Source organism: Pongo pygmaeus, chromosome 8 (assembly GCF_028885625.2).
Source record: "Pongo pygmaeus isolate AG05252 chromosome 8, NHGRI_mPonPyg2-v2.0_pri, whole genome shotgun sequence".
Classification (NCBI taxonomy): domain Eukaryota; kingdom Metazoa; phylum Chordata; class Mammalia; order Primates; family Hominidae; genus Pongo; species Pongo pygmaeus.
The window spans coordinates 97,808,363-98,385,078 of NC_072381.2; the positions used below are offsets into that span (position 1 = coordinate 97,808,363).

Genomic DNA, 576,716 nt, shown 5'->3' on the forward strand with positions numbered 1-576,716 from the left:
CGAGACCAGCCTGGCCAACGTGGTGAAATCCCGTCTCTACTAAAAATACAAAAATTTAGCCAGGCATGGTGGCAGGCACTTGTAATCCCAGCTACTCGGGAGGCTGAGGCAGGAAAATCGCTTGAACCTGGGTAGCGGAGGTTGCAGTGAGCTGAGATTGCCCTATTACACTCCAGCCTGGGTGACAAGAGCGAAACTTCGTCTCAAAAAAAAGAAGAACCTAGTAACAGTACACTTTCAATTCTTCTCTTCAATCTTTTCTATGATTGTTTTTATTTTATTTATAAATGTACAATAAACCCACAATACATTCCACTATATTTTTGAAAGTCAATAATTTTTATAGAGATCAAAAATAAAACTAAAAAAGTTTTTATATTTAATTTTAGTCATTTCCAGAAATCTTCATTGTTTATGTGTAGATTTCTTTGCTTTGTGTATAATACCAGATTCTGTGATATCATATTCTCCTTGCTTAAAGAACTTCCTTTTTTTTTTGAGACAAGCTCTTGCTTTGTCACCCAGGCTAGAGTGTAATGGCATGATCACAGCTCACTGCAGCCTCTACCTCTTGGGCTCAAGCAGTCCTCCCACCCTAGCCTCCCAAGGAGCTGGGACTACAGGTGTGCACCACCATGCCTGGCTAATTCTTTTCTTTTTTTTGTAGAGACAAGGTCTCACTATATTGCCCAGGCTGGTCTCAAACTCCTGGGCTCAAATGATCCACCTTGGCCTCCCAAAGTGCTGGGATTACAGACATGAACGACCGTGCCTGGCCTAAGAACTCCCTTTAACATTTCTTTTCTTTTCTTTCTTTTTTTTTTTTTTTTTTTTTGATGGAGTTTTACTCTTGTTGCCCAGGCTGGAGTGCAATAGTGTGATTTCAGCTCACCATAACCTCTGCCTCCTGGGTTCAAGCGATTCTCCTGCCTCAGCCTCCCAAGTAGCTAGGATTATAGGCATGTACCACCACGCCTGGCTAATTTTTGTATTTTTAGTAGAGACGGGGCTTCTCCATGTTGGTCATTCTGGTCTTGAACTCCCGACCTCAGGTGATCTGCCCGCCTTGGCCTCCCAAAGTGCTGGGATTATAGGCGGGAGCCACCGTGCCTGGCCAATATTTCTTATAGTACAGGACTGTTGGTAATAAATTGTTAGGTTTGTTTTCTAAAGGAGTATTTATTTTGCCTTCATTTTTGAAAAGTATTTTCATTGAGTATAGAACTCTGGTTAAAAGTGGGTTTTTTCAATATTTTTTAAATGTCACTTTATTGTCTTCCGGTTTGCACAGTTTCTAATGAAAAACCTGGTATAATTCTTATCTCCGTTCCTCTGCATTTAATGTGCCTTCTGTTTTTGGTCGTCTTCAAAATTTTCTCTTTCTCTTTGGTTTTCAGTAGTGTGGTGGGCGGCTAGGTTGCTAGAGGGTGTTTCTTTTCTTTTGAGACAAGCATCTTGCTCTGTTGCCCAGGCTGGAGTACAGTGGTGTGATTACAGCTCACTGCAGCCTCGAACTCCTGGGCGGGAGTTGACTCCTGGGCAGGAGTCAGTACAGAGCAGCAAATGTTAAGGTTTCACATGGCCCTCTCTGGAAACCTCGCCCTCAAGGCCCTGGCTTGCCTTAAAGAGCTCTGAAATGCCTCTGGGATCATCCTTCCATTGCCTTAATAGATGGAACCTGGCTTTCCTCTATTCCTACTAATCTCTTTAGCAAATTGTTGCTTGGCCGTGGCCTTGGTTTGCTCTCCTAAAGATGCCTTTTCGCTCTTTACCAGGCCAGGCTGTGAATTTTCTAAATCTTTCTGCTCTGCTTTCCTTTTAGTGATAAATTCAATCTTTAAATTATTTCTCATCAGGCCTAGTGTGGTGGTTCATGCCTGTAATCCCAGCACTTTGGGAGGCTGAGGTAGGTGGATCACTTGAGGCCAGGAGTTCGAGATCATCCTGGCCAACATGGTGAAACCCTGTCTCTACTAAAAATACAAAAATCAGCCAGACGTGGTGCTGCACGCCAGTAATCCCAGCTACCAGGGAGGCTGAGGCAGGAGAATCACTTGAACCCGGGAGGTGGAGCATGCAGTGAGCTGAGATGGCGCCACAGCACTCTAGCCTGAGCGACAGAGCCAGACTCCATCTCAAAAAAGAAAAAGAAAGAAATACAATTAATTATTTCTCATCAGTTCTTTGGTGGGGGTAAAAAAATTCTTTCTATCCTCTCATATCTTACTACATGTAGTTAAAAGTAGCCACGAAGCTCCTTCAATATTTTTCATCTTAGAGATTTTTTTCCACTAGATATTCTATTTATTTTTTATTATTGTTTATTTTTTTGAGATGGAGTTTCCCTCTTGTCACCCAGGTTGGAGTGCAATGGTGCAGTCTTGGCTCACTGCAACCTCCACCTCCTGGGTTCAAGCGATTCTCCTGCCTCAGCCTCCCAATTAGCTGTGATTACAGGTGTGCGCCACCACACCTGGCTAATTTTTTTGTATTATTAGTAGAGACAGGGTTTCACGATGTTGGCCGGACTGGTCTTGAACTCCTGACCTCAGGTGATCCACCCTCCTCGGCCTCCCAAAGTGCTGGGATTACAGGCATGAGCCACCGTGCCCAGCCCAGATATTCTATTAATAGTTCATCACACTTAAGTTCTGCCTTCCACAAAGCCCTAAGACATGGACAAAATTCCATCAAGTTCTTTGCAACGGTATAAGAAGGATGGTCTTTACTCCAGTTTGCAATCTTATTCCTCATTTCTATCTGAGACCCCATCAAAATGGCCTTCACTGTCCATATTTCTTCTTTTCTTTCTTTGAGACAGAGTCTCGCTCTGTCACCCAGGCTGGAGTGCAGTGGCATGATCTCGGCTCAATGTGACCTCCGCCTCCTGGGTTCAAGTGACTCTCCTGCCTTACCTCTCGAGTATATGGGATTACAGGTGTGCACCACCACGCCTGGCTAATTTTTGTATTTTTAGTAGAGATGAGGTTTCACCATATTGGTAAGGCTGGTCTCGAACTTCTGACCTCAGGTGATTCACCCACCTTGGGCTCCCAAAGTGCGGGGATTACAGGCATGAGCCACCGCGCCTGGCCTACTGTCCATATTTCTATGAACATTCTAAACAACATCACTCTAGTAATCTCTAGGAAGGTCCAAACTTTGCCGACAGCTTTTCTCTTCTTCTGAGCCTTCTTGAGAATTGCCCTTAGTGCTCCATTCATGGCAGTCTAGGTGTTTTCTAGCCTGCTCCTCTAAATTCTTCCAGCCTCTATGCATTACCCAGTTCCCAAGTTGCTTCCACATTTTCAGGCATTTGTTATAGCATCAGCCGTGCTTCTTGGTACCAGTTTTCTGTCTTGGTCCATTTTGTGGTGCTATAACAGAATATCTGAAGACTAGGTAACTTATAAATAAGAAAATGTATTTAGCTCCCAAACTTTCGAGTTCTGGAGCCTGGAAAGTCCAATATGAAGGTGCCAGCATCTAATGAGGGCTTTCCTGCCACATCACCCCATGGTGGAAGATGAGAGGGTGGGAAAGGATGAGAGAGGGCTGAACTCGATTTTATAACAAACCCACTATCTTGACAATGAACCCACTCCCGTGATAACAACCTTAATCCATTCATGAAGGCAGATCGCTCATGACCTAATCACCTCTCACACATCCCATCTCTCAACCCTATTGCATTAGGGATTACATTTACAACACAAAACTTTGTGGGATGCATTCAACTCATAGCATTTGCATAATTTATGAAGTTAAAAAATCAATCAACCAAAAAAGTGTTTGCCCTTAAACATGGGAGAAGGAAAGATGGGCTGAACTAAGGTTTTTGGTTTTTTTGTTTGTTTTTGTTTTTGTAGAGATGGGGTTTCACCATGTTGCCCAGGCTAGTCTTGAACTTCTGAGCTCAAAAGATCCTCCTGCTTCAGCCTCCCAAATTGCTGGGATTACAGGCGTCAGCCACCATGCCCGGCCTGAACTAGTTTTTTCTACAGCTATTTTTCTGCCACCAGGCAAAATTTATTCTACTCTCCTCAAACAGAAGGAAGTAGAGAACTTACTGGGTCAGGCATAGTGCTAAACATTTTAAAACCATATGATATGAGTGTGATTATTAGCTGGCCTTTTTTTTAAAAGGCTAAATTCAAAACAAAACAATAAAAAAACACACGCTAAGAGTAAATGCCTTGCCCAACATCACAGAGTTAGGAAGTTTAGAGAAAAGTCCATACTTTTAACTACTGGGTAACACTACCTTCTATATTCAGGAATATATATACAAACACTGTACAAAAAAATTCAGATGCTAAGCAAAGGTAAGAAGATGAGAATATTGTCCATGTGATATTTGGCGCATTGCCACACTAGTGACTACAGAATCTAGAGTATTAGATTCATTGAATTTCCAGCTCTTGAATCTTCATGTTATATGTTCATTATAATTAAATCCACTACAATAACAACAACAAAAATCAGATAGTCTGGAGCTTTTCAGGACATTCATTTACCAATACCATTATAACAAAGCTCTTTGAGGGCAGAAGCCTTGTCCTATTAATATTTATATTCTCCACTAGATGTTTATATCTAGTATGATAGATCCTGGATAAATTTCTAACTGAAAATCTCCCTATAATAACAGATTTCCAAAATCCAGACAAGGCACATTAATTTCAAGCAATATTTGCTAGAGAAATGCTCTATTTTACCATAAAAGAATTAGAAGAGCCCCTTGAGCTACTTTTCTCCGTTATCATTATTGTAGTTGTCATTGGCATTATCATTATTATCATTACCATGGCAACTACCATTTATTAAGTGCTTACTCTATGCTAGTGATTGACATGCAACAACTCATTTTATCATCACAATACTATTATGAGAAAGATATTACCATTCCTATGCTACTTAAAGGACACTGGGGCTCGAAGAAGTTAAGAAACTAATCAGGCCGGGCTTGGTGGCTCACACTTGTAATCCTAGCACTTTGGGAGGGTGAGGCGGGCAGATCTCAAGGTCAGGAGTTCAAGACCAGCCTGACCAATATGGTGAAACCTCGTCTCTACTAAAAATACAAAAAATTAGCTGGGCGTGTTGGCACACGCCTGTAGTCTCAGCTACTCGGGAGGCTGAGGCAGGAGAATCGCTTGAACCTGAGAGGCGGAGGTTTCAGTGAGCCAAGATTACACCACTGCACTCCAGCCTGGGCAACAGAGTGAGACTCTATCTCAAAAAAAAAAAAAAAAAAAAAAAAGAGGAAACGAATCAAAGCACACAGTAAAATTGGTGGGACTTGAATTCAAAATCATGTTTGCATTTGACGTATTATTGGGTATATATTCAAATAAATAGAACTCATTCTACCATAAAGACACATGCACTTGCATGTTCGTTGCAGCACTATTCACAATAGCAAAGACAAGGAATCAATCCAAATGTCCATCCTAAGTAGACTGGATAAAGAAAATGTGGTACATATACACCAAGGAATAGTACACAGCCATAAAAAAGAATGAGATTATGTTCTTTGCAGTAACATGGATGGAAATGGAGGCCATTACCCTAAGCAAACTAATGCAGGATCAGAAAACCAAACACCACATGTTTTCACTTATAAGTAGGAGCTGAACATTGAGATAAAGAAGGGAGCAATAGATGCCAGGGCCTAAGTGAAGGTGGAGGGTAGGAGGAGGGTGAGGACTGAAAAACTACCAAAAGGGTACTATGCTTATTACTTGGGTGACAAAATAATATGTACACCAAACCTCTGCAACATGCAATTTATCTATAGAACCAACCTGTACATGTACCTCTGAAACTAAAAGTTTTAAACAATCATGTTTATTTGACTCCATTCAGCTTTTCAAAAATATCTATTGTGCACCTACTATATGCCAGACACTTTTTGGAAACCGGGTGCAAAATTCAAAAAGTACAAAAATGGCAGCATAAAGCCACTTCCCATCTCACTCTGCCCTGCCCCTCTCCACCACTATGTCTACACCACCAACCAGCTTCCCCCTTTTGAGCAACCAATGTTATCAGTTTCTGGTGAGGCCTGTAACTTCAGTCAGGGAGTTCTTTTTTGGGTCAAACCTTGGCGTGGGCAATCTCTCCTACCACTCTCACACCTCTCCGAATGACCTCAGACTTCTTCAATAAGCATTTTTTTTTTTTTTTTTCTGAGATGGAGTCTTGCTCTATCACCCAGGCTGGAGTGCAGTGGCATGATCTCGGCCCACCACAACCTTCGCCTCCTGGGTTCAAGCCATTCTCCTGCTCAGCCTCCCAAGTAGCTGGGATTACAGGTGCGTGCCACCATGCCCAGCTAATTTTTTTATTTTGAGTAGAGACGGGGTTCTACCATGTTGGTCAGGCTGGTCTTGAACTCCTGACCTCGTGAACCACCCACCTCGGCCTCCCAAAGTGCTGGGATTACAGGCATGAGCCACCATGCCTGGCCAGCGATAAGCCAATCTTAAATAATTCAGTGTTTCAGGCCCATTTCATGTCTGGGGGAAACGTGTCCTCAGGAAGCCAGCTTATGTTTGAACTGAGATGAAGTCCTTGTGGAATTGGAGGGTGAGTTCCTGTAGGTTAAATCACAATGTCTTTACCATGAAGCTTCTGTTTTTCTAGGAGGCGGCCATCCTCAGCTCTCATAGATCCCCACACTTACAAAGTCCACACTACTTCCCTTCCACCTCTGTCTGAACCGAGCTCTCTCTGACAGCCCTGCAGAACACAGGTCTTGCGACTTCAAAATGTCGCATCGCAACATTTTGTTGCCTTTTCCTTCTCTCAGAATAGAATCTTTACAGTGCTCCTTAAAGTGAAGGATGGTGGAATTTTGTGGCCATATGATCTGAGAGGACATTGTGAAAATTTTAAAATCAGGAACAGAATTTGTACTGGCTTTCAGGTTTTCCAATAGACTTTGAGTTCTCTGGCAGTAAGTCCCTCTTCCCCTACTTTCTCGGTGCTGATTAGAAGGGCACCTGGTTGGTGAAAATCATGCAAATTAAGAGGCACAGGATCAAGAGGAACAGGCTGCTCCTCTTGAATAGAGGTGTCCGTGGTCCAGACAGCATGGGTCCTGGTTTATCATTGAGATTAATAGTACTGGCCAGGTGTGGTGGCTCACACCTGTAATCCCAGCACTTTGGGAGGCTGAAGCTGGCGGATCACCTGAGGTCGGGAGTTCGAGACTAGCCTGACCAATATGGTGAAACCTCATCTCTACTAAAAATACAAAAACTAGCTGGGCTGTGGTGGCATGTGCCTGTAATCCCAGCTACTCAGGAGGCTGAGGCAGGAGAATCGCTTGAACCCAGGAGGCGGAGGTTGCAGTGAGTTGAGATCACACCACTGTACTCCAGCCTGGGCAACAGAGAGAGATACTGTCTCAAAAACCAAAAAATGGCTGGGCAAGGTGGCTTGCGCTTGTAATCCCAGCACTTTGGGAGGCTGAGGCTGGTGGACCATCTGAGGCCAGGAGTTGGAGACCAGCCTGGCCAATGTGGTGAAACCCCGTCTCTACTAAAAATACAAAAATTAGCCGGGCATGGTGGTGGGCGCCTGTAATCCCAGCTACTCTGAAGGCTGAGGCAGGAGAATCACTCGAACCCGGGAGGCGGAGGTTGCAGTGAGCTGAGATCACGCCACTGCACTCCAGCCTGGGTGACAGAGAGAGATTCTGTCTCAAAAAATAAAACAGGCTGGGCGCGGTGGCTCATGCCTGTAATCCCAGCACTTTGGGAGGCCGAGGCGGGCGGATTATGAGGTCAAGAGATCGAGACCATCCTGGCTAACACAATGAAACCCCGTGTCCACTAAAAATACAAAAAATTAGCCGGGCGTGGTGGTGGGCGCCTGTAGTCCCAGCTACTCGGGAGGCTGAGGCAGGAGAATGGCGTGAACCCGGGAGGTGGAGCTTGCAGTGAGCCGAGATTGCGCCACTGCACTCCAGCCTGGGGGACAGAGCAAGACTCCATCTCAAAAAAAAAAAAAACAAAAAACCTACACAGTTGTATTGAGATGTAATTCACATATCATAAAATTTACCATTTAAAGTTTTTTTTAGCCGGGTGTGGTGGCTCACATCTGTAATCCCAGCACTTTGGGAGGCCGAAGTGGGTGGATTACCTGAGGTTAGGAGTTCAAGACCAGCCTGGGCAAGATGGTGAAACCCCGTCTGTACTAAAAATACAAAAATTAGTTGGGCGTGGTAACACACGCCAGTAATCCCAGCTACTTGGGAGGCTGAGGCAGGAGAATCACTTGAATCTGGGAAGTAGAGGTTTCAGTGGGCCAAGATTGCACCACTGCACTCCAGCCTGGGTAACAGAGTGAACTCTGCCTTGTCTCAAAAAAAAAAAGTTTTTTTAAAGCTATTCACAAAGTTGCGTAACAACCACCACAATAACTGTTAGAACATTTTCATCACTCCAGAAAGAAACCCTGTACCCACCAGCAATCACCCTTCATTTATCCCCAAGTTCCCCAGCCTTGGCAACTACTATTCCACTTTTCATTTGTACAGATTTGCCTATTCTGGACATTTCATATACAGCAGGGGTGTCCAATCTTTTGGCTTCCCTGGGCCACACTGGAAGAACTGTCTTGGGCCATACTAAAATACACTAACGCTAACGATTGCTGGTGAGCTAAAAAAAAAAATCACAAAAAAATCTCATAATGTTTTAAGAAAGTTTACGAATCTGTGATGGACTACATTCAAAGCCATCCTGGGCCACATGCGACCCATGGCCGTGGGCTGGACAAGCTTGAAAGATACATACAATATGTGGGCTTTTGCGTCTGACTTCTTTTGAAGATAAATGTTTTCAAAGTTCATCCATGTATCAGATGTATCTTTTTATTACCAAATAATATTCCATTGTATGGATATACCACTTTTAACATACCCATTCATCATTTGAGGGACATTTGGGTTGTTTCCACTTTTTGGCTATTATAAATAATTCTGCTGTGAACATTTGTGAACAAGTTTTTGTGTGGACATATGTTTTCATTTTGTGGGAATATACCCAAGGGTAGAATCACTGGGTCATGTGGTAACTTTGTTTAAACTTTTCAGGCATTGCCAGACTGCTTTTCAAAGCTGCTGCTTCATTTTACATTGCGATTAGCAAAGCATGGGGGGTTCTAAATCTCCACATCCTCACCAACACTTGTGTTTTTAAAATTATTATAGCTATCCAAGTGGGTGTGAAGTGGTATCTCATTGTGGTTTTGATTTGCATTTCCCTGATGACTAATGATGTTGAACATCTTCTCATGTGCTTATTGGCTATTTGTATATCTTCTTTGGAAAAATATCTATTCAGACCTTTAGCTCATTTAACGAATTGGGTGCTCTTTTTATTATTGAATTCTTCATCACTTTTTAAATTGGGCAGTTACCTAAAGCTCTACCTAAAGCTCCATGATCAGTAAAATTCACCCACAAGACAGTGGTATGTGAGGCACCTTGTAGTATGTAAAATGTGGAAAAAGGCTGGGTGCGGTGGCTCATGTGGGTAATTCCAGCACTTTGGGAGACTGAGGCCACTGGATCACCCGAGGCCAGCTGTTCAAGACTAGTCTGGCCAACATGGCGAAACCTCGTCTCTACTAAAAATACAAAAATTAGCCAGGTGTGGTGTCAGGTACCTGTAATCCCAGCTACTTGGGAGGCTGAGGCAGGAGAATTGCTTGAACGAGGGAGGTGGAGGTTTCAGTGAGCCGAGATCGCGCCATTGCACTCCAGCCTGGGTGACAGAGCAAGACTCCATCTCAAAAAAAAAAAAAAAAAAAAATTTTGGAAAAAGAACATCACTGAAGCAATGTCATGATGCCTACTGCTTATGTATTTCAGGGCTCTGATTCCATTTATGATGTGGATGAGGCATTTCTATTTGATCAGGTTAGTATTTTGTAAGTTAGTAAGCCACTAAAGCACTAATTAGATTTTCTCAAATATTTAAAAAATACATGATTTGATATGAAATTTAATAAATGGTTTAGTCATCCCAACAGTTGAAGATAATAAAACTTAGTGTAAGTATAAATAGAACGAAGTTGTTATAATAAAATCCATTGATACTTTCAAGCTATAGCTAACTTGAATTTTTACCTCTACATACATTTATTAAAAGTAAGTTGCAAAAAGTTTACCTAAATTCCTTCTAGATAAATTACAAGTGAGAACTACCTTCTCTTCTTACAAATTTGGTCTTTTGCACAACAGCAATGGCTAAAATAAATGGGGCCAAATTTTTGGAGAAAGTCTTGTTTAATTCAGAATATAATTAAAATCTCATGGAGCTTTATTGGTTTTAGTATCCAGCAGAGAAAAAATATTGAAACTCCGAGAGATTTTGAATTAAATAGCTACAACAGTTTTGTTTTATTAGTTCTGACTGTGTGAAAAAAAATCATAAGGACAACTTTGGAAAAATCTAGTTCTTTTAGGGCCCCAAATGACTTTTAAAACAATAAAACAAACTATAAAATGTACACAAGTGATATTAAAAATTATGTAGTTCAATAAATGTGACATTCACAAATGTGGTTGTAATTTTTTTTTAACTTTAGCTAAGTGAACATGGATCTGACGATTGGATGTAGAAAAGGTAGTGTTATATAGCTTAACAGAATTAAGTGCTTCAGTTTGCCAGTGAGGATTATGTAGCTGAGTTGGAATGTTTTACCAATGCCTTTTAAGGTCTCCATCTACTTCCCAGGATCTGTGGCTAAATCAAAGAAAGAGAGGATGCTTCCTTTATTAGTGATTATTTAATAATTCTATGCTAGTGATTATTTCCCTAGCATGTTAATATATATTTTTAAAATATTTGTAGATTTAGATCTTTTGGCTGGTGGCTGAATCATGCACAGAATAAACCAGTACCATAAACTCATACTGTTTCTGAAGATGGGAATAAAGGCTGGCTAGTGATTTACTGTGAAAGCACTAAATGAACTGGAGTCATCATCTGTTACTCGAGGCGTAGAAGGGGCAGGAAAAAGGAGAACAATGAAAACAAAGGGGAAACATTTTGTGAGAAAAATAATTAGCACAGTTTTCTGCTTAGTTTACTGAGGTCCCAATCTTTCAAGACCCAAACATAACTTGTGAAGGTAGGTTTGAACTTCAGATAATAACTGTTCTTTCTTTGTCCCCAGAGCTTGTCTCTGTCCTTGGAACACAGAAGAGCACATTGAATTCATCAGGCTATGGGATGAGAATGATGACCGGTGGAGATGGCACAACACTGGAGCTGACCGACAGAGGGATCAGTGATTCCCAAATAACCCTTCACTGATAGTTTCCGGGGCAAGGCACTACCTGAAATTGTACGCAATCTTCACAAATCATTCAAAACATTTTGCCTTTAAAAAAATGGATGGTAGGCCGGGCACGGTGGCTCACGCCTGTAATCCCAGCACTTTGGGAGGCTGAGAGGGGCAGATCACAAGGTCAGGAGATCGAGACCATCCTGGCTAATATGGTGAAACCCCTCTCTACTAAAAATACAAAAAAATTAGCCGGGTGTGGTGGCAGGTGCCTGTAGTCCCAGCTACTCGGGAGGCTGAGGCAGGAGAATGGCGTGAACCCGGGAGGTGGAGCTTGCAATGAGCCGAGATCGTGCCACTGCACTCCAGCCTGGGCGACAGAGCAAGACTCCATCTCACAAAAAAAAAAAAAAAAAAAAAAAAGTAAAAAGGAATTTGAGATTAAGAAAAGAAACAGTGTTTTCATTTTTTCTCATTTTTATATTGAAAACTTTCAAATCTACAGGAATTATGGTAATTTAATTGCTATGTGTAATTATAAAAAAGCTAAAATTAGAGTACAACAAATACCTATATACTCTGAAATTATAGTACAACAAACACCTGTATACTCTTCGCCTAAATTCACCAATTAATAATTTTCGATAGAGGCATACCTCATTTTATTGTGTTTCACTTCATTGTGCTTTGCAGATATTGCAGTTTTTACAAATTGAAGGTTTGTGACGCCCCTGCATCAAGCAAGTCTATTGGCACCATTTTCCCAAGAACATGTGCCCACTTCATGTCTTTGTGTGACATTTGGGTAATTCTCATAATATTTATTGTTATATCTGTAATGATGATCTGTGATCAGTGGTCTTTGATGTTACTACTGTAATCGTTTTGGGGCACCACAAACTGCACCCATATAAGACAGCTAACTTAATAAATGTCGCGTGTTCTGACTGTCCTACTCACAGGCTGTTCCCCAGTCTCTTTCATTCTCTCCTTGGGCCTCCTTATTCCTTGAGAGACAACAATATTGAAATCGGGCAAATTAGTCACCCTACAATAGCCCCTAAGTGTTCAAGGAAAAGCAAGAATCGCATGTCTCTTTCAGTCAAAAGCCAGAAATGATTAAGCTCAGCAAGGAGGCCACGTAGAAAGTTAAGATCCACTAAAAGTTAGACAAGCTGTGAACACAAAGGAAGAGTTCTTGAAGGAAATTTAAGGTGGTACTCCAATGAACAAATGAATGCTAAGAAGTGAAACAGCCTTATTGCTGATCTGGAGAAAGTGCAAGTGGTCTGGATAGAAGATCAAACCAGCCACAACATTCCCTTACACGAAAGCCTAATTCAGAGCAAGGCCCCAACTCTCTTCAATTCTATGAAGGCTGAGAAAGGTGAGGAAGCTGCAGAAGAAACGGTGGATGTTAGATGAGGTTGGTTCATGAGGTTTAAGGAAGGAAGCCATCGCCATAACATAAAAGTGCAAGGTGAAGCAGAAAATGTTAATAGAAAAGGTGCAGCAAGTTACCCAGAAGATCTAGCTAAGATCACTGATGAACGTGGCTACACTAACCTGATTCTACATGTAGACCAAAAAGCCTTCTATTGGAAGAAGATGCCATCTAGGACTTTCATACCCAGTGAAAAGTCAATGCTGGCTTCAGAGTTTCAAAGGACAGTCTGACTCTCTTGTTAGGTGCTAATGCAGCTGACATTTAAGTTGAAAGCAATGCTTATTGGCCATTCTGAAAATCCTAGGGCCCTTAAGAATTATGCTACATCTACTCTGCCTGTGCTGTATAAATAAAATAACAAAGCCTGGATGGCAGCACATCATTTTACTGTGTGGTTTACTGAATACTTTAAGCCCACTGTTCAGATCTACTGCCCAGGAAAAAAATATGCCTTTCAAATTATTGCTGATCATTGACAATACACCTGGTCACCCAAGAGCTATGATGGAGATATACAAAGAGATGAATGTTGTTTTCATGCCTGCTAACACAACATCCATTCTGCAGCCCATGAATCAAAGACTGATTTTGATTTTCAAATCTTATTATTTAAGAAATATATTTTGTGAGGCTATAGCTGCCATAGACAGTGATTCCTCTGTCGGCAAAGTCAAGTAAAACCCTTCCAGAAAGGATTCACCATTCCAGAGGCCATGATTCATGGGAGGAGGTAAAAATATCAACATTAACAGAAGTTTGGAAGAAGTTGATTCCAACCCTCACAGATGACTTTGAGGGGTTCAAGATTTCGGTGGAGAAAGTATTGCATATGTGCTGGAAACAGCAAGAGAAATAGAAGTGGAGCCTGAAGATGTGACTGAATTGCTGCAATCTCATTATACAACTTGAATGGATGAGGAGTTACTTCTTATGGATAAGCAAAGAAAGCGGTTTTTTGAGATGGAATCTACTTCTGGTGAGTATGCTGTGAACATTATTGAAATGAAAACAAAGGATTTAGAATATTACATAGCTGGATGCAATGGCTCATGCCTGTAATCCCAACATTTAGGGAGGCAGAGGCAGGAGAATAGCTTGAGCCCAGTAGTCCGAGACCTGCCTGGGCAATGAATGGAGCGAGACTCCATTCTCTACAAAAAGGAAAAAAAAAAAAAAAAAGGACAAAAAAGAGAGACTATTACATAACCATACTTGATAGAGCAGCACAGGGTTTGAGAAAATGAACTCCAATTTTGAAAGTTCTACTGTGGATAAAAATGCTATCAAACATCACCACAGCCTACAGAGAAATCTTTTATGAATGGAGGGGTCAAGAGATGTGGCAAACTTCATTGTTGTCTTTAAGGAATTGCCACAGCCACCCTAACCTTCTGTGCTTCCCACCCTGATCAGTCAGCAGTCATCCACATCAAGGCAACACCCCTCAAAAGCAAAAAGATTATGGCTTGCTGAAGGCTCAGATGATTGTCAGCAATTTTTTTTTTTTTTTTTTTTTGAGATGGAGTCTCACTCTATTGCCCAGGCTGGAGTGTAGTGGCATGATCTGAGCTCACTGCAACCTCTGCCTCCCGGGTTCAAGCACTTTCCAGCTAATTTTTGTATTTTTAGTAGACACAGGGTTTTACTATATTGGCCAGGCTGGTCTTGAACTCATGACCTCAAGTGATCCGCCAGCCTTGGCCTCCCAAAGTGCTAGGATTACAGGCATGAGCTACTACCCCCTGCCAATCGTTAGCAATTTTTTTAGTAACAAAGTATTTTTAAATTAAGGTATGTACATTGTTTTTTAAGACATAATGCTATTGCGCACTGAATGTAGTATAGTGTAAAGATAGCTTCCTTTACATGCACTGGGAAACCAAAGAATTCATGTGACTTGCTTTATTGCTATGTTTATTTATTGAAGTGGTCTGGAACTGAACCTGTGATATCTCCCTCTTTATGTATACATATATGTACATATACATAGATATGTGTGTATAAATATGTAGATATGTGTGCACATATGTATATATTGAAGTATTTAAAAGTAAGCTGCAGATACGACCCATCACCCCTAAACACTTTAGCTTGCAACTCCCAAGATAGCAGACATTTTCCAAAGTAACTTGCAATACCAATATCACATCTAAAAGAAGATTAATAAAGATTATCACATTAAAAGAAGATTAATGTCAACTAACATATACTTCATAGTTTGTCCCCATTATCCCCCCCATAAAAAGCAATGTCTTTTATATATATATTTTTTTAATTTTAATTTTTTTTTTTTGAGACGGAGTCTGGCTCTGTCGCCCAGGCTAGAGCGCAGTGGCGCGATCTTGGCTCACTGCAAGCTCCGCCTCCCGGGTTCACGCCATTTTCCTGCCTCAGCCTCCTGAGTAGCTGAGACTATAGGCGCCCGCCACCACACCTGGCTAATTTTTTGTATTTTTAATACAGACGGGGTTTCACTGTGTTAGCCAGGATGGTCTCCATCTTCTGACCTCGTGATCCGCCCGCCTCGGCCTCCGAAAGTGCTGGGATTACAGGCGTACGCCACCGCGCCCGGCTCCTTTATAGTTTTTTAAAATCCAGAATCCAGTTAATTGGGATATTATGAGGCCTTGTGAAAATCCTCATCCTCAACATTTCACTTGTTAGTTGGTGATGATTCTTCTTGAATGAATTATTACATTTTTTTATTGTATCAATTTTTCTACATCTGTTAGCTGGCATTCTTCCAGCTTTCACATCCACTGCACCTTTCTCTCTCTTAGTACCACTATGGACTCACGAATTGTTATATTCAAAGTGGTATAATCCCCAATGTATTTTTAAAGCTTAAATCACCCCAAATTTTGCCGATGGAAACCACTCCAAGGTGGTCCCTATTTTCTTTTCACGGTTTCTGGCACAAGATGTCTTTGAGCTTACCTTGTACTTTTCTTGCCCTAGATCTAGAATCAGCCACTTCTTCAAGGACTTACTTATACGACGAACAGATCATACATCCATCCAGTGCAAGTCTCCAAATATTCACAGCTATACATGCCCCCTCCAATCCCACCCCTTTCTACATAGTCAGCCAATGTTCGTTATCCTTCCAGAGACAGTTTCTATCATGGAGTAATATATAATATAAATTTATAATTTATATGTACTGTATAAGTACAATAGAGCAATTACATTCTTACCTACCCCCAACATGCTTTAACTCGAATGATAATGTAGTACACTTCTGAGTTTGTCTGGGCTTGTAGCTCTTGTCTGTCATTAGATTCTGAAAGATACCTATTAACACTACCCTAAAAAGATTAGGAGCCTTTAGGCCAAGTCTCAAATGTTTCAGATGAGAAAAACTCAGGGACGGTGACTTGACGGAAGTTGCATTAACTAACAACGCTCACACGCTATTCTCTGGACTTGGAATGTCCAAGCACCCTGGGCTTGCTGACACCCACTCAGTTTTCAAACATCAATTCTTGGGAAGCTTTTCCCTTCCTTAATGTCCCCCAGATAGGTGATGTCCCCTTGTTACAGGTTTTAGATCATTATGTACATCTCCTTCCTAGCACATACATGTATTAAAATTTGTTTCCTGTCTCCATGAGGAGAGGGACTACATCTGTCCTTTTCACTGCTGGCACACAGTAGTTGCTCAACAAAAATGTGTGAAGTGAAACTCGAACAGGCGGTCAGGCTCACAGTCCACGCCTCTTCCTACTGTGGTCCCGCTGCGTTTGGACAAATAGTTCCAAATTATAAACTTTAAAACCTGAGAAGTCTCAATAGAAAAAGCGGGGAAGTCTTTCCATTTCCACGATTAATGGAGGACCTTAGCAGAAACGGCTCACCGCGAGGTGTGACGACCGCAGGAGGGCGTCAATCAAGAAAATGCCCCCTTGCCCCGGAGGCGAGTGGAGACGCACAGAGCCGAGGCCATACGGGCCAGCAGTACGGACTGCTTCAATAGAAAACACGTGCAAAACCAGAGAGCCAGACTGCGCGCAGCTGCGACCCTCAAGAGCCAGCAAAAAAGACACGGAGCAGCCCCCACTGGATTGAAGACTGCACAGCCTCTGCCCGGCGCTGTAGGACCCGGGCCTCCCCTTGATTGCTGCTCGCAGCGGCTTCTGCCAGCATCCTCGCGGAAGTGGCTTGAGTCCGAGGCCTCCAAATGAAACCGGCTGGAGCGGCCAAGAGTCCGCAGCACCTGAACTCCAGCCGCCATCCGAATCCCGCCGGGCCGCAGCTAAGGGCCGCCGAGCAGCCCTAGGAACCCAGAGCGCTGTCCCGCTCTCAGCTCGGGAAGCGGCCGGGGTGACAGCCAGCGCCACTGTTAATCCAGGGAGCGCACCCACCGGGGAGGCGTCTTAGGCCAGCGGCCTCTGCTCCCGCCGAGTCCCGCTGCTCCCCGCCTGGAAACAGCTGCTGCCACTCCGGGCCCGGGCCCGGACGGCGCCCCAGACTTTCCGCAGAGGTGACAGGGCCGCTGGAGCCCGCACTCCAGGAGGCCGCCTTCCTCGCGCCTCCCCCGACGGACGCGGCCCAGGGCTTCCCTCGAGGGCGTCCTCGGCCAGGGTGCCTGGAGCCTCCAGGGGCGACAGCGGCGGCGGGGCACCAGGGCGCTAGGTCCCCGGAGCCTGGGAGCAAGCGCGTCCCGGGGGCGGGGAGCTCGGCCGGCGGGGCGGGCCAGGGTGGGGGCGGGCGGCAGCTCTTGGGGCCCCGCGCCATTGGCCGCAGGGCCCGGCGGCAGGAAGGGGCCAGCGAGCGCGGCCCCACCCCGCGGCCGGCGGAGCCTATCGCCGGGAGCGCGGAGCGCGGATAAATGTAGCGCCGCGGCGCGGGCCAGCAGCTCTGCGAGGGGCCGGAGCGCGGCGGAGCCATGCAGTACCCGCACCCCGGGCCGGCGGCGGGCGCCGTGGGGGTGCCGCTGTACGCGCCCACGCCGCTGCTGCAGCCTGCACACCCGACGCCCTTCTACATCGAGGACATCCTGGGCCGCGGGCCCGCCGCGCCCACGCCCGCCCCCACGCTGCCGTCCCCCAACTCCTCCTTCACCAGCCTCGTGTCCCCCTACCGGACCCCGGTGTACGAGCCCACACCGATCCACCCCGCCTTCTCGCACCACTCCGCCGCCGCGCTGGCAGCTGCCTACGGACCCGGCGGCTTCGGGGGCCCTCTGTACCCCTTCCCGCGGACGGTAAACGACTACACGCACGCCCTGCTCCGCCACGACCCCCTGGGTAAGGCGGCCGGGCGAGGGTCGGGGCGAGGAGGCGCCACCCGGCAGGTGGCAGCGCCCGGGAGGCCGAGGGGCGAAGGGGGCTGGCGGTAGACGGCTGTGGCAAAAGCGATGGAAAAGCGGCTGTCGGACACGCGCGGGGACGGGAGGCGCGCGGCCGGGGCTGACCGCACCGTGACTCAGATTGGTTTTCCTGCACCTTGCAGGCGTCGGGGCGCGCGGGCCGGCGATAGACCCCGCGGCGAGGGCAGCCGTGGACCGCGCGTGTCACCCGGGGTGGGTCTCCCTTAGCGGGAGGGACGGGGAAAGGGGCGTCGAGGCGCCCCAGGCCGGCCCCCGTGGGACAGGGATCACAGCCGGGCCCGGGTGGCTACGGGGCTGGACCTGGTTGAACAGGCTTGTGCAGTGAAAGAGCCTGACCCTTTCCGTTCATACAGGAAATCTTGAGTTCTCGATAGGAGTAAATCTGGTTTCAGAAGCTGTTAAGTGTTTTCCTGGCTGCATGAAGCAGACCCTTCCCCCGGAGTAGTGCACGCTGCTGATTATTTTATCGACATCCTCAATACAGACAAATTCAGGAAACACTCGGCTTCTGATAGCCGGGATCCGTTTTTCTGATATTGTTCATTTCCTCTGTGTGGGATGTGACTTTATGGCAGCTAAAATAACCAGTTGCTTCCTATTTTTTTCGAGGCTGTTTTGCACCAGTCTGAAGCCTGACGCAAGCAAAATCTCGAAAAAACAATGCTAGCTTTCAAAGCGTTGAGGTGCAGGCCTGCAGACGGACGGACCGACCGACACTACTTTGGGAGTAGGAAGCAGCAGCTCCTGGTCGTCAGTTAGGAAGGGAAGCAGGGACACATAGGGCATATATTCCAGAACTTTGGGGCTTGTCCCCTCAGTGTGCGGCCTAAGAAATAAGCCGCCCGTGGTCGCGCTGTGGGTGACCCTTGGCGCCTTCGAGGTCTGGAGCCCTAGGGTAAATAAGGAAACGGGGCGCCTCTAGAGTTTTAAATGAACTCTGTTATTGGAAGCTTCAGTAGGGACCCTGAAAACAATTAACGTCTTAATTAGCATTTTAATGTCTCCATTATTACGGCGCGGCCTGTAGCTCAGCCCTTTACCTTACCTTCTCACCGTTACAGGGAGGGGGATTGTATTTTTAGTTCATCTTTTTATGTTTTTGAGTTGTTATCCTGTCTGTCTGATTCCAGCCTCGAGGGTTTGATGATGCGCCCCGAGCCTGGCTGTGGTCGCCTGTCGGGGCTGGAGCGGGACCCTCAGTCGGGCCGGGCCTGGGGGCTAACGTTTTCACAGTGCGCCCTGAGTTTCCTTGGGTTACTGCTGGGACCGCGCAGGAGGAAGCAAAGAGTTTTTCGAGCTAGACCAACAGGAAACACATTGACGGAAATGTTGCCATAGCCCATGGGGTGGCTTTAACTGGCCGCCCCCGCGGGCTGGGTGTGAAATCAGAGGAGGCCGCGGCTCCCCCAGCCAGGATTGGAGGCTCCTAGCGCAGCCTAATGCGGGCGTCCCGGCCCGAGCGCTTCCCGCGCAGCCAGGCCTTGTCGGTGCAGCAGCCCCGCTCCTCCCCAACACGCACACACCCGGTGTTCGAAAGTGCGGCTCACCAAGGGAGATCCAAGGGGGCAAAAAGTTATGTATAAATCCGAGAGCTACTGGGGAAAGAGGGTCGTGGTATTGTAAGCCCAGCCGGTAGTGCCCATTCTTTTCGGGGTTAAAGATACGTCTGGATTTAGTTCTAGGTGTGACGGCTGTGTGTCTGTGTGTGTAGAAGGCTGTGTGCATCTGCAGTGTCAGTGTGTGACTTTGGGTATGTTTGTGTGTTGGTGGGAACGTGTTAGGTCCACGTGCCGGTGGGTGTATGTGAATGTGTCTGGTTGGGTGGCCTCCTGGCCTACTTTTGTCATCGCCGGGGCCCGGCAGCTCTGGGGTCTGGCCAGGCCGCTCCAGGGCCGTGGGTGAGCGCCGCTCTTCCCGCCCGCAGGCAAACCTCTGCTCTGGAGCCCCTTCTTGCAGAGGCCTCTGCATAAAAGGAAAGGCGGCCAGGTGAGATTCTCCAACGACCAGACCATCGAGCTGGAGAAGAAATTCGAGACGCAGAAATATCTCTCTCCGCCCGAGAGGAAGCGTCTGGCCAAGATGCTGCAGCTCAGCGAGAGACAGGTGAGCTCGCGGGGGGCCTGGGGCCGCCTCCGGGGAAGGGAAGGCTTCTGGGGTGTAGGGGTCGCCGGGCCACCGAGAGAGAGGCGAGGAGCTACCCTGCCCTCTGGCACGTCCCGACGCGGGCTTGTGGCAAATTTTCTTTCTCTCTTTCCTGTAGGTCAAAACCTGGTTTCAGAATCGACGCGCTAAATGGAGGAGACTAAAACAGGTATGGACATGGTTCTGTTTCTATGGAAATAAATATTTTTATCACGTTATCTCAGTGCAAGGCTGTTATGGGTTGTATGCAAAAGTCATTTAAGAGACTATTTAACCTCTTCACCTTGATTAAAAAGACAAATAGTCCTGCTGAAATTCAGGATGAGTTGCTCAGGTGGCAGTAATGCTAAAAGCACCTAATGGGGTTCCTATATCAATTATGCTTGGGTTTTCACACACTGGCTAGTAAAACTCCCAGCTAATTGTTTTATAAATCCCATATGTTGTTTATCTAATTAACGCAGGAAAGATAAAGTAATTGACAGTAAATGACTTAAGCAGTTATCTTTGGGAGAAAATTGTTTCTTTTATTTACACAACCATAATAAAACCAGGCAGAACTCAAGGGTAAATATAAAGAAACAAACACCTTTAAGTCTTGTTTGCACTGTTTTTTAGAAGAATTAAACGTCAGGGAGTTTAAAAATTATTTTCTATCTAATGCCAGCTCTTAAAATGAAACATAAAACTTGTAAGAAAATATTCAAGCTTGTTTGGAAAGTAGCTTAAACTTTCTGACAGTCTTTCTTCCAGTGACCTTGTTTCGCAATATGTGATAAAAAGTAAAGGCTAATTTAGTTTTTAAAAGAAGGTCTATTGACTTAAAGCTAAACATTCATTTTTGATGTCCTAATCTGGATATACTCTCCAAAGTTATCTGATAATTGCTGAATTGTTCACTTGTCATTGTATATATGGTTTATAATAAATACTTTGAAACAATGAGTGGAGAAATTTAAAGCAAAGTGGATTTTAAAATTTATTGATCATTACTTTTTCATTAAAAAGAAGGGGTCCCAAAGAATATTTTGAAATAGAAAATAAAATTCCCATAACTTCATTACTGTAATGTGATTTAAATATTTGCAGATCCACTCTCAATTTCTGACCATGTGCATCTATTTGTTGAGACTATAGGCTTACAACTATATGACAAATATAGTTGTATAGGTGTTGTAATATTTCTATGTAGTATTTATATGCATTTTAGACAAGTATAGGATTAAAAATTCACTAGCTTATATACTTAATAGTTCTTGGTCAAAGGCTTGACTCTAGTTTACCAGAGACCTTAAAAATAGTGGTTTCTATGTAATATGGGGATATTTCCCAGAAATTTGCCCCACATTTTAAGTGAATTGTAGCTAATTGTCTACCTTCTCAGTTGGCAGCATTCTTCCAGATCCACATTTTTTTTCTTTGCCATGATTTTGTAACTTGTTATACATTTACACATGTAGATGTTTATAAATTTACTCCAGAAAATGAATGAAAAAAGATCCAGTCTAATAATTGAAACTTTATTCTTAATTCACCAGTTAGCATTCTTATTTTTAAAATGTCTGAAAGACTGTTAATTGGCAAGGTTTAAATATTTAAAGAATGAAGTTAAGGTGTATCTGTAGTGATCTGATTTTCTTTCCCCCTTAACCTTTTGAGAATATTGAAACCATGGGTCTGGGCTGGTGTTAAGTCCAGAATCTGTGTTCAATTGGTATAGTATATCTGCCCTTATGTTCATGACTGGATCTCATCTTTTAAGCGTATAATCTTTGATATGACAGAAACTTTTCTTCCAAAGTGAGAAAAAAGCACAAGTATGTATCTCCTGAATAAGATTATAAACTGAAAACACTCAGTAAACTAAAAATTAAAAGATGGAATAGGATGAAGAGACATTTTGATTTATTCCTTTCACCTATCCATATTTTATGATCCTTCCAATCTCCATTTTCATTTCCTTTATTCAGGAGAACCCTCAAAGCAATAAAAAAGAAGAACTGGAAAGTTTGGACAGTTCCTGTGATCAGAGGGAAGATTTGCCCAGTGAACAGAATAAAGGTGCTTCTTTGGATAGCTCTCAATGTTCGCCCTCCCCTGCCTCCCAAGAAGACCTTGAATCAGAGATTTCAGAGGATTCTGATCAGGAAGTGGACATTGAGGGCGATAAAGGCTATTTTAATGCTGGATGATGACCACTGGCATTGGCATGTTGAGAAAACTGGATTTAGGAATAATATTTTGCTACAGAAAATCTTCATAGAAGAACTGGAAGGCTATATAAGAAAGGGAATCAATTCTCTGGTATTCTGGAAACCTAAAAATATTTGGTGCACTGCTCAATTAACAAACCTACATGGAGACCTTAATTTTGACTTAACAGATAGTTTATGTACTGATCTTAGGTTGTTTTGATAAAGTGACATTATAGTGATTAAATTCTTCCCCCTTTAAAAAAACAGTAAGTTGTTTTCACTATTTATAAAAAAGTAATTTTGAACTTTTTGTTAAATTTTTAAGTTATAGCTTTAAAGGTTTTAATAGGACCTTCTTGAATGACTTTTCTGTAATCTCTTTATCTCCCACTTAATTGGAAAGGCAAAGGGGTACCCCAAATCCAGAGGTGCCTACATTTCAGGCAGCCTTGGAGTATTTTAAAAGGAAAACATTCTTTACTTTTATATGACATTCTTATACTGCTGTCTCAAATCCAAAACCATTTCAGAGCTCTTGTCTCAGAGATGTGTGTTCTTTTTGTCAGAGATATAGTTGATAAGAATCTTAAATGCTTGTTTTGCACTATCACTTAGTACCTGTTTGACCAAGGTGTTAAGGGGATAGTACCTCCCAATTCAAGCAGAGAAACTGACCTGACTAAAATTAATTGCAGATGAACTAGAAGTCACAGGTTAATTAAATGTAAGTAGATTGTAGATACTGTTTTATATCAATGTTTATAATGTGTATATAGAATTGTTCACTGTAAAAAAAATGGCCAAAATGTTTTTTTTTTTTTTAATAAGTAACTTGACTATAAAATAAAGCCGTCCGTGGGACGACTGACCTCGTTGCAAGTCTAATTCTTTGATTTTAAAAAATCTGCACACCTTTTCTTGACCTCCTGGGTACCTGGCACGGTGCTGGGCTCGGGACAGGAAGTGACTGGGGCTGGATCTTGCTGGGGCTCTCGCTCCGAGTCCCAGGACCGCGGGTGGGTGCCTGGAACGTGGGTTGGGGCCTCTCCTGGGCCGTTTGCTTTGGAGCTCTGCTCCCGCCGGCGGATTCCGAGCCTGTTGGGTTCCAGTCCCGGGCACGCCAGGCGACGGGAAGAGCCGAGGCCCAGGCCCGCTGCGCCGCGAAGCGCGGGGCCGTCCGGACCCCATCGATTCTCCTCGGCAGCCGGGCTGGCCCTCGCCGTCCTTGACCGGCTGAGTCAACACCGCGTCATCCCTCGGCGGCCGGGTCTCGGGAACCCGCTCCGCGCGGCGGGGCCCGGGGTGGGGAAGTCCGAGTGGGGGGATGGGGGGCCCTGCCGAGGGGAGCGGGGAGGTGGTTTGCGCTGAGAGCGGTTCTGAACCCGGGGAACTTCAGAACCTCCTGCAGGGCTTGTGGAAACCCAGCCCTGTTCCTGGAGTTCTGATCTGTTAGGACAGGGCTGGGACCGGGAATTTGTATTTCCAACAAGCGCTGAGGTGACGCCAAAGCTGCGGGCCCGGACACCACCCCTGGGGAACCACTGATGTGAGCGCAAGGGGTGTGGAAGAAGCAGGTGGGACCGGCACTCCTCCCTCCCGCCTGCTTCCCCGGGTAACTCTGGCCAGCAAGAGGCTGGGGCGGAGGGCTGAGAGGAAGGAAAGGCGAGGGGGAACAGAGGAGCGAGGGGCTTATCCAAGCTAGTGGGAGTGAGGTTTGATGGCTGAGCAGAGGGCGCGCGCAGGGTGGAGGAAGGGGCACCATGAGATGCAGGGAGAATGGGGTGCTGAGGTTAGGTGGGTTTGGGGGCCCAGGTTTCTGATTGTTCAGGGTATTGCTAGTCTGTGCCAGCTGATTGCCTAGCTGAGCCATCAGGTCTCTGACATTCCAGGAAAACCATGACAGAGATATGTTGGGGGAGAGGCCTGGAAATCTCTCTCTAGCCTTGGCCTCCATGGAGGAGGCCTCTAGTTGTAGAGTTGGGTACTTCCTGGCTAAGGACCTGTGAAGGAATGACCCGACCCCTGGCCTGGCTCCTAGGGCTGTGGCGCCCCCAGATATGGACACTCAGATGAAGACAGTGAAAAAGTCATTGCTGTTAGGGAGTTGTCACATCCGGCCTCCTTAGATTCTAAGAAGGCCCCTGGAATTGCAGGGGAATTAAGATTTCTGAGAAAAGCAGTACTAGTCCTTAAGCAGAGAGGTGTGGATAGACTTGGAAGTTTGAAGATTTGGGTTGGTGTTTTAGTTCTTGGCCTCAAATCATTTGTAGAACGAAGACGGTCTAGTTGAACCATATGAACCGCTTCCAGCTCCCAAATTCCCAACTCAGTTCATGCCGTCATTATTGTTCCCCTACTCCCCATGTCTCCTCAGCCTTGGCACCCAAAGTGGCCACCCAGTGGGAGAGTTTCCCTTCCCATCAGCTGTAGGCTCCAGACTCTGCCTAAAAGGTTACATCAAGGTTTCAAAGGTCATAATCCATCTCATCTGAAAATGGGACTGTCCATATCAGATTTTTTGGAGAATGGGAGGCTTATGGACGTAATATTGAATTACAGTAATCCTGAAACCTGTGTGTGTGTTTCGCTTCTGGAGATAAACCCTAGTTAATGTTTATTCTTGAGAGTAACTGTATCATGACTATTCAGCAGAGAAATACAGACTAATGTATTGATTGACACTGGAAAACTTGAGGGGTAAAATCTAGTTTTAAAGCTGACAATTCCCTGAAACCAGGCTGCTTTCCAATTTCAAGCTTATCCTAACTCTTTCCAAGTTGCTCCCATTCTGAATCTAAACATGTCCTTAAGAATCAAGAGCATGTTAACTGGAGGAGGTGCAGTATTCTCAGGACACAGGTAGGCATTCACTTTTCTGAAGTACCCCATTGCAAATTGCCAATGAAGATTTAGAAATTCCTCCTACGATCCGGGCATTTTTCATTTGTTTGTCTTTTGGCTATTTCATGTCGAAGCAGCACGTATGACCTTTACAGCACAACTCCTGTCTTGTTTTTAACTCTTTTTATCAGGAGATTCAACTTGAAAACGGTTATCATTTAGCAGAAAGACAAACAGAAAAGCACATTTTTGTAAGCAAAACGTTAATGATTGGAAGAATTGCCCTAATTTCACCATGACAGTGTGTGATTAATCCCCTGGGTCGTGTACTTATACTTTAAGTTATTCAGTTCATTGGTCTTTGATATTCAGAACCCTTTCTAACTTAATATGATATTGATTTTGTTGGATGATGTACTTTGACTCTTTAAACAACATCACTTTTAGAGATGACTAGCCTACTGTGTAGTATTTTATTTAGAGAACTATTGCATAACATTTCTTTTTCTTACTTTTTATGGTTTTCTCAGGGTGAAAGCTGATAAGACATCTTGTGGGAAAAGAGGAAACCATCTCTGATAGTGAAAGTACCTTTTGTCTTTCAACTTCTCTGACAAGCTTTTGTGTGTGTGTATGTGGTTTTCATTACTGTGAATATTCATCTTAGTTAATGGGGGCAGGACAGGGATTCAAGAAAACTTATTTGGATTTGGGGAAAATGCGTTTTGCTGGGGACAGAAGAGACTTACTAAAATTCCCACTCCAGCTATATTGGCATGTGGAAACTGATGAACCCAAAAGCTCCTGATTTTGATTTTTTTTCAAGATCTAATAATCAATGATCCTTTAAATCTGTGATTGGAGATACTTATGTGACTACTTACAATATGGGACAGAATGTGAACACCAAACAATCACCCAGGATGCTTCTAAATGATTGGGAGTTCAAGCCAGGCACTTTGGGAGACTAAGGTGGGCAGATCACCTGAGGTCAGGAGTTTGGGACAAGCCTGGCCAACATGGTGAAACCCTGTCTCTACTAAAACTACAAAATTAGCTGGGCGTGGTGGCACGTACCCGTAATCCCAGCTACTCAGTAGGCTGAGGCAGGAGAATCGCTTGAACCCAGTAGGCGGAGGTTGCAGTGAGCCAAGATCATGCCACTGCACTCCAGCCTGGGCGACAGCGTGAGACTCTGTCTCAAAAAAAGAAAAAAAGGCTGGGAGCTGGGCGTGGTGGCTCACGCCTGTAATCCCAGCACTTTGGGAGGCCGAGCCGGGCGGATCACGAGGTCAGAAGATCAAGACCACCCTGGCTAACACGGTGAAACCCCGTCTCTACTAAAAATACAAAAAATTAGCTGGGCGTGGTGGTGGGCTCCTGTAGTCCCAGCTACTGGGGAGGCTGAGGCAGGAGAATGGTGTGAACCTGGGAGGCAGAGCTTGCAGTGAGCCAAGATTGCATCACTGCACTCCAGCTGGGCGACAGAGCGAGGCTCCATCTCAAAAAATAAATAAATAAATAAATAAATAAAATAAAATAAATAAATAAATAAAGAAAAAGAAAAAGAAAAAATAAATGATTAGGAGTTCAGTATTTTGTGGTCAAAGTAATCAGGTTGTACTGACATTTATTTTTCAGTCCATAGAGGTTTTAGGAAGTCCCAGTTGGGCTCTGTATATGTCTAATCTAATTTTGTCCCTTGATATGTATTTTTTGGTATTGTTGATAACTCCAAATAAGAAGCACTTTGGAGACTCCTCCCACTCACCCAAAGATCTGAGACCCCAGGTCTACAGAAGAGCAGCTAACCCTTCACTTGTGGCTGTAGGAAAACCGGAATCACCCCGTCGTGGATACAAGCATGGCTTGCAGCAGGGTAGATGGAACTCTCTACCCTCTCTTGCTGGCTGGGGACCCGAGGGACACCCGCATCCTCAGCCTCCGTCCCTCAGTTCCTAGAGCGGAGCGTGGCTCCCCCGAGAGGAGGCGGCGTCCGTGGCACGCCGTGGGCCCCGAGTGTCAGTCAGAAAAGCTAGACACCCCGAGTGATTCCCTTCTTTTGAGACAGCTCTTGGGTTCGCAGTTGCAGGCGAGAAACCTCTTCAGTCGGATGTACACAAATCTCTCTGGACAACACAGAGGGCTGCGGCGAGGGGACCTTGGAGCTGGCAGAGGCATTTCCTGTCTGCGGAGGATCTTGACTTTGGAGCATCCGGCCGTCGCCGCGAGCGGCCGAATACTTTCCTGCGTCGCTACTTAAAAAAAAAAAAAAAAGTCACTGCCAATATCAGGCGAGTTTCCACATGAAAGCCAATGAGGCCGCTTCCCACTTAAAAAACATTTGTTTAAAACGTATTTTCTAAGCATTCCTTAGACTCCTTTTTATTTTGGAGGGGGAGTTTGGTATCCTTGAAAAACCTTAAGTATTCAAAAATCTCATTCTCTCTGAAGACGACTTCTTAGATGAACAAGCATGGGAAACAGTTAACAGCAGAGGGTCCCTCCCCTGCTGCTCGCAGACGCTCGCAGTAAGATATGCTCATAACCTTGTTTATGTTTTTCTTTCATGGTTTATGCCCTTCCATCCTTCTTCTGCTCCCCACTTTTCCTTCCTTATCTTATTCATTCCCTTTCTCTTTTTCCCCCTTTCCCTTTTAGGATTCCTCATCTTCATTCAGTTTACTTTCCCATTTAGAATAGAAAATGACTAATCTCCACTCTTTAGATGTCACTATTGGGGCCAAGATTTTCTTTAAATTTATAGAAATGTTCAACTTTTAGCTGAGGTGAGAATCCTGTTTGAGGGAAATGTTGCTGGAGTCCTAATGCGTTGCTCCCATCCCGCCAGGGATAGTTTTTTTTTTTTTTTTTTAAGCCAAGATAAGCAATAATAATAACAGGCCAGGCACGGTGGCTCATGCCTGTAATCCCAGCACTTTGGGAGGCCGAGGCAGGCAGATGATTTGAGGTCAGGAGTTCAAGACCAGCCTGGCCAACATGGTGAAACCCCCGCCTCTGCTAAAACAAATACAAAAACTGGCAGGGTGTGGTGGCAGGTGCCTGTAATCCCAGCTACTAGGGAGGCTGAGGCAGGAGAATCACTTGAGCCACTGCACTCCAGCCTGGGTGACAAAGTGGGACTCCGTCTCAAAAAAATAAAATAAAATAAAATAAATAGAAGAGTAATAATCCCTGTGTCTCTAGGGTCCAGGTGCTCAGTAGCACTGGAGTGTAATGAAGCTGACAGAGAGAGATGCTGCAATAAGGGATGGACAGCAGATGCTGTGGCAGAGTCTGCCAGGGACTCCCAACCAGAGAAAAGGAAAAGGAAGGCGTTCCATGGAGAAGGACGATCCTGTACACAGGTCTAGAGGTGAAAGAGGGTAGGGAGTATGCATGACTGGACTCCAGAGATTTTGGATTTCAGAATTTTGAATGAGGGATTGTGGACCTATGTTGTCTCTACCCACCACACAGCTCTCTTTGTTTTTGCATTGGCACTTTCCTCTCTCTGGAACTCTCTTTCCCCCAAATATAGCCTCATGGCTTGCTCCCTCCTCTCCTTCAGACATGGCCTTCTTTTGCCACCTTTTTACAATGCCAACCTCCTCTTCGTATCTCCAACAACAATTTAATTTTCTCTATTTCACTTAATGAAATTGGATATAATATTTTTACTGCCTTATTTATTATTTGTCTCTCCTCATTGACATATGAACATCATAAGGGTAGGGATTTTTGTCTGTTTTGTTCACTGTTATGTATCTTCAGCCTGACCTATTAGGTGCTTGTTAAACATATGTTAAATCAATGAATTACTGAGCGTGTACTATGTGCTGCTAAATATTATGTAAATCTTTAACCTGCTTTATATCATTTAATCATCAATGACCCTATGAGGTAGAGGCTGTTATCAACCCCATTTTCCAGATAAGGAAACTGTCACCGAGAAATTAAGCCCAAAACCTCAACTACCATACCGATCAATGTTGTAATGAGAACTTCCTCATTGAATCTGTCGCATTCTTGAAAAGGTATCAAATCAAGTCTAATTCTAGCTATAAGAAGAGAGTTGAGGTTTTTTTGCTCATCTTACTTAATCTTTTGCCTTGATTCAAATCTAGCATTACATCTGGAAGGGACTATGATACAGTATAAGGGATAAGCAATTTCTGTGTATGTAACATATTATTCTATTACATTAGGAAACTAATAAGCTGAGTGAAATACCATTTCCCCCTCAGTTTTCTGGGGAAGTGAGCATTATAAGATACACTTTATATCTTTCAAAGTGTTAAAAAAGAAAAAAAAAGTTGGCCAGGTGTGGTGGCTCATGCCTGTAATCCCAGCACTTTGGGAGGCCGAGGCAGGCAGATCATGAGATCAAGAGATCGAGACCATCCTGGCCAACATGGTGAAATCTCATCTCCACTAAAAATACAAAAATTAGCCGAGCATGGTGTTGCACTCCTGTAATCCCAGCTACTTGGGAGGCTGAGGTAGGAGAATCGCTTGAACCCGGGAGGCGGAGGTTGCAGTAAGCTGAGATGGCGCCACTGCACTCCAGCCTGGCGACAGAGTGAGACTCCATCTCAAAAAAAAAATATATATATATATATACACATTTCATATATATATATACATTTCATATATATACATTTCATATATATATACATTTCATATATATACATTTCATATATATACACATTTCATATATATATACATTTCATATATATATACATTTCATATATATATACATTTCATATATATATACATTTCATATATATATACATTTCATATATATACATTTCATATATATATACATTTCATATATATATACATTTCATATATATGTGTATATATATACATTTCATATATATATATACATTTCATATACATATATATATATATATGAAAGTTTGCCTCTCATCTGGCCCATTGAGTCATGTTCCACAAGGGACTCTGAACATAGCAGTGTGATAGCTTACTATTTGTGTCCCCAGCATCCAGCAGTATGTTTGGCCTACAGTAAACTTTTAATAAATATCTTACTACAGAATGAAAGTGAAAGCCATGTGCCCTCCCTGAAGGAGAGGTGAGCCATTTCCCTCCCTCCCCAAGTCCTGCACCCTCATTATACTTCCTATTCCTTGGCCACCAGAAACATAGCTTGCCTGGATGGCTTTGGGAGCACAGCAGAAAGCATAGTGGGCAGGGGCTGTAAGTGCTACAGAGACACTTGACAGGTGCCAACTTGGGCCACGGGTGAGGGGAGGACATATTTAGGTCTGTTTAAGCCTAAACAAGCTCTAAAAGAAAATGTTCTCTCCCATCTTTTTACCAGCATAAATTTGAAGAGGAAGTGCTTCTGTGGTTTTATTGGCCATTTTTCCCTTTCAGACTTGGCAATTTCATTCAATTTCCAGTTCACACTTCTCAATTTCAATCAAGAGTTTTATTTAAAATATACCCAGTTTACTGAAAAAAAAAATGACACTATTTGGGATGGGCTGTGATCACTACTATTTTTATCAGCATCATCTATTCAGAAAATGGAAGCAGGAAATCCAAATATTTTTAAATGATTTCTGAAAGTATTTTATGAGTTGCAAAGAAGTGTAGAAGGAACAGAAAGTGTTTGCTTCACATGCTCTTTCAAAGTTTTAACTTTCCTTAGCTGCTTATGGAAATTGCATTACTACAGACTTTCCATTAATTGTAGATTAGACCAGACTAATTCAATAAATGTTTAAAAAATGGACCCTGAGTGCAGGTTCAGACGTCTAGAGGAAATGACTTGATGGTACGGAGGTGGAAGGGAGTGAGAAGTTATGATGATGTATGGTGCTGTTGATCAGTTAATTGAAGGTAAAATTTTTAGCTTCACCAAGCAATTACCTGATCTCATTAAGGTCTTTAAAATCACCTAAGTACCATTTGCCTGAGGCAGCTGCCCCTTGTTTAGATGTTATTTCAGGCATTAAGAAAAACACAATGTTAATGGTGACCAGGGAATTTATGCATGCAGTTTCTGTTGTATATTGTTCTGAATCTTAGCCATTATTCAGTATTATCCACCCTGTATAAACATGGGGCACTAAAATATATTTACATTTTGTATATATTTACATTTTGTATTTGTTTTACTTTTCAAATATATTTTAAAGCATCATGTTTACAAGATAGTTTTTTTACAAATAAAATTTGTTAAGAGATATGGATTGTCAATTTTTTTTAAGAAACTACTTATTAAAGTATAACATATATATTTTAAAAGCTCACAAATCATAAGTGTACAGCTGAAGACATGACTACACTATGTAACTGGAATCCATATCTTGAAATAGAACATTACCAGATCCCAAGGAGCTCTCTTTATGCCCCCTCTAGTTCACTATCCCCAACCCCACTCCAAGGGACTCCACTAACCTGATTCCAAATGGCATAGATTCATTTGCCAATTTTTGAACTTTATGAAAGTAGAATCCCACAGTATTTTCTCTTTTATCTCCCATTCCTTCATTCCTTTAGTTTTTAGTTTTTTTTTTTTTTTTGGAGACGGAGTCTTGCTCTGTCACCCAGGCTGGAGTGCAGTGGCGTGATCTCGGCTCACTGCAACCTCCGCCTCCGAGGTTCAAGCAGTTCTCCTGTCTCAGCCTCCCAAGTAGCTGGGATTACAGGCGTCTGCCACCACACCTGGCAAATTTTTGTATTTTTGGTAGAGATGGGGTTTCACCATGTTAGGCAGGCTGGTCTCGAAGTCCTGACCTCAAGTGGTCTACCTGCCTCAGTCTCCCAAAGTGCTGGGATTACAGGAGTGAGCCACCGTGCCCGGCTGCCCATTCCTTTAGTTTTTTGCTGGTAAATTCATCCACGTTATGGTGTGATGTTGTTTGTTTATCCTCACTGCTGCATAGTGGTCCATTGTATGAATTTTCATGTTAGTTTAAATAATGCATCTAAATATAAAAACTGTGCCATAAAATTTACATTTGAAAATGACGCTGCTTACATTTTACTGGACTCCAAGACTCCTAGGTGGAGAGAAAGAAAGATAGCAGAAAGACCAGGAGCATCAGGCTGTCAAGAAACAAATTACTGCAACCTTTCACATATCAGAAGGGCTGAGAATATCAGTAACCAAAATCTCAATTATTTTTTCCCACTCAGGTGGGTTAAATGAAAAAAATCACCTAGGCCGGGTGCGGTTGCTCACGCCTGTGATCCCAGCACTTTGGGAGGCTGAAGCAGTTGGATCACTTGAGGTCAGGAGTTCGAGACCAGCCTGGCCAACATGGTGACACCCATCTCTACTAAAAGTACCAAACAATAACAACAACAACAAAACCCTTAAAAATTAGGTAGGCATGGTGGCGGGTACCTGTAATCCCAGCTACTCGGGAGGCTGAGGCAGGAGAATTGATTGAACCTGGGGGGCAGAGGTTGCAGTGAACTGAGATCATGCCACTGCACTCCAGCCTGGACAACAAAGCAAGAATCCGTCTCCAAAAAGAAAAAAAAAATTTCTAAAGGCAACTTTATTTTAATTCTGGACATAGGTCTCCCTGTAGTTACAGTATTTTATTTCAGTAGTTTTAGGAATTTAGTTTGCATTCTATTCCACTTTCATTTTCCTGTTACTTTGATGTTTATAATTATAAAGCTGCTATGGGATGGTGTGCTGGATTTTATGCCTAGGTTTGCTGTTAGGTAGCAATGTGACTTTGGACATATCAATTATCTCTCTGTTTCCTCATCATAAAAATGAAGCTTTTGGACCAGGTGATCTTTTTTTTTTTTTTTTTTTTTTAATTTGAGATGGAGTCTCACTCTGTTACCCAGGCTGGAGTGTAGTGGCACAATCTCGGCTCACTGCAACCTCCACCTCTTGGGTTCAAGCGATTCTCCTGCCTCAGCCTCCGGAGTAGCTGGGATTACAGGCATGCACCACCACACCTGGCTAATATTTGTATTTTTTAGTAGAGATGAGGTTTCACCATGTTGGCCAGGCTGGTCTCAAACTCCTGACCTCAGGTGATCCACCTGCCTTGGCCTCCCAAAGTGCTGGGATTACAGGTGTAAGCCACCGCGCCCAGCCTAGGTCATCTTTAATGTTGCACTTAACACTAAGATGCTATGTTTTTCTGTTCTATATCTTTCTAAGCAACATATTCACCCCTAAACTTCAGTGGCTATGTGTTTTAGGTGTTGAGGGGAGTGAAGATTCTTTTATTTCACCGGCCTTCTGGTGTCCACTCCCTGAGCAGGACTTGTCTTATACTTAAGCTCAGTTCTAAGGTTAAATCAAGGCTCAGTCTCTATCAAAGCCTATAAAAGCTCATCCTAGGGAAGTGTTCTTAGGGAAGCATTTCTAATATTTCCCAGCTGTCCATATATTTTCAAACAAATAATAGGGTATTGAAATAAACTCGAATGTTGATTATAAGTTTTCTATCAAATTATTCAAGTATTCATTCAGAAAATATTTATTGAGCACCTACTATGTGGCACGTGGAAGCACTGGGGATATAAATTTGCATAAGGCTCAGTAGGATGACTTTGAAGACCAGAGAAAACATCCTTTTAATTTCCAATATTCAAGGATGAACCTATTTTCATCCTAAGCATAATTATAATTTTGCTTGCTATATAATAATTCCATGCTGTTTAAGTTCTTGAGTTTGTCTTGCAAAAGCTTTTGCCAAACAACCCATAGCAAAATATTTAATAACACATGGGCATTCCAAAGTCATAAATAAGAAACTAAGTGGACCTTCTTTTAGAGCACGTCCCCACAAATGCCCTCTTCTCTCTTCATTTCCATCCTGGGGTGAATGCCCACTTCACCTCCCACACAGTGTGGTTTAAATAACTATAAAAGTGTCTCCAACAGATGGTATTACCTGGCATCCCACACCCAGGACTGTCATCTCTCCCTCAACATTTCCTTCCTCTGGCATTGAGGCTGTGAATCTGCCCATCTCCCCTGGTTTCCTCCAGGTAACTCCACCTTGGGCAAGGTCTTCATTATATATATGTCTATATTTACATGTATAAAAGTCTACGTATATATATTTTTAGAGGCAAGATCTTGCTCTGTCACCCAGGCTGGAGTACAGTGGCATAATCATAGCTCACTGCAGCCTCCAACTCTTGGGTGCAAGGGATCCTTCCACCTCAGGCCCGCAAGTAGCTGGCACTATAGGTGCATGCTACCATACTTGGCTAATTTAAAAAAAAAATTTTATAGAGGTAAGATCTCTATGATGTCCAGGCTGGTCTTGAACTCCCGTCCTCAAGCAATCCTCCTGCCTCGGCCTCCCAAAGTGCTTGGGATTACAAGCATGAGCTACCATTTGGGCACATAATGTATTATTAGGTAGAGATGGCATAATTTCTTAATTCTCTGGTTGGGTTAATGTTGTTTTGTTGTTATAAAATTTTCTAAAATGAGAATGTTTTCCCCCCTTTCAGTTTAATTTCTTCTACAGTATATTCATAGAAAATGAATCATTGAGCCAAAGGGATGAATACTTGATAAATATTGTGAAATACTTCCTGGGAAAGTTTTATCAATTTATATCAGTGGAGAACAAGGATCATTTCTCCATATCTTCACCAATGGAAGTGCTGTTTTTCTAATCTTTCTTAATTGTTTAGGAGAAGAATAGTATGCTGTATTTTAATTTTACATTTCATTTCTTTCATTATTCCCAAAGTTGAATTTTAAAAATATGCTGGCCAGGTGCTATGGCTCACTCCTGTAATCCCAGCACTTTGGGAGGCCGAGGCGGGAGGATCACGAGGTCAGGAGATCCAGACCATCCTGGCTAACACAGTGAAACCCTATCGCTACTAAAAATACAAAAAATTAGCCCGGTGTGGTGGCACGTGGCTGTAGTCCTGACTACTTCGGAGGCTGAGGGAGGAGAATCACTTGAACCTGGGAGGTGGAGGTTGCAGTGAGCCAAGATCACGCCACTGCACTCCAGCCTGGGCAACAGAGCGAGACTTTGTCTCAAAAAATAAATTAAAAAAATATATATATGCTAACCTTTTATTTCTTTTTCTATTTGAATTCTTTTATTTTTATTTATTTATTTACTTTTTTTTTGAGACAGTTCAGTCTGTTTCCCAGACTGGAGTGCAGTGGTGCCATCTCGGCTCACTGCAACCTCCACCTCCCGGGTCCAACCGATTCTCCTGCCTCAGTCTCCCGAGTAGCTGGAACTACAGGTGTGCACCCCCATGCCCGGCTAATTTTTTGTATTTTTAGTAGAGATGGGGTTTCACCATTTTGGTCAGGCTGGTCTCAAACTCCTGACCTCAGGTGATCCACCTGCCTCTGCCTCCCAAAGTGCTGAGATTACAGGCGGGAGCCACCATGCCCAGCTGATTTATTTGAATTCTTTATGTTGGAAGATATAAGCTTTTTGCCTTATTTATTGCAAAAATGTTTCTCAGTTATTTAAAAAGATGTTTAGGAAAATGGAACATTTTTGTGTAGTCAAATGTAACAATATCTCTTTTATGATTTCTTTCTTTTCTCGTAAGCTTAGAAAGATTCCCTCATTCAGAAAGCAAATGAACATCCACAGACATTAAACAAAAACCCTCCCCCTAAAACTCTTCCTTCTCTCTCTCACCCCTCATTATTTTACATTTAATGCTTAATCTACCTGAAATTTATTTTGCTCCACAATATCAGGTGAAGAGCTAAAATAAAAAATTACCCCCAAATACCTAACTAAGTATTCCATTCATGCAATAATCATTCCCTTTTGCTCTTTTCCTGGATTAAATGTCTAAAAACACCTTGGTTTCTGGACTAATTGCAATGTTCTTTCAATTTTGTTTTTGTATTTTGTATATGTGTGGCTGGGTTTAAGGACTAGAATTTTCTTTCTGTAGCAGGATGAGAGCTTCTGTTCATTCTTACATATAATCAGCTTTCTCTTTCTTCGAAGGTTGAGCTGGCTTTTGAAACAAACAACAGCTAGCTTTCTCATCAGAGTCTACCATATCTGGATTTTCCTGTTCATGACTTTGTGTGTGTGTGTGTGTGTGTGTGTGTGTGTGTGTGTGTGTGTGTGTGTGACTGAGCCTCTCTGTTGCCCAGGCTGGAGTGCAGTGGCATGATCTCGGCTTACTGCAACCTCTGTCTCCCGGGTTCAAGTGATTCTCCTGTCTCAGCCTCCCGAGTAGCTGGGATTACAGTCGCCTGCCACCACGCCCGGCTAATTTTTGTATTTTTAGTAGAGATGTGGTTTCACCATATTGGTCAGGCTGGTCTCAAACTCCTGACCTCAGGTGATCCACTCGCCTCAGCCTCCTAGAGTGCTGGGATTACAGGCGTGAGCCACCATGCCTGGCCTTCTGTTCATGACTCTTGCACTGCAGATGAAAGTGCTCTCAGAACCTACAGAGCACCGAACTCAAGAAACAGAACTTAGGAAGCTTTATGTGCATCATTGGCTGAATCCTCTGACATGGACAAGCAAGTGCCCTGCCTGCTAGTCCATTTCTATTTTAAATTATAGTGTACCACTCCAGTGGTGTATTAGAAAAAGTCTTTAGATGGCCAGGCACAGTGGCTCACACCTGTAACACCAGAACTTTGGGAGGCCAAGGCGGGCGGATCACCTGAGGTAGGGAGTTCGAGACCAGCCTGACCAACACGGAGAAACCACGTCTCTACTAAAAATACAAAATTAGCCGGGCATGGTGGTGCATGCCTGTAATCCCAGCTATTCAGGAGGCTGAGGCAAGAGAATCACTTGAACCTGCGAGGTGGAGGTTGCAGTGAGCCTAGATCGTGCCATTGCACTCCAACCTGGGTGACAGAGTGAGACTCCATACCAAAAAAAAAAAAAAAGAAAGAAAGAAAGAAAAAGTCTTTAGATTTAAAAAATAGTTAACGCTTACTGGAGACTTGTATTTTTTGCATTTTTTTCAAATCTTTATGAATGTCCTCAGTAAAGTTAAGTATTTTCTTTATTTAATACATACTCATTAAAAATTTTCAAGTTTATTGAGGTGAAATATAACATAAAATTAGCCATTTTAAAGTGAACAATTCAGTGGCATTTAGTACATTCAAAATGTTGTGCAAACACCACCTTTATTTGTTCCAAAATATTTTCTTTTCTTTTCCTTTTTTTTTTGATTTAGCTTTTGGTGCCCAGGCTGGAGTGCAGTGGCGTGATCTTGGCTCACTGCAACCTCCACCCGCTGAGTTCAAGCTATTCTCCTGCCTTAGCCTCCTGAGTAGCTGGGATTACAGGCACGTGCCACCACACCTGGCTAAGGTTTTGTATTTTTAGTAGAGATGGGGTTTTACCATGTTGGCCAGGATGGTCTCGAACTCCTGACCTCAGGTGATCCACCCGCCTCGGCCTCCCAAAGTTCAGGGATTACAGGAGGGAGCCACCGTGCCCGGCCTGTTCCAAAACATTATCATCTTTCCAAAATAAAACTCTGTATCCATTAAGCAGTCACTCCCCATTCTCTCTTCTCCCCCATTTTCTGGCAACCACCAATCTGCTTTCTGGATGGGTTTACTTATTCTAATTATTTCACACAAATGGAATAATACAATATGTGATCTTTCGTGTCTTATTTATAAAACATTAGCATAATGTGTTTGAGGCTCCTCAACGTTGTAGCATGTATCAGTACTTCATTACTTTTTATGGCTGGACAATATTTCATTGTATAAATAAAACACAGTTTATTTGTCCATTTGTTAGTTGATGGACGTTTGGGTTGTTTCCGCCTTTTGGCAATTGTGAGTAGTGCTGCTATGAACATGTGTGTCCAAGTACTTATTTGAGTATCTATTTTGAATTACTTGGGGTATATGCCTAGGAGTGAAATTGCTGGGCCATATGACAATTGTATATTTAACTTTTTGAGGAAATTCTAAACCATTTTCCGTCATCACTGCGCCATTTTACATTCCCACCAGGAATGTTTGAGGACTCCAGTTTCTCCGTCCTTACCATTACTTGTTTTCCTTTTATAGAAAAATTATAGCCAAGCTCATGGGTATGAAGTGGTATATCATTGTGGTTTTGATTTGCATTTCTCTAATGACTAATGATGTTGGGCACCTTTTATATGCCTATTTGCATTTGTATACCTTCTTTGCTTTTTTATTTTTTATTTTTGAGTAGTCAAGTGCAGTAGTGAGAAGGGGGAAAGAGTAGAATAAGGAGTTCGATCTATAACTGACTAAACAATCAACTGAGATAACTCACTATCTTCAGACCAGCCTGTATACCTTCTTTGGAGAAATGTCTTTTCAAACTCTTTACTCATTTAAAAATTGTGTTGTTTGTCTTTTTTGTTGTTGAGTTGTAGGAGTTTGTTACATATTCTGGATACTAAACCATTATCAGATATATGATTTGCAAATATTTTTTTCCCATTCTGTAGGTTGTCTTTTCACTTTTTAAAAATTCATATATAACAATTGTACTTATTTAGAGGGTACACATGATATTTTGATACATGCATACAATGTGTAATGATCAAATCAGGGTAACTGGAACATCCATCACCTCAAACATTTATCATTTCTTTTTGTTGAGAACATTCCACATCTTCTAGCTACTTTGAAATATACAATAAATTATTGATAACCATTCTTTCACTTTTTTGATAATGTCCTTTTTTGCATAGAAGTTTTTAATTTTGATGAAGTTCCATTTCTCAATTTTTCTTCTGTTGCTCAAGCTTTTGGTGTCATAGTTAAGAACCAATTGTCAAATCCAAGGTCATAAAGATTTACTCCTATGGTTTCTTCTAAGAGATTTATTATTTTAGCTCTTATATTTGAGTTGTTGATTCATTTTGAGTTACTTTTTGGATATGGTATGAGGCAGCTTCATTCTTTTTTTTTTTTTTTTTTTTTTTTTTTTTGAGACAGAGTCTCGCTCTGTTGCCCAGGCTAGAGTACAGTGGCGTGATCTTGGCTCACTGCAACCTTGGACTCCTGGGTTCAAGCGATTCTCCTGCCTCAGCCTCCCAAGTAGCTGGGATTACAGGCATCTGCCACCAGGCCTGGCAAATTTTTGTATTTTTAGTAGACACAGGTTTCACCATGTTGGCCAGGCTGGTCTTGAACTCCTGACCTCAAGTGATCCACCCACCTTGGCCTCCCAAAGTGCTGGGATTACAGGCGTGAGCCATCCTGCCAGGCCAAAGCTTCATTGTTTTGCAAGCCGATATCCAATTGTCCTAGTACCGCTAATAGAGATTATGCTTTTCCCATTGAAAGGTTTTAGCACCCTGTTGAAGATCAATTAACTATAGACATATGGGTTTATTTCTGTACTTTCTTTTTTTTTATTTTAATTTTTTTTGAAATGGAGTCTCACTCTGTTGCCTAGGCTGGAGTGCAGTGACGTGATCTCAGCTCACTGCAACCTCCACCTCCTGGCTTCAAGGGATTTTCATGCCTAGCTTCCCAAGTAGCTGAGACCACAGGTACACACCACCACGCCCAGATAATTTTTGTGTTTGTTTGTTTGTTTTTTTTTTTGAGACAGGGTCTTGCTCTGTCACCCAGGCTGGAGTGCAGTGGTGCGATCTTGGCTGACTGCAAGCTCCGCCTCCTGGGTTCATGCCATTCTCCTGCCTCAGCCTCCTGAGTAGCTGGGACTACAGGTGCCTGCCACCACGTCCCACTAATTTTTTTGTATTTTTTAGTAGAGACGGGGTTTCACTGTGTTAGCCACGATGGTCTCGATCTCCTGATCTCAGGTCATCTGCCTGCCTCAGCCTCCCAAAGTTCTGGGATTGCAGGCGTGAGCCACCGCGCCCGGCCCTGAGCTTATTTTCTTAAGAATTACATACTGTCTCTGTCAAAGAGGAGAGACAATCGGTGCTTAATACATTGTTTACTTTAGGTTTACAAAAGGTTAGATAAACAAAAAGACTAAAAATCTGTTTGTACTAGTGAACATTTCTTAATTGGTAACCCACAGGTTAATAGATATACTGAAAGCAATTTTTCTTGTTCACATGTAGTACTTAATTTTTGTCAAGTTTGTGACTGCTCAGTTTTGCATCCTCCTTTGTCTTCCTCTTTTCATGACCTTATTTCTTCAGATGGATGTTTTGAGGTTATTTTCTATTTTGAGAAAACTATACAAATCTGATTTATTATCACAATAGCTCAAAAGTAGTTCCTGTTGAAGCTCTCCACATTGTCAATACTGTGACCTCCTGTCAGTCTCCTACACTGGATGGGAAACTCAAGCTGAGATTTCTCCAAAGTGCTTCCCACAGTGGCTGAACTAATTTCAATTACCCCCAATGGTATACAGGCGCTCCCTTTTCTCCACAGCCTCGCCAGCATCTGACGTTTTTTGACTTTTTAATAATAGCTGTTCTGACTAGTGTGAGATGATATCTCGCTGTGGTTTTGATTTGCATTTCTCTGATGACTAGTGATGTTGAGCATTTTTTCATATATTTGTTGCCTGCTTGTGTGTCTTCTTTTGAGAAGTGTCTGCTTATGTCTTTTGTCCACTTTTTAATGTGGTTATTTGTTTTCTGCCTGTTGCATTATTTAAGTTTCTTATAATTTTGGATATTAGACCTTTGTCTGATGCAGTTTGTGAGTATTTTCTCTCCCATTCTGTAGGTTGTCTAGTAACTCTGTGGATAGTTTCTTTTGTTGTGCAGAGGCTCTTTAGTTTAATTAGGTTCCATTTGTCAATTTTTGTTTTTGTTGCAATTGCTTTTGAGGACTTAGTCATAAATTCTTTCCCAAGGCCAATGTTCAGAATGATGTTTCCGAGATTTTCTTCTAGGATTCTTATAATTTGAGGCCTAACATTTAAATCTTTTAATCCATCTTGAGTTAATTTTTGTGTATGGTAAGAGGGAAGGATCCAGTTTCGTTCTTCTGCATATGAATAGCCAGCTATCCCAGCACCACTTATTGAACAGGGGAGTCCTTTCCCCATTGCTTATTTTTGTTGACTTTGCTGAAGATTAGATGGCTGTAGGTTTGTGGTGTCATGCCTTTTGAATATGTTTTTTTTTCTTTTTCACTTAGCACAATGCATTTGAGATTTATCTGTGTTCATATGCTTATTAATAGTTCCTTTGTTTCTGAGTAGTATTCCATAGTATGGATGTACCTCAGTTTGTTTATTTATTTGCTACTTGAAGAACATTTGAATTGTTTCCAGTTGTTGGTGATTACAAATAAAGCAGCTATAAACAGTTCACATAAATGTATTTGTGTAAACATATGTTCTCATTTCTCTTGGGTAGGTATCTAGGAATGGGATTCCTGAATTATAGGATAAATGAAGGTTTAATTTAATAAGAAACTGCCAAACATTTTCAGTTTCATAGAGCCACCACAATGAATTACCACGGTCTTGGTGGCTTAAAACAATAGAATTTTATTGCCTCATAGTTCTGTGAGGCTCGAAGTCCAAATTCAAAATGTTGGTGGGCCCATACTCCCTCTGAAAGCTCTAGGGGAGAATTCTTCCTTCCTTTTTTTTTTTTTTCTGAGAGAGAGCCGCTCTATCGCCTAGGCTGGAGTGCAGTGGGGCAATCTCAGCTCACTGCAGCCTCTGCCTGCCGGGTTCCAGCAATACTCCTGCCCCAGGCTGCCAAGTAGCTGGGATTACAGGTGTGCACCACCTTGCCCAGCTAATTTTTTTCTTTTTAGTAGAGACAGTGTTTCACCATGTTGGCCAGGCTGGTCTCAAACTTCTGACCTTAACCTGACCTTAAGTGATCTGCCCGCCTTGGCCTCCCAAAGTACTGGGATCTTTGGGGTATCCATTTTCTTCCTGGAAACCTTTGCGGCCGGTGGCACCTTTGCCTGAGTTCTTGTGTCCAGGAAGAATGAGGTACACAGACAAGTGAAAGGTGAAGAAGTCAAAGGGGAGCTTTATTTAGTGTTAGCACAGCTCAGAGGAGGCCCACAGTGGGTAGCTCCTCTCTGTAGGCAGGTTGTCCCATGGAGTGTTCAGCTCTCAGCAGAGAGGAGGCCCTGGAAAGGGTAGCTCCTCTCCACAAGCAGGTTGTTAAGGGCATCTCTGCTCTCAGCAGAGAAGGTAGCTCCTCTCTGCAGCTAGTCCTCCCATTGTCTCTCCATCCTCTGCCCTCTTCTTGCTGATTCCAGGGCTCAGAGGGGAGGAAGTATGTACTGATTGGTCCACAGGCAGCCATAGGTGACCTGGAGGAGGCACAAGTCTCCACTCTGGTCTGTGGGACTGGCAGCCTAGCCCCCAGCCTTCAGGCCCTCTCTGGCCTGAAGGTGTGGCCTTACTGGAACCTGCTCCCTTCCCTCCAGGAATCTGTCTGCCTTCTGCTGCCATTCATGACCCCGGGGCTCAGCCCCAACCCTGCTTGGAGATTGGAGCAGGCACCGGGAGAGGAGAGGCCAGGCAGTGGGAGCAGACAACCCCAGGCCTGCAGGTATGTTTGGGGAGGGGCCTTCTTGGGCCCCAGAGGGCGCAGGCTGCAGAGATGCCTGGGTCCTGTGCCTGGGAGGGTAGCTGCAGCTGCACTCTGGGAGCTACCACCCCTCCAACTTGGAAGCCTCTTCCTCTGCTTGTCCCTGGCTCCTGCCTGCTCTGTGGAGCAGGAGGCCCAGGTCTGCAGCTGCGGGTCCAGGGGCTGCAGTTGCACCCAGGAGGGCAGATCCTGCCTGCTCCTGGCCACCCTCAAGAGTGAGGGGAGGCTTGCATTCACAGCTGCAGTTTGGGTGCCTGTATCCCCACCCGGGGGGAAGGGCCCCTGCCTGCTCAGTAGAGCAGGAGGCCTGGGTCTGTGGCCATGGTCAGCTGCCATCATTGGGAAGACAGGCATGAGCCACTAGCCTGACCCTTCCTTCCTCTTCTTACCTTCTGGTAGCTCCTGCAAACCTTGGAATTCCTTGGTTTGTAACTGTGTCACTCAATCTCTGCCTTTATCTGCACATGGCCTTCTCTCCTGTGTCTTTCTGTGTTTTTTCCTTTTTTTTTTTTTTTTTTTTTGAGGTGGAGTCTTGCTCTGTTGCCCAGGCTGGAGTGCAGTGGCGCAATCTCAGCTCACTGCAAGCTCCGCCTCCCGGGTTCACATTCTCCTGCCTCAGCCTCCAAGTAGCTGGGACTACAGGCGCCCGCCACTGTGCCTGGATAATTTTTTGTATTTTTAGTAGAGACGGGGTTTCACCGTGGTCTTGATCTCCTGACCTCGTGATCTGCCTGCCTCGGCCTCCCAAAGTGCTGGGATTACAGGCGTGAGCCACCGGTTTTTTCCTTTTTTTTAAGGACACTAGTCATTGGGTTTAGAGCCCACCCTTATCAAGTATGACCTTACTTTAACTAATTATATCTGCAAAGACCCTATTTTCAAGTAAGGTCACATTTTTAGGTTCAGGATGGACATGAATTTTGGGGGGAACACTTATTCAGCACACCCTGGTGGCTGTACCATGTTGCATTCCCACTAGCAGTGCCTGAGAGTTATAGTTGTTCCCAATCCTCAAAACTTCAGGCTTAGCAACTTTAGGAGATAGAAGAGTTTCATCAGAATTCTCAGGACTGTCTCTCATTGGGCTGCCTTGGCATACATGTGCGTTCATCCTTGAACTTATCGCTACAGCCCAGACATGGAACATGATGGTTGGCCAGGACGTGGTCATGTCCCTACTCCTAAAGGTAGGGATGGGGAGGGGTCAGTGCCACATGAATCATGTAAATTGATTGTGGATAAGGGGCTTCCTGGAAGAAAACTAGGGAGATGTTAACAGAAGAAGAGGAACTGAAAGATTGTCAGGTAAAAACAACTAATTACCTCTACAAATAGGAAAGTGCCTTTTGCAACCACTCCTTATCAGTTTCCAACAACTGCTGGAATCAAAGCAATTGATTGTTTTCTATGTGCCAGGCACTATGCCATGTGTTTTACATGGCTCCAATTTCCCCAGCATTCCTCTGGGGAAGATTCCAGTACTCTCACCTTTTTTTTTTCTTTTCTTTTCTTTTTTTTTTTGAGGTGGAGTCTCACTCTGTCACCCAGGCTGGAGTGCAGTGGCATGATTTCTGCTCACCGCAACCTCCACCTCCCAGGTTGAAGCGATTCTCCTGCCTCAGCCTCCCAAGCAACTGGGATTACAGGCGTCTGCCACCATGCCCCAGCTAACTTTTGTATTTTTAGTAGAGACAGGGTTTCACCATGTTGGCCAGGCTGGTCTTGAATGCCTGACTTCAAGTGACCGCCCGCCTTGGCCTCCCAAAGTGCTGGGATTACAGGCATGATCCACCGTGCCCAGCTCACCCTTTTTACATGTAGGAAACTAAGACTTGGAGACTTTGGATAACATTGCAAAAGTCATGTAGCTATTAGGGGGTGACCCTGGATCCTGGGCCAGGTCTGCTAACGTCAGTGCCCACTATACTGTCCTTGTATTTCTCCCCAGTCTCCCAACCAGCCAGTCTGTTCCTGTCTACCTTGATTTGACCCTTTCATTGACATGCATAATTTCTTGGAGTGGTAACTTTTTTTTTTTTAACATTTCAGGGCTTTTCCTAGTGATAACCTCTGCTTCCTGCTGAGTTCTGGATCTAGAGCACAGGCAGGTTTCCTCCCCTTTCTCCCGTAGCTACTGAACTCTGACTTTGTACTGGTGGAGTGTCTGGGGCCCAGGAGAGATTTCTGTCCTTTGCCTGGCAACAGTAGACCGCTAATTTATATCACAGTGTGTTTCTTGCCCCTCCCCCAGGGGCAGACAGGCACCACCTTGTCCTCAGACAAGGCTCAAAGCATGAATGGGCTTCCCTAGGTATGCCTGCTCCACCCTAAAACCTTGGCAGGTGCTGTAGGGCTGTACCACCAAGGGGGAAGGGTCTCCCAGGCCTACTGTGCTGTTTCCAGTCTTTCTCATGCACGCCGAGTAGAGGCCAGTGGAAAAGGATGGCAAGCAGATGGGGATTTCTCTGTGTCCAGCGTGCTCAGGGCTTCTAAACTGCCATGCTAGCTTATCCTTTGCCGGTAAGAATTTGTTTTCTTCTTATCCAGTTTTCTGATGATTGTCTGTTCTTCCCATTCTCTGCCAAAAGAGGAAACAGCTGGTGTGTCTTGTCCCTTTTTGGAAGGACTTGTGAGCCTTAGGAATTCAGTTCCCTTGATTGCTTTGTATAACAGCGCAATTCGCTGATGGACTAAAAATTATGGTTTTCTATGTTTTATAGGTTATCCATTTTTTAATATATTTATTTGACACATTGCGGGGTTTTTTGTTGGTTTTGTTTTTGAGACAGAGTCTCACTCACTCTATTACTCAGGCTGGTGCGCAGTGGCACAATCTTGGCTCACTGCAACCAACCTCTGCCTCCCGGGTTCAAGAGATTCTCCTTCCTCAGCCCCCCGAGTAGCTGGGATTACAGGTGCCTGCCACTACTCCCAGATAATTTTTGTATTTTTAGTAGAGATGGGGTTTTGCCATGTTGGTCATGCTGGTCTCGAGCTCCTGACCTTAGGTGATCTGCCCGCTTCGGCCTCTCAAAGTGCTGGGATTACAGGCGTGAGCCACCGCGCCCGGCTGGTTATCCATTTTCTCTGGTGTATGCCAGCCTCACAGAGTGTGGGATATGAGAAAGAAAGGATCCTAGGGTCGAATAAACTTAAGAAATTTGTCATGTCTTATCCTCTTCTGGATATTTACATGGCACATTCACATCTTAAAGACCCTGAGAATTCCTGCAAAATAGAGAAATATACATATATTGAGATGGAGTCTTGCTCTTGTTGCCCAAGACTTGCTCTTGTTGTCCAATCTCGGCTCACTGCAACCTCCGCCTCCCAAGTTCAAGCAATTCTCCTGCCTCAGCCTCTCAAGTAGCTAAGATTACAGGCGTGCACCACCACACCTGGCTAATTTTGTAGTTTTAGTAGAGACGGGGTTTCACCATGTTGGTCAGGCTTGTCTCAAACTCCTGACCTCAGGCAATCCACCAGCCTCGGCCTCCCAAAGTGTTGAGATTGCAGGCATGAACCACCACACTTGGCCTAGAGAAATAAATTTAACTTTGTTTAACAAAGTGTCCCTAAAGTTTGTTTGATCATAGAACCCTTTGCTTGTGTAGCACTCATTATTTCCCTTAGAATTAATATTCTGTGAACACCGTTTGGGAAATAGAGGCTGGATGTTGATGTTTTATTGTCTGGGAACCTGGAACCAAAATAGAAAGCCAGGATCCGTAAAGATAATAACAGAATTGTTGTGGGTATTTCTAGAACCAAAAGCCATCCTGAAGATTGGGTGGAGGTTCTGGGTGATACCAAGGCACTCAGCAATGGCCTTGGTCAGTAGTCCGTGTTTCATCTTGTACGCTATAACTTCAGAGATGGTCGGGTGTGGTCACTCACTCCTGTAATCCCAGTGCTTTGGGAGGCTGAGGTGGGTGGATCACTTGTGGTCAGGAATTTGAGACCAGCCTGACCAATATAGCAAAACCTCGTCTCTACTAAAAATACAAAAATTAGCTGGGCGTGGTGGCAGGCACCTGTAATCCCAGCTACTTGGGAGGCTGAGGCAGGAGGATCGCTTGAACCCGGGAGGCAGAAGTTGCAGTGAGCAGAGATTGTGCCACTGCACTCCAGCCTGGACAACAGAGCGAGATTCTATCTCAAAACACAGAAACAAAAACAAAAACAACAAAAGACTTCAGAAAGGATACCTGGGTGAATGAGACACAAAGTCAAAATAAAATGTCTGGAAGTCTTTAGATCATTCCATGGACTCTCCTTTCTGACGCATCCATCTCACTCTCTGAAACCAATAAGAAATCTCTTCCTGGCCCCTGTGTTTATACAGCTTGCTCCGATGGCGGTGCTCACCAACCCTGCTGTGGTTGGGGCAGACCCTGAATATGGAGCTGCTATTATATAGTAGGGCTGGATGCCAACCTGTTTTGTGGATCTTCATCCTAGTTGCAAATGATTTCTCAGCCTCAAATTTAAACTCCTTGGCTTCTGGGCCCTGGTCTGCCCCAGGGATTTGAGAGTGGGCATTTGGTCTCTCTGCTCTGTGCCCCTCAGTTCCATCACCATCCCTTGAAGTAGCCTAGACACCTGTTGTTTTCAGCTCCTTGCACCCCTTTTATTTTTGCTCATGGGACACCACCTCTCTCCTCCATCCCACACTTAGGTGGGTCTGCCTGTCCGTAATTGCTGGTAGGGACCAAAGCTGGGGTTCAAACTCAAAGGGTCTGACGCCAAAACCCACTTTCATAAAAATTACTCTGGCTTGCTTCTTGGTACCAAATTGCATCGCTTTTCATTGCATTTAATTTTTAATACTCTAGATCGTGAAATACACTACAGAGTTTCTCTCCAGTCATTTGGATAACCACATGTCAGACAATATCTGAGTCAAGGTTTAAGATTACACAAAATAAACCAAAGTTCTCATCTCATAACAGGGAAAAGTTTCATCTTACTAGTTTTAATGGTGGCAAAAAATTAAGGTTCTGTTTGAAAAATTATTTTTTCTCTAAGATCCTTAGTCCTTGTTATTCCTCAACTACATCAGCTAAAATGTGGCCATGTGTGATGATTATGGAAGTGAACAGCTTTTTCTGAAGGATACTAACCTAATTACTCTGGAAATATCAACCATGAATCAAGAAGTATATTATGACTTAATTGTTCATTACCCAAAATTTAGATAATCCCTCATTTCTTCCATGCCTTCCCTCTCTCCATCTAGAAGCATATTTAACTAAGTAATCAGGGGTACTAACTATTCACAGCCTAGGCAACTGTAGGGAAATAACCACCTTAATAACACATTGGCAGCCTCAGAAATGGCTGGCTATGAATAAGCACATAGCACTTAGTCTGCTCCTTCTTATGTGTTTGCCAATACATTTGCAATTTCATGCACAGTTTTAAATGTTAAGCATTAATCTGAAATGGGCACTGAAGCATCAGTAAAGTCTACAATTTGCCCCCTTTAATGAAAATGCTAGATATAGATTTAATGCAAAACTAAACATTTGGCTCAATATGTTCTACTCCAGTAAATTAGCTAGTGTTTGTCATCTTTTTAAAAAAACGGGGGCTGAATGCCTCATTTCACATGGTTTTGTTAGGGACAGATAGAAAGCTGATAAACAACCCATTTGTTCTATGACAGTAGCTCCTAGTCACACTACTGAAGTTAAGCTTCAGTGCTCATTTCCTTTACAAATCCTGTTGTGAGTTTAAGTGGCCTGCTGTTGAATATTTGACTGAAGTGTAGCCTTGACCAGAGTGTTTTCCCAGAGGAACACAGACGAAGCTTTTTTGGACAGTGGCCCTAGAGCAGTGGATTCTGAAATGACTCAGCGAACCTGAAAGGGAACAGAGCATCAGTGAGCCCTACTGTGTGCTATTTGAAACTGTCAGAGATGTTATCCCACAACAGCCTGAACAGGTTCATGTAATTGCCCTCTACTTGGCCAGGTGAGGAAACTGAGAGCTAGAGATGAAGCTGTGTAGCTAGGAAGTGATGAAACCTGGATTTGACCCCACTCACTATCTCACACTGTCTGGCAGCTGGGAGCTGCCCTTCCTATATCTCTACCAGTGGTGCATTGTTTGTCATTCAAGGAGCTTACACATGCCACCTCCTCCAGGAAGTCATTGCTGATTGCTCACTATTAACCATCCTTCTTATGTGTTTTTATTGTACTTTATCTGTTTCCAATGTAGTCCTTAGGACATTCTGCCTTTTGGTACATTAATTTAATACCTGTCTGACTCTTTATAAGAGAAAGGGCTATCTCTTACATTGACCTTGTATATACTGCAGGACTTTCACTATCAAAGGCACTCAATAAATGTTCATTGAGGCTGGGCATGGTGGCTCACACTTCTAATCCCAGTACTTTCGGTGGCCAAGGTGGAAGAATCACTTGAGGCCAGGAGTTTGAGACCAGCCTGTGAAACACAGCAAGATCTCATCTCTGCAAAAAAAAAAAAATTTTTTTTAAGACAGAGTCTCTCTGTGGCCAGGCTGGAGCGCAGTGGTGCAATCTCGGCTCACCGCAACCTCTGCCTCCCAGGTTCAAGTGATTCTCCTGACTCAGCCTCCCAAGTAGCTGAGACTACAAGCTCGTGCCACCACGCCCGGCTAATTTTTGTATTTTTAGTAGAGACAGGGTTTCACCATGTTGGCCAGGATGATCTCGATCTCCCAACCTCGTTATCCACCCACCTCGGCCTCCCAAAGTGCTAGGCTTACAGGCGTAAGCCACTGCGCCCAGCCAAAACTTTTTTTAAAAAAATTAGACAGGCGTCGTGGTGGGCACCAGTAGTCCGAGCTACTCAGGAGGCTGAGGTGGGAGGATCGCTTGAGTCCAGGAGGTCGAGGCTGTAGTGAGCTATGATTGCACCACTGCACTCCAGCCTGGGCGACAGAGTGAGACCTGTCTCCAAAAAGAGTTAAAAAACTGTTCATTGAAATGTTTATAAAATAGATGGTTCTCAATATCTCATATCCTATTTCCAGAATTATGAAGAACAGTACAGTCAAGAGGGCAGGTCTTGCAGTAAGCCTGACTGGGTTTGAATCCTAGCTGTATGATCTTAGGAGAGTTGCAGAGCTTCTCTGAGTTTCAGATTCCTTCCGTTATAAAGCAAGGATAGGAACAGTATCTACCGCAAAAGGTTGTTGCAGAAGTCCAATAAGAGAAGGCACACATAGTGCTTAGAATAGTGCCTGGTACATAGAAAATGCTCACTGAACCTTGGCTATTATTTTCCAGTAATGTTTGGAGATTTTTATAGCATAGGCAAGAAACTTTGTGGCACTGGTTGTTTACCATTTTAAAACATAAAAAAAAGGAAATATTTGATTTGATTAATAGCTGAACTGACAATGTGCAAGAACCATTTAATAATGACCAATCATTAAAGGTTATAGAAAAAGAAATGATTTGAGAGGCCAAGACCCAGGCCAAGGTATTGGTAAGCCCTGAACTCATCACATGCCTGGAGTCGACAGTTCAATCAATTCTAGTTTTGAATATGGGCAGGAGATTTTTGTAAAAAAAAAGTTTTTGGGCAATATGTAAATGGCTTTCTTTTCTTTCTTTCTCTTTTCTTGCCCCCTGGGCAATATGTATACTGCTTTCTGAGAATGACTTTCCAAATAATTGTGTACCTACTGACGCAGGTGTCATAATTTCCAAACCCATCCAATCAATATGTACCAGAGAGAGATCTGCTCACAGTTCAGAGAGCTAATTTGGTAATTCCAGTGGGCCATTCTGTTCCTTGTTCTGGATAACCAACTAGCTAACCTACTGCCTATTTAACACTATTTGACTTGGGTAAGCCCCTCAACATCCCTTTGAGCTTGAATCTTCTTACAGATAAATATGGATCAAAATATGGATACCTCTCCTTCCTTTCCCTCTTTGGACCTCAGTTTCTCATCTGTAAGATGACCAGGTGGCCTCTCAGTCCCTCCTCTGGCTAACCTTCCATGGTTCTGCCTCCCTGGGATGCTGTAAAGTCAGTTCAATGATATTGACTAAGCTGCTGTGAACTTCCTGACCCAGGGCCCAGCTGGACACCAACTGACTAGGAGAGTTGATGGCCACATAGGGAAGAACTGCCTCTCCTCAGCTGCCAGACAGGGAGACGAGGGGTGGGGCAGCTGCTGATGGCTATGTCTTTCCCTGTGTCCTGGTCACCTGGCCTCTGCTTGCATGCAACAACTCTATTTTTGGACAGGAGGTGGGTGGCAGGAGGGCCCAGAGGTCTGAATTTTCTTAAACAGCCAGGCGTCCTTGGGCTGACATGGTGTCCTTGCTCTCATCAAAGGACATGATGAGTATATATAAAGCGAAGCTACATGAGCAGCCCACTGTGAAGGGAGGAGAAGGGCAGGAGGTCTTGTAGCCTAGACTCTTTGGCTCCAGATGGCTGGAAAAGTTAATAGCTCTAGACAGTTTCCCAAGCTGGCTGTGCACCAGCAGCACTTGGAAAGGTGGTTTGAAGTACAGATTTGTGGGCTGTAGCTTAGAACACTCTGATTCAGTAGGTGAATGGCCTGAGCATCTTATTTTTAGCAAACTCCCCAGGTGGTTCTCGTGCACAGCGAGGCTTGGGAATCCCTTTGGTTTAGGTCATGGGCAGATAGAAGTGATAAGAGAAGAATGGCTGGTGAAGCACATCAGCTCCACCCATGCTCCAGTGGGGTTGGCAGTATGTGGCATCCCAGCTCATTCCAGCTGTGCCATGGTTGTGTCTTAAAATCTCAAAGCCTCGATGCTTATTTCTAAAATGGGAATCATACTGACAACCCCATAGTATCAATGTGAGGGTGAAATGGATGATGCCCATAAGGCACTTAGCAGGGGGCCTGGCACAGAGCCAGCATTGAATAAATGTCAGTTCTTGTCATTATTGTTGTTGTTAACATTATTATGGAGGGCCAGGTGTGGTGCTTCCCACTCGTAATCTTAGCACTTTGGGAGGTTGAGGTGCAAGAATTGCTTGAGGCCAGGAGTTCGAGACCAGCCTGGGCAACATAACAAGATCCTGTTTCTACACACACACACACACACACACACATACAAAACAAAACCCGAAAAAATTAGCCAGGTGTGGTGGTGCATGCCTTTAGTCCTAGCTACTCAAGAGGTTGAGGACAGAGAATCACTTGAACTCAGGAGTTGGAGGTTGCAGTGAGCTATGATTGTGCCACTGCACTCCAGCCTGGGCAACAGGGTGAGACCTCATCTCTTAAAAAAAAAAATTAAAAAGAAAGGATTTTTAAATTCTTAAAAAAAACCCAAACAAAAACCATTATTAACTAATGAAGCACTTGGCCATTCCTGGCTGTTGTTCTCTTCCTTATTGTAGGGTGGGTGTCTTAGTTTGGGCTGCTAGAACAAATATAACAGACCGGGTACTTAAACAACAAACATTTCTTTCACACAGTTCTGGAGACTGGAAGTCCAAAGTCAAGGTACCGACAGATCCAGTGTCTGGAGCGGGCCCACTTTCTGGTTCATAGATGGCTGTCTTCTCACTGAGTGCTCACGTGACAGACAGCAGAGAGACACAGGAAGCAACCTCTCATGTCTCTTCTTAGAAAAGCATGAATCCCATTTCTGAGGGCTCTACTCTCATGATCTAATCACCTCCCAAAGCCCCTGCCTCCTAATTCCGTCACACTGGGGGTAAAGATTTCAACATATGAATTCCGTTCAGTCCATAACAGTGTCCATAACAAGACCTGGACAACATCTAAGGTCTTGTTTGCTAGATGATTTGCTCCAGAGCCCCCAAGGAACTGCACTTGTAACACATTTTACAAAGATGACTCATGAAAGTAGGCTAAAAAATGTTAATATTATTCAATCTGGGTGATGAGTATTTAACTGGCTATTAAGATATTCCTTCAATTTCCTTGATGTTTGAAATATTTCATAACAACAACAGCAACAATAAACTAGCTAACATTCATAAACGCCAGCTGATTGGTTCATGTTAATCCCAGCTGGTGTGACCTTGATCAAAATGGGTAAGCCGGCAAAATGGCCTTCAGGACCCTCCAGCTGTGTGACTATACTCCCCTCTTTTAGACCCCCGTCACTCCCTCCCAAGTTCTTCAGCCACCCAAGACCTCCCTTCCTCAAGGACTTGTTCTTCCAGAGCTCCTGATCTCATCTTGGAACTAGTTTGATTAGAGGTATTAACAGTTGATGGTGGCTTAATTTCGATTTCTGCCTTTTCTCATAAACCAAGTGGCATACACGTCAGACCCCTGCCTGTGAGTGATGAGGACATTTTGATGGAGGGTGAAAATTGTACACTACCCTCACAAACTACCAGGTGTAAAGCTGCTCCCTTGTTGCATGGAAAGGTCAACCCCATTTCAATATTATAATGTTCAGTTTCTGTTCAGAGCAATTCAGAATGGTGCCAAAACAACTGCTCAATTCAGGCTTGTGTGCGTGTGTGCGTGTGTGTGTGTGTGTTTAACCAGTTTGTTGGTTGAAAAAAAAGTGATGAGTTGCCTTTATGTAAACAAAATAGCCAGTTAATTGACAAGGATTTTCACTTTTTAACCAGTCATCATTGCAAAGACAAAGAGAACTTTTGCTAAGTTGCTTTTCACAATGTCACACAGTCAAACAAGCACAAATTCAAGGTGAGATTTTCCTTTAGTTACTATCCTCCTCTGGTGTGAATATCTAACCTGATATGAAATCTTTCTCTTCTTCCTTCACAGTCCTCCAGATGTGCTTTGATTTCCTTAGCGTCTTAGTTTTCTCCTGAGGAGGCACCTCTCTCTCGGATACCTGCAGTGGTGCCCAAACTTCAATCATTCCCATATGGCTGTCCTGGTTTTTGCCATATCCATGTACCACCCTTCCTATCATTGAACCAGCTTTCTTTACATAAAATCACTTAGAAAATAAATTTATTTTTGCCAGGCACGGTGGCTCACGCCTGTAATCCCAGCACTTTGGGAAGCCGAGGCCGTTGGATCACCTGAGGTCAGGAGTTTGAGACCAGACTGACCAACATGGTGAAACCCTCATCTCTATTAAAAATACAAAATTAGCCGAGCATGATGGTACATGCCCATAATCCCAGCTACTTGGGGGACTGAGGCAGGAGAATTGCTTGAACCCAGGAGACGGAGGTTGCAGTGAGCCGAGATCGCGCCATTGCACTCCAGCCTGGGTGACAAGAGCGAAATTCCGTCTTGAAAAACAAACAAAAAAAAATAAATTCATTTTTAAAGAGAACTTTCCATTATTACCATAAATGGGAAACCAGTATTACCATACGTAGAGGGTAACCATAAAAATTAACATAGTGAAAACAAAAAACAATGTTCCTAAATTCTAGCTGGATTCTCTAATAAGAATCTTGATCTAAGACCTGCTTTCTCTTTGTTAATAAAAAAAAAAAGGGGGGCTGGGCATGGTAGCTCATGCCTGTAATCCCAGCACTTTGAGAGGCTGAGGTGGGCGAATCACTTGATGTCAGGAGTTCCAGACCAGCCTGGCCAACATGGCAAAACCCCATCTCTACCAAAAATACAAAAATTACCTCAGTGTGGTGGTGCATGTCTGTAGTCTCAGCTACTCGGGAGGCTGAGGCAGGGGAATCACTTGAACCTGGGAGGTAGAGGTTGCGGTGAGCCGAGATCACGCCACTGCACTCCAGCCTGGATGACAGAGTGAAACTCCGTCTCGAAAAAAAAAAAAAAAGGAGTCACAAGTGTTCAAGTTTAAAAACATATTAGCACCAAACTCAGATTTTTCCTCCTTCATTTAATCCAAACAACCAAAAAAGCTAATAACCTCTTCAAGTAATTGTTATTTAATGCCTACAATGATCCCTTATGCTAAAAGTAGCCACATCCCACTCTTTGGAGCTCTGGATCCTTGCAAACGGTCTTCGAATCAGACTACCTGGTTCTATTCTGGCCTTAATACTTTGAATGCCCAAGCCACCCACTCCCTTGTTAGCTTTGGAGTCTTGCATTCTTTCCCAGTGTCTTCTACAAGTCTCTTCAGGCCTTTGTACCTCACCTCACTTGCTACTCATTCAGGTCCACATAGATGCTAATTTTGTGAGCATTTTTCCTAAACCCCGCCTCAAAGACTTCCAAGGAAGGCTGACAGTGTCACTTAGCCTCTCAGAGCCTCCATTTCCTCATCTGCAAATCAAGGAAGTCTAATCATTCTGGCCTCACAGACTGTTGCAAGGATTAAATGATCCAATGGAGAGAAAGTGCTTTGCACAATGGCTGTAATACATGCTCAATAAGCAGCAGCACGTTGTTAGCCATGGAGTCATCCAGTCTGACTTCAGTGCCAACTTCTTTCAAACAGTCAGTTCTTGAACTACCTCTTAGCCATTGCTACACACATTCACTGGCTCTTAGAAATGCCAATAAGCTGTTGGTTTACTCAAACTCCTGGTCAGTGATTGATTGTCTGGAATGCCATGTGTGTTTGCTTGGTGCATCTCAGACCTGGAGTAGCTACGGAAGTCAAGGAGTCCTGCAAGGGAGTGTGATTGGACAGCATGTCCTACTGTTCCCACCAGAGAGATTCATGTCTTTGTGGACAGCCTTTGCTTTTCTCCCTTAGTGGACATAAGTAGAGGGACAGTTTTTACAAGGGACTGTGGCCATTTGCTCTCAAGGGGCTTTGGAGTCTCCTCCTGAGTATGAGGCACTAAGTTCTCATGGTAAGATCCGTTTCTTTGTGCAAGCCTCTCCAGCCCGTCTTTGCCTTACACACTAGACTCTTGGGACCCAGGCTCATCCTCTTATAAAAGGATGCCAAGCAGAGGGTCATACAGTAAAGGGAGGTAAACATTCTTTTAAACTAGTTTATCAATTCAACACAGCACAGTGGTGTTGGGTTACCAGGGTCAACAGCCAGCAGTCACATTCCTTCAGCTGTTTGATTGGGGCAATGCATTAACAAACAGCCAGGAAAACTCTTTTTGATTAATTATGTTGATAAGTTTTTTTTGTAGTGTACTACAAGCTCTTTTAATTTAATCTGCTTGGACAGCAGCCCATTCAGGTGAAATGTCTTGACTTATCTAAAGAAGCACTGATGAGAAGGCTACTGGGCCTGGGATTTTATTGTGCTATCATGTAATCATTAACACATGTGGCTACTGTTTTCCTGCATTTTGATTTTCTTCTTGAAAGGAAGGACATGTCTGTGGGGTGGGGGTATTAGGGAAGTAAGGATGAGACCCAGCAGCAGTGACAGGAAAAGAGGATGCTATTACTAGCTTAGCCTGAAAACACTATCTTTATTGCCAGTAGTAAAAGTATTTGAAAGCACTAATAATGACTTCAGTGAACATTCGTCTTTTAAAAAAAGAGCAAAGGATGGCGAGGACATACTTTTCTCAAAGAGTGGAACTCTTCTAGATTAGGTTTGTCCAATCTTTTCACTTCCCTGGGCCACAATGGAAGAAAAATTGTCTTGGGCCACACATAAAATATACTCACACTAATGATAGGTGATGAGCTAAAAAAAAAATTGCAAAAAAACCTCATAATGTTACAAGAAAGTTTATGAATTTGCGTTGGGCTGCATTCAAAGCCATCCTGGGGCCATGTGTGGCACATGGGCCGCGAGTTGGACAAGCTTGTTCTAGATCAAGGTTTCTCAACCTTGGCAATACCGACATTTTGGGCTGGATAAGTCTCTGTTGTGGGGTGCCTGTCCTGTGCACTGTAGGATGTGTAGCCTCTTCCCAGTAGGTGCCAGCAGCATCCCTCTCCCCAACAATTGTGATAACCAAAAAGATCTGTAGACATTGCCAAATGTGTCCTGACGCACAAAATTGCCTCCAGTTGAGAACCACTGTCCTGAATGTACTGATTCAAATCTTAAGTAGCCTATTGTGACTCTCTGCTGATCTCTTTCCATCACCTCATTTAAGACACAATTCAGCCAGACGCGCAGCTCACGCCTGTAATCCCAGCACTTTGGGAGGCCGAGGCGGGTGGATCACGAGGTCAGGAGATCGAGACCATCCTGGCTAACACGGTGAAACCCCATCTCTACTAAAAAAAAATACAAAAAAATTAGCTGGGCGTGGTGGCGGGTGCCTGTAGTCTCAGCTACTCGGGAGGCTGAGGCAGGAGAATGGCGTGAACCTGGGAGGCAGAGCTTGCAGTGAGCCGAGATCGCGCCACTGCACTCCAGCCTGGACGACAGTGCGAGACTCTGTCTCAAAAAAAAAAAAAAAGACACAATTCAACACATAACTCTTCCAGGGGGCCAATCCTCACTGACTTCTTTGTCATCTGTCCTCCCTACATTGAGACCTTGGGTCTATACTATCTTCTCTTTCCTTCTCTTCTTCCTCTTCTCCCTTCTTGTTTTTTCATCCACAGAACTGTGTTCTGAGCAACTGTTCAATATCAACTTGCGAATTAAACAGGGAATTATTTCTCCCTTATGTTTGTGACAGATATCTATCTCAGAGGCAACCCAGACAAAATTTCCCAAATTGTCCAAAAATAAAATGAATATTCTTTGATTAAAAACAGATGTCTAGGCCGGGCACAGTGGCTCATTCCTGTAATCCCAACACTTTGGGAGGCTGAGGGGGTGGATCTCCTAAGGTCAAGAGTTCGAGACCAGTCTGGCCAACATGGTGAAACCCCGTCTCCACTAATAATACAAAAATTAGCCGGGTGTGGTGGTGGGCACCTATAGTCCCAGCTACTCAGGAGGCTAAGACAGGAGAATTGCTTGAATCCGGGAGGTGGAGTTTGCAGTGAGCTGAGATAGAGCCACTGCACTGCAGCCTGGTCAACAGAGCTAGACTCAGTCTCAAAAACAAACAAACAAACAAACAAACAACAGAAAAAAAAAAAACACAGACATTTAGGCCAGGCACAGTGGCTTGTGCCTGTAATCCCAACACATTGGGAGGCCAAGGAGGGAGGATCTCTTGAAACACGGAGTTCAAGACCAGCCTGGGCAATGTACTGATACCCTGTCTCTATTAAAAATAAGAGAGAGAGAGGGAGAGAGAAAGAAAAAATACATGTCTAAATGGGGGCAATTGAAATTTGAGGTGAGAAGTAGCAGGAAGTAGTGGCAGAATTACAGAAATTAAAAATAGCTCACACTCTGCAAGCACTTAATCCACTATATGCCACGTTCATTATCTCATTTAATTCACACATTATCCCCATTTTGTAGAGGAGGAAATAGAGTTTTAGTGAAGTGAAGCAATTTGTGCAAGTCCCCAGAGTTGAACTGGCAGTGTGAGGATTTGAACCTGGGCAGCTTGATCCTGGGGTGGGTCCTCAGCCCCTGTTCACACAGTTAAAGTCCTAAAGGGGTGGAAGGTCACCAAATGAGGTTGAGGACCAAGGGCAGGATGACTTTTCAGGAGCTGTAAGAACAACTTGTCTGAATTCTAGAGGCCCCAGCTTTCAGTGTCTGGACCTATGCAAATCTGCAAGTGAATGTGGTCCCATTTCTTTGTTTCCATCTGTCTTAGTGAAACTGCCCCTGCTTAGCGGTGTGGAGTATTGCTTTCCCAGTTTAGAAAGTTAATTTATAAAGACAGCTGAAGTGAAGAATATGGTTCAAGAGGGTGCCTCGGCTAGCAGGTGCTGGGGGAGTGGGGTGGGGGTGGGGAATATAGAGCTGGAGAATCAAGAAATAAATTAAATCTTTGACCTTTGATGACCGTGGGAGAAAAACATGTGTGGACATAGATCCAAAGCCTTGGCAGTACCTATCCCTTACCTGTCCTAAGCCCCGTTTTTTGCTCATTTTGTATTTCTCATACGAAAACACAAAGTTGTAGTTTCCAATTTCTTGGTGGCAAAATTGTGGCAAACATTGAAAAAGATTTGAAAAAGATTTCCCCTTGCTCTTCTCCCTCTCCCTCCCCCTCCCCCCTCCCCCTCCCCCTCCCCCTCCCCCTCCCCCTCCCCCTCTCCCTCTCCCTCCCCCTCTCCCTCTCCCTCTCCCTCTCCATCCCCCTCCTCTCCTCCTCCTCCTCCTCCTTCTTCTTCTGTTTTGTTTTTTTGAGATGGAGTCTCACTCTGTTGCCAGGCTGGAGTGCAGTGGCTCGGCTCACTCCTGCAACCTCCGCCTCTGGGTTCAAGAGATTCTCCTGCCTCAGCCTCCCAAGTAGCACACACCATCATGTCTGGCTAATTTTTGTATTGTTAGTAGAGATGGGGTTTTGCCATGTTGGCCAGGCTGGTCTTGAACTCCTGTCCTCAAGTGATTCACATGCCTCAGCCTTCCAAAGTGCTGGGATTACAGGCGTGAGCCACCATGCCCGGCCTCTAGCCTCCTCTTGAGCCACCTTTTCTTCATACTGTGTTGCAGCCATACTGGCCTTTTCACCATTCCTGCCTCAGGACCTTTGCACATGATGGTTGCTTTACATGGGTGCTGACTCCTTTGCCCAGGTAAGCTCCTCAGGTTTTTATTTACGTATCACTTCCTCAGAGGGCCTTCCTGGCTTCCTTCTCTAAACTGATTTTTTTCTTCACTATTCTCTCAGCACTTCTTTTTTTTGGGGGAGGCAGGGAACACAGTCTCACTTTGTTGCCCAGGCTAGAGTGCAATGGCGTGACTTGGCTCACTGAAACCTCCGACTCCTGGGTTCAAGGGATTCTTTGCCTCAGCCTCCCAAGTAGCACACGCCATCATGCCTAGCTAATTTTTGTATTCTTGTAGAGACAGGGTTTCGCCATGTTGGCCAGGCTGGTCTCAAAGCTCCTGTCCTCAAGTGATCTACCTGCCTTAGCCTCCCAAAGTGCTGGGATTACAGGCGTGAGCCACCATGCCTGGCCTTCTCAGCACTTCTTTTGGAGAATTTTCCATAACTTAATGTTTGTCTCCCAACTACACTATAAGCTCCCTGAAAACAGAGACTTAGCATTCCATATGGCAATGGCACACAATGGCCTGGCACACAGTGTTTTATAAATATTTGTTGAGGGAATACATGAAGTCTAGACTGAGTATTTGGTTGATTTGGAAGCAGTTGTATGTTTTCTGCCTTTTAACTTTAAAAATGTGTGAAAATTTTCAAATGTACATAAAATTAGAATAATACAATGAACTTTTATATACACATCACCTAGATTCACCAATTGTCAAGATTTTGCCACATTTACATGATTTTTTCCCTTTTTTAACTTAAATTTTTCCCTAGCCTTCTAAAGGCACAGAAACATTAGCTACCATTCATTGTGTTTACTATGTGCCAGTAAATGTGCTAAATGTTTCTTTCTTTCTTTCTTTTTTTTGAGACAGAGTTTCGCTCTGTCACCCAGGCTGGTGTGCAGTGGCGAGATCTCGGCTCACTGCAACCTCTGCCTCCCAAGTTCAAGTGATTCTCCTGCCTCAGCCTCCTGGGTAGCTGGAATGACAGGTGCCTGCCACCACGGCTGGCTAATTTTTTTGTATTTTTAGTAGAGACGGGGTTTCACCATGTTGGCCAGGCTGGTCTTGAGCTCCTGACCTCTCAGCCTCCCAAAGTGTTGGGATTAGTAGGCATGAGCCACCACTCCTGGCCTAAATGTTTCTTACATATGTTGTTGTTTAATCTTCTCAACAACTCTGCTGTGGGTATTATAACCCTATTTTAGAAAGGTGGATGCTGATACAGTGTAAGTCACTTTATGCAGTGTTCCCACTTTAGTAGGTGGAAATCTGGGACCCCAAAGTTCATGTTCTCAACTACCAAACATTGCTCTTTATAGATTTAATCAAACACATTTCTCTCCCACCTGTCCTTTCTTCTTCATACCTACAGACTTCTAAATGTTTGAAACATTTTTATTGTGCCTAACCTGTAGGGCAAGTGCTCCAGTGCCTGTGAAAAAAGAACAGCAATTGGCTTTATTATTCGCCTAATAAAAAATCAATTTGGCAACAAACATTTATTGAACCCTTTTTTATTTATCAAGCACCATGTTAAGAGCTGGGGAGACAACAGTGAATGAAATAAATATTGTCTCTACTCTTATGGAGCACAGTAGAGTCAGGTTCTCCAACAGTAATTCAGATAGTTTGTGGTTGGATCCACCCTATATAAACATCCTCTTGGCTTTCCAACTGAGACCGTGGGTTTACAATGAGCAAAGTAAGATGGAGCAGGTGACGCTGAGGGTTCAAAATAGTCAACTCCACTATTTAGAGGTTTCTTCTCTGACACTCCCCTCTACTTTTTTCCTTGCCCTCTGTTTCCTGACTACCCTGGAGCAGTACTGCTTTCATCTCTGATTGGACAAGGGAAGGGACAAGATACATAATTCAAAATTACTCTGATAGCTACACAGGTCTTCTGTGTACAGTTGTGCAATTTGTGCACTGCACAAAGACATCTGGTTGAAGAGCTGGCTGGAGCTGAAATCCTGCTTGTGCCCCATTTGCCCAGGGCTGGCCCCACCCGGGGCTCTACCAGCCTTGAGGAAGAGCCTCTTTTTCTACCTACCAAGCTTCCCATGGCGGACACACAGGAGCCACGGGTCCATGAGCTACAGAGGCATCCCGTGAACTTGAGGAAGCCCTCTTGGCCAACCTAAAAAGAGAATGGAAAGGGAGATCATTAAAACAGCTGGGTCAAATTGCAATTTTGGATTATGTGTGAAACTCACCATTTGTACTCTCCATGTCGCCCATGGACTCAGTGGATGGAATTCAAAGTGCCTTCAGGTTTGATGGCAGTAAGAAAGTCAGTTCAACACAGGAAAAAGGCATGGTGGTTAAAAGCATACACTTTATAGGGTACGTAATGTGACTTGAGAGACTTCTTGCCAGCAAGTAATAGAAGAGAATGGAAGAATTGGTAACAATTTTCAGGTGGTTTATTTCCTAGACTCAATTCCTTGAGTTAAGCAGATCACCTTATCATAATGATGAAGAGAATACTAACACCTGCACAGCCCTCTTAGCATAAACCAAGAGGTTTTTCACAGGGAGTACATTCACTGTTTTTCTGATTGTGTATAGCAATATTAATAGCTTTCATTTAGTAAGCACAGATACGTGCAGGGCATTGTACTGAGAATTTCACCTACATTGCTTTATTGAATTCTCTTTATATCCCCATAAAGGAGGTATGATTATGTTTTATGCATGGGGACACTGACATTTGAGTTACTCAAGGTCATATAATAAAGAAGTGGTACAGCAGGGCTTGAACCCTTGCCTTTTGACTTCAAAACCCACACCTGGCCATATGTGGTGGCTCATATCTGTAATCCCAGCACTTTGGGAGGCCAAGGTGGGCGGATCACTTGAGGTCAGGAGTTCGAGACCAGCCTGGCCAACATGGTGAAACCCCCATCTCTACTAAAAATACAAAAATTAGCTGGGCATGGTGGCAGGCACCTGTAATCCCAGCTACTTGGGAGGCTGAGGCAGGAGAATCGCTTGAACCCAGGAGGCCAAGGTTCAGTGAGCCAAGATTGCACTGCTGCACTCCAGTCTGGGTGTCAGAGCAAGACTGTGTCTCAAAAAGAAAAAGAAAAAAAGAACAAAACCCACACCTGGAACCACCACGCATGCCTGTTTTGGGAGAAGAGTCTGTTCTGTTAGGTCTCTATCCTGGCCTGGGGGACCTACCACACACATCTCAGACTTCTGTTCAAACATATCCAACTTCCTCCAAGTTGGGACCTTTTTTAGCTTTCTTTTCTTGAATACCCACTGCCTTCATGCATAACTGATGAACAGGAATCCTTCTTGGGCAGTGCAGCTAACTGGCCACTTTTTCTCAGTTAGTATTATCACAATTCACACTCATGTCACAAGCCACACCCCAGCCAAGGCCTTTAACCTCTGCCAACCTCATGGCTCAGTAGAAGCACTGCTATAAGTATATTAAAACATTTTGTAAGGGTTTTTCTGCCAGCCTCAATAGCTCAGCAGAAAACTGACATAAGAAAATACTTTAAAAACCTTATAAGGATTTTTCTTTTTGACAATCTCCCCACAGCTGTCCATAAGAGTGGACAGTAATCGAAAAGACAACGTGTGTCTTTCTGATTAATGGGATTTGGGGGGATCAAAGAGACTTCAGTTTAACAGGATGAAAAATGTCTTTTGTGGGAAGTTGGGGCAGGAGGTGTTGGCACTGAGAGATGGTTTTTATGGTCCTAAGATCACAGGTATGATCAGGTGTTGACTATAATTATTTTTTGTTTTGGGTTCAAGTGAGAGAATTAGTATGCAATTCTTGGCTAGCATGGTATTTTCTTTCACCTTTTAAATTGAAGAGTTTATGGTTTTTGTAAGACAAAGTTACCAACCTCATGATAATAATAACTCACATTTGTTTTGTACTTACCTTTTACTTTTAATGCTTTAAGTAGTTTATAAACATTCTTTTATTTAATCCTCACAACCACTTTGTGAAGGAGGCATATTCATTATTGGCATTTTACAGATGACAAGATGGAGGCTCATAAAGGGTATGAAGTTGGTGACTGTGTAAGCTGAACAAGTGTAGAGAGCTAATGTACAATATGAAAACTACAGTTAATAATACTGTATTCTATACTGGTGTTTGCCAAAAGAGATTTTAGGTACTTTTTTTTTTTTTTTTTTTAGACAGGGTCTTCCTCTGTCACTCAGGCTGGAGTGCAGTGGTGAAATCTCGGCTCACTGCAGCCAAGACCTCCCGGGCTTAAATGATCCTCCCACCTCGACCTCCCAAAGTGCTGGGTTTACAGACATGAGCCACCATGCCTGGCAGATTTTGGGTACTCTTAACACACACACAAACACACACACACACAGAGAAAGAGAGAGAGGGAGAGAGAGATCTGGGTGCAGTGGTACATGCCTGTAGTCCCAGCTTCCCAGCTACTTGGGAGGCTGAGGTGGGAGGATTGCTTGAGCCCAGGAGTTCAAGGCTGCAGTGAACTACTATGGTAACACTGCACTCCAGCCTGGGTGACAGAGTGAGACCCTGTCTTAAAAATAATAATAATAAAATAAAATAAAGAAAAGTAAAAAATGTAGCTGTGAGGTGATGGGCATGTTAATTTGCTTGACTATGGTAATCACCTTGGCATGTATATGTACCTCAAGATAAGTGTAGCAAAACATGTTACACATCTTAAATATGTACAATTTAAAAGCAAGACGGAGGCTCAGGATGGAGAAATAACTCGCTTAAGTTCACATAGCTAGTAAGTGGCAGAGCCTGGATTCAAAACTGAGCAGCTGCCTCCAGGTTGAGCTTGTCACCACTATTTCATGTACCCTCTAAATTCTTGTGGGGAAATCAGGGTGCTTATTCAATCCATGCTGCATATAGAGGTTGTTAGGTGGTGAATACTTCTTGTCCATTTTTTGTTTCAAAGACGGGGTTTCCCCCAAATACCCCTGGCCTCTGTCTCACCTTTACTCACCCCCTGGGGAGATGAGTGAGTTGCTTGAGTGTGAGAAGAAAGGGCACGCATGGCCTAGTCTTTTAACTACACATCTTGTTCTGCTCCTCCAGGGGCAGGTCTTCCTAGTTGGGTGAGGTCGGGGGAGGCCTTCAGAGTTCTAGTGCTCCAGAGTATGTGAGTCTGCCTATCTTTGGAGTTTAATATGAGGAGACCCTTGACCCTATATAAGCCACAGTTTCCAAATCAGCTTATTAAAGGGGATATTTGTCCCCTATTTGATTATTTTCTTGTCTTCTTTCTCTGTTGATCTAGAACTCAGATGGAGAAGACAGCGTTATGTATCCTCACTGCACCCTCTCCCAAGAGCTATTGTGGAAAATAAAGAAAGAAATGTGGGTCGGGTGCAGTGGCTCACGACTGTAATCCCAGCACTTTGAGAGGCTGAGGCAGGCGGATCACCTGAGGTCAGAAGTTCGAGACCAGCCTGGCCAACATGGTGAAACCCTGTCTCCACTAAAAATACAAAAATTAGTCGAGCGTGGTGACAGGCGCCTGTAATCCCAGCTACTCGGGAGGCTGAGGCAGACAGTTGCTTGAACCTGGGAGGTGGAGATTGCAGTGAGCCAAGATTGCGTCACTGCACTCCAGCCTGGGTGACAGAGCGAGACTCTGTCTTAAAATAAACAAAAATAAAAAATAAACAAAGAAAGAAATGTAGTTAAGTATCAAGACATCATATGAATTAAAGACTCTTGATCTAACATCCAATGAATTGGCTGGGCACACTGGCTCATGCCTATAATCTCAATACTTTGGGAGATTGGGCGGGTAGATGCCTTGAGCCCGGGAGTTCAAGACCAGCCTGCACAACATAGAGTGACCCTGTTCTACCAAAAAAACACAATATATTAGCCGGGCATGTGGCATGCACCTGTAGTCTCAGCTACTCAAGAGGCTGAGGAGGCAGGATTGCTTGAGCCTGGGACGTTGAGGCTTCAGTGAGCCGAGATCACACCATTGCACTTCAGCTTGGGCTACAGAGCAAGACCCTATCTCAAAACAAAAACTAAACAAAACAAAAAAACAAAAAACAAAAAAACCAACAACAACAAAAAAACCATCCAATGAATCCACTCCCTTCCTTGGCAATTAGTTCATCAATTGAGTTAAAGAAGGAGAATATAGCAGGTACTTGGCTTATATGATCTCACTTAACTGCTGTAACAATCAGGTGAGATGAGATTTATTATCTCTGTCTCATCCATAAGGAAACTGTATCTTATTCAGTCAACAAATATTGGGTATAGCCCATAGCCAGACTTTGTTCCAGGAGGCTCAGGAAGGTCATGGGAATTGCTCAATATTGTATATAGCTGGTCAGTGGAAGAACTAGGATTTGAACTCGGGTCTGACCAATGACATGGGTTAGGCTTTCCTTGGAGAGATGGGAGAGTGGGAACAAATAAAATAATGGCAATAAACATATTAAGCCCTGACTTTATACCAGTATGAAACTTTATACCACTCAGTGCTTGTGATGCATTACCTCATCGAGTCTTTGCATCATCCTTACAAAGCAGGTAGTGTTATCCTCATTATACACATGAGGAACCTGAGGCTCAATGATGTTAAACAGTAAATGGGCCAGGGGTGGTGGCTCACGCCTATAATCCCAGCACTTTGAGAGGCCACAGTGGGCGGATCACTTGAACTCAGGAGTTCGAGACTACCCTGGCCAACATAGTGAAACCCTGTATCTACCAAAAATACAAAAATTAGCCAGGTGTGGTGGCGCATGACTATAGTCCCAGCTACTCGGGAGGCTGAGGTGCGAGGATTGCTTGAGCCTGGAAGCTGGAAGTTGCAGTGAGCTGAGATTGCACCACTGTACTTCAGCCTGGGTGACAGAGTGAGATCCCATCTTTTTTTTTTTTTTTTTTGAGACAGAGTCTTGCTCTGTCACCCAGACTGGAGTGCAGTGGCATGATCTCAGCTTACTACAACCTACAACCTACACCTCCCAAGTTCAAGCAATTCTTCTGCTTCAGCCTCCTGAGTAGCTGGGATTACAGGTGCCTACCACCATGCCTGGCTAATTTTTGTCTTTTTTTCAGTAGAGATGAGGTTTCACCATATTGGCAGATTGGTCTCGAACTCCTGACCTCAAGTGATCCGCCCACCTCGGCCTCCCAAAGTGCTGGGATTATAGGCGTGAGCCACCGCCCCTGGCCCATTTACTGTTTAACATCTGGGATCACAGGTGTGAGCCACCGTGCCTGGTCAACCCCATCTTAAAAAAATATCAAAACAAAACAGTAAATTGCAATCCCGGTCTTCTCATTCCAAACCGTTAGCCGATGTGTAGTATTGCCTTTGTTTTCCTGCCTTTACAAAGGTAGTTGGGAGACCTAGCCTCTGACATGACATCAGAACACCTTGAACAATTAATTAAAAAGTGCAGATCAATCTGGTGGGTGTGCATGGAGGAGCCCAAGAGTGGGGAAGGAAGGCAGAGGATGAGGTATGTGGGAAAAAGGGCTGGGGAGCAGAGTGAAGTAATGAATATTGGGTAAGTTGAACCAGGCTTCATGGGAGGCATTTTCAGCCAGGTTTCAGCTGATATATGCTTGATGACAGCAGAGAAAAATAACAGGGTAAGTTTGAGAATCAGGGATAATTTTTGAATGGCATGACTTGTACGTGGTAAGTCAGTTGTAAAAAAACAAACAAAGCAACAGCAGCAACAGCAAAACTCCATCTCCTCTGAAACGGAGGAATTGCCCTGTTGAAGAGATGGGCTGCATCCGGGTCTTCAGGGTTTTGTTTGGGTGAACATTCAAGACCCGGAAGACCCTGCATCTTGTCATGGCTTTCGGTTGTTAATTAACTGGGGTGACTATGGGGTCATTTAATTTTTCTGGACCTTAATATCCTTATCTCTAAAGTGAATGTGTGTCCTCCAAAGTTCCATCTAGCGATAATATTTATTCTCCTTTCTTGCAAGGCAGAGGACAGTACCAGCCACTGGCACACAGATGATGGTTGAGAAATGCTTGTTGGCTGGGTGTGGAGGTGCAAGCCTGTAATCCCAGCACTTTGGGAGGTCAAGGTGGGCAAGTTGCTTGAGTCCAGGAGTTCGAGACCAGCCTGGGCAACACGGCAAGCCCCATCTCTACAAAAAAAACAAAAAATTAGCCGGGCATGTTGGTGCACACCTGGGGTCCCAGCTGCTCAGGAGGCTCAGGCGGGAGGATCGCTTGAGCCCAGGAGGTCAAGGCTGTAGTGAGCTGTGACTGCTGCACTCCAACCTGGGAGACAGAGTGAGACTATGTCTCAAAAAACAAAAACAAAAACAAAACTTGTTGACTTGAACTAATTAAAGGCAGTGGTACTAATTTAAAAAAGAAATTCTCCCCGTGTGGGCATGTCCTGCTTCCTATCTTGTTGCCTGTGCTCCATAGGTCATGTGGCCTTGCCCCTGAGTTATCCAGCTTGTCATCTCCTTGTTGAGGAAAACTCTCCCTGCCATTCCCCACACAAATCACTTTGCTTCCCTCATTCTAAACTCTCTCTAATATAGGCTCAATCTCTCTATGAATCCCTTGCATTCTTAATTCTTCCTTCGCCTTCTGACTTTCCTGTTCTTAGGTATGGCTGAACTGGCGGTGTGCTTATTTTTCATTTTTCATTTGATGAATGGATAGAGTGTCTCACTTGCTCTCTTCCTAGAGACTGAACACATACCTGCATGAAGGGTATGGAGGAAGCCATGTGATTGAGGGGACAATGTCTAGTAATGTCATGCCTTAATTGTAGGCTCAAATTTTAGTGATGAATTAACTTCTTGAAAGTTGATCTTTAGGCCAGGTGCAGTGGCTCATGCCCGTAATCCCAGCACTTTGGGAGGTTGAGGCAGGAGGATCTCTTGAGCCCAGGAATCTGAGACCAGCCTTGTGACATGGCACAACTCCATCTCTACTAAAAATACAAAAAAAAAAAAAAATTAGCTTGGCATAGTGGCGCACACCTGTAATCCCAGCTACTTGGGAGGCTGAGGTGGGGAGATCACGTGAACCTGGAAGGTTGAGGCTGCAGTGAGCTGTGATCATGCCACACTACACTCCAGTCTGGGTGACAGAGCAAGACTCTGTCTCAAAAAAAAAAAAAGAAAAGAAAAGAAAGTTGATCTTTAACATGAAGTGTGTAGCAAGAAGAATATTTCAAGGAGGAAAGATACTTCCATATATTTGGTTTAAGCAGATTTATTTAGTATTATATAGATAAATCAACCATGTATTTGATGGACTTCTTCACGTTTCACTTGCATGGCTTAGCACTATACACGCAGAGCCCAATCTTTCTTCCTTTTTCTTACCACAGACGTGAATACCTTTTTTTATTATTATTTTTTAGATGGAGTCTCGCTTTGTCACCCAGGCTGGAGTGCAGTGGGATGATCTTGGCTCACTGCAATCTCCGCCTCGTGGGTTCAAGCAATTCTCCTACGTCAGCCTCCCAAGTAGCTGGGATTACCGGCACCCACCACCATGTCCTGCTATTTTTTTTTTTTTTTTCAGTAGAAACAGGGTTTCACCATGTTGGCCAGGCTGGTCTTGAACTTCTGACCTCAAGTGATCCACCTACCTCAGCCTCCCAAAATGCTGGGATTACAGATGTGAGCCACCGTGCCCAGTCTCTCTCTCCTCTCCTCTCTTCTCCTCTCCTCTCCTCTCCTCTCTCTTTAAAGAGCTTGAGTCTCTCTTCTCAAAATTTCAAACTCAAAAAGTTTACTCATCTGGATTACTTTCATATAGGCTTCTGAGACTGAGTCAGAGCCTTGGAACCCAGCTGATCTACTTGTTTGTGGCAGTAGAGCGGCAGATACCCTGGTTGGCCTCCCGGTCTCCAATCTCTCCTTGTTCCTCACTAACAGGCCTCCAGCTGGGCTTAGGGCAGCAGATTGCCCATGGAAGATCACATAACTCCCCAGAGCCTCTTGAAGCTGAAGTGTCTACAACCCAGGTCTGGCCAAAAAATATCTGTAGAAGCTTCCTCTGTGGGGCTTTCAGGAAAGTCCCATTGTTTTCCTGATAAAAAGGGACAAGTCCAATCAGTACATGTGTTTTGCCCTTGACCCCTCCCCTTCTTTCTGTGTGGAGTATGAACACCATGCTGGAGGGGCAGCAGCCCAGCTTTCCATTGTGAGGAAGAAAGTCAGGCACTAAGAGTAGCGGAGAAAAGTTAGAAGGAGGCTGGGACCTTGTTTTCTGTAAGCAGCTGCCTCAGCCCTATCTCAAGACTTCTATAATGTGAGTAAAAGAGAAAAAACCCTATTTGGTTAAGCACTATGTTCAGTTACTTGCAGCTAAGTAAAATTTTAACTGATGCAGGCCGGGCGCAGTGGCACACACCTGTAATCCCAGCATTTTGGGAAGCCGAAGCAGGCAGATGACTTGAGGTCAGGAGTTCAAGATCAGCCTGGCCAATATGGTGAAACCCTGTCTCTACTAAAAATACAAAAAATTATCTGGCATCGTGGCGGGCACCTGTAATCCCAGCTACTTGGGAGGCTGAGGCAGGAGAATCGCTTGAACCCAGGAGGCAGAGGTTGCATGAGCCGAGATTGCACCACTGCATTCCAGCCTGGGTGACAGAGTGAAACTCCATCTCAAAAGAAAGAAAGAGAGAGAGAGAGAGAAAGAAAGAAAGAAAGACAAGAAAGAAAGAAAGAAAGAATCCCCATCTCTACTAAAAATATGAAATTAGCCGGGTGTGGTGGCACGTGCCTGTAGTCCCAGCTACTCAGGGGGCTGAGACAGGAGAATTGCTTGAACTCGGGTGGTGGAGGCTGCCGTGAGTCAACATTGCACCACTGCACTCCAGCCTGGGTGAGACAGAGTGAGACTCTGTCTCAAAAATTTTTTTTTTTTTTACTGATGCAACTAGAAAATAGAGGAAAATGTGAAAATTATAAGCCTCAGGAAAAACTTGACATATCTTGACAATATTGGCAGCCAAATGTAGCTGGTCATTGATATAATTTGCCCGGCGTTGGTCTATCCAGATTTTGTCAGTGATTACTTGGATCCTCTCTTCCTTTCTTTCCTTCCTTCCTTCCCTTTTCAACAAATTTTGCTGAACAGTTTCTATATCTATGTGCTGAAACAAAATAGCCACATCTACCTTCAAATAATTACACAAATCTATAATTATGGAACAATTTAAATACAATAAAAGAAAATACAGAGAACAATGAGGATATGTAATTGAGTGACCAGATCTGGTCAGGGAGGCTTCTCTGAGGAGCTGAGATCTGTTCTGAGACTAGAAGGATGAACAGGAGTTTATTAGGCAAAGGCGGTGGCCAGAGTGAGAAGCAGCAGCATGCACGAAGGCCCCAGGGCTGTAGAGAGCACAGTGCTTTTGAGGAACTGAAAGTAGTGCCCTGTGACTGAAATATTGAGAGTAAAAAAGAAAGTAGCATAAAATTAGGCTGGAGACATAAACAGGGGCCAGATGATGCTGGGTCCTGTGGTCAGTTTATATTAAGGATTTGGGTCTTTATCCTAGATCAATGGGAAGTCACAGAAGATTCTAAACCTGTAGCGTGACTTGGCCAGATTTGAGTTTAACAAAACAAGTGACATTCAAATCATATGAACTAGGACTGGAGAAGTGAGGCTGCAGGTGACGTGGGGAGCCTATTTGGGATACCAGCAGAGGATGTGGGCAAGGTGAGAGATGAGGACAGCTTGGATTAAGGGGTGCAGTGGAGGTGGAGAAAAGTTATGGGATTTGAATACCATTTAAAATGTAAAACTTACAGGGCCTGGTGATGGAGTAGACATAGATGTTGCTGGGTGGAGGAGTTCCAAGAGGACTCCTTGATTCTGGCTTGCAAAACTGGATGTCCAGTAGGGGGTGGGGGTGGCATTTACCAAGAAAGGAAACCTGGAGGAGGCCTGAGTTGGGTGGGGGGCATCATGGTGAGTTCCCACTGAACACACCGAGTGCGAGGAGCCTGGAGACACCCACGGGGCTATGGGAGTAGGTGGTGTGAGTAGGATCTGGTGCTTAGCTGAGAGGTCTGGGCTGGAAGCATCAGCATTTACATGGAGTGGATGAAGTCATAAATCATGAGATCATTTAAGGAGAGAAGAGAGTGAACAGAGAAGCAGGCTTAGGACCAAGCTGATACCAAGATGAATAACCTTGTTTTCACCCTCAAGAAGCTTATGGCTGTGTAGAGGTGATGAGCTATGCACGTATGTAATTACAGTATAGTCAGAAAAGGACTTATACTCTACCAATACCATAAACGATGCATTCGGAGGAGGGAAACATTATACCAGCTGAAGGGATTAGCAACAGCTTCATGGAGACACATTTAAGACCATCTTTTTTTTTGGCGGGAGGTGGGGCAGTGTCTCACTCTATCGCCCAGGCTGTAGTACAGTGGCATGATCATGGCTCACTGCAATCTTGAGCTCCTAGGCTCAAGCAGTCTTCCTGCCTCAGCCTCCCAGGTAGTTAGGACTACAGGTGCATGCCACCACACCGGGAAAATTGTAGAGATAGGGTCTTGAACTCCTGACTCAGGTGATCCTCTTGTCTTGGCCTCCCAAAGTGCTGGGGTTACAGGCATGAGCCACTGCACCCAGCCTTAAGACCATCTTTGCTGTATAGCTAGAATAAAGTGAGGTGGATGCGGGTAGCGATGGGCTTCCAAGTGGAAAGAGGGACTTGATAAAGGGTATGAGGCTGAAAAACCAAGACCCATGGCAAACTTCAGGGAGTTCAGCTTATCTGGAGATAGGGTATAAGTGGGGAATCATTTAAAAGGTGAGTTGGAGCCAGATTGAGGAGGGCTGTAAATACCTGGCTGAGGTGCTTGACCTGTAGGAGTGGGGACCTAACTAAGGTTTGTAGGAGAAGTAGGGGGAGGGTGCCTTGACTAAAGCAGTGATTGAAGAAGATTCCTGGATTCCCATGTGGGGTGCACTGAAGAGGACAGATACTGGAGGTGGGAGACCCGTTAGGAGGCTGGAGTGGAGCACCTCAGAGATTGTTCTACTGTAATGACTGAACCCAGCTGGTAAGCTCAAGTAAAAAGGGGATTGATTGAAAAAAATATATATATGTTTAGGAAACCTCATAGAATACAACCCTGGAAGTCCTGTCAGCCCACAGGAAATGGACGGTGGTTCGTCTCTGTTTCCCTGGAGACACACACATGGTCTCTTGTCTTTGCCTCTCTCAGCTCTCCTGTACTCTTTGCAGACCAGCTTTCTCTGTAAGGGCCTGGGCTTCTGCTTTCCCTTCACCTGGTTTCAGGAGGTTTGGGTTGCCATGGCACCCATTCTGACCCAGATCCACTGGATCTTATATCAGACCCCACCACCATTTACGGCAGTCTCTCTGCTGTTCATAGCATAAAGACAGGCTGTACCTTTTGGTGACTCCAAATTGATATTCGAGTCACAATCAATACAATAATCTAACAAATCTCCTGATCACATTTCCTGTTGGTGGGAAAGTCTAGCATTTGCACAGATTTGCTGGGCACAACTTGACTCACGTTGTTTCCACATTTGTTTAATAACAGGTTATTATCTGCTGCAAGAATGAGGACAGGAACTGTGTTTGTCTTGTCTCCCACTGTGTCTATTGCTGTATAACAAATTACCCCAAAACTTGGTGGCTTAAAACAGTAGGCATTTATGATCTCACAGTTTCTGTGAGTTAGGGATTTGGAGGTAGCTTGTCTGGATGGCTGTGGTTTGGGGTCTCTTACGAAGTTGCAATCAAGATGTTGGTTGAGCTGTAGTCATCTGAAAGCTTGGATGAAGCTGGAGGATCCACTTCCAAGATGGCACACTCACATGGCTGTTGGCAGGAGGCTTCAGTTCCTTATGACATGGACCTTTCCATAGGGCTGCTTGAGTGTCCTCATGATGTGGTAGTTGGCTTCCCCCAGAACGACTGATCCAAGAGAGAGCAAGAAGGATGACACACACCGCCTTTTATAACCTAGTCTCAGAAGTCATACATCATCACTATTGCCACATTCTATTTATTAGAAGTAAGTCATTATGTCTGTCCCATACTCAAAGGAAAGAGGAATTAGGCTCCATCATTAAAGGGAAAATTGTAAAATAATTTGTAGATTTTTAAATATTTTTTATTTTTTTGAGACAAGGCCTCACTGTTTTGCCCAGGATGGAGTGCAGTGGGGCAAACACAGCTCAGTGAGCCTCAACCTCCTAGGCTCAAGGATTCCTCCCACCTCAGCTTCCCAAGTAGCTGGAACTACAGGTGTGTGCCACCATGCCTAGCTGCTTTTTTATTTTTTGTAGAGACAGGGTCTTACTGTGTTGCCCAGGCTGGTCTAGAATTCCTGGGCTCAAGTGATCCTCCTGCCTCTGCCTCCCAAAGTGCTGGGATTACAGATGTGAGCCACCATGCCTGGCTGCAGATGTATTTTAAAACCACCACAGCCACCGTAACTTTAGCACCTATTATGGTGCCTGACATATAGCAGGGGCTTAATAATGGTTCACAAAAGGAACAGTTGTTCTCTCTCCTAAACTTGATTCACTAGCACTGAAACAGTGGCAGTCACTATAAGGCAGGCAGTCACACCAAGGAATGGCCATTTCAGGCTTCATTCAGCTTTAGTGTCTTCCCATGTGTTGTCCTATCAGGAAATAGTGGGGCCATTTTGGGAAGTCGCTAGGCCAAGAACACAAATATAGGCTGCTGGGATCCCTTTAGATGTTGGCATACAACTAGCTGAAGAGAGAGGAGGTCTCAGAGGTTTGTAAGAGTTGAGTTCTGCTAGAGAATTAGAATTTTTATTAAATATTTATAATAGGGGCTTCTAACAAAATTATTAATACTATTATTTTGAGGAACAAATCTTTTATATTTAATATATCTCTGAAGACTTGGGATCATTTGTGTCTATAAGATCAAATAGGGCAAGGTGCGGTGGCTCATGCCTGTAATCCCAGCACTTTGGGAGGCTGAGGCAGGTGGATCACTTGAGATCAGGAGTTCGAGACCAGCCTGGCCAACATGGTGAAACGCCATCTCTACTAAAAATACAAAATTGGCCAGGAGTGGTGGCGTGTGCCTGTAATCCCAGCTACTCAGGAGGCTGAGACAAGAGAGTTGCTTGAACCCGGGAGATGGAGGTTGCAGTGAGCCGAGATTGTGCCATTGCACTCCAGCCTGGGCAACAGAGCAAGACTTAGTCTCAAAAAACAAAAAACAAAACAAAACAAAACAAAAATCAAATAGATTCAGGTCAGAGCAGGCGCTGTGGAATATAACCATGGTGGTGCAGGAGCAGAATGGGGTTCTTTAATACAGTTCTTTACATCCCAAGTATTCCAAGAGAAAAGAAGGTGGGTGTTGGGTGTTAGGTGCTGCGGCCATGGACTTGACATTCAGTGGGGAGGAGTGCAATGAGCTCCAGCACCATTTTGTTGTTGTTGTTAGAGATGAGGTCCTTCTGTGTTGCCCAGGCTAGAATGCAGTGGCTATTCACAGGCGTGATCACAGCACACCACAGCCTCAAACTCCTAGCCTCAAGTGATCCTCCTGCCTCAGCCTGTCAAGTAGCTGGGATTACAGGTGTGTGCCACTGTACCTGGCTACAGCACCTTTAGAATCCACCATAGTTTTCAAGCCGGAGCTGTGCTCTTTCTGGTCAGCCCCTAGCCAATGACAGAGCATGGTGAGCGCAGGCCTAGCTATTTCTGTCTAATGTGGGACTTCTCAAATGAGCAATCTTTGCTCCAAGGCTCCCTGTGGAGTTGACTGAGATTCTGTCACATCTGTCTTGTGATCCTAGGCTCTCCCTGCTTCTGCTGCCTGCTCCTTTATCTTCCACGGGTGTCTCCCTCTCCCCAGTGAGCCTCTTGCTCTCCTGCCTTTATCTCAGCGTTCCAGAGGACGTGAATGACACAGGAGGAACGATGCCCTGTGGTCATAGTATCCATCGGGAGACCTAGTGGGCAAGTCTTTAAGATCTTCTAGCCCAGGCTTTGAGAACTAGAACCTCGTCTGCTGGGTGGGGATCTTGGCTTTAGGAACTGATTTTGGAAGGAATTGCCAAATTGCTTAGATGATATTGTAGGCCAAGGTGGAAGTTTGGGTGTCATTGTAGATGAAGGTACTGGTGTCAAGGCTCGCCAGGAACAGAGAGGAACAGCGCGATGGGCTCACCCAACAAGCTCCTCAGAGCAGTCAGAACTGTGTTTCCCCAGTGCTGGGACACAGGGAGGTGGTCTCACTGTGCGCTAATACCATTTGCAGGAGGTGACAGAGCTTGCCCAAGGAAGGGGCAGGAGATTGCGGTGGTTAAGTGCTTTGGAGGCAAATAGGCCTGGGTGTGAGCCTGGCTGTGCTACCTACTAGCTTTGTGATGTTGGACATGTTACTTAAGCTCTTCATCTCTCAGCTTCCTCATTGGGAAGATGGAGATGATAATATAAGTCTACTTCTTAGATTTGCTGGGAGGATTTTTAAAACTCCTTCTAAAATGCTCAGCATTGTACGTGATTGAATCAGGTAAAGTTCTCAGCTGTAAGCAACAGAAACTGACTCAGGTTGATTGAAATAGAAAAAAGAATGGATCAAAAAGCCAGTGGGCAGCTCCCAGAATCCCCAAAGAGGCTAGAAAGGCAGCTCAGAGAATAGATAGAAATAAGGGAAGTAGCCAGGGCCATAGTCAAAATCTCGCCATAAATCCAGCCTGGTGAGGATGCTGCTGCTGCCACCATTGATTGCTGGATGCCTCTGCTGTTTGCCCTCATAGAACCCAGACCCTGCCCTTGGCCTTGTTGCCACTGTTGCTTGGAAACAGGTGTGGCTGTCACCACTACCACTGTCAGCCCAGCTGCCAGAATGGCTTCTCTGTGGTTCTCAGCCTCTTTTCTGCTCTCCCTCTCCTTCCCTTTCCACCTCTACTTTCTGCTTCCCCCTCTTCTCCCTCTGCCTCATCACCTTCCCCCCATCTATTTCTTTCTCTATCCTTCTTCACACTTTCTCCCTCCACTGGCTAGTTATCCTCATCCATTAGCTATACCAAATTTTTCCCATTAAAGGAAGAAATAGGCCAGGCATGGTGGCTCATGCCTGTAATTCCAGCACTTTGGGAGGCTGAGGTGGGTGGATCACCTGAGGTCAGGAGTTCAAGACCAGCCTGACCAACATGGAGAAACCCCATCTCTACTAAAAATACAAAATTAGACGGGTGTGGTGGCGCATGCCTGTAATCCCAGCTACTGGGGAGGCTGAGGCAGGAGAATTGCTTGAACCTGGGAGGCGGAGGTTGCAGTGAGCCGAGATAGTGCCATTGCACACCAGCCTGGGCAACAAGAGTGAAACTCCATCTCAAAAACAAAAAACAAAACAAACAAACAAAAAACAACAAAAAAGGAAAAACTACATGACCCATGATCTTTCTTCAACTTCCTTCCTATCTTCTTTCCTTCCTTAAATGTCTGGAAAGTTCATTTTTCTTCCTCACTTCAATCTGTCCTCCACTTCTTTAATTCACTGTAACTGCCCTTCCCAAGGTCACCAGTGAACTCTCCATTGCTTTGCCAAGGCAGACTTTTCTGTCCTCCTCAACCTCTTGGGAACACTTGATCTTGTTGACTATGACCTCCCTTTGAGACTCTTTCCTGTCCTCGGCTTGGTGATGCCATGCTTTTCTGGCTTTCCTCCTTTCTTGGACCTGATTATCTTGATATTCTTTGTGGGCTTTTCCTTATAACAAAGTACTACAAACTGTGTGTCTTCAGCAACAAAAATGTATTGTTTCATAGTCCTGGAGCTTACAATTTGGAGATTAATATGTTGGCAGGACTAGTTCCTTGGCTTGTAAAGCATCACCCTGATTCGTGCCTTCATCTTCTCATGGTGTTCTCCCTGTTACATGCCTCTGTGTTCAAATTTTTCCTTTTTATAAGGACACCAGTCATATCATATTAGCTCCCCTCCTCTACCATAACTTCATTTCTGTTGTTTATAACAGAATACTTGAAACTGGGTAATGTATTTACTTATTTATTTATTTTGAGAAGGAGTCTCACTCTGTTGCCCAGGCTGGAGCGCAGTGACACAATCTCGGCTCACTGCAACCTCTGCCTCCCAGGTTCAAGCAATTCTCCTGTCTCAGCCTCCCGAGTAGCTGAGATTACAGGCACACACCACCACACCCAGGTAATTTTTGTATTTTTAGTAGAGATGGGGTTTCGCCATGTTGGTTAGGCTGGTGTCAAACTCCTGACCTCAGGCGATCCACCCGCCTCAGTCTCCCAAAGTGCTGGGATTATAGGTGTGAGCCACTATGCCTGGCCGAAAGTGGGTAATTTATAAAGAAAAGGAATTTATTTCCTACAGTTCTAGAGGCTGAGAAATGCAAGGTCAAGGGGACACATCTGATGAGAACCTTCTTGCTGGTGGGGACTCTGCGGAGTCCTGAGGCAGCGCAGGGCATCACACGGTGAGGGCGTGGAGTGTGCTAGCTCAGGGCTCTTCCTCTTGTTATAAAGCCACCAGTCCCATTCCCATGATAACCCAGGAATCCATTACCCCATGAATCCATGAATGAATTCATCCCTTCAGGAGGGCGGATCCCTCATGACCCAATCCCAATCATCTTTTAAAGCCCCCGTCTTTCAATACTGCCACCGTGGGGATTAAGTTTCAATGTGAGTTTTGGAAGGGACCAACATTTAAAGCATAGCACTCATCTTAGCTAATTGCAACTACATTGACTCTATGTCCAAGTAAGCTCCCATTCTGAGGCGCTGGGGGTTAGCACTTCAACACATAACATTTAGGGGAACACAGTTCAATCTATAGCACTCTTTTTTTTTTGACGGAGTCTCGCTCTGTCGCCCAGGCTGGAGTGCAGTGGCGCGATCTCGGCTCACTGCAAGCTCCGCCTCCCGGGTTCACGCCATTCTCCTGCCTCAGCCTCCCGAGTAGCTGGGACTACAGGCGCCCACCACTACGCCCGGCTAATTTTTTTCTATTTCTTAGTAGAGACGGGGTTTCACCGTGTTAGCCAGGATGGTCTCAATCTTCTGACCTTGTGATCTGCCCGCCTCGGCCTCCCAAAGTTCTGGGATTACAGGCGTGAGCCACCACGCCCGGCCTATAGCACTCTTTAAACATCGCTTTCCCTTGGCCACTTTCTTAGCCTCCTCCCCTGAGAAACTTTATCCAAACTCATGGCTTTAATGACCATACCACCTTAAAATGATGATACCCCAGGGTGTTTCTCAAACCCAGTTCTCTCCCTCTGAGTTCTGGAGGGACAGATCCAATTACCCAGTAGTCATATTTGGATATTTACAGGTCCCTTTATTTATTTATTTTTGAGTCAGGATCTCACTCTGTTGCCCAGGCTGGAGTGCAGTGGTAAGATAATGGTTCACAGCAGCCTCAAATTCCTGAGCTCAAGCCATCCTCCTGCCTCAGCCTCCTAAGTAGCTAGGACTACAGGCATGTGCCACCATGCCCAGCTAATTTTCTTATTTTTGTAGAGACGGGGGTCTCTCTATGTGGTCCAGGCTAGTCTTGATCTCCTGGGCTCAAGCAATCATACTACCTCAGCCTTCCAAAGTGCTGGGATTATAGGAATGAGGCACTGTGCCTGGCCAAGTCCTTTGTGTAATGTTCCAGATTGAATTTATCTTTTCCTTAAAGCTGTTTCTTCTCCTCAGTTTCTGGTCTCAGAGACTGGCCCCATCACCCACCTTGCTCCCCCAGGGTGGGGGATCACCCTGGAGGCTTGCTTCAGTTTATGGCTTCCACCCCTTCCAGTCACCACGTCCTTCAATAGCATCACGTCTCTTTTTCTCTTTTTTTTTTTTTTTGAGACAGAGTCTCGCTCTGTTGTCCAGGCTGGAGTGCAATGACGCGATCTCAGCTCATTGCAACCTCTGTGATTCTCCCACATCAGCCTCCGAGTAGCTGGGATTACAGGCACCCACCATCATGCCTGGCTAATTTTTGTATTTTTGTAGAGATGGGGTTTCACCATGTTGGCCAGGCTGGTCTTGAACTTCTGACCTCAGGTGATCCGCCTGCCTCAGCCTCCCAAAGTGCTAGGATGACAGGTGTCAGCCACTATGCCCAGCCTGTTTTTATTTTTTGAATTGAACATTCTTTCATACTTGTTTTATATGGTCAGAATACTACATTGGTAGCAACGATTCATTTTGTTAGTCATGAAACAAACAACAACAACAAAAATTCATACATTTTACTTTGTTTCTCAGAAATGAGAGATGTTTTAAGAATGTGTTTTCATGAGATTTGCGAAATTTTTTTTCATTGCACAATAGCTTTTTTTTTTTTCTCTCTTCCTTTTGGAGAATTGTTGGGTGGATGAAGATTTTAAGATAGGTAAGAACAGATGTGTTGACACAGTTTGGGAAAGCAAAAACAATTTAACTGGAAGAAAAGCCCTTAGGGAAATGACACTCTCCCAAGGATGTTCGAAACCCAGTTATAGGAAGTACTAAGTCTTCAGCGGACAATGTGATTTGGGTTAAGAGCCAGCAGAGCTTGCGGAAACGCTGACAGTCCTCCAAATACCACAATGCAGTGTTAGAATCAGACTCGCTATGTTGAAATTTAAGAGGATTTACATTTTAATTAGTTGCTCAAAATTTGCCCTCACAATTGGTCCTTTAGGCAAATGTTAATCCCATTTACTTCTTTCTAATTTTAATGCTCCAAACCCCACCAATTTCGAGAAGGAAGAAGTGTTCTTCCAAGTTATGTAAGTGATTTATTATAAGATGTGAGAATATTTTTTTCCTTAAAATGATATAAATGTTCAATCCAAACATGGAGGCACCACATAGGAGAAATGGAATTGAGGAATGCCAGCTGAAAAAGCTCTTATTCACCTTCTAGTTCAGTTCAGCCTCATAAATTAGAAAACAAACCCAGAGAGGCAGAGAGACTTACTTAAGGTCACATGGTTATTCAGAGGTCTAGAATACACACTTTCTGGTGCCTGAACCAAAAGTCCGCTTTAGGAAAAATTATAGTCAATATTTACTGAGCACTTGCTAAGTACTAGGCACTGGGCTAAATGCTTTTCATAAGTTTCAACAGTTCACAAAATCAATGAAATAGAAAGTATTTCAAATGCAAAAGAAAAACATCGTCAGTCCTCTCTAACAATTTTTCTCTGGATGTTTCATTTGCTTTCTTAAACAGAAGTTGCTGACGTACATGTCTTTCCTCCCTTCCAGATTCAAAGGCTGCAAAGGGCTCCTAGGTATACTCCACTGAGCTGTATTTTGAAAGCTAAATAAGCATTAACTTATTCACAACAAAAGCCTCATATATTTCTATTAAGGCTGCAGAGAGGTTTGGAAAGCACAGATTTCTCACCCTTTTTCCTCCCTTAGTTTGTTCACCAATTACTTCTTCCCTCTCTTCCTTTTCCCTTCCCTCCCTCTCTCCCTAGCTTCCCCCACTTTCTTTCCTCTCTCTGTCTCCCTCTCTTTCTTTCTTCCATTCTAGAAAGTGAGGTATTTTCCAGCACCTGTAATCTGTACACTTTGGGAGGCCGAGGTAGGAGGATTGCTTGAGGCCAGGAGTTTGAGATCAATCTGGGCAACATAGCAAGACTCTACAGCAATTTTTTTGTATAAAAAATTTAAAAATTAGCCAGGCTTGGGAGCACATGCCAATAGTCCCAGCTACTTGGGGGGCTGACGCAAGAGGATCACCCAGAAGTTCGAGGCTGTGGTGAACTATGATTGCCCATGGCACTCCAGCCTGGATGACAGAGTGAGACCCCATCTCTATAAAAAATAAAAAATGAAAAATAAAGATAATCCCAGCACTTTGGGAGGCCGAGAGTGGGCAGATCACCTGAGGTCAGGAGTTCGAGACCAGCCTGGCCAACATGGTAAAACCCCGTCTCTACTAATAGTAAAAAAATTAGCCGGGTGTGGTGGCACACACCTGTAATCCCAGCTGCTCGGGAGGCTGAGGCAGGAGAATCACTTGAACCTGGGAGGTGGAGGTTGCAGTTAGCTCAGATCATGCCACTGCACTCCAGCCTGGATGACAGAGTGAGACTCCATCTCAAAAGAAAAAAAAAAAAATGGAAGTGAGGTATTAAGGACTCTCTCTGTTGTGATTCGAAACTCCTTTTGATTTGTCTTTTTTTTTTTTTGAAATGGAGTCTTGCTCTGTTGCCCAGGCTGGAGTGCAGTGGTGCGATCTCTGCTCACTGCAAGCTCTGCCTCCCGGGTTCACGCCATTCTCCTGCCTCAGCCTCCCTAGTAGCTGGGACTGCAGGCGCCCACCACCATGCCCGTTGGAAATGCCGGGGCCTTAAGCATCATCCAAAGGGGAGTGGAGGCTAGAGAGGTAAAGGATTTTGCCTGAGGTCAACTAAATGAAATCCTACCAAGATCAGACTGCGACTATAAAGCAGGAGTCCAGTCAACCCCAAGAGGAAAGCTACCAGGATAGCAAAGGCAAAGTCTGTTTGGTTCTGGAGGTGTCACCCTTTTTAAATGACTCAATTCAATCTCAAACCAGCAAGCTCTTCACCTTCACTTGAAGGAGTGTAGCATCTTTTATCAGGAGCTTAAGAATGAAAAGCAAACTTCTAATCATACCCAGCACTTCAAAATCCCCAGAGTTGAGGGCCAGGTAATGAGTGGGGCTTACACAGAGCAGGTTCTTAGAGATACAAGGGTTAGGACTTGGAAATACAAATGACAGGCGGAGACAGAAATTTTATTAACCCGTACCTTAAAGCCCTTTAGGACATTTGATTGTGGAATGAAACCAACACATTGAGAAGACTCAAAGTGGGGAGAACCTGAAATTAGTTTTGCACTTTCGAATCCCAGGTTTCCAGGCCCTCCATCCTCAGTGATTGGCTGGTGAGATTCTGAACACTGAGCTATTGATTTTCCCATCCCAATAACTTCAGCAAAAGAATCTGAAGTCCGGTGTGGAAGCTCAATACACGGACCAGGCAGGAGGATTGCTTGAGGCCAGAAGTTTGAGACCAGCCTGGGCAACATAATGAGACCCCCATCACTAGACAAATAAAATAATAATAATAATAATTATTATTATTATTATAAAGAATCAGAGAGAGAGTAAGCCTTGGAGGTAAGTAGCATGCCATAGATCACTTAGCAATCTAGAAACAGATTCTGAATTCTAGGTCCCACTCAGAGAAGGAGAAAGGGAGAGAAAGTGTGGCGGCCCTAACTTTTGTTCTTCAGAGGCAGCTTTATATGGTGGAGATTGCCTGGAGCCAGGAGATAAGGCCATGTGCTTTCTGGGCCTCAATTACTTCCCTTGTAAAATGAGAAAGAACTGGTCCACATGACTGCTAACTTCCTATCTCTATGTGAGAACCATGTGACTCTAGAATCCTATATAAATGGTAAAATGACATGTGATCCAAGTGATTAATTTTTTTTATTGTCTTGATTTTTTCCCCCATCCTGGTTTGTGGTTTGGCTGAACTGACTGAATTTAGGGAAATATCTTTGATGTCCCAAATTACCTGGAGGAATTTCATCTCACAATTTTTCTCAAAGGCCTTTAGGACTGCTGCATTCTTTTTGAGATCCTTGCCTAGAAAACAATCTAGGAGCAGAACACGATGAGAGGTCAACAGCATTTTTTTTTTTATTAAGATGGAGTCTCGCTCTGTTGCCCAAGCTGGAGTGCAGTGGCACCATCTCGGCTAACTGCAACCTCCGCCTCCCGGGTTCAAGGAATTCTCCTGCCTCAGCCTCCCGAGTAGCTGGGGCCTGCCACCACGCCCAGCCAATTTTTGTATTTTTAGTAGAGGCAGGGTTTCTCTACATTGGCCAGGCTGATCTCGAACTACTGACCTCAAATGATTCACCATCTCAGCCTCCCAAAGTACTGGGATTACAGGTGTGAGCCACCACGCCCAGCCATTTTTTTTTTTTTTTTTTTTTTTTTGAGATAGAGTCTTGCTTTTGTTGCCCAGGCTGGAGCGCAGTGGTGGGGTCTCAGCTCACTGCAACCTCTGCCTCCCAGGTTCAAGCGATTCTCCTGCCTCAGCCTCCTGAGTAGCTGGGATTACAGGTGTGTCCCACCATACCTGGCTGATTTTTGTATTTTTAGTAGAGACAGGGTTTCACCATGTTGGCCAGGCTGGTCTCGAACTCCTGATCTCAAATGATCCACCCACCTCGGCCTCCCACAGTGCTGGGATTACAGGCGTGAGCCACCACACCCATCCTGTCCAGCAGTATTAGTGCAATGTTTCCCCACCACACTCAGTCTAAAGCCACACTTCTTCACACCTACCAGGCCCTGCAATTTCTGGATCCGCCTTTCTTTCCAGCCTCCTATCCTATCCTCTCTCCTCATTTAATTTATTTTGGACACACAGGCTTTCCTTTAGTTCCTCAAAGGCACAAAACTCTTTCCTAACTCAGGACTTGCGAATAGACTGTTTTCTCTACTGGAGCTGTCTTCCCTCATTCTTGGTCGTTTGGATGATTCAGGCCTGAATACCACATCATCAGTTGGGCCTCCACTGGTATTAATATTTGGGCCTCCACTGACCACCTCATCTAAACGGAAATTGGACCACCCTATTCTTTCTCTTCAGAGCACTTAACATTATTTGTGTGTTTATATCTGCTTCGCTAACTAGACTGGAAAGTCCATGAGGTCAGGGGCTATTTCTTTTTTGTTCACCACTGTATTTCCTAGCACATAGTAAGCACTCAATAAATATTTACTGGCGCACGTAGTAAGCACTCAATAAATATTTACTGGCCAGGCGCGGTGGCTCACGCCTGTAATCCCAGCACTTTGGGAGGCCCAGGCAGGCAGATCACTTGAGGTCAAGAGTTCGAGATCAGCCTGGCCAACATGGTGAAACCCTGTCTCTACTAAAAATACAGAAATTAGCCAGGCGTGGTGGCAGACGCCTGTAATCTCAGCTACTTGGGAGGCAGATGCAGGAGCATAGCTTGAACCCAGGAGGTGGAGGCTGCAGTGAGCTGAGACTGCACCACTATACTCCAGTCTGGGTGATAAAGTGAGACTCAGTTCAAAAACAAACAAAAAAAATTTACTAAATGAATGAATGAATGCATTCGCAGAAAATTCCCAGCACAATCTGCTCTTATTGGTTGTTTCTATATGACACAACCTACATAAACACTTAGTGAAATTGCCATGTTGTCCCTGTTTTGGTATTGTGGAAACAGCTATTGGCCCTTGGATAAGTTGGCAAGGATTCCAATGTGTGTTTATTCAAACTGAATGGGCCTCTTTAGGGGCTCAGTGAGAACCCCAGGAGCCAGTTAGTGCAACCTCAGTTCTCTCAATCTGACTTCTTTTAAAATTTCAGAGACATTCTCTTGGCCAAGAAGATAACTGAGATTTCAAGTTGGAACTGTAGTATCCTTAAGAGAGAAAAACAAGTGAATCTCAAGTGACCGATTTTGCCTGAGTAAAATCGGAATTAAATCATATGTGGAAATACAACAGAGTCACTGGATGGCAATCAGTTTTGTTTCGTTTTTCTGGGACCACATGAAAAAGAGGTTATTTATTAAGAATGGAATAGTTCCTTTAAAATTCTGTAGCAATCATGTCTCTCTCTCTTTTTTTTTTTTTTCCTTCTAGTCCATGGAAAGTGTTATCTCAGGCAGCTTTGTGCAGGAAGTTGGGTTTATCACTTCCTCACAGTTGCAGTTTGTCTAGGACTTAGCTACATGCTATCAGATTACATCAAAATGTAGGCCTTTGTGTGTTTAACTCATCAAAGGAGTGGGCCCTCAGGACTTGATATCACTTCACTGCAAACGCAGCCATGTAGCAAAACAAAGCCTATCTAAACAGGACACAACTATTTCTGTTGTGTGGCAGCTCCGCTAGCTCGCGCTTTCAGAAATGGTTGGGTTTTGGGTTTCAGGTGTCTGCACTGTTTCACTTCTTGTTTTTATATTTACATCTTTTTAGAATTGCAGTCATTTGCCTGGTTATGTGCAAGGAAGGAAAACCCAAAATATTACCTATGAGGGAGGAGGCAAGATTGCCCCAATCCTCAGTGTCAGTTGGAGGTAGCACTAACCCTTACCTCATCTTCTTGATTTTCACTTGAGAACTCAGTTGCTGCAGTCTCAGTAGTCTGGGCTTCAGGGCTGGCCATGTGGGGGTTTCAAACCTTGACTTCTCTGTGTCCTGGGGCAATTATTTCACCTCTGAGCTTCAGTGTTCCCATCTGAAAAATGAAGTTAATATTAGCACCTGCCTCATAGCTTCATGATATGGAATAAATGATACAGATTAAAGAATATATGAAGAGCGCTTATAAAAAGTGCTCCCCATTGGAGGGATATCAGGATTTTAAAGTCTGAGGGGATACCACGCCCCAGGCCCTGCAGAGCAGCAAGACTAGCTGGCAGGGCAGCCAGTCCCAGGCTGGGCAAAGTTTCTCAGGCTGTACTTCCACCTTTGGGGCCTCGTTACTATTTTCTTCTCCGTGGAGTTCCCTCTTCTCTGTGGTGGGCTTTCTGCCAGATGCTGCCTCTATTGGCGGCCACAGGAAGCCAATGCAACTGTGAAGTAATACTTCTGCCTCAAGCCTGGCTCCGCCCTGTTGACCAAGGGTTTTTAGATCTGCTCAGCCAACTCTTTTTAATGCCTTGCCTAAAAAGGACTTCTCACCCAGCCCTGCTGCGCTAGGATATGGCTGGCTGCCCCGGAGGCTTCGGACAGACAGTTTTCTGGAGAGAGAAAGGGTGGAGCGGACTTCTCCCTCTCAGCTCAATTCTTCAGGAGTTTGGGGTATCATTTTGTGGCAAGTCTCTCATATGATGCTCATTTACCAAAAGCAGGTGTTAAAGGAAGAGGGAGAGAGCTTGATTCTATACAATCTCTTTGAGCCAGTGGAATAGAGTAAGGCACTCTTAAAAAAATGATTTGCATCAGGAAGTATGCGAACTTTCACAGGCCTATGACCGGAAAGAAATTAAGTTACACCTAAAAAATTGTATGCTTTAAGAAGGTAAATGGTTTTTCTTTTTCTTTTTTAAAATCTGAAACAATTTTGCATAGAAAATTGCAACCAGCCTAAGGGTTTGTTGCTTTTTTTTTCTTTTTTTGCCTCACTTGGCCAGAGAGACATTATCGCTTCTTTATACATCAGTTATTCACTGATAGCTTGCTATCTTCATAGCTTCCTCCCATCCAGCCTGTGAGGTGGCAGATGTCCTGTGAGCCGCACTCTGCCTCAGCTGTTGAGAGAATCACTTTGGAGACACCAGTCACCTCCATTCAGTGCCGCTGGCTTAGGGTTGGTGCCACAGGTTTCCATCCATTGGATTTTGCCTCTCTGTCTAGCCCCTGGCATGGGCTCTTAGGCTGTCTTTTCAGCTTTTGCCCTAGTATAATAGCACATGATAGTGTGGAATAGCCACAGCCACTCAGATCTGTTTCTTAGACTCCTCTTAATGGCCACAGGGTCAGTTTCACCTCACCTTCAAATCCTAAGCAGGACGCAGATTCCCTGTGTATCTCTGGTATCCCGGGCTTCCCCTTGACTAGGAATAGAGTTGCGACATTTGCCTGCAGCCCTCTTAGGATAACTGTGACTGCTAAGTGAAGATGAGCACTTTCTGTTAGATGGATGAGATTAAACTTCTTTTTTTCCAATTATAAAAGCAATAAATGTGTTTTGTTTACACATACACATACACACACCCCTATGCACAGAAATGTATAAAGTTTAAATTTTCAGACCTTCATATTAAGGCTCCTAATGATAATTTGTTTGTTGTATGCTGTTCTAAGATTTATTTCAGTACAATAAAAGCATCATAAAAAAGAAAAAGATAATGGGATGTATACATAATCTTCTGAAACTTACATGATTTCCTTCATAGTATATGTTGTATAGATTTAAATGTCAGTATATACAGATTTACCTTCTTATTTTGAGCCGCTGTGGCTATTCCACAGAATAATGTGCTATAATTTATTTACTCAATTCCTTATTGGTAGACTTTGGACTATTTCAGACTTTTTTTTTTTTTTTTTTTGGTTTAACAAACAGTACAGTACTATACTGAACATCCTTGTGCAAACATCTTTGTGCTTATGTGTATTTCTGTAGAATTGTTGGGTTAAAGGTACATACCCTTGAAATTTTAACATGCATTGCTAAATTGAGTACCAGTGTACCAGCTTGCAATCTACCCATAAGTCAGAAAGGTCCTGTTTCCCCAAACATGTATCAGCCCTAGTACTAGCAAATTTTATAGAGCTGATAGGCAAAAAAATTTGTTTTCATTTGTGTTTCCTTTGTTATTCACAAAACTGAACATCTTTTAAAGATGTGTTTTGGCTACCTGTATCTCCTCCTCTGTGAGTTTTCTGTTTGTATTGTTCGTCCATTGAAAAGTTGGACAAATGAACAAAAGTTGGACAAAGTTGAATTGTCTTTTTAATGACCTGAGCATCAGTTAGGATGTTTTGGGCTATAAATACAGAATCCTTACTAAAAGCTGGCTTATATTTATTGCTTATTATATTCCAAACACAGTGTCTGGATGGAGGTAGGGCATTCCAGGGCTGGGAAGTGGCTTATTGATTTTACACACAGACTCTTTCTGCTATGTTTTACTCAACTTGTCCTCTTGTGGTTCAAGACAGCTGCCATAGTTCCAGTCATCATGTAACGACCATCTCCAAAACCCAAAAAGCCACTCCCCAACCCCCAAATCCTCAAGCTTCTCTTTTGATCACGGAGTAAAATTCTTCCTAGCAGCTTCCTTGCAGACATCAGCACCCCGCCCCTCAGGTCTCATTGGCCAAGATTGGGTCACGTGTCCCTTTCCAAGCCAAGATGCCCATGCATCTGCTTTTTTTTTTTTTTTTTTAGACAAGGTCTTGCTCTGTTGCCCAAGCTGGAGTGCAGTGTCATGATCTTGGCTAACTGCAACTTCCACCTCCTGGGTTCTAGTGATCCTCCCACCTCAGCCTCCCAAGTAGCTGGGACCACAGGGGCACACCACCACACTCAGCTAATTTTTCATAGAGATGGAGTCTTGCTGTGTTGCCCAGGCTGGTCTTGAACTCCTGGACTCAAGTGATCCACCTGCCTTGGCCTCTCAAATTGCTGGGATTACAGGTGTGAGGCGCCGTGCCTGGGTCTGCATCTGCGATTTTAAATAAAAATTTCCCCCTTTAGTTATCACGTCTCCTGAATTAGTTGAAGCAGGCACATGCAATTTGATTTTAATGCAACAATTTGAATTTAGGGGCAAATGCTGTATACTGTGCCTAAAATATAAGGATTGGGCCAGGCACAGTGGCTCACGCCTATAATCCCAGCATTCTGGGAGGCCGGGGTAGGCAGATCACTTGAGGGCAGGAGTTTGAGACCAGCCTGATCAACATAGTGAAACCCCATCTCTAATAAAAATACAAAAATTAGCAAGCTGTGATGGCATGTGTCTGTAATCCAAGCTATTCAGGAGGTTGAGGGAGGAGAATCACTTAAACCCGGGAGATGGAGGTTGCAGGAAGCCAAGATTGCACCACTGTACTCCAGCCTGGGTGACAAAGCGAGACTCCATCTCAAAAAAATAAAATAAAATAAAATATAATGATTGTTGGCTTTGAATGATGTATCTTTAAAGGCTATATGTATGAGTTGAACATGGGCAGCCCAGCTCCGTAATATCTGGCCACTCTCAGTAAGTCATAATGTCACCATTCAGCTCCCAAAAGTAGGATAGCTCCATGGCCTTCTCTTCCAGGCAGCCAAAGGTAGAAGGATTGCCTCTGGTCTTTGTAGCCACTGTTAAGCCAGCCAGGGTCCACTGGTGGAATTTCTAGACTTCTCCAGATGACATGAGGGAGATTGTTTTCTTAAGGGCTGTAACAATATCTACCTTTTTTGATGGATGATGAGCTCTGACTGGAACCATGAGAAACTGTAACCCTCTTCATCTCTTCTGGGCCAAGGATCTGCCCTCTTTTCTCACTGGGCAGAGTAAGAATGGGAGGTGGCAGTTACAGTGTATTTTTCCTTTGTTTATGTCTTGTGAGTCAGCAAATCTCAGTCAGAGGAAATAGAAACGGATCTTAGTTACTCCTTTGTAACCAGCAAAATTTCTTTTAATCAGAGTAAGAGACCTCCTCAGGTTCACATTCTCTGCTTTCAGAGTCTTGCTGGCATCTTCTGGGTATCAAGGCACTCAGTTTTGGCTATGGACATGAAGGCTCCATTCCAGAATCATTTAGGTGATCTTTATCCTTTTCCCTTGAGCTTTTTTTTTTTTTTTTTTTTTTAGATGGAGTGTTTCTCTGTCATCCAGGCTGGAGTGCAGTGGTACGATCTCGGCTCACTGCAACCTCCGCCTCCCGGGTTCAAGCAATTCTTCTGCCTCAGCCTCCCAAGTAGCTGGGATTACAGGCGCCTGCCACCACGCCCAGCTAATTTTTGTATTTTTTGTAGAGACGGGGTTTCGCCATGTTGGCCAGGCTTGTCTCGAATTCCTGACCTCAGGTGATCCACCCGCCTTGGCCTCCTGAATTGCTGGGATTATAGGCGTGAGCCACTGCGCCCAGCCCCTTGAGCCATTCTTATTTTCTCTACAACAACTCCAAAATGAAAGTTCAAGCAAATGTTATTCCCTCTCTACTTCCCTCCTTCCCCTATTCCCTATCCCATGATGAACAGAGCAGTTACAGTGATACCTAAGCTGGGTGTTTATTAGGGTGAGGAATGTATTTCCTTTCATTTTTAATAATAGAGAATCCCAGACGGCTATTATTCAGATGTATTCCTAATTGTTTTGTTTCTGGGTGTTATTGTATATGGACTTAAAATTTTTCCTTTCCAATTTCTTGTTGCTAGCATCTAGAAATAGAATTGATTTTTGTGTGTTGACTTTGTATCCTGCTGCTTGTTTTAGTAGCTTTTTTTGTGTGTAGATTCCTTAGACTTTTCTGCATACATAGTCATACTCTGAACAGAGACATTTTTACTTTTTCCTTTCCAATTTGGATGGAAAGATGCCTGCTGCAGGCAGCTAACTTGATGAGTAGCCGCATGGTTTTGATTTGGAATATGCTCACCCCCTTGACTGGGCTGCTTCAAGCAGTGAAATCCTTGTGCAAGCAGTGGTCTTTCTTGCTCTTTAGCTCTGTGCATGCTTTTTGTGCTTTTTATTCCTCCTAGCTGAGTCTTTCCTTCCTAACTTGAGTTTGATTTGAAAACAGGTTCACTTAGAGAAAGTTTTTAGTGTCCACTTAACTTCTAAGGCATTTTCCTTCTGGCTAAATGACAAATCTGCCATTCCCAAGCCATTGACCACCTCACCTTTTCCGTTTCCTTCTTTGGTTCTGTATGAAGCTGTTGGAATCATTCCCTCCAGATTCACCAGCCAGTCTGTCCACTGGCTGTTCCCTGATTTGTGCCAAGAAACTGTTCACCAGCAAGTGATCTGGTGTCCTTGCCAAATGAAGGTCTGGGACTTGTTTTGCCCCCACTGCCCAAAACTTTAAATTTCCTTTATCAAGTAGCTTCTCATGCTGGGAAAAACCACGGTCGGTTCTACTGCTCCCTCCCTGTTTCAACTTCTTCAAATTGCTCGATGGTACCTTTGCTGCTTTATCTTAACCACTTGTACACTTGCATTGTTTAAATATTTTATGCTCTAAGTACCACTTATTCTTTGTAATTATTTTTCTTTTCTTTTTTCTTTCTTTTCTTTTCTTTTTTTGGGAGATGGAGTCTCACTCTGTGGCCCAGGCTGGAGGGCAGTGGTACCATCTTGGCTCACTACAACCTCTGCTTCCTGGGTTCAAGTGATTCTCCTGCCTCAGCCTCTTGAGTAGCTGGGATTAGAGGTGCCGGCCACCACGCCTGGCTGATTTTTGTATTTTTAGTAGAGACAGGGTTTCACCATGTTGGCCAGGCTGGTCTCAAACTCCTGACCTCAGGTGATCCGCCCACCTTGGCCTCCCAAAGTTCTGGGATTACAGGTGTGAGCCACGGCGCCCGTCCTGTAATTATTTTTCTTTATTTTCCATTTATCTACTTTGGGGATTACTTCTTTTTTGTTTAGCTCCTTTCGTTTTTAAAATGAAAGGATAAAATAATATCCAAGCTCTGTAATAATTCTTAGTTTCCTTTATGGAAATAGTGGTGTAAGATTATTTAAAGCCCGTGGAACTGTTTTTAGCAGATTATAGTGAAAGAACAGTTTACTGTAGCTATACAGAAGGTATACCCAAGGGTCAGGATGAAAATGTGCCCAGGGAGGGCCACTTATAAGCACAGGGTAATCCTGGATTTTTGTTGTTCCTTTTTCACTGTTTTTTTTACAGTTTGTTTTTGTATTTCCTTGCCTTCAGCACCAGGTTGTTTTCCTTGATTCCTTTTTCTTTTTGGAAAACAGCATGGATAAATGGAAAAATATGAACTCTAGAGTATAAATATACCTGAACTTCTTTTCTTTCTTTCTTCTTTTTTTTTTTTTAGATGGAGTCTCACTCTGTTGCCAAGGCTGGAGTGCAGTGGCATGATCTTGGCTCACTGCAACCTCCACCTCCCGGGTTCAAGAGATTCTCCTGCCTCAGCCTCCAGAGTAGCTGGGATTACCAGGTGTGCACCACCACGGTTGGCTAATTTTTTGTATTTTTTTTAGTAGAGACAGGGTTTCACCATGTCGGTCAGGCTGGTCTCTAACTGCTGACCTCAGGTGATCTACCTGCCTTGGCCTCCCAAAGTGCTGGGATTACAGGTGTAAGCCACCGTGCCCGGCCTGAATTTCAACACTACGCTTTTTAGTTATTGATTGTGGGTCCTTTGGCAAGTTGCTTACCCTTTTTGAGCTTTAATTTTCTCTTCTACGGATTGCCTTTAAAAATATAAGTATTTATTAGGCATCTAGCATAATGTCTGGAAGACACTCCAGACATGGAAGTCACTCAATACGTATTACTTTTGATTATTATTGCCTTTATGCCTTTGATTTTCTTTCTCCTATTCTCTTTCTCTAGTCACTTGCCATTCATTATTAGGCTTGGATGAGGCCATACATTTACGATCTTTGAAAAAGACGGTTTACCTCTTCTTCCCTCTTAATATTACGTCATCAGTGTGATATATCTGCCAAAAAAAAAAAAAAAAAGCTTCTGTGATCTTAGCCTAAATGATAAAGGAATGAATGTGTCTAGAATTATAGTTGAATGTGCCCAGAATCATAGTATCAGAGCCTGAAGGTATTTTAGATACCAGATGCAGATGAACTAACTGATGTAGCAAAGATAAGCAATTTGCCCATACCCCACAGAAGAGTATATGTGGTCCTGGGATTTTCTTGCTTCAGGAAAGAATTTTTTAAAATCGAGGTGAAATTCACGTAACATAAAATTAACCATTTAAAAATGTACAGTCCAGTGGCATTTAGTGGTTGGCAGTGTTGTGGAGCCATCAACTTTATCTAGTCCCCAAACATTTTCATTGCTCTATACTCATTAAGCAGTCATTCCCCATTCCCGCCCGCCCCCAGCTCCTGATAACTCCAAATCTGCTTTCCCTCTCTGGGTATTTGCCGATTTTGGATATTTTATATAAATGGAATCATACAGTATGTGACATTTTGTGTCTGGATTCTTTCTCTTAGCATAATGTTTTTAAGGTCCATGCTCATTATTTAAAAAATTCAAACATTACAGGAAAGTATAATGAAGAAAAGGAAAAATACTCTGTAATCCCACCTACCACTGATGACAACTATTGACAGTGTAGTGTGAGTTGCTATTCCTGCTGTCTCCCACATAAAGAGGTTTACACTGTTCACACCTTTTTCATCAGTTTGTTTTTTTCCCTTAATGCTATATATGAAACATCTTCCTCTGTCAATACATACGTATCTCTTCATTCTCTTTAGTGGATTGTATAATGTTTCATTACATGATTATAGTTTAGGTTGTTTAATAAACCTACTTGGCCGGACACTGTGGCTCACGCCTGTAATCCCGGAACTTTGGGAGGCCGAGGCGGGTGGATCATTTGAGGTCAGGAGTTCGACATCAGCCTGACCAACATGTTAAAACCATGTCTCTACTAAAAATACAAAAATTAGCCAGGTGGTAGTGGCACGTGCCTGTAATCCCAGCTACTCGGGAGGCTGAGTCAGGAGAATAGCTTCAGCCTGGGAGGCAGAGGTTGCAGTGAGTGGAGATCACTCCACTGCACTCCAGTTTGGGCAACAGAGTGAGACCCTGTCTCAAACAAACAAACAAACAAAAAACAAACCTACTGATGGACATCCTCTTCCTCCCCCCTAATTCTGTGCTAAGTAAAATAGTTTGCATCTTAACCTGCTGAGTGTGAGTTACTTTGAAATTCCAATATTGGAGAAAAATAAACAGGAAAGGCTCCCATTTCTCTGGGATCAGCTTGGATACACTGGGAAATTCATGCATCAGTAGGTGCTAGATAAGCCTTGAGGTTATTTCTAATTTCAGATTCTTTGATTCTTGGGATTAATACCCAAATCATGTAGTGCTGGGGACATAAAGGAAAGTGCTAGGACTGGAAATTAGGCCTGGATTTAGCCTTCATTTTATTAAAGACTAGTTCTGGGTCTTTGGAAGTAACTTACCTCTTTAGACTTCAGTTTTCTCATCTGTGAAATGAGGTAAATGGGCTAGCTGGTCACTAGTAGTGTGGACTTCAACTGGAGTCACTGCCCAGTTTACAGTGATTCCCCTTTCTGCAGGAACAGCTTGCTTCACAAGCGTGGGACCCCAGTAGCCATGTCTGATTGATCTAGTGGAAGTCATTTGTTACAAGATGAGTCCATCAAAACTCTTCTCTAGGATTTTTGAGTTTGAACCACAGAGAATATGAGCAGTTCTTCTCTTATGGTGGGAACATGTGAGAAGTGAAACTTGGTAGCCACTGGTAACCATATCACCAGTTTAGTGAGGCTCTAGTGTAGAGAGGAAAAGTATGGGACCCCCTGTGATATGGGTTAGTGGGGGAGTAATCACATAAAAGAAGAGCTACCTCTAATGTCGTATGGTATCCTGGATTCTTCCCTGGAACAGAAAGAGAACATTAGTAGAAAAACTGATAATCCAAATATGATGATTAATTTTATGTGTCAACTTGACTGGTCCGAGGGGTGCTTAGATATTTGATTAAACCTTATTCTGGGTGTATCTGTGAGGGAATTTCTGGAGGAGATTAACATTTGAATTGGTAGACTGAGTGAAGCAGGTTGTTCTCCCTAATATATGTAACCTTAATCTGATATGTTGAAGGCCTAAATAGAACAAAAGAGAGAGTAAGGGAGAGTTTCCTCTCTCTGACTGACTGTCTTGAAGCTGGAACATAGGTCTTCTCCTGCCTTCAGACTTGTTCTCAGACTGGAACCGATAGCATTGGATCTAGTGGGCCTTCAGCTTCCCAAATGCAAATCTTAAGACTTCTTGGGCCAGGTGCGTGGCTCACACCTGTAATCCCAACATTTTAGGAGGCTGAGGCAGGTGGATCACCTGAGGTCAGGAGTTCGAGACCAGCCTGGCCAACATGGTGAAACCCCACCTCTACTAAAAATACAATAATTAGCTGGGTGTGGTGTCACATGCCTGTAGTCACAGCTACTCATGAGGTTTGAGGTGGGAGAATCACTGGAACCTGGGAGGCAGAGGTTGCAGTGAGTCTAGATCATGACACTGCACTCCAGCCTGGGCAACAGAGAGAGACTCTGTCTCAAAAATAAATAAATACATTAATTAATAAAATAAAATAAAAGTTGAGATTATTTTTTAAAAAGATGTGAAAATTTAGGACACTACAGAAACATATACGGGAGTGATTTGTACTGTTTTTTCCAACCTTATAAAAGCCTGAAATTATTTTAAAAATCCAAATTCAAAAGCTTACAAAAAGGTGACATCATCAATATGGTGGTATAGGCAGTTCCAAACATCTCTCTCTCCAGGAAACATTTTTTAAACACCAGACACTGACAAAACCAATGTTGTCAGAACTCTGGAAAACAGCGAAAAAAAAATCCAAAGCAATCAAGTGAATGCTGAATGAAGAGAACGGCAACTTAAAAATGGTAAGAAGACTGGGTGTGGTGGCTCATGCCTGTAATCTCAGAGCTTGATGCGGGAGGATTGACTGGGGCCAGGAGTTTGAGACCAGCCTGGGCAACATAGTGTGACCCCATCTCTACAAAAAGTAAAAAAAAGTAGCTGGGTGTGGTGGTACTCCTGTAGTTCTAGCTCAATTTAGCCCAGGAGTTTGAGGTTATAGTGAGCTATGAGGTTGTCACTGCACTCTAGCTTGGATGACAGAGAGAGGCCCTGTTAAAAAAAAAAAAAAAAAGGAAATACCTGTGGCATTTTTACTTGCACTTACCCCACCCACTCCCTGGAGAGATGGCTGTTTGGAAGACAGCAGCCCAAGCTCCCAGTGTGGGACCCTGGCCCTGGTTCTGGAGGGAGCAGGAAAAAACCTTCTTCACAAATTCTTGTGTCTATCTATTCTACACTGTCTGGAGGCTATGTGAATGAAGGTCTGATGCGAGGCGCTTGTCTCTGTTTCACTGAACTTAGAACTTAGGGCAGAAAAGCAGTAGGCACTGCTCTCACATTGTAAGGTAAACAAAAAACCTGCAGCCACCTGGGACAAAAGATTATGGTTGAGATACACAATATACTGCCCCAAGCCCAGGAGGAAAAGTTGGGGAGAGACTTTCTTAAGAAAATTAAGGTGCTCAAAAGAGCCAGTGTAAACTGGGGAATTTAGAAAACCACACACACGCCCAAGATTCAAGAAATTCAACAAACTCCAAGTGTGGTAAACTCAAAGAAATCCACACCAAGACATATTACAATCAAACTGCTGAGAGATGAGAGAGAGGGAGGGAGGGAGAGAGAGAAAGAGAGAGAGACAGAGAGAGAGAAAATCCTGAAAGCAGCAAGTGGGAAGAAACATTCCAGTGATTCTCAATAAGATTAATAGCCAACTTCTCATCAGAAACCATGGATGCCAGAAGGCGATGGGAAGATATATTTAAAGTGCTGAACGAAAAAAAAAATACCTGTGAATCAAGAATCATTAAGAAATAGAAATAACGATCTCTAGTAAAGGTAAGTATGCAAGTAAATATAAAAGTCAGTATTAATGTATTTTTAGTTTGTAACTCCACTTTTTATTTCCTACATGATTTAAAAGACAAATGCCAAAAAATAATTATTGATCTATATTGTTGGCATACAAAGTGAAAAATTCAAGGTATATAACGGTGTAATTAAATACTATCAGGTTTTGTAAAAACAAAAAATGTGTCTATGTACACATAGATCACACACAAATGTATACAAACATATGCCTGTGTGGGCATAGAATATCTCTGGAAGGGTACACAAAAAAGCTGATAAATTGCTTCCCTTGCAAGTTTGAGGGCTGAGTGGACACATTCTCAGCAGTTAATTTTTGTTCTGTGTCTCACATCTGCCTCTCCTTTTATTTACCCATTTCGCTAAGGCACTATCACTTATTCAGTTGATTATGTCAGAAAAGTAGGAATCAGGTTTGTTCCTTCTCTTTTCTTCACCCCCCCCACCCATCCATTAAATCAACTATCAAATCCACCTAATTTTACCTCTGAAACATATCTCAACTTTGTCTATTTCTATTGCGGAAGATGTTGGCCATTCCTCAATGTTCATTGTTCCTTTCATTCTTAGTTGTAGAACTCCTGATTTTCAGCCAGACCTGCAGTAACCTAGAGTAACCATTTTATTTTCCATCTTTCCTTGCATTTGGATGGCACCATGTGACTAAGTTCTGTGTAATAAGCTGTAACTAAAAGTGTCACATATAATTTATAGAAATGCTCTTAAAGGGAGGGACATCAGTCATGCTACCATTGCAAGAAGTTAAAAAAAAAAAGATTTTTTTTAAAAAGAGTGAAACATACCTTTTCTCCTCCCTTCCTCATTCATGTTGGCTGGAATGTAAACAAGGTGGCTGGAATTAGAGCAACTACCTTGGACTGGGAGGTGGAAGTTACATGTTGAGAAATAAGATGGAAGGAATCTGGTCCCTAAGAACAGTGGAGCCACTAATCAAATTCTAGGCTGACTATGTACAGGCTTCAATTATATATCAGAAGAATAAATATCTATTTGTCCAAGCCGCTGTAATTTGGAGTTTGTAGTTACGGCTACTCCAAATCCCAAATGATAAAGTGTCTCTGCATTTCAACGTCCAACCACCTGGTCCAAGCCCAGCCCATCTCACTTGAACTGCTGTCTTCTAACTGTTCTCACCACATCCCATCCTTGACTTCTCTCTCCATTCGGTTCTTTACATTCCAACCAGAATATTCCTTTAAATATATGTGCAAGATTAAATCACTCACTTGTTTAAAATCCTTTAATGAGTTCCCATTAGTTTTATTTTATTTACTTATTTATTTTTGTTGTTTTCTAAAATAATTTTTTGGTTTTTTTTTTGAGACAGGGTCTCGCTCTGTCACCCAGCCTGGAGTACAGTGGTGTGATCTCAGCTCACTGCACCCTCCGTTCCCTGGGCTCAGCCAATCCTCCTGCTTCAGCTTCCCAAGTAGCTGGGACCACAAGCGCACACCACCAGACCTGGCTATTATTTTGTACTTTGGTAGTGACGGGGTCTTGCCATGTTGCCCAGGCTGGTCTTGAACTCTTGAGCTCAAGCAATCCACCCACCTCGGCCTCCCAGAGTGCTGGTATTACAGGCACGAGCCACCGTGCTGGGCCATTGTCATGATTATTAACAGCCTTTTTCTTCCTTTGGTTTTATTTTCAATACAAGATACTATAGGAAGGTAAGTGTGGGGAATTATCAATTTGGTGAATATTTCAAAACAGATTTGAACAAACTTAGCACAAGACTGTAAACTTTAAAGCCAACTTTTACCTTCTTTTCTACTAATGAACTAAATACAAAGTAAAATCATTTGTTTATACTTCTTTAAGTTTTAAGGTTACAAAAATATTTCATCAGCCATTCTGTTTCTAGGGGTGGGAACCCTCTAAACTATCTTTGCAATTTTTCTTAAATCTAAAATTATCCTAAAACAAAAAGTTTATTTTTAAAAAAGGGAGATGGGGTCAGGCGCAGTGGCTCATGCCTGTAATCCCAGCACTTTGGGAGGCTGAGGCGGGTGGATCACCTGAGGTGAGACCAGCCTGGCCAACATTGTGAAACCTCGTCTCTACTAAATATACAAAAACTAGCCTGGGAGGTGGAGGTTGCAGTGAGCCAAGATCGCACCACTGCTCTCCAGCCTGGGCGACAGATGGGGAGTGGAGTCTCCTTCTCTCAAATTTCCAATTTAAATCACAGATGTTTGAACTGTATTTTGAACTAACTGACTCTGGCTTCCCTGTTGCTCTCCTCTCCTCTCCTCTCCTCTCCTCTCCTCTCCCCTCCCCTCCCCTCCCCTTCCCTCTCCTCCTTCCTTCCTTCCTCCATTCTTTTTCTTTTCTTTTCTTTTTTGAGACAGGGTCTCGCTCTGTCACCCAGGCTGGAGTGCAGTGGTGTAATCCTGGCTCACTGCAACCTCCATGTCCCAGGCTCAAGAGACCCTCCCCCCTCAGCTCCTGAGTAGCTGGGACCACAGATGTGAGCCACCACACTGGCTAATTTTTTTGTATTTTTAGTAGAGACAGGGTTTTGCCATGTTACCCAGGCCGGTCTCAAACTCTTGAACTCAGGAGATTCGCCCGCCTCGGCCTCCCAAACTGCTGGGATTACCGGCGTGAGCCATCACCCGGCTTCCTGTTGCCTTTCATCACACTCTTAACACCATTACATCAACATCTCAGCTAAAGCTTATTGAAAAGGCACCACTTTGGAGAATGTGCTCATATAGGAGCATTGCGTATGGCTGTGCAACTTCTGCCTGGTACATAGGCCACATGGGGGTCAATGAGGGCTGAAACTTAGCCTGTGACCCATACCAAGCTGCTGTACACCCTAAAGCAGGGCTTCCTCAGCCTAGAGGAAGAAGGGGCCATATGTGCCAGGAGCAGACTCATGTTCTCAAGGGAGCAAGGGCTTCTCTTTGCTGTCTCCTAGCCTTGATCCTTGCCACAGGGGAGGAGCCAAAGGAGAGAATGAAGCTTTAACACCTAGAGAGAGGCCAACACTAGTGATGGAGAGAGAGGGATTTGTGGGTGACATTTGGGTCTTATGTTTCCTCCTATATTAATCAGGAGACCGTATCCCTGGCTTTCTTAAGGTTTGGAAGTTCAACCCCTTTCTCAATTATATCCCCTCTTTTAGCCCCAACTAGTTCAACTGAGTTTCCTTTTCTGGCAGAATATCTTAGGTCTCTTCTAGTTCAGATAGACAGTACCACGACTTTAGGATCAGCTGGGACAGATAGCTACAGTGGCATTCTGGTTAAATGTTTTATAATCAGCTGTATGGGAAAAGGGCCTGGGGAGGGATGGAGGGTTGGGTGTGAGGGACTGGCTTGTAGTATTTACTAATTTCCATGGTATAAATACTACCATTGTGGCTGGTTTCAGGCTATCAATGTGGTGTCATTAGACATAGAGCTGGGAAGAATGTATACAATTGGCTCTTGTAAGCTTGTATGAGCTGGCTCCAGTAGACTACTGAAGAGCTTCCATTAGTTGTAGCTTCCGTGTAGATCACCAACTGGTAAGCCCACAGGCTATATATGGCTCCAGAAGTGCTCTGTTTAGGCTATAAATGTTTAAAATATTTTGGGTTAGCTGCCAGAGTTTAAATATCATATATATTTCCAGATTTTCATGAAAAATGAGACTAGAATATACACACACACACACACAAACACATATATATATACACACACACACATATATATATATTTTCCAGACCTTCATGAAAAATGAGAAAATATTGCAATATTGGGCCTGGTGATCAGAAAGATTCAATGATCTATCCAAAGTGATACCAAGAATAAGTGTCTAAACCAGAACAAGAGCTCAGGTCTTTTGACTCCCAAACCAAAGTTTGCACCACTTCTTCAAGTTGTCCTCTCATTTCCTTGTCCATTATCATTTTCATTACCATTAGCTTGCTTGGCATTTTCTCTACAACTGGTGTTTTCTGTTTATAGATCCTTATGTGCGTAAGAATTGTTAGGGTCATGTCTCTGTGTTTATAACCAGGTAAGTTGTGACAAAAAAATGTGCATTGACCATGTTTCTTCCCTGCTCATTTTTGTTTTTCAAAATACCAATTGCTGCTTTATAAAGATAATGCAGATTCACTGGAAGAAAAAGAAGAAAGAGAAGATGGCAAAGGTAGGGGAAAAGAGTAAAAAATTATCAGAATTACTCCCAATCTGACCCATTAATCCTTGCTCATAGAGAACATTGCTCAGGCATCTTATGCACATACAGAGAAAGGACTACTGGACAGAAATGGGGTCATTCCAGATATGCTATTTTAAAAACTATATTATATTTAATCTTATTTCAATTTGACAAAAGAAAAAGAAACCAAAGTTATACTGTATCAAAAGTGAAACTGAAGGAATTACTGCATTTGAAATAAATATTTGTCACAAGGAACATTAGTTCTTTAAAGACATTCTAAAGTTAAGAAAAATTATAATAAGCAATATGAGTTTTGAATCATGTGTTTTTTTTCCACATTCATGTTACATTTTTAGAGAGCATCTTTGATGCATTCCTAGGAGAGCTGAGGATGTTAGTACACTAAATATTCTCAATCTCCCCTATCTGCTGCTGATTTTAGATGGTTCATTTCATTTTATGTGGTTAGGTTTTTAATATTTACATTCTGTCTTGAAACCGTAGATTCCATAGTTGGTTAGCCTTTGTTTTAAATTTAAGTGGATTCAGTGCTCTATACCAGCCTCTTTTCATGTCTTCTCCATTCTAGAGTTCTTCAATTTCTCTCTGGTTTGTATGAATTTCCTCATCAAGTACTACCCCTTCTGTCCTCCACTCCCCTACCTCCAGCATACACACACAAGAAGAGCTTGTAGAAGTTGTAGTCCTTGAATACTTAAGAGTCCTGAGAATGTCTTTCTGTTACTTTACTACTTTGTAGCCCACCTGGATACAAAATTCTTGAGTCACTCTTTCTTTCTCTCAGAATTTGGTAGCTATTTCTCCATTGTCTTTTGGCATAAGGTGTTGAACTTGGTCTCTTACCACGGCTTTTTTATCTGCCTTCTTGTTAGTTTGAGTCATCATTGGAATTTTTTTTTCCCACAAAGGGTTTATGTGTGCTATTTGACTTGAGCTTGTCTATTTTCCTATTTGAGATGTTTGCTTGTTTCTCTTGTTCATGAATGACAACTTGTCTTTATAAGCATGTTCCACTCCTTCTGACGTGGAATGAGACCAGGGAGGGTTTGAAGCCAATGTGGCTTACAAAAAGAAAAAAAAAAAAATCAACTGAGGCTGGGCATGGTGGTTCATGCCTGCAGTCCCAGCACTTTGGGAGGCTAGGTGGGAGGATTGCTTGAGGCCAGGGGTTCAAGACCAGCCTGGGCAACATAGCAAGACTGTCTCTACCAAGAAAAAAAAATCCTAAGCTGGGTGTGGTGATGCATGCCTGCAGTCACAGCTACTTGGGAGGATGAGCCAGGAGGATAACTTGAGCCTGGGAGTTGAGTCCAGCCTGAATAACATAGCAAGACCTCATCTCTAAAACAAACAAACAAAACATCCTTGTAAATGGCTTGTTTTTCTTGCTTGTATTAGTGAAGAACTGTTTATATTTAAGGTTCAGTTACAACCAGAATATATCTCAATGTTGCTTGTGCTATATCATTTTTTCCTTTGCAACTTATATGTCAGTTATCTTTTGTTGGCTTGTTTTTGTCTGTCTTCCATTTCTGTTTTCTCTGTATTTACTTTAATGTCTCTGCATTTTTCCTGGCATTTGTTAAAAAGCAAAACAGAAGCCCATTGTTTGCATTAATAATTTCATTTTAGGCTGGGCACTGTGGCTCATGCCTGTAATCCCAGCACTTTGAGAGGCCAAGATGGGTGGATCAGTTGAGGCCAGCAGTTCGAGACTGGCCTGGCAGACATGGTGAAACCCCATTCCTACTAAAAACACAAAAATTAGCTGAGTGTGGTGGTGTATGCTTGTAATCCCAGCTTCTTGGAGGGCTAAGGCACAAGAATTGCTTGAACCCAGGAGGTGGAGGTTACAGTGAGCCAAGATTTTAGCACTGCACTCCAGCCAGGGCAACAGAGCAAGACTCTGTCTCAAAATAATAATAATAATAATAATAATAATAATAATAACAACAATTCAGTTGTAAGCAAATGTATATTATTTTCCCAGTAGATTCTGTTTATTCAATAGTTCTTGAATAGTATTACTTTGGCCTTTGATTTGTTTCCTTAACCTCCATCTTTCGTTTCATCTCATTCTATTATCATTGTATCTTCGAACTCTTTTTTCTCCTTTCTTTGCTGCAGCACATTTGCATAGCTGCCATACTGCTTTTGAAAATCTTGCTCATGCTTAATATAAGGAGCTATTTTCAGACCTTCTATTTGCTAGGCTATAGTTCGGTGAATTCTTTCTACTTTACCTGTTTTTCTTTCTTTCAAGTTTCAACTTGAGGTCTAGGTTTTGTGCTCTGCCTACTTTTAACTACCTTGAGGGCATAAAGGAAAGGGAATTAACTGCTCGGTTGAGCTGTACCCAGGGAGAATTCACCCTGAGAGAAGATTCTAGATTTAGAGTCATGCAATCTTAGCAGAGTCAAGCATCAGTAACTGTACCAGCAAAATTCACCAGATGTCACAGAAGCTTCTCACAAGGATGGAATAAGTGTGTGGTAAACAACACTTTATTCAGCATCTACTCTGTACCAGACATTGAAAGAAAAAAATAGCTGCCTTTATTATGTATACATGATGTCAGGCCAGTGGTAAGTGCATTATATATAATTTCATTTGCTCAGTACAACTTTATGAAATACCTTTATCAGCCCTCATTTTTTGAATGAGGAAACAGGCTCAGAGAAGTTACATTATTTGCCAAAATCATATAGCAAATAAATGACAGAGTTGAGCTTTGAAACCATATCTAAATCATAAACATTAAAAAGATTCTTTACCAGGAGATTAACATGATATTGGAGAACACTTGTAGAACTTTTAGCCCACTGTGGTTTGCATGTAATCTATTAAAAGCTTAGCAATTTTCTTTTCTAAAAATATTCTGATTTATAGATAAAATATGATCTAGACTTGCTTCAAAATAATTTGAGGGAGAGAAATCTGGGTGAGGGAGTAGATGGGACAAGATTGGCCATGAGCTAATGATTGTAGCTGGGTGAATTAAAGCATGAGGGCTCAGTGTACAGATTTAAATAATGACTGCTCAACTAATCACTTTTTACCACAGCAGCTCTTGAAAAGTTATACCTCTTTTTGGGCAATGACCCACTTTCTTTTGGTAATGACTTTTCAGCCCATCATACTCTAAGTAAATACACCACAAGAAGTGCTATTTCAACATTATAGTTTTAGGTAAAGACACATTCACCAATTTACTCAACAAATTTGCATTGCCTACCATTTTAGGATGAACCCAAACCATTTTGGTTTACATGCAGATGTCAAGAAAGATGTGAAGATGCAGGACCACTGACCACTCTTAGGTCTGTTTCTTACACGTGCTCTTTTCTAGCTTTAGCTTTTTGCTTTTTCTTTGCTTTCAAGGTGGTTTTCTATGCCATAACTTAATTTTTAAGTGCAGTTTGAGTGTAAGATGACCCCAAAGTTTGAAAAAATAGTGGAGAAAAGTGGTGCAGAAACTGCCCCTTCCAATAAAAAAGACTTCTTATCTCCTCTCTCCACCCCTTATGACCCCCGTCAAGTCTTTTCTTCCTCTTTGAGTGAGTACAATGAACTTTCATTATGTTACAGTTTATGTATGTGTGGTGTTTATTATTATTTCCAATTGTCGTTAATTACTTAGAGTTAGAGGTTGAATTGTGTCCCTCCCCAAATTCATATGATAAAGATCTAACCCCAAACCTTAGAATGTGACTATATTTGGAGATAGTCTTTAAGAAGGTAATTAAGTTAAATAAGGTCATCAGGGTGGACCCACATCCAATATGAGTGGTGTCCTTATAAGAAGAGGAAATTGAACACTCTATGTACAGAGGGAAGACAATGTGAAGATCTAGGGAAAAGACAGCCACTTAGAAGCTAAGGAGAAAGGCCTCAGAAAAAACCAACCCTGCCAACACATTGATTTTGGACTTTCAGCCTCCAAAACTATGAGAAAATAAATTTCTGTTGTTTAAGCCACCCAGTCTGTAGTACTTTGTTATGGCAGCCCTAGCAAACTAATATACTTATCTAAATTTGTTTTCCTTATTCTCTTAGGGAAATGGATTATAAGGAATGGATTAAATTCATAAAGTGAGGGATAGGTATTTCCCTCATCTTTTCAATATGTTTGAAATTTTCCATAATAAAAACTTTCTAAAAATTAAAATATTTCTGGCTAGCATGATTTCAAATATTATTGATCTCCAATGACCTACTATGATATCATGAATAGAAGTTATTCACAGGGGTGATAGTGAAAATAAGTAATAGCTGGGCCAGACACGGTGGCTCATGCCTGTAATCCTAGCACTTTGGGAGGCCAAGGTGGGCAGATCACTTGAGGTCAGGAGTTCGAGACTAGCCTGGCCAACATGGTAAAACCTCATCTCTACTAAAAAACAAACAAACAAACAAACAAAACAAAAATTAGGCATGGTGGTACATACCTGTAATCCCAGCTACTTGGGAGGCTGAGGCAGGAGAATCGCTTGAACTGGAGAGGTGAAGGTTGCAGTGAGCAGAGATCTTGCTGCTGCACTCCAGCCGGGGCAACAGAGTGAGACTCTGCCTCAACAACAACAACAACAAAAAAGGTAATAGCTGGTCAGTGGGGAAGGTCTGTCCCTTTCCTGGTGAGAGCTGGATACCAGCGGTGTTGGATGTCTATGAATGATAATCTGAGCTTTGGGCCTTGGCTATCTCTGACATATGGATCAAGATGACTCCAGGATTAGGTGATTTGGTTGGTTCTGCACCTCAAGACCCCTCTGTATTGGTCTATTTCTTATTCAGGGTCTTTGGCTATCAGATAAGGTAATGTGACAAAGTGGTTCAGAGCATTTTTTTAGGAGTTGGATGACTTGATTTTGAATCCTGGCTCTACTATTCACTATTTGGGTGACTGATTCTTGGATAAACTGTCTTCTCTAAAGCCTAATTTCCTCATCTATAAAACAGGGGTAATAATACCTTTCTTTTTTGGTTATTGGAGGGAGTACATGAGATTATGAATGTAATGTGCTTAGCATGGTGCCTGGTCATATTATTATGCTTTATTTCAGGTCCATTTGACATGACCTAGACTGAAATGTCCTGAGTGTCATTTTCTGTGTGTTATCATTTGTCTTAAGGTGACTAAACTCAGGTGGCATCCTTCTCTTTATTTCACAATTTTAAGCCTCATGTGAACCTCAGAAAATGAACAGATTTCAACAAGTTTAGGGAAATAGGAAGACTCAAATGGGAAGAAAGTCCACCTACCATAGAAATTCTACAGAGGTAAAAGATTCATTGACTCATTCAATAAACATTTATGTCAAGTACTATTCTATATGCTGGGGATATAGCAGTGGATAAAACTGACAAAAATTCCAACCTGAGAATGAAAGTTACATTCCTGGGGGTGGGAGTTGACACCATGCATCTAGTAGGTGTTAATTAAAAAAAAAACCAAAACACTTTGCCTTACCTCTTTGAATTTCTATAGTAGGTGTTATTTATTAAGTGTATATAGTGGCTAGTAAATACACCATTTACTAGCCACTATATAGTTCTGTGTGGAATATAAATTTCCTTTGTGGAACCAGTGATCAAATTGCTCTTGAAGATATAAAATAATATATGCTACATGTACATGTTCTTTGCCCATAGGAGGACTCCAATTAATGGGGAATGAATAAATGAATATGAACAATTGCAAGGGTGGTGAAACTCAGTGTCATTTCTAGGCGTAAGGATTGAAGTTCCACTGTTCGTGGGTACACACTTTGTATCATCTCTTTAACCAGTGTCTCAACTCTCATTGTGATACACTTTATATTTAGAAGACAGCCAGGTAACAACCTTTTTCTTTCCTCTCATGCATACTTTAAATTTTCATTATGGAAGGTATTATTCAAATTTTAGACCTCCTATTTGATTTTAATAATGTAAGACAAAATATGAGCAAGTAAGGGAATGGAATATATATTTATTTAGTATCTACTATATGCCAGGCTCTTTTTACATGGTATATCTCATTACTTTTTCACAAGAAAACTTTATGAGGATACAGAGAGTATCTACAAATAAAATTTACAGAAAATGTGCAAGACCCTTATGACAAAAATTATGAACCCTTCTCAAAAGATACTATGGTTTGAATGTGTGTCCCCTACAAAATTCATGTTGAAACTTAACCCTGATTGTGGTGGTATTAAGAGGTGGGGTCTTTTTGGGAGGTGATTAAATCGTGAGGCCTTGGCCCTCGTGAATAGACTAGTGGCTTATTAAAGAGCTGGAGGAAACTAGCTTAGGCACCTTTTTACCTTTCCATCTCTTCTCCTTTTCCTCCGTGTGAAGACACAACATTCAAGGTGCCATCTTGGAAGCAGAGACCCAGCCCCCGCCAGACACTGAACTTTCCCGTACTTTCATCTTAAACTTCTCAGACTCCAGAATTGTGAGGAAATACATTTCTGTTTTTTAATAAATTACCTAGTCTCAAATATTTTGTTATAAAAGCACAAATGGACTGAGATGAAGACCTAAATCAAGTGAGATATGCCATACTCATAAATGGGAAGACTCATTATGATAATAATGTCATTTTTTTCTAATTTAATCTATAAATTTAATGCAATTAAAATAAAAATTCATGTAAAGTTTTTCATAGATCTTGAGGAGCTCAGAAATTCATATGAAAGAGCAAATATCCAAGATTCATCAAGACAATATTGAAAAATAACATAGTGGTACTCATCCTATTAGACATGAAAACTTGTTATAAAGCTACAGTAATTAAACAATACCATTTTTACCTTGAGAGAGACAAATAGACAGATGGAATGGAATTGAGAATGCAGAAATAAAGCCATATATCTAAAGATATCTATCCTGTAATAACAGCACTTTGGGAGGCTGAGGTAGAAGAATCATTTGGGGCCAGGAGTTTAGACCAGCCTGGGCAACATGGTGAGTCCTTGTCTCTACAAAAAAAATTTTAAATTAGCTGGGCATAGGGGTGCATGCCAGTAGTCCCAGATACTGGCCGGGTGTGGTGACCCACACCTGTAATCCCAGCACTTTGGGAAGCTGAGGTGGGAGGCTGTTTGAGCCCAGGAGTTTAAGTCTGCAGTCAGCCATGATTTCGCCACTGCACTACAGCCCAGGCAACAGAGCTAGACTCTGTCTCTCAGAAAAAAAAAAAGGTAAAAGAAACCTGATATATGATAGAGGAGACATTATAATCAGTAAGGAAAAAGAAAGAACCAGTCAATAAATGATGACCTAATTGTTTATCCATACAGAATACAGAAAAACCATTTTTGACTCCTACCACATAACCACAAACAAAAAATAAATTCCATGTGGATTAAAGATATCTAAAACTCAAAAAAATATCTAAAACTCAAAAAAATCTTTTTAGATATAAAAAGATATCTAAAACTCAAAAAAATCATCCATAAAGGAAAACAATGGACAAATATGATTATTTTAAAATATAAAACTTTTGCATGCCCAAAGATACCAAAAGCAAAATAAAAAAAATCACACTGGAAGAAGATATTTGCAATGCAATAAATAATAAATGACTGACACTTAGGATACTTAAAGAACTTCTAAAATAAGAGGCTGGGCATAGTGGCTTATGCTTATAATCCCAGCACTATGGGAGGCTGAGGAATGAGGATTGCTTGAGCCCAGGAATTTCAAGACCAGCCCTAGCCTAGACAACACTGTGAGACCTCATTTCTACAAAAAAATTGAAAAAGTAGCTTGGTGTGGTGGTATGCACCTGTAGTCCCAGCTACTTTGGAGGCTGAGGCAGGAGAATTGCTAGAGCCCAGAAGTTTGAGACTGCAATGAGCTATGATCATGCCACTGTACTCCAGCCTAGGTGACAGAACAAGATTCTGTCTCAAAAAAAGATAGGAAAAAGACAAAAACCCAGTAGAAAATAGGCAAATATATAAGCAGAAGGAGAAATACAAATAGTTATTAAATATATAAGAAGAGGCTGGGTGCGGTGGTTCATGCCTATAACCCCAGCACTTTGGGAGGCTGAGGTGGGAGGATCACCTGAGGTTGGGAGTTTGAGACCAGCCTGGCCAACATGGTGAAACCCCATCTCTACTAAAAATACAAAAATTAGCCAGGCCTAGTGGCACATGGTGGTGCATCCCAGCTACTTGGGAGGCTGAGGCAGGATAATCGCTTGAACCTAGGAGGGGGAGATTGCAGTGAGCTGAGATTGCACCATTGCCCTTCAGCCTTGGCAACAGGGCGAGACTCCATCTTTGCACTCATTCTCCAAGCCTAGGTATGATCCAATTCTTCCAGTACACCAAGGCAAAAAACCCCGGGGTACAGAAAGCCCTCTGTCCTTGCAACAAGGTAGAGGGTCTAATTAAGCTAACACAAGCCGCCCATAGATGGCAAACTAAAAGCGCACCCTGTAACACACATCCACTGGGGCTTAAGGAGCTGTAAACATTCACCCCTAGACACTGCCATGGGGTCGGAGCCCCACAGCCTGCCCATCTGTATGCTCCCCTAGAGGTTTGAGCAGCAGGGCACTGAAGAAGCGACCTGCACCCCCACCACACACCCAGCTGGGGGACAAGGGAACCTTTCCCGTTTCAGTGATAAGCGAAAATTCCACCGACAAAATGGAAATTGGGCTGTATAGGTAAGAAAGAATATGACAAAAACAGCCCTGTCTTTTAGGTATAGAATAAAAAAGCCAAACCAGGAGAAGATGCACCTTTTAAGGAATATCAAAGTCAATAGCATTAACTTTCCAGCTCTAGCAAGTGAAAAGAAGGAACAGCAACACTATCACCAATAGAGAATGCCTTTAAACTCGTAAGATGGTGAGGAGAAAAAGAGACCTTTAAATATTTTTTGCTCATTTAAAAAATTTCCTTCTTTCTGAGAAAATGCTCTGTGACTAGAAAACTAGAATAATCTGAAATGAAAAAGCAGCCAAACAGCACAGGCTAGGAAATGGTGGTTTGGAAATCATCACCTTTTAAGTGCTGGGTTCATGTTCTACTTTGAGAACATAATGAAAGCTAGGTACTCTCTTTCCACAAAAATGCACGCTATATCCCCCAAATTTTGCACACAGTTTCAAGGATTCACACACATTTTGATAAACAATCCATGGACACTCTCAACCCCAACATAGGGATCCATGGATGCTAGGTTAAAATCCTTCTTTTAGGGCGGGCACAGTGGCTCACACTTGTAATCCCAGCACTGGGAGGCTGAGGCCGGCAGATCACTTGAGGTCAGGACTTTGAGACCAGCCTGGGCAACCTGGTGAAACCCTGACTTTACTAAAAATACAAAAATTAACCAGGCGTGGCGGCATGTGCCTGTAATCACAGCTACTCAGGAGACTGAGGCATGAGAATTGCTTGAATCCAGGCAGCGGCGGTTGCAGTGAGCCGAGATCATACCACTGCACTCCAGCCTGGGTGACACAGCTAGACTTCGTCTAAAAAAATATATAAATAAAAAAATAAAAATAAAAAAATAAAAAAATCCCTCTTTTAAAGAAATAGATTCAGTAATGTCATCAATAGGCACATCCTGACTATTTCTGGTGGTATGTATGTATTCTCAAATATTACTACACTGAAACAGTGGAAATGGGATGCCCAGATGACAACAAAAAGTTGGGGCAGGGGAGACAGGGAAATGACAAGTAGAAGGATGGTGAGTTTTGGTGTTAGACCAACATGGGTTTGAATCCCACCCTGTTGTGTGAACTTTGTGAAGGTATTTAACTCTTTAAGTCAGCCTCACTTTCCCCATCTGTAAAACATAGACTAACTATAGTGTGAATTTCATGGGATTCTTGTAAGAATTCAACAAGATAATATACACAAGACTATTAAACCCAGTGTCTTGTCGTACGTTAAAAAGCTTAAAAAATGATAGCTATTTATTATTGACCAGAACGTCACAAACTGGCTATTTTATTTTTGAGACAGAGTCTTGCTCTGTTGCCCAGGCTGAAGTGCAGTGGTATGATCTCAACTCACTGTAACTTCTGCCTCCCAGGCTCAAGTGATTCTCGTGCCTCAGCCCCCTGAGTAGCTGGGACTACAGGTGTGTACCACCACGCCCAGCTAATTTTTGTATTTTTAATAGACAGTGTTTTATCATGTTGGCCAGGCTGGTCTCAAACTCCTGGCCTCAAGTGATCTGCCCACTTCAGCCTCCTAAAATGCTGGCATTACAGGTGTGAGGCACCATGCCCAGCAAGTTAGTTTAATTTTCTTTCCCAAAATAATTTTAGAACAATGATTTACATATTTAAAAAAGAACTTGTGGCTGGATGTAGTGGCTCATACTTGCAATCCTCACACTTTGGGAGGCTGAGGTGGGAGGATCTCTTGAGGCCAGGAGTTCGAGACCAGCATGGACAACATAGCAAGACCCCCATCTTTACAAATAAAACAAAGAAAATTAGTCTGGCGTGGTGTCACATGCCTGTAATCCTAGCTACTTGGAAGGCCAAGGCAGGAGGATAGTTTGAGCCCGGGAGTTTAAGCCTGCAGTGAGCTATGACCACAGCACTGCACTCCAGCCTGGATGGCAGAGCAAGATCTTGTCTCAAAAGAAGAGAGAGAGAGAGAGAGAGAGAGAACTTGTTAACTTATTATCCATATAGCTTTGTGGGAAAAGACATCCTTCTATTCTAAAATGAATGTCTGTGTCATGTGCTAGGCAATCACAGCCACATTCCAAGTCTGCTGTTCCTGCCTTGACCTCTGCCACCCTGGTCTCGGTTTCCATCATCTTTCCCTGGGATTCTTGCAATAGCCTCTTCACTCGCTTCCCAGTAATGCTCCAACACATGTAGAATAAGGCCCCTCTTAAAAGGCTCTCAGAATCCCATATAATCCGGCCCCCAGACAGGTCTTCCGACCCACCTCCTTCTGTCTTTCTACTCTGGTCATACTCACGTCCACGCTGTTTCCCCGGTTCTACACTCCTTTCCTTTCCTGGGCATTGCCTCTTGCTGGTCCCTTTGCCTGTGGTTCTCTCACTTCAGAGATCTACATGGCTTGCTCTGTCCTTTCAGTCAGGTCTATGCTCAAACTTCACTCCCTCAGAGAAGCCTTCTCTGACCAACTCATCTAAGATGGCACCTCATTGCCCCATCCCTCTCTATTCCCTTACCTGTCTTATTTTTCTTCATAGCACCTCCCATATCCCCACTTTTTTGTTTTGTTTTGTTTTAAGACAGGGTCTCACTCTCTCATCCAGGCTGGAGTGCAGTGGCACCCTTATGGTTCACTGCAGCCTTGAGATCTGGGCTCAAGCAATCCTCCCACCTCAGTCTCCCGAGTAGCTGGGACTACAGGTGCACACCACCATGCCCAGCTAATTTTTGTGTTTTTTTGTGTGTGTACAGACAGGGTTTTGCTATGTTGCCCAGGCTGGTCTTGAACTCCTGGGCTCAAGGGATTCTGCTGCCTTGGCCTCACAAAGTGTTGTTGGGATTACTTATGTAAGCCACTACACCGAGCCTGTGTCTTGACATTTTATCACATATTTAGTTATAATTTTTTTTTGATACGGAGTCTCACTCTGTCACCCAGGCTAGAGTGCAGTGGTGTGATCTCAGCTCACTGCAACCTCCACCTCCCAGGTTCAACCAATTCTCCTGCCTCAGCCTCCCAAGCAGCTGGGACTACAGTCGCGTGCCACCACGCCCAGGTAATTTTTGTATTTTTAGTAGAGACGGGGTTTCACCCTATTTGTCAGGCTGGTCTTGAACTCCTGACCTCAGGTGATCCACTCACCTTGGCTTCCCAAAATGCTGGGATTACAGGTGTGAGCCACCACGCCTGGCCTCTACTTATAATTTTATTGTCTGCCTCTCCTGACATTGAAAGCAAGAATTTGGTTTTATTTCCTGCCTAGCACAGAGCCTCACACTTAGGAGATGCTCTGCAAACATGTGTGGATGAAGGAAAAAGTGAACGAGGAAGCAAGGGGAGAAGTACAAATCTGGTCTTTGTTTCTGCCTACTGTGGCTCTTGCTTTAACAAGCTTGGAAATTCCACACCAATATTTCCCCAGCTGGCGGGAAGCTCTGAGGGAGGTGGGACGGCACCTGCTAAGGTGGGGTGCCTGTCAGTGCAACCCCTGCCCGCTGACCTCTCCACAGCCATGGCAGTGCCCTTCTTTCCTCCTGAATCCTCCCTAATAGACCCTTTAAATAGCACTGGACCCAGGACTGACCTCTCAAAACTCTCCTCGGTTCCTTGATTTAATGAGAATCTTTGCCTTTCCAGCCAAGAACAATGTCACTGGACTTCTGTTTCCTGACCTTTTAGAAAACCCAAGGATGTGGGACAAAAGTCTCACTACAGTTAGCCAGGTCAGTTCTGCTCTGCTGCTGCTCTGCTCTGGATAATCCGTCTTCTTAGACTGACCAGAGTTTTTCTTAATAAAATTAGTATTGTGCACTCTGATCTCTCGAGGAGTTTGAAAATTGGTTGTATTAATTTTTTCCCTTGTATTTTCTCGGTCACCAAAATTAAGCTTACTGGTCTTCTTTATTTCTCCTTTATAACATAGTCAACATGTAGCTCTTTTTCAACCTTTTGTATGAATTTGAAAGCATTTTGGAAGGGTAGCTGTTATATAATAATCATGACATTTACTTATGTTGGAGGCAGGACGATTACTTGAGCCCAGGAGTTTGAGATCAGCCTGGGCAACATAGGAAGATACCGTCTCTACAGAAAAAATTTTAAAATTACCTGGGTGTGGTGGCGTGCACCTGTGGTCCCAGCTACTCAAGAGCCTAAGGTGGGAGCATCACCTGAGTGTGGGAGATAGTGGTCCCAGGGAGCTGTGACTGCACCATGGCTGCATTTGATTGCAAGTTGTTTTAGCAACATGATTGCATTTAAAGTTATTTAAAAGTTTATAGGCTGGCCATGGTGGCTCACACCTGTAATCCCAGCACTTTGGGAGGCCGAAACGGCCAGGAGTTCAAGACTAGCCTGGGCGATGAAGCGAGACGGTCTGAAAAATAAATAAATAAATAAATGAATAAAAGTTTATAAGTGTTTATAGTTACAATTTATTAAGCACCTACTATGTGTAGCTGTTGTACCAAGAGTATCACATTGATTATCTCACTTAGTCCAATTAACAATCCTATGACATGAGCTATAATAACTAGCACTTATTGTGTGCCAGTTAACCTATTACGTATATCACATTATTACACATATTATTTCACTTAATTCTCTCAGTAGCTCTATGGCAAAGGTAATGTGATTATCCCCATTTTGCAGATGAAGGATCTGAGGCTCAGAGAGGTGTATTTTTCTGCTAGGCTGCCATAAGAAATGATAGAAACTGGGTGCCTTTAACAACAGGAATTTATTTTTCTCACAGTTCTGGAGGCTGGAGGTCCAAGATTAAGGTTGGCTTCTGATGAGGCCCCTTTTCCTGGCTTGTGGACAGCTGCCTTCTGGCTGTGTCCTCAAATGGCTTTTCATCTGTGCCAGGACGGAGAGAGACAGTTCTCTGATGTTTCTTCTTCTTTTTATAAGGACTTCAATCCTATTGGATTAGGGCCCCACCTCCTCAGCCTCATGTACCTTAATCACCTCCTTAAAGGCCCAATCTCCAAATACAGTCACGTTGGGAGTTAAGGCTTCAATCTATGAATTTCAGGGAACACAATTCAGTCTATAACAAGAGGATTTTCTACCTATTGGGAGACTGAAAAACAACAACAACAGTAAGAGAGCATATAAAGTATCAATGCAGTCCTGTCTTCCTGTTAATTCTCCAAAATAATTCCTAATGTCCCCAGTCAGCCTTTGAAAAATGCCTTCTTTCAGTGGCTAAGGCTGAGCCTTGCCATAGCTTACCCATCTCAACAAACACAGATTATTCTTTCCTAGTGGGTGAAGGCTTCCACTGCTGCTAATAAAACAACTTAAAGCCAGGTACAGAGGCTCAAGCCTGTAATCCCATCACTTTGGGAGGCTGAGGTGGGAGGATCGCTTGAGCCCAGGAGTTTGAGACCAGCTTGGGGAACATAGGAAGCCTTGTCTCTACAAAAAAATTTAAAATTAGCCAGGCCTGGTGGCGTGCACCTGTGGTCCTAGCTACTAGGGAGGCTGAGGTGGGAGGATCGCTTAAGCCCAGGAGTTTGAGACCAGCCTGGGCAATATAGGGAGACCCTGTCTCTGCAAGTAATTTAAAAATTAGCCAGGCGTGGTGGCATGCACTTGTGGTCCTACCTACTCGGGAGGCTGAGGTGGGAGGATTGCTTGAGCCTGGGAGATAGAGGCTGCAGTGAGCCATGATTGCATCACTGCACTCCAACCTGGGCGACAGAGTGAGGCTGTCTCAAAAACAAACAAACAAAAACTTAAAAAATGTTTTGTGTGCCTGTGTGTGTAGCAGTTAGAATGACAGCTGAGGTAAAATATGTATTACAAGCTTCTTCCTTGCTGTTGTTCTCTCATCTGCTTCCCCTTCCTGTTGCAGCAAGGAACCTGTCACCTGCACTGCCGGGTTTTGGTAGACAATGCCCAGGTGGCGGCGTCTTCCCTCTGACCTCACCACACCTGTGCCTCCATGCTGCTGAAGCCCTCTCTGGGATAGGTTGGGACATTTGCTCCTGTCGCTTTCACACGTCTTTTAGTAACTCTTTTTTCTTGTTTCAGCACATGAGAAACTTTCTCCTGCTCATCTGCTTTTGTTAACTAAATGCAGGAGCAGGCAGAGCTGTCTTTACTGCAGGAAGCCACACACACACACCTGCAGACCTGCCTCTGCCATCTGGTCCTTGTTTCTCCAGGTGTGGTCGGCATCCCTGGGAAGCTTGTTTACACAAGCTTCTGGGGTCTCACTTTCGGGGATTTTGATTCATAGGAATAAGGTGGACTTAGAAATCTGTGTTTTAATAAGCACCCCAACCCTTCCTCAGAGATCTTACTATAAAGCTCAAGAACCATTCATTGGTCCAAGTTCATCTGGTCTAGGAGAGTATGAAAGGGAAGCATAATGAAAGCACATGTTCATTCATGGCTGCCCTTGACTCTTCCTTTGGAATTCTCACTTCTTTTGGCCCCAGTTCCATGGGTCTGTGCACAACTGGCTGCTACCACCACGCCTGGCTCTGGGGCTCTTCCGTTCCCTCGGCTTGGCTGTGGACAAATACATACTCTCTTTGGCCTAGTGCAGCTGTGATGCCTGCCAATTGTTTTCTAGTCCTTGCTCTGCTGCTAAGAATTAGCTCACACCAAGTTTTGATCCCACTGATTGAGAAGAAGCCCAGTCAGGGCTCCTGATTATGGTAGCTAAGAGCATGGTAGTTATGGCCTTGGCCATGGAAGTTGGAGGGACCTGAGTTTAAATCTCAGCCCCACTCAGTAACATGGCTGTGTGGTTTAAGTCAGACACAGGATCTTTTTGGGCCTCTACTTTCTGATCTGCAAAATAGGATGAAGATATTTTCTGTACCTAAAGAGTTGATGAGTGGGAAGAATGAAAACATATTCTAAAGGTAAGATTGTGACATGACTGTTGTGCTATAGAGAAAAATATTCAAATTGGTTGCCATGATCCCTTAGAAATCAAAAGACTCCAACATTCTTTTATGTTGAGAGAAATCCCCCAGTGTTCTGGAAGTAGTGGGGAGGATGGAGAAATTTTCCTTTATGGAAAACTTAAAAAAAAAAATAGTTGAAATCAATGAAAGCTGACCACCTACCATGAAACTAAGATCAAAGCTGTTCTCTTTCAAATGCAAGAGAAGTTAGCTGGTTGTGTTTGTCTTTCTTCATGTGGGGTGTCTTCTCAGGGCTTGCCACTTGCGGAGTGTGAGCCTAGACAGTAGTCAAGGCAAACCCATATCCTCGCTTGTAAAATGGGAAGGACAATTGCAGGGTCCATCTCGAATTTTATTCGTTAGTTGATAGACACCAATCGTCAGGAAGAAAACTGCTGTCGGAGAGCTGGAGGCCTTCACACCTGCCAGCTGAAGCATTTGAGGTTGTACCGGCTGCTTCTGAGAAGGCCCTGGTTGTCACACTTGAGCAACTGAGCATCTGGGTGGCTGGAAACCCAAGAACAGTGCCTAGCTCGGCTCTGTCTGGCCTCGAGTCCCCTCGTCCCAGACTGAACTGCTGGGGGTGCCCTCTGGAGGTTTATTCGTTTAGGTCTCCTGGTGTTGAAGAATCTGGCTCCTTTTCTTCTTCTTCTTTTTGTTTTTTAAAATTATTTTTATTTCTTCTTGATTAAGGCCTCCAGCTTTGCAAAAGAATCTGGTCCCTGCTTTAAAAAACAAAAAAAATACGTTTTCTTTTTTTCTTTTTTTTTGAGGCAGGGTCTCACTCTGGTTACCCAGGCCGGAGTGCAGTGGTGCAATCTTGGCTTACTGCAGCCTCGACTTCCTGGGCTCAAGTGATCCTCCTACCTCAGCCTCTTGAGTAGCTGAGACTACAGTTGTGTGCCACCATGCCTGGCTAATTTTTGCATTTTTGTAGAGACAGGGTTTCACCTTGTTGGCCAGGCTGGTCTTGAACTCCTAACCTCAAGCCATCTGCCCATCCCGGCCTCCCAAAGTGCTGGGATTACAGGCATGAACCACCGTGCCCAGCCTGGCCCCCGCTTTTAACAGGATCACTAGCTATGCTCAGCTGGAGTCTACCGCATGCAGTAGGTGCAAACCTGAGCCTATAATTCTGTGCTTTAATTGTGCAACAGGACTTTGAAGCAGGCCTTTCCCAAACTGGTGGTGTGCAGGGGAAATGCCTTGTAGATATTGCTCACAATAGGGAAATCCTCTCCGGTATACTCTGACTGGGGCAGAAATCCTCAGTAAAGGGTTGGGCTTTGAGATATTTCAAAAGAGAGATTAACACTTATTGTAGAAGTGCTAATCACTGATTGAATTAATCAAGGGCCAAACTACAAGGTGTTAACAAGAAAGATTAGTGACTTCAGGTGTGAATATTCAAAACCAGTATTGGGAAGCCTGGGCCCTGAGGTTTTCCTGAGCACACAACAAAAAAAGGACAAATAGAAGACAGGGTAACGAACGTACCTAGCAATTTCTCCCTAGGCAGGGTTTAGGAATCATTGTTGGAAATATTAACTATCAAGTACATATACAATGTTTAATTTATAACAAGCACTCATACATGTCAGTTTTTGTTATCCCTTTTGTCTACTAAGACCCCTTACTAGAAATATCAACTGAGAACTAGAGCAAAACATTTTTTTTTCTTTAGAGAGAGAGAAAAAGACTGGCTCAATTACTTTTTTAAACATTGAAGAATAATTTGCCTGCAGGAAATTTAATAGATCTTAAACAGTGTAAGTTCAACTTCTTTTATAATAAAAGATTGGGAAACAGATTTCAGTGCTGCAACATACGGTAAAATGATTTTGTACTTCCTTTCTAGAAAAGGGGATCTGTAATTAGAGAACCAAATAACCAAGGACATATAACCTGAAAGTGAAATTAGAGCATGTAAGGAAATGGTTGCTTCAAACAAACAGCTATGTCCAAATCACTGAGGCTGTAGGAAATGGTTTTCTAGGAAGTCTGTATTTGCAGGGGACACAGTGGGAGGTCAGTGGGGAGGAGGTGGGTACCTGGTGGTGGTTTCTTAGAGAACAAGGAGCTTTGAGAATGAAGTGTTAATTTTATAAGAATATGATGAACAAATCCAAAAGAAGGAAAAAAAAAAAAAGAACAGAAGGAGATAATATATTAAGTCGAGTTAACTTGGAAAAAGTCATTTAAAAAAATCCAGGTGGGGCCGGGCACAGTGGCTCACGCCTGTAATCCCAGCACCTTGGGAGGCCAAGGCGGGTGGATCACCTGAGGTCGGGAGTTCCAGACCAGCCTGGCCAACATGTTGAAACCCCCTCTCTACTAAAAATACAAAACAAACAAACAAACAATCAAAAAACTGGTCATGGTGCTATGCGCTTGTAATCCCAGCTACTTGGGAGGCTTAGGCACGAGAGTCGCTTGAACCCAGGAGGTGGAGGTTGCAGTGAGCCAAAATGGTGCCACTGTACTCCAGCCTGGGCGACAGAGTGAGATTCTGTTTAAAAAAAAAAAAAAAAAAAAAAATCCACGTGAAACAATCGATAGGTGAATGAGCGCTTTCTTACAACTGAATAGAGGAAGGAGGAGGACACTTACGTTTATTAGGCTTTTGTAGGGCCATTGAAGGACAAGGAGGGGTAAAACCATAATATGCTTTAGGTTTCCAGCCCAAAAAGGACTTCACATTTAGACAATTGTAGACTAAAGACCTTGAGTAGATGATCCCTTGTAAACATCACTGTAACATACTACAAGGTGGGTAATATTACAGATGGGGAAACAGAAGCTCAGTTTAAAGTCCTGGAGATATCAGTGTACTTTTTGAATGTAAACCAGCCAAAACGGATCCAAAGTTGTGGAAACATACATCTAACTTTTCTTAGATGGAAAAATTTGTTTACGATATAAATACAGTAATTTATACAATTATTCAGGTAATTAGCAGGTTTAAAATTTTTATCACCTAGACTGGCACTGTCCAATAAATATGTAATGTGCGCCACCTATACCTATGTAATTTAAACTGTTCCAGCAGCCACATTTTAAAAAGTAAAATAAACAAGTAAAATTAATTTTAATAGTATATTCTATTTAATATGCCATTTCAACAAATAATCAGTAATATCATGTAATAACATGTGATACAAAATTATTAATGGGGTAGTTTACTTTTTTCCATGTTAAATCTTTGATTTATGGCATGTATTTTTAGACTTACAGTCTATCTCAATTCAGCCTAGCCACACTTCAAGTGCTCAGCAACCACATGTAGCAATCATATTGGACAACAGAGACACAGATTATGTAAAGTACAAAGGCACTGGTTCTACCCTTGGAGGTGATGACCCCATAAGCCAACAGTATGAGAGATCCACCAGAATGTGAGTTAATAAATGGTGAGCGTCTCTCTTTTTGTCTTCCCAGAGAAAAGGCCATAATTTGAGGGGTTTTTGTTGTTGTTCTCAATACAGACAAAGCAAAAGTAACCTTTTACCCCTTTGCCTGTGGTCCTAATTCTCTCTCCAGAAGTGGCCACGGTTAGCAGTGTGGTGTTTCTAGATCTATTTTGTATGATTTTACATATATGTAAAGCATATCTTTGATGTGTGTGTTTTATTTCATTTAATTTTTTTTAATTTTAATTTTTTTTTTTTTTTTTTGAGACGGAGTTTCACTCTTGTTGCCCAGGCTGGAGTGGTGTGGCGCAATCTCGGCTCATGGCAACCTCCACCTCCTGGGTTCAAGCAGTTTTCCTGCCTCAGCCTCCAAAATAGTTGGGATTGTACGTGCCTGCCACCATGCTTGGCTAATTTTTGTATTTTTAGTAGAGACAGGGTTTCACCATGTTGGCCAGGCTGGTCTCAAACTCCTGACCTCAGGTGATCCACCCACCTTGGCCTCTCAAAGTGTTGGGATTACAGGCATGAGCCACCATGCCCAGCTGATGTGTGTGTTTTAAAAAAAAAGCTTGGTGAGCTGAGTGTGGTGGCATGTGCCTGTAGTCCCAGCTACTTGAGAGGTTGAGTCAGGAGGATCATTTGAGCCCAGGAGCTCAAGGCTGCAGTGAGCTATGACCTTACCACTGCACTCTAGCTGGGTGACAGAGTGAGACCCTGTTTCAAAAAAAATACTTTTTTGATGACATAGTATAATTTCTTTCAATTCGCTTTTCTCATTTAACAATAGGACTTTGAAAACTCTTCATGTTGGTAGAAATTTCAACCTCATTCTTTTAAACTGTTGCATAGTAGTCCGTAGTTTATTTAACCATTTCCCCATTGATGGACATGTAAGCTATTTCTAATTTACTGTTGTTATTTTTAGAATAGCAATGGACAAGACAGCCTCTTTTTGATGGTGAAAATAGCATGATTGTTAGAGAGGAGAATGGAAAGTCCGTCAGAGACTGATAAATTAAATACATTGTTTGGGTGGGTAGCTCACGCCTGTAATCCCAGCACTTTGGGAGGCAGAGGCGGGAGGATTACTTGAGGTCAGGAGTTCGAGACCAGCCTGGACAACATAGTGAAAGCCCATTGCTAACTAAAAATACAAAAATTAGCCTGGCATGGTGGCATAAGCCTGTAATCCCATGGGAGGCTGAGGCAGGAGAATCACTTGAACCTGGGAGGTGGAGGTTGCAGTGAGCTGAGATTGCACCACTGCACTCCAGCCTGGGCAATAGAGTGAGACTCTGCCACAAAAAAATAAAAATAAAAATAAACAAATAAATACATTGTTCAAATTGCATAGCCTGGGGCCATTGCTGATGCCTCTCTTTGAGCTATACCATTGCCCCCTGAGATGCTCAAAGTAAGTTTTTGCAAGTGTTTTTTTGTTGTTGTTGTTTTGTTTTTCCTTTTTTTTGGTTAGAGGACACCTTGGCTTTTCAGGGATAAATAGAAAGAATTTTTTTTTTTTTTTTTTTTTTTAATCCCAAGAGAGTGAAAGCTTTCGGCAAGAAGAATAATGTGGTCCCAGTTTGGAAAATTACCTGGGACTCTTCACCCCCTCACCCTATCCTTCAGGTTTCTTCCTGGCTGCTCACTGATGTCCTGACCCAGTCCTGGCTCCTTGTCTCTTCTCTGCTAGTGCCCTATGCTCCAAAATTCCTCTTTACTTTAATCCTTCCTGGGAGAAACCAATATGATTAAATTAGTGGCAATGATCAATACGTCTCTAACCATCATAAGGAAGGTCTGTACTTTGAACACTGTGTGTTAAATTAATGATTCTCTATATCCATCTATCCATGCATTCAACAAATATTTAATGACATCTAACATCTCCCCGGGCTAGACCCTGGGGATGCAAAGATGACGACAGCCCATGATGTTATGAGTGGTATCCTAGAGGGTATTACAAAGGGAAATAAAGACATTCAGGTACGTGCTGGGAGTGACAGTCATCTTTGGGGTGGTATGAGAGGAGTATATTGTAAAAAGAAACCATTTCAGGATCTACCCAAAGAAATATTTATTTACTTGAGACAGAGTCTTCCTCTGTTGTCCAGGTTGGAGTACAGTGGCGAGATCATGGCTCACTGCAGCCTCAACCTCTGAGCTCAAGCAATCTACTCACTTCAGCCTCCCAAGTAGCTGGTATTACAGGAGTGAGTCACCATGCCCTGCTAATTTTAATTTTTTTTTGTAGAGCCAGGTTCTCCCTACATTGTCCAGGCTGGTCTTAAACTCCTGGGCTCAAGAGATCCTCCTGACTTGGCCTCCCAAAGCGCTGAGATTACAGTGTGTTAAGTGAGTCTCCTGAAGGCAGCAGATAGTTGGTTGGTGAGTTCTTATCCATTCTGCAGTTATGTATCTTTTAAGTGGAGCATTTAGGCCATTTACATTCAATGATAGTATTAAGATGTGAGGTACCATTCTGTTCATCATGCTATTTGTTGCTCGTGTACCTTGGTTTTTTTGTTTTTTGTTTTTGCTTTTTAAGTTGTATTTTTCTTTTATAGGTTCTGTGTGATTTATGCTTTAAAGAGGTTATGTTTTGATGTGTTTCCAGAATTTGTTTCAAGATTTAGAGCTCCTTTTAGCAGTTCTTATAGTGGTGGCTTGATAGTAGTGAATTCTCTCAGCATTTGTTTATCTGAAAAAGACTGTTATCTTTCCTTCATATATGATGCTTAGTTTCACTGGATACAAAAATAACATGGTCATCCTGTAGGCTATCACTTAACACATAAGGACTCACATAAACTTAAAGTAAAGGGGTGGAAAAAGGCATTTCATGCAAATGGACACCAAAAGTGAGCAGGAGTAGCTATTCTTATATCACACAAAACAAATTTTAAAGCAACAGCAGTTAAAAGAGACAAAGAGGGATATTATATAATGGGAAAAGGCCTTGTCCAACAGGAAAATAGCACAATCCTAAACATATGTACACCTAACACTGGAGCTCCCAAATTTATAAAACAATTACTAATAGAACTAAGAAATGAGATAGCAATACAATAATAGTGGGGGACTTCAATACTCCACTGATAGCACTATGCAGGTCATCAAGACAGAAAGTCAACAAAGAAACAATGGATTTAAAATATACCTTGGAACAAATGGACTTAACAGGTATATACGGAACACCAACTGCTGCAGAATACACATTCTATTCAACAGCACATAGAACTTTCTCCATGATAGGCCACAAAATGAGCCTCAATAAATTTAAGAAAATTGAAATTATATCAAGCGCTCTCTCAGACCACAGTGGAATAAAACTGGAAATCAACTCCAAAAGGAACTTTCAAAATTATGCAAATACATGGAAATTAAATAACCTGCTCCTAAATGATCATTGAGTCAAAAACAATATCCAGATGGAAATCAAAAAATTCTTCAGACTGAACAATAATGACACAGCCTATCAAAACCTCCGGGATACGGCAAAGGTAGTGCTAAGAGGAAAGTTCATAGCCCTAAATGCCTACATCAAAAAGATTTAAAGAGCACAAACTGACATTCTAAGGTGACACCTCAAGGAACTAGAGAAACAAGAACAAACCAAACCCAGCAGAAGAAATCAAGAAGGTCCAAGGTCCAAGAAAAAAGGACCAAGATCAGAGCAGAACTAAATGAAATTGAAAAAAAAAATACAAAAGATAAGTGAAACAAAAAGCTGGTTCTTTGAAAAGATAAATAAAATGGATAGACCATTAGCAAGATTAACCGAGAAAAGAAGAGAGAAAATCCAAAGAATCTCATTAAGAAACGAAACGGGAGATATTACAACTGACACCACTAAAATACAAAAGATCATTCAAGGCTACTGTGAATGCCTTCATGCACATAAACTAGAAAGCCTAGAAGAGATGAATAAATTCCTGGAAAATACAACCTGCTAGCTTAAATCAGGAAGAATTAGACACCCTGAACCAACCAATAACAAGCAGCGAGATCATCTCAATAGATGTAGAAAAAGCATTAGACAAAATCCAGCATCGCTTTATGATTAAAACTCCCAGCAAAATTGGCATACAAGGGACATACCTCAATGTAATAAAAGCCATCTATGAGAAATTCACAGCCAACATAATACTGAATGGGGAAAAGTTGAAAGCATTGCCTCTGAGAACTGGAACAAGACAAGAATGCCCACTCTTACCACTTCTCTTCAACATAGTATTGGAAGTCCTAGCCAGAGCAATCAGACAAGAGAAAGAAATAAAGGGCATCCAAATCAGTAAAGAGGAAGTCAAACTGTCACTCTTTGCTGACGATAAGATTGTTTACCTCGAAAACCCTAACGACTCCTCCAGAAAGCTCATAGAACTGATAAAAGCATTCAGCAAAGTTTCTGGATACAAGATAAGATAAATGTACACAAATTAGTAGCTCTTCTATATACCAACAGCAACTAAGTAGAGAATCAAACCAAGAACTCAACCCCTGGCCAGGCGCAGTGGCTCATACCTGTAGTCCTAGCACTTTGGGAGGCCAAGGCAGGTGGATTGCCTGAGCTCAGGAGTTCGAGACCAGCTTGGGCAACACGGTGAAACCCCGTCTCTACTAAAATACAAAAAATTAGCCAGGCATGGTGGCAGGCACCTGTAATCCCAGCTACTCGGGAGGCTGAGGCAGGAGAATTGCTTGAACCTGGGAGGTGGAGGTTGCAGTGAGACGAGATCACACCACTGCACTCCAGCCTGGGTGACAGAGCAAGACTCTGTTTCAAAAAAAAAATAAATAAATAAAATAAAAAAAAGAACTCAACCCCTTTTACAATAGCTGCAAAAAAATTAAAATACTTAGGAATATACCTAACCAAGGAGGTGAAAGACCTCTACAAAGAAAACTATAAAACACTGCTGAAAGAAATCATAGATGACACAAACAAATGGAAGCACATCTCATGCTCATGGATGGGTAGAATCAATATTGTGAAAATGACCATACTGTCAAAAGCAATCTACAAATTCAACCCAATCCCCATCAAAATACCACCATTGTTCTTCACAGAATTAGAAAAAACATTCTAAAATTCATATGGAACCAAAAAAGACCTCACATAGCCAAAGCAAGACTAAGCAAAAAGAACAAATCTGGAGGCATCACACTACCTGATTTCAAACTATACTCTAAGGCCATAGTCACCAAAACAGCATGGTACTGATATAAAAGTAGACATATAGACCAATGGAACAGAATAGAGAACCCAGAAATAAACCCAAATACTTACAGCCAACTGATCTTCGATAAAGCAAACAAAAACACAAAGTGGGGGAAATGACACTGTTTTCAACAAATGGTGCTGGGATAATTGGCTAGCCACATGTAGGAGAATGAAACTGGATCCTTATCACTCACCTTACACAAAAATCAACTCAAGATGGATTAAGGACTTTAATCTAAGACCTGAAACTATAAAAATTTAGAAGTTAACATTGGAAAAACCCTTCTAGACATTGGCTTGGGCAAGGATTTCATGACCAAGAACCCAAAAGCAAATGCAATAAAAACAAAGGTAAATAGCTGGGACTTAATTAAACTAAAGAGCTTTTGCACAGAAAAAGGAACAGTCAGCAGAGTAAACAGACAACCCACAGAGTCGGAGAAGATCTTCACAATCTATACATCTGACAAAGGACTAATATCCAGAATCTACAACAAACTCAAACAAATCAGTAAGAAAAAAACACAATCCCATCAAGAAGTGGGCTAAGGACATGAATAGACAATTCTCAAAAGAAGATATAGAAATGGCCAACAAACTTATGAAAAAATGCTCAGCATCACTAACGGTCAGGGAAATGCAAATCAAAACCACAATGTGATACTGCCTTACTTCTGCAAGAATGGCCATAATCAAAAAATAAAAAACAGTAGATATTGGCGTGAACGCAGTGATTAGGGAACACTTCTACACTGCTGGTGGGAATGTAAACTATTAGAGCCAGTATAGAAAACAGTGTGAAGATTTGTTAAATAACTAAAAGTAGAACTACCATTTGATCCAGCAATTCCACTACTGGGTATCTATCCAGAGGAAAAGAAGTCATTATACAAAAAAGATACTTGCACACGCATGTTTATAACAGCACAATTCGCAATCGCAAAATTGTGGAACCAACCCAAATGCCCGTCAATCAACAAGTGGATAAAGAAACTGATATATATATATGTGTGTGTGTATATATATATGTGTATATATATGTGTATATATATGTATATATGTATATATGTATATATGTATATATGTGTATATATGTATATATGTATATATGTATATATGTGTATATATGTATATATGTGTATATATGTGTATATATGTGTATATATGTGTATATATATGTGTATATATATATGTGTGTGTGTATATATATATGAATACTACTCAGCCATAAAAAGGAATTTGCAGCAATCTGGATGAGAGTGAAGACTATTATTCTAAGTGAAGTAACTCAGGAATGGAAAACTAAACATCATATGTTCTCGCTGATATGTGGGAGCTAAGTTATGAGGACGCAAAGGCATAAGAATGATACGATGGACTTTGGGGACTTTGAGGGAAAGGTGGAGGAGGGTTGAGGAATAAAAGACTACGAATAGGGTGCCATGTATACTGCTTGGGTGGTGGGTGCACCAAAATCTCACAAATCACCACTAAATAACTTACTTATGTAACCAAATACCACCTGTACTCCAATAATCAATGAAAAAAAAAAAAGATAGCCTATAGGATCGCTTGAGGCTAGGAGTTTGAGACCAGTCTGGGCAACATAGAGAGACCCTGGCTCTACAAAAAATAACAAGAAAAAGTTGGTCAGATGTGGTGGCATGCACCTGTAGTCCCAGCTATTTGGAAGGTTGAGACAGCAGCATTGGTTGAACCCAGGAATTAGGCTGTAGTGACCTACGATTGTGTCACTGCACTCCAGCCTAAGTGACAGAGCAAGATCCTGTCTGAAAAATTAAATTAAACTATATTATTATTATTTCAGACAGAGTTTCACTCTTGTTGCTCAGGCTGGAGTGCAGTGGCACAATCTGGGCTCACTGCAACCTCTGCCTCCCAGGTTCAAGCGAATTGCCTGCCTCAGCCTCCCAAGTAAGTGGGATTACAGGCATGTGCCACCATGCGCAGCTAATTTTTTTTTGTATTTAGTAGAGATGGGGTTTCACCATGTTAGTCAGGCTGGTCTCAAACTCCTGACCTCAGGTGATCCACCCACCTCGGCCTCCCAAAGTTCTGGGATTACAGGTGTGAGCCACTGCACCCAGCCAAATTAAACTAAATTAAAAAGACCACTCTAAGTTAAAACTTAGTGAAAAGGTAAAAGTCCATTTAAAGATATTCCAAAATGGAACATACACTCCTCTGCCACACACTCTGCTCCTAAGGTTTTTCCCTCTACCCTGCTCCTTGTTCCTCATGGCCTGTCCTGGCTGTGGATGATTCCTTTGCCCCTTCTCACCTCACAGTATAGCTTCTTCTCATTTCAGGCAAGGAACAAATGTGGCACATCAGAGGCAGGCGGTCCAGAGTCCATGGTATAAAACATCATGTAATGAAATCTCAAATGTCAAATCTCATCTGTGAGACAAGTTACCATGCAAAGCAGGATATGAGTACAGAACTGGCACCTTCTTCTCTACTGCAGCATTTCATAAAGTCATGTATGGAATATCTTTAATAATAAATTATGCAATGTAGAATTATAGTAACCTAAAATATTTTGAAATAGATTTCTGCTTCCTTCCCTCTCACATTGACCAGACAAGCCTGGCATCTATCCAGAAAGGATTTTTAATTAGTGAGTCATTAGGCTGTGTAAAAAGAGCTAACCTTGTGTAAAGGTTCTCCCTTTCACAAAACAAAGAGGCTTCAATGACCAAAACTCATTAAAGTGAAGATTAAACATTTTAACACGAAGAGTGCCCTAATTCAGCAAATTTTATTTATTTCCAAATGTAGTGCTACCGACAATGAAGGCAATTCGAAAAGTCATAACCCAAGGCAATTATTGTGCAGGGCCTTTGGAGTTCCCTGTAAATTTTCTCTGGTGACCTTAGAGCCCACGCTGGACCACATAGCCAAATATTTGTATTAGGTGTTCCTGTGTTTAGCACACTAATTAAAAAGATGGAATTCTTTGATTCTATCTCAAATCATTTTACTTCTAATCTCTTTCTGGAAAAGCCTGCTGAATAAATGGAACTAAGAGTAGGCTTTCTGAAAAGAGGCTTTACTGTGTTGCAATAAATCCAGGGACTTAGGACATTAATGTACTTGAAGTGCTCTTAATGTGTCAATGGTGTGGAGCATCCTTAGAGTCCTACTTCAGAGACCTTTACCTTGAAGGTTATAAATTCTTTGAGAAATTACTATAATGGGGAAAAGCTTTACCAAAGGAAACATCGAGTTCAAACATAGCTAAATGCACTGGCCAGAAGGGCAGGGTTAAGGACAGGTGAGGAAGCCACGACACTTTGAGGCATTGACACAAAAAAACTTGTTTGCAGTGAGGTCACATGACTGGCCCTGAAATCTACACCGAGGAAACCAAAACACCATTTTAAATCTCTCCATTGACCCTAAAATAATATATTTCTCTTCCTTCTTTCTGTTTACAGTTTAGGAGTGGGAGGGGCCTTAGAGAGCACCTGTCTGAAGGGTAGGCTGAGGACCGCCTGCATCATAATTACCTGGAGGAATTACACAAAATGAACATTTCCAGGCCCAAGCCCATTCCTATGGAACCAGAATTCTTGGTGCTGGTGGTGGTGGGGGGTGGCAGTTTAGGGAACTTAGAATCTACATTTTCGTAATTTTTAAAATAGTTATTTTTTAAAAGCAATAATAAAATCATTATGTTAATGCACATTGCATATCATATGAAAAAAGTAATTATATCATCCCAAACAACAAATAATGTAATTTAAAGTATTCTAGCAGCCACATTTAAAAAAGTGGCTATTATTTTACATTTTGGCTATCATTTTATCATTTTACACAGTGGTATCACTTTACATTTTTGCAAATCTCTTTAATATCTTATAATATTAACATTAACAGAGGACAGCTGGGCTCTTTTCTGCTTCTGCATTGCATCTGTTATGTTGTTTGGTCGAAGTCTGACCTCATACAGATATGTAGTTGAAAACCAAAGAGGGGTATTTTAATAGCATTTTCAGATCATTGTGAATTTTTTTCTTTGCAATTTCACCAAAACTATATAAATAGCAATTTCTTAAAGGATAATTACAATGTGAAATCTGAAATCATATAATTGATTATATCATTGCCTATATCATTATTATATTGTTACATTAAAATATATTACCTACCAGGAATCTGAATTTTTGTTAACCAGCTACTTAGTGTGATGCTTATACAGACTACAGTTTGAGAACCATCATATCTAATTCAGTCCTTTTGTTACACAGAGATAAACTGAGGTCCCATGAATGTATCTTTTCTTCACTTAGTCCAAAGGCCTTTCCTTTTTTGATACTTGTTAGTGAGTAATAAAGTGCTAGAAACATAATGGGGGCCTGTACATTTCTCTAAATTCCTCTGTAAATTCTTTGGGTCCGGTAGGCCTATTCCAAAGAGGAGAATGGGGAGAATGGGGGAGAATGGGGAGAAAGGTTAACCTTTCCCATTTTCCCCATTCTGGATATGTAACCTTTCTCCCCATTAGGTATCTGGATAGGGTAATCTTTCTCCCCGTTATTCAGTGGCCAAGATATTCAGGGAACTCAATAGGAGACAGAAACCAAACCAGAAAGCAGATGACTTTCTTTATATAAAGAGGCAAACCTGGGTCTTCACAACTTTGTAATTTAGTTTTCACAGATTCCTGATACATTAGACCAGAGTGAGATGTTGGTGTCTTTGATCAAATCATGACCCCTCTCAAAATGTGTGCAAACATTCATATTTATGCCAGTATTTCTTTATGTAGTTTTACTAGAGCTTTCTTTCCTCCCCTAGACCAAGGTGAAAAAGATTTTTAAAATTGGGTCTCCCCTGAAATAAAGATGCATTCCTCAGGAGGGGGAGGGAGAAGAGCACTCATGTTGCATCCTCCCAAAACAGAGACCAGTAGCTGACACCCAATATCCGTTCTCACTTTCTACCATAACAGAATTTGCAGCTATGCACATGGCCCCAGAATTAAAACTACATTTCCCAGCATCCCTTGCAGCTAAATGTTACTTAGTCTGGCCAAAGGGATGTGAGTGGAAATGCCAGATGGCATTTCTGGAAACCTTCCTTAAGAGGTAACTGGTGTTTGCTCCTCACAGTTTCTTATTTCCGTGCTCCTGGAGAGAGCTGATGGGAGCTTCATCATGGGCCATGAGGACAAGGCCTAACTAAGTGCAGGGTCCTTGGAATGGTGAGCAGAAAGTTGGAAGGAGCCCGGGACCCTGAGGACTTTATAGAGTAGGACTAGAATCTCAGCCTGGGCTTACTTTTTTGACTGTTACATGAGAAATAAACATCATTCTAGCTTGTTTGAGCCGCTGTTATTCTGGGTCTCCATTACTTGCAGCTAGCTCTAACCTCACGGACACCTCCTTTTGTATGGGAGAAAAGGATAACTAGTTGTAGAATCCTCATAGGCTGCCAGTTGTCCTATGACGTCACCGCCTATAAGAGCTCTGCAGTGTGCAGCAACAATGAAACAGTGGTGCGTGCCCAGGGAGTCTCTGGGGAGCCTGGCATCTCCCAGCTGCCCATGGGACAGGTGAGCTTGCTTGGCATCCTGGGCATGCATGGTGTTTCCAACTAGATGGAGGACAGGAACCCCACTCTGCTTGATTCCTTGGCTCTGCCCTCCCCTGGGTGACCTGGGTGGGTGTAGCTTCATTGAACCTGGAGGATCACATTAGGAATGGACAGTACCTGTCAATTTGTCTCTGTAGATAGGTATTTAATTGTACTAGAGATTCATTTTTAACACTTTAGCTTTAACATGTTTGTATTTATGTGTTATAGTGCACTTTCTAATCGATTTATATTTCTCTTTACTTAATGTTTCACTAATTTTTACCTGTTTTAGCTTTGATATAATTTTATTCTTTTACATCTGGGTTTTTGGTTTTTAATCTGGTTTATTCTTAGCTATTTTAATTTATTTGCACTGTTATTATTTTCCACTTTTATCTTATTATTTTATTGTTTCATATTTCATTCCTTTAATCTTTTGATTAGATTTTTAAAAATCTGCTTCTACTTTCTTTTTACTTATCTTTTCTAAATTTTTAATTTTTTTTAGAGACGGAGTCCTCCTACTGCAGCCTGCTGAGCAGCTAGGACTACAGGCGCTCATCGCCATGTCTAGCTTATTTTAAAAGTTTTTATTTATTTATTTATTTATTTATTTTTGAGACTCACTGTCACCCAGGCTGGAGCTCAGTGGCACAATCTCAGCTCATTGCAACCTCTGCCTCCTGGGTTCAAGCGATTCTCCTGCCTCAACCTTCCGAGTAGCTGGGATTAAAAGCATGTGCCACCACACCCAGCTTTTTTTTTTTTTTTTGTATTTTCTGTAGATATGGGGGTTTCCCCATGTTGGTCAGGCTAGTCTCGAACTCCTGACCTCAAGTGATCTGCCCACGTCGACCTCCCAAAGTGCTGGGATTACAGGCATGAGCCACCGAGCCTGGCTTAAAAGTTTTTTTTATAGTGACAGGGTCTCACTGTGTTGCCCAGGCTGGTCTCAAACTCCTGGCCTCAAGTGATCCTCCCATCCACCTCGGCCTCCCAAAGCATTGGGATTACAGGTATGAGCCACAGTATCTTTTTATTTATCTTAATGTTACTAACATTTTCTTGGCATCCAGTTTTAAAAATTTTATTACTTTAGCTTGTGGTCTTTTGATTCTTGTGGTTTTAGTTCAATCTTTTTTTTTATTTTATTTTTTTGAGACAGAGTCTCACTCTGTCACCCAGGCTGGAGTGCAGTGGCGTGATCTTGGCTCGCTGAAACCTCCGCCTCCTGGGTTCGAGTGATTCTCCTGCCTCAGCCTACCAAGTAGCTGGGATTACAAGCGCGTGCCACCATGCCCAGCTAATTTTTGTATTTTTAGTAGAGACAGGGTTTCACCATGTTGGTCAGGCTGGTCTTGAACTCCTTACCTCGTGATCTGCCCACCTCATCCTCCCAAAGTGCTGGGATTACAGGCGTGAGCCACTGGGGCCAGTCTCAATATTTTTTTCTTCAAAGTTTTTTCTTGGCTGGTTGTGGTGACTCATGCCTGTAATCCCAGCACTTTGGGGGCAAGGCAGGAAGATTGGTTGAGCTCAGGAGTTCGAGACCAGCCTGGGCAACATAGCAAGACCCTGTCTTTAAAAAATATATATATATATATGAAGTTTCTTTCTTAAATTTTTTATTTAACCTTTTCAATATTAATTTGTTTTATTCTTTAATATTGATGTGTCATAATTTTCTCCTTTAAATTTTGGGCTTCTGGCTTTCTTTCTTTTTCTTTCTTTCTTTTTTTTTTTTTTTGGAGACAGAGTCTCACTCTGTTGCCCAGGCTGGAGTGCAATGGCACAATCTTGGCTTACATGTGCCTGCCACTGCGCTTGGCTAATTTTTGTAGTTTTTATTAGAGACAGAGTTTCACCATCTTGACCAGGCTGGTCTTGAACTCCTGACCTCGTGATGCACCTGCCTTGGCCTCCCAAAGTGCTGGGATTACAGGCGTGAGCCACTGCGCCTGGCCCTGGCTTTATTTCTTAACTTTAGTAATCCCATTTCTATTATGCTTATTTTTAGTTTCCTATTCATAACTCCTGAATTAATTTTTATTCTTGATCTATTTGTTTTAATGTTAAGTAGAAAGTATGGCTACAAATGTGAAGCCATGGTATTCTAAATCCTCATTCTCTAACTTGCTTCTTCAACTAGGGGTACCTTGGCTGCAGGCTGGGGGTTGAAGAAAGGGGAGGAGTCTGTAGTTTCTCTAATGGGTCAAAAGGTACTGGAACTATAGGATAAACATTGCATTTTCTTGAAGGATTCATTTTACTCAAAATTCTAGGAGAACTTGTATCCTTGATGATCCTTGAAGAAAAGGGAAATTCTTTTTCTTTTTCTTTCCTTTTTTTTGAAACAGGATCTCATTCTGTTGTCCAGGCTGGATGATCATAGCTCAATGCAGCCTTGAACTCCTGGGCTCAAGTGATCCTCCTGCCTCAGCCTCCCAAGTAGTTGGGACTGCAGGCCTGAGTCACCACACCTGGTTAATTTTTTTATTTTCATTTTTAGAAGGGATGAGGTCTCACTATGTTGCCCAGGCTAGTCTTAAACTCAAAGCAATCCTCCTACCTCGGCCTCCAAAATGCTGGGATTATAGGTGTGAGCCACTGCATCCAGCTGAGAAATTATTAATATATGGAATCAAAATGCAGTGTCAACTTTTGATTGGATGGAGAGATGCTCAACATGTGAGGCCACTGTTGACTTCCTGACTGCCAAATGTAATAGCCTACTCTCAGTTCTCATCATTGCAAACTTTTCTACAACCTAACCTTCTTAACTTTCTCCTCTGTCCCTTATCCATTTCTTAAATATTCTCACTCCCTTGGCTTTCAAAATTAACTACTATTCTGATATCATTACAACCCCTCCAAATGCTTATCCCTATACTCTTTACTGCTTCTTATTCCTTCTATTCCTTCTGCTGGCCTTAATTATGGATGTCCCAGGGCTCAGGCACTGGATTAATTTCTTTATTTTCTGCCTGGTTCTACCCAAATAGTTATCACAGCTTCAACCCTCACCTCCATGCTGATAACCCCCAAATCCATATCTCTAGCCCTGACCTCTCACCTGAGTTCCTGCCTTTTATCTCTGTCTGTCTACCACTGGAGATTTCTGCCCAGATTTCTCACCACCACCTATCCTAAATTCACCTCCTCAAATTCCTCTCTATGGGAGGTGTGTGGGAAGTGTGTGTGTGTGTGTGTGTGTGTGTGTATTTTATTTGCTTTTGCTACCACTGGAAACAGTCATGATAATAATAGCTACTGTGTGTCAGATACCTCATATTGTTATTAGCTTATTTAATCCTCAGAACAACCCTGCATGGTAGGAATTATCTTCATTTTTATAGGAAAGGAAACTGAGGCTCAGAGAAGTTAAACAACCTGCCCTGTATCACACAGCTACTATGTGGGATTCAAATTCAAGACTTTCTAGCTCCAAAGCTCATATTCTTTCCTCCAGATCATATAACTGTGAAATTTGAAAATTTGCAGCCGAATTCCTTGAAAGGTGGGGAGCACCAGTGATCTCTATAAGTCTTTGGAATTTGGCATGAGCCACATCCCTCCACAGACAATGTTTGCCAAATAACAGGTGGCGATTAAACATGGAGGCTTTGGACTCAAGCAGACCGAGATCAATCCCAGTGCCATTCTTACTCATTTATTTATTTATTTTTGAGATGGAGTCTCTCTCTGTCGCCAGGCTGGAGTGCAGTGGCATGATCTTGGCTCACTGCAACCTCCGCCTCCCGGGTTCAAGTGATTCTCCTGCCTCAGCCTTTCTAGTAGCTGGGACTACAGGCGCATGCCACCATGCCCAGCTAATTTTTGTATTTTTAGTAGTGATGGTGTTTCACCATGTTGACCAGGAGGGTCTGGATCTCATGACCTCGTGATCCACCCGCCTTGGCCTCCCAAAGTATTGGGATTACAGGCTTGAGCCACTGCACCTGGCCTTCAGTGCCATTCTTTATATAGAGGGGCAGGATAGTTAGTATGAGTCTCAGTTTACTCATCTGTAAGATGAGGACACTAACACCTACCTCCCAGGAGTATTGGAAAGAATAAATAAAAGAATGTATATTAATAATCAACCCCAAATGTCCATCAACTAATAAGTGGATAAATAGAATGTTATGCATCCATGTGATGGAATACTATTTGGCAATAAAAAGGGGTGAATTCTGCTACATGCTACAACATGGATGAACCTTAAAAACATTATGCTAAATGAAAGAAGCCAGACACAAAGAAAGCCATATTGTGTTCTATTTTTATGTGAAATGTCCAGAATAGGCAAATCTATAGAAACAGAAAGATTAGTGGTTGACCAGAGTTACTGGTCAGGGTGGAATGGTAACGTTGGGAAGGGAATAGGGAGTGATTGCTAAAGGGAACGGAGGTTCTTTTTGGGGTGACGAGAGTATTCTAAATTGATTGTACTGTTGGTTGCACAACTCTGTGGATATAGTAAAAAGCATTGACTTGTATACTTTTATTTTATTTATTTTTTTTTTTGAGATGGAGTCTCGCTCTGTTACCCAGGCTGGAGTGCAGTGGCGCAATTTCGGCTCACTGCAAGCTCCGCCTCGCAGGTTCATGCCATTCTCCTGCCTCAGCCTCCCGAGTAGCTGGGACTACAGGTGCACACCACCATGCCTGGCTAATTTTTGTATTTTTAGTAGAGACGGGGTTTTGCCACATTGGCCAGGCTGGTCTCAACTCCTGACCTCAGGTGATCTGCCCACCTCGGCCTCCCAAAGTGCTGGGATTACGGGTGTGAGCCACTGCGCCCGGCTGACTTGTATATTTTAACTGAGTGAATTGTTTGGTATATAAATTATATCTCAATAAAAATGTGTTAGAAAAAGAATGTATGTCAAATGCTTAGTTCTCACTGTTCTCCTTCAGTTCTCAGTGTTCTCACTGTTATTACTTTCTCCTCCTTGCCTCGTTTGTCACCAGTCACTGATTGTGGACATTTGCTCCTACTTGCAAGTGCCCTGGCTTTCCCTGAGCTTAATTAAGTTCAGGGATTTTATTTCTTCTTGTTAAACACTTAGTGGACTTGCCTTGTCTCCTTCTGAGGTGCTTGAGGGTTTGGGGGAGGTCTACCTGCCGCTCCTTATTGCTTGACCTTGGTTTTTGCCTGGGCTGTTCTGAATGTGCCCTCCTTCACTGAATCTGTCAAATAATCTTCCTCATCTACCTTTCAGACCTTCCTCAGCTTTTCATCAACAACCACTTGTTAGGTAACAACCCTAAATGAAGCACCCTAAGCCTCCTGGGTGATACAAGGAGGTTAAACACTCAAGCCCTAGTCCAAAGAGTTCTTTGATTGTGGTTGGAGAAATAGCACATAGATATAAAAACACAACTAAGATGGGACACAAATCTGTTAAGTGTCAAGTGTGCAATTCTCACTTGGGTGCTATGAGAGTTTAAAGACGTGAGAGATCATTGGTCAAGGAAGTCTTCAAAAAGCAGTTCGGGTCAGGCGTGTTGGATCATGTCTGTAATCCCAACACTTTGGGAGGTCAAGGTGGTTGGATCACTTGAGGTCAGGAGTTTGAGACCAGTCTGACCAACATGGTGAAACCCTGTCTCTACTAAAAATACAAAAATTAGCCAGGCGTGGTGGCATGCACCTGTAGTCCCAGCTGCTTGGGAGGCTGAGGCTGGAAAATCACTTGAACCTGGGGGGCAGAGCTTGCAGTGAGCCAAGATTGCACCACTGTACTTCAGGCTGGGCAAGAGCGAGACTCCGTCTCAAAAACAAAAACAAAAACAAACAAACAAAATTTTGTTCTTGGGAATGCGTAAGCTTTATATTGAAAGAGGATGGAAGGCAGGTGCAGTGGCTCACGCCTGTAATCCCAGCACTTTGGGAGGCCGAGATAGGCAGATCACCTGAGGTCAGGAGTTTAAGACCAACCTGGCCAACATGGTGAAACCCCGTTGCTACTAAAAATACAAAAATTAGCCAGGCTTGGTGGTGTGCGCCTGTAATTCCAGCTACTTGGGAGGCTGAGGCAGGAGAATCACTTGAACCCAGGAGGCAGAGGTTGCAGTGAGCCGATATTGCACCACTGCACTCCAGCCTGGGCAACAAGAGTGAAACTCCGTCTTGAAAAAAAAAGAAAGAAAGAAAGAGGATGGAGTGTGTGAGCAAAAGCACAGATGTGGCTCTTCCTCTTCCTGCTCTATACACTTATTAGTACATATTATATGCTAGACTCTGGGGATATTTACAAAAAAGAGCAAGATTGAGTCCTGCCCTCTAGGAGCTTACAGATGTAGTGAAGCTAGACACACAAAGAAATTACAAGAAGTCCATGCATATAGTGGAGCGAGGGAGTGAGTTATATGAGGGAGCTTGTAAGATGTCACAGAAGAGATGATCTTTGGACTTTCGGGGTGAAAAGCAGTTTCATATCAGGAAGCAGGAAAGCAGGGTACAGTGAAGGCAAAGGCACAAGCATGGAGGTGCATGCTGTGGAGCCGGGGCACACATTCAAAGATGAGTAGAGCAGAGCTGGGAGCTGAGGCTCTGGAAGAGTGTTGGGGTTTCATTGTAAAGATTTTGTTTTGTGTGTGTTAAACAATGTATGTTTTATACTGGGACAATCAAAGGTGTTGGGGGCACACTTTCCACTTCTCTCATGCAGAACTGTCTAACCCCCATTCTTTCTTTCTGCTTTCTCTTAAACCCCAGCCCCCTTCCAATGCTTCCTGAAACAAGGCTTTTTCTTGCCCGGATTAAACTCTGAATGCTGTCAGAGTCATCTCCTGAAGCTGTGCCATGCAGGTCCCCAAGAAAACCACACTTCCTTGACCCTCTTCTATCTAGCACATGCTTTACTGTGGGGTGGGGAGGGAAGCTTGAAGAACAACTCCCTTGCAGAAGTCGCTAAATTCAGAATCAAAATAATGTTGAGCACATGGATTTTGCCCCTGGTCAAACACAACACATCTATTGCATGCCTTTCCAAATTTTATTTTGGCTATAGCATTTTAAAATGCAGGCCCAAACTACCCCCCAAATAAGTCCTTATCTTGTTCCCAGCACTATCCCTAGATTTATTTTCTTTCTAGGTACTGAAAGATTTAAGACATCTTTCCCCTCAAAACATAAATCCCTTTGTAGATCATTGAAGGATTCGTAGAAATGCATATAACACATTCAAATGTACTTAAGAAGCATTTTTGAAAAGAATACCACATAGATTATTTCTACAATCTACCAGCAAAATGAGATTATAGCTTCCAAACAAAAAAAAGGGCAAGTTTGTTGACTGAATTCATACTCATTTATCACACTCTCCTGTATGCATTAATATCTTTAACTGGCCAGTCAATCATAAAAAATTAAATTCTCAGTAAATCTTATCGGTACTACAAAAATAATGGGATTTCTGTTTACAAGGTGTCGATTGTGTTCAGAGTCTTTGATAATGACTGCAGACAGTCAATAAACACTGAGACATTTACATGGCCAGTAGGAGCCTAACTAAACTATCTAATCTTTCAAAAGACAGTCAACACAATGAACTCTAAACCTAATCCCCTCAAATACTGGAGAGACAGTTTAGTGCTTTAAATACTACTCAACTCCAAACCCCACACTAAAAGGAACCATTAAAGGTTTTTCTTAAACTCACAGAAGCGGAACATTTTGATTTCAGTTCCATTCTCTAGTGGCAAATCTTTACCTTACCTAAGTTCTACAATGTATAGGACCCGGGATTTGTGAAGGGTAACAAGTATTAGAAGTATTGATTAAAAGTGAAAGATGAGTACTATCTGACTCTTAAAAATTCAAAAATGGCCTTTAAAAAAATTTCAAGAAATTAAAGCCCATGACTTGCTGGTTTCGTTCATCATAATCAAGTAAACTCAAGTTCAAAACTTCTGGATAGTTGGTGCTATATTTACTGCTGGGAGATTTTTTTAAGAAGCTGAAAAAAAAAAAAAAGACTATCGATTGACCATTTCTTCTCTCTTAGGGCTGTATACTCAATGAAGAGAATGGTTTAAAAATTCTCAAATCCGGATAAGAGACTTTTGCGAAAGGGAAGCTGAAAATGCGTGTCACGAAGTTAGACACTAAATAAACTTGGGGCTTTTCAGTGGCATAGAGAGAAAGAAGGAGAATTTCAGCATGACTTTTGCAAATGTGTTTTTGACTCTGGTATTTTTGTAATGTCAGTCAATAATATGAAGATGCTTGGGATGGTATTTACTAGTTAATGGCTAGAGAAACTGGGCCCTGACTACACACTCAGAAGGAATGTCTTTCCTGGGAGATTTGATTCAGGGCTACTTCGTTCCTTTCTTATACACCTCCAAGGTGTTGGGGTCTTCCCTTTTCCTGTTTAAAGAGCCTGGCCAGAGAGGTTCTGATTTCCTTCTCTATTCCACACCCAAGGCAAGAGTGGGAATCAGGAAAGGGAAAGGGCAGCCCTGGTACATGTGGAGCAGCTTTAATGAACCGCTTCAGAAACAGATGTGGTCTTGCCCTGAAAGGCGGTTAACACAATAGACTGCCGGAGATCTGATGTTCAGTTCTCTTCAGGCTATAGAAATGGGAGATTCTTCGGTTGACCTGGCACAGAGCCCTCCTTTGTCACTGGAATCTCTCATTTGCCATTGGCAGAAAATGGCAGGAAGTGTATAAAAATCTGGAATCCTGGAACAGGATTTAATCCTGCCATGTTAGGAGGCCACTCTGTCTGTCTCAGGTCAGTGTTGGAGAGGACTGGAAGAAGGCTGATTGATTTTATTTTTGTGGGTGAACTCAAAGTGGCAAGCCCCTATGTTGTAGACATCTTTGGACATCATTAAGTCTTAGATTTGAGAATTCCAGGACTTTTTATTTGTTGTTGTTAGTGGGCTCACACACACTCTGTGAACTCCAATAATCCTTCAGCTCTATTAGAACCTAGAACCCATTGATCTTCTTATATGTTTTCTGTCAATAACTTTTTCCATGTTACTTCCCTCCTTGCCCAGCTCAAATCTGTGGTCAAATGTTTTCATCACTCACTTGAATACACCTTCAACTTCCTTGCCCACCTCTCGCTTTGTTGAACTATCTTGGTTAAACTATCATCTTTGTTAAATTCAACTTTTCCCTACTCCATCTCACAGTTGAACAAAAGGACACAGGTAAGCTGACCTCATTTCACATTCTTTTTTTTTTTTTTTTTTGAGACAGAATCTCGCTCTGTCGCCCAGGCTGGAGTGCAGTGGTGCAATCTTGGCTCACTGCAGCCTCCCCTTCCTGGGCTCAAGCAATTCTCCTGCCTCAGCCTCCTGAGTGGCTAGGATTACAGGCGCGTACCACCACGCCCAGCTAATTTTTGTATTTTTAGTAGAGATGGAGTTTCACCATGTTGGCCAGGCTGGTCCGAAATTCCTGACCTCAAGTGATCTGCCCGCCTAAGCCTCTCAAAGTGCTGGGATTACAGGCGTGAGCCACAGTGCCCGGCCTCATTTTATATTCTTGATCACTCATCTCTGGTGGACCCTTAGCAATCATACTATGTTTTCCTAGCCCATTCATTCATTCATTTACTCTATTGGAAGAGGACTCTTTCATACTTTTTGTTCTTTTTTTTTTTTTTTTTTGAGACTGAGTATCACTTTTTCGCCCAGGCTGGAGTGCAGTGGCGCGATCTTGGCTCACTGCAACCTCTGCCTCCTGGGTTCGAGCAATTCTCCTGTCTCAGCCTCCCAAGTAGCTGGGACTACAGGCACACACCACCATACCCAGCTAATTCCTTTTGTTCTTTTCTCAAAAATTCAACCACTCTTCTCCATCTTCATTGTCATGATAACCTTGCTTCCTATACAATGAGAAAACGGAAGTGAGCAGAAGAAAACTTCCATAAGGTCCCACAACAACATCTACCCACCTACAAAAATCTGGGCTCATGGACTCTTCCTTCTCTTCTGTTTCCCTGGAAGAACTCTCCATGCTCTTTGTAAAGACCGTAACCTCCACTTACACACTAGAAGCCTACCCCCCTCCCTCCCTTGCCTACAAAGTCAAGGACAGTGCTGCAGGCAATCCTCCCTTCACTCCCCGGCATTGTCACTTTTTGCCTTTTTCCCAGTACCTTATAAGCATTCTCTCATCATAAAAAAAAATATCTCGTCTCTTGGTCCCACTTTCCTTTCTAGCTTACTACACCCCCTAACCCCCATATTTCTCTTTCCTTTTATAGCAAAATTCCGCAAAATAGTTGTATCTACTTGTTGTCCCCAATTCTCCTCTTATTTCTTCTCCTTTTACCCCCACCACCCACTGAAATTACTCTTAAAAGGCAAACATAGCAAATGTAGTGGTCTTATTTGACCTATCAGCAACATTTAAAACAGTGACGCCCTGCTCATAAAGATTTCTTCCACATGGCTTCCACCACACTCCTGGTTTTCCTTCCACCTCACTGCTTCTCATCTTCTTGTCAGGTTCTTTCAGTTTTCCTGGGCTCTCTGTGCCCTAAATGAGAACATGCATTCCTGTTCTCCTGCCTAGCCAGCTTATGGTTAACACTGCCTGCTAGTTAACACTTAGCCATCCACAACAGTGGAGTGCCCCAGGGCTTACTGTTTGGAGCTCTTCCATTTTTCATCTGCACATACTAATTTAATGATTTCATTCAGTCTCAGGGATTTAAATATTATCTATGTATTGCTTACTTCTAAATGTATATATCTCCAGTTTGTACCACCTCCTTGTGCTCCAGACTCTATGTCCACCTTCCAACTCAACGTCTCCATTTGAATGTCTAATAAACATCTGAGCCTCTGATCTCCTTCCACTCCCATTCTGAACCTGCTCCTCCCACTGTGTTCTCTTTTTCTCAGTAAGTGAACAACTCTATTCTTCCAGCTGCTTAAACAATAAAAAAAAATTTGGTGTCACCCTGGATGCCTCTTTCTCTCAGACCTCACATTCTAATCCATTAGCAAATCCTGTTGGCTCTACCTTCAAAATATATTCAGAATCTGACCACCTTTCCCCATCTCCATCACTACCGCCCTGGTCCAAATCCCCTTCTAGCTGGTCTCCCTGATGTGGCTACCTCTGGTAAATAGCAGACATAAGATTCAAACCCAATTATTATTCTATTTCGAAGACTTTGATCTTTTATGTGGGCTTTTCTGTCCCTCTGCTTCATCTTTTACGGTTGCAATTGTGGATACTTCCCCTATATCCATTCCCCCATTCTTTCTTCCTTAGACCAGATAAAGACTATCTTTCCCAACATCATGTGCAGGTAGGTTTGGCCATGTGACTAAGCCCTGACCAATGAGATAAAAGCAGAAGTTGCCGGATTGAACTTTCCGGAAAACCCTTATGTAAGGGGGACACACAGCTGGTCCACATCCTTTTTGTCCTTCCCCAGCCTCCTTCCTGCTGCCTGGACTGGGGGCTTGGTGGCTGGATCTGCAGCAGTGTTTTTGTATCCTGAGATGACCTTGAGAACGGAAGTCCCTTGCTAAAGCTAGAAAGCAGAAAAGTAAAAGGAGTCTGGGTGTCTGATGACTTTGTGGAGCTGCCATACCAGGTTTAGACTGCCCTAGTCCTTATCTAGACTCTTTTGCATGAGAAACTTAATAATATAATTTGCATTAAATTTAAGGTATGGCTTACAAAATAACGAGACTGAGTCCATAGGTTTTCACCAAAGTTAGGCTCCATTACTTTAAGACTCTAAATAAAGATAAAGCAGTTACTACTCTCATTTCCTTCCACTGAAACATCATCTTAAGACAAATTTCTGTATAATACAAACTTTGGATCTTTATGAAGATTTAAACATTACAAACTCTTCCAAAAGAAAAGGAAAATAACAGGATTGTCCACTGTGTCAGAATTTGACTAATACGATGTTGATGCCTTATAAATGACTTCAAAAAATGTATGGTCCTGATCTTTCCTGTTATTGAGATAAAGTTTTAAACCTTCAAATCACAAACCTGCCTCCAAGGATATAAATTGCAAGCCTAGTTAAGCAGAGAGAGAAACAGTTAAGTCTTATTTACCAGTATGGAAAGCTGGTTGGGAGGTGGTTTGTACTGTGTTGGGTCCCTCTTGAGATTTAGGCCATGGATCTGGGCATGATTCATCTTTAAGATGAATTCTAATTGGTGGAAAGAACATATTCCTTCAAGTGTTGTCTCTTTCACTTACTAGACAAGTCATTTAACCTCTGAGAGTCTTAGTATTTTTAAAAAATTGATAGAATGGAAATAATACCAAAACCAGCTATTCCACAGGGCTATTGAAATAAAATGAGGGCATATATGCAAAAGTACCTAGTTCATAGTAGTCACTCAATAAATATTTGTTCATTCATCCTGATAATATGTTACATTTTATAAATGCTTTAGAATTTTTGAATGCTTTCACATACTGTACAAGTTATTGTCAAAATACCAAGCACTGATCAACACTTCCTCTAGGGGCTTTTGGATGTATTTTAATTGTTTTAGGATGTGACCAACTTTGTGGAACTGAGTTAGTTGGCTTCATTATTCCCCTGCAACATTTCCTTTGCACTCGTTCATTTCCATGGCTACATGATGATTACTTCCTGAGAAACAAAGGAACACATGTGTTTGGAAGTCAAAAGGAAGCATACAGATCACCTATTGAACCATAACCCTGTAAAATGTGGTATAAATGGAAACTTTTCTTTTTATCATAGTGTGTTTGAAATGAAGGAATTCACATTAGTCATTCTCTCAGTTTCTACTCTACAATAGCTGTCCTTGTAAGGGGCCAGATTGTGTCAGGCCTTATAAACCAAATTAACTCCAAAAATTTTGTAAGATAAACTGTTTACAACATCAAAATTTCTGAGTGGTGACCAATCCAGAAAAGTGACAGTAGGCAACGGGAAATTTGAAGACAAAGAATGGATGGAGGAAGAAATAACTCACCACTCAAGCATACTGGTTCCATTTTACTACATTATGAGTTATTGACTACTTTATTAATTATTTACTACATTGATTAATTATTCCAGCAAACATTTATTGCAGACTTTTCCGTAGGAGGTCCTGTACTAAGTGCTCTGAGAACTACAAAAGTGAGTAACACCCAAAAGTGGTCTTCAAAGAATTCAGTTTAATATTGGAAATAAAGTTTATATGTCCTATCCAAATTATGTCCTATGAGAAGTACCATTCAGGACCTAGAGTGGCTTTGAAGAGGGGGCTGTCTGTGTTGAATCTTGAAGAACGTGTAGAAATCTGTTTACCAGGTAGACAGACAGAAGGGCATTCCAGATGAAAGGAACAGCATCTACAAATGCCCAGAGGTACCCAGGTCAGAGCTAATGAAGAAGAGCTAGGTAGAGATTGATCTGGAGAGCAAGAGCAGGTTGGGAATACCTGTGTTGGGGATATTATCATTATTGGTAGGTGGGTGTTTGATGCATGGAAATTGACTTACAGTGGGAGGAGGGGGAAGTTAATGAGTTCAATTTTGGACATGGTGATGGGATAGGATATTCTGGTGGAGATGTTATGTAGGTGTTAAAAATGAAGTTTGGAGCTTGGGGGAGAAGTGCAGTTGGAGATCTAGATTTGAGACTCATCAACACACAAGTGGAAGATGAACACACAGGACCCTAAAGTAAGAGAAAGGGAGAGTTGAGGACAGAATCATGGGAAACAACTACATTTAGAAGACAAACAGATGAAAAGGAAATTGGGAAGGAGTCTGAGAAGGAGAAGCCGGGGGATATGAATAAAGACCACAAGAAAATAGCAGCTTCCCCCTTTATCCATGGTACAGTCCTTCTTTAGTGATGATTGGGGAATGTTGAAGCAGAATAGGAAACACTAAAGGAGTGTTTAATCCAGTGCTTTTTATTTGCGTTACCTTCCTAGGAGTCAAGGCTCATTTTTCTTCACCCCATGAATAAGCTCCAGGAGCCTGGGCAGACCAAATGGGCAATTATTCCTGGGTTGCATGCAGGATGGAAAGTTCTAGGAGTCAGGTCAAAAGGGATGGTCCTGGATTGTGAAGCGCCAATGAGCCGGGGAGGCCTATCACATAGTGGTTCTGAGCTCTAGAGTTAGGCAGATTTGTGTTCAGATCCTGACTCTAAGGTCCAGAGATGGATTCTCGCAGCAGGTGTGCAAGCCACCCTGGGTGTAGGGTGCACATCTCACTCCAAGACCTCACGCCCCCGACAAGTTAATTTGGAATAAAAAAGAAATTTCTCCACTGACCTGTTGGCTTCTCAAGGGCTTGGCACATGGAAGGTCCTTAAATCTATAGTCTTTGTAAAATGATGAATGAGCAAATAACAAACCTAAGAACAGTACATTGGAAATAACTTTATAATAAACATGTGAACATTGTGGTCACCTAGCATTTTCACGGGCAACTTATCTTTTGGAAACTGATCATTGAACATCAGAGAAATATCCACATATGTCCATTTGAAAAGATGTAGAGGAACAATCCTTTTCACCAGACCAAAAAATAGAAATAAGTTAATTAAAATAATTATTTCCAGTGGTACATAATAACTTTCCTCATTATGGCATAATACTAACACTTCTATAGGGTTAATTACTTTCCTGGCACTATTCTGAAGACCTTATTTTCATTACTTAATTTAATCTCCCAACAAACTTATGAGACAGGAGCTTGTCTATTATGTAGAAAAGAAAACTCTGGGTATAGAAAAGTACCCAAGGTCACATCACTAATAAATAGCAGAGGTAGGATTTGAACCCAAGCAGTCTGACTCTAGAGTCTTTGAATCTAACTGCTACACTACACAGAAGCCTGAGACCTGACCACATAGCTGGACCCATTTTGTTCATCACCTGGTATGGAAGGAAAGCTACACTGCGATGTGAAATGAGGCTTTCTCATCATGGCTTCTATGGGGGCAGGTGGGGTGGGGGCAGGTTATGGGTAATGTATTTGTGTTAAATTAGACAAGAAGCATGATAATCATTTATATGAACAGAAGTCATAATCACATGACGTTCTGATTTGACAATTTACCTCTCCCAGTCTCATAGGCAGGTGGCTTCAGCCCCTTGTCACAAGTTCTCATTCATAAACTAAAAGAGAGGCTTGGCACCTCTGGACAGGGCCAAAAAGCATGTACATTTTAGGAGTCTCCAGGGAGCATACTGACCCTGTCTGTCCTCGATGACCCTGCTAGAGTGTTTTCTGAAGGGCCCTTGTATCTTCTAGTTGGTCTCCAGGAGCCCACACTGATTGTCCCTTATCTGAGAAGTAACTGAGAGAAATCTCAAAAGGAGTTGGGGAGAAGAGGCTCCAAAGCATAAAGTGGAAACATTGCCCCAGTCTTGAAGGGAATTTGAATCCAAAATGATTACAGGCATACCTTGGAGACGTTGCAGGTTTGGTTCTAGACCATTGCAACAAAGCTAATATCACAATTAAATGAGTCACACAATTTTCTTTTTGTTTCTCGGTGCATATAAAAATTGTGTTTACACTATGCTCTAGTCTGTTAAGTGTGCAATAGCATTATGTCTAAAAAGCCCAATGTACATATCTTAATTAAAAAATACTTCATTGCAGAGCCGGGCACAATGGCTCATGCCTGTAATCCTAGTACTTTGAGAGGCCAAAGCAGGTGGGTCACTTGAGCTCAGGAGTTTGAGACCAGCCTGGGCAACATGGTGAAACCCTGCCTCTACAAAAAATACAAAAAAATTAGCCAGGAGTGGTGGTGCATGCCTGTAGTCCCAACTACTCAGGAAGCAGAGGTGGGAGTATCACCTGAGCCTGCAATGTCGTGGCTGCAGTAAGCTCTGATTGCACTCCAGCCTGGGCTACAAAATGATGAGAACTTGTCTCACAAAAAAATAAACAACTTTATTGCTAAAAAGTACTAATGATCACCTGAGCCTTCAGTGAGTCATCATATTTTGCTGGTGGAGGGTCTTGCCTTGATGTGGATGGCTGCTGACTGATCAGGGTGGTGGTTGCTAAAGTTGAGGTGGCTATGACAATTTCTTGAAATAAGACAACAAAGAAGTTTGCCACATCAATTGACTCTTCCTTGCGTGAAAGATTTCTCTGTAGCAAGTAATGCTGTTTGTTAGCATTTTATCCACATTAGAACGTCTTTCAAAATTGGAATCCATCCTCTCAAACCCTGCTACTGCTTTATCAACTAAGTTTATGCAACATTCTAAATCCTTTGTTGTCATTTCAGTAATGTTCACAGCATCTTCACTAGGGGTAGACTCCATCTCAAGAAATTACTTTCTTTGCTCATTCATAAGAAGCAGCTCCTCATCTGTTCAAGTTTGCTCATGAGATTGCAGCAGTTCACTCACATCTTCAGGGTGCACTTCCAGTTCTTTTGCTATTTCCACCACATCTACAGTTAGTTCCTCCAAACCATGAAATGGAAACTTTGCCCCTACCTTGAAGGGAACTTGAATCCAAAATTCTCGAATTATTGAAGACTTGAACCCCTCCAAGTCATCCATGAGGGTTGGAATCAACTTCTTCCAAACTCCTGTTAATGTTGATATTTTTACTTCCTCCAACAAATCTTAATGACATGTAGAATGGTGAACCCTTTCCAGAATGCTTTCAGTTGACTTTGCCCACATTCATTAGAAGAACTGCTATCTATGTTAGCCTCAGCCTTATAAAAGGTATTTCTTAAATAAAATGACTTGAAAGTAGAAATTATTCCTTGATTTATGGGCTGCAGAATGGATGTTGTGTCAGCAGGCATGAAAATAAAATTCATCTCCTTGTACATCTCCATCAGAGCTCTTGGGTGACTGGTTGTATTGTCAATGATTAGTAATATTTTGAAAGGAATCTTTTTTCCTGAGCAGTAGGTCTAAACAGTGAATTTAAAATATTCAGTAAATCATGCTGTAAACAAATGTGTTGTCATCCAAGCTTTGTTGTCAATTTCTAGAGTATGGGCAAAGAAGATTTAACATAATTCTTAAGGGCTGTGGGGTTTTGGGAATGATCAGTGAACACAGCTTCAACTTAAAGTCATCAACTGCATTAGCCCCTAATAAGAGAGTCAGCCTGTTTTTTGATACTTTGAAGTCAGGTATTGACTTCACCGCTGTAGCCATGAAAGTCCTAGATGGCATCTTCTTTCAATAAAGGGTTGAAAAATTTTCATCTACATTGAAAATTTGTTGTTTAGTGTAGGTGCCTTTATCAATTATCTTAGCTAGATCTTCCGGGTAAGTCATTTATTACAGCTTCTCCATCAGCACTTGCTGCTTCACCTTGCACTTTTATGCTATGAAGACAACTTCTTACCTTAAACCTCATGAACCAACCTCTACTAGCTTCTAACCTTTCTTCTGCAGCTTCCTCACCCCTCTCAGCCTTCATAGAATTGAAGAGAGTCAGAGCCTTGTTTTGGATTAGGGTTTGGTTTTAAGGGAATGTTGTGGCTGGTTTGCTCTTCTATTCAGAGCACTAAAACTTTTTCCATGGTAGCCGTAAGGCTGTTTCTTTATCACCCGTGGGTTCCCTGGAACTTTTCCTTTGCATTCACAACTTGGCTGTTTGGTACAAGAGGCTTAGCTTTCAACCGCTCTTGGCTTTTGACATGCCTTCCTCATTAAGCTTAATCATTTCTAGCTTTCGAGTTAAAATGAGAGATGTGTGACTCTTCCTTTCACTTGAACACTTAGAGTCAGACCATTGTAGGGTTACTAATTGGCCTAATTTCAATATCATGTGTCTCAGGGAATGAGGAGACTCATGGAGAGGAAGAGAGATGGGGAGCTCAACTGGTAGTTGGAGCAGTCAGAACATGCACAACATTTACTGATTAAGTTTGATGCAGTTCGTGATGCCACAAAACAATCACAATAGTAACATCAAAGATCATCGATTACAGATAACCACAGAAAATATAATAATAATGAAAAAGTTTGAAATATTGCAAGATTTACCAAAATGTTACAGAGATGCTAAGTGAGCACATGATGTTGGAAAAATGTGCCAATAGACTTGCTTGACACAGGGTTGCCATAACCTTCAATTTATTTTAAAAAATGCAATGTATATGAAGTGCAATAAAGCAAGGTATGCCTGTTTGTTAGGCCGTTCTTGTGTTGCTCTAAAGAAATACATGAGGCTGGGCGCGGCGGCTCATGCCTGTAATCCCAGCACTTTGGGAGGCCGAGGCAGGCGAATCATGAGGTCAGGAGTTCAAGACCAGCCTGGCCAACATGGTGAAACCCTGTCTCTACTAAAAATACAAAAAATTAGCTGGGCGTGGCAGCAGGTGCCTGTAATCCCAGCTACTTGGGAGGCTAAGGGAGAATTGTTTGAACCTGGGAGATGGAGGTTGCAGTGAGCCGAGATTGCCTCACTGCACTCCAGCCTGGGTGACAGTGTGAGACTCCACCTTAAAAAAAAGGAAAGAAAGAAATGCCTGAAAGCTGGGCGTGGTGACTCACACCTTAATTTGAACACTTTGGGAGGCTGAGACAGGCAGACCACTTGAGGTCAGGAGTTTGAGACCAGCCTGGCCAACATGGCAAAACCCCATCTCTTCTAAAAATACAAAAATTAGCTGGACATGGTGGCAGGTGCCTGTAACTCCAGCTGTTTGGGAGGCTGAGGCACAAGAATTGCCTGAACCTGAAAGGTGGAGTTGCAGTGAGCTGAGATCATGCCACTGCACTCCAGCCTGGGTGGCAGAGTGAGACTCTGTCTCAAAAAAACAAAAAAAAACAAAAAAAACAAAAAAAACCAAGGCTGGGTAATGTATAAAGTAAAGAGATTTAATTGGCTCATGGTTTTGCAGGCTGTACAGGAAGCATGGCAGCATGGCGGGGCATCTGCTCAGCTTGTCGGGAGGCCTCAGGATGCTTACAATCAGAAGGTGAAGGGAAGAAGGCATCTCACATGGTGGGAGCAGGAGCAAGTCCAGGAGGTGCCACACTCTTTTAAAAAACCAGATCTCATCAGAACTTACTCACTATGGTGAGGACAGCACCAGGCTATGAGAGATCTGTCCCCATGACCCAAACACCTCCCACCAGGCCCCAGCTTGAACCCTGGGGATTATATTTCCACCTGATATTTGGGTGGGGACAAATATCCAAACTGTATCAGCCTGTATTTGCAATCCCTCCAAAACCTGTTATTGTACATATATTTAAAAATAAAGTTCAGGACAAAATATTTCCTGAGATTATACTCAGTTAATTAAGACAATTAGGTTTGCAATTAGCTAACTCTTAGTTAAATATATTTAACATCACTTATAGAAGAAAAGAACCTCAAACACATACAAATGAATCAGATTAGGCTTTGTCTTTTGATTAATGTTTTTTTCACAGAACAGGAAAATACTCATTAACAAAAGTTTCGAGAACAATAAAGCAACTGGAGGTTATTAATATGAAAATATTGTCAATTGTTCCTCCGTAGAAATCTCCCTGGACAGCCCACTTCCTGAAAAATGACTCAGCAAAAGCTCCTAGAGAAGAGTTGTTCGTACTTCATACAATTGTTCAGGCCAGAGCTTATTTCTTATCTATAAAGTCCCCTTGTGATGGATGATTCATGATTCTTTTCATTTATGGGCTTTGAATGCAAACTATTTCTTAATGTAAACAAATGGCTTCAGTATTTAAAGCAAAATATTTCCGTTTGTTTAGTACTATTTCCTATTTTATGCCTGAAACTGTGTTTTTGAATTGTTTGGTTTCAAAAGAGGGAAAAGGGAATGATTGTTCAGAAGAATGTGTGCAAAGGGGCGTGCCTTTGTCATGGGCAGCCTTTGAGATCTGCCTGGAGTCAGAGGGGTCGTGTGGTAGGTAGCATGGCCCAAAGAAGCTGGTGTCATGAATTCTGCCTATAAAAGTTCCGGTTTCCTGTGGGAGAAAAGGGTATCTGGCAGCTTGATAATAGGTCTTGAAGTATGCCTTCAAATTCTCTATTCGCTGAAGACATGCAAACTAGGTGAATGGAAGAGAAATGACACATGGAACAGTTGCTAAAGATACTAGAGAGAAGAGAGCAAGATCTTTAGTGATTTCTTTTCTTTTTTCTTTTTTTTTTTTGAGACAGAGTTTTGCTCTTGTTGCCCAGGCTAGAGTGCAGTGGCGCGATCTCAGCTCCCTGCAACCTCCGGCTCCCAGGTTCAGGCAATTCTCCTAACTCAGCCTCCCAAGTAGCTGGGACTACAGGCGCCCGCCACCACGCCCAGCTAATTTTTTGTATTTTCAGTGGAGACGGGTTTCACCATGTTGACCAGGATGGTCTCTATCTCTTGACCTCGTGATCTGCCCACCTCGGCCTCCCAGAGTGCTGGGATTATAGGCGTGAGCCACCATGCCTGGCCGATCTTTAGTGATTTCTAATGACATTTTACAATTGTCAATATAAAAAAATAAAATGAAAACGTGCAAGAGCATGAGACAGTTTCAATGACGTATGTGCCAAAAATTGACCACTAGGTAGCACCATAATCTAGCTCTATGACTCTAGCACTGTGTTGATTCTGTATTGGCCAGGATGCAAACGTTTTAAGATTTATGCCTGAGAAAAGACCAACAAAAGCAGCTGTAAATTATTCAATCAGAAGACCCTAACATAACAAACTGAAGAGGTATAAGGTTCACCAAGTATTTATTTGGTGAAGTTTCTACTATAGCAATTATTTTTATTCAGAACCCAGAGAAACGAAGATGGAAGAGATTTTGAGCTTTCTCTTAAAAAAAACCTAGATTTGCATGAAGATAAAGAAAAAGAATAATTATAGTTAATTAAAACAATTAGTCTAGAATTTCCTTGTCAAATTAGAAAAACACCAGTTTAATGAAGTAGTAAACATTCCTCATACTTGTTTTGAGTAGAACAGTTGCTAAAGATACTAGAGAGAAGACAGCAAGATCTCTAGTGATTTCTTTTCTCTTTTCTTTTCTTTCTTTTTTTTTTTTTTTGAGATGGAGTTTCGCTCTTGTTACCCAGGCTAGAGTACTCATACTTGTTTTGATTCATCAGTGTCTTTATCATTCCTACTTAAGTCTTCCATTCACTTGGAAGTACTTCCATTCAGTACATGCCCACTACATACCTAACATCGTCTAGATGCCTTGAATCTAAAGAAGCATGAGGCACATGCCTTGCCTTTGCATAGCACATGGCCCAGCAAGGTGGATAAATATATAACAAAACAACAACATTAAGGGATAAGAACCTCAGTAAAGACATGTTCAAAAGATTTATGGGAGGTAGCATCAAATTACAAAACAAGTGGCATTTGAACAAAGTCTTGAAAGATAATAGTAATAACTGACACTTATTGATGCTCATTATGTGTCAAACCCTCTCCTAAATACTTTACCTAACAAATGCTAAGAAGTCATGTAATCATCACAACCACCATTTGAGGAAGGTGACACTATTATTATCCCCATGTTAGAGACAGGAAAACTAGTTTGGGAAATGCATTCTAGATAAAGGAAGTAACACGTATAAAGGCTCAGAGACGTACAAAACCATGGCATGTTCCAAAGAGCAGGTGGATTAGACCAGTAGTAACGTTCTAATATTCATAGAAATACCATGACCTCTAGGATTTTATAAACAGAAAAATGGGGTAAGTCATATCAGAGATTTTGAATAGATTTTTTAAAACTTTTTTAATTTAAAAATTTAATTTTTAATTTATTTTAAAAAAAGTTTTTTTGTAGAGATGGGGTCTAACTATTTTGCCCAGGCCAGTCTCGAACTCCTGGCCTCAAGCGATCCTTCTGCCTGGCCCCACAAAGTGCTGAGATTACAGGCGTGAGCCACTGTGCCCAGCCAACTATTTTCCTATTACTTAGAAATTTTATTATTTAAGGAATAGTAGGAATATAATTTACTGAGAAATCACAGATCCATTGAAAGATCAAACCATTTTTGTAATGAAATATTATATCCTGAATTTTTAAAAGATGATATGGAAAATATATAATGGCTCTGTAGAATCACAGCCTTTAATGCCACAGATTTTTCTTAAAATACTAACTTTCTGGCCAGGCGTGGTGGCTCATGTGTGTAATCCCAGCAATTTGGGAGGCTGAGGAGGGCGGATCACCTGAGGTCTGGAGTTCAAGACCAGCCTGGACAACATGGAGAAACCCCATCTCTACTACAAATTAAAAAATTAGCTGGGTGTGGTGGTGGCTGCCTGTAATTCCAGCTACTCCAGAGCCTGAGGCAGGAGAATTGCTTCAACCCAGGAGGCCGAGGTTGTAATAAGCTGAGGTCGTGCCACTGCACTCCAGTCTGGGCGACAAGAACGAAACTGTCTCAAAACACAAAACACAAAACAAAAAACTAACTTTCTAATAACAAACTGTTTTATTGTAACTCTGCTGAAAATAACAATGCTATAGTTTTAGAACTTAACTGAATATCTTGAAAGATTTCCTAATGTTGAAATACTACTACTGATATAATGAAAACAACTTTTAACTATTTTATTTTAGATAGCATTTGCAAGACAAACTCTGTGATATCATAATTAAATATTTATTGGTTGCTCTTTACTTACAAACCACTCTGTTCCTGTGTCCAGATTATTTGTTAAGCAAATATTTATGGAACACCTATGTTGTGCCAGCCATGGTGTTAGCTTCTGTACGAGCAAAACAACAATAACGGCCCAAGTCTCTGCTTACCTCTCTGTCTCCACCCTTGTCTCAGGCAAGCAGCCCCATGCTCACCACCCTGGCCATACTTTCACTTCCCTGGCCATGTCCTCTCTCCACATTAGCGGTCCCTGTTCCCACCAACTTCTTTGCATATGACTTGCCTATGAGTTTTTTCACCACCCTGGAATATCCAAATGGTAACCACTCTCCAGTTCACAGTTCCAATGACCCCTCCTCTGGATACTCTTATTCTCTTCTAAGCCCCTCTGTTTTTAAAAAATCATGGTAACCATTTTTCAGTGTACAGATCAGTAGTGTTAAGGATATTCACATTGTCATGCAACAGATCTCCAGAATGTATTCATCTTGCAAAACTGAAACTCTATATCCATTAAACAAGTCCCCATTTCCCCCGTACCCTCACCCCAGCAACCACCATTCCACTTTCTGTTTGTATGAATTTGACTATTTTAGATACCTCATGTAAGTGGAATGATACAGTATTTTCTTTTTGTGACTACCTTATTTCACTTAGCATAATGTCCTCAAGGTTCTTCCATGTTGTAGCATGTGACAGGATTTCCTTTCTTTTTAAGGCTGAATCGCATTCCATTGCATGTTTATACCACATTTTGCTGATGCATTCATCCATTGGTGAGTGCTTGGGTTGCTTTTCCTGGCATTTTTTTACCCCTTCTTCTTTTCTAGCACTCACCTCTTGCCTTCATGTATTAAAACTATTGTTTTTCCTTTCTTATCTGTGTGTTTCTCCATTTTTTAAAATCTATCCATCCATCCTTCCATCCATCCATCCATCCATCCATCCATCCATCCATTCATCCATCCGTCCGTCCGTCTGTCCATCCATCCATCTGTCCATCCAACAAATATTTATTGAGTATCTCCTATTTCCAGGCACAGTTCTAGGCACTGGAGATATATCAGTGAACAAAACAGAAAAAATTCCCTGCACTCATTAATGTGCATTCTTATGGAAGAGACAGATAATAAACAAGTGAAGTATACAGTGTGTCCAAAGACAGAAAGTACTATGGGACAGAAACAAAGCAGAGGGAGTGAGGTGGGGATAGAGAGTCCCAGCTCAAGGTTAAAATGCTGGATTTTATTTTTAGCAAAGCCATCATTGAGAAGGTGATTTTTGAAGGAGTGAGCCAAGTGAATATCAAAGGCAAAAGCATTTCAGAAAGAGGGGAGAGCAGGAGCATAAGCCCTGAGGTGGAGCATGCCTGGTAAAGTGTGAGGAACACTGAGGTCAGTGCAACTGAAGTGGAATGAAACACAGGTAAGGAGCAAGAGATGAGGTCAGGGCAGTCCAGGGCAGAGGGAGAGGCAAAACATGGAGGGCTTGTAGATCATTTTAAAAGCAGGATATGTGTCTGATTCATAACAATATTATTTGAAAGAATATTATTTGAATGAATGAATAACAGTTTCCTATGAATGCGCTCCATGTAAACCACGTCTATGGGACTAATGTGCCTATGATGCATTCCATGGCCCACACAGTATTTTTTTTAAATATTAAACTTGGCTGCACGTGGTGGCTGGCACCTGTAATCCCTCACTTTGGGAGGCTGAGGTGGGCAGATCGCTTGAGCTCACGAGTTCAAGACCAGCCTGGGCAACATGGAGGAATCCCACCTCTACAAAAAGTACAAAAATTAGCCAGGCATGGTGGCATATTCCTGTGGTTTCAGCTACTCAGGAGGCTAAGGTGGGAGGATGGCTTGAGCCCAGGAGGCGGAGGTTGCAGTGAGCCGAGACGGCACCACTGCACTGCAGCCTGGGCAACAGGGTGAGGCCCTGTTGCCAAAAAAAAAAAAAAAAAAAATCCCCATGTTGACTATGTTGAGTATTATGGAGAGGAAGTGAGAAATACCTGTGTACACCCTGGGCAGCATTTCTGTCTTTCAGCTTACACTATCAGATTTGTATAAGGCAGCATGTTGGAGGGGACAGGCAAGTGATACCTTCTTGGCAAATAAAAAGCTGCTGCTATCTGTGGCATCACCTCTGACCCTTAAAGCCAGAAGATCCCCCCACAGACCAAATGATTCCAGAAAAGCAAGTTGCAAGAGCTAAAGGTCATTCTAGGCTCAGGGGTTCCCACACCTTTGTTGCTCCTGATTTTCTTGGACTTTTGTTCATCTTATAGGCCCTCAATTCAACGCTGACCTCTGGCTCCACTGGGTTTGGGAACTCTCATTCTGCCTTTCTGAAATCTTGGACCTTATCATTCCTTAATGTTTTGTGACTCTGTTAGCACTTTCAGCTATGGCCCATTAGCTCCCCAAATCCTAGTCAGTAGCATATAACATTCCTAGATATTTGACGTATTTTACTGCTTTTGTATATGGTATCGATTTTGTATTTCATTTCCTAATTGTGACTAGTATACAGATGAGCATTTTTTGGTCTAGAGTGCTTGCTAGATTCACTCATTAATTCTGCTTGTTGATCTCTCTAGATTTTCTACGTATACAATCATGTATTCTGCAAATATCAATTTTTCTTCTTTCTTACCAATCTTTACATCTTTTATTTCCCTATCTTGACTTATTACACTGGCTAGATTTCCAGGACAATTTTGAATAGAGCTAGTGATTGTTGTTTTCCTGAGATGAGGTGGTCAATGTGTGGCATTTAGTCAGCAAACAAGATATTAGTGTTTTCTTTGTTTGTTTGTTTTAAAGAGTCTTGCTCTGTCACCCAGGCTGGAATGCAGTGGTGCGATCTTGGCTCACTGCAACCTCTGCCTCCCGGGCTCAAGTGATTCTCCTGCCTTAGCCTCCCAAGTAGCTGAGACTACAGGTGTGTGCCACCACACCTGGCTAATTTTTGTATTTTTAGTAGAGACAGGGTTTCACTATGTTGGCCAGGCTGGCCTCGAACTCCTGACCTCAGGTGATCTGCCAGCCTCAGCCTCCCAGGGTGATAGGATTACAGGTGTGAGCCACTGTGCCCCGCCATTTTTTTTTTTAATAGACTTCTATTTCTAGGTTGCTGAGTTGTGTGTGTATGTGTGTGTGTGTGTGTGTGTTTATTTTTTGTTTTTTTGTGGACCCTTCAAAATGCACAGGAAGTAGTAGGGTAAGCATGGGAGGGAAAACTCCAGCTCCACCAAGACTCTGAGCAGGATTAAACACCAGGTGATATTTGCCAGGGGTGGGCCACTTTCATCTGGTAATCTTCTACTGATAGAGGAGTTAAGAAGAAGTTATTTAGGCAGATAGAGTAAGGAAGTCCTCCATAAACTTTTCCTTTTAATGAAAAGCAGCCTCCAAATCATTTTCTTTTCTAACAAAGAGGAGCCTGTAAAATCGAGTTGCAGATGTAGAAGGGCAGGCTAGAAGCTTGCTCGGGTGAATGCTGGCAGCTGTGCCAATAGGGAAAGGCCACCTGGGATAGGCATGTTCAAAATGACTGCTCCATCTTCCCTTTTCCTTTCCGACTACATGTGCCATAGGGAGCAGACAACATGGGGCTGGCCAAGTGGAACGTCCATTTACATGGTAAGATTAGGGTGGGGTGGCCAGCTTCTTCACGCACTATGTAAACGTCACAACTGGTCCAGCCAATCTGTGCGCCCTATGCAAATCAGACACCACCTCCTCAAGCCTGTCTATAAAATCCGATGCACTTCCCACAGGCTGGAAGTCCCATTCAGGCACCTGTCTCTCTTGCAGGAGAGGAAGTTGTTCTCCTTTCTCTTTCTTTTGCCTATTAAGCCTCTGCCCTTAACCTCACTCCACATGTGTCCATGTCCTTGATTTCCTTGGCATGAGGCAACGAACCTCGGACAGCAACGCCAGACAACACCACCACTTCACTACCTTCTGGGGCACCCCTGCCTTGTCCCCAGTTTCCCAGATATGTTTCCTAGAGACTGCGAATTGTAGAGGGGGCATCTGTGCCAATGAAACACATGAACATCTCAGAAGCATTTGAACCAGAGTGACTCCATCTTGAATAAGGGCAGGGTAAAATGAGGCTGATACCTACTGGGCTGCATTCCCAGGAGGTTAGGCATTCTGTCACAGGATGAGATAGGAAATTGGCACAAGATACAGGTCACAAAGACCTTGCTGATAAAACAGACTGTGGTGAAGAAGCCAGCCAAAGCCCACCAAAACCAAGATGGTGATGAGAGTGACTTCTGATCATCACTGCTCTTTACAATGCATTAGCATGCTAAAAGACACTCCCACCAGCACCATGACAATTTACAAATGCCATGGCAATGTCAGGAAGTTACCCTATATGGTCTAAAAAGGAGAGGAACCCTCAATTCTGGGAATCGCCCACCCCTTTCCCAGAAATCTCATGAATAATCCACCCCTTGTTTAGCATGTAATCAAGAAGTAACAACAAGTATAAGCAGCTGAGCACCCATGCCACTGCTCTGCCTATGGAGTAGCCATTCTTTATTCCTTTATTTGCTTTATACATTTTCTTTCACTTTATGGATTTGCCTCAAATTCCTTCTTGTGCGAGATCCAAGAACCCTCTCTTGGGACCCCTTTCTCGTAACAAACATAATGCTTCCTATTAGTGTTTCCAGTACAGAGCAAGGAGCCTGGGAGTCTAGTCCTGGTGATGGAGTGAGAAAGGTGAGCGATTGATGCAGTTTTATTTGAAGAATAAACTTACTTAAAAAAAAGGTTAATTTCCAGTTCTAGAGGGACAGGGGTTTCTAGCAGACTAATGGGACAGAGACTCAGTTATAGAGAAAAAAGAAAAAGGCCCAGAAAAGGGCCCTAAGGAACAGGACTATATCAACTTCACACACAGCCTGATGGTGTGTCCCAAAGATCAGCTTAGGGCAGGACTTCTCAGCCTGGGCACTACTGGCATTTCAGGCTGGATAATTCGTGTGTGTGTGTGTGTGTGTGTGTGTGTGTGTGTGTGTGTGTGTGTGTGTGTGTGTGTGTGTGCATGCGTGTGTGTGTGTTGCGGGTCAGGTGGGGGTTTGTGCTGTGCATTGTAGGTTGTTTGGCAGTATCCCTGGCCCATTCTCACTAGATGTCGGTAGCACCACCCACCTCCCACAGTGACAATCAAATGTGTCTCCCGACATTTCCCTCGAGCAGGGGACCCACAAGATCACCCAGTTGAGAACCACTAGCCTAGGGTCACTTAAACTTCTCTTGTCAGTGGTCAGACTTAATCCTAGGAAGCAGTTAAGGAGTTTGAGCTGCAGCTGGGAGGAGAGGTTAAGGGTCTAGACTGGGAACATTCCAGTCACACACGCCATTCTTTTTTATGGGCATCTTGGAATATGGCTGTTTGAAAACTTTCCACTTCCTCCTTTTCTTTTCCTCATTTGATGAATTTGTTGTCAGCACTATGAGACAGGGGAGGTTGTTTTCTCTGTTACTTTTGGGAGGAGAGCCTCTCCTGTTCATTTAATCTGTGCGAACTTCCGGCAGGAAATGGCACTCAAGGAAAGTTTTGAATAAAAGGAAGATGCTGGTTTAGCCAGTGGAAACAGGAAGTTGTTGCCTGTGTCTCATACGGTGTAGAAGAAAGTAAGAGGCAGAGAGAAACTGCACTTAGCAGGACTGGGAGGAGCAGAAGACAGTGGGGTGGGAGTAGAGGGAGGGTGGGGAGAGCTGAGGAGCAGAGGGAAGCAACTGGGCCATCAGGACAGAAGACCTTGAATCTCCAGGCTGAGCCGGCTGTACCGGAAGAGGATGAATGTGCTGTGTAGGAGGAGTGGGGTCATGCAGTGACAGTAAGTCAAAGCTATAGCGGTTTGTTAATTAAACTACTTTAGAGTATAGTATTCTTCTATACTATATTCTATTTTTTTTTTCTTTTTCGAGTTGGAGTCTCGCTCTGTCACTCAGGCTGGAGTACAATGGCGTGATCTCAGCTCACTGCAACCTCCACCTGCTGGGTTCAAGCAATTCTCCTGCCTTAGCCTCCCGAATAGCTGGGACTACAGGTGCGTGCCACCATGCCCAGCTAATTTTTTGTATTTTTAGTAGAGATGGGGTTTCACCATGCCAGCCAGGTTGGTCTTGAACTCCTGACCTCAGGTGATCCGCCTACCTTGGCCTCCCAAAGTGCTGGGACTACAGGTGTGACCCACAGCGCCCCGCGTATTCTATTTAAATTAATACATTTTCTCTCCAATATTAAGAGCATATGCCTACATTCTAAAATCTCCTTGAATAAAGAGAGAGAGAGAGAGCAAATGTGGCAAAATATTAACAATTGGTGAATCAGATGAAGGGTATATTTTTGTTCACATTATATTCTTCCTGCAATTCTTCTATAAGTTTGAAAATTTTCAAAATTAAAATTTGTGCTGTGTGGAGAGAAGAATGAATTTTTAAAACCATGTGATATTTAGAACTGGATCAGTCATCACAGATGTATGTGTTCATGAATATGTGGCATTATTTATTAATTTTCTTCTTTTCAATGTAATATAGTGATGCTGATGGCTCTCTTAAGAGTGATTTCTCATCATGTATTTATGTATTTTCAGGTTCTGACAAATACAGTCTAGAATTGTCAGATTTTTGCATAATTTGCACCATTTCCTTACAAGGCAGAGGTAACTCAGCTAGTAGCTTTCACTATCATTCATACATTGGATAAGCATTTCTTGAGTATCTACTATAACTGTATACAAGGTGTATACTCTTTTTTTTGAGATGAAGTTTTGCTCTTGTCGCCCAGGCAGGAATGCAGTGGTGCAATCTCGACTCACTGCAACCTCCGCCTCCCGGGTTCAAGCGATTCGCCTGCCTCAGGCTCCGGAGTAGCTGGAATTACAGGCGCCTGCCACCACAGCCAGCTAATTTTTAAATTTTTAGTAGAGATGGTGTTTCACCATGTTGGCCATGGCTGTCGCGAACTTCCGACCTCAGGTGATCCACCTACCTCAGCCTCCCAAAGTGCTGGGATTACAGGTGTGAGCCACCGCACCCGGCCTACAAGGTGTACACTCTTAAGCATTATGGGGAATACAAATATGAATCAGATAGACATTCTGCACCCATATAATCTTATAATTTGGTATAAGTTTAAAACCTTGCACATAAAGAACTTTTCTTTTTTTTTGGCTGGAGTTCAGGGGCCCAATCTTGGCTCACTGCAACCTCTACCTCCCAGGCTCAAGTGATTCTTGGGCCTCAGCTTCCTGAGTAGCTGGGACTACAGGCATGTGCCACCAAGCCCAGCTAATTTTTGTACTTTTAGTAGAGAGAGGGTTTCGCCTTGTTGGCCAGGTTAGTCTCGAACTCCTGGCCTCAAGTGATCCACCGGCCTCGGATTCCCAAAGTGGTGGGATTACAGGTGTGAGCCACCGTGCCCAGCCAAGAACTTTAAGATAGATTGAAAATTATTATTTTTTGTCAAGTCTCAAAGGACTTACTCATCTTATTGGGAAATGGTGTGAGGCATATTCGTGCTGCATTTGTTCCGTCCTGCCATGGAGCAAAACTAGGGCTGAGGGTTGGGGGCTACTGGTGGGGTTGAAGTGAAGAATGCTGCATTGGTTTGCCATTGCTGTATAACCCATCAGTCTGTGGCTGAAAACAACAGTCATTTAGTATTGCTCTTGTGTCTGTGGTTCAGTTGGGGCTTTGCTCATCAGCGTGGATTTGGATAGGCAGTTCTATTTCAGGCTGCTGCAGCTAGATGAAAATATATACTTTCCCCTGAAGGTCTGTGGACCAGTGGGGATGACTCTATCTCATGTAGCTCTCAGGGAATGCTTTTCTTAGGTGATGGCAGAGGTGCAAGAGGACAAACAGAAAAATGCCTTAGAGGCTTTAGAAAGCCCAGGCTCAGAACTCACATGCTGTTATTTTAGCTTATGTATCACTGGCCAGCAGAAGTCACATGGCTGAGCCCAAAGTCATGGGACAGGGACAAATACTGTGCCCACAGTGAAGTACTGGCAAGGGTGTGGATGCAGGCAGGGGTGACAAACTGATGCAATCTATGACAAATGACATAGATTGTAGTTATAGCATGCTTTGAATACTACATTTTTAAGAGAACAAACTTCAATTTTTTGTCAGAGCTTTTTTAAAAGTCTGATAAAAACAAAAAAATTAAAAAGCTTCTTATGGAAGAATGTCACTACTCATTCCTTTAAATATTGTCTTTCTCGTATTAAGCAAGAAAGCTGAGGTTAAACTGAATAGAAGAAGATCGAATGCAAGTGGTAATGGGAAATACATGCCCATTAGTTCTTTAAGCCTACTTGGGGCTGGTTGTAGGGCACATTTTCCTTTGCTGTTTTGGGCCTGTAGTTCAGGCACTCTTTCTTCCTCTCAGTGGCAGCTAACCTTCTTAAAACCCGGACATCTTCATTCTCTTTCTTCCTCTCCATCAAAACCTATTCTGCAGAAGGGATCTAGCAAACTCATTCACAGTGAGGCATAAGGAACTGAAAAGGAGTAAGATCTAAATGCCTCCAGAAGCATTTGTATTTGAACAAGAGATAAAAGAACTAATGGCTCTATCTCTAATGGAGGAAATTGACACAGCAGAGTAGAGAAGCAAAGGAGGTAGACAGGGCACCAAGGAATTAGCCTAGTGACCTCAAAATCACATCCCATAGCACATTTCATTTTTCCTGGGCAAATTACCTCCTTGGGTTTGTGGGCAAGCCCTTGCCCACAAATACAAATGCTTCTGGAGGCATAGTTGCAGTAATAACTAGGAATGTAGCTTTGGTTATGTATTTAGCATAAATAATATATATGCCTTGTCAAATCAAATGCATTTAATAAATTTGTATAGTATAATGACTCTAATTCCTACATATAGTTATTGTCTTTGAGAAACGAGTGAATAAATATAGCCGGCACTAGGCAGGAACTTTCCGAACTGTGTCAAGGTTAATAATAAGTAAAATGTTATAAGTGGAGACAGGACAGCAACAGCTGTGCAACATTCTTGGAAGCAAAGACTTTGATAGCATGAAGTCAGACAGTGAGCTTGTTTTTGTTGCTCCTTTGGGTGAACAGAGACTCCTTCTGATAATTACAAGGAAAACGGTATATATATATATTTTTTTATAAATTACAACAGTTTTTCACTCAATATCTGACGTCTGCAGCTGGAAAATCCGGGGCCTGTTGAGCGATGTTGGAAGAAGAAACAGATCAAACCTATGAGAATGTCCTGGCTGAGATTCAGTCTTTTGAGCTGCCTATTGAAGCTACTTTAAGGTAGGGCACCGTTGCATTTTATTGTGTCTTCTTTAGCGGTGATAAAGTGGTCCTTTACCCTGCTTTTTATAATTCTTTATAAGAGTAAAAAATATTTTTGCAAAACAGTTACAGTTCTGTATATACTTAATCTCAAAGTTTTCTTATCCTTACAGAAATTACAGGACATAATTAATCATTTTATTTTGCATGTTTCCTAACTCATCACCATAAGATTAAAAACTATGACTTTCAAATGATCACAAGGACCTCAATCACCTCCAAATAAATTTATATGAGGTTTCGATTGTTTTCTTTAACATATCACTTAGTGAAAAACATTCAGAACAATTTGACATATCAATGAAGCCAATTTACATTTGGGTGGATATGAGTCCTGGGAAAAAATGTAGAACATTTATTTGTATTGTAGCTGCTTTCTTGAGTGTATGGTGAGCGCTCAGATATGTATTATTTTGTTTCCATATAAGGTTTATTTATTTTTTCTTTTTTAACATCTTCTTGGATACCAATATATAAGGTTTAAAAATAGCTTCTTTGGTAATGTGGATATTAATTTTCACAGTTCAAGAACAGGATTAAAATGAAAAACTATGTGTCATTGTGTTCAAAGGGCAGCTTTTAAAATTTAATTCTCTATGTCTGCCTGTCTCTGACGCCTATCAGTGTGGGAACAAGATATTCATCACTGAATTTGATAGTGACAGTCAATAAATATTTGTTGACTAATATTTGTAGATTAAGTGGAAGGATATGTGTGTGTGTGTGTATGTGTGTGTGTGTGACCTCTTCATTCTCAGAAAGGCCCCAGGGCCAAGAGCTTCTAAATCCACTAAAGTTTAAACCTGAATAAATTTCTCCCAGCTATTTAAATCTTATTTTGCATTAAACATAGTTTGAATATCTTCAAAGGTCTTAGGGTAGTGTTAGGGACATGGTAAACAATTGAGATTTGTTGGTTGATTCTTGGATTATCAATATGTAGGTATAGTTGCAAAATAAGTACAACTCCATTATAACTATTACATATACCTTTGTCTCATCTGAGCATCATAAATATTCTGTGAAAAAGAGCTGGTAATTTTCAATAGCAGAAATCAGAGCTTTGTAGCAACGGAAAACTCAACAATTTTCTCCATATGGAGCATACTTTAAATTGTACCATTGCCTTCTAAAACTTGTGCATCCACCTGGTGGCTAGGTAGGTGGTCAAGTGCTAGGTGCTGGGTAGTTAAGCGCTAGGTGCTAGGTGGCTAAGTCTAAGTGGAAACAAGAGAAAGCGTGAAGGGAGCCTACACGTGTTTTAGTTACCATGGCCTCTGCTTCCATTGCTGCTTCAGAGCCCTTGGCCTTCAACTTGTAACCCTTTCTACCTCTCCCCAGTCTCACAGCCCTGGCCAACATCTACAGACTTTGTCTGTCCTTAGAACTATCCTGTCGGCTAGTCTGTCTCTGGTGTTGGACTTGACTTCCTTTCTTGGTGCTTGGATCTTTTTTACCTTCTCTTCTTAGGACAAATATCCCTGGTACCAATCTTGTACCTGGTCTTTCTACAGCAAAAAGTCATTTAGATTTGTCAGCCACAGCACTCTCTCAGCATCACCGTCAAGGGCAGAGCCTGCATAGATATGTTCCCCAGGTGCTACCCTGTCACGACCATGCAGTGGGCCTAAAATGCCAATTGTTAGCTTAATGTTTGGGTATAAAAAAGGGTGAGAACACTCCTTTCCAAAGGAAAGGAGTTAAAACACCTTTTAAAACCAGTTAAAACACTGTTAAAACACACTGATGTTATTTTGGGGGGTAGAGTGAAGTTACAAGCCCCTAACAAGCCTTTATCTGGGATAGTATTCAACAAAAAGCTTTCCTAATTTTCTAAACTGTTCATCTAATAAGTTGATTAGATGAAGACTTCTTAGATTGGCATTTGATGCCTTTCCATACATAGGTATGTGTGTCACTGATTTTCTACTGTAACCGTGCTTAAGGAACACATTAGCTCATGTGGCCAAATATGAGTGTTGAAAAATAATGACAGGACTCTCATTTCAGTCAAACTAGACTCTGCTATTTGACAATATGCCTCCTGGGGCTTAGGGTTCCTTTTCCCTGTTATTCGCTCTTCCTTCTGCCTGCTAAAATCCAACGTATCTTGCAAGGCATAGCTCTAATGCTCTTTCTAGTGCTACTTACCTAGCTGCTAGGTGCCAGGCACTGTGGAAACTCTATAAAGGTTACTAAGATATAAGTAAGACACAGGCCCTGCCCTCAGGAATCTGTAGCCTGAAATGGTTATAACATAACACGCAAACACAAACACACACACACATACACACAAACACACACAAGCCAGAATAAATGCTCTGGATTCTTTGAAGCCTCTCCTATCTAGATGTGACTATTCCATTGTGAATCCCCATCTAGATGTGAATATTCAGTTGTGGAAGCCCCTAAGAATGTGATTCATATGAGCTCATGGGCTAATGGTGAAGAAAATACTTACCTTTCTAATAAAAATGAAAAGAGGCAGTCCAGCAAGAATGTCATTATTTCAGCAAAGAAGAGAAGGAGGAGGAAGTATTTTAAAACACCAAGCTCTGGCTGCATGCAGTGGCTCATGCCTGTAATCCCTGCACTTTGGGAGGCTGAGGTGGGAGATCGCTTGAGGCCGGTTGAAGACCAGCTGAAGCAACATAGTGAGACCCTGTCCCTATAAAACACTTTTTAAATTTAGCTGGTGGCTTGTGCCTGTAGTCTCAGCTACTCGGGAGGCCAAAGGGGGAGGCTCACTTGAGCCCAGGAAGTCAAGACTGCAGCGAGCTGTGATCATGCCACTGCACCCCAGCCTGAGTGACAAGAGTAAGACCCTGTTTCCAAACACAAAACAAAACCAAAACCGAAAGAAAACTATAAGCTATAAGGGTTGAGAGGGTGGAAAAGGAGTTTGGCTGGAGGCCGCTGAAGGCCCTGCCGTGAGGCCCCGGAATGAACAGTGAGAGAAAGGTTAGGATACCGGGACTGGAAATGCAAGAGAGAAACACTCCCAGGGAAAAGCTTGCACCTGGGAATTGAGGTAGAGAGAATATTGAAGAGTTTACCTACGTGTTTTTCCCTGTCCCAGAAAAAAGGCATTGCTTTGACAAATATTTTCTGCTGTAAAATCCTGAACTCTGTTAGCTTCCTTTCCCTGCCCACCTTGTTTTGCAGGTAGGCAACCTGAGGTGGCCTATTTGAGGTCAGAGTTCATATCTGGGCCAGGTGGAGTTTGCTCCCCTAACAAGGTGAGCTCAGAGAGCTCAGTGACTCAGGACTCAAGAGATGGTTTCTACCAGTGTAATTCAAGGGTAACTGAACGGCATTTCTTTCGCAGAGCATTCAAACCTTCCCGCATACTCATTCCCACACAACATCTGGGAAAACAAGTCTCCTCTGTCTCAGACGTCATGAGTGGGTTGTGGCGACCAAGAGTCATTGTCAATGGCGTATAATGCCTTTCACCCCACCAGGCTGTGTTCTTCCCACCTCCTGACTTTCTACATGGCTACTCCCAGGACAAGCTTCTTCCAGATGGTCCAGCTCCTTTCCTGCCTGACTTTCCCAATGAGCCCTTGTGTTGGCTCCTTTGGCCCTCTTTTTGAAAGAGTGGACAAGAATCAGATGATTCTGAGGTCTTGCATTTGTTTTCATTTTGTGTGTGAAATGGTATTTAAGGCCCATAGCATTAAGTTTGAAGGAAAGATAGTTTCAGGGGAGAGCTGAGACTCTCTACTTTTCCCAAGGTTTATTTGCATTGCCAACGAAACATCCATTAAAGCCATCTTAGCCAACTATAGAGTTTGAATTGGGGAAGAAAATACCAGGGTGGAAAAGTGGAATTTGATGTTAGCCATGCAGATGGCGACTGAACTTAAGAAAAAAGGGAGAAATGTAAAGGAAGGCCTACTGTCAGTGCCTGTGTTGTCCCAGCATGGTTTAGCTTTGGGCATTCAAAATCCCCTACCTAGGCCAGGCACGGTGGCTCACGCCTGTAATCCCAGCACTTTGGGAGGCTGAGGCCGGCTCACTTGAGGTCAGGAGTTCAAGACCAGCCTGGCCAACATGGCAAAACCTCATCTCTACTGAAAAATACAAAAATTAGCCAGTCGTAGTGGTGCACGTCTATAGTCCCAGCTACTTGGGAGGCTGAAGCGGGAGAATCACTTGAACCTGGGAGGCGGAGGTTGCCGTAAGCCGAGATCGGGCCACTGCACTCTGGCCCGGGCGACAGAGTAAGACTCCTCTAAAAAAAAAAAAAAAATCCCCTAGCTTGCAGAATATTGGTAGGCTGAAACTTTTGGGCAGGTAAAGTCTGCAATTAGTTTTGCTGCCCTAATCCTTTTGCCCTGGGCATCACTGTTTTCATTGCATTGCAACCACAGGCTAATTTCCACTGGATGTTCTCATTCTGTTTAGGTTTCCTGATTTTCACTGTAGCCTCTCCATTTGGTGTAGATGTGCCTGGCTCCTTGCCAGCTCCTTCCGCTAGGGGGCGTGCCTGTCCCTGGGAGACTTAATGGCTGTCCGGGGCCATGTTCAAGGAAACATTAGTCCCTGTTTTACTCAGTATTATCAAATTCCTTGCACAAGGATGGTCAATAGATTTCAAGTAGCATATCAATTCAATGCATTGGGAATGGTTGCCTGAATCTTCATATTGAGGATGATCCTGATAAATTAGTGACGGTAGCTATGGTCCTAGGATAGGGTAGTAGCAGTGTTCATAACATTTATTTACCATATTCACACTAGAACTTCCTGCTGTCAGGCATCACCCATCAGACCTGCTCCCATGGATACTGACTCAGACCTGGATGTAGCCTGGGGCTCATGATGCCCCTTGGGGTCCTGCAGGTGTGTTATTAGCCCCTTAGAACAGGTCCTGAAGTCACAATGTCTGAACCGACTTGGGTTCAGAAGTCACAGCATGTTTTGTGGCTGTAGCTGAGCCTGAGATGATAAAATCATGGACACATTGTAGGGTACTGCAGAGTTAGTGGGAGGTAGAAAGGTGGGGGGCTGTGGGGGTGGGGGTGGATGTCTAAAGAAGGCCCCGCAGAGGGCTGGGAAAAATAGGAGGAAAAGGGAATTGTACAAGATGACGTACCAGAAGAAATTTTTGTAATTGTTTTATGATAACATAATTGTTTTACACTTGTATTCACAGACTCTCTCAGGCACTTTTCCAAAAGCTGACCATGAAGTTTTATCAGTTTAAGAGCAAACAGGATATCATATTTCTTTGACTTTAATGTTTTTAGGAATAAAGATAACGTGCTTTTAGGAAAGGAAAGAAAACATTAAAAAAAAATCCTAAACTGTATATACTATAAAATCTTAGAATGACATACTAAAACAAAAAATAAGTAGTTAAATTTAACTGTGGATGTTCTAGAATGTTCTTGCTATTTATATCTTTATAAATGTAAGATTTGTATTGTCTTATTTTTTCAAGTATATTCATTAAGATCAAAGGTCTAGATTTTAATCTGGACTGAACATTTACTACTTGTATGATTTTGGCCTTAGTTTCTGAAACTATGAAGTGGGGATTATGATAAAACCTATCTCAAATGATTAGTGTCTATAAGGTGCTTAGCATAATAGTTGGCTGGCACAGAGTAAATAATAAATATTAGTGTTGACTATTATTGTCTAGTTTCCATTTGGGATGGATATTCTAGTATGACTTAATAAATATATACTTTAGAGTCCTGAAGTAAACAATCACTCATAACACCTTGAAATTCTGAGCAGGTGTGAAATATTGAGTTATGCAAATTTTTTAAAGCTTTTTTTAATTGGACAAATAATAATCGCATATATTTAGAGTGTAGAACTTTTTTTTTTTTTTGAGACAGGGTCTGTCTCTGTCAGTCAGGCTTGAATACAGTGGTACAATCTTGGCTCACTGCAGCCTCTGCCTCTTGGGCTCAAGCAATCCACCCATCTCAGCCTCTTGAGTAGCTGGAACTACAGGCGTGTGCCTGCCACCTTGCCCGGCTAATTTTTGTATTTTTTGTAGAGACGAGGTTTCGCCATGTTGCTCAGGCTGGTCTCGAACTCCTGAACTCCAGCAATCCGCCTGCCTTGGCCTACCAAAGTGCTGGGATTACAGGTGTGTGCCACCATACCCGGCCTATTTATAGGGTATAATGTGATGTTTCACTGTCTGTTTACATTGTAGAATGATTAAATCAAGCTAATTATTATATCTATCACCTTACATATTTTTTGTGGTGAGAACACTTAAAATCTACTTTGAGCAATTTTGAAATATGCAATATATTATTATTATTAATTATAACCACCATTCTGTGCAATAGATCACCAAAGCTTATTTCTCCTGTCCAACTGCAACTTTGATTAACATCTTTGATTAACATCTTTCCTTTTCCCATCTATCTCTCTCCTCAGCCTCTGGTAACTACCATTCAACTCTCGACTTCTCTGAGTTCAACTTTTTTAGATTCTACATATAAGTGAGATCATGCAGTATTTGCATTTCTGTGCCTGGCTTACAGTAATGTAAATTTTATTTTGGTTGCATTATATGCAGGGGAGAGAGGTGTCAATTTTAAAAATCACATTCACTAATGCTTATATTTTATACTAATGCAATATCATGACCTGATTTAATCTCTAATGAGAATAGTACAGTGTTCTATATAAAAATGGAGTCCAGAGAAATTGTTCAGAAATAAATTTGGGCCTAACTGTGACAGAGGCTTGCTGCATCTGTGGCACCTCCAAAAAGCCTGGAATGTCTTATGAGACTGGGCTATACAGTTACCCAATTTTTGCTGGACATTTAAGTGATATCATTAGCTATCTGATGTTTATCGCAACACTAGATAAAACTTTAAAAACATTTTTATGTTTGGGAGCCAAATATTCCAACCAGGGGGACAGTTTTGCTTATTTAGTGGTTAAGTGAATGGGCTTTGGAACCAGAAGGATATGGGTTCAAATTCTGCCTTTATAATTACTAATAGAGCTGTTGAAAGGATTAGTTGAATTAGGCATGAAATGTATTAATGAAATGTAATGTCTCATAGCAAATGCTCATTCACTCATTCATTTAGTAAATAAATAATAATGGCACATTTACAATGTGACAGGCAGTGGTCTGGGTGCCGTTGATACAGCAAGATCAAGATCTGGAACATCCATGCTCACAGGGAGCTTGTATTTTAGTGAAAAGAGCCAGAAATACACCAATAAAAAAGTGTTAATAAGTGCTATGAAGCATAAAAAAACAGGCCGGGTGCGATGGCTCACGCCTGTAATCCCACCACTTTGGGAGGCCGAGGCAGGCAGATCATGAGGTCAGGAGTTCGAGACCAGCCTGGCCAACTTGGTGAAACCCTGTCTCTACTAAAAATACAAAAATTAGCCGGGTGTGGTGGTGCACGCCTGTAATCCTAGCTACTCAGGAGGCTGAGGCAGAATTGCTTGAACCCGTGAGGCGGAGGTTACAGTGAGCTGAGATCACACCACTGCACTCCAGCCTGGGCAACAGAGCGAGACTCTGTCTCAGAAAAAAAAAAAAAAAAAAAAAGGGTAAGGAATAGGAAGATTTAGGGATGCTAATATCCCTAGCCAGGGAGTAAATATCAGCTGTCATCATCATCATCATCATTTCATTAGCTACATTTCGAATCCTATTTTGCCAAGAGGAGAGGGAAAAATCGGACAAGGGAGAGGAAAGGGAGAAAGGACAAAGGGCAGTAAAGGAAGGCTAAGCAGGGAAAGAGGGAGGAATAGAGAATGCATTGAACAGGATGACGAATAAGAAAACCAACAAGGAGAAGGAAGGTAAGAGGAGAGAGCAGGGACAACTGCTTGTCTTATAAACTGGTGGTGGCGGTGAAGTTGGTTGCGGGGGGTGTGTTATTTGAAGGAAAGAGAGAATGGAATTCAGAGAAAATGATATTGTTCTTTAACTGCTCAGTGGACTTTAAAATGTTTAGTTTTGAGGGCTTTCAGGACATTTTTCTGAGGGCAGGGTTGGCAACATAATTTGTGGGGCCTAGGGCAAAATGAAAATGTAGATTCCTTTTTCAAAAATTATTAAGAATTACAAGATGGTGTATTGAACCAAAGGGTATTGAACCAAAGGCAACTGCGTAGGTCACACACCATGAGCCAGCCTTGTCTGAGAGCTTAACACAGAACATGGTACACAGCAAACATTTAATAAAAATAGTTGTTGAATGAACAAAACCCGGGGCTAGTTGCTTTTGAACTCCTCTGAGGACTGGCCCATATTTTAGAAAAAAACTGATTTTATTTGGCTTCAATTTCAAATTTCCTTCTATTGTTCTCCACCGTGGGGTCCAGATCTTTATGGAACAGCCGATTCCTGCACAGGGTTTTACAGCAGGAATCCTCCCAGACCAGCTGGGCTTTGTTTATTCTCTTGCACTTACAGAGTGTGGCCACTTGGGGTCACCACACCAAAAAGGCAGAAGCTGGAGGAAGGCCCCTGTGACCGCCGACATCTGAAACGAGTGGCTAAAAGCCACGGGGAAGGATTAGTTTATCAGAGCCAATGTATAAAGACTGCCTGTACTTTACATTTTGATACAGTTCTATAATTCTATAACAAGAGCTCTAAAACTCTTTAAGAAACATTTGAATGATGTAAAGTTTTGAGAGGATAATGATAGGGTTCCCAGGGGTGAGGAGGAGAATCTTTTTGTAAATGTGTACCCTACCTTGAAAAGCATGCATTTGGCCGGGCGCAGTGGCTCACGCCTGTAATCCCAGCACTTTGGGAGGCCGAGGCGCGCGGATCACAAGGTCAAGAGATCGAGACCATCCTGGCCAACATGGTGAAACTCCATCTCTACTAAAATACAAAAAATTAGCTGAGTGGGCCGTCGCGGTGGCTCACGCCTGTAATCCAAGCACTTCGGGAGCCCGAGGTGGGTGGATCACGAAGTCAGGAGTTCAAGACCAGCCTGGCCAAGATGGTGAAACCCCGTCTCTACTAAAAATACAAAAATTAGCTGGGTGTGGTGGCTGGCACCTGTAATCTCAGCTACTTGGGAGAGAACTGCTTGAACCTTGGAGGCGGAGGCTGCAGTGAGCCGAGACTGCACCACTGCACTCCAGCCTGGGTGACAGAGCGAGACTCTGTCTCAAAAAAAAAAAAAAATTAGCTGGGCGTGGTGGCACGCTGTAGTCCCAGCTACTCAGAAGGCTGAGGCAGGGGAATCAGGCAGGGGAATGACTTGAACTCGGAAGGCGGAGGTTGCAGTGAGCTGAGATCGTGCCACTGCACTCCAGCCTGGTGACAGAGCAAGACTGCGTCTCAGGAAAAAAAAAAAAAAAAAGGAAAAAAAAGAAAAACATGCTATTTACAACATTAAGCTTAATATGACAAGTATTTGCATGTGGATCATTCACTTATTAATTGAGCCCCTACTATATGCAAGGCACTGGGCGGCGCAGTGAACAATACAGGCATCGTCCCTGTGCCTGATGTAGGAGCAGTTCCTGGAAATGGAGACAGACTCAGTGATTTGTTCACCACCATGATATGTGCTTCCAAGGATGAGTGAGCACTGCTCCCAAGGACAACGAAAGGCGCTTGCCTTAAAAGCGCAGGATCCAGAGGGTTCACTAAAGTGGGTCTGGAACCAAGAATCCAACTCAAAGACATGTTCCTGTTTCCCTCTCTACAAAAGCAGGAAACATATTTCAGTTGGTTTACATCCACCAAGCATGCAGAAAACCCTGATACACAATCAGGTTTTTTTTTTAATGATTAGGAAAAAGAACATTTATGTGTCTGGTTTTTATTTTTATTTTATCAAAGAGGAGGCTAAAATGCTGGGCTCTCTGGCTTACTAGCAAATGCCTGATAACCCTAGTTGCCAGTGCTAATGTTGATTGAGCTCTAGGCTAAACATAATACATATATTATCTTCTTTAATCCTCACATAATCTGGTGAGCTAGGGATTCTTATTGTCCTTAATTCACACTTGAAGAATGTGAGCCTTAGTCAAGTTAAGTAACTCCCTGAGGCCTAACATCTAGTAAGAGATGAGTTGGAATTTGAACTCAAGTAGTTAAATGCCAGACCAGAGCAGCTGCACTCTACAACCTCATTCTGAGGGAGGCACTTTCCCAAGACAGGTCATCAATCTGTAGATAAACGGTGCAAAGTTAAGTTCCTAATGACTAAGAGTTTATTTACAAGTCAAATCCTTACTTTGCCAATTAGTTTTATACTGGACACAAAATGCATCTCCTGTCCGGCCGGTCTTCCTGGTGTATCTTTCTTCTTCCAGGAGTCCTGAAGAGAGATTTTGGATTGATCTCTGGCAGTCAATATCCACTGCCAAAAAATAATTCCACATGCATCTGCAATCTGCCTGTCTGTGCCCTGCTACTCCGCAACCTTCTCAGTGCAGACATTAAATCATTCACTCCTTGGGGCTGGGCGTGGTGGCTCATGCCTGTAATCCCAGCACTTCAGAAGGCCAAGTCAGGGCGATCACTTTAGGGAAGGAGTGTGAGACCAGCCTGGCCAACATGGTGAAAGCCCATCCCTACTATAAATACAAAAATTAGCTGGACGTGGTGGCATGCACCTGTAATCCCAGCTACTCGGAGGCTGAGGCAGGAGAATCGCTTGAAAGCGGGAGGCAGAGGTTGCAGTGAGCCAAGATGGCACCACTGCACTCCAGCCTGGGCAACAGAGAGAGACTCCATCTCAAAAAAAAAAAAAAAAAACACACACAAAAACCATTTATCCCTTGGATAGGCTTCCCCCACCCCACATTGACATGTTTGATATATCTATGTCCATGATTAAAATGTACAGTTAGGGCCGGGGGCGGTGGCTCATGCCTGTAATCCCAACAATTTAGGAGGCCGAGGCGGGCAGATCACCTGAGGTCGGGAGTTTGAGACCAGCCTGACCAACATGGAGAAACCCAGTCTCTACTAAAAGTACAAAATTAACTGGGCGTGGTGGCACGTGCCTGTAATCCCAGCTACTCTGGAGGCTGAGGCAGGAAAATCACTTGAACCCAGGAGGCGGAGGTTGCAGTGAGCCGGGATCACGCCATTGTTACCCAGCCTGGGTAACAAAAGCGAAACTCCGTCTCAAAAAAACCAACCAAACAAACAAAACAAATGTGCAATTAGTTATTCAGGACATTTAGCTTTGAATTCTTAGCTAAAACCTCCGAGTACTCACGGAACTGTGAGAAGTCTCAGAGGGAACCAGCAAAAACTGTTTCAGAAGGAGAAGTGGTAAATGGACTTCCTTCCATGTTCACTTGAATTTCGGGGAAGATACTGCTGCTTATGTTGAAGTAATCTCTATGGGCAGGTGTTGAAACAGGCCTGGCCTGAGGAGTGCCTAAGCAGGGCTGGTTTTCCAGAGCAGGGGCACTTGGAGCCAGCTTTGGAATAAAAGGTATCAGGACTAGCGAAGAAAAGGGGGAGAGTTCTAGGGAAGGAATGATCAGGAAAGTAATGCCCCAGCTGGAGACATTGGTCAAATAGGAAACTGGCCTGTGCCACATGCCCTGCTCTCTTCATTTTGCTCATTATCATAGTTCACCACAGCCTCGAACTCCTGGGCTCAAGCAATCCTCCTGCCTCAGCCTCCCAAAGCTCTGGGATTATAGGTGTGAGCCACTGTGCTCGACCTGAGAAGTTCTTGAGAGGGGAAAATAACCTTTTGAAAATTGAAACTGAAACATAAAAAGAAGACAAATTTTATCCCCTCCCACAAAAAGAATGAAAAGCTAGGTCTCTCTGCAGGAAACGGAAGACTGTCTTAGCTCAATGGATGTGTATAGCTGGAATCCATTGCTCTGAAGATTCCAGATTAATAGGAAGGAGCGCGTTAGCAATGTTTTATAGGGCCTTCCTAAGTTTGGTAGGCAGTGGGTCCCACTGATGCTCACATTCTAATCCCTGGAACCTATGAATATGTTATTTTTACATGACAAAGGGGATATTGCATATGTGACTAAGGTTAAGGACCCTGAGATGGAAGATTATCCTGGATTAAATGGTTAGGTCCACTCTAATCATATGGGTCCTTAAAAACTGAGCATCTTTTCCAGCCTAAGTCAGAGTCAGAGGAAGATGTGACCACAGAAGAATGGTCAGAGAGATGTAATGCTGCTAGCTTTGAAGATGGAGGAAGGGGGCCACAAGCCAAGGTATGTGGGTGGCCTCTAGAAGCTGGAAAAGGCAAAGAAACAAATTCTCCCACAGAGTCTCTAGCAAGGAACACAGACAGGCTGACACCTTGATTTTTAGCCCAGTGAGACCTGTGACAGACTTCTAACATACAGAACTGTAAGATAATATGTCTGAGTCATTTTAAGCTACTCAATTTGTGGTGATTTGTTAAAGCAACAATGGAAAACTCATACACCATGGGACAGCAATATGAGGCAGACACTGCTATTGTCATTTACAGTCATTTAACTGACATATAAAAGAACTAGGTTCTTGCCCAATGTCACACAGCTGTCAAGTGATATTAATCCAAGAATTAATGTCTTCGGACACTGGTCTTCAGAGCTCATGCTCTAACTATTGCACAATACCACCTCCCAGGATGTTTGTGGGGAGGAGGCTGGAGGTAGGTTTCAAGTAAAAGCTCACTGAGGATGAGTGAGTTACACAGCTGGATAAAGAGCTTGGTTGACTCAAAGGGAAGCTTCTCAAAGCCCTGGATTAATGTAGAGCAGAAAGTAGTTGTTCCTCAGGCTAGGTTTCCATTCTGTTCCCGTTTAGTCTTCCTTCCTCCCTGCTTTGATCATGACAAACTGGTTTACTCAGTGTCCCACAAACATGTCATTAAGCACGACTTTTTTCTACACTGATACCTTTGTCCAAGCCTCCCTGCCTCTCTCTCCCACCTCCCTGCTGCTAACCCCCTTTCAAGAGCTCTCACCCCTTCTCAACCCATCTACTCTGACCTGGGGGCACCTGAGTTCAGGGACTTTGGTATGAATTACACATCGCCCTGGGCCTTTTTTTTTTTTTGGTATCTTTGCCATCAAGTGTCTTAACTTCTCGTCATTTAATTTTTCTGTCGCTTATAATTTATTCCCAAGTTGACTGGCCGCTGTGTACTTCTTGCAGGCGGGGACATGAATCCACCTGGAGCGGTCTTCACGGTCAACTGGGATCTTTATTCGTTCCTAAAATAAATCTTACTATCACATGCAATTTTGCTTTTCGTGAGTGCATGTTTTCCTTTCTCTGACTCCCCACGACCCAGAGTACATCAGGCCCTTGTTAAATGTCCCCGTGGCTCTTATTACAGATTCAGGGTGATGATCTGAGTGTCCACCTTGCTGATTACTACGGTATCCCCCGCGTGTGGCACAGGGTGTGGCACACACAGAAGACAAGAATATATGTTAAAGCCCAAAGGCCGGGCACAAGACGCCCAGGAGGGACTAGTCGCGAGAGAGGGCAGGAGGCCAGCTGGGTACCCGGCCGCCGCCCGCAGCCGCCGCCCGCAGCCCCCGCGCACAGTCCCCGCTCACAGCCCCCTCTCACAGCCCCCGCTCACTCCTGCAGGTGCGGGGGCGGGAGCCGGATCGCGCGCCTTCTGCCCAGCGTTCCGCGCGCCCCCGCGCCGCCGGCCTGCGCGCCCCGCCCCCGCCCCGCCCCTCCGCGCTCGCGCCAACTGGCGCTCGCCCCCGTCGTTCCCGCGGCGCCGCGCCTCGCTGGCTCCTCAGCTTCCAGCCAAAATGGCGGAGAACAGCGAGAGTCTGGGCACCGTCCCCGAGCACGAGCGGATCTTGCAGGAGATCGAGAGCACCGACACCGCCTGTGTGGGGCCCACCCTCCGGTAAAGATCTCATCCCACCGGGACTTCGGCCCCCCGCCCCGCGCCGGCCGCTCCTTACGAGCCGGGCGGGGCGTCCGCCGCCGGCCGCGCGCGAAGCTCCCCGACAGGTGGTGCGCGCGGGGGCGGGCGGGGGCGCTCGCGGGTGGCCGAACTCGAGCCGGTACCCGGGCGGGACCGAGAAGGCGGCTGCACCTGTCGGCGCGGCCTGCCTCCACCGCTGGAGCTGTCACCCCGCAGTCGGTGGGTGTGGCTGCTGCAGCGTCTCTAACCCCGGGCGACGCGGTGCGGCCCCGCGTTCTCTTTCTGGCTGCGGCGTTCTCCTCCTGGCTGCGGCCCCCGGGCCCGAGGAAACTCCTGGGGCCTGCCCCCGTCTCACTCGTGATTGGGCTGAGGGCTCCTCGGCCGCGGGCATGCCAGGTTAGGGTCGACAGCCGGCACCCGGCGTGACGGAGGTGCCAGGTCGCGCGCGGGTGGAAAGCCTGGCGCGCCGGGCTGCCGCGGGCGTGGGAGAATTGAAATTGAGCGGGAGACGCCGGCCCCCTTTCCCCCTACTCCCCCGCGCGGCCGGAGTGGGCGAGAAGAGAGCGTGGGCTGGAGAGGAGGAGCTGCTTGCTGCTTGGGAACACGCTAGGGTGACCCTGCGCTCCCGGGATCTAAGCTTTGGAGGCAGAACAGCTTTTACTTATTTACAAACATTTCATTAAAATTGCATTATTTTTTCCGTTTAAATCGAGTTCCTCCCCATTCATTTTAAGAATAGTACTAGGTAATGCATATTCCATGCCAAACTGAATACCTGCTGTTCCAATAGAATATTATTAGCCAGGCACCGTAATGAGCCATGGGTTAGGTTAGGCGCTGTCTTCAAGAATAAGTTCCTTTTACATATAAGGTTTCATCTTTTGGAGTGATAATAATGATAAATGAAGTGATTATTCACTTAGGGAACTTGACACCGATTATGCTTTATGATTAGTATTCTTCAGAATACACTTCCTAGAATAGAGCGCTGTACAGTTTGTGGACCTGTGAATATAGTGTAAATTGAAGCCAGTTCAAGTTATGTAAATACACCTTGCCGTTAAGAGTCAGGAGGCCTGGGTTCTTGTTTTGCCCTAATTCTGCCACTGATGAAATGTGCAGTCGTGGAAAAAAATTACTTAACCTCTCTGGATCTCGGTTTCCTTATTTGTAGAATGGGGAGGGGAGAGTATTCAGATGCCCAGGAAACTCAGAACATTAGGGACCTTGCCTATTTGTTCACTACTGTATCCCTAACACCAAGCATGTGGTAGGCATGTTATACATTTTTGTCACATAAAGTTTCTGCTATGATAATGCATAATTAGTGCATTTCCTTAATTTTCCAACATTATTATTTCTTTTAATAAACTGTATACTTGGTAATGAAAGAAGTAAAATTAAAAGGAAGCTTTGTTTTCATCACTGCATCTTGAAACTGAGAGTGCAGTGTGTGATAAAGTTACTAGAGTAGTTTATTTGTGAAAATAGTACTGGTTATGAAGGAGGTGCTTCATCTTAGGAAAATGTGCTAGGTAGTGTCCTTGAAAAGAAGATGAAATTAACTTAGAAGAAAATTTTGAAATATATTGAGAGATTTTTGGGACACTCAGGAACAGAATATGTATATTCATAGTGTTATTCTGTTCTCTTTTGCTGGGCAGTTGTTTCAACTGGCTCATTTTGTTTGAACCCACTCTCTTTTCTTTAGCAAACCCTGGTGACTCATACTTATCCCATATATATGTATATTTGTGTCTCATTTATAAGCAGAGGCTTTTTGCACATATATAGAGGGTACTGCTAGCCGTGTTTTCTCTTGGACATTGTTAAACTACTACTATTTTTTCCCTTTTTTTTTTCAGGTTTCACGAAGTGAAGTGTTAATATTGCATTTTTAAAAACCATTTATTATGGAAAAATTTTAAATGTTTAAAAAAGTAAAATAGTGTAATGAACCACCATGAACTGTCATCTAGCTTCAATTCAATTCCCTGGCCAGTCTTGTTTGATCTTTCCCTTATCTACTCCCCATCATCTTGGATTATTTTGAAGGAAATCCAAGACATCAATTTATTCATAAATATTTTACTATTAAGATTAATTTTTGTTGTTATTTCCTAATTATCTTTTAGCCGGCCTGTAGACTTATCATTTTATTTATATTGTTTTTTCTCAGCGGCAAGGATTTTTCAGCCTGATCTTTTCCTGAGAAGCACGTGATAAACTTTCCGCAGGCCCTGAAATATAACATGGTTCTTTGACCACAACAGAAGTATATTAGAAATCAATAGTTAAAAAAAACCAAAAAAACAAAAACTATTTGGAAAATTCCCAAATATTTGGTCATTGACTAACACACAAAAAAGAGAAATTAGAAAGTATTTTAAACTGAGTAAAATGAAAACACAGCATATCATTTGTGAATGCAGCTAAAGAAATAGAAGTTTATGGCACCAAACACCTCTACTAGAAAAGAATGGCTTCAGCTTCTAGCCTAAGAAACTAGGAAAAGAGGAGCAAATGAAATTCAGAAGAGTGGAAGAAAGGAGATGGTAAAGATCAGAGTGGTATTCAGTGAGACAGAAATACAGAAAGTCAGTGAAACTCAAAACTGGTTCTTTGAGGAGACTGTAAAATTGATAAACCTTTAGGGGTAGAAAAGGAGATGATACAAATTAAAAATAACAGGGCCAGGTGCGGTGGCTCACGCCTGTAATCCTAGCACTTTGGGAGGCCGAGGCAGGCAGATCACTTGAGGTCAGGAGTTCGAGACCAGCCTGGCCAACATGGTGAAACCCCGTCTCTACTAAAAATACAAAAAAAAATTAGCTGGGTGTGGTAGCGCATGCTTGTAATCCCAGCTACTCAGGAGGCTGAGGCAGGAGAATCGCTTGAACCCGGGAGGTGGAGGTTGCAGTGAGCTGAGATTATGCCACTGCACTCTAGCCTGGGCGACAGAGCGAGACTCCATCTTAAAAAAACAAAAACAAACAAACAAAAACAAAACCAACCAACTAACCAAACAAACAAAAAAACGGGAGTGAGAGAGGTTACATGACTATAGATTCTACAGACATTAAAAAAAGGTTAAGAAATATTATGAATAGGCTGAGTGCAGTGGCTCGTGCCTGTAATCCCAGCACTTTGGGAGGCTGAAGCAGGAGAATTGCTTGAGCTCAGGCATACAAGACCAGCCTGGGTAACATAATGAGACCTTGTCTCTACAAATACAAAAATTAGCTAAGTGTGGTGGTGTGTGCCTGTGGTCCCAGCTACTCGGGAGGCTAACATGGGAGAATTGCTCAGAGTCTGGGTCGTTGAGGCTGTAGAGAGCTGAGATTGTGCCACTGCACTCCAGCCTAGGCAACAGAGTGAGACCCCCATCTCAAAAAATGTATATGTATTATGAACAACTTCATGCTCATACATTTGGCAACTTAGCAGAAATGGGCAAATTAGTTGAAAGATACAAAGTATTATCAAAGTTCACTTAAGAAGAAATAGCTGAATAGCCCTGTATCAATTAAAGAAAGGGAATTTTGCTGTTACAAGCCTTCCCCAAAAGGAAACTCTGGGCCCAGATGGTTTTACTGGTGGATTTTGCAATCTTTAAGGAAGAATTAATGCCAATTCTACAAAGACTTTTATGAAAAATTGAAGAGGAGGGAATATTTCCTAGCTCATTTTGAGGTCAACATTAACCTGATACCAAAACTAAAGAAAGAAAGACATAACTAGAAAAGGAAACTAAATCAGTATTCCTCATACACACAGATTTTACAAACTTTTAGAGAATTAAATCCATATATGTGGATTTAAAAGTATAAAATACATCTATATAAAAAGTATATTCTATATATGTATATATATGTGTGTGTATATATATGTATGAAGAATAATACATCATGATCAAGTGAGGTTTATTTCAAGAAAGATGCTGGCTTAACATTTGAAAAATCAATGTAACATTGTTCACCATATTAAACAAAGAAAAGTTGTATGATCATATATGTGGAGAAAGCATGGACAAAATCGAATATTAATTCCTGATTTTAAAAACCCTCAGAAACTAGTAATGGAAATTCCTCAGCTTAAAACAGGGCATTTATGAAAATCTAGAGCTAAATTGTGCTTAGTGGTAAGAGTCTGAATGCTTTTCCTCTAAAATCAGGAATGAGGTAAGGGTATTCATTCTCACCACTTCTGTTCAACGCTGTACTAGAATGTTGAATATAAGGCCGGTATAATAAGACCATTTAAAAAAAAGCATCTAGTTTGGAAAACCGTCTTTATTTGCACACTATGTGATCATCTATATAGAAAATCCTGTGGAATGTACAGAAAAGTTACTAGAACTGATAAGTGAGTTTAGCAAGGTTGTAGGAATCAGGTTGATATGCAAAAGCCAATTGTGTTTCTCTATACTAGCAACAATCAGAAATTGAAATTTAAAATTTGATGGTATCAAAAATATGAACTACTCAGGGATAAATCTGACTAAAGATGTGGAAGACTTCTATGTGAAAAATACAAAACATTGCTGATATAAATTAAATTAACATTGCTGATAGTAAACTAAGTAAGTGGACACATGCTGTTTTCATGGATTGGAAGACAGTATTGTTAAGATGTCAGTTTTCTCCAACTTAGTCTAGATATTCAAGATAATCCGAATAAATCCCAGCAGAATGAAAATTTATAGAAATTGACAAGCTGATTCTAAATTTCATATAGAAATGTAAAGGACCTAGATTAGCCAAACTAACTTGGTAAAAGATGAACAGAATTGGAGGACCCATAGACCTGATTTTAAGATTTACTATAAAGCTACAGAAATTAAGACTGTGGTACTAGCATCAAGATAAACAAATAGATCAGTGAAACTTAATAGAAACCACATAAATAGATTAACACAGTCAATTGATTTTCAACAAAGATGAAAAGGCAATTCAGTAGAAAGAGATAGTCTTTTTTAGTAATGGTGGTGGAAAAATTGGATATCCTTACACAAAATAATGAACTTTGATCCATGCTTTGCACTATATTTAGAAATTAACTCAAAATGAACCCAAGACCTAAATGTAAAATGCAAAACTGTAAGACTCCTAGAAAACATAGGAGGAAATCTTTGTGACTTTAGGATAGGCCAAGATGTCTTAGATACTGTTTGCAAAAGTATAATACATAAGAGAAAATTGATAAATTAGACTTTATTTATTGGACCAGAATTGAGAATATCTAGTCTTTGAAGAAGCTATTGAGGTTGCAGTGAGCTGTGATCATGCCTCTGCACTCTGGTCTGGGCAACAGAGTGAGTCCCTGTCTCAAAAAAAAAAAAAAAGAAAGAAAGAAAGAAAAGGTGAGCCACAGATTGGGAGAAGATATTGGCAAATTGCATATCCAATAAATAAATCGTGTCTAGAATGTATAAAGGAAGTGTTTGAGACTGAATAATAATAAAACAACTCAAAAAATGAGGCTGGGTGTGGTGGCTCACGCCTGTAATCCCAGTACTTTGGGAGGCTAAGGGCGGGTGGATCACAAGGTCAAGAGATTGAAACCATCCTGGCCAATGTGGTGAAACCCCGTCTCTACTAAAATACAAAAATTAGCTGGGCTTGGTAGCACACGCCTGTAGTCCCAGCTACTCGGGAGGCTGAGGCAGGCGAATCACTTGAACCTGGGAGGCGGAGGATGCATGAGCCGAGATTGTGCCACTGCACTCCAGCCTGGGCGACAGAGTGAGACTCCATCTCAAAAAAAAAAAAAAAAAAAAAAAAAGACTGACTATACCATGTATTGGTAAGGATGTAGAAGAACTGGCACTCTCATACACTGCTGTGGGAATTCCATAAATGCTGTTTATCAGGTTGAGGAGTTCTCTTAGTTTTTATTATGAAGGGGTGTTGAATTTTATCAGATGCTTTTTTCTGTATCTATTGAGGTGATCATGTGGTTTTGTCCCTTATTCTTTTGATACAGTATATTACATTATCAGATGTAAACCAACTTTGTATTCATGGGATAAATCCCACTTGATCATAGTGTATAATGTATAATCATTTTTATATGTTGTTGGATTCTGTTTGCTAGTATTTTGTTGAGGATTTTTGCATGTGTATTCATAAGATATTTTGATCTGTTTTTTTTTGTGTGAGTGTGATGTCTTTGATATGAGAATGATACCTCATAGAATAAGTTGGTGTTCTCTCAATTGAGATGAGTATTTGGGTTTTTTCCCCCTTTATTCTATTCATGTGGTACATTACATTGATTGATTTCCTCATGTTTAATTACCCTTGCGTTCCTAGGATAAATCTCATTTGGCCATAGTGTATAATCCTCTTAATATACTATTGGATTTGGTTTGCTAGTATTTTATTGAGAATTTCTACATCTATATTCATGAGGGATTTCTGTAATTTTTTTAGAGACAAAATCTCACTGTGTTGCCTAGACTGATCTTGTACTTCTGGCTTCAAGCAGTCCTCCTACCTTAGCCTCCCGAGTAGCTGGAATTATAGCATGAGCCACTGTGCCTGGCATGAAAAATTTTTTTTTTAAATTTATGTTTGAGACAGGATCTTGCTACATTGCCCAGGCTGGTCTTGAACTCCGGAGCTCATGCAGTTCTCCCACCTCAGTCTCCTGAGTATCTGAAACTACAGGCATGTTCCACCATGCCCAGCTCTGTAATTTTCTTTTTTTGGTGATGTCTTTATCTGGCTTTGGTATCAGGGTAATGCTGGCCTCATAGACTGAGTTAGGAAATGTTCCCTTCTCTTCCACATTTGGAAGGGTTTGTGAATGATTAATGTTAATTCTTTAAATATATGGTAGAATTTTCCAGTTAAGCGATGTGTGTTTTCTTTGTTGGGAAGTTTTTGATTACTGATTTCCATTTCATTACTTGTTAAAGGTATACTCAGATTTTCTATTTTTCTTGAGTTAGTTTTGATAGTTTGTGTCTTTCTAGGAATTTGTTGTGTTTCATTTTGATTATTTTAGTTGTTGACATATAATTGTTCAAAACTTTTTCTTATTTTTATTTCTGTAACGTTCTCTCTTTTGTTCTTGAATTTAGTAATTTGAGTCTTTGTTTTTTTCTTGGTCATTCTAGATAAAGGTTTGTCAATTTTGTTGATCTTTTCAAAGAACCAACTCTCTGTTTTATTGATTTTTTTTCTCGATTGTTTTTGTTTTTTCTTGTTTTTTGAGATGAAGTCTTGCTCTGTTGCCCAGGCTGGAGTGCAGTAGTGCGATCTTGGCTCACTGCAACCTCCGCCTCCTGGGTTCAAGCGATTCTCCTGTTTCAGCCTCTCGAGTAGCTGGGATTACAGGCACCATGCCACCATGCCTGGCTAATTTTTATATTTTTAGTAGAGACGGGGTTTGCCATGTTGGCCAGGCTGGTCTTGAACTCCTGACCTCAGGTGATCTGCCTGCCTTTGCCTCGAAAATTTCTGGGATTACAGGTGTGAGCCACTGCACCTGGCCTCTCTATTGTTTTTCTGTTACATTTACATCTGATCTAATCTTTATTACTTTCTTTCTTCTGCTTGTTTTGGGTTAGGTTGCTCTCTTTTTTATTATGATGGAACCCAACCTTACGATGGAAGTTTGGGTTATTAATTTGAGATCTTTCTTATTTTTTAATATTGGTTTTTACAGCTATAAATTTTTCTCTAAGAACAGCATTAGCTTCATCTAAAACTTTTTGGCATTGTGTGTTTTCTTTACCTTCCTTTAAAAATATCTTTAATTTTCCTTATTATTTCCTCTTTGACTCACTGGTTATTTAGAAGTGTGCTTAATTTCAACATATTTGTGAATTTCTAAAATGTCCTTCTGTTATTAATTTCTAATTTAATCCCATTGCAGTCAGAGATAATAATTTGTATGATTTCAGTTTATTTTAAGTTTATTGAGGCTTATTTTATTGCCTAACATAGTCTGTACTGGAGAATGTTCCATGTTCCCTTGAGAAGACTGTGTATCCTACTGTTGTTGGAGGGAGTATTCTATAGAGGTCTGTTAGGTCTAATTAGCTTAGAGTATTGTTCACGTCTCCTATTCCCTTTTGGTCTTTTGCTTAGTTGTTCTATCCATTATTGAATGATGAGTAGTTTTTATGTCTTTTCAGGCTCTGTTGTTAGATGCATATATGTTTATACTTTATATATTCCTTATTGATTGACCATTTGCCATCATAAAATATCCTTTATTTCTAGAATTGTTTTAAAGTCTGTTATGTCAGATATTGGTATAGCTGCTGCAGCTTTCTTATGGTTGCTCTTTTCATGATATGTGTTTTTCTATCTGTGTACTTTTAACCTATGTTTGTCATTAAATCTAAAGTGTATTTCTTGTAGATAGCACATCATTGGATCTTATTTTTATCCAGTTTGATAACCTATGCCTTTTGATTGTTTATTCATATTTAATGTTATTATTTATATAGTTGGATTCACATCTGCTGTTTTTCTTGTGTGTTCTATGTCTCATTTCTTTCTTTTTTTTTTTTTTTTTTTTTTTTTGCTCCTCTATTCCTTTTTTACTGCTGCTTTTGCATTAAGCAAATATTTTCTGGTGTAATATTTTAATTAGTGATTTTTTTGGAATTTAGAAAAAAGTTATTTCTTAGTGGTTGCTCTCAGAATCTACTTCAGAATTATTCTAATTTCCAGTAAGGTATAGAAATGTTACTCTTATATAGCTATATTCCTTCTTTCCCTTTTTTTGTGCTATTACAATAATACATTACTGTAATTGTTACTTTTTATAATTTTTTGTCTTTTAAAGAAGCAGAAAGAAGAACAGAGACCAATATGTATTTTTAAAGTTTGTTATATTAAGTTTCTTATTTACTGTTTCTGATTCTTTTCATTTGTTGCTGGGTTTTTAGTTGTCATCTTGTGTCATTTTCTTACTCCAGAACAGCTTTGCTCCCACATACATCCTTTGTGTTGTGATTGTCCATTGTATTACATATATTCTATATATATTCTATATGTTGCATGCCACCAATACAATTATGTACATGTAGGTTTATGCAACTGCTTCCACAAATCAGATAAGAAATGAGAAGTATGCATTTATACTGTATTTTATAATTACATAGTTACCTTTACTGGTGTTCTTGTGTGTGTGTGTGTGTGTGTGTGTGTCTGTGTGTGTCTGGTCTGTGTGTCTGTGTGTGATCAAATGGTCATCTGAGTTCACTCTTAATCGTGAGGAAATTCCTTTTGTATTTCTTGTAAGGCTGGTCTGCTTGAAACTATTTCCTGTTTTTTTTGTTGTTGTTGTTTGTCTGTTTTTTTAAATCTGGGCATGTCTTTATGTCATCTTCATTTTTGAAAGATAGTTTTACCATATGTAAGATTTTTAGCTGACTGGTTTTTTCCCCCCCAGCAGTTTGAATATGTCTTTCCACTGCCTCTGGGCTTCATTGTTTCTGATGAGAAGTCAGCTGTTAATCTTACTGGAATTCCCTTATGTGATCAGCAGTTTCTTGTTTTCAGGATTTTCCCTTTGTCTCTCATTATTTTACTGTGATGTACCTGGATATGGATCTCTTTATGTTTATCTTACTTGGAGTTTGTTGATCTTCTTAGATATGTAGGTTAATGTTTTTCATCAAATTTTGGAAATTTTAAATTATTTCTTTAAATAGTCATTCTGTTCCTTTCTCTTCTCTACTTTGGTGCTCCCATCTCATGTATGCTGGTGTGCTTAATGATGTCCACATTTATTTGAGACTCTGTTCATTTTCCTTATTCTTTTTTCTCTCTTGTTCTTTTTTCTCTCTTACTCTTTTTTCTCTCTTGTTCTCTGATTGCATAATCAGACTATCTTGTATATTCCCTGATTCTTCCTTCTGCCAATTCACATCCACTGTTGAATTTACTGCCAATTCACATCCAATGAATTTTTCATTTATGTTACTGACTTTTCAACTCTGGAATTTCCAATTATTTTAAAAAAATAATTTCTACTTCTTTATCCATCTCTATTTGATAAGACATTGTCATCATACTTTCCTTTGCTTCTTCTTTTTAGTTTTGTGAACATAGTTATTATGGCTGCTTTGAAGTCTGCTACATCCAACAGCTGGGCCATCTCACAAGCAGTTTCTATTGCCTGTTTCTTTCTTTCGTTTTTTTGAGACAGAATCTTGCTCTGTCGCCCAGGCTGGAGTGCAGTGGCGCAATCTTGGCTCACTGCAACCTCCGCTGCCCAGGTTCAAGCAATTCTCCTGTCTCAGCCTCCCAAGTAGCTGGACTACAGGCGCACGCCACCACACCCGGCTAAATTTTGTATTTTTAGTAGAGATGGGGTTTCACCATATTAGTCAGGCTGGTCTTGAACTCCTGACCTCAGGTGATCCACCTGCATCGGCCTCCCAAAGTGTTGGGATTACAGGCATGAGCCACAGTGCCTGGCCACTGTTGCCTATTTTTCTGTTTATTGGTCACAGTCTTCTGTTTCTTTATATGCCTCATAGTTTTTTTTGTTATTATTGTTGAAAACTGGACGATTTAGATAATGTAGCAACTCTCGATACTGATTCCTTCCACCCCATAACACTCATGGGGCATGTTGTTGTTTGTGTGCTTGTTTAATGGCTTGTTTGGACTATTCTAGTCAAGTGTATTTCCCTCACAGTGGGAAGTCTCTGATGTTGCTCCTCAGAGTGCAATCCTGGCATATATGCTGTCACCCTGGAGTGACAGTGATTTTAGCAGTGCTCTCTTTGACTTTCTGTTCTCCTGATCTCTCTTAAACTTTCTGCCTTCGTTGGCATCACATTCAGCTGTTAGATTCCAATAATTGCTAGGTGATTATTATTTTCAACAGTGTCCTGGGGCATAAGTTTTTCCACAGTCTGATCCAGTTAAATTTGGTCCTCTTTGCAGTGGCATATTATCCCTTATATGCAAGTGATTTATTGAGGGAATACTTTCAGATGAAACCATAGGAGTAAGGAAAATAGGATAGGCAGAGATCAGCAAACCTGTGGGTTCCCCAGAAGTCTAGCTTTAACCTAATCTCAGGGGGAATTCTAGAGCTTGAATGTGACATCTCAGAATTATCTCACCTTGAGGTAGAGGGGCTGAGTTTTTACCTTAACCTGCAACAATCTTTCCTTCACTGCAGGCTGTTCTCTCTCTCTGTGTGTGTGTGCACATGCGTGTGTGTGTGTTGGAGGCATGTAACCTCCCAGGCATCAATGTTGTGTGGAGTGCTTCTCATCTGTAGACAAGGTACAACTGCGAGTCCTTAGCAGTGGGAGATGAGTGCACCACCAGGTAAAGGGAACTACTATATACTTCAGCAGCTAGAAAATATCCAGCCACATCGTGCTGAAAATGTCAAAAGGAATAAGTGACAGAATGTTTTCATTTTTCTGTTTTGTATTTATTTTGACTTTTTAGTGGATTAAAACCCCTAATCTTCCCAATCTTGGCTTTTTATTTTATTTTTAAATTGTGATAAAATTCATATAACATAAGATTTACCATTTTAATAATTTCTACTTATAAAGTTATTTGGCATTAAGTACAATTTACATTGTTCTGCCAACATTATCATCTATCTCCACAATTTTTTTTTTTTTTTCTTTTTTTGAGACAGAGTCTTGTTCTGTAGCCCAGGCTGGAGTGCAGTGGCGTGATCTCGCTCACTGCTGCCTCCACCTCCCGGTCCCGGTTTAAGCAATTCTCCTGCCTCAGCCTCCCGAGTAGCTGGCATGCACCACCATGCCCAGCTAATTTTTGTATTTTTAGTAGAGACGGGGTTTCACCATGTTGCCAGACTGAGCTTGAACTCCTGACCTCGTGATCCACCCGCCTCGGCCTCCCAAAGTGCTGGGATGACAGGCGTGAGCCACTGCGCCTGGCTCTCCACAACTTTTTTATCTTCCCAAGCTGAAACTCTTACTCATTAAACACTAACTCCCATTCCCCAGTTTTCACCAGCCCTTGGCAACCAGCATTTTACTTTCTATCTCTATGACTATAATTACTCTAGATACCTAATATAAGTGGAATTATATGTTTTTCTGTTACGGGTTTATTTCACTAAGCATAATGTCCTCAAGATTTACCCACATTGTAGCACATGTCATACTTTTCTTCCTTTTTTAGGGCAGAATGAAAGCCCATTGTATGTATATATTACATTTTGTTTATCTGTCATTTATCAGTGGACATTTGTGTTGCGTCCTCCTTTTGACTATTGTAAATAATGCTGCAGTGAACATGGGTGTACAGATATCTGTTTGAGTGCAGTGGTGGTTTTCCCAGGCCAGTCTCTGAGGTTTGTTCTCACTGCAGGAAGGCTCTTCTTCACTTTTTCTTTTCCTGGTTCTCTTGGGTAAACTTGATGACTTAGAATTTAGCTTATTGCTCTCATGAAGCTACCAACCTCCTTTCAATTGCTTAATACCAAAATCTTCATTGTTTTCAAGAGCACCCTTATGTTTGTGCTTCTCCACACTCTGTTCTACATAAGGTCAGTTTCTTTGGGGAATTCTTTGGAGCTCTTTGTACTTACCTTCTACCTCACCCCCTGATTATAATCCTTGAGCCACTGCTCTAGATCTGGGGGCACAAACAGTGGCCTCCCTCTCTTGGAGTGATATCCTTGCTTTAAGAGCATGGTGCTGGGTGAGATGGCAGTCTCTGGTCTTGGCTTGCCTCTCTCAGTGTGGAGCCTCTCTGGTATGAGCAGGCCAAAGTGAGGGCAGCTGGGTCCCCAATATCCATGGTTGTTATTACTGTGGTATAGCCTCTGTTCTATTACATCCTCCAGGGGCTGGGAAGATGAAGGAGGGCTGGGTGGAAGAATGGAGCCCTTATTCTCTCTGCCATATTCACCTTTTTTTTTAGCCTCTGCAACACAGTTGGGGCAGGGGTAAGAAATTCTGAATGCCTGTCCTTTCTTTGGCTCTTGACTGAAACCCTGGCAGGAAAGAGAGCCCTGCCTTCTTAGCTACTCCCACTGGGTAGATCTGTCACCTGAATTGGTGGTTGGGAAAAGGTGGATGTGGGTCATGGGTCAAGGGCCACAAACTCTTACTGTTCTTACTAAGTATGTAGTAGATTTTCTTGGATAAATGTTTCTTCTTTTCCTGTATGCTCTTAGGACAATTTTCAGAAATTCAAATGGTGTTTTAAAAAAATAATTTTCATTAGTTAGAGTTGTTTCATTAGGGAACAGGTTTCTGGAATTAGTTAGGGTTGTTTCACTAGGGAACAGGTTTGTGGATTTCCTCACACTTTTATTCCAGAAGTGTATCCCCCTCAAATATTATTCTTGTTTTATTTTTTCCTGAATAGAGGTAACATCAATGTAAAAAACAGCCATTTTAAAATGTATTTCAGTGACATTTAGTACATTCACAGTGCTGTGCAGCCATCGTCTCTATCTAGTTTTGAAACATTTTTCATCATTACAGAAAGAAAACTTGTACACATTAAATAGTCACTCTTCATTTTCTCTCTTCTAGCCCCTGGCAACCAGTTTTCTGCTTTCCGTACTATGATTTTACCTGTTTTGGATATTTCATGTAATAGAAGAATATAATATGTGGTTTTTGTGTGTTTCTGGCTTCTTCCACTTTAGCATGCTCATCTATATTGTAGCATGAATCAATACTTGTTATGTCTGAAGTTTCATGTCCCCCCCATAATTCATATGTTAAAACCTAAATCACCAATGTGATAGGATTAGGTAGGGTGTTCGGGTGGTAGTTAGGTCATGAGGGCACATCACTCATGAATAGGACCGGTAGTAGTCTTATGAGAGAGAGAGAGATCCTGAGAGCTAGCTTGCCCCTTCCACCATGTGAGGATGCAGTTACAAGGTACCATCTATGAACCAGAACTCACTAGACACTGAATCTGCTGTGATCTTGTACTTCCCAGCCTCCAGAGCTGTGAGAAAGAAATTTCTGTTGTCTGTAAGCTACCCAGTCTACAGTATTTAGTTATAGCAGTCCGTATGGACTGCTATGTGGGCAATACCAAGAAAAACCCTGTCTCAAGAAAAAAAGTACTATTCTTTTTATGGCTGAATAATTCTCATTATATAGATATTCCACATTTTATTTATTCATTCATTAGTTGATGAACATTTGTTTCTACCTTTTGGTGGTTGAGAATATGCTGCTATGAACATTCATGTACAAGTTTTGGTTGAATGCCTATTTTCAGTGTTTGGGGGAATTACCTAAGAGTGGAATTGTTGGGTCATATGGTAATTCTGTATTTAACTTTTAGAGTCTATTTTGTGAAGTGTCAATAGTTTGGAGTGCACAAGTCTCTGAAACTGCCCTTCGTTGTTGAACATACAAGCTCGACTTAACAGCCTATAGCAGAGCTTTTAGGCAAGCATCAGAGTATAATAAAACTATCTGTAGATGATGGACTTTAATAGCTATGGCTAATTAATCACTGTAACCAATAATATCAGAATGGAAGAGAGTAAAATTACCTATCAGGTTTATTACATAACTACTACTTTAAAAGTTTGATCAATGAAAACACAATATCGATAGCAAGGGCATTGGCAAATCTCCAGGGACTTCCCATAAAGAGTACAGTTTCAGAAATGTTTGTGTTAGTACATTTTTTACCTATAGACATTTAATCTAGGAAGGCTAAGCATCTCTTTTAATTTGATAACTCTTCCCATGCAATTTTTGCTAGAGTAGTACATCAAACAAACCTAATATTTCTTGCATTTCATTTTTTGTAAGCTGAAAGAATAAATAACTGAACTGTTCTAGGGTTCCTCTGGGAAATCGTAAAGATAATTTTAGGTGTAAAAGATGTCTTGAGGCTGGGTGTAGTAGCTCATGCTTATAATTTTGGCACTTTGGGAGGCCAAGGCAGGAAGGATTGCTTGAGCCCAGGAGGTTGGGACCAGCCTGGGCAACATGGAGAGATCCCATCTCTACAAAAAATTTTAAAAAAAGGCCGGTGCGGTGGCTCACGCCTGTAATCCCAGCACTTTGGGAGGCTGAGGCAGGCAGATCACAAGGTCAGGAGATCGAGACCACCCTGGCTAACACGGTGAAACCCCGTCTGTACTAAAAATACAAAAAAAAATTAGCTGGGTGTGGTGGTGGGCACCTGTAATCCCAGCTACTCGGGAGGCTGAGGCAGGAGAATGGCATGAACCTGGGAGGCGGAGCATGCAGTGAGCCTAGATTGCGCCACTGCACTCCAGCCTGGGCGACAGAGCGAGACTCCATCTCAAAAAAAAAAAAAAAAAAAAAAAAAAATTAGCTGGGCATGGTGGTGCTGGTTATCTATTTAGTTAACATGAAAATGAAACATTTAAAAATAAACATAGATAACTTGATTGTGAAGAACCTCAGCTCTTTCATAAGTGAGAAGAAACCTTTTTTGTTTGCTTAAATAATAAGAAGTATAATAAAGTCCCTATGGAACACAGAAAATTATTCTGGCAAACAGACTCACTGTTATATAGGCAGATTACACAGAAGGTAAAGAGTAACCTTTCTTATTGTAGGTAGAGGCATTAACAAATCACCAAGGAAACAAGCCCAACAAGATTAAGCAAATGTTGCTAAGTTTGTAACATATTTCATAACTGGTTTTCAGACTCAGATATTATAAACCAAGACAGATATACTTAATTTTCCAAGTTTTGTCCTTCACTGTGCTCCTTCATATTCTGAAACAAACACTTGACTCTAGAGCACTCACTGGTTCTTTGTTTGGGGTCTGTGAGGTCAAAATTATTTTTAAATAATCCTAAAAGGTTATGATGATGAAATTTTATGTGTCAACTTAACTAGGTTAAGGGCTGCCCAGATAGCTGGTGAAACATTATTTCTGGGTGTTCCAGTGAGGGTGTTTCTGGAAGAGACTAGCATTTGAATCAGTAGACTGAGTAAAGAAGGTCTGCCATCGCCAATGTGGGTGGACATTCAATCCACTGAGGCCTCAAATGGAATAAAAAGGTGATGGAAGGGTGAATTCTTTCTCTCTTCTTGAGCTGAGACATCTGTCTTCTCTGGCCCATGGACATCGGAACACCTGGTCTCAGGCCTTCAGACTGTGGGGCTTACACCAGCAGCCCCCCTGGTTTGCAGGGCTTTGGACTTGGCCTGAATTACACCACTGGCTTTCCTGGTTCTCCAGCTTGCAGACGGCATGTTGTGGTACAGCTTGGCTTTCATAATGGTGTGAGGCCATTCTTGTAATAAATCTTTTATATATCTTTATATATCCTATTAGTTTTGTTCCTTTGGAGAACCCTGACTAATTCAGAAATTATTTATGTTAACATGCATTGCATTCATCATTGCTATTTTCAAATGAATCAGTCAATAAATGTTCTTAAAAATTCTGTTTTAATTTTTAATTGAAAAATATTGATAGTTATAATCCACATAAACAAAATCTTTTTGGAGTTCTCAATCAGTTTTAAGAGAACAAAAATTTTGATAACTACTACTTTAGGATGAAACTACAGATGACCCTTGAACAACACAGGATTTAGGGGCACTGACCCCTCATGCAGTCAAAAATATGAGTATCAGCTGGGCGCGGTGGCTTAACGCCTGTAATTCCAGCACTTTGGGAGGCCAAGGCGGGTGAATCTCTTGAGGCCAGGAGTTCGAGACCAGCCTGGCCACTGTGGTGAAACCCCGTCTCTACTAAAAAAATACAAAAATTAGCCAGGCGTGGTGGTGTGTGCCTGTAATCCCAGCTACTTAGGAGGCTGAGGTGGGAGGATAGCTTTAACCCCATGAGGTGGAGGTTGCAGTGAGCCACTGCACTCCAGCCTGGGCGACAGAGGGAGATGCCTCCCGGGCTCAGGCGATCTCTTGCCTCAGCCTCCTGAATAGCTGGGATTACAGGCATATGCCACCACACCCAACTAATTTTTGTATTTTTTTTTTTTTTTTAGTAGAGACAGAGTTTCGCCATGTTGGCCGGGCTGGTCTCGAACTTCTGGCCTCAAGTGATCTGCCTGCCTCGGCCTTCCAAAGTGCTGGACTGGCCGAGTATCACTTTTGACTCCCAAAACTTAACTACTAATGGCCTACTGTTGACTGGAAGCCTTACTGATAACCTAACAATCAAAACATGTTTTCTATGTTACGTTTATTATCTACTGTATTCTTACAATAAAGTAAGCGAGAGAAAAGAAAATGTTGTTATTAAGAAAATCATAAGGAAGAGAAACTATATTAATATCCACTAAGTGGAAGTGGGTCATCATGAAAGTCTTCATCCTCATCATTTTCATGTTGAGTAGGCTGAGGAGGAGACGGGAGGAGTTGGTCTTGCTGTCTTAGGGGTGGCAAAGGCAGAAGAAAATTGTGTATAAGTGAATCTGCATAGTTCAAACCTGTGTTGTTCAAGGGTTAAGTGTACTCAATTTTCTTGAAAAATAAAAGCACCTACACAATTGTATTGTATTTCTCTCTTACTATTTTTCCTAGTATTATCTTAACTGCTGGTAATGATTTTAAATTTTTAATCCAAGTAACTAATTTATATTTCACATGAAAACACTGGGATTAAACATTGAGAACTGTTGTACACAAGAATTTTATCACACTTGGAAAACTCATGAGCACACGTAATATAAACTCCTATAGCCACAAACATTCCTTTTATACCTTCTTAAAGTGGCAAAACTGAACACTTTCATTAACATGTCCCAAAACCATAGCCTTTATATAGCATATAAGGAAACAAATATATAAACTTAATTGTGCTTAGTAATCAGTCTTCTTGGGTTCTGTTGTACTAAAAATTAGATATCCAATTATTATTTATTAATTAACTTAATATCAAGGTTTTGTTACCTAAAAATGTTGGAAGTTATTTTCGTACATGTTTAAATTAAAAGTTTATCAGAATAATTTATTTGAGCACGAGTTTACCTTTTCATCATCTTAAATATTATGTAGGGTAATGTTAGCTTATGTGATCAGTAAACCTGTAGGTGTTTAGGAAAAAAAATCTTAGCAGAATAAAATGATTAATCAGAGACAAGAAATAGCTACTTTTAAAAACTGAAATTATCAAGGTTTGCCAAAATTGTATCTTATTTAGATGACCTTGGGTTTTAAAAATGTTTTTGAGTTAGTTTCCATAAGAATTTTTCTTAAGTCGAACACATTTAACATATTAGAAGTTCAATTTCCTTGTTTTGGGGGAATTTTACAAATATTCTATTTATATAAGTACTTATTTGTATCAATAAGCCAGTCAGAACAGAGTTTCTTTAATTCAAGAGACTTTATAGTTTAAATTATTAATAGAGATAAATTGTTTCACATACATAATGAAGAGATGAAAGCCTTTCTGAATTACAGATGCAGAGCTTTGTAACTTTGTTTCTGTAACTTCACTCACAGGTCAAGAGATATAAGAGTCACAGAGATAGAAAAACTCATTGGTCCAGATGTCAAAGACCTGTTCTTGGTGGACATGAAATTCTTAACTGGATTTGAGCTCAGAATAAACAAATATGTTAAAAAGACTAACAAACCAAAGTCTCTTTTATCATCCGTCTATAAGGATCACCAAGTAAATGATCATAAAATTGAATTCTCAATCATTGCTGCCATTTAGGGGTGATAACTTACTGGCCATATAGTAACTAGAAACCACACCAGAGCATATAATTTGTAGAGGATGGGAGAAGTGGGGATGACGCAGAGAAACAGGCAGCAAAGTTAAGTATATATTGCTGCTTGGGTTTTACTTCTGGGAGCCAAGAAAAGATAATACCCAAGCTTGAGTAGCCCATGAGGTGCAATTATCTGGTGAAGCAGTTTTCTTGGCTCTGTCAGGTGAATGCACTGGGCATTTTGGTGAAACTTCCAAAACTATTAAAAGATAATTTTCAAAAAGTTAAAATCATGACCCTCACACAAATGTAAAATGAATATGTGCCAAAGATTGTATTTAACTTACTAAGAGGGAATCAGTATGATGTTACAACTGTTTCAAAGGCAATGGCAAAAAACAATATAGGATTTGGGAATGCTGAAGTGGATATATAAATGGATACACAACTGGTCAGTATCCACAGGGCAGTAATCAATTGTATTCCACTTACAAAAATATATCTGCATTTTTGTGGACAAGAGTCATTTGCATTAGTATCAGCTTTCTACAATTTATAAAGTTGTAAAATAGCCAAAAGACAGTGAAAGGCACAGATAACCCCAAAGAGTATGCTAGATAGGCCATTCAGTAATCTTTTTTGTCCATTTCAGTTTTTTAAAATTGCCATTAGAAACATTTTTTTCATTTGTCTTTTTACTGTAGTTATCCTTTGTTTTTTTGTTTGTTTTTTGCTGTGCAAAAGTTTTTTATTTTTATGAAATAAAATTTATCAGTCTTCCCCTTTTTAGCTTGTGAATTTTGAGTCATAGGAAAGTTTTCCAGACTGCAGAGTTATAGGGGAGTCCACCCATGTTTTCTTTTGGTACTTGTATGGTGTTTTTTAATGTTGCATCTGATTCTGTTTGCATTTTCCTGGGGTGTGGCATGAGGAATGGCTCTAGTTTTATCTTTTTTCACGTGGCAACCCAGCTATCCTAATACCTCTTATTAAAATGTAGGTCTTTTTCATGTTGATTTGAGATGGTGCTATTATCATGTACTGAATTTTTATATGCAGTGGTACTATATGTGGGTTTCTTGGTTCTGTTCATTGTCTGTATGTCTATTCACGTGCTATGCAGCACTTTTAATTTTGGAAGCTTTGTTGTTTTAATATCTGGTAGGGCTACCCGCATCTCATCGCTTATCTTTTTCAGGGATTTCCTGGTGACTCTTCCTTATTTCTCTACACGAACTTAATAAATTTCTCTAGTTCTAGAACACTCAAAGTATTTGATTGGGATTGAGCTATAATTATAAATTAATTAGGGAGAACAGGCATGTTGATGATATTGAGTCTTCCTAGCCAAGAACATGTTATGTCTTTCAAGAGAGTTAAACTTTTCCATAAATAAATTTTAGAATTCCTTAAGATTATGTGTAGGTGTTTTTTCTCATTATTTTAATTGGGCCCTCCCTCCCTTCCTCCCTCCCTTCCTCCCTCCCTTCCTCCCTCCCTTCCTCCCTCCCTTCCTCCCTCCCTTCCTCCCTCCCTTCTTTCCTCCCTTCCTCCCTCTTTTTTTTTTTTTTTTTTGAGACAGGTTCTTGCTAGAGACCAGGCTGGAGGGCAGTGGCACGATCATGACTCACCTTGTAGCCTCAACCTCCTGGGTTCAAGCGATTCTCCCACCTCAGCCTCCCGAGTACCTGGGACTAAAACCTTTAGTATTTTCTCATTAGGATAGCTCTGGCTTTTGTGCTGAGGGATTTATATTTTATCATGTTAAGGAAACATTCATCAATACCCACTTTATTTAGTGTTTTTAACAAGAAAGTTTGTTGAATTTTGTCAGATGTTTTTCAGCATCTATGAAGATGATCATACGATTCTTTTTTGCTCCATCAATATGATTGAAATTAGTGCTTGGCTAATTTTAAAAATTTTTTGTAGAGATGAGGTCTTACCCTGTTGCCCAGCTGGTGTCAAACTCCTGGGCTTAAGTAATCCTCCCTCCTTTGCCTCCCAAAGTGCTGGGATTACAGGCATGAGCCACCATGGCAGGCCCTTAGTTTTTAAAAAAAAAAAGAGACAGGGTCGCACTCTGTTGCCCAGGCTGGAGTGCAGTGGCATGATCACCGCTAGCTGTAACCTCAAATTCCTGGGCTTAAGGGATCCTCTCATTTCAGCCTCCTGAGTAGCTGGGACTATAGGCACATGCCACCATACCTGGCTAATTTTTATTTTTCCTTGTAGAGGCAGGGTCTCACTATGTTGCTCAGGCTGGTCTCAAACTCCTGACCTCAAGTGATCCTCCTTACTTGGCCTCCCAAAGTATTGGGATTGTAGGTGTGAGCCACTGTGCCTAGACAGGGGCCTTACATTGTCATTTAATTGGTTTTTGCTCATATATAAATGAATGCTGGTGATCTTTGTATGCTAATTTTTAAACTGTTTATTAAGTTTTCTTATTGTTTATAAATTTTCACCATTGATTCTGTTGGGTTTTTCAGTTATGTAATCATACAGTCTGTATTTAGAAATAATTTTACTTCCTTTTCACTTCTTAAACCTTAGATTGCTTTCTCTAGTCTGACTTAACAATCCAATAATTGCAATACAGTGGTTGAGACAGGGGGCATCTTTTTTTCCTGACTTTAGCGGGGGAAACCTTTAGTATTTCTTCATTAGGATAGCTCTGGCTTGTGGGCTTTTTTTTTTTCTTTTTTTTTTGAGATAGAGTCTCACTCTGTTGTCTAGGTTGGAGTGCAGTGGTGTGATCTCGGCTCACTGCAACCTCCGCCTCCTGGGTTCAAGTGTTTCTCCTGCCTTGGCCTCCTAAGTAGCTGGGATTAAAGGTGCCCACCACCATGCCTGGCTAATTTTTGTATTTTTTTAGTAGAGACAGGGTTTCACCATGTTGGCCAGGTTGGTCTTGAACTCCTGACCTCAGTTGATCCGCCCACCTCAGCTTCCCAAAGTGCTGGGTTTATAGGCATGAGCCACCATGTGTCGCCTAGCTCTGGCTTTTGAACTGAGGTATTTATATTTTATCATGTTAAGGAACTATTCACCAATACTGCTTTTATTAGCAAGAAAGGCTGTTGAATTTTGTCAGATGTTTCTTCTGCATCTATGGAGATGGTCATAGGATTTTTTCTTATTTGCTCCATCAGTATGATTGAATTTATTAATGGATTTCCTATTATTGAAATAGTCCTGCTTCTTAGAATAAACCCCATTTGGTCATGACAATTTGCTCTTTCAATGTGTTTTTGAATTCTGTTGGCTAGTATGCTTTTAAAGATTTTTTGCTTTGATATTTATAAGTGAGATTACTTTGTAGTTTGCACTTTGGTGCACTTTGCACATTGGTGCAGACTTTTTCAGATCTTTGGATCAATGTTACACTCATTAAACAAAATTGGAAGTTTTTCTGTTTCTGGCGTTATATAATTGGTTTTATCTTTTTTTTTTTTTTTTTTTTTGAGATGGAGTCTCGCTCTGTCGCCAGGCTGGAGTGCAGTGATGCGATCTTGGCTCACTGCAACCTCTGACTATCTGATTCAAAGGTTTCTCCTGCCTCAGCCTCCTGAGTAGCTGGGATTACAGGCATGCGCCACCACGCATAGCTAATTTTTGTATTTTTAGTAGAGATGGGGTTTCACCATGTTGGCCAGAATGGTCTCGATCTGCTGACCTCGTGATCCACCCACCTCGGCCTCCCAAAGTGCTAGGATTACAGGTGTGAGCTACCATGCCCAGCTGATGTTATCTATTTTTAAAAGTTTCTCAGAATTACCCCTGTGAAAATCAATGGATCTGGTGCTTTTGGTAGAGGAGTCTTTTAACTCTTTTCTCTGTTTCTTCTGTGATAATTGGTCTGTTTTAGACTTTCTCTCTTGAGGGTCAATAAATTGTGTTCTTTTGAAAAATTATCATTTCTTCAAGTTTATCAAATTTCTTTGAGTAGACTTGTGCAATCTTACTAAAAATAAGATTTCGGCCCGGCATGGTGACTCATGCCTATAATCCCAGCACTTTGAGTGGCTGAGGTGGGAGGATCGCTTGAGTCCAGGAGTTTGAGACCAGCCTGGGCAACATAGGGAGATCCAGTATCTACAACAAATAAAAACCAGATTAGCTGGACACTTGTGGTCTTAGCTCATTGGGAGGCTGAGGTGGGAGGTTGGGGCTGGAGTGAGCTATGATTGTATTCCTGCACTCCTGCCTGGGCGAGACAGAACAAGCCCCTGTCTCAAAAAAAAAAAAAAAAAAAAAAAAATCATAGGCCAGTTGCAGTGGCTCATGCCTGTAATCCCAGCACTTTGGGAAGCTGAGGCTGGAGGATCACTGGAGTCCAGGAGATCGAGACCAGCCTGGCCAACATGATGAAACCCTGTCTCTACTAAAAATACAAAAATTAGCTGGGCGTGGTGGCGCATGCCTGTAATCCCAGCTACTCAGGAGCCTGAGGCAGGAGAATCGCTTTGAACCAGGGAGTCAGAGGTTGCAGTGAGCTGAGATTGTGCCACTGTACTCCAGCCTGGGTGACAGAGTGAGATTCCGTTTAAAAAAAATAATAATAATAATAATAATTTCTTCTCTTTCGATGGTTATATCCCACTTGTCAGTCCTAATTTTAGTATTTTTTGTATTTAAATTTAAATTTTGTTTATTTGTAATTTCAGTCGTTGTTTTCCCCTTTTGTTTGGTTAACTAGTGGTTTGCCTGTTTTGTTGATTTTTTTAAGAAACCTGTTTAGTAGTTCCATACATTTTCTGTTTTCTAACTCATTCCTTTCTGCTTTTATTTTTAATGATTCTTTCCATTTCTTTTATTCTTTTCCTAGCTTTTTGCATTTTGTACATAATTCATTTATTGATGTTATTATTTAATGCTGTTCTTCTTCGCTGATGATTGCTCTAGGTGTATTCTACATGTTCTGATATATCTTCCTTATTGCTCTTTTAAAGCAATTCTGCTGTATTTATTTCCCCTTTGGTCCAAAAGTTTTTTTATATTGTGTGTTTTTTATAACTTTCCAAGTATGGAGAGTCTTTTTTATTTGTTAAATTTTGCTACTGATTTCTAGTTTTATTACATTATAGTTAGATCAATCTGTTTTTATTCTATTCTTTCAAATTAATTGAGGTTTTATTAGTGGCTTAATATATGGTTAGTTTTCATGAGTATTCTATGTACTCTTCAAAGTGTATGGTTTTTTATTAGGCCTCACAGTTTTATACACATACATGCCTTATTAATTAAGTTCATTATATCTTCTAAAGCCTCATGTTATTTTTCACCTGATCATTCTTGGATTGAGAGAGATATGTTAAAGTCCCCTTTTATTAACTTGTTTCTCTTTCTTCTTGCATCTCCTGTAGTTTCTGTTCGATGAGATTGGTTTTGAATTTTTGGGTATATAAATATTAATGTTACATCTTTATTTTGAAAAATAAAGATATTTGTAGACTTTATAGTCTTTAGCATTGTAAATCATAAGTGAATTATAAATGTACAAATAATAAGTGTAAAGCTCAATTAATTTTCTGTTTTGTTTTCTATGATTGAGTAGTAGTATTTTTGTTTTGCTGTGAAGTCAGCCCTTCAGTGAATTTCTTCTTAACTGTAGATTAAGATTCCTGTAAAAGACTTGGGTTGAGTATATAGTTCATCTCTTAAGCTATTACGCAAAGTGCACATTAGATCTGCTGTAGTCAGTCTGATATTTTCGTTTAATTTTCTGAAGTTTTCTGGGAAAGCAATCTATATTTGCATTCATTAATCTACTTAATTGTTTAAACTTTGAATTAAAATTTATTTTCACAATTCATTTTATCCTAGAGGACAAATACAATTAAATATAGTGGGTGTTTTCATCTCTCATTTTTTGCATTTTACCAAATGCCCAAAAGTCAACAGGAAGAGATACCTCTTTGGTCAGGAATGTAAAAACAGGAAGGAGGAAGTCTATTGCAAATCTGTGCTGGCTGATTATGAATTCAGGTTTCACCATGGAGGATGTTCATTAATGATCATCAGTGTGCTGTGCTGTTATTCAGAATTACAGTGAGTATTAATGTCAGTAATACAGAATGTCAACACTAGTTATAGGAAGCAATGTTAACTAACACACGACACTAGACTTTTTCCTGTGCATGGAAACAGGATACTATTTGTGAGAACAAGTCAAGTAAAATTCAACATCAGAAATATACAGAAAACCGTTCTTCATTTTTGTGCTTTTGCTTGCTCTTGATGCTTTGAAGGGTCATATAATCCTTTAAGATATGAATGTATCTTTTAAGAAACATATTAAGGTATATCAATTCTGTCATTAAAAATTCTTTGACAGAATGTCTTCAAATAAGAGGAAGCATCTGGGCATTATTTTATAAAGCATTTTACGAGCACATATAGCAAACTAGATGAAATATTTCATGGAAAAACACATAGAACGTGAGTTTTTCAGTATTTATGTAAACAAGAAATATTTTTCAGTATTCTGTGGTGAAAGAAATTGGATTCTGGGCCAGGCGCGGTGGCTCATGCCTGTAATACCAGCACTTTGGGAGGCTGAGGTGGGCAGATCACTTGAGGTCAGGAGTTTGAGACCAGCCTGGCCAACATGGTGAAACCCCATTTCTACTAAAATATAAAAAAAAATTAGCCAGGTGTGTTGGTACATGCTTGTAATCCCAGCTACTTGGGAGGCTGAGGCAGGAGAATTGCTTGAACCGGGGAGGCAGAGGTTGCAGTGAGCTGGGATCGCACCATTGCACTTCAGCCTGGGTGACAGAGCAAGACCATGTCACAGAAAAAAAAAAAAAAAGAAAAAAGGAGAAAAGAAATTTGGATTCTATGTATATACATCTTTTTCCTCTTTAGTTGCTAGAAACTCTCAGTTATTCTGTAGCTACAGGCTATAGCATTGGTTTGAATACCAAGCAGCAGTATTTTAGGGTACTTACCTTAACTTCAGTTTTTTACTTAGCGGTACAATATTGTTGGTGTTTTGAAAAAACTAAAAGTTGTAAAATTTATATGGCATATCATCATCATCATCATCATCATCATCATCATCATCATCATCATGAGCCTGGTGACCTCTTTGACATGCTATTTTCATGAGGAGTCTAGTAACGTAAACCATGTCTTGACCCTTATTTCTGGATTATTATGTGGTAGGGCTTCCCAGCATTCTTTATGTTGTGACACAAACAGAAAATTAGATTGAGAGCTGAGATGATCAATATTGTGGTATTCCTATAACTTATTCATTTGGGAAGATATGCTCTAACGTACTAGTCAGATGAAGGTGTCTGTAAACCTTTTTTAATTGTAAGAAATGTGTGTGTGTGTGCGCCCCCACACATGCACACCCATGTGAGCATCTTTGTCCAGGATTTTAAAAAAATTTGTAGTTGTGGGTAATCAAACCAACTTGAGTTAGCTTAAGAAAAAATAAATGGTGAAGGTTACTGAGGTATTTTATAAAAATCTTAGGGCAGCCAAACTTTTTGAAAGACTGGAACAAAGAAGTGGACAACCATCTTTCTTTCTATTTCTCCTTGATGACTTTGTCTTCATCCTTTTGTGAAGTCTGACTTTCTCTGCTTCTCTCTGTACTTGGTGGAGGATGACCACCTATAGCTTTTATATGTTAGTCAGGCACATACCTGACTATCTGAATTCCAGTTAATTTAAAATTCCTGAGAGTGTATCAGATTGTACACCCCTGTTGCAGTGTATTTTGATTGAAAGAGGCTATGCAGCTTGTCCAGCCTTGTCAACGGGTAGCAGTTCTCAGAGAGAAGGTAGGTATTATAGCTGTGTTTGTGCACTTTCCTAGGGAGAACTATAACTTTGATTATAATTAGAGAGGAGAGTCATGCTGTCCTCAGGCACAGCCTAAATAAAGATTAAGAATCACTGTATGGGAATTACAGTGAAATTCCCAGTAACAACAGATATCTTTCATATCAGTTAAACTGTTTGAATTATGCACAATGCCATGTTCTTTCTTGTCTGTCTTTACCCGTGATTGAATACCCTCCTCCTCCTTTCTCTGCCAATTCAAATATTACCTATTATTGAATTCTCCTATTTCCTCCATGAAATTTTTGCATCTTAGAATACTGCATTCTACATGGATACACACACACGTATATTTTATATGTCTGGATTCTTATAGCATGGACTTTTAAAATGCTACACAGCATTATTTTGTTGTTTGTAAGTATGTCTTTGTGTATGAATAAGTATGTTTTGAATATAGCCCTAATTAGATTGCCCCTGAGACCTGTGATTTCATACCTGAGACCTGTGATTTCATACATATCTCATGAGTTCCTACTGTGTTACATAACAGAATGCCATGAGTACAACAGACTTAGTAAATCATTTTGGACTGAATTAATGAAAAACACAAACTTTCTTTATAGAAAAACTTAAAAAATATAGAAGAATAGAGAGCAGAAAAAAATCACTTTTATTCCCACTAAAGGATAATCATTGTTGACATTAATTTGAGTTTTTTCTATGTAAAGTGGACATGTAGTAAATATTGAATATTTATTGAGCAAAGTTATGTTATTCAACATATTAAATGATGATTACTATTAAATAGTTTTTAAGTGAAGCAGTAACTACAATGTATAGAAATTTTCATCCCTTTTTTATCAAAATAAAAATACAATTTTTTTGATTATAAAAATAGTAAATATTCATTAAAAAAATTTCAGAACAAATGTGTACATATAAAAATCACTTAAAACCCTTATAACCAAAAGTACTCTATATTTGGTGTGTGTATTTCTGAGTTTGTCCTGTGAGTATATCTGTATTTGTGTGTTCATCTTTTTGAATTTAGTATTGACAATGCCTATTATAATGTTATAAGCTCTCTGTAAGGTAATTCTTTATGGTTGATTAATATTTTAAAGTACATATATCTTAGCTTATTTAATTATTTCCTTATGTTGCACATTTAAGTGGTTCTCATTTTGTGTGAAATTTTATGAAAAATAATATTAAATCTAAAATAATTTCTTAGTCAATATCTTCATTCCTGGAGATAAAAGTAATCATGTAGGTAATTATAATAGCTAACATCTATTGAACATTGCCAATGTTTTAAACACTTAAATGCGTTATTTAATCTTAACAAGAAGCAAATAAGGTACCATTGTTATACCCATTTGCAGCTGAGGAAATTGAGGTAGGGATAGATAGATTAGGTCATTTGCCCCCTGCACTCAGTAATTGGTAGAGCTAGATGTGGATGCAGGCCATTTGACTCCAGAACCTACACTTTTAATCACCGTGCTTTGCCTTTTAACCTGGAGTATCAGATAATGAAAGCTGCAGTGTCAAAACATTATTACATTTTAACCTAAAAAAAAGAGAGGGTTTAAAGAATGTGATCAGAATTGCACTCAGGAAGGGGAGGGTCCTGTATGTCCAACCTGTGCTAGGGCAGAGGAGGCTCAGATCTTGAAAAGAACTTACAGTAAAGTGATGTAGGTTCCTTCTTCCTCTGCAGTTCCCAGACAGGCATCCAGTAGCTTAAGTGAGAACAATCTCCAGTTCATTTTCCTTAGGAGATAGGGGCTGTAAGAAAAATCACTGACACTTTTACCCTATGCATGCCCATTTTCATTTCTCAGTGATGGAAAAAAACAAAACAATGCAATCCTTTCCTACCTTCCCTTTTCATTCATATCCTCATTCATTCATTCCGGAGGTAAAAAAGAACTTAAACCAAGTTTGCTTTTAGGGCTCTCTTACTAGAGGGGATGGTTCTTTTTAGTTTAATAGAGCAAGGCTAATAGAATCTGAGTAATGATTTTTTGTTTTTTGTTTTTGTCATCCCTGAATGGGAAGGCGGGAAACTTACCCTTTGTGGTTTGTAAGGGAGTGTATGTATTGATGTTTTGGTATTGCCCACTTCATTGTGCAGGAGCTTAATTTCAAGAGAATTAATTACTACAGGCATTGCCATAATAATCAGAAAGATACTGTGGAAATCAGCAATGAATGTATTACTGACATTGAACATAAATAATATCAGCTACTGAATGACGATTTGTGCAGTCATCTCCTTTTACCTTTTCTGTAATATCCTTCAACATTACTTATGAGTCTAAGATTTGGATTGTCTACCTGGCTCTGGCCTTTTAGAAGCCACATGGTGTTGAATAAATCCCTTAACTTCTTTGAGCCTCATTTTCCTCATCTGTGAGATAGATATAAAACCAGTTGTCCTTTATACTTCTCCAGGTTCTTGATACCAAATGCAGTGATGTATGCAAAATTGCTTTGTGGATTGCAAAGCACTAATACAGATGGAAAAAGATGATTTTTATTTTTTGTTTTGTTATTTATATTCTGCTTTTGAGTGGGAATTGCCCTTTTCAACTTCTTGTTTTCTTTCTGATTCTTCTGCAAAGCTGAGAAATGACCAATAGAAGTGGACTGTGTGGTCAGGGTCAGTGATGGGAGTTGGGATCAGCCTTATATCACTAACTGTGTTTTTGTTTTCCTCCATACTACTTCTGGATATACTTATATGGCAAAATTCTTTGTCTTTTGAAAAACATTTAACAAATTAAATATATATATTACTTATTTAGTTTTAAAAAATATATTTTTGTCATTATAAAAAGGATTTGTCTTCAGGTAAAAATACTACAAACCTCATGTTGCATAGATAATGCAGATAGTTCCAGTTATCTGGTCAGTGGGCAAAAAGCAAGCACTTAAGGTCTTCAGCTCCAACCTTTTGTTCCATTTCCTATTGCTGGAATTTTCTATTCATTTCTTCTTGTTGGATAATTAAACTGGATGATGGTAGACATGGTAAACTGGCATTTATTCATCCTTGCCCTGCTCAGCCTTGGGAGTGGGTGAATTCTAGCTGGTAGATTGACTGCTTTTATTTGTTTGCCATGTTATGGTTTAGGTTTTTCTGAGCATCTGCATCAGTAATTGGAGTTGCTACAGTACTGATGGCGAGGTGACTGCTGATCTTGAGTCTCATCTACTTGATTTTCCTTATCCTCTTCATTGTAGTTCTTTCTAGGTTGTCTTTGGCGAGAAAGGTCCCTGTGGACATCTCTCTTGGGTAGTGATGCCAAGCAGGCACATGAAGGTCCAAGACAGAAAAGAGGGCAAAAGAAGACAGCAAAAAAAGGAACCTTAATCTTGATCCTAGGACTTTATAGGCTCCCCTCTTTCCCATGAGTCTTCCCTTAGGGTGGACTTCCCGCATGCCCAGTGCCCTCCTTACCCTTTGGAATTGAGCACACGCAGTGTGTTTAGGGAGTGATACGCGTGCCCATCTGATGTTTTCTTTCCTTTTTTGGTGGAGTGCGCCCCTGGAAGATCATACTTTACCATTTTTGTCTCTTATCACACATGCATGCCCAGGAAGTTGCTTCTTCCTGGGGGTGCCAAATTATCATTTTTAGAGAGACAATGCGATAATTGTCAAACTGTCACCTGACATTTCTGGTGGGTGGTGTGGAGAGCCCTCTCCTGCCCTGCCCATGCCTATCTACCTGTAACAATGACAAATGTGTTGTTTTTTTAAGCCAGGTTTTTCTCAATATACCTTAAAGGTTTTAAAATTGTTTTATACCTAGTCAAGTTGAGATTTTTAAGAACTTCATTTTTAATTTGTAATAAGAGCTTATCACTTTTTTCCAAAGAAATCAACAAACTGAGGCCACTTGTTAATAAAGGTCTTTAAAAATATATATGTATTTCAGGGGGTTCTTTGTTTCAAAGTTAGAATTAAATATATTTGCTTCTGGCTTTCATTTTTAAAATTTTCTGCGGTTTAGTAAAGTTGTTGCTTCCACCTCAGGATATACTTTATACAATGTTGTCTTTTCCAGGACTGCCAAAAATTATCTTTTTAAGCATTAACTTTGCTTAATGTTTTCCCACTATAAAATGCTAATGTTATTATATAGTTTAGAAGTGGGTTAAAAGGCTCATAGAAGCCAGTTGTGGTTGTTCACACCTGTAATCCCAGCACTTTGGAAGGCTGAGACTGGAGGACCCCTCGAGACTAGCCTGGGCAACGTAGGGAGACCGCATCTCTACAGAATTTTAAAAAAATTAGCTGAGCATGGTGGTGCACGCCTGTGGTCATAGCTACTGGAGAGACAGGTGAGAGGATCACTTGAGCCTGAGGTTGAACCTGTAGTGAGCTGTGATCACACCACTGCACTCCAGCCTGGGAAACAGAGTGAGACTCTGTCTCTAAAAGAGAAAAAAATGCTCATAGGTCTGTTAGAAATTTTAGGTTATTTTTCATTCAGTAATTTCAGTATTATCCTCATATATGACATCTAACATGAATCAATCATAAAAAATCATCCTTTGTAGATTTTCTAATGCTGATGAAGAAGACAAGTAAAATATGTTTTTGTTTGTATTTGATTGATATTCAATTCCTTATAGATCTTATCCATCAGTACTGATTTCCCATTAGTTTTCAATATATGTAACTTTTATATATTTATTGCAAATTCAAACACTGATTTTAAGATGTTCTTTAGTAAAATTATTATATGTGTTCTTTCAATATTTGAATGCCTATTGTATGTCAGGCACTCTGTAATGTATAAAAGTTTATCCTGTGCTGTGTTGTTTATACTTACCCATAGGAGCCTGGAATTGCCAGATAATTTTTGTGCTGTTTATGATTCTGTTCTACTATTTTTTTAAAACAGTTATATTAAAGCAATAGGTAACAGGGTAAAACCACTTCAAAAAATGGGGAAATCTTATTTTTATTTTTATTTCATAATACTTAGTTGTTGATTAGGTCGAGTATGAGGTTCACAACATATTTTGATGCGGTGCTAAATGAAAATACAGTCATCCCAGTTTTTGTGGGGATTTGCTTCCGGGAACCGGTGTGGATACCAAAATCCATGGATGTTGAAATCTCTTATATAAAATGGTGTAGTATTTACATATAACCTATGCACATCCTCCCATGTACTTTGTCATCTCTAGATTACGTATAATACCTAATAACAATGTAAATGCTATGTAAATAGTGGTTTACTGTATTTGGATAGGGAATAATGGCAAGAACAAAAGTCCGTACATGTTTAGTATAGACGCAACCACCCATTTTTTTTTTCCTTGAATGTTTTCCATCTGTGGCTGGTTGAATCCAGGGATACGGAACCCCCAGATACAGAGGGCCGACTGTACTTGGATTTCTAGAGGTTACTTTTTGGTAAAGGGTGCCCTCTAGTGAGCCTGTTCTTTTTATTAAGATTTGTAATTTATATCCTCACAGCACTTGTGAATTGAATGTAGAAACAGAAGACACCTTCAGTTCTCAAGGAACTTAGAAGATAAAATATACACCAAGTAGTGGGAGAGTAAATTTGATGTACATATTAATAAAAGATAGTGTAATATAAGCCTTATGTTAAAAAAAAACTGGGAAAATTTCTGGTAATGGGAAGGTTATCCAGTATAGCTATTTATGAAATTAACATTAAGGAACTGTCTTGAGCTGAAATTTGAAGGAAGTTTAAAATTAGTATTGAAGCATATGGAGGGGGAAGGGCATCCAGGGGTAGAAAATAAGTTTAGGACAGCACCAAAAAGGACTAGTGCCAAAAGGGAAAAAATTGGAGAAAAAAGGAATTATCCTGGGAAAGATTTTAGATTTAATACTATTTTAAATATTTTATGCAAATTTCCAAGTAACTTGTATTCTACATGAAAACTTTTTGGTTTTTTTTAGGAATTCAGGAAAGACTTGGCTGGGCAGTTGTAGGTTGGGGTCTCTTATGTGGTTGTAGTCAAATGGATATTGGTTGCTGTCAGCTACCTGCTGGGGCTGAAGTAATCTGAAGTCTCGACTGGACTAGACAGCCAAGATGGCTCGCCCACATTGCTGGCAGTTGCTGTGGCTGTCATTTGGGAGTGGCTACATGTGGCCTGTCCAGCTTGTCATTTTTAGGATAGTCAGATTTCTTACATAGTGGATGGCTTTCTCCAGACTAAGTGTCTAAAGGAGGCAGGCAGATATTGCATGGCCTTTTCTAGTCTTTGAAGTCACATAGTGTCACTTCTGTCATATTCCATTGGTGAAAGTAGTCACAAGCCTGCCCAGATTAAAGGAAGGGAGTGTAGACCCTTCCTCTTATTGTAAGATGTGCAAAGAATTTTGGACCTGTGTCATAATACTACTTCATTTACTTTCTTGCCTCTCTGAAGAATAGATTCAGTGTAGATAAAGTTTAATGATTTAAGGAATAATTGTGTTCTGTATTAAAGTTGCCTGTGTATATGCCTGTTTTCTGCACTTCATTTTCAGTTTCTATTGCTTATGCACTTACACAATACTTAATATTGGTAGAAGGAATCTTCCTTTTTCTTGACCTACCTATTATTTCCTTGGAGCTGTTGTATTTCTGATTTGCTTCTGGATTGCAGAGTATCAGTGATATGGTTTGGCTGTGTCCCCACTCAAATCTCTTCTTAAATTGTAGTTCCCATAATCCCTAATTGTCATGAGATGGACCAGGTGGAGATATTGAATCATGGGGGTGGTTTCTCCCATCCTGTTCTCCTGATAGTAAGTTCTCACGAGATCTGATGGTTTTATAAGGGGCTTTCCTCTTTGCTTGGCTCTCATTCTTCTTCTCCCTGCTGCCATGTGAAGAAGAACATGTTGGCCTCTTCTTCCGCCATGATTGTAAGTTCTCTGAGGCCTCCCAAGACATGTGGAACTGTGAGTCCATTAAATCTCTTTTTCTTTATCAATTACCAGGTCTCGAGTATGTCTTTATTAGCAGCATGAGGACAGACTAACACAATCAGCAAATGTTATGGGAAGGTTGTTATTCATGTCTGCTGTATTTGATAAAATGGTTGGAAAAATGTTAAGAGTACTGGATATGATACTTTTACATTGGTTTTTTTCTTGATATTTCATATTGCTAACTAACTATAGTAGAAATATTTTTATTCCAAGATTGAGTGGCTACTTTGAGCAAACCTTTTGTGCATTTAAGATAAGGAGGTGGTGGTCAGGCACAGTGGCTCACGGCTGTAATCCCAGCACTTTGGGAGGCCAAAGCAGGTGGATCATCTGAGGTCAGGAGTTCGAGACCAGCCTGGTCAACATGGTGAAACCCCATCTCTACTAAAAATACAAAAAATAGCCAGGCATGATGGCAGGTGCCTGTAATCCCAGCTATTTGGGAGGCTGAGGCAGGAGAATTGCTTGAACCTGGGAGGCAGAGGTTGCAGTGAGCCAAGATCGTGCCACTATACTCCAGCCTGGGCAACATGAGTGAGGCTCTGTCTCAAAAAAAAAAAAAAAAAAAAAAGAGAGATAGGGAGGTGGTGTCTTTGCTATTTGTTGTTTAAAAGAAAATAATTCCAAATCATGTGGCTTTATGAAAAAAGGTCCCATCTCTCAAAGATAATTTATCTACTATCTTTAAATGATATTTTAGCCCATTGTTTCTCACATGGTCGTTACTGAAATTTTGGGTTTCTTAAGTATATCTGGAGGCTACTGAAGAGAGTTGCCATGTTTCAAGTCTCACTTCTGACTCTAACTTCAGGTTTTCAAGTGGGTTATAAATTGATATTGCAGAGGCTGCTCCACTGAAAGATTAGATCACATTCTCAATTTATATAACAAAGAATACAAAGATTTACTAGAAACAACATGGTCACTCAGGTGGGAACAAATAGAGTGTCTCAGTGAAGCTTCTCCTACTTTCCAGGATCCATACGGGAGGCACAGAAAACTGCTGATAACTTTATGTGGGCAATGTAGGGCAACGTTCTGCATCTCAGAAAGCTTACTATTTGCTATATAACTGCCCTTTCATAATTGGGGCCTATGTATGTCCTATTCTGAAAGAACTGTAACAATTCATGTGCTTCTGTTTAAATAAATGTTTTCAAATCTTGGCTTTAAATCAATTGTGAACTAATTTGTTGCAGGAGAATTTGGTGAATTTACCACATTTACTGATATATCCAAATTCTATATTTTGAAATCATTTTGAGATTGACAGCAAGTGATGTGTATTGGATAGGATGATTTTAATAGCTTTTGGTAATTTCTATTGTTTTTTTGTGTTTGCTTTAAAAACTGTCTTTATAGCAGCATTTTAAAGAATGTTTAGTTTGTCAAAAGCTGGTAATTATAACATGGTTAATTGTCTTATATATTTAATATTCAGAAAAATATAGTTTATAGTTAGTAACTAAAATTTCAGTACTAGTCAATAAGATTAGCACCTAGAATCTGAAAAGAATTCAGTATAAATATGAAATTGCTAAAGAAGTATCATATGTACTCTTACTAATATGAAATACCAAAGTTTTCAGTACTAGTCAATGAGATTAGTAGCTGGAATCTGAAAAGAATTCACTATAAATATGAAATTGCTAAAGAAGTATCATATGTACTCTTACTAATATGAAATACCAAAGTTTAATTACTAATAATGAGAAATATAAAATTGAGATTGATATACTAGAAATTAAGCTTGATATGCCATTTGAAGAACTGGTGAAATAATAGTAAAAATGCCTATACTGGAAGAATAAAGAATGCGCAGAAGAGTGTGAAAGCAATTTTTTATTGATAGAAATGCAAACTTAAGGCTAATGTATCATTTGAGAAACTGGCAGAAAGTAGGTTAGTGTTTGAAAAGGTATAAAATGACATTAAAAAGCATTAAAGGAAGTCAGAAGTAACTGATAGTATTTTGTCAGGGGTAAAAGAGTTAAGTTTTGTTTTCTTTTTGTTTTTTTCTTTTCTTTTCTTTTCTTTTTGAGATGGAGTCTTGCTCTGTTGCCCAGGCTGGAGTGCAGTGGTGTGATCTTGGCTCACTGCAGCCTCTGCCCCCTGGGTTTAAGTGATTCTCTTTCCTCAGCCTCCCGAATAGCTGGGACTACAGGTGTGTGCTACCACAACTGGCTAATTTTTTTGTATTTTTGGTAGAAACAGGGTTTCACCATGTTGGCCAGGCCGGTCTCAAACTCCTGACCTCAAGTGATTCACCTGCCTTGGCCTCCCAAAGTGCTGGGATTACAGGATTGAGCCACTGTGCCTGGCCTAAAGTTTTGTTTTCTGATAAAGGTTTGTAGAAAGCTTTGACACCAAAAGGTGTCAGTTGACACAAGCAGTGTCAATGCCCAGGGATTCCTGAACAATATTTCTGCTTCTAGTTTTCCAGTATTTGCAAGTCCATTTTCTTGCTAGTTTTTGTTTTTTCTTAAAAGCAGTTGATTGACATTTAGTAAAATACATGAGAAAGTCAGCCACTGACTAGCATTTTAATGGCAATTGCTCTAGGTACTTTCTCACATTATACACTATGCAGATGTAACCCCTGGCCATGCTCTTCTATGGTTATGCAACCAGTATATCTATTCTGTTAGTGAACAAAGCATTCTGGGACAGAGAAAAGCCATTTTTATTTTGTCTAGAAAAGAAACTATACTATTCTAGCAAATATAAGTAATTTCGGGACATTAGAATTAGATACTTTGAGATTATATCAGATTTTCCTCAAAGTGTAGACATTATTTTAGTAAAAAAGAGTAAATACATTTTATTTTCTTCACAGTTGTAATGGATTTATTCTTTACAATGAAGATTGCAGTGAATTAAAAAGATACCCAAAATAGTGTAAGGATATTACATGCTTTTTAACAAAAAATATATAATATGTTGCCAGTGATGAGTTTTTTTCGCAATAATACATCGTGAATGTTGGTTTTTCATCAGAAAGGGAACTTTTCCTTAAAAAAAATACTCTGGAATATGATTACTAAGTCATTTATTTACAGAATATAGCATCTTTCCAAAAAATTAAAGTGGCCTTAGTTTCTCAGTTAAGACATTTGATTTGATGATAAAAGCATTAATTTCCAGTGAACCAATTTTAACATTTTAATGTCTTATCTTTCTTTTTGTATTTATTTTACTACCACTAGGTGGAGCCCTAAACACACAATTCAAGAAAGTATCTCTGCAAAATACTTTGTTTAAATTCCCTAAAGCCAATTTATAATCAGTTACAGCAAATTAACTCATATTTAAACTTTGAAAACTTTGGTTTTCAAGAGTTGATATAATGAAGATAGAAAATGTGTTTGATACTTAAAATTTTTTTAGCTATATTTTTGAGACACATACAGTATTTTTATACATTCCCAGTTGCTAAAATTAAAATATGTAAGTAAAATCTTTAGTGTGGCATAAGCCATATTTGTTCTCTGTTCACATGAAGGTTAAAGTCAGCTCTTTTTTTTTTTTTTTTTTTTTTTTTTTTGAGATGGGAGTCTTTCCCTGTTGCCCAGACTGGAGTGCAGTGGCGCAATCTTGGCTCACTGCAACCTCTGCTTCCCGGGTTCAAGTGATTCTCCTGCCTCAGCCTCCCGAGTAGCTGGGATACAGGTGTGCATCACCACGCCTGGCTAATTTTTGTATTTTTAGTAGAGACAGGGTTTCACCATATTGGCCAGGCTGGTCTGGAACTCCTGACCTTGTGATCCACCCACCTAAGCCTCCCAAAGTGCTGGGATTACAGACATGAGCCACTGTGCCCAGCCATTTCTTCTTTTAAAAATGATTTTGCATCTGTACCTCTGTCTGAGTTGCATTAAATTTTGCCAGAATTAGACATTTTATTGTGTTAAGCTTTTGGAAGGGATGACTGAGCTAACCCCCCCCTCTCCTTTTTACTTTTAAACAAATTTTATTTTATTTATTTATTTATTTTGCCTTTGCCCTGAACTCTCTTACAATGATGTGTCATTATCTATATATAGAGCACTAAGGTATACTCTTACTGGATGTGGGAGAATGAGAAATTTACTAATTTTCTAATGTTCGCTCTTGCTGGTTCTAGCATATAAATATGTGTGTGTTTGTTTACAGGAACTTGATTAGACTTACCAATAGAAATTATAAAATTTTGGGAGACAGTTTGAAAGAACGAAAAATTATTTTTGTTAAAATTGTTTATTGATTCAAAATTTAGAATGGCAATAAATCTAGCACATTCATATATGAATTAGGTAGATATAACTATAAACCAAGTAGACTCAGAGAGTGAGTACTGCTAAACAGCATTTCCTTTCTGTTCCTACAAATCAGAATTTCAAAGAATAATGATTATTATTTAAAGAAAAAAAAGAAAAATAGCTTTTTCAGAGTCTCTTCAACTGAGGTCAAGTACAGGGCCCTCGGTTTTCTCTACTTCTTTTTGCTCCTCCTTATTTTGTTGCATTTGTAATTTAAAACTGCGTAACTATTAGCTATGCCTCAGTTATCATCCCCCTTTTCTGTCCATTGGTTGATTTCACCTGATGGGTGCAACAGTGCACATCAGGGATTCCCTATTGAGTCATTCTCAGTTGTTGATCTTCAAAGGTGATCTGGTTGGTTGCTATGCGGGTAACTTCCCTCTGCATTCCATGCTGCTTATCACCATTTCTGACTGGAGAGTCTATGTAATATAATAGTTCAGAGCACTGACTTTGGAGTCAGGTAGACCTGGGGTTAAATCTTGACTCTGTTACTATATGACTTCAGACTCAATGTCTTAATCTTCCCAAACTACATTTGTAAATTGTGATGCTAACAGAATCCATGTTGTAAAGCTGTAATGATTACCATAGTTAAGCCAGAAGTATGTCTGGAATAGCAAATGGTTATCTAGGGTCAGAAGAGAGTTGGGACAGCCTGAGACTTAGTAATTGGTAGATCAAGACCTACTCTTCTCATTCACAGTACTAATTCTTTAATTTTTTTTATTGGAACTTATGGTTCTGTTTTTATACTTAATGAGATAATGCATGTAAAGCACTTAATACATAATAAGTACTTGGTTGGTTATTATTTTTATCATTACCATCATTAAGCCAGAAGCAGCAGACATGACTCCTCTCTGGCCGGTTAAGTCACTGTGGGGAATTGTTGACCTGAAGAGCACATCTTCTCTTCATTTTCTTCTCCTTCCACCATCTTTCCAAATTATCAGGCTGTCTGATTTGATGTTAACCCTAGATGGTTATCAAGAGAGAAGGTCCATAAGTTCTGCTCTACATACTGTGTCAAGAGATTCTTGGGATAAGAGTAGCTTTTGTCTTTTTCCTCATTCCAGTGTTCTGATGCATGTCCACCTTTTCTCCTTTCTTGCCTCTCTTCATTCACTCAGCTATTTATTATTGGCCTTATTAGCAAATTTCTAGACTAGTTATTTTTAATATTACTTTTTATCAACTTAAGTAGAGGATTAAATCAACTACTTGTAGTGATTAATTTAATTTTTTTTTTTTTTTTTGGAGACGGAGTTTCGTTCTTATCGCCCAGGCTGGAGTGCAGTGGTGTGATCTAGGCTCACTGCAACCTCTGCCTCCCAAGTTCAAGCAGTTCTCTCCTGCCTCAGCCTCCCAAGTAGCTGGGATTACAGGCACCCGCCACCACACCCAGCTAATTTTTGGTAGAGACAGGGTTTCTACCTGGCCTGTTGGCCAGGCTGGTCTCAAACTCCTGACTTCAGCTGATCTGCCCACCTCAGCCTCCCAAAGTGCTGGGATTACAGGAGTGAGCCACTGTGCCCGGCCGATTTATTCCATTTTGAGTGCTTGCTTGCTGGCTTTTAGATTTGTGCTGCATTTATTAAAATGACATAGATCTAGGAACTTTCTAGGCTTTTTCTAGGGCCAGCATTCTATCATTTGATGAATTTTTGATTCTGGCACTTGCCTGATTCTTCAGTACATTCTTTAAATGCAATTTATTCCTGTGGTTTGGAACTTTTATTCACCTTGATGACTTTATTTCTGTGTACTCTGCTCATTGATATGGGTTGTGGGTGGCAAGTGGTGGTATCAGCTGTGAGTACAGCTTGTGTGCATGTCTGCAATAGCAAATGGTTATCTAGGGTCGGGAGAGAGTTGGGACAGCCTGAGACTTCGTAATAGATCAAGACCTACTCTTCTCATTCACAGTACTAATTCCTTAATATTATTTTTATTTCTTTCATTGGAACTTACGGTTCTATTTTTTAACAGCAGAAGGCATGGAATGTAAATAGTTTACCCCTCTCAGGCTTTGGTTTTCTATTAATGGAGGGTGGGTATTGCATATATTCTAAAAAAATATATATTGTTTTTCTCCATTATAGCATCAACAGAAAAAGAGGAGTTCATCTGTGGTGCTATAGTAGATGCACTGGCAGTATCCCGAATTACTATAAAGCAGGAGGAGTTTTGTTTTTAAAACTTTGAAGAATATATTGGAAAAACATAGCAAAGGATTTACTTTGAGAACTTTCTAAACTGAAATAGACTTCTGGGAAAGAACTATTGTTCTCTTCTTCCTGTTTATTTATGTTATTACTCTTCTTCAAAAGGGATAACAGTATCTCCTTTATATCCACAAAGGCAGTCAAATCCTCCCTTGAAGGGACTCTGTATTCGGGTAGTCCTGAAATATCTCTTGCTAGATTTTTGCTCCAATGTGATAATTGTAATATAAACAATTTTTTTGGTGTATTGTGTTTATTATTTGGTATTTTAAGAGCCAGATAAATGTCCAACTTTTAATAAAATGTGTTAAAAAACATAGAAATGTGTATGTATATTACTTAAATACAATACTTTTTCATAATGATGAAATAAAAATTTGTTTATAGCACACCAAGATCAGTTAAGATAAACTTCTTGCACAAGAATTTTCCTTAGAAATAATGTTATTTAATTAATAGTTCTTGTTATATATGTTAATTGTGGGAAAAGTATGAAGTAGGAATTTTAGTACTGCCTCAGTTACTCACCAGCTAGGCTACATTGAGCAAGTCATTTATCATTTCTATACTGTTTACTCATTTGTGAAAAAGAGGCAGTGATAGTTTCTCTGATGTGTATAAGAAATAAATGAAACACTAAATGTAAAAAATGCAAAAGGACATATAAAAATGTTAGGTGTTAGTGGTAGTCGGATCCTTTGGAGTGATAATTGAGTTTTGGTCATATTTATTTGATATTTGTATCTAGTACTCAATTGTTCAGCCACTGGTTCACTTGTTTAACAAGGATTTGGTTGTCTCATGTGCATACTATACTAGTCATTAGTGTATGTTAAGCACTTACCATGTGTCAGTTATTGTTTAAGAATTTTTCATGTTTACTAATTTAATCCTAACACTCTAATGTAGATACTATTTTTTAAAGACTTTTTTTCTTTAGAGTAGTTTTAGGTTTCCAGCAAGATTGGGAGGAAGTACAGAGATTTCCCTTATATTCCCTATCCTACTCATCCAAAGCCTCCCCAGTGTCAATATCCCTCACCACAGTAGTAGATTTTTAAAAACTGATGAACCTACATTGACACATTATTATCATTCAAGGTCTAGTCTAGATTCATTTCTTTGCATGTGGATGTCCAGTTGTTTTAGCACCATTTGTTGAAGACTATCTTTTCTCTATTGTATTACCTTTGCTCCTTTGTCAGAATTCAGTTACTGTGTTTATGTGGGTCTATTTCTGGGCTGTCTATTCTGTTCCATTGATCCGTTTGTTTTGCCAATACCATGCAATCTTGATGGCTGTAACTTTATAGTAAATCTTGGGTCGTGTTGTCAGTATTCCAATTCTATTCTTTTTTTTTTCTTTCTTTCTTTTTCAGAGTGAGGGTTGTGCTCTGTCACCCAGGTTGGAGTACGGTGGCACAATCATGGCTCATTTCTGTCTCAAACTCCTAGGCTCAAGCAATTTTCCCATCTCAGCCTCCTGAGTAGCTGGGACTACAGGCGTGTGCCACCATGCCTGGCTGAATTTTGTCCTTTTTCAATATTGTTTTGGCTATTTTGGGTCTTTTGCCTTTCTATATAAACCCAAAGATCAGTTTATCGATGTCTGCAAAATAACTTGCTGGGATTTTGATTGGGATTGCCTTGAATCTATAGATGAAGTTGGGAAGAACTGATATCTTAATGATATTGTCTTCCTCTTCAGAAACATGGAATAGTTCTTCATTTATTTAATTCCTTGGTTTTTTAAAAATCAGAGTTTTGTAGTTTTCCTCCTGTACATCTTGTGTATTTTTTAGATTTATATCTAAGTATTTCATTTTGGAGGATGCTAATATAAATGGTATTGTGTGTTTAACTTCAAATTCTACTTGTTCATTGCTGTATGTGCTATTTTTATCCCTATTTTATGGTTGTGAAAACTGATACTTAGAGAATTCAGGCGGCTTACCTGAGGTTGAACTGCTAGTAAGTGCCTTTTCTAATTTCATCCATTCATCTATTAATTCATCCATTTATTAATGAATTATTTATTGAGCTTCTGTTATATGATAGACACTATTCTAGGGCTGGAGATACAACAGGGAACAAAACAGACAAAAACTATGCACTTATGCAACTTACATTCCAGTAGGGGAAGACAGATAATACTTAAAAGTGTGAAACAGAGAGTATATTCTACAGTGGAAAGAATGATATAGTGATAAACTCCTTTGTTTTAGAAGATTAAAAAATAAAGCAGGGAAGGGGATTGTGTGTGTGTGTGTGTGTGTGTGTGTGTGTGTGTGTGTGTATCTGTCTGTCTGCCTATCTATCTCTCTGTCTGGTCTATCTAGATAGCATAGATGGGAATATGCCTGTGTATTAAGGAAGCCATGAGGAGGCCAGTGTTGCTGGCATGGAATAAGTAAAATAGAGAGTAAGTAACAGGAATTGAGGTCAGTGAGGTAACAGGAGGCAAAATTATGTAGGGTCTTATGGGCTGTTGTAAGATAAATTGGGTTTTGAGCAGAAGAGAGACGTGGGATCTGCCTTAGGTTTTAATGGGATAATTCCCATTAGCTATCATCTGGCCGCTGTATTGAGAACAGACTGAAAGGGAACAAGGATGGAATCAGGGAGACCAGTTAGGAAGCAGTTGACAAATCTAGGCAAGACATGTTGTTGGCTTAGTCCAGGGTGATACCAATGGGGAGGTAGTTTGCTGGAGAAGGAGAATAGTCAAGGGTGAGTCCAAGGTTTTTTGCCTGAGCAACTAGAAAAGTGGGGTTTACTGAGATGAGGAAGACTATGGGAAGGGCAGGTTTTGTGAAAGGAGATCAGGAATTCATTTTCGGACATATTTGAGATGCTTATCGGACATCTAATTGGAGAGACATATGAGTTTGAGGAGAGGTCAGGGCAGAGATAAAAATTTAGCAGGTGTCAGTGTGCTTATGGAGTTTAAAGCTACAAGTCAAGATGACATGGAGAGAGATAGAAAAGAGAATATGTCCAAGATCAGAGCCTAGTTCTAACTCAGCTCTTACAGAACCTAAATTCTTTTTAAAAAATTAAAAAAATTAGAATTTATATTTGACGTACATTAGAATGTAGGCATAGATGCCAAGAACCTAAATTATTTTTTTTCTTTTTTAGACAGAGTCTCACTCTGTCACCCAGGCTGGGGTGCAGTGGCATGATCTTTGCTCACTGCAACCTCTGCCTCTCGGGTTCAAGCGATTCTCCTGCCTCAGCCTCCGAGTAGCTGAGATTACAGGCACCTGCCACGAAGCCCAGCTAATTTTTGTATTTTTAGTAGAGACAGTGTTTCACCATGTTGGCCAGGCTGGTCTCAAACTCCTGACCTCAAGTGATCTGTCCGCATCGGCTCCCAAAATGCTGGGATTACAGGTGTGAGCCACTGCATCTGGCTGCCAAGAGCCTAAATTCTTAATAATTGGTATCCTATATTGTTACCTCTTGTATTAGAGAGTGTACTCATTAAAAACCTAAGACAGAGGCTACCCTCAAGAAGTTTATGGTCTATTTGGGGAAACAAAATATATTTTAAATACAAAACATGTAAATTACAATACAAAGTAATATATGATTACATGTTAGAATAACTGTAAGGGGTTGTAAGTTTACCTGTCCTGCAGATGACTTGGCAGATTACTTGGCATGGGAATGATTGGCAAAGGCCTGCTGGAAGAAATGGGACTTGAAATGAACCTCAAACAATGGGCAACGGATGTAGGGGTGAGGTTTGGAAAGTTCCCAAGACCACTCTCAGGTTCAAAAATTTGCTAGAGGGACTCACAAAATTCAGCAAAGTTGTTATACTCATAGTTATTGTTTGTTACAGCAAAAACAACAACAACAAAAACTTTCAAAAAACTACACAGATTAAAATCAACAACAGAAAAGGCACACAGGACAGGGACTAGGAGAGTTCCACGAGTGAGCTTTCAGTTGTCCTTTCTCAGTGGAATTGTGGACAGCACTTACTGCTCCCAGCAGTGATGTATGGTAACACGCATGGAGTACTGTCAATCAGGGAAGCTCATCCAAGCTTTGGTATCCAGGATTTTTATTGGAGTTTGGTCATATAGCCATGACTGACTACCCATGTAGACTTGGCTGACTGCCCACATTGCTGACCTCCTGCCCCTCCACAGCTAAAACTGTGTGGCCTCAGGCCTCACCATCAGTCACACTGTTAGCATCTACTATTTGGCAGTCAAAGCCTTCCAGGTAAACAAAGAAGACACTTACCAGGCAGGGTATGCCAAAGGCTTTCCTCCCAGGAATCAGTGGCAAGGGTAGTCGTTTACCGCACGGTGAATAGAGGGGTATGCTCTCTGTGGAGACAGCATGAGCTGAGAGACAGTAGGAATGAATATGCCATGTTTAGAGAACATTGTGGTGACTGCAATATGGGCTTGTACCTGAGAATATGAACCCTGGAGCCGGACTATCAGGAGTCATATCCCAGCTGTCACTTGCTGGTTGTGGAATTTATGGCAGTTCAGTAATCTGTAACTCTTCTGTAAAGCAAGGGTAATAACAATACCTACTTTGTAGCCTTGTTGTGGGGATTAAAGAATTAATATATAAAGCATTTAGAACATGAGCATTTAGTTTACATAGTAAATGCTGTAAAAATCATGAGTTTGTTCATTCATTCTTTAATCATTCATTCACTCAGTAATTCTTTGTTTTTGAATGTTAGTATGTTAAAGACTTGTATTAGGCCTACATCTCCTGAGCCTCATACCTTTATTTCCAGATACCTCATGCTATATCTAGAGCTTGTGTGGTTCTTTTAATATTATCATGTTCAGGAAGAAATAAAATACTTTCACGCAAATTATTTCTACTAAAGGTAATATTATCACCAGTTTATTTGTTCAGAGATTTAATTTTAGGATATCACCTCTTGCAAAGATCAGGCTTACTAAATAATACATTTTGGTTAATTTTAGCTTTCTTATATACATTCAGGTCTGTGTATGATGACCAACCAAATGCGCACAAGAAGTTTATGGAAAAGTTAGATGCTTGTATCCGTAATCATGACAAGGAAATTGAAAAGATGTGTAATTTTCATCATCAGGGTTTTGTAGATGCTATTACAGAACTCCTTAAAGTAAGGACTGATGCAGAAAAACTGAAGGTAAGAAATATGTTAAAATTGTTTACCTTTGTTCTCATTAAATTACTCAAGTCTTAGTTGATAGTACATATGTACAAGTCATTATTAAGTATGTTACTTTCAAGAAGTGAATTAGTATATGTATTTGGGAATGCTCTTTATGCTCTATTAACACAGTTGTCATGCTAATGACAGGAGTATTCTCTTTTTCTGAAGCAAGTAATGCACTGACTTAACAGGATTTCATTCCATGCAGGGAAGTGAACTCAAAACATGCATACAATGAAAGGCCCTATTTGTAGTTTTTGGATTTCTAAAATGACAATTAGTACAATATTTATAAAATGTTATCCTCTAAAATTCCTTTAAAAACTTAACGATAAATAGTTATGTTCTCAGCATTATTTAATAATGTGAAAACTTTTTGAAAGGTTTAACAGCAGTGTGTATTTTTCTTAAAGAAAGTTGGTCTACACTTTCTGCCATACAGCTAAAACATTATTTATTAAAAGAGACGTGGATTTGTTCAGTCAGGATAAAAAATATTTAATTATAAGAATTGTCCTATTTATCTTTCTTTACATTTAGAGCACTTAGCAGACAAAATGACCCTGGTTCACCAAAGGTTATGATTAGAAAACCATTGTATAAAGGATATTCAGATAACAAGAGACTAACTACAGCATCAATGAGGTCACTGAGCATCTTTGTTCAGAAATTAATGAGATTTTTAATAAACCAGAATGTGCTTCCTTACTATGATGACCTAATGAGTCACTTAATATGTGGGAAAATTTGAGGTTGAGCTTTGCCTGCACCTGCAGCATTAAAATGTTGCTGTGGATTGAAATTTCTGTGTTTGATGTTAATCAACCACCCAGTGTTTGCATTCAGCAAAGTATGAATGTTTAATTACCACAAAATGCAATCACCATTTCCTACAGACAATGAATGGCACATAGACCTCATTGAAGTTATCAAAAGGGGACCAGTGGTCAATTGGGTCAGTGATTTGAATTGTTTGACAGACTTAGAGAAGCAAGTAAAGTTCAAAAATCCTGAGTAAATTTGAGAAGTTTGCCACAGAATCTGTTAAAAAGAACTGTCATAAGTAATTGAAGTTAACAAAAGCCCTTTTCAATCAAAAGTTCAAGTTCAAGCTGTAGAGTTAATTTGAATTTGCATTTCTTTGTTCTAAGTTTCTCATGAAGCATGATCTGATTACAAGGGTGAGCAGTTACATCAGGGCAGTTTTATGCATATTTGTCTAACTAAGGTGAAATTAAATTTTTAAGGTGCAAGTTACTGATACCAACCGAAGGTTTCAAGATGCTGGAAAAGAGGTGAGAAAATGATACTTTTCTGTGTATTCAGTATGTAGTTGTTCTTTAACTGTTTGTTTAAAAATATGAACATTCCTTCTTTTCTAAGGTGATAGTCCACACAGAAGATATCATTCGATGTAGAATTCAGCAGAGAAATATTACAACTGTAGTAGAAAAATTGCAGTTATGCCTTCCTGGTGAGTTAAACTTGTCTATAATAAAATGTTTGGCTTGGTAAAGTTGTAATTTAATAATAGCAAGTAGTGATTCTTTAGTATGGGAATTACAGATTATTTGGTGATTGCCTCACAACACAGACCATGCTTATCTTTCAGGTTCATTTTATTCCCTGAATTTTCATGCTTTTGTCATGTTAGAAAGCTCTTGTTTGATTATATGTCACATCAGTTTCCTTAGAACAGCAACTTCTACATTTCCATTTCCTTTCGGCCTCTTTTGCCCTTTGTCCCCCATAACCCTTTTTTGTTTTTCCTCGGAATACTTTCCCATGGGTAGAGTCTTTTGGTTACATTTTCTCACCTTTACCTAATTTGCCTGATTTTTTACCTCTAGTTTTCCATTGTTTTTTGTTTGTCACTTAACAGGTTGTTTTTGCTTTGCTCACAATCTCATTGTGCTGATAAGGTAAGAAAAACATCAAAAGAGCCGGATCTTCACCATTCTTGCCTTTCCTCCTGTATTTTGGAAACGCTGTTTCTGGTCTCTTTGTTAGGGCTAAATATTACTTGGGCATCAGATAAATTCTGAGGAAATTAACTAGTATTTTCTTTACCTGGATTTAATATACTTTAAGTTGGATGCATTCTGTTCAAACAAAAGGAAGCAGGTATATGACTTTTTTTCTTTTTATTTATTTTAATTTTTAATTTTTTTAGAGATAGGGTGTCACTCTGTTGCCCAAGCTACAGTGCAGTGGCATGATCATAGCTCACTGCAGCCTCGAACTCCTGGGCTCAAGCAATCCCCTTGCCCCAGCCTAGTGCTGGGATTACAGGCATGAGCCACCACACCCGGCCTTATTTTTTTATTTATTTATTTTTAATATAGTAAGCTAAATCCATCTTTTGTCCCATTTTTAAACTTATTATTGTTTTTTTTTAGGAAGGAGCCTAAACCTCCATATTCAGCAGAATAGAATGAGATGTTTTATATGCCATATATATATATATATATTTTTTTTTTTTTTTGGCGGAGTCTCACTCTATCTCCCAGGCTGGAGTGCAGTGGTACGATCTCTGCTCATTACAACCTCCACCTTCTGGGCTCAAGTCATTCTTCTGCCTCAGCCTCCTGAGTAGCTGGGATTATAGGCGCCACCACCATGCCTGCCTAATTTTTGTATTTACAGTAGAGATGGGGTTTCACCATTTTGGCCAGGCTGGTTTCAAACTTCTGGCCTCAAATGATCTGCCTGCCTCGGCCTCCCAAAGTGCTAGGATTACAGGTGTGAGCCACTGCACCCGCTATATGCTATTTTTATAATGTAAATTTAGCTTAGACTACAAATTATATTGTTAAAACTGTTAACAGATTTTATTGGCTAAAAAAATTGTATTATTATTATTATGATTATTTGAGACAGAGTCTCACTCTGTTGGCCAGGCTGGAGTGCAGTGGCTTAATCTTGGTTCACTGCAACCTCAGCCTCCCAAGTAGCTGGGATTACAAGCATGCGCCACCATGCCTGGCTAATTTCAGTATTTTTAGTAGAGGTGGGGTTTCACCATGTTGGGCAGGCTGGTCTTGAGCTCCTGGCCTCAAGTGATTCGTCCACCCCAGCTTCCTAAAGTGCTGGGATTACAGGCGTGAGCCGCTGCGCCTGGCCTGTTTTTTGACTTGTGAGAATTGCTTTTCTTTTTTTTTAGAATCAATGAAATTCTACTCAGCTTAATCTCTGATGGACCAGGTATATTTACATAAAAACTTTGAGTAAATAAAATGGTGGCTTATTATGTTAAGTTGCAGGGTTGAGAAACCTATTTCCTTATAGTCATGTTTAATAATACCTCTTTGCCACCGGCAGGTGCGTTGTAATAGCCATGAAGATGTCCTCTAAGTTTGAATGTTTTGTCCCTGTCTGATAATAAACCTTAAAAATTGGGTACTGATGGAATGAGCAAGAGTCAAATTCAGCTTATTCCCCTACTGGGCTACGTAAAATAGAGAAATAAAGGGAAGTAGACATCAGCTGTTTGTTACTGCTACTGTCTTTGTTTTTAAAGCTAGGCCGCAACTCTTAGTTCATATAAATGTTGTGTTCGTAATGGCCACAGCCAGAACTACCTGCTTTCCTCTATTCATCTTTCTGTCCTACTATCCACTTATAAATGTGTGTGTGTGTTTGTGTGTGTGTGTGTGTGTCAGGCATCATGGTAGGTACTGGAACTATAAAGATGGAAATGACACAATCTCAGCTTTTGAAGGATCCTACAATCTGTGAAAGGAAAATAAATCTTGGGACCCCAAAATCACTAAGCCAAGAAAAAAGTCAAGCTGGGAACTGTGTCAGGCAAACCTGCCTCCCATTTTCCTCCTGAGTAAGATAGCTACAAAGATAAGAAGCTACATACTCCCTCACAATTTGCCCACTGGAAATTCCTTGTGGACAAAGGACAGACAGAACTCAAAGTCATCCCTCTTAGGCTCACCTGAGACAAATGCATATCTGATTGCTTCCTCTGCCCTTTTATTTGTATAAAAATGCAGATTCACTGGGCCAGACTAAATTGTATATTCAGTGGAAGGCTGATCAAGGACTCAAAAGAATGCAACCTTTTGTCTCTTACCTACTTCTAATCTGGGAGCCCCCACTTCTGAGTTGTCCCGCCTTACCAGACTGAACCAATATACATCTTACACGTATTGATTGATGTCTCATGTCCCTCTGAAATGTATAAAAGCAAACTGTACCCCTGATGACTTGGGCACATGTTTTCAGGACTTTCTGAGACTGTGTCATGGGCATGCCCTTAATCTTGGCAAAATAACTTTCTAAATTGACTGAGACCTGTCTCAGATACTTGGAGTTCACAGATCTTATGGGAATAAAGACAAGTAAGTTATCAGTTACAGTGCAGTTGCCTAACTCCTCCATGAATTAGGAGGAGTATGAAAGGATATAAGAAGTCATAGCTTGGGCATGGTGACTCATGACTGTAATCCCAGCACTTTAGGAGGCTGAGGTGGGAGGATCATTTGAGGCCAAGAGTTTGAGAACAGCCTGGGCAACATAGGGAGTCCCTGTCTCTACAGAAAATTAAAATTAAAAAAAAAAGTTAGCCAGCTGTGGTGGCGCACCTGTGGTTCTAACTACTGGGGAGGCTGAGGTGAGAGAATTACTTGAGCCCAAGAGGTTGAGGCTGCAGTAGGCCATGATCGTGCCACTGCCCTGTAACCTGGGTGACAGAGTGAGACCTTGTCTCAAAAAAAAAATCACGGCATAAACAATGCATTTATTTTCCTGGTGTATTAGTTTTTACTGTTTTTGAGGAAAGCATTATTTTTATATGGAAATAGTATGAGGTAGATATGAAATTTACATGAATTGTTAAGATTGGAGACTTCAAAGAAAGTTTATACTTATTGCAGCAGGCTCTCTCCCAGTTTATGTGTTCCCTCTAATGCTTTGGTTGGAAAATGTGAAAAAAATTACATTACAATATAGAGGCTATGATAGAGATATACATAGGGTCCTGTGAGGCGACAGAGTCAGGGTTGATTCACTATAGCTACCACTGCAGTTTTTATGGTTTTCAGACACATAAACGATGTTTTTTGTAAACTTGGAGACCCCTAGGAGGAGTCATATGACTGTAGAAAAATCTGGAAAAAAATGTCGTCTGTCCATACTGTAGAGGGGAAAGCAAAGTGTGTACTCATTCTGTACTTTGAAATTCTAAGTTTAAAGGGTAAAAAGGTTTAAAACCTTTTTAGTGACACTATATTATCTTGGCAAAGAATAATTTATTGAATAATTGCATTCCTTTCTAGCAAACAATTGCATTTGATAGAAAGGATGAAATGAATAAAGATGCTTTGTTATGTTTATTTCTGGCTGTATTATAATTCACTCCTACTGCTGTAAGCTTTTGACATTTTTCTTTCTTTGTGGATTTGGTATAAACTTTTGTTTATAGTGAGTTTAACACAAGTGTGTTATTTTACTTGGTATGTTGAGTCAAAAATCAGTGAATCTCACACTCAACTTTCTCTCTCAAATAACTAAAGTCTAAAGTTCCAGTTCTATTTCAGGGAAGAAATATTAGTAATCTCTGGATAGGATAATTGTTAGTAGGCTAGTGTCTCAGTTATACGTGTTAGCATATACAAGTGTTCCAGGTTCAGTATAATACATTTATATGTATATGTGTGTGTGTATATAATAAAATGTTCAGTATATAAGGAAATTAACATGTTTTCATATACTTGAAGTATCTAACATTTTATTTGAAAATATTAGCCTAACTCAAGGTGTAGAAGTTTAATGAATTTGTAATACACTCTTTCCTGCTTTGATTATTTTCATGTCTCAAAATATTTTCTTTTCATTTTGAAAGCTAAAATGTTATATTTTTTAATGCAGTGCTAGAAATGTACAGTAAGCTGAAAGAACAGATGAGTGCCAAAAGGTGAGTTGGTTTTTTTCTTATTGTTTTAAATAAGAATTTTTTTCTATTATTGAAAGGACAGATACATTTACTATAAATCATAGTGAATCATGAGTTTTGCTTTCTTCATTACCCTAACCTTTGTACTTAAAATTTGCGCATCAGGATAATCCACTAAAGCAAATCTTAGCCTTTTATTAATAAATCATGGTCCTTTATAAATGATATCAAGGATTGGTAATGTTGATCAAGTACAAATAGCCGAACAGGAATGAAAATATTGATTAGCTTACCAACATACTAATATTGCATGTAACTAAGGGCTAAGTGCATATTGTGGAAGGAAAAGAGTGTAGGCAGTTATATTTTGACAATCTGAGTGAATGTAGTAGTTCACATTCTGTTTTATAACTCAAATGCATATATGACAGATGAAAAAGAAAGTAATTTAGTTTATTGATTGCCATAGGAGCATTGGATATAGTGATGTTTAAAATATTTTAAAGATGAACAGTTTTGCCCAGGTGTCATGGCTCATGCTTGTAATCCCGGCACTTTGGGAGTCTGAGGCAGGAGGATCACTTGAACCCAGGAGTTTGAGACCAGCCTGGGCAGTATAGGGAGACCTCATTTCACCTCCCTACCCCCTAACCCCCCAAAAAACAAAAAAACAAATGATTCAAAAGTAACGTAGAAAAACCAGAATAAATTAGACAATTTGGACTAGGGAAAAAATGATTTCTTCTTGGTTAGTAGCTACTTAATTATCAGAACACATCTTATACAGACCTATAGTAAAAGATGTGTGTATGTCCTGCTTCATAGTGCTACATGTTGAATTTCATTAGGCTTTACCAGTTAATACAATTTAGTAGAATGATTTTTTCCCTGTAATGAACAAGCCAAAAACTATTCTGAAAGTCTTATTTTCTTTCACGTATGTATTAATAATATATTCTCTTTTTAAATCAATGTTATATATCCTCACATTTTAAAGATTCAAATAATTGCCCTACGCGTTTGCTGCCAAAAAAAAAAAACAGATATCACCTTTCCTATTTCCCATTCACCATTCCTTCTTTATAGGAGCAAAAACTTTTACCTTTTTTAATGGATTATTTTGGTATTTATATTTATGTCTTTAAATAACTGACTTTTAATTATTACCATATTATTTTCCAGTTTGGGGCATTATCGGTTTTTCAGTAATATAATCTAATATTTATACTCACATTTTTTCAACTATCCCCAAAATGTCTTACGTCTTTTTCCCTCCCTGAAAACATTGATTCATACGTGTTCTTTTGTCCCTTTTAATCTAGAACAGTCCTCCTGTTCTTTGTTTTTTTCATGGAAGAGTCCAGGTCAGTTCTCTTGTAGACCAGGGCATTTTGGATTTATCTAGTTGTTTCTTCATGTCTAGATTCAAGTTAAAAGGTTTTGGCACGAGTATGACATAAGTGATACCTCACATTGCATGATATCAGGAGGCTTATAAAGTCATGTTGTCCTTAGGTTATGCTAAATTTGATCATTTGGTTAAGGGGAAGTCTACCAGATGTCTTTTGAAAAGGTATATTTTTCTCTTTGCAATTAATAAGTAATATGTGGGTCCTGTTTCCTAACAGGTTTTCACCCAGTAGTTTTACCATTCTTGCCTTAATCTGTTATTATATTGGATTTACAAGATGTTGATTTTAGAAATTCTATTATTTCTTAAACATTTATTAACTGGATTTTTTATATATAAAGAGGAGCTTTTTATTCCCCACCACCACCTTTTTTCTTTTTTTCCGATTATGGCTGTGAACTTATGCATTTTTAAAATAAATATATTATAATTTATTATTGTCATTATTCATTTTGGTGCACAAATTGTTTCAGATTTAATAAGAGAAACCTCTCAAGCCAGTTCCTGTGTCTCTGTCTTTGAGTATTTTTGTGTTTATTGTACAGTAAGGTGTTCCAAGCTCTCACTGTGCTTTTTTTTTTTTTTTGCCTCAGATCTGGAAGCAGCCATTCTCCAGGGTACCCTAGCTCCTTTTAGTATTAATGGTATTTAGAAACTAAGATGTATGGGTTGGGAGCAGTGGCTCACACCTGTAATCTCAGCACTTTGGGAGGCTAAGGCAGGCGGATCGCTTAAGCTCAAGAGTTTGAGACCAGCCTGGCCCATATGGTAAAACCCCATCTCTACTGAAAAAAAAAAAAAAATAGCTGAGCGTGGTGGCGCGTGCCTGTAGTCCTAGCTACTGGGGGGTTGTGGGGGGTGGGTGCTGAGGCAGGAGGATCTCTTGAGACAGGGAGGCAGTTGCAGTGAGCTGAGATTGAGCCACTGCACCCCAGGCTGGGTGAGAGCGAAACCCTTTCTCAAAGAAAAACAAAAACAAAAACAAGGAACTAAGATGTATGTGCTAGGTGGACTTATTACACACACACACACACACACACACACACACAGTTTGAAGTTGTTAGTTTGTGACCTACCTTTTCTTTCTTTTAGAACATTCTCTTTGTCCTCTGTGGTCTATCATTTCCTGATGATGTGCTTTGATGTGGTGGGTACTTTTTGTGGTGGGTACTTAGTGAGCCTTCTTTTAATCTGGAAATTATCCTTTAATCTCATAATATCCTTAAGCATTAGGAAGTTTTTTTGAATTATTTTTTCCTTCTGTTTTCTTGATTATTTCTCTAGGATATTAATAGTTCAGTCTTCTAGATTGGTTCTCTAATTTTCTTATCTCTTCTTTGACATTTTAAAATCTCTTTTTCTGCTTGCTTTTTTCTCTGTGAGATTATTTCATCTTTACCTTCCAAAGGTGGTGCTGATTTTTAAAAATTTCTGCTAATTTTTAATTTCTAGGAGCTCTTTTTTGATCTCCAAATTTTTTATTTCAGGTAGCCTCTTGTGTTTGCTTTTTAGAGATTCTTGGAGTTGTAGACTTATGACTTGTACATTTTTGTTTATGTTATACTAAAATAAACATACCTGTGTAGCCACCAAGTTTAAGATGTTGAATGTTATTGCCACCAAAAGCTTTCTTATACTTCCTCACAGTCACTGCCACCAAAACAAGATGCAGAATACTTCCGTTACCCCCACAGTTTGCTTGTACCTCTTCCCAATTTCTCCTCCCTTCTCTAGAAATAACCACTTTCTGATTTTTAGCATCGTAGATTGGTTTTGTGTTTTTAGAATTGATATAAATGGAATCTTCTTCACTCCCGATAATGTCTTTAAAATTTGTCTGTGGTTGCATAATTTCTTTTTATTGCTAGAATTTGTTTATCTATCCATTAGTTGCTATTTGGTTGGTTTCAGGTTTGTGGGTATTATGAATAAGACTGCCATGAAATTAAGGTACAAGTCTTTTTTGTAGGTATATGTTTATATTTCCATTTAGTAAATATATAAGAGTAGAATTGCTCAGTGATAGCATAAATGAATGCTATACTTTTTAAGAAACCGTTAAATACTTTTCTATTTAAAATATGATTTGAAAAATAGACTTTAAAAATATAATTTAAAAAATAATTATTTTAGTAGTACCGTTTACGCTTCCATTAGCAATGTATTAATATAAGAATTTCATTTGCTCCACATCCTTGCAAACATATGGTGTTTAATTAGTTTGTTCTAGTTAAGCCATTTTGGTAAATATAAAATAGTATCTCATTGTTTCAATTTGCATTTTCCTGATGACTGTTTATCAGTCATTTTCCTGATGACTGTTTATAGATCAGAATAAACAGATTTTTTTTTTTTTTTTTTTTTTTTTTACCATCAGTGAAATCAGAGGTAGAAAAATCATGGGTTTAGACTGTAGAAAGAAAGGATTTAGGTTAGACACAATCCAGGGCATCTAGATGATAAAGGTTTGGGAATGTTGAATTTCAGTGGCAAGAAAACCTTTGGAATTGACTTCTCTAGAGATCTTTAAGTATCATAAGTGCCTTTTTATTTGGTATTTGGCTGTTTGTATGTTTTCTTTTGTGAAGTGTCTGTTCACATCTTTTGCTTATTTTTTTTATTTAATAGATTTTATTTTTTAGAGCAGTTTTAGGTTTACAGAAATATTAAACATAAAGTACAGAGTTCCCATATACTTTTCCTCTTCTTTCCAAGCAGTTTTTCTGTTATTAATGTCTTGCATTAATATGGTACATTTACTTTAACTGATGAACCAATATTGACACATAAGTATTTACCAGAGTCCATAGTTTTACAGTAGAGTTCACTCTGTGTTGTACAGTTCTGTGGATTTTGGCAAACATATATCATGTATCTATTACAGTATCATACAGAATAGTTTCACTGCCTGAAAACTTTCCTGTGCTCCCTATCTTTCCCCATCCTTCCCTGCTGTGAACCCCTACCAGTTACTGAACTTTGTACTGTTTCTATAGTTTTGTCTTTTCCAGAATGTCAGATAGTTGAAGTAATACAGTATATATATAACACGTTCAGACTGGCTTATTTCGCTTGGCAATATGCATTTAAGGTTCCTCTGTGTCCTTTCGTGACTTGATAACTTATTTCTTTTTTATCACTGAATAATACTACATTGTATGGATGAACCATAGTTTATCCATTCACCTTTGAAGGACATCTTGTTGCTTCCCAGTTTTGGCAATTGTGAATAAAGCTGCCATAAACATTTGTGTGCAGGTTTTATGGATGTAAATTTTCAATTAATTTGGGTAAATACCTGGGGATGTGATTGCTGGATCATATGGTAAGACTATGTTTAGTTTTGTAAGAATCTGCTAAACTGTCTTCAGAAGTGGCTGTACTATTTTGCACTCCCTCCAGAATGAATGAGAGTTTCTGTTGCTCCACATCCTCCACAGGATTTAGTGTTGTCATTTTTTCGGATTTTGCCTATTCTAATAGATGTGTAATGATATCTCATTGTTATTTTAATTTGTAATTCACTAATGACACATGATGTTGAGCATCTTCTCACATGTATGTCTTCTTTAGCGAGGTGTCCAAGTCTTTTGATCACTTTTTAATTTGGTGGCTTATTTTTGGATTGTTGAGTTTTAAGTGTGCTTTTTATATTTTGGATTCAAGTCCTTGATTCAATTTGTGTTTCGAACATATTTTCTCCCAGTCTGTGGCTTGTTTTTTCATTTTCTTAACAGTGTCTTTAAAGAGTAGGAAGTTTTAGTTTTAATGAAATTAAATTGGAAAAGTCCAGTTTACCTTTTTTCTTTCCCTCATGGATTGTGCTTTGGTGTTTCTAAAAACTAATTGCCAAACTCAAGGTCATCTAAATTTTCCCTTGTGTTATCTTCTAGGGTCTTAGAGTTTTGTGTTTTACATTTAGGTCTATGATCTATTTTGAATTAATTTTTATAAAAATTCACTTTATAAAAAGTGAAGGTCACTGTTTACATTTATTTATTCACTTTTTTGCATGTGAATGTCCAGTTGTTCCAGCAGCATTTGTTTAAAGAACTACTCTTTTTCCATTGAATTTCCTCAGTTAACTGTATTTGTGTATTTCTGTGCTTTCTGTTTCATTTTAACCTACTTGTTAATCCTTTCATCTTTACCATACAGTCTTTAATATTATAACTTTATACAGTATTAAGTCTTGAAGTTGGGTAGTGTCAATCTATCCTTCAACTTTGTTCTTCAATATTGTGTGGCTATTCTGGGTCTTTTGCCTGTCTATATAAACTTCAGAATCATATTGTTGATATTCACAAAGTAAGTTGCTGGGGTTTTGATTGGGATTGCATTGAATCTGTAAATCAAGTTGGGGAGAACTGATATCATCAGTTGATGATATTGAGTCTTCCTATTCATTAATATGGAATATCTTTCCATTTGTTTAGATTTTCTTTAATTACTTCTATCAGAGTTGGTATTAGTTCCAGAAAATTTTTTGTTGAAGGTTTTTACATAGATACATTTCATGTTACCTGCAAAGACTTCTGTTTCTTTTTTCCCAGTCTTAATACCTTTTTTTCTTGTCTTATTTCATTAGCTACTACTTCCATGTAGTATGATGTTGACTAGGAATGGTGAGAGGGAGCTTCTTTGCCTTGTTCTTAATCTCATGGGGGAAAAGCATCTTGTTTCTCACCATTAAGTATGATATTAGCTTTGTATAATTTCTGTTCCTTTAAATTTGTTAAGGCATGTTTTGTGGCCCAGAATGTGATCTGTCTTGATGTCCCATGTGAGCTTGAGAAAAATGTGTATTTTATAGTTGTTGGATGAAGTATTCTATCAATGTCAATTAGATCCAGTTGATCGATGGTACTGTTCAGTTCAACTATGTCCTTATTGAATTTCTGCCTGCTGAACCTGTCAATTATTGTTAGAGGCTTGCTGAGGTCTGCACTTGTAATAGTGTATTTATTTATTTTCCTTTACAGTTCTATTAGTTTTTGCTTCACATATTTTGATGCTCTGTTGTTAGTTACATACACAGTAAGGATTGCTATGTCTTCTTGGAGAATTGACCATTTTATCATTATGTAATGTTCGTTATCCCTAATAATTTTCCTTGCTCTGAAATCTGCTTCATCTGAAATTAATATAGCTGATCTACCTTTCTTTTGATTAGTGTCAATATGGTATATCTTTCTCTATCCCTTTATTTTTTATCTCTTTATGTCTGTACATTTGAAGTGATTCAGACATCATATAGTTGTGTCTTATTTTTTCCACTTAGAATTTAATAAAAATTTTGTACTTTTTCATGTATCTTGTAAATTTTTTTGTATGCAGGACATTGTATTTAAAAAGAATAGAAGAGACTGAAGTAACCAATTCTATGGTAGGACAAACTCTGGTGAAATGGAAATGCCCAAGGGAAGGCAAATGAAGTAAGAACAGTGGCATAATTTGTACTTTGTAGGCCAGAGAATCATTAGAGTACTCACATGTTCTCCATTTAATGATGACATGTACATTTTTTGAAGTATCTTGTATTTATAAAAACAGACACCTTGTCAGAGGTTTAACATATAGGGAAATTTGCTCTACTTTGTTTATTTTTAAAAATCAGAGACTTAACGTTCCAACTATAAGGACATCATTACCTTATAATAAAAGACTTTACATATAGGATAATAATTTGTTTTAAAATAATTTATAAGGTAAATTCCATTATATATTGTTGAATAGAGTATGAGCTTACAGAACTGGAAGTGTAGATATATGACTGGATGGAAATGTGGCCAAATGCTGATGAGTTAATTATAGCATGATAGCATCAGATCATAGGTGCTTTTTATATTCCCCTTATAGGTTTTGTATTTTTCTAGTGGTTATGGATTACTGTTATAATTTTGTAAAAACAGCATTATGTGTATCTAAAGGAGAAATGGTAATCTATTGTGGTGCTGTTTTTGCTTACATTTAGAAACAGATAAAACGTAGGAGATTTGTGGCTAAATTTTAGAAAGGATCCAGGGTCTGGTCTCTGACTTCTGCTTTCTGCCTAAGATGATAAACTTTCTATATATCTTCACCTGAATTTTCCCAGAAAGCAGAGTCTGAGGTAAAAATCATGTATTTTACTACTCTTTTAGGGAGTATAATCCTAAGGAAGTTCTCTGAATCCTAGTTTTAGGGAAAGGGAAATGAGACAGGAAAGTTGAGAGAGCAAGTATGAGGGTGAGTTATTGAGTTATTTAAATACCTTTAGGGAGGTTGTATATGTTATTGCAAATCATAACCTTCCCTCCAGGAAGAGGAAACGAGAACTTATCTCTGACTTGCTTTTCGTATTGGTTAAGAGTTCAACCCCCTGACCTTCACTCTCTACATTTCTGGGTTGTGCATATATGGGTGCTAGGTAAGTCTTATGACCTCTCATGCCTCTGATAATGTCTCGTGGGAGCACCAAGATGGGAGGTGAGAGATGAGCGGCATGAAGGGAGGCACAGTTGTGCTATGAAGTAAGTTGACTGTGTCTGTGGTATGTTGCAAAAGCTACTGGTAATACTTTTCATTTATTCTGCATCACTTAGGATTTCAAATACATTGTAGACATTAGCATGAATTTTCAGAAACCATACCTGTTGTAGAGAGAATACTTTTGAAATATACCTAGTTCATATCAAATCAGGAAATTAGTCAAGGATCAGATAGTGTGGTTTGACTGTTAATTGATCTGTTGCATTTAAAATGTTATGGGTTACACTGAAAATACATAATTCATTATTTCACTTCATCTAAGCCTTTAATATCTCAGGCATTATCAAAATTATTGTAATGACATCTCTCCTACCCATACCACCACCTAAATATTTTAGTTTCTGACCAAATGTACATTTTGTTTACATTATAAGCATTCTGATGTTTACCAAGATAAAATTTAGATGGTCTAATTTTTGAATTAGTTGTAATATTTTGTGACAATTTGCAGAACATACTCTGTCTTTGAGAGTATATGCCAGAAAACTGATTGGTATTTTAAAACAGCTTTTGAATATAACGTCTTTTTTTTTTTTTTTTTTTGAGAAAGTTTCTTACTCTGTCACCCAGGCTGGAATGCAGTTGCACGATCTCACTGCAACTGCCATCTCCCAGATTCAAATGATCCTTGTGCCTCAGCCTCCTGAGTAGCTGGGATTACAGGTGTGCACTACCATGCCCGGCTAATTTTCATATTTTTAGTAGAGACAGGGTTTCACCACATTGGCCAGGCTGGTCTCGAGTTCCTGATCTCAGGTGACCCGCCCACCTTAGCCTCCCAAAGTGCTGGGATTACGGGTGTGAGCCACCACACCTGGTAGGTCTTTTCAACTTGCTTTTGTTTTCACTTATGTCTCATAGTTTCTATCAACTTACTTTGTTTTGCCTTTTTTGTACATTAGTTAATGCCTTTTCCTGCTTTTAATGTTATCCAATTCAATAGAAAGATATAGAATACTATGTAATTAATTTTTAAAATTCCTCTACCTAACTCTCAAATAGATTTTTGGTGCTGATTATTATTGTAGGAAACTGACAGTTTGGTAAGGTCTCAGTCCAGCTACCAATTAATATGGTTTCTTGGCCAAATTATATACTCTTTTTCGTATTTTAGTTTTCTCATCTATAGAATGCTACTTGTAATATCTGCCATAGAAGTGTACCTCATAGAAGTCTAAAGAGAACTAAATTATGTATATGAAAATATATGTCAATTTATCTAGGGCAAAGGCTACACTTTACTAATTTCTGCATACCCAGCATGTCACACTATGAAACAGTAGCCCCCAAAGCCCAAAAGAGGAAATCTTACATTCAGTAAATATTTGTTGAATTGAAAAAGCACTCTACCAGTGTGGATTTTTACCTGTTTTTTTTTGTGTGTGTGTGTGTGTGATACTTAACAGTATTTCTAATTGCCTTAAATAGTAGTATGACATTTTTTAAAAAGTTGAATAAATTTTATTGTAATTAGAATTATATTCATGTTATGTAATTTTTGTGTGGTGATACTGTGTGGATGGTATTATGATGGGAGACAGAATACAAAATCATATAACAAATCACTAAATGTTATAATTCACAAGTTTGAAACAATTATACATATTCATTTAAGGTATTAAGATGCTATCATAATGCTTTTGATGTTATAGATTCAGATGAAGTGAAATAAAGAAGTTTTACATTAATGTATGCCATCAACTTTGAGCTTGTGGCTTGTTTATGTGGTTTATAGTTTGTCCTTGACAAATGGATGTAAATATTAATTTTACTTATTTTAACTATGACTAGGTCCTTTTTGATGAATAATCAGTGTAAAACTGATTATTTAGACTTACTTGTAAAAATACTGTGATAAGAACTTTTTATAGAGTTTTTTTTTAACTTCTCACAGGTACTATTCTGCCCTAAAAACTATGGAACAATTAGAGAATGTGTACTTTCCCTGGGTTAGTCAATACCGGTTTTGTCAGCTCATGATAGAAAATCTTCCCAAACTCCGTGAGGATATTAAAGAAATCTCCATGTCTGATCTAAAAGACTTTTTGGAAAGCATTCGAAAACATTCTGACAAAATAGGTGAAACAGCAATGAAACAGGTGAGATTAAAAAATAATTTTGATTTAATATTATTTAGTAATACAGGATCTGGAAAATATCCAAGGTTTACTTCTTTAACTTACATAAAATGCTTATTTTTGTTTTACCTTTTTCTTATCTTTTCTGGTTATTGTGTAGAAAGGATTCTATCAGTGTTTTCTTTGGCTTCACATTTATTCCTTTTTTAAGTAAAATAAGTCTAACATGAATTCTTTAGTTACTGCCTGAACTCTCAGCATTCTTCTCCATATATGTGGTGTTATGTTATCCTTTACCACCAGCCAAATCTGGTATACAATTAGCTAAACAGTGGCAGCCCCAGAGGCAAGTGGGAGCCTTTTTACGCTAAGATTCTAAACTGTTCTCTATTTAAAACAAATTAAAAGTATTAACTGTGAATTAAAAACTACTACAGTTCAATAATAAACAGACAAACAATGGGAAAAGCCTCAGCAGTTATGAAGTTAATATATCTACCTTTTGAGTCAGCAGTTCCACTCCTAGGTGTTTATCAGTGAGAAACAAAAAACATGGGCTCACGATAGTCATAGCATCTTTGTTCACAGTTAGCCCCAAACTGGAAACAACCCAAATGGCTATCAGAAGGAGAATGGATACACAAATTGTGGTATATTCATACAATGGAATACTACCTAGCAATAAAAAGGAATGAATTACTGATAATGCAACAACATGTATGAATCTCACAGATGTGTTGAGCCACAGAAATTGAATACAAAAGGCACAAACTGTGTGATTCCATTTTTATGCCATTCGAAAGCAGGTAGACTAAGATGAAAAAAATCAGAACAGTGGTTACCTCTGGGTGGGGAAATTGCCTAGGAAAGGACACAAGGGGACTTTCTGGGGAGATGGAAATATTTTATACCATGATAAAAATGTATTTGTCCAACTTGTACAGATCTTAGCTATATATTTCAATGTATATACATCTTACTTAAAAAAACTATAAAAAATAATAAACTATAAATAGAAAACTGTACAAAATAATTTGGGGCAGGGCGGAGTGGCTCACACCTGTAATCCCAGCACTTTGGGAGTCAAGGTGGGCAGATCACGAGGTCAGGAGACCAAGACCATCCTGGCTAACATGGTGAAACCCCGTCTCTACTAAAAATACAAAAAATTAGCCGGGCATGGTGGCGGGCATCTGTAGTCCCAGCTACTTGGGAGACTGAGGCAGGAGAATGGCATGAACCCAGGAAGCGGAGCTTGCAGCAAGCCAAGATCGTGGCACTGCACTCCAGCCTGGGTGACAGAGCGAGACTCTGTCTCAAAATAATAATAATAAATAATAATAGTGATAATAATTTGGGGTATATATGGAGTGAGTGGATAAAGGTATAGATGGAACAAGAAAGTAAAAATATTAGTGGAAGATAAATCATGGGAGTTCATGATATTAATCTGTTTATTTTGAAATTTTTAATAACAAAAACTTTAAAAAATAATGAAATTTTCTAAGAGCTGTTCTTGCAATGTCATAGAAATAAAACAGTGCTCAACACCATTTCTTCTTTTTGTCTTTGCGTTGCATACTCTTACATGATTTCTAATGCTTGATTTTTTTTCCCCCAAGTATTACAAACTACTTTGGAAACTCCTAAGTCTTTCTTACTCATTGTCTCTGGTCAGTGAGGGTCTTCCCCATTGTAGAGCTCCTCACCATTGTATTCTTCCCTTCAATATTACAGTGTTTTCAATACTATTTCTCCTACCTCTGGCCAAGGAAATCTGTGCATGCCATGGGAGTTAAAAACACAACCACTTGGTAAATTTTTTCAGTATGAGAATGCAAACAGTAGTTTAAAGTTAATATTCCATTATACATTTTAATCACAAGTGTCAATGTTAAACTTATCTTCTTTGAACTTGTTTTTCATAGACCAGTTTTGGATTCTTTCCACTTAGGGAGTCCATCAAATCATGGGCCCTAGGATTTAAGATTTACAAAAATTTATTTCTGGGAGAGAATAGACTCTCTTGGTCCACTATCATTTTTTCCTCATAAAAGTTATCAAGCTCCCTATCATTGCAATTTAAACAGACATTTCATACAGAAACCTTTTCTTAGCATCTCTCTGTGGGGATGTTTTTCTTTACAATTTCTTCTTTTGGAAATAACTTCCACAGAGTTGAGAAGTTAGAGAGTTTTCCTTCTAGTGAGAGTTAGACTTCTCAAGATTTGATAACAAAAGTTGTATTTTGTTCTGTCTTGGTATCCCTTCACGCTACCTTTCAATTTCTTGTGGGTTTCTCTCTCTCTGTGTGTGTGTGTGTGTGTGTGTGTGTGTGTGTGTGTGTATAAGAAGCCTCCTGAAGTCTCTCATCAGCTGTGCTCAGTTTGGCAGAGTCACAGTTTAGTTCTGGAATCTTCTAGGTGGCATGAGTGTAAAGCTCATACCTTGCAAAGCAGCCCCCTCCTTTGGGTGCACTCTGTATCCTGTGCTTAATTCCGTGATCTTGTATCCCTTTTATGGATGGATGGTCTTGTTATGTATTCATTTAAATATCTTAAAGCTACCCCAAACCCAGCATTTCTAAAACTAAACCCATTCTCTTTTTCCTAAATCTATTTTTCTTATATTTGCTATCTCAGATAGTATTGCGGGATCTGGCCAGCAGCCCGCAATGCAACGGGGCTCTCTCTTTGTTCCCAGGTGGATCAGCAGGTCAAGAAATAATAGACACACACAAGATAGTGAAAGCTGGGTCCAGGGGGGTCGCCGCGTTCTGGTCCCACGGTGCCTCCAATGCACTGGATGTATACCAGCATTTATTATTAAGTTTAGTGAGGGCGGGGATAGGTTAGTGAGGGATTTAGGGTCACTTGATTATGAGGTGAGATGGTCGCATGGGGATGAAGTAATTCTTTAACATAACATCTATATGTAGAAGTACAGTATACAGAGATAAAAATTTACAATATAGTGTGTGCATCAGTAATTTATAATAGAGCCTTAAAACAGAAACACAGTCTTTCCATAACCTATGATTAGCAAGATATTAATCAGCAGTAAAAGTTGCAACAAAAGCTGGTTACAAACAATCTATAGAAACAGGACCTGAAGCTAGACAACCAGTTAGACCAGAAATTCTCAGAAGGGAGTATGCCTTAACCCTAAAGAGGCCTAGAAGAGCCGTGGCAAGATGAGGGCATTTATAGCCCTATCTTATCCATATGGACAGGCACCCCCTCATGCATCCGTTTATAGGCTCTTCACAAGGGTCTCATTCCATTCCCAGAGCTATGAACATCTGCTTTTCTGGGATAGGAATCTTGGTGATGTGAAACCTCCCTGACTGCGTGTCCATTCATAGGCTCTCTGCAGGGGGAAGCACATCACGCACTGTTGGCTCATTCTGGCAGTCCAACCTGGCATTGTCTTTACACAATCCTGCATGCAGTTTTGTATTTACAATAATCAGGAGCATTTCATCTTTTATTCCGTAGCATAGTTTCAGGAGGTCTCCCTACAAGATAGTAGTGTCTCCTGTTTCCACAATTCCAGAAACTGGGGAGTATTTTAAACTTTTCAGGAGTATTCATACTGTTAATGTTATTTGTTACTAAGTCCTACTTAGTTACTATCAATTCTGCTTCTAAATACCTGTAGATTCTGTTTCCCTGTCTACATAGCTGAACTGTTATATAGAATCATTTGTTTTCCTTATCTGTATTCTCTTCTCCTTTTGGTTACTGTCCTAAAATGCAAATAAGACCACACCACTTCATCTTAAGTGATACCTTGTTACCTTTTACTTAAGTCCAAGTTCCTCAGTCTCATCTTGATACTTGTCTCCCTTCTATGCTCTAGTAGTATCTGCTGTCTTACAGATTTTGGAATATACTAGGTGTTCACCAAGAATGTCCATTCTTTCACATTTCTCAGTCTGATGAATTCCTGCTTTTTCCTCCCAAAAGCTGGCTTGAACATCACCTTGTCTGTGAAATATTCTGCCATCACGCATTACACTGCTGCCAGTGAGAGATGGTCACTTCATCCTCAGTGTGTATACTATTGTACTTTTCACACTACAATTGCTTTTTTTATGTTCTTAACTAGACTGTGAATTTTTTCAGTGAAGGATTTTGCCCTGCTTATTTTTGCCTTCCTGGGATCTAGCTATTATGCCTAACATGAGTGGCACAAAAAAAGTTATTTTTGAAAATTAGTTTAGAGCTGAGTTTTAGGTTGTCTAGGGAGAATTTTTAAAATTCTAACATGAGAGATGAATCCACTCTTAGTCTGATGTTTAATTAGCAATAAATATCTAAAATTTATACTGGGTAAGTTAACATTTTCCATATAATGTTCTCTGGCACACATTTTAATATTGCTCTCTAGGGCAGGGGTTCCTAGCCCCCAGGCCATGGACTGGTACCTGTCTGTGGTCTGTTAGGAACCAGACCACACAGCAGGAGGTGAGTGGCTTGCTAAAGAGGATTACTGCCTGAGCTCTGCCTCCTGTCAGATCAGCGGCATTCGATTCTCATAGGAGCGCAAACCCTATTGTGAACTGTGCATGCGAGGCATCTAGGTTGTGCACTCCTTATGAGAATCTAATGCCTGATCATCTGAGGTGGAACAGTTTCATCTGAAACCATCCACCTGCAAAAAAAGGCTGGGGACCGTTGCTCTAGGGAGAACAAAAGGACTAAATAGTCAAATAAATTTTGAAAACCTGGGTTAAATAAAGTTAAGCGGATTTCTTTACTTATGAATTGTAAATCTCCTAGGAGGAGGATACAATATGTAATATTTATATAACTCATTTGAGCTTAGAACCCTTTTTTCAAGGAACATCTGTTTTTACTGTATGAATGGTTAGTTTTGTGCATAACATAATTTGGAAACAATACTCTAAATAAATGATTTTATACTCTGAGGACAGAAAATCATTGACAAAGTTAGTTTGGGCACAGAGGGAAAGGGAATACACAGGAGTGATAATAATTTTCTCCAGTACCAGCCTCTAGGGGGCAGCCAGGATCAAAGTCTAAGTAAGAGAGGAGCCAGATTACTGCAACTTGCATGGTCTGATAACCGAAGAGTAGAGAAGGGCTGATTGGCAGTTACATATGCCTTAGAGAGAACTTACCTAAAATAGCCAGTGCACGACCTTTCTATGTGCTAACAGAACAGAATAGCAACAATCTGACCCATCAAAACAGAGAGAATGTCTCACAGTGTGTAAGGAAATTAAAATCCTGGAATTAAGTTTATATTTTTTTCTATTTCTGGTAATGAAGTTCTGATAGGGAAGTATTACTAAAATGCCTAAAAGTATGAGGGTTCTCCATTTTTTATTTTGTGTAAATGTTGTTTTTTGTCAATGATCAATTGTGGGATAACAGCTTCTGCATTCTTAGTCTTCACAAACTGTGGGCATTTTCAGTGGGAAGTAAAATAAGCTTGCAACTTGATGTTATAGTTCCTTCTGTGAGGTTAATGGCTAATTCAGGAAGTTGGGAGTATGGCCAAAGAGTGTTGGCCAGTCCCCCTTGCCAACACACAATATGCCAACTGAGGAAATACATGGTTCTACATAATTTTAAGACTGTTTAAAAAGGAAGAGAAGCTGGGTGTGGTGGGTCACGCCTGTAATCCTAGCACTCTGGGAGGCTGGGGCAGGCGGATTGCTTGAGCCAGGAGTTTGGGACCAGCCTGGGCAACATGGCAAAACCCCATTTTACAAAAAAATACAAAAACAAAAAAACCAAAAAAACAAAAAAACATTAGCTGGGTATGGTGGTGCATGCCTGTAGTCCCAGCTACTCTGGAGGCTGAGGTAGGAGGATCACCGGAGCCTGGGGAGGTTGAAGCTGCAGTGAGCTGTGATGGTGCCACTGTACTCCAGCCCGGATGACAGAGTGAGACCCTGTTTTTTTTGTTTGTTTGTTTTGTTTTTTTTTTTTTTAAAAGGAAATGAGAAGGTAAAAATCATGAATAAGAAAGGAGACATCACTACAAATCCTATACCTACAGACATTAAAAAGATAAAAAAAACTATGAACAAATTTTTTGAACCAATTTTGACCATAATCAGTTTTGAAATAATCTGAATTTTTCTCTCTTCAAAATAGGCACAGCATCAGAAAACCTTCAGTGTTTCTCTGCAGAAACAAAATAAAATGAAATTTGGGAAGAATATGTATATAAATCATGACAGAATTCCAGAGGAAAGGAATGAAACTGTATTGAAACATTCACTTGAAGAAGAGGATGAGAATGAAGAAGAGGTAATGGGTTTCTTTCTTTCTTTTCTATTATTAGATAATTTTTTTTCTTTTGGATTGTAATGTACATCTGTGTGATTTAGTCTTCCCATATGCAAAATAAATTTATGTTGTAAAAGTTGTCAGAGTCAAAATGGAGTCAGTGTGTCAAACTTTGACAAAATGGAGGCTGAGAAGGCCGTGAAGGGAGGGCTGTCATGGACGATTTGCCTGGTATCAGGAGCTATCACAATAAATTTTTTGAAACCATAGCTTACTGTATCAGCCCTACAAGGACAGCTAGCCACTTACATGTGAACACTTGTCTGTTTCAAAACAGGCCAGGCACAGTGGCTCACACCGGTAATCCCAGCACTTTGCAAGGTCGAGGTGGGTGGATCACTTGAGGCAGGAGTTTAAGACCAGCCTGGCCAACATGGTGAAACCCTGTCTCTACTGAAAATATAAAAATTAGCTGGGCGTGGTGGTGGGCACCTCTAGTCCCAGCTACTTGGGAAGCTGAGACATGAGAATTGCTTGAACCCAGGAGGTGGAGGTTGTAGTGAGCTGACATTGTGCCACTGTACTCCAGCCTGGGAGACAGAGTGAGACCTTGTCTCAAAAAGAAGAAAAAAAACCAAACAACTATCTTACAAGGTCAATCCAAAACTGTAAAGGCCTAACCATAACTCCAAAATTACAGTCCTTTCTAGCAACTAGTGACACTCACCAGTGAACTTTCTTTCAAAACAATTTGCATAACAATCTGTCTCCCTAATAAAACCCTAACCTCCTTTGTTCTGCAGACATGCCAGAGACCACCCTGGTCTGTGCATGTCATGTTTTTTAATCCTATTTCTTTGTTTATTCTCAAATAAATTTTTTTGCTTGGAAATTTTTCTCTATATATTTTTATTTCGAGTTGACAAAGTCAATCAGACTGTACTGAGCTATTAGGACAATGGAGTCATCTGAAATGTTAGGCTAGATAATTGACAGATAAACACGATTGTAGATTATATTTGTAAATCTCTGGTAGTGGAATCTGTAGTAAAAGTGTAAATCTAATTTTTCTTTTCTTTTTTTTTTTTTTTTTGAGACGAGGTCTCACTCTGTTGGCCCAGGCTGGAGTGCAGTGGCGCGATCTTGGCTCACTGCAACCTCTGTCTCCTGGGTTCAAGCAGTTCTCCTGCCTCAGCCTCCCGAGTAGCTGGGATTACAGGCATGTGCCACCATGCCCAGCTGGCTAATTTTTGTATTTTTAGTAGAGATGGGGTTTCACCATGCTGGCCAGGCTGGTCTCGAACTCCTGGCCTGGTGATCTGTCCACCTCGGCCTCCCAAAGTGCCGGGATTACAGGTGTGGGCCACTGCGCCCAAATCTAATTATTTTTATAGGGATTACTTATATTTGAATTACCTGTTGTCATATTTTTATTTCGTAATGTCTTGTCATTTGGCCTAATTCTGGATAGTCTACCTTTTTAAAAAATTGGTGCTGAAATACTACAAAAATAACTCTACTATGATTGAAGTCTTTTAATGGGAAAAAAAAAAGTTCTGGTAAGTCTAGAAACCTTGAAATTATCCTTAAATATTTTCTTTCTTTCATCTTCTATATCCAAATTCATTCTCTCATTCTTTTTTTTTTTTTAGAGATAGGGCTCACTCTGTTGCCCATGAGTACAGTGGTGCAGTCGTAGCTCACTACAACCTGCAACTTCTGGGTCCAAGTGTTCCTCCCACTTCAGTCTCCCGAGTAGCTAGGACTAAAAGCACACTATCACCATGCCTGGCTAATTAAAAAAAAAAAAAAATTCTTACAGAGACAGAGGTCTCACTGTGTTACTAAGGCTTGAACTCAGATTATCTTGGCCTCAAATCATCCTCTCACTCAGCCTTCCAAAGTGCTGAGATTACAGGTGTGAGCCACCATGCCTGGCATCCGATTGCTTTCGAAAGTTTTTTCTACAGGGCTTGATGCCGTGGCTCATGCCTGTAATGCTAGCACTTTGGGAGGCCGAAGCAGGTGGATTGTTTGGGCCAGGAGTTTGAGACCTGCCTGGCCAACATGGCGAAACCCCTTTCCTACAAAAAATACAAAAAAATTGCCAGGCGTAATGCCTGTATTCCCAGCTACTGGGGAGGCTGAGGTGGGAGAATCACCTGAGCCAGGAGAGGTTGAAGATGCAGTGAGCTGTGATCATGTCACTACATACCAGCCTGGGTGACAGAGTGAGATGCCCATTTCAAAAAAATAAATTATCTCCACAGAATCTTCTATTGAACTTACCTTTTATCGTTTTTTTCAATTTTTTTTAAAAATTTAGCTACTATCATAGGAACCTAGTTATTCCCAATTAATTTATAAGTTTTGCCTTGCCAATGAGATTTTAAATTCTTTTTCTAAGGACATAATTGGGATGCAGTAAGAACTTTTAGTTGAACCATATGACTATGTGCTCATGACTGCATTTGTGAATGGGTGAACAGCTGAGTGTTTACTATGTGCATTTCTTTTTTTTTTTTTGAGACAGGGTCTTACTCTGACACCCAGGCTGGAGAGCAGTTGGCATAATCATGGCTTACTGTAAACTCAAACTCTCATGTTCAAATGCTCCTCCTGCTTCAGCCTCCCAAGTAGTTGGAACTACAGGCACATGCCTGTATATACTATATCCAGTTAATTTTTTTGTATTTTTTGTAGAGATGGGGAACCACTGTGTTGTCCAGGCTGGTCTTGAACTCCTGGCTGCAAGTGGTCCTTCTGCTTTGGCCTCCTAAAGTGCTGGGATTATAGGCGTGAGCCACCACACCCAGCCACTATGTACATTTCTGCTGTATATCTGAGGATGAGGTGATACATATATACATAGTCACACAAATATATATGTAATATATATGTAATATATTTGTGTGAATATGTATGCTCGTGTGTGTATATATGTATATGTATGCATATGTAGTGAATGTCTGCTGTTGTACTGAATACAGACAAATGAACAGCTTTAAACAGTTAAATGCCTTCCTAATGTGGAATTAGTATGTCCTGATTAGTCCCTTGAAATTATTATTAGGTTTTTTTGTCCCTTTAAATTAAATAAATATTTTTGACCTCTGCTTTTTTGTTCTTTCTAAATATTCAGAGGACCTCTGTATTATTTTCTCCTTTGAGGTTCAGAATGTTGAAAATAGACCATCTAGTCTTCTTACTTCAATTTTCCCCTTCCTGTTCTGTGTATCTTTCCTGCTGGGAGCATACCATCATGCCTTACCCTCAGACCTATACATTTAGAGGAGCTTGGTGGTTTCCCTGTTCTCTCAGATCTATTTTACTACTATACTGCACTACATTTTGTTTTTATCATTTTCCCTAATAAGCAGTGTTATATTAAAGATAATTTAAGTTCACTCTGGAGATTCACGTGAGTTCAAATGTGTTCCTTTAAAAAGGGTTTATGTATTTCTCAAGTTTGAGAAACTTTATAGTACTACATTTCATCAATTATAAGGCTTTTTTTTCACATAACATTTCAGAATATAGGATACATCTTAAAGATGATGGTGTTATAGTTTTAAGTGGTGGTGTTTTTTCTTTCTTAGTGGTCTGTAAAATAATACTGATAGTGTCTTTAATTCAATGCAGTAATGACCAATCATATGACATAGCTGCCTAAGAACAGGAACTTTGTCTATAGCCAAACCATGAAATCTATGTATCATTTTTACCCAAAACAGTAATGAGGTATCTAGTTATCCATGGCAGTTTTCTGTTAATCTATCATACATATTAAAAATATACAATTTCTCTCCTTTGTTACCTTAAGTTGAAAACAGTCAACAGTGATAATAAACATACTACAAAGAATAAACTGCTGAAGAAATGCCAAAACAAAATAAAGAAGGTTTTGTGTTTATAGTGTATGCTTTCTATGGGAGAATTGAATAAATGTTGTAACACATAGTTCATGAATCTTCTCGCCTGTCTTTAACTTTACATTATCTAATAGTGATCTAATAGTTTGACCTATAATTTTTTTAAAAATGGTTTAATTTTCAGGTCTTAACTGTTCAGGATCTTGTCGATTTTTCCCCTGTTTATCGATGTTTGCACATTTATTCTGTTTTGGTAAGTATGTTTTATATTTATGTATATATAGCTTTATATTATTTAAAAGGCATGCATGTATTTTAGGCCCTAAGAATTGATCATATGCTGTAAATCTTCACATAATTATTTGTGAAATATCCACTGTGTGTAAGGCACTTACATTTTTTGTTTACTTATCATAGTGTAATTTCAAGTGATATATCATTTCATGTATATTTTAAGAACCTTGTAATAGTATACTTCCATTTCTCCCTATTGCCTTTGTGCTGTTGTTGCATCACAGTTCTTATAAGTTACTTCTACATGTGTATTCCATACTACATTGCTCTTATTTTTGATTTAATGTTCCTTTTTAAAAATAACTGCTTTATTGAGATCTAATTCACATACCAAAAAACTTACCCTTTTAGAGTATACAATTCAGTGGTTTTAGCATATTCACAAAGATGTGCAACCATTACCACTACCTAATTCCAGAAATACCCATTACCCACCCCTCCAACCACTCCCCAAAACGCCAAAAATGTGTATCTGTCTGTTATTAGGTGATGTGTTCTATAGATATCTGTTAGATGTAGTTGGTTTATAGGGTTGTTCACGTCTTTTACTTCCTTGTTGGTCTTCTGCCTATTCTGTTATTGAAAGTGGAAGTATTAGAGTCTTCAACTATAACTGTTGAATTGTCCATTTTTTCTTTCACTTTTGCCAGTTTTTTATTCATGTATTTTTAGGGCCTTGTTGGCAGGTGAATATAAGTTTATAATAGTTATGTCTTTCTGATGGATTGACCTTTTTAAAAAAAATCATAAAATATCTTTCTTCATAATATTTTTTGTCTTAAGGTTTGTTTGGCTTTAATTAGTATAGCCATTCCAGCTTTCTTTTGAGTACTATTGGCATAGCATGTTTTTCCCCATCCTTTTACTTTCAGTCTCTTTGTATCTTTGAATCTAAAGTATGTCTCCAGTAGGTAACACATAGTTCAGTCTGTTTTTTTAAATCCAGTCTGCTGATCTCTGCCTTTCAATTGGAGTGTTTAGTTCATTTGCATTTAATGTAATTACTGATAAGGTAGGATTTATGTCTGCTATGATATTCGCCATTTGTTTTAACATGTCTTATATCTTTTTTGTTCCTCTATTCCTCCATTAGTACTCTCTTGTGCATTAAATAGATATTTTCTTATGTACCATTTCATTTCCTTTGTCATTTCCTTTTCTTTTTTTTTTTTTTTTTTTTTTTTTTGACAGAGTTTCGCTCTTGTTACCCAGGGTGGAGTGCAATAGCATGATCTCAGATCACTGCAACCTCCACCTCCTGGGTTCAAGTGATTCTCCTGCCTCAGCCTCCCAAATAGCTGGGTTTACAGGCACCCGCCACCATGGCCAGCTAATTTTTTGTATTTTTTTAGTAGAGATGGGGTTTCACCTTGTTGGCCAGGCTGATCTCAAACTCCTGACTTTAGGTGATCCACCCGTCTCGGCCTCCCAGAGTGCTGGAATTACAGGTGTGAGCCACCGAGCCCAGCCTATTTTCTTAGTATTAGCCCTGAGGATTGCAATTAACATCTTACTTTAAAAAAATTTAGTTAGATTAATATCCTTTTCTTTGTGCTATTGTTTTCTTTTTGAGACAGGGTCTTGCTCTGTCACCCAAGATGGAGTGCAGTGGCGTGATCACAGCTCACTGCAGCCTTGACCTCTTTGGGCTCAAGCGATTCTCCCACTTGAGCCTCCCAAGTCCCTGGGACTACAGGCTCATGCCACCATGCTTGGCTAATTTTTGTATTTTTTGTAGAGGTAGAGTTTACAGTATGGTCTTACTGTTTTATGCTGTAAATTTAATAAACTTTCATCAGCACAATAACTTCTGGCTGGTATATATAACCAAAAATTATTTGGTAAAGCTAATTTCTTTCTTTTTTTTTTGAGACAGAGTCTTGCTCTATTGCCCAGTCTGGAATGCAGTGGCGCCATCTTGGCTTACTGCAACCTGCGCCTCCTGGGTTCAAGCGATTCTACTGCCTTAGCCTCCCAAGTAGCTGGGATTACAGGCGCCTGCCACCATGCCTGACTAATTTTTGTGTTTTTAGTAGAGACGGGGTTTCTTCATGTTGGCTAGCCTGGTCTCAAACTCCTGACCTCAGGTGATCCGCCCATCTCAGCCTCCCAAAGTGCTGGGATTACAGGCATGAGCCACCGTGGCCGGCCACTAATTTCTTATTATTGTTAAACTCTTCCTCCTTCTACTCGTTATTCCAGTTCTGCCATTTCCCAGCATTATAGCATTGGGAAAATTACTTCCTTATTTGAGTTCCTCATTTGCAAAATATGGTTAACAATTTCTAAGGCTGTGTTGGGTATTAGAGTCAATATAAATAATAAAAGTGCTTGGTATAGGACCTGGTATAAAATATCAGGCAGTAAATGTTAAAGGGGTTATTATAAAAGGGTTACATTAATATGTATGCTTTCAAGGACTGTTGACTGTAAGTCTACTTTAGCCAAAAAAGCTCTATGTCCAAAATCCTAAGGTATCCTACTCTATTTGATCAAATATGGGTATTCCATGAAAGGAAAATAGGTATAATGTCAAAAAAAGGGATTCTCTTTGGAAAATGCTGCACACAATATTCATAATATAGCTTATCATAGCTTATCATTTTTCAGACTTTGAGAAGTCCTAAGAGCTTCTCTGACTTCACTTAGCTGGCCATGTCCTAAACTTTGAGTATAGGGATCATTTTTTTTCTTAGAATACTGAATATTGAATGAGTTAATTTCCTAATTATCTGATGAATACCGAATATAGTGTGCGAATTGCTGCCCTAGGAGTTTTTAAGGGTATATGAAGGCTTTCCAAGAGGCCTTGGGCTAGAAACTTTAGGGAAATAAATTTTAGGTCCACGGCTTTCTTTCTAAAAATGATCTGTTTGGGAAGCCCAACCTGTCTTCAGAATAGTTCTTCTCTTACTATTGGTGCTCTGCTCAGATTCCCTTGGGTCCCTTTTCAGCTAGAAGCTACCCCACATCAGATTACCAGTGTTGAGATTAATAAGTTATGGTGTGTGGATATGGTGTTTGAAAGCCTAGCTTCCTTGCCTAGATTAGGACAACACTGAGGTGTAACTTATGCTTTGAAGTTGCAGTGTGGCATCAGGCACACAATTTTTTGCCTTAGATGGTACCCTTGGTCGGCTTCCTCTTGTTCCTTTTACTTTCTTCACTTCTTGAACAGTTTCCTTCTTGAACATTTCTTTAGTTTATCATTGATTTCAGATTCTGTTCCTAGGACAGCTGCCTAAGATAGTGACCATATTAGTTATCAATTGCTGTATAACACACTGCCTTAAAACAACAAACATTATTGTTTCACAGGGTTAGCAGTCAGGGAGTCGCTTAGCTGACTGGTTCTGGCTACAGGTCTCTTATGAGATTCTAGTCAAGGTGTCATGAGGACTGCTGTTATCTGAAGGCTTAACAGGGGCTGGAGGATTTGCCTCTATGATGGCTGTTGGTAGAAGGCCTCAGTTCCTTGCCACATGGGGTGTCTACCAGGCTGCCTGAAAGTCCTCATGACATGGCAGCTGGCTTCCCCCAGAGTGAGTCATCCAGGAGAGAAACCAAGATGGAAGCCATCATTCCTTTTATAACACAATCTCAGAAGTGACATACCATTACTTCTGCTTTATCCTATTCGTCACATAGATGAACTCAGGTGCATTGTGGGAGGGGACCACACAAGGGTATGAATACCATGAGGTGGGGATCTTTGGAGGCTGTTTTGAAGGCTCCACGTTTACTTTATAAATGAAAATCATACCCTTCACTGATACTCAGTACTACCATGGTGCATTGTCTTGAGGTGTAAAAGCTTCCAGGGTGCCAAATAAAGGAGAAGTCTCCTTGAATTATTAATCAAGGGACTGTATTAGGAGTTCCTTCCTTTCCATTTTTGCACAAATTTCTGTTAAGGGTAAATCATGTTAGGAACAGTATATTTTGTCCTGTGGTAGGATATTCTGAATTTAGATATGTAGTAGGGAGTAATGACATAGGTAGGAATAACGATAGTTTCCTTTTAATGACCTGTTCTTTTTCCCCCTAGCTATTGACAACGAGTATATTGCTTTTAAGAGAGAGTCCCTGTGAGAGTACAGCAAAGAGAACACAGAGAATTTTGATTGCTAAAACTATGTCCTGTGTATTTAAATGTAAACAATGATTTTGGCTAATCTTAATACTTTTCGTTAGGATGTATCATTTGCTGTAAAGAAAAACACCTTTAAACAGCCAAATGATATGAGTTAGTAAAGCTGTATCTTTTAAACATGAATGGAGTGTTTTCTGGGGCTGCCAAAAATTTTAAGTTACACTGGCTAACCTTATTTTTTCATATTCATGTACATTATGATTCAATAAAGTGGGTAAAACTGTTCAGCTGTCATAAGTCTAAGTCCAATTGTTTAATGTTTTCTACTTCATATTTAAAGTAAACCCTGGCTATTCATTTTTAGCAGCATATACCATTCTCTTTTGTTAAATACCCAGAAAAAGGATGGTCATCATATCTAATGAAATTAATGGAGTTATGCCTGATTTTATTGTTTGATTTATTGATTAGTAGGGGTGCATTTTATTTATGTATTTTTATTTATTTTAGTAGCTTTAGGGGTACAAGTGGTTTTTGGTTATGTGGATGAATTGTATAGTAATGAAGTCTAGGCTTTTAGTGTACTTGTCACCTGAATAGTGTACATTGTACCCAATAGGTGATTTTTTTCATCCTTCACCCCACTTCTGAATCTCCAGTGTTCATTATACCACTCCACATGCCCCTGTATACCCATAGCTTAGCTCCCACTGATAAGTGAGAACATGCAGTATTTGGTTTTCTGTTCCTGAGTTCCGTCACGTAGGATAATGGTCTCTAGTTCCATCCAGGTTGCTCCAAAAAATATTATTTTATTCTTTTTTATATCCCTGATTTTTATACTTGGTTGTATTTAATTATTTCCAAAAGTTGAATAACAGTTTTATGTATGTCCACATGTTAATGGAAGGCATGTAGTATTGTTTATTATGCTCCTTCATAAAAGCTTAGAATTTTAGTTGTATATTACATTGCATTATTGTAAATTAATGAGAAACAGAATAAGTAATGAGAAACTGATTTATTATCTTGATTTTAAGGTGTGTGAATGCACAAAACAGTCACACTGGGTTTAAATAATATTGACTGCTTTTTGTAATTCCATAAATTTTTTTTTTTTTTAAAGACAGAGTTGTGCTCTCTTGCCCAGGCTGGAGTGCAGTGGTGTGATCTTGTCTCACTGCAACCTCTGCCTCCCAGGTTCAGGCAATTATCATGCCTTAGTCTCCCAAGTAGCTGGGATTGCAGGTGTGTGCTACCAAGTATGGCTAATTTTTGTATTTTTAGTAAAAACAGGGTTTCACCATGTTGGCCAGGTTGGTCTCAAACTCCTGGCCTCAAGTGATCCGTCCTCCTTGGTCTCCCAAAGTGCTGGGATTACAGGCATGAGCCAATGCACCTGGCGTTGGTGATATTATGGTGTAAACCCATAATTTCTCAGTGGTTTTCATGATGTAATTTTTTTGTTGTTGTTTGTTTGTTTTGTTTAAGAGACGGAGTCTCGCTGTTGTCCGGCCTGAAGTGCAGTGGTGAGATCATAGCTCACTGCTGCTTTGAATTCCTGGGTTCAAGTGATCCTCCTGCCTCAGCCTCCCGAGTAGCTGGGACTGCAGGTGCATGCCACTATGCCTGGCTAATTAAAAAAAAATTTTTTTTTAAAGAGATACCTTGACATGTTGCCCAGGCTGATCGTGAACTCCTGGCCTCGAGCAATCCTCTGATTTCAGCCTCATCTTTACTTTTTTTGAAGTGAAACTTGGAGTCAGACTTTTCTTGAGAGACACTTAGTACAGTTTGACTTATTAGTTTGATCATGAGGACTGGCTTTGCTAATTCGGTTTTAGGTTTTAGGGTGGACTTTTTAAAAAAAAAAAATCAAATGCCCTAAGTCTGCAGGTCAGAATTTGAACCAGAAAGTGTATTATTAATGGGGAAAAAAAGTCTCACTCATTCTATTAAGATATTTATTTCCAATAAAAATGTGCTTTTGGGTTTACTCATTATCAAAATGTATGATATTCTTAGGCCGTTTGCATCAGTTAAGTACTGATTATGATAATTTCACCCAGAAGAAAAAAAACCCACTATAACACCTAAAGCCTTATAATCTGAAAGATAAGAGTAAAGCATATCATATTAGACAATGTTTTTTAAAATTAAGTTAGAATAAATTCTGTAAGGATAATGGACTGGAAATAAGAGTTCAAAAAGAAAAATGTAGACTTTCTAAATGTTAAGGAATAATGTGTTCATGTATCTCTCTATATATATTTTATAATTTTTTAGGTGTGGGGTTTCATGGTAAAAAGGAATCTGAGGAGAAAGGAAAAATGAAAAAAAAAAAAAAAAGGAAAGAAAAAAAGAGATGAGGTCTCACTCTGTTGCCCCAACTGGAGTGCAGTGGTATGATCATACCTCACTGTAGCCTTGAACTCTCGAACTCAAACGATCCTCTTGTCTCAGCCTCTTGAGTAGTTGGGATTACAGGCACGTACCACCATGCCTTGCTAATTCTTAAATTTTTTGTAGAGATGGAGTCTCACCATGTTGCCCAGGCTGGTCTCAAACTCCTGGCCTCAAGTGATCCTCCTGCTTTTGCCTCTCAAGTTGCGGGGATTAAAGCGTGAGCTACTGTGCCCAGCCCCATATTTTTTTAAATGAGTGATGGCTGAATATGTTTAAATGAGGATTTAGCAGTTTTATTTTAAATTCCATTTTATCTGTAAATGCATTATATCCTCTGCATTTATTTAAAATTATGGTGAAAAAAATTAGTTACCATATTAAACTGTGTGAGGGACATTATAGCTTATTGAAATTATTTTAATTGTTTGCGTATAAAATAATTGGAAAAAGTTTTGTATAGGATACCTAGGTAAAAATATTTTCTGCATTTTAAGTTTACTTTAGACAGCACTAAGAAAAGTCGTGTTTTTTGTAGCTACTTAAGTATAAAGAAAATAAAATCAGACTTTTTTTCAGTGAAAATGTGGCTTTTGACATTTTTTTTCCTGTAGTTAGTTTTTTTCTTTTGACTTTGGAGCCTTAGATGATTAGGGAAATGGTTCTCAACCTTTGCTTCTGATGTTGAATGGGTTCTCTTTAAGGAGTGAAGAAGACAGAGGGGATTGATGTATAGTAATTAATTTATTTTTTCAGTTATTCACTTAGCTAATATTTATTGAGTGCCTTCTGCATGCCAAGCATTCTTCTAAGTGATAAGGATACAGTGATGAGCTAGATGGAATGTGGACCATGTTCTAATAGAGTCAGGTAGTAAAGATAGATCTCTGTTGTTGGGTAATGTAGCAGCTAGCTATATGTAGTTACTAAAATAATTAAAATTTAAAAGTCAATGTCTCATTCAGATTGGCCACATTTCAAATGCTCTATAGCCACATATGACTAGTGGGCTACCATTTTAGCGCAGACATAGTAAACGTTCATCATCACAAGGAGTTCCATTGGACAGCACTGAGATAGACTAACCAAGAAATTATAGCATGGTATAAGTGCTATGATAGGGAAGTACAGGTTGCTATGAGAGAACAGAAAATAACAAGCCTTCAGAAGTTAGGGAAAGCTTTCTAAAGGAAGTGATATCTCTGGCGAGATATCACAGGACTGGAGAGTCCTGAAGGATGAGTAAAAAATCATATGGGAAAAGGAAACTGGGAAACTTATTTCAGAAATAGCCTGCACAAAAGCCTGGAAGTGAAAAGAGAGCAGTATATGGATATATTGAGAGTGAAAGAGTAGCAAGAGATGAGGCAGGGGCTTGTATAACATGCTCATGTTACATGTAGGGCCTTGTATAACATGCTCAGAAGTTTAGGCTTTGAAGCTAATCTTTCACTGGCTTCCCTCACTGATAGCCATATTTTGGTTTGGTTAATCAAAAATCTATAAAGCCTAAGTAATAAGTTTGGTAGGTGTCAAATTGTTTAAACATAACTTTATTCTTCCTAATAGTCATGATACAAAAAATTGCTATCTTTAAACTATAATGGCAAAACTTATTCTTGACATTCTGTATGAAATGCTATTAAACATTTACATTCTAGTTAGAAAATTTAAAGTGACTCTTGGAGGTAAAGAAGTATGTGTTTTAATTGTGTGTGTGTATGTGTATTTTTCATTACTCTGCTGATTTTATTTTAGGGTGATGAGGAAACATTTGAAAACTATTATCGAAAACAAAGAAAGAAACAAGCAAGACTGGTATTGCAACCCCAGTCGAATATGGTAAGTATGCGATATTTTGAATTGGTTATGTTGTCACTTTTTATCCCCTTATCCTGTTTTAATTTCTTCAGAGCATGTATCACTGTTCATTCAACTACAAATATTTATTGAACACCTACCATTTCCAAACATTGGTTTAGGTGCTAAGGGTACAGCAGTGAACCAAATAGATAAGTCCCTTTTCTCATGAGCTTACATTCTATTAGGAAAGATAGCGAATTAAAAAAAAAAAGGACCAACAAGAAATATATAAAATATCAGGGAATGATAATTAGTTTCTGACAATATAGTGGATTATGTACCTTGATTAATTGTCCCACTGAAAATACAACTGAAGATGCTAGACAGACATTTAAAACAAACAAACAAAAAGATCAGAAACTAAGTGAATAAGGAACTCTTCTATATATTGGTTGTGGTGATAGTTACATTAGTAGATGTGTTTGTAAAACTCATAGAAACTGAATATTACACAGTTTTATTGTATGTGACTAATACCTCAATACATCTGACTATAAAACAATCAAAACAGGAAAACCCAAATGAAGGCAGAAACGCAGATAGGTTTAATGAAACACTGAATATAGCTTTTATCCTAGGAGCATCTGCTGAGTAGGAAAGCATGAGTTTTGAGGACATTGGGTACAGAGGGCTAAGCCCAGAGCCCACCCAAAGCAGGTGCTTAATAAGAGATTGTCTCCCTTGTAAGCTGAGACTCCAAAGGATTTAAAGCCCCATTATTAGGATGAGCTAGAGATAAAACCATCTAAAAATCCTTCTGTTCCTTCTGGCGAATACTGTAAGGAAAATTACCTATCTCAAATCTTAGTGCTGAGTGAACGAGAGAAAAAATCCCTCTGAGAATTCATAAGCAGTTTGTTACCACTTGTGTTTGCAACCCAAATTCATCATACATGGATAGTCAAAGACATCTCAAACTCAACATTTAAAGTATTTCCATCCTGATACTATCTCCAAGTGCCTGGCAGAAGCAAATACAGATCTCTGCACCTTCATTCAAGAGTTAAACTGAGCAATTCACAGTCAGAAATAATTACCAAACGAGTGAGAATCATAAGAAATATTAACAACAAAAATAGATTCTAAAAGACTTGATATTTGATTATTAGCCATAGAGTATATAATAGTGCTACTTAGTATATTTACAGAAATAAAATCCAAGCTTGTTAATATAAATAGAGAACAGAAACTATAAAGAATGACCAAATAGATGTGAAGAAATATCAGGTAGAATATCTAGAAATTAAATACATATTAACTGAAGTTAAAAATATTATCAATAGGTTTAACAGTTGATTAATTCTCTCTTAGTTAATCTGAAGAAACTATGTGGAAGTAAGCATCACAAAGAGACAGAAGGAAAAATTACTGAAATGAGACATGAGGGATACAGAGAAGTCTAACATATATCTAATTGGAGTTTCAGAAAGAGGATAGAGCAAATGAGACTGAAGAATATTTGATGCCATATGGCTGAGAATTTTCTGGGACAGATGAGAAATAGAAATCCACAGAGTCAAGTCCAAGGAATCCCAGGTACCTTAAATAAAAAGAAATACACTCTTAGAAACCTTATAATTAAATTGCAGAACACCAAAGATAAAGAGGAATAGAAGACCTGAAAACTATTATCAGCTATCTTGATCTGATTGACATTTATTGAATACTCCACCCCAGATGGAAGAATACACACACTTTACATGTGCACATGGAAGATTCACCAATATCATATTCTGGGCCATGAAACAAACATCAACAAATATAAAAAGCTGGGCTGGGTGCAGTGGCTCATGCCTGTAATCCCAGCGCTTTGGGAGGCTGAGGCAGGGTGGATCACCTAAGGTCAGGAGTTTGAGATCAGCCTGGCCAACATGGTGAAACCCCATCTCTACTACAAATACAAAAATTAGCCAGGCGTAGTGGCGCGTGCCTGTAATCTCAGCTGCTCGGGAGGCTGAGGCAGGAGAATCACTTGAACTCGGGAGGCAGAGGTTGCAGTGAGCCGACATCGCACCATTGCACTCCAGCCTGGGCGACAAGAGTGAGACTCTGTCTCAAATAATAATAATAATAATAAATAAATAGAAAAAGCTTGAAATCATACAGTCTATCCTCTGACTGCAAGAGAATTAAATGATCCATATGCAAAAAATGAATATTGACTCACCTCTTTCAACAATTCAAGTGGATCATGGACCTAAATGTAAGAGTTAAAATTGTAAACTTTTAGGAAAAAACAAAGGATAAAATCTTTATTACCTTGGGTTCTACAATATTCTACAATGTATTTACAGCAAATTCCTATGTGAGATACATAAAGCATGAGCCATAAAAGAAAAAAAAAAGATGATTTGAACATCAAAATCTGAAACTTCTGCTTTTCAAAAGGTGTTGTTAAGAAAATGAAAAGGCTGGCTCATGCCTGTAATCCCAGCACTTTGGGAGGCCAAGGCGGGCGGATCATGAGGTCAAGAGATCGAGACCATCCTAGCAAACATGGTGAAACCCCTGTCTCTACTAAAAATACAAAAATTAGCTGGGCTTGGTGGCGTGTGCCTGTAGTCCCAGCTACTAGGGAGGCTGAGGCAGGAGTCTCACTTGAACCTGGGAGGTGGAGGCTGCAGTGAGCTGAGATCGTGCCATTGCACTCCAGCCTGGCGACAGAACAAGACTCCATCTCAGGAAAAAAAAAAAAAAAAAAGAAAGGAAAAGGCAAGATAAGGACTTGGAGAAAATATCATGTCTAAAAAGGGGCTTTATCCAGAATATGTAAAGAACTTGTATAATTCAGTAATTGAAGACAGATAAAATAATTTAAAAATGGACAAAAGATTTTTTTTTTTTAGTGTAGTACTGAGTTTACTAGAATAAACAGAAAATAGAACAGAATAGATGATTGAGAAACAAATTTAAGTGTACATAAGAACAACTGTCAAGCTATTTTTTTTAGTTGACATATAATAATTGTACATATCTATGGGACATAGAGTGATATTTTGATACATATATAATGTGTAATGATCAAATCAGAGTAATTAGCATATTCATTGTGAGAAAACTATGCTGAACATCTTCTCACGTGCTTATTTGCCATCAGTTTATCTCTGGTAAAATGTCTATTCAAATCTTTTGTCCATTCCACACTCCAGGAACAAAGCTGGATGGAGAATGGACAAAAGATTTGAATAGACATTTTACCAAAGATAAACTGATGGCAAATAAGCACATGAGAAGATGCTCAGTATAATTTTTTCGTCAGGGAAATGCAAATTAAAACCACAATAAGATACCATTGCATACTTACTAGAATGACTAAAATTGAAAGGATTGATAATAGCGAGTGCTGGTGAGGATGTGAATCAAGTGGAACTCTCATACACTTCTGATAGATATAAAATTATACTGCCACTTTGGAAAATGGTTTGGCAATTTGTTACAATGTTAAGCATACTCTTCTATGACCTAGCAGTCCTGCTCCTAGGTATTTATCCATGAGAAATGAAAATGTATCTTTATACAGTGGCTCATATGTGAATGTTTGTAGTAGCTTTATTATAAACACCAAAAACTAGAGACATCTGAATGTCTGTGAACTAGTGAATAAATTGTGGTACCTCCATGTGTATAAACAAATTATTGTAAGTTTTATATAATGGAACTACTTGGCACTAAAAGGGAATTGATACATGCAATGATATGGATGAATCTCAAAAGTATTATTCTAAGTGAAAAAAATTCATATACAATAAAGTTATATACAATATGAGTTATGTTATATGACATTTTTGAAAAGACAAAACTCTAGGACAGAATATCAGTGGTGGCCAAGGGCTATGGGTTCGGCAGGATAATTCTCTACAAAAGGGCAGGAGGGAACTTTCTGAGATGGAAATGTTGTATTTTTTTATTTTTCTGGTGGTTATACAACTGTCTACATTTGTCAAAACTCAGTGAACTCTACATGTAAAAAAGGGTTAATTTTATTATATGTAAATTATACCTCAATAAACTTAACTTTAGAAACAAACATAAACAGAAAATCTTAAAAGTACCCAAAGAGAAAAGAGGTTATTTTCAAGTAAACAAAACAATAAAATATTTTCAATTCTGAAAAAAGTAACTGTCAACTTAGGATTCTATATCCAGTGAAACAAGGGCAGAGATAGACATTTTCAGACAAAGAAGAGCAGAGTTGGCCACTGAGACATGCTTACTAAGGAGATCCTAAGGATATGCTTCAAACAAAAGGAATGTGATGCCAAATGGAAGATGTGAGATGCAAGAAGGAATGAATAGCAAGAAAAGTATAAATATTTAGGTAAATCTAAAATGACTGTAGGAAATAATGTAAAATATTATGGACATTAAAACAACATAGAATTTTAATTTGTGCAGCAGCAGTAAGAAAAAAATAAGATAGAATTAAAATACACAACAATAACATAAACATCAGAATGAGATGGAAGTTAGTGAAATTAAACTATCCTACAGTCTGAAGCGTCCAGCAGAAGAGTAAAAATATTGACTAGCTTTAGAATTTGGTTACTTAAGGATGTGTAATGTGATTTCCAGAGTAACTACTGAAGGAATAGAAACAGGGTATATATACTTTTATATAATACAGGGAAAGCTAGAATGATGAGAATAAAATTTTTGTTATTTGTGTGCTTTTGAGTTGATAAAAATGGTAATTCTAAACCTATAAGCACTTGATAACATTGACTCAAAGTATTTAAAGCAAAACTGCCACAACTACAAGGAGAAATAGAAAAATCCACAAGTATAGTGAGTTTTAAAATATGTGTCATTATCTTCTAAACCAAGTAGACATAGCATCAGTAAGAATACAAAGCATGCTTAATAGGCTTCATCTAATGGAATATATAGAATCCTATTTCAACAACTATAGGAACATATTCTTTTCAAGCACACATGGACCATTATTAAAAATTTGACTACATACTATGCTATAAAGCAAGTATCAGGAAATATCAAGCATTTGGTGTCATGTAGACTATATTTTCCAATCACAGCATTTCTAAGCTAAAACGTATTAACAGTCCTTCCCCCAAAACACCTGAAGAAAACCCCAGATGTTTGAAAATTTGATCACATTTATGAAATTTGCAAAACATAACATTTGAACTTAATTGAAATATGAAATATTTCGTGTAATAAACTTTTTATGAATGAAAGTCATATGATCAAATATTTTTCTATATGCCTTTTGTTAAAATTATAAACAATAGGCAATCATAAAACCATAAAAGGTTTTGGCAGAAGATATAGTCTGATTACTATTTGAAAAATATCATTCTGGCAGCTATATAGAGAATAGACTGTAGGGGACAGGCTGGAAGTTGGGGACCCTATGTAGGAGGATGGTATAATACATAGTCAAAGTAGAGGTGATGACAGCTTTAACTAGTCTGCTGAGAAGGGGGTTCTGAAATCTATTTCCTTTTTAACTTATCTCCTTTCGAATGTACGTTCCATGAGAGTAAGGACTTCTTGTTATTTACAAATATATCCCTGGTACCTAAAAATGTATGTGACATATAGTAGGCTCTCAATAAATATTTGTTAATGAAGTTGTAGTGACTTGGAACTTACCTTTATGTTACCGGTATTTATTGGTTTAAATTGATTTTTATTTTTCATTTTAAGCATGAAACAGTTGATGGCTATAGAAGATATTTCACTCAAATTGTAGGGTATGTATCTAATATGGAAATAACTATTATTAATTTTATATTATGTTAAATGCCAGAAATACTTATTTTCTGTTTGGGTTTTTTTTTTTTAACACATGCTTTGGTAATTACTGTTTTTAGGTTCTTTGTGGTAGAAGATCACATTTTACATGTGACCCAAGGATTAGTAACCAGGGCATACACTGATGAACTTTGGAACATGGCCCTCTCAAAGATAATTGCTGTCCTTAGAGCTCATTCAGTAAGTCAGACGATTTACATTACTAAAATTTTAATTCAGTTACTTCAAGAACTTCTGAGCTGCATAATGTCAGAGGAAAACTGTACCTCCATCATTCTGCATTTTTTTAGTAGTTGCTTAGATTTGGAAGTAGTAATGTCAGGCTTTTGTTTGGTAATATCAGGCTATGATTCTGCAACTGACTGGGGCTTCCCAAAACACTTTTATTCTAGCATTATAGAAAATGAAGAATTAAGCAGGTCTCATTAGTCTCAACTGACCTCTTCATTAGATCCCTGAAAAGCACCATGAAGAAAATGTTTTTAATTATCATTTCAACTCTTTGTTTCTAAAATAAACTCCACCATTAAAACTCAATAGAACTTGTTCTTCGATGTTTACAATTTACAGTAATACACTATAATAATGAATTTCTTTAAAATTTGCAATTTTCAAAATTTGAAATATTGAACCTTTGTGTAATGAGAGGTTTTTATAGATGAAAATTAAATGATCAGCTATCTTCTTAATGCCTTTTTGGAAATAACAAATATGTTAGTGTTATAAAGACAATACTTAGTCAGTATAGGCCTTTTTAAAAGTTGTAGTAGTTTACCTTTATTAATATATTTTCATACTTAAAATTTTGTCTGTTTATAATTTTATAATTGATCATTGAGATTTTAAAAAATTGAAGAAAGATTGTTAGCTTATGTGATATTAAGATTATAAATAAGCTGCATTTTTATTTATCAGGAATGTAGATTCTTGATACACTATCCAATGAACTACGACTTTTCCTAGCATATTAATAAAGAACAATACATTTTATCATGGTCGATATTCGGATCAGCTCTGAATATATAAAATTAAAGTATGTTTCCTGTTAATTCCATGATACCAAATATGAAGTCATGTTAAATACAGCATATCACTTTCAAAATCTCATTAAATGCTATGAAAGGAACAGAGTAAATCTCACTGCCCTTTGAAATTAATAATTTTCTTTTGGTTAATTACTAAGAAAATAATGAAATTGTAATTCTTATATTGGAAAAAGTAATACATAGTATCTCTTTTATAAGATGGAAAATAAGTAAATAGATGAAATGTGAAAATACATAGTCTATTATAAACCTTTTTCAGTTTAAATAACTAGTTCCTAAAATCTAAAAACTTTTGAAATATAAGCATCATAAGTATCATATTATCATCTCCCTCTAAAAGTTTATACTGAATAGAGAAGGTCTGTTGTGGATCTAACCAACCAAAATTTTAAACTTATTATAAGTCTGGCAGATTAAAAGAAACATTATCAATTTCTTATTTCTTAGTTTTTAATCATATGACTCTGGTTTGTTGTTGTCGGTGTTTTGTTTTCTTTGTGTGTTTCCACCCTCAGTCCTATTGCACTGATCCTGATCTTGTTCTGGAGCTGAAGAATCTTATTGTAATATTTGCAGATACTTTACAGGTGGGTGATAACCTAACAATTAATGGTTATTCTGATCACTTAAAAACATACAAAATATAGGCTATACTCATTTATGTTATTGTAGATTAGTGGCAGTAAATTAGTAGTAATAAATGTTTACCTACGTATTGGTATTCTGCTATTACCCAGGACTATTCATACCACTTCCTTTTCAATTATGAAGCTTAGACAGAGCTCAGGGATGCTACCATCTTTTAAAATATTGATCATTCAGTTAGAATAAAGTATTTTTACAGTTTAAAAAAAAGAATACAGAGTATAATGGAAAGAACCCTGAACTAGAAATTAGAAGATATAAATTCTGCCTTAGGGCAGTGAGAAGTGGGTTCTAGAATCACATAGGCCCGGAGTTTCTGTTCTGCCTGTGCTGTTGACTAATTGTATGCCTGCAGGTTCTTTAAGCTTTAGATCCTTATTTGTGAAAATGGGTTTATTACTAATTTCAGAATTGTTTTTAGTTTTAAATATGATACTTTGTATGAAAACACATGATTTGAAAACTGTATGTTCATTTTCCTCCTGGTTTCTGGTCTTCCATGTGTTCTGTGAGCAAATCACTTTACTTTTTTGAGTTGTTGTTTTTCTCTTTTTAAAAATAAGGAGGATTGTTTGAACCCAGGAGGTGGAGGTTGCAGTGAGCCGAGATCACGCCACTGCACTTCCCTGGGCAACAGAGCGAGACTCCGTCTCAAAACAAACAAAAAACACGAAACAAAAAAATAAGATTTTTCTTTTTATTGGGAGTAATATCCTCTCCCCTTCGGATATTAAAAGCAATATCACCGGCAAGTTGTACAACTGCTGCGTTATTGGGAGTCATATCATCCTCTCCCACCTGGATATTAGAAACAATATCATGGGGTGGGTCGTGTACACCCTCTGCGATATTAACAGTAATATTCTCTCGCTCCTCGATATTAGGAAAAATATCACAGCGGGGGTTTATACCCTCTGCGATATTGGGAGTAATATTATCCTCTCCCATCCTGGATATTTGGAACAATATCACAGGTGGGGTGTACACCCTCTGCGATATTGGGAGTAATATCATCCTATTCCCCCCTGGATATTAGGAACAATAATCACCCCCTGAGATGTTGAAAGTAATATAAAAAACAAGATTAAAACTAAATTATTTCAGAACTCAATATTTTTGTGATTTTCAGTATCAAAGTTTTGAGATTTCTAGCTTGTCCTTCCTCCTTGATCACAGATAATAAAGAATTGATTGCGTTTTCTTTTCCTGTGTAAATTTATGGGATTTTATGGTTAGAAGTAACTTTTCATGAATTACAGACTAGCATTTTCCAAAGTGTGATAAGTGCTGTTACTTAAAAAAAGTGTCCTGTGGTCCAAAAGTAAAACATATTTCTCCACTGAAAACTTTTCTGAGAGCAAATTTATACCCATAAGTTCCCAAAAGGAAGATGATTATGCAGCATTTTCCCAATATATTTGACCCTTGAATCTTTTTCCCCCTAGAACATCTTTTAGATCTAGAACTTTATATAATATGCTTTGGGAAATCCTGATTTAAACTATTTGCTTTATCACAAGAGTCTTTGCATCTTAGAATTATAGTTTTCTACTTTATTCTTAAACCTAAAGAGAAGGTTCCACAAGCTCCTTTAGTAAATTATTTTATCACTCATGTCTATTATATATTAATTTGTATGGCTTATATTTTAACAGCGGAATAAGGTAGGATTTTTTGTTGTTGTTTTCATAAATTTTGTGATGACTGTATAATATTAATCTCACTGCAAGAAAACTTTTGGGAAGTTTTATTTGGGGCTGTCCAAATTTTGGGGGCCCATTTCTAAGTAGCTTGAGATATTAGGTTAGTGCAAAAGTAATTGCGATTTTTGCCATGGAGAGCAAAAGTAATAGTAATTTTGGATAGTAATTTTGCTGTACTTAATGACTTAAAGCACTTCTTCTCAAAGTGTGGTCTGGGGACCACTGGTCTACAAACTGTTTGTTACTAGTCTGCAAATTATCTGTTAGATCCATAACAAAAAGGAACTTTCCTCAGAATGTAAATTAACTGTATCCCCAAGTACAAAGTTTAGTGCAGTTGGCATCTTGCTACAAGCAAGACTTTTTTCAATATAGGTAGCAGCATCAATTTGTATTCTGGTGCAAAGTCCTTATTTCTTTGTAGACTGTAATAAATAGTTATTGGACTGGACTTTGAGTACAGCTGAATCTACAGTATTTGATATGGTACCAAGGAATTCTCCAGAGAATCAAAGAAAAGTCAAAGATAATATTTAGGTAATATTGGCACTGTAAAAGCAACAATGATAGTTACATAAACCCTTGCAAGGATACCTTTCTCATATTATTGCTTTGAAATATGACTGGAGAAGTCAAACCAGTCCTTCCTACTTTTTCAGAGTTTCTACGGTATTTTCATTTCACTCAAAGCTGACAGGCTGAGTATTAGGTCCATCTTATACTGAATTAATGATTGCTGGCTTTTAAATTTATAGCTATTAATCGAAGAACTGGTAAGTGTCTTTTCATGAAAACTAATTAAAGAATGTTACATAATACTTAGTTTTTTAAATCAGCCCTTGCCACCCTAAGGAAATTTTGCTTTTTAAAATGCCAGTATTTTATCTTCTAAAACAAAGCTGACTAAACAATAAAGTAAAAAAGTAATACCAGCATATTTATATTCCTTACTGCCTATTAGGCAAATAACAAGTAGACATTTATTGATTCCTTTATTAACATTTTTTGAGTACCCAATACATGTTAGCAGACTAGTTGATGTATACAATAGTAGAGACATAAAAGTTGGTAAGACAGTAGGGATGTAAAAGTCCTTGGCTTCAAGAAATTCACAGTTTATTTGTAAACGAATAAAATGTTTAATAAGGCATCCTAATGCAGCAAGCAATATGTTGGCTTTGGGCTTGCAGAAGATGGAATAACTAACTTAAATTCTAGGAGTTGAGGAAGGATATACAGAAAGTTGAAACTTGAGCTGGGTTTGAAGGATGAGTTCAGCAAATAGATAAGAAGGAAAGGGCATTAATGGAAGAAAAAATAGCATATGTAAACTATAGATAAAATCATGGTGTGGTGAAAGTGAAACTGAGCAGCTTGATGGTAGACTGTAGAATATTGGTGTGAACAAGGAAGGGCAAATAGTGGTGATTAAACTTATGAGGTGGTTTGACCCAGATTATGGGACATCTTGTGGGACGTTAGTAAGCATTTTATAGTTTTTAGGCAGGGGAATGGCACAATCAGATTTACACTTTTGAATGGAATTTTGAGAATCTGGGAAATAGATTGAGAGAGAGAAACAGTTGAAATTTTAGTTTAGGAAGCTTTTACAGTGGTCTAGGTAAGAGATATTAAGGACCTGAGATAAAGCAGTGGCACTAAGAATATTTCTGGAAGAAAGAAAGATATGGGTAGATGATGGAGAATGATAGATTTGATTTGTAAAAGGTAAAAATCAGAAGAATTTGGTGACTACTCAGTGTGTGTGTGTCTGTGTGTGTGGCAGGGGTGGGGTGTTTAGATGGTTTTCTAGATTCTCTGTTGATAAACTAGGTTGATGATAGCATTATTATTATGGATAGAGGAATACTTGATTTCATTGGAGAGAGGAAGTAAGTTTAATGTACTTGCTGGCTGACTGACTGGAGATGAAACAGGTGTTGGAATTAAATATTTGGAATTTAGAGAGGCCTAGCTAGAGATACAGATTTGAACTAATCATCAGAGGTTGAAATCATTAGACTTGAGATTGCCCTAGGGAGCTAGAAGAAAAGATTAAAGGATAGAGATAGAAGTTACACAAGGAAACTGGAAGGATTGTTCATAGATGTAAAGGGAGAACAAGAAGAATGATTGGTGTTATAGAATTCAAAGCAGAAGAATTTCAAGAAAGATGTTGGGTAGAGTGAGATCATTGAATCTGATATTTAGGAGATAGTCTGTGACATTGTTGAGTAGTTTAAATAAAGGAATAGAAGTGAGAGTTAGATTGTAGTACGTTTGACTGTGAAGGGAGTGACAGAGGCAGCTGACAGGCTACAGAAAATTGAGGGAGAGCTGTTTTGGTCTCGTTTTTCTTGGCTTAAAGATGGGAAACAATTTAGCATGTTTTTTAGCCAAGAGAAAGGTGCCTGTGGAAGTTAAAGACATAATAGAGTAAGAAGTTAACCCATGGAATGGTTTATGTGGAAGGAGATAGGCCCAAGAACAAAGATGGAGAGAGAAACCTTGGAGAGACAAGTGGAGAATTCTGTGAGGTGAGAGAGAATGTTTGGTCCCGATATGGGTAAGATTTCAGTGAGTTTGGAGTCAGAAAAGAATAAAATTTGGAAGTGTGACTGTTTAATGGAAAGATGTAAATTTTCCCAATGTGACAAACTCAGTCTTAAATTGAAGGTGCGAAAGGAAGCCAGCTTGTCTCAGACAGAATCCATTCCCTTTTCTTCTTGTATCCTATTTAGGCACCACTTCCCAAGACACTGTTATGTAAAAACTTATCTTGAATTTTTTCCTCCAGCTCTGACTTCTAATACTTTTTAAGGCTAACACTGTAGTCATTACTAAAAAGAGAGAGAAGAAATGGAAAAACCATTCTATTCCCATAAAACTCTTTCTGAACCTCTTTTTTACCAAATGCAATGTAGTAGAAAGTCAAAATGTATCTTTTTTTTTCTTACTGTGAGAGTGGCATGCAATGGGATCTAGTGATTCCTTACAAATGATTCTCTAGTATTCCCAATATTTTTAATGATATTTTTGTACACTTGTTTATCTGCTTTTTTTTTTTTTTTTTTTTTGTATTTCAGGGTTATGGTTTTCCAGTGAACCGACTTTTTGACCTTTTATTTGAAATAAGAGACCAATACAATGAAACACTGCTTAAGAAATGGGCTGGAGTTTTCAGGTTAGTCTAAGTCATGGTGCCTTAATATAATGAATATGTTTGTCAAATGCTCAAGTGGTTCATTTGCATATATTAATAAAAATACTTATAATCATTTTTATTGTAGTAAAGTACACATAGAATTTACCATCTTAACCATTTTCAAGTGTATAGTTCAGTGGTGTACACTCAAATTGTTGCAACTGTCACCACCATCCATTTCCAGAACGTTTTCATCTTCCCAAATAGAAACTCTACTCACTTAACAATAACTCTCCATTTCCCCCTTCCCCCAGCCTCTGGCAACCACCACTCTTGCTTTGTCTCTAAAATTTGACTGCTCTAGGTACCTCATGTAAGTGGAATCAGATATGTTTGTTCATTTGTGTCTGGATCATTTCGCTTAACACAGTGTCTTCAAGGTTCATCCATGTTGTAACGTGTCAGAATTTCATTCCTTTTAAAGGCTAATATTCCATTGTCTTTATATACCACATTTTGTTTATCAGTTCATCTGTTGATGGACATTTAGGTTCCTTCCACCTTTTGACTATTGTGAATAATGCTGCTGTGAACGTGAGTACAGTATACATATATCTGTTTGAGTCTCTGCTTTCAAATCTTTTGGGTTTATACCCAGAAGTGAAATGCTGGATCATATGTAAATATATCTTTAATTTTTTGAGGAGCTACCATACTGTTTCCATAGTGGCTGTAACATTTATAATCAGTTTTTAATTATACTTACTTGTAGTTCTAATATCTGTAATTTTTTCCTAGTAAATGATTAAATACTTATAAGGCTATAAGTATTCAAAGATATTTTGTATTAGAGACAGAAATTTACAGCTTTTAAATTTTGTTTTGGGCAAGTGCTGTTTTTACAAATAAAATAACTAGATTAAGAATCTTAAATAATCTAAATGAGAAAATTACTTTTGCTTTAACCACTTATCTGCAGGCCATGGACAAAAGTATTTTAATATCTGTGTAACTTTTTAGTGACATGAGAAGAGAAATATACCCCCCCACTTTAATTACTAAAAGTTTTCCTCCCTCCCTTCTTTCCTTCTTTCTCTTTTTGTCTCTTTCTCTCCATCCTTCTCCCTTTCAGGAAGAAAAAGTCAATCTTGAGGTTTTACATCTTGTTTACCCAAAATGTGATAGAAGTAATGTGTCAATATTTGATGATATTAAAATAAAAGTATGTTAGATGATTTAATACCAGCTTAGCACTTATCCCATCAACTTTCAAAACTATGGAGATTGACCTTCTAAATACTGTAATAGAAATTTTCGAACAGGGTGAGGTGGCTTATGCCTGTAATCCCAGCACTTTGGGAGGCCAAGATGGGAGGATCTCTTGAGGCCAGGAGTTTGAGACCAGCCTGGACAACATAGTAAGACCTTGTGTCTACAAATAAAAAATAAAAAAATTAGCTGGGCATGGTGGTGCGCACCTGTAATCTCAGCTACTTGGGAGGTTGAGGCAGGAGGATTACTTGAGCCCAGGTGTTTGAGGCTGCAGTGAGCTATAAACACACCACTGCACTCCAGCCTGCACAATAGGGTAAGACTGTGCTCTTAAAAAATATTTTTTTAATGCCTAAGTGGCTCATAAGGTGATACACATCTAGTAAAATCAACTAAACAAATCCTTATTTGAGTTTTTTGCATTTACGTTCTTCAGGAGTGATATTATCAGGATGCTATCCCAGATGGATAATTGACAGTCCTGATGAGTCATATGTAACTATCAACAATTATTTTTATTAACTATTTTAAAAATAAAGGTAGCATTTATTGATAAAGATGGTAATCTAGAACATATATGCTATGATATAATGTATAATATGATGTAATATGATATTTTTATAGTTATAAAATCTTATAGAGTTGATGTTATTTAACTGGCCTCTTCAGAAGGGTGTTTATATTTTCATAACTGTTGATAGATTGTATTGGGCCAGCTATTCTCTCTTACCTGTCTTAAGACTTCTAGTAGTAAGATTGTTCCTCAAGACTGGGGAAACCATGAAGTATTGTTTTCTCTCTGGGAAGCTAGTGGCTTCATTCACATAGAGATAGGATTAATTTTCTCCTCCAAAGTAATAGTGGAGGAGAACAAATGATAGCATGTCAATTTTAACACACAATTTCCAAATATATTTTGACTTCTGCTTTTAATACTCTTCCAGATCATGCTTTTTGCCTATTTTTTTTTTTTTTTTTTTTTTTGAGACGGAGTCTTGCACTGTCACCTGGGCTGGAGTGCAGTGGCACGACCTCGGCTCACTGCAAGCTCCGCTTCCTGGGTTCATGCCATTCTGCCTCAGCCTCCCTAGTAGCTGGGACTACAGGTGCCCGCCACCACACCCGGCTAATTTTTTGTACTTTTAGTAGAGATGGTGTTTCACCGTGTTAGCCAGGATGGTCTCGATCTCCTGATCTCGTGATGCACCCGCCTTGGCCTCCCAAAGTGCTGGGATTACAGGCATGAGCCACCGCGCCTAGCCACCTAAATTTTTAAGAAGTAGCAGAACTTAAGCTTTGCTTACCTCTGACCCGTATCCTTAAATATTTTATAAATAGTAAATTGACAACCTAATAATTAAATGGGGGAAAAAGAAAAATTATCAATATTGAGTGATACTCAAAACTTGACTACTTCCATGACAGAATTTATAACCTGACTGCTGTTATAGTTTATCTGTATGCAGCTCTCTCACTATATTATGAGCCCTGTTTTATTTTTGTATTATTTTTGGATACATGTGCTTTTATTTAGTTTTTAATTGACAATAATTGTATGGATTTATGAGGTACAGTTTGATGTTTTGGTATATTGTATACATTATGGAATGATTAAATCAAGCAAATTAACATATCCATCACCTCACATACTTATTTTTTTTTTTAGTGGTGCAAACATTTAAAATCTACTGTTGGCAATTTGAAATATATGTTACATTATTATTAACCGTAGTCACCTTGCTGTGGAATAGATCTCAAAAACCTATTTCTCCTGTCTGACTGAAACTGTACTCTTTGACAAACATCTTGGCATCTCCCTACCCTGCCTACCCCACTTTCTGATGGCCCGACCCTCTGGTAACCTATAAACCAGAAATCGTGCTTCTCTCTACTTCTGTGAGTGTGACTGTTTTAGATTCCTCATATAAGTGAGATTATGCTGTATTTGACTTCCTGTGCCTAGCTCATGTCACTTAGCATAATGTCCTCAAGGTTCATCCTTGTTGTTGCAAATGACAGAATTTCCCTCTTTTATAGGGCTGAATAGTATTCCATTGTGTATATGCGCTTTTTTAAATCCATTCAAAGGTCGATTCCATATTTTGGCTATTGTGAATAATTCTGCAGTGAACATGGGAATGCAGATATCTCTTTGAGATACTGATCTTATTTTTTAAAAATTTTTATTATTATTTTTTTTGAGACAGAGTCTTTGCTCTGTCACCCAGGCTGGAGTGCAGCAGCGTGATCTTGGCTCATGGCAACCTCTGCCTCCTAGGTTCAAGTGAGTCTCCTGCCTCAGCCTCCCAGGTAGTTGGGATTATAAAGGTGTGCACCACCATGCCCCGCTAATTTTTGTATTTTTAGTAGAGACAGGGTTTCACCATCTTAGCCAGGCTGGTTTCAAACTCTGACCTCAAATGATCCGCCTGCCTTGGCCTCCCAAAGTGCTAGGATTACAGATGTGAGCCACTGTGCCTGGCTTAATACTGATTTTAATTCTTTTGGTTATGCACCCAGAAATGAGATTGCTGGGATCATATAGTAGTTCTATTTTTAGTTTTTTGAGGAACCTCCATCCTGTTTTCCATAATGGATATACTAATTTACATTGCCACCAACAGCGTGCAAAGTTTCCCTTTCTCCACATCCTCACCAACACTTATCTTGTGTCTGTTAGATAATGGCCATTCTAACAGCTGTGAGGTGATACCTTGTTGTATTTATTTATTTTTTTTTTTTGAGACGGAGTTTTGTTCTTGTCACCCAGGCTGGAGTGCAATGGTGCAATCTCAGCTCACTACAATCTCTGCCTCCCAGGTTCAAGTGATTCTCCTGCCTCAGCCTTCCGAGTAGCTGGGATTACAGGCCTGCACCACCACGTCCGTCTAATTTTGTATTTTTAGTAGAGATGGGGTTTCTGTATGTTGGTCAGGCTGGTCTGGAACTCTCGACCTCAGGTGATCTGCCTGCCTCCGCCTCCCAAAGTGCTGGGATTACAGGTGTGAGCCACCGTGCCTGGCCAGCCTTGTATTTTTAATTTGGATTTCCCTGATGATTAGTGATGTTAAGCTTTGCTTATTCCTGATCTGTATACCTGTTGGACATTTTTCTGTCTTCTTTTGATAAATATCTATTCAGGTGCTTTGCCCACTTTTTAATTCAGTTATTTGTTTTCTTGCTATTGAGTTGAGTTCCTTATGTATTTTGGATACTAACTCCTTATTATATGTATCAGATATATATCAGCAAATATTTTCTCCCAGTCTGTAACTTGCCTCTTCATTCTGTTAATTGTTTCCTTGCTGTGCAGAAGCTTTTTAGTTTGATGCAGTTTATTTGTCTACTATGGCTTTTGTTGCCTGTGCTTTTGGGGTTATATTTTAAAAAATCATTATGTAGACCAATGCCATGGAGCTATTTATATTCTTGATTGCCTAGCCCTAGTATAGTGCCCAACAGAGTAGGAACTTATACATGTTTATAGAATTTGGTTCTATAAACAGATCATTTTAAGACTACATTAACATTTTTAGAATATAAATGTGCCTTTCATTAAATTATCTCTTCTTCCATAGTAACTGGTTCCCTGGCATTTGTATAAAGTTAGTAGTTTATTGTCTTCTAGTAGTTACTTTCCCTGTAACTTGCCTTTTAACCTTTCATCATTTTTATTTTTATTTTTAAAACAGAGACAGCGTTTCGCTGTGTTGCCCAGGCTGGCCTCAAGTGTTCTGCCTGCGTCAGCTTCCCAAAGATTACAGGTGTGAGCCACCTCATTTAGCCCTGCCTTTTAACGTTTTACTTTATTTTTAAACTCTATGTAGAATGAAATAGAATTAGTGGAAGTAAATACCAAAAAAGTAATTTTTGTATTTTTTGGTAGAGCTGGGTGTGGTTGATTAGTGGCGCACACCCTGTAGTCCCAGCTACTCAGGAGGCTAAGGTGCAAGAATCGCTTGAGGCTGGGTACGGTGGCTCACGCCGGTAATCCCAGCACTTTGGGAGGCCGAGGTGGGTGGATCACCAGGTCAGGAGATAGAGACCATCCTGGCTAACATGGTGGAACCCCGTCTCTACTAAAAAAACAACAAAAAAATTAGCCGGGTGTGGTGGCCGGCGCCTGTAGTCCCAGCTGCTCAGGAGGCTGAGGCAGGAGAATGGTGTGAACCTGGGAGGCGGAGCTTGCAGTGAGCCAAGATTGCGCCACTGCACGCCAGCCTGGGCGACAGAGCTAGACTCCATCTCAGAAAAAAAAGAATCGCTTGAACCCGGGAGGCTGAGGCTGCAGTGAGCCGAAATTGCACCACTGCACTCCAGCCTGGGCGACAGAGTGAGACCCTGTTTAAAAAAAAAATAAATAAAAAAAATAAAGCTCTCATTTATGCTACTTCCTTTCTACCCCTACTGTTGCAGGTTTAATTCAGATCCTCGTCACCTTTTATGTAGATTATTCTTCAGTTTTTCTAAGTGATCTCTCTGTGTTCATTATTAGGCTTTTTCCAGTGTATCCTCCACACAGTGAATATCTTCCTATGACATTCCCTTTCCTAAAACCTTTTAATGCCTACAGAGTGAAATCTTGATGTCTGTTTGCACACCTGTCCAATCTCATTTTTCACCATGTCCCTCAGACTTTATACTTTGTAATACTGCACTACTTGTGGTTTTACACCCCACCCCCGACCCACATACTAATGCTTTTTCACTCCTTGTGCCTTTGCATATATATTCCAGTGGTCTAGAATGCTTTTCTCCCATAATCTTTTTAGAAATTTTTTTCATCTGTAAAGACCCTACAGGACCCCCAACTTCTCTGTCTAACTTTCCATGAGATGTTCTTCATATACTTTGATAGTCACTTCCTTCTTTGTCCTGTTTCTGAACCTTGTACTTCTTGTATTGTATGTATAGCACAACATTATAGATGTTATAATTTGTTTGCATATCTATCTCTCCTATTAGATTTCTTGCGTTTATCTTCATGAGGTAGGGAATTTTCATCACAGCCCAGAGCCTAGCACATAATAGGTGCTCAATAAATATTAATCAAACTGAATTATTTAATTAAAAGGAAATCAATGACTGGATGACAATTACATTAGGACAGCCTAGGTTATGCTGCAGCAACAAAAATTCCCCAAATGTCAGTGGATGAACATGTTTTATTCCTCACTCACATAGAAGCCCACGATAGGTTTACTAGTCAGAGATACAAGCTATTTGCATTTGTGATTCTAACTTTTCAACATGTTGTCTTCCTTGTCACCATGGGAAGGAGGTTTGCACAATTGGCTCATAAAGGCTTTAAACTCAGAGCAACACATGTCACTTCCATTCACAGCCCAATGGCCAAAACTAGTCATATGGCCCTGCCTAACTGCAAGGGGGTGTACAGGAGAGCAAATGGATATTTGATGAGTAGTAACTGTTTCTGCGTCACCAACTATAAAAGATCCATTTCTAATCATGACATTATGAGAGGCTAAACAAATATAACACATTGTTTTGATCTTCAAGAGTTTATAATCTCATTGGGAAAAGAGAAGACACAAGATACACAACTTGAGAATTATTCCTATCAAGAATTATGACAGGAGGCCGGGCACGGTGGCTCACGCCTATAATCTCAGCACTTTAGGAGACCGAGGCAGGCAGATCATGAGGTCAGGAGATCGAGACCGTCCTGGCTAACACGGTGAAACCCCTTCTTTACTAGAAATACAAAAAATTAGCCAGGCGTGGTGGCACGCACCTGTAGTCCCAGCTACTTGGGAGGCTGAGGCAGCAGAATCACTTGAACCTGGGAGGTGGAGGTTGCAATGAGCCGAGATCACACCACTGCACTCCAGCCTGGGTGAAAGAGCGAGACTCTGTCTCAGAAAAGAAAAAATAAAAAGAAAAAAATAAAAAGAATTATGACAGGAATACTTTCCATTACATGGATCCTTTTTTAGTTACAGATAATGAGCTTGTTCAGAATATATCACCTTGAGAATTATTCTAGAATGGAAAACTAAAGTGCTGAGAGGTTGTAAAACAAACTAGTGGAAAAAGGAGATTGTACGTGGATTTTGAGGGACAAGACCTATTTGTTGTTGAATTTTAGAATTCTGGATGCTTAGGCAGTATCTTCCTATTTGGATCTTTAACTGACAAGTAAAAACTGCTTTTGTAATAGTTGGGGTTTTTTAAGGTATTGTCTTTTAGTACTCTAATAATATGCTTTGCAATGATAAGTTTTCAATTTTCCTTTCCTAACAGGGACATTTTTGAAGAAGATAATTATAGCCCCATCCCTATTGTCAATGAAGAAGAATATAAAATTGTCATCAGCAAATTTCCCTTTCAAGATCCAGACCTTGAAAAGGTACAAGCTAGTTTTTAATTCAAGGATTTTCTTAAAAACAAATTCATAGTATTTGTTACTACATAATATTAAATATTAAGCTGAGACTGTAAATAACAGTGGTTTCTTGGGGGGCAATTTTTTGTTGTATTGAGAAAACTAATTATGTTCTGTTAAGTTTTAAAGAGTATGTTATTACTACTACTACTACGACTACTACTACTGAGATTTTGATGACATTAAGAAGAGACTTTCCTGGGCCTACTAGAAGAAGTTGCCCCAAATGTTAGGTGGATTCCTAGGAGAGGTGTTACTAATGTTGGATGAATTCCAAATGAAGAGTAGATTTATAGTAATAAGAGTATATCCTAGGGAAAGAGACAAGAATTTCTTTGAATTGTTTATCACTGTGGAAGATTTTAAAAGAAGTACACTTTTACAAAAAGTTTATATTGGTTAAATAAGTGATATGTGAAGGCAATAGCTACCTGTAGATTTCTTCCTGAAGTAGGAATATTTATGTTTGGAGTCAAGATATCTGAACAAAACACAGGGTAGAGAAAGGAAGTAGACCAGCCATGTAGGAGATTCTCAGAATGCACATGAATCCATGTGTATGTGCATATATATACGCAAACATGCACCCTTGTACCTATCCAATATCTTTGAGTAGAATTAGATCTCATTAGAAAAGGATGTCATTTTAACTGTAACTGTCACTTTTGTATTCTCTTTATTGTTGTTTTTTTCTCCTTACTCTTCTTTATTATTTTCCCAACTTTTTATAATTCAGTACCTTTCTACATTTTTATCACTTCAGCATGAGCAAGACCAAATTCTGAGTGAATCATGACTGTAAATTTTTGTTGTATTTTTATACACAAACTAAGCATATTATGCGTACTAGTCACTAAATACAGAACCAGGTAATTAAATGGATAGCTTGTAGATTGTAGCTAATGCCGCCATTGCATATACCTATTAGCTATGTTTTAATACAAGAGGCCAGAATAATTATTCTAATTCTGTATTTTTTGAAAGCCCAGTGAAAGTTGTTCTGTCAAGAAATATCACCAGAATATTTTCTATCTCATGGCTTAGTTTTTTTTTTAGTTACTGGTAATGAGTTTGTTCAGGCTAGTGTCTATATAAAGAGCACTAGACTAGGTCTAGATTCATGTGCTAGCTCTGCTTGTGGCATTTTTTTTTTTCTTTTTTTTTTGTGAGACGGAGTTTTGCTCTTGTTGCCCAGGCTGGAGTACAATGGCGCCATCTCGGCTCACTGCAACCTCTGCCTCCTGGGTTCAAGTGATTCTCCTGCCTCAGCCTCCCGAGTAGCTGGGATTACAGGCATGCGCCACCATGCCCAGCTAATTTTGTAATTTTTTTTAGTAGAGACAGGGTTTCACCATGTAGGTCAGGCTGGTCTCGAACTCCTGACCTCAGATGATCTGCCTGCTTCAGCCACACAAAGTGCTGGGATTACAGGTGTGAGCCACTGCACCTGGCTGCTTGTGGCTTATTATAGGCAAATGACTGGGCCTGTGTGGGCATTTGTGCCTCATCTGTCAAATGAGGAGTTTGAACTCAGTAATCTCTAATATCCCTTCCAATCATAATAGGTTTATAATTAAAAGGAAATTTAACTTTGCTTACAGAGCGTTTCTAATATATGCAGTACCTCTTAAGTTCTTAGAAGTTGTATTCATTGGTCTATGTATTATTATTTAAAAGAACTACTGTTAATAGTTAAAGTCACATGGAAAACTAAAATACGACAACTGAAAAATAAATCTCATAAATTATTTAATAAAGTCTTTTGGTTGTGTGTGTATATTTTTTCCTAGTTTAAGTATAATTTTCAATTAAAACTATTAGAAAATATATAAAACTATCAAATAACGAGTTATTTTCAACATAAATTATGAATGGAGGAGTAATAGTAAACATACATGCAAAAATATTTTTGTAGATAGCTATGTTAATTTTATTAGAATCATTTGGCCAAAATAAGAACACATTTATATTCTGCCTTTAATGTCATTAAAATAATTTCAAATATTTTTCATATACCTACTATATACCAGAAACAGTGCTATGTGCTAGATTTTCAGTCTTTGGTGTCAAGAAGCTTATAGTCAAGTGAGGGTAGATAAAATAAATAAGAAATTATAATTCACAGAAGTTTGCATTGCTTAAGATAGGGGATGCACCATGCAGAAAGGCTGCATAAAGGTCAAAGTAGATGAAGTACAAGAGTTGAAGCTCAAGAGATGTAAATTGGAGAAGTAGAAAGGACCAGACCATAATGGCCCTACTAAACAGTGTTAAGAGAGTTTATCCTTTTTCCTGAGGGTTATGGGAAGCCATGAAAGAATTTTAAGTGGTAAAAACATAACCAGATTTGGGCTTTAGGAAGACCTATCTGGCTAATATGCGGAGAATGGATTGGAAAAGAGTAAGACTGGTAGCAGGGAGACCACCTAGTAGATTTTTGCATTTAACTTGATGAGAGAAGAGGGTTATGTAACCTGAATGGGGGTTATGGTCATTGAAGCTGATTTGAGATGCTTAGGAGGTAGGAGCAACAGGAGTTGCTGATTATGTGCATATGAGGGGTAACGGAGATAAAGGGGTCAAGTAAGATAACCAAGTTTCCACCTTGGATGGTGGCAGCATTCACTGTGATAAGAAACAGAAGAGGAGCAAATTTAGAAGAAAAAGATGATAATTTCACTTTTGGACCTATTGAGTAACTCATCTCAAATGGTACAGCCAAATGGAGCTGTCCAATGGGTAGATACATGAATTTGGACTTAAGAGAAAGATTTGATCTGGAGTTGTAGATTTGGAGATATTGGTACTTGTATGGTGATTGAAGTCATAAGACTATATGAGATCATCCAAGAAAAGTATATGTAGTGGAAAGAGAGGGTTTAGGACAGAACCCTAAAGCACAGCAATAATTAAGTAATGGCTAGAGGAAAAGAAATAGAGTAGGTAGAGAAAAAGGAGGAAAACCAGTGTGGGCAGGAATCCAAGGAAGGAGAGATCATTTATGAAGTAGGAGTGGGTCAACTGTGTCAGATTTTTCAAAAAAGTCAGGTAACATGAGAGCTGAAGAAACCACTGGATTGAACAACTGTGAGATCACTGGTGATCTTGGTGACGGTACTTTCACCGATATAACAAGGTTGCAATGAAGGTGAAGATAGAAGGGTATATCTGACTTAATGAAATAGAAAAGAGGGTTTTTTTAGTAACAATCTTGGAAGGAGTTTACCTTTTAGAGACTGAGAATTTCAAATGCATAATGACTTACAAAGTAGTTTAGCCAGGAAGGACCCTGTAAGCCGTTGGCTGCATACCAGTGTTTAATGGCATAGAGGTCAGAAACCTGCTATAAGGTATTCTAGGAGTTATGGAATAAACTCGATAACTTCTTGAATTGGTATCAAGCCTTCACTGAAGGTAAATGAAGGGAGTCTTAGAATTATTTAATGACTCTGAGCCAGAAAGCTGGCCTATAATTTTCATGGCCACCCTGACTCTTGTATGATAAATACACAAAGAAGCAGACAGCCTAGGCATCGCCTACAGACAGAATACTCATCATCAGAATACACCAGAGGTATTGGTATGTGTTTTCTCTGCTTGTTGGAAGTCTGATAATATGATTTAAGAAACAAGGGTAAATTGCCACATTATTTTCTTCAGAAATATTTTGATAAAATATCAAAAATGTAGAAATATAAGAGTTTTTGATGCAGGTATTTGCTATTCAAGTGTGAAATCAATTTAATTTTACATTTTTAGTGACTAGCATGTCTTTTTCTAAAATTTCAAAAACAATATTAACTTTCTTTTTCTACAGCAATCTTTCCCAAAGAAATTCCCCATGTCTCAGTCAGTGCCTCATATTTACATTCAAGTTAAAGAATTTATTTATGCCAGCCTTAAATTTTCAGAGTCACTACACCGGAGGTAAGTTTACTAATCACAAATGCATTTTTGTCATAACTTTTATGAAACATTAATACTTTATTTTTATGGCGTAACTTTTTTTTCCTCAACTTTTATTTTAGATTCATGGGGTACATGTTTGTTATAGGGGCATATTGTGTAACGCTGAGGTTTGGGGTATGCTTGAACATGTCACCCAGGTAGTGAGCGTAGTACCCAACAGGTAGTTTTTCAACCCCTGCCTTCCCTTTGTGTAGTCCCCAGTATCTGTTGTTTCCATTTTTACATCCATGTGTACCTAGTGTTTAGCTCCCACTTACAAGTGAAAACATGCAGTATTTGGTTTTCTGTTTCTGCATTAGTTTGCTTAGGATAATAGCCTCCAGCTGCATTCATGTTGCTGCAAAGGACATGATTTTGTTCTTTTTTATGGCCGTGTAGTATTCCATGGTGTTTATATACCACATTTTCTTTATCCAATCCAACATTGCTATCAATGGGGAGGTGCTACTTGGAACTAGTGGGTAGAGGCCAGGGGTGCTGCCATAGACACCTAGGTTGATTCTGTGTCTTTCCTATTGTGAATATTGCTGTAATGAACATATGGGTACATGTGTCTTTTTGGTAAAATGATTTATTTTCCTTTGGGTATATCCCCAATAATGGGATTGCTGGGTTGAATGGTAGTTCTTTTTGTTTGTTTTTGTTTTGTTTTGAGACAGGAACTCACTCTGTTGCCCAGGCTGGAATGAAGTGGCACGATTATGGCTCACTGCAGCCTTGACCTCCTGGGCTCAAGTGATCCTTCCACCTCAGCCTCCCAAGTAGCTGGAACCACAGGTTCGCGCCACTACTCTTTGCCAATTTTTGTATTTTTAGTGGAGATGAGGTTTTGCCATGTTGGTCAGGCTGGTTTCGAACTCCTGGCCTCAAGCAATCCACCCACCTCGGCCTCCCAAAGTGCTGAGATTACAGGCACAATCCACTGTGCCTGGCCCACAGATTTTTAAAAGTAGTATTTTAATAAAAAGTAAAAGGATGCAAAAATGTTAGCCTGTATCTAAGGCAGTAGTTCTCAACTGGGGATAATTTTCGTTCTCCTGCCACCACCTCCTTCCCACAAATTTGGCAATGCCTAGAAACATCTTTGGTTGTTACAGTTCAGGGGAAAGGCGCTACTTGGAACTAGTGGATAGAGGCCAAACATCCAAATGTGCAGGACAGTCTCCATGACAAAGAATTATCCACCCTAAAATGTCAATAGTGCCGAGATGGATAATCCATGGTCTACAGACAGTTTAACTGTTGTGATAATGAGGCTGTATCCAAGAAATCATTATTTACTTAAATTGAAGGCCGAACGGCTAGGAGAAAAGAATTTGTGTTTTAGTGCTAGCTTAGTAATACTTAGGATGTTAAGAAACATCCTATTAAAATTAGTTTAAGGTAATTTATTTCTTTGAAGACTTAAAAAATCTTAATGAAAATGGATAACATATTAAAAATTAAATTTGTTAATTATATCTAGAAAGAGCTCCTTTCAGTTTGTATTTTAAAAATAATTTTTAGCTGTAGTTGTGTATGAAGTTTCTTTCAAAGTGACTGTCTTTTGGGGCTGGGCGCAGTGGCTGACGTCTGTAATCCCAGCACTTTGGGAGGCCAAGGTGGGAGAATTACTTGAGTCCAGGAGTTCGAGACCAGCCTGGGCAACATACTGCAACCCTGTCTCTATAAAATATTTGAAACTAGCTGGGCATGGTGGCATGCATCTGTAGTCCCAGCTGCTCAGAACGTTGAAGTGTGAGAATCGCTTGAGTCCAGGACTTTGAGGCTACAGTGAGCTATAATTGCACCACTGCACTCCAGCCTGGGTGACAAAGTGAGACCCTGGCTCAAAAACAATAATAAAAATAATAAAACAACAAAGTTACTATCCCATGATGGAGTCGGAATTTAGGAATAATTTTATTTAAAAATTTCCTTATACAAAGTCCTCCGTGATTTTTCTGTAGTTGTTAATTGGATACATTTAAATTATGCCATATATGAATATTCTACTTTATGGAAAATGTCCCTCTTGCAAAGTTAAATTGAAGTTTGTGATTTAATAAATATGGGTCTTTGTAGTTTATTTAAAGATATAAAATAATGATGGGGAAAATTATTTTAGTAAACTGTGTTAAATTATTTAGGATGTTAACTAACCACATTCATTATTTATTAAGTTTAATAATATCAATCTTTGTTTTTAGCTCAACAGAAATAGACGATATGCTTAGAAAATCAACAAATCTGCTGCTGACCAGAACTTTGAGTAGCTGTTTACTGAACCTTATTAGAAAACCTCATATAGGTTTGACAGAGGTAGGTTAAAAAGACACGTATGGTGAAATGTTTCATTGTATGAAACAATTATTTTAAATTATTGCTGAACATCATTCTGTAAAACTAGCTTCCTGTTTTAAATGTATTAATATAAGCAGATTTGTTTTCAAAATAAAAACACCAGTGTAAATTCCAGAGATGTGAGGATGCCAGGCACAGTGGCTCATACCTCTAATCTGAGAGCTTTGGGAGGCCAAGGCAGGAGGATTGTTTGAGGTCAGGAGTTTGAGACCAGCCTGGGCAATATAGTGAGACCCTGTCTCTACAAACAATGAAGACTATTAGCCAGGCATGGTAGTGTGCAACTATATTCCTAGCTACTCTGGACTTGAGCCCAGGAGGTTGAGGCTGCAGTGAGTTACAATCATACCACTGCACTACACAGCCTGGGTGACAGCAAGACCCTGTCTCTGGAAGAAAAAAAAAAAAAGTGAGGGAAAAGGGTTCATGTGGGGAATAGTAGATAAAGATGTTAGAACATCTATTTAGATTTCTGATTGCCAGACTACAGGAAAAGTCACAATCCTAATTTTTTACTTGCTAAACGTTTAAGATTTGAAACATACTATGAAAAGTTATTTTAAAATAACTGGCAGTTAGACTTTTGGGGTGTGTGTGTGTGTGTGTGTGTGTGTGTGTGTGTGTGTGTGTATAAATTCATAAGCAGTATTTGCAGCAGGCTTTTAAAATCAGATAGTTGTATCCTATAATGCTGCAATTATGTAGAAATGGTACAGTTGCTGGAAGTAATAATCCTATTTTTAAAAATTAGGTGATTTTACATACATGTAACCTGTATTTTACTGGATATATCTTGTGTTTTCTAGCTGGTGCAAATCATCATAAACACAACACACCTGGAACAAGCTTGTAAATATCTTGAGGACTTTATAACTAACATTACAAATATTTCCCAAGAAACTGTTCATACTACAAGACTTTATGGACTTTCTACTTTTAAGGTATGTAAAAATTTGACCAAAAGTTTTCATTTCAGTCACTGTAAAATAATAAAAAAATAATAAAATTTAAAAAAAGAAAGAAAAAAAAAGAAATTAAAGACCGTTCTTATTATATGCAAGATCTACTGTATTCCTAAAAATTAAGAATAAAGGTAATCATTGTCAACAATGAGCAGGTAAATGTCAGTTTCTTTTTGGCACCGTAAACATCTTATTAACACGGAGAAAAGTATACTTATTTTCTACAATGTATTATGCTTTGTTCATGTTTTGATGATTTATAGTAGTGCTGACTAGGCCTAACTGAATTAATATTTCACAGTTTAAAAATTAATTCTATATGAGTGTTTATTTTTGAAAATTTAAAATGTAAGACAAATTAAAAAAGGATAGATTTGTTTTCCATCCTTGATTGGTTCTGATCTGAAGAAAAATAAATATTATTACATGTCATTGAAGTCCTACCTCTTTTGTGGGTAGAAAGATTTCTGTTTGAATAATATACAGGATATACTGAGGATTAATTAATGGTTGTTTTAGGTAGAATGTAAGATTAAATAATTTCATAAGCTATTTTATTATTTGGAGTCATAGATGAGACACTGGCTTACTCTAGTGTATATAAATCCCCTTGTATTGAATATTTTATTAAACTAATGATAAACCATGTACTGATCACTTATCTGTAAAATGGGCTTGCTAATTTAACCTTATAGCTCTTTCTAAAAGTTTCCTATTAAAAAGAATTCTCTTTAACTACTTTTGTTATATTATCAATCACCCCCAAGATTTTATTGTGGTAACTTGCATTTTAAAAAATGAATGTACTTGTGTTTTAAAATAACTAATTTAATGTTAACATTTAACCATATGTTGAAAGTGTGAAGTCCACAAACAACCCTGGGATCCTAGAATTATCTGCTTGGCCTCCAAATATTATGCTCCTCTGGTGACTCTTGAGCTTATGTAGTCATTTCAATACGTAAGACACAAATGCAGAATGATATCTGAATCAGCAGACTTACAAAGTTAGTTATTGAAACTTAGAAGCCTAAAAAAGCAGGCATTCATTTATTCAGATAATATAGTACAGTGATTAAATTCATATACTCTAAAGTTAGATTGCTCTTTGACCTTGGGCAAGTTCTTTAATGTAAATGATTCCAAGTTTCTTTATCTATAAAATTAGCGTAACAGTACAGTGCCTACCTCATATGATTATTATGAGGAGTAAAGAAGATACTTAGCCCAGAGCCATTCACTGTAAGTCATGCTCTGAGCACTCTGTTTAGACTCTGAGAATACAAAAATGTATCCCTGCCCTCAAGAAGCTCAGAGAAGGAAAAAAAAAATAAAAGACACTTAACAATATGGTGTAATAAGCATGATAATATAGGAGGAGATGCCACAAGTTTTTAGTTACTTATTTATCCAAGGACAAATTGATTCTTAGCTTTTATGTTAGATTTTACATAATGCCTCTGCTTTCTCTTTGTTGTTCTCTCTGTCCTTACATCCATGTGTTACTCATACCCTGTCAAGAAGGGATTTCTCAGGCTTAGAGTTGTAGGCATATTTAACTGTTAATATTACTTTTAATATGCTTATCCAGCACCCTCTTATTAAAACATGAATTGCCTTAGCATCTTGTGTTTCTAGGGATCTTCAAGTAATTATTCTTATCGGTCATAAGCCAGAGAACCAAAGATACTGGAACACAATGCTCTTAGATTAGGGGATCTTGGAACTGTTTTTCTCAAAATCTGCCTGTTGGGAAAGAGTGTTTAGAAATGTTAGCTCTGGTTCATCATTCCAGAGTTGAAGCCATAACTACCATTGCATACTCCTTGGTGTATTTCCTTGGAAATCAAGTTCTGCTCTGTAAATAGCAAAGCATCTTTGTTTTTTGTTGTTTGTTTGTTTTGTTTTCACACAGAACTCAGTAAATGCTTTTCTGTTTTCTAATATGTGAGCAAGAGCTGTTTTCATCTTAAGATTTGAAGGTCAAGTATTTTTCAGTTCTGTCTTTTGGTCTATTTCAAGAGGAATTTGTCTCTAAATGTGATAAGGGGAAGCACTTCAACAGGGAGGATTGTTAAATCAATATTAAAGTGAATTACTGAGGGACACTGGGGAATTTCCATTCATAGTGAGTAGTCTGTTGCCTCTTTCACAAAAACGATTGAAGTATAGTCTTGGCTGTAGACATTTGATTGGATTATATAGCCACTTAGCCTGATTTTTTTTCAGTTCAGTGACCCTAGAAAACATCTTTCTATTTGATTGCTTAATGATTCTGGAAACAAGTACTTGATACCTGTACCTCCATTTGCTTCCCTACCAAAAACTACATATGCACACACAAACTACCTGATCTTGTGTCATAAGTATTTATGTTATGAAATAGTGTATAGACTGTTTTGTTAGCTTGTTTGCTAACTCTGTAAGTGATATAAAAGAGGTTCAATAAGTAGTTCCTACCCTCAAGCAGTACCTCAGCTTTTTGAAAGTAACTCAGACCCAATTAGAGAACTACTTAAAGCTAATATAAGACTTCTCCTAACTGGAAAAATTTGCATCAGTATAGAGGAAAAAAAATGGAAATACCATTCCCTTTCTAACTTGTGTGGTAGAGAAATAGTCCAGTTCTTTCTCTTTGGCATCAGGGATCTTTAACTTGGCTCCAAGGAGCTTTTCCAGCCTGCTACTTTGAAGAGTTTTCTTTTGAGTCCTGGCAGTAATTGCAACTGTAAATGCCTAGAATAAATGCACTTCTGATTCTTTTTCTAACTTGCCTTTTTTTTTCTTTTTGTCTGCTAATGACTATGTAGCAAAGCTTTTTAGGATTGTGGCTGAAGTGACAGTAGTAAATCGTCTTTAAGGGCTTGAAATTCTCTTCTTATGGAGCAAGGACATGGTACATGTCAGTTCTTCCCAACTTGATCTACAGATTTAATGTATTCCCCATTAATATCCCAGCAAGTTTTTCTATGGATGTTGACAAAGTGATCTTTAACTTTATATGGAGACAGAAGACCCAGAAGAACCAACAGAGTATTGAAGAAGAACAAAATTGGAGGACTGATACTACCCATCTTCAAGACTTACTATAAAGCTATAGTAATGAGGCTGGGTGCGGTGGCTCACGCCTGTAATCCCAGCACTTTGGGAGGCCGAGAAGGGCAGATCATGAGGTCAAGAGATCAAGACCATCCTGGCCAACATGGTGAAACCCTGTCTCTACTAAAAATACAAAAATTAACTGGGTGTGGTGGTGCACACACGTAATCCCAGCTACTCGGGAGGCTGAGGCAGGAGAATTGCTTGAACCTGGGAGGCAGAGGTTGCAGTGAGCCGAGATCGTACCACTGCAATCCAGCCTGGTGGTAGAGTGAAACTCCATCTCAAAAACAAAACAAAACAAAGCTGTAGTAATGAATAAGATGTGGTATTGGACAAACAACAGACAAATAGATTAATGGAACAGATTAAAGACCCCAGAAATAGACCCACATATATATAGTCAACTGAATTTTGACAAAGGAGCAAAAGTAATAAAATGTAGCAAAGATAGTTTTTTCAACGAATAGTGCAGGAACAACTGGACATCCACGTGTAAAAAAAATGAATCTAGACCAGACCTTACACCCTTCACAAAAACTGACTCAAAATGTTTCACAGATCTGTATGTAAAATGCAAAATGATAAAACCCCTAGAAGATAACATAGGAGAAAATCTAGATGACCTTGGGTGGGGCAATGACTTTTTAGTCTTGATTGTTCCCCAAAGGAAAAATCCATGATAGAAATAATTGATAAACTGAACTTCATTAAAATTTTAGGCTTCCGTTCTATGAAAGACCCTGTCAACAGAATGAGAAGACAAGTCACAGAACTGGGAGAAAATATTTGAAAAAGACTTATCTGATGAAGGACTCTTGTCTGAAATGTGCAAAGAACTCTTAAAACTCAATGAGAAGAAAATGAACAATAGATTTTAAAATGGGCCAGAGACTTTAACATATACCTCAGCAAAGAAGATACAGAGATACCAGATAAGCATATGAAAAGATGTTCTGTATATATGTCATAAGGGAAATGCAAACTAAAACAACAGTGAGATACCACTACACACCTATTAGAGTGGCCAAAATTCAGAACAATGACAACACCAAAGACTGACAAGGATGTGGAGCAACAGAAGCTCTTATTCATTGCTGGTGGGAATGCAAAATGCTACAGCCTCCTTGGAAGACCATTTGACAGCTTCTTAGAAAGTGAAACGCAGTCTTACCATATGATGCAGCAATTGTGCTTCTTGGTATTTATCCCAAGGAGTTGAAAACTTAGGTTCACCCAAAAACTTGCACATGGATGTTTATAGCAGCTTTATTCATAATTGCCCAAACTTGGAAGCAACCAAGATGTCCTTCAGTAGGTGAATGTATAAATAAACCCTGGTATATCTGGACAGTGGAATATTATTAAGTACTAAAAAGAAATGAGCTATCTAGCCATTGATATGGAGGAAACTTAAATGCATATTATTAAGTGAAAGGAGCCAATCTGAAAAGGCTACGTATTGTATGATTGCAACTATGTGACATTCTGGAAAAGAGAAAGCTATGGAGGCAATAAAAAAATTAATGGTAGCCAGGAGTGAGGGAGCGGTGGAGGGATAAATAAGTGAAGCACAGAGGATATTTAGGGCAGTGAGACTATTGCTCTAAAAGTATGTAATTGTGTATACATGCATCAAAACCCATAGAATGTAAAACACTACGAGTGAATCCAGTGTACACTGTGGACTTTGGAATTTGTGGGGTATGTAGTAAATCTCTGTACTTTCTGTTCGGTTTTGCTGTTAACCTAAAACTACTCTAAAAAATAGTCTATTTAAATTGCAAAAAAAAAAAAGGTGAACACACTTGTAACTATGAGGTCAAGAAATAAAGCATTACTAGCACTGTAGAAGCCTTCCTCATTCCTCTCCTTTGTCACTATCTCTTTTCTTCTCAGTACTGACTTTTAAGGGCACAGAGTAGTTTTGCCTTTTTCTCGGTTCTATTTAAATGAAATCATACAGAGTGCATCTTTTTGTGTGTCTGACTTCTTTTACTCAGCAGGAGTTGGGTTATTTCATTTGTGTTGTTGTATGTAGCTGTAGTTTATTTATTTTGAATTCAATATGGTATTCCATGATAGAATTTACACCTTATTTATTAGTGTGTGAACTGTATCACTTTTGGCTATTTAGAAACTTCTCTTTTGCCTTCGTCCTGGTTATTGAGTGGATACGTGACCTTTGAGATGTTACGGTATGGGTAAAATATAATTTATGTTTATTTAATTTTTAGTAGTAAAGATACAAATTCAGGAACTGGCATAAACATTTAGAACTAATGAGGTATTATTGGCAGTTTAAAAATTTTTCATTTTAATTGTATTATTTTGTTGTTTTATGTATGTAAAGCTGATGTATTGCTTTGTGAAGGTACTTGCAAAATTACGCCTTGACTGATTAATTGCATGTCAGCTTCTGATTACTTATATGCTTTTTTATTGATGGAGTGTTCCTTTGTAGAATTCATTGTATTGTGTATGCAATTTGATTGCCATTTCAAAAAGGCAATGTATATGACATTTATTTCTTTTATCATCCTTTACCACCAACTTCTTCTTTTCTGGTCTTCCCCCATTAGAGAGGACTGTATAAAGCAGTTTTATGCTTACAGCTGATTTAATACATTTGAATGACATAAAATCCTAAAAGGTAAGTTAGAAAACAACCAAAAGCAAAAGCAGATTGGGTAACAAATATATATGGAATAGAATAAGTAATTAGGTCCCTTCGTAAATAGAACAGAAAAGTAAATAAGGGACATGCTACTTTGCCAAAAACATAAAAGGTAACAGGAAAAATAAAAACATTTTTTCAGTTCTGTAAACAAAAGGGGAGGATAAACAAAATGTAGAGACCTCAGTCCTCATAGATAAGAGTGCTCCGCTTTCTGTTTTTTTTTTTATATCATCAGTAATCAGTTAATTATAGAAAATGCCACTTATAAACATCATGGAAAGCAGAAATAGAGTAGGGAGATAAATGGTTGAGGACTACTTTAAAAAGCTATTTATATCAGATGATTTGCAAACCTGATGACAAACAACCACTTAAGGAGTGGCAGATGCTACCACAAAGCCACTAGTTATTATTTGTGAACACTTTTGAGGTACAAAAGCCCCTGAAAACTAGAAAGGTAAAAATGTAGCACCCACTTTTTAAAAGGAAAAGGAGATAACTTAGGTAATTGGAGAATTAGAGGAGTATTTAGTTTACAGTGACCTGTGACAATCTCAGATAATCAGAAGACTGGATTTTGCATTATTCCAGATAATTGATTATAGCTCAAAACCCATATTTCCCTCTACAAGTGAGGTAATTAGCAGGTGGCTCTATGAGAGATTTAGCTCAAAACCCATATTTCCCTCTACAAGTGAGGTAATTAGCAGGTGACTCTATGAGAGATTTAGGTTATTCTAGGACAGGCTACTTTGATAAAGAACAAGAAATGAAATATTTTGTCTTGTCTAAAGTAAGGCTTTGATTGTGTCCCAAAAGATAGTCCTGTAAACAAAGCAGTAATTCCTTAGATGGTTCTGTCTAAACTGAGTGTCATTTTTCAGTTGGGGGTATATGTTAAATGATGTTTATTAAGCAAAAATGTATATATAATATAATGTAAAAATGTTTATATATATATATGGTTTTGTTTTGTTTTTTGAGACAGGGTCCCACTCTGTCATCCAGGTTAGAGTGCAGTGACTTGATCCTGGCTTACTGCAGCCTTGACTTCCTGGGCTCAAGCAATCCTCCCACCTCAGCCTCCCAAATAGCTAGGACTACAGGCCCATGCTACTACTCTGGCTGATTTAAAAAAATTTGTTTTGTAGAGACAGGGTCTCACTGTATTGCCCAGGCTGGTCTTGAACTCCTGGACTCAAGCAATCCTCTTGCTTCAGCCTCCCAAAGTGCTGGGATTACAAGTGTAAGCCACTGTCAGGTCCTAAAGTGTATTTCTGTGGTACTGTGCTAATTGCTGAGGGGAAGATACGGAATGGTTCTTGACCACTAGGATTCTTTTAATCTAGAAGAGCAGATAACTACAAACAAATAACAACAGTATGTAATAGTAGATGAATTTGATCCTGTAGACATGTTTGATTTGGTTTTGTGGTTTTTCTAAATGTTTTGAATTTGCATACCTTTAGATGAGACTTAAACTCTGTAATGATCCTGCCTACGGTAAATACCCTGCCTGCCATTCTTGTTACCTGCCTGGACCCTGAAGGCATTTAAGTATTTGTACCAGTTTGGAGCATGGGTAAGATTTTAATCAGCAGAGATGAGAAGGAAGAATTGGTATAAACCCATGCACAGAAGGCAGAAAGCTGAAGTTATATTCAGACATTCAGATAATGACCCAGAAGATGGAATATAAAATCATATTTATTCATCTTATGTTAATAAGGATGCTTATTTTTGTTTTAAAATAATGTTTGGTTTACATGTGTTTTGAATGTATATTCTGGGGAAAAATGTAATTTCTTCTAGAAGCAATTAGTGTCAGTTTCCTTTACTTAAATTTCGATCTTCAGCTGTATCCAGGCCGTAGCTTTTTACCTGATACTTCACCTTACATTATCTAACTCTCTAAGAAGTACTTTGTATTTCCCTCTGAAAATTGTTTTTGGTATAATTAACGTAACTCTTACAGTAACCTACCTTTGTAATAGAACATTTAGTATACTATTTGTGACCTGCCTACTTTAGAACTATGATATTATTAATCTCTGGCTTATAGTCCATGATGACTTATTTCTTTTTATAAAGACCAATTTTTTTTTTTTTTTTTTGGATCATGGCTCACTGCAGCCTTGATCTCCTGGGCTCAAGTGATCTTCCCACTTCAGGCTTCCGAGTAGCTGGGATTACAGGTGCGCACCATCTTACCTGGCCGATTTTTTAAAATTTATTTTTTGTAGAGGTAGGGTCTCACCATATTGCCCCTGTTGGTCTCAAACTCCTGGGCTTAAGTGATCTCCTGCCTCAGACTCCCAAAGTGTTGGGATTATAGGCGAGAGCCTTTGTACCCAGCAAGATAATCTTTTACAGAGATTTCTAGAACTTTATGATACTTCAGTTCTTGTAATTCATACAAGCTTTTCGTGGCTTTTAACTTTCAATTTCTTAGTTCATTATGGAGCAGATCTTGAGCTTTGTTTTACCCAGAGTATTGATCAAATGGTAATCTGTGCCTTGCATGATTTGCATGCGTATAAGGCACAATACATATCCTAAAGCCTAATACTCTTTAAAAAAAAAAAAAAATCACAGTAATATCATATAATGAAAAAACCTGATGAAAAGTAACCAGGTGAGTTAGTGCTTTTTGCTAATTTAATGAGAAGCATAGCACATAAATCCCTCTTTTATTTTTTGGTTGATTTTTAAGTACTAAATGTAAAGAAAATAAAGAATAAAACAAGAATATAAAGAATAAAACAACTTCTTTTGATTGCCACATTGACATCTAAAATAAATAATGGAAATTTTATATATATATATTTTTTTAAAATTATAATTTATTAATTGGCTTCTCTGCCCATTTTGTACCTTTTCCTTCATCATAACTAAATACTATTAATAAATTATATTGGTTAGTCTTATTTGCTTTTTCCCTTCTGCATTAGTAGTGACATTGGATAATGAGTTGGATGCTATATGCAGTGTAACTAACATTAGAAATGTTTAGGTCAAGATAATGGATTATTGGAATTTTGTTTATTAGAGCAGGAAGAAGTTAACTAGGGAGGACACCTTTTTGGTGATAGCTCTAACTTTATCTATTGCCTACATATTTGAGGCCCATAAAAATATACATGTATTTCCCTTGCTCTAAATGAGCAAAATTAAATGTAACTTTTTTCTTAAATATTGAATAAATGTTTCTATTAAGATAGTTGTATTAATCAGGGTTATTAACAGAAAATTGACAGGAACTGATAGAAAAACCAACTCAAACTTTCTTAAACAATAAAGGAAAAATTATTGGCCAGTGACACTGAGATGTCCAAAGATAGGGCACTGCTGCTCAGTAGATGTCACCATGGACCCAGAGTCCCTCCATCTTTTAACTCTGCTTTATGCAATTTTGGCCTCATCGTCAGACTACTTACAGTGGCCCAGCAGTTCCCAGCAGCTCTAGGCTCTCTCAGTCTGGGTAGCAAAATGACTGTCTGCTCACAGTCCCAAACCTCACATCGTCATGTCCTGTCATCTAAAGGAAGAGAAACTGTCTCCCTCCACTAGCTGCTGTATAATTTTTTTGTAACAGGATGGGATTGGTAATTGACTTAAACTTAGCAAGACCCACCTTGGAGCTAGATATCAGTTCAGTCTTACCCAAATGAGATAGCTGTGAATGGGGGCAGGGTGATTTTCCAAAACGTATTTGGGAATTATTCCAAGAGGGAGAATGGACAATAGACAGTCAATCGTAGATATTTACTAAAATCTTTAGCTATTACTACTTAGCTTTTATTCAAAACACACATTTTTATGCTCCAGGAGGTCTAGGTGGAATTTGTGCATGTGTATGTTTTAAAAAGTTCCTCGGGTGGGTTCTGTTGCACACCTATGGTTGGGAACCACAGATAGTATATTTAATTCTTACACATTGAAATTTTTTTTTAAGTTCTCAAATTATGCTAGATACATTTCTGCCTCCAGAGGGCACTATTTCCTTAACAAACAAAGGAAGAATTACTTTGTTTATATACTGAATCTTTACATTTTATTTAAGAGTTAGCTGATATGCTGACTAGAATGTCAAGAGTTGATAATGCTCTTGACCTTCTGGTAAGGTCATAAGATTGAGACTATTCTGGGTTCAACTGTAGAACTCCCCAAGAAGTTCTAACTAATTTCCTTAGTAATCACTAAATCGCTAGTAATCATTAGTAATCATCTCTTAGGAATGTCTTACCAAATAATTTAGTGTATTCCTGTGTATAACTACAGGAAAAGTTACATTGAAAGCCTTTTCTATCTTTTCTTTCTATCCTTGCTCCCATTTCTTTAAAAAGAAAATATAGTGAGCCAGTTCATGGAGCTATGAAGATCAGACACATATGTTTTCTAATGATTATATTTGTCTGGATTATAAAATAAGCAGAATTCTTAGTCCTTAGAAAAGTCCTTTCAAGTGTTGACTTTAATCATATTCCTGCTTGGGAGTGCTGTCTGAAATTTTTCTTTGACACAGTACCGCCCGTGATTCCCTGACATAGATTTATTTGCTTCCTATTATAGCCCGTGGAAAGCATTAATAAACCTTAAAAAATATTAGGTACCCTTCCCCGAAAGTTTTTTAACATCTTGAGAAAAGGTTATTTTAACTTAGATATTTTATGGGAAAAGTGGAACCTGCTTGTGGTGTCACCTCAGAAAAACAGACTTATCAACAAAATTCTAGTGACAATAACAAAAAGCAATAAATAAATTTTTATGTTTTACCTTTTATTTTTGCTTAGTTCCTTTTAGAAAGTAGTGTTTTCTGAACCACTTTTTCACTAAACGTGGTCTAGAAAGCATGTAATTATAATTATTTCATATGATGGTGTGAATGGTTTTGTCATCATTTTTAATTTTCTTCTTTCAGATAAAAATAGTGTTTTTAACCTTGTGACTTAAAAATTTCTAGCTATTTGGCCTCTACCACCCCCTCAACTTTTGGTTAATATTTCAATTGTCCCATATTGCTTTTTTAAATCTAGGAAAATGTGAACTAACATTTATTAAAATTTTATTTTAATAAAATTCTATAAAGTAAAAAAGAGAAAGCTGGATTTAAATTTGGTTTTTAATAAAATACCCAGTTTTATATCAATCTAAAGTTTAGCCAAGTACTTTAGCTCGTAAGTTTGGAGGAGGGGAGCTTCTTGAATCTGGCTTTTAAAATCTTGTTATGCATCTTCTCTTCCTGCCTATATTAGAGGCATCCCAAAAAAGCAAAAGAAATCATAAATAGCAGTCTGAGTGCAGATAGGAAATGCAGCGAAAGATAGGAGCAATCAGACTCTCAATTTTCTTTGCCTGGTGATAGAAGGGAAGCAGGTTGAGTATTTATGAGATGATTGTACGTAGTTCTGAGGTTTAGGATTCTCTTATCCAGCTGCCTTGTAGAATTACTGCCTGTCTTCAGTTGTGTAGTGAACTATATTCATCTGCTTAGATTCAGTAAATGTAGTGAGACATGAATGAGGGAACTGATTATGAACACTGGGGCAAAATGCAAAATGGTAAATAAATATTTTTATATTGCTTTGAGAAAATTGACTTACGAATGATGTCATTAAGGTGTGTTATCTTATAGTTCTGTAGGTCATAAGCATTTACCATCTTAGGTACCTGCCCCTAACGTTAACGAAGTTAAAGAGAAATAGGTGTTACTGCCATGAATTACACATATTAAATATGACACCCCTTTCCACTGGTTAGTGTTTCAACTTTTTTTTTTTAAGACAAGGTCTTGCTGTGTCACCCAGGCTGCAGTGCAGTGGCGCAATCATAGCTCACTGCAGCCTCAAACTCCTGAGCTCAAGCAATCCTCCCACCTCAGCCTCCTGAGTAGCTAGGACTATAGGCACAAGCCACCATGACCAGCTAAACTTTTTATTTTTTGGTAGAGACAGAGTCTCACTATGTTGCCCAGGCAGTTATTTAACTCCTGGCCTCAAGTGATCCTCCTGCCTCAGCCTCCCAAACTGCTGGGATTATAGGCATGAACCACTGTGCCCGCCATGTTTTACATAAAAAAAAATTCTGTTAATGTTTAATACCCATTTTTTTCTCCCTTACATAAAAATAACTACACTAAGTTAAGCCAACTTGGGCAATTTGGAAGGCTTGGAATTCTGATATATTAATAGTCTCCATACAGTTCTTTTAGTAAGACATTTATTGAGCATTACTAGGTAAAAAACACAAGTAAGTGTAAGAAAACTAATTTGTTTTAGCCCCTTCTGGGTGCCAATTACTGTTAGGTACTTTGTATTAATTATAGAAGCTTGTGTAATGCTCAAAACAGCCCTGTGAGATGGGGATGATTCTCATTTCATAGATAAGAAATTAAGTTAATTTGCTTAAGATGTAAAGATAAGTGAAATAGTGGGAATCAGACGCCTCCTCATTTTCCCAAAACCCTTTTGTTTTTTTCTATTAAGTAAATGGAAGTACTAACCCATATTCTTTATGAGTCATTTCTTCGTTATGCATTATTAGCAGGAATGGTGATTTTTTTAAATGGCTACAAATTCCTTGACACTTCTCGCATTGAGAAATGGGGACCTGTATCCCCTTCTGTTGATCTGGGCAGACTTGTGACAGATTTGACCAAGAGAGTACAGTAAAAATCATTTGAGACTTTAGACTTCTGAGGCTAGGAAATAAAAGGCAATGTGTTATTGCCTTTATTCCAAGCATGGAGCACACATGCTTGGAACCCTGTGCTGCCATGTAAGAAGCCCAGTTACTCTTTAGCCACTTTAGTGCTTTGAGGAAACACTAAAGTGCTTGGCTTTGAGGCAGCCAAGCAACATGGAAAGGCTACCCCGGTGCCAGACATATGAGTGAGGAAGCCTCCAGATTATTCTAATCCCCAGCTATTGAGTCTTATTGCCAGCCTTCAAGTCTTTTCCAGCTGAGGTCATAGATGCTATAGTACAAAGTCATCTCCACTGTTTCCTGACCCATAGAACCTGTGAGTATAACAAAATGTTTGTTATTTTAAGCCACTAACTCAAAAATAATAACTGGAACAGCCGCCACATAAATACTTTTTCTAGATTCCTATTTTTCCATATCACCATGTAGCTTTTCCTCCATGAAACCCTATTTCTGACCAACATGATCTCTTCTTATTTGGTATACTTTTACTATACATGTAGTTAGTATTAATTTGTGCATGTTTATTCATTCTGTGATTATTGTATTTTCTTTCTTTTATTTTTATTTATTTATTTTTTTGAGATGGAGTCTCACTCTGTCGCCCAGGCTGGAGTGCAGTGGCGCGATCTCAGCTCACTGCAACTTCTGCCTCCCGGGTTCAAGCAATTCTCATGCCTCAGCCTCCTTAGTAGCTGGGATTATAGGTGTGCACCACCACGCCCGGCTAATTTTTGTATTTTTGGTAGAGACGGGGTTTCACCATGTTGGCCAGGCTGGTCTCGAACTTCTGATGTCAGGTGATCCACCCACCTTGGCCTCCCAAAGAGCTGGGATTACAGATGTGAGCCACCGCGCCTGGTCGATTATTGTTTTTTCTATCCTTGTCTAGATTTTCTGTCCTCAACTAGATTATAAACTTTTTTCAAGACAGGGGTGATTTCCTTTTTTCATTTAACAAGTGCTCATCTACTGCTTACTATGTGCCAAGCACTGTTCTTGGTGCTAGGGATATATCAGTGAATGAAAACAGACAAACACTTCCTGCCTTCATTCCATATCTCTGGGTTCCCCATCTTGGATTCAGCCTATCATGGATCAAGAATATTTGGAAGAAAAGATGCGTGGTGCATCTGTACTGAACATGTACAGACTTTTTCTTGTCATTATACCCTAAACAACACAGTGTGACAACTATTTACATAGCATTTACATTGTACTAGGTGTTATAAGTAATCAAGAGATTATTTAAAATATACAGGAGGATGTGTGTAGATTATATGCAAATACCACACCATTTTATATAAAGGACTTCAGCATCTGCAGATTTTGGTATCCAAGGGAGATCCTGGAACCAGTCTCTTACCAGAGGATGACTGTATAAGTAACTATTTTGAGTCAGAGCTCATCTTGCTACTACCATATTTAATAGTGCTTCATTAAAATTTCAATTCATATAATTAACATTAACTTATCTTAAATATCTGTTTTATCTAAAGTAATGTTTATTTTTACTTTCTTCCGTAGTTGAGGGGAGGCTCTGTTGAACCCAGTGCCTCTCCTTAATGTCAGCTTTGTGTTGGATCACTGAATGGGGAGAGAAGAAATATCTTGGAGTTCTTGTTCTAATCCTACTGTGAAGCCAGGCATGCAAATAGAAAGATGTCTATCAATAGTTGGTTTTCCCCAGCCCACCATGGCAGTGAGTAGTAAGTGGTTAGTGTGAAAATTGGAGAGGGAGCCAAAGAAGTGTTAAAATGTGGAAATGGTTCATTTTGATTATTCATCTGAGAATAATGTGTGGTCTGTTCTTGTTGAGTGGAGTGTTCAATAGATGTCTGTTAGGTCCAGTTGATTTATATTGTGGATCAAGTCTTCTGGTTTTTCTGCCTGCTCAAATCTGCTGTTGAACTTCTTTAGTGATTTTTTTTCTTTTTTTTTTTTTGAGACGGAGTCTCACTCTGTTGCCCAGGCTGGAGTGAAGTGGCGTGATCTCGGCTCACTGCAAGGAACACCTCCTGGGTTCATGCCATTCTCCTGCCTCAGCCTCCCGAGTAGCTGGGACTACAGGTGCAGGCCTGGCTAATTTTTTTGTATTTTTAGTAGAGACGGGGTTTCACCATGTTAGCCAGGATGGTCTCGATCTTCTGACCCCGTGATTCGCCTGCCTTGGCCTCCCAAAGTGCTGGGATTACAGGCGGGAGCCACCACGCCCAGCCTAGTGATTTTTTTTCACTTCACTTATTGTACTTTTTCTTTTTTTAGATGGAGTATCACACTGTCACCCAGGCTGGAGTGCAGTGGCACCATCTTGGCTCACTGTAACCTCAGCCTCCCGGGTTCAAGTGATTCTCCTGCCTCAGCCTCCCAAGTAGCTGGGATTACAGGCACACACCACCACGTGTGGCTAATTTTTTATATTTTTAGTAGAGATGGGGTTTCACCATGTTGGCTAGGCTGATCGCGAACTCTTGACCTCAGGTAATCCACCTGCCTCGGCCTCCCAAAGTGCTGGGATCACATGCGTCACTTACTGTACTTTTTAATAATTTCTATTTATATTCCCTATTTGTTGATGTATTCTCATAATTTTCTTTTAGTTCTTTAGATATGGTTTCCTTTTGTTCTTACGTTTTTGTCCTATAAGTTCAACATCTGAGCTGCCTCACGGTTTCTATTGGTGGCTTTTTTTCCTGTGTATGGGTCATACTTTGTTTCTTTGCATAACTTGTCATTTTTTGTTGATAACTGGACATTTAAAATAATATAAGATACCAACTTTGGAAGTTCTCTCCTCTCCCAAGGGTTTGTTTTTCCTCCCATTTGTTGTTTGTTTTGTGACCTTTCTGAACTAAATCTGTAACTCTGTGTTCTTTGTCATATGTGGCCACTGAAGTCTTTGCTTGGTTAACCTAGTGGTCAGCTAGTGATTGGATACAGATCTGCTTAAAAGCCTGGAAACTGTAAGTCCCCTAGTCTTTGCCAGAGGGCTCTGTGTACATGTTGGGGTGTGTCTTAAACACTGAGATAGGAAGTTAATCACTCTGCTTTGACTTTTACTTCCTGCTTGCACATGATACCAGTGGGCTAGGGGACATCCCAAATGCTGCTGGGACCTCGATCCCAGCCAGTGTCCAGGCTCTTGACACTGTCGTGAGAAGGAATTCAAGGATGAGTTAGAAAATAGTGAAAGTATGGAGACTTAATTGCAAAACAAAAAAGTGTACATTCAAGAAAGGGGAGTGCAGGCACACTTGAGAGAGAGAGAGTGAGTGAGTCACGCACAAGGTGGGGTGGAGCTGCTATCTTCATGAGTTTCTTTAACCAAGGGATGAAATATTCATGATGATTCCTTGAAAAAGGTGGAATTTTTTTTGGAACTGTGGTGCCACCCATTTTTACACCAAATATGAGTGTTCCTAAAATTGTCATGGCACTGGTAGGTATGCGATATAGTATGTTATGAATGTACATTGAGCCCTGGGTGAAACTTAGGTCAAATCTATCACCATGTTGAGTCCTGTCAGTCTTAGCCAGCATGGTTTACACCCTGTTTTTCAGGGTCTTGTCTTATCAGTCCATAGCTTCTGCAGCTATTTCAACAGTTTCCTTTGGCTAGTCACATAAAACTGCTGCCTAGAATTTCCTTTTCTCCTGTCACTACCCTGTTTTATTTCTGTCTTACACAGAGCTTCAAGGTCAGCCATAAATGAGAGCTTAGAGCCTTCTTAGGTCTTTCCCAAGTGTGTACACAGCCCTATGTGTGTATGTGGCCCTTTAGATGCCCAGGAATCTGTTAGAGCTTTTCAAAGTCATCTGTGGACGTTTTATTCCACAGTTTTTCCTTTTAAGCCCTTTGGTTGACCTATCGTTTGTCCCAGTTGTTACCTACCATCTCAGGCATCCTCCATGTTAAACCTATTGCCTCTAATTGTTTTTGACAACTGCCCCTGGGGAAAAGGCTTTTTGTACTAGGCAAGTCCTGATTCAGGTCAAATAAAGACATCCCTGTAAATAGGCATGGAGTCTTCCAGGGAACCACCAGATAGGTCAAATAATGATAATTCTCTGAGAATGTGGCTTTGAAAGAGCTGCAGCTCTGTTCTGTCTGCTTTGATGGCTGGCAAGCTATAGGTTTCCACCAGAGTTTTAGAATGTTGTCTTTCGAGAGTACTGTAGAGCTGGAACAGAGGAAGAATAATGGAAATAGGGCACATTAAAATGCTACAAAGCTCATTTTTCTACCAAGATTTAGCTGTTTTTCTTGAATAAATGATACCTGTATTTCTGCAAGTTTTGAGCTGATTTTCAGAGTTCTGAAAAGGTTGATTTTGACAATTTTTGATAAGTTTTCTGGTTACTTTTATGGATGAGAAAATGGTTGGAGATCCTCCCTCTGTTATTTTTGCTGGCATCACTCCTATTGTTTCTTTCTTCTCAGAGAAATTAACTATCTCAATCTCTTTCTCTTCTGCCTCCACCCCTTCTTAAACTCAAAGCACTGGCAGATACTCCATTTCTTCTGTGATAGTCCAACTTAATTGCTGTCAGTGAATCGGGTTAGATAGAGGTGGTCTTCTGTGTTCTTGGCAACTTCGTTTTTCTACTTTTGTTTCTCCTAAGGGTCCTCTTAGAGTTGTGAGAACAAGTCAGGAATTAATATCTCATAAAGTATTCTGTCACATAAAGACAAAAAAAGGTGATAGGTTGGAAAGGAACTAAGAAAAGATGTGATATCCAGTCAAATAAATAGAGTACTGCCAGAAAAAAAAAAACAACAGTTTTGCTAGATTTTGAATAAATGACTAAAATATTAAACCAAAGGTAAATGTAAAATAATATCTAGAATTGTAAGAACACTTGTTTTATTATCTGTTTCTTGTCTTTTGTTGTTATTTTGTCCCATGTCAGGATGCTCGACATGCAGCAGAAGGAGAAATATATACCAAACTGAATCAAAAAATTGATGAATTTGTTCAGCTTGCTGATTATGACTGGACAATGTCTGAGCCAGATGGAAGAGCTAGTGGTTATTTAATGGACCTTATAAATTTTTTGAGAAGCATCTTTCAAGTGTTTACTCATTTGCCTGTAAGTATAAAAATTTTCAAAAATTGTTTTATGTTTGCTTACTAAAGTATATTTTAGAATTTAGTTTGAGGTTTCCTTGCTTAAACCAACTTCTTGGAGTGCGTGTTTCTTTCTCCATTATTATAAATCCATTTGTAAGGAATTATAACTTAGCCAAATTGTTTGAAATTTTAATTTATTTTATTTTTAACCAAAATAACTATAACTCTCTTTCCACCAAAGCCAAGGCAAAACCCTGAAACTGACAATATAGACTTAAATAGAAATAATCTCTAATAGAAATAATTTACATAGAGTTAACCTAATTAATGGCTTTTCCAGTTAGAAAGGACCAAGAAATTATGGCTATTTTTGAGCCAAGAGAGTAAAAGTAAAACTGGAGCATTGTTCTATCCTGGCACGTAGTCATAGCACATCTATATTTTGGACAGTTGGTTGATGAAACATTAAAAAAAAAGATACAGCAAGGACATTTGGGTATAAAGAAGCTGAAATGTTGGATTCTTCAGATGAGGACTGCAAAGACTAGAGATATTATGGTGGGATGAACATACTCTTACTAGGTATATCCAGAAATAATAAAACTGTTAAAACATGAATGCAATAGTTTTATACAAAAAAAAGGAGGAAATTTTATCAACTTTTTTATCTTATGATACAATATAGCTGAACACAAGAATAAAGTGCTTAACCCATTTATGCTGGAGGTTGCAAATTATTTTGTGTGAAAAATCAGACCTTGGAGATGACCTTGAGCAGTGTGATATAAATAACTCCCACAAGCTTAGTGTTCCAATAATGGAATGCTAGGCATAAATGGGTTAATCTGGAACCTACACAGCTGCGCCCAACCACCTTCTCCCTGCTTGGAATGGGGAAAAAAAGGTAATTTTCCTCATCCTTTACTCTTTCTCCATCAGAAACTGCTTCAAAGAACCAATTAGAAAAGTTGAGGGAAGGTGTTGCTAAAAAAAATTAATGGAAGACTATTTTAAAGAGATTGTCATCATGGATCTGGGCCAGAGAATTTTAGAAGCTTACCCATGGATGATACTGTATTCCTACCCAGGGATGTTACTGTGTTCCCAACTGCTGTCTTTGAACTGAAAAAGGAAATCTATAAATATATTTAATTTTTATATCAATGAATTTCTATAGAAGTGCTTTTTATATAGTTTATACTAAATAATTGTTAAATTAATTTGAATTCACCTTGTCAGTATAAATCATGCTTCTAGCCGAAAGCAATCTTCAAGAACAAACACATGCACGTGCTTGCAGACACACACACACACACACACACACACACGTTTTATGTTTTAATATCTGTGTCATGTATTGCTTTGAGGTGACGGGTAGGAATTTTGTACATAAATCGAGACTAGTCTGGGCAACATGGTGAAATCCAGTCTCTACAAAAAATGCAAAAATTAACTGGGCATGGTGGCGTGTACCTTTAGTCTTGGCTACTCAGGATGCTGAGGTAGGAGGATGGCTTGAGTGTGGGAGGTGCAGGCTCCAGTGAGCCGTAATCATGCTACTGTGCTCCAGCTTGGGTGACAGAGTGAGACCTGTCTCAAAAAAAAAGAAAAGAGAAAAATGGTCCTAACAACAGTATATTGTTTTTCAAGAATGAACTAAAAGCATGATTTTCAAGCAAAAATAATAAATTATTAACTATGGTAAATTTTAGAGTCAATAGAGTGATTATATTATTGCTTTGTATATTAGTTTTCTAAAATCCTGAAATTGTATTAAATATTCAACTAGATTGTTTTCTTTTAAGCAAAGAGAAGAGGCAGAGGCATGAAATCTATTATTTTTCTAGATGAAGTATGGCATTACGTTAAGCTACCATTTTTATTTAAATGTTTTAAGTTGAACATGATTTATTGGTTTAAGGTTATTCTTGGACCCAAATAGGGTAAAGGGCCAATTCTGGACTTCTTTAACCCTCAAAGAAGCTTCAGACGAAGCTTATCACATTTAACTGCAAATCAGTCCTCTTAAGCAGAACAAGCCATCCTACTTGTTAAGACATGAGTTAAGTGGTGGTTCTGGTTGGGCCCCATGCCCTGTCTTTGGTTTTGGTAGTGTTCAGGAACAATGGAGTACGTTAGAGTCAATGGAAGCTGAGAAACCAAGGGGCACTCTTTCAAATGTGCAAATATTGGCCAATAGTGCAAAAATTTGGAGATTTTCTGGGATAGAGGTGACTCTGTCACTCCCTAACCCTGAAAGTTACCTGATTTAACCTTTTAAGCTTTTAGCTTAAAAGCCCCACCCTTAGTTTCACTGAGTATTTAGTTTCTGTCAGTCCCCTGCCAAAAGGGATCCCCTCCCCTCCCTTCCCCTCTGGTGAAGCCTTGCTCTTGTCACCCAGGCTGGAGTGCAGTGGTGCAATCTTGGCTTACTGCAGCCTCCGCCTAGAGGTTCAAGCAATATTCCTCCCTCAGCCTCCCGAGTAGCTGGGACTACAGGTGCAGGCCACCATGCCTGGCTAATCAGAATGTTTTCTTAGTCAAAGATTGTCATGATGTGCAATTGCTGACGACCATTGCCTAGTGAAAAGTTCCATTTGTTCCAGAAAAGTTATGATCTATCCAGTGAAATTTTGTTCTTTGCTCGCAGGACATGAGAACAGTACAGATTAATAGATAATGATTGTTTTGATGGAGTCCAGGGAAAGAACTCTGTCATTTTCACATATTGTGGTAGCAGTGGAAACCTGTAGGATTTGGAAAACCACAATAACCCGAATAATGTTCGCTTTAAATACCTCTTATCTCCAAGGTTAGATGAGTGAGAGAATTGATTACTTCCCTTGCTGGCTGTGGTGGCTCACACTGGTAATCCCAACACTTTGGGAGGCTGAGGCAGGAAGGTCGCTTGAGCCCAGCAGTTGGAGAACAGCCTGGGCGATAGAGTGAACCTCGTCTCTACAAAAAATTAAAAGATTAGCCTATTGGGAAGCTAAGGCAGGAGGACTGCTTGAGCCCAGGAGGCGGAGGCTTTAATGAGCTGAGATCATGCCACAGCTGTCCAGCCTGGGCAGCAGAGGGAGACCCTGTCTCAAAAAAAAAAAAAAAAAAAAAAGATCCCCTCACCTGACCTGCAGATTAAAATACCTATTCATCTTCATTTTTCTGTGCTCTAGCTGAGAAGGCAGACTCTCTTATGGCTACAGGAATTAACAGCAAGCTAAATAGTATTGATAGAAATAACAAATATTTTCCCATTACCCAAAATGTTAAGCTTCCCTGCTAAATATATTATCTTCAATTAGAATAATAAAAAGGCAAATTCCCATGAGGAATGTTTATCTTTTATTGTTTCTAGAGGTCTGAGTGCTTGAGGATGTGCATAGATGGGCTGTAGAGTTAGAAATACTTATATTTGAACTTTAGATTTGTAATTTACTAGCTATGGGATCCTGGCAAGTTGCTTAATCTCTCTGAGCCTCTTCCCTTCTGCAAAATGAGCATAATCCATTTTTCCTATAGGACTATCATAAAATGAATGAAAATAGTATGTAGAAAAGTTGTCTGGCAGGGTATTTGGCAAAAAGTGGGTACTGTTAATAAATGTTAGTTTGGTCTTTTATTCTCCTTTCTTCCCTTGTTACAGTTTTAAAACCCTTTATAGTATTAGTTTCATTGTGTAATGAAACTTTTTTTCACTTTTTTTCATGTTATATTTATGCCTGTGTTTTAAACTTGATATTAGTTTTCATTCTTATGACTTTGTATTATACAGCCACTTGAAAATGTTCTTTATTATGAAAGGCATTCATTGTAAGGCATATGTATTTGAATCATTATTATAGCTTGAGTTGCAGTGCTTACAATTGCTAACAGTCGGATGCTAGCTAATGCCAATGAGGTCTGATTAATATGTAATTTTATCTCTAAATTAGTACCCTTGGAAATCATGCCAATTTTCAGTATTTTAAATGTATAAGTTTCCCTTCTTTTAATAATTCTTTTCTGACAATTAGAAAATATAGCCTAGTATAGAGGAGGAGACACAAATCACCTTTATCTTGTTAAAAGATCATCATTGTTTTAGCTGGGCATGGTGGCGGGCACCTGTAATTCCAGCTACTCGGGAGGCTGAGGCAGGAGAATTGCTTGAAGCTGGGAGGTGGAGGTTGCAGTGAGCCTAGATCGCGCCATTGCACTCCAGCCTGGGCGACAGAGCATGACTCTGTCTTACAAAATAAAAATAGAAATCATCACTGTTAACATTTTGGCAAGTATTCTTGAGGTTCTCTTTTTCTATGCATTTATGACACTATTCTAAGGTGAATGTATAAACAAGCTTTGTTTTTTAAACAAGATTTTATATTAGCCAGAAAATTTAAACCAGAAGAATTTTAAAAAACATTAAACATTCATTCATCACTGCCATGAATATAAGTAGAATAAGTTGTTGAGCAGCTTGGACATATCTTGTTATTCTTCATGACTGCCAAATGGAACTCAGTAATGTTTTACTGTGAACTTACTGCCTAGCCACCCAGCACTGGTCTGTTTCTGGAAATAACAGCTAACATTTTCTTCCTTTATAAATGTTAATTGTGTACTCATTTTAATGAAGATAGTTTATTGATTTACCGTCCGTAGGGGAGACATGTAAATGACAGTGAGTTTTAAAAATGTCTTCACATGTGTTTATCACTAAAGGTACCCAATTTATGCAAATATTTATACTAACAAATGGTTGTCTTTTATGGTAGAGGTAAATAGAAGATCTGGAATGATCAATTTGTTCATATTTCTTCCTTTCTAGAAACTCTTCATTGTTTTGTCTTTAACTATAATGTAATCTTCTTTGCTTAATTTTGCTACTACTCTAGGGATATTAAATTAGTAGATAAATCTGGTTCTAATTTGAATTTTAAATATCAAAAAATTTATTCCCAGAAAGATATCTTTTCCTTTGCTTTCAAATATGCTTAACTTTTGATTTTCTGCATTAATGGAAGTGGTATGATGGACAATTTAAAAAAAAGACATGATCGGCTGAGCACGGTGGCTCACGCCCATAATCCCAGCACTTTGGGAGGCCGAGTTGGGCAGATCATGAGGTCGGAGTTTGAGACCAGCCTGACCAACATGGTGAAACCCCGTCTGTACTAAAAATACAAAAATTAGCCGGGCAGGGTGGCACATGCCTATAATCCCAGCTACTCAGGAGGCTGAGGCAGGAGAATCACTTGAACCCAGGAGGCAGAGGTTGCAGCGAACCAAGATTGTGCCACTGCACTCCAGCCTGGGTGACAGAGCGAGACTCTGTCTCAAAAAAAAAACAAACAAAAAAACCAGATATGATCTTTAGTAATAATATGAATTTACTGTTGGCATATGGTTCTCTAATTATGTGGTAATTTGGGGTATTTTTCAAGAAAATCTCACATCAGAGATTAGATGCCTAAAAATCTGTCCATTAACAAAACATCTATTAACAGGAGTATTCCTCTGAATATCTTTTACTCTAAGATTAGTAAATGGCCTCAAGATCATGTTGGGAAATACATATCCCAAGATCCAATTGTGCACACTTCTTTCCAACTGTGCCTTGACAGTGGCATCACATTGGTAGCCATGGTAGGAGTGATTAGACCATTTTTTTTAAAAAAAGAGTACAAATTAAGGCTTTTTCCCCAGAGAATCATTGTTACATATTTACTAGCACATCACTAAATAAAGCATAACTTTTAAAATCATGCTGTCAAAGAAAAATTGTTTAGTTTTTATTAACTAAAGAAATCAAGCACAGTATATGCTCAATAATAAGATTAAAAATATTATAGTAGAAACTTCTTTCAAGATGGGAAAATGTACAAGTGTTACTCGATTTAAACGGCATCTTCTTCTCCATCTGTTCCTTTTAAGGTATTTCTCTTTTCAGGCATTTCCTTTGAAGAGTTTTTTTCCTTGGTTTAATTGTTTGCTTTGGGCTGTAGTGTTTTACTGATGTGCCAATTTAGTATCCTTTGTAAATTATTTTCCCACTAAATGTATCTGATGTTACTAAATTTTTAATTTGCATTTTTAGTTTGCATTAATGATTTTAGTGCATAATATGCTTTCTTTAATTGAGAAACAAATGTATGCTCAAGAATAAATAAAGATACATTATTTGGATAGAAATGGATAGTATCTAACTTTTAAAATCATTCTCTCCTTAAGAATTCTTTCTGAGAATTCAGCACTATCTTGAAATTTTTGAGATTTGGGTTTTAGGCTTGATTCTTCCAATTAACCGCCATTGTGAAAGCAGACAAATTATTTAACCTCTGGATTAATTTGCTAATGTGTATTTTATTTAATAGAGCTAACAATAAAGGTTGTTCTGTTTTGCTTTCATTCCAGTACACATAAATGGTGTGATAAATAGTCCAAAAGAGTTTGGAATGGAAAATAGACCCTCTCCTTTCCCTTTCCCCGTTTCCACTCCCAGTCTTCCAGACTGCTATTTTTCACTATTTGGTTTTATTTCTTCTGGTGGTTATCTTATTAAAAAACAGAGAATATCTAGTGATCCTATGAAATACAAAAGTACAAGTAGCAACCTTTCCCTTCCTCTTTTTTAAAGTATTGATTGTTACATTTTTAAGTCTCTTCTATTTCTTTCTTCTTCTTTTTTTTTTTTTTTTTTGAGACAGAGTCTCACTGTGTTGCCCAGGCTGTAGTGCATTGGTGTGAGGGATCTCGGCTCACTGCAACCTCCTCCTTCCGGGTTCAAGTTATTCTTGTGCCCCAGCCTCCTGAGTAGCTGGAATTACAGATGTGCGCCACCATGCCCTACTAATTTTTGTATTTTTAGTAGAGACGGGGTTTCACTGTTTTGGCCAGGCTGGTCTCGAACTCCTGGCCTCAAGTGGTCCACTCACATTGGCCTCCCAAAGTGATAGGATTACAGGCAGGAGCCTGCGCCAAGCCTATTTCTTTATATAAAATAGTTATACTGTACTTCTATTTCTGGTTCTTTCTACTTTAATCAGTATCTTAATTCCCTTCTATTTGAAATAAAGGAGTTAGCCTCCCTCTCCTTTGCTCCATCAGTTCTTCCGTCTATTCTCTTCTGATAGCTATACTATTATTTTTATCTTTATTCAGGTTATTAGTATTTACATTCTGACAACCACAATCAAATCTATCCTTTCTCCTAGGCTGGCTTTCCAAGCTAAACACCAGTAAACAGTACTGGTGTTTGTTATGATTATGCCCATATTGTTCCCTTTACACAAAGCATAGTATGCTTGGATTTTTTGTTTTCCTTTTATTTTGGGGTCCGGTATCCAAGTTCTGAGCACTTGAAGGAGAATAAGTCTAGCATCATGGCCAAATAGATTTTTTAAAATTATACTCCATTATTTAATGAAATTATACACATTTTAGTTGGCTTAATATTTAAAACATAATTTTTTCCTTTTTGAGGAGTGAATATTGTACCTTCATCATACTGAGTGTTCTAATTTCCTTTCCTTCAGTTGTGTGAAAATGTCTTCTTTCCAGGAGGCCTCTTTTAAGAGGTCTTTGTCCCTAACCAGTACCGGTTGCTCTCTAGAATTGGGGCATAGTTGTTACCCTGGGACTTTCGTTCCTTGCTCTCCTGTGGTAGGAACTGTTTCTTGGATCCCAGGCTTCTTGTTTTTTTTTGTTTTGTTTTGATGTTGTTTGTTTTTAAATTACTTTACCAGTCGGTTTTGCTGAATTCCCATAAAACTTCAGTAACTTTAATAACTTTCCCACAAAAGGGAAGTATACTATTTAAGTCCTTGCGTATTAGAAAATGTCTTCTGTCTTCATGCTTGATTGATAGTTTGGCTGGTTGTATAATTATAGGTTGATTAGCTTTTTCTCTGTACTTTCATTGCATTTCTCCATTGTCTTCTGGCATCCAGGTTTTAGTATCTGTTTTAAAATTTGAATTCTTCAGCCTGGGCAACATGGCGAAACCCTGTCTCTACAAAAAATACAAAAAATCAGCCGGGTGTGGTGGCACACACCTGTAGTCCCAGCTACTTGGGAGGCTAAGGTGGGAGGATTGCTTGAGCTGAGGAAGTCTAGGCTGCAGTGAGCCATGATTGCATCACTGCACTCCAGCCTGGGCAACAGAGCAAGACCCTGTCTCAAAAAAAAAAAAAAAAAAAAAAAAACTGAATTCTAAGAAACATCAAGAGAACGTATTCCCTTTCCTTCTTCTCCCTCTTCCTCCTTTTGCCCCATCCCCCTCTGCTCTCCTGTGCTCCCCTTTACTTCTCCCTACATCAGGAACCTCAGCTCTCCCCAAAATATTCTTTCATTAGGATAATTGCCTGTGCTCTCTGGCTCTCTGGCCCTCTGGGTGGGGGATCATTGGTACAATTGTTTCAGAAATCTTCAGTTATTTTCCCTGTTTTCCATCCCATTTCTCATTTTTATCCTTGTTCATACCTGCAACTCTGGACTTCTATGCACAGCTGGCTCCAAGCTCTACTGTACTACTTCTCTGTTAGCATATAATGGGCAGTGGCTTTCTTTTCTCTGTTTCATCTGCTTTCTGTCTTGCAGAAAGCACCCATTCATGAATTCCCACATACACCTTCATTTTTTTCTGCTGTTGAAAACATTTTATTCTTTTTTGCAGTTCTATACTTTTTATTTTACTTGTATCTCAGGATGGATGAGAAGCAAACACATTAACTTAGTCTACCATCTTGATTCTGAACAACTTGCTTCCTTCTCCTAGAAGATTAGATCATCTCTAAAGTCCCTGTATATAATATTGTATGTTTCTAAGCATCATTCTTTCAGACAAATGTAACGTTTCAATCCAAATGTTGATTTATTTATTCTGACACTTCATGTCCTCTTTTAGCTCTGCACTTTTCTGCCCTTTATTTTTTGGTTCACACTTTTTTCTAAGTATATGGGTTCAGATGGCCTTTTACATGATTGAAAACTATAAAGGAAAAAGGTAGTAGTCAACAGTACAATCATGGCTTTAATAACCCTTTATTTTATGTGACACCAAAAAGAATTGAAAAATACAAGGATTGCAATTTTTAAATTATGGCGTAGGCAGCTTTGAATACATTTATGTGTTTTCCCTATCAAATGAAAATATAACCATACATTGTATTTATATTTTATATATATATATATCCTTAAAAATTGGTTTTTCTTACTCGAATGTTAATTTTTAAAAATTTATAATGGCATTGAATAATGTTGATGTGATTTATTGAATCTAATTCATGTAAAAATGATATATTGTGAACTGTGATACTTTGATTATCACATCCTATGACATACATGGTAGTTATATGTTGAATGTTGTTGACTGACTTTTATTGACTAGGTTACTAAATTTTGTCTGAATTTCATCTTAACTTTGTGGCCTTTATATCTCCTAAGACATCTTTATATACACTTTGAAAGATTAAAGATTATGGAAAATATTGTTGAATAAAATAACTATGATGGTGGGATAATTTTACTAATGCAAATAAAATTTATTCGAAGTTAATCTAGAAAAAAGTTAGTGTTTATCTAGGGTCTATTCCAGTCTTCCAGAAGAGTTCTTTGTCTGGTTAACACAACTGCTGTCCCACTGCCTACTAGGGTTAATTAGGTTGACCAGCCTGGCTAGTGAGTATCTGCTTCTTCCATTTCTGCTTGTGGTTTCTCCTTTACTCATTGTGTATTCGGTGAAGAGGGCAGCTTCCCATATGGAGGGGGACCTTCAGTCTAGGCGATACTGGAAGTTTGGCTTCCACTAATACATAAATTCTGGTTTCATTGGCCTAATATAATAAAGTTAAATCCACATATCTGGGTAAATATCTTTTTCTAAAAAAAAAAAAGTACTTGAATACCATATATTTTATTATTAAAATTTGAAAAGTAAATTAGGTAATTTAAAAAATTAAATCGTACTTTAAGGATATTTTAATTAATTCTTGTTATTTTATGGAATTAATGTTTAATTAATCCTTAATGTTTTTAAGGAATAAGCCAGTACCTTATAATTAGTACAGAACTACGGCAGGGGCATATATGTATTTAAATTGAGACCAGTGATTTAGTTTTTACATTGACTTGCTATTCACTCCTTAGGGGAGACAAAACATTTAAATAATTAGCTGTAAAATAATTTAGTGTGCCATCTTTCCTTGAGTAATTTATTTAAGCTATATTAGCAGATTATGTGAAGAAGTAGACTTATCCTAAGCATCTTCAGAATAACATATTCTCTATAATTTTGTCATTTTTGAAGAAATTGACATTCCTTTCCGTATTAAAATCATCTGTGGGAAGAGCTTCTTGTTAAATATTTAGATTCCAGTGCTTGGCCCTAGACCTAACTGAACTAAAATTTTTGAAGCTTAACAAGCTGCATTTGTTGCTTAATATTTGAGAATCACTGCTCTATAGCACAGAACCTTGTCAAAGAACTGATGTGTTCTAAATTTGCTTATTCAGTAGACGTAAGTGCTAAAGCTCTTGGTTTTTTAATTCTGACTAGACAACTTGATGAGAGAGACAAAAGTTTGGAGGAGGATTTGTCTGATTAGTATGGATGTAAAAACTCATGCCTAAATCTTCAAAATAAAAAATGATGGTCACATTTATGTGATAGATGAATGCCTCTAAATTAGCAACACACACAGAATGAACTTGCTTGTTTTAGAGTATATTCCCTTTTGCTACTTTAAACACTGATTCTGCTGTGATGAGAATACATTTTCCTTTTTTATTTGATTGCCTTGCTGACTTCCTTCTCAGACTAACAACAATGATCACACAGCCATGTCGGTAAGTAGATATAAACTAAAGCTAGCATGTAAATTAGAAAATAATGAACTTCCTGCAGGCTTATTTTTCTCTGCTTAGGTATTTAAATTAAAGGGTAATTACTTTGGCAACATCCTTGATAAATTTTTAGTTTTGTGGAAACCTAAATTTGAAGGTAATATTAGTTGTTTGTGAAGCAGTCAATATTCTCTGAGACTAGATTGTAAAAGCACTGCACTCACCTCAAATGCAGCTTAATATTAAGGTGCATTTGGAAACTTCTCTGTGGTCTTTCCTCATCTGTAAAATGAGGTATATGGCAACATATACCCTACAGATTTTTGTAAGCTTAAATGAAATATTATACCTAAAATGTTTAGAAAAGTGCTTGGCATATAATAAATACTCAAAAATATTAGTTGTTATCGTTACTTGTTTCAAAGATGGTTTATGCTTTTCCTGAATGCTTTTTCTCTACCACCCTGATCCCAAACTGCACTTGTAGAAGTCTAACCCAGTGCATGACCCAGTGTGATTCATGACCCAGTGCAGGTATTTCTTTCTCATCCCAGCCCAGTATTGGTCTTCTGAATTGCCTTAGCTCTTACCTTTTTTATGGCTTTATCATATTTTGCTTTTTTTCCATATTTGTCTTTTTCACCTTTACTTGTGAGCTCTTGACAGAATAAGAACTAACAAGTATTCTTTGAATGTATAAATATTGAAAATTCTTCTTAGGGAAAAACAAAATCTTATCTAGCATTTGAAATGTAAATGTTCCTAACCTATATCCTCTTCTTTCTGTTTTTATTCCTGTTACTGAAGTGCAAGTTTTGATTATTGTAATTGTCTTCTAATTGGTCTCTACCAACAGTGTCTCCTTGCTTCAGTCCATCCTATATACCAGTGCTAGATTATTCTTTCTGAAGCACAGTCTAATTTTATTTCCCTATTCAGAAACATTAGGGGTTCTTGATTATCTGTTGAATTAAGTAGAAATTCCACAGGCTAGCAAAAAGAAAATTATCTCAGCCTCTTTCCACATCTATTTCTGAGGCCGGACACGGTGGCTCATGCCTGTAATCCCAACACATTGGGAGGCCGAGGCAGGTGGATCACTTGAGGCCAGGAGTTCAAGATCACTGGCTGACATGACAAAACCCCATCTCTACAAAAAATAAACACACACACACACACACACACACACACGCATTTCTGACCATTACTAAACATGTGCATCCAAACTGGCATATTCATTGTGTCTTGGATCTATCTTGCATTTTCTGCCTTAGCTTTATTTATAACTGTAAAAATCCTGGATCTCTTCCCAAAGACATTCTAATGCAACCTCTTTCACAAAGCCTTTGCTGATTCCACTTAACTACATGTGGATACTTTGTCTTGCTTTTATGGTCCTGTTTATATTTTATACTACTGCTGTTTGTAGACTTGCCTTCTTTTCCTTATTGTAGAACTTACACTTCTTATGTCAGGAACTACATCTATTCATCTTTATATGTTCGGTAACACTTAACACAGTGTCTTACACAAAGTAGTTGCTTGATAAGTGTTTTTTTAAGTAAATATGAAAGAGTGAAGAAATGGACAACATGAAGGTCATTTTCTTGTTTGTATAAAGAGTATAAAAGTATACTGCCTAAAAATCAGTTTCCAAATTGAAATTTGTCAAATAGAGAATACTTTCTAGTTTTGAAGTGAAGGTGCAATCTATTATTCTCAGGCAGAAACCTGGAAAATATCTGTGTGAGAGTTATTTAGTAAAGATGATACCAGTACTGATTAGAAATATTTGTATGTATACTTTACTCATTTCTTGCACACCTCAGTGAAGGAAAAATACAGTAACTAAAACCACAGCTCTCTAGACTCAACTGTAAATTTAGTAGTGATCAAAACAAAAGGCCTTTAGCACCAGAATAACTGTTGCAAATTCCCAACATTAAGGAGAGATACTTTGTCCTGTTGAAGACACAGACCCTTAGGCTTTCATTTGCCCTTTTTACTCACTCAATATAATAATCATTGAGTGCTTATTAAGCTTGCTAACAGATTTCCTGCTGATGAACCATATAATTCAACATACAGAAGTGATATTCAGAAGTAAAACTGACCGTGCCATCCAAAAACTCAAATTGTTATTGTCAGTTTAAGGAGGCAGGGACAGATTTTGGGATCAGTTTTAGATAAATTTGCATTAGAGATTTTGAAAGTTTGGCACTTAAATGTCCACTATTTTCAGAAAGTTCTTTATGTTGTAGTTATTTCTGTCGGAATGAAAGTGGTATTTCTATGACATATTTTGATATCCATTTTTATATTATATCCATTGTTATGAGTTAATTCCAAGTATACAAAAATCAACATGAACAACCATTGACAATATAATATATCCCTGTATTGGAGAGAGTTAAAAAAAACTTTGAGAGAAAATATTTGAAAAAGTTGGAAATAGTCAAGGTCCACTCTTTGAAATAGAATTTTTGTTCTTATTAAGCTTTTTCTTAATGTTATAAAACAGTTGATTTTCACTACTAGATATTAATTTTTTAAAATCTTGCTTCTTAGTTGAAAATGAACATATTTGTATTTTATAACTTTAATCCTTTTAGACATTTACTAAGTTGTCTAAGTTAGCCAAATGCTGGCTAATCTTGGTGAGAAATTTAATTTCATAAAGTATAAGTCTTAAGTTTGTATATAGCATGGCATACTTAAATATTTTGCTGATGTCAAACATTGCAGAAAACAATATTTTGAATTGCCTTTGGTCAGGGCTTTGTTGGAAGTAGTAGTAATGAAAGGGCTTTTAAAAGGAAACAACACGAGAGTTTTAGTAGGAAGCCAGTGGATTAGGAAAGAACTATATAAAATGCAATAGAAACTGTAGACCTTAATGAGAGTTACTTCATTCACGTTAACTAACAGAAGAAAGCAAAGCCACGTTGCGTTAGGAAGGTTGAGACTGTTTTTATGTGTTTTTTTTTTTCCTATTTTAAGTTCCAGGGTACATGTGCAGGATGTGCAGGTTTGTTATATAAGTAAACATGTGCCATGGTGGTTTATTGCCCCTGTCAACCCATCACCTAGGTATTAAGCCCAGCATGCATTATCTGTTTATCCCAATGCTCTCCCTCCCCCAACCCCAGGGAGGTTGAGACTTTGACTGCACTCAGTCTCTGAGTCGTTTTTTCCTCCATCATAACCTGTTTCACAGAACATTTTATTCAAGTGTGTGCCTCAGCAAATGAAGTTCTGCTTGTACTAGACTCTGACAGTCAATATCAAGAACTGAAACCTAAATACAAATTCATGAGTGACAAAGACCTACTTTGTGCTATCTTTTTGTATGTGGCTGTTTATAATAGTCTGCCACCTACATGTGTGAAAGGGGAGACAGTTTGCTTGAGTGACATTTGTCCAGTTTACTAATTAATGATTATATGTAAACCACTTCCGTTGTCTAACCTGTTAGTGATTCTGGCAACTTTTTTTTTTTTTCCCAAGACAGAGTCTGTCCGGGTGTGGTGCCTCACACCTGTAATCCCAGCACTTTGGGAGGCCGAGGTGGGCGGATTATGAGGTCAGGAGTTTGAGACCAGCCTGGCCAATATGGTGACACCCCGTCTCTACCAAAAATACAAACATTAGCCGGCCGTGGTCCCTCGCGCCTGTAGTCACAGCTACTCGGGAGGCTGAGGCATAAGAATCGCTTGAACCTGGGAGGCAGAGGTTGCAGTGAGCCGAAATGGTGCCACTGCACTCCAGCCTGGGTGACAGAGTGAGACTCCATCTCAAAAAAAAAAAAAACAAAAGTTAGGGTGAATTTGGCAATATCATGGGACTGCCATGGCAGAAGTAGTGATACTTGTAGAAAGCTAAAAATTTGGATACTGCATGCCTTCTAAGGCCATACTCAAAAGATTGTTTAAAAAAAAAAAAGACTGCCAAAGTTTGATGAGCCCTATGATTGGGATAGGGGAAGTTTTGAGGGAAGTAAAAATACGCCATGTATTATGCAGTCCTGTGGTTTTTCCAGTTCAGGAAAAAATTTTTCAACTTTAAGATGATCATGTTCTATTTCTCTCTTTCTCTCTCTCTCTCTCTCTCTCTCTCTCTTTGTGTATGTGTGTGTGTGTCTTAAGAGCAGACATTTCTGTTACTGTCTCATACCCTTATGATTGGTAATTGTTGGAAGGAGAACAACCTGAGAGGGGAGAATGGGAATTTATAGTTGACTGTGGGATTGTGGTTAACTGATGTGTCCCAATTCATTCTTTCAGGGCTGGAAGTAGTTAGAGATGGACAGAAATAGAGTATAAGAGGAATATAGAGCGTAAAGAGGTATTTGGGGAAATGTTGTGGGTGTTAAAATGAGTATATTTTGATCTATGAATTTTAGAGCAGAATTTCAAAAATTTGTCTTCAGGTGGGCAGATCCCCTGGGTTCAGAAGTTCAAGACCAGCCTGGCCAACATGGTGAAACCCTCTCTCTACAAAAATACAAAAATTAGCCAGGCATGATGGCAGATGCCTGTAATCCCAGCTACTTGGGAGGCTGAGGCAGGAGAATTGCTTGAACCTGGGAGGTGTAGGTTGCGGTGAGCCGAGATCCTTCCATTGCACCCCAGCCTGGGTGAAAGAGCAAGACTCTGTCTCACAAAAAAAAAAAAAAAAAAAAGAAAAATTTGTCTTCAAGGTAGTATTAATGTTATTTAAACTCACTAAGGGAATTCATCTTGATATTTAAAACTTTATAACATAACTATTCTATATTATTGAGAATCGGACATTTCAGTGTTATGTACAGTGTTCAGCCAGAAAATGAATTAAAACTGATCTTACTAGGTAGAGAAATTCTTGTGCATTTGTGAAATAATCTTGGGGAAAGTTTCATATTCTATGTTTTAGGTATCTTTTTCCTGATTTCATAACAGTATTTACATTTGAACAAGATGTTTCATGTAGTAAAACTCTAGATTAGTGGTTCTTATATAAAATGGAAGAGTAACAGATTTCTTGAATTAAAATACCTGTTTTTCAACTATACCTCTTTTTAAATATTTCAATTAACTATTTTTAATTTTTAATTTTAGTGTTTCCATCTAATGAAATACCTCATTCTTTCAGTATGTGTATTTTAAAATTAAAATTTAAAATTTAAAAGAACTACAGTTTATAACATTTTAAAATACACATACTCTTTAGGAGAGCTACAATTTATAGCCTTTTAAAATACACATACTGAAATGAAATTAAATTCATTAATTTATGAATTTATTCATTAATTCATTCATTAATGAATTAAATAAAAATTTACTTCATTAAAATACTTCCCTTCTTTTGCTTCTGAAAAAGACTGTTTCATAGTCTCATAACTGAAATTTATGTAGCAAACGATGATTGTATAAAATGATAATATTTTACTGCGTTAATTTAGATAACTTTAAAAAGCCACACAGAATCAGAATTAATGAAGTCACTTACCAGTGTTAGGTTTAATATCCAAATTGACCATGATTTTATTTCAGTCTTCCTTTTTTCTTTGACAAGAGTTAGACTTTTTAAACAAAACCTTTTATCACTGTAAAGAATAATATGTTGTACAATATATTTGAGTCTGTGCATTTCTTTTTACTTAAGTAAAAAAGTAGTTTATTGTACAAAGTTAACCTTTTGTGGGAATATAAAGAAAAATGGACTCTCCTGGAATCATTAAGGGTGAGTAGACCAATACGGAAAGAATGTGATTTCAAGAGCATATTTTAACATTAAATGTACTTGAGAGAATGAAAGCAGCATTGGAAAGTGCTTTCAAATAATTACTGTTGAAATCAAACCTTTTTTTAATAGACCTTTGAAATAAGAAAATGGCGAGACACAAATGAAAACTTCAAATGAAAATTTAAATGGGCCAAATTAGTTTTTAAGTGTTCTACATTTCTCTTACAATTATATTAGAGTAGATCTATGAAAACATTACTTTGAAAACAAACCAGTTTCAAGCCATAATCTAATAAACTATGTTGTGTTTTTACCTTGTTATTTTATGATATTTCACAGGAAACAGAGTATCTTTAGCCTAATCTATGATAGTAAATTATTTTGGAAATTTGTCTTGACATACAAGCAGATGTGTTTTCTTAATTCCTTTTAAACTGAGGGTTGGTGGTTTGTGGTTTATTGTTCCTGTGATTGGCATTAAAAGCCTTATTTCACAGCTTGCAGTGAGGGACTATTGGGTAAAGAGTGGCTGTGTTCCACAAACTAAATTCAAAAAGTGTCAATCAAGGTCTCACATAGGTTACTTAGAGAATGAGTTTTCTTACTAATTTCACCAAATGTCGCCTCATGCTGTCTTTGATTGGCACAGCCTGGCAGGGAGGATGGATGAATCTGTCACCGGCTGGTTAATTGTGTTACTGGTCTCAGTCTGACATCAGGTCTTTGACTCTTAAGTGGCTCAATACAAAACAAATTAGCAGATTGTAGTCATATTTCTCATTCTATATGCTTTGACTTTGTTGAATGCAGTCCATAAATCATATTGACTGACACACAAGTAAATGATGAAAGCTGTTTTTGAGACATGAATCTAGAAAGCAGCACTGTGAAGGTGCCATGGAAGGATGCATATGGTTGACCCTTTGGGAATTTCCTAGGAGCCAAATGTCTCTTTACCGCAATTGTTCTTAGAAGAAAAGCTTTTCGGTAATGCAAAAAGGATCTAATATGTCAGCAGATTCTCTTTTACAAGTTCCTTTGAAATATAAGAAGTTTGTCTAAGAGTTTTCTCTCTTTGCAAGTTGTTTTCAGCCAAATGTTAGAGCAGGGTAAAAAAGTAGTTAACCTTTAAAAGCTTAGCAGGTGTTTTTACTTATTTATTGAACTTTGTAAAGAGAGGGAAAATGTTGGTAATAGTTGCAATTAATTTTTCAGATGAGGGCAGGAGAAATTTTGAGGTGCTTGAAATTTATTAAATGTGCCGTGTTTTCTCAGTCACTTCACTTAATTATTTTGGCTTTTTTTGTTATAATGTTAAAAACTAGAGCGTCTCTAATGAAAAGGTCTAGTTTTTAAAAGATCATTGTAAAAGTACTCAGACTATTTTTATTCTAGAAGATGATATATTATTAAAGGCATCAACAGCAATAATAATAATAATAATAGTGTTCAGAAGTTTATACCAGAGTGTGCCAACGGCTATAGACATTAAAAATAAATTTTCAAATATATTTTCGGGTGTGTAAATTTTTGGAGTGTTAACATTTCTATCTAAAAATATGTAGTACATGAAGTTTAAGAATAGTTGTATACATTTTATAGTTACAAAGTAGACATTTAAAAAATATTGTATAATCTTATGGAATATAACTTTTTAAAATTTTAAAGAATCTGAACTTTTGATATTGTGAACTTAAATTCTGAGCTATTTATTTCATCTGAAGATTTATAAAATATTTTATAAATATTTTAATCTTCTATCTTTGAGAACAATAAGCCTGGATTTAGTATGCCTAATCAAAAGAAATTCAATGTTAGGATTTTAGTATTACACATGATATTTAAATAAAGAGCTAAATTTGTGTGTGTGTATGTATGTGTGCGTGTATGTTTTCATTACTTATTTCCACCAGGTTTCTGGAATAGCCTGTGTCTACTCTTACCATCGTTTTCAGCTCCAGTGCTATTGCTGTGTAATCATTTGTAGCGTCTGAACCCATGATAAATTTTAAAGGTTTACATAAAACAATACAACTTATATTGTACAGTGTGTTTGCTTATGAAATTAATTTAATAGTAATTTTCTGGCAATTTATTAATCAGCTTTTGGAGTTAGTACATGATAGTGGCAGCATGCATAGGACATGGAGCCAATTTGATGGAGAAGCACATTAAACTAAAATGCACTAGTTGTTCTGTTAGGTCAAAATGACATTTCCATTAAGTATTCTGAAGCCTATTACATTGTAATTAAATGACATGCCATTGATTTCTCCTTTCTCTGCTTCTCCACTTCTCATTCATATTGATATTATTCTGCTTGGGGAATGGAGCTGCATGTCTCCCAGACTAATTCCTCTTGAGTTTGGGGGATCTTGAATCATGCTGGGTTTTCCATTGTTTGTTACATTCCTTTTTGGCAGTTCATCAGTATCTGTCAAATATATTGTTTGCATCGGCTTTTATCTCTTAAGTTTTTGATTGAGAAATTGACATTCCATTTCACATATGCAGTTTTTCACTGTGCATAGTGTCTAAATGCAAAAAACTCATTCGAAAAGTTATTTGTTTCTAGTCTGACTTTTAATGTGTGATTTAACAAATGTTGTAATAAGCATTTTGAACATGTATTTATGTTCTTTATTACCTTTCTCACAAATCAACCTTATGTAATATGTTTTTGTACTAATATATTGTGACATTTCTGTTTGGGAGATTTTGGTCATGATTTTGTAGCTTTCTGGCCTTTGAGATAAATAGGAAAAATATAATTATCAAATATGGCTGGGTAAATATTTGTTAATGCAAATGAGGCAAAACATGGCATGTCTTCCAAAAGTAATTATTTCTAATGATATTCATAGATCTTTGAATCCTATCATAGTAGTCATTCTATCACGAAATCACATGATTGTCAGTTGAAGGTAGCCATCCTAGGAGCAGTATTACACAGGAGAACTTTACCTAAAAGAGTTTTTATAATATTTTAAACCTCTAGTTGAAATGCAAAACCTGTTTAAAAAAATAATTTTTCTTTGGGAGGCCAAGGCGGGCGGATCACAAGGTCATATCAAGACCATCCTGGCTAACATGGTGAAACCCTGTCTCTACTAAACACACAAAAAATTAGCCAGGCGTGGTGGTGGGCACCTGTAGTCCCAGCTACTTCGGAAGCTGAGGCAGGAGAATGGTGTGAACCCAGGAGGTGGAGCTTGTAGTGAGCCGAGATTGCACCAGCCCTGGCCACAGAGTGAGACTGTCTCAAAAAAAAAAAAAAATGAATTTACACTAAAAGTGATGTAGATTTGTGAGTCAGCTATGTAATGCAGAGGCTAAACATTTAAAAAGGCCATTTTTGAGAAAACAATTTAGGCTATCAGTGAAAGTTCATGTAGAGTTTTAGGAGATTATTATAATAGGAAATATTTTTTAATGATGTATATTATACTGAAAGAAAACCACAAGTGTTCAACCACATACGTCCAACCTACCAGATGATTTAAAAACTGAATTTTTAAAGCTAAATGCACATCTGTAGATAACCTTGAAGTCATATTGGTAGACAAACCTTTTTTTTTCTGCCAGTGATTGAAGCTATGCTATAGACTAATGTTCTAATTAGAAGTATGGACTTACGATTCAAAGGGTATTTTGAATTTTAGCTGTAATTTAAATAGCAATAATAGTAAATTATACTGTTAACTTCCTTTATTCTGACTTGGTTAATTAGCTAAAGGAGAGATTAAAGAGCATTATATGGATAAAATGTTCTGTCAGTATGACTTATTTTATGTCATAAGTGTCATTTTGATATGCATTTCTAAAGTGCTTTCAGTATTTCGAGAGATCTGAAATAATAGTTTTTAACTGGTATTTTAATTTTCCTTTGTGCAGTTAGAGCTTTAATGATATTTATATCCTGAGAAAGCCAAGTAAACTAAGAATATTAATGTTAATTTCTATGATATAAAACCACTCAGAATACAGAAACAGGAAGGAAAGTAACCACTATTGTACCAAGCATAAGCAACAAAAAGAATGCCAGGTGTATGATTTTTCTGATTCTTTGCGATGTATTTCTATGTTTGTTTATTTGTTTGATTTTTGGTTTGATTGTTTTAAACAGGGGAAAGTTGCTCAGACAGCTTGCATGTCAGCCTGCCAGCATCTGTCAACATCCTTAATGCAGATGTTACTGGACAGTGAGTTAAAACAAATAAGCATGGGAGCTGTTCAGCAGTTTAACTTAGATGTCATACAGTGTGAATGTAAGTACTATATTGGTTTATTCTTATGTATTACTAGGAATCTATGCTTAAATTATATGAAAAAATGTATTTAGCAGGATAGTTCAGAAAGGAGGGAGAAGGCCTGGTTCAGCTAAACTTTTAGCAGCCTTAGGAGTAGGGCTAACTTCCTGAAACAGAAAGATAAAAATATCTCAGCTTCACATTTAGGGCCTCTAGAGAGAGGCACTGAAGTGGCATTCCAGATTGGGATATTTAAAAACATGATTCATTTTCCCCATTATTCCTTGTCTAGTCATTCTTGCCTTTTTCTAGGACTCTCCTAATGTTTGTCATAAATGAATGAAATGATTCTGTCATTCTTACTTGCCCTGTAAGTAACTTTTTAGATACTTGCTAGAAGAATAAGCTCAGGACCTTGCATTCCAAATGAAATTTCTGAATTTTTGTTTCTCCTTTCCTTAGATTTCACAAGGCTTTAGTATTGCCATTGTTTTTCACTTTATTTTTTTTTTACGTAACAAGGCTAGCAGATTCCATAATCTGATGTTGACGTTAGTCAGTCAGCTTCGAAACTGGATATGCTATTTGGTCATTAGCCTTGTTACATGTGCTTTTGGATATGGGTTTTATCAACCCTCAAATTATAATTCTTTAAGTACAAGATATGAGTATATGTGAGCAATTTTCAAGCAGTGCTTTCAAATAAGTGGTACACTGATTAAACAATGAAAATCCCTGGTTGACAATTCTATCAGGCACCACAGTTGATAAATTGAAAATCAGTGGGGCACAAGAAGGATTATAAAATATTTGTCTGAGGAAAAATTTGCAATAAGGTATTCTTTGTGAAAGACATTAAAAAATTAAATGTCAGCAGTTTGCAACCGAAGCAGAAATGACTGATTTTTTTCAACAGATATCGAATAGTTGTGTGCCCACTCTGTATAAGGCATTGTGCTAGGAAAAACATCATTAATATTATAGAAAATAATCAGATAGGCTTTTTGGACAAGATCAGTTGTCTGTTGCACACCACACACACACACACACACCCCCCCCAAAGTTTCTAAAAACCTACCCATTTATTTAAAAAAAAAGAAATGTTTATTTAGAAAACAAAAGAAAAATGGTTTTTTTCCTAGGGAAGAGAAAGATTAATTTTCTTTTCCCAGAAAGCATTTTTAATTTTCTGTAATTAGAAAACCTTTATTATATTTCTTTCTCAAAGTAAAGCTATTGTTTGACAAATATTTATTTATATATTTATGTTTTAGTTTTTTGAGACAGAGTATCACTCTGTCACCCAGGCTGGAGTGCAGTGGCACAGTCTCAGCTCACTGCAACCTCTGCCTTCTGGATCAAGCGATTCTTGTGCCTCAGCCTCCCAAGTAGCTGGGACTACAGGTGTGTGCCAACACGCCTGGCTAATTTTTGTATTTTTAGTAGAGATGGGCTTTTGCCACATTGGCCAGGCTGGTCTCAAACTCCTGGCCTCAAGTGATATGCCCACCTCAGCCTCCCAAAGTGCTGGGATTATAGGCATGAGCTACCGCCCTTGGCCTATTTTGTATTTGCAACAATATACCAAAGAAACACTTTTTTTTTTTTTAAAAAGTTTTTTTTTTTTTTTTTTTTTTAATTACAGATGAGGTGTTGCTGTGTTGTCCAGACTGGTCTCAAACTCCTGGCCTCAAGTCATCCTCCTGCCTTGGCATCCCAAAATGCTGGAATTAGAGGCATGAGCTACTGTGCCTGGCCATTTTTATAAGCTTTTAAGCTGAAAGTAATTTTTATTCCCATTCCACAAATACTTTGAAACTGGTTTCTTAAGTTTCTTCAAAAGTTGTCTTATGAGATCATTTCAGTATGACATTGTCTGTATAAATATCTTATATAAGCATTGCTCAAGACGTTTTCGTGTTACAGTAGTCCCTCTTATCCACAGTTTTGCTTTCTGCAGTTTTTGTTACCTGCTGTGTAGTACATTAAGACATTTTGTGTGTGAGAGAGAAAGATACCACATTCACATAACTTTCATTACGGTATATTGTCATATGTCCTCTATTTTATTATTTTTGTTGTTAATCTCTTATTGTGCCTAATTTTTTTTTTTTTTTTTTTTTTGAGACAGAGTCTCGCTGTGTCTCCCAGGCTGGAATGCAGTGGCACAATCTTGGCTCACTGCACCTCTGCCTCCTGGGTTCCAGCAATTCTCCCGCCTCAGCCTCCTGAGTAGCTGAGACTATAGGCGCCCACCACCAGGCCCGGCTAATTTTTTGTATTTTTAGTAGAGACGGGGTTTCAACATGTTGGCCAGGCTGGTCTCAAACTCCTAACCTCAGGTGATCCACCTGCCTCGGCCTCCCAAAGTGCTGGGATTACAGGCATGAACCACCATGCTTAGCCCTGTGCCTGATTTTTAAGTTAAGCTTTATCATAGGTATATATGTATGTATGTGAAAAAACATAATTAATATAAGGTTCATTACTATCTGCAGTTTCAGGCATCCATTGGGGGTCTTGGAACATATCCCCCATGGGTAAGAGGGGATTACTGTATTACATCTTTAGTATGGCTTCAAAATAACTAGATGATTAAACTACCTTTTTGGCATTTGATGTGTCTTCTAAATTAAATTTATTGCTCAAAGATGGAAATTACTGTTTGATTAGACAAGTTCAGTTGTCTAAATCTTCTCCCTATTCTCTTACCTCTCTACCCTATTGACATTTAGAGAAAGGCCCAAACACCCTGGACTCTTTGCCTCACTGTCCTGCCATAGGATAGTTTCCACTTTCAGATACTCCTTTGGGCAGAGTTACTAGAGGCTCCTTTTAAAACTCTGATGTTTTCTTTAAGAGCTAGTCTCTTGGAAAAGACCAAGAAAGGTCCTGAGTATGAGCTATAACTCAAGAAAGCCTGGGGCCATTTGCAAGAGGGGTAAACCCTAGCCTGATGGGGGCTAAGGTCCTGGCACTGTAGATATGAAAAGGGAGAGACCAGGACTCCAAAGACTAACCACAGAAGACAACTCGGATTCTTTTAAGAGTTTGCCTATGGTTGGCTCTACTTCTTAATACTTCTGTATTACCTTAATCATTACTTCTGAATACAGTAACATGCATTTACTACTCATGGGACAAAAAAAATTGATTAAAAATTTTTGTGTTTATTTCACTATCTCTGGTGTTCTCTTTTCCAAAAGACATCTTTTTACTTAAGTAATATAGCATGGATAAAGAAGTTTTTCTGGTGCAAAAGAACCATCCACTCCTCAACTTCTGACTTTCAGTGATTGATGTATAAATCGTTTAAAAAATGAAACTTAGCTTTCTCTAATAAATATGTTAAAAGAATTTTAAAAATAAGTTTTCATGTTAAATATTTTTATTTGTTTAAATCTGGAGGAAAGTAGTTCTTTAAATATACAAATCTTATTCTCAATTTTAATATAGTATGTATGCTTTCTGCATATTGGGGCAGGGAAAGGAGAAGAAAGCGAGGCAAGAAGAAAAATCTGGCTAGGTAGTAGAAGGCTAGAGTGCCTGGTAAGTCTGTGAAGAGAAAAGGTCTGGATACCATGGAAATCAACTGGAATATGAAGAAGAGGAAAGGCAGGTAGTTCAGATGGGGAATCCTAGAAGCTAAAAGATCATTGAGTTTCCTCACACACCTGTTAATAACATAGACATGCTCACACACTCCTCCATCTTGAAATGGAGGAGGAGATGAAATCCATCTCCTCCTTTCTATAATAAACCTGCCAAGTAATTGTCCAGCCATTCCTTGAACATCCCATTTGGGAGATTAAATACTCTTCAGAAAATACATTTCCATACAATACATCACTCTATCAATCTCTCACACTGAGCTGAAACCACTTTCTCTCTAAATTTCTCTTAATAGACCTAGTTCTACCTTAGGGTTAGAGTCACCACCAGTCTATATTGTGTTTTTGTGCAAATTAGAAAAGGTGTTCTCAGTAAAAGGAAAAAGCCCTCTAGAGCTGCCCCCTTTATCTGAATTAGAGAAAGTTTACTATTTTCCCATCTGGACTTGGCCCCTACGAAGGCACATAGCTTATCAAATAAAACATTAGCTGGATTTAGCTCTCTCCTTCCCATTTTTCTCCTCAGTTGGGCACCTGTGTATAGCAAGCAGCCTGACAACTATATCTAAAGTTTAGGGTCACACAAGAAAAAACAAATCCTTATCCACAAGCCAGTTACATGAAAACAGCTCTTACATCTCTCTAAATCTTCTGAAGGCCAGACATCAATAATTCCTTATTCTTATTCTTCTTATGTGATATAGTTTTAGATCCAAAAATCTTCTCTGAACAAACTGGTTTAACTATCTTCTCTTTCATATTTGATACCCCAGATTAAATATAGAGATACTCAGGTGTACGGAACAAGTATAATTATGTAGCTTTGCTATCAAATACATTGTTTCTTATTCTATAATTGATTAATAAAGCCAAAACTGTTAAACTTTTTCAGTAGCTAGAATATACTTCCAAATCATTGAAGCTACAGGATTCTATTATCTCTGTGTATTCCCCCCCTTTTTTGGTGATTGCTAAGCTCTGTTTTTCTTATCCTATGTATATGTGGTTGGTTTTTATTTTAGGATTTTAAGGTTATCCCTAATAAATTTTGAGATGTGTTCCATAACTAGCCTTTTGAGATCTTTTTATATCAAAAGTTAATATCTGTGGATTTGTAATCATTCTTTCTACATATTTAACAAAGTCATTAGCAAAATATTGAACAAAACCTGTTATTCATATCCTTAGATACAGAACATCAATATCCTAAGATACAGTACATCATCAAAATGTGGTCCCCAAATGAGCAGCAATAGCATCATGTGGGAGCTTGTTAGAAATGCAAATTCTTGGGCTCCACCTGCTGAATTGGGAACTCTGGGGATGGGGCCCAGAAATTTGCTTGAATAGACCCTCCAGTTGATTCTGTTGCATGATAAAGTGTGAGAACCGCTGTATTACATGGACCTCTCCTTTGTATCTATTTCAGTCAATTATTCAGAACCTTATGGATACCTTAAGATTTCTCAGCCAGTTGCTAATCCCCTGATTGAATCTAACTCACAGTTTGGCATCTTGCTCCATGTTATGAGCAGCTTCTGTCAGAAGCCTTGCTAGCATAAAGAGTTAATAACAGCAATTGAATTTTCCTTATCTACCAGTCTAATTACCCTTTCGAAGAAGAAAATGACTTTACTCGGATTCGTCATAAATCCGTATTGACTCATAGTGATCACTTTCTCTTGAAGACTCTCAGAAATCTTTACTTAATAGCCTGTGATTGGTTCTCAGGATTAACATAAAATCCTGCTAGTCTGTGATATGCTAGCAAGAGAGCCATAGTCCAAGGAAGTCCAGTAGCAGGGATCAGGAACTCAGATTGGAAATCATGAGCCACCAAAGAAATGCTGGGCAACTCAGAAAAGGTACTTAAATCATAAAATATAAGCAATAAGAAGTGAGTTTCATTTACAAGATTGAAATATAAGCACCAACAATGACCTTTATTCTGTGCTAGATTTTCCTTTTATTTGGTTTAATCAGAATCCAAATGTTTATTTTCCCATTCTTGTTACTCCGTGAAAAACGTCATACATGTATTTCCTCGGCCTCAAAATGTCAATCTGCAGGTGGAAACAAATAGCACATCTGGATGTAGTGGGGGAGGTGGAAAGGTGGAAATAATTCAGTTACTGACAAATTATTCTATACCATCATTCAGCCATGTACTTTTTGTTTTTGTTTGTTTTATTTTTCTGATGATGAAGAAGAATTAGCATTGACCCATCTATGTGCTCATTTGTTTTTTGAAACAATGTGTTGATGCTCTTTTTTTTGGTATTCCTTGTGACGGGTGACTCACATACCTGTGAGTTAAATTAGCTTGAGCTAAAATTTCAGTCTGTAATTATGAAACAGAACTTTTTCCCATGTTAAGTCAACTTCTTTATAGGAAGATTCATTTGTGCAAATGTTTAATGAGAACCTATTATATGTTTGTTATATACTGGGAAATCAAAGATAAATCAAACTTCAAAGATTTCATAGTCTGGCTGGGTAGGAGACAGGTACATAACTGTAATAGAGCATAATTAATTATTTATAGAATATGTATTATGTATAGAGAGGGGGCAATTAATCCTGTATGCCATGGGATTGAGAAGGTTGACTATGACAGAAGTAAAATTTGAGCTGGGTCTTAAGGGATGGATAAGATTTCACCAAAAGCAGGGAAGGGCATTCTGAACAGAGGGAATAAGACAGGCAAAAGCACTGTGATGAGACAATGTTTAGGGAATCTTCAAATGATCATATGTGGATGGACTACAAAATGGAGCTTTTTAATTAGGACCATGACATGATTAAATCTGTGTCATAGAATGTTAACTCTAGTGTCATTTGGAAATTTGTACTGGAATGAGGGAGAGACTGAAAGCAGGAAGACCTATTAAAAGACTATTGAACTTTTTCATGTGAAATATTAAAAAAAGCTTAACCTTCACCAGTGGGAATGGAGAGTATGGATTCCAGGCATTTTGGAGGAGGGAATACATAAAAAGAGTGAATGAGTAAAGGTACAATTTGATATGATTTAACCATCCAGGATGGATAGTTTAATTAAATTCAACATAGAAGATTTGAAATTGCAGGTATCTTACAGAGTGCTATGCTCATAATAAAAGGTCTACAGATGTTTATTTATTGAGTAACAAAGTAACAAATCAGGAACTCTCTGTAACCAACACTGGTCTCTTCTAGAGTTCTACCTTTGTTGTCAGAAAGTTAAGACCCAGCTGATACTGCTGTATTTCAACTCAAGACCATTTAACTGCTTGATCTAAACAAAACTAATCAATATTTCTTTCATAAAAATTCTTCACATATTTGATGACTGAAGAATGACCTTTTAACTTTATCCTTCTGAGCTAAGTAGTTATTTTTTAAAATGTTTCCTTGTAGGATATTTTCACACGCCTTTTTGTAAATTTTCTTTGGATCTTTTCCTGTTTTTCTACTTTTTTAACCTATACTTGGTCAAAGTGGATACAATGTCTAAGTTCAGGAATATAGAATTATATGAACTTATATAGAACTTTTCTTTTTTAAATTGCTTTCAGATCAGTCTTAAGATGGTCTTGAGTACATGTCAGGAAGTTGAGACCTTGCTTCCAGTCCTGGCTCTGCCTCTAACTTGAGCAAGTTGACTTGGACAAACCCTTCAACCATCAAGAGGCCTAAATTTTTCCCATAACACATGGAATTTGGAATTGATAAATGTTTCAAGATAACGTCCTGGTTCTAAGATTCAAAGGCAGTTAAATGTTAAGACATTGAAGAGTGTGGGGCTTTGAAGTCATATATTAATTATGTCTTCATATCTATTATGTGCACGGCATTGAGGGAATACAGTGGTAAGCAAAACAGAAAAGGTCTTTACCCTCTTGGAGTTTAAGTCCAGTGGGGAAACAGTCATTAATAACTTCATTAATAAATATGACTATAAATTGTTAAACTTTGTAAAAGTATATGGTATGAGAATACTAGGTAGGATCTATGTATGAATGTAGAGGTTAACTTTTGGTTAATTTGACCATAACCATAATACTAGTATAACCACATGTTTGGAGACAGTCAGGAAGATAACCAGGAATACATACTTGGAAATTGCAAAAATAGCTCCCTCTGAAAGCTACATTGAACCTTTGATCTTACTATAAATTTTGTATAAGTTCGAGATAAATGTCTTCTTATTTGGAGGAGCATTTGCCAAGGTATGAGAATGATGTTCTGAATCAGTGTATGTACTTTGTTTTATATTTATTAAATACTTATTATATATTGGGTACCAATATAGATACCTTATAGATATAACCATATAGAAGAAAAGATTAATATATCCTCTAAACAAGTTCTTACAAAGGTGTCACAGAAATTCTTCATATTACTAACAAAATACAGACTATTTCCAAAGCATCAGGCAATCAGAAAGATCTATTCTATATTTGAAGTATCCAGAGTAGGTCTAGAATACATTTTTAAATTCATTCTACCCAAACATCTAAGTTAGGTTATTAGCTCCTAAGGGTTTAACATCTTAAATCTGTAGGTATTAGAAAAGGCATTAGAATAGCTCCAGATTAAAGATTACTGGCACCTATTTCAATGGTGAGTTATTGGAGAGTAGGTAAGTTTCTTAATGTGAAAGCCTTGGTCTTTCTTAATTTTTGGATAAAAACTTAACCTGCTGGGCATAATGGCTCATGCCTGTAATCCCAGCACTTCGGGAGGCCAAGACTGGAGAATCACTTGAGCCCAGGGGTTCGAGACCAGCCTGGGCAAAATAGGGAGATTTCATCTCTGCAAAAAAAATTAAAAATTAGTCATATGTGGTGGTGCACATGTGTAGTCCCAGCCACTCAGGAGGCTGAGGTAGGAGAATTGCTTGAGCCTGGAAGGTCAAGGCTGCAGTGAGCCATGATCATGCCACTGTACTCCAGCCTGGGTGACAGAGTGAGACCCTCTCTCAAAGACAAAACAAAACAAGAAAGCTTAGCCAAAAAAGAAAAAAAAAAAAAAAGAATGCTGTTTATAGAGTTGTAGCGACTATGACCTCTAATTCTAGCCTTGAAAAAGGCCTGTGCCCCATAATAAAAGTATTAAGGCAAAATCTGGATGGTAAGAGAAGAATATTTCAGTGCCTTTTTAAAAAGTAAGCTGGATGCTGTTACACTGTTTGGATACCTGAATTTGTTCCTGGTTTGGATACCTGAATTTGATACCTAAGCTATCCGATGGAGGATACTTTGCCCAGGTTTAATTCCAAGAAATGGAGAAAACTAGATACTACTTTATATAAAAATGAGGTGATGAAGGTAGAGTAACAGTTGGTCCTCGAGGTTTGCATCCCACTGTTGCTGACCGCATATAACAGAAAATACATCTAAAAGCCAAGAATCCTAACTCTCCTGATTCCCAGGCATAAGTTCTTGACCACCAGAAAAACCACTAGATGGTGCTCTTAGTCATTCCTTCTAACGACACAGCTGGTTCACATGGGATGCGTTGTTTGCCTAATAACAAAGTTTGTTAAACAAAACTTGAGTTCTTACTAGCTACTTTAATCTTCAGATCTAGATAGAAATGAAATTACAGGAAGTATCTTCAAATAGAATGAATATTGGCATTCATATTCATCCATTTATTTAGTTACAGAATTATTCCATTTTATATGCACCTGTGTGGTCATTTGCAAGCAAGATCTTAAAACTTTTGCTTAGCCTCCTCCCCTTTCTTTCCATCTTTTGTCAAGCTTCTGGTGTGTTCCCTCTTATGACTCCATGGGCCCTTTTTCTCCCCCACCCCCTTTACTCCCTGACAATTCTACCTACCCTGTATGGATGTTTTCTGTATCTACATTGTAAACAATCTACATTTTCTGCCTTATGGTAAAGATGACTGTCTGCCTAGAACAAGATTTTTCAAGGACTTCTGAGTTTAATTCCCTCTGAGTTTAATTTCAGAGTAGGTTTTATATTTTCCAGTCAAGATAAATACTTGTGGCCTGACATCTTGGCAATTTTCCTTCCCCCCTCGTGCCAAACCCTTTACATTTTGCATAGATCCTGAGGGGAAGGGCCTGTTTTCCTACTTAAAAAAATTTTTTTGTTATATATACAAATAACTCACGTTTTGCCTACAGGTATTCTTTGTTCTCTTAAAACTTCATCGATTGCCGGTTGGGCGCAATGGCTCACACCTGTAATCCCAGCACTTTGGGAGGCCGAGGTGGGTGGATCACCTGAGGTCAGGAGTTCGAGACCAGCCTGGCCAACATGACGAAACCCTGTCTCTATTAAAAATACAAACAAATTAGCTGGGTGTGGTGGCACATGCCTATAATCCCAGCTACTCTGGAGGCTGAGGCAGGAGAATTGCTTGAACCCGGGAGATGGAGGTTGCAGTGAGCCGAGATCACACCACTGCACTCCAGGCTGGGCAGCAGAGCGAGACTCCGTCTCAAAAAAAAAAACAAAAACCCAACTTCATAGATTGCCAATTTGGAAGATAGTTTTGTTATAATCACAGCTTACCCTGCATACATTATTTTTTGTTCCCACTTTCATCTAAATTGATTCAAACTAGTCTTCTTCCAAGTTAGGCTGATATATCAGAGTTTTACTCTATTGTTTTAATATACCTTCCCAATAGGATCAGACACCTCCTTCTCTAAGAATATTTGAAAACTTGGAATCAGGCCGGGTGCGGTGGCTCATGCCTATAATTCAGCACTTTGGGAGGCCAAGGTGGGCGGATCACCTGAAGTCAGGAGTTTGAGACTAGCCTGGGCAGCATGGTGAAACCCCTTCTCTACTAAAAATACAAAATTAGCAGGGCATGGTGGCGCATGCCTGTAATCAAAGCTACTCAGGAGGCTGAGGCAGGAGAATCTCGCTTGAACTTGGGAGGTAGGGGTTGCAGTGAGCCAAAATTGTGCCATTGCACTCCAGCCTGGGCAACAGAGTGAGACTCCATCTCAAAAAAAAAAAAAGAAAAGAAAACTTGAAATCATTTATTATTATTGCAGAAAATAAGAGGAAATGAATATCCTCAAGTTATTTTGTTTATTAAAAAGGAAATAGTCAAATTGGAGGCATTAAGAGAAAAAAACAAAGATTTGGAATCTCTTTAAAAAGAACACTTTATAGTCTGGAAATGATTTTTACATATCTTATTGGGAAACCAGGATCAATGTGTGTTTTTTAAAAATACCCTTAAAGGCATGGCTAAATGACAAAAACAAAGACACTATAATGGGGGGAAGTGGGCATTATTGTTTTTAAAATTTTAAAGATAGTCCAAGGGAGGAGAATTAGGAATCCCCAAAATATGACAAATTATATACAAAATGAGAATCTGGATGAGCCAAAAAGTAATTTGACGATAGTACTTCAAGAGATTTCAAAAATTAGTCATCAATTCTTTAAAAATTTAAAAGATTAAAATTGACCCCATGAATTATTGGGACCATAGACAATATTAGTGGAAATGATTTGTGTTACTATTTATTCATTCAACAAACATTTATTGACTGTTTCCTAGGTGACAGGCATGGTGTATGTAACTACTTCCCAGGAGCTTCTTGTTTAGTGGAAGAGCTCATGATTTAGTTTTAATTGAAGAAACTATTAGGAGTATTCTCACCTACCCTTAATTACTTTTATATAAATACACTAAGTATATACAGTTCTTGATTTGCACTGTTAAATAAATACATATGGCTAGGAAATTTAAATTAAGCTGGATGCAGTGCCTCACACCTGTAATCTCAGCACTTTGAGAGGCCAGGGCAGGAGGACTGCTTGAGGCCAGGAGTTTGAGACTGGCCTAGGCAACATAGTCCCCCTGTCTCTACAGAAAATAAAAAAAGTTAACCAGACATGATGGCACCTGTAGTCCCAGCTACTCAGGAGGCTGAGAGGGGAGGATTGCTTGAGCCCAGGAGGTTGAGGGAGGCTGCAGTGAGCTGTGATGGCACCATGGCACTCCAGTCTGGGCAACAGTGAGACCCTGTCTCAAAAAAAATTACTAAAATAAAACCAAAAATTAAGTTTAGCATGGATATTACATTTCATTATTGCAGAACATTCTCTTGGACAGCATCATTCTAAATCTAATCAACAAGCTAGATAATATATCAATATCCAATACTGGATGACATTCCTTAGAATTTATTTATTTATGGTTCTGTTTTTCTTCATTCATTTAAGAAACTTTCATTGAATACTCATTATGAGTCAGGCATTGCGCTAGGTGATAAGAATGTAGAAGTGAAAGTACTGTCCCTGTTCTCAGGGAGTTCATGGTTTAGTGGGAAGACCCAGACAGATAAACAATTACAAGGCAGCAAAGTGAGTGCTGAAGTTAGGCTGTGCACAGGAAGTTGCAGTGAGAACACAGAGAAAGGACATAACCCAACCTGCAGGGATAATGGAAGTCTTCCCAAGGAAGACGATGATTGAAGGATAAATAAGAGTTTACCCAGATGGAAAATAAGAAGAGGAAGGATGCTGTAGGCAGAGGGATCAAAGCATCATGGAAAGAGAGTGGTATATGCATGGAAGTACAGGTAGTTTGGTGTGGTATAGAAACTAAGGTGCTCCTAGGGAAATGATGAGATGAGGCTGGCAGATAGACAAAGGCTAGATTGCGAAGGACCTTAGCCTTGTTTTATTTTAAGATGATGGGGAACTATTGAAGGATGCTAAACTGTGAAGTGGCACAAGTCACATCTATGTAAATCCTACTGGAAGAAGTGGATGGAGAGGTTGCACCAGAAGCAGGGAGATCAGATAGGGTGTGTTTTAGTAATCCAAGCAAGAAATGATGATAGTTTGTACTAAGGTAGAAACAAATTCAGACTCAAGAGATACTTTGGGAAGTAGAAACAACAGGATTGACTGCATTTGACTTTTAAAGAAATAAAGGGAAAAATACGAAGCTGTGAATCAATAGCATATCATTACGAATGTCCTCTGTGCCAGATGATTATCAGATCACTAAATTGCCTTCTACCCTTAAAAAAATTTGAGAAAAAGCCCTGAGTGTTATAATCTAGTGAATTTCACTTCCGTATTGATTAGATTCTTATGAGAGATGTGATAAAAGATGAGAGACTGAATACTTAATCAGATTCTGGATTAATGGAGTAAGTGCCAGGAAACCTGAATTAGTTATATAATCCTGGGCAAGTCGCTTTCCTTTTAATTTTTCTGCCCTATAAAATGAAGGACTCAGCTGGGTGTGGTGGCTCACGCCTGTAATCACAGCACTTGGGGGGACCGAGGCAGATCACTGGAGGTCAGAAGTTTGAGACCAGCCTGGCCAACATGGTGAAACCCTCTTTCTACTAAAAATACAAAAATTAGCTGGGCGTGGTGGCATACGTCTGTAATCCCAGCTACTTGGGAGGCTGAGGCATGAGAAACGCTTGAACCTGGGAGAAGGAGGTTGTAGTGAGCCAAGATTGCGCCACTGCACTCCAGCCTGGGTGACAAAGCAAGACTCCATCTCTAAAAAAAAAAAAAAAAAAAAAAGGGACTCGGCAACTTTTAAACTGAGTCTTTAGGGGACTGTTGGACGTGTTTCAAAGAGGTTGTCTCTTTCAGTTGCAAGATTTTATGATCCATCATCTGCATGCCCTATTTACTCAAGTAAGTTATTGTGATGCTCAGAGCAGATTGTGTGTGAGAAAGTGCTTAGTAAACTATAAAGTGCTATATAAATTTATAGTATCATTAATTTTGACATTGAGCTCTTTGGTTTACTACCAAGCCATTGGGGCTTAAACAATAGTATCTTAAACAGGAACGTAGGGAGAAGAAAAATTATTTTAAGATTATTTTTAATGTAGAAACATTCTGAGCATTAAGTAGATAATAACTATATGTCTAATTGAAATTGAGCTTATTTTTGTGCCTGATGAGTCTCCCTGCATCATAGAAAGTCTTTATTTATGAGTATATGTGTATCTATCCATGGTGATGGTAGAAGCTATGGTAACATTTACAGCCTTGGTTGAGAACCACTAGGGATTTGTGGTAAACTGTTACAGACAGTAGCCTGTCTGTAACAGTTTTTTTTTTGTCACCAAAAAAAAAGGCCAACAAAATGCTGGATGGTCTTAAGTATTTTTTTTTAAGACAAGATCTTGCTTTGTCACCCAGGCTGGAGTGCAGTGGTACGATCATGGCTCACTGCAGCCTCAACCTCCTGGGCTTAAGCGATCCTCCTGCCCCAGCCTCCCCAGTAGGTGGAACTACTACAGGTGCATGCCACCATGCCTGGCTAATTTTAATTTTTTTTTGTAGAGATGGGGTCTTGCCATGTTGCCCAGGCTGGTCTTAAACTCCTGGCTTCAAGCAGTCCTCCAGCCTTGGCCTCCCAGAATGCTAGGATTTATAGGCATGAGCCACCATGCCCAGCCAAAAAAAGTGTTTTTTTAAAGTTAGAAAACACCTTTACTTTTAACACCTTTTATGATTATAATATAAAAGGCTAACATAAAATAATATATTTTACAATGTAATATAAAAGGTATAATTTTGCTTATTGTTTTTCAGTTAAGATGTAATGATACTAGAGAAAGGCAACTCAGCTACCTAGGGCATAGTAGGGGGTAATGGCAATACCACTGTATGAAAGTATACCACTTATTGTATAACAAGACAGTGATATGAATAAAGTGTACTAAATACCGAAAAGTGTGGCTAGATTTGGTCACTAAATTTTGGTTTTCTAGGAAAAAGTGGTCTGAGAATGGTGAATTTAGTCACTTATCTAATGACCATAACCTAGCAGAGAACCAAGAACAAACAGGGAAAAGTGATGCATCTCTGAGTAACCAAAAGGTTACTCATTCTCAAAAGGTACATACGCTCAAAGGAATGTGTATAAAACCTATTAACCTTACTAGTAGGAGAGGCCCTTGCTTAGGTTGTATTTGCTCTTACTTTAGACGTAATTCTAGTAATTGATTAGCTGGCTTACCTGCTCAAGAAGAGTAAAGATAAAATTAATAAGAGAGATGAGGGAGAGAGTAGGGAGTAAGAATTCATGTTAAAACTACCAGGGAGAAGGCAGAAAAATTAGAAAAGCTAGACACAAGAACTCAAATAGCACAGCTTTTTAATAGAACAAAAAAACAGCTCTTACTTCCATAACAGCCCCTGGGAATTTTACTTTATAGAACAAAATGTATTCTTAATGGTGACCCAGAGAATTATGATACATTTTAGAATTTTGTAAAATATGCCTAAGATTAAAGAAAAATTCTGATGCTTAAAGCAAAAATTATACAACAGCAACATTCCCCAGAGATGCCAGATAAATTAAGCTGTGCAAATTTTCATTTATTTATTGTTTTTAATTGTTGATTTTGAGCCTTTCTAAACTATATTTCACACAGAATACACTAAATTTAAGAATTGCTTTTGTTATTCCAAGAACTATATAGGCTGAAATTTTAAATAGCTTCCAAAATTCTAGCTCAGATAAATTCACAAATGGAACATCTATAATGTTCTCTAAAAAAATCAGAATATCCAGCACTTTGGGAGGCCAAGACAGGGGTGTTGCTTTAGGCCAGGAGTTCAAGCCCAGCCTGTGCCACATAGCAATACCCTATCTCTACCAAAAAACCCCCCCAAAAACCAAAAAAAATTAGCCAAGTGTGGAGATGCATGCCTGTAGTCCCAGCTACTTGGGAGGCTGATTCCTTGAGCCCAGGAGTTCGAGGTTGCAGTGAGTTATAATCATGCCACTGCAGCCTGGGTGACAGATCGAGACCCTGTCTCTTAAAAAAAAAAAAAAAAAAGAAGAAGAAGAAAAGAAATTAGAAATTAATGGGGTGGGAAAATGATTACAGGCATTCTTATCAGAGAAGCTTGCATGTAAAATGACAGGGTCTTTTTTATGAGCCAGGTGTTTTAAGTTTTTAAAATAACTAATATTGGAATTGTCTTTAGTTTAATTGAATAAGCTATGTTAGTAGTATTAAAAATTTTAAACCACAAAAAATTATTGAAGAAATCTGTGGAAATTAAAAAAATTCTCGTTGAGATATTTTTTAGTTGAGGCATGAATCCTTTCTAAAAAAATCACTGGCCGAGTGTGGTGGCTCACACCTGTAATCCTAGCACTTTGGGAGGCCGAGGCAGGTGGATTGCCTGAGCTCAGGAGTTCCAGATCAGCCTGGGCAACATGGTGAAACCCCATCTCTACTAAAATACAAAAAAAATTAGCCAGCCATGGCGGCATGCACCTGTAGTCCCAGCTACTCGGGTGGCTGAGATAGGAGAATCACTTGAACCTGGGAGGCAGAGGTTGCAGTGAGCCGAGATGGCGCCACTGCACTCCAGCCTGGGCGACAGAATGAGGCTCCATCTCAAAAAAAATAAAAATAAAAATCAATAAAAATAATTAAAAAGCATGAACAGACATTCCTGCATCATCCTGATTTTTCTACTTAGAACATTTTACCTATTGTCTGCATGTAAAGTTGACTTCTTATCTTGGTGTCTGCCTTTTATTGCTATTAGCTAGAGGTGGGATTTTTTAATAGCACCTATTCTGTAGCAAAGCAAATGTTTCAAAATATGTTGACAGCCATGGAATTGGTATCATTGTTAAATGCTTCTGCAATCGTTCACCTAAGGCTAAAAAGGGTCAGAAAGCTTTACTTGATTGAAGTACGTTACTGTTAAATTTTAGTAAGAAAACCCTCCTAAATTCATTGTGACTAGGATTACAGTGATTAAATGGCAGATTCGAAATTTAAAATTATTAAAACACTTGAGGTAATGGATGTGGAGAACTTTCTCAGTAGTGGAAATTGAAGTTTATAAATAATCTTCATTTGAAATGATTATGTGTAAATATTATAATGCATTTATAATGAGTAGAAATTAATTTATCAGTTAAACTCTTGTATATTTTGCGATCTCGTTTTTATTCTTTTTTTTTTCTTTCTTTTAATAGTGTTTGCCAGCTCTGAGCCTGTGCCAGGATTCCAGGGGGATACCCTGCAGCTAGCATTCATTGACCTCAGACAAGTAAGATGTAATAATGTACTTCCCATTTGTTGCCCTCTAACTGTTGTCCTCCCCTCACTTTTTTTTATTAATGCTACAGGAATGCCTGTTTGCCTTGAAACAACCTATCTTAAGAAAAATGCTTCCTTGATAACTATGTATTTGGCATGTCTCTTTGAACCTGTAATGCATTTAGTACCTCAACTTCATAGAGCATTCTCATCAGTGAATATTCAATTTATTTAATAGTCATTACCTGCTAAGCACATTACTAAATCATAACTTTGTAGCTTGGTATAATGACACTTGATGTTCAAATTATTTCTTAATAATCTCATGGTCATACATGAAAATTGGTGGTATTAACATTAATGTCAGGACCCAAGTTAAATGTAAATTATTAGAACCTAGAAAGTAACCCCTTGCATAAAACTTTTTCAATGGTAAAGAATGCTATTTTTATAAATTTTCTGTTGGTCCCAGAAAGAAGGATAAAATAAGTTTTAAAAATGTAATGAGACATTTACACAATTCTTTTCTGGCCACAATACTCTAAGTGTAGTAACAAATATGGTCATTTAAAAACTCTATTCATTTTGCTACTCTGACATCTCTATTGTCGTTTTATTTATTTTCTTCCCTTTTTCCACCTCTTTTTTTTTTTATTCTTTTCCTCCTCTTTTCTCTTCCTCTTTTTGTTTATTTTTAATTCATATTATTAAGTAGCTTAATAAAGCTGGGGAGTCACAAGGGGGTCATAGTAGGAAAGGAGGATCCAAGTTAGAGGGCTCAGGAGTGCTAGAACAGACAGTAGGAGTGACTGTGGCCTTTGCAAGAAGAACCATATGGAGATTGAATTAAAACAAAGCCACTGTGGAATCAGTCTATTAATGGTTCCCATTCCCTTTAGGGGATAGAGATGAGGCTTCATCATTGGTATGAACAGACTCTACCACAGTGATGTTTGGAGCAGGACCAGTTTGAGCAGTTAAGAAACTCTGACTTCAGTAAATGTTTGAGAATATAGATAATTCCAACCTAGTGTTTCCTAAATACTTATTGTCTATTATATATTCATTATTTGCAGAGGAAAGATGTGGTTGAAATAAATATAAAAGTAATATAAGAAATAGTTTTATCCTGATGGAGCTTAAACATGCTTTAGAGAAGCAAAACATAAACTGGTTAGGAATCCTTATAAGACAATGAGTCGTCGGCTGGGCTGTTATCCCAGCACTTTGGGAGGCTGAGGCGGGTGGATCACAAGGTCAGGAGATCGAGATCATCTTGGCTAACATGGTGAAACCCCGTCTCTACTAAAAATACAAAAAATAGCTGGGCGTGGTGGCATGTGCCTGTAGTCCCAGCTACTGGGGAGGCTGAGGCAGGAGAATCCCTTGAACATGGCAGGTGGAGTTTGCAGTGGGCCGAGATCGTGCCACTGCACTCCAGCCTGGGTGACAGAGCGAGACTCTGTCTCAAAAAAAAAAAAAGACAACGAGTTGTGTGGAAATAATTGGTATATCTTCAAGTCAGGTTTAGAAGGAGACTGAAAAAGCCATTCTTATCTCCAAATTATGTCTGTAAAGTATGGTACATATAAAACATATTCATATGTACTTTTGTTTGCAATCAGTGCTCAGATATTACGTCAAACAAGGAACACTGTTATAGATGACCTAGATCTGTAGATGATTAACCTTGCTGAGTTGGGAAAGATAGTAGAAAGTGAAGAAGGTGGTCTTTATTAGGTCATTTGACTATTTAAAAAACTGTCTTCTCTTTATCAAAGAAAAAATTTTGTTTTTTGAAATCTTTAAATTATCACTGACTAAGTAAATGACTATTATTTTACAGTCACCTGTGATCCTATATTTATTTGTTTATTTATGAGACAGAGTCTCACTCTGTTGCCCAGGCTGGAGTGCAGTGGCATGGTCTCAGCTCACTGCAGCTCTGCCTCCAGGGTTCGAGCAATTCTCCTGCTTTAGCCTCCTGAGTAGCTGGGACTACAGACGCGCACCACCACGCCTGGCTAATTTTTTTTTTTTTTGTATTTTTAGTAGAGACGGGGTTTTCACATGTTCACCAGGCTGGTTTCGAACTCCTGGCCTCAAGTGATCCGCCTGCCTTGGCTTCCCAGAGTGCTGGGATTACAGGTATAAGCCACAGCGCCCAACCACCTGTGATCCTATTTTAATCAAGTGTTTTAAACCTTTGATATTTGACATACTTCCCCAAATTTCAGATTCTAAAATTGTCTTTTTGAATTCAAACTTTTGGATATTCCGGAAGGGGCCCCTGGAAGCTCAAGAGAGACATATTAGGGCTTATTCGATATAAGGAAATCATATGAGAAACATTGTCAAATAAGAAGTGGTATTTAACTTGCTTTGAATTATATTTATACAAATATTCATGTATTCCAAAATTATATTGGATTCCTGAAATTCTGATGTCTTGATATATGTTATCAGTCATAATTATTATGTTATTATATGTCACAAAAATAACAAAATTCCCTTGTCAGTTGGTGTCTTTTACCATGGCTATTTTCTTTTTTTTTTTTTTTTTTGAGGTAGAGTCTCACTCTTGTCACCAAAGCTGGAGTGCAGTGGCGCGATCTCGGCTCACTGCAAACTCTGCCTCCCGGGTTCAAGCAATTCTCCTGCCTCAGCCTCCCAAGTAGCTGGGACTACAGGCGTGTGCCACCAAGCCCAGCTAATTTTTTTTGTATTTTTAGTAGAGGTGGGGTTTCGCCAGGTTGGCCAGGCTGGTCTCAAACTCCTGACCTCAGGTGAGTCACCTGCCTCGGCCTCCCAAAGTGTTGGGATTACAGATGTGAGCCACTGCATTCAGCCTAACCATGGCTATTCTAAGTCTTTTGTCATCTACAGAATATTAATTGTTTTTCTTTGATTCTCCTCAAAAAGCAGTTTACAATTGGCTACAGTCCAAAATTTGCTTCTTGGCATGCAGAGTTATATAATGGACTCTGGAGACTCCAAAGGGGGAGAGTGGGAGAAGGGATGAGGGATAAAAACTACATATTGGGGGTTGGTCGCGGTGGCTCACACCTGTAATCCTAGCACTTTGGGAGGCTGAGGCGGGTGGATCATGAGGTCAGGAGATGGAAACCATTTTGGCCAACACGGTGAAATCCTGTCTCTTCTAAAATACAAAAAATTAACCAGGCATGGTGGCAGGTTCCTGTAATCCCAGCTACTTGGGGGGCTGAGGCAGGGGAATCACTTGAACCTAAGAGATGGAGGTTGCAGTGAGCCAAGATCGTGCCATTGCACCCCAGCCTGGCGACAGAGCAAGACTCTGTCTCAAACAAACAAACAGTACATATTGGGTACAATGTATACTACCTGGATGATGAATACACTAAAATCTCAGACTTCACCACTATACGATTCATCCATGTAACCAAAAACCACATATTTCAAAAGCTATTGAAATAAAATAAAAGGCCAGGCATGGTGGCTCATGCCTATAATCCCAGCACTTTGGGAGGCTGAGGTGGGCAGATCACGAGGTCAGGCGATCGAGACCATGCTGGCTAACACAGTGAAACCCTGTCTCTACTAAAAATGCAAAAATTAGCTGGGCGTGGTGGCGCACACCTGTAATCCCAGTTACTCAGGAGGCTGAGGCAGGGGAATCACTTGAACTTGGGAGGCAGAGGTTGCAGTGAGCCGAGATTGCACCATTGCACTCCAGCTTGGGCAACAAGAGTGAAACTCCGTCTCAAAAAAATAAATAAAATAAAAATAAAAATTTTAAAAAAGAAATACATTCTTTATGCAGACCATCACATAACCATCTTTGACATAAATCACACTCCCCTATATGTAAAGATTAAATAAGACCTCATAACCAACAGCAATGTACAGACCATGTTTACATCTTAATTTGAACAAACCAGTTATAAAAAAAAAGGGAGGGGGCAGGTTTGAGATAATGAGGGAAATATGGATATTAGATATTTGGTATTAAATTATTTTTAAAAGGTATAATAATGACATGGTGAATATGTTTTTAAAATGCCTTACTAGAGGCATAATAAAATATTATAGGTAAAATGAAAAAGTACATGTATATGAGTTATACATGTTTTCAAAAAACATTAGAATATACAAAAAAGTAGAAAAAATTACTCATAGTCTTACTACCTAAACACATCATTATTGGCATTCTGTTTTATTTCCTGCTGGTCTTTTTCTATTAATTTTTTTCCTCATCCATGCTCCTACCCTCACCAAAATATGATTGCTGGCATACTGTCCTCACAATTCCTTCTTTGTATTTCAGATAGTGTTTGCCTCTTAAATCTTAAAAATGAACTTTTTTTTTTACCAGATATTTCAGAGCCATAAAACCCAAATATAATGTGTGTAACTTGTTTTGATCCCAATTCAGACAAATCAATGGGAGAAAGCAGGGAAATGTATTCTGTGGTTTGTTTTAAAATACTTTAGAAAGAAAAATTATTGACAGTAGCTGAATCTGGGAGGTGAGGATGATGGGTTTATTGTGCTATTTACTTTCATGTATGTTTGAAATTTTTCACAATAAAAATAAAAATATTAAAGTAAAAAAATAAAAGACGCTGACAAATGCTCTTACATACAGGTGTCTGGTAACTTTGAAAATCGTACCACTGGACTAGGTAAAAAAACTTCCAGGACTCTAATTAAAAAGCTGATACATTCATAAAGATTGCTAACCCAACATCAAGCAAAACAAGAATTACATGGAACTGAACTGATGGTGGACTAAAATAATTTTTTTATTATTTTATTTTTAAATGTTAATCTATGTATTTATTTATTTTGAGACCAGGTTATGAGACTGGCTAATTTGTGTATTTTTGGTAAAGATGGAGTTTCACCATGTTGCCCAGGCTAGTTTTGAATTCCTGGGCTCAAGCAATCCACCCACCTCAGCCTCCCAAAGTGCTGGGATTACAGGCGTGAGCCACCGCACTTGGCCCAAAATGATTTTTTGTTCACTTTTTATTTAAAACATTGCTGATTCTTTCTATGTTTTGTTTTCCAGAGCCAAGAAAATTTTTTCTTCTAAGCTATTCATAACTTACAGCAATTAGTTAAAATATTCTTATGAACAAAATCAAAACATTTACTTTTCTCTCTAGATGATTTCTCCAGAATTTAGAAACTATCCATAACTATTCTAGTTTTGTGACAATCTAATTATTTACATAAGTTCAATAAGAATCTTTTCTTTTGTAACAGGACACATTGAAAACACTGGTTATTTTACCAAGGATTTGACTAAAATGTCATGTTTTCGTATATGACCAGACTGCTTTGAGGGATTGAGGTTGACTTTATAAAGCCAATAAAGTTTAAAAAAAAAACAAAACAAAAAAGAGACTGGCCCTGTACCCTATCCACACAGTTCCCTTATAATGTTCCTGACCTTGGGATAAGTAAAAAATGTCACGTTTCTGGCAGGCCTGAGAACCTCAAGATACTTCGAGGACCTCAAAAAGAGAAAATTTCACCCAGTTCATACCGAAATTAGAGGCACAGTCTGATGGCAAATGCTCAGCTTGCTTTCCTACCCTTGAGGCTTTTAAAAGTCTAATCCAAAATTCCTTATTAAAAATTCCAGTGAAGTCCATTTTTAAAAAGTCCATAGGTGAATCACTATTCTTGCTGCACTATACAAATAATCAGGCCAAATATGGTAAGACTAAAATTTATTTTACAAATAAATTGGTCCTAGTATAATTTGTATTTGATTTTTTTAAAAGGGGTACTAGAAAAAATATATATTAAAGGAAAAACCATAGTATGCCTGTATTAGATTCTAGCCTTGTCCATTATTTTTGAGTTTTTATTATTTGCCTGCAATTTAGACCAAATCCTAAATTCTTTTTTAGCTACAAGTCTCCCAACTAATGTTTTCACATTTTTCTCACTTAAAATCACTAAAAATTAAAACTGCTTTTCTTAAAGCCCTAAAGCTAGAACTTAATATAAACTTCAACAAAAATCACCAGAGCAACTTACATATTAACAGCCTTTATGCCTACAGATATATGGCCTGTGCAAAAAGTTTGCTTGAATACCTGATTCAAACTATAATAATAATAAAAAATCTGTCAAATTGCCACTGCAACCTGAAGATGCTTCAGAGACTCTAATAATTAGCTTATAGACTACTCCAGACATTGACCATTGTTTTTCTTCTGTTTCTGTAGAGATGCCTCTTATTAAAAATATGTTTGCCTACCTTACATGTAGAGGCCTAGCTTTGAAGGCCCATCTGCAATGCTGTCTCCTAAAATAAGACACAGCTGTTTAATTGGACTGGCCTATTCCCCAAAATAAGAGACTGATTTGATGAGATCTTTTGCCATTGAGTTACTAACTTTATTTGTCTTTTCACAGCTACTGACTCAGCTTTTAATATGTGAAACTTCTAGGGAAGTTACAGACAGGGAAATGTTGGGACTCAGAAACCAGTACTCTAAAATACGGTGCTTTGACATGCTGAACTGAAGAAGCAGCATTGAGGTCTCTCTGACCTCCTTCCCACCCCCGCCCACTGCCCCACCATCTCTCAATACTTTGTCTCTCCCAAAGTACAGGATAAAGTTGTTCTCTAAAATTCCCTCATCTGTTTGAAGTTTGGACCTGTCAAGGAAGACAACGGTTACCTCTGGTTCCTTCCCTTTGTATTAGCTAAACTCATGCAAGAAGAAAGACTGAAGTCTGTCAACACACCTGGACAGACTTTTGTCACATAGGCTCAACAGACTTTGTCCCAGACCATTGTATGTTCTTCATTCCCATTAAGTTCCCCTAGAAATCATTCACTACCCTCCTAAAATCATCCACACTTTCCCCATCTCCCTTTCCCATAAGAAAAAAGATACAGGGTCGGGCATGGTGGCTCACACCTGTAATCCCAGCACTTGGGAGGCTGAGGTAGGAGGATCACTTGAAGCTGGGTGTCAAGACCAGTCTGGGCAACATAGCAAGACCCTACCTCTAAAACAAAACAAAACAAAACAAACAAAAACATGTAACCATCTATACCCCATTGCATAGTGGAAAAATCACTCTGCGATTCTCTCTCATGCATGCTAATAAATGTATATGGTATTTCTCCTATTAATTTGCCTTTTGTTAATTGATGTTTCAGTTAAACTTCCAAGGGTGAGGGAGTTTTCCCTTTGTCCCTACAACTCTCAACTTCCATTCCAGTTTACCAGAAGAGATTCTTTCTGTTGACAGTAGATCCATTTCCTTTAGAAGGAGTTCCCTCTGTTGCAATGCTGTTTCCCTGAACAAGGTGATGTAATATTTAAAACAGGATTCTTTAGCAAGTTGAAAACAGGATTGATTGTATATTCATTTCCCAGTTAGTTTAAGGTCACTTAGTGGGGTAAGTTTCCTACTGGTGTAAGTTGCAAGGACATAAACATATTCTCCAATCCAAAGGACAGCTTTAAGAGGAGATGATTTGAGAATAATTCTCATTATATATGAATAATCTGTTTATAGAAAATTTGAAATTTATCATGTGATATTTTCTCAGTTGTATATGAATTTTTATGGTGGTAATTCGTTTATGTGACGTTAACTGGTTTATATTTCATTGTAGGATTGTGAGTAGGACCACATAGTTTATGAAACTGTTCGTAAGGATTCTGTTCCTTGATTTTTCCAAATAGCTAGATGGTTGGTTTAATGGAGATTAAAACACTGATCCCACGTACTTCCTTCCTTCAAAGATAATCATCATTTGACAGCATAGAAGGCCTCTTTACAAGTATATAGCTCACTAGGGAATCGTTACTAAGACATACTTATAAATATTAATAAACATCTCAAGTCATTTTTGTTGAATTTACTTTTCAAGTATGTGCACTTAGAGGGCATTAAGTCCTGGTTGACTTTTCCTCATCAATGTAATCTAAGAGACTTCTAAGTTAATTTAAAAAATCTATTATGAAACATGTAGAATTGTGAAATCTATGATGATGTGTGTAGAAGTGTTAGAATACAAGATTTATGTAGAAATAACTAAATATAAAACAATTTTTGAGAATGGTAGTAAATATGCAGTGGAAGGGATCAGTGGATAGAAAATTTTGGGTGAGTTATTTTATTACATTTTAATTTTTCTTGTTTTAAAAGGGGCTTAAAATACTTTTTTCTGATTATTATTGTCAAAATTTAATCATATTCTTCTTGGACTTTTGTATTCCAAAATAAGAATATGCAACTAATTCTTTAGCTGCTAGATCACTGTGGCATGGCTTGAATTTTATTATTTTAGCAGCTTGGACTTAATAAATTGAAAAAGATAGATATTTTTCACCTATATTTGTTTTTTTGCTTATATTTGTTTTTGAAATTAGTTTACAAATAGTTAAGTGGTGAAATGCCAAGTATGGGGAATTGGCAAAAAATAAAAATAAAACTGGTCTTGAAAAGTGAAGTCTCACATGAGGTGATAAAAGTTTTTTTTTTTTTAATCAGATGTTAGTGATTATTTAAATAAGGATGCTTTAAAGTTTCGATAGGGCTTTTATGTTCCTTACTTCATAAAGCTATTTCATAGCATATTGCTTTAATACTTTTATATGAAGTAGTATACCACCAAACGTAAAGGGGTTGCTCACACCTTTATTTACATTTCAGTTGGGGTTCTGCACTTTTCCTTCTTTTTTTTTTTTTTCAGTCTGTGATCCATTTCTGTCTTAATAGGGTGGTTGACAGTTCTTTTCAAGCATACTTAGAAAGGCAAAAGAGCCCTTTTCATAGTACTTATAAGGGGTCATGCTTCTGTTTTTTAGTTTGAATTTGATACTGCTTCATGAGTTGCTCTGAAAGATTAGGAAGTAGGTCCAGTGGTCAGATTTTACCTGCCCACCCGGACTTTGCCCTGAGGTCAAACTCCTGATATTTGCTGTTCTGAATAGAGGAGCTGATGACAAGTATGAGCTGATACAAGAGGAAAGTTAGAACCATATCAAAGCTGAAGGCAAGAGAATTGGGACTCTATGAGAGACTAGCTAAAAGATGGATCATCGGGATTGCCCTCTTCTAAGGAAAAGGAAATAGCTGACCTGAGAGTGAAAAGACTTTATCATCCTGCCAATCACATACTTGCTAATGGAAGCCAGTTATCTCAACAACATCTTAAGTCCTACTGCTCTAGTAGACAATGTGGAGGATTAGCGGTACTGGTGCCACATTATGTGAATATGCTGCCTGCATCAATTTAAATGAGCTTTGTGAATATGATTTGTTCGAGTAAATTTTTTTTTACAAGTAAAGCCTATCATCCTGTTACCCCCTATTCTGAAATTAAGTTGCTAAATGATGAAGGACTTTATATACTTATTTGTGCCTGTTTTCATTTACAAAGACTGTATGTTTTGTTAAATATAATCTTTCAAGTGGATTTCAGATGAATATGTGAAATTCTTTTGGCAATATATGAAAACTTAAAAAAATTTAAACTATATTAAGATTCTTTGTATAATATGCAGTATTCAGTGATAATTTTTTATAACTTATTATTTTTTAATAACTCATTCTTAATATATAGAAATATTTCACTAAATATCACTGGGAAATGAGGTGTCACATATAACTGAATTTTCCAGGTGACCAAAGATGATTTTTTAATCGCCAAAGCTTTTTAAATATAGCCATTTTGATGGAAAACTTTAAAGAAGGTGTCTCTCACTTTCATATCTTCTAATGGCATATAATTTCCACAGTAGATTGAGCATCCATTGCTTCACTAATACTATACTAAATCCTCTTTAACTGATCCTGTTGCATTTTGTGAGAAGTTACTTACACTGTTAAGATATCATTATTTCATTTGATGGTATCTTGATAATCTTTTAGAAAATATGGAGAAGTTTAGGTAGGTCAAATGATAAAGCAGTAAGGTGGGTTTCAAGCTAATGAAACAATCCTTTGCCCAAAGAATGCTGGCTGATGTATTGTTACCACCCTAGAGCTTCATTTCCCAAAGGATCTTTCCAGAACACTGACTTCTCAAGATGAGAAAAGGTTTCCAAGTCAGATAAGTTTGGGAAGCACTTTATATTTTAAACCCTCTTAGAGACCATTTTTATTAGAATTTCATTTTATTTTAATTTTTTGGAGACATGATTTCACTCTGTTGCCCAGGCTGCAGTACAGTGGCACAGTCTTGCCTCACTGCAACCCCTGCCTCCCGGGTTCAAGCGATTTTCCTGCCTCAGCCTCCCGAGTAGCTGGGATTACAGGTGCACACCACCACACCTGGCCTGGCTAAGACAGGGTTCCACCATGTTGGCCAGGCTGGTCACGAACTCCTGACCTCAGGTGATCCACCCAGCTAGGCCTCCCAAAGTCCGGGATTATAGGTGTAAGCCACCGTGCCTGGCCTTTTATTAGAATTTTAAAGATAGGAATTCTGCAGTAACCCAGCATTCCCAAACTCATTACAGGGCACCTCCCTCATTCATTTTAGGGTTTATTACATGAAACATCCTTTGGCAAATGCTTTAAGGAAGATGCTGGCAGTGCCCTCTAAATGTCTTTCTTTGACAGTTTGGGATCAACAGTTTTCTTTTCTCTTTTTTTCCTAGAAAGCCCAACCAGCAGGGATCAACATATTTTTAAAATAATAATTTGAGTTAAGACATAGAAAAAATACAGATTGTATGTGTAGATTGTATGAAGCCAGGAGAGTTACCCAAGATGACAGGAGACAGAATCAAAGTATTCTCAGTAGGCTTGAGTGATGAGCCAAAGCCAACAAAGTTAAATTTAGTAAGAAAAATATTAAGTCTATGTTTAACTTTTTAAAAAATAAATTTTTTAAATTTCAGGTTGTAGGAAATCTGATTTATAATGTGAAAAAGATCTGGTAGTTTAGTTAACCTCCATGAACAAATTGTGTGATGGTAATTCCTAGACTGCATTCATGACATGGTGGTATTTGGGTTAGACCACTGTGCTTTGGGGCTGTTAAGACTATGCCTGTGTATTGCATGATGTCATAGACACTCACAAATTGGAGAGCACCTAAAAAGAGAGTTACAAGGCTAGTGAGGGATGAGATACCTGGTCATATGAGAAGCCGTTTTTAAATTTTTGGACATTTAATTTAAAGCTTAGAAGTGTAGCTTTGCAGAGGAATATAAAATAGGTTTTTATTGGGCTAGCTATATGAGTCAAGTGTACTATTTTCTTCTTCCAAATATAATCCTATGCCACAATAATAATTTACTTAACCCATTCAGGATTAGGTCTTGTTTTCAAGTATTTAATTTATTTCAAGTATTTTAATTTTGGGCAAACTAGAGAAAAGAGGAGTGGTCATTCCTTTGAATGATATGTAGGAAATTTGAAAGAGAATTTTAAATGTGCAAAATATATGTGGATCTCATAGCACTTTTCAAATAAATGTTTTATTAAAGTACATTATGCATTTGGGCAAATCATATGTATACTGCTACTGATTTTTCACCAGGTGACTACATCTATAGAACACATAGATCAAGAAAGAGAACTTGACCAGTACCTCAAAGGAGAGCCCCCACCCCACACTGTGCCTCTTTCTAGTCATTCTTCTCCTCCCTCTCAAAGATAACCACTATCATGACTTTTAACACCAAAGATAAAAGTAGCCTGAGTTTTAACTTTGTATACACCAAATCATGCAGGATAACTTTTGGTTCTGCTTTCTTTTGCTCATTGTCTTTGAAATTTATCCATGTTGTTACATATAGCTGTGGTTCATTCACTCCCTTTGTTGTGTAGTCTGCCCTTGTACAAATATACTGTAATTTATGTATACGTTCTGCTCTTGGTAGACATATGAACTGATTCCAGTTTTGCTGTTACAGTAGTACTAACATGATCATTCTTTTACATGTCTTTTGGTAAACATATGCACACATTTCCGTTTGAGTGTTTACCTAGGAGTGGAATTGCTGAGTCAGGGGGGTGTATACACATGATCAGTTTTAATAGATACTGTGAAGCATTTGTTGCTAGTTTATACTTCAGCCATCAGTGTAGAGAAGTTCTAGCTGTTCTGCATCCCTGTTATCACTTGGTATTGTCTGTCTCTTCCTTTTTAGCCATTCCAGTGGCCGTGTGGTAGTTTTACACTGTGATTTTAACATACAGGCATACCTTGCTTTATTGTGCTTTGCTTTGTTGCGATTCACAGATAATGTGATTTTTACAAATCTAAGGTTTGTGATACTGCTGCATCCTGGAAGTCTTTCAGTACCGTTTTTCTAACAGCATATGGTCACTTAGTATCCTTGGTCACATTTTGTAATTCTCACAGTATTTCAAACTTTTTCATTATTACTATGTCCGTTTTTGATCTGTGATCAATGGTCTTTGATGTTACCACTGTAATTGTTTTGCGGTGCATGAACCACACCCATATAAGATGATGAACTTAATCAATAAACGTGTGTGTTCTGACTGCTCTACCAACCAGCTGTTCCCGTCTCTTCCTCTCCTGGAGCCTCCCTATTCCCTAAGAGGTAACAATATTGAAATTAGGCTAATTAACGATCCTACAGTGGCCTCTAAGTGTTCAAGTGAATGGAAGAGTCACATGTCTCTCACAAAAGCTAGAAATGATTAACTTAATGAGGAAAGCATGTCGAAAACTGATAGACCAAAAGCAAGGCCTCTTGCACCAAACAGCCAAGGTGTGAATACAAAGAAATAATTATTGAAGGAAATTAAAAGTGCTACTCCAGTGAACACAAGATTGATATGAGAGCAAAATAGCCTCATTGCTGATATGGAGAAAGTCCGAGTGTTCTGGATAAAAATCAAACCAGCCACAGCATTCCCTTGAGCCAAAGTATAATCCAGAGCAAGGAGGGCCTAACTCTGTTCAAGTGAGGAAGTGAGGAAGTGAGGAAGTGAGGAAGCTGCAGATGAAAAGTTTGAAGGTAGCTGAGGTTGGTTCATGAGGTTTAAGGAAAGAAGCCATCTCCATAACATAAACGTGCAAGATGAAGCAGCAAGTGCTAATGGAGAAGCTACAGCAAGTAATTTATCCAGAAGATCTAACTAAGATAATTGATGAAGTGGCTACACTAAGCAAGAGATTTTCAACGTAGATCAGACAACCTTCTATTGGAAAAAGGTATCAACTATGACTTTCATAACTAGAGAAGAGAAGGAAATACTTGGCTTTAAAGTTTCAAAGGACATTCAGACTGTCTTGTTAGGGACTAATGCATCTGGTGACTTTAAGTTGAAGCCAGTATTCAATGACCATTCCAAAAACCCAAGGGCCCTTAAGAATTGTTACATCTGCCTGTGCTCTATAAATGGAACAACAAAGCCTGGGTGATAGCACATCTATTTATAGCATGGTTTGTTGAATACTTTAAGCACACTGTTGAGACCTCCTGCTCAGAAGAAAAGAATCCTTTCAAAATATTACTGCTTATTAACAATGGACTTTATCACTCAAGAACGCTGATGGATATGTACAAGGAAATAAATGTTTTCATGCCTGCTAACACAGCATTCATTCTGCAGCCCATGGATCAAGTAATGATTTCAACTTTGAAGTCTTATTATTTAAAAATACATTTTGAAAGGCTACAGCTACCATAGAATAGTTCCTCTGATGGGTCTGGGCAAAGTCAACTGAAAGCCTTCTGGAAAGAATTCACCATTCTAAATGCCATTAAAGACATTTGTGATTGGTCGTGGCTCACCCCTGTAATCCCAACACTTTGGGAGGCCAAGGTGGGAGGACTGCTTGAGGCTGGGAGTTTGAGACCAACCTGGAAAACATAAGGAGATGCTGTCATATGTTATTTTTTAAAAAATTAGCCAGGCATGGTGGTGCTTGCCTGTAATCCCAGCTACTCTGGAGGCTAGGTGGGAGGATCACTTGAGCCCTGAAGGTGGAGACTTCAGTGAGCTGTGATCGTGCCACTCCACTCCAGCCTGGGCAACAGAGCAAGACCCTGTCTCAAAAAAAAGAAAAAAGTTTCCAATCCTCATGGATGATTTTGAGGGGTTGAAGACTTCAGTGGAGGAACTAACTGCAGAAGTTGTGGAAATACCAAGAAAACTAGAACTGGAGCCTGAAAATGTGACTGAGTTGCTAAAATCTCATGATAAAATTTGAATGGATGAGGTATTACTTCTAACAGATAAGCAGGGAAAGTGTTTTTTTGAGATGGAATCTACCCCTGGTGAAGAGGCTGAGAACATTGTTGAAATGACAACAAAGAATTTAGAATATGCTGGATGTGGTGGCTCACGCCTGTAATCCGAGCACTTTGGGAGGCCGAGGCAGGCAGATCACCTGAGGTCGGGAGATCAGGACCAGCCTGACCAACATGGAGAAACCCTGTCTCTACTAAAAATACAAAATTAGTCGGACGTGGTGGCATATGCCTGTAATCCTAGCTACTTGGGAGACTGAGGCAGGAGAATCACTTGAACCTGGGAGGCGGAGGTTGTGGTGAGCTGAGATTGTGCCATTGCACTCCAGCCTGAGTAACAAGAGTGAAACTCCATCTCAAAAAAAAAAAAAAAAGAAGAATTAAGAATATTACATAAACTTAGTTGATTAAGAAGTGGCAGAATTTGAAAGGATTGACTCCAATTTTGAAAGATGTTCTACTCTGGGTAAAACGCTGCCAAACAGTATCCATGCTTCAGAGATATCTTTTGTGAAAGGAAGAGTCAATTGATGCAGTAAATTTCATTGTTGTCTTTTTTTAAGATATTGGCATAGCCACCTCAGCCTTCAGCAATTACCACCCGAATGAGTCAGCAGCCATCCACACTGAGGCAAGAGTCTCCACCAGCAAAAACATTACAACTGGCTGAAGGCTCAAATGATCATTAGCATTTTTTTCGTAGTAAAGTACATTTAATTAGGGTGTGTACATTGTTTTTTCAGACATGCTATTGCACACTTAATAGACTATAGTGTAAACATAACTTTCATTTACACTGGGTAACCAAAAAATTTGTGTCACTCACTTTATTGTGATAATCATTTTATCGAGGTTGTCTGGAACCAGACATACAGTATCTCCGAAGTATGCTTGTTTATTTCTTGATGACTTATAAAATTGAATTTTTTTTCATCCATGTATTTGCCATTTGAATGTTCTCTTTTGTGAATAACCTGCCGAGATTTGAGGCTATTTTTCTCTATTGGCTTGTCTATGTCTGACTGATTTATAGAATTTCTTTGTATATTCTGAATGGGAGTTCTTTATCAGGTCTATGTATTGTAAATGTCTTCTACTCTGTTGCTTGTCTGTTCACTCTTAATAGTGTCTTTTGATGAGGAGAAGTTCATAATAGTAATGAAATCCAGTTTATTATTTTTTATGATTCTTTTAATGTCCTGTTTAAGAAATCTTTGCCTACCCCTGACATCATAAAGATATTTTCCTTTGTTTTCTTCTGCAATTTTATTGTTTTACCACTCATATTTAAGTTTATAATCCATCCAAAGTTGATTTTTATGCATAGTTTGGGATGTAAAGTTCAAGATTCATTTTGTTCTATATGGTTATTCAATTGACCTAGCATCATTTATTGAAAATAAATGGATCTCATAGTGTTTTTCTTTTTTTTTTTTTTTCTTTGAGGTGGAGTTTCGCTCTTGTTGCCCAGGCTGGAGTTCAATGGCATGATCTTGGCTCACCACAACCTCTGCCTCCCAGGTTCAAGTGATTCTCCTGCCTCAGCCCCCCTGAGTAGCTGGGATTACAGGCATGTGCCACCACGCCCGGCTAACTTTGTATTTTTAGGAAAGACAGGGTTCCTCCGTGTTGGTCAGGCTGGTCTCGAACTCCCAACTGCAGGTGATCCACCTGCCTCAGCCTCCCAAAGTGCTGAGATTACAGGCCTGAGCCACCGCGACTAGCCTAGTTTTTTGTATTTTTAGTAGAGATGGGGTTTTGCCATGTTGCCCAGGCTGGTCTCAGACTCCTGAGCTCAGGCAGTCTGCCCACCTGAGCTCAGGCAATCTGCCTGCCTCGACCTCCCAAAGTGCTAGGATTATAGGCGTGAGCCACTGCGCCCAGCAAAAAAATGGTAAATTTTCAAAAATAATTTGAACTTCTAAAAAAAGCATTCAGATAATTTTATGAAGGATGATAATTACTAGAGAATTAATGCTGCTTAGATGCAGTAAACCAGTCAGTCATACAGAATAACTTGTTTTTAAGAAGCATGAACAGTAACATAGGATTCCTTGTGAAGAATGAAAAGATTTAATTGAGAAATTAAAATACCAGCTCATGTAGAGTTCAAATCCTAACAGTTGTTAGATTCCTTAGTGACTCATCAAGGCTGTTGTTACTGAGCCACAGTCTGCAAGTATGCAGAGAAGGTAGGCAGTCTCCAAGTATGGAGAAAAATAAAGAATATGTTTTTACTTTTTTCTCTTACTTCATAAATTATAAATGAGATACTTCATAAATTATAAATGAGATGGGAACAATTTGAAGGGTAGATGTTTTAGTAAAATGATCAAGATAGGTTCTAGGTTTTTCCGTTTGTTGTAGAGTGTCTCATAGTATTATTAACAAAAAAGAAATACAGTTAAAGTGATATTTTTCAAGATACACCTTCCCTTAAGGCAAACAATCTAATTTTTGCCAAAATAAGAACCTTAAAGCCAAACTTCCAGGAAGAAAATAGTATTACTATTTAGTGTACTAAAAATAGGATGAAAAAATGTTGTAAGTCCTTTAGAACTTACAGATATTTTTGGCCCAGATGGTTTACTTTTCACGTTAATTTAGCTGTGAGCACCTACAGATGCAGAAAGAGAAGGGGGTAGAGGAACAAAAGCTACTTTGTTCATTTGATCTCTTTACCTGACACCAAGCCCTCCCTGCCAGGTAAGAGAGGAAATTTACACCTAGATATGTTCTTTTTCCTGTCATCACTTCTTTGATGCAATATCATTTTTTAAAGAATACTTTAAAAAAAAAGTCATTTTGTTACCCTGCACATGAATCTTTTTATTAATTGAAACCAGGGAAGATTCTCTGCCTCCAGGAGTTCAGGAATTATTTCTGAAGGTAAAGCCCATTCTTTTTCATTTTTTAGTTGGTTTTTAACTTATCAACTCTTACAACCTGACTTGTTCTTATCTGTGTCCTGATCCAATATGTTCTCATTTAATTGGACAAGAGTGTAGTCCATGCCTTTTCTTTTCTTTTTCTTTTTTTTTTTTTTTTGAGACAGAGTCTTCACTCTGTCACCCAGGCTGGAGTGCAGTGGTGCAATCTCAGCTCACTGCAACCTCCGCCTCCCAGGTTCAAGCGGTTTTCCTGCCTCAGCCTCCTGAGCAGCTGGGCTTACAGGCACATGCCACCACACCCAGCTAATTTTTGTATTTTTAGTACAGAGGGGGGTGTCACCATGTTGGTCAGGCTGGTCTTGAACTCCTGACCTCAGGTGATCTGCCCTCCTTTGCCTACCAAAGTGCTGGGATTATAGTCATGAGCCACTGTGCCCAGCCCCATGCCATTTTTAAAAGAGGCACCCCATAATACTACCCCTCAGTTCACAGATTTGTTTTCTAATAAGAAACAAATGCACATATGAAGATATATGCCATTTCTTTCATGATAAATTGTAAGTTTGGGCTTCTCAATATAATACACTACAAGAGGACTAAGCAACCATTAGCCATGGGCATTACTCATTTGACCACTCTTATGTTCTACCACTTTATAGGGAAATCTGTTATGAATAATTTGTAGTTTTTTATTGATTTTTCCCCCCTTAGCCTTCATCTCCACAGACAGGAATTAGTTGTAACATAGATTGCAGACCAGGTGTGGTGGCTCACACCTGTAATTCCAGCAGTTTGGGAGGCCGAGGCAAGAAATCAGCTGGGTATTGTGGTGCACACCTGTAGTCCCAGCTAGTCAGGAGGCTGAGGCAGGACTGCTTGAGCCTGGGAGTCAAGGCTGCAGTGAGCTATGATTGCACCACTGCACTCCATCCTGGGTGACAGAGCGAGGGTCACAAAAACAACAGCAAACATCAACATAGATTGCATTGCACAAAGGTCATTACGTGCCTTTACGTCAGGGGTTCCAACTTGAGAACCATGGGTTGGTTTTAGGAGGTTCAAGCAGAATTTTGTATGCGCATTTTTCTGAGAAGAAAGTCTAATGTTTTCATCTCAAAGGCAGCATATATGACCTAAAAATAGATAGCTACACACCACTACTCCAGCAAAACTGAAAGCTGTCCAGATTAAGCCAGATCACCAAGAGCTGCTCTGTTTTCAGATGTTTCTTCATTTACTGGACAAATGTTTGAGCACCTGCTTTGGGCACTGTTTTAAGTGCAGAAGACACAGTGGTGAACAAGATAGGCAGGATCCCTCCTCTCGAAATCCCCCTTTGTTGGAGGGAGATCCACAACAAAGAGTGCTAATTTAAATAGTTTTAGATGGAATTTCAAATAGCTTTTAGATGGTATGAGAAAAATAAAACAGGTTAATGTGATAGTGACTGGAGGTGAGGTGGGCCACTTCAGATTTGTTGATCAGGGAAACCCTCTTTAAGGCGGTGGCATCTGAGCACATAACTGAGTGAAATTGGGAAATATAGGGAAACAGCATTCCTGGCAGAGGGACGAGCAAGAGCAAAGTCCTAAGGTGCTGTTAGGAAAGAGAAAGGGTAATAGTATGGCTGTAATGTAGTGTGCAAGAGGAAGAGGGGCAAATGAAATTAGGAGGATTATCAGAGCCAAATCATGTACGGCCTTGAGGGCTTTGTTAAGGAGTTTGGATCATAGGTATGATGGGAAATCATTCAAGGGTTTCAAGCAGGTTAGTGTCATACTCTGATTTGTATTTTGAGAGTTTATTCTGGCTGTTTTAAGGAGAATAGATTTAAAAGGGACAAAATTAGAATCAGGAAGAGCAATTAGATGATTGTTTTGGTAGTCTAGGCTACGGATGATAGAATTGCTGTAGTAACTACTGATGATTGCGTTCACTGTATTTCACAGTAGCTCATAGTAGCTCCCAGCAGACTCAGAGATTTCTGCTTTCAGTATTACAGATAGTTGAATTTACCCTAAGCAACTGGTTGGTTTTTATTTCAAGAGAACGGTGAGTTGTATAATTAATGGTATTTTATTCTGTATTTTGGAGACAGAAAAACTCAGGAATATAGCATAGCATCACATGTATTTTGTATACTAACCTCATCTTCTTTCCTACTCTCATTTTCTCGTGGCCCTGGCTTTTCTCAGTTAACTAAGTTAAATTTGTCTTGCATATGTTTTTGTAAATTGCCTTAAAACCCTTTTGGAACAATGCAATATGTAAATAAATTAAGCGTTTGTTAGTGGACTCCTAAAACTGTTTGCAGTAAAAAGCACTAGGTGTGGGTAGCTTTTGATTTATTTGTTTGTTTATTTACTCATTTATTTCTTCAATAAAAATGATCGAGTGCCAGGCACTGGGGAAAAAGAAGTGAGTGGTAGAAATTAAATAAGAGCCAGACTATTGGAGAGATAAGTTAGTTGGCAGTAATGAGATAAAGTTGAAGACAAAGACTATTGGATTCTGAAAGTCAGCTAAAAGATAAAAAGTTAGGAGTGTAAAAAGAAAGCCACCAAAGTATCTGAATGACTTGTGACAAGAACACTATTGTGTAGGAAATCAGACAGGATGGAGTCCTGCTCTGCTTAATAACTACTGCAGGGAAGTTATTTGGAAACTGTTTCCAAATAACTGTTTTTGAAACAGTTTTGGAAACTGTTTCCTGAACTATCTCAACTATATTACAATGGTTTAATGAAATCTGTGAGGGAAAATGTTGTAGAGTTTACTTCTGAGAGAGAGCTTTTACCTAGCATGCTTAATCTTGATTGCTGAAGTTAGGAATTATGTGAAGCTTGCAGTAAAGAGATTATCAGTTGATTGAGTTAGCAGCTACCATCTGTTGGTTTTTAACACTTCAACAGGGCAGTGGCATCGCTATGCTAGGTTCATATCATAGGTGAACTATTAAAAGCTGACAGTTTCTTCCACCAGTCTTGCTTGAAAAGGGAAGTACCCTGGGCACCCACCTCCTTGTTCTTAGCCCCTCACCCATTTTCTTTTACCCTTTTATACATGGCCTGATAATCTCTCTCTACCATACCCCCAAATGATTATAAGTTGTAGGAAAGAAGTTCCCATGTACATCACCATAGAAAGATAGGAAAACCCTGATAAACATACACTTGTATTTGATTCAAAATGAACAACTTTGAGTTCTGTCTAAAGGGACATGAACAAGCCTTGAAACTTATGGAGGAATTGTTTGGCCAGAATTCATGCCATGGAGACTGGACGTCTGCCAGGACTTTGCTTTGAAATTTCTGTCTTCTGTTTCTAATCTTAAGGCATCACAACATACAATTCTTTTGCCACTGGTCCAGTTTATTCTTTTATGATGAGGAAGAAGGCACTTTTAAATAACAATTATTTCCACTATAATTAAACAAATCTTCTTTTGTTTGCATGATTTTGTTACTATATTGTATACACACGCTGCCTGCTTAAACTTGCCCCTGTGACTACTTCACAGGAACTTTCTTTAGAAGTTTTAAAGTCGTTGACTTCTTAAAGTATTAATGGGATTTGCCAAGGTTGTAGTATCTGAATTCTTGACTAGATATAGTAGCAGGACAACAAGCTTGTTCACACAGCTCCTCCAGCAAGCATTTTTTCCTCAGACAATCCTAAATTCACTTGAAGTGCCAAAGAATTAAAGGAAGATACATTTGGGTTTACTTCTGAATGTAACAAGACCAGACATCTCACAAAGTTTACCTTAAGGTCCAGATATTAGAAAAGTATGCTGCCCTTTTGGGAAAGCTTAAATTATAAAGGATTAGTCTGAACCTAAATGACTTTTTCTTTTTTCTTCTTTTTGCTCCAGTGTCATAATTCCGGAAGTTTATAGTTTATTTGCTTAAATATGTAGGTGATAGGTGCTTATGCCTTCAGCTATCGATATGAACTTCGAACTCAAATTTTTATGATTATTTTAAGAGTAAACGTTAGAGCTGTTTTGTAGCTTGGAAAATTACCCTGTAAAATGATTTTTCAAAAACCAAAAACAAACACTGTGATAATTACAAAAATTGTTTATACTCACTGTTTTTAAAAATTTCTTAAAAGTACTATAATTGCACACTCACAAAAAGTTACAAATATAGTTTAGAGAGGTCCCTTGTACACTTCCTCCAGAGCTAATGTTTTACATAGCTATAGTATTTGTCAAAACCAGGAAATTGGGGCCTGGCGTGGTGGCTCACGCCTGTAATCCCAGCACTTAGGGAGGTTGAGGTGAGTGGATCACTTGAGGCCAGGAGCTCTAGACCAGCTTGGCCAACATGGCAAAACCCCGTCTGTACTAAAAATACAAAAATCAGACGAGTGCATTGGCACACGCTTGTAATCCCCGCTAGTTGGGAGGTTGAGACATGAGAATTGCTTGAACCTGGCCTGCGGAGGTTGCAGTGAGCCGAGATCTTGCCACTGCATTCCAGCCTGGATGACAGATCAAGACTCTGTCTCCAGAAAAACAAAAATGAAAACACAGGAAATAGATATTGCATGTTCACTGTTAAACTAAAATCTAACCTAAAAAGAAAGCTCTCAGGCCGGGCGCAGTGGCTCACACCTGTAATCCCAGCACTTTGGGAGGCCGAGGCAGGCAGATCACCGAAGGTCAGGAGTTTGAGACCAGCCTGACCAACATGGAGAAACCCCATCTCTACTAAAAATACAAAAAATTAGGCATGATGGCGCATACCTGTAATCCCAGCTACTCGGGAGGCTGAGGCAGGAGAATCGCTTGAGCCTGGGAGGTGGAGGTTGCAGTGAGCCGAGATCACACCATCGCACTCCAGCCTGGGCAACAAGAGCGAAACTCTATCTCAAAAAAAAAAAGAAAAAAAGAGAAAGCTCTTATTTTCCCCTCCTCTTCAGTCTCTCACAGTTATTGGTTTATTTCCCTCCAGACCTTTGTAGTGTACATTCGAACATGTATACATGCAGATACTTACATGCACACATGTAGTTATTTCCTTTTTGGGGGAGGTATGTTATAATTCACATTTTTCATGCAGCATATGCTTTCATATTGGTAAATATGGATGTTTCATTCTTTTTAATTTCATTGTACTGTCTATAGTGTACATATACCATAATTTATTAAACAAGTCCTCATTTGTTGGACATTATGGATTCTTTAGTTTTTTCTATCTATAAATGAAGCTGCCATTAATATATTTATACATATATATCGAGCACTTGTGTAAGTATTTCTGTAGGCCTTTAGAAGTGGAATTACTGGGTACTGCTGAAAAAGCTCTCCAAAAAAGTACCATAAATCAGAATTATTTTTAAAAGAGATATGTAACTTGGCAATATGACAATAAATAAAGTTAACAGATTTATGGAAAAAATTATGTCATTTAAGTTTGCAGTTGGGCAAATATGGAATATTTCTTATTTACAATATAAGCATTATTGTAATATGATAAGTTTGAAGGTAAATTTTCAGTGAGTTACACAAGGATTAAATCTTTGTTTCCACAGACTGTGCATAATGTAAAAAGAGACAGTCCCAGATTTACCTGTTTTCAATCATCAATATTCCTGCTGTTTTTTTCACTGAAAGGGATAGGTTAAAATTTTTAGAACAGTCCATCAACTATAGAGGGTAGTGATATTCTGGCCTTTGATAAATATCATATATGCAGTAAACTAATGATTAACTATTAACATTGGCATTACTCAACAAGGAGCTATATCTTTTCTCTCAAAATTAATTCACATTTTTGCCAAACTTCCTATTCTTCTTCTACTTTTTTTTTTTTTTTTTTTGGAGACAGGGTCCCTCTCTGTCACCCAGGCTGGAGTGCAGTGGTGTGATCATGGCTCATTGCAGCCTCAACCTCCCCAGGCTCAGGTGATCCACCTCAGCCTCTGGAGTAGCTGGGACTAGAGGTGCATGCCACCACACCCAGCTAATTTTTGTATTTTTTTTAGAGGCAGAGTCTTGCCATGTTGCCCAGATTGTTCTGAAACTCCTGGCCTCAAGTGATCCACCTCAGCCACCCAATGTGTGGGGATTAATAGGGCCACTACATCCGGCCCTATTATTCTCTTTTTTTTTTTTGAAATGGAGTTTCTGTCTTGTTGCCTAGGCTGGAGCGTAGTGGTGTGATCTCAGTTCACTGCAACCTCTGCCTCCCAGGTTCAAGCGATTCTCCTGCCTCAGCCTCCTGAGTAGCTGGGATTACAGGCACGTGCCACCACACCCAGCTGGTTTTTCTATGTTTAGTAGGGGCAGGGTTTCACCATTTTGGCCAGGCTGGTCTCAAACTCCTGACATCAGGTGATCTGCCTGCCTTAGCCTCCCAAAGTGCTGGGATTACAGGCGTGAGCCACCTCACCTGCCTATTACTCATTTTTAAGAAATATTTTTCTTGGGCCAGGTGCAGTGGTCACGCCTGTGATGCCACCATTTTGGGAGGCTGAGGCGGGCGGATCACGAGGTCAGGAGATCGAGACCACGGTGAAACCCCGTCTCTATGAAAAATACAAAAAAATTAGCCGGGCGCAGTGGCAGGCACCTGTAGTCCCAGCTGCTCAGGAGGTGGAGGCAGGAGAATGGCGTGAACCCGGGAGGCGGAGCTTGGGCGACAGAGCGAGACTCCATCTCCAAAAAAACAAAAACAAAAACAAAAAAGAAATAGTTTTCTCTAATACATTTTTTTTGTTGACTAGAAATTTTTTTTTCTTGTTACAGGTTTCTTTCAGTTTGGAAAATAGTTATGAGAAGTTTAAATATTTAAATGGTTTGTTAGAAAAACAATAAATGCACTGTTTCTTTTACATACTAGTGAATATTATAACCACAATTCCTATTTTCAGTTATGATCTTTTTGCTACATAAAATAATATTCCCTAGACAACCTATATTGTATTTGCCATATCAAGTGTGAATCTGACAACAGAGTTCTAAAAAAATCCTACTAAGCATTCTTTTTGAAAGCAGAATGGCTACACATACAAATAAAAGGAAATGTTTGTGTAAATTAAGCCATCCTAGTCTAATTGTTTAAGCAGTTAATTTATAAATTGAAGAAATTATCTTCTAATCCTATTTTACATATAAATTTGAAGATGACATGTAATTTCCCTGAAACTCAACTTCTACTTTTATAGAGAACAGCCAGCACTCTACTTGAATGAGACGTATATATACATGACAGAGTTCTAGACTCAAGCAATATTGATTCAACAATATTGAGCTTTCCAGTGGTTGAAATTAGAAGCTTTTTCATGTATAATCTCTGCTTTTCCTTCGTGGCTGTTTTGTCCCAGAAGAGACACAATTCTTAAACTTTTGCTTCTTAAAGTGTTCTATGAAATATAATTTAGCTCAGTTCAACAAGCTTTGAGTACCCTAAAGGGAGAAGAGCTATTACCTCTACCCTTGAAGAACTCAAAATTTGATTAGAAAGTGAAAACAAACATACAAAGGAAAAGTAAGTATATGTACACACTCCGCACTTTAGGAAGTTATCTATGGCCCATAGAGCCACCTATCTGCTAATTTAGATGGTGCAGAGAACTCAACGCTGCCAACACTTTGCTAGCACTTCAAAGGGATGTATTCTTCTACCTATATATATATATATAGACCATGTATTAAAAAAGGCCAGTCATGGTGGCTCATGCCTGTAATCCCAGCACTTTGGGAGACCAAAAGGCCAATAGTGACCTCTTCAGAGCCAAGTGGATAATAGTTGTCATGAAAATTTTTACTAATATACACCAAAAGGCTGATATTGCTGAAGGTATTTTTTTATTTGAGACTACCATTTATAGCATTATTCTCTAAACTTCCTCTTAGATATGCATTGCAGTGCTTAGTACTCATAGTTAAGTCACTGTTTAGTCCCTCGAGTATTTTGCAATGTATATATTTCTCTCCTTTTCTTTGAACCCATTTGTGTTTTCGTAAATGTCAGAACATCTACCAATTACCTTCAGATTGTGATTCAGTGATTTTCATGGTCATAAAATCCTAAGACTTGAGGATTGGAAGGGACTTCCAAAAATCTAACCCCTGGCTCCAAACCTCTTAGAAGCTCTCCCCAGCAAGTGCCCTTGCTGCTGCTCCAGATATCTGGAGATTCGCCCCATCCAAATAGAGGCTTCTGTTCCCTTTTGAAAATCTCAGGGCAGCCTCCACCATTTCTCTCTGAGACTTGGTCAGACACTGCTGTTTCTGTTACTTCCCAGTCACACATCCTTCGTCCGAGAAGATTAAAATAAAATTTGATTATTCAATGAAATTAAGTAGTTTCCACTTCCTTACTCTACTTCTCACCTTCCACCTTTTTTCCTGTTTCATTCACTCCTTGTTTTGTCTACTCATCTTTTCACTTCTTCTGGCCCACTTATTCTGTGCCACCTGAAAACCCTCATTGCAATGTAAATGGCCCTAGTGCTTCAACTGTGTGGCAGAATGCTTTCTTCACCTCCTTTTCATAGAATTCGGAGGATACTGCTAACCCTGCAGCTCTCTCTAGTGGCAGGATGCATTCTTTCACGGCTGCACAGTGTGAATGAGATTGGTGTTCCCCTGGTTCCTCATTTCTATTTGTAGACCCTTGTTCCTCCACTCTTGAGTGAAAGCTCCAGCCCCTCTGAGCCTCTTGTTTTCCATCTCTATCACCATCAACCTCTCACTGTTGCTTTTGTAGTCAGCTTATCTATATCCACACCCATTCTTCCTGTCCTTCATTCTGAGGTGTTAGGAAGCCTTTTTAATGAGGCTCTCATCTTCCTATGCCCTTGACCCTATCTTTTGTATGGGATTTTGTTTCATTTTGTTTCATTATTCATCTGCCTTTCCTCTGCTTTATCCTTTTCTTTTTTTCTTGAGACAGAGTCTCGCTCCTTTCCAAGGCTGGAGTGCAGTGGCGTGATCTCGGCTCACTGCAAGCTCCGCCTCCCAGGTTCACGCCATTCTCCTGCCTCAGCCTCCCAAGTAGCTGGGACTACAGGCGCCTGCCACCACCCCGGCTAATTTTTTGTATTTTTAGTAGAGGCGGGGTTTCACTGTGTTAGCCAGGATGGTCTTGATCTCCTGACCTCGTGATCCACCCGCCTTGGCCTCCCAAAGTGCTGGGATTACAGGCATGAGCCACTGCGTCTGGCCTGCTTTATCCTTTTCTTAGCCTAAAAACATGTTAGCTATTTCCAATTTATCTTCTCTCATTTGCATCCTTAAAAGAGTGGTTTATAATTGATTATTCTTATTTCCACATCTCTCATTCATTTCTCATCCATTCCTATCTGCTTTGCCACACTGCTGAGATAGTGTTCACTTAGGTCACCAGGGAAGGCCAGTAGACATTTTTAGCCTGTATCCTATTGGTTCTTTCTGCTGCATTTGGTAATGTGGATCATGTTCTCTTTAAAATTCTCTCGTCTTCTGAATCTGTACTCCCTTAACATCCTTCCTCTTTCTTTTTTGTGGTCTCCTTTTCTGCCCCCTAAATGTTGGTTTCCCCGAGGTTTCTGTCCTTAGAACACTGCTCCCTATACTCCTGACCTAGGTGAGCTGACCCGCTCTCATCAGATCTCTGGCAGTATGCCTTAGATACATATCCAGTTGCTTGGTAAACCATTTGACTTAGGTGTGTGTCCCGCATACTGTGTGACCAAAGCTGTTGACTTGTTGTCTTCCCTTATTCTCAAATCACATCCCTTTTTCATGTTGTCTGTTTTGATTGGTAGAACCACTCTGCCATGTCCTAGACAATCACCATGTCCTAGGGACTTTTTTCTCCTAAGTATTTCTTAAACCCATCCTCTTATCTCCATGTTAACTACTTGTCTACCACCTATTCATCATTTTCTCTCTATCCCAACTATGTACCTGTCTGTCCCAATGTATTTTAACATTGTTACAACAGTCTCCTAATTATTTTTTCTGCCTTAAGTGCATTTACTACAGAACCGAAGTGGTGAATCTGACCATGTCAGCTCCCTTGTTTGTTTGTTTATTTATTTATTTATTTATTTGAGATGGAGTCTCACTCTGTTGCCCAGGCTGGAATGCAGTGGCACGATCTTGGCTCACTGAAACCTCTACCTCCTGGGTTCAAGCAATTCTCCTGCCTCAGCCTCCCAAGTAGCTGGGGTTACAGGTGCCTACCACCATGCCTGGCTAATTTTTTTGTATTTTTAATAGAGACAGGGTCTCACCACGTTGGCCAGGTTGGTTTCGAACTCTTGACCTCAAGGGATCCACCTGCCTCGGCCTCCCAAAGTGCTAGGATTACAGGCGTGAGCCACTGTGCCTGATTATTTATTTATTTATTTATGAGATGGAGTCTTGGTCTGTCTCCCAGGCTGGAGTGCAGTGGTGCGATCTTGGCCCACTGCAACTTCCGCCTCCTGAGTTCAAGTGATTCTTCTGCCTCAGCTTCCTGAGTAGCTGGGACTACAGGCACATGCCACCGAGCCCAGCTAATTTTGGTATTTTTGTAGAGAGAGGGTTTTACTAGTTGGCCAGGCTGGTCTTGAACTCCTGTCCTCAAGTGATCCACCCCCCTCAGCCTCTCAAAGTGCTGGGATTACAGGCCTGAGCCACTGCACCCGGCCAGCTTCCTTGTTTAGAACCTTTCAATGGCTACCCAAAGTTCCTGAATATGTATGTCCTTTTATGATTCAGCTCCTGACCTCTTCTCCAGCCTGTCTTGTACTACCCCCTTACTCATATTTCAGTTTAGCAGCACTAAAGTACATGGCATTTCCCCATAAGCATAACTATTTCTTGTCCTTGTGTCTTTCCTCACACTGTTCCATCTGCTTGAAATACCACGACCCCTCCTTTGATTAACTCCTTCTTAAGACTCAGTTTGGGTATCATCTAAGACAGCTCCTTAGGTCTACTTCCCACCCCCTAAGCAATAATTAATGCTCTGATAATAGCCTATACATATGTCCATCTGTGTAATCAGCATGTTAGTTTATAATTATGTTTGTGTGATATCTTTCCCTTTATACTTACGAACTTCTTAAATCCAAAGACTGGGCCATTACCGTCTTTTCATCACTAGTGTCAAATATAGTGCTTGTCACATGTGAACACAATCTCTTTTACAGAAGAGAAAGTTGGGACTCAGAGTTTGTAACTCCCTTAAATGATTCATTCAAAATGAAAGTAGCTTGATTTTTAAAAACCTGGGTTGGGAGGAAATTTAGTAGGGCCTAGACGTAAACACTACTGGTACCTGCTATAGTATGCTACCAGAACTGTGAGAAATACATTTGTATTGTTATAAGCCACTCGATCTATAGTACTTTGTTATGGTAACCCAAATAGACTAAGACAGTGTCATAAGCAGTATTAGCTCTGAGGTATTTTCTTATTTAAGTGAAGTATAATTGGATAGCCAAATAATATCCAGAGTATTGATTAAGTGATACAAAGGAAGAGCTTGATTTTTTTCCAGCCAGATGGTGCCGATTTCTAACATTCTGAACCACCATAATCAAATATCAGATATTTTACAATTATTATTATTATTATTATTTTTTTGAGATGGAGTCGCCCAGGCTGGAGTACAGTGGCGCAATCTTGGCTCACTGCAACCTCCGCCTCCTGGGTTCAAGCAATTCTCTGCCTCAGCCTCCTGAGTAGCTGGGATTACAGGTGCCCGCCACCACAGCCAGCTAATTTTTTGTATTTTTAGTAGAGATGGGGTTTCACCATCTTGGCCAGGCTGGTCTTGAACTTCTGACCTCGTGATCCACCCGCCTCGGCCTCCCAAAGTGCTGGGATTACAGGCGTGAGCCACCGCGCCCGGCTACAATTCTTTTAAAATGCTGACTCATGTTAAGTTGTATTGTCTATTGAGCTTTCCCTAAAGTCATTGCATAGTCTCTTAATTACCCCAGATTCTTACTAAGAATTAAGTTGTATTTTTAATATTTTATGAATTTACTTTCAACCAATCTGTAAATACTTAAAGAATACTTCCAGTTTTCTTACCTGTTTGTTATTTCTCTTTCTCTTCTTTGTTCTCCTCTTAATTATCATCAACAAACTTTACCTCCTCAACTGTGTTGAGGGCACTGGGCCAAGCACTGTTTTTATTTATTACAAAGAAGAGACGCCATGGCTTGAGTTTTTTCTGATGGCCTAGTGTAAGATGTTTATGCAAAGTGTCAATGGAAACAATTGTCTTAACAGGATAACAGCCTATTTTGCTTAGAAATGTCCTAATTTCCTGTTTTTAGGTTATCCAGAGGTCAGGTAGGGATTTCTTTTTGTACTCTCATAGTGCAGATTCACATCGTGCAAGCATCGCAGGACTTAGATCACAATCCATTTAATTCCAGTGGCTGCATTTATCTTCCCAAGAAAATAAGTCCTTCAACTGCTGTTTTTATTTAGTTTCTCTTTTTTAATTTTATCCAATAACCTGTAGTGAAGGTGTGACTTCAATAGCTGTTTACCAGTAGCTGCTTCTTAACTAAGCTGCATCTTAAAGTTCATCTGTTGCCCATTTTGAAGTTCATGTGGCTACCTGCACTGGTCAGAATGTTACAGTGTTGTCTCTGTTTCCTTGTCTCAGAAATCTGTTACTAACTAAGCATTCAAGCAAGCATCAGGCCCCAAAGTAAGCCCTGACTACATGCTGTGAACTTCTGCCTTAGTGAATCAGCTTCAGCATAGTTTGATAACTGCCTTTTTTCTTCATGTTTAATTGTGCCTTGAGGCTATGGAAAGACTACATTTATCTGTTGAAACAGACTAAGCAGCAAGTGTTCTGACATGTTTGTCGCGCAAATTATTATACGTGACAAAAGGTAATTACATACACAATCAGGTCTGGAAGTAAATGGATAATTAGGGGTTAATATATTATCTAGCATAAGAGAAGCACCTTTGAGATTCAAGAAAAGTAAACTAAATGCACATCTTTTTTAATTGTTTGAGTAAAGATTATAAAATATAAGATTTGAAAGAAATGAGTAAGGTTGTAAACTCTCCTAAATACAAATACTAACCAAGATATTATAATATTGTTTTTAACAGAGACCACAGAGATCCTTAGTTTCCTTATTTCCATCAGGCTAAGTATGGTAATCCAACTTTGCAACCCTTCAGGATTCCAAGGCAAAATGGTAATGGGTCTGTATTTATACTCTGGGCCTCAGTATATAAACTGAGGCCTTATCTCTATAAAGCATAAGAAATGAGATTTGAGTCTGAAATTCAGGTCATCACTTCACCAAAGATTTATTGCCAAAATTGGAGTCTATTTTTTTTTCCACTAATTTATTGCCATAGAAATGATCTCCCTTTTCCTCTTGAGGCAATTGGGATTTAATGAGCTTGGTTTCTTTCAGTTATCCTGAATGGCTTGAGTTCCATTTTAAATAAGAGAATAAGGTGCCTCTGGGGACTTAAATATTTAGTTTTGGGGGATTTTTTTATTTGTTTGTTTCTGTTTTTGGAGACACTGTCTCATTTGTTGTCCAGGCTGGAGTGCAGTGGTGCAATCTCGGCTCACTGCAACCTCCACCTCCTGGGATCAAGCGATTCTCCTGCCTCAGCCTCCTGAGTAGCTGGGACTACAGGTACCCGCCACCACGCCCGGCTGATTATTGTATTTTTAGAAGAGAAGGGGTTTTGCCATGTTGGCCAGGCTAATTTCAAACTTCTGGCCTCAAGTGATCTGCCGCTTCAGACCCCTAAAGTGCTAGGATTACAGATGTGAGCCACCGTGCCCGGCCAAGTATTTAGTTTTAATTTTAGTTCAGCCTTAAAGAAAAGCCAGAGTCGTTGTTTATAACTAATAGCAAATTATAAGTATTATTTGACTTCCTAAAATTTTAGGGTAAAACATATGTGACTGCTTATAATGAAGACTAAATTAATCTAGCTATTGGATTCTCCAAGTGTTCATTTGCCTTATTTTAAGTCATAACCATTGAGGTGGGGCAAGAAGGGAGAAGAACCACTTAGATTCTTTTGAATTTAGAAAAACTGGTTATTCTCTTCCGTCGTGTTTTTCTTAACAATTGTACTGTGGAAATCCTAGCCTGGTCTGGCTTCCTTCATTCAAGCAACTGCCATATCCTGGAGTATAGACATGTTGGCATACAATTTTTTCATTGGCTAATTCATATTGTCTTCCTTTGTTGCTCAAGTTCTTCCAAAGTCAATTCATACAAGCAGATCTTATTTCTTCATAGCTTCAGTGGAGCAAAGTGACTCATCAGAGAGAACTGAAAGTCTATTGAACACCTCTCATCATGAGTTTCAAGGTTTGATTTCCTTAGTATTAGAGGTCTTTGAGCTTCATTGGTGAAGTCATTACATAACTACTTGTTATGTAAGTGTAGCAGATGATGTAGTGAATCTGTACAGAAAATTAAATGTATGACCTGGGAATGTTTATTTAACATGTTTGATGGTGGCATCACTAGTTTACAAAAGGAGCAGAACTTTGGTTGTGAAATATTTTAGTACATCCTATGGCACAAATTAAATCAATCAATAAATAGCCTAGTCTGGCTTTCAGAATAATTATAAAACATTACTAAAATTCAGAGATGTCTTAATTACTAGTAGTTTAGATGTCAAGTAAATGATAACATAGCCCTATTATCAGTATATATGATATGGGTTCAGTATAGACTTACGAAATTATGTATCAAAAGGTAACATATGCAGTGAATCTTAATAAATATTTAGTTGATGCCTAGTATATGCCAGTTACCAGGCTAAATGTGAAGATACAGATACTAAGCAAAACAAGTCAGTAGCTTTGAGGCACTTACAATGTACATTATTAGAAGGAGGAAAAAGGCACTTCAACTGTTGAGATATTGGAAGGAGACAAGTGCTGGGATAGCTATGATTCACCCAGACTAAAAATGGAATTATTGATATTTGATTCTTTGGTGGATAAACAAACTAACCTCTAATGTCAATATACCGTGAAAAACACTGTGATACAGATATGTGGAGGGTAGTATGAGGACACAAAAGAGTGACAGCTAACCCAACCAAGGTGGTCTGGAGAGGCTTCCTGGGAGACTGATTTAGACTTAAGTGTTATGGACTAAGTAAGAGCTACCTGGGTGAAGAAGGAGGGAGAGGAGACTGCATACAGAAGAGCTGAGGAATGAGGAGTGTCCTAGGGTAGTCACGGTTTCTTTTTTTTTTTTGAGACCGAGTTTTGTTCTTGTCGCCCAGGTTGGAGTGCAATGGCATGATCTCGGCTCACCGCAACCTCTGCCTCCTGGGTTCAAGCAATTCTCCTGCCTCAGCCTCCCAAGTAGCTGGGAATACAGGTGCTCACGACCATGCCCGACTAATTTTGTATTTTTAAGTAGAGATGGGGTTTCACCATGTTGGCCAGGCTGGTCTTGAACTCCTGACCTCAGGTGGTCCACCCACCTCAGCCTCCCAAAGTGCTGGGATTACAGGTGTGAGCCACCGCGCCTGGCCCAGGCATGGTTTCTAAGAGAACTAAGAGTACTCATTTAGGAGCCTGGATTACTTGAAGGGAGAAGCCAAAAGGTTGACCTGGATGAGGTGCAAGAGAGCTTTGCATGTCATGTTAAGGAACTTGAATTTATCTTGCAGGAAATGGGGAGCCATCAAAGGTTTTAAACAAGGGAATGGTCTAATCAAATTTGTGTTTTAGCTGGATCTCTCTGGCAGCAGTGTGGAGGTTGGCTAATCTGGAATATTGGAAGAGAGAGGCAAAGGGAATAGGCAAGACCAACGGCCCCAGAGGAGAGATTATGATGTCTGAACTAGGACAGGCGTAGTAATAGTAGGGATGGAAAGTTGGGAGAGGGCCAGGCACGCCTATAATCCCAGCACTTTGGGAGGCCAAGGCAGGTGGATCACTTGAGCCCCAGAGTTCGAGACCAGCCTGGCCAACATGTGAAACGTTGTCTCTACTAAAAATGCAAAAATTAGCTGGGCATGGGGGCGTGTGCCTGTAATCCTAGCTACTCGGGAGGCTGAAGCACAAGAATCACTTGAACCCAGGAGGCAGAGGTTGCTGTGAGGTGAGATTGCACCACTGTACTCCAGCCTGGGCATCAGAGTGAGGCTATGTCTCAAACAAAACAAAACAAAACAAAAAGAGAAGAAGAAGGTGAAAGAAAGTGAATACAGGAAATATTTAGGAAGTTAAATTGGTACTATTTGTCAATAAATTAGATGGAAGAATTGTGAGAGAGAGGCCAGGCGCGGTGGCTCACGCCTATAATCCCAGCATTTTGGGAGGCCGAGGCAGGTGGATCATGAGGTCAGGAGTTTGAGACCAGCCTGACCAACATAGTGAAACCCCCGTCTCTACTAAAAATACAAAGAGTCGCCGGGTGTAGTGGCGCGTTCCTGTAATCCCAGCTACTCAGGAGGCTGAAGCAGGAGAATTGCTTGAACCTGGGAGGCAGAGGTTGCAGTGAGCCAAGATCACGCCGCTGCACTTCAGCCTGGTGGACAGAGCAAGACTCCATCTCAAAAAACAAACAAACAAACAAACAAAAAATTGTGACAGAGAAGACACAAAGCAAACTAAATCCAGATTTTTGGTTTTAGTAATTAGGTAAAGTACTGATAGTTCATGTATGACCTACATGAAGCTGAACTCTTACGTTCAGTACTCTCAAGAAAAGCAAGCCATGCCTGTGTGTTTCTGTGTGTGCGTGGAGGGATAGCATTAGGAGATATACCTAATGTAAATGACGAGTTAATGGGTGCAGCACACCAACATGGCACACGTATACATATGTAACAAGCCTGCACGTTGTGCACATGTATCCTAGAACTTAAAGTATAATTAAAAAAAAAAAAATCTAAGTCACATTCAACTATTTGAAGTGAATCTACTTGAGGAAATTATATGACAGGTTCTTTCTTCTATTGGGTAATTGTAGGTTTTTATTATTTTTCAAAAATAGGAAATAAAAAAATTGATAAGAATTTATTAACATTGGCTGGGTGCAGTGGCTCACGCCTGTAATCCCAGCACTTTGGTGAAACCTTGTCTCTAATAAAAACACAAGAATTAGCTGGGGTGGTGGCGCACACCTGTAATCCCAGCTACTTGGGAGGCTGAGGCAGGAGAATCTCTTGAGCCCAGGAGGCAGAGGTTGCAGTGAGCCAAGATCGTGCCACTGCACTCCAGCCTGGGCAACAGAGTGAGACTCCGTCTCAAAAAAAAAAAAACAACAACAATTTATTAACATCTTTTTTGCATTCATAAAAACTTTCAGGAAACTTTAATTAAATATCTATTTGTTATTTGGGTTTAAATATATAATATAAATATTTTATCCCAATTGCCAAAAGAATTATTTTAAAACTCAACTACATAAGGTGCTAATGTTCTTATACTGCTAAATGGAAAGTCAGAAGATCCTATTAAAAGTTTATATAACAAATTCTACTCCTAGATATATACCCAAGAGAATTGGAAACAGCTTTTTACAAAACCTTTGTACATAAATGTTAATAGCAGCATTTTTTTTTTTTTTTGAGACTGAGTCTTGCTCTGTCGCCCAGGCTGGAGTGCAGTGGTGCAATCTCAGCTCACTGCAAGCTCCGCCTCCTAGGTTCATGCCATTCTCCTGCCTCAGCCTCCTGAGTAGCTGGGACTACAGGTGCCTGCCACCACGCGCAGCTAATTTTTTATATATTTTTTTAGTAGAGACGGGGTTTCACTGTATAAGCCAGGATGGTCTCGATCTCCTGACCTCATGATCCACCCTCCTTGGCCTCCCAAAGTGCTGGGATTACAGGCGTGAGCCACCGCACCTGGCCCAGCAGCATTATTTTTAATAGCCAAAAAAGATAAATGTCCATCAACTGGTGATTGGATAAACAAGGTGTAGTATATCCATACAATATATTATTATTTGTCAATAAAAAGGAATGAAGTAATAATGCATGCTACAACGTGATGAACCTTGAAAACATTATGCTTAAGTGAAAGAAGCCAGTTACAAAAGACCAGGTAGGTCTTTTGTTTTGTTTGTTTTGTTTTGTGTTGTTTTGTTTTAAATAGAGGCAGGGTCTTGTTCTGCTGACCATCCTGGAGTACAGTTCATTGCTCACTGCAGCCTCCACCTTCTGGACTCAAGCTAGCCTCCCACCTCAGCCTCCCAAGTAGCTAGGACAACAGGTGTGCACCACCACAGCCAGCTAATTTTTAATTGTATGTCGAAACAAGGTCTCACCGTGTTGCCCAGGCTGGTCTCAAACTCCTAGTCTTAAGCCTTGGCCTCTCAAAGTGCTAGGATTACAGGTGTGAGCCACCATGGCAGGCCAGAAGACCACATGTTATTTGATTCCCATTTGGGGAGTGATTGCTAATGGCTATGGGGTTTCTTTCAGGGGCTCTAAAATTGATTGAGATGGTTGCACAATTCTGTGAATAGAGTCAAAACCATTGATTTGTGCCCTTTAAATGAGTGAACTGTATGGTACATCTCAAAGCTGTTTAAAAAAAAAAAAAAACTTTAAAAGTTATATAACAAGAAATAGAGGTTTAATTGTATTAAAGTTATAAAAACAAAAATAGACAAAAATGGTAGGATAGCTACCCAAGAAGAGAGCTGGTATAAAGTAAGGTAAATTCTCATATGTGATAGCTGTAAAATAATAAACTCAAAATTAGAAAAATAAGCCTATTAGGGATAGTGAGATAATCACTAGAACTAAAAGAGGAGTTAAAGGCCAGATGCAATGGCTCACACCTGTAATCCCAGCATTTTGGGAGGCCGAGGTGGGTGGATCACTTGAGGCCAGGAGTTTGAGACCAGCCTGGGCAACATGGTGAAACCCCGTCTCTACAAAAAACACAAAAATTAGCCGGGCATGGTGGTATGTGCCTGTAGTCCCAGCTGCTTGGGAGGCTGAGGCACAAGAATTGCTTGAACCTGAGGCCAGGCGCGGTGGCTCACGCCTGTAATCCCAGCACTTTGGGAGGCCAAGATGGGTGGATCACGAGGTCAGGAGTTCGAGACCAGCCTGACCAACATGGTGAGACCCCGTCTCTAACTAAAAATACAAAAAATTAGCCGGGCGTGGTGGCGTGCCCTGTAATGCCAGCTACTCAGGAGGCTGAGGCAGGAGAATTGCTTGAACCTGGGAGGTGGAGGTTGCAGTGAGCTGAGATCACGCCACTGCACTCCAACCTGGGCAACAGAGTGAGACTCCGTCTCAAAAAAAAAAAAAAGGAATTGCTTGAATCCGGGAGGAGGAGGTTGCAGTGAGCCGAGATTGCGCCACTGCACTCCAGTCTGGGTGACAGAGCGAGACTCTGTCTCAAAACAACAACAACAGAAAACACAAAAAACAAATAAATAAGGATTTAAACATGGTTACTTCTGAGTACGGCAGTGAACTGTTGGTTTCATGATATGCTCCATTTGATTATTAACTATGTATTTGATAAAATTAATTTTAATAAATTAACCACATAAATTCACATGTATGTATCTATATGCTATTTTAGCCATGGTAGTGACCAAAAAGAAAAAAATCAAAAAGCAAATATGGATGTGTGTAAATCCAATTATGTAAATTTTACTGTGTGCCTCTTTTTTTTTTTTTTTTCAAATTCCAAACTCACCTAGAGGTTATCTAGGACTACTACATTAGCTTAGCATTAAAAAATACTTTAAGAACATTCTACCTTTGCATGTACAGTTCACCTGAGTGAAGTTACTTGAAGAGACTAATTCCTTTAAGCAGCTTCTGCAGCATGAAGTGCTCAGAACTCACTCCTAGTCCTCACAGAGGTGAGAGTGAAAGGACTGGCTGAGGGCAAGTCTAGCAGATAGGACATTGGAAAAGGGCAGGCTTGGGTGAAGGCGCATCAGATCCAGAAGGTAGCATGAAGGCAGTTAACACCTGAAGGCAAAAAAGTGAGGTGGCTGGAGGCACAATACTGTTTTGCTTTTTTGTATTGTAGTTATTGCCTATGCTTCTTCTGACTGCTACTTAAAATTCTGTGCTCCACGTGGAGTTTTCCAAATGTGGTGTTTTTAGATGGCTGGAAAGGAAGGAAAATCCAGGTGCTTTAAAAATCATATGGAGCTCATCATTTGACCTCACAATAGATTTCGAAAAAGGACTTGTAGTTTTTTCCAATGTAGCTAATTTAGTAAGACCCATTTTTCTTGAATTCCCAGTGGCAAATTACTCAGGATTTGTTTGAAGGACAAGTATTTCTTCCTTGAAGCAGTACTAGGGTTTAGGACTTTTGTTGTTTAAATCTCTGGAGCACTCTAGGAACCCTGATCTCAGCTTTGTTGTTTGGAGGCAAAGGAAAAATGATCTCCTGGTTTACTTTTGGAATCCGCAAAGCAACTCTGAGGTCCCAGGTGGATTTAGTGTTTGAAAAGGGAACTTGGGGGACTGAGGTTGACCCTGAGCCCCCAGGTCACTGTTCACGTTTACAAAAGCAAACCTGGTATCCCCAGTTGCTTTTCTCTTGAGGTTGGCTTAACTTTATTTATCTTCTGTCCTGGGTCACTGCCCCAGAGATGCTTCAAAAGCAAAACCCAAAAGACCCAAAACAAAGAAAGCTAAATCAGATTCAAGGAAAAAATGACCTGGCACTGTGGGTTCACTTTTAAAAAGGCAAAAAGTCACTTCAAGAGTTTCATAGAATAGTTTTAAGTCTGCCTAGATTCATTGTGTCATTTGTACAAAGTGATCTCAACAGGTCTGAGACCCCAAGTTCCTTGGGCATGGATCGAGAATGAGTCTGTAGGTTGGGAAACTGTCAGCAAGCTAAATGGGTTGACACAAATGAATTCCTCAGTGATTCTGAAGTGATTCAACTATTTTGAGCATATAAATGGGACCACCCATGTAACACTTCTTTCCTTAAGCTGATCTTTGTGATTGCTGGACCCACACAGGGAATGCTGAGGAAGTGAAACGTACAACTCACTTACAAATGTTGGCATACACCCACTTTATGTTATCAGATTAGTTATGAAGGGTATTTTTGAATCCTTGGTGAAAAAAACTTGGGATACTAATTTCAGATAATCTTACAAATCATGATGAGGTAGAACTCAGGCACATGATTTTGCCTTTTCATTTTTATATCATCTGTACTTTGCTTACTTCCCAAAAGGATTTAAGGTGGAATTACTTTACTTGACTATTGGAAGAAACCCATTTATAAAACTTAATACCAATTTTCATTATCATATGCCTGACTTTATCCTTTAATAAGTAATTGTAAAATTGCTTTTGGGTAATCTGGGGAGATTTTTGTTTTTGTTCATGTTTGATCTACATCTTTGAACTTCAGGTATATGTGTTAACTAATAAATACACCTGTTGAGACCATGTCCTACTGTTTATTTACAAGACTGAAAGAGATTTTGTGTGATTAATAACAAACATATTATTTGTGCATTGCCATCTGAAGGAAGCAAAACTTAAGTAGAGAAGTGAGATTTTTCATAATGTAGATCTTAATATTAAGAACATAGTGCATCCTGTGAAGCCTAACCAATTGTGAGAGGCAGTCCACAAGGCAGTGACTGTTGGGGTAGAGCGAAGGGAAGTATTAGTGTTTGTACCTGGCAACAACCCAGTGTCCCCTTTTCTTCCCATCACACACTCTGACTCTAGAGCAGTCATGTTCTTTTAAAGTCATCCCAATCAAAGACCAGGGTCATCTTGGTCAGAACAGGCATGGATAGCCGCCTGTGGAAATGGGTTCAGTCCATAAAATCTGGCCTGGCATAATGTTAGGTGGGACCCAGGCATAAAGTCCTGGTTTTTTGTTTTATCCTTCACTTCAATAGAACTGAATTATAAAAAGTGAAAAATGACCTTGTAATTGTTATGCGTGAAGGAGACTGGTAGACAATTCAGAAATATTAACGCTACTTTCTCCAGGAAGATCATTTAACTTACTTAACGTTCGACCCAATGCTGTATCATGATGGAGTCTCTCCTCTTTATCAATACCCCGGTGAAAAGCTGGGAGAGATACAGGGATGTCACTTCACTATATTCACTTGCCATAGTTTGCCTGCAAGCCAACATTGGCCTTTTTCAGAGAGCTATCAGCATAAGCTAAAGTAGCCTGTACTTATAGCCTAAGAAAAAAGCTCCCAAGGAAACTTGGAATAATGGTCTGGCATCATCAATTAATCAGTTATTTCCTGAATATCTACTGAGTGGTTACACTGTGCTAGACACACTTTATGAGCTTGCCTGCCCAGTTTTGAAGTTCGTTTCTATTTACTTGTTCCAGCAGTACAATGCATTTGAAAAATCCATATACACATGAAAATGAGAAATGAGAATATGAGATCAACATGCTTGCTGGCTCCATCTTTGCTCTCTGCCCGTGTTCATGTGTAGTGTTTGGGACACAAACACTGAAATGTCTCAGCCATTCGATCTTCAGTCATTGGATTCATAGACTGAGTGGAATGAGCAGGCAGTCACCAGCTTCTATATAAGTTAATGGTTTCTATTTTATTCTATATTAAAGTGATAGTAGCTTCCTCATGTGTTACTGTAGTTTAAATTACCAGGATTCTGTGTGAATAGCTTTTCTTTATAATTTCTTCCATCTTAACATCAAAAGATTACTGCTTTATTCCTATCTTACAATGTAAGCTCCTTGAGGAAAGAGATTTTGTCTTGTTCCAATGCTGTATCTCTGGTACCTAGCATAGTATCTAGCACGTGATAGGTGGGGAGTCAATATATGTTGAATAAATAAATGAATATTATCTAGATCATTGGCCTTTTTATCTGCTTTGGCAATTAATTCCTTAACCATTAATTTGCAAATTCGTGCAGATTTCTACAGATATCTGTAAATTAACTGTGTACAATATGTATTTCTATAAATATTTATACAAAGATTAATGTAAATATGAAAGCACATAGATTTGTCTACATATGGGCAGGTAGGTTTAATTTTGTGGTTCCTGTAATTTCTATGGATTTTCACATAAGAGATTTGCATATAAGTATCTGACCATATGTGAACATTGTAAGCATAGTGTTTCTTTATCTAGGACAGTCTGGTCTTGTGCTGTAAAAGAATCAATTCTGTATTCACAGTTGGAGTTGGTGCGGGTTTTTCATTCATTAAGTCGGCTCCTCCTTTCCCACTTGGGGGTAAATCAGCCTAGAGAAAAAGAGCCTTAAGAGGTTGCTTTCTGCTGACACTGTGCATTGCACATGCACAGTTGTGCAAATACACACATATACCTGAAAGAAGAATCCTTGAAAATGAGGCTTCTGTTGACAACTCTGTGAGGGGTGTTCATTATTGAAATTTATTTTAATATATAAATATATAAACCTTATTTCTAACTATAGTATTAACACATATCCATTGTAGAGTATTACAAAAATAAAGAAAATAACAGTTAACCTTAATCCCACCACATAAATAACAATCATTCTTTTTTAAAAATTACTATTTTAGAGGTGAAGTCTCATTATGTTGCCCAGGGTGGACTCTTAACTCCTGGGCTGAAGTGATCCTCCTGCCTCAGTCTCCAGAGTAGCTGGGACTACAGGAACACACCACCATGCCCAGCTTATAACAGGCATCCTTAACATTTTTGCAAATTTTCTTCCAGTCATTTTGGATGGGTTTTAATGTAACTTAAGTAGCAACATTTATCATAAACATTATCCCAAGTTATTTAAAATTCTTTGTAAACATTAATTTTAATAACCACATGATAGTCATCATACAGATATACCTCACTACTTAACCAGTCTCTTAATATTGAGATTTAGGCTATTTTCAGTTTTTGATAACACAAATAACATTTTTGAGATTAATATCTTTGGGCATAAATTTTTTTCTGTTTCCCGAAGTTGCATTCCAAGAAGTAGGATTGCTGAATCAAAGGGAATGGCCATTTTTATAAGGTTCTTAAACACATTGCAGGATCACATTCCAGAGAAGTTATACTAATTTACACTCTTACCATCTGAGTGTATGAAAGTAACTTTTCCTCTTTGTGAAAGGAGGGAAAAATGTGGCCAAACAACAGTTAAAAATTACACAGAACTTTAAATAAGTTCCCTTTTCTTTTTCAGACAGTATATTCTTTAACATTGTCTCAGTATAGTTTCTATCCTAGTGTTTCAACTGTTGGTATGGCCCAGAATGGTATCTTGTCTGAAAGAAAATAGAGTGGCTTTTCATAGTTAATGTTTTCATTATAGAATTTTCTGCCTGTTGCAAGAAAATCTCTATTAATACCTGTAAATTGGATGGGGAAAGAGTCAAGCAAGTTCTTTACCTTCATCAAGAAAAGCTAGTTTCTGGTAACCTTTCTTTATGAGGTTTTAATCACCCCAGAGTTTTATCCCTCTCAGAGTCAGTGGTTGGCTCTTGTATCCCATGAGTAAATGCAAATGTTTCCTCCATTTGAAAGCAAAACCAGTAAGACCCCTTACTTATAAAGTGAGTTAAAACAAAAAGAAAGAATATAAAAACTAATGGAAGGTAGTAAGTAAAGCATTTAGCTTTCTGAAACAATTCAAATGGGGATAGGAAGTTGGTTTTAAATGGCTTAAAGGGGATTAGGGTTTTAAAGTTGGATAAAGAGTTTGGTGCTTAGGTTTAGGCATTTAGGCTTTTAAAAGATTACTTCCATATTTGACAATGATTCTAACTGAAGATTATAAAGTAAATAGGCAATTTTAAGACACCACGGGAAACAAGAGGGTTTCTTTTTTGTTGTTGTTTGTTTATACAAAGTGGTAGCCTAGAGTTAACAGGCTGAATCCTGAAGCCCTCATTTCATAATACTACAGAGGATCTATCACCGGAGAGAATCCAGCAGAGGTTGTTTAATGCACTTAATTGAGATTATCTGAGCTTTTGGTTTAAATTACTTTGGAAAAAGTCTTAGGTGCAAACAGCGTCCTTGAAAGGTAAACATACTTACCTCTAAGAAAAAAAAGTTCAATTTAAGTTCTTTAAAATTCTTCATACAGGTTAGTAGCACCAACCTTTATTAATTAAATCTGGGTACTGACTAATGCATAAAGATAAAATTTCTATACATCAGTACAAGGGTTAATATATATTATATTAACAGTGTTTTCATTATTTTACAATTATTTGAAAACACAAAGTATTTTACTAGAAAACAACCCCTGGCATTTTTAGTAATTTCAAAGTAAAAGATCTATTTTGGTTGTAAAGTACAGTTAATGAAGTTTTAAAAATGAATTTCCATATTCTGTTCCATCTAAGAAGCAAGCCATATTAAAATGGACCAAGGATAGCATATAATTTAAGTATTAACTGGGTAAATAATCAAAAGTTGATTTAACATTTCCCCCATCTTTCGCAGCTCCTTGACCTGTTTATGGTTTGGGATTGGTCTACTTACCTAGCTGATTATGGACAGCCAGCTTCTAAGTACCTTCGGGTGAATCCAAACACAGCCCTTACTCTTTTGGAGAAGTGAGTATATTCTGAAAACTTTTTTGTATAACATTTTAGCACCTTTTGATTCAGTGATAAACTGAAGAACTAGAGATCTCTGTCAAAAAAGAAAAGTCTAGATGGAGCTTAAAAGCTCACTCTAGTTTAATGACCAAAAAATAAGCTTTTCTTTCTTGCCCTTCAGAGTTGGTGTAGTTTCATAAGCAACTGCTGTTTATATTGATGTGAACAAAACATCTTTCCTTTTGTATCCTGAATTGCAAGCTTAATTGACCTTAGAAATATGTTTACTGGGGATGTGACAATTGGAGCTTTCTTGAAAAAAAAAAGTCTATAACTCAGGAAAGAAGGTATTTTGTCAGATGTGACCAGGAATTGGAATGTTTGCCACCAGTGTTATCTAAATCTTAGCATTGTGGACTTGGATTCTTTGCAGGTAGAGAAATATGTGATTTGAAAAAAACAATACAGTAAAAACTGAGGTAATAGGATTTACTGATGCATCTTGTCCAACTAAACATAAATTTAGGTGTTAACTTTTCCCTCTCATTATGTGACAGACTTTTTCTTTAGTCAATCATATTTCATTTAAAATGTCACTATTGGGAGACTCTCTGAATCTGCTGTGATTCTGGGGGCTGCTGGATAAGAAAATAAAAATGAAAAAGTATCACTATTAAAATTTTCAATTTTTAAATTAAAATTGTTATTTTCCTATATTTCAAAATATTTGTGGTGTATTTGATTTGAAAGGACAAGAGGAAATGTTTAAAATAAATGTAAATTTATTTTACAATGCCATGAAATGCAACTGAGGCAAAAACATCGCTATTTTACATTTTCTAATGTTATTTTCCTTTCACCTTATCTTGTTATGAATATGATTAGCAGAGTCTATACAGGGTATGTATTTTAGCATACTTTGTGGAATAATATTAGAAAATAGTATGATAGTAGTAAACCTAGCATATTTTAGATGTACATACTAATGCAAAAATACCACTTAACATAGAATGTAAAATAAAGCTTCTAATTTTTTGCATGGTTACTATATCTGTATGTTTATTTAGTACCTACTTTCTTTGAACTATATTTTTCAAGCATAGGATTAGTGTGGGATAATTCAGAGCATGCCAAGATATTTTACTTGTGACAGCTTAGCTTTTAATTTTCTTTTACTAAGCTTCTTCATTCACATACGTTTCTAGGATGAAGGATACTAGCAAAAAGAACAATATATTTGCTCAGTTCAGGAAGAATGATCGAGACAAACAGAAGTTGATAGAGACAGTCGTGAAACAGCTGAGAAGTTTGGTGAATGGTATGTCCCAGCACACGTAGACCTCACGTGGCTTGCACTCAGTGACACCAAATCCATGATTCAACGTTGATCTTGAGCAAGTATTGGTCATGATACAGTAATTTGTTTACAGAATCCAAAAATACAATAGAGAAGATACATGAGGGCTTAAACAAGAAATAGTAATAAATATCATTTGTATGGATTTTTAAATAATCGAATACTATTTTATATATGGAAAAAAATGACCATTTTTTCACTTTTAGGGGAAAATGCAAAAGTGTAATACATAAATTGTCACAAATTCTACATGAAATTGATTACAAATACATTTGAAAAACATATGCCTCTACTCATAAGTATTTTTTTCTATTTAGACTTGAATGATAATCTGTTTTTGATCAGTATATGGCTTTGGAATTCAATCATGTCTGATATGGTGGTATTTCGCTACCGTTTTCTGACTTTTAGCTTCTATTTTCACCTCAGTGTGATTTAAGCAGAGACCAGAATTTCTAATTCTGCTAATTCTGAAGGGGAAATAGACAAATCTTTAAAGCTGCCTGAAATCAAACTTGATTTAACTCAGTAAGAATGTGAATTATTTGTTCTACTTGGGTGGTTTAATTTAATCGTTCTGAATATGAACAAAAGGTTTTGGATTTTCTAAAGATGCAGTGTTGTTTCTGTTCATCAGGGTTAATATTTCTAACTATATTGCTTGTAGCTGACCCCATTCTGGATTTGTTTGGTTTGGTTTGGTTCCAGTTAAAAGAGAGGACAGGAACTAAATGGGGCTAACCACTTCAGGTGCAGCTTGTGCGAGGGTAGATGGTTCCTGCACACAGAAGTTACCACAGGGGTCAGGTTACTTTCTTCAAATAGCAGATTTCAGTACTTTATCCTCATTGTGGAAACAAGCCAAACCAAATGAACTCTGGAAAACCTAAAACAAATGTACATTTTCCTTTGTGTACGTTTCCGTGGTCCAAATGGCAATATAAATCCAGTCTTTATTCTCCCTTTGTTGTATTTATGCTGAATCTTCCCTTTGCCTTTTCAGGATTTAGGCCTGTAAGAAACTATGCCTGACTCTGTAAAATAAGTGTAAAGAATTATATGTACATCTCTGGATTTTGTGATGAAATATTAAAAATATTGAGCAAGTTGTTGAAAATGCATTACTATTTTGTCTATTCAGAGCTTACTGATTTAAAACAAGTGCTTCCTGGAGAAAAGGCATATTATTTCCTAGTTATTGGAATGGGAGTGGCACCAAAACAATATATATACATACACACACACATATATATATGTGCGCACTTGTTCTCTCGATCATCTCTTAATCCAAAGTATTTAATGTTTTTAAAAATATTACATGAAAAGCATGGTAGTTTTTCAGGCACGGTGAAATCTGAAGGAGAGGAGCGGTAAACAGCTAGCTCTCTTTGAAGACTGGAATGGGGCTGCCCCTCGCGCCTTACCCAGCCCTCCAGCGTACTTGGGGTGTCTCCCCTGCTTTGGCTGAGACGTCCCGGGATTCAGAGAGATACCGCCTTTGCACTGCCTGGAGCAGACCACTGTGGGACCTCTTTACTCTTAACAATAATATAAACATCCTGCACCCCTCCACACACACCCCAGGTTGCGCTGTAGGGACAAGGACGAGTGAGTCCTGAGGCATTTGGAACCCTTGAATGGGACGCACAAAGCCCGAAACGCAACAATGTAGATTGACAAGAGTCGCCGGGCAAACTCGGGGGAGGGAGGGAAGGATGTGCAGGGAAGGTTGAATTCGGTCCTTGAGACCGGAAAGGTGCTCGTGGGTATCCGCTTCTGGAGGCTTAGGACGTCTTTATGAAGCCTAGGGCAGCAGTGGAACTGCCATCTTTGGAAGGATACCTGACGTGGTAGATCAGAGAGCCGGGAGAGGTGGGGAGCTGTCGGAGAATCTCGGCTGCGCTATCCCTCGTGGGCTTTTGCGATGCCAACGCAGGCGTCGACGACTGCAGTTTCCCTGAAATAGTCGGAGCAAAGGAGAGAAAAGCCCAGTTCTTTCACCTTGGAGTGGCGAGAGAAGGGCACCTAGAAGCTCGAGGGCGGGGACCGCAGAGGGAGCCAGCGGCCGGGGGTGGGCCAGGAGCGCTGCGGGGCGCAAGCCCGGGTCAGTTCTGCGCGTTGGGTTCGCCCACTTTCTGAGCGCCTGCGAGGAGCGGGGAAGCTCTGGCGCGAACCCGCAGGCCCCGCCCGAGGACGCTCGCGGGGCGAGCCCCCAGCCCAGCTCTAGCGCCCCGGCGCCTGCCACTCCCTACTCAGAGCCCCTCCGTGAGCGCGCCGCTGCCCACCGCCTCCAATCACCACTCTGCGTGGAGCGCTTTAAATATGCAAAGACACGTCACGTTGTGTGAACTGGGATCGGTCCGTAGGGAGGGAGCCAATATCTATATAAACGTGTCCAGCGTGGGCCAAGAAGTGTTAAACGACTGGAGAAGGGAGAGGTGGGGCGGGGGTCTGCAGACCAGGTTGGCAACACTGGTGAGTTGCTCTTCTTTCGCCCTCCTTCGCTGCTTCTATCCAAAGGGTGCTGAGCCCGGGAGGAGGTGGGAGGTGCCCCGCGGAGCGGGGAGTGAGCGTTCCCGAGGCAGCAGGCACCTTCGAGAGGGACTGGCATTTGGGCCCAGGAGCCAGGAAAAAGTCCTGAGCGTGCCGGCCTCGAGGAAGGCACGTTCCCTAAGGGCGCACGGTCACTGCAGTCTTTCACCGTCCGTCTGTTTTTAGAACAGAGTTCTCGCCTGAGCTTATAAATCTCGGGCCTGGCCCCCAAACCCCAGGCCTTTTGAGGACGGAACAGGTGAGCACTGCGCACTGCTCGCGCCCCGGTTCTTGCGTCCCCTGCTCTCCCTGCGCTCTGAGCGGCCTGGCCCCCGCGGGCTCATCATGTTCCCTTGGGGGCTGAGCTGCCTGTCAGTGCTGGGGGCGGCGGGCACTGCTCTCCTGTGCGCGGGCCTGCTGCTCAGCCTGGCCCAGCACCTCTGGACCCTCCGCTGGATGCTGAGCCGGGACCGGGCCTCCACCCTGCCTTTGCCCAAGGGCTCCATGGGCTGGCCCTTCTTCGGCGAAACGCTGCACTGGTTAGTTCAGGTGAGCAGTCCTTCGACCCCGAGCGCTAATAGGGTCCCTTCTTCCCCTGGCTCCCACTGGACCCTCCTCAGTCTCAGTGCCCATGGGATTTGTAGCCAGTCCCTGCCCATCGCCCACGACCCCGTGAAGCGCGCACAACTCTCGCCTTTGCCTAGCTACTCCGTTCCCTCGAAGGGACCTCAAGTCACTGGAATTCTCCCCAGAGCAACTCCCCGACACAACGCAGGGGGTAAACATAAGGGGTTTTTGGAAGGGGTCTGAGGAGCACGTCCTGCAATCGTAGAAAAGGAGCCTGGGGCTTGGCTTAACTGTGAGCCCTTGGGCGCTCACTTCTTCACTCTGAGTCTGTTTCCTCATCTCACCAATAGGAACAGGAGCATGTACATTCCCGTAGAGTAGATGCCAGGCCCATTGGGGATCTTGTTTTGTAAACGCGCCAGCCAGGGACAGGGAGTTGTGATCAAAAGGCCGCTGGGAGGTCTGGGTCAGATCCCGGCCCAGGCCCAGAAGTGCCAGCTCTCCACGCTCCGCCTCGCTCGCAGGGCTCGCGCTTCCACAGTTCTCGCCGAGAGCGCTATGGGACAGTGTTCAAGACGCACCTGCTGGGCAGGCCAGTGATCCGCGTGAGCGGCGCGGAGAACGTGCGCACTATCCTGCTGGGCGAGCACCGCCTGGTGCGCAGCCAGTGGCCGCAGAGTGCGCACATCCTGCTGGGCTCGCACACACTGCTAGGTGCGGTCGGCGAGCCGCACCGGCGGCGGCGCAAGGTGAGTGGAAACAGGAATGGACCGTAGAAACGTCGGATCCGCGGTCCCCGGCATCTGCCATGGGCCAGGCCGGGGCCCCGGTGTTGGATACACTGTGAACCCGACCAAGGTCCCTGGTAACTAGCGGGTGGCCTTGGGCGGGTCCGTTATCTTCAGCTTCGGTTTATAAAGTTAGGACTGCGCTAAAAGATTCTTTCATCTCCCATCTTCTATGGCTGTGATAGCAGAAGCGCTGGAGACTCAGACCTAGAAAGGGGCCAGGGAAGACTTCTTAGAGGAGATGGCAGCTGGAGCCTGGATGGTTGGGAGGGACTGTGTGCATCAGAGCAGAACTGGGGGAAATGGCGAAAGCAAAAGCCAGCAAGTTTAGGTCTGGGCCGCTTAGAAGAAGGAGAAAGGACCGGAACTGGCCTTCTGGCTACTCCGGAATCGCCAAGCAGAGGAGGCCCGACCGCCGCCAGCGCTGATCACGCGCGCTCCCACAGGTCCTGGCGCGCGTGTTCAGCCGCGCCGCGCTGGAGCGCTACGTGCCGCGCCTGCAGGGGGCGCTGCGGCATGAGGTGCGCTCCTGGTGCGCGGCGGGCCGACCGGTCTCAGTCTACGACGCCGCCAAAGCGCTCACCTTCCGCGTGGCCGCGCGCATCCTGCTGGGGTTGCGGCTGGACGAGGCGCAGTGCGCCACGCTGGCCCGGACCTTCGAGCAGCTCGTGGAGAACCTCTTCTCACTGCCTCTGGACGTTCCCTTCAGTGGCCTGCGCAAGGTACGCCCGCCCCGGCTCCAGACCTTCCTCCGAGGCTCCGCGGCGCGGGCGGGCCTCCCAGACCCAGACGGGACGCCCTCTGCGCACCCCGCGCGTCCGTCACCTCTGCTGGGGAACGGCGGCCCGGCCCGGGGGTGGGAGGCGTCGTGGCGGTGGCGTGGCGGTGGGCTCTGGGCCTGGCCTCTGTGCTGGTTCGCTGGTGTGACCTGGGGCGGGCCACACGACCTCCGTGGGACGCGCCTGCCGCGACGCGCTCCAGCCTGAGCAAGCGCGGGCCGCTGGAGTTTGGGGTCTCGGTGGCAGGCGTCCGGCCAGTCGGTCCGACTCCTTCCCACAGCGGCGCCCCTGGGGCCGGCCTCCATCACCTCTTCGGAAGCCCAGATGGCTGCGGAACCGAGGAGAGCGTGAGGACTGCAGATGAGCCCCGGTCCAGCCCAGTGCCAGCCCCGGACCCAGGGGTGTGGGAGTCAGCTCCACCGGCCCTGGACCCGCTAGGTTTCGGGATCAGAGAACTGCTGCTTCTCCAGACTTCAGAACATTGGGCAGGACCCGGAGAGCAGCTAGGATGCCCCATCCCGCCTTTTGGTCCCCCTGTTCTGGGACTTCCCACTGTTTGATTCCCTGATTTTCAGTCACCTGCATAAAAATAATATGTGTAAAGGATCATGCTATAGGCTGATCACCATGGATACATTTTCTGATCTAATCCTCGCAGCCTGCAAAGTGTTATGATTCTCATTTTATTGGCCAAACTTATTTTATTGACTTACCCAAGATCACACCGTTAGTAGGGGCACGAACAGGACTTTAACCTCATCTCCTCTGACTATGGAACTCAAGTGCTGAATTACAGTGCTTTCCCCGGGGGAATGCTTTTGCTGCGGCTATTCCCTGAACTCTGGAGAGGCATCCCCTCTTGCCCACGCCCTTACAGAGGCTAATGCGTACAAATCCAATAGTGTCCTCTAAGTCAGAGCTTTGCTGGGTGCATCAAGGTGCCCCAGCCTGAGCCTAGTACAGGGAAAGGGCAATGGGCTGACCCTAGCCGCACTGGGCTCTGTGCCAGGCATGGACATGGACAGCTGTGTGACTCTGGGCAATTGCTTGACCTCTCTGAACTTCAGCATCCTCTCCTCAGGATGACAGTAACTCTGCTGTGGCTCAGAGGGGGATTGTGATAATCAAGACAGAATGATGTTTGTGGACAGTGGACATATCCCCAACCATTTACTGAGCCCAGCCATATGCCAGGCCAGGAACTAAGCTGGGAAGCTGTTAACACAAGGATGTTGGCAGAGCCAGTGCTGAGAAGGTTTTCTGGGTAAGTGGCCGGGCTTGGCCCCTTAGCCTTCCTGCCCCATCTTTCTTCTCTCCCTGCACATCAGGGCATCCGGGCAAGGGACCAGCTGCATCGGCACCTGGAGGGGGCCATTTCTGAGAAGCTTCATGAGGACAAGGCTGCAGAGCCGGGTGATGCCCTCGACCTAATCATTCACAGTGCAAGGGAGCTGGGCCATGAGCCCTCCATGCAGGAGCTGAAGGTAGGTGCTGACAGGCTGCTCCTTCTCCCCTCTTTTGCATTCCCAGCAGGTCCCTACACCAATGCTGCATCCCCAGAACCACATCCTGTGTGGCCCCACTTCGAGGCACAGGCAGTCCTCAAGATGAGGGGCAAGAGGAGACCTGGGTTCCAGTAATGACTCAGCCACACTCACTAGCTGTGCAGCCTTCAGCCAGCTGCCACCCTTGTTAGTAGGAGAACCGAAGGCAAGAATCCTGGGCCCATCTTTGCAGGTTTCTGGCCACAAACAGCTCTCTCTCCTTTCCTTCCCCCACTGCCCTTCTCTGCCGCTCCATGCCTTTGCCTCTGCTGTCCCCCTGCCTACAAAGCCCTCATTATTCATTTTTTCTACAAACTCTAAGGGGCTCAGGATCAAACTCCACATCCTCAAAGCTCCCTTCTTCCTTCCAAAATCACCTCTCTCCTTCTATGAGCTACCCTGGCACCTGGTACCTCTATCTGTCTGTCTTGTTGCTGTGGATCTCCTGGAGAATTAGGACCCCTCCCCTTGCACACACATCACACACACAGTGGAGGGGAGGTGGGACGCTTTGGAATGGCCCCAGAACTTGCTTGAGCACCTAAAAAGGAGTGGAGAAGTTATGGGGAGGGGAAGTTAGAAATAGGGAGACCTCAATCTTCCATAAGCAACTCTCACGCATCCTTTCTCTGGGCCTCAGTTTCCCACTTTCTACCAGAGACATCCCTGAAGGGTAGGCCTCAGCTTTAGCTTGTTTTCTGAGATTGGAACTAATAAGAGCATGAGCAATGGGCTCTTCTTGCGCAGAGCAGACCAGGAAGACATTTAGTGACTCCCTGGGACCATTCCGGTAGGGAGAGGATGAAGCCATGATGCCGGCATTGGTACGAGGCTGGCACTGCTGCTGCAGGTGCCTTTGTTGCACCGCAGCCATTGTCAGGCTGTTCCACTGGGGTTGGCGGCGGCACCACCAGGTGGTGAAGAGCACTGGACTCCTGAGCCCGCCTGCCGGGAGTGCTAGTTGTAGGGACCTTGAGCACTACTCTGGAGTCTCCGTTTTCAACCGCATAAAACAAGAGCAGCAATTGTGCCTCACAGAGGGGAGGTGAGAACCGAATGAGTGAATATGCTTAAAGCACCAAGAAGAGTGCATAGAGTAAGTTCCCGCATTCTCTCTGGGAACCATCGCAAGGCGAGTGGATAGATCCTAATGTTGCCTGTTGCTATAGCTGACTTTCCCAAATAGCGGACTTGAGATTTAATCGACTTCAAAACCGTACACACAGTCGCGGCGGTAATAGCACTTCCCTGCCCCCTGGTTTTTCGCAATAGTAAATTTGGGTGCTTTTCATCTCCACGGGGCCGTCGGGTCAGCGCCCCGGGCGACTCCACCGCCGGAGACTCAGTGCCGCCCGGGGCTGTCTTGCAGGAGTCGGCTGTGGAGCTCCTCTTCGCCGCCTTCTTCACCACGGCCAGTGCCAGCACCTCGCTCATCCTACTGCTACTGCAGCACCCGGCGGCCATCGCCAAGATACGGGAGGAGCTGGTGGCGCAGGGGCTGGGGCGCGCGTGCGGCTGCGCGCCTGGGGCCGCGGTGGGCAGCGAGGGGCCCCCGCCCGACTGCGGCTGTGAGCCAGACCTCAGCCTCGCGGCGCTGGGCCGTCTGCGCTACGTCGACTGCGTGGTCAAGGAGGTGCTGCGCCTCCTGCCGCCGGTGTCCGGAGGCTACCGCACCGCCCTGCGCACCTTCGAGCTCGACGTAAGTGCGCCGTGCCAGCCCATGGCCAGCCTCCTGCCTCCTGCCGCCTGCCGCCTGCCGCCCGCCGCCTGCCGTGGCGGCGCTCTGGCGGGAGGAGGGCGGAGGGATTCGGACGGCGCGGTCACCTCTTTTGCCCTCAGAGCCTCAGCCTTCCGTCCTATAAAATGGGCTGAGCCTTGTTCCACCTCCCCGGATCCCCGGCTGAGGGACGCAAAACCTGGCGAGACGGCAAGGTTAGGGATCTCGTACCCTTCAGCTTTTGGCAGCGGTCCGGAACGGTCAATTCAATGAGAACGTAGTTTTAGAATAAAAATACTCTTCTATCCGTGCAGCACCCCCTCCCAGCCAGTGAGTGTGGATGGAGAACAAAGAGAACCCTTCAGTATGTCCTGTGCTGTACCCCTCTGGCTCCCTCACAAGATCAAGGAACCCCTCATTGCGACCCGTCCAGGGTTCTGGCTGGGGCCAGATTCCAGGGGAGGGGAGGATTAAAATACCGGGTAGATGCTTCATCTCTGATCAGGCTGGTTTAGGCTGAGCAAGGTTAAGGTCTAGAACTGACTCCATCTCCGTATGACCTTGGGCAGTTCCCTCTTCACTCTGGGCCTCAGTTTACTCTCTGCAAGGAAGCTGTCTTGGTCCTTTCCAGCTCTGACACTCCATCCAGGTGGGGCCGGGCTGTGGGGGTACAGTGGTGGCCTCAGGCAGTGGTGCTCTGGCTGTGCCAAACTGCGGGTGTTTGCCTGAAAGGCTGTCGCTGCAGTCCCCTGAGCACCATGCTTGGTGGCTGGGTGGCTCCAGGCAAAGATGGGCATTCCACAGTGAACATTTGTGGCACATTGCGTGCCAGGGTTCAGGAGGCATCAAAGGGACTGAGATTCTACCCTGGAGGGGCTCCACTTGGAGAGGAAGGGGGCCGGGACTGACAGCCTCATCCCACTTGTGGTGCGAAGAGAGTGATCTCTAGTGCTGGATGACACCAACACATTTTGAGAGCTGGAGTTTGAACTGGAGCAGTGAAAGGTTCGGACGGGAGAGCCTATTACAGAGAGAGCAGACTCAGACAAAGGTGGATGTTGAGAAGTGTCTTGAATGTGGAATCAGTCTTGGAATGCAAGCTTCATTCTGCAGGCGCTGGAGTGCCCTACAAGACCTTAGGGAAGCACAGAACCAGGGTGGTGAGCAGAGGACAGGAAAGGGTCTTAGCCACCTCCAGTTCACAGATGAGAACACTGATGTCTAGAGAGGAGAGAGAGCTCCTGGGATGATTCCAAGATGTTCTGTTCCCCAGTTAGAAACTTTGAATATTCACCCTGGAACTTGATATGAGGATAGCAGTGTAGTCAGGGGGTTGGAAGACGTATCAGAAAGCCAAATGGTTGAAAAAGCTAAGGGTGGGCAGAGGGAACATGAAAACTGCCCTTCAGCATTTTAAGGATGGCCAGTTTGATTCTCATGTGCGCCTTCTTAAAGTGTGGTACCAAATCTGAACATTATTGTCCAGCTGATGGAAGGGAAGGATGGGAAGTTTTCAGTTCAATGCAAAGAAGAGCTCTACCATGGAACTGACCTCGAGGAATTGACATGTGCATTTCTCCCACTCTAGCAGCTGGGAGGTGTAGCACTAGAATTTAGGTCTCCTCATCTAAGGTCAGAAGAGAAAAAGACAAAACCAAACGGGAACATAACTAATAGTTACCGTTTACTGAACACTCATATGTGCCAAGTCCTTAATTTGAATCCTCACCAACAAAGGGGCCATTTTCCCCCTCATTTTTTCAAAGAGGAAACTGAAGCTCAGAGAGGCTGCGCATCTAGCCCAAGGTCATACATTTCACCAGTGAAGGAGTTAAGATTGGAACACAGAGCTTTCTCCTGGTTTCCGGGTTAATCGCGGGTTCCTCCTGGTTTTCGGAAGCCTGATGGAAGCACCAGGGTGGAGGGTCAGTTCAGGGCCCCCCCGTTTCCAGGTGCCTCGTGGTCAGGCTGATCTCCTCGCCTCTCTGCAGGGCTACCAGATCCCCAAGGGCTGGAGCGTGATGTATAGCATCCGGGACACGCACGAGACGGCTGCGGTGTACCGCAGCCCTCCCGAAGGCTTCGACCCAGAGCGCTTCGGCGCAGCGCGCGAAGATTCGCGGGGCGCCTCCAGCCGCTTCCATTACATCCCGTTCGGCGGCGGTGCGCGCAGCTGCCTCGGCCAGGAGCTGGCGCAAGCCGTGCTCCAGCTGCTAGCTGTGGAGCTGGTGCGCACCGCGCGCTGGGAACTGGCCACACCCGCCTTCCCCGCCATGCAGACGGTGCCCATCGTGCACCCAGTGGACGGGCTGCGGCTCTTTTTCCACCCCCTCGCGCCTTCGGTTGCGAGGAATGGGCTATGCCTCTGACATGCTTGCGCTCTAGGACACGGCTTGGCGGGTGGCTGTGGCGCGCACGCAGCGCCACCCATCTGCGGCTCCCCCACTCGTTCACTCGTTCAACAATCTTTCAACAAATGTTCGCCAAACGCGGATTTGTGCCGGACTCGAGGAAGGAGGAGCGCGAGCCATTGCTGCCGCGCCAGAGAAGCATCTAAGCCCATGGGAAGATGCTTTCTGCACTCCTCGCCCAGAGGAAGGAAAATGTCGTGGGCCAAGCAGGCATGGAGGGAATAGATAGATCACCACGAGGTGCCGCTTGGCTTCCCCTTCCCGAGCCAATCCAGGGAGGGTGCATGGATGGGGGAAGGCGGGGTAGGGGTGGCAGGGGAGTGGGAATATTGCAACTCAGGGACATTGCAGAGAGACCCGACGCACGCGGTGAGACCTGCAACCCTTGTAAGGAAGCGGGCACGCCGTGGGCGCAACCCTGGCCTGGCTTTGGGCCATAGAAAAAACACACAAGAGGACGCCCGACGGAAGGCCCTCTGGCAGCTGGCGTCTGGCTTCGTGCGCCTTGGCCACTCTGCCGGTCTCGGTGGAAACTCGCAACTGTGGGCACTTCCAGGCTCGAAAGGGCTCAAGGTCACCGGATTCTGCTGGCCACTTCTTAAAAGGAAAAATTCCTACCTTAAGAACGCATTTACTCTTGTCATGTATACAGAGGAGAATAGGCACACCAACACGTCTCCTAACGGCTGGATTATTTTCATGGGAGGTTGAGACATAATTAGAGAGGTTTGAGATATTTGTACCAAAAATAGGAAGGCCAAGAAATAAAGTGTCTTGGGAGCGGTTGAGTGAGGAGGCTAGGGTTTAGCTGGGCAGCTGCTCCCTGGGGGAAAGGCACTGGGGTGCAGGGTTGGGGAGGCCAGGCAAGGACCCACACCAGAGTATACCCAGAGAGAAGCTGGGAGCTGGGCAGCCTGGGGCCTGGGCTGCCCTGACTTCTCTCTGAGCATAACCCCGGAAGCTGGGCTGTGAATTGTCTCCAGGTTTCAGGGACCTTATTTTTATTTTTATTTTTTTGAGACAGGGTCTTCCTCTGTGGCTCAGGCTGGAGTGTAGTGGCACAACCAGCTCACTGCCACCTCTGCCTCTCGTGCTCAAGCCATCCTCTCATCTCAGCCTCCCAAGTAGCTGGGACTACAGGCGAGTGCCACAACGCCTAGCTATTTTTTTTTTTCTATTTTTAGTAGAGACGGGGGGGTTTCACCGTGTCACCCAGGCTGGTCTCAAACTCTTGGGCTTAAGCGATCCATCTGCCTTGGCTTCCCAAAGTGCTGGGGTTAGAGGTGTGACCCACCACACCCTAGAGTCACTCCTTTCCAGTGACTCCAGTCTAGTCCCTGCTCCCTCACCCCTCCCTGCCATTTCAGGGCTTTCTGGTTTTATGGCTTCACCATCCTCTCTATCACAGAGAAGAATTGAGGAGCAATCTAGGTGAATGACTCACCTGAGAAGCCCAGCAATAGGCTCCTGGACTCCCCAGCCAGTGCTCTCCTCCACCCCCATCCCTTCACTTTTCTGCCCCAACCTCTGTTCCTGTGGCCATCAGGTAGGGCTGAACACTTTGGCCTCCTTTTCATGATAAGCCTTAGCTAGACTTGAGGACTCTCTCAACCATGCCGGTACAGAGGTTCCAACCACTGTTTAAATCAAAGCCAAAAGCCTCCATGTCATCATTCCCAACAGCCCACTTCAATCTGCCACCTAGCTTCCAACAGGCCGGGGCAGCTGGACATAAGGGGTGATCCAGGGAAGTAGCTGCCTAGTCCTGAGCTGACCCCTTAGTGAACCAGAAGAAAGCCAGTGCCCTCCTGACCTCATGCTTAAGGTGGATCCCAGGGCCAGAAGGAAGGGGGACACAGCAGGCATTTACAGGGTTGGTAGCTCCAGAGTGCAGCAGGCCCTTCCGACCTGGGCTGATGCTGCCATAACCCCCACACAGGGCAATTCATCACCCATTGCCAGTCAAGGGCCTGGTGCCAGGCCCTGAGCTCGGGAGACACCAGGGGCAGCAAAGGTGGCAGGACGTGGGCCTGCCCAAAGAGTGCTCTTGCAAATGCAGAGGACAGCCTGGCCTGAGAAGCATGGGTTTGGGCGAGGAGGAGAAGGATGCAGGCTTCAGGGTTAATTGTGATTTAGAGAGAGGAGAGAAGAATGGGGTGGGGACCCTCAGAAGCAAGGCTAGTTGAGCTGGTTCCAAGAAGACCAGGTTGACCTGCATTGGGGTCTGGACTAACTATAAGCCTCTGTAGCGATGGCTCCAGTTTTAATTTTCCATGGGTACATCATGCTCAGTAATTTTGAGGGATATCTTAGCTCCTGTTTTAGTAGCTGCAGATTCTCTGGGGAAGGAGCAGAGGAGGTTCCTTCCCTCCTGCACTTGATATGCTCTGGAGGGAGGCAGACAAGAAATAAACTAGCAAACAAAAGTGTAAGAATATGTCCAGAGGTGATAATCGCTGTCATGGAAATAAAACAGGCCTGTGATAGAGACTCTTTGGGGCTAAATTAGGCTGGATGGGTGGGGGGAACCTTGGAGGAGGTGACATTTGACTTTGGAAGGAACCAGCCAGCGGTGGCCTGGGGGAGGGGTGCCACATGCAGAGGGAACAGCAGGTATAGAACTCTGAGACAGGAAAGCACGTTCAGAAATGAGACGGGGGCTGAAAGGAGAAAAGCGGAGGTGGACTTCTTTGCTGTGACTCCAGTCTAGTCCCTGCACCCTCACCCCACCCCACCAGCCAAAAAAAAAAAACAAAAAAAAAAAACCGACTCCCCATCCCCGCCTCTTAGCAATAGGGAGGCTGCTTTGTAAACATCTTGGAAACAAGTTGTTTTTCAGTGAACCCACCCCCCTCCCCACCCACCACCACCCACGAAAGCTTGGCAAGATTCCTAGATCAAAGTTCCTATTGGCCTGGTAATTTATTGACCCCCCCCCCGCCCTGCCCCCCTTCAAGATGTTCTTTAATGATCGTTCACTCTCACATTTAATCCTTTCCTGCCGGACGCCCCCGCCAGCCTCGAAGTACAGATAGATTAAAACGTTTTTTTCCCTGCGGCAATTTCCAGCGTGCAGGCCCCGCTCATCTTGTGACCCGGCGTGAGCTGAACTTGGCGAGGTGGCCCCGCAGAGTTCACTCGGATGTCACGGTCCGGCCTGCAGGGGTCACAGGCGGGTCAGGCCCGAGGATTGGGAATGGGCCCCAGGTCACGTCCCCTTTCGCCGGCTTTGCACATCGGCCGGAGGCGCTGTCCAGAAAGGGGCGGACCCGGGATTTCTGAGAATTACCTCCAGCGCGATTGGCCTGGCTTCCTGCAGTGGCCAGAGGTTGGTTCGCCGTGTTTACAGCCACCAAATCGTTTGCCGGAGACTGAAACCCTACCCAGAGCCTCTGAAGCACTGGGCAGGTTATGGGGAAACGCTGACGCCCCGAAACACTCCCTGTGGCGGCGACTCTGGCTTGGAGCGTCGCTAGGATTGTGCGGGTCCCTCCGACCTCTGCAGATATTTCCTGATACCTCCGGGTTTGGGGACCACCGCGAGAAGGGCAACGCATTTAAGCTCTCAGGAGCAGAGTTTTCCACCTCCAAGGGACGCTTTCCGAGGCGTGCGGCGTGCTTCTGCCAGAGACAGTGTTCAGTTCTAAACAAATGCAGGCCATTCTGTTTCATTTTCGGCGCCGCAGGTGCGTTCAGCGCCCAAACCCAGGTAGCGTGTGGCCCTGACTGGTCCCGAGCCGGGAAGCTCCGGCAGGTGGAGAGCAGAGAGCGCAGGTGCGCGTCCCGCAGCGTCTGAGCTCCCGGCTTTGGCTACAGTAGCAGCTGATTGTAGTTGGGCAAAGTACAGAAGACTTCCCAGTACGGATTCCTTCACCCCTCCCATTAGGGGTCGGCAGAGGCCTGAGTTTAGGGCCGAGCACCCCCTCACCTGGATGAGGACAGTGGCTTTACTCTGGGTGGGACCTGGGAGAGAGGAGGAGGACTCCAGTTCTCGGTGTACCGGACACCCAGGTAACGCAGTCTACCGTGCCTGGAGCTGGAAAGAGTAGTTGCAACCGGAGCCTCCTTTTGGGAACTCACTACCCTGAGGCTTAGACAGGTCGGGAATTATCGCCTCCCTCTTAAGGAGGAGGAAACAGGCACAGTGATGTGTGGTGACTTGTCCAAGGTCACACGCAGTAGAGATGGAGCCGGGCCTCGGAGCCAGGACTCCTGGGCTCCCCTTCCCCCTATACCGTCTCTTTATCGTGCCAAGGCTAAGGACCCCCTTCCCTGCTGTCCAGCTGGGGCGCCAAGCCGCAGGGCCCTCAGAATCGGCGAGCTGTGCTCGGATCTCAGAGACGGGCACCGACTGACGAGCCCCAGACGAAGTGCCCCAGGGTCGGGGATCAGGCTTGTACAGGGTAGCACCTGGGGACCTGAGGGACCTGGAGGCCTTCTTGTATCCTGAAGTAGGACCTTCCAAGACTTCACGAGTCCTGGCCCCCTTGCAGGGTTTGGGGAGCTGGGGATCCCAGATCTGCCTATTGCGCTCGATGCCCCGAGGCTCTCTCTTGGACTCTGGCCCTGGGTTCTTCTGCGCGATCCTTCGGAGACGTCTGGAGGCCTGCTTTATGCATCTCTGTTGGACCTCAGTTTCCCCACCCGTGGGAGGAGGCAGCTGGACGATTTCTGAACGGACTTTCCCTTGCTTCCTCATCACGTGGAAGAGAGCCCACCCGGCGCCTGGAAATGGAAAGCCAGTGAAGGCTGCTTTGGGCCGGGGCAGCGGGTGGGACCGGGCGGGAGGGATTCCAAAGAGCCCGCCGGGAAGGCTAGAGCTTGGAATTCCGGCTCGTCGGAGTCCTGGCCCTCCCCCACCGCCGCCTCGGAGCTCAGCACACCTTGGATGGGGGAGGCGGGCAGCTCCTAGCCCCGCACCCCAGGAGGCGCGCTTGGAGGGAAGCCGCCACCGCGCCGCCTCTGCCTCGGCGCGGAACAAACGGTTAAAGATTTTGGGCAGCGCCTCGCGGGGGGAGGAGCCAGGGGCCCAATCCGCAATTAAAGATGAACTTTGGGTGAACTAATTGTCTGACCAAGGTAACGTGGGCAGCAACCTGGGCCGCCTATAAAGCGGCAGCGCCGTGGGGTTTGGAGCGCTGGCGGCGGCGGCAGGTGGCGCGGGAGGTCGCGGCGCGCCATGGGGCTCCCGGCGCTGCTGGCCAGTGCGCTCTGCACCTTCGTGCTGCCGCTGCTGCTCTTCCTGGCTGCGATCAAGCTCTGGGACCTGTACTGCGTGAGCGGCCGCGACCGCAGTTGTGCCCTCCCATTGCCCCCCGGGACTATGGGCTTCCCCTTCTTTGGGGAAACTTTGCAGATGGTGCTGCAGGTAAGGGAGCGTGGGGCGGGACAGGCTGCTTCCCCGGAGCCCGGCGCAGCTCTGGGCTTCTGCTGAAGTCGGGGTAGGCGCCCCCGGGAGGCAGGCTATTGCGGCTAGGAGCAGGGCTGGCGGTAGGCGCGGCGCTCCCCGGCGCCCCCTCATGCCCGCTTCTCTCCTCCGCCTTCCTCCCACAGCGGAGGAAGTTCCTGCAGATGAAGCGCAGGAAATACGGCTTCATCTACAAGACACATCTGTTCGGGCGGCCCACCGTACGGGTGATGGGCGCGGACAATGTGCGCCGCATCTTGCTCGGAGAGCACCGGCTGGTGTCGGTCCACTGGCCAGCGTCGGTGCGCACCATTCTGGGATCTGGCTGCCTCTCTAACCTGCACGACTCCTCGCACAAGCAGCGCAAGAAGGTGGGGGCAGGAGGCGATGGCTGGACAGGGAGGGGGACCCCATTTATGAGAGGAATTCCGGCTGATGGATGCTGGGCGCGGGCTAGCAGCTTGAGGTGGGCTAGGACCCTCTGCCAGCTCCAGGTTAGCTTTCCCAGCTCGGAGAGTGCCATGTGTCTGGCAGGACTGGGGGTGTCTGGAAGGGGACGGCGGTAGACGAGAGGGGCGGATGGAGGCTTTTAACGCTGTCCCCTCCTCGGGACTCAGGTGATTATGCGGGCCTTCAGCCGCGAGGCACTCGAGTGCTACGTGCCGGTGATCACCGAGGAAGTGGGCAGCAGCCTGGAGCAGTGGCTGAGCTGCGGCGAGCGCGGCCTCCTGGTCTACCCCGAGGTGAAGCGCCTCATGTTCCGAATCGCCATGCGCATCCTACTGGGCTGCGAACCCCAACTGGCGGGCGACGGGGACGCCGAGCAGCAGCTTGTGGAGGCCTTCGAGGAAATGACCCGCAATCTCTTCTCGCTGCCCATCGACGTGCCCTTCAGCGGGCTGTACCGGGTAAGGGCGGCAAACGGGCTGCGGACTAGGGGCGCGGGACCTGGGCGTCTGCTCACCGCCGCGCGCTCTCTGCGCTCAGGGCATGAAGGCGCGGAACCTCATTCACGCGCGCATCGAGCAGAACATTCGCGCCAAGATCTGCGGGCTGCGGGCATCCGAGGCGGGCCAGGGCTGCAAAGACGCGCTGCAGCTGTTGATCGAGCACTCGTGGGAGAGGGGAGAGCGGCTGGACATGCAGGTGAGTGACAGCTTCAGACCAGGCACTGCGGAGTTTGGTCCCCTGGCTTTCCAAGCGCGGTTCCTGGGGCCCCCAAAGCGCGCGCCTGGGGCCCAGCTTTCTGGAGTGGGCGGCCGGCTCAGACTACAGCTATGGAATCCCGAAGGCTGAGACACCCATTTGGGAGAGATGCGGAAGGGGCTGCGGCGGAACTGGGAGCATCCCCTGGCCTTTCCAGGTTTCAAAGGGAAAGTTGGAATTTGCAAAAATGTTAATAAAGAACCTTGCGATTTTAATAAAACTAAGACTTTAACTCAGGAGTTTCCGGTAGAGTGGGGTCGTACTCGCCTTACTGCTCCAACTGAACTAAAGGGACGTTGCATTTTGTTTAAAGATACTGCTTTCCTTGACTTTCTGTCAGCAAAACATTTAGCCCTTCTAGTCTTCCCTCCAGAACTCTCAGTTCGATTCTGAGTAATCCTTCTGTCAAACCGCAGGCAGACTTGTGAGAACGTGGGTCTTACTCTATTCTTAGGCACTAAAGCAATCTTCAACCGAACTCCTCTTTGGAGGACACGAAACCACGGCCAGTGCAGCCACATCTCTGATCACTTACTTGGGGCTCTACCCACATGTTCTCCAGAAAGTGCGAGAAGAGCTGAAGAGTAAGGTAGGGAGACTGGGGCTGGGGGTGTCCTTATTAGCTTAGGAAATTCAGCTGCTCCCTAGCCAACTTCCGAATAAGTCAGTGTGCTGCCTTCATGGAGTATTTTGAAAGTGCAAGGCCCAGGGCTGCGTGGGCCAGTGGGCAGAATTAGCTTTGTGAATAAACAGGATGGAGTCTTGAGCTGTGATCCCATTTGGGCAGAGTTTGACCTTGTATTCCTACCCCTCCTCCACCTTTTGCTGAACCGTGGAGATTCTCAGATAGGTTCCACTTTCTTGAATTGGTGTGTCCAAGGGCATACATAGTGTGAATAGCTGATTAGTGTGGGTGGTGGTGGTGAGTGTGGGGTGGGGGGGCGCGGGGAGAAACTTGGCCTTTCTAACTGGTGACCAGCGTTCTCTTGGGATTGTAAATAGTGGATTTGGGCAGGCAAATGGCCATTAGCTGCTGTTTCCCCCTCCCAGTCTGTCCCATCATGGGGCCCTTTGGGTTTAGTCTCCACTTAAGCCCTGTTTACGTCTGCTGGGCTGATTTTATTGGAGCACAAAATAACTGTTCACCTCTGTATGACTGTTTTGATAGGGTTTACTTTGCAAGAGCAATCAAGACAACAAGTTAGACATGGAAATTTTGGAACAACTTAAATACATCGGGTGTGTTATTAAGGAGACCCTTCGACTGAATCCCCCAGTTCCAGGAGGGTTTCGGGTTGCTCTGAAGACTTTTGAATTAAATGTAAGTTAAAATTCTCTTCTTTCTCCCTTTTGTTGTGGTTTAAAAACTCCTCTTTCTTCCCTATGCTGTGGCTGCAATTCTTATGCTTTTGATCATTGTTCTGCCCTATATGGAGATATGTTTGAGCAACCTGGATCCACCTCTCTGTTTCTACCTCTCCCTTGCTTTTAGCTCATAATTTCCCCCAAAGATATCAGTGACTGCTTTTTGTTGTTGAAAGTTAAATTCCAGTTTGTCAGCCCTTGGGGTTTCATAATCTTTTGCAGGGATACCAGATTCCCAAGGGCTGGAATGTTATCTACAGTATCTGTGATACTCATGATGTGGCAGAGATCTTCACCAACAAGGAAGAATTTAATCCTGACAGATTCATGCTGCCTCACCCAGAGGATGCATCCAGGTTCAGCTTCATTCCATTTGGAGGAGGCCTTAGGAGCTGTGTAGGCAAAGAATTTGCAAAAATTCTTCTCAAAATATTTACAGTGGAGCTGGCCAGGCATTGTGACTGGCAGCTTCTAAATGGACCTCCTACAATGAAAACCAGTCCTACCGTGTATCCTGTGGACAATCTCCCTGCAAGATTCACCCATTTCCATGGGGAAATCTGATGAGCTTGAATGCTCAAACCTGAGACTTATTGGAAGTGTACATATGAGTTTTTAAGGAGTGTTGTGTTGACTTTATATTTAATTTCTAAATGTATATTATAATATTTATGTGTTTTGACTATACTACCACAATCTTTAAATATTAAAATAATGAATTTGTATCATTTCCAAATAAAGTAAAATTTGAAGGTACTTTTCTGGTATTTTAAGATTCCTGTTGGGTAAAACTCACCAGTTTAATATTTTCTTAGTGTATTTAACCAGATTTTACAATGCCTACCTGGGCTTATTTGTCATCTGTGCATCTCTGTTTTCTGTGAGAAGAAATCATACTGTTTTTTATGTTAACAGTTATTAGAAAATATATGTCTGTGTGTGTTATTCCAGACGTATCTCTGTAAATTCTTCTATAGTCATTTAGATTCCCTATTTGGAAAATTGATCCAAGTGAATTTAAATTTGTTTTTGGTTTGCTGTACTTTAGGGAAAGATGAACCTGAAAAGGTAACACTGAGAACTGTCACTCTAACCTCTCCAGCTCATCTAACATGTCATAAACATAATAAATCTGTGTTGTCCAATAGTGCCAGAACTGTTCTCTGAAGGTACGGTTTTAGATAAGACAAAGCCAGTCACTCCAGTTATGGACAGTTCTTGACTAAAATGAGACCAGAAATCATTGGCATGTCACCTTTACTTAGAAGTTGCATATGGAAACAGTATTAGGAAAGGCGCATCTCTGGTTTAGATAAGCTGAGCCCAGGTTTTCTTTATTCAAAATGAGGCAGGAGGAGCAGATTTAGCAAACTGACAGATAAAGTTTTTATCTATCCCAGGCAATAGGGTGTGAGCCTGACATGACTGATAAAATGGCCCAGTCATGACCCTGTGAACCTTGGCTAACCTCCGTGAAAGTGCAGTTTTGTCACATTTCTGACCCTGGCATAGCCACGGTCTGAACTGAAGGCCAGACTCTCAATCCAGAAAGGTTAGCCCTGGTGACTTGCTTATGCAAGCACATTTTCGGTTTTGGAATGGCACAATCTGCTCAATGAACCTCTGATGACTTGTAGGTTTTAAACTTTACATTTTTCATTACCATTTTAGAATTTGGCAATACTGCAGAAATCAGGTGGTCTAAACAGGTGTTTGAAAAGTATTCTGTCTACAGTTACGTATTCTACCTGACTGTAGTTTTTTAGGTAGAACTTGGGTTGTTCTTATTGTTGGACTGCTCTGAATTTTAAAGGATGTTTATGTAATAACTCATAATGCCTTATAATGCCATTAAAAAATGAGACATTTCAGGCTATGTAGTTTCAGCCAAAGCTTTAGTGTACTATAGTGTGCAGAGATGACTCTTCTACCCCTAACATTTGTCCTGGACATTTCCAGCTAGGAGCATGCTAGACTGAGGGCATAATTATTTCAGATAATTTCTACAAAGGCATTTTAAAATTTTATTTTATTTATTTTTTGAGACAGAGTCTCACTCTGTCACCCAGGCTGGAGTGTAGTGGCACAGTCTTGGCTCACTGCAACTTCCACCTCCTGGGTTCAAACGATTCACCTGCCTCAGCCTCCCGAGTAGCTGGGATTATATGTGCACACCGCCATGCCCGGCTAATTTTTGTATTTTTGGTAGAGATGGGGATTCCACCATGTTGGCCAGGGTGGTCTTGAACCCCTGACCTCAGGTGATCCACACACCTTGGCCTCCCAGAGTGCTGGGATTACAGGTGTGAGCCACTGCACCCGGCACAAAGCCATTTTAAAACAGTAGCTTTTTTTTTTTTTTTTTTTTTTGAAACAACCTTGCCCTGTAGCCCAGGCTGGAGTGCAGTGGTACAATCTCAGCTCACTGCAACCTCCACCTTCTGGGTTCAAGTGATTCTTGTGCCTCAGCCACTTGAGTAGCTGGGACTACAGGCGCATGCCACCATGCCTGCCTAATTTTTGTATTTTGGGTAGAGATGGGGTTCCATCACATTGGCCAGGCTGATCTCGAACTCCTGACCTCAAGTGATTCATCCGCCTTGGCCTCCCAAAGTGCTGGGATTACGGGCATGAGCCACTGTGTCCTACCTAAAAGAGTTTTAATACTTTTCATTCTTCTGGAGGACAGCTGGCCTTTAAAACACTATCTTCGCTGACTTAGTGGCTCTGTTTCTCTGAGAATGTAGTGCAGGAGGAAATCTGAGCCATCTTAACATATCATTCATTTTTTAATCTGGGGAGCTTCGAGGAAAGTGCTTCTGGTTTGCATTTCCCAGGGCTAGATTTAGCCCAATTATCCTGATCAGTTACAGAGTAGCAAAGAATTCATCTTGAAAATACGTTAAAAACACAATCTTTGATCATGTGCTTTGTGCAGAGGAAAGGCAGTCTGGAAGCATGTGAGCAAGGCTGCTGTCTTGGACAATGGGCCTGGGTCACATCTCTCCGGGTCAAGTATGTTTTATGGCACAGGCACCTCTGGGCTGGTGTCCACGTGATGGAGAAATGATGTAGATTTGGCCAAAACTGTGGAAGGAGGGGACATGACCCCTCTTGGACTCACTCTGGAAAATGACCCTTTGGGCTCCTAGCAGCATGGTGTAGTGATAGGGGTGCTGTGCTGTCCAGGGCTGCTGTGGGTGGGCGACCAAGCTGGTGCCCTCTGCTTCCCCTTGCGCAATGCCCTTTGTCCTTGCTGCCTCCCATGTTCTCTTCAATCAGGACTGTGTTGCTACCAACCACAGACCACTGTCAGGACTGAGATGTGAAAGCCTGAGGCTTCAGCATTCAGAGGGATTGGAGCCTTTACCTAGCAAGGTCCTTGGAGGCCCAGAGAGAGACTGTAGTTTTCCTGGGGCCACACAGGGAATGGCAGAACCAGGAAAGACCTCCAGATGCCATTTTTTTTCTTTCTTTTTTTAAACAGCTAATAACACTTGCCCGATTTCTTTCTAACTCGCTGCTGCCAGACATAATCCAGGGGTCTTAACTTCCTAGCTTTCTTTTATGTCCCCTGCTACCACTCCCGTGCCAGCACAGATCAATTCTCTTGCAGGTCCCCAGAAGTGGTTGGTGAAATGGGAGCGCTGAGAGGAGGTGGCTGCTCCCCGAGACTCCCTGTCTCCTGTTGGGGTTTCAGAGCTTTTTGCACCGTGTTACTCTCCAGAGATCCACAAGGGGGCGGGCTTCTCCCTTCTATGCCAGGCTCAGAGGCCAGTGGTTTTCCCCACCAGTGTCCACGAATTCCAGTGTCCAAGACTCTGGCCCAGGGCTTGCTTTTACCCCGGACAGTGAGAAGCTGCAGGCCACCCAGGGCTTAGCAAGTACTTAGCACCAGGTCTGGTCAAGGCTGCCTGGCCCCTCTGGAAGGGGTCACCCCAGGCTGGGCTGACCTGCGTGTCTTTCAGTTCTTGAAGCAGCCGCCAACCCTTGGTGGTCTGTGGGGTCAGTGGCCCAGGTTTCCAGCATTGCCCCCACACTGCCCACGTGGGGTTTATGTTGCTTTCACTGTACCTGGAAAATCGCTCTCAGTTTTGAGGGAGCAGGGAGCACAGTTTCCAAAGAACGTGGGCAAACTAGTCAGCGTTCGGATGACCGCAACCAGGTGCGGGAGCCACCTCACAAAAGCACCTAGGGAGGAAGGAGGGACGTATAGGGAGGTTGCAGTGGCTCCTTTAGACAGTTAAAGGGCTGCTGTAGTAAACACAGGTTCAGACCCGTTCTGAGGGACAGAGCATGCGCTTAGGAGGGTAAAGTAGGAGAGAGATGCTGGCGCCATATAAGGAAAACATTCTGAGACAACTCCAGCCCTTTGGTGATGAAACAGGCTACCTTGTGAGAGGGACAGAGTGAGCTCTCTGTCAACAGAGGCAGCCAAATACAAAGCTGGATGTACCTAAGCCGCCACAGAGCTCAAGACATGGAGGGTGAGCTTGGGTTAGATGACCCCCCAACCCCCTTCCAAAATTAAACAGTTGTGAATCTCCGAAATGTGATTCTGTATTAATTCAGTTCCTCAGATACCCACTTCGAAATGCCCCGGGCTGTGGAGATGGGGCATCCCCACGTCCTATTCCAGCGGCATTCAGCAGTCTTTGTTGATCATTCTCCCAAACCTCAGAGGCAGATGTGGAGGTGGGAGCCCAGATATGTGACCTCAGAAGGGCACCAAGTGCCCCGTGTTGACTGCCCAGGGACCTCTCCCCTGCCCTGTGTCTTGGTGTTTCCTGCTCCAGGTCTTGTGTCTGCTCCAACCACCCCTAGTCCCCGCAACCTGCCCATGCTGACCATTCGCTTGACCTGGCCTCTGGAGTCACATACTGCTCCCTTCCCCAGTCCTCCCCAGGTCCCCATAATCCCATGTACTGACATTGTCCTTTACCCATCCCAGCTGTCCTTTATCTCCACCTCCTGAAACGTGCTGGAAGGCAGGAACTGTGTCTCATTGTTCTAATCTTATACATTTAGTCCATTTTCACATACCTCTCCAGCCTCCCCTGGAATGTACACGTAGTAGGTGTTCTCTGGAAGAAAAAGCTTCTTGGGGCCAATTGACACCATTTACCTTATGTTTCTCCAGCTTACATGGTGCCATGTTTTTCTTTGAAAAGTGAAACTTTCATCCTTGAAAAATCTCAGCGGCCGCAAGCATACACGGCTGTGGTTTAACAGCATGTCACATTCCTGAAACCGACGCTCCACGGGTATTTGACCAAACAAGCTTTCCTTCCTTTGAAGTAGAGTCAACTCGAGTTAGAATCCTGGGACAGGGATGAAGACTCAGCCTGGGACTGCATGGTGGGTTTTCTGGGTGAGACATATCATGTTGCAATATTCATAACCACGCATCCTCAGCACAGAAGCTGCCCCACACTGTAAGATTTCTCACTGCTGCTGAGCCCTCCCTGGTACGTTGAGGAGTTAGAAACCTGTTCACGCCTTTAGGATGGTAGATGCTTCAGGATTTTTGTTTGTTTGTTTGTTTTGTTTTGTTTTGTTTGAGACGGAGTCTCACTCTGTCGCCAGGCTGGAGTGCAGTGGCATGACCTCAGCTCACAGCAACTTCCACCTCCCAGGTTCAAGTGATTCTCCTGCCTCAACTTCCCCAGTAGCTGGGACTACAGGCACGCTCCACCACGCCCAGCTAATTTTTGTATTTTTAGTAGAGATGGGATTTCTCCATGTTAGTAAGGATGTTCTCAATCTCTTGACATCGTGATCCGCCCGCCTTGGCCTCCCAGAGTGCTGGGATTACAGGCGTGAGCCACCACGCCGGCCCTGCTTCAAGATTTTTATCTGAAGTCACTAATGGGTTCACTTAAATGCCTTGTGAAAAGAGGACCAGGTGCTTTGCTTATGATAGATATGTGACAAAACAAATTTGTTAAGTACAGCCAAATCAATTCGTTGACTGGTTCATTAAGTACAGCCATAGTGTCCAACACAACAATGACTTAATGATAGATGGGGGCATTCAGTATTCCAAAATTGAAAGTTCATTTAATGTCAGGCAGTCACAGACTTTTAGAGCCATAAAGGAGGACAGATGTGGCCCCTCAGTTTACAGCTGAGAAACCCGAGGTTGAAAGAAATTTTAGGTTACAACAGAGAATGTGCCCAGCACACTGTAGGACTTGACCCTGCTCTCAGTTAAAAAAAAAGAAAAAAAAATCAACTGTATTGTTTACTTATATACGTGTCAGGGAAAAAATGCAGATTAGCAGACTATTTGAGACCAAATAGTTCTTATTTGTCATGATACTGCTGAGAGTGTGTGGACTCTGGGAGGTATTTTGAGAACTTGGAATTTTGTGGCCCCAAAGAATTTGACACAAAACCTGGCGGAAGGTACAGATTGCTGGCATTTATGGTGAATGTGGGGGCTGAGGTCTTCACATTGGTAGAGCTGGACTTTCAGATCGTTTGAGCCCCTTCTACTAAACAGCAGATAATGAGTTTTAAAGGCAAAAGCACTTACTTGTAAGAAACAGGGGTTCTCAGACTTGATGAGGCATCAGAATCATCCAGAGGGCTGGCTTAAACAAAGATGATTGCCCACTCCAGAGTTTCTGGGTTGACCCAAGAATTTGCATTTCTACCAAGTTCCCAGGTGGTGCTGATGCTGTTGGTCCGGGGACCATACTTTGAGTACCATTGGTGTAAAGGCTTCTCATCTGTGAGTCAAGGATCACAGACTCAGGAGGGCTGGCGGATAATATTAACAAGTAATGTTAGCCAGGTGAAGAGACAGTAGGATATGGTGGGCGTGCTGCTGATGTGGGGACCACAGATTCCCTCTAAAGTGGGCAGTTGCTGCTCAGTGCTGACCTACTCTTGACCTATAGGAAAGAAAACCTCGGTTTGAAACTCTCAGTGTTTCAGGAAGCGCTAGAAATCCAGGTTTACATAAGGAATATGTAATGGGAATATCCTGTTTTTTAGATGTTGGTGGCTAATTATCTTTTTTAAAACTGTGCAGGCAAAATAAAACTTGTTTGTGGCCCTGCTGGTGGCCAGTTTGCAACTTCTTGGGTCTTCGATCTTTGGGGAGTTTTTAGAGTGCTTGATCAAAAGTGGCTTAGCTGAGTGGGTCTGTTTCAGAGTCTCTCATAAAGTTGCAGTTAAAATGTGGGCCAGGTTGCAGTCATCTGAAGTCTTGACTGAGGCTGAAGGGTCTGTTTCCAAGATGGCTCCTTCATATGGCTGTTAGCAGGAGGCCTCGGTACCTTGCTATGTGATTCTCTCCATAGGGCTGCTGGGGTATCCTCATGGCATGGCACTTGGCTTTCCCCAGAGCAAGTGATCAAACAAACAAAGAAACAAAACAGCAAGATCAAGGCCTCAATGCCTTTTATGACTTAGCCTTGGAAGTCACACTTCTTCATGTCTACAATATTCTATTGATTACACAGGTTAGTTGTATCCAGTGTAGGAGAGAAGCACACAGGGCATGAATGCCAGGGGGCGAGAATCACTGGGAGTTATCTTTAAGGCTGGCTGTCATAGTGAGTTTTGTTTTGTTTGTTTTGTTTTTGTTTTGAGACAGGGTCTTGCTCTGTCGCTTAGGCTGGAGTACAGTGGTGTGATCAAGGCTCACTGCAGCCTCGATCTCCTGGTCCCAACCAATCCTCTCATCTTGCCCTCCCGAGCAGCTCAGGGCCACAGGTATGTGCCACCATGCCTGGCTAATATAAAAAAAAAAAAAGGCAGAGACAGAATGTCCCTATATTGCCCAGGCTGGTCTTAAACTCCTGGGCTCAAGCAATGCTCCTGCCTTTGCCTTACAAAGTGTTGGGATTATAAACGTGAGCCACTGTGCCTGGCCCAGAGTGAGTTTTTTTTTTTTGAGATGGAGTCTCCCTCTGTTGCCCAGGCTGGAGTGCAGTGGCATGATATCAGCTTACTGCAACCTCCGCCTCCCAGGTTCAAGCAATTCTCCCTTCCTCAGCCTCCTGAGTAGCAAGGATTACAGGCATGGGCCACCATGCCTGGCTGATTTTTGTACTTTTTAGTAGAGATGGGGTTTTGCCATGTTGGCCAGTCTGGTCTTGAACTCCTGACCTCAGGTGATCCACCCACCTTGGCCTCCCAAAGTGCTGGGATTAAAGGCCTGAGCCACAGTGCCTAGCCCATAATGAGTTTTTCACTGGTTGTATAGACTCTTTCCCTGACTTCTCTTTAAGTCATTTTCATCTTGTTTCTGAGTAGTCCTTGATTTCTACTATTTTCATTGTGACCTATCATCCATAGACACAGTTACCATCAGAAAAAAACATGTTACAGAATTTCTCAGCTGGATGTACTCTATGGGGTCATCTAGGACAAAATTGCAAGTTGGACACTCTTGGGTAGAGCCTGAGTGAGCAGTTTAAGTTCTTCTGTTTGCCAAAGTTTTCAACCAGCCAACTTCATTCATTTGTGTTTTCAGGGCTCTGAGTCATCTGAACTTGAGCTAATACAACCCCTAGGGTGACAAACTGTCCTGATTTGCCTGGGACTCAAGGGTTTCTTGGGACTCGGGACTTTCAGTGCTAAAACTTGGATAGTCCTGGGATTCAGTTCAGACAGTAGATGTGAATTGATCTGATCTTTACAATTCAAAGTGTGGTCCATGGGTCAGCAGCATCTGTATCACCTGTTTGCTTATTGGAGCTGCAACATCTCAGGCCCCACCCCAGACCTAATGAATCAATCTGCAGTTTAACAAGAGCCCCAGGTGAACTGTATGAACACTAAGGTTTGAGACTCTCCGGATGGAAACCAAACCTCAACTTGGACTCTCTGAGGATTCCAATTTGCTGTCTCCGTGGGTAAAATGGACCTAACAATGATCCTCTTGTGCTGTGGTAATCGGACCTTGACATACACATTGTATTTTTGGTTCCTGCCTTCCCATAACCCCCCAGGGGAAAGTCAGCTAAAGTGTAATTGCTGGAAGGAACCTAAAAGTACCAACTCTCACCTGGGTTTGAGTTGTGGTTTTCATAAAATACTTTTTACGGTTGAAATTTTCCCCCTCCTGAAACAATATGCCATAAACAACACAGATAAGGGGAGATGGCTGGGCATTTAGGTTATTTCCAGTTCCTGACACTCAAGGCAACGTGTACTAAATATCCTGCATGCACTAGTACTTTATGTATACACTAGTGCTTTATGTATACACTAGTGCTTTATTTCTGGGGTTTGGTTCCTGAAAGCGAGGTTGCTGGGTCACTGAGGATGTGCATTTAAAATGGCAATGGATATCTAAAAAGGTGCCGGTCCAAAGAGGAGTGCTTGAAAAAACAGTGGTGCATTTATATTATGGAAAATGATGGCGCCGTAGTGGAATGCATACAGTAGACATCCGTTGACCTTGAGGGATGGCTATGACACGCTGTCACACAGCATAAGCTGCAGAGGGACGTGGCTAATTGGGGGAGAATAGAGGCAGATACTTCGCAAGGTGATCATTCACACTTTCTGAATACATTTATGGATGTTTCTTCTGTTGCAAAGAATGTGTTGATTTTGTAATTCAGAATTTTAGGAGAGAGAAAAAGTGGAGGTATGGTGGTGGGAGCGGACAAGACTCTAGAGATCAGCTGTCAGTCTTCCCTTTCAATCTACCTTTCCTGTCTCCACCCATCACCTCCAACCTTCCTTCTCCCTACTTTCAGAAGCATAGTCTCCTGCCAGTTGCAAAAAGACAACCTTTGCAACTTTTGATTGGCTGAGGGCAGGCCACGTGCCCATGACTGGGCTGCCAGTTGAAGGAGAGGGAATGTCTGACTTCTTTTTGTCGAAGGGGCCTTGCTGCCCACCTATGAGGGCTTGTAGCCCCAACCGCTGCCCCAAATAGGAGGTGTGTTGTAATGATATTTGGCCCCTAATCAACAACTAAGGTAGAAAAATCTTATAGCTCTACCCTTTTGAAAACCCCCAGGCGTTTGGGGAAGCAGTTCTGAGTTAATCAGCCTTATTTTTGTAGCATGCAAGGAAAACTAACAGCCAAAATTCACTGAGCATTTATTATAAGTGCCAAGTATTTCACACCGTCTCATTTCATACGCATGACAATATCCATGATTCAGACACAATGTTTAACATCCCTTTTGCTAATGGAGCCACTGTTGGGTAACTTACCCAGAGTCGCACAGCTAGTAAGTGGTAGAGCCAGGGTTTGAACCAAGGCCATCTCAGTAAAAGGTTCTAATGATTACGCTGTACTGTATGTGCTAGGTTTATAGAATTTGGAACTGGCACAGATAATGATTCTTCTGCCCTCCCCACCCCTTCCCGACGGATTCTCACTCTGTCGCCCAGGCTGGAGTACAGTGCTGCGATCTTGGCTTACTACAACTTCCACCTCCCAGGTTCAAGCAATTCTCCCACCTCAGCCTCCCTAGTAGCTGGGACTACAGGCACATACCACCATGCCTGGCTAATTTTTGTATTTGTAGTAGAGACAGGGTTTCACCATGTTGGCCAGGCTGGTCTCAAACTCCTGACCTCAAGTGATCCACCCACCTCAGCCTCCCAAAGTACTGGAATTACAGATGTGAATCACTGTGCTGGCCTATGATTCCTATTTTCACTGAGCACTTAGTATGTGCCAGGAACTGTCCTTACCACTTTGTATGAATTAATTCATTTAATCTTCGCAACAACCCCAAATGACAAAACTAAAACTCAGAGATATCAGCAACTCACCCAGGGTCCCTCAGCTGGTAAGGGACACAGTCAAGGTTCAAGTCAGAAAATCTATTTCCAGAGCCCACACACCGGACTCCCCAGGGCCATTTGTTCCTTTGACTTATCAACACACCAATATGCTTTTTTCTTCTGCATTGATCTGAAAGCAGTTCTCTTAGGGGATACAGAAATTTAGACAATTATCAAAATAATTCAACTATAGTTATGGGTTTTATTTCAATTTTGCGTTCCATTTTGACACCAAGGATCTGGCCTGAAGGCTGATGTCAGCTAAAATAATTTAAACTAAATCTGATCTCCATCGTTTGTGGGGTTTTGTTGGGAAGAAATCTGAAAAGACAAAGGAGGTATGTGTGTGATTGTGGATTGGGCAGTTCTAAATTTCCATCATTAAGGAAAATCATTACGATGATGGGAAAGAGTAAGAGAAGAAAAAGATTAATAGAATTTTCTTGTTAAATGTTGCACATATGAAGCATAAAGATATGGCTCTTTTGCAGAGATTTATTCAAAAGAGTTTCTTTGCTAGAGGGAATGTGTTTTTCTAAGTGAAAATAGTTTATCCTCAATTTGAATTGCAAATCCTTCCAAAAGCAGAGTGAGAAGGAAGGCTAATGCCTGGCTGGAATGAGTTCTGTCTACTTTGTTTTATAAAAACTTCCTGAGACAAGCTTTTAAAAAAATTATAATTATTTTAAAAAATTCAGGTATCCTCTTAGTCTAAATATTTTAGATAAATTAAAACAACCAGATAATTTTATACAATATCAACTTGGTTTAAGATAAAAAAAAAAAAAGACACTTTTACCTCTGCAGCTGGATTATTAGAAACAGAAAATTGCGGGGTGTTTTTGGCAAATGGTGACTCCAGAAATCAGATTGGTCTCTAGAGGATAAAACACATGATGGAGAACAGGGCTGCAGACATGGGGAAAGGAGAGATGAATGAGCATTTGTTTGGCAAAGGCTGAGCACTGTGCTAGGTGATTTATATTTACGTATGTTACCTTGGTTCGTAGCAACTCTAGATCGAGAAGCAGGAGCCTGGGTTTGAGAGCTGTGGTGACTGGGCACAAGTCCCTAGGAGAGATGCAGACCAGGAGCAGATGCTGGTTTGGGGAAGGGATGCTGAGTCCTTTCTGGGCCTGTGGAGTGGAAAACCACAGGGCACCCGGTGGAAGTGTCACAGGCAGGTCTGCGTCTGCGGAGAGCTCTGCCTGTGGAGATAGGCTTGGAGGGAGTGGATGATGTCAGCAGGGAGAAGGGGAATGGGCCAGAGATGGATGGGCCAGAGAGGAAACAGAGAGGCTGGGCAGCTGGGATCACAGAAGCCAAGGGAGGAGAGAGACTTTTGTTGTTTTGTTTTTTTAAAGATTCTTCAGGAGTTAACTCCAAAGGGCACAGAGCTTGATGTGGGCCTAGAAAGAGACAACTCTAGGCTGGGCGCGGTGGCTCATCTGTAATCCCAGCACTTTGGGAGGTTGAGGCGGGTGGATCATGAGGTCAGGAGTTCGAGACCAGCCTGACCAACATGGTGAAACCCCATTTCTACTAAAAATCCAAAAAGTAGCCAGGAGTGGTGGCGCACACCTGTAATCCCAGCTACTCAGGAGGCTGAGGCAGGAGAATCACTTGAACCTGGGAGGCGGAGGTTGCAGTGAGCTGAGATTGCGCCACTGCACTCCAGCCTGGGTGACAGAGCGAGACTCTGTCTCAAAAAAAAAAAAAAAAAAAAAAAAAAAAGGAAAGAAAGAAAAAAGAAAAAGAGAGAACTCTAAAGGGAAGCTGGGACTTTAAAATAAAAGGCAAGATTGGGTTTTGAGGAGCCATGCTTTCATGATTAATAGAGGCAGGGAAAACTAAGATCTACTTAGTTCTCTTTGTCTTCCATCTTAATGAATATGGTGGTCTTCTCACATGAATGAAAACATCATGTGATGAAATGGCATTTTATGAGCTTTAGGGAGGCAACGAATGGGTCAACTCAGGTGAAGGAAGAGAAAAGAGGGGAGCCCCTACGGAAGTGGGGCATGATTGCAGCCTGGTTTGGGAGAGGCCTAGGGTCACCCAGTTCCCAGCATTCCACAGGGTCCCGTCTGGCACTGACGCACACTGCGGCAGGAAAGCTGGAGGAACGGCTCAGGTGGGGCTGCGCTCTAGGCCCAACAGCCCCGTTCTGTGCCTCATGAATTCAAGGCTGCCCATTTGCGAGTGTGGCTTCCTCTGCCCACTGGTAAAGCAGCAGGGATTTAGGGATTTACTAGAGGAGACTGGAGTTCCACCCAGTGCGTCTGCCATGAGTTTTGTCAGCTCCTGGATCCCGGTAGTGGGGTGGCCTCGAGCTGGGGACAGGGCAGATTTCAGGGCTTCCAGAGGAACCTTCCTGTTTACACCCCTTGAGAACTTGGTGGACGCTGTCTTTGGAAGCAGTCTGTGTGCTTTCAGGAGGTGTCGCTGGGCAAATATCACCATATAAGAGCCTCATCTACTCAATTTTTTTTTTTTTTGAGATGGAATCTTGCTCTGTCGCCCAGGCTGGAGAGCAGTGGCGTGATCTCGGCTCACTGCAACCTCTGCCTCCCAGGTTCAAGCGATTCTCCTGCCTCAGCCTCCAAAGTAGCTGGGATTACAGGTGTCTGCCACCATGCCCAGCTAATTTTTGTATTTTTAGTAGAGACAGGGTTTCACCATGTTGGACAGGCTGGTCTCAAACTCCTGACCTCTAGTGATCTGCCTGCCTCGGCCTCCCAAAGCACTGGGATTACAGGTATGAGCCACTGCACCTCTGCCCAATTTTGGGCCATCTGCCCAATTTTGAAGAAGTGGGCCCTTAGTCAGCTTAGACTTCCATAACATAATACTACAGAATGGGTGGCTGATACAAGAGAGATTTATTTTCTCACAGTTCTGGAGGCTGGAAGTCCAAGACCAAGGTGCTGGCCAGTGTGGTTCCTGGTGAGGTCTCCCTTACTGGCATGCAGATGGCCACCTTCTCATTGTGTAGAGAGAGCTCTGGTGTCTCTTCCCATTCTTACAAGGACACCAGCCCTGTCCAGTTAGGGTCCCATCCTTTTAACCTCATTTAACCTTTATCACCTCCTCATTGGCCCTATCTCCAAATACAGTCACATCGGGGATTAGGGCTTCAACATATGAAACTTGTGAGAGGACACAAACATTCAGTCCATAACAGGTGGGAAATTAAAATCTGCCTTCCAACCTCCCAACTCTAATCAGGTGGCTTTTGTCTTCAGAAGCTATAGGCAGTAAAATCAGAAGAGTCGTTTCGATTGTTTTCTAAATGAGGAACTGAGATCCAAGGAGGAAATGCTTGCAAGTTCTCCCAGTGTTACTGGCATAGCCCCTCCAGGACAGTGCCAATGATCTGGTATCATGTCTGCCTCCTCAGCAAGCCTAGAGCCTTGGAAGACCAAGTCCGTGTATACTATCAGGATGTCCTTGATTCTCCAGATCTGGCCCATAGAATGGGCTCAGACATATTCACAGAATTCATGGTTTTCTCAATTCCAGGACCATAAGGTATGACCTGGCTAGGCTGGGGTTATTGGATAGATCTACCCCTCATTCCGTCCTCTTGCTGAGACTGGTAAGCTGTCTCTTTGGCCAAATTCAAATTCCTGGGAGAGAGAATGCGATCCACCCAGCTGTGGTCAGGTGTTTACCTGTGGGCATGGTAGGAGTTGGCCTTCTGGGGCTTCTAGGGAAGAGACAGGGGTATGTGAGTTGGGAAGGTGCTGGTACTCCAAAATTACTTAGAAGAGGTCTGGGCGCAGTGGCTCACACCTGTAACCCCAGCACTTTGGGAGGCTGAGGCAGGAGGATCACTTGAACCCAGGAGTTTGAGACCATTCTGGCCAACATGGTGAAACCCCGTCTCTACTACAAATACAAAAATTAGCTGGGTGTGGTGGCACGCACCTGTAATCTCAGCTACTTGGGAGGCTGAGGCAGGAAAATCGCTTGAACTGAGGAGGCAGAGGTTGCGGTGAGCCGAGATCGTGCCACTGCACTCCAGCCTGTGTGACAGAGTGAGACTTTATCTCAAAAAAAAAAAAAAAAAATTACTTAAGAGAGGATTTAGCTGGGCACGGTGGCTCATGCCTGTAATCCCAGCACTTTGGGAGGCCAAGGTGGGTGGATCACCTGAGGTAGGGAGTTTGAGACCAGCCTGACCAACATGGAGAAACTCCGTCTCTACTAAAAATACAAAATTAGCCGGGCATGGTGGTGCATGCGTGTAATCCCAGCTACTCGGGAGGCTGAGGCGGGAGAATCACTTGGACCCAGGAGGTGGAGGTTTCGGTGAGCTGAGATCTCTCCACTGCACTCCAGCCTGGGTGACAGAGGGAGACTCTGTCTCAAAAAAAAAAAAAAAAAAAAAAAGAGAAGATTTGATTTGATTTTTCTCATTAACAAATGCTATTTGCCTCTTTGTATTATCTAAAATATAAATAAAAGTATAAAATAAAAATAAAATATAACTATATTTATATCTAAAATATAAATATAAAATATTTTGATACTTTCTTACCAAAATATATAAAAGATTTTTATATATTTTGGTAAGAGAGTCTTTCCTTAGTGGGATTTCATAAACTTAAATACACATTTTCATATTAGCTGGCACAGAATGAACATATTATGCAATTTTAACAAATGTAAGGTAAGGGGAACTTTTTTTTTTTCTTGCTCTGTTGCCCAGGCTGGTGTGCAGTGGTGTGATCATGGCTCACTGCAACCTCAACCTCCCAGGCTCAAGTGATCCTTCTATCTCAGCTTCCCAAGTAGCTGGAACTACAGGTGTGTGCCACCACGCCTGGCTAATTTTTTTTTTTTTTTTTTTTTTTGTAATTTTTGTAGAGACAGGGTTTTACCATGTTTCCCAGGTTGGTCTCAAACTCCTAGGCTCAAACGATCCTCCTGCCTCAGCTTCCCAAAGTGCTGGAATTACAGGGGTGAGCCACCATGCCTGGCATATAAAGGGAACTTTTAATTGGCATTCCCATGGATTTTGTTTTTCCCTATTCTCCTTTAATCCAAAAATTGAACTAAAAATATACATATAGAATTTCTTTGCTTTTGGCAGCCCTATTTTCTCTTTCTTTCCCTGTTTTAAGCAGAAATGTGTCTCTCATGGGACAAAGAATTAACGGAGTAAATAAGCCCCTATGCCTTCCTCATCACAGTTTTCAGATATAAACACATTAAAATGCTTGGACCATTTAACAATAGTTATTAGTGCCCTTTGAGTCCAGGAACTGCTGGTACTGATAAGTTTTTTCTTGGGGTCTTCCTGGAGCTCAGGACTCACCTGCAGCTGCTATTTCCAACACCCTGGAGGCTGCGGTCACTCACATTCCTCCTGCGTGGCCTTCACAGTTCTGGGCCATCTGAGCAGGAAGTTCAAGGTCCCTGCTTCTTTCTCTTCTTTCCTTCCTCACTTCCTCCCTTCCTTCCTCCCTCCCTCCCTCCCTCTCTCTCTTTCTTTCTTTCGACAGGGTCTCACTCTGTCCCCCAGGCCGTAGTGCATGGTGTGATCTCGGCCCACTGCAAACTCCGCCTTCCAAGGTCAAGCGATTCTTGTGCCTCAGCCTCCCAAGTAGCTGGGGTAACAGGAGTGCACCACCGCACTGCTAATTTTTCTATATTTAGTAGAGGCAGGGTTTCACCATGTTGGCCAGGCTGGTCTCGAATTCCTGACCTCAAGTGATCCACCCACCTCGGCCTCCCAAAGTGCTGGGATTACAGGAGTGAGGCACCACGCTTGACTCCTTTCTTGAGATGTGGTCTTGCTATGTTGCCCAGGCTGGAGTTCAGTAGATATGTGCAGGTGTATTAGTCTGTTCTCACCCTGCTAATAAAGACATACCCGAGACTGGGTAATTTATAAAGAAAAGAGGTTTAATGGACTCAGTTCCACATGGCTGGGGAGGCCTCACAATCATGGTGGAAGATGAAGGAGGAGCAATGTCATATCTTACATGGCAGCAGGCAAGAGGGGGTGTGCTGGGGAGCTCCCCTTTATAAAACCATCAGAGCGCCGGGCGCGGTCGCTCACACCTGTAATCCCAGCATTTTGGGAGGCCGAGGCGGGCAGATCACCTGAGGTCAGGAGTTCGAGACCAGCCTGGCCAACGTGGTAAAACCCCGTCTCTACTAAAAATACAAAAAATTAGCTGGGCGTGGTGGCAGGCATCTGTAATCCCAGCTACTCGGGAGACTGAGGCAGGAGAATTGCTTGAACCCAGGAGGTGGAGGTTGCAGTGAGCTGAGATCGCACCACTGCACTCCAGCCTGGGTGAAAAGAGCGAAACTCCATCAAATAAATAAATAAATAAATAAATAAATAAATAAATAAATGCCTCCTTTTTCCCTGGGCCTCTGCCCTTCCCTGCTTTGCTATTCTCCAAACCATTTTCTCACCATCTACTACGCTGTATAGTTTACTTATTTCTCTAGTTTCCCATCAGTCTTCTTCACTAAATATAAGGACCTTGAGGACAGAGATGTTTTATTTTTATTTTTGACAGTGCTGTACCTGAGCACCTAGAACAAAGTACCTTGCTCACTGTAGGTCTTCAACAAACATTGTTGAATGAATGAATGTACATTTCAGCCAAAAGGTATCTCAGAAAGGGTGGAACCCTCTGAAGGAAGAGATTTGAGGGTGAGAGTGTGAGAATCCATAAGATCACATGGCAAGGACTTGGGGGTAGCCTTTAGGAGCTGAGAGCAGTCCCTGGTTGACAGCTAGTTGGAAAATGGAGACCTTAGTCATGCTACAGCAAGTAAGTGAATTCTGCCAATAATTGGAATGATGCTGGAAGAGGATCCCAAGCTCTAGTGGGCACGTAGTTCAGCTGACACCTTGATTTCAGCCTTGTAAGATGCTGAACAGGGACCCTAGTGATGCTGTACTTGGATTTCTGACCCCCAGAACTGTGAGATAATGAATGTTTGTTTGTTTGTTTGTTTTTTTAAGATGAAGTCTTGCTCTGTCGCCAGACTGGAGTGCAGTGGCGCGATCTCGACTAACTGCAACCTCTGCCTCCTCGGTTCAAGCGATTCTCATGCCTCAGCCTCCTGAGTAGCTGGGACTACAGGCATGTGCCACCACACTCAGCTAATTTTTTTTTTTGAGACTGAGTCTTGCTCTGTTGCCCAGGCTGGAGTGCAGTGGCGCAATCTCGCCCACTACCACACCTAACTAATTTTTGTATTTTTAGTAGAGATGGAGTTTCACCATCTTGGCCAGGCTGGTCTTGAACTCCTGCCTTGTGATTCACCTGCCTCGGCCTCCCAAAGTGCTGGAATTACAGGTGTCAGTCAATGCACCTGATAAATGGGTACCATTTTAAATCACTGAGTTTTTTTGTAATTACGCAGCAATAGATGACTAAGACAGTCACAAACCCTGATTGCCTACTGTGGCATTGGGCTAGGTGCTGGGGATGGAGTGAGGAACAGCACAGACATGGCTCTTAGCCTTGAGCTATTTTTCTGATTAGAGGAGAGTGCGTGTAGCCCAGTGTTTAGAAATGGGGTCTTAAATTGAGTCAGAGTGTCTTGGGCTCTAATTCTGGTTCTGCCATTCGCCACCAGTCCAACACTGGTGACTCGTTTGAACTTCTATGCCTCAGTTTTCTCATCTGTCAAACAAGGACAAAAGTGGTACTACAAAGATTTTGGAGGCTTAAATGGGATAATGTATGCAAGTATAATGCTGAGTTTGTGTCTCGTGTAGGTGGGAGTGAAATAAATGGCAGTTGGTGTTAGTTAGTGTTCTATTCTGGGACATTGGGATATAGGGGATTGCAGCTGGTGGGAACTCCAGGCCATGATCCCACCCCCCAGGCATTCACCTCCAGAAGAGAGGAATGAGGCTTGCTGTGTCATGCTCACACTCATTAGAAATCCCAGGGCCGAGATGAGCACTCCTGAGTCCTAACCCCCAGCTCTGTGTCCTCTCCGTGCTCCAAGCTGCCTCCTGCTGGACTTAGCCAAGGAACTCAGGGACATTCCACACACTGTTCTCCCCCTTGGTCACTGACAGTGACTGTTCAGTGACAGTGATGGAGACAAAGGCATTTCTGAGAACTTCAGAATTATTGACCTGACTCAATTAAGTGGAAGTTGTTCTCCCATTCTCTCAGCCCCAGACTCCTTTCTGCTCAATGTCTGGCCTCAGCTCTTCTGCGATAGGAGGATGGAATTTCCAGTGGAAACTGTTGAGCTACCTCAAATCCCTAATTAATCTAATTGTATTATTCATGTGGCGGAATTTGAGCTGCCTCTAATCACTTGGATGAAGAATGCTTTGTATTCTAGTGTGGATGAGGATGTAGGAAGTATAATTTGGTTCATTATTTTTGGAGGACCATCTTGGCAATATGTATCAAAAGCCTTAAAATTATACATATGCTTGGGCCCAGGGATTCCAATTTTAGCTTTTGAGCAAATATTGAACCATGAGGATCTTTATCAGTGAATGTATTATAGAAAACATTGAAAACAACCTCTGTTCATTAATAAGTAACTGGGAAAATGATGGTACATCTGAACAATAGAGTGCTAGGTAGTCATTAAAAATGATGCTGAAGGCTCAGGACTTAGATATTTATAGAATTTTTAGTCTCAAAGCAGTCAGAGTGAGAGTGGCGGTTCTGGAATCAGATCTCCTAAGCTGGAATCTCAGCCCCACCATTTAATTGCTGGATGACATTGGACAAGGCACTCAACTTCTTTAAGACTCAATTTCTCCATCTATAAAATGGGGATAATAATGACACAATCACTCAGACTTATTGTGAAAATTTAATGAGATAATCCAAGTGAAAGGTTTAGCTTAGTCTAGTGCATAGTAAGCACTTGCTTAATAAATATTACTATCATTATGATTCCATGTTTGCTTTTATTTTATTTTATTTTGAGATGGAGTCTCGCTCTGTCACCCAGGCTGGAGTGCAGTGGCGTGATCTTGGCTCACTGCAACCTCCGCCTCCCAGGCTCAAGCAATTCTGTCTCAGCCTCCTGAGTAGCTGGGACTATGGGCCCATGCCACCATGCCCGGCTAAGTTTTATATTTTTAGTAGAGATGGGCTTTCACCATATTGGTCAGGCTGGTCTCGAACTCCTGACCTCAGGTGACCCACCTGCGTCATCCTCCCAAAGTGCTGTGATTACAGGCATGAGCCACCACGCCCAGCCCCATGTTTGCTTTTAAAACACATGTGTAGTAAAGGTAAGGAGGAATGGAAGTCAAATTTAAGCGGTCATCTCTGGGTGATTGGATTGCATGTGGTTTAATTCTTTCCCGTGATTTCTTTATTTGCAGAATGCTCTGCAATAAGTGTGAACTACTTTATATAAATGGAAAAAAAGGCACTACAATTAACGGAGGGAGGAGAAAGTGGTCTCGCATTGTTGAGATCCTTAGAAAAATGTGCAAACCTACTTGCTCAGCTGTCTCCACTTAAAAGCACCTGAGGGTGGGCCTCGTGAAGAGAACCAGCAGAAGCAGGGCCCTGCCAGCCCTTCAGCCCACCTGTTGCCCACACCTGCTGCCCAGCACGCTTGCTTGCCTGCCTTGCCCCAGCCTAGCGGGGGCACTTGGAAGCTGCAGGCCTGGGAGCTGAGCTGATCAAGAAGATGAACTGGAGCTGTACCGACCTAAGTCCAGGACACAGGCAAGTCCCTGGTCACTTGTTTGCATCTTATCAGCACAGCAGCCAGGAAGAATTCATTAGAGGCTACTTCCACCCGTTCTGTCCTTGGGTCAGCCGGCTGTTCATTAGCATGTTTGAAAAACTCCTCAATGCAAACAGAACCTTTAAGTGAGAATCAAACTGTTTCAATTTCTTTGGAGGAGTGGCAGTGAACTTCCCCAAAAGTGACTGACAGAGGGGCTGGTTGGAGCTTTGAGGGCTTCAAGGAGGGCCCTGGAGGGACTGCCCTTAGCTAGGAAGGTGAGAGAAGAGCCTGGAGCAGAGGGGGATCCCCACTACAGACTTTCCAGCTGTTGCTTGGGGACAACTGATAAGCCGGGAGGGCAGTTGGAGCACAGGCTGAGAAGGGAAGAAGCGGGCGGTGCAAAGGTAGGGGTTGAGGGTTTGCTCTTCTTTTCCAGTGAATCTGCCGGAGGCTGAGGGGGAGGGAGCTGGAAGGCCCCGTAGTCTGTATTGGGCCTCAGAGAGACCTGGGGGTGAGGCGTGGAGCCTGGTTTCTTGCTGATCACAGCTACTACGGCCCATATCTCCTGCCCTATGCAGTAGGGAGGGGACGTGAACAGGAAAACGGCTGCTACAAGACATTCTGGGGCTGGGCGCGGTGGTTCATGCCTGTAATCCCAGCACTTTAGGAGGCTGAAGCGGGTGGATCACTTGCAGTCAGGAGTTCGAGACCAGCCTGACCAATATGGTGAAACCCCGTCTCTACTAAAAATATAAAAATTATCTGAGCATGGTGGTGGGCGCCTGTAATCCCAGCTACTCGGGAGGCTGAGGTAGGAGAATTGTTGAACCCAGGAGACGGAGGTTGCAGTGAGCCAAGATCGTGCCACTGCACTCCAGCCTGGGTGACAGAGCAAGACTCTGCCTCAAAAAAAAAAAAAAAAGTATTATGTTTGTATTTAATGTTTTAACTGCTTTAGTAAAGAATAATTCACATACAATAAGTGGTGCCTATTAAAGTATATAATTTTATAAATATTGACATTGTTAGACACCTGCAAAACCACCACCATAATCAAGATAGGGAACAAATCTGTCACCCACAGAAGTTTCCTTGCACTTCATCATCCCTCTTTTTTTCCTCCCTGCTCTTTTGTCCCCAAGAAACCACCGATATACTGTCTGTCATTGTAGATTAGTTTGTGTTTTCTATAACTTTTTATAAATGGAATCATACAAATATACCCTTTGCTGTTAGATTTTCACTCATTATAATTATTTTGAGATTCATTCATGCTATTGTGTGTATACCTTATTTCTTTTTATTGTAGAGTAGTACTCCATTGTATAGATAGACCGCGTTTACCTATTCAGATATGATGGATATTTAGGTTTCAGTTTTTGGCTGTTGCAGATAAAGCTGCTAAGGACACTTCTGTACAAGTCTCTGCATGGGTGTATGCTTTCATCTCTCTTCAGTAAATACCTAGGAGTGGAATGGCTAGGTCATATAGTGGGCATATGTCTAACCTATTACAAAAAAAACTACTTCCAAACTGTTTTCCAAAGTGATGTTACATTTTATTTATTTATTTATCTATTTTTTGGAGACAAAGTCTTGTTCTGTTGCCCAGCTTGGAGTGCAGTGGCATGATCATGGTTCACTGTGTCCTTGACCTCCTGGGCTCAAGTGATCTTCCCAACCCAGCCGCCTAAGTAGATGGGACTACAAGTGTGTGCCACCACATGTGGCTAAGTTTTTCTATTTTTTTGTAGAGACAGGTTCTCACTTTGTTGCCCAGGCTGATCTCGAACTCTTGAGCTCAAATGATCCTCCTGCCTTGGCCTCCCAAGTTGCTGGGATTGCAGGTGTGAGCCACCACATCCAGCTGACTTGACATTCCCACTAGCAGTGCAAGAGGGTGCCACTTGCTGCACATCTTCACCAATGCTTGGTGTGGTCACTGTTTGATTTTAGACATTCTAATAGATGCACAGTGATATGATTGTAGTTTTAATTCACTTTCCCCCAGTGACAAACGATGTTGAATATCTTTTCATGTGAGTACTGTATTTGCCATTTGTATATCTTCTTTGGGGAAGTGTCTGTTCAAATCTTTTGCCCATTTTGGGAGGAGGGAGGAATTGTTTTTTATTTAGTTTTGAAAGTTCTTTATATATTCTGGGTACAGGTAATTTGTATTATTTCCAAATATTTTCTCCTATTATGTGAATTGTCTTTTCAATCTTTTAATATAGTTTTTCAAAAAGGGTTTTTAATTTTGCTAATATCCGGCTTATACATTGTTTCTTTAACAGATTTGACTTCTGGTATCATGTCTATGAAAACTTTGCCTAACCCAAAGTCACATAGATCTTCTGTGTTTTCTTCTAGAAGTTATATAGTTTTAGGGTCTATATTTCTTTTCTTTTTTTTTTTTTTTTTTTTGAGTTGGAGTCTTGCTCTGTCACCCAGGCTGGAGTGCAGTGGCACCATCTCAGCTCACTGCAGCCTCTGCCTCCTGGTTTTAAGCAATTCTCCTGCCTCAGCCTCCCTGGTACCTGGGATTACAGGCATGTGCCACCACGCCCAGCTAATTTTTGTATCTTTAGTAGAGACCGGATTTCACCATGTTGGCCAGGCTGGTCTCGAACTCCTGACCTCAGTTGATCCGCCTACCTTGGCCTCCTAAAGTGCTGGGATTATAGGCATGAGCCACAGTGCCCTGCCTAGGGTCTGTATTTCATTAATGTTTGTATGTGGTTTGAGGTATGGATCAAATTTCATTTTTCTGCATATGGATATGCAATTGTTTTAGCACCAGTTTTGAAAAGATTGTTCTTTATTGATTTGTCTTTGTACTTTCATAAAAAATCAGTTGTCCATATATGCGTCTATTTCTGGGCTCTCTATTCTGTTCCATTGGTCTGTTTGGCGATTTTTACAACAATGCCACAGTCTTAAGTGTAGTTTTATAATAAGTTTTGAAATCAGGTAGTATAGTTCTCCAACATTGTTTTTATTTTTCAAAGTTGCTTTGGTTATTTTAGGTCCTTTGTATTTCTGACTTTTAGAATCAGCTTTTTAATTTCTTAGAAAACTTTCTGAGATTTTGATTGGGAGTATATTGAATCTATACATCAATATGAAGAGAACTGACATCTTAACAATATTGAGTCTTCCTACCTAAGAACATCGGATATCGCTTCATTTTAACGTCTCTTAGGAATGTTTTATAATCTTCAACATACAGGCCTTGCATATTTTTATCAGATTTATCCCTGAGTATTTCATGTTGTTTATGTCATTGTAAACGATATTACTTTCATTTCCAACTTCTGATTATTCATTGCAAGCATATAGAAATAAAATAAATTTTTTGTATATTGATTTTGTATCTTACAACATAGATGATCATATCACTTGTAGATAAATCCTCCCTTTCAACTGGGGTGCCTTTTATTTCTTTTTCTTGGCTTAGTAAACCTCCAGTACAATGTAGAGTAGAAATGAGGAATTGAACAGGGGTGTCTTGTTCTTTGTCTTAAGGGGAAAGCATTGAGTCTTTCACCATCGAGTGTTGTGTTGCCTGAAGGTTTTTCATAAATGTCCTTTATCAAGTTGAGGAAGTTCTTTCTATTCCTAGTTTGCTGACAGTATTCTTTTTAACAATAAAGGATAGGTGTTAGATTTTATCAAATGTCTTCACTACATCTATTAAGATGTTCATATGATTTATCTTTTTCAGCCTCTTAATATGGTGAATTCACTGATTTTAAACTAACCTTGCATTCCTGGGATAAAGCTTACTTAGTCTTTTTAGATATTTTTAAGATTTTATTTGTTAAATTTAAAAAATATTTATTTATTTATTTATTTAGAGATGGGATCTCACTCTGTCACCCAGGCTGGAGCAGTGGCATGATCATAGCTCACTGCTGCCTTGAATTCCTGGGCTCAGAAGATCCTGCTGCCTCAGCCTTCTGAGTAGCTGGGACTATAGATACATACCACCATGCCCAGCTAATTTTTGAATTTTTTTGTAGAGATGGGGTCTCACTGTCTTGCCCAGGGCTCAAGGGATTCTCCTACCTTGGCCTCCTGAAGTTACAAATTACAGGTATGAGCCACCAAGCCCAGACTTTTTATTTTACTTGATGATGATGATGATGATGATGATGATGATGATGATGATGATGTTTTGAGACGGAGTCTTGCTCTGTTACCCAGGCTGGAGTGCAGTGGCGTGATCTTGGCTCACTGCAGCCTCCGCCTCCCCAGTTCAAGTGATTCTCATGCTTCAGCCTCCTGAGTAGCTGGGACTACAGGCATGTGCCATTATGCCTGGCTAATTTTTGTATTTTTAGTAGAGATGGGATTTCGCCATGTTGCCCAAGCTGGTCTTGAACTCTTGACCTCAGGTGATCCACCTGCCCCAGCTGCCCAAAGTGCTGGACTGGGATTACAGGCATAAGCCACTGCGTCTGGCCTTTATTTTTTTTTTGGAAATGGTGGTCTTATTCTGCCACCCAGGCTGGAGTGCAATGATGAGATCATGGCTTACTGCAGCCTCGACCTCCTGGGCTCAAGTGATCATCCCACCTTATCACCCTGAGTAGCTGAGACTACCAGCACGCACCACCGTGCCAAGTTAATTTAAAAAAGTTTTTGTATAGATGGGATCTCCCTATGTTGCCCAGGGTGGTCTCAAACTCCTGGGCTCAAGTGATCCTCCCACCTTGGCCTCCCAAAATGCTAGAATTACACAGGTATGAGACACTGAGACAGGCTCTGATAAAATTTTGTTAAGAATTTTGTATCTATGTTCTTAAGGAATGCTGAGTTGTAGATATTTTTCCCTGTAATGTGTCTGTATGGTCTTGGTACTAAGGTAGTCCTGACATCATAGAATCAATTAAGCATCATTCTTTCCTCTTCACTTTACTAGAAGAGTTTATGTGGAAGTGGTATTATTTTGTCCTTTAATGTTTGGTGGAATTCACCTATGAAGCCATTTGGGCCTGGACATTTGTGGGAAGGTTTTTACTCACAAATTCAATTTATTTAATAGATATAGGCCTATTTAGGTTACATTCCTTCTTGAGTGAGCTTTAGTAATTTTTGTCTTTTTTTTTTTTTTTTTTTTTTTTTGAGATGGAGTCTCGCTCTGTCGCCCAGGCTGGATTGCAGTGGCATGATCTCGGCTCACTACAAGCTCCACCTCCCAGGTTCACGCCATTCTCCTGCCTCAGCCTTGCGAGTAGCTGGGACCACAGGCGCCCGCCACAACGCCCGGCTAATTTTTTGTATTTTTAGTAGAGACGGGGTTTCACCGTGTTAGCCAGGATGGTCTCGATCTCCTGACCTTGTGATCCACCCGCCTTGACCTCCCAAAGTGCTGGGATTACAGGCGTGAGCCAGTAATTTTTACAGGCGTGAGCCAGTGCCCAGCCAGTAATTTTTGTCTTTCAAGGAATTTGTCCATTTAACCTGAGTTTTCAAGTTTATTGGCATAAAGTTTTTTATAATAATTTCTTATTATTGTTTTAATATCTGTAGAGTTTGTGGTGATGTCACCTCTCTCATTTATGTTAGTGGCAATTTGCATATTTTCTCCTTTTTTCCTGATCAGTCTGGCTAGAGGTTTATTTTCTCAAAAATTAGTTTTTCCTTTTATTTATTTTATGTTCTTTTTCTGGTTTTTTTTTTTTTTTTTGCAGACAAAATCTCGCCCTGTCGCCCAGGCTGGAGTGCAATGGTGCGATCTTAGCTTACTGCAACCTCCGCCTCCCAGTTTCAAGTGATTCTCCTGCCTCAGTCTCCTGAGTAGCTGGGATTACAGGCGCATTGCCACCACACCTGGCTAACTTTTGTATTTTTAGTAGAGATGGGGTTTCTCCATGTTGGCCAGGCTGGTCTTAAAACTCCTGACTTCAGGTGATCTGCTCACTTCAGCCTCCCAAAGTGCTGGGATTACAGGCATGAGCCACCGCTCCGGCCCCTTTTTCTGTTTTTTTTTTTTTTAATTGATCTTTGATCTGCTCTTTATTCTTTTTACTTTGGGTTTCATTTTGTCTTCTTTTCCTAGTTTCTTAAGGAGGAAAATTAGGTCATTAATTTGAGACATTTGCACTTTTCTAACTAGGTGTTTTAGTTCTATAAATTTCCCTCTAATGCTGCTTTAGCATGAAATTTGCTTCTTGAGCACAAAATTTCATATGGTGTGTTTTCATTTTCATTCACTTTAAGATACTTTCTAATTTCCCTTTTGATTTCTTCTTTGACCCATAGGTTATTTCAAATTTTGTTCCAAATACATGGAGAAATTTTCAGATATCTTCCTGCTACTCATTCATAATTTCATAATTTAGTTCTATTGTGGTCAGAGAACACATTTTGTTTGACTTGAATCCTTCCAAATAAATTAAGACTTGTTTTATGGCTCAGCATATATTCTATCATAGTAAATATTCCATGTGCAGTTAAGTACATTTTGCTGTTGTTGGGTGAAATGAATGATCTATAAATATGAATTATGTCAGGCTGGTTGACAGTGTTATTTGATTCATCTATATCCTTACTGATTTTCTGACTTGTTCTAGCGATTGTTTTTAAAAAGTGTGTTAAAATCTCCAACAATAATTGTGATTTTATTTCTCCTTTTCAATTCTATCAGTTTTTGCTTCATGTATTACAAAGCTATGTTAATAGGTGCATAAACAAAATTAATTATGCCTTTTTGATGCTTTGACCCTTTTATCATTATGAAATAACCCTCTTTATCTCTGGTAATTTTTTTCTCTGAAACTTACTTTTCTACTTTGTCTGAAATTAATATGGCCACTCCACTTACTTTTGATTAGTGTTAGCAGGGTATATTTTTTCCATGCTTATACTTTGAACCTTATTTGTTCTTTACCTTTAAGGTTGGTTTCTTCTAGGCAGCATATCATTGCATTTTGCTTTTTTACCCAGTCTGGCAGTCTCTGCCTTTTAATAGGGATATTTAGACCATTTACATATAATGTGATTATTGTTATGGATAGATTTAAATCCACTGTTTTGCGACTTATTTCACTTTATATTATCTGTTTTTTTGTTCCCCTTTTCCTCTTTTTGAAAACCTTTTGAATTAACTTTTATTATTCCATTTCATTTCAATAGTTGGCTTGTTGTAACTCTTGGTTTTGTTAGTTTGAATTTATACAGTCTATCTCAAGTGATATTATATCACTTCCTACGTAGTATAATAACCTTACAACAATATACCTCGAATTCATATTTTTACCTTTAGGCCTTTATGCTCCTGTTGCTATATATATGTATATATCAACATTTTATTTGGTATAAGTATACACATTTAAACATGTTATAAACCTCTTGATATGTTGTTTTTTTTTAATTAAACCTGTCTATTATCAATATATGTATAGCATTTAGTACAATCTATAGTATACAGGATACCTCTCAGGCTTTGCCCAACTACGCTTTTCTTAAGTAGACTCTTCCTTCCATAATATCTATTGTAATTAGCTAGTATTTTAAAAATTTTGTCTTTCATTCCACCATTGGATCATGAACCAGGACAAGGTCAGTCTTGTTAACGTATATTTAAAACCTCATACAGGGCCTAACAAATAAATATTGTTGGATGTATGAAAGGTTATTTTCCAAAGCTTTTAATATTTACTTGATTTTTTTCTTATAGCAAAGCTGTGCCAGTTTACATTCTCACCAGCTTTGTGTGAATTGTTTACTTTTCACTTAAGTGCCAATGATATTGAGTATGGTTGTGTTAAAGAAATTGTTCCATATTTTGAGGGTGTAAACTGATAATTTTAAAAACTTGTGCTCTTTGTCTTTTTTGAAGAGGGAATCTTTTACATTGTATAATTACTTCTATTTTTACATGTTTTCTGTTTATGTTCTTCATTCTTATTAATAAAAATAAAGATAGAATAAGGGTTTAAAAAAAACAAACCCCAAAACTATTAATTATATTTAAAGATATTTGCATATTAAGAACAAATCTTATATAGCTAACATTTTTGGTGTTCTTTGTTCCTTTGTGTAGATACATAGCTCTATCTGGTATCATTTACCTTCTGCCTGAACTTTTTTTTCCTGTGAATAAATTATGTTTCATGAAATCAAAGTGATAAAAAAACATTTCAGCCTGGGATCATTCCATCCAAGAAAAAGAGCAAGGAAACAGCTTGTAAAAAACAAGATAATGTAGGCTGTGCGTGGTGGCTCACACCTGTAATCCCAGCACTTTGGGAAGCCAAGGCGGGTGGATCACAAGGTCAGGAGTTTGAGACCAGTTTGGCCAATATGGTGAAACCCTGTCTCTACTAAAAATACAAAACAATTAGCTGGGCGTGGTGGCGCGCGCCTGTAATCCCAGCTACTCAGGAGGCTGAGGCAGGAGAATCACTTGAACCCAGGAGGTGGAGGTTACAGTGAGCCAAGATGGGGCCATTGCACTCCAGCATGGGCAACAGAATGAGACTCTTTCTCATTTAAAAAAACAAAAAACAAAAAACAAAAAAACAAGATAATGTAATCAAATGACACTCACAAGACCCCACACCTTGTAATAGAAATACATAATATATGTACTAGAAAAATAACTCTTACCATTTATTCAATACGTAACATTTCCCAGGCACTGTGCTAGATGCTTTACAATTATGATTTCTAATTCTATTTTTTTTTTTTTGAGACGGAGTTTCATTCTTGTTGCCCAGGCTGGAGTGCAATGGCACGATCTCGGCTCACGGCAGCCTCCACCTCCCGAGTTCAAGCGATTCTCCTGGCTTAGACTCCTGAGTAGCTGGGATTAGAGGCATGTGCCACCATGCCAGGCTAATGTTTTGTATTTTTAGTAGAGACAAGGTTTCACCACATTGGACAGGCTGATCTTGAACTCCTGACCTCAGGTGATCTACCCACCTTGGCCTCCCAAAGTGCTGGGATTACAGGCATGAGCCACCATGCCCGGCCTGATTTCTAATTCTAAAAACCATTCTTGGGTAAATGATTAAGCTTTTAAGAGTTTTACGGTTTTTTCAAACAGAAGAAGAAAATGATGCTTATTAAAGTTGAATGACTCATCTAAGGCCATATAGCTGGTCGGCAGCAGTACTGGGGTTTGAACCCAAGTTTTTCTTCCTCACCATACAGACTTCACTGTATAGAAAAATAGCTGAATAAATTTCTCTGGTTATTTTAGCCAAATTTCATTTGCAAAATCCCAGAAGTGGCCTACTATTCTGATATGGCAATATCTATCTTTCATCATGTGAATAAACAACAGAGAAAATCCACTGTGGTCTTATGAGTTTGGAAAACAAAGTGTTATCACAGATATTCTTGTCCTCAGTTCCAGTGATTTTGAACCTGTTATTCAGAACAAGAAGCCCCCTGATTCAAATACAAAACAGAACATTCTATTTAGTGCAAACACAAAGATCTGAAACTCCATTTTAAAGGCATTTCTGTACAGTAAGAATCCAGCCTGCATCTGTCAGTGGTAGAGAGAATAGTAAACAGAGGAGTCCCTGAAGAGGTCACAGTGTTGACAAAGTTCAACATGATAGTGGAGTCTACACAAACACAGGGAACAAAGCTTGGCCCTTCCACACAGCTGTGAGGCCTTGACTTCATTTTAAGTCAACGTCATTTCATGTCTCACATATTCCCCAGTGTCTGCATGATGAATACCACAATCACCAGGAGGTCCACTTGTCTGCAGTCTTGTGTAGATTTTCCTGCCACCCCAAAACCCAAGGAATGTCTGCCATGGAGCACACCACCACTGCCTGGTACTGAGAAGTCTTTTTGGTGATTCAACCCAGACCATATTTCAACAGATGGTTCCCATACGGGAAGGACTGATCTGCTCCAGGAGGAAGCTCTAGGCTTTATCTGCACTTTATACTTGGCATAGGGTACAAGGTAATCCAGAGTTGTGATGTGCAACTGAAACCTGTGGGTCTTAGTGAATTTTCCAAAGCAGGTTCCCAGCAACACCAGCTTGTCCCTGGAGATACTGGCAGCCAAATTCAGAATCTTCTCACTCACATAGTGTAGGTGCCATCGGGCCTGTCAAGCGGCAGCAGATTCTCCCTGATGTATTTCATGATCTTCTCAAACATTGTATGGGCTTGCTCTTCAGCCAAGTCCACATTTTCCCACTAGAATGGAACACCGGATCCTCATGCCCCATTGGCAGGGAAACCTGAACTTTTAAAAAAACCTTTCATGTAATGTGTGTCTGTTCTAATTAAGTCTTTCAGCTTTTGTCTGCCTAATAGTCTTTATTTTGCTTTTGTTTTTGAAAGATATTTTTTACCAAGTAGAGAATTTTAGATTAATAGTTTTTTTATTTCAGTATTTTAAAGATACTGCTCCACTGTCTTACTTTTTTGGATTGTTTCTAACAAGACATTTATTGCTGTCCTTACTTCTGTTTCTCTGTACATAATGTGGTTTTTATTTTCCTCTGAATGCTTTTTAAGATTTTCTTTTTAACACTGGTTGGGAGCATTTTGATTATAATGTACTTCCAAATTCCTTGTGCTTGGAGTTTGTTGAGCTCCTTGGATTTGTGGATTTATACTTTTCATCAAATTTTGTAAAATTGTAGCCCAAATTTTTTTTTTTTTTGAGACAGAGTCTCGCTCTGTCACCCAGGCTGGACTGCAGTGGCACAATCTCGGCTCACTGCAAGCTCCACCTCCTGGGTTCACACCATTCTCCTGCCTCAGCCTCCCAAGTAGCTGAGACTACAGGCAACCGCCACCATGCCTGGCTAATTTTCTGTATTTTTAGTAGAGACAGGGTTTCACCGTGTTAGCCAGAGTGGTCTTGATATCCTGACCTCGTGATCCGCCTGCCTTGGCCTCCCAAAGTGCTGGGATTATAGGCGTGAGCCACCGCGCCCGGCTGCCAATAATTCTCTTCAATTATTTTTTCGTTTCTTTCCTCTCCTTTGGGGACTGCTTGAAGTCATCTCATGGCTCACTGATGCTGTTTGCATTTTTAAAATTCTCTTTTCTTTGTTTCATTTTGGGTAGTTTTTATTGCTATCTATTCGAATTTACTATTTTCTTCTTCTGCATGTCTCATCTGCTATTAATCCCATCCACAGTATTTTTTTCCTTTTTGTTTTTCTTGAGACAGAGTCTCGCTCTGTCGCCCAGGGTGTAGTGCAATGGCGTGATCTCAGCTCACTGCAACCTCCATCTTCCAGGTTCAAGCTATCCTTCCACCTCAGCCTCCTGAGCAGCTGGGAGTACAGGCACGTGCCACCACACCTGGCTAATTTTTGTTATTTTTAGTAGAGACAGGGTTTCACCATGTTGGCCAGGCTGGTCTCAAACTCCTGACCTCAAGTGATCCGCCTGCCTCAGCCTCCCAAAGTGCTAGGATTATAGGCATGAGCCACTGCACCCAGCCCACACTATTTTTCACCTCAGACGTCGTAGTCTGCATCTGCAGAAGTTTAGTTTGCGTGTCTTCTCCCAGCCCTCTGGTATTATCTTCCTTGTCTCTGCTTAACTTTTTGAACACATGAAATATAGTTATAATAACTGTTACAATGTCTATCTCTGCTAATTCTGACATCTGCATTAGTTCTGGGTTGGTTTAAACTGGTAATTTTTCTCCTCATTTTGGATCACATTTTTTAGCTTCTTTATTATACCTGGTAATTTTTAATTGGATGCCAGACATTCTGAGTTACATCTTGTTTTTTTGTATAATAAGATATTTTATATTCCTATAGTTATTATATTCCTCTTACTGTCTGGGTCTTTCCAGACTCTTAGCTGTGTCTCCTCGATTGAGGGGTCTGCTGGATTCTGCTTGAATTACTCCTCCATGTGCTGTGGCCTGGAAACTCTTTCAAGTCCGTAAGCTGGGGCGGTCATAGGCTTCCTGTCATTTGTTCCTTATCACGCAGCGATCACTGTCCTTTGTTGCCTGCTACCAAGTGTCCTGGAAACTACTGTTTCATATATTTTGTCCATTCTTTTTGGTTGTTTCAGGCATGGGGGTAAATCTGGTTTCCATTACTCTTTCTTGGTTGGAAGTAGAAAGAAATCTCTTTTTATTGATGTGAAATTCAAATAGCATAAAAGTAACCATTGAAAAATGAACGATTCAGGGGTATTTAGTATATTCACAATGTGGTGCAACAACCACCTCTGTCTAGTTCCCATTTTCATCACCCCAGAAGGAAACCTATTACCCCTCCCTCAGTCCTTGGTCTTTGCCTTCTCTATGGATTTAAATATTCTGGATAGTTCATGTAAATAGGATCCTACGATATGTGATTTTTTGTGTCTGGCTTCTTTCACTTAGCATAGTGTTTTCAATTTCAATGCTCACCCATGCTGTAGTATGTATCAGTAGTTCGTTCCTTTTTATTGCCAAATGATATTTCTTTCATTCTATGTTGTAAGGGCCAAGGGAAAACTCCTCTTTTGCCCTGTGGAATTTTGCTAAAAAATCAACTGACAAAAGGCAAATTAATAAGAAAAAAGGCACACAGATTTATTAATGTGCACATAGGAGAAAACCAGAGTAATTACCCCAACCCCTCAATAGGGTTCAGAAGCTTATACAACCTCTTGAGGTTGCAGAAAGAATAAGGGCTTGGATTACGGCAAAACAGGCTATGGGAGGGGGAGAAGGGGAGGCATGGCTAGCGTATGTGGTCTTGTAATGTAAATGAAACTTCACAGGTAGCAGCCCTCAGAGAGAATAGATGGCAAATGTGTCTTCCAGACTTTTATTTTTTATTTTTTTATTTTTATTTTTTCAATGGAGTTTCGCTCTTGTTGCCCAGGCTGTGGCACGATCCCGGCTCACCACAACCTCCGCGTCCCAGGTTCCAGCGATTCTCCTGCCTCAGCCTCCCGAGTAGCTGGGATTACAGGCATACACCACCATGCCCGGCTAATTTTGTATTTTTAGTAGAGACGGGGTTTCTCCATATTGGTCAGGCTGGTCTCGAACTCCCAACCTCAGGTGATCCACCCACCTTGGCCTCCCAAAGTGCTGGGATTACAGGCGTAAGCCAACGCACCCGGCTCTTCCAGACTTTTAAAGGTGTCAGACTCTCAGTTAATCTCTCCTCGATTAGACAAAGGAAGGCCTCAGAAAAAGCCTGGCTGCATCTGTGCAGATTTTCTCTACAGATGCAAGTCTCTTCCACAAAAGGCAGCTTTGCAGGCCTACTTCTGTTTGCAGGTCCTCTGAACAGCTATCTCAAAATATGTCAGATTTTTGGTTTTGGGTGCACTATTTTGATTTCCTTTAATGTATATGCCACGATTTGTTGATTCATGTATCTGCTGATGGACATTTGGGTTGTTTCCACCTTTTGGATATTGTGAATGCTGTGACTATGAGCATGTGTACCTATGTGTTTGTTTCAGTACCTGTTTTCAATTCTTTTGTGAATATACCTGGGAGAGGGATTGCTGGGTCATATGATAATTCTATTCTTAACTTTTTGAAGAACTGCCAAATTGCTTTCCACAGTGGCTTAACCATTGCACACTTTCATCCTCTTTTTTTAAAAAAATCAGTTTTTTTGGGGGTATGAATTTACATACCTTAAATCACACACATTTTAAGTATACAGCTCAATGAGTTGTGTCAGATGAACACATTTGTATAATCACCATCACAGTCAAGAAGGTAAACTTCTATCACCTTAGAAAGTTTCCTCATATCTATCTGGAGTCAACTCCTCTTTTAGTCAACCACTGTTTTCGTTAACTGTAGATAAGCTTTGCTTCTTCCAGAACTTTATATCAATGGAATCATGCAGTGTGTACTCTTTTGGATCTGAAGTCTTTTGTTCTGCCTAATGTTTTTATGAGATTTATCCATGCTGATATGTGTAGTACAGTTTGTCCCTTTTGACTGCTGAGTAAAATTCTATTTTGTTGATATACCACGATTTGTTCATCTGTTGAATGTATATTTGGGTTGTTTTCAGTTTGCGGCTATTATAAATAAAGCTATAAGCATTTTCAGTCTATGTGTGTCTTCATAATGAACCTTTATGTCTTGTAGATAACATATATTTGAGTTCTACTTTTTATCCACTTGGACTACAGGCACGCACCACCATGTCTGGCTACTTTTTTTTTTGCATTTTTTGGAGAAGGGGTTTCACCATGTTGCCCAGGCTGGTCTCAAACTCCTGGGCTCAAGTGATCCTCCCATCTTGGCCTCCCAAAGTGCTGGGATTACAGGTGTGAGCCACCATGCCGGGCCTCAATCTCTGCCTTTCAATTTGCGGCTTTTACATTGAAAGTAATTTTTGATATGGTTGTGTTTAAATCTATTAAATTAGTACAAAAGTAATTGCAGCAAAAACTGCAGTTACTTTTGCACCAGCCCAATATTATTTTGCTACTTGTTTTCCATTTGTTTATTCAGTTTTTTTTCTTCTTTGTTGCTCCTTGTCTGCCTTCTTTTGGGTTAACCAATTTTTTTTTTGAGATAGAGTCTCGCTCTGTCACCCAGGCAGGAGTGCAGTGGTGCAGTCTCGGCTCACTGCAACCTCTGCCTTCCGGGTTCAAGTAATTCTGCCTCAGCCTCCCAAGTAGCTGGGACTACAGGCATATGCCACTATGCTCGGATAATTTTTGTTTTTTTTAGTAAAGACGAGGTTTCAGGCTGGTCTCGAACACCTGACCTCAAGTGATCCACCTGCCTCAGCCTCCCAAAGTGCTGGGATTACAGGCGTGAGCCACTGCGCCCAACTACCAAATATTTTTTGATATTCCATTTTATTTCCTCTATTTGCTTCTTTCTTTTTCTTTTTTTTTTTTTTTTTTTGAGATGGAGTCTTGCTTTGTGTGCAGTGCCATGATTTCAGCTTATTGCAACCTCCACCTCCCAGGATTAAGCATTTCTCATGCCTCAGCCTCTCCAGTAGCAGTAGCTGGGACTACAGGCGTGTGCCACCACGCCCTGCTAAATTTTTTTGTGTGTTTTTTGTAGAGATGGGGTTTCACCATGTTGGCCAGGCTAATCTTGAACTCCTGACCACAAATGAACCACCCTCCTCAGCCTCCCAAAGTGCTAGGATTACAGGCTTAAGGCACTGCACAAAGCCTATTTTCTCTATTTGTTTCTCTCTTTTTTGGAGATGGAGTCTCACTCTTGTTGCCCAGGCTGGAGTGCAATGGTGTGATCTTGGCTCACTGTAACCTCTACCTCCCAGTTTCAAGCAATTCTCCTGTCTCAACCTCCTGAGTAGCTGGTATTACAGGAGCCCGCTACCACTCCCAGCTAATTTTCGTATTTTTAGTAGAGACAGGGTTTCACCGTGTTGGCCAGGCTGGTCTCAAACTCCTGACCTCAGGTGATCCACCCACCTCAGCTTCCCAAAGTGCTGGGATTACAGGCGTTAGCCACCACGCCCAGCCTCCTCTATTTGTTTCTTAGCTATACATTAAAAAATATTTTAAGTGGTTTCTAGGGCTAACAGTATGCATCCCAATCTTATCTAAAACCCTTTAGAATGGATTTTACTACCTCACATTTCAAAATCACACTTCATCCCTGACACCTCAAACTTCTGCCTTCCTAATTTACAAATGAAATCACCTTACAACAGCATAATTCTATTTGCACCCCCCTTATCAGAGGGCTCTTATTATATAGAAAAAAAAAAAAACTTGATTAAGACATGTTCCCTTTCCTCCATGAGCCCGGAGTAGAGGGGAAGACAGATGTATAAAAGAAAGAATTGTACTGTGGGAAGGTAAAAGTAAACCCCAAAAAAGGGGCACAAGTAGACTCAAGTGGGGAATTATCAAATCTCATCAAAGAGGTGGGGAATCCAGAAGGGCTTCACAGAGGAGGTGCTGGAGATGGAGTTGTAAAAATAAGTATGGCTTACTGGGGCAAAAGGAGAAATGGTGCCATAGATAGAAGGAACTAGAAAGCATCAATAGTTCAGTGTGTCTGGAGCAGGCAATAGGCAGTGTGAGAAGAGTAAATAGATGAGGCTGAAGTTAGGGGCATTATCTCTGGATCCTGGAAAGCCACGAGTGTCTTGTCAAGTTCTAACTTCAGTGCATGGGTAATAGGGAGTCGCTTAATAGGGACCTTTAATACATTCAGATTTGTTTTAGGCAGTGATGGCTGGATTGAAGGGGCCAAGACAGGAGGGCAGAGAAAGGAATTTGTAGGAGAATTTGGTGTCCCTGTGAGAAACAAGGGCTGCTCTAATGTGCCTGGACAGAAGGGCTACAGAGGCAGGCATGATTAAAGAGCAGAACCATAGGAACTTAGAATCAACTGATATAAGAAACGAGCATGAAGGAGGTGCCTGGGATGACTAGAGGTGGAAGTAATCTTCACTAGGATGGAGATGGCAGACGATGGTCACTGTCAGGAGAGGGAGGAAGATGAAGAGGTCAAGATGGAATGTACTGAGTGTGGGGGTATCTGTGGAATCTGTTGGAAATGCTCAAAAGAGAGCTGGAAATACAGTCTGGTGTTCAGGGCAGAGAAGAATGGAATTGGAGTCATCAATGGATGGTGTGGAGAGGTGCATGGCAATTATGATTATGGATGAAACTGACCAGATGAAACTTGTAGAGTTGGAATAACAGGCAAGAGGAAGGCTTGGAAAGGGACTGAGGGGAAACCAACCAAGAAGATGGTGGCTTGCCAAGATGCCACGCTCCAAGGGAGCATTCCTTGTTTTATCCACTTGTCGAATAGTCCATCAGTCTTTCTGCTTCACCTAAGAGGACATTTCATGTTAATTGAGTATGTGGGTTTTTTTTTTTTTTTTTACCCATTATTAATGTACCAATATCTGCTGCTCAAAGCCCAAAGGAGGGGTCACGTGACCAACCCAATGGATCACAAATGCATCACAGTCTCTGCCACCATGCAAGGGAAAGAAGGATGAGGCACACATTTCTCACTTTCTATCCCCACTGAATCTTGTCTTCGTGCAGAGCCTCAATGAAGGTAAAAGAAGCCACCATTTATTGAGGACCTACTATGTACTAGGCACTGTACAGATCATTTATTGACATTATTTACCCTTCCAACCTCAACAGAGAAGTGTGAGAATGCGATTAGCTAGTGGGGAAAAAAAAAAACTCAGAAGGTCACAATTATGGAATGTATTTATGGACTGAAATTTTTGCTATATTAGCCTATTTTTCCTTTCTAGTATTTCCCTCCTCCTCTTTCTCCCATTCAAACAGAGAGTTGCCCTGTGCTCCTGAGCTCAAGGTAGATGTGAGACACAATTTCCTGGTGTTTTGTTTCCAAAAGTATAAAAACATTAATAATAGTATTTGAGGAAAGTGAGGAGGGAAGGATTTTATTCACACTCAGGATGAGGAGGAGCGGCTAGGGATGAGTGAGGAGAGCAGAGATCTCTCTTTTGTCATCAGAGCTGCAAGGGAAGTGCTTTCCAGTGCGTGTCCAGGAAGGGAACAACGACAGCCAGGCAGAGGGTCTGTGTTCAAAGGTGGCACAGAAAGGGAATGAGAGAAGCATTGCACAGATGCTTTGCAGACAAGAGCAAGCATCATCTTGGGGCTGATCTGTGTGAAGCCCTGGCTGAAAACGGAAGGACGCTTTTCCATTACCAAATGTACCCTCCATCTCTTCTCACCTCCCAACCTTGATGCAGGCCCTGGGAAGAGAAGGGGATCTGTGGTGCACTAGTGATCTGGGTCTCCAAAAACCAAAACTGAACATTGCTGATTGGTAGCGCAGCTCCCACCGTGGCGGATTTCAGGATACCAACGTGAGCTCTCTGCAGAACTGGGAAGGGAGCATGCAATCTGCTCCTATGAACCATACGAGCCAGCTCTGCCACACCACTGAAATCCTCCTGAACCCCCTGCGGAAAATACTAGAATTATTATTTATCAGCAAAATAGAAATGAAGTCGAAATTAAAAAAACATACAAATCTATGTTTCTCGTCCACCTAATTTAGGGACAGAGATGGTATGTTTCTTAATTATAAACACAAAGAAAGTGACTGACCTGACATTTGAACCCATGGCTGCCTGAATCCAAAGCCTTGCCAGCTTTCTGACTGACTCTTCTCTGGGCTGAATTCCTGGGGAGTGCTTGGCTCACGCTACTGTCTGGATCTATTCCCATTCCTTACTCTTGCCCTTCCAGGGTCCTAGGAGAAGAATATCTTTGGCTGTGAGAGGCCGGTGGCCAGGGGCATGCCTCTTTTTCAACCATCCTTCTTGCTCTAGTCCACATTTCCTAGGAAATCACTGGGTAAAGGGTTTATGTTTTACTTTCGGATTCTGGACATGACCTAATTGTGGACATCAGGTAAGTGAGAGCTGGATAGGGAGGTGAAGGGGAAGGAATCTGTTGATCATCATCTTGGCTCTGTGGCTCAGCTGTCAATGCCCTTAGAAGTCAGGAAGTGGCGCTCACCTCTCCCGCTCACTGTGGTGGGTAATTTAGTCACCAGAGAAAGGGCTAATATGTGGCATTCATGCCACCACTTCTCTTTTCTGGGCTTATGGCTGACATCACCAAGTTATCACGACATGAAAAGGCCCCATAAGCCTCAATGCTGCACTCCAGGAAGCTACAACCAAACCCAAAGAAGGTGGCTGGGCCAGGTGGTCAGCCCAAGCATGCTTCTCAGCTCCAAACTCACCCTTCTATACCCGCTTTGTGATGTTGGGGCTGCGACTCTGCCCACCAGGGGGAGCTAGAGGAAAGCAACCAGGCAGGAGGAGGAGGAGGAGGAGGGGGAGGAGGAAGAGGAGGAAGAGGAGGAGGGGGAGGAGGAAGAGGAGGAAGAGGAGGAGCAGCATCCCTCCTTCCTATCTGCTTGTGGTTCCTGTGCACATCACCCAGGCAATGCTTGTCCTTCCAGACAACGGCAGTTTCCTCTTGTGGTAAAAGCTGAGCCAGTTTGTAGTTTTTCAAAAATTTGTGTCACCACCCTCCTCGTGCCCCTCAAAGACAATGGCACCAGCCTGCCAGCCTCTTCCTCAGAAGTCTGAATTTTGCCTTTTCCAACCTTCCATGTTTCAATACTTCCCCTTGGGCTCTGGCTGTGTGGGTGGAGCTGCTTTCCATAGTTGCCATCTCCATGATACCCTAGAGTTCCGTTTATGCCGTTTTGGATACCTAGCTAACAATTCCTCATGCTCAATGCTGACTATTAAAATTGCCGGTGTGATTTCTGTCCCCTGAGTGGACCCTGACTACCATTGTGCAAATGAGAGAAAACCCATTTGCCATCCCTGGACCAGGCCATTATGATGGTGTTCGCAGCAGAAGCTTCTGCTACATAAAAGCCAAGACTCTTGTAGGGCCTGAAGACAGCACAAATCTAGCTCTACAAGCACAGCGAGGCAAGAGAATGCACAAAGGGCCCTGAACAATGTAGCCCTCTAGGTTCCACTCCTCTAGGAAAATTCTGTTTCGTATCACTCAGGATGGGGTGTCCAGGTGGCAGCCTGCACCAATTATATCCCAAGCTTTAGGGCTGGGATGGAGGGAACCTGAGAAATCGGCCTCCTTACCGTCGAAGATGAACCAAGGCCCAGAAAGGGGAGGGGCTTGACTCAGGTAACACAGCAAGTGAGTGTCAGGGTGGGATCAGACCCTAGGTCTCCCAAACCACTGGGCTTTCCTGGGTCATGGACTGTTTCTCAACTCTTCTGACTTATGAAACATGCTAGAGATGGCTGTTGTTGTGCCAAATGGTTTCTCTACTACATCCAATAAAATAAAGACATTTCTTTTCCAGAAATGCTTAAAAATAGTTAAAACAACTCTTTTGTTGTTGTTTGTTTTGTTTTGTTTTGTGAGATGGGGGGGTCTCGCTGTGTTGCCCAGGCTGATCTCAAACTCCTCGGCTCAAGCCATCCTCCCGCCTTGGCCTCCTAAGGTGTTGAGATTATAGGCATGTGCCATCATATCCTGCAACACAGTTGTTCTTTATGTTTCAAAATACCTAATCACTAAGTGTAAAGGACTTCCAATTCTAAATTTAAAATATGAAATAAATATACCAATGTCATATAAAAGAGCACCAATATACCTAGGTGTAACTAGCGGTAAGATTGTGGCTCATTTTCTTAACCTCTGTCTCCTGCAAAATGGCAGTTATAATATTTCTCTTTCCAGGTAAATATTGGGGTAAAGTGTTCTTTTAATAGATGGTAGCTGTTGTTGATGAATGACTAATATTTGTCTCAAATATAATATATACACTTCTTTTTCTCATTGATCTTTTTGGCTCTGAAACAAAATCTTTTTTTTCCCCAGTAGCACTAATCCTGGCATAAAGCCCAAGCTCATTAAATGTTAGAGATTATTAAGTGGTCAGTATCAGCATGTCACGTTTTCCTTTAATTCCCACCCAAACAGTGGGTTGAGGCTATTTCTTTGTGGGAATTGAGGACTCTTCTCCCATCACCTCTTTCTAACCCTGGAAGGGGTCTCTTCTGTAACTGAGCAAGGCCTGATGACCCATTGATGGGGTCACCGACTATGAGGCCTTCTTGGCTTGGCCTCCAGGAGAAAGGACCCCCTAAGGCCGTCACCCAGCCCCACTGATTCACACCCAGTGATTTACCGAGCACTGGGGCTGCTGACACCTTTTATGCCTCTTCTTCTAGGCCAAAGAGACAAAGCTAGGGAAGATGTGGCGGGGAACCCATCCCTGGGTCACCTCTGCAGAACTCTCCCATCATTGATGGTGTCCCTTTGCCCTGGAAAACAAAACCTAGGCCCCTTGACTTTGGGTTACCAGCACTTTGGCACCACCTTTGAAGCAATGATCTGAATTTACGACACAGGCATGAAAGCCTGTTTAAGGCTCTGCCCTCTTCCCCGGCCGCTGAACTTCATGTGGTCCAGAGTAAATCACCGTAATAGCCATTGGGCCGGCATTGTTGCGGGATGTTTTATACCCGCGCTGTCAGTTATTTGGGGTGGTTAAACTGAATTGCTGAGTCTCAAGTTACAGTTGTTGCTTTCTCTTGCCTTGTGCATAATTATGGAGAGACATAACAGCCAAAGGTAGGTTCAACAACTAGATTCATAAAGGAGAGGGGGGGATAAAGCAACCTGCTTTCTAACCCACGAAGGGATTTCTTTTCTCCCTTTCTCCTGGGACAATGAAGCCACTTTCTCCTGGGAGAAGGGGTGGTACCGATTGCCAAGTGGTCCCTAGACTCGCTTCCCTGATGAATGGACTGCATGTCCTGGAGCCCTCAGGTTAGCCACGAACTGAGGCTTCCTGGCTCTGGGTCCTTGGTGGGCAGAGGTGGGCCAGTTGATGCTGCAGTCAGAAAAAAAGGGCTTTACCTGGCAGAGCAGTGGCTCATAACTGTAATCCCAGCACTCTGGGAGGCTGAGGTGGGTGGATCACCTGAGGTCAGGAGTTCAAGACCAGCCTGGCCAACATGGTGAAACCCCATCTCTACTAAAAATACAAAAAAAAAAAAATTAACTGGGTGTGGTGGCGGGCACCTGTAATCCCAGCCACTCGGGAGGCTGAGGCAGGAGAATCACTTGAATCCAGGAGGCGGAGGTTGCAGTGAGCCGAGATCGCACCATTGCCCTCCAGCCTGGGGGACAAGAGCGAGACTCCATCTCAAAAGAAAAAAAGAAAAAAGAAAAAAGGCTTTACCCTCTTCTCCACCCACATCTGTACCTGGCACGTGTTTCCATCATGGGTGCCTTGCATGGCATGTGGATAGCTGTTTGCACTTCTGCATCCATGGAAGGCCTATAAAGGCACACACTTCACTGAGCCCTTCACTGAGGCAGTCCTGGAGCCCACGCGCTGGAATAGTAAGTCCCCAGGACACGTTATTTATGGTGTGTAAGCTTTTCCTCCTGCCCCATCTGTAACTCTTGGGTCAGGAAGATACAGTTGATGGCTCACTTTTTTTTTTGGTTGTGGGTGGGGAGGTCTCTGCTTGTTCACCTCCTGATGGGGTGGAGAAGGGCGGGGCAGAAGAGGAGGCAGATGTGCTAATGCAGCCTCTTCCCAGCCTGGGTGGCCCCATCCCCGCTGCATGCTCCCCGAAGCCCTGACCTGGTACCTCTTCCTTCTTAAGGATTTCTGCCCTTCATGTATTTCTGGCTTAGTAACTACTTTGTTATTACAATTACAATGCAGTAAGCACTAATGCATTCTCCTGGTTAAAAGGAGACAAAAGATGTTGAGTGAAGTCTCCTTCCCTCCTCAGACCCCATGTTTCTGTTCCTCACCTTCCAGTAGAAGCCATCATTATTGATTTCTGGTTTTAGATGTCCATCTGTGCATTTAATTTTTTTTTTTTTTTGAGATGGGGGTCTTGCTCTGTCACCCAGGCTAGAGTGCAGTGGCACAATCTTGGGCCACTGCAACCTCCGCCTCCCAGGTTCAAGCAATTCTTCTGTCTCAGCCTCCTGTGTAGCTGGGACTACAGGCGTGCGCCACCACACCTAGCTAATTTTTGTATTTTTAGTAGAGATGAGGTTTCACCATGTTGGCCAGTCTGGTCTCAAACTCTTGACCTCAAATGATCTACCCACCTGGGTCTCCCAAAATGCTGGGATTACAGGCATGAGGCACTGAGCCAGGCCTGCCTTTACTTTTATTTGTATGAAAATATTGGGGATGACGCTGGGCATGGTGGCTCACGCCTATAATCCCTGCACTTTGGGAGGCTGAGGCGGGCAGATCATGAGGTCAGGAGTTCGAGAACAGCCTGGCCAACATAGTGAAACCCCATCTCTACTAAAAATACAAAAATTAGCCGGGTGTGGTGGCATGCACCTATAGTCCAAGCTACTCGGGAGGCTGAGGCAGGAAAATCACTTGAACCTGGGAGGCAGAGGTTGCAGTGAGCCGAGACCATGTCATCGCACTCCAGACTGGGTGACAGAGTGAGACTCCATCTCAAAAAAAATAAATAAATAAAATATTGAGGATGAAAGGGGAGGAAGCAGAATTGTAATTTGCCTCTTGTACCTGGCTGTGGAAGGACAAGGGCAAGGCTGGACAAATCAGTCAGCTCTGTGTCTAAGAGCAGAAGGCTGCTGGTATGAGGGCCTTGAGAGGGTGGACAGATCTTTCTGAAGAGAGAGAAGGGGGCGATGTAACCCCGGTAACAGTGCATGATTCTTCCAGAAGCCCTGAGGGGTCTGTGGTTCCAGAGTCGAAAGATTGGATCTACTGTCAAGTCTACTAGGAGACACATGCAGAGAGTTCAAATTCATGGTGACCTCCAGGTGCAATAATGATGGGGTACAGAGGGAATGGAGGGAGAGAGGAGAGTAACTTAGTTGTGATGGATGGTGAGGAAAGGCTTCATGAAAGGTCATGTCTGAGCTGGGGTTTGGAGGATCCATAGGGGTGAACTGGGCTGATGGGAGGGCTGTGAGGGAACCCATGTGTGCAAAGGTTTGGCAGTGGGGAATTGTAGGCAGATTGGCATCATAGAGCCTGAAATGTGCGTGTGTGTGTGTGTGTGTGTGTGTGTGTGTGTGTGTGTGCAGTGTATGTGTGTAGGGATGAGGTTGGAGATGAAGCTTGAGAGGCAGGCAAGGTTGGACTGTGAAAGGAGCTGCTCTGACTGATGGTCGGGGACACAGCGTGCTTCCTTCACTCATTACTCATTCCACAACGATGTGTGGAGCAGCAGCGCATGTCAGGCATAGCACTAGATGCCTGGGAGAAGATTGGAAAGCAAGGCAGCAGTGTCCTGCTGGACTGACATGCAAAGGGTATATGTTATGGGGGATGCAGGGGATAGGCAGAAACTGCAGAAACTCCACAAACACAGACAAATCATCAGTGTTCCAAGGAAGAGCATAGTGGGGGAGCCCAGGGAAGCCTGCTTTGAGGAGGCGATGGTTCAGGAGAGGATGAGAAGGATCTAGGTCCCGAAGAGCAGGGAAGACACATCCAGGTGGAGGGAGCAACGGGTGGGTCAGGTCTTTGAATGAAAAGGGAGGTGGGGAGCCACTGTGTTCCCAGGTGAGCACAGAGGTCCCCAAGCCGATGATGAGCAATCCTGGTGGGATCAGAGGGGACGAGTTTAGGATCGTATTCGGGGAAGTAGAATGCCAGGCTGCCAGGCAAGGGGCATGTGGGGGCAGGTGTGGCTGCAGATAGGAAGACAGGCTTGGTGGCATCACAGGATCCAAGTGCCAGAGCTCAGGGCCTGGGACAGGGTCAGGGCTCCACTGCCCACTATCTAGTCCATCATCAAATCAGCCACACAGCTCCTCCTAATAGCCCGCGAACCTGTCTGTTCTTCTCCATCCCCAGTTCCCGCTGACTTCCTGGATCAGGCCACCATCCTGCCTAGATCCAATGCCTCCTGACAGGTCTTCATGGCTCCGTTCTTAACCCCATGTAATGTAGTCTGCAGACAGCAGCCAGAATGGTTTTGAAATGGAAAAACAATCATATCACTCCCCTATTCAACATCCTTTGGGTGTTTCCCGTTGGAACAGGGAGACCTGGGAGGTTGTGTTAAGGCCTCAGACTCCTTAATAATCCGGCCTTGCTGGGTTCAACATCATCACCCCTCAGATCTCCCCACCCCGTCCACCTTCCCTGACTCCTTTTCCAGTCAGAATGAGCTCTTTTGAATTCCCTGAGCTGGTCTTACTGGCTCTCTTGCCCCCAGGCCCCTCTGTGTGCTCTTCCTCTTTCTGGAATTCTCTTCTTCACCCCCTCAGCTGTCTCATTTCTGCTCACCTGCCAGGTTTCTCTGTTCAGGAAGACCTCTCTGGCCACATGGGGGGCAGGTGCTCCCATGGCAGGCCACGCCTACCCACACCCTAGCTCTTAGCATACTGCCTTGAAACTGCCTGACTTCTTGTCTGTTTCGTGTACTGGACTCTAAGAAGAAAGGGCAAACTGTGTCCTTTACACTTAGCACAGTCTCCGGCATCCAGCTGGTCCAATAGGTCTTTATTGTTGAATGACCACAGTCTGAGAGGTGAGAAGGAAGAGAAGGAGCAAGAGCAGGGCCGGGGACGGAGGGGTTGAAGGTGATGTCACAAGGAAGGATGATGGCCAGGGGACAGCAGTAATGACCACGGTGAATATTCATTGGTCCTTCCTCTGTGCGAGGACCAATGTAAGTGTTTTACATGTATTAGTCCATGAATCCTCCTGAAAACAATATGAGGTAGACATGGTTAGTATGCCTGTTTTCCAGATGAGGAAACTGAGGCACAGCAAGCTTAACGAATTTACCCAGAGTCATATAACTAGTAAGAGAGAGGCTGAGAGTCAAGCCCGGGTAGCTTGGTGCCTACACTGTACGTACACCATGAAAATACACTCACCCCTCATGAAAATATATTTAATTTGGGCACTTCAAACTTAAACTGACAGTGACCCATTCTCTCAATAGCTTGCACTAGCCACACAGGGGTATGAACAGTTCAGCTGGTTCCAACTGGACAGGTTAAAATATTCCTCTAGAATTGGAATCCCAGAGGTGTTACTTTGGCCAATATATGAGTTCTAAGCTGGCCCCAAACTTCAACCCAGTGACACGCTCCAGTGAACAGCTGTGAAGCTATTGCCCCATGCTGGGGTTCTCCTCGCAGTGACTTTCTGAATAGGGAAGGTTGTGAGTAATGGTGGATTTTGTTGACAAAATTGACTATGCCAGTTATGAAACTTATATCCTGCTTGTCAATATAATAACTGGCCATATCTTAAGTTACTATTAAACATTTACATCTGATGTAATGTAGAGATGGTGAAACCTTGTCTCTACTAAAAATACAAAAATTAGCTGCGTGTGGTGGCACATGCCTGTAGTCCCAGCTACTTGGGAGGCTGAGGTGGGAGAATCGCTTGAACCTGGGAGGCGGAGGTTGCAGTGAGCCCCAGACTCTTGTAAAGTTGGTGGCACATGTGATATAGGTAGCTTTTTGAGGGACAATGACGAATCATTTGATTATTCAACAAATATTGATGGAGCATCTGCTCTATACTGGGCAGAGGGCCAGGTGCTGTGCTTACAGTGATGAATAAGATAATGTGGTCCCTTGTGGAACATATATTATAGTGAGGAACACAGATGAGAAATAAATGAGTAAAAAGCAACTACTTTTGTGATTAACGTTTGCCGGTAACACATGAGGGGCTGCGTTAGCTAATAATGAGGTAGTGATGGTGGGTTTCAGGCTGTTCCACATGCTGACCACTTTTAGTGCTAGGGCCTTTGGGGTTTCACTAAAAAGAGGGTAGAGGCTGGATACGGTGGCTCAAGCCTGTAATCCCAGCACTTTGGGAGGCCGAGGTGGGAGGATCGCTTGAGTCCAGAAGTTTGAGACCAGCCTGGTCAATATAGTGAGATCCCATCTCTATAAAAAATAAAAAATTAGCTGTGGGTGGTGGCACGTGCCTGTAGTCCCAGCTACTCAGGAGGCTGAGGTGGCAGGATCACTTGAACCCAAGAGTCCAAGGTTACAGTGAGCTATGATTACACCGCTGCCGTCTGGCCTGGGTGACGGAGCAAGACCCTGTCTTTAAAAACAAAAAACGGTGGAGAAATTTAATGTAGTGTCAGATCACAGGAGTCATTTGAAGTATGACACCTCTTTAATACACCTGAGGTTCTCTTGAAAATAAGCAACAGAAAGCAGTGTGAATCCCTCTTGAATGCGCTGGTGAGCAGCCCTTCACAACCTCCACTCAGAAGCTGATGGGCTGTGTCTCCAGGACAAGAGACTAGAGGTGGGCATTTTAGGTCCCTCAGACTTTGCTGACGGGAATGTAAATTGGTACAACCTTTCTGCAAAAGTTTTGCAGTATGTATAAAGAATATTAAGTGGGGTAATCCACTCTAACCCCAGCAATCCCCCTCCAGAAATTAATACTGAAGAAGTACTCAGAATTGAAGACAACAGATTTCTGATAAAAGTGTTCATTCCAGGGTTGTTTAAATTAGACATGATAGAAGAATATATAGTACTTATGGTGCATTTACATGATGAATTATGGTACAGTCATTTTTGATGAATATTGAATGCTGGGAAATGTTCACTATATAAGTTAAGTGATAAAGCAAAGCATGAAAGTATAACAAAAACTGAAGAATGGTAGGAGTCTTTTTTTTTTTTTTTTGAGACAGAGTCTTGCTCTGTTGCCCAGGCCGGAGTGCAATGGTATGATCTTGGTTCACTGCAACCTCTGTCTCCCGGGTTCAAGTGATTCTCCTGCCTCAGCCTCCCAAGTAGCTGGGACTACCACCATGCCCGGCTAATTTCGTATTTTTAGTAGAAACAGGGTTTCACCATGTTGGTCAGGCTGGTCTCGACTTCCTGACCTCAAGTAATCCACCCGCCTGAGCCTCCTAAAGTGCTGGGATTACAAGCATGAGCCACCACGCCCAGCCAGGAGTCTATTTTTAGCAAGCATAGAGATATACGTGTGCAAAAAAGATTGTGAAATGTTATCAGTGGTTATCTCTGAAATGAGGAAGTCAGGTGATTTTTTTTCATCTTTAAACTTTCTGTGGTTTTCTAAATTCTCTTCAATAATCGTGTACTATTTATAAACAAAGGAAGAAATTTAAAAGTCTACCTTTACTTTAAGTAACAAATAAAAGTGTGTTCCAAGGTGAAACTGCTTCTGCTAGTTCCTGAACCTAAGGGGTTGTCAAGTCTTGGAAAATAGGGAAGAAGAAAAGTAAATCTTCTTTAGGAAAAATCCTGCAGGTTCCTTACCCCCACAAAGGCTGTGCTATTCATGCCTTCTCTGCTACTACCTTAACACATCTTCTGGCAGTAGTGAAAATGAGTCTGGCACTTGAAGAGCCAAGGAAGGGGTATTCCCCCGGGGTTCGTTGGCAAGTTCATGATAGCCTATGTGTGAGACACAAAGGAACTAAAAAAGCAAGCGCTAACATTTATCGAGTGCTAGCTCTGGGCCAGCCATGGTGCTAAGTACCACAAGTACCACTGCCCCACCCACCACCAAACACACACCCCTGTTCTTTCTTAATGTATTTAACCCTCACTGTGACCTTATGAAGTTGGTACTGTCACTATTCTCATTTTAAAGATGGGAACACTGAAGCCTTGTATTAGGCCGCTCTTGCATTGCTATAAAGAAATACCCAAGACTGGGTAATTTATAAAGAAAAGAGGTTTAATTGGCTCACAGCCCTGCAGGCTTTACAGGAAGCATGGTGCTGACATCTGCTTGCTTCTGGTGAAGCCTCAGAGAGCTCTCAATTGTGGCAGAAGGTGAAGGGGGAATAGGCATGTCGTATGGCAAGAGCAGGAGCGAGAGAGAGAGTGGGGGCAGACGCCATACACTTTTAAATGACCAGATCACGTGAACTCAGAGCAAAAGCTCACTATCAACAAGCGGATGGCCCAAGCCATTCATGAGGGATCTGCCCCCATGATCCAAACACCTCCCACCAGGCCCCACTTCCAACATTGGGGATTAGAATACAACATGAGATTTGGTGGGGACACACATTCAAACTATATCAGGCCTAGAAGGGTGGCATGCTCTGATCACACACACCTGGTAAATGGTATTGCCAGAACTTGAATCCAGGACACAGCTATGCTGGGGAGTGGAAAAGTCAATGAATAGGAAGGAGAGAAGGACAAATGATGGGAGAAATCAACATGGATATGAGTGGGAGGCCAATAAGCACTGGGTCCTCTGCAGTCTGGAGAGCACAGCAGACTGGGATGCCAAGAAGCAATTTGGAGGGGGGAAAGATGGCTGCCTTTATTTAAGAGGGCCCCAACAGTTCCAGCACAGTCTCTTAGGAGGGCCACCCCTATGACCTGGACAAAGGTTTCTTCCCTCTCAGAGCAGCAGTAAAAAGATTAACAAAGAATTGTTTGTGGCTGATTATGAGTGCTGGTATTTGAGAAAGTTTTTCTTAAAGGTTAAGAAAGAGGCACAGAGTTCTGAAGAGAACTTCTGGGCACCTTCCAGGACCTCCCAGGTTGATAGCAATGCTTTTCATTCTAACTTCACATTGAACATATGGCTTTTCTGTTCTGTGACACAGACAGGCGAGCTCCTGGAGCTAGCCTTATGTTCATCAGCTTCTGTTGAGGTTGTTTTTGCCACCTACATGGGGAGTGAAATTGGAGGCAGGTGAGAGGAAGAGTTTTCAGAGGTTTGTGAGCAAAAGAAAAGAAAGAAAATAGTTAGAGATTTCATATGAAAGACAAATCCTGGTCCTGGTTATAGAAGGTGAAGTGGTAGCAGGAAAAAAGGGAGAATGCAGCCTGGGTGGGGAGCCTCTCCAGGAGAAAGAAGTGAAGGGAGGACCAGTTCTTCATATCTGTCACCAGGGGGCAGCACTGGCACAATACAGCTTGGTTGTGCCTTGTATTCCAGTTCCAACAACTGGTAGGTTGCTTAGGGATGCAGAATTCCTGAATAACTAACACGTTATAAAATTAGTACACCTTTGAATAGCTCTGTTTCCTTCCACCTGACTTAACATTGACATCTATCCAAGCTAACAACACATCAAAAAAACATGCAAGAATACAGGATTTCATGAAACATTCTAAAGGGTGATGTTGGAAAAGTCCTATGTTTTCTGAAAAAGCTATTGAAAATGTGGATATCACTAAATTAGTCCACTACCAATTGAAGAAAAGAATGGTGGCAGGATGCTTCAAAAGAGAATGACTTGAATAGGAAAGGCTTTAGGAAATGGGTGATGTCTTGTAATATTTATGTGAAAATGACCATTTTTATGATCATGCTATAGAATAAAACCTGAAGTGAAGGTATTGCTATTGTACTGTCATGTAATGTTGGCAGAAAATTGCACCAAAACCCCTGAAACTAATTCATTTATTGTTTGTTCTAAGAATTAGAGCACATTTACCATTATTTTCCAAATTTGGTCATATAAGATGAAATAAACTTATTTAGCTTCATTTAAAAAATTATTTTTATTAGTTTTTGTCATTTATTATGTTACTACTTACTACAATTTTTAAGTTTTGTTTAAAGAGGTTTCACTTTGAGTATGAGGATGGAAAAAAAATGAGTAGGGAGGAGAGGAGGACAGTTATTACAGGTAAAACAGCACGCCACAATTTTAGTTATTATTTTTATTAAAGTGTAATTTTGAGTTTTTGAGACAAGGTCTGGCTCCATCACCCAGGCTGGAGTTCAGTGGTGCTACTTCAGCTCACTGTGACCTCCATCTCCTGAGCACAAGTGATTTTCATGCTTCACCCTCCCAAGTAGCTGGGACTACATGCGTGCACCACCATGCCTGGCTAGTTTTTGTATTTTTTGTAGAGATGAGGTTTTGCCATGTTTCTCAGGCTGGTCTTGAACTCCTGAGCTCATGTGATCCGCCTGCCTGGGCCTCCCAAAGCACTGGGATTACAGGTGAGAGCCACTGCACCTGGCCTAAAGTGTAATTTTTCTGGCACCAATTTTACTTGGATATGAGGGCAGTATGTTTAACATCCGATCTTAACAATAACAGTTACCCTTTATTACATACAATTTACCAGACACACTTTGCGTATATGACTTCATTTGATTCTCACAACCTCTCAAGGAGACAAGTAGTATTTTTAGTACCACCGCAGCAAAGGAAACTGAAGATAAATTGTAACCTTTAAGGGAGGAGACCACCCCTCATATTGCCTTATGCCCAATTTCTGCCTCCAAAGAAAGAAGAAGTAAAAACTAAAAGGCAGAAATGAAATCCATAGGCAGTCAGCCTGGTGCCGTGCCCTGGGCCTGGTTAAAGATCGACCCCTGACCTAACCAGTTATGTTATCTATAGATTCCAGACATTGTATAGAAAAGCATTGTGAAAATCCCTGTCCTGTTCTGTTCTGTTCTGTTCTGTTCTGTTCTGATTACTGGTGCATGCAGCCCCCAGTCACGTATCCCCTGCTTGCTCAATTGATAATGACCCTCTCATGTGGACCCCCTTAGAGTTGCAAGTCCTTAAAAGGGACAGGAATTACTCACTCGGGGAGCTCCGTTTTTGGAGACCTGAGTCTTGCCAAAGCTCCCAGCCGAATAAAACCCTTCCTTCTTTAACTTGGTGTCTGAGGGATTTTGTCTGCGGCTTGTCCTGCTACACCTTGATCCTTACAGCTGGTAAATGGAAGAGCCAAGATGTGAATCCAAGTTTGGCTCCAAAGAAAAGGTCTTCCGGCCAGGTGCGATGGCTCACACCTGTAATCCCAGCACTTTGGGAGGCCAAGGCGGGTGGATCACCTGAGGTCAGGAGTTTGAGACCAGCCTGACCAAAATGGAGAAACCCCATCTCTACTAAAAATACAAAATTAGCTGGACATGGTGGTGCATACCTGTAATCCCAGCTACTCAGGAGGCTGAGTCAGGAGAATCGCTTGAACCCAGGAGGCGGAGGTTGCAGTGAGCCGAGATCGTGCCATTGCACCCCAGCCTGGGCAACAAGAGTGAAACTCTGTCTCAAAAAAAAAAAAAAAAAGAAAAGAAAAGAAAGAAAGGGCCTTCTTTCTTTTCCTTTCTCTCCTTTCCTTTCCTCCCTTTATTCCTTCTAAATTTTTATTACAGAAAATTGCAAACATACCCAAAAATAGCAAAGTAGTACAATGAATTTCCATATAGACTCTCTCCAACTTCAACAAGGATCAACTTTAGGTCAATCTTTCAACTCTACCTCCCACCTCCCTTTTCACCCCCAGGTTATTTGCACAAAATTTGCAAGATCACATCATTTCAGCCGTCAGCCCTTAATATTGCAGTTTGTATTTCTAAAAGATGAAGACTCTTTTATTCTAAACACAACCATGATATCACTATTACCCTTAAAACAACAATGACAATATCCAACATCCAGATAGTCTTTGAAACTTCCCTGATTATCTCTAAGTTTAACCTTTGGTTTGACTCAGATCCCATATTGCATATGGTTCATCTATTCCTCAGACGTCTCTTAATCTGCAGATTTATTCTCTATTTTTTTTTTCCCTTGAGATTTGTTGAAGAAGCATGTTTGTCCTGAGCATTTTCTGCAATCTGGATTTTGATGATTTCATCCCCGGGTGCTGCTTGGCATGCTCCTCTGTGACATTAGTTATTTTCTTACTTTTTTAAACACATTTTTGTTGTGCTCCCATTGTGTTTAAGGTGGTAGCACCTGAGGCTTAGAGCTAAGGAGGGACACAGACACCAAGCAAGGAAACAGATATAGAATTTTATTTGTATTATTTTATATAATATATAAATATGTATTGCTTATGATATAAATATAACTCTATTTGTCTTCATAATACCATGAAGTAAAAGCTTTTTTTAAAAAAAATTCACCAGGCGCAGTGGCTCACGCCTGTAATCCCAGCACTTTGGGAGGCCGAGGTGGGTGGTTCACCTGCGGTCAGGAGTTTGAGATCAGCCTGGTCAACATGGTGAAAACCTGTCTTTACTAAAAATACAAAAAATTAGCTGGGTGTGGTAGTGTGCACTTGTAATCCCAGATACTTGGGAGGCTGAGGCAGGAGAATCACTTGAACCTGGGAGGCGGAGGTTGCAGTGAGCCAAGATGGCGCCATTGCACTCCAGCCTAGGCAACGAGAGTGAAACTCCATCTCAAAAAAAAAAAAAAAAAAAAAAAATTGTACCAAAGAAGACATTGTGATGTCAAAGAGAACTAGATGGGTTTTAGGTTTTCCCTCTCAAGTCAACTATGTATGACTTTGAGGGAAGGGGTGTCCCTTACTACCTCTGGGCTTTGGGGTCCTCTTCTTAAAATCCTAGGTGTTGACTAAATGAGTGTTTTTCCAATCTTCTTAAAGCAATAGAACCTTTACATCCCCTGCATGTACTCTCACCCTGAATCCTAATATATAAAATAGCTAACAGGGGAGCTTCCCTGGGTGAAGTAGGGGAGAGCCATTAGGTCCTACCTGCTCTCACTCTCTGACCCTAACTTTCATGTCCACCTCTCACCCCCTAGGGCAGACACTGAGACACTTCTCTAGAACCTAGGTCTCCATGGACCAGTCAAAACCACTGGATTAGATAACATTTGATGTTCTTCTAAGCATCACCAAACCATGAAAGACCTGGGTGAGTAATGCCTCAGTTTCCCCAACATACATTACTCTGTGTGTTTTAATTTATCTATCAATGGAGGTATGACATGCCAGAGCTGAAATACTCTATTCCAATCTCCCTTTTTAGTCAGCCCTCCTTCAGTTGCAAGTGACAGAACCCAGTTCAAACTTGCTTGTACATAACAGGGAAGTTATTAGTACATTTAACTAGGAAGTCCCTCCATATATCTGGCTTCTGGCCATGAGTTCAAGCAGTACCATCATGCTGGTCCTTTCCCCTTCTCCATTCCTCCACGGTCTGCACGGCTTTCTTCTCTGGCAGACGTTCCTCATGTCATGGCCAACAACCAGCCCCAGGCTTACATCCCACAGCCCAACAACCTCACTGGAAAGAGAGGGCCTCTTCCTTGGTAGTTCCTATAAAAGTCCTGCACTCCCACCTTCACTGGCCAGGTGTAGATCATGTGCTGATCTCTGAAACAGTCACCATGCCTGGGGGAATTCGGAATCTTAATTGGCCATCTTCAGCTGCCTAAGCCATATGGAGCAGGAGGATTCCTCAAGAAACATTGAGGTGCTAATATCAAAAGAATGGGAAATATTCTCAAAAGATGAACACTCTACTTAAAGTGACCGTATAACTTATCCAGACCAGAATAGTTGAGAGAGTAAAAAGGGGCGCCATTAACCCTCACAGTGGGATGAACACATGTAAACTAGTAAACTGTTCTGGGCAACCTGGAACATGTGGTCATCCTATTTCCCTCAGAGAAGCTAAATGACTTTGCCAAGGTTCTCAAGCTAATGAGTGAGAGAAACGGGTGTAGAACCAATTCCAGTACTTTCTATCAAAAGATCGTTGTCAGCCACGAGAAACTTGTTTCTGTAGTAGACTTGTCTCACAGAATAGGGTATGAGAGTAGATTTTATGGAAAAATCGGAACTTTAATGAAATTAGGCCAGGTGAAGAATCCTTTGTAGGGTCATGTCAGTGACCATCTGTAACAACTTTCCATCATTGACATGTCTGGATTGCCTGTGTTAAAATATTTTGGGTGCACAGACGTATTTACCCCCAAATGGTATGGTATTATCAGTGGTTAAAGAGTGTAGATTTGAACTCAGCTCTACCACTTAGGAGCTGTGTGACTTTGGGCAAATTACTTAACCTTTCTGAATCTGTTTCCTTCTCAATGTCAGGTCCTGCCCTGTCTGCAGCCGCCCACCTGCCCAGGCGTTTCCCTGCGTCCTGCCCTTCTGTGGCCTGATCAGCTTGTTGCAGTCCTGGCCCTACCTCTAATCAACTGGCGAGTGGTCAGCTTGTGTGTGTGGCCTCAACACTATATTGAAAAGTGTTAGTAAGTAAACCATAGGGATTTTATAGCATCTTTAGGGAATGTTAAACTGCAGGGAGGAAAAACTGTGAAAAGGACAATCCAAAATGTAATATAAAAAAAATCAAGTCATGCCATCACCAAGTCTCAGTAGTTCACAGTGCTAAAATTACAAGTCAAAAAGAAAAAAAAAAGAAACCCAAATATTTTAGTGGATGTCTTTAGCCTCAGACACCTGGTTTGGAAACATACCACCACCTGTGCTGTATTAAACCTGCAAAAAACCCAGGAAGGAAATACAGTGTATGAGGCCAGAAAAGGGTGGGCTCCTGGATCCCTTAGGTCAAACAGCAGGCTGTAAATGACTCTTTTCAAAACAGACACATTACTTCCCAAGATTGCGGCCTGCCACAAAAGAAGGTACACACAGCGGTTGTTCCCAGCAAGGGTTATACTATATGGCTATTAGGGGGAATAGAAGGAGCTTGATTCTCGCCAATTACAGGAAATAAGGTCAAGTAAAGATAACAGGTCTTTGAATTAAAGAGGCTTTAAACACACATCCTGGCCTCATGGCTTTAGTAGCGAGTAAGAATTATGGAATGAAGCCTCGGGTTTTCTTACTCCCTTGAAGCTGGGCTCCTGAAACACACCCTCTCCCGGATTAATGTGAAGGAGTCCTGTGTGGGGAAGGCACCGGCTTCCTCATTCATGCCTTTGGCTTGTTTATGTTCTTTCTAAATAGACCTCGCTGCTGCACTGCTAGTGAGATCTGGGCTGGGATCGTTTCACTAGTTAAAAGTCTCACATATAGCACATTTGATGGTCTCGGTGGTAAATACCTTTAGATTTAGAGGTCAAGATTGCATGACTTTTGTCTAGATAATGGAGAAGGGAGCTCGCAGACTCCAGCCATCATGGATCAGTATATTGCTATTTTGCCTTATTGTTCAAGGACAAGGTATTCAAACAGGCTTGACTCAATTCAATGAGATGGAATATCAGTTCAGTTCAGGGAAAATGTAGAAAAACCCAAACATCAAAAGGTTGTTTGTCATGTGGAGAAACACCTGGTTGTGAGCGTGGAATCCCTGCCCTAATGTGCAGACTGCATTTATTAGATACACACCGAATTCTCCTGCTCTTGGGTAGGGAGGAGGGTGCAGGATGGGAATAGGGAATGGAGGGAGGAGGAAACTTAAGTCAAGCAACCCATTATAACATTAAAAAAACCAATCTGGTTTATTTGGCTAGCCCACTGGCTCTTCTACAAATAATCCACTGGTTGAACAAACTCAACTTTTCTTTGGATTCTTGTTGGCATTGGTTCTAGTGCATGTGACTGTAGATCTGGGTTAACTCTCTTCCCCCATAACAACTAAAGAAAGTGCACAGATTTTTCATGCTTTTAAAGCTTTTCTTTTCTGATAATTAAATAGAAAAAAGACCTTGATTTTGACAGCTAAGTCTGGTTACAACCCTACTTCATGGGGGTTGTTAGAAGATTAGCCTGAAGTGTGGCACAGAGTGAGAAAATGTTCTGGAGATAATAGCTTTTTTTTTTGTAATTTTTTTTTTTTTTGTAATTTTTACTTTTTTTTGAGAGTGAGTCTCACTCTGTCGCTCAGGCTGGAGTGCAGTGGCGCAATCTTGGTTCTCTGCAACTTCCCGCCTCCTAGGTTCAAGCAATTCTCCTGCCTCAGCCTCCTGAGTAGCTGAGATTATAAGCGCCCGCCACCATGCTCGGCTAATTTTTGTATTTTAGTAGAGACCGTGCTGGTCAGGCTGGTCTCAAACTCCTGACCTCAAATGATCCACCTGCCTCGGCCTCCCAAAGTGCTGGGATTACAGGCGTGAGCCACCGCGTCCAGCCAAGAGATAATAGCTTTTCATTGCATGGTCTCTATATCTTGTAGCTCACGTATGCCCTCACCAGCTTCATGGAAAGTCTACAAATTTATAAAATATTAATATTATGTCTATTATGTAGGCAACAGTTTGAAGCCCTGCTGAGTTTCCTTGCTGTTGTTTGATTTTAAATAGATCTTTGGTTCCTTGGTTTTTATCTGAATTAAAAGCACAATTCTAGGTTCTTACAGTTCTGCAGTATTTAAAGATTGTTAGTATGTAGAGAATAACTTTTTTTCTTTCCACAAAGCAACCCATGTTCATCGTTTAAAAAGAGTAGATGAATACTTGCAAAAAGAATATAACCGGTAATTCTACCTCTCAAAGATTATCACTGTCCACATTTTGGTGAATTATTATTGCACATGTTTTGTAACTTTTCACCTAATTATATATCAAATGTCTTTTCACATCATTAACTGGCCTTCAATGTCATGTTTAATGGCAGCAGAGAATTCTATCCACAGGCACCTCATTTATTTAAGTAATCCTCTATTATGGACATTCAGACTGTTTCCAATTTTTCCACTATCAAATAACATCATTGTTAAATAAACTCCAAATCACCAAATCCCAAGATGTGGTTTCCAGTTTCCGGGTCTTCATGTCATATCTACTCAAACCTGTAGGTTTTTCTGAAAGTTAGAAATTCCCTGCATCTCAAACTAGCACCAAGGATACTCCTTCAAAAGGTTGAGATGTGAAATTCCCCTCTTGCTCCCAGCAAGAAGAGGCAAAATTGGGGTCATTTTCATGACAGCCATTACTGTGTATGAGGTTCTCCAGTAAGGCACCTCCCCTTCACATTTTCACCTCATCGCAGGCCATTTCCTCACTGCAGCAGCAACCTCACCTTTCATGGGGATGTCCAAATGTGTCATCCCAATAGACTGTCCCTAAGACAAGGAAAAAGTTCACACACATGTGCTCTGTGCAATGCTCTAGTTCCTTCAGACAATGTCTCACTTTCTGTTCTGGGAGAGAATTGACTGGGTGAGGCCTTTTCCTCTTTAACTGGACTTGGACTCATTTGAAACATATAGATATGACTTCATGGGCAGGTGAAGACAGGTTATTTATCCAGAAGTGGGGGCTTCAAAGGGATTAGGAAGTATGAGATGAACTGCCCAATAAAGAGAAATGGCTCGGGAGAACACAGGAGGGGTTCATGGGAAACCCTGGTCAGCTTCCCAAGCCTAGTTACAACCTGCTAATCCTGGGCAAAACTGCCAGGTGAGTAAGGGCTATCTTCTGTGCTTCTCCTTGCCTTCTTGCTGCTGCAAGCACTTAGGAGCATCATGGACTTTGTGGGGACCTAGGGCTCTCACTGAGCCAGCTCTTCAGGCCAACTTTTGGAGTAGCCCCTCAATATTGGTTAGAAATAGGCCAGTCCCCTGTCCTAGAGGAGGAGAATATTTGTCTTTCTTTTGGCATACAGAGGTCTGTAGGGACACAAAAGTCACTGTGGTGATAAGACACCTTCTTGAGGTTGAAGCTGGTATTTGAAGGAGATTTGGGTAAGGACTATCTAGAGGAATCACCAGGAGAGTTGCCAGATAAAATACAAGACAACTAGTTAATTTTTTTTTCCTTTTTTCTTTTTTTTTTTTTTTTTTTGAGATGGAGTCTCATTCTGTCACCAGGCTGGAGTGCAGTGGCACGATCTCGGCTCACTGCAACCTCCACCTCCCGGGTTCAAGCAATTCTTCTGCCTCAGCCTCCTGAGTAGCTGGGACTACAGGTGCACGCCACCACGCCCAGCTAATTTTTGTATTTTTAGTAGAGACGGGGTTTCACCATGTTGGCCAGGATGGTCTCGATCTCTTGACCTTGTGATCCGCCCGCCTCAGCTTCCCAAAGTGCTGGGATTACAAGTGTGAGCCACCGCACCCGGCCAATTGTTTTTTTTTTTTTTTTTGAGACAGGGTCTTGCTCTGTCACCCAGGCTCGAGCGCAGTGGCATGATCATAGCTTACTGCAACCACCTCCTGGGCTCAAGTGATTCTCCCATCTCAGCCTCCCGTGTAGCTGGGACTACAGGCAAACGCCACTTCATCCAGCTAATTTTTAAATAATTTTGGTAGATGGAGGTTTGCTATGGTTCCCAGGCTGGGCTCAAAGTCCTGGGCTCAAGTGATCTACCTGTCTTAGCCTCCCAAAGTGCTGGGATTACAGGCATGAGCCACCTGTACCTGGCCCACCCAGTTAAATTTAAATGTCAGATAACACTTTTTTTTTTTAAGTATAAGTGTGTCCCATGCAAACAAAAAACCTTGAATATACAGTGTCTTATATGTATTATTTCCCCCGATCTTTTGCAATTGTTTCTCTCATACCAGGAACAAGTCCATCTTACTTTTGAAGAGCGCAGAGCTCACTTATGAGGACAGGATGCACGAGTCTACTCGGGAGAGGCCAGCTAGGCTGGGGTGTTCAGCTCACTGTGATCATTAGATGGCACGACTTGCAGAACTAATGATCAGTGGTCAACCAGTGAGTTTGTTAAGTGGAGCCTATAAAGAGAGTGGCTGTTGTGTCAAGTCCACAGTGCCAGGCACTGGAAATGGCCAATAAACATTAGTATGATGATGATGATTATTAACTAATCTGTTGTTTGATGCTTAATTTGTTTACAATTAATTTTATGAATAACACTGTGATCAATACCTTTATAGTTTAATCTTTGGATAAATCCTTGGTGATTTCCTTAGAATATTTTTCTAACATTTAAAAAATTTTTTAAAAAATTTAAAAGTTTTTGCAGATATGGGGTTTTGCTGTGTTGCCCAGGCTGGTCTTGAACTCTTATCCCCAAGTGATCCTCCTGCCTTGGCCTCCCAAACTGCTGAGATTATAGGCATGAGCCACTGTGCCTGGACTGAAATTCTTTATTTTAAATGAAATTCTCCTTGAGTTTTTTTTTTTGATCCATATGAGTACTGCAGTTTATGGCCCCAAATCTCTCTATGTGGCCAAATTTGTGTTATAAAATCTCAGGGAAATTTTATTATTGTTTTTGTTATTTTTACCTCTGCAATTTTCTTTGCTGTCTGAAATTGCTGGGTGGGTTTTCTTCTAGTTCATCTTTTTCTCAGGGCATACTCTACTTGAATCTTGAGTGAAGGGTGGTCTGGCTCTTCACTCCATACGAGATACCTGAAGTTCCATAGATGTCCCTGGGTATGCAGTGGTGGCAATAGTTAATTTAGCTCTGATCTCCTGCTTCAATCGTGGCCTCAAGGGGTGAAGTACTCTTATTTTCTCTGAAGCTTGTTTGCTTATTTAAAGAAGGTTTTTGTTTAACATTTTAAACTTTCCTTGTAGTCACTGAGACATAGGCTAGGATTGGCTGAGCTCAGAGCCTTTCCTCTTGGAACCATTTCCTGGGGAAGGAAACAAATTAGTGAGAATTTGCTACTGGAATGGATCTGAATCCTAATATTGCTCATTGTAGCTATTAGACTAGCTCTGAGCCTGTTTCCTCTTCTATAGAGTAAGAGTTGCTACTACTGAGTGCTAAGCACTCGAGAGACAGTGTCCTTACCTTTCAGAACACATGCAAAAAAGAGTCAGAAAAGGGGTTTCCACAGTGTCGTAAGTAACAAGAAAAAAATCATCCTTAATCTATATTGCCAATAAGTCCATGTGGATCCATTTTGCTAGGATGGATGGTTTGTTTGTTTGTTTGTTTTTCTGAGACCGAGTCTTGCTCTATCACCCAGGCTGGAGTGCAGTGGTGTAATCTTGACTTGCTGCGACCTCCGCCTCCCAGGTTCAAGGGATTCTCGTGCCTCAGCCTTCCGAGTAGCTGGGATTACAGGCGCCCACCACCATGCCCGGCTAATTTTTGTATTTTAGTAGAGATGGGGTTTTGCCATGTTGGCCAGGCTTGTCTCGACTCCTGACCTCAAGTGATCTACCTGCCTTGGCCTCCCAAAGTGCTGGGATTACAGGCGTGAGCCACCATGCCAGGCAGATGGATGTTTTTATAGCTTGGCTTACATTGGAAAAGACAGACCAGTAATTTCTGTGAGCCCACCACTCTTCTTCCTCAGAAAAGGAAGCTTGCCAAGTTTTCTCTTTAGCTCTCATTCCTCGAGTGGAGGCTGCTGTCCAATAGATTATCCAGCTATGAGGAGGCCAGAGTCATTCACATAAGGCTTCACTTGCTATAAAATCCTAACAATCTTAAAATATCTTAAAGTTGGGGAACTTGCTTTTTCAAAACTCAATCCTGTTCGAGTATATAAGCCACAAGAAATAAACAACAAACAAAACAAACATCTTCCCACCCTGGAAAAAAGCCATAGCTCATTGTTGGATGAACAAATGGATCCAACTCTGCTCTCAGAGACAACTCACACTCACTTTAAAACTGTCAGGAGTAATCTTTCATGACTTCAGCGTTAGGTTCCAGACTCCATTCCACCTCCAACCATGGAAGCAGGATTCCTGGACAGGTTAGTTTGAAGTAGCTTGTGCATGCAGTGGCTGGCTAGGAGGGGCGTGGGGGTGTAGTTTGGACACTTGTGGGCAATGTGGGAATACGGGAAATATGAATGAGCTGGGGTGACTTGTGCTCTTGCAAAGAACTTGTTGTGCCCCACGTATGGAAGATAGCATCCAAGAAGGACTCCTGCTGAGTTGGAGCCTATGAAATGGCTCTGCCTCACCCTGCCCTATTCTGAGGGTAAGAAAGTTTGCTTACTGAGGACAGTGAATCGGACACGGATGCTGCAGGCCGTGGGCTTGCCCTGGCTTGCCTGTCTTCCTGGCAAGACAAGCAGTTATTAGAGGCTGGTGATGACTCCCTGTGTCTGGGGACAAGCTGTCTGCATTTCTAGGAGATGGCTCCTTCCTAAGGGGAAAGAAAAGGTGCCAGGCTGTGGAAGGGTCCAATTATTGGCGGCTCTATTTTACAGAATGATTGTCTTTGAGTGAAGTATGTGTTATAAAATCAAACTTGGCATTTTTAATTAACATAAAAGAATCTCAGTCCTTACATGCTATGTACATGTATAAAAGAGGGAAATTCCTTATACACTTCTCAGGAAATGGCTTTCAGAGCCTCCTCGCCGCTCTGAGAATCTCCTTGGACAATGTCCCAAGGGCAATTGCAAACATATTTCATAAATGGGTTTGTCTAATTCTTTTGTCTGTTGACTAATACCTTTATTCAACTATCTTAAGATTTGTGTGTGTGTGTGTGTGTGTGTGTGTGTGTGTTTGAGACAGGGTCTCACTCTGTTCCCCAGGCTGGAGTGCAGTGGCACTATCGTAGCTCACTGCAGCCTGGAACTCGTGAACTCAAGTGATCCTCTTGCCTCAACCTCTCAAGTAGTTGGGACTACAGATACATGCCACCATGCCTGGGTAATTTTTTGTGTTTTTAGTAGGGATGAGTTCTCACTAGGTTGCCCAGGCTGGTCTTGAACTCCTGAGCTCAAGTGATCCTTCTGCCTCAGCCTCCCAAAGGGTTGGGATTATAGGCGTGAGCCACCACATCCAGTCTATTTTAAGATTAAAAAAAATCTAAATACTACTATCAAAGGAAGCAATTTCTGTTAATATCCTTGTAATCAGCTCTGAGGGGTCAAATGGGCTGTGGACATCTTACTAGGGCCAAATACCTGTGACAGAAGAATTTCCCAAGAGCTTCTGGAATATGGCTTAGCATCACAAGCAGGAAAGCTGGTAACCATATTCCAGGGTCTCAGAGTGGATCTGTGCTCGGTGGCTAATGATTCAGAGGACCATCCTGACCTTGACCTTTGAGCTAATGCCACTGAACTAGCACTACAACTGCAACAGCAAGCAACTCTGGATCTCGGAATCCCATTTGACTTCTAATCTTAGTTCTGCTATGTATACATTGTGAAATCTCATCAACCTCTCTGAGTCTTATAAAAATGAGGAAATAACCCCTTCCTTACAGGGTTGTGGGAAGGCAATAGAAGGCGATAATGTGTACAGAGTGCCAAATTCAAAATTTGCCAAGTGAACAGTCAAGGATGATAAGTGTTCCAGCCACTTCCACCTCTGGAAGTCTAACCCTTTGAAAAAAAAAGCACAGTTAGAAAGGCTTCAAGTTCTGTTTTATTTATTTATTTATTTATTTATTTTTTGCTTTAGGTAGGCACAGAGAACAACTTGATCCTCTTGAAGTAGATGATTCCCAAATGCACATTCTAAACTTGAGACATCTTCCAGGCTTCAGGCTTATGTGGAATATTTACAAATGGTGGTTTTATCACGTTAACATGTCTAAACATAAAACTCATCTCTGTCTTCATCACCCCACCTCAACAAACACACAAATCCCAAACAATAAACAAACCTGTTTTTCCTTTCAGAGTTCCCTGTTCTGTTAGTGACAACACCATTGTTCAAGATGCCCAGACTCTTTGACTTCCATTCTCACCCAATCAGCCCCCTAAATCCAGCTAAAGTCTTTTTCCTTCTTCTTCCATCCCCACCCCTGCTCTGGCCCCTTGCCTTCCAGCCTTTCTTCCATTCATGCCATTCCCAGTACCAGCAGTTCAGATGCAATGAGAAATGTCTGTGAACTGTTCAGGTCTTCTCATTCCATTCCAGGTTATAAACTCAAAGCCTCTTCTGACTCTGGAATTGGCATGGCCTCTCCCATCCATCCTGCCATTGTTCCCCCCGCCACCTCCATTCAATTGCATTCACAGATTCATTTATACCACTTTTGGGCTCAGGCTCTATATCGACTATGAGAAAGATTCCTTAGTTCAGTCTGCCACAACTTTCCATTCTTCTTTTTTTGAGATTGAATTTCACTCTTTTGACCAGGCTGGATTGCAGTGGCTGACTCAGCTCACTGCAACCTCTGCCTCCCAGGTTTAAGCAATTCTCCTGTCTCAGCCTCCTGAGTAGCTGGGATTAGAGGCACCCGCCACCACGCCTGGCTAATTTTTGTATTTGTAGTAGAGATGGGGTTTCGCCATGTTGGCCAGGCTGGTCTCAAACTCCTGACCTCAGGTGATCCACCAGCCTTGGCCTCCCAAAGTGATAGGATTACAGGCGTGAGCCACCACACCCGGCCCCAACTCTCCATTCTGACCCAATCTCTTGCTTTCTGCTCCAGCCATATGCACCATTTACTCCAATTGTCATTCCCTTCCCCAGCCACGTTCTTTCATCTAGTCATCTACTTACCTCATTCGGTGTTTCCCATGTTGCCTAAGAGGCCTTCTAAACTCTTTCTTTATCAGTTGATTGGAACCACAATCCTTTTTGACATTCGAATGCTTCCATCAATCTGCATTTTCTCATTCTACTCTTGGGGCCACCATATTAGAATCAAATGAGACATGATTTCTAAGATGCCCCCAATAACCACTATGCCACCCTAGGAGGTAACACCGATTAGAAGTTAAGGATTTGTTTCTCTGGTGTCAGATGTATCTGGGTCCAAATTCCAGCTCTATCATTTACTAGTTGCGTGACCTTGTGACCTTGGCAATTTCTTTCACCTCTCTTCCCCACTGTTCTCTCATCTATAAAACTGAATAATAATGCCTACTTCACATGGTTGTTATGCACTAAGGGGATAATGCATGGTGAAGCTCTTAGTATAGTGGCTGGCACCCAATAAGTGTTCAATAAATGATTGTGCCTGTCTTTTCATTCTTGCTTTGCTTAACTTTCTATGGCTAATAAGTAATGAAGACTGACTGTGATACTTAATTGCTTGTTCTAGGGCTGTGTAACCTTTAAGATGTGAGTGTCAATGGTTAAAAGACTGCAAATGGAAGTCTGAAAAAAGGAAGTAATAGTTGACTGGGTTGTAAGATTTTCAGGGGCAGGGATAATGTTACTTTCATCTTTACATCTCCAGTCCTAGACTGGGAATGTAGTAAGCACTCAAAAATATATGTTTAAGTCAAGTAAATGTTGAGTTGCAAAAACTTCATTGCTATGACTTCTGGTCAGTTTTCATCTCTGTCTCCGTATTTCTTACAGTTGTCAAAGCAAGCTTCCAGAATGCTGGGATTCACTCATTCCCTGCCATTAAAAAAGAATGTATGGGCCGGGTGCGGTGGCTCACGCCTGTAATCTCAGCACTTTGGGAGGCCGAGGCAGGCGGATCACGAGGTCAGGAGATCGAGACCATCTTGGCTAACACGGTGAAACCCCGTCTCTACTAAAAATACAAAAAATTAGCTGGGCGTGGTGGTGGGTACCTATAGTCCCAGCTACTCGGGAGGCTGAGGCAGGAGAATGGCATGAAGCCAAGAGGCAGAGCTTGCAGTGAGCCGAGATCGCGCCATTGTACTCCAACCTGGGCGACAGAGTGAGACTCTGTCTCAAAAAAAAAAAGAATGTGTGTGTGTGTGTGTGTGTGTGTGTGTGTGTGTCTGCATTATGTAGGAACACACATTTAAATTAGCACAGTTCTAGTCTAGCTTCACTGGATTTAGTGTGTATTCTTCTTCTTATCTTCCCACTGTAGACCTTTTGGGTTTGGGTCTGTCCTTAGATTTGTCCATGGATTATAACCACACCAGAAGAGGCTTCCTGGAAGGAGAGCCACCTGCATCTGACCCGGGGTTAAATCCTCAGGAATCCAGCTTTCACAGTACGTTGGAAGAGATCATGAAGGAGAGACCCATTAGGTCTTCAGATTTCTGATGAGCCATTGCCATTTTCTTGAAAACCAACTGCCTTTATTTTTGGGCCATTACATTGGATTTGTCACAAAGTAGTTCATGTACTATATAAGTTCCTAGTGTAGATGTACAGACGAACGTTCAAGGTGCTTGTTTTGTTGGCACTCCTTAGGTTCTGAGCTTTAAAAATAGAAATTTAATATATAAACTTTAATTCAATTCAACACATTATCGAGTGTTTATTATGTGTCAGGTATCATGTTGGGCACAATTTCTAGGAGCACTGAGGCACTTACATGGTTACCAGGGTGAAGAGTGAATGGTAGGTTGGGTTTTTCTTCCCCCTTATCTCCTTTTTTCCTTTCCCTCTCCATGCTTTGCAGTATAGAAAAAGACTTTCTAAGAAGAACCATGCGTCTGACTTATGGCCACTCTGAGCTATATAAGCATTTGTCTGTATTGTAGATGTTTACTCTGGTGTGCAGGAAAGATCTGGTGCCCCCTAGGGGTCTGGAGGACCTCAAGGATGCCCTGCCCCTCCAAATGGAACCAAGACCCTGACAGGAGGACCAAGGTGGTAGGAAGACCCAGGTGTTCACGAGGTAGAGGGAGAAAAGAGACTGGAGAGGAAACAAGGGAATCCAGGGAGGGACCTTTGAGACTCTCTTCAGTCTTCATTGTCAGAGGGCTGGTCTCCTTGAGGGTTTAGGAAGGGGGTAGGTGGAGAAGCATTTGTAGGCTTTGCGGCTGGTGCACCGGGGTCACAGTAGGATGGGATATAGTCCTGCTTTTTGACTTCGGATAATACTTCACCAAGGTCTGATCATGTCATTTCTTCCTGAGCCTTTGGTTTCCCAAAATAAATAATTTCACTCCAGCTGTGGGTTAATATCACTCTGGCTCCAGGGCTTTGGCCAAGCTGACATGGGTGGGGCTTGTGGAGCTCTTTGTCCTTCCACGTCTGGATTTTGGGTCTGCAAATTGGCTGCTGACCTGGGCTGATAGTTCCTGAAATGTAGTCCCTCTCTGCTGTAGCCCTGCTGATGGCCTCCTTCCCATATAGGGGGTGAGGGGACTGCTGTGGACCTATAGCCTCTTCTGGCTCCATCTAGGGAGAGCAGAACCATCTTTTTTGGGACATTTCTGGTAGGAAGACACCTTTTTCTTTGGTGGTGAGCTTTGCAGTTAGATTGCTCTGGGCTCTTATGCGGGCTCTGCTAGCTATTCGCTTTATGGTTTGAAACCTCTGGCATAGGGAAGTTGCTGGTTGTGAAACTTGGAGCATGTGATTTTACCTCTCTAAGCCCCAATTTTCTCATTGAAAAGTGGATAAAATAATAGCTTCAACATATTATTGTTGTTGGAAGAATTGATGGGATAGACTAAACTGCTAGGCATGAGAAATGCCTAATGAATGGGAGATACTGTAACATTCAGAACAGTGAAGTTTTAATATGACCATGCACTTATCAGTGAACATTAGCTGATTTAGCCATTATGTATTAATAAGTCCTGATTGTACTGGGCCATCTTGTCCTGGTTCTAGAGTAAAAGCTGCATTCCAGGTATCTGTGTAATGAGGAAGGTAGGTATACACTATGCTATGGGGTGAGATAGGGCTTTCTTCGTAGGGGATCCTATCAGTGACATCAGCACAGACCTAGGCTCTGGAGAGGTCTCAGAATTGTAGGGGCTGTGGCTGTTTCGACATGGAATATGGTGCTTGGGACTGATACAGAGAAAACCATCTCCTGAGGGCTTCTGTATGTGCTGGGCACAAGGGGCTCTTATGATAAAATGCTATGGAAACTTCTTTTCTTTCGTGGACCATATTTAGGAGAACTGAACACTAGGGGCTCAACTCCATCTTATTCACTTGGGACCCGAGGAGAGACTTGAACTTGGCTCACCACTTAGGTTTGGTCATGTTAAATCCTGTCTGAGAGCCTGGAAAAAGGTTTCCAAAGGGGGCCAGACTGGAGGGAGGACCATGGAGTCTCTGGAGAGAAAGTCACCTGCAGTAAAGAAGCTTGGCAGAGACAGTGGAGAGCATCAGAAGGCAGCCAAATGCCTAGGCAGATAGGGGTGGGTCCCCAGTGAAACTTCACCTCCAAGCCAAAGACAGTTTAAAAAGCCTGAAAGCCAAACTACAAGTTAAATCCTTAGACCGGATTGAGAACTTGTCTTCCTGTCTGGCACACTTTCCTCTGATTGTTCCCCACCCTTCATCTATTTCACATATACCTACCTTTCCTAATTGGTTTTCTATACTATTATGCCCACCTTTGAGTGGTGTTTTTGCTTTAACCTTTTTTGCACACCCATCAGCAAGCATTCCCCATTCTGAGTCCATAAGAGGCCCTGGGCCCAGCCATATGAGGGGAACTTTCCTGCCTTTGGGTAGGGGGACCACCCCCATGTCCCCTCTCTGCTAAAAGCTGTTTCATTGCTCAGTAAAATTCTTCTCCCCCCTCCTCACCTTTCAGTGTACAGTGCATCCTCATTCTTCTTGGGCACAGTACAAGAGCTTGGGAACCACTGAACATGGGTACAAGTTACAACACAGGCAAGCTGGGGCACCTTAGCGTGGCCAAGCAAGGCCCGGGTGGGACATCATTGGCCGGGGGTCCCTGGCATGCAAAGTGACTGAGAAGAAAATTCTTGCATCACAGTCAGATTAAACAGCAGGGCTGAGATGAGTCCCAGGTTTCCAGGTGTGCATGGCCTCCATTTCCATGCCTGTTCCCTCGCTGGCCCTCCCGCAAATAGTGCTCTGGAAAAGGGCTGGGGTAGTAAGGTAAGAACTGTCACTTGGAGCCCAATGTCTCTGCTGTGGAGAGCCCAGGAAACAGGAGAAGATCCCTTGAGGTGGGTGGTCAGGAGAGGGTGGTGGCAGTTCAGGCAATAGCCAGTGGAAGATAGAAAAATAGTGGCCTGGCAATCATAGGGCAATGAGCTGGTGTGGCCCTGAGTGAAGGGCTGTCAAGCTCCATTTTACATGGTCAGGCTCATGTAACACAAGTTCTTACCTCTGTGGAAAGGGCATAATAATAGTACCTATCGTAGGCCGGGTGCAGTGGCTCATGCCTGTAATCCCAGCACTTTGGGAGGCCGAGGCGGGTGGATCACCTGAGGTCAGGAGTTCGAGACCAGCCTGGCCAACATGATGAAACCCCGTCTCTACTAAAAATACAAAAATTAGCCGGAGGTGGTGGCGGGCGCCTGTAATCCCAGCTACTTGAGAGGCTGAGGCAGGAGAATTGCTTGAACTGAGGAGGCGGAGGTTGCACTGAGCCAAGATTGTGCTACTGCACTCCAGCCTGGGTGACGAGAATGAGGTTCCATCTCAAAAAAAATAAAAAATAAAAATAAAAAAATAGTACCCATCTCCTGGATTGCTGACAGCCAAGAACAGTGCCCAGCACAAAGTAGGCGCTCAGTAAATGTTAGCCATTATTGTGTGAGAGCTGTCCAGGAGACAGACCTCCTGAAGAGAAGAGTTGGAAGTGAAATCCTGGGAAAAGCCTGGGCAGCCTGGGGTATGGCTATCAATGGGACCATGGTACTCACTGGTGGGTAAAAACATGGGAGATCCAAGTAACACACACACACACACACACACAGGATCTGCTCCCCACCAGCTCTCTCACCAGCTCCCTGGTCCCTGTGGCCTCTGATTCTGGGACTGGACCCAGAGAAGACACTAGTTTGTAATAAAATTCATGCTTGATTTGTCTGCATCAAACTGATGGCTCTGATGTGGCTTGTTGAAACAGCCTATTCTGGGGTGATTGAGGTGGAACAGTGTTTCTAAAGAGCCCTGAATACTCCCAGTGTTTTGCATTTGGTGCAGGGTTGTATGGTAGGACAAAGCCTGCTTGCTTCCTTTCACAGTGATCTTTCAGCTGGGAGATTACTCTCTTTACTTCTCCATCACAGCAGTTAACTCCCTCTACCTGCGGATATCTCCTTCCCGCTGAGATCCTACTTAATTTCTAAAGCCCAGCTCATGTTGGATTAAGTCATTCCTTGCTCCTAGAACTCTTTGTTTATCTATTACCCTTGGTCATTATCCCATTCATATTCTGCAATGGTTCATGAATCTCTGCCTGCCCTGTTTTGTTGTTAAGTTCTTTGAGAAGGTGCGCACATGCATGTGGGCATCTCATTCATCATTTTATTCCCCACGGGGTTCTGTGATGTTTACTACAACTACAGTGAAATCCTGTGAAGTAAGAAATACATCATCCCCATTTCACAGATGAGGAAACTGAGGCATAGAAAAGGTAAGTGCCTTGCTCAAGGCCACTCAGCTGGTGGGTAAAGAAGTCAAGATCCAAGCAGTCCAGGGTCCCAGCCTCCTCACTACACTCTACTGACTTTCATGGTAGGAACTTCAATATTTCATGAATTGAGTATGGTGAGTTTCACAGGCTTTGTTCTGAATATTATCTATAACACATATTCCTGCCATTTGGGGATGATAGACCACTTTCCCTTCTGAAATGACTGTGTCCAAAAGACTGCCAAAAGCAGCATCTTATCGAATTGCCTGTCATTAGCTTAAAAAAAAATTTCCAGAAGATAAAAAAGAAAGCAGCGTATAGTGACAATGCGGCTTTATCCTTGGCACAGACAGGCTTCTTTGGCGCTGCTAGATACATGAGTAATGTTTCAAATTATATGCCTTTCAGTTTGAAAGACTTTGAATAAGGCTTAAGATCAGCATTTGGAAGGCCTTTCCACTTTTCCCCAGCTAACATTGCAGTCCCTTTGGCTGAGTAATTTATCCTGAAACATTAATATATAGGGTCTGTTAATGTCTTAGGAAATGTTCTAGTAACTCATTTTCCCTTCTCTGTGAAAGTCATTGAATTGAATCATGCTCTCAATGAAACTCTTACAATCCATTAATGAAAATGTTAGTACCTTAACAGAGTACCATGATATCCATCTAGATTTAAATATTTATTGGGCAAACAGGAGAAATGATTAAGCCCCCTTAGGAAAATCAATCAAAACTTCCCCAAAGCCTTGTCTTGTAACTAGTGTCACATACCAGCCACACTCACCCTCTCATCTGCCTTTTTGGCACTAAATTCAGTCAGCTGAGACCAAGCTACCGTGTAAGGAACAGATTAAACTAACATCCATCAAGGTGAAAGATAATTATTACTTGTGTCAGACAACACCTGTTTTTGCAGCATTCCTCAACTTAGTTAAACTGGAGACAGGCTAAACTTTCCACTGAATTTTCCATTTGACAGTTGCTCCAGGCAGTGTGTCTGCAGAACACCCTTGCTATGTTTACATTTTTGAGGCAGATTAAAAATGTCATCTGTGAAATATAACCTGAAAATCTCAAACTGTAATATATTCACCTATATAAATATAGGGGCTGAATGGAAGTCAAACGGAAGGCAAGGCAAACCCTTAGCTTCTTCTGGAGCAGAAATCTTTCATCAGACATCTTTTATGATGTTAAACGTGCAGGTTGTCTACCGATAGTCTTCATACTTCAAATTATGGTGGTGCTGATCACTCTTCACTTTACAGTTTTAGGACTATTCATCATTTCTCAACAGCTTGTGGTATTTTCTTACAAACGGGGAGCCAGAAGTCAGGTGCCATTTGGAATATGTGAGCGTGGGTCTCCTTTTCACGTTTTGACTCCATGCCTATGATGGCATTTTTACCTGAGAAAGGAATCTCTGACCTGGGGCAAAAATCTGAAATGGAGTGGTTTTTTTTTTTGTTTGTTTGTTTTATTTTTTAAATTGGAAAGTGACACTGGTGTGTCTACTGCAGAAGTGCTAATGTCATTGCCAAGTTGGCTCCTAGGGTTGTCCTTTGTTGGAGAGGCCCTGGTGCACTTCCAGGTGTTTCAGTTGGGGCATGATTTGGTACATGCCCAAGAGACAAAAGAAGAAGAAAAGAGAACACGTCAGCTCCCCCCTGGGGGAAGGTTATGGGCCCTGCAGCTTTTCTGGGTGTTAATCTTACTCTTAACATCTGTGTTGACTTCAATCACTGTTTCTTTTGACGTACTTTAAATACAGGCCCCAGCCCAGCTGAAATGGAGGGGAAGGAGGCTTGAGGCTTCCCTTTATTATAGGTGTAGACATTAAAAAGCATTTAAGATACTTTATTCTTGGGATTACAGTAATGAGTATATTTTTTTAAAATTCTGTAGTCATCTCAACTTCTCATGCTCTGTATTCTCTCAGGTTCCAAGCTCTTTGATGGGACCTGAATCTTGTCTCTTTTCATCCCCACCTCCAAGCCATCCCATGGTTCAGCCCACCTCACCCGCACCGTTATGGTAGCTTTCTGTTCTCTCCCCTCAACCCAGTCTGTACCAATCCCCTTTTATCTTCTGTGTACTAACAGTCATTTGTTCCAAACACAAGTTAGGTCACTCCCCTGTTAAAAATGTCTAACCCCTGATGACAGGTGCCTGCATTGCTCATCCCTCACCATGGCCTTCAAGGTCTTTTGTAACCTGGCCTTGACCTTTTAAATCAGCAATATCAGTTAGGATGCTTTGGGCTGCAAGTAACAGAAACTGCGGTTCAGATCATAGGGAAATGTACGATCTCACAATACAGAAAGTCCACTAAAAGGGAAGACTTCAAGTTGCTTGTTTTAAGGACTCATTGACATCCATGAAAAGCCAGATTCTTTCCACCTGTCCGTTCTGCCCTCTTTTGGGTGCTGATTTCTTCCTTCACTTGGGTGTAAGATGGCTAGAGAGATTCCATGACACACAGCCAGACAAACAATGTCCAGATGAAGAGGAGAGAAGAAAGCCTTCCTCAGAGCCCCTGCCTTTGGTGACTTCCCTTCCTCTCACTGGCCAGAACTGGGCTCATACCCACTGGCTGGTGTCACTCTCAGGCCAATGGGTCTCCTCCCATCCCAGAGTGGGGAGTGGTGCCAGCTTCCCCTGAGGCATGTGGCTTTGTGGGGTAAGAAGTACCTGAGAAAACTTGGGATTTGGCTAAGAAGGCAGTAGGGGGCACTGACGCTAGATAGGCAACCGACAGCATCCACTACCGTTTGCCAGCAGCTTCCCCCACCCACTGTGTTTTGCCACACCTGTCATGCCTTTCTATTTCTTCTCAGGAATGTCTTGCAGCTGGGTGCAGTGGCTCACACCTGTAATCCCAGCACTTTGGGAGGCTGAGACAGGTGGATCACCTGAGGTCAGGAGTTCAAGACCAGCCTGGCCAACATGGTGAGACCCCCGTCTCTACTAAAAATACAAAAATTAGCCAGGTGTGGTGGTGGGCGCCTGTAGTCCCAGCTATTTGGGAGGATGAGGCAGGAGAATCACTTGAACATGGGAGGCAGAGGTTGCAGTGAGCCAATATCATGCCACTGCACTCCAGCCTGTGTAGCACAGTGAGACTCTGTCACCAAAAACAAAACAAAACAAAAAAAAACAACAAAAAGTCTTCTCCATGTTTCTTCTGGAAGACTCTTCTTCATCCTTAATGGCTGTATTAGTTTCCTACTGCTGCCATAACAAATTGCCACATGCTTAGTGGCTTAAATGACATAAATATGTTATCTTATAGTTGTGGAGGGCAGAAGTCAAAAACGGGTATCTTGGGGGCTAATATCAAAGTGTCTGTAGAGCCACGTTCCTTCTGGAGGCTCTAAGGAGAATCCGTTCCTTGCCCTTTTCAGCTTCTAGAGGCCTGCTGCATTCCTTGGCTCGTGGCCACATCATTCTGACCACTGCTTCTGTTGTGACATCTTCTCCCTCTGATCCTCCCACCTCTCAAATGAACCTTTGTGATTACATTGGGCCCTCCCCGATAATTCCCCCATTTTAACACCCTCAACTTAATTGCATCTGCAAAGTCCCTTTTGCCATATAAGGTACCATATTCACAGGTTCTAGGGATTAGGATACAGACATATTTGGGGGGTCATTATTTTACCTACCACAATGACATAGCACAACGCCACCTTCTCTGTGATACCCTCCCTGATTCCATTCTACAAATGTCATTCTAGAAGAAATATAAAGAAGAGATTGGGAGGGGGCAGGACATTTACCACCCTTGGGGCACTGGTCTCAGTGCCACCTCTCTTGGCTGTCCAGAGAAGGCTGGATGGCAATGATCCGCGGCCTCCACCTTTCTCTGACCTGCTCTCTGGGCATGTTCTCTCACCTCCCTTTCCCTGTTTTTTGACCTGACATTGAACTTCCTTCAGGTCTGAGTCAAAGAGACTTCATACCCAACCCATTGTGGTTTGTGGAGGCGTTCACTAAAGGAAATGAAGAGGAAATTCTACCCACAGGACAAAGTGTTGTCTTTTTCTGCCCCCAGGTTACAATGATTTTTCTAGGGTGAGCCTTTTTTTTCTTACCATATGCTGTCCTGGCCAGGCCTGGGTTCTTGTCTATGGACAGAAGTGGCTCAGATCATGCTAGAATGTCCCTCTGCCTCTGTCTGTCTCTCTCTCCAAATATTTAACATGCACCTGTGCAAGGCATGGTGGTAGATACCATTGCTGCGAAGCACAGTTCCCCAGGTACAAACCCTGAGATGTGGAGGATTCTTGCCAAGTGATTTGTTTATAAGTATTCCCAGGAAAAACCAGAGGGCAGTGGGGAATGAGGCAGGCAGGGGAAAAAGCTAACCAGGGGTGCACTATCAAGCACAGTCCCACATAAGGCCACTTTGTTTCCATCCTCTGGGGTAGCACTGAGGCATGTAGGTCACATCTCAGATGGTCCTGATCAGGGGGCGATTGTCATTGGTTAAGGGCTGCCCCCAAAGAGACAAATTCCCAGGGAAAGGGATTCTGACAGCCACAGAGGAGCCCTCCATTAAAAGAGGTGCAGGTGCTGTTGTGAAGAAAAGGCCAGTAGGAGCCAGTATGCCCCAAGATGGTACAGCAATCCGAGCAGGTCCATGCAGAGTGCTAATATCCTCCATGCACTGGAGAAGGCCCTGTATTCAGGCATTTCCTCTTCTCAGGTGGCCTAGTCATCCCTGCCCCAACCCCACTCCCAGCCAAGGCTCTAGAGCAAGACACCTGGCCTCTTCAGAAGGCTGATCTTCTGGCTGATCTTCCTGCTGAGCTTCCCAAGCTCAGACAATCTGTGTAGGCTTCAGGTCATGCTCTGCTGCTTCTTGGGCTGTCCAGGCTTTGAAATCCTTTTAGAACCGAAAACTGCTTGCTGACTTCTAGTCACCACCTTCCACTAAAAACTGCTTGCTTGCCTGAGGATGATGGATGTATCTGTCTCCGAGGCAGGCCAGGGTTCCTTCCCTCTATCTATTGCTGTGTGTCAGCCATTGGGCCACCTCCTGAGCACCCAGACAGGGAGGAGGCCATTTTGTCCCTGGCTGGTCATCTTGTCTCCCTGGAGGCTCACCTCTCTCTCCCCACTCCTTGCAGCTTGACCCCACTCTTGATTCTGCTTACTTGGTCTATGCTTACCCACCACGTAACAGAAGTTGGTTCTGCATTAAAGGCAGACAGTTTCACCCAGACCTTCTAGCTCCCTTTTCCTGAGGCTCTAACAGTCACCAGGTGCTAAAATTACTTCATTGGGTGGTAACACATGATGCTGCCTCCTCAAGTAACTCAAATGGAGGACTTTCCAAAAGCACATCATTGTTTTAAAAATGTAATCATTATTGTATTCTACTTAAACTGATACATAGATTATACTAACGATAATAAGCGTAACAACAGCTCATATGTGAGTACTGTGCCATGTATTTTACATGCAATATTTCATTTCATTCTTTACCCCCAAATAGTCCTACAGGGCTGGAACTCTCATTATCACCACTTACTTGGTGGGGAAATGAGGCTTAGAGAGGTCAAGTCAGAACTTGCAGAGCTAAGAGTTGAACCCAGGTCTGGCTGAGTCCATAAAACCCACCCTCTGCTTTGTCACCCTATTATTGCCTCCCATCTCACAATGACAGAAGGGGTCTCCTACTCAGAGTTGAGGGTATTAAATAGGGATGGATAGGTCTGGCAGATGAGAGTGTTTTTCCAGAGCTTTAAATTCCAATGGTGTTTAGTCACCTCATTTATTAGATTCCTTACCCAAGAATTAAGTTAAAAAATGGGCTCTTTCTCCAAAATCCCTTTCAGATGTGTTGGCCAGCACTTCATCACCCCAAAGTGAGTCACCATGCAAACCAGTTGTGCTTTTCTGGGAGAGGGGCTTAGACCCTCCACATAAGTTCCTTTTGAAAGAGTTTTTCCTGGAAGCCCCACAAAGTAACTGTTGCTTTTGTCTTGTTGGCCAGAACTGTGTCAAATGACTACTCAGCAAGGCAGGCTGAGAAGTAAAGTTTGAGTTTTGGTTGTTTTTTTTTAAGTTTGGGCTTCTCTATTCTTTCCCTCCTTTGTTCAGCAATATATAAAAAGCATAATACATTGTGATCAACTAAGGTTTATACCAGGGTTACAAGGATGGTTCAATTTTAGGAAATTTATCAATGTAATTCACTATATTAACAAATTAAAGGAAAATAATCATGGGGGATCGTAGACTGAGAAAACTATTTAATAAAATTAATACTTTTTTATATAGTTAGAAACAAACAAATAAGAATAAAATACCTAGGAATGAATTTAGCCAAATAGGTGCAAGAATTATATACTATAAGCTATAAAACATTACCAAAAGAAATTAGAAAAGATCTAAATAATTAAAAAGACATCCTGTGTTTATGGATTAGAAGGCTTAATATGGTTGAAATGGCAATACCACCCAAAGAGATCTACAGATTCAATGCAATCATTATCAAAATACCAATGTCCTTTCTTGCAGAAATGGGAAAGCCAGTCCTAAAATTCACAAGAAATTGCAAGGGACTCCAAATAGTCAAAATAATTTTGAAAAAGATGAACAAAGTCGGAGGGTTCACACTTCCTAATTTCAAAACTTACTATAAAGTTACAGTAATCAAAACAGGGTGGTCCTGGCATAAGGATAGAAACACAGATCAATGGAATAGAATTCAAAGGTGTCTTAGTCAGCTTGGGTTGCCATAATAAAATACCATAGACTAGGTGGTTTGAACAGCAAAAATTTATTTCTCATAGTTTTGAAGGCTGGAAGTCTAAGATAAAGGTGCTGGCTGATTCAGTTCCTGGTGAAGACTCTCTTCTTGGCTTGCAGATGGCTGTCTTTTTGCTATGTCTTCACATGGCCTTTTCTTGGAGCATGCCCTTTGGGATGAGGGCTGAGAGAACTCTCTTCCTTCTGATAAGTCTACTAATCCCATCATGGGGGCCTTGCAATTATGACTTAATCTAAAGCTAATTACCTCCTGCTATGGTTTGAATGTGTCTTCCAAAAACCATGTATTGAAAACTTAACCCCCAATGCAACAGTGTTGGGAGGTGGAGCCTAACTGGGAGGTGTTTAGGTTATGTGGACTCCACTTTCATGAATGAATTAATGCAGATTAGAAAAGGGCTTGAAGCTGCAAGTTTGAAATCTTGCTCTCTCTCTTGCTCTCTCTTGTTCATTGCCTTTTGCCATGAGATGATACAGCAAGAAGGCCCTCACAAGATGTTGGCTCCCTGCTCTTGGACTTTCCAGCCTCCAGAACCATGAGCCAATAAATTTCTGTTTACTATAAATTACCTAGTCTCAAGTATTCCATTAGAGTAGCACAATATGGACTAAGACACCTCCTAAAGGCCCATCTCCAATACCATTGCATTGAGGGTTAGGGCTTCAACATATGAATTTTGGGGTTATACAAACATTCAATTAATAATGAAAGTCTAGAAACAAACCCAAAATCTATGGTCAATTTATTATTACAAAGGTATCAAGACCATCCAATGGGGAAAGAGACTACTCTTTGACAAATACTACTCTTTGAAACAATTGGATGTCCACATACAAAAGAATACAGTTTGGCCAGGTGCAGTGGCTCATACCTGTAATGCAAGCCCTTTGGGAAGCTGAGGCAGTAGAATTGCTTGAGGCCAGGAGTTCAAGATCAGCCTGGACCACATAGTGAGACCCTATAAAAAATAAGTAAGTTGGACCCTTATTTTATACCATATGCAAAATTAAAATGGATAAAAGGCCTAAATGAAAGCCAGAAATCTCTTACAAAAAACATATGGGTAAATCTTTATGACCTTGATTTGGCAATGGTTTCTTAGATATGACACCAAAAGCACAAACAAGGTAAGAAAAAAATAGATAAATTAGACTTCATTAAAATTAAAAACTTTTGTTCCTCAAAGAATATTATCAACAAAGTGAAAATAATACCCACAAAATAGGAGAAAATATGTGGAAATCACATATTTGACAAAGGACTAGTATCCGTAATATACAAATAACTCTTGCAACTGAACAACAACAACAAAATAGGCAACTAAATTGAATAGACGTTTCTACAAAAAAGATATACAAGTGGCCAACAAGTATATGGAATGATGCTCAACATCAGTAGTCATTAAGAAAATTCAAGCCAAAACCATAAGGTATTACTTCCTACCCACTAAGATAGTTATAATTAAAAAAGAAAAAAGAAAACAAGCATGAGCAAGTATGTAGAGAAGCTGGACCTCTTTAACATTGGCAGTGAGAACGTAAAATGGTGCAGAGGCTGTGAAAAACACTTTGACATTTCTTCCATAAGTTAAACATAGGATTAGCATAGACCCAACAATTCTATTCCTGGGTATACAACTGAAAGAACTGAAAACAGATGTTCAAACAAAAACTTACACACGAATCTTCATAGCAGCACTATTCACAATAGTCGAAAGATGGACACAATTTAAATGTTCATCAACTGACAAATGGATAAACAAAATGTGGCATATCCAGATAACAGAATATTATTCAGCCATAAAAAGGAGTGAAGTACTGATACACACTACAGTATGGGTGAACCTTGACAATATTATGCTATGTGAAAGAAGCCAGACACCAAAACCACGTATTATATGATTACATTTCTAGAATATAAAATGTATAGATATAAAGCAGATTAATGGTTGCCAGAGGCTGGGATTAGGGGGGAGTGGGGAAGATTGCTTCATGGGTACAAGATTTCCTTTTTGGGTGATGCAAATTTTCTGGAACTAGATAGAGGTGATGATTGCAAAAGATTATACATATACTAAATGTTACCAGTGATAAATTTTATGTTATGTGTACTTTATCTCTCTCTCTCTCTCACACACACACACAGACACACACACACACACACACACACACACACACACACACACGGCCCCAAACAAGCAAACAAACATTACATTTTTAGCATAATGGGAATAGAAGATAACTTCCTCAAACTGATAAAAGAGTATTGACTAGAAACCTATATTAATAAGTCTAAGCGAGAAAGCATTAGAAATCTTCTCACTATAGTTAGGAATAAGCAAGGATGTCAATATCATCTCTATTACCAGCATTGGACTATAAATCCTAGACAAGGCGATATGACAAGAAACAGAAAAAAGCTGCTTGGAGTCTTTAAAATGCTGGAAGTTTTCAGTGTCCTCTGCACAAAGGTGTTAGTTGAAGCCTTAAGTACAGGTGACTGGAAGAAGCATAGATAAATCAAGCCTTAACTTTGAAAACTCTTATGTATATGTGGCGTATGAAGTGGAGAATGGAGAATAAGAAAAAGGAAGGCTTAAGAAGAACCACATGATTTATTATTACAGAAGTATTGGAAGAGTTTTAGCAAGGAGGGAGTGGTCAGGATGTAAGTTCTATGGAGAGGCTGAAGAGAACAAAAGCTGAAAACCCTGTTTTCTTTGTCCACTAAGGTTATTGGTGAGCTTTAAGAAAATGGTCTCAGTGGAGGGAGTAGAAACTGGTTTGAAGGGGAGATGTGGGAAGGAGAGGCAGTGGTGCAGACCATTCCTTTGAAAAGCTGGGTGGTGACTGATAGCAGTGGTGCCACCTGAGATGGCTTGTGTGGCAGGGGTGTGGACATGACTTTTATTTCCCTGGCAGCTCTATTAACCCTCACAAAACTACTCTAGATAGACAACTGAAGTAAAAATAGTGTTCTTTGGAAAAAACCCCATGTCTAACTAGAATATTGTCACCAAATCACTCATATGTTGAAATCCTTATTGGTTAGGCCAGGCACGGTGGCTCATGCCTGTAATCCCAGCACTGTGAGAGGCTGAGGCAGGTGGATCACCTGAGATCAAGAGTTCGAGACCAGCCTGGCCAATATGGCGAAACCCCATGTCTACTAAAAATACAAAAATTAGCCAGGCATGGTGGCGCATGCCTGTAATCCGAGCTACTCAGGAGGCTGAGACAGGAGAATTGCTTGAACCCAGGAAGCAGAGGTTGCAGTGAGCCAAGATCGCGCCACTGCACTCCAGTCTGGGTAATAGAGCGAGACCCCATCTTAAAAAAGAAAAAAGAAATCCTTATTGTTTAAGCACACAGCTTTAGCATCTCTGTCAGGGCACACTCTGAGCCTGGTTCTGACTCTGTATTATTCTCTGTGCTCAGTAATGAATCCCTAACTGCATACCTGTGCAGCTGCAAGAGCAGCAATGTAGGAGTAAAAGTTGGAGGTGGCTGGGTGCAGTGTATTTCCAGCACTTTGGGAGGCGGAGGTGGGCAGATTGCTTGAGGTCAGCAGTTTGAGACAAGCCTGGCCAACATGGCAAAACCCTGTCTCTACTAAAAATATAAAAATTAGGAACCCCATCTCTACTAAAAATACAAAATTAGCCAGGGGTGGTGGCACCTGCCTGTCACCTGTAGTCCCAGCTACTCGGGAGGCTGAGGCAGGAAAATTGCTTGAACCCAGGAGATGGAGGTTGCAGTGAGCTGAGATCACGCCACCGCACTCCAGTCTGGGCAACAAAGCGAGACTCTGTCTCAAAAAATTAAAGTCAGTTGGAGGCAAGATGCAACTTCTAATATTGCTCACTTTCATCTTTCTGCATAATTTGATAAAAATTGCCGGCCATTTACATATTCTCTTTCATTTTTTGGCAACAGTACTTTCTCTTATTAAGAGATTAATTTATTTTTCAAATTGATCCATGTGGCTTATAAAGCGCCACATCTACAACCACCTCAGGTGCCTTACTAAATTCTGTTCTTTGTGTCTGCTGCAATACTACATTCGGATTTGTAGAATTCATTTGTAATGCTTTTGCTCCAAATGTTAGTTGTGATGTGTGGTCACAAGAGAGCAGGTTGTGATCACCTTTCCTTTGCTGAAGAAATATTATGGCCCACTTTATATTTTACATAGTAATTTTTTATTCTATTTCTTCTCAGTACATATCTGGCACAGAATTCTGTAATACACTCTATAGATGAAACAATTCTGATGTGGTTTGAATATTTGTCCCCTTTAATCTCATGTTAAAATGTAATACCCAGTGTTGAAGGTGGGGCCTGGTGGGAGGTGTTTGGGTCATGGGGGCAGATCTCTTATGAATGGGCTGGTGCCACCCTCACAATAATGAGTGAATTCTTGCTCTATGAGTTCATGTGAAATCTGGTTATTTAAGAGTCTGAGACCTCCTTCCCACCCATGCTCCTTCTCTTGCCATGTGATGTGCCCGCTCCTGCTTCAACTTCTGCCATGAGTAAAAGCTCCCTGAGGCCTCACCAGAAGCCAAGCAGATGCCAGCACCATGCTTCCTGTATAGCTTGCTGAACAGTGAGCCAATTAAACCTCTTCTCTTGGCCAGGCACAGTGGCTCACGTCTATAATCCTAGCACTTTGGGAGGCCAAGGCAGGTGGATCACCTGAGGTCAGGAGTTCAAGACCAGTCTGGGCAACATGGTGAAACCCTGACTCTACTAAAAATAGAAAAATTAGCCAGGTGTGGTGGTGCATGCCTGTAGTCGCAGCTACTTGGGAAGCTGAGGCAGAAGAATTGCTTGAACCCAGGAGGAGGCGGTTGCAGTGAGCCAAGATCGTGCCACTGCACTCCAGCCTGGGTGACAGAGTGAGACTCCATCTTAAAAAAAAAAAAAAAAAAAAGCCTCTTTTCTTTATAAGTTACCCAGTCTCAGATACTCTTTTATAATAGTGCAAAATGAACTAACACTCCAACCTCATTTCTCTTCAACAAATGCTAAGGAATACACTCATGCTTACATTGTTGATTTTATGTGATAATATTCTTGTGAAATGTTCTCCCCACCAGTTCCCTGCTTACCCCATTTATCAACAGATTCATGCTCAGCCAGATTTTGCTTATGTCTTCCACCTCCATGATGGCTTTCCTGACTTCCCCAGACTGGGTTAACCTTTCTTTTCTTTGCAAATTTTATTTTACTTTTCTGATAGATGAGTGACATGGTTTGGATGTGTGTCCCTTCCAAATCTCATGTTGAAATGTAATCCCCAATGTTAGAGGTGGGGCCTAGTGGGAGGTGTTTGGATCATGGGGGTGGATCCCTCATGAATGTCTTGGTGCTCTCCTTACAGTAATGAGTGAGTTCTCACCCTGCGTTTAAGTGAGGTCGGGTTGTTTTAAAGAATGTGGCACACCCCCAACCTTGCTCACTCTCTTGCCATGTGACATGCTGGCTCCCATTGCCTGCCATGACTGTAGGCTTCCTGAGGCCTCACCAGAAGCAGATGCCAGCACTATGCTATGTGTACAGTCTTCAGAACTGTGAGCCAAATAAACCTCTTTTCTTTATAAACTACCCAGCCTCAGGTATTCCTTTATAACAATGCAAATGGACTAAAACAATGTGTTTTGATAGTGGCATTGGTGTTATTGCTTCCTGATATGGTTTGGCTGTGTCCCCACCCAAATCTCATCTTGAATTGCAGCTCCCATAATTCCCACATGTTGTGAGAGGGACCTGGTGGGAGAGAATTGAATCATGGAGTGGTTTCCCCCATACTGTTCTCGTGGTAGTAAATAAGTCTCATGAGATCTGATGGTTTTATAAGGGGTTTTCCCTTTTACTTGGCTCTCATTCTCTCTTGTCTGCCACCATGTAAGACGTGCCTTTTGCCTTCCGCCATGATTGTGAGGCCTCCCCAGCCATGTGGAACTGTGAGTCCATTAAACCTTTTTTTCTTTATAAATTACCCAGTCTTAGATATGTCTTTATCAGCAGCATGAAAATGGACTAATACACTTTCATTGTTGGGAGAGCTCTTCAAGAATAGGAACTCTGGCTCACTCATCTTCATGACCCAAAGCTTAGCTCTTCTCCCAGCACTTAGTGCTCATGAAGCCTTTGTTGAATTGAAAGACAATGAACCACTGATATGGGATATGAGCAAAAAGCCTTGGGAGCACTCAGGAAAGACTGATGGGGCCTTGAGTTCTCCAGGCACAGGGAAAGGGTTTTCTTGTTAGAGAAAACAACAAGTGCAAATGCCTGAAGATACAAAAGACTGGAAATTCAATGTGATGGTAACAGAGAGGCGGAGCTGAAGAAGATGGTTTGATCATAATGATCTGTAATCTGGGAAATGTGGGCTTAAGTTACAGAGGCCAAGTAGAGGTTTTTAAGCAAGAGTATGACATAAGACTTGTTTTTTCAAAAGGTAACTCTAGAAACAATGTAAATGATGGACTTCCAGTGCTAATAATGTTTTAATGTAAGTTCATCCATTGTAAAAATGTACCTCTCCAGTGGGGTATGCTGATAATAAGGGACACTATGCATGTGGGGGAAGTAGGTATATAAAAAAAATCTCTATACTTTCATCGCAATTTTGCTGTGAAACTAAAACTGCTCTACAGAATAAAGTCAAAAAAAAATAAGGGTAACTTTTGCAGTAGTGGGCTTCTAATGGATGGCCTTTGTGAGATCATTTTCTTTGCATGCTCCAGAGATGGAAGGGGCTAAATTTTTCATTGGGTATTTTAACTGTCAATTGTCAGAGTCCCATAAATCACATTGGATCTAGGCATGTTCTTCTGACTAAAAACCAGAAGTGAAAAGGAAGACCTTAGAAGGGTATCAGAAGTTTGAGCCTAGAAAAATACATCTCATGTTTTCCAGCAGGAAGTATTAAACTGGACAAGTAGAGGGCCAGAGAGACAAGGTTATGTCCAGAAGCCAAATGGGCAAGAGACAACAGAGAACTGAATGGGATGAGAGCTAGGCAAGAGTATCTGTGAAGTTGGGAGGTTCCACAAGTGGCCAGAAGGAGTTTCTTTTAGGATTACAGAATGTGTTTGTTTAACAAAAGTCTTTGTTGCTTCTAAGGGAATTCTTGAAAAAGTAGTGTGATGTGGGTTTTAGAACAAATAATCTTTTACTTTATCCTTTTCTCCACCATGTCCTAACTGTGTTCTTGGGGTGAGTTTCTTAATTTCTCAAGTCCTCAATCTCCTTGTCTATAATATGGGGATAATGACACGTCACACGCGAGATTATTGTAAGAATTAGAAATAATATACATACAAACCATTTAGCAAAATACCTGGAAATTACATAGGAATTACCATTCTTCTTAGCCTATATTTTAAAAATTTGACTTTTCCAAGGGAGGAAGATGTATTGAAGTCTCTTGTCTTTGCATGATTAGCATGTTGTTCCCTTAGGAAAGGCTATTCCTTTGGCAGTTGGAGCTTCCTTGAGTGGGTAGGTCAGAGTTCTCAGGCTACGTCTTACATGGAGAGGCTCCTGCTGGTGGCTCTGCTCCCCACGTGGGCTGCCCTGTGTGAGGAGGCCCCCACACATGGTGTGAATGTGGGAGGCCTGGCCTTTGCTTTTGTGTGTGCCCAGTGTCTGATGAGGCGCTCCTGTTTGTGGCTTGGCCTCTCTGCTTCCCACTCCGCCTAGGAGGAGCCACGCTGTCTGTTCTACGAGCCAAGCCTGTCTGCTACTGCTGGTTCCTGGGAATCAGCCACTTCCCTCTTCTGGGGAAGCACATCATCATAGAGTGGATGATCGCCACTGGGAAACTCACTCATGGCTGAAATAATGCAATAGCGTTCAAGGCAGGAATGGGAGAAAGCAAATTATGAGCTGAGTGTACTCTGGTGAGTCTGGGAGTGTTTCCTCCCAGCTCAGCTATGGTGGACACCCAAAGGTGGGCAGAGAGTAAGAGAACCTCAAATCACCGTGGAGTCCTCCAAAGAGGAATCTTTGGCCAGAACTCTTGCCATGAGGAAATAATCTGCCCATAAAATTAAGTTTAGGATGGGTGTGATGTCTCATGCCTATAATCCCAGCACTTTGGGAGGCCGAGGCTGGGAGGATTGCTTGAGGCCAGGAGTTTGAGGCTAGCCTGGACAACATAGCAAGACCTTGTCTCTACAAAAAATACAAAAATTAGCTGGGCATGATGATGTTCGCCTGTAATCCCAGATACTGGGGAGGCTGAGATGGGAGGATCACCTGAGCCCAGGAGTTTGAGGCTGCAGTGAGTCATGATTTTGCCACGGCACTCCAGCCTGGGTGACAGAGTGAGACCCTGTCCCTGCCCCCTCCACAAAAAAAAATTAAGTTTAGTTGAAGGTTGGAGACAACTTTCTTTTTTAATCACAGGGAACAAAAATTCCCCTCGGGGAGGAAACCATCTTTGTTCAAGAAAATAACTCAATATGCCTCTTCAGGCAGAAGATGAGATAATGAGAGCACGAGTTAGCAAAGTTCAAGGAAACAAATATGACAACGAAATTGATTATCATCATAAAGGAAAAGAAAGAAAAGAGGTTGGAGAAGAGAGGGGGTGGCAATTGCAGTGCAGTTAGGAGAAGCAATAGGGATGGGTAGTAGGAGACTTTTTAAAAACAGAAAATGTCCAATATTCAATTTAAAGTTTGGGTCATAGCATTTGGTCTGTCTTGGTGAATGTTCTGTGTGTACTTGAAAGTAATTTGTATTCTGCAGTTGTTCAGTGCTCTACAAATGTCAATTGGACCCAGTTGTTTAATAATGTTCTTTCAGTCTATACCCTTACTGACATTATGTCTTCTTGTTCCGACAATTACTGAGAAAGGAAGTGTTACAGTCTCCAAACACAATTGTGGATTTATCTATTTCTCCCTTTAATTCTGTCAATTTTTGCATTGTGTATTTTGAGGCCCCAGTACTAGGTGTATATACAGTTAAAACTGTTATATTTTCTTCATTAATTATTGTAAAATGTCCCTCTTTATTTCAAGTAATTCTCTTTATCTCTGGTATTTATCTCTGGTAATCCACGTCAAAGGTCTTGAAGTATTCTCTATCTGATATTAACATGCTTAGTGTTTGTACAATAATTGTTTTCTTTCTTTCAATTTGTGTTTAATGTGTATTTCTTGTAAACAGCACATAGTTGGATCTAATAATATGTAACTTTTAATTGGAGTGTTTAGTCTACTTATAGTTAATATAATTATTGATATGATTGGGTTCAAGGCTCTAATCCTGCTATTTGTTTTCTATTTGTACGTCTGTTCTTTGTTTTTCTGTTCCTAGTTTTGTGTCTTTTGGGGAGCGAACTTTAAAAAAAGCAGTGTTTCATTCTATTATATTGAATTTTTAGCTTTTTTTTTTTGGTTTTATTGTTTTACTGGTTGTTCTAGGGACTATAATATGCATCTTCATCTTAATCACAAATTGTGGCTTTCCTTGATTTTATTCAGCCTGAGGTTCCCTTGATGTCTTGGGTGTGTGGGTTGATGCTTTTAATCAAAGAAGAAAAAAATTGGGGCCAGTATTACCTCAAATTTATATGTTTTCTACCCACTCCTTTTTTTCTCTTACTTTTTGGGATTCCAATTACCTGTATGTTAGGCTAGTTAATACTTTCTGATGGGTCAACATGACTCTTTTTTTGTTTTTTTTTCCAATCTTTTTTCTCTCTGTTATTCAATTTGTTTAATTTTTTCCCCTTTTTTGTCTTTCTTTCTCTTTTTTGAGATGGAGTTTTTGCTCTTGTTGCCTAGGCTGAAGTGCAGTGGTGTGATCTCAGCTCACTGCAACCTCTGCCTCCCAGGTTCAAGTGATTCTCCTGCCTCAGCCTCCTGAGTAGCTGGGACTACAGGCGCCTGCCACCACACCTGGCTAATTTTGTTTTGTTTTGTTTTGGAGACAGGGTCTGTCTCTGTCACCCAGGCTGGAGTACAGTAGTATGATCCTAGCTCACTGCAACCTTCACATCCTGGGCTCAAATCATCCTCCCACCTCAGCCTCCCAAGTAGCTGGGACTACAGGCGCATACCACCAGGCCCAGCTAATTTTTGTATTTTTTTTTTTTTGTAGAGATGGGGTTTTACCATGTTGCCCAGGCTGGTATCAAACTCCTGGGCTTAAGCAATCTGCCCACCTTGGCCTCCCAAAGTGCTGGAATTATAGGCCTGAGCCACCACATCCAGCCTTGTTTAATTTCTATTAACCTGTCAAGTTCACAAATCTTTTTACTGTATTGCCAAATTTACTGTGAATCTTAAATAAATTTTTTATGTCAAATACTTCATTTTTGATATTTGGGAGTTTCATTTGATTCTTTTTTAGAGTTTCCATATCTTTCCTGAAATTTCCCATTTCTCACCCATTATATTCCCCTTTTCCTATAAAATTCTGTAACATATTTATCAGAGTTACTTCAAGGTTTTCGTCTGCTAATTATAACATTTGGTCACCTTTGGATCTGTTTCTATTGACTGCTTGTATTTCTTTTCGTGTCTTAATCACATTTTTCTGCCTTTTCATACATCTAGTAAATTTTGCTTGACAGTGGTACATCATAGATATTCTGGGTTCTGTTTTCTTTTTTTTTTTTTTTTAACTTTTAAATTCATGGGTACATGTGCTGGTTTGTTACATAAGTAAATTTGTGTCATGGGGGTTTGTTGTACAGATTATTTTATCACTCAGATATTCAGCCTAGTACCCATTAGTTATTTTTCCTGATCCTCTTCTTCCTCCCACCCTCCACCCTCTGAGAGGCCCCAGTGCGTGTTGTTCCCCACTATGTGTCCATGTGTTCTCATCACTTAGCTCCCACCTGTAAGTGAGAACATGTGGTATTTGGTTTTCTGTTCCTGTGTTAGTTCGCTGAAGCTGATGGCCTCCAGCTCCTTCCGTGTCCCTGTGAAGGACATGATCTCGTTCCTTTTTATGGCTGCATAGTATTCCATGGTGTATATGTACCACATTTTCTTTATCTAGTCTATCATTGATAGGAATTTAGGTTGATTTCATATCTTTGTTATTGTGAATAGAGCTGTCATAAACATATGCATGCATGTGTTTTTTTTTGGTAGAACAATTTATATTTCTTTGGGCATATACCCAGTAATGGGATTGCTGGGTTGAATGATATTTCTGTGTTTAGATCTTTAAGGAATCACCACACTGTCTTCCACAATGGTTGAACTAATTCCACAATGGTTGAACACTCCCATAAACAGTGTATAAGCATTTGTTTTTCTCCACAACATCACTAGCATCTGTTAGTTTTTGACCTTTTAATAATCACCATTCTGACTGGTGTGAGATGGCATCTCATTGTGGTTTTGATTTGCATTTCTCTAATGATCAGTGATGAGAGTTTTTTCATGTTTTTTGGCCACATGTATGTCTTCTTTTGAAAACTGTTCATGTCCTCTGCCCACTTTTTAATGTTTTTTTCTTGTAAATTTGTTTAAGTTTCTTATAGATGTTGGATATTAGACCTTTGTCAGATGCTTAATTTTAAAAAATTTTTCTCCCATTCTGTAGGTCGTCTGTTCATTCTGATGATAGTTTCTTTTGCTATGCATAAGCTCTTCAGTTTCATGAGATCCTATTTGCCAGATCTGCTTTTGTTGCAATTGCTTTTGGTGTCTGTGTCATGAAATCTTTGCCCGTGACTATGACCTAAACAGTATTGCCTAGGTTATCTTCCAGGGTTTTTATAGTTTTGGGTTTTACATTTAAGTCTTTAATCCACCTCGAGTTAATTTTTGTATATGGTATAAGGAAGGCGTCCAGTTTTAATCTTCTGCATATGGCTGCTGTGTTCTATTTTCTTTCTTTAAGGAATAGTCATTTAATGTAGTTCCAGCAGACAAATCACCTTGGTCCTGTGAAGGCATGGCATAAGGTTTGTTAGAGTTGGTTTATTTGGACTTTGCCTTTAGGTCTAGAACATAGCCTTTACACTGTGCTGTGATCCTTACTCCTGAGGATTGAAGTTCCTCCTAAATATGGCCTTTCTGGGTTTCAATGGAAGACTTGGAGTGTTTACCAACTATCTGTGATTTGCTGGGACTTGAACTTCAAACTCCAGATCCCCAGCACTGCATAGCTGCTCAGTCTTTTTCAGTCTCTCAGTTGTTGCTTTCCACTGGGCTTCTTGTCGTCTCCCACGCAGGCACAGCTCAAGGGTTAGTCAAGGATTGAAGGAGAATTTCTATGGAAAATTTGATGCTCCCCTTCTGTGACTCACTGTTTTGGGAATTTCTCCCTTCAATTTTCAGCTGCTATGACAGCCCTGAATTCCAAACTCTGACTCCTCAGCCTAATAAAACTGATATTTTCTGCTTGAGCCCCTTCTGTTCTGCACCATTCAGACCGAGGAATGCCCTCAGGTGAAACTTTATATAAAAGTAGATTTCATCCCTTTCACTTCCATTCTTAAGTGTCTGTCTCCTCCAGTTTCTGCTGTTTTTTTATCGCTCTCTAGTGACTTTGAACTGTTATTTTTTTTTTGTCCGGTGTCTAATTTTAATAGGAAGAGACAGAACTGGAGACAGAATTAGAAACACAGAACTTCCTAAGTGATTCTGTAAAAAATACAATTATATTTCCTTTAATGACTCCTATCTTTTTGCTCTGAATTCCCTCAGAAGCAGGTTCCAATGTAAGGGTTTTTAAGGCAAATAGTTTATTTGGGAGGTGATCCCAGGAAACACCTGCAAGGGAGTAGAGAAGTGAAACCTGGAATCCAAATAAGGTGTGTTAAGTTACAAGTTACAACTGGAGCTCAGTTCTGCCAAGGAACTCTGAGAGAGAGTAAGGCCATGCCTCAGAGTTATCCCAACAAAGGTATAGGATAGGGTATTTATCCACCAACTCCCTGTATTTATCCAGTAGTGCTGGTGGTATTTATCCACCAATGCCTTACCAGAGAGCAGCTTCCAGGTGCATTGATCCCTGGAACTTCTGGCTTGCTTTGCATGCAGTCCTCAGGCAGACAGGCACCAGTGTTTGCAGTAAGCAAACTTTGTTGTTTAGATATGAATGCTGAGAAGATCTGGGTGGAGCATCATACTACTAAGAAAAGCTACTACTACTACTAAGAAAAAAATCAAAACTCCCTATCCTATCTTAAAAAGCATTGCCTACCACTCCTACCTGATCCCCATTCTCCCTCTCACCCACCGGGACCCAAGCATGCCTCAGCCTCCTGAGTGGTTGGAACTACAAGGCATGTGCCACCATGCCCAGCTTATCTTTTTATTTTTATTTTTCTTTAGAGACAGGGTCTCACTGTGTTGCCCAGGCTGGTCTCAAACTCCTGGCCTCAAGCAGTCCTCCCACTTCAGCCTTCTGAGTAGTTGACACCCCAGGTGTGAGCCACCTTGCCTGGTGTTGGCTCCTTTCTTACATTCAAATTTTTGCTCACATGTTATCTTTTCAGAGATGTTTTCCCTGAGCACCCTGTCGAAAGTAGCCTCCAACTTGTTAACTATAACGTCATTCTATTTTAATTCTATGCATATCACTTATCATACTGCATGATTTTTGATAATTTATACACTAGCTTGTCTATCATCTGCTTCTTCCACCAGTATAAAATCTGTGTGAGAGTAATAACCTTGTTTATCTTGTCATAGCTATAAACCCCTGAGCTTATAATAGGAAAGAATACATATTTGTTGAATGAATGAATAAATGAATAGATGAATGAACATGCTCAAATTTGCAAATAAAATAAGTTGCAAATAAAAAAGTTAAGGTGGAAGCAACCCAAGTGTCCATCAACTGATGCATGGATAAACAAAGGGATGAAATATACAACAATAAAATATTCAGCCTTAAAAGGGAAGGAAAGACCGGGCGCAGTGGCTCACGCTGGTAATCCCAGCACTTCGGGAAGCTGAGGCGGGCGGATCTCCTGAGGTCAGGAGTTTGAGACCAGCCTGGCCAATGTGGTGAAACCCTTTCTCTACTAAAAATACAAAAATTAGCCAGGCGCTGTGGTGGATGCCTGTAATCCCAGCTACTTGGGAGGCTGAGGCACAAGAATTGCTTGAACCTGGGAGGCGGAGGCTGCAGTGAGCCGAGATGGTGCCACTACACTCCAGCCTAGGTGACAGAGTGAGACTCCGTCTCAAAAAAAAAAAAAAAAAAAAAAAAGGAAGAAAATTGTGACACATGCTACAACATGGATGAACCTTGAAGACATTATGCTAGGTTAAAGAAGCCAGTCACAAAGGGACAAATATTATACGATTTCACTTACATGAGGTGATTAGAGTAGTCAAATTCATAGAGACAAAAAGACAAATGGTGGTTACCATGGGTTGGAGGGAGGTGAGATTAGAGAATTAGTGTTTCATTGGTACAGAGTTTCAGTTGGGGAAGAGGGAAAACTTCTAGAGAGGGATGGTGATGATAATTGCATAACACTGTGAATGTGCTTAATATCACAGAACTATATATTTTTAAATGGTAAATTTTATGTATTGTATTAGTCCGTTTTCACATTGCTCCAAAGAACTACCTAAAACTGGGTAATTTATGAAGAAAAGAGGTTTAATCGACTGACAGTTCCACTTGGCTGGGGAGGCCTCATGACACTTACAAACATGTTAGAAGGCAAAGGGGAAGCAAGACATGTCTTCTCATGGCTACAGGAGAGAAAGAGAGAGCGAAGGGGGAAGGGTCGTACACTTTAAAACCATCAGATGTCATGAGAACTCACTCATTATTATAAGAACAGCAAGACAGCAGACAGCAAGTCTGCCCCCATGATTCAGTCACCTCCCCCCATGCCCCTCTTCTGACACATGGGGATTACAATTTGAGATGAGATTTGGGTAGAGACACAGAGCCAAACCATATCGTGTATATTTAACCAAAATTTAAAACTTAAAAAATTAACCCCCAATTGCCAAAGGAAGATAAAGCCTGGATTTAAAATCTGACTTATCCCTTACTTGCATAAACCTAAGGAAATTATTTTATGAAACTTTTTTTTTGAGACTCTGTCTCAAAAAAAAAAACAAAAAACAAACAAAAAACAAAACTCTGTCACCCAGAATGGAGTGCAGTGGTGCAATCTCAGCTCACTGTGACCTCTGCCTCCCAGGTTCAAGTGATTCTTGTGCCCCAGCCTCCCAAGCAGCTGGGATTACAGGTGTGTGCCACCACGCCTGGCTAATTTTTGTATTTTTAATAGAGACGGGGTTTTGCCGTGTTGGCCAAGCTGGTCTCAAACTCCTGACCTCAGGTGATCCACCCACCTTGGCCTCCCAAAGTGCTGGGATTATAGGCATAAGCTACCGCTCCTGGCTGGAATTTTTTTGAGACGGAGTTTCACTCTTGTTGCTCAGGCTGGAGTGGAATGGCGCAATCTTGGCTCACTGCACCTACCGGGTTCAAGCGATTCTCCTACCTCAGCCTCTCGAGTAACTGGGATTACAGGCATGCACTATCATGCCCGGCTAATTTTGTGTGTTTAGTAGAGATGAGTTTTCTTCATGTTGGTCAGGCTGGTCTCGAACTCCTGACCTCGGGTAATCCCCCCGCCGTGGCCTCCCAAAGTGCTGGGATTACAGGCATGAGCCACGGCAACTGGCCCTGGTTGGAAATTATATTATAAAACTTCTGTGAAGCAGTCTCCTCATCTGTAAAGTGAGAATAATAATAGTGCCCACTCTATAGGTTTATTGTAATAATGTAGGTGTTCCTGAATTTATTTATTTATTTTTGTTTATTTATTTATTTATTTTTGAGATGGAGTCTCACTCTGTTGCCCAGGCTGGAGTGCAGTGGCGCAATCTCCGCTCACTGCAAGCTCCGCCTCCCTGGTTCACACCATTCTCCTGCCTCAGCCTCCAAGTAGCTGGGATTACAGGTGCCTGCCACTACGCCCGGCTAATTTTTTGTATTTTTAGTAGAGACAGGGGTTCACCGTGTTAGCCAGGATGGTCTCGATCTCCTGACCTCATGCTCTGCCTGACTCGGCCTCCCAAAGTGCTGGGATTACAGGCATGAGCCACTGCGCCCGGCCGGTGTTCTTGAATTTATAAATTTTATGACTCATTAACATTTCAAAGGGATTTTGGGAACTGCTATTAGTTTAACATTATTTTTGGTCAAATATGATTAAAAACAAAACACAAAGCTTTCATTCACTCTGATAATCACTTTATAAAAGAAAAAGGATTTTAATGTAAAAAAAATTTAGAAAAAGAACAATCTCAATGTAAAGAACATTAAAAATACTTTTTTAAAAACTTTCACTATTAATAATTTTAGAATAGGTAATTTGGACCAACCCTACTGGTGAGGATAAGTAGAAAAACTAAACAAACTATATTTTAAAATAATCTGTTTGTAAACATTAGAAAGACATAGAGATAGTGAAGAACTACTGGTACAAGATCCAAAAAAAGAATGAAATCCAGAAAGGTAATTCTGGCACTTAGGGTGTTTGTGGAATCTGGAAGAGGTGGTTGAGAGAATGACCTCTTCTTTTAACAGTCTCATGGGGCTAAGGGAACAAAAGTTGGAATGTAAGTCCTGAAAAAGTGATTGGCTAACCCCTTCCACTACTGTCTCTTTGAGTTAAGATCTTGAGAGGCTACACCTTAGGTGTAAAGGTGAACTTTAGGCTTTCTCTGCCCAGCTTTGAATGGTATCAGTCCAAGAAATTGGGTTAGGGTAAGCCTAGATTGCTAGTGCCCCTAAGCACCTGGAATAAGCAAATATAAACCCTTTCTAGAAGAAGATAATACCCTATCCCTCAAAATAATTTTACAAATAGTTTTACAAACACAACATGTGGCACACAATAAAAGATAACCAGACACACACGGAGACAAGACAACACAAAATAAATCAGAAGAAACAACAGATAATAGAACAGACCCATATAGGCTCTAGATATTGAAATTATTGAACACAGACTTTAAAATAACTATGCTTAATATTCAAAGAAAAAAGGACAAGATTGAGAATTTTGTCAGAAACCTGAAAACCATAATAAAGGACTTGGTAGATTTGAAAAAGAATCAAGTAGAAAACTTAGAAATAAAAAATACAGTAACCCAAATTATTAATACTATTGATAGGTTTTATAAAGAATAGATACTGTTGAAGAGAGAATTAGTGAAGTAAAAGATATGTCAGTGAAAAAGATCTGAAATGAAACATAAAAAATTCAGAAAGGATAGAAAATACAGAAGAGAATGTAAGAGACACAGAGGATGAGAAGATCTAACATACATGTATTTGAGGCAGAAGTAATTATTTGGAGTTCAAGGCTGAGAATTTTCCTAAACTGATAAAATCATCAAGTCACAGATTTAACCCCAAACAGGTAAATATAAAGAAACACACCTGGATATTTCACAGTAAAACTGCTAAAAACCAAAGACAAGGCTGAGTGTGGTGGCTTACGCCTGTAATCCCAGCACTTTGGGAGGCCAAGGTGGGCGGATCACCTGAGGTCAGGAGTTTGAGACCAGCCCAAAACCCTGTCTCTACTAAAAATACAAAAATTAGCTGGGCATGGTGGCATGCACCTGTAATCCCAGCTACTCAGGAGGCTGAGACAGGAGAATCTATTGAACCCGGGAGGTGCAGGTTGCAGTGAGCTGAGATGGTGCCATTGCACTCTAACCTGGGCAACAAAAGCAAAACTCCATCTCAAAAAAAAAAAAAAAAGCCGAAGACAAGATGTCTTAGTCAGTTTTGTGCTGCCTGAGATTGGGTAATTTATGAAGAAAATAGATTTATTTCTTACAGTTCTGGAGGCTGGAAAGTCCAAGACTGAAGAGCCCATACCTGGCAAGGGCTTTTGTGCTGTGTCATCCTATGGTGGAAAGCAGAAGGCCAAGAGAGTGCAAGAGAACAAGAGATTGCCAAAGTTACTTTTACAACAAACCACTCTCATGATAATGACATTAATCCATTCATTGCCTTCATGACCTAATCATCTCTTAGAGGTCCCACCTGTTAACACTATTTTATGGGGCATTAAATTTCCAACACATAAACTTTGGGGGACACATTCAAACCATAGCACAAAACGAAATCTTAAAAACAGTCAGAGAGGCTGGGTTCAGTGGCTTACGCCTGTTATCCTAGCACTTTGAAAGGCCAAGGCGGGAGGATCGCTTGAGCCCAGGAGTTCAAGACCAGCCCGGGCAACATGGTAAAACCCCATCTCTTCAAAAAATACAAAAATTAGCCAGGCGTGGTGGTGGGCCCCTGTAGTCCCTGCTACTTGGGAGGCTGAGGTGGGAGAATCACCTGAGCCCAGGAGGTTGAGGCTATAGTGAGCCGTGTTCGTGCCACTGCACTCCAGCCTGAGTGACAGAGTAAGACCCTGTCTCAAAAAAACAAAACACAATAAAATGAAAAACAAAAACAGAAAACAAAAAACAGCTAGACAGAAAGCAACATTTAGACTAACACTAAACTTCTCAAAAAATATAATGAATGCCTTCACAACAGAAACAATGGCAGGCAGAAAACAATCGGATTATATATTTAATGTAGTTAAAGAAAATAATTGCCAACCTGCTATTCTAAAGCCAGGAACATATCATTTAAGAATGATAACCAAAGTCAAGAAAATGTATCATCAGCAGATTACATGAAAGGAAGTATAAAAGAGTGTTCTTCAGACAGAAGAAAAATAATCCACATGGAAGGTCAGAGATTCAAGAAATAAGAAAAAAGGCAAAAATGTGGTAAATCTAAATGTGTATTACTCATATAAAACAGTTATAATATCTAAGGAGGCTCAAAATGTAAAGTTAAAATACAAAAGCATGGTATAACATGATGGAGGAGAGAGTAACAGGAAGTGAGTAAAAGTATCAAGTAACAATAGAACCTGATAAATCAAGGATGAGTGTTATAATCTCTAGGTGTTGTGATCCAAATGTTTGAGTCCCCCCAAAATTCATGTTGGCCCCTAGTCACCAATGTGATGGTATTAGGAGGTGAGGTCTTTGGTGGGAGGTGAGCAGATCACGAAGATGGAGCCATCATGAATGGGAGTTGTGCCCTTATGAAGGTGACCTGAAAGAGACCTCTCACCCCTTCCATCACATGAAAACATGGGAGGAGGTACCATCCACGAACCAAAAGGCAGACCCTCACCAGTCATCAGATCCACTAGCACTCTGGTCTTGGACTTTCCAGCCTCCCAAACTGTAAGAAATAGTTACCCAGTTTATGATATTTTGTTATAGCAGCCTGAACAGACTAATGCACTAGGGTAGCCCCTAAAAATTAATATAGTGTGCATATCTCCAAATTAATGATGACATGGGTGGAATAATAAAACAGTATTTTATTAATCCGAAAGAAGACAAAAGGAATGTAAATCAGGTAGGACAATTCAGAATGCAAGCTATAACGTGGCAGCTTTAAACCCACATAAGCTAGTAATTAAGCTACATGTAAACAGATAAAGTGTCCAATTAAAAGACAAAATAATCAAATTTTTTAAAACCCCAAATCTACATATTGCTATATATTAGGCTTATATAAAATATAAGGGAGAAGTCCTGTTGGACATTGATAACGGCCAGGGTGTGGAGTGGGAGGACCTTGTGTTCTTATTTTTCAAGTAGGAATAACCAAAATGTAGTAATAGGTAGCTTTGTTAAGCATTTACTAAATAACTAGACTAAGAATTTTATGTGTTTTTTTCTCAATTATTAATGTTCAGCAGGTTTTCTTCATTGGCTTTCTCAACAGCAGTCACACCAAAGGCAATGTGACCAGGGATAGCAGGGGTTAGCACCACTCTGTAGGAGAGCTTTCGGACACAGTTGCTCCCAAATCCAAGAAGTGAAGATTTTGTTATTTAGAATAAAAGCTCTGAAGCAATAACTCTGATATTTAGTCCAAACAAACCCTCCTTCCCACCCTTAGCCTGCCAACCTTCACTCTTAAACTCAATCAAAATTTTTAATGTAGAGGTCGTGACCCAAAGGACATCACACTGACTTTGCAGTTAAGAGATGCAAGAAGCATAAGCTTTAGAGTCTGGGATTTTATCCTAACTTTGCTCCTGCCAGCTGTGTGACCTTAGGCAAGTCAACTAACCCATGTAAACTAAATTTCTTCAATAAAGTTGAGGTTACCATACCTCAACTTGCTTCATAGGTTGCGTTGGGATTACAGTGAATGAAAGCTCTTCTATCTTCCACATGGAATATCCCTTTCTGACTGCTGCATGCATGTAAGCCAGCACTTAAAACCTCAACTCTGAGATCACTTAGTCCAACTTCTGTTTTGCAGATGAGGAAACTGAGGCACAGATATCAGCTGTGTGATCTTGGACAAATTGCTTAATATCTCTGGTCTCAGTTTTCTCATCTATAAAATGGAGACGGTAATCCTAGCCTGGCATAGTTTGTTAATGAAGAAGTGTGTACCTGGTACTGGTACTTGGTAGTCATTCAATGCATCATGGCAGCTACTATTTTTTAAAGGAATATTCTTATTATTTTGTGTGGCATTTGAAAGGTCATTCTGCGCTGAGGTATTGAGAGCTGGCAGGCTGCAGCTATTTGGTCACAAACCTTAGAGTTGTTGGGTTGTCCTGGGGAGACCTTCCTCACGGGGTCAGGTAGAGTTCAGTGAACTCGCAAAGAAGTGTGATTTTAGACGCTCCAAGGTACATCCACTCATCTCCTCTCCACTCCCTCTGCCTGTTATTAAACTGGTAGTTTTTACAACATCAATAAAGAACTTTCCTACCCAATTACCCCAGACAATAGGCTGAAAAGCAGTTTCGACTATGAAAACTTCATGTTGGGTTCATTTAGATTGTTTTGCTGTGTCAAATCCTCACTTGAGTTCAAAAGTTCAGCTGAACCATGAACTTTGTAATTTCACAGCAGGCAGTTCTACAAATATAGTGGAAAGTGAATAAACATACAATATTTAAGGTGGGCTTGTCACGTTGTATATAATATAGTTAGGAATGGTTGTAGGTAAAACAGCCCTTAATTTCCAGAGCACAGTGACATATCAAAAAGAAAGAGGGAAACAAAATTAAACCAAACTGTTCCTTGAGTTACCTGACCTCTGAGGCTTCCAAGGGAATGCACATTCAGTGACTAATCATTAGTGGACAAACTAAAGCCAACTAATCTTCTTAATAAATTGTGAAGTCTTGTATACCTCTTGCTTTTAGTGGTGGCTTTTCTGCCTGTCTGGACCAGGCAGCATATCAAAACAAAAGGGTCATGACTTTATGTATTTGTTAAAGTTAGAATCCACGTTCTCATATAACTCAGGCTTGATTTGACCTGGTTACACAAGTGTAGGTGGAGTGAAATTTTCACAGGAATGAGAATAATGCTGCATTCTCACTTGTCTATTAATAAATACATGCACACTCAAATTCAGTTCAAGAGCCCCTCATTTTGTAAGCCTTGTGTTTGCAGCTTTAGGGTTGAGGCTAAAGCAAACAAGATAACAAGCTTCCTTGGGTTAGGGTGTCTTTCAGCTTAAACCCAGTGAAATCCTCAATACCGTGGGATGAGATTTCATATTGCATCAACGTATTATGCTTCGTTTCTTACAAAGAAACGTGTTTCTCATTGGATTTTAGGTTGCCGTGTGTAAAAGCAAAGGGACAACTTTCAGGCAGACCATTTGGGGCAAGTGGAGTCAGTCCAAGCAAGGTGTTTTTATATGGCAGCTGTTTATCCCTCTTTGTTTACCAAGGAGTTGGTCTGCAGGGTCACGAGAGGAAAGCTACACTTGGTCATTTGTGGAAGCAGAGAGGAAGTGATGGGGTGAGAAGGTCAAGTCCTGTGACGGATGGTTCTTCATGAGTTAAATGAGACTGGCTTTTCAAAAGCAGTTTCCTCCCTGTCCTGACTTTTATCTCAAAGTTGCCAAAATTTTAGCTCTAGCCAGCTTAGAACTCTTTTTAGAAAAATCCCCCAGCAGAGATGGTCCGAGGCTATCCTGCTGTCCTGAATGGTGCGTTTTTCCATACAAGAAGGTCTTCTTCGGTTCAGTCAAGAATTGATGAGATTTTTCATTTTTTCCAGACATAAATCACCACAATAAATTTAATGCCTCCAACCAAGAACTGAGAACCATGATGATAAAAGGGGAAAGTGTGGGGTGAAGACTGTGAAATTTGGTTGACCTAGTTAAAGGTGGTCTGTCTTCCTGGTGGGGTTGTGAGGCTGGAAGGAAAAACAAGGTTCGCTGCTTTTGTGGCTGGCTGAACTGGGCTGCCCAGATTTTACGGCTCTGTTTCTGGTTGACCTGCCCTGTATAGTGGCGCTGCGTGTCTCCTGATGAGGCCAGGACAGGAGGGGAGTTGGTGGCATTCTTTTAAAGAGCTTGTAAGATAGTGAATAATGACAGGAGTTTTTGTTCACTCATAAAGCGTTTATGGAGAACCCACTTCAGGGGAATGATGGCTGAGGGTCTGTCAAGAGGGGGTTGGGCGGGAAGTAAGAGAGATTTCTGTGGGGACACATCAAGAGAGGAAATCTGGGAATGGAAATGGGAGCTGTAGTCTGGTCTGCACTCTTTGGTTGTATCTGTAGGACAGTGAGAAGGGGATATGGATTCTCAAGGGACAAAAGTGCCATGGCAGTGACTCTAGAATAAAAGGCAGATGTATGAGAAAATGACAGAAACAAGACTTCTGAGGGGGTCAGGCTGAGAAGGTCCCATTCAGCTTAGGCAAGGCTGACTGGAGAGGGAGAGAGGGAGAGAGAGAGAGAGAGAGAGAGAGAGAGAGAGTGTGTGTGTGTGTGTGCGCGTGCGCGTGTGTGTGTGTGTGCGCGCGCGCACGCGTGCGCATATTGAGGATAGTGGAGACTGGCAGAGAAGACATCATTTCAATGCAAAAATGTCCAACATTCCACTCACCATGGATTTGTGCTGTGTCCCGGTGACTTCCTGTCTATATGAATGTCACTCTGCATTAGTTTTTAGGACTCCCAACAGCTGTCTAGAGGGAACCCTAACTAGCAGTTACCTATCAATTTCTTTGTATCAATATCTTATGTATATACGTATTAGCTCTAATCCTTAAACAGTCTTTTGAGGTATGGGCTAGATCTGTAGTTTATGATTGAGGAAACTGAGGCCCAGAGGTTAAATGACTTAACCGGGTACACCTGTCTAGAAGGTAGCAGGGATGGTCTGGAAGCCAATTCCTCTGATGTTAGGCCTTACTTTACCTTAAGGGGAGAAGGATTCACTTGAGTCTTTGGATGGTGGGGACAGGAATGGCTACCTTTGTGGGTAGCCTCAGGCCACCAGGAAGACTGCTTGAGTCTGTGCTTCCATGCTCTGGGATGGATTTGAGAAGCCCCAGGCTGTCCTGGGTGACATCCTTGGCCACGTGGTCTCAGTATCCCTCCTGTAGCCACCACAGGACAAGGTTTCAAACCTGGGTTCCTGTCCAACAGGACTTTGTAAAAAGGATTAAAGCTCTTTTTATTTTATTTTTCTTTCTTTTCTTTTCTTGTTTTTTTTTTTTTTTTTTCTTTGAGACAGAGTTTCACTCTTGTTGCCCAGGCTGGAGTGCAATGGCGTGATCTCGGCTCACCACAACCTCTGCCTCCTGGGTTCAAGCGATTCTCCTGCCTCAGCCCCGAGTAGCTGGGATTACAGGCATGTGCCACTATGCCCAGCTAATTTTGTATTTTTAGTAGAGATGGGGTTTCTCCATGTTGGTCAGGCTGGTTTCAAACTCTTGACTTCAGGTGATCCGCCCGCCTTGGCCTCCCCAAAGTGCTGGGATTACAGGCATGAGCCACCGCACGTAGCCAATTTTTTATTTTGTTTTTTATTGAGACGGAGTTTCGCTCTTGTGGTCCAGGCTGGAGTGCAATGGTGCGATCTCAGCTCACTGCAACCTCCGCCTCCCAGGTTCAAGCAAGTCTCCTGCCTCAGCCTCCTGAGTAGTTGGGATTACAGGCATGTGCCACCACACCTGGCTAATTTTGTATTTTTAGCAGAGATGGAGTTTCTCCGTGTTGGTTGGGCTGGTCTCAAACTCCTGACCTCAGGTGATCCGCCTGCCTCGGCCTCCCAAAATGTTGGGATTACAGGTGTGAGCCACCACGCCCGGTCAAAGCTCTTTTTAAATTGATTAAGTCCAGGATAGTTTGAGACCTGTCAGTGATAAGAAAAGGAAAAGGAAAAATCAGGCTCAATTTGCTATGTGCTTTTTCAACTTCTGTTTCATTCTTAGGAACATTAGCCTGCTCATGGTGGTGCTGAGGGCCGTGGTGCTAGGCAACTATGTTTGGATCATGGGATCTGTCCTCCAAATCAGAACTGATTGGATGTAAGGGTTGCCAATTTATAGTTTTGAAACTGGCTGAAAAAATAAATGGCACCATTTGGGAGGCTTTGGCTTTGGGAAATTGAGCAAGTGAGTGTATTGGGGAAATTGAAGCTTGAAAAGGCAGGATTTGGAGGAGTTGAGGGAAAGGAGATGTTTTAGGTAATAGAAACAGCATGATCATATTCACAAAGGTGACAGGGCCTCTCTTCATGTTTGGGGGACAGTCAGTTGACCACTTTGCCTGAAGTGGAAGGTTGGTGCAGGGGTGTGGCAGAAGGCAGGGAGGAGGACTTGGTTCACAGTGGGGGCTGAGGGAGACCTTCAGATGCCAGGCTAAAGAGTCTGGGTTATAGATTATGGGAGGTTATTGAAAGTTAAGTGTTGGGGAGAAGACAGGAAATACATTTTCAGAATTTTAACCCCATAGCATTGTGCAGAGTGGATGGAAGGACATGAATCTAGTAAGTAATTAATGTCAGTAATCAAATGTCATTATCACAATTTGGGCCAGCTTCTAAGCTAACACAAAGATGATCATTATTTGAGTGACTTGTGTCTCTGCTGCCTCCTCTATTCTCAAACTGATTGCTGGTTTCTATTCACTCACCACATGTTATTTAGCACTTCTCTTCTGGCACCGTGCGTCTCCCTGTTTAGCACTAACAACCTTCTGCTTCATATATAGCTATTTATATGTCTGTCTCCACCATGATAGCACCTCCCCAAGGAATCCAAATGTTCAACTTGAGTCTGTTTCCTAGAGTGTGTCTGCACTAAGATCACTGGAGCCAAGGAGATCTCTATCAAAGAAATAGCAACCCTGCCTCCTAGTTCCTGAACTTGGCTTCCAGGGTGGAATCTATTATTAAATAAATAAGGTATTAACCAAATTAAACAACTTTTAATGACCCAGAAAAAATAACTCAATTCACAGAAAAAAATAAAGAGAAGAGCAGATGTCTCAGCAACCTAGCTCTCAATGAAGAAGTGTGAGCATGCTGGTAGCAATGTGATTTCAGTTAATCTTGCAAGACTCCTGTGCTGTTTCCTGGAGAAGATAGACTCCTGTCTTGCAGACTTTGTTGACATGTGCTCATGGACAAGAAGAACAGCTGGAGGTTATCATTCCTTCCTCCTCTCAGTAAGTATTGAGCACTGTGCTAGGCTCTGAGGGTACAAAGATGAGGAGGACCACTCTCAGCCCTTGGGAAGGGGGAGGTAGATGTGTCAACTAATCCAGTGTGAATGGGGGCCCCACAGTGGCTGGTTCAGAGGAGTATTTAGGAATGAACCATTAGCTCTGCTGCTGGGGGTGTAGATGGACTGATCTCCTCTCAGAAGGCTTCCTAGGGGAGATCAGTTTGGAATTAAGCCTTTGAGGAAGAACAAGTTTGGGGGAGTGGAGTGAAGGCAAGAACATTCTAGGCAGGAGACACCGCAGGAACAAAGACCAGAGGCATGAACTCTATTTCACAGGGGCCCAGGGTTCTTCAGCAGGGCTGCAATTGGCATTTGGTCCAGAACAGTGATAGACTGCCAACACTGCAATCACACTGGATACAGTTTACATCCCTTCCCCATCAAGCACTCCTGCAGTGACAAGCACAGGCTTCCAATCATTTCCAAAAGCCTCTGGGTGTGGACACAGTGGAGGGAGAGGGCCAGCTCCTCCCTGCATGAGAACCACAGGAGGTGGTGCTTGACACTTGAATGGGAGGCTAGGGCTGTAGTGTATAAGACCTTTCCCTTAGAGTGTGAAGAACCAGCGCAAATTCTGGACAAAGGAAAGACCTGGTCAGAGAGATCTGGGGTTATAAAGGTCACTCTGGCATCAAGGCGAGTTAAATTAGAAGAGGCAGAGGCTGAGAAGTACAAAGTGGATTCTCTCTCTCTCTCTCTTTTTAACGTGGATCATTTTTTACCAACACACAATTAGCTAATTTTTCTCTGCTTTCTCCTTGGCCATTCACAAAGAAATCTGGAAGAATGAGGCCTCTTTCCCATTAACTGCCATGATTTCTGGAAACACTTTTCTGAAGTGGTTACAAATGATCTCAGCTGCCATACCAGGGCCCTGTGCTTTGGATAATCCTTGCATTATGAAGCAGGAATTATTGTACCTGCTATATGGATGAAGAAATTGAGGCTCAGAGGTCTGAATCTAAATCCTGGACTTTTGGGCCAGGTGCGGTGGCTCACGCCTGTAATCCCAGCACTTTGGGAGGCCAAGGCAGGCAGATCCCCTGAGGTCAGGAGTTTGAGACCAGCCTGGCCAACATGGTAAAACCCTGTCTCTACTAAAAATACAAAAATTAACCGGGCATGGTGCTGCTCGCCAGTAGCCCAGTTATTCGGGAGGCTAAGGCAGGAGAATTGCTTGAACCCGAGAGGTGGAGGTTGTAGTGAGCCGAGACTGCACCACTACACTACAACCTGGGTGACAGAGCAAGACTCTGTCTCAAATAATCAATTAATCAATCAATCCTGAGCTTTTAACCACCTTATAATAGTGGCTAGGGAGTTTGTGTTGGCATTTTACTATTAATTTTCTAAAAATCATCAGTGTGGTACCCAAGAAAACATCCCTGAAAGATGGATACTGGTTCTTTCCCCCTGCTTTTCTCTTTTCCATCAGCTTTCATTCTCCTGTGAACCTTAGTTCCGGCCACCATGCTTTAGTTAGTGCCTTTGTCTAAAGTGAGAGGCCCCAGGCCTTTGGTTTCCCTTCGAGTAGATTTTTTTTTTTTACTGAAAATCACTCGCTGCCCCCAACATCTTTAGCCAAGATGTTCTCATTTTCTTGGAGCCAGAATAAGCTGGCAGGGTGCTAGAGTCAACGCCGGCTGTGACCCACGTGTGCTTCCGCTGGCCGGGGAGTCATAGGCCAGGCAGCAGCATCCTTCAACTCAGACTTCTCCCGGCCTGATTTATTGCTCTGGTCTCCTGCTCTGGCTTTTCGCTAACATTTCCTTCCAAAATCTTTGCTGCTGATCCAGGATTGTCCATGTGCGTTTTCACTTTGCTGCAGTTGACGGAGAGCTTTGGGTAAAAGCCCTGATACCACCCACTCCCGCCCGGTCTGCAGGAGCCATCTTTAATCTGTCAAAACCCAGGCCTGTTCACATGCTGCGAGGGTGGCGCAGATCCAAAGCCACTTCCGCCTCTTCCCTTGCTCCAGGCACATGGCGGCTGAGCAACCGGCTTCAGAGGCTTCTGGACTAGGCCCAGCCTCTTTGAATCCCAAACCAGGCCTCCTAGTACTGTCCCTGGTCAATTGCATCAGGGATCTCTTTTGTGAGAAAAAAAAAAAAAATCATAATAATGTTTTCTCAAGAGAACAGGAGTAGCCATTTATTTTGGCTCTACCATATCGATTCAAGGAAATCTCTTCCCTCGCCTTTAAATTGTCCCTGGAGTCAGCAGGGTATTTGTGCTCAACCATTTGCCCAGGGCAAAACCCCTTAGAGCCAACCCCTCCAGATCACATTTGCCAAAGTGGGATAGCACTCAAGCAAAATACTTTCCCCAGAATTAGTGAAAGACTCCTTTTGAGGCTAGTTAATAAAAATCAGGCATTTCTTTTAGAGTAATTTTTCATTCCAGGAGCCAAAGTATAGACTGGCCTTTAAGACATGCAAAGGCACCAGGCTTCCCCGGGTGGGTGAAGGTGCCTGGTGGGTTCCAGACGCCTGGGGCTCTGGAGTCCCTGCATTGAGAAGAGCCTGTCTGCCTACATGCGAAACTCGCCCTCCCTCACATAGTTCACATTTTCCCGTCATTGCAGTGTCACTCCAGTGGCATTGTGCAAAATGAGTACTTTTATTTTTGACCTTTGAAATTTCATTTTCTCCTAGTGCCTAGAGACAGTAAAGCTGGGCTATGAGTCTTCATGGGAAAAGAAAAATTCCCTTCTGTTTCCCCAAATTGCAGGGCATCTATGTCTGGTCTCAGGATTTTCTTGTATCAGCAACTGCCACTCAGTCCCTTCTCCTTGGGGAGGAGGGGAGGACAGGTATGTGTGGTTTGAAAGAATTCTCAAGATGATTCTGATAAACATCATCTGCACCCATTGAAATTCCAGGGTCTAAACAGAGGCACAACTATTCAGTCTTTTTGACTTAAGTCACAGGATTCTGGGTCAAGGTTTCTAGTCTGAAACCTCAACCAAACCATTTAATAGTTCTGATTTGGTCAAAATGGTTAAACTGATTATGTCTGGATGTCTAAATATAGCTACATTTCAAGTTCCTTAGTTTTTCTGAGAAGCCTCTAAACTTTTGCACAATTCCTTTTGCGCAGTTTCTGCTCCATTGGGCTTAAATTTATTGTGAAAACTTAGGCAGATTGTTAACCATTTGTAATGTCAGATTGTTTATCTGAAAAATGGGAAGGCGACATACCTTGCAGTGTTACAGGGATTGGAAGCAGGATATATATGTTGCCAGGCACAGTGCCGGGCATGCAATAGGGCACTTGATAAATGAATAACTGCCACAATCAAGATAATGATGGTGATATTTACAACTGTGAGTAAAATGGCTTGATTTTCTTCTCCCCAACACACCCTGATATCCATGGTTAAGGTAAACCGAGAGGCCCAAAATGGAAAATAAGTGTGACAATCCACTATATATTGTATTGAGCTTCTACTATATACATGATGTAGGGTTAGGGGCCTTCATGTGCTCTTTCACTAGTTCGCCTCTCAGTACTCTGAGGCAGCACCCGTAATCCCATTTTATAGATGACCACACTAAGACTGAAGAGGCTATTCATATATCAGAGCTCTTGATTGCAAGCAACAGAATGATTTAAGCAGAAAAGAAGTTTATCAAAAGGATATCAGGGAGTTCATAGAATCACTGGGAAAGTTAGGGGATGAGCTTGGAAAACAGGGCAGGAACAGGCTTAGAATAAATGCTCTAAAGACTATAGCCAAATCCACATTGCAGAACTGTTCACCAGTACTACTAGCCCTGGACCCTGGGGGCTGCTGCTGCTGCCACCACTGCAGCCATTTGGAAACTGGATGTTGCTATTGCTGCTGTGGCTGCAGAAATAATTCCCTTTATCTTGCTTCATGAGTTGCCAGCTCCCAATTCTGTGTCTGAGGTGGGCACTCTGTTTCTGCCCGTTTGGACCCTATGCCCTTGCCCTAGTGCAAAGGATGCTGGGAAATTCAATATTTGGCTTTGGGGAGAAAGGAAAACACTGTTCCAAAGTTCATATGGTGGGAAATTCCCCATAAAATGTCAAAAGGGAAATCAGACACTAAGCCATCCTAAAAGCTACCAAATGTTTGCCTTATTGAGAAATTTGGATTTGTTGCCTAACCTGGACACATCCAAAGTAAGAATACACCTTACTGTGAACTTTCATGAGATGTGTGAAGTCCTATCTGCCTATTCCAAGCTGGGTATTTTATTGTTGCCAGACTAAACACCAAATCTTTTTCCTTGGTGAATGTTTATTTGATTCAGTTTAAATATTGGAGCTTATAATAAAATACATGTTAATAGTGCCAAAAAAAAAAAAAAAAAAAACCCTCCTTGGATACCTAAATGAATGAGAGGGCTGGAGAGGATTCCTGAGAGCAGTCTTTGATTCATGGATGGAATCATAGCTATTTGGATGGAAAGCACTCCTGAGATGGTCTAACCTACCTCTTCACCTGCACCTGTAAGTGCACGGAGGACTCCATCACCTGTTACAGACAGGTTGCCCTAGAATTTGCCCTAGAATTTCAACTCATAAAACACTCTGAGGGAAGGAGGCAAACTTCCTTCAAAAATAAAATTGGAGGCCAAGGCAGGAGGATCACTTGAGGCCAGGAGTTCAAGACCAGCCTGGCCAACATAGTGAAACCCTGTCTTTACTAAAAATACAAAAATTAGTGGGGCGTGGTGGCGCACACCTATAATTCCAGCTACTTGGGAGAGCTGAGGCATGGGAATCGCTTGAACCTGGGAGGAGGAGGTTGCAGTGAGCAGAGATCATGCCACTACATTCCAGCCTGTTGACTAAGACTGTCTCAAAAGAAAGAAGAGAAAAGAAAAGAAAAGAAAAGAAAAATTAAATAAAATCAAACCAGCAGGTAAAGCAAAACTTGGTACAATCTTCCTGCAGGACAATTTGACAATATGTATCAAGAGCCTCAAAAATGTTGATTCATTTATTCCCCTTTTAGAAATGAAGCATGGGGAAATACAGACAGATGTAGAGAAAGTTTGTTCTAGGATGTTCACTTATAACAGGGTAATTTATGCTAGAAAAATTTTGGTCCTGATTTTTATTTTAAGTTTTATTTTAGGTTTAGGGGTACGTGTGCAGGTTTGTTATATAAGTAAACTTGTGTCATGGGGGTTTGTTGTACAGATTATTTCATCACCCAGGTATTAAGTCTAGTACCCACTAGTTATTTTTCCTGATCCTCTCCCTCCTCCCACCCCCAACCCTCTAAGAGGGTTGCTACCCTCTGTGTGTCCATGTGTTCTCATCATTCAGTTCCCACCAATAAGTGAGAACATGTGGTATTTGGTTTTCTGTTCTTGCCTTGGTTTGCTAAGGATAATGGCCTCCAGCTCCATCCATGTCCCTGCAAAGGACATGATCACATTCTTTTTTATGGCTGCATAGTAGTCCATGTATATGTACCACATTTTCTTTATCCAGCCTATCATTGATGGGCATTTAGGTTGATTCCATGTCTTGGCTGTTGTGAATAGGGCTGCAATAAATATACACATGCATATGTCTTTTTGGTAGAACAACTTATATTCCTTTGGGTATATACCCATTAATGTGATTGCTGGGTCAAATGGTATTTCTGTCTTTAGGTCTTTGAGGAATCACCACACTATATTCCACAATGGCTGAACTAATTTACACTCCCACCAACAGTATATAAACATTCATTTTTCTCCACAACTTCACCAGCATCTGTTATTTTTTGATGTTTTAATAATAGTCATTCTGACTTGTGTGAGATGGTATCTCATTGTGGTTTTGATTTGCATTTCTCTAATGATCTGTGATGTTGAGCTTTTTTTCATATGCTTTTTGGATGCTTGTATGTCTTCTTTTGAAAAGTGTCTGTGGCATCTGCCTGTTTTTAGTGTTTTTTTTTCTTATAAATGTGTTTAAATTTCTTATAGATGCTAGATATTAGACCTTTGTCAGATGCAGTTTACAAAACTTTTCTCCCATTCTGTAGGTTGTGTGTTCACTCTGTTGATAGTTTATTTTGCTGTGCAAAAGCTCTTTAGTTTAGTTAGATATCATTTGTCAATTTTTGCTTTTGTTGCAATTGTTTTTGGTGTCTTTGTCATAAAATCTTTGCCTGTTCCTATGTCCGGAATGGTATTACTTAGGTTGTCTTCCAGGGTTTTTATAGTTTTGGGTTTTACATTTAAGTCTTTAATTCATCTTGAGTTAATCTTTGTATATGGTGTAAGGAAGGGGTCCAGTTTCAATCTTCTGCATATGGCCAGTCATTTATCCCAGCATCATTTATTGAATAGGGGGTCCTTTCCCCATTGCTTGTTTTTGTCAGGTTAGTCGAAGATCAGATAGTTGTAGATGTGCGGCCTTACTTCTAGGTTCCTTATTCTGTTCCATTGGTCTATGTGTCTGTTTTTGTACTAGTACCATGTTGTTTTAGTTACTATAGCCCTGTAGTATAGTTTGAAGTCAGGTAGCATGATGCTTCCAGCTTTCTTCTTCTTGCTTAGGATTGTCTTGGCTATTCAGGCTTTTTTTGGTTCCATATGAATTTTAGAGTAGTTTTTTCTTTTTTCTTTTCTTTTCTTTCTTTCTTTCTTTTTTTTTTTTCTTTCTTGAGACAGAGTCTTGCTCTATTGCCAGGCTGGAGTGCAGTGGCATGATCTCGGCTCACTGCAACCTCTGCCTCCTGGGTTCAAGTCATTCTCCTGCCTCAGCCTCCCGAGTAACTGGGACTACAGGTTCGTGCCACCACACCCAGCTAATTTTTGTATTTGTAGTAGAGACGGGGTTTCACCATGTTGGCCAGGATGGTCTCAATCTCTTGACCTCATGATCTGCCTGCCTTGGCCTCTCAAAGTGCTGGGATTACAGGTGTGAGCCACTGCACCCAGCCTAGAGTAGTTTTTTCTAGTTCTGTAAAGAATGTCATTGGTAGTTTAATAGGAATAGCAGTGAGTCTATAAATTGCTTTGAGCAGTATGGCCATTTTAACAATATTGATGCTTCCTATCCATGGTCATGGAATGTTTTTTCATTTCTTTGTGTCATCTCTGATTTATTTGAGCAGTGTTTTGTATTTCTCCTTGTAGAGCTCTTTCACCTCACTGATTAGCTGTATTCCTAGATATTTTATTCTTTTAGTGGCAATTATGAATGGGATTGTGTTCCTGATTTGGCTCTTGGCTTGACTGTTGTTGGTGAATAGGAATGCTAGTGATTTTTGCACATTGATTTTGTACCCTGAGACTTTGCTGAAGTTGTTTATCAGCTTAAGGAGCTTTTGGGCCAAGACTATGGGGTTTTCTATAACAGGGTAATTTATGCTAGAAAATTTTAGGTAATTTCTTATATTTTAGGTAATTTTCCCTGTATTTTACCTAATATTTTGGGTAATTTCATAAATTTTAGGTAATTTCTTATAACAGGGTAATTTTTGCTAGAAAAATGTTGGTCCTGATTTTTAAAATACACATCCACACCCAGGTATATTTACATAAAAAATCGAAAAAGAAGTATACCAAAACATCAACTGTGAGATTATCTCTGGGTAGAAAGATAGCAGTTGATTTTTTAAATGTTACTTTAAATATTTTCTTAGGATTTCCAGAACTTTCTACAATAAGTATGTTACCTCATTTACAATTAGAAAAATAATAGGTATTTTTAAATAAGTTCCATCATATAATACCATCTTCAAAAAACCAAAGTGAAAAAGAGTTAAACCAGTTTTTAGGGGGAAGGGTTATTTCCACCTTCCCGAGGGGCCATGTGGGTAGAAGGCAAATTAAAACCTGAAAGTTTAAAGTCAGTTTGTCTTAATGGGCCCTAGATGGGGGAAAACTTCAGTCATTTCCCTTGCCTGGCACTCTTGTGGTCAGAGGATGAAATCCAATCATGGGGTCAGTTGGGTTTGTACATTCCATGGCAAACCAATTTGGCCATTTCTCTGCATTTCCCAAAAGTTCTCTGACTTCCTAGACAGGAATTGTGAGCACAGGGAGACCTTTATGCTGGTTGCTGCAGCACATCTGGTTTACAGCCTGTTCCAGATGGGCTCCCTTTCATCTGGGAAGAGGGGCAGGAGGGGACACCCGAGCCTCTGTAGGTTCAAGGAACTTCGTCAGTGGAGGCTCTAATTTTTGGTGAAGTGTTTCAAGTTAAGATGTAACTGTATCATGTTAGAGTCACAATGTCCCTTAAATTTAAGGAAATATGCTTTTCATTAGAGTTTGCCCACCTCACCTTTAGGTTCATTGCTCAAGCCAAAGATGTTTTGAATAAGCTGTCAGTTGGTTTCTGATAACATCCTGCACTATGTAAATATTTATTGAGCATCTATTATGTACCCTGCACTGGAGAACAACAATGAACAAGATAGATGTGGTGCCTGCACTCAGGGAGCTTTTGCATTTGGGGACAGAATTCTGACTTCCTGCCTTCTCTAACCCCAGGTTATTTTAGGTTTATACCTGGCCTCTGATTGTACCAATCACTCCATCACCTTAGATGTGCTGGGTTAGAAACAAAATGCTGGAAAATACTCAAATCTACAAGTCCAATAACACTAAAAGAAGGCCGGGCACATTGGCTCATGCCCGTAATCCAAGCACTTTGGGAGGCCAAGGTGGAAGGATGCCCTGAGCCCAGGAGTTCAAGACCAGCCTGGGCAATACAGGGAGACCCCATCTCTACAAAAAATTTTTTAAAAAATTAGCCAGGTATGATGATGGGCGTCTGTAGTCCCAGCTACTGGAGAGGCTGAGGAGGGAGGATTGCTTGAGCCCAGGAGTTTACACTTACAGTGAGCTCTGATAGTGCCACTGTACTCCAGCCTGAGTGACAGAGTGTGATCCTGTCTCAAAGAAAATAAAAGGAAAAGGAAAGCTATTGCTGGGAGAGGGAGACTGGGTTCATCTGGTGGCTGGGATAGATGGTACTGATGCCAATATCACCAAGGGGAAAGGAATAAAAGAAAAGAGAGGGACTGAGAGGCAAGCACCACCGCAGAAAGCACCACTGTGAAAGGCTCTGGTGAATCCTCCGCGTAGACCACGTTCAGCCTCTTTCCAGGAACTTCTTCCAGCCGTGCCTTTGCCCACTGCACTCTTCAGAAGATTGTTCTTTTATTTTCCCTTCCTTGCTGAAACTCTGGGGGAAAGGTAGCCAGATTCATCTTCCCCTTTCCCTAGTTACCACCAAATTTCTCCCATTAAGAAATTCTCTCACCCCAAAGGCCCATGTAATCCCACTCCCAGACTTTCCTGGACAACCAGCCCAATGGGCCTAACCAAGCCTCATGTCATATCACAAGATATTTCTCTTTATCCAGAAACCAAACAACCAGAAGCCCAGCCACTGAAATGCTTACTCTTCTCTTCCAAACACTATTTACAACAACTCCAACACTTTAAGAGCTTAAAATGCCTTTTTATTTATTATAGATAGAAGAAATGGTGTTTTGAAACATTCTTGGCTTATGAGTTTGGTGCCATTCTTCAATTTTAAAAAATGTTAATTCATGTGTGCTTTAAATACGGGACTTCTCAGGGTCCAACCAGGAAACAGAATAAGCCTCAGGTGGTTCAAATTAGGAGACTTTTGTGAAATGACCAATTATAGAGAAGTGATCAGTGTGGAGGGAATTCCCAAGGGAAACTGAGGCATCTAAAGACTAGCAGTAGTGGGGATCCATGACCATACCTGGGCCTGAAGTGACAAGGAAAGGAAGCATTGTTGCTGGAGAGGGCTGGACGGCCATGGAGGAAGGAGCTGGTGGCGTCCATTGTCTTGGAGGGATGCAGCCTCTATGAGAACCAGGGTGCTGAAGTGGAATAGGAGCAGAGAAGAAATATCTTGACCTCTTTCTTTCCAGCCTGCTAATCTCTGCTGACCAAACCCAGCTGGAAGCCAGAGGTGAAGGTCAGCCACTCAGGATACAGAACAGGGCCGAAAAAAGTAGAGAATGAATTGGGTGGGGCAGGGGTGGGTAGAATTCAGAGAATAACAAACACCAGGAACTAACTGTCTCTCATACCCAGAATAAGTATTCACTCAGAGCATTGCTTTTCATCACTCTTGCTAAATGTCATTTTATCGGTCAAACTTCTCAAGAATTGTGGATTGGGATACCCCCAGCCCCACCCCAGTGCAATCTGAAAGTCATGCTGGTTATCCCTGTAACATGATCATTTTCACTTGTTCAAAAATATTCATCGAGTACCTATTATGTACCAGACACCATTAGAAGAAGGTCCCGCTTACCCCCCACCCATCATTCTCATTCATAGGGATCATTTCCTCCCATTTTTCAGTGAGATTTCAATTAATCCTCTCCACTTGGACTGGTATTTATATAACCACATCTGCTTTACTTTTCTGGTAAATCCCAATTTTGTTTGACTTGATAGTCTGTCTGGACAACTGAATCCCAAGCCTCTCAGAATCTAAGAGAAAGTTTATAGTTTTTTCTGGACAAGAACTCAAGTTGTTGGTGCCCCAATTTTTTTTTTTTTAAGCAGAGGCAGTACTTTTGATTCTGTGAAGAACTTTAAAAATAAAACTTGTTCTTGCTGAATGTAGATAATATTTTAGCAAAATTGTCCTTTCTAAGAACTATAAGCAAAACAGTCTATATCAGTGGCTTTCAAAATTTTTCACTGCAGCACACAATAAAAATTCATTTTATGTCTCAACCCAGTTTCATGAAACAAAACTCAACATTACTTTGTTTTGGTGCATTCTGTTATTTTCTATTCCATTTCGTTTCTTTAAAAAAATGCGACCAGAACTGGTGGCTAACTCCTGTAATCCCAGCACTTTGAGAGGCTGCTGTTGGAGGATCAATTGAGGCCAGGAGTTTGAGACCAGCCTGGGCAACATAGTGAGACCTTGTCTCTATAAAATTAATTATTATTTTTTTACATGCCAATAACAACCCATTAAATTTATTTTATATTGTATTAATCGGTTGCTTTCTGCAGATTGGAAAATATTGGCCTGCATAATATCTTGAAACTATTTTTTAAATAGACCCAGCAATGGAATCTATATTTGAAGAGTGGTTAAGATGCCCTAAATGTTTATTTTTCAGCCACCATCAAATGTGCCAATCTCACCATTTTTCTTTCATTTAAAGAAAGTCAAACTGGTTTGACCAGTCACATTCCCCTATTCTCCCCCAGCTCCCCGTTCTGGCCAAGGGTCCTGCATTTACTGCCAGTTTGGCTTGTGGCTGGACCCGATTGGCAGCAGGGCTTGGCAGCTGTGGCTTACCAAACCCTATTGGTAAACACAACCAGTGTTTTTTGTTTGTTTTAACCTGAAGATATCTGCCTATGTTTGACTTGCAGTTATTGGGGAAAGGTTTCACTGTACAGGTGGGCCTGGGTAGGCACCTGACTCAGGGATGAAGTGATCTCTCCCCACCAACACCACGTGGTCTCAGGATCAGGAGGCTGAAAATCATAGCTGCTATTCATCAGGCACTTACAGTGCATTAAAGATGTTCTATACATTATCTAATTTAATTCTAACAAGCCAGTGGGTGGGTATTTTTATCTTAGGGCAGAGAGAAGTACTGTCATTGTCATTTAGATGGGAAGAAACTGAAGTTCAGAGAGATTTCATAACTTCCTGAAGCTCCCACTGGTAGTGTGTAGCAGAGCTAGAAATCATGTTCAGCTCTTATTCACAATGCTCTAATGCTTCCTCGTTTGGCTCTGAACTGGTATGGGGAAAGAAGAGCAGATAGAAACATTTCTTTTTGCTACTGAGGTATTAGATGTAGCATTTGAGGAGGGGAAGTTCTCTTCTAGTTTCTGGGGTTGCACTGGGAAAGATGTAATTCCTCTGTCTGGATTTCTCGTTGGAATTTGGAGTTCCAGGAGTAACTCAAAGAAATAATGGGAAACTAGAGGACAACTAATATTATCTCAGCTTGAAATAAAAACAAACATACTTCTGTGAGCCATGTAGACTATATATATCATGCATAACACAGTCTCTGTGGGGAAAAAAAAGCATGTTAAGTCCCCAATAACATACTTTTGAAATAGATTTAATTTGTGAATTGGTGGATGCCTACATTTAATGTATGTAAACCATATCTGGTTGCTTTTTTTCTCCCTAATGATAATTCATTTTGCATTTCCATGTGTAGAGGAAGAGAATTGGAAACTACAGAAGTAAAATGACATAGGCTTATGCTACAAAGGATAGAGACGATACAGAAAAAAAAAAAGAGTAAGAGAGGGTTGCTTCTGGACTTGTTGAGGCTGTTTCAGAAAAAGAGTTAGCAGAGACTTGATGCCCTGAGAACCTAGAAAGAATTAGCAAGTACATCAAAGACATTGTGATTTTTAGCCACCTTATAGGCAGCTAAATAGTGTTAATGTGGCCGGGCGTGGTGGCTCATGCCTGTAATCTCAACACTTTGGGAGGCCGAGGCGGGCGAATCACCTGAGGTCAGGAGTTCGAGACCAGCCTGACCAACATGGAGAAACCCCGTCTGTCCTAAAAATAAAAATAATTAGCCAGGCATTGTGGCATATGCCTATAATCCCAGCTACTCTGGAGGCTGAGGCAGGAGAATCACTTGAATCCAGGAGGTGGAGGTTGTGGTAAGCCGAGATTGCGCCATTGCACTCCACCTGGGCAACAAGAGCAAAACTCCGTCTCACAGAAAAAAAAAAAAAAATAGTGTTAACGTGCTTTTAAGGACCTCTTCATTTGAAATTCTGCTTAAAAGAGCCAAAGCAATAAGTTCACAGTCAAGGTCAGAGACCTAGTATATCTTCTTGGTACTTTAACTTTTTCATTTTCTTTATGTGATGTTATTACAGTTATGTTTGATAAGTGAATTAACTAGAGATTTTTAAGCCTAACAGATACTTTTCTGTATTATATCAACATTTGTAAGATATCTCTCTGAGTTTTAGCTTTCCAGGACTTAAATAGTCCAAATAGTCCATGAAAGTACTGTTTTGCTCGTTACATTAACCAAAAAAAAGCAAGGCAGATCAACTGATGGTTAGAACTTGAGGTCGGGGTAGGGGTGGGGCTACTTTTGAGATATGTTCCCAAATATTAAACGATAATAAAATTACAAAAAAAATAGAAAGAAAGAAACCATGAATAAAACCCACATGCAATTATAAAATGATTACATTACATAAGTTGTACAAGTTCCAACATTGGGGACCCACAGAATCAAATGCTTGTAGTGCCTGGGAAGTAATACGTATCCTCAAAAATTTGATGGCTCTGGAAATCTCTTTTATGTTGCTTTTCAGAGAAATGCCCAAAAGATTTGCAATCAAAACAGTCGAGACCGTGGTTCTATGCAGACGCCGCCTCTGAAAAATCACAGGTGACTTTCTAATGACTTTCTGCTTAGTTTTTGGCCTTATAAACAAAGATGTTTCTGTTAGATTTGACCCATTGAGGAGAAAGAGAGAGGGCCAGGATGCTATGAAGGCTCCTTCCAGCATTCAGCCTAGACACTCTGTCTTGGGGAGTGGACCATTTTGAGGCCCTGTCTGTAAGATGCTCCTTGAAGCCAGAGACCAAGGAACTAACCAATTTATGTTCTCACTAAAATTGATATTACAGATTAGATACCAATTCCCTGGGTGAGCCACAGTTTCTGAAAGATGGGCTCTGGATTCTCGAAGCAAGTTCCATTTTCTTCTCTATCAGTCTTGGTCCATGTGTAAAGAAAAGAACAGAAAACCAGGTTTGGGGCCAACATGAAGAAATGCTGTGTAGATACATTTGTTGTGGTGATTAAAAGGGCCGATTCTCATAAGTGGAATTTGCTCTCTTTCAACTGGACATGCACAGGAGCTTTTTTTTTTTTTTTTTTAGTATTAACTTATTTTTTTTCCCCCTTCAAGCTTAGCCAGAGACCTCATGGAGGTCTAAACCCAAGCCAAGCTTGATCGGTTTTAATTCAACCACTGTTGATTTATGGCTTAGCAAAAAATGTCTGAGAATTTTTTTAAGCTAAAAAAAAGTTTTTTACCCCAACTTGACTCCCTCACATCTCAAATCCAGCTGAAGGGATATTAGACTTTCAAAAGACAGAGTCATCATTGGAATGGAAGGGAGCACTGAAAGTTTCAAATCCCAGAGAGAAATCCTGTGAAAACGTATATACAAGTGAAAACAAATATACTGGAACACCGTGTGACACATTAAATAGGTTCATTTGATTCCCTTTGAATAGAATAGAATCAACCCAAGGCTGGAGAGGAGGTGTGGGATGGGTTGGGGGTGTTTTTTGAGGGATTGCACCAGAAGAGACACAAAAGTTCTCTCTTTGCTTTCTCTTATAAGCCCCTCTTCCTCTTATCAGCCAGACCAAAAATGATCCATGGTAATTTTTTTTTCTCTATCTGGCTCTGGAATGTACATTGTTATACAATACAAGCAGGAATTAGACTAATAAGCTATTACCAACTGCAAGAAGAAAACCAATACCAAGCCACTGGTGCCTTCCAGCTCTGATATTTAATGGGTCTAACCTAGTTCACAATGCATGAGCCTTTCTCTGCCTCCTGTAACATTCAGGCCCGGCTGTGAGATTTAACCATTCGTTAGCTGTGGGTGTATAATTTGTACCTTCTGTCTTTTCCTGTGTGAGCGTCCATCTTTCCCATAAGACTGTAAGCTCAGTGAGAGGAGGAACTGACCACATATTCCATCTAACTTCCCACGGCCGTGACCTCCAACCTTCCTCTCGATTTCTCACACATTAGTCCCGTGACTGTCCGAGTCCCCAGCCTCAAAAGAACACACAGAAGGAACAAGGTAAAAGGTGCCTTTCTTCCTAATGCTTAGGAAGAACCAAGTATATAATTCCTGATAATTGCATTGTACTCTTCTTCCTGAGGGATCTTTGAGAAGCAGGGAAGGGGCACTCTCTGCTATCATATATTTGTGCACTGTGTGCTTCTCCACTAAGTGCATATCTTCATGAAAAAAATTACTGGTTATACAGCAGCTCCGTTCATGAACGTTAATACACATCCAATACTTAGACTGCCTTGGCTCAGACACAGAATTACTGCTTTTACTTCTAATGCTTTAAATTCCTTCCATGGTTTTAGTTTTTCAATGTCAAGAACAGGCTTTCACTCATCTCTCCTGTGACTGCGATGAATTCCTTAGAGACCAAGGCCACATCTGTGCTGTACATTAGCTTTCTTGCCTCAGACATCGTCCTGGTTTCATATCAGATAAACAGATTCATGGGGAATAGACCTGCCCCAGAAAACAAATGAAATAATGGGACAGAATTGTGTTTAAGTACAAAAAAGTCTGATTCTTGTTATATACACTTTGTGCCAAAACACACCCCACCAGTGTTTATAACTGAATTTATATGAACAACATCCTGAAATTTATTGAGAATTTACATTATTCTATACACTTCTATTCCAAAGCACTTCATAGATATTATCTCATTTAACTTTCATAATTCTATGAGTAGTTACTGTTTACAATTAGGTTCTATTGCTATTAAATTTGTACAATCAATATTCAGTATGACTCATTTGGTCCTTACATGAGGTTATGATGTCTTTTGTGTGATTATCTTGTACTGTATGAAGACTTTGCAGTGTTTATTATATGTCTCATTTGTGTTTGTTGTATTAATTGCTACAAGAAGGAGATCTCCAAGACCAGTTGCTTAAAGAAGGGAAACATGTATTTCTCTCTCATGTAAAAATTTAGGAAGCAGGTTTCAGATTGGCTGGTGTCTATAGTCCACATAGTCATTCAGGGACCTTAGTTCTTTCCATGTTTTTTCTTTACCATCTCCTAGGTGTAGCCAGTGTTAAGGCACCAGAGCAGAAGTGGCATCTATCACTTCTACTTACCTTGGAGAAAACTTAGTCACATGGCCATAGCTAACTCTACAGGAAACTAGGACATGTATCCACTGGATACCCATGTGTCTAGCTATAGTTTTATTACCATGAAACAAAGGGAGGACTGGAATTTAGTGAGTAGCTCACTATGTTCATCATAGTCTTCAATAAATAGATTGTAAACAATTGGAGAGCTAGGCCTGTGTCTTATTCATATTTGTCCCTATCACAGGGCTAAGCACCTGCCACAATAAAAAGATTGCAGACAATTGGAGAGCTAGGCCTGTGTCTTATTCATATTTGTCCCTATCACAGGGCTGAGCACCTGCCACAGAAATCACAGGGCTAAGCACCTGCTCATGTGTCAGCACTCCCTACTCTGGTGTAGGGATGTATAGGGTTTGTGATGCCAGATATGGCAAATGAACCATGGCACTACTCTTTCCTGAACTTTGGTATGCCCTCAGAATATTTTGCAGTACAGTGCCCCTGGAAGCCACTTGGAACAGGTGGGAACTGGAACACCATCTGAATCCGATTAGCCCTCCTTGATTGTAGATATTCAAATGTTAAATAAAGAAGCATAATAGTTTTCCCTCTATTTCCATGGAAACAGATATGTTGGTTACTGTGGTGATTTTAACATATGTATTCAAATTCTTTGACACACCTTCCTTCAGAAGGTAGAGTTTAATTCCATTCCCCTAGAATGTGGGCCATTGGTGAGTCACTTGTAATACAGAATGTTGGCCAGGTGCGGTGGCTCATGCCTGTAATCCCAACACCTTGGGAGGCCGAGGTGGGTGGATCACCTGAGGACAGGAGCTCGAGACCAGCCTGGCCAACATGGTGAAACGCCGTCTCTACTAAAAATACAAAAATTAGCTGGGCATGGTGGCGGGCACCTGTAGTCCCAGCTACTTGGGAGGCTGAGGCAGGAGAATTGCTTGAACCTGGGAGGTGGAGGTTGTGGTGAGCCAAGATTGCGCCACTGCACTGCAGCCTGGGCAACAAGAGCGAGACTCCATCACAAAAAAAATAAAATAAAATAAAATAAAATAACATAGAATGTTATAGAATGTGGCAGAAGTAACGCTATGTGGCTTCCAAGCCTGTCATTAAAAAGATATAACTTTCAACCGGGTGCGGTGGCTCACGCCTGTAATCCCAGCACTTTGGGAGGCCCAGGCGGGTGGATCATGAGATCAGGAGATTGAGACCATCCTGGCTAACACAGTGAAACCCCGTCTCTACTAAAAATACAAAAATTAGCCGGGCGTGGTGGCGGGCGCCTGTAGTCCCAGCTACTTGGGAGGCTGAGGCAGGAGAATGGTGTGAACCTGGGAGGCAGAGCTTGCAGTGAGCCGGCATCGCGCCACTGCACTCCAGCCTGGGCAACAGAGCAAGACCCCGTCTCAAAAAAAAAAAAAAAAAAGATACAGCTTCCACCTGGCTCTCTCTAACATTTGAAATGCACACTCTGGGGAAGGCCAGCTACCACAGCATAAGGACACTCAAGCAGCCCTGTGGAGAAGTCCATGAGGAGAAGAACTGAGGCCTCTTGCCGACAACCAGCATCAACTTGCAAACCACATGAGTGAGCTACCTTGGAATTGGATTCTCCAACCTACGTACAGCCTTTGGATGATGCAGCCCCAGCCAACATTTGACTGTAGCCTCATGAGAGACCCCAAGCCAGAACTGGCCAGCTGAGCCACTTCCAAATTTCAGGCCTATAGAAGCTATAGAGATCATAAATAGTTGTTTTAAGCCACTAAGTCTTGGGGTGATTTGCTATGCAACAAATAATATAGACAAATAAATAAATAAAATAGTTGCCTTCTCAGAATGGGAATTTGGAGAGTGTCAGGAGAACTATGGGAGGATTGAGGGATAAAAATTATCTAATTATTTTTTGGGTTGTTGTTTCAGTGCTAGCAGCTCCTGAATTGGAGTGGACCAGGAATGAGCTCATTTTATTAGGTTGCACAAAGCTGGCTTGATCTTTAAGGAAGAATCATCAATAGATTCACAAGAAATGGAAGCTTAAAGTTATTCTGTGATTTTTCCCAACCAGCTAGATCACAAGAGCTGCAACAGCTCCAAATTTCTCTTTTTGAATCCAAGACACCTCCCAAACCATACTCATATCCTACATTTCCACATGGCCTTGTCCCAGTCATCTGTAACTGCTCCTGGGATTTCTGGTCCTACCAAGCACTGAATGGAGATCTCATCCATCCACACGATGCTACTGCAAAATGTTTTCCTCCTCTCCATTTCTCATGGTCCTGTTTTCCAATCTAATGATTCTTTATACTGCAACTGGGTGAATGGGGATATACCCAATTTCCTATCAACTCTGTGCCTGCTCTTGTGCCTAAGGCAGGGGTTCTTAAGCTGGGACTGTTATGTATGATCATATAATCATTAGAGCTTGTTTGGGGGCAAGGAACAGAAACACACTTGAACTTTTAAAGCAAAGATAGACAATTTATTATTGAGATTCAGGGACATTCTACTACACTAAACAGTAGGAATGAGCCAAGCTTCATGGGGGGTTGGAGTTGGGAAGTGGGAAGTCTGCACAAATCTTGTTTCATGGATCTCTGCTTCTCTCTGGACCTCTATGTCATTCTCACTGCATACCAGATCTCTCTGATATTTAGTCTATGGGGCAAATGCAGAGAGTTACCCACAGTGCCCAAATGCACACATATGACAATTCCAGACAGGCTGAAATTCTAACTCTTTCTCCATTCCAATTCCAGATTCCTAGGGTAAGGACTTTGATGGCTTTTGGAAACTCATCATAATGGGTAGATGAGAGGGAGTTAAAGGAGTCAATGTAAGATGAGGTACTTCTAGCCGGGCATGGTGGCACATGCCTGTAATCCCAGCTACTCAGGAGGCTGAGGCAGGAGAATCGCTTGAACCCGGGAGGCGGAGGTTGCGGTGAACTGAGATCGCAACATTGCACTCCAGCCTGGGCAACAAGAGCAAAACTCCATCTCAAAATAAATAAATAAATAAATAAGTAAGATGAGGTACTTCAAAATTTGTCCACTATAGTGTATGCATGCATTTTGAGGGGATAGTGTATGTTATTCTGAGCAAACTACTTAAGTCTCTGGGCTTCCATTTTCTCATCTGTAAGAGGAAAAGAATATGTTTAAGAACAAATAATCTACATTTGCACTTAGAATATACCTGCCAAACAATGAGTACTCAGCAAACATTAGGTGTTACCAAACTTTGCACAATGAGCTACTACTAAGAAATTAGGCAGTACCTAAATCCTCATTCTCCATAGTTGAGAGTTAATGGATAATATGAAAAAATCATGAAAGTACTATAAGCTGTTATTTATAAAAATGGAGTAAAATATAAGAAATAGTTGAAAAGACAGAAAGTAGTTACCTCTGGGAACAAGAATTGGGAGTGGGGAGAGATAGAGTTATTTTAAAAATTATAAACCTAGTAGTACTATTTGACTTTTAAATCCATTTAGTCAGTGTGATCCCAATTTTGTGTTACTAAACACACACACACACACACACCCCTTATATATATTATATGAATGACAATACATATTATATACATGTATAATATATAACTATTACATTGTATACCTATATCTATGTGCATTAAAAATATAGAAGAAAACATACAGAAGTCAACTATGGCTGTCTCTTGGGAGGGGAAGGTTAGGGTTGTAGGTAAGTTTTAGTTTTAATTTGACCTGTTTTCCCTATTTCCCAAACTTACTGTGAAGAAGACACATTGGCTCATCAATGTAAATTTTTTTAAGAGGGCGAGAAAGAGACAGGAAGGAACCAGGAGACACGGGTTCAACCCCAGCTGTGCCACTAATTCAACTAATTCACTGTGCTCTTCAGCAAACTGCTACCTCCCTGGGCCCCTGTTGATCCAGCCATAAACACAAGATTGAGCTGAGCTCTAAATAATAACAATGCAAAGAGCTACCATTTATCTAAGACTTACTATGTTGCCAACTCTGTGCTAGACACTTTAGTTACACCAGTGGTTATCAAACGCATTAGAATCACCTGGAGAGCTTTTTCAGCCACAGGTTGCAAAGCCCACCTCCTGAGCTTCTGATTCAGTGGGCCTGGGGTGAGGCCTGATAATTTGCATCTCTAACAAGTTCCCAGGTGATACTGATGCTGCTGACCTGAGGACCACTGACTTAACTCATTTAAGACTTGCAAAAACCCTGTGTTATATTCTTCATCCTTTGGATGGGGAAACTGAGGCTCAGAGAGGTCACATGGTGTCAGAGCTATGATTTGAATCTGAGACTATTTAAACCAAAGCTCTTGCTGTGATATTGCCTTCCTCTGAGGTTTCCTCTCAGTTTCAACTTCCTATGTTTCTAGTTTACAAACAACAAAACCCACACATCTGAGACCAAATCAAAGCTCTCAGAAAAATCCCAAGAAAATCCCGACATGTGCAACTTCTGCCTGGAGCGGATGAGTCTGGCGCTGAACACCAAGAGGGAGGGTGATAGACCGCGGAGCCGACTGGCTTGCACGAGGCTAGCAAAGGGATTGCAGCTTCATTAAGGCACCCCTGCAACTGACTTGAACTTTTCTTTCTCTTATCCTACAGTTTATTTGGCATTCTCTGGGTCTCTTAATCCACAGTCATTTGGGTAGCAAAAAAAAAAAAAAAAAAGTGGAAATGAGTTTTTGTCAATGTTGACTTTTGTGGTGTCCCCAGGAATGGTTATTTTCTTCCCTTTCTCCCTAGTGTGAATTCTCAAGTAAGTAGCAAATGATTTCAAATGCATGCCGATTGCAGTGGCCAGCTGCCAGGAGAGAAGTGAAAATAAACTGGTGACAGGAAGTGTCTCAGTTCACGGAAAGGGCAGCGAGGATATAGTGGAGCAAGCCCATGACGCTCCTGGGTCCACATGCTGAAAGACTTACCCGGACGGGCTGTGTAGCCACAAATCTCCTAGTAATTCATTAAGTAAGGGGAAACGCTCCCAGAAGCATTTCTCTCCTCTCCTAACACCCTTTGTCTTTTAATTTCCAAACTCCGGGTTCATTCCTATGTCAAGCGAGTCTGGGTGGGTCTCTCTAAACAACAACTTCATTCGTGATGGAACACACTGCCACAGACTAATGCTTTGACTCTAAGTGTTTTAACAGGCTGAGGTTTCCAAGCTTTAGGATCACAAGATGGATATATGATCGGTGTGAACTAGAAAATAGCATCAAAAACAGCATGAAGGATGGTGGAAAGAAAAGCGAGTTACATGGAACTTTGCCCAGTGAAGGGCTTACAGGCTGGAAGAAAAGTTTCAAGGATAAAAAAGTATATTCGAAGTTAGTAATAAGATAAAATAAGATGATAGAGCAAGGTCAAACATATCAATAATATCAATAAATGTAAATAGGCTTAATTTACTTACTAAAAAAAAAGACTTCCACATTGGCTAATATAGCAAAATTTAACACTGCTCTACACAAGAGGCACACCTAAAACAAGAGGTCCTGAAAGGTTAAAAAAAAGAAAAAAAAAGATATTAAAACAAATGCAAATTAAAACTTAAAAGCAGTTACAATTTTGATATCTGACAAGATGGAATTTAAACCAAAAAGCACTAAAGGAGGCAAGGAGACTTTAAAATACTAAAGGTAACAATTCACATTGAAGATATCTAAGTTATTAACATTGAAGCACCTAACAACTAAAGATGCAGGGGAAATGGAAACCCAAATAATTGGTGATTTTAATCCATGTCTGTCGATCCAAGAGAGATCAAGTGGACAATAAGGATGCAGGAGATACAAACGTAACCAATAAGGTAGATCTTATAGATGTATGTAGAAACCTGGACCCCCATAGTGGCAAAAACACCTTCTCAAATGACTACACTTTGGGCCATAAGGAAAACCTCATTAAATTTCAAAGAACAAAGAGAATACTCTCTGATCACAATATAATAAAATTAGTAATTATAAACAAAATTTAAAAACCAAAATTATTAATGCTCAACCAAATACAGGATTAATAATTTCCTCTACAATAGACTAAAACATGTTAACTATGTTTATGTTCATTGAGATTATAATATACATACCAACTGGTAATAATACAAAAACAAAACAAAACCACAAAAACCAAAGCATAAACAAAATTAGAAAACCAAACAGACCAAAAAAAAAACTGAAAAGACTACTCTATCTGAAAATTAGGAAAAAGCATGTTACTAAGCAGCTGTTAGAGATAGAAGAACAACTTGAAATTATAGAATTTCTGGAAAAGAATGATAATGGAAACACAAATAATCAAGTCTAGGCTATTCAACTAATGCAATTAATAAAGGAAAAAGTTTAGAATTAAATATCTATGTCAGTAAAAATGAAAATAAGTGAATTAAATGCCCCATTCAAAAAGCAAGAAAACCACAGAGTAAGCCAAAATAATCTAGAAGGAAGGAATTAATAAAGATGAAAGCAAGAATTAATAAACTAGAAAGTAGAACTTAAAAATAAACCTAAGGCTGAAACAATCAACAAAATATACAAAGCACCAACTAAACTGGTCAAGAAGATAAATGAGAGGAAGCATGGACACACAAGATTAGAAATACTGTGTGTGGGTAGATGGGTAGGACCATCAAAGCAGAGGAAATCCAAACCAAAAACATAAGAGACTTTTTTTCAACTCTATGCAAAATATTTGGAAACTTAAATGAAATGGATACTTTTCTAGAATAATTGCAACTTACCTAAATTGGTCTCAGTAGAGACATAAAGTCTTAACAGACCAGTTACCATAGAAGAAATGAAGAGCTCGCCAACAAAAAGCACCAGGCCCTAACAGTTTCTCAGGAAAATTCCAGCAGACCTCTAAAGATCAACTAATCCCAATACTACTTAATAACAAAGAAAAAGAATAAAAACTTCAGATGATTTGAGTTTTAATTATTTATTCTACAACGGACTAAAACATGTAAGCTATGTTTAATGTTTTTGAGTTAATAATATAAATATCAACTGATAATGACACAAAAACAAAACAAAACAACAACAAAACTCATTGGTCACTTTGGATGATGCCAAGGATCTTTATTTTGAAAGTTGGCCACAAAGAATCAAGTATTGCTATGCTCAGTGGCTCGGGAGGATCACTTGAGCCCAGGAGTTTGAGACCAGGCTGAGCAACATAGTGAGAGCCTGTCTCTAGAAAAAAAAAAAATTAGCTGGGCATGGTGGCGTGCACCTGTGGTCCCAGCTACTTAGGAGGCTGAAGTGGGAGAATTGCTTGAGCCTGGGAGGTTGAGGCTGCAGTGAGCCATGATGGTACCACTGCACTCCAGCCTGGGAAACAGAGTGAGACCTTGTCTCAAAAAAATAAATAAATAAATAAATAAATAAATAAGCATTTACTTTGCTTTTCCTAGGCGAACTATATCTCACAATGAGGTAAGTTTTTCTTTATAGAAACACTCTAGCTAATACATGGAAAGTACTGATAGGTTTAAAATACCACTCTTTTGTAACCCCTGATGAAATTTGTGGATCTGGGCTATGATCATCAAAGGCTGTTCACTTCTCAAAGTGAGAGATTAAGAGACAGACATTACATGTGTCCCAGTGGAAGTCCACCATATCATCTATAATGTATTCTTGACATAGAACTTCTAATTTACAAGAAACACACAGTCCAGGGGATATGTGAACTAATACTATAGGGATGCAATCAGCAAAATCCAGGCTATGGAAACTCTATAGGACAGATGATTCAATTTCCTAAACAAATGAATTACAAGGAGAAAAGAAGAGATGGAGGAGGAATCTATAGATTAAAAGAAATTTGAGAAACCTGAACCAATCCAACATGTGGATGCAATTTGGGTCCCGATTCAAACAAACTAACATTTATGAGACAATTAGGGGAAATTTGGACCTGGTAATATGATAATATTAAACATTATTAATTGTAATTGTAAAACATAATATTGGAATTATAATTTCAGAAAAGAGAATCTGTATATTTCAGAGATGTATGCTGAAATATCTGGAAATGAAATTATATAATGTCTGGGATTTGCCATAAAAGATTGAAGGTAGAAATGGGAGAGAAGCAGATGGGACTATAAATGAAATAAGATTGGCCAAAAGTTAGTATTTAAAGAAGCTGAGTGATGGGAATATGGAGGTTCCCTATACTATCCTTTTTTCCTTTTTATATGTTTGAGATTTCCCAAAGTAAAGAGCTTTTTGTGGTTGTTTTTAATTAGTTGCCATCATAGGTGATTGTTATTGTTCCCTTTATACTTATCCCTGTTTTTCAAATTTTTCACAGTGATAGTGGTTTACTTTAAATCATGGGAAAAATGCTTTTTGGCAGTAAAAGGAACAAAAGATTTAGTCACTGCCTAATTTCTTAGTAGCTCATTGTGCAAAATTTGTTAACACCTAATGTTTTTCTACTGCTTATTATATTCTAAGTACATATGTGGATTATTTGTTATTAAATATCTTCTTGTTTTCTTCTTGGAGATGAAGAAATGAAAATTCACAGACTTTAAGTAGCTTGCTCAGAATAACACAGCTGGGGCAAGGGATAGAACTAGAATTTGAACTCGGGCTGTCTGGCTCCAAATTTTATTTTCTAAGCTGTGATGTTGTTTAGCAAAATTGGCATCCTCTCTCTTCTCCCTCAAATCGGAGCTGCCTGTGCATGCTGTGAAGGTGGAAATGAGCCTGGCTCTTCTTCGAGACATTATTAGCTGGGTGACTTTGGGCACAAGTCACTTCATTCTCTGAGCTTCAATTTTATTGCCTATTAAAATAAGACAGGTGGAGGGGGTTGGACTATTTGATGCTGGCTCTTGTTGCTTACCAGCTGTGCAGCCTTGGAGAAGTTGCATAACCTCTCTGAGCTTGGTTTTCCATCTCTCAAAAGAGGATTATTATTCCTACCTCATAAGGTGTTTGAGAAGAAGAAGGGCCATCTCTGAAAACTGTGGGATAAAATAATAATACTATAAACAATAATTGTCATTATTCTTCTTCTAGAAGAGTCCCTGAGTCTGGAAGGGTTGGGAAAAAGGACCCACTTACCCAGGGAGGCTTTCCTGGGCCTTCCACATCCATGTGGTAACTCTCTATGGAGAGGACTTTGCAGTAGCACAGGCACAGGATGAAGAGGGCCCTCGAGTCTTGAACCAGAAGGGAGCCTAATAATTGTGGGAGCCACCATGTATTGAACCCCTACTATTCTAGATGCTTTACAAATATTCCCACACTCAGCCTTGGCTCAGCCCAGCATGGCAGATATTAACAGCATGCCCATGGCTAGTTAAGTGAGTAGAAGTGCCAGGATTTAAACTGTGCCACTTTCTCCTTTATCACTTTGCTTTGGTTATACTCAACCAGTTTTTTAATCCTGTGTGCAATAGGGTCTTATTATTGCATTTAACATGAAAATACCTAGGTCACTAGTCAAACAGATTATTTTCAAGTATAAAGCTAATACATGCTTACTATAGCAAATAAGAGAAACATTCAAAAAAATAGAAAGACAATTCACTCACAAATTCACTACCCAGCATTCAGAGACAATCATGCATTAACGTTTTCTTCTAGTCTTTTTTTTTTTTTTTGTAGGTTTTTCTTATATAATTGAGATCAGGCAACAGTAAATACATTTTAAAAACCTAACATCATTGAAATAATGAAATGACCTTGGATTGGAAGGACCTCAGAGTAGCATCAGTATATTGAGGTTGGTCTATTTCAGTGGGTCTCAATTGTGTGAGATTTTGCCCCCAAGGGGATGTTTGGAAATGTCTGGAGACATTTTTGGTTGGGGGGGTTGCTACTGGCATCTTGTGGGTAGGGGGCAGGCATGCTGCTGAACATCTACAATGCACAGGACAGCCCCTACAAGGAGAATTATCTGGCTCAAATGTCAGTAGTGCCAAGATTAAGAAACCCCTTGTCTATCTGATTAATAATTATCAAATACAGTGGTTTTGTTGGTGTTGGATACAGGGGGCCGCATCCTGCTTCTCTCCACGGCAACAAATCAAAATGCAGAGGAAGCAGCATTATTGAGTGGCGGGGAAGGCCTGTAGCTTTGACTGCGTCTCAGAGGGGTCGGGATCTCACGTTCTGCCTCTGGGTAGGACTTTGGTCTGTCCCTGTCAGTGATGCTTTCCCAGCCAGGTGACATCCTCACTGCTTGGTCAGGGGTCAGTCGTGAGCATGGGGCCTGAGAGGGAAGCTGGGAGTACCATTCCCACTGACTATGATCGTCAGAGGTCAGAGACACTGTGGAACTCAAGAAGAGGACACAAACACTTCTACCAGAAGAGGGGTCCTGAGTCTATCCACACAGCCACCAGGGTGCCATGAGAACTGACCAGGTCCTAACAAAGAGAGGGCCTGGGACTGGGGAGGCTCTGCACGTCAGCTCCAATATCTCCACCTCCTCGCACTGTGAGGGAGCTGGGTCAGGAACCACTGCTGGTGAATCCAGAGGAGAAGAAGCAGAGATTTCTCTCCCATGGATGAGTGTGCCAGGGCAGCAGTGACAAAGTACAACACACAGAGCGGCTTACACAACAGAAATTGATTCTCTCACATTCAGGGGCCTGGAAGTCTGAGACCAAGCTGTTGTCAGGGCTGTGCTGCCTCTGGGGCACTAAGGAAAAATCTGTTCCAAGCCACACTCCTGGCTTCTGGTAGTTCCTGGGTAGTGGAGGCACTGCTCCCGTCTCCATGTGGGGCTCTCCCCATGTTCGCGCCTGTCTCCAAATTCCCCCTTTTCATAAGGACACTAGTCACACTGGATTAGGGGCCCACTCTACTCCAGTATGATCTCATCTTAATCACTTATGTCTGCAACAACTATGTTTCCAAAGAAGGTCACATTCTGAGGTACTGGGGTAAGGACTTACACCTACAAATTTTGGGGGGACACAATTGAACCCACAACAGACCCCACGTTTGGAAAATAGTTCCAGTGTCCCTAGCCAAGTAGGAGGATCTGAATCATGCCGGCTGCTTGTGGATGCTCCTTGGTGATAGAATCTTTCCTTGTAGATGTCTGTCTCCTGGAGGGTCCCCAGACCCTTTTAGCACCTGGAAAAGATAGGGATGAGGGAGCCACACCGAACCCCAGCTGGACCAAGGTCCCCAAGCAGGACTTAGATAAGAGGACTTATGTGTCAAGGCAATGGCAGTGGAGGAGTTAGCCCACAGCCAAGAATCCTGTGACCTAAACCCAAATGGAGAAAAAAGCAAAAAGGAGAAAGGGAGGTTGGAGATTGGGGGTGAGGTGTGGACAAAAAAGGACAGTTGTGCCCTGGCACACTCTGCAAAGGAAGTCCTGTGGGCTGCAGAAGATATTTTTGCACCTACACTAGTTAAATAGATTGGGGTTTCCCAAAGTGGATTCTGTGGAATACCAGCTCTATGATAGTTAAATAGGTATTACATGAGGAAGAGGTTCCATAGCAAAATAAGTATGGGAAACAATGCTAAACTGGATTTTAATTTCAACAGCAAAATTTTCAGAACTTTTAATATATTAATATGGACTGTGCCTCTTCAGGAAGAGTGAGTAGTAATCGGCATTCATCCACGTGATTGGATCACAGAAACTTTTCTCTCAGGAGCATCTGGCAAGATGCATTTGAGAAATGTTGAACGAGGTGATGGATGAGCCCATTGTGAACAAAACCACAGAGCTGGTGGATGTATAGATGATATGGCATAATATGAATATTATAATATTAGAAATTCCCAATTGACATTATCACCATGCTATGTTCCACCTTCCCTAGATCTTCCCTCAGTTGCTATCATATTGGATTCCCTTGGTTTGAGAAACACTTCTTGACGTTTATACTATTTCTTAGCAATAACTGATAAAATCGTCAACCTTGATGACACAAGTTAGCAAAGTCATTCTACATAAAGCCACAGGCCTAGCACCAGCTATAGACATATATCCCACTTTCCCAACCCAGCCCTCCCTAGCAGGCTCCCACCTACTCATCCAAGGCATTATGGGCCCCCAGAAACCTGCTTAAACCAACATGGAGCAAAAACCATCATTACAGGACCCTAGAAAAGCCTCCTGGCTGCCTGTGATAAGGCATACTGAACAGACAAAAGGCCTGAGGCTCATTTTCTTTTAACTTTTTTTTTTAATAGTGCAAACTTAAGGCTCTTTATTCAGGCAGTAAAGTAAGGAACAGCAAAGTGGGAGGGCTACACCATCACCATGGCAACAGAAAGCCTGAAAAACTTAAAGTCCTTCGACTTCTGTTGGGCAGACTCTTCCTAGCTCAGAAGAAACACATTTTAACTGGCTGAGAACAAGGCCAGGCAGCCTGGGCACGGTGTGGAAGGGCGGCTGCATGCGTGGCCTCCGGTCAGTCCTGGAAGTGCGTGATGAGGGCTTTCAGCAGCTCCTGCTTCTTTAGCGCACTCTTCAGCCCGTCCACCTGGCAGGCCTCTTTCAGCATGGGCACAGTGAACTTGCCCAGCATGCGCTTGCTGATGTGGGTCTTCAGCTCCTCTTCTCAATACTCCACCTTGGGCCTTTTGCTCCCAGAACCTTCGTTATCGTGCTTTCTCTTGGTAACTTTCCCTTCAGGATTGTAATCTGACAGGTAAACAAGCTCCTTAAACTCATCCACCAGGGATCCCAGTCTTTTATTCATTGCTTCAACCTTGGGCAATGTCAGATCTACTGCTTGTTCAGTCTCCATCAAATCCAAGGCCAAGGCCTCCAGGTTCCTGAAGTACTGCTGCAGCACGGGATTCTCAAAGGTGTCAACTTCTGTATGTGAAGCGGAGCTTCTGAATGATAGCCTTCATCTTGTCCATCTGCTCTGGAGTTGCCATGACCTTTTCAGTAAAGGGCATCTTTGCCGGGCAAGGTGGCTCATGCCTATAATCCCAGCACTTTGGGAGGTCGAGGTGGGCGGATCACCTGAGGTCAGGAGTTCAAGACCAGACTGGCCAACATGGTGAAACCCCGTCTCTACTAAAAATACAAAAAATTAGGTGGCCATGGTGGCAGGCATCTGTAATCCCAGCTACTCAGGAGGCTGAGGCAGGAGTATTGCTTGAACCCGGAAGGCAGAGGTTGCAGTGAGCCGAGATCGCACCATTGTACTCCAGCCTGGGCAACAAGAGTGAAACTCCATCTCAAAAATAAATAAATAAATAAATAAATAAATAAATAAATAAATAAATAAATAAAGGGCACCTTCATTTTATCATCAGCAAAGGGTAAAAAACCAGCTGGAAACCTGGAGAAGTCACCTGAATTTTCTAGTCATCCAACTCCTCTTCCTGTGGCACCAAAGCCACAAAATAAGGGGGAATGTTCCTGTGGGGTGTGTATCTGCACAATGCTATGACCTCCTTTTCCAGACACTTGATGAGCAGAGCGCTGAACAGGATTGAGCTCCCAATCACCAGCGACTCCTCAGGGTACACCAACAGGGAGGGCCTCAGGTAATGGTGCTTCTTCAGCATTACCAAGGGCTTGAAACCCATGAGCATCAAACCTGGATCATTAAACCATTTTAGCTCTTCTGTTTCCTCTTTTTCCAGTAAATCTGATGATTTCCAAAGATCTGAGACCTCTTGGTATCACTAGGCAGAAGCAAACTGCATGTATTTGTGTTAAATGTCTGCGTCTTTGTTTTTTTTTTTTGTTTTTCTTTTCTTTTTTTTCGGGGAGAGGGGAGGACAGAATTTCGCTCTTGCTGCCCAGGCTGGAGTACAATGCACAATCTCGGCTCACCGCAACCTCCGCCTCCCGGGTTCAAGTGATTCTCCTGCCTCAGCCTTCCGAATAGCTGGGACTACAGGCATGCACCACCACGACTGGCTAATTTTGTATTTTCTTTTAGTAAAGACAGGGTTTCTCCATGTTGGTGAGGCTGGTCTTGAACTCCCGACCTCAGGTGATCTCCCTGCCTCGGCCTCCCAAAGTGCTGGGATTACAGGCGTGAGCCAACACACCCGGCCAGGGTCTTGGTTTTCACTGGTTCATTTGTTTCCTGATAGAGCTTTATTGGAGGAGGCTTGAGAGCCTTCTGGACCAGATTACAAATGCCCACAGAGATCACTATATCTTTGTTGAGCTTCAGCTTTAACCTGCTGAGTGCTTGCTTCCTGGTCTCCTTGGCGCAAAGCTTCTGCAACAGGTCTTCTAGCTTGCTGGATTCCTCAAAGCAAACCCTGAAGTCCTCATCCTTGGCTATGTTGATGGTATCTCTATAGAACAAGGATATGTCAAAGCCCCCAGGTTTCTTCAGGTGCATCAAGTCAAGGAAGATGCCTGTATCTCAGAGATCACTGGCTTCAGTCCTGGCCTGGCTGGCTTTAGCACTATCATTGCCATGGGGGTTGTCTTCACGGGTGAACAGCATGATCCTCGTATGACTTACCTTGAATTGGACATCACTAAAGAGGCTGGCACAGACGCACAGCACTACATTGAGCAAGTAGTCAGATCTGTGGCCCATCAGGTCTTGGAAACGTTTTTGTCCCTGCTGCCCCTTAAACTGGTCAAGCTCTAGAATTTGTTTTGCACTTGGATTATCCAACTCCTGTAAGATGTAAATATTTTTAAAATTCACTGAATTTTTGTCTTTCTCAATACCATAGAACACCACTGCCAAGAGATCTCAATCACTGCTTATGATCTCACTGCTTATGATCTAACTGTTTATGATCTCACTGCTTATGATCTTACTGCTTATGATCTTTCTTACTGCTTATGATCTTACTGATGTACACACTTTGGATATACTGGATGCTCACGTCAAAAGGAGTCAAATCTTCACTCTGAGATTCAAACATAGCCCTGGAGGCATCAACCAAAAAAATCAAAGTATGTCTTCCTGAATATTTATAGTCCCCACTCGCTTCAAGTTCTCTTCTTGTTCTTCTTCTGCTTCTTCATCGCCCTCGATTTTGTAACACAACTCCCACCCTGACATTTTGGCTACTGTTCACTTTGGCGCAGGGAAGTGACCAACTTGGACAGAAGACAAGAATCTCTTTTCACTTTTAACCAAAAATAGGTCATGCATTTGAATTCCCTGCCCCCCCCCACAACAACAACAACAACAACAACAACAACAACAACAAAAAAAACAAGAAAACAAAAAAACACCTGGGGACAGGTAGTTTATTTGGGTGGTGATCCTAGGAAGCCCAAATGAAGAAGTAGGGAAAGTGAGAAAGGGAAATAAGAAAAGTCAATAATGGGTACATTAATGAGCAGGGCTCTTGTGGGCAGCTGAGGTTCATTTTCACTGGGGAACCTCTGGGAATTCATGTGGAACACGCCTTGGAATTGTGCCACCAGAGGATGGGGTGGCTGGAGCATTTGGCTACCCACTCCCCTCCCTCGTTGGCTGAAGGCTGCCCTCTGAACTGGGTTGAATAGTGTGCCCCCAAAAGTCATGTTCTTTCTGGAACCTCAGAATGTGACTTTATTTGGAAACAAAGTTGTTGCAGATGTAATTAATTAAGATGAAGTCAGGCTGGGCACAGTGGCTCATGCCTGTAATCCCAGCACTTTGGAAGGCCGAGGTAGGGGGATCACTTGAGATCAGGAGTTCCAGACCAGCCTGGCCAATATGGCAAAACCTCATCTCTACTAAAAATACAAAAACTACTCAGGCATGGTGGCGGGGCCTGTAATCCCAGCTACTCGGGAGGCTGAGGCCGGAGAATCGCTTGAACCTGGGAGGTGGAGGCTGCAGTGAGCCGAGATTGTGCCACTACACTCCAGCCTGGGCAACACAGCCGAGACTCTGCCTCAAAAGAAAAAAAAAACAGGCTGAGGTCAGCCTGGAGTAGAGCCAGCCATTAATCCAATAAGACTGGTATCCTTGAGAAGAGACACAAGAACAGGGACATACAGCAGGGAGGCAGCCATGTGAAGATGCGGGCAGGATTGGAGTGGTGCTGCCACGTGCCAAGGAGTGCCAGGGACTTTCAGCAACCCCCAAGAGCCAGGAAGAGGCAAGGCAGGACCTTCCCCGAGAGCCTTCAGAGAAAGTGTGGCCTTGCTGGTATCAACCACCAAGGTATCAACCTTGCCTTCAGACCTCTAGCCTCCAGAACTGTCAGAGAATAAATCTCTGTTGTTTTAAACCAACTCATTTATGGAACGTTGTCATAGCAGCTCTCAGACTCTAATGCATGCCCAAAGGTGCTAAGTCCCCCACAGCTCCCCAGGTGCCCAAGAAAGCCTTCAGGCAGAGAAGCAGAGATGCAGGCACTTGAGGTGGGATGATGCAGTGAGCTCAGATGTGGACCAAGAAGATACAGTGTGGGACATCAGCAGCATCTGCCACCATAAGTATTCCCATAAGAGGCAGTACATCAAGGCTAAGCTCATGTGCTTGGAAGTCAGGCTTGAATCTGTTCTATTACTTACAAGTTTCAAGAACTTGGACAAGTTACATGACCTCTGTGAGACTCAGTTTTCCTTATTTGTAAGATGGGTATGAAATCATACTTCACAGAAATGTGAGTATAAATTAATTCAAGTCTATAAACTACCTGGCATGGTGCCAGGCACATGGCATCATTCAATAAACATAACCTGTTATTATTAGATATTATTAATAACTAATTAACAATGGTACTATTGGCGGGGCACGGTGGCTCACGCCTGTAATCCCAGCACTTTAGGAGGCCGAGGTGGGTGGATCACCTGAGGTCAGAAGTTCGAGACCAGCCTGACCAACCTGGAGAAACCCCATCTCTATGAAAAATACAAAATTAGCCGGGTGTGGTGGCACATGCCTGTAATCCCAGCTACTCAGGAGGTTGAGGCAGGAGAATCGCTTGAACCCAGGAGGCGGAGGTTGCAGTGAGCCGAGATCACGCCATGGCACTCCAGCCTGGGCAACAAGAGCAAAACTCCGTCTAAAATAATAATAATAATAAAAATGTTATTATTATTAAATCTTTAGTGCAGCCTTTGGAGTCAAATAGACTTGAATTTAAATTTCAGCTTTGTAGATGAAAAACCTTGGACAAGTTACTTGAGTTTCGATTTGTCCATGAAGATTATAACAACATGCGTGAAGCTGGCCAGGCGCAGTGGCTCATGTCTGTAATCCCAGCACTTTGGGAGGTCAAGGCAGGTGGATCGCTTGAGCCCAGAGTTCAAGACCAGCCTGGGCAACATGGCAAAATCATATCTCTATTAAAAAGAAAAAATTAAAGTGTAAAGCCCTTGCTGGTTGTAACGTTTCTCCACAGTTCTAGAAGGAATAAAAGGATTGTCCTTGCGGTGTCTTTCGATGCTTCCCCTCAAGCAGTGCTGTGAGGTTCCAAGTGACATTTCTGAAATCTATGAACTCTCCCTGTACCCCTGGTAGAGCAGATATGCCCTTCTCTTGATCTTGTTTGCTAGTGCTAATGCTTCACCCACCGTCCCCTAGAACTTTGTCCCTACTGCCTGCTCACCACTACCACTGCCCCCATCACACTGCATCTGACTTGTGCTAATAAAGCCCAAATACCCAAAGTGACACGTAGAGTCTGGGCTGCGCCCTGGCTGGCTGCCTGGTGGGCATTCCTTTGAGTAAGAAAAGGAAGCTCAGATGCCTGCCGCCTCCCCATGCCTTTGCGTCTGAGCTGGAAACATGGCCTCTGCCTGTGGAAACGTTGGCAGCAGCTCCATGGAAAGGGGCTGGGGACTGTGCCTGCGGACCAGATAGGCCTGCCCTTCTTTGGCTTCTCCTTGGTACGCAGACAATGAAGTGGCCGAGCAGGTGTTGCCTGGCTTGACATCGGCTGTGACACCTTTCCACTCTCACTCTGAACTAGCAGTCAGTTGGGGATGTGAGCAGGGCAGGACGGGTCACACCTACGGGACCCCTCCCCACTGTCCCATGCAACGATCCCCACTATGCAAAGCCACGTGCAGCAGTGAAGTCCCTGAAATGTGACTAATGCAAGAGAAGATCACAATTGTATATTGATTCAAGTTTAATTTAAAAACCAATCTTAGATAGAAGGAATGGGTTCTGGTGTCCTGCAGCACTGTGGGGTAAATGTGGTTAACTGTCATTTATTGTATGTTTCCACAAAGCTAGAAGAGAGGATTTTGAATGTCCACAACACAAATAAATGATAAATATTGGAGGTGATGCATATGCTAATTACACTGATTTGGCCATTGTACACTAAATATGCATATTGAAATATCATGCTGTACCCATAAATGTGTGCAATTATTACTTGTCAACTAAAAAGCAGAAAACCTAATGCTTGATTCAGTTATTGGAAAAAATTTTTAAGTGTATTTGGAACAATTTGGGTATGTGGGTCATACCTTTTACAACTGCAAATTTTATGAAATCTAAAAACAGATCAGGTATTTCCAGTGAAAATTTAACATCTTAATTGAGATGTGCTGTAAGTATAAAATACACACTAGATTTTGAAGACGTAGAAGGAAAAAAAATGTAAAATATCTCATTATAATTTTTAAAACAGGCCGGGCCCTGTGGCTCATGCCTGTAATCTCAGCACTTTGGGAGGCCAACGGGGGTGGATCACCCAAGGTCGGGAGTTTGAGACCATTGAGACCAGCCTGGCCAACATGGTGAAACCCCGTCTCTAATAAAAATACAAAAAATTAGCCGGGCTTGCTGGCGAATACCTGTAATCCCAGCTACTTGGGAGGCTGAGGCAGGAGAATCCCTTGAACCTGGGAGGTGGAGATTCCAGTGAGCCAAGATGGTGCCATTGCACTCCAGCCTGGGCAACAAGAGCAAAACTCCGTCTCAAAAAAAAAAATTTTTTTTTAAACACTGCTTAGTGGTTGAGATACTGATATTTTGGATATATGGGGTTAAATAAAATTTATTATCAAAATTATTTTTACCTATTTCTTGTTACTTTTTTTTTTTTTTTTTTTGAGACAGAGTCTCGCTCTGTCACCCAGGCTGGAGTGCAGTGGCCACGATCTCAGCTCACCGCAACCTCTCCCTCCTGGGTTCAAGCGATTCTTCTGCCTCAGCCTCCCAAGTAGCTGGGACTACAGGCACGTGCCACCATGCCTGGCTAATTTTTGTATTTTTAGTAGAGACAGGGTTTCACCAGGCTGGTCTCAAACTCCTGACCTCGTGATCTGCCCACCTTGGCCTCCCAAAGTGTACTTCTTGTAACTTTTTTAGGTGGTGACCAGATGATTTAAAATTAGGTGGCTCACTTGATATTTCTATTGGAAGCACTGTTCTAGATGGGTAGAAGCCTAAGACGTTAGAACTTGAAGGGCCTCAGGCATCACCTAGAGTGTCCTCTCCTTTTCGAGGTGAGGAATTTGACACAGGAGGAGTTTAAATGACTTCCAGAGAACTGGAACCCAGACCTCTTTTCTCCCAGCCAAGTTTGCATAGAATGCAATGACAAGCCAAGTTGCATAAGTTGAGGTAATGGATTGAAAGTACCACACATGGTTATAACAAGATGGTAGTATCAGTAAGGTGTTTCAAACATGAGATGATATGTATTATTTTTGCCCTTCTCCAAGGAACCAGAGAATAATAGAACTAGGAAGTGTCCCTTGAGATTACTCAGAGGGTCAGATTGCTTTTTCAGACAACTGCTTGCTCGGGAACCTGGATTTATAAGGCCTCTTCCAGGAGTAGGATGCCTGCTCCTATAAGGAATGTTCTTCTCTTTGTTCCTGGCAATTCAGGGAAGCAGGCTCAGGGCTAATAGGTCATCTAATGTTTTGGGCTGAGTGTCTCCTCTGCTTCTTTCCTTGTTTCCCTCCCTTGTGTCCTTTACAGCTTCTCCCAATCTTTGGGGGGACAAAGGCATTTTGCTTGTGTGTCTGGCTGTACCCCCGGGGGTGTGGCTGCTCATCTGAGTGTGAGCTGAGTATGGAGTGGTAGTGGCTGTGGGCTATGAAGGCTGTGGGGGAGCCTTCCTAGTGCCTGGGTGAGTAGGGAGTGGACAGGAGTGGAGGGGTGCTTTTAAACAAGTCTTCTAGACCAATGGAGAATTGGGGAGTTGAGACTGTAGTGTGAGGCTGTCTACCCAGGTGGATGTGGCTATGGGCAATTGTGCGTATAGCAGTGTGCCTGCAGTTATGTGCGCTTGTAGAGTATGGTGTTGTGTGGCCATTTTACATCAGAACACAGCGTTTCCTGTCGACACCCAAAGCATTGCAAGAAATTGCAATTAGATCACTATCACCTAGTAATTTCCCTTCCCTTCCCTTTCCTTCCCTTCTTCCTTCCTCACTTCCCCCTCTTTCCCTCCTTCTCCTGTCCCTTCTTTTCCTCTCTGTATTCCATTTCAAGCTTACAGAACTCTTGCTGGGAGCCAGGCACTATATTGGAATTATTTGTCTCTTGTCTTTTCTCCCCATCAACACACCCCTCAAAGTCCCAGTGTGACTGACCTCCATTTTAGTGCTGTGATTATGACAGCTTCAGATTTAGTGCTGTGATTACGATATGCTGGGATTGGGTCTCACTCAGTAACTGGTGGAGGCTGGTACTGTGTTCCCTCAATAAGTCCTGGTTGATGTAAACTTGCTGCAGCCCCTCCTCTCCAAGAAGAAAGGGAGTGTGGGAATGAGCTGGGGGAATCTGTGACTAAGTGGCTTATTTTGTTGGGGACAGTGGTACCTGACCAGGCAGGTGATTCGAGTCTGATATCCTGTGTCCCTTCTGTGTCCTCTCCTGAAAGGTCCATCCTAGACCCTGGAGATGTAACCAGGTATGCAACATCTCAGTCATAGTCAGCACGGTGTGTGGCCTGGGCTGGGTCTGAGATGCTGGGGCTTGCCTTTGTGGTCACCACAGCCTTTCGCCCTGGCAGAGGCCTGAACTGCCTGGCTGCCTGCAATAGTCTCAGGGCCTCAGGACCCACCTACAGGGCCTAGCCCCAGAAGGGTATCACAGGATCTGTCAGAGGTGCCTGGTCCTCCATCAGGGCCAGCGGCCGTGGGATCATTTCTCTTCCCTCAGGCTGCTGGTGGCTAAGAGGCCCATTGTCACCCTGGTCCTGGCTCTGTGGGAAGGGGTTCTGGGTGCACATGTGTCTCAGAACCTAGTGACTACCACATGACACACTGAGCCCTGGTTTGTCTATCCTTCCAGGCCTGTGCTCTGCCAGGCTCACTGTCCAAACCTGGGACCTCACTGGCACGGCTGCTGTGGTGCTCATGAATGGGTTTGAAAAGCAAGGGGACTTGCTGTCTTCAAAAAAGACTCTTTGGAAACCTAGAACCTGACTCCTGTTTGCTTCATCTTTTTGCTCAACCCCATTTTCATACAGCAAATTGGGGAGAGATAAGGGAATGTCATGGAATTTGAAATGTCAAGAGACACGGGTGCTTTGGAGATCTGCAATGCCACCCGGCCCCATCACTAACTCTTTTTTGTGCAGTTTCTGAACTTCTCCAGGCCTCAGGTTTTCAAATCTGTCAAATGAGAACATCTAATCAATCAGTGGATGGGGTGTTATTTAGGTGACATGAACTAGCCAATGAGAATATAGTTTGCAAAAGAACAAAAGGAAGGAAAAAAGCAAATGGTTATTTGGCGCTTATGGTGTACTTCATAGACTGCATCTCAGTTTAGACTTTGGCTCTGGAGATCGACAGACTCCCTGACTCCGCCGACCATTTATTTTATTTTATTTTATTATTTTATTTTTTTATTTACCAGAGGCGGGGTTTCACCATGTTGGTCAGGCTGGTCTCCAACTCCTGACCTCAAGTGATCTGCCTGCCTTGGCCTCCCAAAGTGCTGGGATTACAGGCGTGAGCCACTGCTCCCGGCCCTCACCAACCTCTTTTCCTCAGACTCTGTGCCTTATGTTTTCTCTTCTCAGGGCTTATCTCACTGATTCCCAAGCAATATCCTAACCATGCAATAAACATGTGAGCTAAACTGTCAGTAGTGTGTAGACAACAACTAGGAATCAGAGTCCTGGCCTCTAGTTAGAGCCATGCCACTCCTGTGTGATTTGGACAAGGCATTCAAACCCTCAGGGCTTTCTGATCACAAACATGTCCCTGAGTCTGCAAGCCCTCAGACATAAAACCAGGTGCCTTAACTTGGCATTCATCATCTCTATATTCTGGCCTCAATTGTCCTTTTCCATCCTTAAATTCCTTTTTCCACCTGCCCTGGACTCCCTTGGTGCTCCTACAGCGCTGCACTTCCCCTGTACATACACAGGCTCTCGCTGCCCTCCCTCCATGAATGCAGGACACCCAAGATGCCTGCAGCAGTGCCTCCTCCACAGTACCTGCTCTGTGAATGGCAGTGTTTGACATTTCTGCCCAGACTGCCCACTGCTGGTTTTCAATGCCTACCTCATCCACTCAACATTACCACGAAGTACTCTAGCCAAAAATATTAAAGTGGATTCTAACAATCAGATTAATCTAGACTGTGGGACATTGTACAAGAAAATTGATCCAGATCCTTCAAAGACATCAATAGCAGGGCAAAGCATAAAGAAAAATGTGGGGAAGACTCTTCTAGATTTACAGGGAAACTCTAGACTGTTCTAGACAAGATTGACAATGAAATGCAATATGCGATCCTTGAGTGGTTCCCAGATTTTAAAAAATAGGTATAAAGAATATTACTGGGACAATTAGAAAAATGTGACTGTGGTCTGTGTGGTCTATGGTCTACTAGGACTGCCATAACAAAATACCTGAGACGGGGTAGCTTAAACAGCGGAAATGTATTTTCTTATAGTTCTGGAGGCTAGAAGTCCAAGATCAAAGTGTCAGCAGTTTGGTTTCATCTGAGGCATCTCTCCTCTCACCTTTTCACTGAGTCTTCACATGATCTTCCCTCGGTGCCTGCACCCATCTGTGTCCTAATTTCCTCTTTTTTTTTTTTTTTTAGACGGAGTTTCACTCTGTTGCCCAGGCTGGAGTGCCGTGGCATGATCTTGGCTTACTGCAACCTCTGCCTCCCGGGTTCAAGTGATTCTCCCTCAGCCTCCCAAGTAGCTGGGATTACAGATGTGTGCCACCACTCCCAGGTAATTTTTGTATTTTTAGTAGAGACGAGGTTTCACCATGTTGGCCAGGCTAGTCTTGAACTCCTAACCTCAAGTGATCCACCCGCCTTGGCCTCCCAAAGTGCTGGGATTACAGGCATGAGCCATCACACCCAGTCTAATTTCCTCTTCTTATAAGGACACTAGTCATTTTGGATTAGGGCCACCCATGTGACCTCATTTAACCTTAATTATATCTTTAAAAAGCCCTGTCTTCAAGTATAGTCACAATCTGAGGTACTAGGGGTTGGGACTTCAACATATAATTGTTAGGGTAGACATAGTTGAGCCCATAACAGTCTGTATATCGATGCAACTAGTATGTTAATCTGAAATTAATTGGACAAGACATCGTGGTTCTAGAGAAAGTCCTTGTTCTTAGCGTATGTATGCTGAAATATTTAGGGGTAAAGAGTCATGATGTCTGCAACTTTCTCTCAAATGGTGCAGAAAAAAAATTGAGAGAGAACAAATGTGACAAAATATTAAATGGTAAATCTAGATAATGGGTATAAGATATTCCTTGTAATATTCTTGCAACTTTTCTATGGATTTGAAATTTTCAAAATAAAAAAGTTGGAAGGAAGGAATTTTATCTCATCCTCAAGGCCCCTGACTGTCAAAAATATGATGCCATGTCCCCCTATTATGTGCTCAAGAGTGGCTGTTCTTTTCTGCCTTAGCACTCATCTCTGTTTAGTTTGTATGGGGATTTTGTTTGACCACCATCTGTCTGTCTAAGCTACGCAAAGACAGATATTGGCCTGCTTGGCTCATGTCTGCACCCCAGCAGCTGGTGCAAGGCCTGGCACTCAATCATATTGAATTGAATCAATGAATGAATGAATATTGTCATGGTTTGAATATTTGTCTCCTCCAAAACTCCTGTTGAAATTTAATCTCCTGCAAACCTACAGCCATCTGACCTTTGACAAAGTCGACAAAAATAATCAATGGGGAAAGAGCTCCCTATTCAATAAATGATGCTGGGATAACTGGCTAACTATACGCAGAAGAATGAAACTGAACCCTACCTCTCACCATACACAAAAAGTAACTCAAGATGAATTAAATATTTAAATGTAAGACCTCAAACTATTTAGAATCCTAGAAGAAAATCTAGGAAACATCATTCTGGACATTGGCATTGGGAAAGAATTTATGACTAAGTCCACAAAGGCAACTGCAACAAAAACAAAAGTTGACAAGTGGGACCTAATTAAACTAAAGAACTTCTGCACAGCAAAGACACTATCAACAGAGTGAACAGACAACCTATAGAATGCATGAAAATATTTGCAAACTATACATTTGGCAAAGATCTAAGATCCAGAATCTATAAGGAGCTTAAACAATTCAACAAACAAAGCACAAATAACCCCATTAAAAAGTAGGCAAGGCTGAGCACGGTGGCTCATGCCTGTAATCCCAACATTTTGGAGAGCTGAGGTGGAAGACTGCTTGAAGCCAGGATTTTAAGACCAGCCTTGGCAACATAGCAAGACTCTGTCTCTTCAAAAATATAAGAATTAGCTAGATGTGGTGGCACACAACTGTAATCCCAGCTACTCAGGAGGCTGAGGTGGGAGGATCCCTTGAGGTCGAGAGTTTGAGGCTATAGTGAGCCATACTTGCACCACTGAACTTCAACGACAGAGCAAGATCCCATCTATAGGAAAAAGAAAAAGTGGACAAATGGTGTGAACAGACATTTCTCAAAAGAAGATATACAAGTAGCCAAACAATCATGAAAAAATGCTCAACATCAGTAATTATCAGAAAAATGCAAATCAAAACCATCTGAGTGGTTACCATCTGACAGATACCACCTCATACTAGTCAGAATGGCTATCACTGAAAAGTAAACACACACACACACACAAACATGCTGGTGAGGCTGCAGAGAAAAGAGAAGGTTTATACACTGTTGGTGGGAATGTAAATCAGTTAAGCCATCATGGAAAACAGTTTGGAGATTTCTCAAAGAACTTAGAACTACCATTTGAACCAGCAATCTCATTACTGGTATCTATCCAAAATAAAATAAATTAGTCTATCAAAAAGACACATACATTTGTAAGTTCATTGCAGCACTATTCGCTATAGCAAAGACATGGAATCAACTTATGTGTCCATCAACAGTGGATTGGATGAAGAAAATGTGGTACATATATACCATGGAATGCTACGCAGCTATAATAAAGAAGAAAATCATGTCCTTTGCAGCAACATGGATACAGCTGGAAGCTATTATCCTAAGTGAAATAATGCAGGAACAGAAAATCAAATGCTGTGTGTTCTCACTTATAAGTGGGCACCAAATGCTGGGCACTCAGAGACACAAAGATGAGAAAAATAGACACTGGGAACTACTAAATGGAGGAGGGACAGACAGTGCAGATTGAAAAACTACCTATAGTGCACTGTGCTCACTAGCTGGGTGACGGGATCAATCATACCCCAAACCTCAGCAGCATGAGCTATACCCATAAAACAAACCTGCACGTGTACCCCTGACTCTAAAATAGAAGTTGAACTTAAAAGACACACACACACTTACTCTAAAATAGAAGTTGAACTTAAAAGACACACAGACACACACACAAATACACACACACACACACGAGAGAGAGACAGAGAGAGAGAGAGAAGAGAGAGAAATTTAATCTCCAGTGTGGCAATATTGAGAGGTGAGGCCTTTAAGAGGTGATTGGGTCACGAGGGCTCCTGTCATAATCCATTCGTGGGTTAATGACTTAATGGGTTATCATGGGAGCGGGACTGGTAGCTTCATTAGAAGAGGAAGTCCTGAGCCGGGACTAGCCTGCCCAGCCGCCTCGCCATGTGATTCCTGTGCAGTCTCAGGACTCTGCAGGGTCCCCTCCAGCAGGAAGGCCCTCGCCCATGCAGCCCCTCCACCCCTGATTTCTAAGCCTTCATAACTATTGGGAATAAATTTCTTTTCTTTATAAATTACCTAGTTTCAGGTATTCTGTTATAAGCAACAGAAAAGGGACTAAGACAAACATAGACGGGGCCAATCAAGGACAGACCAGAAACATCCTGGGTTGGGGGGAGGAGTCTAGATCCCAGACGGTTTCCTGGAAGTTCATGAATGTCAGAGTGTGCCGCTCTCTGGCTTTTGCTTCTTTGCCTCCTTTATTTCTCCTCCTCCTCCAGTCCTTTCCTCTCTCTCTCTCTCCAGCCCCTCCGCTCCCTCCTTTCTTTCCCGCGGCCCGTTGCTATTGAATTCCTGGCCGTCAATGAGGTCCTGGGCTCCGGGGCCAGGCTGGGGCTCCCCGGAATTCCAGATCCTCGCAGGGAAGCGAGGGTGGCAGCGCGGGGCGGGCCCGGCTCCATCAGGGGCGCAGAGGCCGCGGGACGCGGAGAGCGGGCAGGCGCCGCCAGGGGACACCTCACAGCCTGTCCTAAGCTTTTATTTTCTGGGATGAGGTCTCTTCTTCCAAGGGCTTCTATTTCCTCTCCCGCAAAACAGGAGGCTTCTCCTCCCGAGGTACTTGAGCATCCCCTCCAAGTGCAGCCCTATTCCTCTCGCCTGCCCAGGCGGCCAGTCAAGGACACCCGATGTGCTGGGTGTCCAGGCGGCTCCCTCGGAGCCCAAGGATCGCGATGGGCGCCACCCAGGGACGCGAACAACCCGGGGTTCAGAGCTGCCCCAACCCTCGACAGCCACGGCCTCAGGCAAGCAGTGGCCGCTCTCCCTGGCCTCAGTTTACCCATTCGTGAAATGAGGCAATGGGATTCCATCGGGTACTCAGGTTGGGAGTGGTGGTGATGGAGAGACATGCTACCCTCTGAAAGGAAGCTAAATTTGGGTGTGTATGGGGGGATACTTTTGATTAGAAATCACCTATAGCTATCAAGGATTTTTAAAGGGACGTCTAACCACAGCCCCTCCCTCCTCCCTGTCCCTAGCACTGCCACGAGTCTGTGAAGTCTCTGTTGTTCCAGCTTTGAAGGTAGGGCCTTTCCCACCTAGAAGACAGAGCTGCTACCTACCCTCTGGCCTGCTGTGCACTGCACAAAGGCACCCAGCCCAGGGCGAGATCATCCTCACCAGCCAAACCATGATGAGCCCTGGCATAGACCTGTATTTGCCTGGAGAAAAGGATGTCCTTTCAAAAAGTGCACAAAGGCTCTGCTTGGCCTGGCAGTTTCCTCAGGAGGAGTCACCATTAAATCGCTGCTTATGGCTTGATGGCCTGGTCCTTCCAAGGTAAGATGACTAGACTTGTCTTGAGCCAGATTGAAGGTGGTTACACTATCACCTCAGCTGGAAGATCTGCAGAAATACTCTAGAACTCCCAATTATAGCTCAAATCTCTTCACTCTTCTCCAACTGCCCTCATACTGGCTTGGACTACAGCAGCAGCCTCTTAGATATCTCCCTGCTTCCCCTCTCGTCCTCCCACAGCAGCCAGGGAGTGTTTTTAACACACAAATCAGGCCATATCACACATTCCCACTTAAAGCCCTTCTGTGCTCCTTTGAACCCTCTCTTCCCATGGCACTTTGGATAAACCCTGTAATGCCTTTTATCATCATGCAAATCTCAACTCAAAAGTTACCTCCTCAGACAGGCTTTCCCTAACCAGCCCATCTAATAAGCTCCCCGCAACCTGCTTGCCATCAGTTTTATCTCCAAGATTTGTAGTCATTTATGTATGTGCTTCCTGGTTTCTTGTCCATCCCCTGCTAAGCTAAATACCACATGAGTACAGAACTTTTTGGGCTTTGGTTCAAGGCTTAACTCCTGTGACCAGCAGGGATGTGGGAGGTACTGGATCAACTTTCATGACTGGATGTAACAACCAGTAGATAAGTGTCTTGTGCCCTTTCCCTGCCCTATCAGTTTTGGAGCTGAACAAACTGAAGCCCAGGATAAAGTGTGAGATGTGTGGAATAAACTGTTTGAGGTCAACCTGTCGGTGGTGGAGCCAGCACTGGAGCCTGCCCACTGACTCTCAGTCCCAGGCTGCCCTGCCAGTGAAATGAGCAGCTCACAAGTATGTCTGATGCTCTTGAAGTACCCTGAGCTATGGGTGACTTTCAGATGTTCCCATTCCCCCAAGAGGACACAACCTGATGCCACATCTCAAGCCTCTGACTTTCCTCTGAACTTGAATCTTTTAGAGAAAAGAGCTAGGAGAACATAACCACTGGATATCAAGATCTAACTTTTTGCCAATGCCACACTGAACTCAGGCCCAATCTACTTTCTCTAACAGAAGATCCTAAAAAAAAATAAACACTTTTCAAAGAAACTTTCAATCAAAATAATATTTGAACACAGTTTTAAAAGTCAAATATTGCTAACAAGCTTACAATTACAACAAACAAAAAAGGCCAGGGGTGGTGGCTCATGCTTGGGAGGCCAGAATTTTTGGAGGCTGAGGTGGGAGGATTGCTTGACCACAGAAGCTCGAGACCAGCATGGGCAATATAATAAGACTCCATCTCCACACACATTCAATCAATCAATCAATCAATCAAAGCAACACACAGTTAATCTTGTTTAATGCTGAGCCAAGTAGTGTACTATCATGACATTTATTTTCTTATATAAGTTTTTAGTTTCCTGAGGCTAATTATTGCTCTTTTTTTCTTTGCTAAGATTTCTTTGAACCTTAAGCTAAATCTTCCCATGTCCTCTGATACACCAAAAGTGTTTCTCAGCATAGTTTTTCCCATTAGTAAATCTGTTTGCCAGTCCTCAATGCCATATTTTCCCAGAGATAGTGCTTCTGGAACCTTGCTTCCTCTCACTCTTCTCTCAGACCTGTGGCTCTCTGGGCCTCCTGGTCATGGTTAAGGAAACCGGGAAAGCTCAGAAGCTAGTTCTGGCCACAGCTGCACCGTACCTTGAGCCTCTGGCTCCACACCTGTGCTCAGTCACCTTCCTTTATGTGTCTCCTGAAGAATGATGCCAACGTTTCACTGTCTGTGAAAAAGCAAGTATAGGATAGAGGGAGGAGCTGTGATATTATCATATTTTGCCTGGGCCCCACCAGTGCTTCAATTTGACACTGCGATTGAATGGAATAGCTTACAGAGAATATTGTGACATTTTGGCCAGGTTGTTGTTGAAGTGAATTTTAGGGTGCCCTGAATTTACTTAGGCCTTCAAGCTTTATGGTAACTCAAAAAGAATAAATTAATTAGGAGAAAACAGAATCCTCCAAGCATCACCCAAATCTTGTTATTCCATTCAGAGTCACCCTTATGAGTGGTCAGAGTCATGATCTGAAGTGAGTTTTGAAGAGCCGCTGCCCCTTATTGTCACCTGTACTGGTATTTGGAAAAGGCCACCTAGATTTCCATCATTATTGCTCCAACATCAATTGCCTTTAGATCTGTTGTTGGAACTTACATTTCTCTTGGAGGGATCACACTTTAAATGACATCTAGGTTTTTACTTTGGGGGAATGCGTATTAACCACTTTCTAGAGAGCAGATGGGGTAGAGGGCTCTTCCAGTAGATGGAGCTCTCCCATGAAACTGCAGCCCACCATGGTGTACAGAGTGGATGGTGGGCCCTCCACTAGTGGGCTCGTCAATGGGAGGGCAGTACCAAGGGGGTTGGAGAATTGGCACACCTGTATAAACAGCAGGCCCTCAGCACCTGTTTATCCTCATCCCTCACCTGGATTTCAACTCCCAAGTCAGGTGTGGGGCTTTCTGTCTTCCTTTGTGCCATGACGGCATAAAACAGACATCAGAAAGGATGAACTCAGCTCTCCTTTTTCCTTGTCCATGGCATGACCCATGAAAGTGAAGATCCTGGTTTCAGCTAACTTGCACCCAGAAGAATCAGGAGAAAGGCTTATCTTGTTGACACAAAGACACCAGCACCACCCGATGGCATCTTGATCACACAGAATCTGTCCTGACGCCCACAGTAGCTGCTGAGGTCTCTGGCTAGGAATAGAGGCTTGGCCAATTTCTGGAATTGTGGAGCATTAGAGCTTGCTGAGAGTCTCCCAGCTGTCTGACTAGACCAGACAGGAGGGCAAATCCTCCAATTAAAACTCACCCACTCTATAAAGAGGAGAATTCAGGGAAGGGTTAGCCAAGACTGATACAGTTTGGGCTTTGCAGGACACTGCATGGCCCCCATTCTATGCAGATGCCAGTTTTTCTGTCTGGTTTTCTTTCTCTCTCCTCTGGCTTTCTCTCTCTCTCTCTTTTTTTTCTTTTTTCTTTTTTTTTTTTTTTTGAGACAGAGTCTCGCTCTGTCACCCAGGCTGGAGTGCAGTGGCACAATCTTGCCTCACTGCAACCTCCGCCTCCTGGGTTCAAGCAATTCTCCTGCCTCAGCCTCCCAAGTAGTTGGGACTACAGGTGCGTGCCACCACACCCGGCTAATTTTTTGTATTTTTAGTGGAGATGGGGTTTCACCGTGTTAGCCAGGATGGTCTCTATCTCCTGACCTCGTGATCCGCCTGCCTCGGCCTCCCAAAATGCTGGGATTACAGATATGAGTCATCATGCCCAGCCTCTCTCTCTTTTTTAATTCCTACCTCATCTCCCTTTGTTTCTGTCTCTGGTGTTCTCCATACACAACTTTCTTTTCATAAATCAAGGAAACATTAAAACAATGAGACAGGTCAGGCACAATGGCTCACCCCTGTAATCCCAGCACTTTGGGAGACTGAGGCAGGTGAATCACGAGGTCAGGAGTTCAAGACCAGCCTGGCCAAGATGGTGAAACCCTGTCTCTACTAAAAATACAAAAATTAGCTGGGCGTGGTGGTGGGCTCCTATAATCCCAGCTACTCGGGAGGCTGAGGCAGGAGAATCACTTCAACCTGGGCAGCAGAGGTTGCAGTGAGCTGAGATCACGCCACTGCACTCCAGCCTGGGCGATAGAGTGAGACTCCATCTCAAAAAAAAAAAAAAAAAGGAGACAAACCTAGATCCTTAACATTCTGAACTATACTTGACATTAGCTCTGCAGATATGTGTGTGCTCGTTTTCTGATAGTTTTGATGCCGGATTTTTCTTGGCCCCTTCGACGGACTCATGACAGGGGTGCCCTGTTTACTCAGCCCACCGAAGTCAACCCTTTGCAGGAGGGAGTACAAGAGTGAGCAAGTGTGGGATCCATTCGGTTGCTCTGGGCACCGGCTTCTCCAGGCACCGGCAGAAGCAAGCTTCATGCAGTGCCTGTGACCAGACCAGGCATGAGTGAAAAAGTGCAGGATCCAGCTGGCCATTCCAGATGCTGGCAAGAGCAAGCTTCATGTAGGGCCCATGGCGACACCCAGGTGGGGGTGCCTACAACCCTGCTGCCCCAGAAGGAGTGTTACAGTGCTCTCTTAGCTCTGCCGTCTGTGGTCGGCTGCGTCTTAGCAGCTCAGTTGGCTCCTTGCCTTGTCACACGGGGCGACTGCCCTCTGCCAGTGAGGGCAAAGGGCTAGTGTGACAGACTCTCTGGATACCTACACTCGGTGGATCCCGATCTCTTGTCTGGTGTCCAGGAAAAATGAGGTCATGGGAATGAATTGAAGGATGGTGAATGTGGATAATTCTATTGAGCAGAGAGGGGAGCTGGAAAGGGGACAGGAAGGACGGGTAGCCTTCCCTGAAGTCAAGCTGCCTCTCTCAAGTCAAGCCATCTCTCTGAAGTCAAGCCGTCTCTCCTCGCTGCCTATTGAGTCTGGGGTCTTTATAGGCACAGGATGGTGGGGGGGGGGTGAGGGGGGTCATAGGTAGTTTTGGAAAAGGCAACATTTGATTGGTAAAAAGGCATTATTTAGAAAGAACAAATAGGGAGAGAGCGGGCAAACAGAAATAGAAGTTCTCACTTTTGGTGGTGGGTTTCAGGCTTTTTGGCTTGAAGGTGGGACAGGACCTGCCTCTGTCTGCCTAGAATTTCTCTTCCTCTTGCCTCTATCCTGCCTCTTAGTTTCATGTCATGTGGAAGAGGAAGGGTCCTGGTCTGGATGTGGGTTCTGCTCCCCATCAGTGACTAAAAGCATGAGTTTGCCCTGAATTCGCAACATAGATCATTGCCCTCTAGGTTCTATCAGTGACTATGACCTTGAGCTTGTCCTCAATATTTATTAAAAGCTTAGTGGAATATAACCGTAGGTCAATTTGATAATATAACCACACAGAGGAAAACAAAGTACTAATCCAAGAAACTTTTGGACAAAGTACTCTAACTGGACAAACTTGGTGGGATGTAGTCCAAAGATTACAAAACTGAAAAAATCTTTACCTTACGCAGTTTGTGGTCAGTGGTGATTGTGGTGAAGTAATTATTAAACTATTTTGAGTATATTGTAGTAAATGAATAAATAGATTTATATTGGGGGAGAAAAAGATTTTACGCTAGGGGAAGGGAGACATGAATATGGAATGAAGAAAAGAGAAAAAAGCTTTGGTGTTGGATTGGAATCAAAAGTATCTGTACAAATGCATACTTTTAAAATAAATATTTATAATATATGTTCTATATATTATAAATATAATAAATTTATACATATTATATATACACAGATATATATTTCCTAGCTCTGTTTACTCCAAAGGCCTAGAAGCAATGACAGTCCAGTAGTAGTGAGCTCTAAATGGAGCCAGAGCTCCTTGAAGAAATGGATAATTTGAGGGCTGGGTAGGGGAAAATACAAGGTGAATCTGGAATATCTCCTTATGCCAGAAAGTAAAGGAAGTCTTCAAAAACTGATGAGATGTCAAAAAGACATAGGAGCCATGTTGAAGGAGCTCACATTGGTTAAATTTGGGTCAATTGGAACATTAAGAAGAATAGTGAAAATAATAAATAATAACACATCAAAAACAAATCAATGAGTCCATTGAGACACTAAAAATAATAATAAGTGTAGAGTGAGATGGAAAATATCTTTTTTTATAGAATAATGCCACCAAATAAGTGTAAAAAGAACAATGACATTTTAAAAATCATCATTTCCAACCACCCATTTCAATAACAGAGGCAAGTAAAGGTTCATCAAGGGGTGCTCAACCACTGAGAAGCACCAAGGGAAAAGGATATTCACAGCCTCAATATATCACTTCATTGATGTCCACTTATTAGAAGGGAAAAAAATACTTGTATGCCAAATGATCAAACGTAACATCACTTAAAATGAGACAAACTGGCCACATGTGCCTCCTGATGTCATGCACTGAGAAAGGTACATCTAAGATACATATTGGAGAAAGATCTCTCTAATATTCCTGCCCAAATGTTTAACTTGAACCTGCTTAGGAAAAAACAATCAGACAAACCCAAAGTTGAAGAACATCCTACAAAATAACCTGAGTGAATACTTAAAAATATCACTATAGTGAAAGAGAGAAAAAAGTTGTTATGACAACTAGATGCAAAGTGTGTTTCTAGATTGGGTCATTAATATGTCTTTTAAAAAAGCTACAAAGGGCATTTTGGGGACAATATAGGAAATTTGAATATGAACCCTATATTAGATAGTAGTATTATATTGAGATTAAATTTCCTGAGTGTGCTAGCTATATTGTGTTCAGGTAGGAAAATATTCCTGTTCTTGGGAAATAAATGCAGAAGTACTTAGCTACGAAGTGTTGTGATGCAGACATCACATGTAAGTGAGACATGCAACTTACTCTCAAATGATTGGGGAGAGGAGTAGAAAACATTTATATGAAGAGAATGGAGTAAGAGAGGAAACAACCCCATACAAATACGATAAAATGTTAACCGAATTTTCTAGATAAAGAATATATAGATACGGGCCAGGTGCAATAGCTCACACCTGTAATCCCAGCACTTTGGGAGGCTGAGGTGGGTGGATCACCTAAGGTCAGGAGTTCGAGACCAGCCTGGCCAACATGGCGAAACCCTGTTTCTATTAAAAATACAGAAAATTAGGTGGGAGTGGTGGCACATACCTGTAGTCCCAGCTACTCGGGGGGCTGAGGCAGGAGAATTGCTTGAGCCTGGGAGGTTGAGGCTGCAGTAAGCCCTGATCATGCAACTACACTCTAGCCTGGGCTACAGAGTAAGACCCTGTCTCAAAAAAATATATATATCTATAGATATAGATATAGATATAGATATAGATATAGATACAGATACAGATAAAGATATAGATATAGATAGATATAGATACTGGTTGCACTATTTTTTTTTCAACTTTTCTGTAGGCTTGAGAATTTTTTAAATAAAAAGTTTTGGAAAAAGTAAGATTAAAGCTAGAAAAGAATATATGGAGATTGTATTAGTCAGGGTTCCCTAGGGGGACAGAATTAATAGGATATATACACATAAAGGGGAGTTTATTGAGTATTAACTTACACAAACATAAGGTCCCACAACAGGCTCTCTGCAATCTTGAGGAGCAAGGAGAGCCAGTCTGAGTCTCAGCTGAAGAACTTGGAGTCTGATGTTTGAAGGCAGGAAATATCCAGCAGGGGAGAAAGATGTAGGCTGGGCAGCTAGGCCAGTCTCACCTTTTCACATTTTTCTGCTTGCTTTATATTCACTGGCAGCTGATTAGGTTGTGCCCACCAGATTAAGGTTGTGTCTGTTTTCCCCAGCCCACTGACTCAAATGTCAATCTCCTTTGGCAACACCCTCACAGACACACCCCGGATTAATACTTTGCATCATTCAATCCAATCAAGTTGACACTCAGTATTAACCATCATAAGTCCACCCCTTGTCAACTTGAACCCATACACATCTCCTGAGATCATACATAATCTTTAAGTAAAGACAATAATAAGGTCACAATTATGCCTAACATAGAACAACTATGCTTTGTACAACTGGAAACGCACCAATCCCCAACCCAAAAACTATTACATAAAGTTAACAATACTTAAATGCTAATGTGAAGTCAATAAATCTTACATCACATGATAAAGGAGAAAGAAAATAAAATGAAGATATTTTCTTAGCACAAGTACACACATGCACAAACATATTTTTAACAAAAGAAAGAGGACGTACTCATGACAATTACAATCCTCATTTCTGAAGCTGATCACGTGGTCGTAGCTGGTATTAATGACTATCTTCTTCTACTACACATTCTGTATTCCCTTTGCCTTCAGCAAGCACCTCAGCAGGTCATGGATTTTTTTCCTGGTAGGGTGACCGAAACCATTCCTGAAGGGTCTGGGCCATTTTTAGTCCTGTCTGGATTAGGCTGTTGTAGTTTCCCATTGACCTTAATCACAGGGCATGGTACTACTAAGAGATGCCCTAATGTATCTCCTGTATTCCATGCATACTCTTCCTTACCTCCGTTGTAGAGTAGTAGACTGATTTCATCTTGATAGTCCAGGTCAATCACTCCAGCCAACACTGTAACTCCAGTTTTGTAACTTCTTAGCCTGTTGACTTAAGAAGGTAGGAGGAGCCCAAAGTGTCCAGGTGGCAATCTTAACTTCCATTTTAGTGGAATTGGTGTTGTGTCTCCTGGTAGCAACATTCCTCCCTTTGGAAGTAAGACCTCTAGGCCAGCAGAACATAATGTCATGGGAATAGGAAGCAAAAATTTTGCTAGTGGATCACTAGGGGTGACGGTGAGTGGTGCCACTTCCACTTCCACCCCTTGATTCCTGTACCATGAATCCTGGCTATGGGGAAAACAGTACCATGTACTGGATGCCGATTCGAGCATACACAACCTTCTGGAGAACTTTGCCCCAGCCCTGCAAAGCATTGTCACCTAGTTGGCATTGTAAATGTGACTTCAAAAGGCCATTCCACCGTTCTATCAATCCAGCTGCTTCAGGATGATGGGGAACATGGTAAGACCAGTGAATTCCATGAGTATGAGCCCACTGCTGCACTTCTTTAGCCGCAAGTGCCTTGGTCAGAGGCAATTCTGTGTGGAATACCATGAAGGTGATTAAGGCATTCCGTGAGTCCATGGATGATAGTCTTGGCAGAAGCATTGCATGCAGGATAGGCAAACCCATATCCAGAGTAAGTGTCTATTCCAGTGAGGACAAACCTCTGCCCTTTCCATGATGGAAGAGGTCCAATATAATCAACCTGCCACAGGGTAGCTGGCTGATCACCCTGAGGAATGGTGCCATATCGAGGGCTCGTTGTTGGTCTCTGCTGCTGGCAAATTGGGCACTCAGCAGTGGCCATAGCCAGGTCAGCATTGGTGAGTGGAAGTCCGTGTTGTTGATCCCATGTGTAACCTCCGTCCTTGCCACCACAGCCACTTTGTTCATGGGCCCATTGGGCGATGACAGGAGTGGCTAGGGAAAGAGTCTGAGTGGTGTCCACAGAACAGGTCATCCTATCCACTTGATTATTAAAATCCTCCTCTGCTGAGGTCACCCGTTGGTGAGCACTGACATGGGATACAAATATCTTCACAGTTTTTGATCACTCAGAGACATCTATCCACATATATACTTCTTCCCCAAATTTCTTTGTCACCAATTTTCCAATCATGCTTCTTCCAAGTCCCTGACCATCCAGCCAAACCACTGGCTACAGCCCATGAATCAGTATATAATCACAAATCTAGTCATTTCTCCTTTCATGCAAAGTGTGCAGCCAGGTGCACTGCCCACTGGGAAGATTTCCCTTCACTGGTCTCCTTCAGGGATGTCCTAGAAAGGGGCTCTAGTGCTGCAGCTGTCTACTTTCGGGTGGTGCCTGTATATCGTGCAGAACCACCTGTGACCTAGGCCCTAGTCTTCTCTTCCTCTGTCAAATGATCATAGGGAACTCCCCGTGAGGCCATTGGTGCAGGCTGGGGAAAAGAAGGCAGGGTGGCAGGTGTGGAGCCCATGGGCATTTGAGCCACTTCCTCATGTAACTTACTTGTGCCTTCAGGACCTGCTCAAGCCCCATCACGTATATACCACTTCCATTTGATGATGGAAGGCTGTGCATGACCCACTTGATGGCTAAATGGGTCAGAAAACACCCAGTTCATGATAGGCAGTTCAGGTTACATGGTGACTTGATGACCCATAGTCAAACGTTGTTTCCACCAATGTCCAGTAACAGGCCAAGAGCTGTCTCTCAAAAGGAGAGTAGTTATCTGCAGAAGATGGCAAGGCCTTGCTCCAAAATCCTAGAGGCCTCCGTTGTGATTCATCTATGGGGGCCTGCCAAAGGCTCCAAACAGCATCCCTATCTGCCACTGACACCTCAAGCACCATTGGATCTGCTGGGTCATATAGCCCAAGTGGCAGAGCAGCTTGCACAGCAGCCTGGACTTGTTACAGAGCCTTCTCCTGTTCTGGACCCCACTCAAACTGGCAGCCTTTTGGCTCACTCAATAAATGGGTCAGAGTAACACACCCAAATGAGGAATGTGTTGCCTCCAAGATCCAAATAGGCCCACTAGGTGTTCTGCCTCTTTCTTGGTTGTAGGAAGGGCCAAACACAGCAACTTATCCTTCACTTTAGAAGGAATATCTCAACAGGCCCCACACCACTGGACCCCTAGAAATTTCACTGAGGTAGAAGGTCCCTGAATTTTAGTCATATTTATTTCCCATCCTCTGGCATGGAAATGTCTCACCAGTAAGTCCAGTGTGTTTGCTACTTCTTGATCACTGGATCCAATCAGCATAATGTCATCAATGTGATGGACCAGTGTGATATCTTGTGGAAGTGAAAAGCGATCAAGGTCTCTCCAAATAAGATTATGACACAAAGCCAGAGTTGATATACCCCTGAGGTAGGAAAGTAAAGGTATATTGCTGGCCTTGCCAGCTGAAGGCAAATTGCTTCTGGTGGGCCTTATGGACAGGAAAGGAGAAAAAGGCATTTGCCAAGTCAATGGCTGCATACCAGGTACCAGGAGATGTGTTAATTTGCTCAAGAAATGAAACTACATCTGGTACAGCAGCTGCAATTGGAGTCACCACTTGGTTAAGCTTGTGATAATCCACTGTCATTCTCCAAGATCCATCTAGTTCACAGCTCGGTCAGTTTGAGGCAGGCCAAATGGGAGAGTTGAATGGGGATGTGGTAGGAATCACCACCCCTGCATCTTTCAGGTCCTTGATGGTGGCACTAATCTCCACAGTCCCCCCAGGGATGTGATATTGTTTTTGATTTACATTTCTGTAGGTAGAGGCAGCTCTAATGGCTTCCATTTGGCCTCTCCCACCATAATAGCCATCACTCTACCCGTCAGGGAGCCAATGTGGGGATTCTGCCAGCTGCTAAGTGTGTCTATGCCAATTATACATTCTGGCATTGGGGAAATGACCACAGGATGACTGTGGGGACCCACTGTAAATCAGACTCGAGCTAAAACTCCATGAATTATCTGACCTCCATAAGTCCCTACTTTAACTGGAGGACCACAGTGATGTTTTGGGTCCCCTGGAGTCAACATCAGCTCACAGGCCGTGTCCAGTAGTCTCTGAAATGTCTGATCATTTCCCTTTTCCCAATGCAGTTACCCCAGTAATAGACCAGAGGTGTCTTTGGGGAAAGATGGGAGAAAGGTTCACTACATAAATTGTCGGTAATGTAGTGAGGCCCTTCCTCAAGGCAATCCAGCCTCCCCTTCATTCAAGGATTCATTCAAGGAATTCTGGGTCTATAAACTGGCTCAAGTCTGGAAATTGATTGAGGGACCATGATTCTCTGTTTTTGTAATTCAAATTAGTATTTTGTCCATTCAAGCTAGGAGTTTACTGCTTGTATAAATTAAGTATGAATGCAGTAGGCTTCCTATCAATTTCATTTCTAGGAATACTATGATTAATTAGCCAATGCCAGAGCTCTACATGAGTCAGACTATTCTGATTGGTGCTTTGTCTCTGATGTTCATTATGGTAGCTACACCCACCTTGCCTTTGATGGTTGACTGCTGCCACTTGGCCCCGACCATGTCGGGATCCAATTATTCCCATCATATTTAAATTTTGTAGTTGAGTGACTATGCTTCCTACTGTTAGATCTGACATACAGAGAAGAGAAATTACAGGGCTTTTCAAAGATGCAGGTGCTTGCCTCACAAATGTATTTTGCAAGGCATTGGTCAAGGGTATATCTTCTGTACCCTCCTACCTGGGATGAGTAGGTCAAAAGTGACTAATCCACTCCACCATCCCACTCTCCCTAAGCCTTTGGATCCCTTCCTCTACATTAAACCAAGAAAGATCAGGCATTTCCAGCTTGCTCACAGTGGGCCATCTTTTAATCCATATTTCAGCTAGCCAAGCAAATAAATTATTAGAACCTTTTTTAATTCCCCAAGCTGCAACATTAAATGCAGAGTCCCTACTTAGTGGGTCCAAATCAATAAATTCAGCCTGATCCAACTCTATGTTCCTTCCACCATTATCCCATACTCTTAATATCCATTCCCGTGACTGTTCTCCAGATTTCTGTTTATATAAATTAGAGAACTCAAGCAGTTCTTTTTAAGTGTAGTGAGCCTCCTCATGGGTCATGCTCTCAACCTCACCTCTAGGTGCCTGCCAGGACTTTAATCTAGTTATAGGTCTGGAAGCAAACAGAGGTGTTGACGGTGGCTCCTGAGGAGAATCAACATTATTTTGCCTGGCAACTGCCTCCATGGAGGCCATCACTGTTGCTTTAGACAGTGCAGAGTTTGTCTCCTCAGACAAAGGTGGAAAGGCTGATGGCAGCATGGGTCGGGGAGGGGATGTTGCCACTACTGGGGATGGTGAAGCTCTTCCTTCTGGCAAGAAAGGTTCATCAGAGCTTACAAACTTAGTGTTCCCAGCTTCATCAGGGTCCTCCCACACATCCCCATTCCAGGTTACAGGGTCTCATTCTTTTCTAATCAATGCCCTCACTTTAACAGTAGACACTGGTGAGTTGCATGCACCTTTCATTGCAGGTCAGCCACTCGCATGATAAGAGCTTGTGTCTTTTCGCCACAATTTCAGCTCTTTCTCTACAGGAGATAAGACTCTCACTCAGGGCAATCTTAGAAGATTTGAGGCTCAGTATCTTCTTCTGAAGCTAGAAGACAGAATCCCTGAGTTCATCATTTTCTCTCATCACTTTGTCCAGTGAACTTAGGAGCAACCAACCAGTTTCATTACGTTCCTTGGTTCTCCACACATGGTCAAAGGTATTATATATAGAGTTAAGGAACTCCTTGCATCTCATGAATGGTGAATTAGGAGTGTCAAATGCATTTATTTTACATAACTCTCTAAACAGTTCATGCCAAGGACTATCAGTGTTCTCCATACTATTAGAAGTAGAGTCCTTCGCATTTTTGGGTCTAATCATATTAAGCAGCCAACTCCAGAAACCCCAAAACCAACAAAAGAACTCCAACCTTAATATTCTGTTCCTGGCTGAGTTTGGTGGCTCACACCTGTAATCCTAGCACTAGCACTTTGGGAGGCCAAGGCAGGTGGATCACCTGAGGTCAGGAGTTCGAGACCAGCCTGGTCAACATGATGAAACCTCATCTCTACTAAAAATACAAAAATTAGCCAGGCATGGTGGCAGGTGCCTATAATCCCAGCTACTCGGGAAGCTGAAGTAGGAGAATCGCTTGAATCCGGGGGGCAGAGGTTGCAGTGATTGCGCCACTTCACTCCAGCCTGGGTAAAAGAGCAACACTGTCTCCAAAAAAAAAAAAAAAAAAAAAAATTATGAATTCTGTTCCTCTAGAACCACTCCTGGTACCAAAATCTGTATTAGGGTTCCCTAAAGAAGCAGAACTAATATATATGTGTGTGTGTATATATATATATGAGTTTATTAAATATTAACTTACTTGATCACAATGTCCCACAATAGGCGTCTGCAAGCTTGAGGAGCAAGGAGAACCAGTCCGAGTCTCAGAACTGAAGAACTCTGGAGTCCGATGTTTGAAGGCAGGAAACATCCAGCACGGGAGAAAGATGTAGGCTGGGAGGCTAAGCCAGTCTCGACTTTTCATGATTTTCTGCCTGCTTTATATTCACTGGCAGCTGATTAGATAGTGCCCACCAGATTAAGGGTGGGTCTGTTTTCCCCAGCCCACTGACTCAAATGTTAATCTCCTTTGGCAACACCCTCACAGACACACCCAAGATTAATACTTTGCACACTTCAATCCAATCAAGTTGACAGTCAATATTAACCATCACAGAGATGGTTCAACACAATCCATTTGAGCCCAGGTTCACAGCTTGGTCAGTGTCAGTAGACTCTGACAGGCACACTTCCCGGGAACAGATAAAGGGTCTGAGCTTCCAAGAGTTCAGAGTCCAAGTACCAGTTGCCTCTGGTTGACTCCTCTCATCCTCTTGGGACCTGGTGGGGTGAGGAAACTGACCTTGAGTGACCGAGCCTCATGACCTGTCCTGGAATGTGGATTTCTCATGCTATCCCAAGTGCTTCCTCTAAAGTGAGTTTCTAGAAATCAAATCTTCATTACACAGAGTGCTGCTTTCCACAGAAATATTTCCATAATTCTAAAAGGAGGTCCATGGCAGTGTATCCTAAACCCAGTTGCTCATCAGAATCACTTGCAGGGCTGGTTAAACCACAGATTGCTGGGTCCAACACCCCCAGTTTCTGACCTGGTCAATCTGAAGTGGGCCCTGGAATCCATATTTTTAGAGAAGTGCCCAGGTACCTCTAATTTGGAAATGGGTATTGAAACCACAGGACAGGTGACCTTTAAGGAACTTTTCTACTCTAGGTGTATCTCCACTTAAAAATAGAGAATTAAAATATAGACACATTTAAGAAACAGGAGGAAACTTTTCCTTGCTCAGTCTAGTCATATAATGGTAAACCTCTTCTGCTAAGATTCAAAGGCTGCAAGGTAAGTAATACTTAACTGCTTCTGAGTGCATTAAATAATCGAGCCACAGCTTGAGTCTTGAGGTTGGAAAGGTGCTTTCAAATGTCGCAGACACTAGGTATTTGGATCAGGAATGTGGTCCGGGTGCCTTCCAGACAGAGCCTGCCTGTGCCAGGCTGGCAGGGTCTCAGCACGGCCCAAACCCTGTCTCCCCTGGCTTCTGAGAGCTTTGTTTCTGCCATGTGGGAAGGAAACCGTCTGGGTCTAGAAATACACCAAAGCACCAAATATATCTGTGGATGCTAGAAGTCTGGAATCAGAGAAGATTAGTGCTCAAAAGAAACTAGTTGCCATTGTCTAGTTTTCTTCTCTTGCCATTTTAGAGGTGGGGAGCTGTGAGCTCCAGAAAGCTTTGACACATGTCTGGGAAGTGTCAGAGATGGGTCTAAACCAATGACTGAGTCTAGTCTCTCCAGCTTTTCTCTGTTTGGTTCAAACATTACTTTGTTTTTAGGTATCGGTGAAGATAATAAAAATCAAGCATGAGTGAAGTAAGAAGGCTAACTCAGGAAATTTAGGACAAGCTCTTTGTGTCAAAAATATACCTAATAAGTTTTGGATTTTTTTCCCCTTTATTTCTTCCTTGGGTCTTTTCCCCAAAATGAATGCTTTCAGTGTCTGTTCATCTTTAAAAGTCAACAATAAGTAGGACTTCATGATAATGGGAATGACTTCTTTTGCTTTCAGATTTTGCCTGATTGAGGTGAACTACAAATTAAACAAACAAACAAATAAACCAATCTCATACAGAAAAATACTATAAAATTGTTAGCTTGCAACTGCATTTAAAAATGGGTATTTAAGGGCCAGGCGTGGTGGCTTACGCCTGTAATCCCAGCACTTTGGGAGGCCAAGGTGGGCGGATCACCTGAGGTCAGGAGTTCAAGACCAGCCTGACCAACATGGAGAAACTCCTGTTTCTACTAAAAATACAAAATTAGCTGGGTGTGGTGGTGCATGCCTGTAATCCCAGCTACTTGGGAGGTTGAGGCAGGAGAATCACTTGAACCTGGGAGGCGGAGTTTGTGGTAAGCCTAGATCGCGCCATTGCACTCCAGCCTGGGCAACAAGAATGAAACTCCATCTCAAAAAACAAACAAACAAAAAAAGGTATTTAAAATACTTTAATCAAATATTTATGTACTAGATATTGTTCTAGGTACTAGGGATACAGCAGTGAACAAAACACACTAAAAATCAAAAAGCACTTTCCTCCTGGAAATTGCTATCTAACCAGTAAAATATTAGACATGAATTCAATTGGCAATTTGTAGTTATAGTCTAAATAAATACAACTTTAAATGTTAACCATCAGACACAATTATGTTATGTGAAAACAACCTAACATGTAATACGTTTTCTTGTTCTTAAAAAAGACTTTGGGGCTGGATGCGGTGGCTCACACCTGTAATCCCAGAACTTTGGGAGGCCAAGGTGGAGAGCTCACCTGAGGTCAGGAGTTCGAGACCAGCCTGGCCAGCAGGTGAAACCCCATCTCTACTAAAAATACCAAAAATTAGCAGGTGTAGTGGCGGGCACCTGCAATCCCAGCTACTCAGGAGGCTGAGATAGGAGAATTGCTTGAACCCTGGAGGCGGAGGTTGCAGTGAGCCCAGATCATGCCATTGCACTCTAGCCTGGGCAATAAGAGCGAAACTCCATCTCAAAAAAAAAAAAAAAAAAAAGACTTTGGAATTATAAGACACAGCTAAAACTATTGCATTCATTTGCATGTCTGTGTTCCCTTTATAAAAACAAACAAAAAAAGTTAGCCTGTCCACATATTACATTTCCTAGAAATTTTTACATCTCTTAATGGGGCTTCCAGGATTTAAAAGGATTAGCAGTGTTTGCCTTGGGCCAAACTCCCCTGAGGCAGCAAACGCTTGTCTTCACAGTCTGGGGAATTCTGGTCAGAATCCTTTTGGTTACAAAGAAAAGAGACCCAGTTGAGTGTGCTCAAGAAAAGGGGCCTTAAATCATGAGAACCCAGTGAAAAAACACAACACAAGCTGTGGACCAGAGCCCAATGCAGCCAGCTCTCAAGGGACTAAGATGGGAAAGCCCAGACAGGAACAGGATCTCTCTCTCTTTCTCTCTCTAATGGCTTCTCAGCTTTTCTCAGTGCACCTATTTCCCCTCTTTCCTCCCTCTGGCTTTCTCTGTGATTTAATTGCTCCTCTCCCAAAATCTCATCTTGCTTATGCACCATAATGGCCACCCAAGCCTCAGTTCTGCCTTGCTTTTCAACGGTAGTTGCTACCACTATCACCACTTGGGAATTTCCCTTTGGAGGCTCTTCTCTAGAGAGAAGCCTGACTAGTGTGCCTTATTTTCCGGAGCCAGCCATATAAGGTGTAGGTTGCTGGCTGGTTTGTAGTTGATTCTTCTCACTGGGTCAGATGTCACTCCTTATTCTACTGGCTGTGGCCAGAGTCAGATGATATTAAAATGACAATTGGGGTCATTTTTTTTTTTTTTTTGAGACAGAGTCTCGCTCTGTTGCCCAGGCTAGAATGCAATGGCGTGATCTCAGCTCACTGCAAGCTCCACCTCCCGGGTTCAAGCAGTTCTCCGCCACAGCCTCCCAAGTAACTGGGATTATAAGCACCCACCACCATGTCTGACTAATTTTTTTGTATTTTTAGTAGAGACAGGGTTTCACCATGTTGGCCAGGCTGGTCTTGAACTCCTGGCCTCATGATCCACCCACCTTGGCCTCCCAAAGTGCTGGGATTATAGGCATGAGCCACTGTGCCCAGCCTGAGGTCATTTTTATGCAGCAGCACGTGTCAATGAGGCAGATTCCTCCAGAAGGCAGTGTTTGCAGACAAGCACCTTGAGACTGTTTTAGTATTGTGGTGGTATTTTTAAAAATCAGATCAGGACATGGGGTTGATCCTGAATCCCATGTGTGTTTAAGTATGTACTTATTGTGTCCTGGGAAAAGTCAGGAGGTAGGGTACCCCCAAATGAAGCCAGAAATGGACCCAAGAGCCCAGTATTTTTTTTTTTTTTTTTTTTTTTTTTTTGAGATGGAGTTTTGCTCTTGTTGCACACGCTGGAGTGCAATGGTGCAATCTAAGCTCACTGCAACCTCCACCTCCCAGATTCAAGTGATTCTCCTGCCTCAGCCTCTTGAGTAGCTGGGACTAAAGGCATGTGCCACAATACCTGGCAAATTTTTTTGGTATTCTTAGTAGAGACGGGGTTTCACCATGTTGGTCAGGCTGGTCTTGAACTCCTGACCTCAGGTGATCCACCCGTCTCAGCCTCCCAAAGTGCTGGGATTATAGGCATGAGCCACCGCACCCAGCCCCAGTCTTTTTTTAAACTCCTGATATCTGTAAACAAAAGAAAAGCAAAATTGGGACAGAGTAGGAGAGGATTGCCTGGTTTGTGTTCCCTGCTATTCTGGGGTTTTTTTTTTTCTTTGTTTGTTTGTTTGTTTTTGAGATGAAGTCTTGCTCTGTCACTCAGGCTAGAGTGCAGTGGCTCAATCTTGGCTTACTGCAACCTCTGCCTCCTGGGTTCAAGTGATCCTTCTGTCTCAGCCTCCTGAGTAGGTGGGATTACAGGTGTCCGCCACCATGCCTGGTTAATTTTTGTATTTTTAGTAGAGACAGGGTTTCACCATGTTGATCAGGTTGGTCTCCAACTCCTGACCTCAAGTGATCCTCCCGCCTCAGCCTCTCAAAGTGCTGGGGTTACAGGTGTGAGCCACTGTGCCCGGCCTTCCTGTTATCCTTGACTGCTTTTGAATTCACATCAAATCCCAATATCTGAGCTCAGGGTAAGCTTGGGCCCTGGTGGACCCTTGGTGGAAATTAAAGGAACAGCCTCCATTTGGGCAATTTTCAGGCAAAGATTATGGTAGATTGTTGGCAGATTTCTGCCTAGAATGGGATCAAGGGGTGAGCTAAGTATAGATAGTGAGATTTTGGTTTAATCAATCCAGAGAGGATAGTGAATCCTGGAAAAGTATAAATGGCTAAACTTTAAGCTCAAAATACTCTTCTTGTCAGAGAGAGGTTAGCTGAGAATTTCATCCTGGAAGCCCAAGTAGGCTGATGAGATGGAATACTTAGTATTCCAGGAAAAACAGGAGGGCCACTTGGAAGGCTGCTGTCCTTTGATCAAGTGGGATGACATGCAGCAGGTTTTGTAGAGCTGGTGATCAGCAAGACCCACGCTGACAGTGAAGGTGGGTGAGCAAAGATTTGACAGTGCAGACTTTGGGGTCAGACAGAAAGTTCCAGAGCTGCACAATCGAGTGAGCCTCACTTTCCTCATCTGTAGCACGGAAATTATATTTATTTCCTAGGGTTGTGAAGAGGGTTAAATATGATGTTGTCTGTAAAGTTTAAATGTTAGCTATAATTAAACCAACTATAGTTGTTACCATCAGAATACTTGCCCATGGCCACTGACAAAACACATTACCGTGCAGTATTTCACTTGGTTTAACCATTCAGAACTGTATTTTCTGACCACAACAATGAGCAGCAATTAGGAGAAAAGGAAAGCACTTTGTTGCTTCCTTTGAGGTAATCTCTTCTTTCTAGAATTCTCTTTTAATCTGGGCTCAAAGCTTCTATTCTAAGGTTGAGGGCTAAAAACCCCTGGGAAGGACAGGACTTGAATCAAAATTTACACTAAAATTCTAAATTATTGATAATTTTTTAATGAGAAATATTTTTGGTGGTAAGGGCAGGGCTGGGGAGGAGAAAGACATAGTCTACTGGGTGCTTAAAAAGAGCAAAAGTGAATTAAAATAGGTCAAGGGAACCAAAGACCAGGTATTCACTTTTTCTTATGACCAGCTTGGCCTGTGTTTCACCAAAAGGTACTCTGTTAAATTGGATGACCTCTCTCAAAAATTCATAATGTGCGCTACTGTGTTAAAGGCTCTGAGAAGTTCTACAGCCAAGAAGATGCCTTCACTTCATTTGATTCAGCATTCTTAGGTTTACTGTCCACAGAACCTCTTTTTCAGCATAGGTCCTATTAGCCTCCTGAGTAACCAGGAATGCACTTTGCAATTCTGCTCCACATCTAATCAAAGAAGGGGTCCCACCCAATTCCAACTTCTCCTGTATCTTCTCACTTTGACTTATCTAGGTGCATTGAAGAAGACAAGATTAGGCAAATATGATAATTGTCTTCAAATGTCTGGAGGGTTGGCATTAGACAGTGGGATTTAGATTTGCTCTGTATAGCTCCAAAGAATAGAGTGAAGTTCAGTTCTTTGGATCCCAGGAAAGCAGACCTCACTTCTGAATAAGAGAGAATTTTTAAAAATTGCCTTATTTTTTGAAAAGGCATTATAAGTATATGGTATACAATTTAAAAGGTGTTAATACCAAGTGAGGATGTGGATCAAGAAATCTTTACAAACTGCTGGTGGTGTAGTCACTTGGAAAAGTGACCGTTTCTATATTCTGTAACCCAGCCATCCATCTGGTGGTATACACACCAGAGAGACCCTTGTGCACACGCACCAGGAGGTGTGTACAAGAATGTTCCGGGAAAGACTGTGTGTGCCAAACTGGAAATGAGCAAATGCCCACCAACAGGAGAATGGATAAACTGTAATATTTTCATATGATGAAATTATACACAATAATAAAAATGAAAAACTACAGATATATGCCACAACATGAACAAATCGTTGAAACTTAAAGTTGAATGAAAAAAAGTAAGTTGTAGAAGACTGTATATAGCATGATACAGTTTTTATTAATTCAAAATCAAGTCAGATGAAATATTGTTTAAGAATATATCTGTATAATATTATTTTTAAAAGATAGCAAAAGACAGCATTATTTGTTATAGTCAAAAGACTTAAAAAAAAAACAACTATCGGCCTAATGCAGTGGCTCGTGCCTGTAATCCCAGCACTTTGGGAGGCCGAGGTGGGCAGATCACCTGAGGTCAAGAGTTTGAGACCAGCCTGGCCAACATGGTGAAACCCCGTCTCTACTAAAAATGCAAAAATTAGCTGGGTGTGGTGGCATGCACCTGTAATCCCAGCTGCTCTGGAGGCTGAGGCACAAGAATCGCTTGAACCTGGGAGGCAGAGGTTGCAGTGAGCCGACATCTTGCCACTGCACTCCAGCCCGGGTGACAGAGCAAGATTCCATCTCCAAAAAAGAAAAAACAACAACAACAACTGTCTTTCAAGTGATAAATAAAATGTAGTTATCCATACAATGGAATGTTATTTGGCAATAAAGAGAAACAATGTGCCGAGACGTGCTACAACATGGAGGAAACTTGAAAGTATTTTACAAAATGAAAGAAGCCAGTCACAAAGAACTGCATATTATATGATTCCACTTACGGTATAGGCCATTTCAGAATAAGTAAATCCATAGAGACAGAAAGTAGGTTGCCAGTTGCCTGGGTGGATAAGGGACAGACTCGGAGGACAGAGTTTTTTGGAGGAGTAATGAAAATATTCAGAAATTGTGATGACAGTTGCACAACTATGAATACACTAAAAACCATTAAATTGTACACTTTAAATGGGTACATTGTATAATATGTGAATTATATCTCAATAAAGTTGTTATAAAAAGTAGCGACAGAATAATAGACATACAATTCAGGAAGGGGGTATTTACGGAGGAAGTGCAGTAGGGAGAGGGGACATGCAAAGATGCGTTTGAGAAAGCACCCAGAAATAGCCTCTATAGAGCTGAAAATGGTCTAGTAATAGCTGTGAGGTTCTGTCTGTCTGTGTCGGGGGTAGAGGTGCATTGGCATTCTTGATTTTTAAAAATTAGACTACATAATTTGCATATATGTTGCAAATATCCTTTTGTCGGTATCAAATAATTCATAATAAAATCTTAATACAAAATGTACAAAAAGACTGGCTAGGCAAGGTGGCTCACGCCTGTAATCCCAGCACTTTGGGAGGCCATGGCGGGTGGATCATTTGAGGTCAGAGGTTCAAGACCAGCCTGGACAACATGGTGAAACCCCGTCGTTACTGAAAATACAAAAATTAGCCGGGTGTGGTGCACACGCCTGTGATCCCAGCTACTTGGGAGGCTGAAGCAGAAGAATTGCTTGAACCTGGGAGGCGGAGGCTGCAGTGAGCCGAGATTGTGCCACTGTACTCCAGCTTGGGCCACAGAGCAAGATTCTGTCTCAAAAAAAAAAAAAAAGAGGAAGAAGAAGAAAAAAGTACAAAAAGACATATAGTAAAACTCAGCCTCACTCCCTTCACCCAGCCTCCCAGTTTCCCACCTTGAAGACAGCCACTGCTTGCTGGTTCTTGTGTGTCCTTACAGAGAGTCTATATGTTTATAAGCAGGATGTGTGTGCACATGCAGAAGTGACTGTGCTCTCTGCACACTGTTCCACACATTGTTTCACAAACCCGATATATTTGGAGAACTTTCCAAACCTGTATGCAGAGTAGCCTTGATCGTGTTATTGGCCAAGAGGCTTTATGTCTTATTTGGGAAGAATGTATGTTCTGGAGTCAGGCTGCCCTTGGTTGGCTCACAGCATGCTCCTTTGTTTTATTCAGACCTGAAACAAAAAGTTCACCTCATCTCAAATGGCTCTCTTCCATCACCCTCTACCGGCTTCCCTTCTATTTCTTCTTAGCATAACTTGGCATGATATGTGTGCTTGTTTAGTTATGTCTCCTCCTCCTCCTCTTCCTTCTCCTCCTTCTTCTTTTCCTCCTCCTCCTCCTCTTTTTCTTCTTCTCCTTCTCCTTCTTCTTCCTCTCCTTCTCCTCCTCCTCCTCCTCCTCCTCCTCCTCTCACTCTCCTACCCAGGCTGGAGTGCAGTGGTGCAATCATGGCTCACTGCAGCCTCCACATCCTGAGCCCAAGCAATCCTCCTGCCTCAGCCTCCTGAATAGTGGGGACCACAGGCACAAGCTACCATGCCCAGCTTAGTTGTTTGTTTTCATCTCCCCCATTAGAAAGCAAGCTCTGTGACAGCAAAAACTCTGTTCCTTTGCCCTGTAGGGCATATTGCAGTAGGCACACAATAAGTATTTATGGAATGACTGAACAAACAAATGAAATCACAGCTCCATCATGTACTAGCTATAAACTTTTGAGCAAGTTACTAAATCTCTCCTTCCCTCAGTTTCCTCATTGCACAATAGTATAATAGTGGCCGTGAAGGTTAAATAAATGTATACTTCCAAAACACTTAGAACAGGGCCTGGCACATAGTAGCATTCACTCTATGTGGGATCTTCTTCTTAGAATATCCCAGTGCAGTGATGTACCATAATTTCTTTCGCTGGTCTTCTATTTAGGTTGTTTCCGAGTGGGGCTGCAATGCATAACTTTCTACTTAATGCCATTTTGCTCATGAGCAAGTCTATCAGTTGGATGAATTTCTAGAAATGGAATTGCTGGGTTCAAGGGTACATATATTTTTAATTTTGAGAGATAATGCCAACTTGAAGAGATAATGATGAGCAGAACTGGACCACACTGGAAGATGCTGTTCCTGACATCAGACACTATTTAGTCACAAGGCTCTGTGACCAGGTCTGAAGTATGGGGCGGCAGTAATTCCTCCTGCAGGTGGGAGGCTGGGCTGTGTGATCTGCAAGGTCCCTTCAGATCCAGAATGCGATAATATGTTCCATACTGTTATTGGCTAAGTGCCAGGCATACTTGCAACATAAAAATGCAAACCTTAAATATTTCATTTTCTATCCCACTAGTAGTAATGGGGAGAGATACTCTTTTAACTTATTTTTAAACTAAGAGCCAGTTTTCTATTCACACTGTAGTGTTTTTTATTTTTTCACTATTTTTTGGACCTTTTTGAAGGTATTTGGTATAAAAATTTTTAAACGTCCAGCAAAGCTTTTTAAAAAAAAAAGTGTGACCAATTATTTGAACTCTTCTTATACAAATTAAACTTTTCTATAATGATTGGGGTAGGTGGTGGGTCAAAAAATATTGTATTTCTTTTTTTTTTTTTTTAAGTTTATTGGCTTTTTTTTTTCCTGTTGAGTCTAGTCAATAATCCACATTCTACAGCCACTCAAATGTCAAAATGTTTCAAAAATATATAAAAAAATAAAGAAATGAATAGAAGCGTCCTTGTTCTTTAAATTATTTCTGTGTTACCCTGAACTGTAAGTGAACCCTCCTTGCTTATAAAAGAAGCAGCTGTTCATGCAATTGAAACCATGGTTCATTACAAGCTGACCTCGGATTCAGGAGTAAAACTTCCTCTATTTTACTACGACTATTCAGACAGGGACTGGAGATAAACAATAATCAAAATCAGGATGGAACTTGACTGGGAAACCCTCTATGTTCTTTGGCAGAATTATAGCAGCTCTCGAATTGCCAGGAGTGAGGCAATGTGAAATGACCCTCAAACATTCCCTTCGAAATGCAGTGGGCCCAGGCTGCCAACTCTGAACCGACAAAGGCCGATTGTGATGACTGCTTAAGCATATACTTATAGAAACATTAATTATCACCAACCCTATTTTAAACATTTATAGAGAGTTGAGATGAAAGGACCCTTTTAGATCCATTTTTATATTCCCTCTTGTGAGAAACTATGATTACAGAGTGGTTTTTCTTTTTCCCCCACTCCTTGGAAATTTTTATTTCTAGGTCTTATTCCTAAAATACTAAGTTTGGTTTGAGGCTTACATGATAATCAAGTTAGATATGAGAAGATAGCAGGGAAATTCAATGAGTAAGTGGAGGTGATGACAGGAACATGGCGGGGGGTTCCATGTGTGCAGTGTGGGAGGTTTGGGCATCTTCATCAGGAAATGACCCATTTTGGAAATGTGGACATTCAGTTTGCCAGGGTGCCAGTGGAAGGTGATTCTAGAGTGAATCCACTAAGGTCTAAGACAGTGGTTCTCAAACATTAGAATTCATCAGAGTCTTGGGATGGAGCTGCTTTAAAATGGACAACATGGGGTCCCACCCATGGAGAATTCCATCAGTGTGTCTGGGGCAGAGGTGGGGGTTGGGGGAGCAGCATTTTAACCAACACTCCTGGTCATTTGAATTCAGGGAGCTTGAGGCCACACTTTGAGAGGCATGTGGCTTGAAGACTGATTATTCCTAGGTTGTCACTCAAAGGGCCTTCAGGCATGTGTCTACTCAACCTACATTTATATGCTCCCTTTCCAGAACCCAACCCTACCGCCTCCTCCCAGGTCTCCTCCATGGCGCATGGCATCGTGTGTGAAGACTGACCCCCATAATGGTCTGTGGCAGGCCATGTGCAAGGGGGTTCTTGGCTGAAGAATGCTTTAACTTATTGAAGTCAATCATAATTCTTCATAGAGTCATGAAAAAGGAGGAGGGAGAAAGAGAGGTCACAGGCCAAACTAGCCACCCTTGGGCAGTAAATGTCCTTAGCATGTAAGATCCTGAACTGGGCATAGTGGAGTGAATATGAAATATGATGGAGAGGGCCTGGACTTGGCTTTGGTAGGGCTGACAGGTCGATGGGCACAGTGCAACATGGCAGCCTATATAAAAAGCGAGGTGGTTTGAAGAAATCACAAAGGTGAACAAATTCAATGAGCCTTTGTTTGAGACTTGGCTCTGCTCATGTTTCCCAGTGCCCACTCTTCCTCTCCACCCTCCTTTTCCTGTACTCCCTTCTCTAGGCCAAGAGAACATCTGTCTGTTAGCAGTTCACCTTCTCATTCTCTGCTCTGTACACGTGAACATGAATCACTAGACATACAAAATAGGGTGTCAGGAGGACAGGAATGTGCCTCCCGTCGGGCCCAATGTCTCTTCCATCCAATTCGCAGTGTCTGAAAAGCACCTCTGGACCCAGGCCATCACAGACTGTTGCTCTTCTTCCTTCTGCCTCTAGCTTTCTGCACATGATACCCAAGTTCAATCAGATAGGAATATGTGCCATTCACCCTGAAGCAAGCTCTTTCCCAGTACTGCCAATGCCAGGAGGTTCCAATTTAGAATTGAGAGAGCTGTTATTTATTAAGTACTACTATGTGCCAACCACTTTGCATCCTCATCATGTTTAATCCTAACAATAACCCTGCAAGGTGGGCATCTCTGTTACAAGTGGGGAAGCTGAGGTTGAGAGATGCTGTGACTTGTCCAAGATTGTACCCATAGGACTAGAATGTGTAGGGTGGAGGGAGGGCTTTATGCTTTCTGTTTCTGGTTGCTTTTATGATTTGCTCAACTTTGAAGCATTTACTGTAGCTGCATTTTATGCCCATTTAGGGAGCAGTATAGTGGAGAGGTGAAGAATTGGGCCCGGAGACAGATCACCTGGGGCTCTGCCTCTCACTAGCTGTGAAACTTCCAGCATGTTGCCTTCTCTATCCCTCATTTCTCTTGGGATAACAACAGTAGTGATAATAATAATTCTTGGTTCCTCAGAAACAAGTGACAATGAAGGCCAGCAGGGTGGCTCATGCCTGTAATCCCAGCACTTTGGGAGGCCAAAGAGGGTGGATCACCTGAGGTCAGGAGTTCGAGACCAGCCTGGCCAACATGGTGAAACTCCGCCTCTACTAAAAATACAAAAATTAGCCGGGTGTGGTGGAACATGCCTGTCTGCACTCCAGCCTGGGTGACAAGACAGAAAATCTATCAAAAAAAAAAAAAAAAATTAACCCAGCGTGGTGGTGCGTGCCCATAGTTCTAGCTACTTGGGAAACTGAGGTGGTAGGATTGCTTGGGCTGCGGTGAGCCGTGTTGGGCCACTGCACTGCAGCCTGTGCAACAGAGTGAGAACTTGTCTCAAAAGAGAGAGACAGAGAAAGAGAGAGAAAATGAGAGAGAGAGAGAATAAGGTGCTTAGCACAGTGTAAGTGCCTCAACTAATATTTGTTATATTATACAATCGTCATGATCTTTGCAAGCTCCTTTAAAACGGGATATGATGAAATGATGAAAACAATGGCTAAATGGTGCAGAGTGAAGGTACAAAGAATGCATGCATGAACAAAGGAGTTAGAGTGATGGTTTAGTGATGGGAGGGAGGGTTAGGTCACCGAATAACTAAGGCGCAGATATGCTGGGGCAGTCACTGACAAAATGGGCCAATGCTGTTGGGGCGGCCTCCTGAGATACCTCCCCTGTTCCATGCATGGGCTGAGCAGGCGGATCCAGGTTAGCAGAGGCCGGATGGGCTAGCACCCTTGCAGGGGTCGCTCCCCAGGACCTCAGCAGTCTAGCCCCAATTATGGTGGCTGCTAATTACCTTCCCAGCTGCAGCTGCGGGACCCTGCTGGGTGGGTGGAACTGAAGTTGTGGAAGTGGGGGTGATTCTCAGAGATTAAAGAGGGAGGCGGTTCCTGACCCCGCCTATCTGGGAGCTCCTGATCATCTTGGCGCATCCCAGCCCCGCGCCTCCAGAGGGTGCGCCCTGGTCTGGCACCCTGGGGAGGGAACCCGCGACAGAGCAGAGGAGATCCTGAGGGGTCGATTAGACCAGGTTTAATTGATTAGACCAGGAAGGCGGACGTTCTGCCGGGGAGAGAGGTGAGGCAGGTATTCCTGTTTGATCTTTATTTTCCAGATGGCAAACTGAGGATTAGAAAATTAATCCAGGGGCCAGGCGCGGTGGCTCACGCCTGTAATCCCAGCACTTTGTGAGGCCGAGGCGGGCGGATCACGATGTTAGGCGATCAAGACCATCCTGGTTAACACGGTGAAACCCCGCCTCTACTAAAAATACAACAAATCAGCCGGGCGCAGTGGCGGGCGCCTGTAGTCCCAGCTACTCGGGAGGCTGAGGCAAGAGAATGGCGTGAACCCAGGAGGCGGAGCTTGCAGTGAGCCAAGATGGCGCCACTGCACTCCAGCCTGGGCGACAGAGCGTAACTCTGTCTCAAAAAAATAAATAAAAAATAAAGAAAGAAAAGAAAAAGAAAATTAATCCAGGTTCGAACTCAGAGAGGCTGAGTCCTGAACAGGCTGTTAGAACAATAGGCTGTGGTCTCAGAGAGAGGAGAATCGTAATACCTGCGTAATTCACTCGGCAGGGTGCTTGTGGACTCTGATAGTGATAATCTGGGCCCAGTAATTAGTCAACTATATTTCCCTGTCTTCATCCATGTATCCAGTATTTATGATGTACCTGTGAGCTTTGTAATTATTAGTATGTCTAAGTTTTTGTAGGGCATACAGATTTTCCATCCATTGCCTGAAGGTGTTTATTGTCCAAGAATAACAACTAGAATAATAAAAGTACTGAATCCCACTGATTAAATATCTACTATGTGCTGTTTATGATCTCACTGTATTGTGACAACAATTGTAATTACATAGCTATTATCAGGCCATTTTATAGATGAAGAAATTGAGGCTCAGGGAGGTTAAGGAGCTTGCTCTCCATTCAGGACACACAGCTTCTGGTCAGTGCTGAAGCCAAGATTCATATCCAGACTCTATACTGTAAAGCCCTTGCTCTTAGTATAACTACAAAGCCCTTGCTCTTGGTTGCTGGTCCAGGGAGGAGTCTATCGACCGTGAGAGATCACCCACTAAATGAAGGTGGATTTTTGAGCCCTGGCTTCAACCAGAACGGTCAAAAAAGCCTTCCTACAAGGGCAGGACGCAGAAAGTGTTCTGCAGCCTGAGGAGAGGAGGCATTTCACGAAGGCGAGAGGGGTCAGTGAGGAGGGGCAAGGACCAGAGACATTGAAGATGGTCACAGCTGCTGCTGCCTCCCCTGAGCTTCCCAACAGCCCCGTGAGGGAGGAGGGGCGGGGATAACACCTCCATTTTGAAACGACGGGTGCTCAAAGAGGTTATGTGGCTTGCCCAAGGTACCCCGCTACTAAATGATAAAAGTGTGTCCCCGGACTCCTTCCATTTTACAAGTAGCATGGAACCATGGAATTTTTGTGGCTAGAGTATGGGAGATGGGGAGGTGGATCCTCTTGTATCATTAAATGTATAATTTTCATTATCAGTATAAGAGCATCATTCTTAACCTTTTTTTTTTTTTTTCATGCCACAGACCCCTTTGGCAGTCTCACGAAGTCTGTGGATCCCTTTGCCAAAAAATAGTCCTGTTTTTAAAATTGTGGTAAATACAAATAACATAAAATGTACCATCTTAACTATTTTTAAGCGTACAGTTCAGTGGCATTAAGTACATTCATACTGTTTTGCTACTTTCACCACCATCCATCCACAGAATTATTTTTATCTTGCAAAATTGAAACTCTGTACCCATTAAACAATAACTCCCCATTCTCCCTACCTTTTAGCCCCTGGTAACCACCATTGTACTTTTTGTCTCTATGAATTTGACTACTCTGCACACCTCATTTCAGTGGAATTATGCAGTCTTTATCCTTTTGCGACTGGCCTACTTCACTTGGCATCTTGTCCTCAAGGTTCATGAATGTTGTAGCATGTGTTGGAATTTTCTTCCTTTTTAAGGATGAGTAATATTCCATTGTATGCATATACTACATTTTGTTTACCCATTTATCCCTTGACAGATACTTGTGTTGCTTCCACCTTTTGGCTATTGCAAATGATGAGCCAAATAATGTTTTAAAATACATAAAATTACATATGTGTGTATATAGTATATATTATATAAATGTATATTTACAGAAATTATATGCGATGTAATTACAAAGGAAAATATTTATATTGATATACAGTTATCTATCTATTGATCTATCATCTATCTATATTTTTTGAGACAGGGTCTCACTCTGTCACCCAGCAAGAGTGCAATGGCACAGTCATGGCTTATGGCAGCCTTGAACTCCTGGGCTCAAGTGATCCTCTCACCTCAGCCTCCTGAGTAGTTGGGACTACAGGCACACACCACCATGCCTGGCTAATTTTTATATTTTTTGTGGAGATGGGGGTCTCACTTTGTTGCCCAGGTTCGTCTCAAACTCCTGGCCTCAAGCAAACCTCCAGTCTCAGCCTCCCAAAGTGTTGCGATTACAGGCACGAGCCACCACTTCTGACTTTCAATATGTTTTTTAAAAATTGGCCAGGTGCAGTGGCTCACACTGGGAGACCGAGGTGGGTAGATCACTTGAGGTCAGGAGTTCAAGACCAGCCTGGCCAACATGGTGAAACCCCGTCTCTACTAAAAATACAAAAATTAGCCTGGCGTGGTGGTGGACATCTGTAATCCAAGGAAGCTGAGGCAGGAGAATCACTTGAACCTGGGAGGAGGCAGCTGCAGTGAGCTGAGATTGCACCACTGCACTCCAGCCTGGGTAACAGAGCGAGACTCTGTCTCAAAAAAAAAAAAAAATTGATTGTGATATAGAAAAATGTCAGCTCCTTTACTAATGCAGATAATAAAATCCAGCACAGGCTTAATAACTACCCTAACTTGGAAAAAGCAATGAATGTAAGTGATATTTTGAGATATGCTCCATTACTAGCATATGCTATGAAAATATCAGTGATTTCCATTGCTAACAAAGTCCCAGGTATGGCTAACATTCCTGTGGTTTGATGCCTACATTCATAATAGAAGGAAATGCTAAATTTCAGTTGGAGATTTGTGAAAATACAGATGATTATTTCTCATGTAAGTCCAGGATCCCCTGGAATTCTCTTCCCAGGCCCTGGGAAATTCCAGCCATTATGAGCGCACAGCTTTAGAGCTTGAGGAAAGCCTTCTTTATAACCCTCCAGGCCTAAAGTGAGGGCTCTAAATTCAAACTTTTTGGTTTGGAGTGATCTTTTCCTGGCTTGGCCCAGCTGTGTGAACTTGCCTCTCTGAGCCTCTGTTTCCTCATCTATGGTTGGACACCAATATCTGCCCCTTAGAAGTTATGGCTTCCTGTGACTAATGAGCCTCCTTTAAAAAGATGAATAGACTGGGCGTGGTGGCTCATGCCTGCAATCCCAGCACTTTGGGAGACCAAGGCAGGCAGATCACTTGAGGTCAGGAACTTGAGACCAGCCTGACCCACATGGTGAAACCCTGTCTGTCCTAAAAATACAAAAATTAGCTGGGCATGGTGGCAGGTGCCTGTAATCCCAGCTACTTGGGAGGCTGAGGCAGGAGAATCGCTTGAACCTGGGAGGAGGCGGTTGCAGTGAGCTGAGATCATGCCATTGCACGCCAGCCTGGGTGACAGAGCGAGATTCCATCTCAAAAAAAAAAAAAAAGAAAAGAAAAGAAAAGATAAAACCAGGCAAGCATTTTGGCCCAGGTTTATCTAAATCTCAAAAATCCCCTTCTCTATCCATGATGGATGGCAAGATAGAAAGCTTTTT

At 41.2% G+C, this 576,716-nt stretch overlaps 4 protein-coding genes and 1 pseudogene across 9 annotated transcripts; 4 read left to right on the forward strand and 1 right to left on the reverse strand.

Annotated features, from left to right (window-relative positions):
- Positions 1-17,525: 17,525 nt before the first annotated feature.
- Positions 17,526-23,301, forward strand: HHEX (hematopoietically expressed homeobox). Its single transcript, XM_054436517.2, has 4 exons — positions 17,526-18,006; positions 20,014-20,192; positions 20,350-20,400; positions 22,202-23,301. The coding sequence occupies exons 1-4, from the start codon at positions 17,646-17,648 to the stop codon at positions 22,421-22,423; spliced, it is 813 nt and encodes a 270-aa protein (XP_054292492.1). The 5' UTR covers positions 17,526-17,645; the 3' UTR covers positions 22,424-23,301.
- A 135,352-nt stretch (positions 23,302-158,653) lies between these two features.
- Positions 158,654-383,426, forward strand: EXOC6 (exocyst complex component 6). Of its 5 annotated transcripts, XM_054503919.2 has the most exons (23): positions 158,654-158,881; positions 162,233-162,344; positions 221,182-221,353; positions 222,628-222,675; positions 222,764-222,854; positions 227,261-227,306; positions 237,122-237,326; positions 243,437-243,592; positions 247,628-247,696; positions 255,992-256,075; positions 261,764-261,810; positions 261,931-262,051; positions 263,433-263,504; positions 268,352-268,449; positions 275,947-276,052; positions 279,906-280,015; positions 282,247-282,358; positions 283,207-283,341; positions 300,758-300,937; positions 321,593-321,734; positions 338,303-338,376; positions 380,851-380,963; positions 382,154-383,426. In XM_054503919.2, exons 2-23 carry the CDS (start codon positions 162,259-162,261, stop codon positions 382,284-382,286), a joined length of 2,400 nt encoding a protein of 799 aa, XP_054359894.1. In that variant the 5' UTR covers positions 158,654-158,881; positions 162,233-162,258; the 3' UTR covers positions 382,287-383,426. The 5 variants fall into 5 exon arrangements, with proteins under 5 accessions (XP_054359894.1, XP_054359893.1, XP_063526057.1 ...); XM_054503918.2 differs by lacking the exons at positions 158,654-158,881; positions 162,233-162,344 and adding an exon at positions 176,050-176,227; XM_063669987.1 differs by lacking the exons at positions 158,654-158,881; positions 162,233-162,344; positions 263,433-263,504 and adding an exon at positions 176,071-176,227.
- Positions 383,427-383,983: 557 nt separating this feature from the next.
- Positions 383,984-393,431, forward strand: LOC129045303 (cytochrome P450 26C1). Its single transcript, XM_054503925.1, has 6 exons — positions 383,984-385,386; positions 385,929-386,153; positions 386,639-386,914; positions 388,300-388,455; positions 389,885-390,214; positions 392,224-393,431. Exons 1-6 carry the CDS (start codon positions 385,183-385,185, stop codon positions 392,599-392,601), a joined length of 1,569 nt encoding a protein of 522 aa, XP_054359900.1. The 5' UTR covers positions 383,984-385,182; the 3' UTR covers positions 392,602-393,431.
- Positions 393,432-397,426: 3,995 nt separating this feature from the next.
- LOC129045304 (cytochrome P450 26A1) lies at positions 397,427-401,768 on the forward strand. Of its 2 annotated transcripts, none has more exons than XM_063669982.1 (7): positions 397,427-397,722; positions 398,197-398,421; positions 398,668-398,958; positions 399,038-399,196; positions 399,711-399,845; positions 400,425-400,577; positions 400,844-401,448. In XM_063669982.1, the coding sequence occupies exons 2-7, from the start codon at positions 398,215-398,217 to the stop codon at positions 401,183-401,185; spliced, it is 1,287 nt and encodes a 428-aa protein (XP_063526052.1). In that variant the 5' UTR covers positions 397,427-397,722; positions 398,197-398,214; the 3' UTR covers positions 401,186-401,448. The 2 variants fall into 2 exon arrangements, with proteins under 2 accessions (XP_063526052.1, XP_054359902.1); XM_054503927.2 differs by lacking the exon at positions 397,427-397,722 and adding an exon at positions 397,733-398,011 and having other exon boundaries at positions 400,844-401,768.
- A 129,244-nt stretch (positions 401,769-531,012) lies between these two features.
- LOC129045305 (X-ray repair cross-complementing protein 6-like) lies at positions 531,013-533,601 on the reverse strand (annotated as a pseudogene).
- Between the last annotated feature and the right edge of the window lie 43,115 nt (positions 533,602-576,716).

Excerpts from the sequence above, each read along its gene's own strand:
- EXOC6 (XM_054503918.2), top strand. The coding sequence starts at position 176,127 with ATGGCGGAGAACAGCGAGAGTCTGGGCACCGTCCCCGAGCACGAGCGG. Across the intron at positions 280,016-282,246 it reads TCAGAGTCACTACACCGGAG|CTCAACAGAAATAGACGATA; the intron begins GTAAGTTTACTA and ends CTTTGTTTTTAG. Across the intron at positions 283,342-300,757 it reads ATGGACTTTCTACTTTTAAG|GATGCTCGACATGCAGCAGA; the intron begins GTATGTAAAAAT and ends GTCCCATGTCAG.
- LOC129045303 (XM_054503925.1), top strand. The coding sequence starts at position 385,183 with ATGTTCCCTTGGGGGCTGAGCTGCCTGTCAGTGCTGGGGGCGGCGGGC. Across the intron at positions 386,154-386,638 it reads CGCACCGGCGGCGGCGCAAG|GTCCTGGCGCGCGTGTTCAG; the intron begins GTGAGTGGAAAC and ends GCGCTCCCACAG. Across the intron at positions 390,215-392,223 it reads TGCGCACCTTCGAGCTCGAC|GGCTACCAGATCCCCAAGGG; the intron begins GTAAGTGCGCCG and ends GCCTCTCTGCAG.
- HHEX (XM_054436517.2), top strand. The coding sequence starts at position 17,646 with ATGCAGTACCCGCACCCCGGGCCGGCGGCGGGCGCCGTGGGGGTGCCG. Across the intron at positions 18,007-20,013 it reads GCTCCGCCACGACCCCCTGG|GCAAACCTCTGCTCTGGAGC; the intron begins GTAAGGCGGCCG and ends TCCCGCCCGCAG. Across the intron at positions 20,193-20,349 it reads TGCAGCTCAGCGAGAGACAG|GTCAAAACCTGGTTTCAGAA; the intron begins GTGAGCTCGCGG and ends TCTTTCCTGTAG.
- LOC129045304 (XM_054503927.2), top strand. The coding sequence starts at position 397,823 with ATGGGGCTCCCGGCGCTGCTGGCCAGTGCGCTCTGCACCTTCGTGCTG. Across the intron at positions 398,422-398,667 it reads CGCACAAGCAGCGCAAGAAG|GTGATTATGCGGGCCTTCAG; the intron begins GTGGGGGCAGGA and ends CTCGGGACTCAG. Across the intron at positions 398,959-399,037 it reads CCTTCAGCGGGCTGTACCGG|GGCATGAAGGCGCGGAACCT; the intron begins GTAAGGGCGGCA and ends CTCTGCGCTCAG.